Raw genomic sequence first — 576,716 nt, 5'->3', positions numbered from 1 at the left:
TTGGAGCGGTGGACTAGTAACCGAAAGGTCACCAGATGTGGCCAGATGTGCAACTGCGACCCAAACTGGCCATTGTTTTATTCGAAAAAATATGGCCCTTTATAATGTCCACTTAACGTTATGTCCATAGGATGCTGTATCTAGAAATCATATTTTTCCAGCTTTTGCTTCCCTTCTTGTATATGTGCATAATATAATGTGACCTTAGTCAAAAAGTATTTAATAACTCCAAAAAGGTATAGCTGTAGGTTGTTGTAACATTTAAGCTTAAAACATGTTTTTCATTTTTTTGCACAGCATGGATCATCGGTGTGGTTGAATGCAGCATTGCTGTGTGGTGCACTCAAATGTATTGTAGTTGAGTGGCCAGCCGAGGCTACTGCTCAAATGTATTGTAGTTGAGTGGCCAGCCGAGGCTACTGCTCAAATGTATTGTAGTTGAGTGGCCAGCCGAGGCTACTGCTCAAATGTATTGTAGTTGAGTGGCCAGCCGAGGCTACTGCTCAAATGTATTGTAGTTGAGTGGCCAGCCGAGGCTACTGCTCAAATGTATTGTAGTTGAGTGGCCAGCCGAGGCTACTGCTCAAATGTTGCTGCAATAGGCCTACACGTTTCTCCTTTGCATTGTGCTTTGTTGCAGGTTTCGTTTTTTGGTTATTCATTGTCAAGCTTAACCGAAGCCAGACAGCCTCATTTGACACGTTCCCTCTGCTGCACGCTGTAAGCGGGACATACGAAAGCAATGAGTGAAGTTGAATTCACTGATCCCAGCGCATCAGGCAGTAATTTCATAAAGTAGATTACTCAACTGTTGACTATTTCATACTAGCTTGTGTGTCCTATTCGGCCCACGGGCCTTGTGTTTGACACGTGTGCTAGCCCATTAGCCAAGTTATAACTGGCTTGTGATCATTGTCCTTGCGAGTTTGATTATATTGACATTTCCAGCTTTAGTTACAGCCGTCCGTTTTTGGGTCATTGAAACTGAAACAGTGCATCCTAGATGGGTGGAGGCAGCAGACGATGTATGAGGCAAGCTGTGATTTACAACCTGATACAAATATTTTTTGGACTACCAAGAAATGGTAGTTGGTTTTGAAGAATAAACTGGGAATTTGATTTTTTTTAAACTGATATTATGATCATCGGTTTCATATCTGCAAAGTAATTCAAACGCTGTCAGTTCCACTATAAATTAGTCAAAAGTTTAGTCCCATATTCCTTGCACGCAATGACTAAATCAATCTTGTGACTTTACAAACTCATTGGATGCATTTACAGTTTGTTTTGGTTGTGTTTTGGGTTATGTTTTGCCAGTACCTGAATGATGACAGCAGTACTTTTCTTTCTAATTAAGTAGATAAGATGTTTCATCATGAATAATGATTAGGGAGATGCCGGGTTAAGAGGCAACAACAAAACATGCTAACCTCTCACCATTACCAATAACTGGTAACTCTGTCACCTTCTCATCCATCATTATTCACGATTCAGTCATGATTATCCATTATCATGGTAGCATCCACATGAATGTAGAAGTGTTCAGAAACATCTTCTATTCTTACTTACAATAAAAGTGACTCCAAAATGGCACAAAATATTATTCACCATTCAGTTCCTATTGGGCAAAACATAACGGGCAATTCCATGGTAACAGAAAAACCCAAAACTATTATTGCAAAGTTAAACAAACCACACAACTCTATGCACAAGGATGACTTTCAACAATTTCCACAGAAAATGTAAAAAATAAAAACATTTACTTGAAGAACAGAATGACAGCACAAACCATTGCTTTTTGTTTGAAATACATTTTAAAAGAAAGAAATCGGAGCATCATTCTGTTAGCTTGGAATTGTCCAAATCCAGAACACAACGAAAACAAACCGCAAATGCATCTAACATGTTTGTAGTCACAAGCTTCATGTAGTCATTGTCTGCAAGGAATACGGGACCAAATACCAATATTTGGATTACCTAAATACAAGTGAATGTGTCCAAATACTTGTGAATTCTTCAAATGGGGGACTAGATATTAGAGGTCGACCGATTATGATTTTTCACCGCCGATACCGATTATTGGAGGACCAAAAAAGCCGATACCGATTAATTGGCCGATTTTTAAAATGTATTTGTAATAATGACAATTACAACAATACTGAATGAACACTTATTTTAACTTAATATAATACATCAATAAAATCAATTTAGCCTCAAATAAATAATGAAACATGTTCAATTTGGTTTAAATAATGCAAAAACAAAGTGTTGGAGAAGAAAGTAAAAGTGCAATATGTGCCATGTAAAAAAGCTAACATTTAAGTTCCTTGCTCAGAACATGAGAACATATGAAAACTGGTGGTTCCTTTTAACATGAGTCTTCAATATTCCCAGGTAAGAAGTTTTAGGTTGTAGTTATTATAGGAATTATAGGACAATTTCTCTCTATACGATTTGTATTTCATATACCTTTGACTATTGGATGTTCTTATAGGCACTTTAGTATTGCCAGTGTAGCTTCCGTACCTCTCCTCGCTCCTACCTGGGCTTGAACCAGGATCACAACGACAGCTACCCTCGAAGCAGCGTTACCCATGCAGACCAAGGGGAACAACTACACCAAGTCTCAGAGCGAGTGACGTTTGAAAAGCTATTAGCGCACACCCCGCTAACTAGCCATTTCACATCACATCGTTACACCAGCCTAATCTCGGGAGTTGATAGGCTTGAAGTCACAAACAACAGAGCTGCTGGCAAAACGCACAAAAGTGCTTTTTGAATGAATGCTTTTGAGCCTGCTGGTGCCTACCATTGCTCAGTCAGACTGCTCTATCAAATCATAGACTTAATTATAACATACTAACACACAGAAATACGAGCCTTAGGTCATCAATATGGTCGAATCCGGAAACTATCATTTCGAAAACAAAATGTTTATTCTTTCAGTGAAATACGGAACCATTACGTATTTTATCTAACGGGTGGTATCCATAAGTCTAAATATTCCTGTTACATTGCATAACCTTCAATGTTATGTCATAATTACCTAAAATTCTGGCAAATTAGTTCGCAATGAGCCAGGCGGCCCAAACTGTTGCATATACCCTGACTCTGCGTGCAATATTGCCTGCTAACCTGGATTTCTTTTATCTAAATATGCAGGTTTAAAAATATAGACTTCTGTGTAGTGATTTTAAGAAAGGCATTGGTGTTTATGGTTAGGTACACGTTGTAGCAACGACAGTCCTTTTCCGCGAATGTGCACTGCATCGATTATATGCAAAGCAGGACACGCTAGATAAACTAGTAATATCATCAACCATGTGTAGTTACTAGTGATTATGATTGATTAAGTTTAATGCTAGCTAGCAACTTACCTTGGTTTCTAAATGGAAACGCGTAACAGGCGGGCTCCTCGTGAGGCAGGTAGTTAGAGCGTTGGACTAGTTAACCGTAATGTTGCAAGATTGAATCCCTGAACTGAAGAGGTAAAAATCTGTCGTTCTGCCCCTGAACAAGAAAGTTAACCCACTGTTCCTAGGCCGTCATTGAAAATTAGAATGTGTTCTTAAACTGACTTGCCTAGTTAAATAAAGGTTACATAAAGGTGTAAAAAAAAAAAAACTAACAATAATAATAATAATAATCGGCGTCCAAAATGACCAATTTCCGATTGTTATGAAAACTTGAAATCGGCCCTAATTAATCGGCCCTAATTAGTCCCTTTGGGACTCCCAATCACGGCCGGTTGTAATACAGCCTGGATTCGAAACCAGGGTGTCTGTAGTGATGCCTCTAGCAGTGAGATGCAGTGCCTTAGACTGCTGCGCCCCTCGGGAGCATTTGGGGGAGTGTATATATATGTGTGTGTGTTTGGGTTTGTATGAGTGTTTATGAGTATCTGCAGTATGTCGTGACTAGAGGCATGTCTATGCCACCTTGAAGATCAAGGTTAGCTTTAGATAAAAGCTGTAGCCTCCAACACAGAAACATGACTCATAACCTGGCTGCGGGTGTGTATAACCCCAGAGACTTTCACAATAGACTACGTTCTCTCTGTGAATGCAGTAGAAGCCATTATGTGGCTGGGTCTCTGATACCCAACACTATAAAGTGTTTAACAACTCATGGATGGTTATTGATTTATAAACACATTAGGTCACAATTCAAGGTGTTTTGGAAAAAAAATTCCAAGGAGGACTATGGAAAGATACTACCATCTCTCTCTGTTTGAGGGTGCGATAGACTCACAGGGGAATCGCTCACTGAGAGAGAGCTTACCTGCTGTGGCTCACTGAGGCCCTCTCAGCGCGCCACTGGGCTGTCCCCTCAGGGGGCGCTGGGTCCCAGGGGTGATGCCAGGCCCTTTCCACCGGGTTCCCAGACTCTGGATCGTCCCTCTGATCTGTCTCGATGTGGATCACCGGTACAGGGACCTCCCTGGGGCCCCTGATGGGGGGACCCGCTGCTGTACATGTGCTGTCTCCGCCCCCTCCAGGTTGTTCCTGGCTGGCTCTGCTCCGGGTGCAGCCAGGGCGGGACTGTTTGAAGCCTCTCCTCCTCTCCCCCACGGGCATGTGTTGTTGTCGCCCCACCACGCCCCCTCCTCCGGCTCCATCCCCATCCTGCAGGACAGACTTCCCGGTTTCCACGATGTCTGCGGCCAGGCGGTTGGCATACTGCAGCATGTGGGTCTGGGACTCTGCATCCACCAGGTCAATGCTGTCCTCCGGGTCCGCAATGATCTTGTTCTTCCGCATCAGGGACTCAATGGAGCTGGACCAGGTCTCGTGGATCAGCATGTCGGTGATCTGGTCAGTCTGGCCCCTCTGGTACAGACATGAATCAGACTTGCAGAGGCCCGTGGCAGACACCTGCACCGAGTTGGTGGGGTAGATGTTGAGTGTGTCCCCGTGCACATTGCGGACAAAGCCATCAAAGGAGTTGGCCTTGATGGGCGAGTTGACGGTCAGTCTGGAGTCTGAGAAACGTCTGTCCGGCACGGAGGACTGACGGATACAGAAGAGAGTTCTGGGAGATGGAGGCAATAGGCTGTTGCTCCACTCTTTAGTTCTTCCCATACTGTAGTCTTTGCTCTCCATGTCCATGTCTTTGAGCATGAACCTGTAGAACTCCTCCGTGATGCTCTCCGTACTGGACTGCTTGGACAGACAGGAGGTGGCCCTCACATTGAGGTGGCCGTTCTTCTTGGTGGCTGCCTGCTGCACGGCTGCCGCCAGGATGCTGCTGGCGTTCTGCCCGGCATAGTAGTCCAGGAGCAGGTCAAAACCCCGTCCCTCCATCTCCATCTGGTTCACCATGAAGCGGGAGAACTCGTCCGTAATACTCTCGCAGCTGGACTGCTTGGAGATGGAGCCTCCCCTGCTCAGGTTCTGGCCCAGCCGGCTGCCAGGGCCCAGGGTGTTGGGGGTACCCGGGGGACCTGCGTCCTCCTCTGGGATGCTTTCGTAGCTGGCGGCCTTGCCCCGGCTCCACCGCTCGCACTGCAGCCGGCTGCGGGTCTGCTGGCCGGGCTTGGAGGTGTCAACTACGTTGAGCTCGGGGCAGTTCATTATGCGGGCGGTGACCTCTGAGGCAAAGAGTGCGAATGGGTCAAGAGTCTGGGGCATGTCGTCTAGGTTGACGGTCTCATCCACCACGCGGTTGACCAGGCACTCCATCAACTCGGGCTGCTCTTCCGTCTTCCTCTTGATCTCACTGAGGCGTGGCGGCCGGTGCTTTTTGGATGCCACACCGCCGTTCTGGCCCTCCTTTCTGCGGAGGGCCGTGCAACAGGAGGGCAGCAGGTAGCCCCCCTCGGGGTAGTAGCCGGCTGCGCCCTTCAGGGCACAGAACCACGGCTGCTTCCCGCTGGAATTCTCCAGGCAGATGGCGGCCAGCTCAGTGGCCATGGAGACCACGGTGGTGGCCAGGTCATCAGCGAAATAGTTGACAGGGGTAGTTCTGGACTCTGAGTCCATCTTTAGGCAGACCAAGGCCCCTGTGGAGGAGCTAAAAGAGGACTGAGGGGTCAGAGACGACTGTCTGCTGTCCGTACTGGCTCTCCATCTTTTCTCTGTGCCCAGGGATGAAGAGACCTGGTGTGCTAAGCTCTCTGTAAAAGGCTCTCTGATGTTTCCTCTGGCCTGCTGGCCCTGGAGGTCATAGCAGTCCTTAGTAGAGGACGAGACTTTAGTCTGAGCTTGTCCGAGCTGCTGCTGCTCTCTGAAATGTGGCGAGCTGTGAGACCCATAAGGTTCACTCTCCCTCTCGAGTCCATATTTGTCCTCCCTTATCGCGGAGTAGATGGGCATCTTCTCTGCCCAGTGGGCTTCATAATTATCGGGCTGGCTGGAGCCATCGAAGCGCTGTAATTGACTTAATGGTTCCTTGGTGGTGGCGGCTGCCTCGTAGTCCCTGGAGCCGACATCACCCTCTTGTCTGTCAAACGACCCTATATCACATTTGGAAATGTCACCGATCCGCTTTGAAGTGAGACAAAGGACATCGAAGAGCACATTGCTCACGCTCTCCTGCAGAAAGCCCTGGATATTAGGGACGTCTTTGCCCGGGCCTTCTAGTTCTCTTTTCTTTTTCGCTTTCTCAAACGCGTGCTTGAAGAGGCCATTGGCCACCTCGCTGATGAAATCGTCCACCTCAGTCTCATCCATCTTGTCCAGATAGGACTTTTTGGGAGACGTGATGCCATCCACGATCCTGTTGTGGGTGGACTCCAGTAGGTGGGCCACACTCTTGTAGTCCTGGGGCTGAGCCAGCACCCCTGCTGCCTCCTTGTGAAGAACTTCAGCGATGCTGGTGCGGAAGGCCTCGATGCTGGTTCCCTCGGCAATGCTGCAGTGAAGAGTGATTGCCGTGGAGGCCTGCGCTGCAGATAGGAGTCCGACAGAGGCAGCTGAGTAGACCTCAGTGGTGGAGTCGTCTTCTGACTCGCAGCCCCCCTCCTCTGCCTCTTTAGCTAGCTCCACCACGGCCACTGCCCCCGCCACCTGGGCCATACCGCACATGGCTGAGGAGAAGGAGTAGTCAGTGCCCTCAGGGTCTTTCTGTCCCTCTCTCTCCATGTCCTCCTCTGTTGGCTCCATCGCTAGCTGCTCTGCTACCTGTGGGCTGGAGATGGTGCCGATGACGCTGGCAGCACATGCCAGGGCCTGCTGCAGGGGTTTGTTGTGGTGTCGTCCACTGGTAGTGGTGGTAGGGTGGAAGCTATGGGCCTCTGGTCCTTGTTCCGCCGTTACCTGTCTGGCAGCACCACCAACACCATACTCCACAGCCACGTGAGAGGCCTGAGTACCCAGCCACTCCGGCAGGCCCTCGCAATTATCTGGGCTCTGCACTATGACGATCTTAGGCAGCTCGAAGGAGCAGGCACGTGCTCGAGAGGGCTCCTCGACTCCTGTTCTGGTGAGGACGGCAGGGGGGCGGTGGCTGCCAGGGGACATGCTCACAGCAGCCTCGGTGGTGAAGGACGGTTCGTCCTGAGACAGGCGGATGAAGGCGTCCTGCAGTACAGACTCAGCCAGGTTGGTGGCGTAGTGGCCGGCTGACTCCTTATTGTGGTGACCACTAGCTCTCGCCGGTGCTCTTCCTCCTTGTTTCTTGGTGGCTGGGGGGGCGCAAATGGTCACCTCAGAGTCCTCGCTGTCCTGCCACTGGTTCTGGCCCAGGCGTCCCCTCTGACACACAGGTCTATCGTTGTGTGCTGCGTCTGCCAACCCCACTGCCACATCACTGCACTCTGGCTCATCGGGGGAGAGAGAGAGAGAGAGAGAGGCATGTCCAGACCTGTTAGAGAATAGTTCCATCAAACTCCCAATGTGCCACAACAACAGCAATGACAACCCAGCTCTGGTTTAACCAAGCTAGCAATAACACCAGACTTTCACTGAGCAGCGTTTACCCACTCAAACCTGACTATAGCTACCAACCAAACCCTAGCTGGTCCCAGGTAAGTGTGTGCTGTCTTACCAATGACCATAAGAGTTGGCTACACAGGCAATAATACAACACAGACAGATCTGGGAAAAGGCTAACTTACCCCCATGCAAAGTAAAAAAGAGCAACCTATTAGATTATAAATATTACTGGTACATTGACTCAAAGGAGAGGCTAACCTTCACACAGTGTTGGTTCTAATTTCATACAGGCAGGGCTGAGAACAATACAGATACAAAACACTATAAACATAAATGTATTAAATAAATAATTGTGTAATGTATTTAAATAAAATACATATTATGTATTTCCTATTTTAAAATACCAAAATACATTTGCACGTGCCGGCCCCGAACAGAAACAAAATTCTCAGTATCAGTTACAAAAATGTTTTTCCTTGAAGTGACTGTAATGTGTTGTTTAACTACCTTAGTTGAGCAAGTCACTCTGGATAAGTGTGTCTGCTAAATGACCAAACAATTAAATGTATACAGTATGTGAAAATGAACATAACAAAATGAACTGCAAAGCACTCTGGGTTTTGTTTCGGGTGGAGCTCATGAATAATACGCATTATGCTTTGCAATTGTTCATTTTCACATTTACAGTGCCTTGCGAAAGTATTCGGCCCCCTTGAACTTTGCGACCTTTTGCCACATTTCAGGCTTCAAACATAAAGATATAAAACTGTATTTTTTTGTGAAGAATCAACAACAAGTGGTACACAATCGTGAAGTGGAACGACATTTATTGGATATTTAAAACTTTTTTAACAAATCAAAAACTGAAAAATTAGGCATGCAAAATTATTCAGCCCCTTTACTTTCAGTGCAGCAAACTCTCTCCAGAAGTTCAGTGAGGATCTCTGAATGATCCAATGTTGACCTAAATGACTAATGATGATAAATACAATCCACCTGTGTGGAATCAAGTCTCCGTATAAATGCACCTGCACTGTGATAGTCTCAGAGGTCCGTTAAAAGCGCAGAGAGCATCATGAAGAACAAGGAACACACCAGGCAGGTCCGAGATACTGTTGTGAAGAAGTTTAAAGCCGGATTTGGATACAAAAATATTTCCCAAGCTTTAAACATCCCAAGGAGCACTGTGCAAGCAATAATATTGAAATGGAAGGAGTATCAGACCACTGCAAATCTACCAAGACCTGGCCGTCCCTCTAAACTTTCAGCTCATACAAGGAGAAGACTGATCAGAGATGCAGCCAAGAGGCCCATGATCACTCTGGATGAACTGCAGAGATCTACAGCTGAGGTGGGAGACTCTGTCCATAGGACAACAATCAGTCGTATATTGCACAAATCTGGCCTTTATGGAAGAGTGGCAAGAAGAAAGCCATTTCTTAAAGATATCCATAAAAAGTGTTGTTTAAAGTTTGCCACAAGCCACCTGGGAGACACACCAAACATGTGGAAGAAGGTGCTCTGGTCAGATGAAACCAAAATTGAACTTTTTGGCAACAATGCAAAACGTTATGTTTGGCGTAAAAGCAACACAGCTGAACATACCATCCCCACTGTCAAACATAGTGGTGGCAGCATCATGGTTTGGGCCTGCTTTTCTTCAGCAGGGACAGGGAAGATGGTTAAAATTGATGGGAAGATGGATGGAGCCAAATACAGGACCATTCTGGAAGAAAACCTGATGGAGTCTGCAAAAGACCTGAGACTGGGACGGAGAGTTGTCTTCCAACAAGACAATGATCCAAAACATAAAGCAAAATCTACAATGGAATGGTTCAAAAATAAACATATCCAGGTGTTAGAATGGCCAAGTCAAAGTCCAGACCTGAATCCAATCGAGAATCTGTGGAAAGAACTGAAAACTGCTGTTCACAAATGCTCTCCATCCAACCTCACTGAGCTCGAGCTGTTTTGCAAGGAGGAATGGGAAAAAATGTCAGTCTCTCGATGTGCAAAACTGATAGAGACATACCCCAAGCGACTTACAGCTGTAATCGCAGCAAAAGGTGGCGCTACAAAGTATTAACTTAAGGGGGCTGAATAATTTTGCACGCCCAATTTTTCAGTTTTTGATTTGTTAAAAAAGTTTGAAATATCCAATAAATGTCGTTCCACTTCATGATTGTGTCCCACTTGTTGTTGATTCTTCACAAAAAAATACAGTTTTATATCTTTATGTTTGAAGCCTGAAATGTGGCAAAAGGTCTCAAAGTTCAAGGGGGCCGAATACTTTCGCAAGGCACTGTATATTTAGTTCATTTAGCAGATGCATTTATCACACCATAGTGCCATCAGACTTCTGATACCAATGCAATGCAAGGGGGCCACAAAATGTGAACCACTATAAATTACAGTATTTAGATACATTGGAGTGTAGTTCATCCCAATGTAATTAAAATGACAAAATACACAGAAGTAATTAAAATACGTATTTCAAATACATGTAACATCAAATACTGTCCATCTCTGCATACAGGAGATTAATTATAGATAAGGGGAGACTGCAGAAAAGCACGGCCAAGCTCAGGGCCATATACTGTATATTAATCTCAATCATGCAAGGGATACACGCACTAAGGAGCTACGAAGCCAGCCACAGAGAAGTGTTTCTACAGATGAAGATTGACAGGCACGAGAGAACAAGAGAAAAACAGCACAAGCGGCTGGGCGCCTGTCGTTCCCTTTTGAAACGAGACGATGGACATCTTCAGTGGTAAGAATAGCTTTCAAGGAACATGTAGGCTATTCGTGATTTCCATACTGAAGACTCTATAATAAACACTACATCAATAACAACTTAGATCCTTATTGAGGTTGTTATCAGCACCTATACACTGACCTGTTTTGAGAGTAGGCTACTGAATAATGTATTACCTTACAGAAATGGCAGATTTTTCCTCCCAAAATGAGTGCTTCAAGTTAGTAGATTTGTAAATAATAAATGATTTATCCTATTTAGCATCCACTTTTGTCGAAAGTGACCTAGAACAGTGACTGAGATCGACATTTTCATATTGGTGCCCCAAGCAAGGATCAAACTCACAAACCTGCCGTTGCTATCCTCATGCTATTCAAACTTAGCCACATAGGATTACATTACTCTACTTTCATATTCACCACATATGTCAGTAAAATATATTGAACTCAAAATATAGTACAAGGGTATTCAAAAGGATGAGAGAAAATCACCATTTCGTAAGCCGTCATCCTCGCTGTCATCCCCCAGGTGTTCTGAGGCAGTGAGGAAGTCCTCCTCTATGGATGAGAAGGAGCGGTTGGTGTCGTCATCCATCCTCTGCCCTGCCATCATCCGCCCCTGAGACCCCTGCCTCTCCTGACCCCACTGTAGCCCGATCAGGAACTTGTTGATCTCATAGATGATGCTGGTGGGCCGCCGGCCCCCAGGACACTGGACCAAGCACACATCTGTACCCCTCTGGCCCTGGAGGCAATACACACATACATACACACACGCACGCACACAGGTACAAACACACACACACACGCAGGCACACAGGTACAAACACACACACACAGGTACAAACACACAGGTACAAACATAAACACACACACACACAGAGAAAGGAAGGAAGGAAGGAAAGAATTCAATAATTGATAAGTTCTACCTTGTCTGCTCGTGTAATACTCAGAGCTGACGAGTCAGTCAATGGGTGGATGGAGGGATCTCAACAAACCATAAAATGAGAAGGAAGAAGACGTGTTTGTGTGTGTGTGTGTGTGCTCACCTGTGTGTGGGTGGGGTACTGGTGAGGGTGAGAGGGGTCCGGAGTCTCCAAACCACCGAGCAGCAGGATCTCGTTCACCTTGGGCTGTCGCATGCTCAGAGAGCCAACCAGCTTGGGCAGGTCTGGAGAGATGGAGGCGAGTTTCTAGGGGAAAGAGAGACGTCGCCCACAGTCACTGTGATAGTCACACAGGCAGTCATCACCAGCACACACCTGCTAATTACCTAAACAAATCAACCCCTCTCACCCAGGCTAATTATCCTGAATCCATGGCAACAGAGCCAGTGTTTACGATGGTTAAGAAAGACTGGGGGAACAGGAGGAGATGAAATGATAGGAAAGAGACGAGAGGATGAGAGAGGGAGCAGAGGAGTTAATGGGTCGGGGGAGGAGAGGGGAGGAGGGAGGAGAGCATGGGTAGGTAGGAGGAGAGGATATGAGAGGAGAGCATGGGTAGGAGGGAAGAGAGCATGGGTAGAGAGGAAGGAGAGGATATGAGAGGAGAGCATGGGTAGGAGGGAGGAGAGGATATGAGAGGAGAGCATGGGTAGGAGGGAGGAGAGCATGGGTAGGGGGGAGGAGAGGATATGAGAGGAGACCATGGGTAGGAGGGAGGAGAGCATGGGTAGGGGGGGGGATATGAGAGGAGAGCATGGGTAGGAGGGAGGAGAGCATGGGTAGGGGGGAAGGATATGAGAGGAGAGCATGGGTAGGGGGGAGGAGAGGATATGAGAGGAGAGCATGGGTAGGAGGGAGGAGATCATGGGTAGGAGGGAGGAGATCATGGGTAGGGTGGAGGAGATCATGGGTAGGGGGGAGGAGATCATGGGTAGGCCGGAGGAGATCAATGGTAGGGGGGAGGAGATCATGGGTAGGGGGGGAGTTCATGGGTAGGGGGAGGAGTTAATGGGTACGGGAGGAGTTAATGGTAGTGGGAGGGGTTAATGGGTAGGGGAGGAGAGAGATGGAGAGAAGCCAGCACACCTTGATGCAGCTGTCGTTGTGACGATCCACCTTCTGCTGGTCCAGATTCACAAAGCACATCTGAAATGAGAGGGAAAAAGCTTCAGAACATTGGTTTTACCCAGATAAAAGCATGATTATTAGTCTGACAGAGGACGCAAACATGCTGTGTTAGCCCTCACTTGCCATTTACAAGCGTCTAGCAGGAGGTGATTTTGGAGGTATGGCAACGTAAGACTAAGCAGGACACAACAGGGCTAATTGGCACCCACTCAGTCAGTCAGTCCCCAGGGAGCGAGCGACAGTCCCTACATACAGAATTTCACCGAATAGGTCCCAAATTACACTCTATTCCCTATATAGTGCATTGCTTTTGACCAGAGTCCCTATTTGCCCTGGTCAAAGAAGTGCACTATACAGGGAATGAGGTGCTATTTTGGAGAATAATCTCACTGATTGCTTTCCCATTGTTTACTCAGGGGTGAGTTTTCCAAAGCAATCGTAGATGTATTGGTATGTTATTTCACTTGCCAACCCAGACTATTGAACAGCAAAGTGCTACGAATGTTGTTCATTCATGCATAGAACATTCGCCGTCCCATCAAACATCGATTTTCATAAGTGTTACTCTGTCACGGCAGTGTGGCTGGATTGTGGATAGAAATGATGTAAAACTTCAGCTACAAATGCTTTGGGAAAGTATTAATCAATGGTTGAGTTAATTAGAAAAGGGGCGTGAGGCATAGCCCTCAATTACCAATAAACAGCCCCTCCCCCAGCTGTAACACACAGGCACACACTCCATAACCACTTCTTCTTCTTATCTAGCCATCGTTCTCTACAGCTCTCTCTCTATTCATCCCAGATGAATTGATATACCAGGTTCATCTCTCCAAAACCAATATATAACCAAAAGAGAATCAGAAGGAGAAATACAAACAGATGCAGCAATTGAAACTGGAACGAATGGCCCAATCAGTTTAGAGATACAACAGTTCTATCTGCCAATCAGGCTAAATCTGGAAGTTTGTTACTCTGTGACATCATGGATGTTAGTCTCTGTTACGAGTGTATTTGATTGACATTTTCCTCTTTTACAAATTAGTCTTGCACCCCATTTTATTCCACATACTTTCTGCCTATTTCATTGGTATGTTATCACCAGCAACCTACAGGGTGAAACACTGAGCTAATCATCCCAAAGCTGAAAAGGGGACAGAATTGAACGGGGGAAACAGAACGGGGAAAGCAGCTGGAGTGGTGCTCTTTATCGGTAGAGTTAAAATGTCCACCGGAGTGAAACAACACCACATAGCAATTTCACCCCTGTTTACATGATCAGCATCACACTCAGCCTTTCCCCTACATTTTATTTCACGAAAGCCCACCCTGGTACTTGTACAACCCATTTAGAAGCTGTCTTATTGTAATGGCGGTTCTATCAAGCCCGTGCGAGCTGAGGTGTTGTGAAGGTTATCAAATGATTGGGTTTATTGTGTCTTGCATGCAGGTCAAAGCAATCGCAGAGAAAAATAAGCAGATGACTGTTGGAGAAGGAGAGGGGGCGAAACGGGAGAAAAAAAAGAAGAGGGAGGGAAGAGGAAGGAGGTAGAGAGAGGAGTTGAAAAAAAAAGGAGATATGGTGCCCTTCCCAAGGACAAAATCATTTAACCAAATCACCATTAGGTGGGAGTGGCAATCGCCTGCAGTCCCAAAAATGGATTTCGGGGTAAACGCTGTATGTGCCATCTAGCTATCTCTGTCAGTGAGACAGAGACCACAGATGTGAATGAGGCTCCACTAATTCTTCAGAGCAGACAGACCAGTTTAATCTATGCCTAACTAATTGACGCACAGAGATTACAAATCAAAATAGATGCTAGAAAATAGAGGGGTTCTGATTGGTTGCACACCCGAGTGCGTGTGATGTGCGCGTGTATGTATGATAAATAGGACCGGGACAATAACAGTGTTTCGCAATACTTTTTCCTTGGCAAAAATGAAAACACGAAGCAGGCCACAATCTTTGGTCCGTTAAAAACCTGCTGTATGTAAAATAGTATGCTATAGCTTGGAAAATAAATACATGTGACTCTGGATGACAACATAATATTTGTTCCCAACATTAGGGCTGTTTTCCTAAAGAAGTTAAATCTGCTTCTTGTTTAGTTTCCTTGCCACGATACTAACGAATATCGTGATACTGTTATCCTCGACTAACCTGTACTCCTGCACATTGACTCCGTACCGATAACCCTGTATATAGCCTCATTATTATTTTAGTTTATTTAGTCAATATTTTCTTAACTGAATTGTTGGTTAAATGACTTGTAAGTAAGCATTTCATGGTAAGGTCTCCATCTGTTGTATTCGGCGCATGTGACAAATACGATTTTATTTGATCCCGGACCCAATGATAAATTCTGCGATTTTGGCTCAATTTATCTATGTGCCCATTTCCTCGTGTTGTGCCCCTGCTGAGGTGGCGTCCTTTGGATGGGTGCCTGGCGGCTGGAGGACAGCGCTGGGTGTGACCCAGGGTCTCGCGGTTCACCGGGCACCCAACAAGCGGGCAAATCTACAGCTGTGCTCCAGCCTCCAGGTCAACCCAGCCAAGCGACCAATCACAACCTCAGGGTGATTCTACTCTAAATACCATAACCAATCAGGGACAGCTGGATGACTCAAACATGAAACTAATCAAGAGGTTTTTGCAGCGAGTAGCCACGAGGAAAACAGTGGTGGACAGTTGTGAATTTGGAGAAAAACAAATAAAATAAAAAACAAACTCTCTCCTCTCTCAGTTAACATGCTGGTGAGATGGGTCATATTCATTAGAAAACACTGTAGCAAAACATTTAGCAACAGACATTTTTTAGGTAGTCCCCACCTGACTGTTTTTGTCTGTTTGACCATGCAGTAGGATGTTAACAGTGAGGAGGCAACAGCAAAACTAGACTTTTCTTGCCTAGAGTGAGCTTTTATTAGCAAATGTGAAGATAAGCTGGCAAAAATTGTACAAATATTTACAAACAAAAATAAATAGGACGATGAACTAAATAAAGGTGGGCCTAATAAACTTATCGGAATCCTAATCAGCTCTAACCAAAGAAAATCCAGCAGCATATCAACCTGTTACCTGTCTGTCTTGTTTCACAAACAAAGCAATGACATGCTTCTTGTAGAAATACCAATTACCCAGAATGCATGGCAAACTCTTTAAATCGCCTAATTGACAATCACCTTCAATAAAGGTATACCAACACACTCAGGTAATGTATTCCACATGATAAATATCCCTACATCAATTACAGTCGATAAAATGCTTCTCATAATAAACAGGTGTTAATCAATGTCTGGACATACATAATTAGGAAAGACCCTAGTTTATGTGACAGAAGATATAGGACAATCGTCACAGTGCATAATGACCATGGTGCTATGGCAGCAGTGATGTCACTGTTTTTAACGGAGAGCTATAGCTCTGAAAAGAGTGGGTCAGATGTGTTGCTGTTCCTTGGGCACTGCAGAAGTCAGGTGTGCTTGTGTGTACGTGTAGTTAAAGCCCTGGACTGGGGACAGGAGGTTGAATGGCTACAGGACTGGTTGCACAAAGAGTCAAGACAGGAACACAGACACAAACACGGCCACAAATATAGAGGCTTGTTTAAGACGCTCTCGTTTAAGACTCATTTTCCATAAAGATTACAAACATTCACAGGCTATAATGTAATATAATGCAAAACACACACATGCTTGGTCACACAAGCACAGGCGCAGAAAGTCCTTAATACGCTCTCACTCATTTTCAATAAAGATTACAAACATTCACAGGCTATAATACAATATATTGCAATACACACACATGCTTGGTCACACAAACACAGGCGCAGAAAGTCCTTAATACGCTCTCACTCATTTTCGATAAAGATTACAAATATTCACAGGCTATGTGGTACAATACATATGCTCGTGCACATCCACCCACCCTAAGCTCTCCCCTCAACAACAAATCCTCTTCCCCTCACTCAATCTCACCCTCCTTTCCACCCTTCTTCTCAACTCTAACCTCTGTCGCTCTCGTTCTCTCTATGCCCCATTGCTCTCATCTCAGCACACTCAGTCATTCTTCCTGTGTCCGCTGTGTGTTCCCCTGTGGTTGTTATGTAAGCCCGCCAAAGCCAGGCCACGTTGTGACTGTGAGCCACTTGGATGCTCTGTCTCTGGTTGTCTCTCAAATGGTACCCTGTTCCCTATATCATACACTACAGTAGTGCACTAAATAGGGAATACGGCGCTGTTTGGAACACATCCTTGGTATCCTACTGCGGCTCCTGACCCCTGACCTCCAAGCAATAGCGCCAGCCAGGAGGCATTACATGCACTTCCATTATTCATGTGCGCTGTCTGTATAGCTGTTCTGGGTTGTGATAGTCTCTCGTGAACAGATTGCACGTAAACCGAAGAAAATGACCTAGCTGACAAAATTACGCAAGATTTCAGTTCCGGGAGATTAGGGTTATGGAGCTCATTGAATATTCACAGCACCATGTGTATAGTGTTTACACCTGTTCAGCTCTCCATTCAGCCTCCAACTCTGGAATACTATTATATCATCTAACCAAGTAGTGATGATGTCCCATTGCCAGTCATACCCAATCCTAGACCCAGGCACACAAGCAGGCAGGCAGGCAGGCAGACACACAAGCAGGCATGCAGGCAGACAAACAGGCAGGCAGACACACAGTTGCTGTGGGACCAAGCAGGCAATTAGAGCAGTGAGGAATGATAGGAATTGGGAATATGTAATCTCATCACTGTAACTAACGCCGTCCTAGCCATCAACCGTGAGATACAGCTTACATTCAGTATTTCTCACCTCCCCTATCTCATTGAATACCATTCAATTATCTACATAGATGCAGCTGTTAGAGCCCTTAGAGAGTGGAATAAAGACATTAACATGATGTGTAATCATAGAACCTGGCAGCAGAAACAGCAGTGAGGACACTTTGGGTCATATTCATTATGGCACACCGTAGCTAAACATTTTGCAATGGCAAAGGAAAATAAGCAAGTTCAGGTCGTTCTTCCCTGTTTCAGTATGTTTTCTTCCATTTGGTGCCAAACGAACACAACCCAGGTGTCATCCTGCAGTAAGTCAGTTCCTCGGCTGCAGATGGCATGTTTAGTCTATTCTTCCTCACTGGGGCTTTTTTATGATGCCAGTATGGGACACATAGCTGACGTGTATGCTCCCTCACTCTGAAGTGTTTAAACCTAAAGATGAATGGATGACTGAGAGCTGTGAGTTTCAAAACAAGAAGAGGAGTGGGGGGTGTGTGTGTGTGTGTGTGTGTGTGTGTGTGTGTGTGTGTGTGTGTGTGTGTGTGTGCGTGCGTGCGTGCGTGCGTGCTTGTGTGTGTAAGTGCGTGCGTGTGTGTGTGTGTAGAGAGAGAGTAGGTGAAACTGGGAATACTTTTGGTGTTGATGGAATAGGATGAGGTAAATAATAGTGATGAACTCTCGTGGCAGATCAGTAGTGCATGCAGTATTTGGTTCTGGGGTCTGAGATGAACAACGACATAGATCTCATCTCTACAGGTGTTTAGAACAGGATCGGAAACATAACTCCGTAACTTCACTGTAACTAGCAGAGCAGAACTAAAGGTGCAGAAGACTTTGGTTCCAAATTGTTTATCCTCCGTCAATGTGTTCACGGATTTGATGGAATTCACTGTGACTATCTCAGCTAGGTAACATTTCTGTTCACTCCATGCATTAAAACATGAGAGAGTGATCAAAGGTGACAAGACCTAGATTTGGTGAGGAGTGACAAGAGAGAACTTACAAGCTTTTATCTTATCACTTTGAGCTCCTGAGTGCATAGTCCCTTTTCCTTCCAGCGCCTTCCACACACACATTTCTGTCCCTATTCAGGAATATACAGCACTATTGTCACATCCTGAACCAGGTGGTTTGGCCATATTGTCTCCATCGAATGGACAATAAAGATATCAGACTTTGTGAAAGTGAAAAACCCAGGATGACATATCAATGTCACCAACTTAGCACTGTGTCCAAGACAATTTCCCTTCAGGGACGATAAACTTGATCCTATCCTCAACACGACCTCTGACCTTAACTTAAATGCATCTGCTGCCGCTGAGTGTGTAATCAATGACAAGCGCATTGTGTCAATGATTCCATAAATGAACCAAATGAATACACTAATAAACCAACCCTTCCCCCGCTCCCCAACTGAAACCCGGAGTAAACAAAAACCATATCCCATCAAGCTTATTAAATCTGCATTCCAAACACTCACTAACACAGACCCTGTTTACTCCTGGCCCAGGGTCTGTAATTAACTAAGCTGATATGGCCACAGGCCTATGACTGTGATAATCCTGGTTAACAGAAGAGGGAGTGAGGGGAATCAACAAACACACAAGCACAACCCCAAGCGTGCACACACACACAAACACACACACACACACACACACACACACTCTCTCACACACACACTTCTTTTACATTTTAATGATTAGTTGTGTAACCCGGGAAGAATTGCGAATTGAGAGGCTGAACAATTTGTCATCGAGGAGAGAGGTGACACACACTCGCGCAAGTGCACGCACGCACGCACACACACACACACACACACACACACACACACACACACACACAGAGGCGATGCTACAGGAAGATGGCTGGCATCTCTTCCTGCTCTCATAAAACACACCAGGGATTTATGGGATCTGGACACATTGTGTAAAAACGTCACTGTCTCATTTCCACACACAACAGGAAGATTAAAAAGCTTTTTAATCGATCCAGAGCTCGGAATGAGACTGAGGGAAAGGACAGACAAACGGAGGGATACCTTTGTTTTCTAGTAAGAACACCAGCCCCAAGGGAGAAGTCCTGTGCAACAAAGTGCTATAAATTGCCATAGATTCGATGGCAGTCAGATAGATACAAATTAAAGAATTCAATAGGATTTTAAAATCATCCTGATGTGCCGAGTAGCCTGTTTTGCATAAAAAACTTTACACACATGGCACACACACGCACAAAAGCACACATGAACACACACACATACTACTCACCGTATTGCTTCTCCCCTCAGCGTCATCCTCCAGAAGGCCCAGCCTGCACAGAGCCTTCTCATTCCTCAGCCAGTACTCTGACGAGTCCAGCACACTGCTACTGCACAGCACCTGGAAGACCCAGATAACACACAGTCTTACACACAGACACATGACTGAACTATTTCTCAGAATGTATAATATAGGAAAGTACATACAAATATACACACACACACACACACTCTCTCAAGCACACACACACGCGCGCACACACACACACACACACACACACACACACACACACACACACGAGTCCCCCATTCACCTTCAGCTGACAATCTTAGTGTTTACCCTCTGGCTATAAAGATCTCTACAGGCCCTTTGTTCAGGAGGTGCTCTGTGGGACCTTCCTCTGTAAGAGGGATCAATAGCCTGTCAGTTAGCCTATTTACTCTCCACATATTTACTGTGTTTTTACTCTTCCCCCGCGGGCTGTTTCAATGGACCCTATAGGTTAAGTACCAAGTCCTGTGAACCTGTGACTTTCAATGACACTCAAGAGTCAAGAGTTCCTTTGCCATCTTATTAAGAGTTATTGATTATTTTCATATTGGGTAAATGGTGCTGGAATCCCTCAGGAGATACAACAGGATATTCTAATCATAATCTGTAAGATAACTTTGATATGTAACCTTTCACATACGTTTAGTCTGAAATTGCCATCCTAATTCATCAGCGATTGAATCATCTTTAACCAATCAGAGTATCAAAGCCAATGACTTTAGGCCGGCTCTGACCCAACCCATCGGTTTCTGGGACTAATCAGAACGGTCTGAATGTGTTCCCATTCTATAAGAAGGGGAAGGGGATACCTAGTCAGTTGCACAACTGAATGCATTCAACTGCAATGTGTCTTCCGCATTTAGCCCAATCCCCTTGAAAGCAGGGAGGAAAACAAATCCGGGAAAAGAAACGCTAGTGGGCTTAGCGTTTGGCCAGAGAGATGTGGTTGGGTAGGGGCTACAAAACAATAGCGAATATAATCATTTCCATTGTGTATTTGTAGGCTGACGCATTCATGCCCCCTGTCCAGTCTCGCCCCAGTGTTGTCCATCTGCTCTGCGCCATGGCCAGGTAGGGGTGACTCGCACTCAAGTGGCCTCATGGTCATGACATCACACAATTGGGCAGAGCTTGGAGTGAGGGCAGGGTAGTCTCCATTAGACCCAAAACGGGGAGGTGCTATTTCAACTTGTCCAATAATAAATGCTTTAGTTTTTCTACGATGTGCACCAATGAACATAACACAGCTTGAGCAGGAGCTTGATATCATCAGAAATATTCACCAGCAAAAAAATGAAGACTGTAATAATATTATTCTACCACATTATTCTACCACATTATTATTATTATGTCTTATTAAGACAATATTTTTATTGTCATGTCTGTCAAGACAGGCGACCTGACCTACAGTCAGGGTTAAAATGTTGTCTTTATAAATATACACTTGGGAGCCATACAGTTTTGTGTCATTGTGCAGAGACTTCCATTACAAATACTACACATAGTATTATGTTTGTATGTTAGGGACAGAGCGGCGAGTCTCAATGGAAGTCATTTAACTTGACGACCTGTCTACTAACGAAGTAACTGAACAAAAAGCAATATTGACTGACAATGCTGCTTATTCTAGAGCAAGGAGGGGGAGCAGAACAGAAGAGGTTGTCATCTCCCCTGAGACCAGTGTTATCTGCCATTTCACTCATTGTCTCCCTGACACAGTGAAATGATAAATCAAACTAGATTACCTAAAACTCCAGGTCCAGGCCCTCCATCATTACTGTCTGTTGCAATGGAACAAACTCTCCCTCACCAGGGAGAGGGACACACACACACACACACACACACACACACACACACACACCGTCCCCCTGTATTTACCTTCTTGCAGGCGGTGACAGAGGATCCCAGGGTGCTGTCTGTGCTGACTCCTTCGGCGTCTCCCGACTCAGAGCTCTCGAACATGGCTGACGACTGGAAGTTACTGCAGGAGGAGAACAAAGTGTGTCTGTGTCAGAACCAACTGAACACAGCCCAAAGCTCCAGGGCTCTGTATGGGCTTTAGAGAACCTATTGGCCTATGGGTGAACACCCTGGCCTGGCGACATGCTCCCTGACATGCCCACTGCCGTAGAGCACCAGCCATTATAAAGTTGCATGAGAGTAACACAACAACTCTGAACTTCTACCAAAAACAAGGGCAAACTCAGTCATAACATTTGTCTTGAGGTGCTTGAGACAATCTATAGTGATCGTGGGTATGTTTACAACCAATATAGAATTGAATGGATTAAATAAATTGTTTATCTGTGAATAATTATCTGTGATCTGTAATCTTAAAGTTAACTTGGAGAAAAAAAAGTGCAAGATTTATCATCAGAAGTTTGTATTAATTAGGATAAAACTGGCACATAAAAAAGGAGGGAGGGACATGAAGACCAGAGAGCCAGCTGGCTCTGTGATCATTACTTTCATGGTAAATTAAAAGTATTTAATTTTGGCACTTGTTTAAATTAGGGATTAACCTACTTAAGTGTGTCTACATTGTATCTTCCCCAAGGTAAGTAAGTCCCTTCCTTAGAGGGGAAATTTGCTGTGCAAACCACGGACCGAAAGTGTTATGCTCAAGCTGTATAACTGAACCTCTATGAAATAGTGTCAAATTATTATTATACCAAATTGTAATATTGTAATAACACAGCTATACCAAGGCCACACATACTGTTGAGTGCCAGTACAGTTAGTTCAGTGGTGACCAACAAAAACACTGGATGGCCATTTTCACACATGGCATCATGTACAGTACCAGTCAAAAGTTTTTCTTTATTTGTACTTTTTTCTACATTGTAGAATAATAGTGAAGACATCAAAACTCTGAAATAACACATGGAATCATGTAGTAACCCAAAAAGTGTTAAACAATTCCAAATATATTTTAGATTCTTCAAAGTAGCCACCCTTTGCCTTGATGACAGCTTTGCACACTCTTGACATTCTCTCAACCAGCTTCATGAGGAATGCTTTTCTGACAGTCTTGAAGGAGTTCCCACATATGCTGAGCACTTGTTGGATGCTTTTCCTTCGTTATACGGCCTAACTCATTCCAAACCATCTCAATTGAGTTGAGGTCAAGTGATTGTGGAGGCCAGGTCAACTTATGCAGTACTCCATCACTCTCCTTCTTGGTCAAATATCCCGTACACAGCCTGGAGGTGTGTTTTAGGTCATTGTACTGTTGAAAAACAAATGATAGTCACACTAAGAGCAAACCAGATGGGATGGCGTATCGCTACAGAATGCTGTGGTACCCATGCTGGTTAAGTGGGCCTTGAATTCTAAATAAATCACTGACAGTGTCACCAGCAAAGCATCCCCACACCATCACTCCTCCTCCCCCATGCTTCACGGTGGGAACCTCACATGCAGAGATCATCCGTTCACCTACTCTGCATCTCACAAAGACGCGATGGTTGGAACCAAAAATCTCAAATTTGGACCCATTTCCACCGGTCTAATGTCCATTGCTCATGTTTCTTGGCCCAAGCAATATCTTCTTCTTATTGGTGTCCTTTAGTAGTGGTTTCTTTGCAGCAATTCGACCACGAAGGCCTGATTTACAGTTCCTCTGAACAGTTGATGTTGAGATGTGTCTGATACTTGAACTCTGTGAAGCTATAATTTGGGCTGCAATCTGAGGTGCAGTTAACTCTAATGAACTTATTCTCTGCAGCAGAGGTAACTCTGGGTCTTCCTTTCCTATCGCGGTCCTCATGAGGGACAGTTTCATCATAGCGCTTAATGGTTTTTGCAAGATCTTGACATTTTCCAAATTGACTGACCTTCATGTCTTAAAGTAATGATGGACTGTTGTTTCCCTTTGCTTATTTGAGCTGTTCTTGATATAATATTAACTTGATCTTTTACCAAATAGAGCTATATTCTGTGTACCACTCCTACCTTGTCACAACACAACTAATTGGCTCAAACGAATTAAGAAGGAAAGAAATTCCACAAATTAACTTTTAACAAGGCACACTGTAACGGTTTTGACTTGAGGTTATTTTTTTATAGGGGTGCCAGGTAGGTTGTGCCTACCAGAGAAAACATTGGTTTCTCCTTTTAGTTTGGGAGGGAATGAGTCCCATCTGGTCCGTCAAGTCTACACCATTACAAAGGACTTATGTAAACGTCAAAAGGGAAATCAACTTTTCATAAACCCTTAAAACATTGAAAGAACTTCAAAAACAACTATTCTTTTGCGTGGGTTGTATTAGCAACATCAATGGATTACACACACATAATAATATAACACAATGAGTTCTGGTTCCTCCAGAAATGTCCTGTACCTCGGGCCTAAAAAGAGTCCAGCCCGGTAAAGGAGTTCAGTGAACTCAAGTGACTTTTGTCACGCAATGTTGGTCCGTTCATTCCGTGTAGCGTAAACCCAGTATTAAATCATACAATCAATATAACCATTTTACCACAGAACTTTAAAGCGTATCTGCTCTTACTAATTCCTCAACTACATCTAACTACATAAATCATCACCGTATACATCATATCAAAACAAATGAAATACCGTATACAAAAAAGGTGGTAGTCAGTCGGTCAGTCAGACAATCCAATCCGCCAACAGATCTCCAGCGGAGAAAGGTCACGAAGAATAGAGAGGAGTAGTCCACGGACGCAAAGAGTGGATCCGATCCTGGGTAAACTCTCAGGCTACAAAACACACGTTTAACAGCAACAAAACAACCGGAATAGAGAAGCTTCGGGAACACATCCTCAGTCACGTCTCCATCACAAACGCCACTTTTGCGCAGCTGATGCTGGCTATTTAATTGGGAATTAAAGGGAAAGCACCCTATTGGAAGGAGAAGCACTGAGACGGCTCAAAATAATTCAGGGCCGTCACACACCCCCTCCCCTGGAAAAAGCCGACCATTGCCCTGGAAGGCACATCTTGGTCGGGGTAACCGAGAAAGGTCTCCTCATCACTTTCCTCTACAAAAATTCTCATGACTTTTTGGAGCTCACGCTCCTCAGCTGAGGGGTCACAGGCCTTAAGGTGTGAGACTTCTGGGTCTGGGAATCCGAGAAAAGTCTCCTCACTTTCCTCTTCAAAGATATCCAAGATCTTGCGGCGCTCAATCGCCTCCAATTCCTCAGCCGAGGGGTAACAGGCCTTAAGGCGTGAGACATGGACAACGCGCATATCTTCACCTGTGTCCTCTTTCACCACTCGGTAGTTCAAAGGGCCCATCTGCTCCACAATCCTATATGGTCCTTGCCATTTAGGAGCGAGCTTGGCAGAGAAGAATTGTTCAGCTTTCGAGTAAGGATGAGAGCGAAGCCACACCCGATCACGAAGCTGAAACTGCATGTCTCGTCTGTTCTTATCATAATTTCTCTTCTGCTTGAGTCGAGCCTGGGTCATGTTCTTTGAGACAAGAGCTCTCAAGTCATGGAGATGGACTACCTGGTCATAGCAAGCAGCGTCTGGAGTAATCTGCTGGGGCTGTAGCACCATATCCAAGGGTCCTCGGAGGGGACGACTTAGGTTCAGCTCTGCAGGTGTGACTCCAGTGGACTCTTGCACAGCAGAATTCAGGGCAAATCGAAACTCGTGAAGGTGCTTGTCCCAGTGTTTGTGCTGGGTCCCTACATAGGAAGCAATCATTGTCTTCAAGGTTCGATTTACTCTCTCAGTGAGATTGGTCTGTGGGTGATAGGCCGTGGTCAACTTCTGTCTCAGGTTCCATCTTTGGCAGGTCTCCTCAAAGAGATCAGAGACAAATTGGGAACCTCGATCAGACAGGATGTAATCAGGCACTCCCCAGCGAGTCAGGATCTCTTTCGTAAGGATGTTAGAGACGGTCCTTGCTGTGGCCTGACGCAGGGAAAAGAGTTCCACCCACTTTGAATAATAATCAACAAACACAAGCATGTACACATTCTGATTGGAGCTTCTAGGAAATGGACCCATCAAATCCACTCCTAGCATTTCCCAAGGTCGGGTAACCACCGTTTGCTGCAACTTGCCAGCAGGCTTTCTACCTTCTGGTTTGTACATTTGACAAACCTGACAGTTTCGGATGTGTGACTTCACATCCATGCTCAGATGTGGCCAGTACAGTAACGCTTGCAACCGCTTGTAGGTTTTGAACCTGCCCAAATGACCAGCTAATGGGTCTTCATGGAAATGTTGAAGCAGTTGTAGGCGTAGAGTTTCAGGTATGTACAATTGGTAGAGGGTTCTGTGTGGTAGTTGTACAACACGGTAGACTTTGTCTTCCAGGATGGTCAGCTTTGTGGTAGGATTGACCATCTTTTCTCCATCTTCCAGGATAGTCTGGTACAAAGCCTGTACTTCTGGATCATCCTGTTGGGCTTTCCATATGGTCTCATCAGAGATGGGAAAGTCTGCTTTGGGCGAGTCTCGACTGCTTGACAGGACAGTAGCATATGTAAGATGCGGGCCACCGTTGCCACAAGCAGGAGCTCTGGATAAGGCATCTGGAACAGTGTTGTATTTTCCTTTCCTGTATTCTACTGCAAAGGTGAACTCTTGCAACCGTAGAGCCCATCTTATGAGTCTGGTGCTTGGTTTGTTGGTCTTGAACACCCACACAAGGGAGGAATGGTCAGTGACCACAGTGAAGTGTCTTCCCTCCAGGTAGTACCTCCACTTTTCCAAAGCCCAGACAACTGCAAGGCACTCTTGCTCGGTTGTGGAGTAGTTCCGTTCTGCTCCATTCAATGTCCGACTGGCGAACGCTAGCACTTCTTCAGTGCCAAGTCCAGTCTGTTGGACTAGGACAGCACCAAGTCCAACATCACTTGCATCAGTGTAAACAACAAAAGGGGAATCAAAGTCGGGATGACCTAAAATGGGAGGTGTGACGAGGTGTCGTTTCAGGGTTTCAAAGGATGTCTGGCACTCTGCCGTCCATAGGAATTTCACTCCTTTTCGCTTCAACGCGTTGAGGGGTTCTGCCACCTGGGAGAAGTTCGACACAAACCGATGGTACCATCCAGCCATCCCAAGGAACCGTTGAAGGGCCTTGAGTGTGGTTGGCACAGGAAAATCTTGTACCGCCTTGGTCTTTTCAGGATCCACATGAATGCCGTCGAAAGACACAATATGGCCAAGGAACTTCAGGGAAGTTTGGCAGAAGTTGCTCTTCTTCATATTCACGGTCAGACCAGCTTCTCTTAGCTTGTCCAACACTGCTTGAAGATCTTGAAAGTGTTGTTCTCTGTTCTGGGAGTAGATAATTATATCGTCCAGGTAGACAAAACAGATCTTCCCTTTGAGCTCACCTAACGCAATCTCCATCAGTCTTTGGAAAGTGGCAGGTGCATTCTTTAATCCAAAAGGCATCACCTTAAAGGAAAACAAGCCCTCAGCACAGACAAAAGCAGTCTTGTCCTTGCTTTCCTGGTCCATCTCAACTTGCCAATAACCACTATTGAGGTCAAGGGTAGTGAACACAACAGCGCCAGACAAGGACTCCAGGATCTCGTGGATGGTAGGAAAAGGATAGGCATCAGTCTGGGAAACATTGTTGGTCTTCCTATAGTCCACACAAAATCTAAGACCACCAGTCTTTTTTGGGATGAGGACAACAGGAGCAGCCCAAGGAGAGGAGGAACGTTCTATTATATCTTGTGTTAACATATCATTAATGAGTCCCTTTTGGATGATTAGCTTCGCTGGGGACAAACGATATGGCTTTTGCTTGATCGGCATTTCCTGTGTAAGGAATATTTTGTGCTTCAGGAGCCCGGTGCGTCCTAGCCTTGAAGTACATACATCAGCATTATTCTGCAGCTGTTCCAACAGCCTTAACTCCTCTGGATGTTCCAGCTGAGCTCTTCTTACAGCCTGTAAAAGGAGATCGTCAGAAGGATTATCAAGGGTTAGTGGTAACGGAGCAACGGCAGAGAAGACTGCCACATTTGAACCCCAATCATGTAACTTCGTAGCTTCTGATTGGAAGAAATGCTTCTTGCTCGGATTGTATGGAAACCAGTAGCAATTGTGTGCGATATCAATCTGGACACCACTGAAGTACATGAAATCAATTCCCAACACGACAGGAAAAGCAAGGTTCTTGGTTTGTAGGATAACCGAAGGAATCATATAGGAGCGGTTACACAGGCGGAACTCTACCTCACTCCATCCAAGTGGTCGTTTAGCCTCACCATCAGCCAGGTAGAGTGGACCTTCTGTCCACGGCTTCAAGTTGTATTGCGGACCTTTAACCTCCTTCCACAGTTTCTCATTGAGCAGTGTGTAGGATGACCCGGTGTCCAGGATGGCTCTTCCTGTCCATGGGCCTATGGACAGGGGTAACACCAGTTGGTGCGGTATGAACTGAAAGGAAGGGGATGTCGATGGGGGGGCGTAGGCAGTGACTCTTGGGATTTCAGCTCTGGTTAAAGCACCCAGAGAAGGATGGTCATTCCTGCGAAGAGAGTTAGGTGTGTTGGCCTGTTGTGATTTGTGGTTTCTGGAAGGGTTTTCGTGATACGGTCTTGGACATGTAGCTGAAGAATGTCCCTTTTGGCTACATCTCCAACAGAACATGAGAGGGGTCATGGCTTGAGACTCTGGCTGTTGTTGATGGTCTGTCTTGGGTAACGGTTTGGGTGTCTGTTTCTTTCTTTGGTCATATTGCTGTTGGCATTCTCTGTCCTTCTCAAACTGCTGTCCCAAGCGAACCAGTCCATCGACAGTGGTGACTCGTTCTCGGAGTTGACTGGCTAGTAGTGGGTTGATGTTCTTCAAAATCAATTTAATGACCTCTTCCTCCTCAATGCCAGGTTTCCACCTTCTGCACAGGGAGTGGTAACCGTATGCAAAGTCACGGATACTCTCTTTCTCTCTTTGTACTCGATTCCTGACTCTGTCTGCCAACTCATCTGTGTAGTCCTCAGACAGAAATGCAGAGGAAAACTTGGCCTCAAAGTCAGCCCAGGAGGTAGTGGTGAGACGTGCCACATCCCACCAGTCTCGAGCTGTCCCATGCAACACATTCCTCAATGTGGCAAGGAGTTCTTCGTCAGCCAGGGGATTGAGGGCAAGAAAGTCACGACATCTTTCTAGGTACATTAGCGGATCCGGACTGTCATCTTTTTTCCCAAAGGTGGGAAATTGCAATTTAATGGGCATCGCCCCCACATGACGTCTACTCAATTCACCATGAACAAACGAGCTAGGAGGGATTGAGGAAGTAGAGGGGGAGGGCGTTATCGGACAATGAAAATGAACACCAGGATGCATGGTGGATTGCATCCTGCAAGGGGTGGCTGTAGCATGGCCTTGTCTTGGCTCTTCAGAGGTGCCAGCTTGGCCCTCAGTGGTCTGAACAGAAGTGGACACTAAAGAAACTCTGTGTAAGGAGTTGTGCCTAATGGAGGCCATGTCCACAGACACGTCATCCAACATTTTAACACAATTAGAGAGCTCTGTTTGCAAGTGGTCTACAGTGTTAACCATGGGAGAAAAACAGAATTAACGTCCTTGAGGACCTCAGTGTGATGATGTTGCAGGCGCCATTGGAGAGTGGCAGTGAGTTGGTTTCGTTGGTAGTCAAACTGCCTGTCCATGGCACCAGTAATTTCCCGTCTTCCACTCTCACTGAGCTCTGTCAGCGTGTGGGTTAGAGTGCTCAGTGAGTTTCTGAATTCCATGGCACTCTGTTGTTGCTCTTCCCTCAGACATTTTAATTTATCGTGGATAAGAGTTTGAAGATGTTGTTGAGTCCGACGAATATCAAGGATGTCACCTTGAAGTTGTAAAACTACAACCTCTGGAGATAAACCAGACAATGGAGGAAGGTTGGGTGTCAGATGGAGGGCTGGCTCAGTACTTTCACACAGATCCATGTCAATAAGTGAGTAACTGGTTAGACCTCCTGTGGCCTGTGGTCCAGACCGAGCATTCAGATTCCCAGGGCTCTGGCCCAAATCAACTCCATTATCTCCATTCCCATTATGTTTTGTGTTGTCAGCTTGATGGTCAGAATGGCCCTGTGTATTCCCATTGACAGGTATGAAATGGATGAGCACATTATCTTGGGGTGAATCCATTGTTTTAATTCCACACAAAATATTTGCTTTGGTTAGTTCTCAATGTTGAGCTGTCCCATCTGGGGTGCCATTTTTTATGTAACGGTTTTGACTTGAGGTTATTTTTTTATAGGGGTGCCAGGTAGGTTGTGCCTACCAGAGAAAACATTGGTTTCTCCTTTTAGTTTGGGAGGGAATGAGTCCCATCTGGTCCGTCAAGTCTACACCATTACAAAGGACTTATGTAAACGTCAAAAGGGAAATCAACTTTTCATAAACCCTTAAAACATTGAAAGAACTTCAAAAACAACTATTCTTTTGCGTGGGTTGTATTAGCAACATCAATGGATTACACACACATAATAATATAACACAATGAGTTCTGGTTCCTCCAGAAATGTCCTGTACCTCGGGCCTAAAAAGAGTCCAGCCCGGTAAAGGAGTTCAGTGAACTCAAGTGACTTTTGTCACGCAATGTTGGTCCGTTCATTCCGTGTAGCGTAAACCCAGTATTAAATCATACAATCAATATAACCATTTTACCACAGAACTTTAAAGCGTATCTGCTCTTACTAATTCCTCAACTACATCTAACTACATAAATCATCACCGTATACATCATATCAAAACAAATGAAATACCGTATACAAAAAAGGTGGTAGTCAGTCGGTCAGTCAGACAATCCAATCCGCCAACAGATCTCCAGCGGAGAAAGGTCACGAAGAATAGAGAGGAGTAGTCCACGGACGCAAAGAGTGGATCCGATCCTGGGTAAACTCTCAGGCTACAAAACACACGTTTAACAGCAACAAAACAACCGGAATAGAGAAGCTTCGGGAACACATCCTCAGTCACGTCTCCATCACAAACGCCACTTTTGCGCAGCTGATGCTGGCTATTTAATTGGGAATTAAAGGGAAAGCACCCTATTGGAAGGAGAAGCACTGAGACGGCTCAAAATAATTCAGGGCCGTCACAACACCTGTTAACTGAAATGCATCCCAGGTGACTACCTCATGAAGCTGGTTGAGAGAATGCCAAGAGTGTGCAAAGCTGTCAAGGCAAAGGGTGGCTACTGTGAAGAATCTCAAATCTAAAATATATTTAGATTTTATTAACACTTTTTTGGTTACTACATGATGACATATGTGTCATTTCATAGTTTTGATGCCTTCACTACTTTCTACAATGTAGAAAATAGTAAAAAATAAAGAAAAACCTTGAATGAGTAGGTGTGTCCACACTTTTGACTGGTACTATATGAAATCACTCCCGGGACCAAGTGCATTTGTCCTCTACATCACAGTAATGTATTTACAATGGTCAATGTAAGAGCTCAGAACACAATCCCAAGATACTCTGTCATTCACCAGGATGCAAAACTGGAACTGATCGCAAAGGTAACGTGCTCTTCTGGACATGCAGCCTAGCCTTGTGTCACAATCACAAACAACACCCTACTGTAACTCATTCCACATATGTGACCCGTAAATCGTATGGCTATTATATGCCACACACAAAGAAAACAGAAATAAATCCCCACAAAATAGAGACAATTGAAGTCAGAATATGCTAAATCTTTAGTTTCGCTCACATCCGCGGCTCGGTAGGCTAACTGATTCCTGAGAATGACCTTTCCAAATGAAGATGGTTAGCTTGACGTTTGGAAAATCAGGATGCACATTTTGCGCGCTGCTGAGCGCCCCGGTCTCATCCGATCCATGTTGAAGCCGAAACACATTTACTCTTCTGATACAAGCGGTACTCTATAACGTTTCATCATCATGATAGGCTCATTGCCTTCGGGTTGTAGATGAGCCCGGTCAAGGCGGTGGAGGCAAGGTGGGCGAAACGGTAATATCGACACTTAATCATGAGGAGATAAGCAGGTTCAGCTCGTGGCAAACTGCAAATGCCCGATGTGATGTACCAAATGTTAGATTTCATATAAGCTATATCTGAATCGCTGTTAAAATTCGTATTTTCTGGTGCTCCTACATTTTATGTTGTTCTCCTAACTTATTAAAGTTGGGAGCACCAGAGCTACCAGTTTTTGTTTTTTTTTTCATTTTAAGAGCCCTTACTATGAATGACGTTTTACAGTAATTGTAAAAGTAATTAACAATTAGGTGAGGTGTTGATTCATGGGAACACATATGACAGGCACTAATTTACAATATTGCCTACGTTTTTAGCTTGGCTTTTATAATGTAGGCCTACAGAGAGACAGAGAACAAGAAGAACACAGAGTGACACCAGAGGAGGGGGTTGAGTTGGCTGCATGCTCAGTGATGTGGGCTGGTGTGGATAAAATGCAAAGGCATTTCTTGACACAGTCTGCCCCTGGCAAACCGATAAAATGAATGCATGAAGTATTAGGCTAATGCATTGATTGACATTTGTCTTTAGGCTACGCTGTATTGCGCATTGAAGTGAATCGAGATGGTTAGGCTGTGTCCCCAAGTGCATGGCACCGCACACGCAAAGTGGGCATTTTTGGTTAGCTGCACGACACAATGTTTACACCATTTTTTCATCATTCAAATAACCATAACATATTTTAAGAGTAGTATAGGCTATTAAAACTGTTACACAGACTACGTAGGCAAATTAAATGCATCCTCTTTGGCAAAATGTAATTTCATGTATAGGTTCGATTACTGTCAATCTTATGTTTTCCTGTTTCAGTTATTCATTTTTCCTAAGGTCCTCTGAGTCTAACGCTCAAGAGCTTGAGCACAGCTCTTGTTTCGGCAACTGCTCTGTGCAAGCTGTACTGATACAGGCTACTGCTCGGTGCAAGCTGTGCTGATACAGGCTACTGTACTAAAAATACTGGATTTGCACAAAACGTTGTTGGCGTATTTTGACTACATTATTGCAGTATTGCAATTTACACATAAGCAACCAATTGCATTGCAACGAAAGGAAATACAAATTTAAAATAGGCTAACATTTATTTGCAGTCAATACGCGAACATTCAATTTTATTAAACTCCCACAACAGTCGCCGTAACCTATTAATTAACACGCTCCGTTAACATACCTCGGCGTCTTCAGAAGGCACTTAGCACCGGCCATCCCGTCCAAGATAAGCTTTCAGAGCCGGAGTTTGTATGTCCTAGGTAGGAGAGGAGCGTAGCAATGCGGTGCGTCGCTGTCCGTCCTGAGGACACTCTCCTGTCCAAATGCACATCCCCGACCGAGGAGAGGATCAATTTCAGCGCTACCGTGACGTTACCGTGACTTCGGGCGAGTGTCTGTACTACGGTCGTTAACAGCGTGCAGCCAGGAGCAAAATGACAGTCCGCTTGAAGAGAAGCGGGAGCATTTCCCAGCATATATATCAAAACACACACGCGCGCAAAGACACACACACACACACAATATATATATATATATATATATATATATATATATATATATATATATTCCCCTTAAAAGGAAACGAGCTGCTGTAGATAAAATAAACATTCTCTACATTTTCATAATGGCTACAAAATATATCTGCTTTATCTTATTGGGCTATTGGTTGGAGGCTGAACTATGTTTTGCTCATTATTTGTATTTGTATTTATTATGGATCCACATTAGCTGCTGCCAATTTTCCTGGGGTCCAGCGAAATTATGGCAGTTTATACAATTTTAAAAACATTTTCCACCATCCCCTAACAATATTAGATTGCTTTACAGTTCTAATATTATTTCACATGAAACAGTGTTCAGACAAACAAGTTGAACAAAGGACAGTTTAATTAATGCACTGGTGTCAGTATAGTTGTCAGCTCCTGAACCACAACAGGCAGAACAAGGTCAGACAGACCAGTGGGTCACACAGGGTATTGATCTGTTTTGTCGACCAGGATATGCCCTATACCACAGCAAGTCCTGACCTAGACCTGACGCCAATAGCTCCGTTGGAAAAGCAGCTTCAGGAGGCCTAGAATATCAGAATAGCCTATCCATGTTAGACAATATCTCATTGCTTGATGTCACTCAATGTAGAGATGAAGCTAAGGCTGCCTTCCAGAGCTCAGACATTGCTGATGCCTGACAGATCTCTACAACGCCTGGATAGGTATTTGAAGTATCAGCTAACTGCATCATATGTTATAGCCATTGGTTGTTGCGTCACCTCGCCTTAGCTGTGGAACGCGGCCGAAGGATTTTTACGGGGACACGTGGCAACTTGATTTTTATACATAGATGAATCCTAATAACAAGCGAACCTTCCCTCCTGCCTTTCCCTGATGTTCTCATATCATTCACTTTATGAAGACCATAATGGCACCTGCGGAGCTAGGGTGTCTATTTGTCAGGCTGACTGCAATTTTACCCCTGTTTAGATGTCTAAAAAAAGCCTCCCCCTGTTTTTTTACCATCACACAGACCCATTACCTTTATATAATGATCAGTAGGGGAATTCTGAGAAAACGACATCTTCACGATTCTTCATGAATACCAATTGGTACTACAGTCACCCCAACAGCGCAGGCAGGGCAGCCATAGTGATATGAAATATTGCTCTCTTTACCCGATGGCCACTGCAATATGGCCCCCCACTCCTCCCTGCATTAGGAGATCTAACCGACCTTTCAGGGTAATAGGACCATTAGTCTGCAGAGGGAGGGGTGTATGTGTGTGCATGTGTGTGCGTGTTGATTATGATATAGAGAGCAGGGCCCAGGATCCTGACAGGCTGCAGCTTGTTTTACTGTGTATGTGTTAGAGTAGTGGGGGTACTGTAAATGTGTCACATACTGCACATAAAAATAGACTTGTAAGTTGTGACATATAAGTTATATTGCCAAATATTGTACTGTGAATGGATGTTAAACGTAGGCTGCCACAGTTACCTCATCACAGTGTCACCGAGGTCATAGACATAAGTCAAACCGAGGTAAATCCAGAAAGATTAATTGTGAGTCCCTAAATTCATCACTGTCCCAGCCGTATGTTGAACTTCCATAGTCCCTAGGCTGCATAGAGGACAAGCAATGTGAAGTGGCTCACCTTGCTGTTCCCCTCTGGGTAAGTCATACTGGATCGATCTCCCTCTCTCTCTCTCTCTCTCTCACTCTCTCTCTCTCTCTCTCTCTCTCTCTCTCTCTCTCTCTCTCAAATCGCCCCCAGTCACCTCATCTCGCCTTCCACTCAAGCACACACTCCCATCTAGTCTGCAGGAATAGTAATTTTCCTTTCCCCTTATTACCAAAGACAAGTGGTCCAACTGCAGTAGACAGAGAAGTTATTGTAAACTACAAGTTCATGTAGCCCTCAGTCTCCCTTCTCTTTCACCTGCAGAGGACTGGACTAGTGCTACACACTCTGCTACACAAGCACCAGTGTGACCAAACATACACACACACACAGGCATGCAAACACACACACAAACACACACACACACACACACACACACACACACACACACACACACACACACACACACACACACACACACACACACACACACACACACACACACACACACACACTCACAGTGGCATGCGACACCACTTCCACCATGCCAAATCATTTCTTGTGATTCAAGGCAATACATTCTCCATCATTCCCTATGACTAGTACCTCTCTATCAAATCACATTTTATTGGTCACATAGACATGGTTAGTAGATGTTAATGCGAGTGTAGCGAAATGCTTGTGCTTCTGGTTCCGACAGTGCAGTAATATTTAACAAGTAATCTAACAATTCCACAACAACCACCTAATGCACACAAATCTAAAGGGATGGAATAAGAATATGTACCTATAAATATATTGATGAGCGATGCCCGAGCGGCATATGCAAGATGCAATAGATGGTTTAAAATACAGTATATACACATGTGAGATGAGTAATGTAAGATATGTAAACATTGTCGTCTGCAAACTGGATGATTGAGTTGGAGGCGTGCATGGCCACGCAGTCATGGGTGAACAGGGAGTACAGGAGGGGGCTGAGTGCACACCCTTGTGGGGCCCCAGTGTTGAGGATCAGCGAAGTGGAGATGTTGTTTCCTACCTTCACCACCTAAGGGCGGCTCGTCAGAAAGTCCAGGACCCAATTGCACAGGGCGGCTGAGACTCAGGGCCTCAAGCTTATTGATGAACTTGAAGGGTACTATGGTGTTGAATGCTGAGCTGTAATTGATGAACAGCATTCTTACATAGGTATTTATCTTGTCTAGATGGGATAAGGCAGTGTGCAGTATGATGGTGATTGCATCGTCTGTGGACCTGTTGGGGCGGTATGCAAATTGAAGTGGGTCTAGGGTTTCAGGTAAGGTAGAGGTGATATGATCCTTAACTAGCCTCTCAAATACACTTCATGATGACAGAAGTGAGTGCTATGGGGCGATAGTCATTTAGTTCAGTTATCTTTGCCTTCTTGGGTACAGGAACAATGGTGGTCATCTTGAAGCATTTGGGGACAGCAGACTGGGATAGGGAGTGATTGAATATGTCCGTAAACACACCAGCCAGCTGGTCTGCACATGCTCTTGCGAGGGTTAACACGTTTAAATGTCTTACTCACGTCGGCAACGGAGAAGGAGAAGGGGGGGGGGCACAGTCCTTGGTAGCGGGCCATGTCGGTGGCACTGTATTATCTTCAAAGCGGGCAAATAAGGTGTTTAGTTTGTCTGGAAGCAAGACGTCGGTGTCCGTGACGTGGCTAGTTTTCTTTCTGTAGTCTGTAGTTGCCTGTAGACCCTGCCACATACGTCTATCACAATCCCTACTGCTCTCTCTAGTCATGTCTCCCTCCAAACAAACACCTCTCTCAAACACCTTTCTCTCAGTCAGACAGGTGTTAGTATTCATGACACAGGCATTTCCTGTTGGTAAGTATAGCCGTTTGTATTCAAACACTCCTACTTCTTGTTGTTCACAGGCTTTGTGTCCTCTCTGTCATTAGCCGGGGGTGTCTGTCAGTCAGACCAGACATGTTGTCCTCTTCACAGACAGACAGAGTGGCCAGATCATTAGACTGCATTTGCTAGCAGTTAGCGCTGTCGCTCACATTCAAATCAGTCAGTGAGTGTTGTGAGTGACAGCTGTGTGTGTGTGTGTGTGTTTATGTGTGTGTTATACTATGAGTGACAGCGGTCACCTGCAGGCTGACAGTCATACAGTCATACAGTCAGTCAGTCAGTCAGTCAGACAGACAGACAGACAGACAGACAGACAGACAGACAGACAGACAGACAGACAGACAGACAGACAGACAGACAGATGTGTGTGTGAACACTGGGTTGTTCACTTAGGCCTTTTAGAATTACCCAGGCCACAAGTTTGCCCACTGGCCACTCATACAGTACATACCCAACACAACTGACACTACTACCCTCTTAGAAAAAAGGCTTCCAAAAGGGTTCTTCTGCGGTCCCTAAATGAGAACCCTTTTTGGTTCCTAGTAGAACCCTTTTTGGGTCGAGGTAGAACTCTTTTGGGTTTCATGTAGAACCCTCTGTGGAAAGGGTTCTACATGGAACTTAAAATTACATATGGGGACAGCCTGGGGAACCCTTTTTCTAAGAGTGTACTGATGGTCTGGCTCAGAGTAGACAGGACACCATGTCTTTTCTCTCTCTCTCTCTTCTCTTTCTCTCGCTCCATCTTTCCCCCTCTCTTTCTCTCCATATTTCCCCTCTGTTTACCGCTATCCTTCTCCCTCTTTCTCCCTTTCTCTCTCCATCCCCATCCCTTCCTCTGTGTGTTTCTCAGTGTCTCCTAATCCCACAGCCATTTAAAGGGAACAATTCCATCAGGTATTTTCTTTTTTTTAAGATAGAAAGAACAGCAAAGATTAAAGCAACCACTCAAATCATCTCATCCCCATCATCAACACAGAATCACATCAGAGTGAGCCAGTAGGAGTAAGTGTTTCAGTGTGAAAATCAGAAGAAACCAGCCAGAGAGTGCTCTCACTGTCAAAGCCCTGTCACAGATGAGCTATTTTAAAGCTTGCCTGGTTACAAAACAGGAACGCACGATTGGAGTAGCGGTTGGAAAAAATATGTGTACATGCAAAAAGGAGAGAGAGAGGCAGAGCGAGAGAAAGAGGGAGGGAAGACGCAGAGAGGGAAGAGGCAGACAGAAATGTATATACCGAGAGAGAGGTTGAGAGAGAAAGATGCTAAAGGCAGAGAGAGAGAGTGAAACAGAGAGAGAGATAAAGGCAGAGAGAGTGAAACAGAGAGAGAGATAAAGGCAGAGAGAGAGATAAAGGCAGAGAGAGAGTAAAACAGAGAGAGAGTGAAACAGAGAGATAAAGGCAGAGAGAGAGTGAAACAGAGAGAGAGTGAAACAGAGAGAGATAAAGGCAAAGAGAGAGTGAAACAGAGAGAGAGTGAAACAGAGAGAGATAAAGGCAGAGAGAGAGTGAAACAGAGAGAGAGTGAAACAGAGAGAGAGATAAAGTCAGAGAGAGTGAAACAGAGAGAGATAAAGGCAGAGAGAGAGTGAAACAGAGAGAGAGAGATAAAGGCAGAGATAGAGTAAAACAGAGAAAGAGAGACTGCAGTGCTTTCAGAATGAGTCTGAGTGCTTGTGACACAGACAGAAATATTTATGGAACATTAGGAATAGTGAGGGTTTGACCCTTCACCCCTGGGACGAGAGGACACACAACACATGCTACTGTAAAGGAGAGGTTATAGGTTACAGCTAAGAAAAATATTTTACTGGGTGGTGAGTGACTTCTCATGGCATTGAAATTTACAGTAATGCTATACATTTAAAGACCCAATGCAGTGATTTTTATCTCAATATCAAATCATTTCTGGATAACAATTGTGAAGTTGTGAAAATGATGATAATGCCCTGTTAGAGTAAGAGCTGTTTGAATAGACCACATTACATTTCAGTCTGTTTTGGTGGGATGGAGTTTTGGCCTGCCAGGCAGTACATCAGTTCATAGACCAATAAGAAAGAGAGTTCCAAACCTCTCTGCCAACAATAGTTAGTTTTTAGCTTTCCCCTCCCCACTCAGACCACACCCAAATAGTCCTAGCTAAATTCTTGTTTGACTAATTGCTATTCGCTAAGAAGCAATTTATTATTATTTTTTTAAGACGTTACTGTGATTGTTTTCAATTAAAATGGTAAAAAAGACAGAAATATCACGTTTTTGACTGGCCCTTTATATGATATTTAGCTTTCATCAGTTAGAAAAGATGGAATACCAGAATATGTGGATGGCTACACATGGTTTGATTTGGTTCCTGTTTTGTAGGCAGATAATGGTTGTTTGTGAAAAATAATGTAATTGAAGGATGGGAAACAACAATAAATAAAGAATTGCACAAGCATCTGTGTGTGTGTGTGTATGTTTACACATGTATGTGTGTGTGTCCGCATTAGTGCCTGTGCACGTACTTGTGTGTACGTGTGTGGCCTTGCTTGTTAGAAAGGGATTTGTGACTGCTTGGACTAACAGGAGTGTATTAAATGGACTTTTATTTCCATCACATCTCTCCAGTTGATGTGATCTGGCTTGTATCCCCTCATCAAAGGACAAGAAGAAGACTTTACTAATAAGAGTTTTACAATGGAGTGTCGTGTGTGTGTGTGTGTGTACGCACCCTGGATGGAAGATTACACTGATAGACAAGACCGTTATGGATATTACTGACATTCCAATGACTGCCACACTTCGGTCTCAGATTTCTCCGAGAACGATGTACATGGAGGAGAGAAAAACTATTCTACGCAGAGTTCAATGATGCATGAAATCGGAGCTTTCCCGAAAGATGGACTTTAGCATATTATTTCCATTCTATCGATTTCACACCTATCAAACACACACGCACGTGCGCACGGTGGCAGGGAACAGTGCATTTCAGCATTACATAAACGGGGCTCATAGGTGCTCATTGACGTGGCCGCAATTATGGCTAATGACATCATTAACCAGTCTAATCACGCTCTGCAGTTATACCTGCTCATTCACATGATTGGTCCTCTGCATCTAGTCACCTGTTTACGTAGAATAATGAGCAGAGGATGTGATTAACAGAGATGATAATTATTATTATTAGAATCATATGGAGAGGTTAATGAGGGTCTGGGTGAGGGGTCTCTGCTGACATTGTTGCCACTATTGTACATAGAGGTTAACACAGTGGGAGGGTCAACTTGATTTCACAAGCTGAGGTCAATATTTGACATTCATCCAATGGCCTGCCTGGGGAGGCAGTGGGACAGGAGGTCGGAAGGTGGGGAGTGTTGGCGGTGGGTATAGGTGGCAGGGGGTGATACTGTAAATGGTGGGGGTACATTTGGAGCTGTGGAGTGTTGGTGGGTAAATAGCAGTACAGTGAATGAGATGTACAGTGTGTGCAGTACAGTGGCAGTCAGATGGTTGGAGTCTTGGCAGTGGGTATAGGGGATGGTAAAGGAAGGAGGTTGCCTTACGGTAGTGGCTGGTGACAGCCGAGGCGGTGGCCAAGCTCAGTCAGAGCCCAGAGTCAAGCCAAGTCAGTACTAGTACGACAGAACACTAGGCTACATTGCTCATTTGAGACTCAGCGGTTTGTTTGATTGATTTTCTTGAAGAGTGGAGTTAGCTGAGGAGAAGACACAGCTCTCTCTCCCCCACTTTCTGTCTCTGACTCTCTCTATATCTCATTCTCTCTCTTTCTCTCTCTGTCCGGGCACTGATTATCACCTGTCCCCTTTAATCCTCCCAGGATGCCAGAGAAACGAAGGAGGAAGCTTTTAGCCGACTTAATCCTAGACACCACTGTATGCACACTACAGTGTCTTCAGACAGTGTTCACACCCCTTGACATATTCAACATATTGTTGTGTTACAACCTGATATCAAAATGGATTAAAAAGCTATTTTCTTCTCACCCATTTACACACAATACCACATAATGACAAAGTGAAAACATGTTTTTAGAAATCTTTGCAAATTTATTGAAAATTAAATGAGAAATATCTTGTGTCACTTCAACCTTAAAGGTCCAAAATTATGTCACCACTGCCCTTGACTCTAAGCGATGTTGTGATGCTATTTAGATTAACTTGGACAAAGCTTTTGATATGGCAGACCATTCCATTATTGTGGAGAATTGGTGTCTCTGAGGGGTCTTTGATCTGGTTTGTGTACCTCTCTCAAATAGTGCAGTGTGAAAAGTCATACCATTTGCTATCTCAACCACTGCCTGTCACCTGCCTTCTGAATTTACATCAGCAACATAGCTCAGGCAGTAGGAAGCTCTCTCATCTATTTAAATGCAGATGGTGCAGTCTTATACTCAGCTGGCCCCTCCCTGGATGTTGTGTTAAATGCTCTACAACAAGGCTTTCTTAGTGTCCAGCAAGCTTTCTCTCCCCATATTTGTTCTGAACACCTCCAAAACATACAGCACCAGTCATAAGTTTGGACACACCTACTCTTTCCAGGGTTCTTCTTTATTTTTACTATTGTAGAATAATAGTGAAGACACCAAAACTATGAAATAACACATATGGAATCATGTAGTGTTAAACAAATATTTTTTATTTTAGAGATTCTTCAAAGTAGCCACCCTTTACCTTGACAGCTTTGCACACAACCTTGGCATTCTCTCAACCAGCTTCATGAGGTAGTCACCTGGAATGCATTTCAACTAACAGGTGTGCCTTGGTAAAAGTTCATTTGTGGAATTTCTTTCCTTCTTAATGCGTTTGAGCCAATCGGTTGTGTTGTGACGTTTGGTTCCCACCGTGAAGCATGGAGGAGGTGTGATGGTGTGGGGATGCTTTGCTGGTGACACTGTTGGTGATGTATTTAGAATTCAAGGCACACTTAACCAGCATGGCTACCACAGCATTCTGCAGCGATACACCATCCCATCTGGTTTGCGCTTAGTGGCACAATCATTTGTTTCTCAACAGGACAATGACCCAACACACCTCAAGGCTGTGTAAGGCCTATTTGACAAAGAAGGAGAGTGATGGAGTGCTGCATCAGATGACCTGGCCTCCACAATCACCCGACCTCAACCCAATTGAGATGGTTTGGGATGAGTTGGACTGCAGAGTGAAGGAAAAGCATCCAACAAGTGCTCAGCATATGTGGGAAGTCCTTCAATACTGTTGGAAAAGCATTTCAGGTGAAGCTGGTTGAGAGAATGCCAAGTGTGTGCAAAGCTTTGAAGACTCTCAAATCTAAAATACATATATTTGTTTAACACGTTTTTGGTTACTACATGATTCCATGTGTGTTATTTAATAGTTTTGATATCTTCACGATTATTATACAATGTATAAAATAGTAAAAAATAAAGGAAAACCCTTGAATAAGTAGGTGTGTCCAAACGTTTGACTGGTACCTTAGCTCATGTGGTCTCCCCACTGGTGTGATTACTACCTCTGAGGGTTTAGAGCTTGAAGTAGTCACCTCATACAAGTACTTGGGAGTACGGCTTACAGTACACTGTCCTTATCTCAGCACATATTCAAGTTGCAGGCTAAGGTTAAATCTCAATGTGGTTTCCTCTATTGTAATTGCTCCTCTTTCACCCCATCTGCCAAACTAACCTGATTCAGATGACCATGCTACCCATGCTAGATTACGGAGACGTAATTTATAGATTGGCAGGTAAGGGTGCTCTCGAGCGGCTAGATGTTCTTTACCATTCGGCCATCAGATTTGCCACCAATGTTCCTTATAAGTCACATCACTGCACTCTATACTCCTCTGTAAACTAGCCATCTCTGTATACCTGGCGCAAGACCCACTGGTTGATTGGTTGATGCTTATTTATAAAATCCTCTTAGGCCTCACTCCTCCTGTTTGAGATACCTGATGCAACCCTCATCCTCCTCATACAACACCCGTTCTGCCAGTCACATTCTGTTAAATGCACACACATCCCTGGGTCGCTCGTCTTTTCAGTTTGCTGCAGCTAGCGACTGGAACAAGTTGCAAAAAAACACTCAAACTGGACAGTTTTATCTCCATCTCTGCATTGAAAGACTCAGTCATGGACACTCTTACTGACAGTTGTGGCTGCTTCGTGTGATGTATTGTTGAATCTAACTTTTTGCCCTTTGTGCTGTTGTCCGTGCCTAACAACGTTTGTACCATGTTTGTGCTGCTACCATGTTGTGGTGATGCCATGTTGTGTTGCTACCATGTTGTGTTGTTGTCATGTTGTGTTGCTGCCGTGTTGTGTTGTTGTCTTAGGTCTATTTTATGTAGTGTTGTGGTGTCTCTCTTGTCGTGATGTGTGTTTTGTCCTATATAAAAAAAAATTGCCCAGACCGTGTCCCCAGAGGAGGCCTTTTGCCTCTTGGTAGGACATCATTGTAAATAAGAATTTGTTCTTAATTGACTTGGCTAGTTCAATAAAGGTTAAATTAAAATAAAACACATTTACATTGTTAGGACATGATTTAGAAAGAAACACACCTGTCTATATAAGGTCTGACAATTGACAGTGCATGTCAGAACAGAAACTATACCATGAATTCCAAGGAATTGTCCGTAGATCTGAGATTTTTAAACTGTGATGAGGTATATATCTGGGAAAGACACAATTTATAAAGTGTTGAAAGTTTCCAGAGCACAGTGGTCTCCATCATTGGGAAATTGAACAAATATGGAACCACCCGGTCTTTGTCGTCCGACCAAACTGAGAAACCGGGCAAAAGGGACCTTTGGTCAGGGAGGTGATCAAGAACCCAATGACCACTCTGGCAGAACTACAGAGTTCCTTGGCTGATATGGGAGAACCTGCCAGAAGGATAACAGTCTCTACAGCACTTTGCCAAATCTAGGCTTTATGGGAGAGTGACCAGACTAAAGCCATCCTGAGAAGGAGCCACATAACATCACACCTGGAATTAGCAAAAAGGCACGTAAAAACTCTGAGATCATAAGGCAAAAGATTCTGTGTTCTAATGAGACAACAAAAATTGAACTCTTTGGCCTGAATGAAAAGTGCTATGTCGAGAGAAAACCAGGCACAGCTCATCACCCATCTAACACCATACCCACCGAGAAGCATGGTGTTGGCAGCATCATGCTATGGAAATGATTTTCAGCGGCAGGGACTGGGAGACTAGTAAGAATAGAGGGAACAATGAATGGAGCCAAATACAGGAAAATCCTTGATGAGAACCGGCTTTAGAATGCAAACAACAGAGCGCAAACAACCCAAGCATATACAGCCCAAGCAATGCTGGATGGCTTCAGAACACAAATGTGAAAGACCTTGAGCGGCCCAGTCCAAGCCCAGACTTGGATCCAATTGAAAATATGTGGAAAGAGTGCTGTTCACCACCGCTCCCCATCTAACCTAGCAGAGCAAATCTGCAAGTGGTAAAGGGGAGAAACGCATTGACTCAGGGGAGTGAATACTTGTGTAAATGAGATATTTATGTATTTCATTTTCAATACGTTTGCTAAAATGTCTAAAAACACATTTTCACTTTGTCATTATGGAGTATTGTGTGTCGATGGGTGAGAGAAAAACCTCTATTTAATACACTTTAAATTCAGGCTTTCGGTCAATTTCTCACTTCTTTGTCATTGAACATGTTATATGTGAGAAGTCCTTAGAGGCTATAAAGCCGTAACAGGGCTCAGTCTGCAGTTCAGAACCTCATCAACTAATCATTCGCCGATCAGTTTCTAAGCTGAGGAGAAAACACGCTAGGCGGTCCACGCAGAACTTAATTAAGGTTTAGAATTAACATTGAAACCAAATGGAATAGCAGGTTGCTTTGACTCCGCAATTAAATGATTGTCTTTCTAACAGGCTGCCTCCTCTTATCCAAGAGCAGCCCGTGGTTTCATTATGCTGCCGACTGTGTAGCAATAAGGATGATGAAGCTTGGTTAAATGTTAACCAAGCTCACTAAAATAGTGTAGTGTCCGAAATGGCACCCTATTCCCTATATAGTAATAGTGCCCTACTTTTGACCAGGGTGCATAGGGCTCTGTTCAAAAGTAGTGCACTACATAGGGAATAGGGATCCACTTGAGACGTGGCACGGACACAGCAAATTAGGCTGTAGTCTTTGAATGCACAGCGAAAACACATGTTAATAAACATGTCTGAAATGTGACACTAACGTGCATAATTGCAATGGCATATCAGACCGTTCACATTCTGGAAAGAAGAAAATAGCTTTCAGTTCCAGAGAGGAAGTGCAGCTTGGATGAGGTACAGCCGATCTCCCATTATTATCATCCAGCCGATCTCCCATTATTATCATCCAGCCGATCTCCCATTATTATCATCCAGCCGATCCCCCGTTATTATCATTCATCTAATCAGGAACTATTTCTTCATCAGTACATGTTTGTGCTGCTGCTGCCTCCAAACCCCATCCTTGGAGATGGACGTAATATCCAGTATACAAGGGTGGTGTGTGTGTGTGTGTGTGTGTGTGTGTGTGTGTGTGTAACTGTGCGTGTGTATGTAAGTGATTTGTGTGTGTATGTGTGTGCAGTTTGTGTGTGTGTGCGCTATCTGTTGTTAATACAGTATAGAGTGAGTCACTGTGCTCGCCTTAGAAACCTTTAATGTTGCCCCATTTACAGAGGTTTCTGAGGGAGTTATATATTTATTAGCAGGTTGCTTTAAAGTCAACAGGACAATTCTCACTGGTAGAGTAGATTTAAAACATGACAAAGTAATGGAATAGTCATGTTTACAAGCAGGTGTTCAATTCCCAACAAGCTCTCACAATCTCACATCAGAATTAGACGTTCTTCAATGTTTCTCAAATGTAAAATTAAGTCAAATTTCGAAGTGTTTTGTTACTTCACTGTATCGTCCCCCCCCCCCCCCCCACACACACACACACACAAACAACAACCCACCTACAACTGCTCCAATGCTGCTATCCCCTCTCCCCCTTCTCCTCCAGTAGGTCAATTCTCACATTCCTACCTTCCAACTACCTACACTCTCCCTTGCATGATCCACCGCCCGCCCCCTTCCCCTGTGTGTCTCTCAATGGTCAGTCTCTGCAACCTGCAGCATACAAGCACGGTCAGGGGTGCTGGCAGGGAGCCAAGGGAGGCAGAGAGCTGAGCAGCCAGCCTACCTGCAGGCCCAAAGCACTACCAGAGGCACTCTGCTCACTGTCCATCGATCCCACCTCTACTCTGATTAGTGGGACAGACAGGGTTTGTTTTTGTCGAAAATCTCCCATAGGGTGGTGTATACAAAGCCGGTGTGTGTGTGTGTGTGTGTGTGTGTGTCTGTGTGTGTCTCTGTGTGCATGTGTGCGGTAGTTGGTCTGCTCTGACTAAAGTGAGCGTTCCACATGAATGCTGCCCAGAAATAAAAAGCTTAGAGTTGTCAAGTGCCGTCGGATGGGATGGCCACTTTGAGTTTTTTACAGGCAACAAGGCAAAACCGAATTAAGCAATCGACAGAGAGCAATTTGGCTCTGTCCCAAATGGTCATATTCCCGTCTCTGGTCACAAGTAGTGCACTGCTGTATATTGAATAGGTGCCATTTGGGACGTGGACTCTATACACTACCATGGACCACTAGCATGAAAACTATCCAGAATGTGCGATTAGGCTTTTAAAATGGATATTATAAGGGTTTATTTTAGAGTCCTGAGATGTTACATGAATTAGTTTCCTTTTACAGATAGTAGAACTCATCCAGTAGGCTGTAGTGCTCTGAAAGGCCTGAAGAGTCATTCACAAGACAATAGCGAGAGATTAGTCTGAGCTAGAGAAGGTCGAGAGGTCACAGTCTATTTGTGTGTTTGTATTTGTGTGCATGCGGAAACACACACACACACACACACGCATGCCACACACACACATGCCAGCTTGAAATCTGATCAAGCATTTCAACAGGAGGGGAAATGACTCTAGCCTATCTGAGGCAGATTGAAAAGAAGCAGGCCCATCCCTTTCTTCTCAGGTATGTCAAATCATGTGTCTTAGGAAACAGGACAGAGTATTCCGCTAGCACTCTCCAAGACTTAATTAGCAAACACTGCTCAATTATTAATTGCCTGTTATCAAATTTGTGAATTAATGCCACAGTGAATGTGCGGGTGGTGGATGTCTGGAAAGAAATTCTGTCTCAATGCTGTTTTCCATTGGACACGTGCTGATTAGGGTACAAAACAACAGCACAGCCAGGAGGGGTGAATTGAAGCCCAACAGAGACATTATAGAACTAAATACTTCCAATGTTTTAAAAATTCATAAAGAAATGGAAAAGTCATAAAATGGCGCTGGTCATAAACAGTGTGATCGACGTTGTTCCCCGTGCAGGAGAGAGGGAGGGAGTGGAGCTAAATTTAGCCCCAGTTACCGCCGCATGCATCGCGTCGTACGGTGAGAGACTGATATTCCCGTTTGTTAGTATCATTTATTAAAATCTTGTGACAGCGCCATGACTGCAGGAGAGGGGTCTTTCCATTCTCGTTGCTCAGGAGGCATGAAATCAGACAGCACAGCGAGTCCGTGGCTGGATAAAACACACACACAGAGAGTGAGAATATTAATCTGAAGGGAACGACGTGGCCCTGTTCTGTCCTCTAAAGAGTTACATTTTTCTTTCCACCCTCCTTTTGTTTGCTTTGTTTACGTTCACTTCCTATTGTGTGTTTGTGTTGACGTCTTCTACGGTCCAGTAATGTGTGTTGTCCACGTCTCAGTGCCTTACTGTGAATACGTATTGAATTCTCTTTTCTCTTGTCTTGGCAAGGGAGTAGGTTGGCTAAATGCAAACCCTCAGAGGCACACATATATTATGGATTCAAATTCTAATAATGTTCTTGGGACTGAGTGTTTATCTGTGTAACAGGAGAGAGAGAGACATAGACACTTCATTACAACACTGTATATAGACATAATATTACATTTGAAATGTCTATATTCTTTTGGAACTTTTGTGAGTGTAATGTTTACTGTTCATTTAAAAAAAGATTTATTCCACTTTTGTTTGTTATCCATTTCACTTGCTTTGGCAATGTAAACATATGTTTCCCATGCCAGTAAAGCCCTTAAATTGAACTTGAATTGACAGAGACATACACTCACAGAGACAGAGACAGAGAGAGACAGAGAGAAAAGAGGTGATAGGATGTCCTTCTGTGAAAATACTTACACGTCGGCTGCTGCCTCTGGGCTCCAGTGTAACAGTGTGTTAAACATGTGCTTTCCCTGCTACTGAGGATCAGTGTGTGAGTCCGAGTCAGTGTGCTGTGTGCCAGGAGCAGATGTCCAGAGCCTGGGCTGCCCAGGCATCCTGCTGTCTGTGCAGGCCGCTCAACACAAACTGTCTGCTTCAATAGAGATATGGACTTTTTTTTATCAGCTCAAAACTACTAAGCATCTGCTAGAGAGTGTGTGTATGTGTGAGGGGGGGGGGGGGGGGGGGGGGGGTTGGTGGGGGCGGGACATATGTGTGTGGAGATTGTGTGTGTGTGTGTGTGCATGTGCAAATATGTGTTTGTGCATGCACACTTGTATGTGCCTGTGTGTGTGTGTGTGTGTGTGTGTGTGTGTGTGTGTCCAAGCATCACTCTTAACTGCGATATGAGCCTAGCGGAGCCTGGCTTACCTCAGACGATCACTAAACCAGAGACGGACCAATGCGAAGCGCCAGTGTTAGTACCTATACACAGACCCGCTCATCTCATTGCCCGACATGCAAACCCAATATAAATTCAACGAGGAGAGATTAAAACCTCAATCAATAACAGTCTAGACAGATGAACATAAAACCTGATGTGAGAGGATAAAAGACAGAGGAGAAAGGGAGTGAGAGACAGAAAGAGGGGAGGCAGGTAGCATAGTGGTTAGAGCGTTGGGCCAGTAACCGTAAAGGTTGCTAGATCGAATCCCCGAGCTGACAAGGTAAAAATCTGTCGTTCTGCCACTGAACAAGGCAGTTAACCCACTGTTCTTAGGTCGTCATTGTAAATAAAAATGTGTTCTTAACTAACTTGCCTAGTTAAATAAAATAAAAAAAATATGATTCAGAGAGAGATGGCGAAGTAGAGAGAGAGAGAGGGAAGAGTAAAAGAGAGATAAAGAGGGAGAGGACAAGCTCTGACTTACAGCTGGTGCTGAGCAGGAGCCCATCATGCCCCCAGGACACCGATTACACACCTGCACACTTACCCAACCAAACCTCCCCGGGCCCCTTCTAACTAGGCCCCTCTCCCCCCAAAACACCCTGTTTGATCCTGCCAGGCAGCCCTAGCTCTTCTCATCCACCACCCCCCTACCCTCCCTCCACACCACAGGAGGTTGGTGGCACCTTCATTGGGGAGGATGCGCTCGTGGTAATGGCTGGAGCGTAATAAATGATATGTATATGTATTAAATACATCGAATGCCATTCCATTCTTTCCGTTCCAGCCATCAATATGAGCCGTCCCTCCCCTTAGCAGCCTCCAATGCTCCACACAGCTGGGGGTGCAGGTACAGGGGCCTGCAGTTGGTACCAGTTCCCTTGGATCACACGCTACAAACATTGATGCTAATGTTTCCTGTCAGACATGAATCGGCTCACTCATCACATCACTCGCGTCACAATCAGGGAAAAAGGGACCTTTACACCATCGTTGGTTAAGATCATAGTGTACCTCGTCTCCCAAATGACAGCAGAAATGATCAGACATCAGATACTCATCAAATAGCAGGGGTTTCTCTTTAACATGACTCATATCAAATATCTCAATAACCTATGTTGGATATTGAATGAGTCGATATCGGGACAAAGGAAATTACCATGTGATATCTACAGTATATATTTTCGAGTCAAGTCAAGATACCTCCGGATATGCCTCTTTCCTCGGATATGGCCCCTTTCCCAGTGGTGGGTTAGCCTATCACCAACACACCTGTCTCTGCTTCTCCTGTTACTCTACGGTGGTGAGATATACTCACATCCCATTACCCAATGATCCCCCAGAACAGACAGGCATCAGTGCCATCATCAGCGCTGCTTACATCTGTCCACAAAAACCACAGTCTTCCATCTTCCTCCTCCTTAACACCCCTAGTCCTGCCTTTGTCTGGGTCCTAGGGACGTGTGTGCTCAGTCAGCAGACATGCAAACAGGTGGACAGACAGAGACAGGCAGATGGGCAGCCAGCCAGCCAGACATCCAGAGAGGCAGGCATAAGCATTTTATGACCCACCTCTGCCTCAGCACAGAGAACTGCTGGCCTTATCATTTTCGTCTCTCTCTCTCTCTCTCCCTCCCTCCCTCCCTCCCTGAAGTAGCTTTGCCTGGTCCATGATGAATGGAGGCAATTTAGGGCCCGGTTCAATCAGATCCACATAGCTGATGTTTTGATGTTGTCGGAGGTGGAACTGCATTATAGAGCTATTAAATCCACAATGGATCCCGGCATTATACTTAAGCTGACATTGCCATTGGATGCACGGAGTCGCATTGAGATAAATCCCATGCAGCCTTGTTTACCGGTTCGAACACTGGAATGTGAGATGTAATCGACACCTCAATGAAGCTGATAGAAATCCTCATTATTTAGTTGAATGATTTTCAATTTGAGTATCACTGATGGAAGGCCTTAATGTAGTCATCATGCCCAGAGAGCGATGTTGCTGCCATAGGTGGACATAGAAAGTACTCCACCATGTGGTGTGGTGGGGAAGTTGGCCTATACCGAACACCCAAAACTCTCAGCTTTCTAAGTTGTTTCCCTTAAAGGTTGTGTTCTGGATACTTTGGAACATTTCAAATCCAGTGAATCACACAATGCATACTGTCATCCCACACAGTCGAGCAGAGTGTTTCTCTTACCTCTCAGTGAAGTTTCTGAGCGCAGTGAAGAGTGACAATAGCATCTCTTAGTTCTTGTCTTCCTTCCTCAAACCTGTTTCTGCTAGTGGGGGGGTTTTCTGCCTGCAGAGGAAAATATTGAAATGTAAATATAAAATACAATTGAATGTTGGATGATAGTGTTTGCGTACATCTATATTTCACAGACACACGCAGAGACACGCACATGAACACACAGAGCGACTGCTATAGATGAAGGAAACAGATGGAGCCGTCTTCACCTCTTCCACAGCACAGTGGTTTTCCCTTGAGTCGTATGGCAGGTGTTTGCTGTGGCATTATGGGAATGGGAACTTGGGAAGTGGGAAGCACAGCAGTACATCGTCATATACAACACACACAAACACACGCCATCTTACACCAGCCCACGGTTAGAGAATGTTTGTCTGCCTTATGTTGTGCTGTTATTCTGCCCTGTGACTCACACACCACCCACCCCCAACACACCTCTGCAGGGTAATAACACACACATTACTTGTGAGGCTTTTCATTTGTGAACAATTTACATTCATATACACTGAGTGTACAAAACATAAGGAACACCTTCCTAATATTGAGTTTCAGAACAGCCTAGATTAGCCGGGGCATGGGCTCTACAAGGTGTCAAAAGCATTCCACAAGGATGTTGGCCCATGTTGACTCCGATGCTTCCCACAGTTGTGTCAAGTTGGCTGGATGTCCTTTAGGTAGTGGACCATTCTTGATACACACGGGAAACTGTTGAGCGTGGAAAAACCCAGCAGCATTGCAGTTCTTGATACACTCAAACCAGTGGGCCTGGCACCTACAGGGTACTACCATACCCTGTTCAAAGGCACTTAAATATTTTGTCTTGCCCATTCACCCTCTGAATGGCACACGTACACAATCCATGTCTCAGTTGTCTCAAGGCTGTTTTCAAGCCTTCTTTAACTTGTCTCCTCCCCTTCATCTACACTGACTGAAGTGGATTTAACAGGTGACATCAATATGGAAACATAGCTTTCACCTGGATTCACCTGGTCAGTCTATGTCATGGAAAGAGCAGGTGCTTCTAATATTTTGTACACTCAGTGTATGCTGATGAGAAGACTAGATATTGTAAGTTGTTTTCCCTTTTAGTGTAATGGTGGCCCTAACCCAAATCCACAGTATTTCCATGGGGAACAAAGCCTAAAAGCTGTAGCTCAGTTGGTAGAGCATGGTGCTTGTAATGCCCAGATAGTGGGTTTGATTCCCGCGAACACCCACATGTAAAAATGTATGCACGCATGAGTGTAAATTGCTTCAGATAAAATCGTCTGCTAAATGGCAAAAAGTTGGTACAGTGCCTTGTGAAAGTATTTGGCCCCCTTGAACTTTGCAACCTTTTGCCACATTTCAGGCTTCAAACATAAAGATATAAAACTGTATTTTTTTGTGAAGAATCAACAACAAGTGGTACACAATCATGAAGTGGAACAACATTTATTGGATATTTCAAACTTTTTTAACAAATCAAAAACTGATAAATTGGGCGTGCAAAATTATTCAGCCCCTTTACTTTCAGTGCAGCAAACTCTCTCCAGAAGTTCAGTGAGGATCTCTGAATGATCCAATGTTGACCTAAATGACTAATGATGATAAATACAATCCACCTGTGTGTAATCAAGTCTCCGTATAAATGCACCTGCACTGTGATAGTCTCAGACGTCCGTTAAAAGCGCAGAGAGCATCATGAAGAACAAGGAACCCACCAGGCAGGTCCGAGATACTGTTGTGAAGGAGTTTAAAGCCGGATTTGGATACAAAATGATTTCCCAAGCTTTAAACATCCCAAGGAGCACTGTGCAAGCGATAATATTGAAATGGAAGGAGTATCAGACCACTGCAAATCTACCAAGACCTGGCCGTCCCTCTAAACTTTCAGCTCATACAAGGAGAAGACTGATCAGAGATGCAGCCAAGAGGCCCATGATCACTCTGGATGAACTGCAGAGATCTACAGCTGAGGTGGGAGACTCTGTCCATAGGACAACAATCAGTTGTATATTGCACAAATCTGGCCTTTATGGAAGAGTGGCAAGAAGAAAGCCATTTCTTAAAGATATCCATAAAAAGTGTTGTTTAAAGTTTGCCACAAGCCACCTGGGAGACACACCAAACATGTGGAAGAAGGTGCTCTGGTCAGATGAAACCAAAATTGAACTTTTTGGCAACAATGCAAAACGTTATGTTTGGCGTAAAAGCAACACAGCTCATCACCCTGAACACACCATCCCCACTGTCAAACATGGTGGTGGCAGCATCATGGTTTGGGCCTGCTTTTCTTCAGCAGAGACAGGGAAGATGGTTAAAATTGATGGGAAGATGGATGGAGCCAAATACAGGACCATTCTGGAAGAAAACCTGATGGAGTCTGCAAAAGACCTGAGACTGGGACGGAGATTTGTCTTCCAACAAGACAATGATCCAAAACATAAAGCAAAATCTACAATGGAATGGTTCAAAAATAAACATATCCAGGTGTTAGAATGGCCAAGTCAAAGTCCAGACCTGAATCCAATCGAGAATCTGTGGAAAGAACTGAAAACTGCTGTTCACAAATCCTCTCCATCCAACCTCACTGAGCTCGATCTGTTTTGCAAGGAGGAATGGGAAAACATTTCAGTCTCTCGATGTGCAAAACTGATAGAGACATACCCCAAGCGACTTACAGCTGTAATCGCAGCAAAAGGTGGCGCTACAAAGTATTAACTTAAGGGGGCTGAATAATTTTGCACGCCAAATTTTTCAGTTTTTGATTTGTTAAAAAAGTTTGAAATATCCAATAAATGTCGTTCCACTTCATGATTGTGTCCCACTTGTTGTTGATTCTTCACAAAAAAAATACAGTTTTATATCTTTATGTTTGAAGCCTGAAATGTGGCAAAAGGTCGCAAAGTTCAAGGGGGCCGAATACTTTCGCAAGGCACTGTAAAAGTTTAAGTGCATAGCAATGGCACAGTACAATGGCTAAACTCATTAGACATAGCTCAGGCTGTCATGCAGATGCAAACAGTCACTTTGCACAATGAAGAAGTTACCACACATTGTAATGAGGTTGCCATGCACACTGATTAAGTAATAAGACGCATATTAATGAGGTCACGGCACACAGTGATAACTTTGTTTGGCATGATGAAGGTGTCACTTTACTCAGTTATAGCTTCCTCCAACACAGCGATGGAGTCACAACCTGTCTGATGGATACTGAGGAGAGAGCTTGATTGAAAAATTGTCTTTGGTTTGAGATCCAATCCAACCACTGATCGCTTTCAGTCGCTCTCTTAAGGCAGCTGATATACAAACACTTAGAAGAGGTTTTCCTGGTAACAGCGATCATCTTAGTCGCAGGCGTTCTCCCTCTTCTTCCCTCTCTACTGTCCTCGTCTCTCCAATCCACTCCACCCGGAGTGTAAAGAGCATCATCCAAACATCTCATCAACGGATCCCTTATTGGCCCTAGTCGTCTCCCCTGTGTGCATCAACAGCTGCTCTCAAGCACCAGCCCACACTTCCACAATCAGCCCTTTGCCTTGCTCTTCCAGTCTGTATTACACACACAGGCAGGCAGACAGGCACGCATGCTCTTCCAATCTGGAATACCTCACCATCATATGCCGCCCTCATTAGCTCCCAAGACTGTCATCGATTATTGTCATGGCTGTTTATTATCCCCTCTCAAGCCGACATCACGGTGGCACTCAAGGAACTATACGTTTTCCTGTGCTTCTGTTTTCTATTCTCTTTTTCTAGTCTTCCTGGTTTTGACCCTTGCCTGTTTTTCTGGAATCCGTACCCGCCTGCCTGACCCTTCTTCCTGCCCTGACATCGAGCCTGTCTGCCACGCTTTACCTCTTGGACTCAGAATCTGGATTTGACGTTTTGCCTGTCCACGACCATTCTCCTGCCTATTCCTTTTGGATTAGAAATAAACGACAAGACTCTAACCATCCGCCTCCTGTGCCTGCATCTGGGTCTCACCTTGTGACCTTATACACGGAGAGAAGACGCTTGTCTTCTGTCCCCCCCCCCCTCCCCTTTTCGGCAAATCCGATCAGGCCTCCATTCTGCTCCTCCCTGCCCATAGGCAGAAATTAAAGCAGGAAGCACGCGTCGTAAGGTCTGTTCAACGTTGGTCATTCACGCAAAAAAGAATGTGCGAACTACCGCATTTAACCAGGGTAAGGTGACTGGGAACATGGACGAGTACATCAGAAAGAAGAAAGACATTACAAGAATATAATAGAGTCGCAACTCAATGGCTCAGACACGAGACGCATGTGGCAGGGACTTCAGACAATCACGGATTATAAAGGTAAAACCAGCCACGTTGTGGACACTGATGCCTCACTCCCAGACAAACTTAACACATTCTTTGCCCGCTTCGAGGAAAACAACACAGAGCCACCGTCGTGGGCCCCTGCTGCTCACGAGGATTGCGGGCTCCCGATCTCTGTAGCCAACATGAGTAGGACTTTCATGCGTGTTAACCCTCTCAAGTTGGCATACCAATCCGCATCCTCGGTGCATGCACAGACCAGGTGGTTGGAGTGTTTACGGACATATTCAACCTCTCCCTATCCCAGTTTGTTGTCCTCACTTGCTTCAAGACATCAACCATTGTTCCTGTACCTAAGTAAGCTAAGGTAACTGAACTAAATGACCATCGCCCCGTAACACTTACTTCTGTCATCACAAAGTGCTTTGAGAGGCTAGTCAAGAACCATACGACCTCATCTTGCCCGACAAACCTAGACACACTACAATTTGCATACCGCCCCAACAAGCGCGACTCCAACTCAATCATACATTTTTCTGATGACAAGACAGTGTCGGGCCCGATTACCAACAAAGATGAGACAGCCTACAGGTAGGAGGTTAAAGCCCTGGCTAAGGAGCTGATTGTGGACTACAGGAGACAGACGAGGGAGCGTGCCCTCATCCACATTGACAAGGCTGTAGTGGAGAGGGTCAAAAGCTTACATTTCCTTGGTGTGCACATCTCCAAGGACCCGAAATCAAATCAAATGTTATTAGTCACATGCGCCGAATACAACAGGCATAGACCTTACAGTGAAATCCTTACTTACAAGCAAATGGTCCCACCACACCGACACCATGGTGAAGAAAGCTCAACAGTGCCTCTACAACCTCAGGCGGCTAAAGAAATCCGACATGGCCCCTAAGACACACAAACTTTGACAAATGCACCATTGAGAGCATTCTGTCAGGCTGCATCACTACCTGGTATGGCAACGACACCGCCCTCAACCTCATGCCTCTCCAGAGGGTGGTGCATTCAGACCAAAGCATCACCGGGGGCACGCTGCCTTCCCCTCCAGGACATTTACAGCACTTGGTGTCAAAGAAAGGCCAAGAAGATCCTCAAAGACATCAGCCACCCAAGCTATGGTCTGTTCATTCTGCTACCATCTAGCAGACAGAGATGGTACAGGTGTATAAAAGCCGGGACCGAGAGACTGAAAAACAGCTTCTATCTCCAGGCCATCGGACTGTTGAACAGCCATCACTAGCCGGCTACCTACCCGGTACTCTGTCCTGCACCTTGAGACTAATACCCCATCTATATAGAGTCATTGAACGCTGGTCACCTCATATTCTGTTTAAATACTGTTGTTTACTCACTACGTATGACAATACTGTATTCGCGCTCATCCTAATGTAGCTACTACTGTACACACCATTTTTTTCTCCAAATGATATACTGTCTATGAACACCACGTATTTATATTCTGGATTCTGACACATGCTCATTCTAATTGTTACTTTCTACTCTGGATTATTACTTGGGCTCGTTCTGTAATTTCTTGATTTCTTGTTTAGATTTTTTATTTTATTATTTGTTTATTTGTATTGTATTTGCAAGACATCCTACTGCACTGTTGAAGTTAGTAACACAAGCATTTCGCTGCACCTGCTATAACAAATCCGTGCATGTGACCAATTTCATTTGATTTTATTACACACACACACACACACACCCCTCCGACTACATCCTCATCACTCCAACATCCTCATCAACATCAAAACGGTTTATTCAGCCCGCCACGGTCCTTTTGACCCCTGCCTTTCTTCCTTTAAACATCAGAGAGACAGGTGAATGTTCTTTAAATAACCTCTTCTAAACCGGAAGAGGAGTCAGACAGAGGAATAGAGCGAGTGGCGATTGGAACTAACCTCAGACAGTAATACATCTACACATACACCATGTGCACAAACACACAAAAGCATGCGTGCATACTCACACACACTAAGGTATTGTATGACAAGGTTCACAAGATGCTATGCAAGGGATTATGGGTAATTAGCTAGCCGCATTGCCCTCTTTGTAATGATGGGAAAGCTGCCAGTGTCTAAACAGTGAAAAGGTCTCGCTTTGATGCCACACTCAATCTCCAGCAGGGCCAGATCCTTCTCACCCCATCCATACACACACACACAGAAACACAGATAGGAGACATATAGAGAAGGAAACAGAGGAAGAGAGCGAGAGAAATGAATAGAGAGAGAGAGGGTTAAAAGCTAGAGAGAATGATAGGAAGAGGGGGAGATGCACTAAGAGAAAGAAAGGGAGATACACATCGATAGAGAGGGAGATAGAGGGAGATACACAGATAAAGAGAGAAAGAGAGGGAGAGAAAGACAAGGAGATACACGGAGATAGAGAGAGAAAGAGAGGGATACACAGAGATAAAGGGAGATACAGAGATGGAGAGAGAAAGGGAGCAGAGATAAAGAGAGACAGAGAGAGAAAGAGAGGGGGTTACAGAGATAGTGAGGGAGAGAAAGAAGGAGAGAAAAAGTGATATACACAGAGAGAGAAACAGAGGGAGATACACAGAGAGAGAGAGAGAGAGAGAGAGAGAGAGAGAGAGAGAGAGAAAGGGAGACAGACAGGGAGAGAACGAGAGAGAATGAAAGAGGGAGAGAGAAAGAGAGGGATATACACAGAGATAGAGAGAGAAAGAGAGAAAGAGAGGGAGATACACAGAGAGAGAGAGAAAGGGAGACAGACAGACAGACAGACAGACAGACAGACAGACAGACAGACAGACAGACAGACAGACAGACAGACAGACAGACAGACAGACAGACAGACAGACAGACAGACAGACAGACAGACAGACAGACAGACAGACAGACAGAGAGAGAGAGAGAAAGAGAGGGAGAGAAAGATATGAAAGAGAGAGAGAGAGTGAAGCAGCTCCTTAATCTCCCTTCATGTGTACTCAGTCATCCAGGACATGTTATGATGACAGGTCAAGTCATGTCAAGTAACAGGTGGGCACCAGAGCGCAGTGACTCAATGCATGCTGGGAGGCATAAGGGTGAATTGGAATTAGCCTCTGGTTCAGGGTCTACATTATGTGTGAGCGTGCGTGTGTGTGTGTGTTTGTGTGTGTGTGTGTGTGTGTGTGTGTGTGTGTGTGTGTGTGTGTGTGTGTGTGTGTGTGTGTGTGTGTATGTGTTTCTAAACTGAAAAGAGAGGAGGCTTGGGTGTCCCGAATGTCGAATGGATTTACACTGTTACCAGAATGAATCATCTGCTGAACATGCTCAACAGTGACGACGCAACAGTTATGATACAGACACACTGACTGCCGATATGTACTTCAGGAGGACCTTCCTTCTCTTGCTAGAACAAAATACTTCCCTGCTGAACTTGGCTTCAATACAATCAGAGAGCACAAACCTCCACGTGGGGGAGCCAACAGAAGTGACATATTTTACATCTAGTTAAGAACTTTTGTGCTAGAAGTATTTTTTTGTTAGGTTCAGTTTGATATTATGCACCTGCTCATTAGTTAGCTAGCTCACTAACTTTAGCTTGCTAACTGAGTCAGGCAGTCACACACGCGTCATATGAAATTAATGGGGTGGTAAGTGCAGCCCAATGCACATAACACTAAAGGTTTACCAAGCTAACTATCTAGCAAGGTGATGAAGAAATAATGTTGTTCATTCTCCATTATCCCATACTGCCAGTGCTAGTTCACTTGCTGGTTAAAGTTAGTTTGACGGTTAGCCATTTAGCAAAACAAAGCTAGCTAGCTACTCCACAAATTATTGACAGCTAACAGGCAGCTGCTTCATTAGAAAATGATGGTTCCTTGGGCTGCTCCTCTGGGTCGTGTCCCTTGTTGCTCTCTTCCTCTCCTCTGAGTTGGGTGGTTACTTGGGCTGCTCCTCTGGGTCATCTCCCTTGTTGCTCTCTTCCTCTCCTCTGAGTTGGGTGGTTCCTTGGGCTGCTCCTCTGAGTCGTGTCCCTTGTTGCTCTCTTCCTCTCCTCTGAGTTGGGTGGTTCCTTGGGCTGCTGCTCTGGGTCGTGTCCCTTGTTGCTCTCTTCCTCTCCTCTGAGTTGGGTGGTTCCTTGGGCTGCTCCTCTGGGCCATGTCCCTTGTTGCTCTCTTCCTCTCCTCTGAGTTGGGTGGTTCCTTGGGCTGCTCCTCTGGGTCGTGTCCCTTGTTGCTTTCTCTGTTTGCTCTTTCTAGTGTTGTGGAAGCTGTGCTCTGATTGTCTTCTCCTTCTTTCCTTGAAGAAGTTTAGCTTAAGTGTACTGTTCAGGCTACAATTTAATGTCTTCTTCTGAGACTGTTTAGTGGACTATTCCCATCCAAAATTTGTAGTGAATTAGTAGTACTATTCCCTAAAAGGTACTCACTTCTGTAACTTGCCAATAAATACCAGCCCCTCATTTCACTATTGGGCAGCCTCGGATATACAGTAGGTGCAAGTTAGTAGCGTTGATATTCTAGGCCTACGGTGATTCCAGATTGCAGGCCTTCCTAAAACTTAATCTGTCACGCCTGCTACCACTCTTCCCCCCCTGGCGCTTGGAGGCGCCAGGCTCCCCAGCATTGCGCACTCCTGCCGTCACCATTACGCACACCTGCCTTCCCCCCGTCACGCGTCAGCGATTTTTGGACTCACCTGGACTCAATCACCTCTGTCTTTACCTTCCCTTTATCTGTCTGGTTCCCCGCTCTGTTCCCTGCTTCTGCATTAACCTTGTATACCTGTGTGCAGACGCTGTTTCTGTCCTGTTACCTGTCTTTTCTCATTAAATGTTTGACTCCCCGTACCTGCTTCTGATCCCTGGCGTCGGTCCTTACATAAGCAAAGCAATCGGCTAGGTATTGGTCTGTTCCATCTGTTATGGGAGGCCTAGCTGTTTGGAGAAGGTGCTTTCTGTTTCCTTAATGGATTGTCAATGTATGCAAAGGCCTTTGTAATGTTTGAATCCTTTTTTAATGTGATGTGAGTTGTGGATTCAAATAAAGTATTTAAAATGTGTGTGTGTGTGTGTGTGTGTGTGTGAGAGAGAACTAGAGAGAGTGAAAAGTTGGTATCTTTCACTCACTGGTCCCAAGAAACTGTGTTAAAGCAATGCTTTTGTTGCCTTTGGTCTAAAGCAACATTGAGTTTCTCAGCACAGTGCTCAAACCGCTCTGAGTGTCTGAGTACATCAGTCCTTTGCTCAAGAGTTGAAACACTGCTGAACCAAGGGAAATTGCAGAGAGAAATATGCAAAATATGTTTTAAAAAATAGAGAGAGAGAGAGAGAGAGAGAGAGAGAGAGAGAGAGAGAGAGAGAGAGAGAGAGAGAGAGAGATGGTTGAATTCATCATTTTGGTGTGTGTGTATTGCATTGAAAATACAGTGCTGGTTGTGTACTGGGAGTCGTTATCATCCTCTACTCTCAGTGGAGCCTTTTGCAAGCTCCTGCATTCTGTCTTCATTAACTTTGACACCCTCTTTCTCCCCCTCCCCTTTTTCTCCCCTTCTCAATATTTACCTCCCTTTCATCCCTCCATATTTCTCCCTGCCTCTGCCTTTCTCTTTCATTCATCTCTATTTCTCCCTCACTCTCCTTTTTCTCTCTCTATATCTATCCTTCTTCCTCTCTTCCTCTCTGTTTCTGTTCCAGCCTATTCCCTTTTCTGTTCATAACAGTCTGCTGGCTGAATCCTCCATTATGTACATATTTTATCTGCTGAACAAAATGAGGTTATTCGTACTGACTGACTGTAACCCATTTACACCACCCACACAGAAAGAGAGAACGACAGAAAGACAGGCTGCCCCGTTGTTTGGGCAGGCTCAATTACAGATCAACAGAAGCAGCAAAGATGTAGATACAGTGTCACAATCCCGCTAAGTTCATTCTAAAAATGCCTGCATACTGCACTCTCTACTTCCACTATCTGGCTGCCACTCTATAGGAACCCACAGTTCAGTTCCAGGGTTCTGCTTGGCAATAGCCATAATCAGTTACCATGGACAGCTCCAGGCTTGCCAACACTTATATTCCAAATAAAATATGTGGGCTTGCTTCAGCTAATAGGTTGGATGGATAAATGAGGTTGGTTGGATAGATGGATGAATCAGCGATAGTTGGATGGATGGATGGATGGATGGATGGATGGATGGATGGATGGATAAATGGATATATGAATGAACAAGGAAGGGTAGATAGATCTAGAAAAGCCTATTAAAACCCCTTAATTAATTGGAGCCTACTGCTTCAGGCCAGACGTCCTCTGCAGGTACAGTGGTGTGGACTAAGGAGAGGCTCAGGTTGGGACTCTCTGATGTATGACTTAGAATAGAGACACAGGTTGTTTGGCCTGGGGGCACGGGGATGAAACGTATACTTATGCAATACCTTGGAATCCAACCAAGATCTATGGGTAACACTACACTTGAACAGTCCTCAAAACAGGCCTGCTACACTGGACACAGAACTGTTGTCTTCAATGAAACAATGGTAGGCTCATGTTGCTCGGTGTAAAATTACACTGGTTGTTTTTTCAAAGATTTGACATGGGACTCACTCTCCGATTCACACCTCTCAATATTTTCCATTAGTCACTTCCCAGCCCACAGCATTATGTCTGCCACTTAGTACAGGTAACTGCCAAAATAAAAGGAACACCAACATAAAGCATCTTAATAGGACATTGGGTCACCACGAGCCACCATAACAGCTTCAATGCACCTTGGCATAGATTCTACAAGTGTCTGGAACTCTATTGGAGGGATGCGACACCATTCTTCCAATATTTGGTGTTTCGTTGATGGTGGTGGAAAAGTCTGCCTCAGGCACCTCTCCAGAATCTCTTCAGTGGTCAATTGAGTTAAGATCTGGTGACTAGTGACTTTCAAAGTCACTGAAGTCTCGTCTTCTAGCCACGGTAGTCAAAATAATGGGCAACAGGGCATTTTTATACATGACCCTAATTGCTTAATTAACTCCGAAACCACACCTGTGTAGAAGCACCTGCTTTCAATATACTTTGTATCCCTCATTTACTCAAGTGTTCCCTTTATTTTGGCAGTTACTTGTATGCAGTGGTAGAAGTACCCAACTGTCAAACTAAAAGTAAAGATACTTTCATGGAGTAAAAGTCTTAAAGTATTTGGTTTTAAATATCCTTAAGTATCAAAAGTAAATGTAATTGCTAAAATATACTTAGGTATCAAAAGTAAAAGTAAAAAGTATAAATAATTTCAAATTCCTTATATTAAAGGAACATTGCAATGTTTTAACTTATATATTCATCATCTCCAGTACCACCTTAACATCAACATATGTGAAAATGGTAGGTTTCTATGTTTTGTAGTAAAAAAAAAGATAGAGGACGATGTGTTTCCAATGACGTCATCAACCAATTAGTAGACAATTAGTAGGCAATTAGTAGGCAATGCCTATTCACAATTGGTTAAAATCACACTATGGACACAATGCTATCATTGGAAACACTTATCTTGAAATGTGCCTTAAAGCAAACCAGACACCACTCAGACATAATTTACAAACAAAGCATTTGTGTTTAGTGAGTCCGCCAGAACAGAGGCAGCAGGGATGGCCAAGGATGTTCTCATGGTAAGTGTGTGAATTGGACCATTTTCCTGTCCTGCTAAACATTCAAAAGTACTTTTGAGTGTCAGTGAAAATGTATGGCGTATAAAGTACATTATTTTCTTTAGGAATGTAGTGGAGTAATGGCAAAAGTTGTCAAAAATATAAAAAGTAAAGTACAGATACCCAAAACAACTACTTTTTAAAACGTATTTATTTCACCTTTATTTAACCAGATAAGTTAGTTGAGAACAAGTTCTCATTTACAACTGCGACCTTGCCAAGATAAAGCAAAGCAGTGTGACACAGACAACAACACAGAGTTACAGATGGAATAAACAAGGGCACAGTCAATAACACAATAGAAAAAAAAGTAAGTCTGTATACAGTGTGTGCAAATGGCGTGAGTAGGTAAGGCAATAAATAGGCCAATAGTAGCGGAGTAATTACAATTTAGCAAATTAACACTGGAGTGATAGATGAGAAGATGATGATGTGCAAGTAGGAATACTAGTTTGCAAAAGAGCAGAATGTAAATAAAAACAGTAAGGGGATGAGGTAGGTAGATTGGGTGGGTTATTTACAGATGGGCTATATACAGCTGCAACGATCGGTTAGCTGCTCAGATAGCTGATGTTTAAAGTTGGTGAGGGAAATATAAGTCTCCAGCTTCAGCAATTTTTGCAATTCGTTCCAGTCATACTTAAGTAGTACTTTAAAGTATTTTTTACTTAAGTACTTTACATCACTGACTGTATGTATGCTGCTGTTTTGGCCAGGTTTATGATGTAAAATATATGTTTCATTTCATTGAAACTAAACGGGTCAAATAAAGGTTTATATGAATAAATAGAAATCCAACATTTCCACCCCGTGTTGCATTCCTACCGTAAACATAGACCAACTAGCTCTCGTTATGTTAGCCCTCTGCCCATGCAATGTTTTCTTTACTGTATGCTCTGTCTCCCCTCAACAGGAGAGTGAAAGGAGGGTGTGTGTGTGTGTGTGTGTGTGTGAGAGAGAGAGTGTAAAAGACAGAGTCTGCAACTCAACAGCAACAACAATAACAGAGCCATAACTGTCATGGCTGCCCTTCACGATGGAAAGGGTTTGTGGCAGACAGGCAGTCTGTGTGTAGACAGACGGGTTGGACTTGAGATGAGTTTCCTCGCGATGCAGGAAGCTTGTCTATCCTGTCAGTCTCATTATCTTCACATAACCACTAGACTCGTCCTTCCTTCCTTCTCTCCTATATGCAGTGGGCTCCTGACGTGCTCTCTGTGTGTATTAATGAAAAATATTTCTAAATTGGGTTATTGATTATGTGTCTGGCTGCCCATGAAGGACTATGTACTTTTCTTTAGGAATCAGATCTGGTCTGCTGTGTGGTATTTATCAACACCACTAAAGAACACTGTGTGTGTGTGTGTGTGTGTGTGTGTGCTTCAACTGAACTGTGAGAACACTGTGAGAATCGTTGTCTGCAGATGGACAGTTTGGCCCTTCTCTCTGTGTTTGCGTGCACACGTGTATGTCTGTACAACCCGTTCTCTCAGTCTAAACGTCATATATATACTAATATACTAAAAGCAAGCGTGTGTGTGCAGTCAACTTGGTGCTTGCTGTCATCCCACGGTGGATAGAATTTCTAACTCGCTGTGAGAACATTAAATCAGGCGCAAGATTGACCTGAAGTCTGGTACTCAGGTGGTCTAGATCTGATCGTTTAGCTATTGCATTGTGTTGGTGTGGTACACACCTCCAGGCTTTAAGAGATTGTAACAGATAACACAGAAAAACACTTGCTCTTACTCACACAATGCTTTTTCTGTGGTTTCTCTCTCTCTATCTCCATCCATCTTCTCCCTCTTTCACAGTCTGCCTCTCCCTCTTTCTCTCTTTCTCATCCCACACGCACAGTGGGGAAGGACAGGCTTAGCTTTGCTCCAGCTGCTCCTGCTGGCTCTGGGCAAACGCATATTAATGTCTCCTACCATTAATGGGCTACCATTACATTAATGTCTCCTTACAGTGGGCTACCATTACATTAATGTCTCCTTACAGTGGGCTACCGTTACATCAATGTCTCCTTACAGTGGGCTACCATACATTAATGTCTCCTTACAGTGGGCTACCATTATATTAATGTCTCCTTACAGTGGGCTACCGTTACATTAATGTCTCCTTACAGTGGGCTACCATTACATTAATGTCTCCTTACAGTGGGCTACCATTACATTAATGTCTCCTTACAGTGGGCTACCATTACATTAATGTCTCCTTACAGTGGGCTACCATTACATTAATGTCTCCTTACAGTGGGCTACCATACATTAATGTCTCCTCACAGTGGGCTACCATTACATTAATGTCTCCTTACAGTGGGCTACCATTATATTAATGTCTCCTTACAGTGGGCTACCATTACATTAATGTCTCCTCACAGTGGGCTACCATTATATTAATGTCTCCTTACAGTGGGCTACCATTACATTAATGTCTCCTTACAGTGGGCTACCATTACATTAATGTCTCCTCACAGTGGGCTACCATTACATTAATGTCTCTTTACATTGGGCTACCATTACATTAATGTCTCCTCACAGTGGGCTACCATTACATTAATGTCTCTTTACATTGGGCTACCATTACATGAATGTCTCCTTACAGTGGGCTACCATTACATTAATGTCTCCTTACAGTGGGCTACCATTACATTAATGTCTCCTTACAGTGGGCTACCATTACATTAATGTCTCCTTACAGTGGGCTACCATTACATTAATGTCTCCTTACAGTGGGCTACCATTACATTAATGTCTCTTTACATTGGGCTACCACAGAACCAACATGACCTAAATATCTCCGGCACACAGCTAATGTTAGTTTTACAACTACTAACGTTAAGCTAAGACCTGTGGGAGGATTGAAGCGTTTGCCTTTCAGAGTTGCTCAGTGTCTTGGCATAGAGCCAGATGGCCCATGGAGTGAGGGGAGTGCTGCTACCATCTACCGTGTTCTTCTACTGACATAACCAAGGCTGTCAGGTTAAAAGTGTTTTGCTGTTCACTGGTCTCAGTGGCCTTGTATGTACGTAACGTCTTACACTTGTCTCCTGTCTGGAGGGGATATGGTGATGCAAGGTGTAAAAAACAGTTCAGAAGGTGAAAGAGGGGGAAGGGGATTTGACCGTGAAACCCAGCCTAAAACCCCAAACAACAAGCAATGCAGGTGTAGAAGCACGGTGGCTAGGAAAAACGTCCTAGAAAGGCCAGAACCTAGAGAGGAACCAGGCTACGAGGGGTGGCCAGTCCTCTTCTGGCTGTGCCGGGTGGAGATTATAACAGAACATGGCCAAGATGTTCAAATGTTCATAGATGACCAGCAGGGTCAAACAATAAAAATCACAGTGGTTGTCGAGGGTGCAACAGGTCAGCAGCTCAGGAGTAAATGTCAGTTGGCCTTTCATAGCCGATCATTCAGAGTATCTCTACCGCTCCTGCTGTCTCTCGAGAATTGACACAAGTGGATGCTTGTTTGTGTATCTACATGCTTGCGTGCCTGCGTGTGTTTGTGTATCCTCAATCGACAGTTAAGCAAACACAGAGCACCAGCGGGCCTCAGGCGTATGAAACAGTCCCCCCCCTCCGGCCCAGCTCCAACCCCCTTACACCAGCCTGCTCTTTCACTGGATGCAAATGGATTTCCCCTCCGAGGGCTACTGACCTTTAGAGTAATATTCACCAGATAGAGAGAGACCAGGCTGGACTTTAACACTGTGTCTCTCTGTCTGAGTAACCTCTACAGTGTATAGAACAGACTGACTCACTGGGCCTCACCTGAAGTAACAGGTGAGACAGAGAAGAGATGCATCCATTAGACAGGTGGATTAGGAGGAGAGAGGAGATGAGAGGAGAAAGGAAAAGGGGATGCGAGAGGGGAGGGAGAAGAGGAGAGTGGAAGGGAGAGGGGATGGGAGAAGAAGAAGAAGAAGAAAGGTAAGGAAGAAGAAGAGAGGGAAGGGAGAAGACAAGAGAGGGGAGGGGAGAAGAAGAGAGGGAAGGGAGAAGAGGACAGAAGAGGAGAGGAGAGGACAGGAGAGGGGAGGGGAGGGGAAGGGAGAACAGGAGAGTGGAAGTGAGATGAGAGTGGATGGGAGAAGAAGAAGAAGAGATGGAAGGAAGAAGAAGAGATGGAAGGGAGAAGACAGGGGAGGGGAGGGGAGAAGAAGAAGAGAGGGAAGGAAGAAGAAGAGAGGGAAGGGAGAAGAGGACAGAGGAGAGGAGAGGAGAGGAGAGGAGAGGAGAGGAGAGGAGAGGGGAGGGGAAGGGAGAACAGGAGAGTGGAAATGAGATGAGAGTGGGTGGGAGAAGAAGAAGAAGAGATGGAAGGAATAAGAAGAGATGGAAGGGAGAAGACAGGGGAGGGGAGGGGAGAAGAAGAAGAGAGGGAAGGAAGAAGAAGAGAGGGAAGGGAGAAGAGGACAGAGGAGAGGAGAAGGGAAGGGAGGAGAGGAGAGGAGAGGAGAGGGGAAGGGAGAGAAGAGGGGATGGGAGAAGAAGGGAGAAGAGGAGAAGGGAAGGGAGAGAAGAGGGGATGGGAGAAGAAGAGAGGGAAGGAAGAAGAAGAGAGGGAAGGGAGAAGGGAGAGGAAGGGAGAAGAGCACAGGAGGGGAGAGAGGAGAGGAGAGGGGGTGGGAGAAGAAGAGAGGGGAGGGGAAGGGAGGACAGGAGAGGAAGGGAGAGGAGAGGGGATGGGAGAAGAAGGAGAGAGGGGAGAAGAGGACAGGGGAGGAGAGGGGAAGGGGGAGGAGAGGGGAAGGGAGAGGAGAGGGTAAGAGAGGAGATGGGAAAGGAAAGGGAGAGGGGATGGGAGAAGAAGAGAGGAGAGGGGATGGGAGAAGAGGAGAGGGGATGGGAGAATGGAGAGGAGAGGACAGGAGAAGGGAGAGGACAGGAGAGGGGATGGGAGAAGAGGAGAGGGGATGGGAGAATGGAGAATGGAGAGGACAGGAGAAGGGAGAGAAGAGGAGAGGGGAAGGGAGAGGAGAAGGGAAAGGAGGAGAGGAGAGGAGAGGAGAGGAGAGGAGAGGAGAGGGAGAAGAGGTGAGGAGAGGGCTTGGCTCTATGTATTTGTGTTTGTAAGAGTTGCGTTGTCATTAGTCTGTGTACCGATGAATGAGTAAGTGTGTATTTGTGTGTGTATACGTGTGTGTGTATTTGTGTGTGTATACGTGTGTGTGTACATGTGTGTGTATTTGTGTGTGTATACGTGTGTGTGTATTTGTGTGTGTGTATTTGTGTGTGTAACGTGTGTGTATTTGTGTGTGTATACGTGTGTGTGTATACGTGTGTGTATGTATTTGTGTGTGTATACGTGTGTGTATTTGTGTGTGTGTATTTGTGTGTGTATACGTGTGTGTATTTGTGTGTGTATACGTGTGTGTGTATGTGTGTATGTATTTGTGTGTGTATACGTGTGTGTATTTGTGTGCGCGTCGCTATTTTTAGCTCGGGCTGATGATGTATCCAACTGCCGCTAAACAAAACAAACGACGCAGGTTCCCTCCCCCCCGTCAATTCAACCTCCTTACAGAAGGCCAGTTGGATCAATGGGAGGAAATTACTGAGTAAATTGTACTCACAGCAAAGTGACCTTCAGACAGAGACTCTGAGGGACCAAGAGGCCCACAGCCTTCAGCCTGAGCACTGCCACTGCGTGATAGGTGGTACAGAGAAGGAGGTGCAGCGAACACAGGTTACAGCACAGATAGATTAGAGATATCACTGATCACACACAGCACAGATAGACCAGATATATCACTGATCACACACAGCACAGATAGACCAGATATATCACTGATCACACACAGCACAGATAGACCAGAGATATCACTGGTCACACACAGCACAGATAGACCAGAGATATCACTGATCACACACCGCACAGATAGACCAGAGATATCACTGATCACACACAGCACAGATAGACCAGATATATCACTGATCACACACAGCACAGATAGACCAGAGATATCACTAATCACACACAGCACAGATGGATCAGATATATCACTGGTCACACACAGCACAGATAGACCAGAGATATCACTGATCACACACAGCACAGATAGACCAGAGATATCACTGGTCACACAGCACAGATAGACCAGAGATATCACTGGTCACACACAGCACAGATAGATCAGAGATATCTACTGATCACACACAGCACAGATAGACCAGATATATCACTGATCACACACAGCACAGATAGACCAGATTTATCACTGATCACACACAGCACAGATAGACCAGAGATATCACTAATCACGCACAGCACAGATAGATCAGAGACATCACTGATCACACACAGCACAGATAGACCAGATATATCACTGATCACACACAGCACAGATAGACCAGATATATCACTGGTCACACACCACACAGATAGACCAGAGATATCACTGATCACACACAGCACAGATAGACCAGATATATCACTGATCACACACAGCACAGATAGACCAGAGATATCACTAATCACACACAGCACAGATAGATCAGATATATCACTGGTCACACACAGCACAGATAGACCAGAGATATCACTGATCACACACAGCACAGATAGACCAGATATATCACTGATCACACACAGCACAGATAGATCAGAGATATCACTGATCACACACAGCACAGATAGACCAGATATATCACTGGTCACACACAGCACAGATAGACCAGAGATATCACTGATCACACACAGCACAGATAGACCAGAGATATCACTGATCACACACAGCACAGATAGACCAGATATATCACTGATCACACACAGCACAGATAGATCAGAGATATCACTGGTCACACACAGCACAGATAGATCAGAGATATCACTGATCACACACAGCACAGATAGACCAGAGATATCACTGATCACACACAGCACAGATAGACCAGATATATCACTGATCACACACAGCACAGATAGACCAGATATATCACTGATCACACACAGCACAGATAGACCAGAGATATCACTGATCACACACAGCACAGACAGACCAGATATATCACTGATCACACACAGCACAGATAGATCAGAGATATCACTGATCACACACAGCACAGATAGACCAGATATATCACTGGTCACACACAGCACAGATAGACCAGCGATATCACTGATCACACACAGCCCAGATAGACCAGATATATCACTGATCACACACAGCACAGATAGACCAGATATATCACTGATCACACACCGCACAGATAGACCAGAGATATCACTGGTCACACACAGCACAGATAGACCAGAGATATCACTGATCACACACCGCACAGATAGACCAGAGATATCACTGATCACACACAGCACAGATAGACCAGATATATCACTGATCACACACAGCACAGATAGACCAGAGATATCACTAATCACACACAGCACAGATAGATCAGATATATCACTGGTCACACACAGCACAGATAGACCAGATATATCACACACAGCACAGATAGATCAGAGATATCACTGGTCACACAGCACAGATAGACCAGATATATCACTGGTCACACACAGCACAGATAGACCAGAGATATCACTGATCACACACAGCACAGATAGACCAGAGATATCACTGATCACACACAGCACAGATAGACCAGATATATCACTGATCACACACAGCACAGATAGACCAGATATATCACTGATCACACACAGCACAGATAGACCAGAGATATCACTGGTCACACACAGCACAGATAGACCAGAGATATCACTGATCACACACAGCACAGATAGACCACATATATCACTGGTCACACACAGCACAGATAGACCAGAGATATCACTGGTCACACACAGCACAGCTAACACAGGCTACTGCAGCAATATATACGCTCTATTTTCCAGCATTTTGGATTTGAGATCAAATGTTTCATATGAGGGGACAATACAGAATGTCACCTTTTATTTGAGGGTATTTGTTTTACTGTTGAGAAATGAAAGCACTTTATTTATCTGGTCCCCCCCATTTGAAGGTGTCACAAGTATTTGGACATGTATGTATGAAAATACCCTCAAATAAAAGGTGACATTCTCTATTGTCCCCTCATATGAAACATTTGATCTCAAATCCCAAATGCTGGAGAATAGAGCCAAGTTGAACGTTTTACATTCACTGTCCAATAAATATGCAGGGGAGTGTACGTACATCCAAGCACAGGTGTCAGCAACATGACTACAGAGAGTCAGTTGAGTGAACAACTAATAGTCAAAGGCAAGCACAGGTGAATATCAGGTGCACTATAAGCTAACACAAAGCCTGGGAGATAACCAAGAAGACGACGGCGACAGATAAGGTAGCTGGGCTTCTAGCTTACAAGCATTTCGCTACACCCGCAATAACATCTGCTAATATATGTGACCAATAAAATTGTCTTCGATTTGCCATTGACACCGGCGCAGCACATGTCCGTAACATGTCATGTGTAGCCAAGCCAGAGAGCCTGTTCTGTTAGAAAGCCAGAAATGCGTCCCAAATGGAACCCTATTCCCTATGTAGTGCACTACCTAACGGTCCTGGTCAAAAGTTGTGCACTATAAAGGGAATGTGGTGCCATTGGGCACGAAGGTATTGTTTAGCTGAATGAGTGGAGGCAAATGGCCCATATTGAGCCCATAATGGCCCACTGTATGCTTGTATCACCAGGAGATATGACCCATTGGAGTGGCTACGTGTCTACACCGTGGGCCTTAATGGAGCTCATCGCAGCCATCATTATGCTAAGTGAATTCTATCAGACAAGTTCCGGTCTGTAGCCTCATCAGCATGGTTAGTGGACTAATGCCACAGAGACAGACTAGAGAACCGGGGGGGGTATTAGGTTTAGGGTTAGGGTTACAATCAGGAGAAAGCTCAGACACACCGGTAGGATTGTTCAACGTGTGCCTGCTGACAGAACTCAGCCCCTCTGAATGGAGTGTCGGCAGTCAATCTCTTTTTTGTTCACACAGCAAAGAACTTGGAAGTCATCAGCCACTCAGCCTTGTTAAAACACTCCAAGCCAAAAGGTGGCAGTAGCCTAGATTCCAAGCTATCTGCGCTATTGTTGCTATTTCGTAGAAAGCCCTTTTTGATACTAAGGCTTAAAAGGGTTCCAAAAGGGTTCTTCGGCTGTCCCGAAAAGGGTTTTACCTGGAACCAAATAAGGTTCTTCAAAGGGTTCTCCTATGGGGACAGCAGGAGAACCCTTTTAGTCTCTTGAAAATAAGCTCTTGGAAAAAATGTCCGGTTAGGGGTTTGAGGTTAAGGTTTGGGTTAAAGGATAAAGGTTAAGGTTTAGGGCTAAGTTTAGGATAAGGGGTTAGTGAAAATAGGATTTTGAATGGGACTGGGAGGGAGCAGCCATGGGTGGGCCTGGGAGGGCATAGGGCAACCCACTTGGGAGCCAAGCCCAACCAATCAGAATGATTTTTTTCCCCACAAAGGGGCTTTATTACAGACTGAAACTCCTCAATTTCATCAGCTGTCCGGGTGGCTGGTTACACGTGGTCAGCGGTTGTAAGGCCAGTTGGATGTACTGCCAAATTCTCTAAAACGACATTGGAGGTGGCTTATGGTAGAGAAATGAACACAGCATGCCAATTGCGCGCTCCCTCAAATTTGAGACCTCTGTGGCATTGTGTTATGGGACAAAACTGCACGTTTAAGAGTGTCCTTTTATTGTCCCCAGCACAAGGTGCATCTGTGAAATGATCATGCTTAATCGTCGTCTTGATATGCCACATCTGGATTAACCTGGCAAAGGAGAAATGCTCACTAACAGGGATGTGAACAAATTTGTGCACAAATTTGAGAGAAATAAACTTTTTGTGCGTATGGAACATTTCTGAGATTGTTTTATTTCAGCTCATGAAACATGGGACCAACATGTTGCATTTATATTTTTGTTGAGTATAGAATATGCTTGTGTATGAGAGCATCCAAGTTTGTATAGGACTGAATTGTCTGTGGTATACAAGAGCTCCAGGATATATTAACTGCTCCCGTATCAGGTGGTTGAGTACGTGTATCTGAAGAGGTAGTCTAAAAGGTCATGTAAAGGTCGGCAGTTAGAGAGCACCTGTGGGGCTGTTCATTACCTGGTTTCCGGTTCTCCTCCTCTTCTTCTCCTCTTCCTGCTGGCTGGGCTGTTAGTTTTAGTCCTGTGGACGCCTGCCTGTGTATTATTTAGATCAGAAGGCTATTTTCAGACTTGCTAAATTATGTACACACAGGGTCTGAAATGAGCGTGGATGTGTTTGATAGCTTTGTGTGTGTGGAGGGGAGGGGGTACTGTGTGTGTGTGTGTGTGTGTGTGTGTGTGATAGCAGTATCAGCGTGTGAGACTGTTAAGTACTGTATGTGTGTTTGACCTCCATTGATCTGCATTAATGTCTGAAGAGTGCATGTGAGTAGCGACAGTTTACAGTAAAGGTTAAATAAAATAAAATAAAAATAGTGAATAAGTGAGAGTCAGCTTCATGAGGAATGCTTTTCCAACAGTCTTGATGAAGTTCCCATGTATGCTGAGCACTTGTTGGCTGCTTTTTCCTTCACTCTGCGGTCCAACTCATCCCAAACCATCTCAATTGGGTTGAGGTCGGGTGATTGTGGAGGACAGGCCAGGTCATCTGATGCAGCACTCCATCACTCTCCTTCTTGATCCAATAACCCTTACACGCCTGGAGATCTGTTGGTTCATTATCCTGTTGAAAAACAAATGATTGTCCCACTAAGTGCAAACCCGATGGGATGGTGTATCGCTACAGAATGCTGTAAAAGCCATGCTGGTTTAATTGTGCCTTGAAATCTAAATAAATCACTGACACTGTCACCAGCAAAGCACCCCCATGCTTCACGGTGGAAACCACAAATGCGGAGATCATCCGTTCACCTACTCTGCATCTCACAAAGACATGGAGGTTAGAACCAAAAATCTCAAATTTGGACTCAAAGGACAGATTTCCACCGGTCACCATTGCTCGTGTTTCTTGGCCCAAGCAAGTCTCTTCTTCTTATTGGTGTCCTTTTAGCATGGGCTTCTTTGCAGCAATTCAACCATGAAGTCCTGATTCACGCAGTCTCCTCTGAACAGTTGATGTTGAGATGTGTCTGTTACTTGAACTCTGTGAAGCATTTATTTGGGCTGTAATCTGAGGTGCAGTTAACACTAATGAACTTATCCTCTGCAGCGGAGGTAACTCTGGGTCTTCCTTTCCTGTGGCGGTCCTCATGAGAGCACAGTTTCATTGTAGCGCTTGATGGTTTTTGAAACTGAACTTGAAGAGACTTTCAAAGTTCTTGAAATGTTCCGGATTGACTGACCTTCATGTCTTAAAGTAATGATGGACTGTCATTTCTCTTTATTTATTTGAGCTGTTCTTGCAATAATATGAACTTGGTCTTTTACCAAATAGGGCTGTATACCACCCCTACCTTGTCACAACACAACTGATTGGCTCAAACGCATTAAGAAGGAAAGGAATTCCACAAATTAACTTTTAACAAGGCACACCTGTTCATTGAAATGCATGCCAGGTGACTACGCCATGAAGCTGGTTGAGAGAATGCCAAGAGCGTGCAAAGCTGTCATCAAGGCAAAGGATGGCTGCTTTGAAGAATCTCAAATATAAAAAATATTTGTTTAACACTTTTTTGATGATTGATTCCATATATGTTATTTCATAGTTTTGATGTCTTCACTATTATTCTACAATGTAGAAAATAGTGAAAATAAAGAAAACCCCTTGAATGAGTACTGTAGGTGTGTTCAAAGTTTTAACTGGTACTGTATATAAAGTGTATGCACTTGTGCATACTTTCAGGCAAGCAAACGTGTGTGTGTGTGTGTGTGTGTGTGTGTGTGTGTATGTGTGTGTGTGTGTGTATGAGTGAGTGAGTGTGAGTCCCACATGAAAATAATACTATAGCAGGGTTCCCCAACTGGCACCCCGAGGACCGAATTGGACGGCCTCCCAAGGGTTCTGGAGAAAAAAATATGTATATCTATTTTCAATGTTAGACATAAAAAAAATGTAAAAACACCAGGAACTGAGGTCCAAGTGATTTTAATTTAATGTTTTAGTCAAACATTGTATCTGTCAAACATGTATTCAGACCCTTTACTCAGTACTTTGTTGAAGCACCTTTGGCGCCGATTTACAGCCTCGAGTCTTCTTGGGTATGATGCTACAAGCTTGGCACACCTGTATTTGGGGAGTTTTTCCCAGTCTTATCTGCAGATCCTCTCAAGCTCTGTCAGGTTGGATGGGGAGAGTTGCTGCACAGCTACTTTCAGGTCTCTCCAGAGATGTTCGATCGGGTTCAAGTCCGGGCTCTGGCTGGACCACTGTTGGAAGGTGAACCTTCGCCTCAATCTGAGGTCCTGAGCGTTCTTGTCATCAAGGACCTCTCTGTACTTTGCTCCGTTCATCTTTCCCTCGATCCTGACTAGTCTCCCAGTCCCTGCCACTGAAAACATCCCCACAGCATGATGCTGCCACCACCATGCTTCCCCGTAGGGATGGTGCCAGGTTTCCTCCAGACGTGACGCTTGGGATTCAGGCCAAAGCGTTCAATCTTGGTTTCATCGGACCAGAGAATCTTGTTTCTCATGGTGTGAGAGTCCATTAGATCAAATAAAATCAAATATTATTTGTCACATGCGCCGAATACAACAAGTGTAGACAAGTTCAAGAACTAGAGTTAAGAAAATATTTACTAAATAAACTAAAGTAAAAAAAATCTAATCAAAGTAACACAAGAAAATTACATATCAATAACGAGGCTATATACAGGGGGTACCAGTACTGAGTCAATGTGCGGGGGTACATTTCGGCAAACTCTAAGAGGGCTGTCATGTGCCTTTCACTGAGGAGTGGTTTCCGTGTAGCCACTCTAGCATAAAGGCCTGATTGGTAAAGTGCTGCAGGTATGGTTGTCCTTCTGGAAGGTTCTCCCATCTCCACAGAGGAACTCTGGATCTCTTTCAGAGTGACCATCGGGTTCTTGGTCACCTCCCTAACCAAGGCCCTTCTCCCTCGATTGCTCAGTTTGGCCGGGCAGCCAGCTCTAGGAAGAGTCTTGGTGGTTCCAAACTTCTTCAATTTAAGAATGATGGAGGCCACTATGTTCTTGGGTACCTTCAATGCTGCAGAAATGTTTTGGAACCCTTCCCCAGATCTGTACCTCGACACAATCCTGTCTCGGAGCGCTAAAGACAACTCCATCGACCTCATGGCTTGGTTTTTGCTCTGACATGCACTGTCAACTGTGTGACCTTATATAGACAGGTGTGTGCATTTCCAAAGCATGTCCAATCAATTGAATTTACCACAGGTAAAATTCTATAGTAAGTACTACACATGATCAAGGGATACTACCGTGTGGAGTACAGTATTCTACATTATAAAACAACATTCTATTTTAAGCACTACAAGATGGATTGATACTACAGAGTGGATATACTAACTACAGCGTTCTATAGCAGGAATAGGCAACTCCAGTCCTCAGGGGCCTGGTTCGTGTCCCCCTTTTACCCCAGCTAACACACTTGACCCAATAACAAACAAATCATGATCTTAAGTTTAGAATGCAATTATATTAATCAGCTGTGTTGCTAGGGATGGGGAAAAAGGGTGACGCCACTCTGACCCCTGAGGACTGGAGTATTTTACAGTATACTACTAAATTATATTGTAAGTACTACACATGATTGTGGAATACTACACTGTGGAGTATAGTGTACTACAGCTTACTACAGAATTCTATAGAATGCTATAGTAAGTGTTCTAGTATTCTATAGTAAACTGTAGTATTTTCTTTTCATGTGTCGAGTTTGTGTGTGTGTCCATCAGTCTGCCATGCCTTCCTGTAAATACTACAGATCAATTATTCCCAGTCATTCCATTAATAATCCAGTAAATTCGTCCCAGTGGGAGAAGTTGCTGGGAACAGTACACCATTTCATCCCTCTCTCCATCCATCCATCCATCCATCCATCTCTCTCTCTCTCTCTCTCTCTCTCTCTCTCTCTCTCTAGCCTCTCTTACTCTCCCTCTACACTAAGTGCTCTCTCCGTCCATTCTGATTATGAGTTCCTTCCACCTACGTGTCAGTCATGTCAGACAGATAGGTTGCACACACAGACCTATAGAGTTGAGGCAAGTGCCTGCTCTGACCTGGGTTGACATGCTATTTGAAATCTTTTAAAATACTTTAGCTGTGCTTGATTGAGCTTGCCTGTTGCAATGGAACCAATAGGAAAGTCCCAAACCCTGCCCATCTGGTACTCCAGTCAAGCTAAGCAAACGCTCAACGTATTTAAATATTTCAAATAGTATTTGAACCCGGATCGGGTGGCTTCACTCACTGGATGCATTTTACTGAATCCTTGTTTTTGTTTTTCTGTCTCCCACAAGTGTCTTATGAGCGTAATGTGACGGAGGTTGCTTTACGTAATGTGACGGAGGTTGCTTTACGGCATAGAAATCCATTGATCCATTAAATTAACTGGGAGATGCAGTGATGTGTATTATCGCTGACCTGTAATAGTGAGCATAAAAAATGGATTATGTTTGGGAATGGGCATTCTACTTCACAGACATGGTAAAGACACTGAACTGGTAAATGCACAGGTAAATGGAAAACATTTCTGTATGTGGCAACAAACTACTTTCAATGTCTAATAAAATGATCACTTAGAGTGAAAGCAGGGGAGGACAGAGTAGAGAGAGCAAGAAAGAGATAGATTGGAGTTGACCCAACTCTCGCACCGCAGGCAGCTCTTCTTGAAAGACAAATCAGGCAGCTCTTCTTGAAAGACAAATCAGGCAGCTCTTCTTGAAAGACAAATCGGCCAAGAGATATGGTGCGGTGTGATCCCCTCGCTATGTGTATTATGAATAAAGCATAAGACATAATACCGTCTGTCTTTCAAAAGGAGCCTTTTCATCACTGTCTGGGTAGAAAATAGAGAAACTCATCCTCCATTGCCAGGTGATTTGTCTACCCCGACTTCCCTGATGATGACACACATTACAGTACAGTACCAGGCTATCTATAGCCATATAGATTAGTATTAGCATATATTAGCATCCATTCTTATTAAGCCAGGGAGAGGATTAGATTATTTTAGCATTAGCGTTAGCATTAGCGCATCCATTCTCAACACTTTCTGATCTAAGGCCACTTTTTTTCTTCATCTATTCTCAGTCAAAGAGATTAATTGATTACATGTATTTTGTTCATTATCTAGCTGCTCGCCCACGCTTGTGCTGTTTTAACAAGCTCGTGAGGAGGGCCCCGGCCCAGACCTCGTTAAGGTTCGTTAAGGAGAGCCCAAATTGCGGGGTCTCACCATCACGTGTCTGCAACCGGTCTTCAAAGAGCTGCTGCACAGACTCACGCTGTCTCTCTCTGGACTGGACCCCCACAGTCATACACACGTCACACTACACACACAATTCTACATATAAACATGTACGGCTATGCAAACACACACACATAGAACCACATGTACTCATATTAAAGCTGCACACATGGCCGTCATAGCCTATAATTTCCTCTCTGCCTGTACACTCAGTCCCCCTCGCTTCTTTTTCCCCCTCCATACTCATACTATCCTCTGTCTCTTCACTCCTCTCTTCACTCCGCTCACTGGGAAGCAGGAGAGTCTGGTGACAGTGTGATAATGACTGTAGTAGATAGATAGAATGAGTGCAGACACTACAGTACTTTCACTCCATGTATATTTGGGCTTTATGTTTGAATTAAAAAATAAAACAAGGCTTTTTTTACTCAAGTCGCCAAGGAATTAGCACTTAAAGGAATGCAAATTGGCAAAACATAAAAGAAAAATGAATAAACATTTCTGAAAGTGTGTGAGCATGTGAGTATGTCTGTATTGCATTAAGGCCTCAGGAGGCTCAGGGAACGCACGGGGGAGCAGGAGTGTTGAATTAAGACTTCAGAAGCGTCACATCCCTCATTAAACACACAGCAGGGGGACGTCAGGGGCCTGAGCGGACCACACACACACACACACACACACACAGCTTCGGTGTTTTGTTAATATTTCTGCACTTTTAGACCATCGTCACAGTCAGATGAGACGTCATGTACTTTGATGTTTTGAAGGGTCACTAATGGGCAAATTTGTTCTCTTGGAAATAATTCTGAGTTATTTAACTATGTACAGTATATTTTTACCCTCTCGCCTTCAGTTTCAATTGGCATGACACCTCTGGTGAGGTGACATTTTGCCCTCCTCCACCCCTCTCTGTAACAGAGCTGTGTTTATCAGACCTGGGTTCAAATACTATTTGAAATCATTTCAAATACTTTATATGAGCTTGTCTGGTTTTATGAACCCAACCAATCTGTCACACCTCACAGGCTAGATTAAATGCTGAAAGTATTTGACAGATTTCAAATAGTATTTGAACCCAGGTTAGGTGTTTAAGAAGCCCAACGTAGGGTCCCAAACCTAACGATTGGACCTGATACATTTTCTGCTCAGTCAACACTCATTAGACAGCAGCTGCTTTTCCTCCTAGCCATGTGACAGCAGGAGGAGACTGACCTGAGACTGAACCTCATAAAGACAGATCTGAGACCAGGGTTAACATAACTGCAAGACACAGAGACACAAATGGAGGGGGGGGAGGGAGGGAGGGAGGGAGGGAGGGAGGAAGGAAGGAAGGAAGGAAGGAAGGAAGGAAGGAAGGAAGGAAGGAAGGAAGGAAGGAAGGAAGGAAGGAAGGAAGGAAGGAAGGAAGGAAGGAGAGAAAGGGAGGACAGAAAAGACAGAGCGGGAGAGAAGAGAACAGAACTGAAAGATAGAGCTAGACGAGGAGAGCGAGTGAGCGAGAGAGAAAATAAAGAGAAAGCAAATGAGATAGAACGAGGATATGATTTATGTGCTTGGAGAAGTTAAGTTCCATGTGGTAGCTGTTACTGAGGGAGATATGTCTGCCCTGGAGCCATACTGCATGTCAGGCACTAGTGTTTACAACACTGACATTTCAGTAACAAGGCAACAGATGAGCAGAGGGGAGTTTTGTGCAGAATTCTATCATTGCTATTGACTTATTTGACCATGGACTTCTATAATACTTATCATACAGGTACATTGCACCAACAAGACAGATTATGAATAGTACAAATGCTTTAATGTCCTTATTAATGCATTCATTAATTCCTTTATAACAGCTAGGTAACACATTATAACATTTGTCATAAGTAGTTTTAAATAGTTATGATTAATGGCATAAGATGCTATAAAACTAGCATGTATGTTACAGATGACTGTTCATCCTGTTGTACTATGCTCTAATGTTAACTGTTAATAACAACTGCTATTACACAGTCTGCATGACAACGTGTGGTGCCAGGACAACAACCTTACCCTCATCGTCAGCAAGACAAAAGAGCTGATCGTGGACTACAGGAAACGGAGGGCCGAGCACGCCCCCATCCACATCGACGGGGCTGTAGTGGAGTGGGTCAAGAGCTTCAAGTTCTTTGGTGTCCACTTCACTAAGGAATTAACATGGTCAACACCTCTTCCCCTTTGGGAGACTGAAAATATTTGGCTTGGGCCCTAAGATCCTCAAAACGTTATGCAGCTGCACCACTGAGAGCATCTTGACTGGCTGCATCACCGCTTGATATGGCAACTGCATTGCATCCGACCGCAAGGCACGGCAGAGGGTAGTGCGTACGGCCCAGCACATCACTGGGGCTGAGCTCCCTGCCATCCAGGACCTCTATACCAGGCGGTGTCACAGGAAGGCCCTAAAAATTGTCAAAGACTCCAGCCAGCCAAGTCATAGACTGTTCTCTATGCTGCAGCACAGCATGTGGTACCGATACACCAAGTCTGGAACCAACAGGACCCTGAACAGTTTCTACCCCCAAACCATAAGACGGCTAAAAATGTAACCAAATAGCAACCCAGTCCATCTGCATTGACCATTTTTGCCTCACATGCTGATACTGTTTATTATCCATCATGTTGCCATATACCCCTATCTATATGTACATACAGTATCTACAGTGCATTTGGAAAGTATTTAGACCTCTTGACCTTTTCCACATTCTGTTACGTTACAGCCTTATTCTAAAATGTATACATTTTTCCCCAGCAACAATCTACACACAATACCCCATAGTGACAAAGCGAAAACAGGGTTTTTAGAAATGTTTGCAAACATATTACAAATAAGAAACACATACCTTATTTACATAAGTATTCAGACCCTTTGCTATGAGATTTGAAATTGAGCTCAGGTGCATCCTGTTTCCATTGATCATCCTTGAGATGTTTCTACAACTTGACAGGAGTCCACCTGTGGTCAATTCAGTTGATTTGACATGATTTGGAAAGACACACACCTGTCTATATAAGATCCCATAGTTAACAGTGCGTGTCAGAGCAAAAACTAAGCGATGAGGTCAAAGGAATTGTCAGTAGAGCTCAGAGACACTGATCTGTCGAGGCACTGATCTGGGGAGGGGTACCAAAACATGTCTGCAGTATTGATAGTCCCCAAGAACACAGTGGCCTCCAAAATTCTTAAATGGAAGAAGTTTGGAACCACCAAGACTCTTCCTAGAGCTGGCTGCCCGGCCAAACTGAGCAATCGGGGGTCAGGGAGGTCACCAAGAACCCGATGATCACTCTGACAGAGCTCCAGAGTTCCTCTGTGGAGATGGGAGAACCTTCCAGAAGGACAACCTTCCAGAAGGACAACCATCTCTGCGGCACTCCACCAATCAGGCGAGTGGCCAGACGGCAGCCACTCCTCACTAAAATACATAATAGCCCGCTTAGAGTTTGCCAAAAGGCACCTAAAGGACTCTCAGACCATGAGAAACAAGATTCTCTGGTCTGATGAAACCAAGGTTGAACTCTTTGGCCTGAATGCCAAGCGTCACGTCTGGAGGAAACCTGGCACCACCCTTACGGTGAAGCATAGTGATGGCAGCATCATGCTGTGGGGATGTTTTTCAGCGGCAGGGACTGGGAGACTAGTCAGGATCGAGGGAAAGATGAACGGAGCAAAGTACAGTCGACTGAATCAATAGGGTTGTAATGTCCAACGCAGGAGATGAAAAGCAGGTACAGGGAGTGAACCATGTAATATAGACGGACATGCAACGGAAAAAGTACAGCGTCTGAACATCAACACGACACGACAAACAATGCTACCACAGGGAACAACACAGAGGAGCAGACATATAGGCAGGTGCAATCAACAAAGTGAGGGAGTCCAGGTGAGTCCAATGCAGCTGCTCGTAATGATGGTAACAGGTGAGTATAATGACGGGTAGCCTGACGCCCTTTTGCGCCAGGTTGGGGGAGCGGGAGCAGGTGTGACAAGGGTAGCTTTTCGAGTTGCATGCCCATGGACTGGGAGCGCAGCCTCAGGAGCACACATAGTTATCTGATTATTTAAATTTTATTTTGCTGTGTAAATTGACTGGATACATTCATTACAGTATTAAACACTAACATTGAGCTTATAAATTATTATCTAATATGCATACATTTCTAACTTAGGCTATAGGCTACATCTTGAGTCTGTCTTCATTGCTCTGTTGCAATTACAAACCATGGTCTATCCGCTGCCACGGCTATTCCTCTTGAATCTTGTGGAGTCCCTGGAAAAGCCAGACTACAAAAGCTTGTTTGACACTTATTTGAACTTATTTTCTTTACTAATAGCCTGTTGGAGGAGAGATGCATGCTTGCTCTTGCTTGCTTAATGTAAAATAGGCTACAGCATTAAGAATGGGAGGGGAGTTGGAAAGGAAAGCCCATATAGTACTGTAGGCCTTTCTCTAAGCTCTTAGATCGCAATCTACTAAGTTAACGTATGAAATTAAAAGATGGTCATAAAATGTGTCATTTAGTCATTTGATTTGGAATTTTAGGACATTTTGTAGGTAAATATATATACATATATATATATATATACATATATATATATATATATATATATATATATATATACAGTGGGGCAAAAAAGTATTTAGTCAGCCACCAATTGTGCAAGTTCTCCCACTTAAAAAGATGAGAGAGGCCTGTAATTTTCATCATAGGTACACTTCAACTATGACAGACAAAATTAGAAGAGTAAAAATCCAGAAAATCACATTGTAGGATTTTTAATGAATTTATTTGCAAATTATGGTGGAAAATAAGTATTTGGTCAATAACAAAAGTTTATCTCAATACTTTGTTATATACCCTTTGTTGGCAATGACAGAGGTCAAACGTTTTCTGTAAGTCTTCACAAGGTTTTCACACACTGTTGCTGGTATTTTGGCCCATTCCTCCATGCAGATCTCCTCTAGAGCAGTGATGTTTTGGGGCTGTTGCTGGGCAACACAGACTTTCAACTCCCTCGAAAGATTTTCTATGGGGTTGAGATCTGGAGACTGGCAAGGCCACTCCAGGACCTTGAAATGCTTCTTACGAAGCCACTCCTTCGTTACCCGGGCGGTGTGTTTGGGATCATTGTCATGCTGAAAGATCCAGCTACGTTTCATCTTCAATGCCCTTGCTGGTTTCATTCATTCTTTCCTTTACACGGATCAGTCGTCCTGGTCCCTTTGCAGAAAAACAGCCCCAAAGCATGATGTTTCCACCCCCATGCTTCACAGTAGGTATGGTGTTCTTTGGATGCAACTCAGCATTCTTTGTCCTCCAAACACGACGAGTTGAGTTTTTACCAAAAAGTTATCTTTTGGTTTCATCTGACCATATGACATTCTCCCAATCTTCTTCTGGATCATCCAAATGCTTTCTTGCAAACTTCAGACGGGCCTGGACATGTACTGGCTTAAAGACTATCAGAAAGAATGTTGGTACTTATTTATTTTGATCGAAAATCCTTGCTGGACTCTTTCATTCAGTTTCTTCTTCATATCAGCGAAGAAGGACTCCATGTTTCAGAACTCTCTTTATATAGGGGGGGCAATCACTCTTTCACACTGTGGTAAAAAAAGACAGTTTCTTGTTTAGAATTATTTGTTTCTGTTTTTAGAGGGAGAGAAACCAAAATCCCACTGTGCCTATTTTTTGAAAACCATTCACACCTCCATTAATTTACGAAAAGGTAGTAAATTTGTGCCACAGTTTAGACTACCAATAGTTTAGCGTTCTAGCTCCCCCTTGTGATAGTGTAGTGCAATGACAAAATGACGAAATTTACTACAATCTGCCACCAAACAAACGTTTGCGGCATAAGCTCAAAACTTTTAACAGAATAACCACTGTATGTTCAGCGTTTATCCCAAAACCCATTCTTTCCCCATCAATTTCCTCCATATGAATGGATGAAGGAACTAGAAATAACTAATTTCAGGGTTTGGAACTACATAAGCTGGCACGCTCTATGCCTATAACGTCAGCTAGTAAGAGTGAAATAGATGAAAAGGCAATTGCGTTTAAAGTTTAAGTGAAAGAGGATTAATGTGCCTATAGAGTACGTTTTTCCACCTGTAGCTAGTGAAGTTCGCTAGCTAGCACTAGCACTTGATGGGTCAACTAAATGTTTCAAATGCAATTCCAACATCAACTACCTAGCTAGCTACTGTAGTTATCTGACTCATTAGCCATTTTCTTTCATAATATAGCTGCCATTGTTACTGTAGCCTGCACATCTTCCTATTTTCACAGCTTTCACAAATCCTGTAGTCATGATTTTTATTGTGAAATTATATTTGCTTCCATTTAGTTAAAAAATACGTGCTTTTTTGGCAAATTGTTATTATAATAATGCATATGTTTTATATTTAGACGTGGTCCAATTTTCACAACAATTTGTTGTCTTGTCTAAATAAACACATCCTAAATACATCTGTTTTGCCCATGTTTCTCGGAGATCCTGAATGGTTTAGGCATCATCTCAACTCTGTGGTATTAAGCACTGTTTTATAACGCCTACAAATAATGTCTCTTTACTTAAGTTGTCTGTGCACACCTGAACGGCATAGGACATGTTCATGACGCCCATCATTCTATTCAATGTAATAATGTGACACAGACTTTGGTAAATTATATAACGCCCTGTTATAACATCTGCTATGTAGACACTTATGTAACATGTAATATAGCACATGACATAAATTGTCATGCAGACTGTGTAATAGCAGTTGTTTTTAATAGTTGACATTAGAGCATATGAGAACAATATGACAACTGTAACACCCATTATAACACGTTTTACAACATCTTATTCCATTACTCATAACTATTTAAAACTACTTATGACATTGTAAATAAGAATTTGTTCTTAACTGACTTAGTTAAATACATTACTGTTGGAATGTGTTATATAGCTGTTATGGCTTTGTGAATGCATGAATAAGGACACCTACAATAGAGTGTTTAACCAAATAATCCCTTAACCTGTCTGCCATAGAAATACAACTGATGTTCAGTTGATGTGTTCTTTCCAGGACATAGATAAACCATCAGCCCGTGTACAGGTCAAGTCTGATGGAAAATAACAGTAGAAGTAAATGCTATAGATCTGATCTCTCTATCTGTTTTCTCAACCCGTGCTGAACAGATTGATCTGAAGATGACGGAAGGCAGACACTCAGATCAACAGCAACACACACACATGCACGGACAAACCCACACAAACACGCACACGCAGACACACAAACATACGCAGCCAGGAATAGTCACCACATTGGCAGCTCATCTGTGGCAGCGACGCTGAAAGCCCTGCAAGGGGTGATCTTTCAGGTTAATCTGATCACGACTGAATCCTCCATACATTTGCATTAGCCACAGATCAATACATCTTTATCTTTTCCTGGGTGGTGATTGGAGGGTGCGATAAAGTCCTGTCTCCTGGGATACCAGACACACTTGTGGAAAGAGGCTGTATAGAAGGCTGAGGCTACTCTTCCTCTCTGGTTGGGGGTAGATTGGATCACTATTGATGTTAGGTTGCCACTCTGAATGGATTATATATTGTACTTTTTGAGAACACTTGTGCGAGTGTTTAATCGTGTGTGTGTGTGTGTGTGTGTGTGTGTGTGTGTGTGTGTGTGTATGTGTGTGTGTGCGCATGTGCGTGTTTGGGTGAGAACGAAAAGTGGATTTTCTGAGAAAAGACAGGACAAGACTATTGTGAGGTCAATACATTTCAAATCCAGAAACAACCCTGTATAATGAACTGATGTAATGGGTGCCACAGATGACAGGTAGAGAGACAATAGAGGGGGAGGGGAGAGGGGAAGAAAGAGAAAGAGAGAGAAAAAACATTTAAAAATAAAAATAAGAGGGAGAGAGAGAGAACTATTCTCCTCTAAAAAGTCCATCATCACTGTAAAACTCCATCTATAATTCATATGAATACATAATTCATTCTGTTTCAGAACCAAAAATGGCACATTGGAAAATCAATAAATTCCCTGTGTGTAAGGTGCTTCGCTTTGGCCATGTTTTGGGAGGTTTTCCAACACACATGGAAAGAGATGAACTGCGGGGCTATCATCTTTAGCGGTCAACAGTTCTTGAGGGCTCAAACAAAAAAAGGGCTTTACGATCTTCGTCATACTGGTGAACCAGTGTTTGGGTTGTGTGGTTGCAACATTAATAGTCCCTTATCTCTGGTATAGTTTGACATGCATCATTCAAGACGAAGTTAAATTGTGTGCAGCACAATGGACATACAATGCACAATGTCTCAGGAGGACATCAGGAGACCAGAGGAGTCTCAAGTTAAATTTAATAAACGTGTTCTTAATTGCAGCCCACCAGTGTAGGCTATTACCCAGACGAAAACAGAAATAGTTCAACAATAAATGGTCTGAAGTTATCCTCAACCTTTTTCCCTCATTGCTAGGCTATTTAATGTGTAATTTTTATTTACAGGTTTATAAATAGCAGCTTGAATAACTTCTAAAGCAGAAGATCAAATAGCATAATAAAGAACAACAATAAAAATCTATTTGTTAAAAAAAAAGAAACGTCCCTTTTTCAGGATCCTGTCTTTCAAAAATAATTTGTAAAAATCTAAATAACTTCACAGATCTTCATTGTAAAGGGTTTAAACACTGTTTCCCATGCTTGGTCAATGAAACATAAACAATTAATGAACATGCACCTGTGGAACATGCACCTAGGACACTAAAGTGGCCTTTCTACTGACTCTGAAAACACCAAAAGAAAGATGGCCAGGGTTCCTGCTCATCTGCGTGAACGTGCCTTAGGCATGCTGCAAAGAGGCATGAGGACTGCAGATGTGGCCAGGGCAATAAATTGCAATGTCAGTACTGTGAGACGCCTAAGAAACTGCTATTTGGAGGTGGAGGGTCCGTCACGGTCTGGGGCGGTGTGTCACAGCATCATCGGACTGACCTTGTTGACATTGCAGGCAATCTCAATGCTGTGTGTTACAGGGGAGACATCCTCCTCCCTCATGTGTTACCCTTCCTGCAGTATCATCCAAATCAAATGAAATTGTATTGATCAAATATACATGGTTAGCAGATTTTAATGCGAGTGTAGCAAAATGCTTGTGCATCTAGTTCCGACCATGCAGTAGTATCTAACAAGTAATCCAACAATTTCACAACAACTACCTTATGCACACAAGTATAAAGGAATGAATAAGAATATGTACATGTAAATATACGGATGAGCGATGGCCGTGCGGCATAGGCAAGATGCAGTGGATTGTATGTATATTGTAGACATATGTATATCATATCGTACAGAATATACATATGAGATGAGTAATGTAGGGTGTGTAAACAGTATATAAAGTGGCATTGTTTAAAGTGACTAGTGATACATTTATTACATCCAATTTTGTATTATTAAAGTTGCTAGAGATTTGAGTCAGTATGTTGGCAGCAGCCACTCAATGTTAGTGATGGCTGTTAACAGTCTGATGGCCTTGAGATAGAAGCTGTTTTTCAGTCTCTCGGTCCCAGCTTTGATGCACCTGTACTGACCTCGCCTTCTGGATGATAGAGGGGTGAACAGGCAGTGGCTCGGGTGGTTGTTGTCCTTGATGATCTTTTTGGTCTTCCTGTGACATCGGGTGGTGTAGGTGTCCTGGAGGGCAGGTAGTTTGCCCCCGGTGATGCGTTGTGCAGACTCACTACCCTCTGGAGAGCCTTGCGGTTGTGGGCGGCGCAGTTGCCGTACCAGGCGGTGATACAGCCCGACAGGATGCTCTTGATTGTGCATCTGTAAAAGTGTGTGAGTGTTTTAGGTGAAAATACACATTTCTTTAGCCTCCTGAGGTAAAAGAGGCGCTGTTGCGCCTTCTTCCCCACACTATCTGTGTGGGTGGACTATTTCAGTTTGTCTATGATGTGTACGCTGAGGAACTTAAAACTTTCCACTTTCTCCACTACTATGCCGTCGATCCACTACTATCCCGTCGATGTGGATAGAGGGGTGCTTCCTCTGCTGTTTCCTGAAGTCCACGATCATCTCCGTTGTTTTGTTGACGTTGAGTGTGAGGTTATTTTCCTGACACCACCCTCTGAGGGTCCTCACCTCCTCCCTGTAGGGCGTCTCGTGGTTGTTGGTAAGCATACCTCTGCAGTGTCGTCTGCAAACTTGATGATTGAGTTGGAAGCATGCATGGCCATGCAGTAATGGGTGAACAGGGAGTACAGGAGAGGGCTGAGAACACACCCTTTGTGGGACCCCAATGTTGAGGATCAGCGGGGTGGAGATGTTGTTTCCTACCCTCACCACCTGGGGGCAGCCCGTCTGAAAGTCCAAGACCCAGTTGCACAGGGCGGGGTTGAGACCCAGGGTCTCGAGCTTAATGACGAGTTTGGAGGGTACTATGGTGTTAAATGCTGAGCTGTAATCGATGAACAGCATTCTTACATTGTTATTCCTCTTGTCCAGATGGGTTAGAGCAGTGTGAAGTTTGATTGCGTCGTCTGTGGACCTATTGGGGCGGTAAGCAAATTGGTGTGGGTCTAGGGTGTCAGCTAGGGTGGAGGTGATATGATCCTTGACTAGTCTCTCAAAGCACTTCATGATGACGGAAGTGAGTGTTACGGGGGATAGTCATTTAGCTCAGTTAGCTTTCTTTGGAACAGGAACAATGGTGGCCCTCTTGAAGCATGTGGGACCAGCAGACTGGGATATGGATTGATTGAATATGTCTGTAGACACACCAGCCAGCTGGTCTGCGCATGCTCTGAGGATGCGGCTAGGGAAGCCATCTGGGCCGGCAGCCTTGCAAGGGTTAACACATTTAAATGTGTTGGCTGCATTGAAGGAGAGCCTGCAGCTTTTGGTAGCGGGCCGTATCAGTGGCACTGTATTGTCCTCAAAGCGAGTAAAGAAGTTGTTTAGTTTGTCTGGGAGCGTCGGTGTCCACGACGGGGCTGGTTTTCTTTTTGTAATCTGTGATTGACTGTAGACCCTGCCACATACGTGTCGTGTCTGAGCCATTGAATTGTGACTCTATTTTGTCTCTATACTGACGTTTAGCTTGTTTGATTGCCTTGCGGAGGGAATAGCTACACTGTTTGTATTCGGTCATGTTTCCGGTTGACTTGCCACCAATCTCGCTTTCAGTTTTGCGCGAATGCTGCCATCAATCCACGGTTTCTGGTTGGGGAAGGTTTTAATAGTCACCGTGGGTACAACATCACCGATGCACTTGCTAATAAACTCGCTCACCGAATCAGCGTATACATCAATGTTGTTGTCTGAGGCTATCCGGAACATATCGCAGTCCACGTGATCGAAGCAATCTTGAAGCGTGGAATCAGATTGGTCGGACCAGCATTGAACAGACCTAGGCACGGGCGTTTCCAGCATTGCATTGAACAGACCTAGGCACGGGCGTTTCCTGTTTAAGTTTCTGTCTATAGGCTGGGAGCAACAAAATTGAGTCGTGGTCAGATTTGCCCAAAGGAGGGCGAGGGAGGGCTTTGTATGCGTCACGGAAGTTAGAGTAGCAATGATCCAGAATGGTGCCAGCCCGGGTCGCGCATTCGATATATTGATAAACTTTAGGGAGCCTTGTTTTCAGATTAGCTTTGTTAAAATCTCCAGCTACAATAAATGCAGCCTCAGGATATGTGGTTTCCAGTTTACATAGAGTCCAATTAAGTTCCTTCATGGCCGTCAATGTGTCTGCTTGGGGGGGATATACACGGCTGTGATTATAATCGAAGAGAATTCTCTTGGTAGATAATGCAGTCGGCATTTGATTGTAAGGAATTCTAGGTCAGGTGAACAAAAGGACTTGAGTTCCTGTATGTTGTTATGATCACACCACGACTTGTCAATCATAAGGCATACACCCCCATCTTTCTTCTTACCCAAGAGATGTTTGTTTCTGTCAGCAAGATGCGTGAAGAAACCGGTTGGCTGTACCGACTCTGTTAACGCATCCCGAGTGAGCTATGTTTCTGTGAAACAGAGAATGTTTCAATCTCTGATGTCTCTCTGGAAGGCAACCCTTGCTCGAATTTCGTCTACCTTGTTGTCAAGAGACTGGACATTGGCGAGTAGTATACTCGGGAGCGGTGAGCGATGTGCCCGTCTACGGAGCCTGACCAGAAGACCTCTCCGTCTGCCCCTTCTGCGGCGCCGTTGTTTTGGGTCGCCAACTGGGATCCGATCCATTGTCCTGGGTGGTGGTCCAAACAGAGGATCCACTTTGGGAAAGTCGTTTTCCTGGTTGTAATGTTGGTAAGTTGATGTTGCTCTTATATCAATAGTTATTCCCGGCTGTATGTAATAAAAGTATAAAAGTAAAATAAATAATACATAAAAAACGAAATACAGCATAGTTTCCTGAGAACACAAAGCGAGGCGACCATCTTTGTCGGCGCCAGCCATACTGACATGACCCTCCAGCATGACAATGCCACCAGCCATTCTGCTCGTTCTGTGCGTGATTTCCTGCAAGACAGGAATGTCAGTGTTCTGCCATGGCCAGTGATGAGCCCGGATGTCAATCCCATTGAGCACGTCTGGGACCTGTTGGATCGACGGGCGAGGGCTAGGGCCATTCCCTGTGTCGGGGAAGTTGCAGGTGCCTTGGTGGAAGAGTGAGGTAACATCTCACAGCAAGAACTGGCTAATCTGGTGCAGTCCATGCACTGCAGTACTTAATGCAGCTGGTGGCCACACCAGATACTGACTGTTACTTTTGATTTTGACCCCCTCTTTCTTCAGGGACACATTATTCAATTTCTGTTAGTCATGTCTGTGGAACTTGTTCAGTTCATGTATCAGTTGTTGAATCTTGTAATGTTCATGCAAATATTTACACATGTTAAATTCGCTGAAAACAAACGCAGTTGACAGTGAGAGGATGTTTCTTTTTTTGCTGAGTTTCTGTATTTTGCATGGGCTGCGTCTCAATCCACCGTATCCACTGATATCACCTTTCCACAAGGTGACACAGCAACAGAGGGGTTTTTCAGATCATGAGACATCCCTTCTCACGAAAACGTCTGCAGCATCTGAAGGGTTTAGCCTATAAATGATTTTGACCCCTCTATGGAAAGGTGAGTCTCTCACGAACACATGCATGTCCTCTGAAGGAAGCCCAGTACCAGTAAAACAATGAATGGAACTACATATGGAAGTTGTTTAGTGCCAAATATTTTTTTAGATACATTTTTAATACCTAAAGGGGTCCAATAGCTAAGTGATCCGTGGTATGACCCCTCCGTAGTAGGCTGTACTGCGTAATGAAACAAGGTATACATAGGTAAACAATCCTGCAGAAACAGGAACTGTGAGTTATAACATGGATAATAATTCATTTTAAAAAAGTCTAGGGTTGATACATTTTCTGTTAGGCTAAATCAAGTCTTACATTTTAAAGTGGAAATTAAACTTTAGAAACCCTTTTAAACCCTAAATACACCACAAGTTTGCATTTCCTGCTGTGCAGAAAAATTAACAGCAGAAAAAGAGTGATCAAATTAAGATCCAACGTTTGTAGTAAGCTAGTGTTTTGAGAGTGGACTGCCTGTATTATTTGGCATTAATACTGGTTTTTACAAAAAAACGTTCTATCCGTGCTGGGAGAGAGCGCAAGGACGGCTCATGTCATGCAGGTTCAGGTAGGCTACACCGGACAATACATTTTTTCCCCCTGGCACCACAGGATCATTGATTCGATAGGCAGCCACATAGACATGTCACGTATTCAGGTGAAAAATCTGTTGAGGCACTTAACCCTAATTGCTCCTTTAAGTCGCTCTGGATAAGAGCATCTGCTAAAAAATTGTTCATAATGCAATTAGCCATATCTGCCAGGCTCCGCCTTGTGATTGATGGCCCGATGGATTAGTATGTATATTATGCACTCCGATAATTGCATTTAGTGTGTGTGTCCATGCATATTAGCTAGGGAAGCAAGGTAGAATGAGGACATAGGCATAAGGCTTTGCGTGTGAAATCTACAGTGCAGACTGTGAACGTATGACCTCCCATTCTTAGTGTAGGCCTGTATTATAATCACAGACCAGGTGATAAGGAAGGACACGATGTCTTGTTAAGTTATGTGTTCCCAGTGGATTCAGCCTATTAGATTAAGTGTATCAAAATCACGACGCAACACTTGCAGTAATGTGAATTATACGAGGAATCATTCCCCTTGTCGCCCTCTCTCTTCCTCTCTCGCTCTCTCTCCCTCTCTCTTTCACGACCCCCCTCTCTCGATACCACTCACTCCCTCTATCCATCTCTCTCTCCCCCTTTTCTCTCTGCGTTGCCTCTTCAGCACATCCATTTCTACCTGTCGATCATCTATGACCTACTTTGAGACAGATTTCCCTGCTGTATTGTGCGTCATGTTACTAAGCGTGAGAATAAGCCCTCGTCCGTCAGAGATGTATCCACAGCATCTAACTGACTGGCATCGACCAACCTCTGTATTCATTGTGCATCAATTCCGTTAATTGCTGCTGTGCTTCCTATCTACCCCGACTGATTCATGCTTGCCCACAAACGTACGCACACGCACACACACACACACACACACACACACTATCTCCTCTAAACCGCCTAGCAATACATTTACACACTGCTCCATTTCGAGGTTGAGGAAGATGCGAGACACTTCAGAAATGTGATTCCCACAAGCAAATTAATGTTTGCATTAAGGATTATAAGCAAAGGACAAACACACCAGGCAAACTACACAGAGACATGTGCACTGGAGTCCATTAAACAGGTCTAACTTTGCAATGTCATACGACATGGCAGATACAACTCTCTCCCTGGGGTGAGCGTGGCTCCGTTTGCCCTTTCAGAATGAGACTGGTTGATGTATTCTACTGGGAGATGTGACACAGAAAAACGTGTGGTGAAAAAATAGACAATTTTTGTATCGGACCGACTGATCAATCGTGCCGGTGTTCAGGCTGTGTTTAGTTGGGTGAACAAATTGTTGAAGAAAGCCAGTGTGCATTTTTTGTTTTCGCCTGGAAGCTGCCTCTTTATGGTGGCCTGAGTCTCATCATGCGAGTATAATGCCCCCCGACCCCTCTTCTCTCTGTATGTGTGTGAGCCTGAACGAGGAGGAACAGAAACACCACGTAACAGTTGGAGGGGGGGGATAGAAAGAGAGAGAGAGACCTATCTGCCATTTACATGTGATGATGTGACTCACATGTTTTTTATATTTGTATTTGCTTGCATGAACGTGTGTGTATAGGGGGATTTAGTGTGCGTGTATGGGGCGGTAGTGTGTGTGTGTGGGGGGGGGGTAGTGTGCAGGTATGGGGGGTAGTGTGTGTGTGTGTGTGTGTGTGTGTGTCCTTTTGTTGGTGTGTTAGAGAGAGAGACAGAGGGGGAGATGTGGATAGAGGAAGCTATGCATTTTGAATATAGCTATTTGTATTTGTATTAGTGAGCCAGAACATGGCCTGCAGCACAGTCATGTTCTGGTGTTCTGCCTCGGAGTACTAGACATTCATTCAGAATCAACATTCATGCATTCAGTGTCTGCAGACACTGCTGATCTCCTGCTAACTAGTCCAAAAGGCATAATTCATGCTGCATCTTCGCTCTCTTCGTCGCTCTCTCCTCTCATGTCTTTTCCCTCTCTGAATGGGATCATCCCCTCAACACAGCTCTGTTTGGGTTTTGTCATATTTTGTATCTATTCCTTCTCATTAGTCCTCACAGTAGTGCGATGAGAGAGAGCGAGAGAGAGACAGAGGATACAGAAATACAGAGAGAGAGGGTCTGTCTATCCTGCCTCCCAGCTGAAAACATGGTGAACCCCCTGTTGTTTGCCATTACAAGCTGTTTAATATGAACCAATTACTATTTAAGAAGAAAATGAAGCATGATTAAAGATTACAGTGCAGGTTTAGATTTGTTTCCTTCATGAGAAAAAGAAAACAGGGGTGGGTTGAAAGAAGTTAATTACATTGTACTTTACCTAAATCATGAAACATGATTTAGCCAGAGAGTTTGCCTGTCTGATCCATAACTAAACTTACCTCTCAGTCCTATCCCTATCAAAACACCTGAAACACAACCAGACACACTGATGGACAGAACACCAGTGAAATCACAGACTGTATGTAAGATGAATATATTGATATATTATAAATCATATAATGAATAACATGATGTTACGTTCCCCAGTTCCTGTGTTGTGGTTTGTGTATTTTGTATGTACAGTATGTGTGTGTTTCAGGATGGCTTCCTGAATTCCCCCAAGCAGCTGATTGGTCGGACCCCATTGCTAATTGGAGCGGACCCTGCCCTCTCGTCAGAGGACGCAGCTGTCTTCAATTACCGACTCCTTCTGAAGCTATATAAGCCAGTGTTCTGTTGAGTGATGATGAGTGTGTCCTGTGTTGATTGTTGCTGGGGAGCTGATGGGTAAATTCTGTGTTAGTTGTTGCTCAGAGTTTTGTTAAGTACTGTGTAGCTGCGGCTTCTGAGGTATGTGTGTGCCAATAGGATGCAGTGGTTTTAATTATTGAAATGTTTTGTTCTGTTTTTGTTCCCAGGGGGGAAGGGGAAGGCACCTTGGGAGTGCTTAGGCAAGAGGCCTGCGGGCATACGTATACCCGTAGTATATTCACTGTCTAGGCACACTAGGTAAGACCTGGGCGGAACACCCCCTGTATTTTGGTTAGGGCACCAGGTGGTGCTAAATTAGGTAAGTTGTGGGTAGGCAGGTAAGGTAGGAGAGGGGGCTTTGAGATTGACTTTCTTTGCTTTGGTTCCGTCCAGCCCCTTTTCTCCAAAATTACCTTGTGATGGAATAAATTCCTTGTAAACGGTACCACTCTCTGCCTTTGTCATCCTTACTCGCACCTACAACCCCATACCTCTTTCACTCCACCTACAACCCCATACCTCTTTCACTCCACCTACAACCCCATACCTCTTTCACTCCACCTACAACCCCATACCTCTTTCACTCCACCTACAACCCCATACCTCTTTCACTCCACCTACAACCCCATACCTCTTTCACTCCACCTACAACCCCATACCTCTTTCACTCCACCTACAACCCCATACCTCTTTCACTCCACCTACAACCCCATACCTCTTTCACTCCACCTACAACCCCATACCTCTTTCACTCCACCTACAACCCCATACCTCTTTCACTCCACCTACAACCCCATACCTCTTTCACTCCACCTACAACCCCATACCTCTTTCACTCCACGGGGAGTTGAGTTGAAGCAGGGCGTTCCCTCTTCCTAGAGTAGTACGTAACACATAATGAAATACACCTCAAATACTGAGTCAGTCTGACAAACTAGATACAATGCACGCACAGTTACTGTATGAATTGACAGTCGCAGAGTAAACACAACCCGTTGGAAAGGAACAACGTAATCAGAGATGCACTTTGAGACATGACTTTCAGCCAAAACAAAACCACTACAGTGCTGTACTCTACTACTGAGACAGAGATGCCAAGTAGTACTGAGATAAGACAGTAATTAGATCCATAGAGACAGACAGACACTGACGCACATACGCGCGCACTTGCACATAAGCAAGCACACACACAAACACACATACACGCACGCACACATATACGCACGCACACAGTCACACCCACACATACACATACACGGATGCACACGCACGCACACATACACGCACGCACACACTCACACACGTTCTGAGATCGTTAGACGCTGATGCTCTTTGACAGGCCTATTTCCCAAGATTCACCACTTCACACTGTCATTTGTCACTAAGAGCTGTTCAATTAGTGAACAATTCCAATCAGGGGAGTCATTTGGTTTTTAAAGAGAGAGGGAGAAAGGGGGAGAGAAAGAGAAAGTGAATGGGTGTGCTGCTGTTTTGCAGTAGTGGATTCAGATCAGAAACACTGCAAGCACTTACTGTAGGAGGAGAAGACAATCAAATCAAATCAAATCAAATCAATCAGATTTGTCACATGTGCCAAATACAACAACCTTACAGTGAAATGCTTACTTACAAGCACTTAACCAACAATGCAGTTCAAGAAATAGAGTTAAGAAAATAAACATGTAAACATGTAATAAAATGTAATAAAAAGTGACACAATAAAATAACAATAACGAGGCTGTATACTTTGAGTCAATGTGTGGGGGTACAGGTTAGTCGTGGTAATTTGTACATGTACTTGCATAGATAATAAACAGTGGGTATCAGCAGTGTAAAAACAAAGGGGGGGGGGGGGGGGAGTCAATGTAAATAGTCCGGTGGCCATTTGATTAATTGTTCAGGAATCTTATGGCTTCTGGTAGAAGCTGTTAAGGAGCCTTTAGGACCTAGACTTGGCGCTCCGGTACCGCTTGCCGTGCAGTAGCAGAGAAAACAGTCCATGACTGGGGTGGCTGGAGTCTTTGACCATTTTATGGGTGTGTGTGTGTGTGTGCGCGTGCGCGTGCGTGCGCGCGCGCGCGTGTGTGTGTGTGCGCATGTGTGTGCGCACTAAGTATTTGTGTGGGAACACTAACACTTAACACAAAGGGCTTCTTGTTCCCAGGAGAAAAGAAGTGACAATCAGGTAAAGCCTCTTTTTCCATCTGCTAGTGGTTTTCTCTCCCTCTTAATCAGCACCTCTTCATTTCCTTTTAACATGTTATCCTCTAGTCCTGTGTGTGCGCGTGTGTAAAACCTACCCAAGCACATACGTCTTTATCATGTAATTTGTTCTCTCTCCCAGTTAGTATATTTTTATCCCCCTCTAGTTAAAGAGGTGTGTGAGATATCTGTTAGCCAGTGTGAGATGTGTGAGATGAGATGTAGCCAGTGTCCAGGATTGGCTTTAATTGTGTGTTTGTGGTCTCCGTCTGTGGGGAGAGGATGGATGACAGAGCTGTTGGCTCAGCCAGCTAGCTGTATTATATTTTCACATCATTCCCTTCACTCCTGAGGGCCTCAGCACAGCCATAGGCTGAAATAAGCAATCTGCTCAAGTATTGTGGAACTATTCACTTGATACCCCCAGTCGGACAGTGTGATGATAGGTTGCCTCTGTTATTAAGTGTCTCTCAATAGCTCCATCTTCCCTCTCTATACCAGACACACATAACTCATCCAACTTCTGTTCATCCCCCCCAGCTCCCCAACACAGCCACTCAAATAAATGTAATTTCTGTCAGGCCAAATGTGTCTGGCCACTCCAGACAATGGCTGTCGGTGGTGAGAGAGGAGATTTCCTTACCTGCCGACCAAACCGGGAGAGGAGGGAAGGGGGAGGGAGGAGTGGAAAAAGAGTAACATAATCGCCTTTTAACTGCCAGTGAGTCACCACGTTAGGAGGGTTTGTTTTCTGCTGTTTTCTCCTGAGCCAGACGGCCGCTCCTCAGGGGGGAAAAGCAGTCTTTCTGACCCTTCACTGAAAGGGTCTGTGGTTCCCACAGCACAGTATTGCACGGCCAAATAGAAACACAACGGCAACACACACACACACACACACACACACACAAAAGTATAGAGGCACACACACACGCACGCACGCATGCACACACACACACACACACACACACACACACACACACACACACACACACACACACACACACACACACACACACACACACACACACACACACACACACACACACACAAAAGTATAGAGGCACGCACACACACACGGCACGCTCTCACACACACATATTCACTTACTTCCCCTACCCACTCTCTTCCACCAAAAGATAATCTCTGTAAAATGTGAAAAATAAGGGTCCATTCATAGCACGTCTCCCTGTTGATAGGCAGTAGTTCCTCTCTCCTGTGAGTTATTCATAGACAAAAGACACAAGGAGAAACAAGCAGCTGAAGGCATGAGGCTGGACAGAACACACACCTGGGGTTTGGCATTGCAGCAGACTAGTAAGTGCTGATCAGTTTTGTCTTCTAGACCATAATAAATCAGATGATATGGACAGGCAGGATATGATCGTAGATCAGCTACTCAGAGGTGAGTTGTGACTACAGGCCCAGGAGTTCTAGAGACACACAGGGCCAGAGAACCAGAGATTCTTATCAAAAGCATGGCACAGAAAGACAGAAGTACAAAAACACTTGAAGAACAAGAGAGAGGGACACTAAAAAAGTTCTGTTGTCAATGAATGATTATAAATGACTTAATGATGCCCTATTACAGAGCACTGATTAACTAACAGCCATCTCCTTCAAAGCAAGGCAAAGACACAGAGAGGGCAAAATAGGTGTCCTCTCAATCACTGTCTTTTGCCCCTTTTTTAGGCAGTTAAAGAGAGAGAAAGAAAGAGAGAGAGGGAGAGAGAGAGCGATAAAGAGAGAGAGAGAGAGCGATAAAGAGAGAGAGAGAGCAAGAGAGAGAGAGAGAGAGAGAGTGTGTGAGCTTCAACGTGATCTATGACATCACTCCCCCATATCTATCAAATGAAATGTCCTTGATTCCACAGGCTCTCTCTATTGTGTCGGCTCCCACATTATCCAGCAGAAACATATCTCCATCATTTCACTGATCTTCATCAGGAGTTACAGGCTTGGCTTTCAACCTACCACTCCCTCTCTATTCTCCTTATAGGGAATCAGCCAGGGTGTGATCGGGGTCGTGAGGTCCTTTAGACTGAGAACACAATGAAAAGACCAATGAATGACATGTGACATTTCACATTCCGAACGTTGCGGTGCCATTTCCTGTTTCATCAGAAATATTTCCTCTACATTTTCACTCTCCAACACGTTCGTTTCCTTCAAATACAATTGAGGCTAAGTCGTGGTTGGAGGGCATTTTAAATGAACTTCTCGGAGAGTGCGGGGGGGGGGGGGGGGGGATTCTTCTTGGGAAATGAAATTGCAGTCACTCCCTGGCCTTTCAGTGATGTGATGTGGCTGAGTGCATATTAATGGCCAGAGACACGTGCTGCGTGTGCTTCTGCACTGGAGGTTTAGTAACACGAACAGAGCCACATTCTGACGACAAGAGTTCACTCGAATGTTCCTCGTTATATGGCCTCTCCCTGTCTTTCTATCTCTCTCTCTGTCCATCTTTCTCTCTCTCCTCCCTCTCTCTCTCTCTCTCTCTCTCTCTCTCTCTCTCTCTCTCTCTCTCTCTCTCTCTCTCTCTCTCTCTCTCTCTCTCTTTTTCTCTTCATTAATCTCACTCTTTTTCTATTTCCCTCTCTCCCATTTTCACCCTGAGAACAACCAAAACATCCTTGCAATGTTCTCCCATCAGATTCCAAATGAGACTCAAGCATTAATTGATGGATCTTTTCCTCAGATCCATTTCGTGTGATGGCACTAACGAGGCTGAAGCATCCAATTAATGGCCGTGTTCCACAGGACCATTTAGGATGGCTTTTGTTGAAATGCATCAGGAATAGGACATGACGTTGCTATTCAGTGAGCCAACTCTCTCTCTGTTGGTTGGATGGATGCATTCATGGGAGGATAACATTCATTTTTCACTCTGCACTCATTCCTAATGTGACACTTGTATTGTATGTGCTTTAAAAAAGGGGGGGATACAGAGGGAGCGAGAAAGGGAGAGAGAGAGGATGAGAGAGGAAGAAGAGAGAGAAGAGAGAGAGAGTGGGAAAGAGAAAGTGAGAGTGAAAGAGAGAGAGTTGAGGGAAGGAGGGAGAGAGTGATCTTTTGCAGAGCATCTGAGTATCTTAGTATCTGAGCAACAGTATTTTCACACCCAAACCATTTTTCTCAAGTTCTCAAGTCCTCCTTGTCCTGTGAAAGAGAGGTGCGAAGGCTTCTTTAGTCTTGTGTCTGTGTGTGTGTGTACTCGAGGAAAGGCTTTTTCTCCCTGTTGATAACAAACGTATAATACATAGACAAGTACATTATCACACCCTTTCTCACACGTACAGATGCACACCTGCTAATACTGTGGGAATGAGGAAATGCTGGTCTCCGTAGGCAGGCGTGTTGCCTCCCACAATGTAAACAATGTTCCAGCATGCATGTCTGCTGACAACACCAGCATCGGTTGGGCAGAGAGGAAGAGGCCAAAATCCACCCAGAGCCTCATCTACACCTGCATTGCTTGCTGTTTGGGGTTTTAGGCTGGGTTTCTGTACAACACTTTGAGACATCAGCTGATGTAAGAAGGGCTTTATAAATACATTTGATTTGATTTACGAGGGGATTCTTTTTCACCAGCACAATTCCTGGCCACATTTTAAACCCCACGCACTTAAACTTGTGATTTGTTGGGTGAGTTGTCTGTCTGAAGACACTACCAGAATTGTTTTTCTACCCTTAAGTAGTGTGTGCGTGTGCGTGTGTGAGTGGTGTAAAATGAGAGAAGGTGATACTCGCGTCTAGCGAGTTGCAGGCACCGAGGCCCAGCGTGATGACTTAATCGCGTTTCATGACACCTCGGATGGCTGACCATATGTTGGCTGTCACAAGAGTCAAACACACTTTATCCGTGGTTTTCTCTGGGGCAGGACATTCCCAAAGACCCTGAGAGTTTCAGGAGTTCATAAAGCGTTGTACATTTTGATTTGTTTTATTGTACTGTAAGTGGTATGGATTTCTTTTTACAAAGTTACTGGGCTAATCTGTTCAAAGAGGGAGTGACACAAATTTAAATGGAAAAATATATATATACATATTTAACCTTTATTTTGGCAGGGAAGAAACACAAGAAAAATAAGAGTTGTGATGATTCGATTCAAGAATACATGTGGTGTTTTTAATGACTTTTGTTTATTGTTTTGGCCAAACAAAGTGATGTTAATTAGATGATGAGAGTTACTGAGATGTGGCTCTCTGGGAAGAATACAATTGGGGTTGAAACTCTGTTTATATCAAGTTTCAAGTATGACCCAGATGCAGACAGTGTCGAAGAAACAAAAGTGTATTTCTAATACAGGGACAGGCAAACGACAGGTTAAAGACAGGCAGGGGTCAGTAATCCAGAGAGGGTGCAAAGGGTCCAGAACGGCAGGCAGTCTCAGGGTCAGGGCGGGCAGGGGTCAGTAATCCAGAGAGGGTGCAAAGGGTCCAGAACGGCAGGCAGTCTCAGGGTCAGGGCGGGCAGGGGTCAGTAATCCAGAGAGGGTGCAAAGGGTCCAGAACGGCAGGCAGTCTCAGGGTCAGAGCAGGCAGAAGGGTCAAAACCGGGAAGGACTAGGAAACAGGAGCAAGAAACAGACAGGAGCAGGGGAACAAACGCTGGAAGGTTTCACGAACAAAACGAACTGGCAACAGACAAACAGAGAACACAGGTATAAATACACTGGGGATAATGGGGAAGATGGGCGACACCTGGAGGGTGGTGGAGACAAGCACAAAGACAGGTGGACAGATTAGGGTGTGACAGTTTATGGAGACACTGTGATGCAATCTCCTGGTATAAGCAGTATGCCATAGTTTTAGACTAGTAGGTTATTTCATATCTTTTTATGTTTGAAATGTTGTTAGCAAGCTTCCTGTGTGTATCAGACACAGTTATTTTCTCTTAGAGATTATTCTGAACTGAATACACATCTAACCACATACATCTTAGCCTATTGGTGATAGTAATTTACTCTTTTGCATTTTGTCATGTATTCACATACACCGTAATTGTTTGAGTGTCACTTATTTTGTGACTAATAAATCGTATTAGTTGATTTGAGTACATGCATTCCTAGTTTTGATTGACTATTCATTATTTTGTATTGATGAATGGTATCTACACCAAACACATTGCATTAAAATATGCACAGGTTCCAGCCATATAATCTCTGGCTAATATAGTCTTAATAAATTAAAGCTGGCACGATAATTGCTATAAACAGCTCATGAGTCCTATACGCCTCTAAATAGAAACAAAGAGTTATCTTATAACAAATGTAATTATAGTATCCGAGTGTTGATGCGAAGACTCGCAAGCTGGCTAAATTCATCGGTGTAAATTGATGGACTATAGCATTTATTCACATATGAATACATAATTTTCTCCTCAACCACATGTATGTGTATCTGTGTCTGTAGGTGTGTGTGTGTGTGTGTGTGTGTGTGTGTGTGTGTGTGTGTGTGTGTGTGTGTGTGTGTGTGTGTGTGTGTGTGTGTGTGTGTGTGTGTGTGTGTGTGTGTGTGTGTGTGTGTGTGTGCCTCTCCTGAGTGTAGAAAACAGACACTGAAGCAGATTATAAAAATATCTGTTTCTGACACAGAAATAATTTGTATTCCACTGGAGACATCACACAAGTGACACATTGGTATACACACATAACACCTGAGTAGACAAACAGACAGACATGGCTGTACAGAGCATTCAACACTATCAAGGACCGGAGATAATGGCACCCTATTCCCTATTTAGTGCACTACTTTTGACCAGGACCCATAGAGTAGTCTACTATACAGGAAATAGGGTGCCATGGCCTCTGTGACTAGTGTGGGCTGTGCAGCTCAGTAATAACAGCTGAGGTCCCGTGTGTCTCAGTTGGTAACGGCAGGATTGTGGGTTCGATTCCCAAGGGGGACCAGTATGAAAATGTATGCACTCACTACTGTAAGTTACTCTGAGATAAGATGCTAAATGTGTCATGCATATCTTATACACGTGTTGAGCTGAGATGTTATGTGGAGTGTTGTGACCTGCAAGAGGATCTTAAGCAGCGGAGAAATGATCAAATGTAAATGCTTTTATAGGTTCAAGAGTCTCACTCACTCATCTTCGTTCTCCTTGGAGAGTACCGCCTCAACATATGGATCTCCATGACGTCTTGTTCTGGGCCAGGTCCCAGGCTGATGTCGTGTTGAGTCCCGGTTTGAGAAGGTCATCGTCCAACTGGTCGGAGCACCTGGCTCTCGGTCTTCCTCTTATTGTGGAGATTGGGATGTAGTCGTGGCATGCTATGCCCAGTACGCGGCGAAGGCATTTGGCATCAAAGGCGTCCAGATGAGGTGTGCGGTCCATGGTGAAGGTCCGCGCTTCTGATCCATACATCAATCAGATAGCGTGCAGTTCAATAGGGTATAAATCACAGGAGGTTGGTGGCTATTTAATTAGGGAGAACAGGCTCGTGGTAATGGCTGGAGCAGAATACAGTAAGTGGAATTCTATGTGTTTGATGCCATTCCATTTGCTTCGTTCCGGCCATTATTATGAGCCGTCCTCCCCTCAGCAGCCTCCTATGGTATAAATAAGTAGCGAAAAGTGAGTGCTTACAAAAATGTGTGTGTATATGTTTGTTGTTTTCCTGCTGTACGTGGCCCAGGAGCCTTGTGGTGTCAGCTTAGGTTCCTGACCTCTCCTCACGCTATATGACTGGATGCAGACAACACACACTCCGTAGAATAGCGTTTCCCAAACTCAGTCCTGGGGACCTCAAGGAGTGCACATTTTGGCTTTTGCTGTAGCACTAGACATCTGATTCAAATAATCAAAGCTTAATGATGAGTTGATTATTTGAATCAGCTGTGTAGTGCTAGGGGGCAAAAAACAAAACGTGCACCCCTTGGGGTCACTAGGACTGAGTTTGGGAAACGGTGTCATTGAACAAGATTAATAAACCAGTTCCATTCTTGCATTTGGAATAGGGGAGGATTAGAGAGAGAGAGAGAGAGAGAGAGAGAGTGAGAGAGAGGAGGAAGAACAAAGTGTTCCAAGTGTATCACATCTGAGTGGAAAAATCCCCATTCATCCTTAATCCACTAATCTGTGAAACTCTAGGATACTGTATGTGTGTGTGTGTGTGTGTGTGTGTGTGTGTGCGCTCGTCCCTGCTTCTGTGTGTGTGTGTGTGTGTGTGTGTGTGTGTGTGTGTGTGTGTGTGTGTGTGTGTGTGTGTGTGTGTGTGTGTGTGTGTGTGTGTGTGTGTTCATCTCCCATATTACAAATTAAGCTAATCCCGGTGTGCTGCAGTCAGACCTGCTCTGGTCCTGCCTGCCCAGTCCAGTGTCCTTCTTTAAAGGGAGATAATACAGAGATTATATGGAGAGTGATAATCTGGAGCTGGTTGATGAGAGAGGGGACCGAGGGCCTGTATGGCCAGCCATGATAAGGCGCCTCTCACCCCATGTCTCCTACTATGGTGTCCAAGCCCTGCTTCACACTGCCTGTATCTGTGTCACCCACACATGCAGGACAGCACTTTAAAACCCTTCCACACAGACCATATACACACACATTGTTATTGCATATCCACTTTCATCTAGGCCTCCCCATCTAGGCCTCCCCTGCTGTGTGCATTTTCAGAAGAATGGGATTCACAAACTTTACATCACACTACAACATTAGAACTGTGAGGGTGGATAAAATGCACCTTCCTAGGTGCAGAGGGAGAGTGTCTGGGATTGGCCCAACAATTATCCTACCAAACGTGTCTGGGTTCAGTGAGTTCATTGAATATCACTGTCTCCTCATCACAGCAACCAGAAGAAAAGTGTGTGTGAACAGAACAGGGTCTGTGCTCAAAGGGGAAGAACTTCCCACTTCAAAAGAAGTGAAACTATATAGAGGACAGCATGCCATTCTGGGACATATGAAGGGGAGCTGTCGTATCAATACAGACATTCTCTGGAGAGGATTAGTCAGCTATGTATCAACCCCTACAAACGTTTCCATTAATTATAATCTACATTTGAAGTCAGAAGTTTACATACACTTAGGTTGGGGTCATTTAAACTAATTTTTTAGCCACTCCACACATTTCTTGTTTACAAACTATAGTTTTGGCAAGTCGGTTAGGACATCTACTTTATGCATGACACAAGTTATTCATCCACCAATTGTTAACAGACAGATTATTTAATTTATAACTCACTGTATCACAATTCCAGTGGGTCAGACATTTACATACACTTAGTTGAATGTGCCTTTAAACAGCTTGGAACATTCCAGAAAATGATGTCATGGCTTTAGAAGCTTCTGATAGGCTAATTGACATAATTTGAGTCAATTGGAGGTGTACCTGTGGATCTATTTCAAGGCCTACCTTCAAACTCAGTGCCTCTTTGCTTGACATCATGAGAAAATCAAAAGAAATCAGCCAAGACCTCAGAAAGAAAATTGTAGACCTCCACAAGTCTGGTTCATCCTTGGGAGCAATTTCCAAACGCCTGAAGGTACCACGTTCATCTGTACAAACAATATTACGCAAGTATAAACACCATGGGACCACGCAGCCGTCATACTGCTCAGGAAGGAGACACATTCTGTCTCCTAGAGAAGAACGTACTTTGGTGCGAAAACTGCAAATCAATCCCAGAACAACAGCAAAGGGCCTTGTGAAAATGCTGGAGGGGAACAGGTACAAAAGTATCTATATCCACAGTAAAACGAGTCCTGTATCGACATAACCTGAAGAAGCCACTGCTGCAAAACCGCCATAAAAAAACCAGACTGCGGTTTGCAACTGCACATGGGGACAAAGATCATACTTTTTGGAGAAATGTCCTCTGGTCTGATGAAACAAAAATAGAACATTTCACATTTTTGAAATAAAGTGGTGATCCTAACTGACCTAAGACAGGGAATTTTGAACTAGGATTAAATGTCAGGAATTGTGAAAAACTGAGTTTAAATGTATTTGGCTAAGGTGTATGTGAACTTCCAACTTCAACTGTACATAATAATTCATATTTCCAGTTGCTGCAGGATTATTTTCCTGCTGTAGCAAACAGGCTCAAATTAAGATCCTACTGTAACGACTGCGTCCAACTCACACTCCCAAACACTTAGATCCCCGGAACGCAGCCCACATTCCAGCTCACTCTCCAGATCCCAATCACCAACATTCTAATCACCTGTTCACACACCTGCATGTCATCATCCCACAATATTTAGTTGAGGTCCTTGCACCCCGTCACTGTGAAGTATTGTTTGTTTTGAGACACACTTCTTTCGGAGCCCTGGTTTTTCCTCATCTGTTACTCCTCCTGTGTATGATAGTTTTTGCCTGCCTCGCTCATGACGCCTTTTGCCTATTCCCTGCCGATATGTATGACCTTCTGCCTGCCCCTGGACCCAGCTATCTGCCTCCTCCTATGGCCCATTCCAATAAACACTCTGCGCTTGAAACCAGTTCTCTGTCTCCTATCGTGTTCATTACACCTATATCTGCAAATAGGTTATGAAGAACCAACAATCCTCTCTTACGTGTAAAATAAGGAATCATACCAGCTCTGTGACCGTTCTATCTGGAACATTCCACATTGTTTTCCTGCTGTACGTGGCCCAGGTGCGTTGTGGTGTCATCTTTGGGTAGGCTAATTAACTAGTGAAGCTTATTATGTGAGCTTACTGAGATACGCTTTAATGAACTAGTATAGGCCTACTATTTATTTATTTTATCTCATACTTTTAAACCCTACTTGACTCAGAGAGCTACTCTCTCAAGTTATCTCGTTGGGGAGAGTGACTCTTTGAACTTAGAATGGCTAGCCCCAAGTCGTTATGTTTTTTTTCTTGACTATGAACTTGCTTGTTTACCCAACCATGGGACAGACTATGTTAGTTCTCACACTCGGGACTCTGACTCTCTATTGATTACACAGACTCTCTGCCTCCCATCCTATTCTAACCACCTCTCGGCAGCTTTGTATTCCATTTTCCTGACAAATTGCTGTACAATATGATCTGGTTGCCATCTGATGCACATTCAAATGTCATAAAAAATATGTGGTGGAAAAAGTACTCAATTGCCATACTTAAGTAAAAGTAAAGATACTTTAATAGAAAATTACTCAAGTAGAAGTGAAAGTCACCCAGTACAATACCAACTTGAGTAAAAGTCTAAAGGTATTTGGTTTCAAATATACTTAAGTATCAAAAGTAAAAGTAAAAGCATAAATCATTTTAAATTCTGTATATTCAGCAAACCAGGCGGCACAATTGTTTTATTAACGGATAGCCAGGGGCACACTCCAACACTCAGACATAATTTACAAATGAAGCATTTGTGTTTAGTGAGTCCGCCAGATCAGAGGCAGTGGGGAGGACCAGGGATGTTCTCTTGATAAGTGTGTGTATTGGACCATTTTCCTGTCAAAATTTAACAAGTACTTTTGGGTGTCAGGGAAAATGTATGGAGTTAAAGGTACATTCTTTTCTATCAGAATGTAGTCAAGTAAAAGTAAAAGTTGGCAAAAAGAAAAATAGTAAAGTACAGATACCTAAAAAAAACAAATTAAGTAGTACTTTAAAGTATTTTATTTAAAATAAATCAACACTGCAGAGCTCTCCCTGTCCTCTGCCGTACCCTGATTGTATTACTGCTGATGATATCTGGAAATGTGCATGTACACACTGGCCCATCTACTATTTCAGGCCCCAATTCTGACTTGTGCTCTGATATCTATTTCACTGATTTCTGCTCTTGTAAAAGCCTGGGTTTTCTGCAGGTTAACAGTAGAAGCTTATTAGCTAAAATGGATCAATTGAAAGTGTGTGTTCACAGCTCCAATCCAGATGTGTTGGCCATTACTGAGACTTGGTAAAAAAAAAATGTTTTTAAAAAGAGTGTTTTGAACGCTGATGTTAACCTTTCTGGTTATAACCTTTTTTGGCCAGACAGATCTTCCAAAGGTGGTGGAGTGGCAATCTTTACCAAGGAACACATTCAGTATTTAATTGTTTCCACCAATTCTGTCACCAAACAATTTAATTTGCTGGTTTTAAGCTTTAAACTTTAAAATAGCTCTTTGGTGACTGTTGCTGGGTGTTATTGTCCATCATCAGCACCGGCCTATTCAAATAATCAAAGCTTGAGTTGGTTATTTGAATCAGCTGTGTAGTGCTAGGGCAAAAAACTAAACCTTTACCCCTTGGGGTCCCCAGGACTGAGTTTGGATTCAGTGAATTTATTAAATATCACTGTCAGAAAAAATCACAACCAGAAAAAAAGTGTCTCTGTGTGAACAGAACAGGGTCTGTGCTCAAAGGGGCAGCCTATTCCCTATATAATGCACTAGGGCTCTGGTCAAAAGTAGTGGACTATATAGGGGACAGAATGCCATTTTGGGACATAAACTCAGCAAAAAAATAAACGTCCCTTTTTCAGGACCCTGTCTTTCAAAGATACGTCATACAAATCTGAATAACTTCACAGATCTTTATTGTAAAGGGTTTAAACACTGTTTCCCATGCTTGTTCAATGAACCATAAACACTTAATGAACATGCACCTGTGGAACGGTCGTGAAGACATTAACAGCTTACAGACTGTAGGCAATTAAAGTCACAGTTATGAAAACTTAGGACACTAAAGATGCCTTTCTACTGACTCTGAAAAACACCAAAAGAAAGATGCCCGGGGTCCCTGCTCATCTGTGTGAATGTATCTTAGGCATGATGCAAGGAGGCATGAGGACAGCAGATGAGGCCAGGCCAATAAATTGCACATCCGTACTGTGAGATGCCTAAGACAGTGCTACAGGGAGACAGAACAGACAGAACAGACAGCTGATCGTCCTCGCAGTGGCAGACCACATGTAACAACACTTGCACAGGATCGGTACATCCGAACATCACACCTGCAGGACAGGTACAACAGGCAACAACAACTGCCCAAGTTACACCAGGAACGCACAATCCCTCCATCAGTGCTCGGACTGTCCGCAAAAGGCTGAGAGAGGCTGGACTGAGGGCTTGTAGGCCTGTTATAAGGCAGGTCCTCACCAGACATCACCGGCAACAACGTTTCCTATGGGAACAAACCCACCGTCGCTGGACCAGACAGGACTGGCAAAAAGTGCTCTTCACTGACGAGTCGCGGTTTTGTCTCACCCGGGGGTGATGGTCGGATTCACGTTTAACGTCAAAGGAATGAGCGTTACACCGAGGCCTGTACTCTGGAGCGGGATCAATTTGGAGGTGGAGGGTTCGTCATGGTCTGGGGCAGTGTGTCACAGCATCATCGGACTGAGCTTGTTGTCATTGCAGGCAATCTCAAAGCTGTGCGTTACAGTGAAGACATCCTCCTCCCTCATGTGGTACCCTTCCTGCAGGCTCATCCTGACATGACCCTCCAGCATGATAATGCCACCAGCCATACTGCTCGTTCTGTGTGTGATTTCCTACAAGACAGGAATGTCAGTGTTCTGCCATGGCCAGGGAATAGCCCGGATCTCAATCCCATTGAGCACGTCTGGGATCTGTTGGATTGGAGGGTGAGGGCTAGGGCCATTCCCCCAGAAATGTCCAGGAACTTGCAGGTGCCTTGGTGGAAGAGTGGGGTAACATCTCACAGCAAGAACTGGCAAATCTGGTGCAGTCCACAAGGAGGAGATGCACTGCAGTACTTAATGCAGCTGGTGGCCACACCAGATACTGACTGTTACTTTTGATTTTGACCTCCTCTTTCTTCAGAGGCACATTATTCCATTTCTGTTAGTCACATGTCTGTGGAACTTGTTCAGTTCATGTCTCAGTTGTTGAATCTTGTAATGTTCATGCAAATATTTACACAGGTTAAGTTTGCTGAAAATAAATGCAGTTGACAGTGAGAGGATGTTTCTTTTTCTGCTGAGTTTATGTAGTGGGGCTATCATAACAGTACAGACATTCTCAGGAAAGGATTAGCTTGCTAACAATTGTTCAGCCGAGCCAGAGTATCTCTGACGTTGGAAGATTCAATTACAGGAAATCAAAAGTGTGTTGCAGCGTCTATTAACACCAATAACGAAAACCTTTTAAAAACCGAAGCACAACAGCAAATCGTGCTTCTCCCTCGGACTAAAAGGATTACTACAGGGACTCTGTCTTTATTTCTCACCCCCCTCTATCCTCTCTCTCTCCGTCTCTCTCTCTCACACAGTCTCTCCCTTTCCTCTCCCTCTCTGTCTCTCTCTCTACCCCCTCTCTCCCCTTGAAAATATGCCTCCTGTCACCTCCAGAGGCCTGTTATGAGAGAGAGAGAGAGAGAGAGAGAGAGAGGTCAGAGAGAAAGAGAGAGGGAGAGAGAAATAGCAACAGAGCCCCTGCATCACTTACCAAAGAGAAGTAGCCTACGTCAGGAGGAGAACATTAGGGAAAAGCAAATAACACTAAATGTAATTGATATCAGTTAGACTGCTTACCCTCCTGTTCCAGTAGAGCATCAGTCATATGCTTCTAGACAGGTTGAACATCCCTTCATTGTAGTTTGACAAGGTTGTGTGTGTGTGTGCGCATGCTGTTGTTGCCTCCATTGTTGTGTTGACCTCTTGCAGCCGCAAAGCCCTCAGACTTCTGAGTGACATCATCTTAACACAAATAGTCTGAAGTGGAGGGGCAGGCATCGATTAGCATCCCTATCATAGTCATGTTTATTAAAGAAGTGTCTCCCTGTCGACCCCCAGATAATGTCAGCTGTCAAGTTCCTGCCTGCTTTGGAGGGGACACAGAGGTACTACTGACGGCTACCGACCACAGTGCACACACGCACACACAAACACCTCCCTCTCCCCTGCTCCCATTCTCTGACATGTGATGGATGGCCCTGCAAGGGGGCTCTTTCACCTCTGCCCCCCCCCCCCCCCAAGTGCTGTTGCTAGGCGACCGTGCACATGAGGGGGATAGGGGGTTTTGCGGGGTTAAATGACTGGAGTACCATATTGTAGTCTAGGAGTTTACCATAACAACACCCTCGGGATATAGACAGTGTTACTGTACAGACTTTGGATGGTGAGGGGTGCTGGGTTGGCACTGAAGGGGTGCTGGAACAAAGAGGAGAGGGGGGATGTTTTGCCTCTCTGACACCATGGTGCTAGAGCAGTATTCTTCAATCCAGGGAAAAGCACATCACCAAGCACCAAATTACTAGCCTGCATGATCCCACATCTGTTTGTGCTCTTGCCAACTCCATAGCTGTCATTGTCAAACCAAACGAAGACATGACGTGTTTGGCATGACAATTCCATAAGGAGTTGGCAAGAGAGCCGAAACAGACTGGCACGCAGGCTACCAAATATGTTAAAACAGGGGTCGTTAGTGCTAGGCTGGAAGAAAACCCTATATTGCCATGTTGGTTACTAAGACCAAGAGAAGCTATATGCATACGTCATTTACCTGATACTTTATGACCTCTCTGTTTTCAGACCGCCTGAAATGTCAGGGTGTCTCTTGCCGTCCAGTGTGTGTTGCATTTGTGCAAGTGTGTGCATACATCCATACGTACGTACATGCATGTGTGCATGAGTGCGTAGAAGATAAGGGTCCCATCCAGTGGAGGCTCGTCAGAGGAGGAAGGGAATTTCATTAAAAAGGTCAATTGTAAAACATTGATAAAACTATACTAAATATATTCCTGTCACCAAATAATTGATTAAAACACACTGTCTTGCAATTAAGGTCTACAGTAGCCTCAACAGCACTCTATAGGGTAACACCATGGAGTAGTCGGAGGACAGCTAGCTTCCGTCCTCCTCTTGGTACATTGATTTCAGTACAAAACCTAGGAGGCTCTTGGTTCTAACCCCCTTCCATACACTTACACAGTAATTATGACAACTTCCGGAGGACGTCCTCCAACCTATCAGAGTTCTTGCAGCATGAACTGACTTGTTGTCCACCTTTTCCAAGGATCAGAGAATGAATCTAGTACTGAAAGCATAAGCTACAGCTATCTAGCACTGCAGTGCATAAAATGTGGTGAATAGTTGACTCAAAGAGAGACAAAGAAAATAGTTAAACAGTTTTGCACAAATTAATTTCTTAAAAAATGAAGGAGAAGCAAGAGAGAGAGCGAGAGAGAAAGAGAGAGATTGTCACTTTCAGTTTTACTTACTTAACTAGCAAATGCAGCTGGCTAGTTTAGTTACTCAAACACCCAGCTCAACAGAGGGATGCTATGTTAGCTAGCTGACTAGCCATCACAACATTGGAACTCTTCCAAGTTAAGGTATGAGTTTTATGAATGAATTGCCACCGGGGCCCACTGGTGTAACTTCTTACTGACTATACACTGTAAAGTTACTGCATGATTGTAGCGGGTTTACTAACACATTTGTTCTATTAGCTATGTTGACTAGGATGTTACTTTAGCTAATATGGGGACAATGATGTAGGCTGTGTATAGCAGTTAAGACATGGTTTGGCTTGGAAAGGTTTTTCACCTGGTCACATACAGCTGATGTGTTGTTCATTGAAGTCCACAAACGAAGGGAAAAGGTGAGAGGAGGAGAGTGCATAGAGGCTAGAATGAATACAAAGTGGCTGCTATGAAAGTGACCTGTGTTTATGCATGATCAGGGGTGTATTCATTCCGCGATTCTGTTGAAAAACGTTTCTTAATAAACGGAAAACAAATAATAGATAAAAATACCTGAATTTGTCCAATAGAAACTCTCGTTTGCAACTGTTGGACTAAAGATTACTGTCACGTTCTGACCTTAGTTCTGTTATTATATGTTTGTTTTAGTATAGTCAGGGCGTGAGTTGGGGTAGGCAGTCTATGTTTGTTTTTCTATGTTGGTTTTTGAGTTCGGCCTAGTATGGTTCTCAATCAGAGGCAGCTGTCAATTGTTGTCCCTGATTGAGAATCATGCTTAGGTAGCCTGGTTTCACTTTTGAGTTGTGGGTGTTTATTTTCCGTGTTAGTGTCTGCGCCACACGGGACTGTTTCGGTTTGATTTACTTCACATTTATTGTTTTGTTCAGTGTTCGTTATTCATTAAAAAACATGAACACTTACCACGCTGCGTTTTGGTCCTCCAATCCTTCATACTACTCCTCTTTGTCAGAAGAGAATTACACCTTAAATAAACTGCATGCAGGCAATAGTGTGCAAGGCCGTATTGAATGTGTCACTGTCTGCCCATGTGTCACTGTCTGTCATCTCAAGTTCTTCCCTCGACATGTGTGCACCTATGTTGTAAACTTTCATTCATAGGCTAGGTTGTAGCAAACTCATGATGGGTATAGGGAAATTTGAGTATGTCGTAGCCTAAACCTATCACTGTTACATTGAACTGTTTGAATGGAATATGAATGACAGTCATCCAACATGCTGTAATAGAAATAAGGCCATGCTCATGAAAAAAACATTGTCCTCCCTCATCATAAACGGCACTGACCCCCACTGGTTTCCATCTGAGCTGGCGTCCTCCTCAGTCCATCACTGTGCAAATCAACGAAAACCATGAGAATCCTACTACAGAGAACAAAAGGCCAGGGGAGAAGGAGCAGGAAGAGGAGGAGGAAGATGAAGAGGAGAAGGAACATGAGGAGGAGATGAAGGAGGATGAAGAGGAGGAGGGGGATGGGGAGGAGGAGGAGGAAGAGGAGGAGGAGGAAGATGAGGAGCAGGAGAATGAGGAGGATGAGGAGGATGATGAAGAGGAGGAGGAGGATGAGGAGGATGATGAAGAGGAGGATGAGGAGATCAACCCCGCTGATTGTTACTGCACTATTATTAGCTCCCTCCACTACTGCTTTTCCCTGTTATTATATTACCAGAACGTGGGCTATTGCCCTGCTCAGTAATTTGCCTTCTTTGTTATTGTACTGAGTAGTCATTATTCCACTCTGTCATTAGGACTCCCTGTGGATAACAGGCAGAATAGGTGCCGTGGTGACAGAGGGGAAGCGTGATTGTGAATGAATGATTGTAAGCTATGTGTGTGTGAATGAATAAGTGAATGTGACGATTTGTGGCTGAGAGAGAGACAGTAGAGTCTGAATAATCACTGTATAATCTGTGGGTGACGGAATGACAGGGTGAGTGTAACAATGATTGTAGGCTAGCAGTGTGTGTGTGAGTTGTGTGATTGTGAATGTAAATGAATGAGTGGATGTGGCGACTTGTGTGTAAGAAAGGGGAGAGGGACAGTAGTGTACGAATCAGCACTATAACTCAAGACAGTTGGTCGCTGGGCTGTTTTTGAAAAATGAATTGAATTTACTGTAGCCATAGTGACCCTCTCATCCTCCAACAGCTCATACTGAGTCCTTTAATCCCTCTGTTTCCTCTCCTCCATCACTTCCTCTCATCATTTAACTAAGTTTACCCTAGCCGGTCGTATCCGGTCGTCTCTGCCCCAGCCGGTCTGCAGAGGGTCATCAGAGAGTCATCATAGCCGCTTCTGAACTGTCTGCCCTAATCCAGGCTTAACTTGTCTGTCAGCCTGGTACATAGCCTCTTCTAGGCCTAGGGTATCTGTCTTAACCATATTGTTAAGAATTGCCACACCGGAGGCACCATTTGTAAATACTTCTTGGTGTACGCCAGGGCTATAATTTACAAATGGTGCAGCGTGTGAGGACAAATATTTATAATAGTGAAATATTTATGCCCAAACAGTAATAGTACTGTTATAATTCTATGGTCCTGAGACTCAGCCTGTCTGTCTCTCTGGTCTATAACCTCCCCTGAGGTGTCTGTCTACTAACAGACTCTAAACCAGATTATTGATCCCATATTCCCTGGGTTTATTGTTATTGCGTAACTGTCTGAGCGGAGCAACACACACACTCACAAACACAAATATGAAGTGGGAATCTGCAGGAAACCTGAGGCTGTGGTGTCTGGTGTCGTGGTGTTGATGGTGATTGTACAGATGAACATATCAGGCTGAGGTTCTCTGGTTTGTAGGAGACCTCATAACCAGGGTTCAGAGAGAGAGAGATCCCAGACGGACCAGGACAGTCTAAGCACATGCAGTAAACCAGGACAGTCTAAGCACATGCAGTAAACCAGGACAGTCTAAGCACATGCAGTAAACCTGGAGAGTCTAAGGACATGCAGTAAACCAGGACAGTCTAAGCACATGCAGTAAACCAGGAGAGTCTAAGCACATGCAGTAAACCAGGACAATCTAAGCACATGCAGTAAACCAGGACAGTCTTAGCACACATGCAGTAAACCAGGACAGTCTAAGCACATGCAGTAAACCAGGACAGTCTAAGCACATGCAGTAAACCAGGACAGTCTAAGCACATGCAGTAAACCAGGACAATCTAAGCACATGCAGTAAACCAGGACAGTCTAAGCAGATACAGTAAACCAGGACAGTCTAAGCACATGCAGTAAACCAGGACAATCTAAGCACATGCAGTAAACCAGGACAGTCTAGGCACATGCAGTAAACCAAGACAGTCTAAGCAGATACAGTAAACCAGGACAGTCTAAGCACATGCAGTAAACCAGGACAGTCTAAGCACATGCAGTAAACCAGGAGAGTCTAAGCACATGCAGTAAACCAGGACAGTCTAGGCACATGCAGTAAACCAAGACAGTCTAAGCAGATACAGTAAACCAGGACAGTCTAAGCAGATGCAGTAAACCAGGACAGTCTAGGCACATGCAGTAAACCAGGACAATCTAAGCAGATGCAGTAAACCAGGACAGTCTAAGCAGATACAGTAAACCAGGACAGTCTAAGCAGATGCAGTAAACCAGGACAGTCTAGGCACATGCAGTAAACCAGGACAGTCTAAGCAGATGCAGTAAACCAGGACAGCCTAAGCACATGCAGTAAACCAGGAGAGTCTAAGCACATGCAGTAAACCAGGAGAGTCTAAGCACATGCAGTAAACCAGGACAGTCTAAGCACATGCAGTAAACCAGGAGAGTCCACTCAAATGTAGTAATTTACTGATGGTCCTTAACTATATTGAATGGTAAACCAAACTGACCATGTGCACCCGAGTGGCACAGTGGTCTAAGGCACTGCATCTCAGTGCAAGAGGCATCACTACAGTCCCTGGTTGAATCCAGGATGAATCACATCTGGCTGTGATTGGGAGTCCCATATGGTGGTGCACAATTGGCCCAGCGTCAACGGGGTAGGCCGTCATTGTAAATAAGAATTTGTTCTTAACTGACTTGCCTAGTTAAATTAAGGTTACACATCACGATTGGGTCATGTGCAGCTGCTCTCAGAATTGATGATTACTTGGATGCTGTGGGCAGGTTTGAGACAAACCCAACCCAAGGAAAACGGCTGTGGTACTCTTCATTCTGTGACATACCATTTTTTTCAACATCCCGCAAATCTCTGTTTTGGACGAGACTGACTTTATGGCCCTCTCCCTTAGTCCTGCCGGGGCAATACAAAGTTTGCCTGACCAGAAATGAACTACATGTGAGGTGGTATATCCTATGCATGCTGTGTATCCACTTTAGGAGTTTTAGAGCACAGCACAATAGTTATGATATACTGTCACCAACCAGACCTGTCCCTACAACCGTTATCCAATGGAAGACAATTGCACACTCCCTCAAAACATCTGTGGCATTGTGTTGTGTGACAAAACTGCACCTTTTAGAGTGGCCTTTTATTGTTCCCAGCACAAGGTGCACCTGTGTAATGATTGTGCTGTTTAATCAGCTTCTTGATATGCCACACCTGTCAGGTGGATGGATTATCTTGGCAAAGGCGAAATGCTCACTAACAGGGGTGTAAACAAATGTGTGCACAACATTTGAGAGAAATAAGCTTTTTGTGCGAATGGAAAATATATGTGATCTTATTATTTCAGCTCATGAAACATGGGACCAACACTTTACATGTTGTGTTTATATATTTGTTCAGTGTCTATACATGGTAACAGGAGTAATAGTGACCAGTAGCAGGATAAATAGATAGATACTAATGGTAATATATACATGTAAACAGCAGTAATAGTGACCAGTAGCGGGATAAATAGATTGATACTCATGGTAATGGCAATAAAAAAAAATCTATGAACAGAGTCTATTGGTCTGAGCCACACAACAGCATTCACTGACTACAGATACTGTACATAAACAGTAGAGCCCCAGAACAGCAAGCTGACATGACATACATATACCCTGTATTAAATCTAAAGGCAGATCAAAATAGAAAGAAAGAGAGAGAGAGAGAGAGACCCAGCTCAGATGAAGGGATGAACAGCAGGGATGAAGGAGAGGAGAGGACACAGATCCACACAATCTCCTCTGATTGATTGCCATCTTTCCCCTCCACCTCTCAAATAACAGTTTTATTTCAATCACTTCGGTACAATTTTCACAAGTATGTAGTCCAGTTTTACAACTCTAAGCACAGACATCAAACAGATCATCATAGTGCCTCGTGTTTCAAAGCATTTTCAGTTGAGTAGAACAAACAAAATCAGAAAGTCATTTGTTCACTGCACCAAATCACTCTTTCAATTTGGATAAATTGTAACATTCACTTTACTTTTCATATGATTTTCTTGTCATTTGTCAACAATACAATGAACTATCGTTTATCAAACTGCTCAAAATGTACAACTACTGAACCAAAATGATGCAGTGCCTAGTAAACATGATGTTTATAGAGCACTGTATATTTCTATATTTTTACCTCATAAATGTATCAATTGGACATCAATTTATGTTGTAAGGTAAAACCAAATCATATATGGATGTGGCTGTAAATACTACATCACCATTCTCCATCAGCCAGTGTGCTTTAATTGGACAAAGTGAAAAGAGTCACTACCTGGGGATTTTCCATCGAAAATGACCCATGAGCACCATCATGTGAAGCTCATAGGAGCATATCAAATTGGGTGTCGAATGAAAGCTAAGAGTCTATATTTTTGGGAAATGTAGGCATAGATACATTTTTCAACCATTTTCCATCAACAAAAATGTGGCATAAGTAAAGTCTTTGATTTCTGGATAAACAGATGGAAAAGCTGTCACCTGGATCATAGCTGTCACCTGGATACACCTGGATTCACCTGGATTCGCCTGGTCGTGGAAAGAGCAGGTGTCCCTAATGCTGTGTATACTCAGTGTATATTCAACTTCTCAGATGCATTCAGATTTCGTTTCCAAATTCAGTTCCCCAAATTCAGATTCAAAACCAGAGACAACATCCTGGTACTTTGCCAGCCAGGAAAGATGGAGGAGAACAGATAGACTCAAACGCTCTCTGTGGTAAACAGAAGCTTCTGGCGGTTTCTGAAGCCAATGTGACATGTTTCATTTATTTTCTTCCAATGAATTTGGCTCTAGCGTTTAAACGGCTTTGGCTGTAAGCTCTTACAACCCCATTCCTGAAAGGTAACTCTCTGGAACATGGACGAGTACCGCTTCAGTTTTAAATCATGAAATACAAATTCAATATCCTTACACAAATTCCAAATAATGGAATTCATTTGACATACATTTTAAAGTGATAAAACTGAGTCAAAGCGTAATTCGTTCCCATGGAATTGCCCTTGTGCTACCATTTGGAATTATAGTGTAGTGTACAATGCATTGCTGAAATACCTAGATTGTGTACAACAGGATATCCAACTCGTTATCTGAATTTCAGTGATACACTGTGGGTGGATGAAATCCAAACAAAAAGACAGGCGATACTGTAGCAGTTGACGACGAAGAGGTGATCTTGTAGAACGTTTCCATGGGGCAGAAATGCCTTACAACACTGTGCTATGTTTCTACTGTCGCCAACTGCTTTCCAATCCCCTATTTCTGATGATTTGTCCTACGTACTGTATGTCCTGTATAAGGATATTGAAACTGTAAGACTTGACAAGTTTATTGCATGTCAAGTTATTGTCAAATGCTGTACGGAAAAGGATATTTACCATCTACTATTCTTTCTATTCAGCACTTACATTTGTATTGTTTGCTATTTTATTATTTTTATTTTTTTTAATGGCTTTGGTGCAATTTTCACAAGTACAGCATGTGATACATTTTCACAAGTACAGCATGTGATACATTTTCACAAGTACAGCATGTGATACATTTTCACAAGTACAGCATGTGATACATTTTCACAAGTACAGCATGTGATACATTTTCACAATAAAAACCTCAAAACAAATCATCAAAATGACAGTTGTTTCAAAACTCTAAGTACAGCACACAGTCATACAGCAGCTTCACTTTCAACCACAAAACATATTCATTGTCAACCCAGGAAAGCAAGTGGTGTGTTTGTGTCTCTGTATAGGTTCACTGAGACTACAAAACATTAGGAACACCTTCCTAATATTGAGTTGTACCCCCTTTTGCCCTCAGAACAGCCTCAATTCATTGGGTTATGGACTACAAGGTGTCAAAAGCATTCCGCAGCGATGCTGGCCCATGTTGACTCCAATGCTTCCCACAGTTGTTTAAAGTTGGCTGGATGTCACGTTCTGACCTTTATTTCCTTTGTTTTGTATTTATTTAGTATGGTCAGGGCGTGAGTTGGGTGGGCAGTCTATGTTTGTTTTTCTATGTTTCGGCCTAGTATGGTTCTCAATCAGAGTGTCATTAGTGTTTGTGGGTGATTGTTCCTGTCTTTGTGTTTGCACCAGATAGGGCTGTTTTGAGTTCTCACGTTTCTTGTTTTCGTTAGTTTATTCATGTATAGTGTCTTCATTAAAATACAATGAATAACCACCACGCTGCGTTTTGGTCCGCCTCTCCTTCACCACAAGAGAATCGTTACAGAATCACCCACCACAACAGGACCAAGCGGCGTGGTAACGGGCAATGGCAAAAGCAGCAGCAGGAGAAGGAACAGAGGCAGCAGCAACAGGAGCAGCAGCAGCAGCAGTGGGAGAGGCTGCACTACTTGGAGAAATGGACTTGGGAGGAGATTCTAGACGGGAAAGGACCCTGGGCAGAGCCAGGGGAACATTGCTGTCCCAAAGCCGAGCTGGAGGCAGCAAAAGCAGAGAGGCGGCATTATGAGGAGCTAGCACGGCAGAGCGGATGGAGGCCCGAGAGTCAGCCCCAAAAAATTCTTGGGGGGGGCACACAGGAAGTGTGGCGAAGCCAGGTAGGAGACCTGCGCCAACTTCCTGTGCTTACCGGGGGGCGAGAGAGACCGGGCAGGCACCGTGTTATGCTCCAGCTCCGCGTATCGGCCGGGCTAGAGTGGGCATCGAGCCAAGTGCCATGAAGCCGGCTCTACGCATCTGGTCTCCAGTGCGTCTCCTTGGGCCGGCTTACATGGCACCAGCCTTGCGCACGGTGTCCCCGTTTCGCCTGCATAGCCCAGTGCGGGCTATTCCACCTCGCCGCACTGGCAGGGCAACCGGGACCATTCAACCAGGTAAGGTTGGGCAGGCTCGGTGCTCCAGAGCTCCAGTGCGCCTGCACGGTCCGATCTATCCATCACCACCTCCACGCACCAGCCCTCCGGTGGCAGCCCCCCGCACCAGGCTGTCTCTCCGTCTCATCCCTACAGGTGCTCCTTCCTCTCCAGCGTCGCCTGAGCCACCCGTCTGCCCAGCGCCGCCTGAGCCACCCGTCTGCCCAGCGCCGCCTGAGCCACCCGTCTGCCCAGCGCCGCTTGAGCCACCCGTCTGCCCAGCGCCGCCTGAGCCGCCCATCTGCCCAGCGCCGCCTGAGCCGCCCGTCTGCAAGGAGCCGCCAGTCTGCAAGGAGCCGCCAGTGCCGCCAGTCTGCAAGGGGCCGCCAGTGCTGCCAGTCAGCCAGGGGCCGCCAGTGCCGCCAGTCAGCCAGAGGCCGCCAGTGCCACCAGTCAGCCAGGGGCCGCCAGTGCCGCCAGTGCCGCCAGTCAGCCAGGGGCCGCCAGTCAGCAAGGGGCCGCCAGTGCCGCCAGTCAGCCAGGGGCCGCCAGTGCCGCCAGTCAGCCAGGGGCCGCCAGTCAGCCAGGGGCCGCCAGTGCCGCCAGTCAGCCAGGGGCCGCCAGTGCCGCCAGTCAGCCAGGGGCCGCCAGTCAGCCAGGAGCCCCTCAGCCCAGAGGCGCCAGAGCCCCTCAGCCCAGAGGCGCCAGAGCCCCTCTGTCCCGAGCAGCTGCCCCTCTGTCCCGAGCAGCCACCCCTCTGTCCCGAGCAGCCGCCCCTCTGTCCCGAGCAGCCGCCCCTCTGTCCCGAACAGCCGCCCCTCTGTCCCGAGCTGCCGCCCCTCTGTCCCGAGCTGCCGCCCCTCTGTCCCGAGCTGCCGCCCCTCTGTCCATTGAGAAGAGTGGCCATGGTTAGGAAGCCACGGAGGCGGACAATGAGGCGGACTAAGACAATGTTGAAGTGGGGTCCGCGTCCCGCGCCAGAGCCGCCACCGCGGACAGACGCCCACCCAGACCCTCCCCTATAGGTCAAGGTTTTGCGGCCGGAGTCCGCACCTTTGGGGGGGGGGGGGTACTGTCATGTTCTGACCTTTATTTCCTTTGTTTTGTATTTATTTAGTATGGTCAGGGCGTGAGTTGGGTGGGCAGTCTATGTTTGTTTATCTATGTTTCGGCCTAGTATGGTTCTCAATCAGAGGCAGGTGTCATTGGTTGTCTCTGATTGAGAATCATACTTAGGTAGCCTGTGTTTCACTGTGTGTTTGTGGGTGATTGTTCCTGTCTTTGTGTTTGCACCAGATAGGGCTGTTTTGAGTTCTCACGTTTCTTGTTTTCGTTAGTTTATTCATGTATAGTGTCTTCATTAAAATACAATGAATAACCACCACGCTGCGTTTTGGTCCGCCTCTCCTTCACCACAAGAGAATCGTTACACTGGATGTCCTTTGGGTGGCGGACCATTCTTGATACACACAGGAAACTATTCAGTGTGAAAAACCCAGCAACGTTGCAGTTCTTGAAACAAACCAGTGTGCCTGGCACCTACTACCAAACCCCATTGAAAGGCACTTAAATATTTTGTCTTGCCCATTCACCCTCTGAATCGCACACCCGCACAATCCATTTCTCAATTGTCTCAAAACTAAATATCCTTCTTTAACCTTCATCTACACTGATTGAAGTGGATTTAACAAGTGACATCAATAAGGGATCATAGCTTTCACCTGGATTTACCTGGTCAGTCTGTCATGGAAAGAGCAGGTGTTCTTAATGTTTTGTATATTCAGTGTGTGTGTGTTGTGTGTGTGTGTGTGTTTGGGTACGCGGCTACATGTGTGCAATTGCAAAATGTAATGAAAGCAAATTACAGTTAGTGAGAGAGAATAGGTGCGTTGGATGCGTGTGTATGTGTGGGTGTATGTGTCTTGTTGGCTGTGTTGGTGGTAGCACTACTTCAGAGTCTAGTGAAAGCAGCAGCCAGCCATGCAGCGAATTAAACAATCTATTCCCTTGGATAAAGATCACAAGAGCTATATTGGCAAAGTGAAGTGAACAAGCTGTAACCATGGCCTTTGGAGACTCCAATTAAAATACCTCCACCTCTCTGCTCAAGATGTGTCATGGAGAATGGTAGCTAGTACTACTGAACAGGAAAGCATTCTCCTTACCCCATTCCCTGCTTCCTTTCACTGTGGCTACTGGTTTTAGAGTGCCAACAGTGTCAAGTCTGACTGCTGTAGCGTGTGTTGTTATTCTGTGGAGAGATACGGACTCCATTCACTAGCGATCTATTTTGATGTATTGCTCTGTGGCCGAAGGAGAGGTGTGTTTTCACTCTAGGTTAATCTGCATTGGGTTCATCTGTTCATCTGCATCAAGCATTGCCTGATGTGAACCATGCCTCAAACAAAATAGATCTCAGAAAACCTAAGATTAAGATTTTTTGCATAAAGCTGGAAAGGGTTACAAAAGTATCTCTAAAAGTCAGTCAATGGTAAGACAAATTGTCTATAAATGGAGAAATTTCAGCACTGTTGCTACTCTCTCTAGGAGTGGCTGTCCTGCAAAAATGATTGCAAGAGCACAGCACAGAATGCTCAATGAGGTTAAGAAGAATCCTAGAGTGTCAGCTAAAGACTTACAGACATCTCTGGAAGATGCTAACATCTCTGTTGACGAGTCTACAATGTGTAAAACACTAAACAAGAATGGTGTTCATGGGAGGACCATGGAAGGAACCACTGCTGTCCAAAAAAAACATTGCTGCACATCTGAAGTTCACAAAAGAGCACCTGGATGTTCCACAGCGCTACTGGCAAAATATTCTGTGGACAGATGAAACTAAAGTTAAGTTGTTTGGAAGGAACACACAACACTATGTGTGGAGAGAAAAAGGCACAGCACACCAACATCAAAACCTCATCCCAACTGTAAAGTATGGTGGAGGGAGCATCATGGTTTGGGGCTGCTTTGCTGCCTCAGGGCCTGGACAGCTTGCTATCATTGACGGAAAAATGTATTCCCAAGTTTATCAAGACATTTTTCAGGAGAATGTAAGGCTATCAACAGAAGTTAGGTGATGCAACAGGACAACAACTCAAAAGACAGAAGTAAATCAACAACAGAATGGCCTCAACAGAAGAAAATATGCCTTCTGGATTAGCCCAGTCAGTCCTGACCTCAACCCAATTGAGATGCTGTGGCATGACCTCAAGAGAGCAGTTCACACCAGACATCCCAAGAATATTGTGGAACTGAAACAGTTTTGTAAAGAGGAATGGTCCGAAATTCCTCCTGACCGTTGTGCAGATATGATCTGCAACTACACAAAACGTTTGGTTGAGGTTATGGATGCCAAAGGAGGGTCAACCAGTTATTAAATCCAAGGGTTCACATACTTTTCCCACCCTACACTGTGAATGTTTACACGGTGTGTTCAATAAAGACATGAAACCGTATAATTGTTTGTGTGTTATTAGTTTAAGCTGACTGTGTTTGTCTATTGTTGTGACCTAGATGAAGATCAGATCAAATGTTATGACCAATTTATGCAGAAACCCAGGTATTTCCAAAGGGTTCACATACTTTATCTTGCCAATGTACTGTTTTACACTCACATTCTCAGTGGTCTGGAACTCTGCACAACCCTGCACTGTTTCTTTTGTGACGCAAATAGCCAGTAACGAGCTTAGTCGATGAGGGAAAACGGGAACCAGCACTCTATCACCACCAAGCTCTCTCTCAATATTAGCACCAACATGTCAACACTGAAATAACACCTGTGTGGCTAGAAGTATAAAGCACTCTGCAAAAGACAATAGCAAATCTCTTAAACCATATGACTATGACCCTTTACTGTATACAAATATATTCCTGTGATCTGCCTGTGTTTGGGGAATCATTCTGCAGACATGGTGATGAGATGAGGCCTTTGCTGTTCCACTTGTTGATCTTGGGTGTGGAAATGACTATGGCATCATAAACCTGCATTGATGGAGGAAGGAGCACTTGGCAGGGCCCAGAGCAGGTTTTCATCCCACTCCATTGTGTGATGAATGTCGATGCATATAGCACTGAGTCAGCAGCTTAGCATTAGCACAGCGCTACGCCACTCCATAAGACTCTGTGTACCGCACCATGGTCACGCTGCTAACAGGCTAATACAATAGCATGACACTATTCAGTGCATTACTTACAGTACAAAACAGCCAGCCTGAATACAGCGTAAGGCATGTGGGATCTCTGGAGACAAGTATTGCAGCCATAATGCAATAATTACAGCATTGTGTACACACACACACACACACACACACCATACACAGCTCCATAATGATGTTTACAGCACACTCAGACAACTCCAACATCAAGTAAAGAGAGACGGTAGTTCACTCACCAGATGCAGTAGTTTGATCACATCCCCTTAGGTGGGGTAGAGTAGTGTATGCACTCTGTCTCCCTGTCTCTCTGTACTGGCTCTCTCTCTCTCTCTCTCTCTCTCTCTCTCTCTCTCTCTCTCTCTCTCTCTCTCTCTCCCTCACTTCCCCCTTTATGAACCCTCTTCCTCTCCACAGAGTAGTAGGCTAAAGTGGTTGTGTGTGTGTGTGTGCGTGTGTGCCTGTGTGTCTCTGTGTGTGTGTGTGTGTGTGTGTGTGTGTGTGTGTGTGTGTGTGTGTGTGTGTGTGTGTGTGTGTGTGTGTGTGTGTGTGTGTGTGTAAGAGAGAGATTGGTGTATTTCCCCCAGGCTGTGTGTGTGTGTAGGTCTTAGTGTGGCAGTGGCTCGGCTTAATCCCTACTGAGAGGAGAGAGGGAGAGGGTGCTAGGTAGCAAGGAGTCAGTAGGGAATAACAAACTAATTGTACACTGTACACACACAAACACACACACACAAACAACAACAGACAAACAAACAGTAAGTCGGTCAATTGAACATGTCACTTTGTGCTCAACACACAATTACAGATAAAAACTATAAAACAACACATGCAAATTCCCCTTGAATAGTTCAAATGCATGTCACGGTGGTAACTCCAAGTTCAAACTCCCAAGTTCAAAGAGAGGTCCACAAATCCCTAAAAGGAACTGATTATGTTATCTCACGCAAACACATACACACAACCTGCTGGGCAAAAACACATCATTTCAACCCAAAACATCTCATGTGAAAAGTCTTCAGCGTACGGACATTTTGTATTTTTAAAACCTAAATCCAATGACATGCTGACATTTTTTTTCTTCACATTTAATTCACGTTAGTTGACAACTCAACCAAATATAAATCGAAATTAGACGTTGAACTGACATCTGTGCCTAGCGAGAAGCATCCAGCACCATGCGCGTGCGCACATACACACACACAGACAATTATGCCTAAATGGATTAGGGTCTAAAACAGGACTCCCTGTAGGAAGCTCTTTTAACTGGAATTGCCCTTGACACAGTAGCCTTTGGGAGCTGGTAGACCATGGGAAACACTGGAGTAGGATCAACTAGGACCACAGGTAGGATCAGCTAACCAGAGAGGACAGGGACAGGTAGGATCAGCTAACCAGAGAGGACAGGGACAGGTAGGATCAGCTAACCAGAGAGGACAGGGACAGGTAGGATCAGCTAACCAAAGAGGACAGGGACAGGTAGGATCAGCTAACCAGAGAGGACAGGGACAGGTAGGATCAGCTAACCAGAGAGGACAGAGATAGGTAGAGTTGCCACTGCCCCCTGCCAAAATCCATAACTGCACTGAGCAGTGATCAAGGAGGGGCCCTGGCACGGAAGGAGGACTGTAGTTTCACTCATGCATGCACAAAAACGCAGCCGCACATGCACACACACACACACTGCGGTACAAACTACAGGAAAGACTGCAAAAAACACTTTCTTTGTTTACTATGGACATTCTGTAGTATCCTGTTATGTCCTCCCCTTGTTTTTCATAAGGCATAACAATCAATACAGCAGCTCATCAACATCCTGTTCATGTAAGTTTGAGATTATTTATTTATTTATCAAAATAATCTCCCCCAGGAAACAGAAAAACACTCTTGTCCTATCATCATATACCATTTTGGTTGTGCCGCCAGTCTTTTCTGTTCTGAGCCTATCAGGCATCTGTCCCTGTCTGTGAGAGAGGGTAAACCTTGGGGCAGATGTGTGAATACTACTAGTCCACTACAGAAACACAGCCGTAGATACACAGGGGTCAACACAGAGTTAGATGGATGGTACAGCCAGACCTGAAGAGGAAGGGGGAAGACGAGGGGTAAAGAAGGAGAAAGTATCAAGTGAAGCGGCAGGTAGCCTAGTGGTTAGAACGTTGGACCAGTAACTGAAAGGTTGCTGGATCGAAACCCTGAGCTGCCAAAGTTAAAAATCTGTGGTTCTGCACCTGAGCAAGGCAGTTAACCCACTGTTCCCCGTGTGCCGTGGATGTCAATAATGGCAGCCCCCCGCACATCTCTGATTTGGTTGGGTTAAATGCGGAAAACACATTTAAGTTGAATGCATTCAGTTGTACAACTGACTAGGTATCCACCCCCCATAAACAGAGGAGTACATGGGGAATAGCAAAGTAGAGGCAAGAAGAAGAGGAGAGCTTGAAAGAGTTACAATTTGGGTAAATTGAGTGTGAGAGAGAAAGACTTGAAAAACGGATCAAAAGAGTAGGTGGAATAACAGAATATAGAAGAGAGGGAAAGAACATGTTTGTGAGTTAAGTTGATTTTGCTAAGCAAAAGTGATAACGAACCATGTTCCTACCTTTAAAAATGTTCAAATGTACACTACCGTTCAAAAGTTTAGGGTCACTTAGAAATGTCCTTCTTTTCCATGAAAACATACATGAAATGAGTTGCAAAATTAATAGTAAATATAGTCAAGACGTTGACAATGTTATAAATAATGATTTTTAATTTAAATAATAATTGTATCCTTCAAACTTTGCTTTCGTCAAAGAATCCTCCATTTGTAGCAATTACAGCCTTGCAGACCTTTGGTGTTCTAGTTAATCTGAAGAGATTTCACCCCATGCTTCCTGAAGCACCTCCCACAAGTTGGATTGGCTTGATGGGCACTTCTTACGTACCATACGGTCATGCTTCTCCCACAACAGCTCAATAGGGTTGAGATCTGGTGACTGTGCTGGCCACTCCATTATAGACATACCAGCTGACTGCTTCTTCCCTAAATAGTTATTAGATAGTTTGGAGCTCTGCTTTGGGTCAATGTCCTGTTGTAGGAGGAAATTGGCTCCAATTAAGCGCCGTCCACAGGGTATGGCATGCTGTTGCAAAATAGAGTCATAGCCTTCCTTCTTCAAGATCCCTTTTACCCTGTACAAATCTCCCACTTTACCAACACCAAAGCACCCCCAGAACATCACATTGCCTCCACCATGCTTGACAGATGGCGTCAAGCACTCCTCCAGCATATTTTCATTGTTCTGCGTCTCACAAATGTTCTTTGTGATCCGAACACCTCAAACTTAGATTTGTCTCTCCATAACACTTTTTTCCAATCTTCCTCAGTCCAGTGTCTGTGTTCTTTTGCCCATCTTAATCTTGTATTTTTATTGGCCAGTCTGAGATATGGCTTTTTCTTTTACAACTCTGTCTAGAAGGCCAACATCCCGGAGTTGCCTCTTCACTGTTGACGTTGAGACTGGTGTTTTGGGGGTACTATTTAATGAAGCTGCCAGTTGAGGACTTGTGAGGCGTCTGTTTCTCAAATGATACACTCTAATGTCCTCTTGCTCATTTGTACCGGGGCCTCCCACTCCTCTTTCTATTCTGGTTAGAGCCAGTTTTCACTGTTCTGTGAAGGGAGTAGTATACAGCATTGTACGAGAGCTTCAGTTTCTTGGCAATTTCTCGTATGGAATAGCCTTAATTTCTCAGAACAAGAATAGACTGACGAGTTCTTTGTTTCTGGCCATTTTGAGCCTGTAATCGAACCCACAAATGTTGATGCTCAACTAGTCTAAAGAAGGACAGTTTTACTGCTTCTTTAATCAGGCCAACAGTTTTCAGCTGTGCTAACATAATTACAAAAGGGTTTTCCAATGATCACACAATGTGCCGTTGGAACACAGGAGTAATGGTTGCTGATAATGGGCCTCTGTACACCTATGTAGATATTGCATTAAAAAATCTGCCGTTTCCAGCTACAATAGGCATTTACAATGTCTACACTGTATATCTGATCAATTTGATGTTATTTTAATGGACAGAAAAATGGGCTTTTCTTTCAAAAACGAGGACATTTCTAGTGACCCCAAACTTTTGAATGGTAGTGTATGTGACATGTTATGCATTAACAAGGTGTCTAGTATGATTCAGAGAAGTTTCATTACATTTCTCAAAATGGTACCAAGACCAAGCTTTTTTCTCAATGGTGTACCTTTGAAAACGAATTTGGCACCAGAAGTCTGAAAAATGCAATTGTAACATTTAAATGTTAGATATGACATATGTGCCTTCATTTTCAATAAATGTAAACCATGATGCTCATGGTAAATTAAAATATCTTAGTGGTCACAATTGAGACTTATTGGATATTGCAGTGAATCTAGATAGTTAACCTTTTACTGCAGTGGGCTAAATCAGTGTTTCTTGGTAGTTTTAAACAGATCTACTTTGAAACAAAAGTATACACCTCACACACACATGGTTATGGGCTTAAAAAAGAAGACCATGTCAGATATAGAGTTGACATGTATGACATGTTTTGTTTGCATACCAACATTACACTTTATATACATCACAGATGTATTGAAATATAACAAAATCGTTTGACAATTTTGATCAGTTATGAAATTATGGAAAAAATGAATAACATTCCACCCATGAGGCCACTAGGTAATTTGACTGCAGGAAAGGGCAAGCATTTTCACACGTGCATGCAACATTTTCAACACTTCCAGTACACCGCACGCCGCCCTCGCAAAGACGCACACACACACACGCATAATAATATTATTACAGTTGAAGTCTGAAGTTTACATACACCTTAGCCAAATACATTGAAACTCAGTTTTGCACAATTCCTGTAATTTAATCCTAGTAAAAATTCCCTGTCTTAGGTCAGTTAGGATCACCACTTTATTTCAAGAATGTGACATGTCAGAATAATAGTATTGACAATTATTTATTTCAGCTTGTATTTCTTTCATCACATTCCCAGTGGGTCAGAAGTTTACATACACTCAATTAGTATTTGGTAGCATTGCCATTAAATTGTTTAACCTGGGTCAAATGTTTCGGGTAGCCTTCCACAAGCTTCCTACAGTAAGTTGGGTGAATTTTGGCCCATTTCTCCTGACAGAGCTGGTGTAACTGAGTCAGGTTTGTAGGCCTCCTTGCTCGCACATGCTTTTACAGTTCTTCCTACAAATGTTCTATAGGACTGAGGTCAGGGCTTTGTGATGGCCACTCTAATACCTTGACTTTGTTGTACTTACGCCATTTTGCCACAACTTTGGAAGTATGCTTGGAGTCATTGTCCGTTTGGAAGACCCATTTGCAACCAAGCTTTAACTTCCTGACTGATGTCTTGAGATGTTGCTTCAATATATCCACATAATTGTCCTCCTCATGATGCCACTATTTTGTGAAGTGCACCGGTCCCTCCTGCAGCAAAGCACCCCCACAACATAATGCTGTTACCCCCGTGCTTCATGGTTGGGATGGTGTTCTTCGGGTTGCAAGCCTTCCCCTATTTCCTCCAAACACAACAATGGTCATTATGGCCAAACAGTTCTATTTTTGTTTCATCAGACCAGAGGACAATCTTTGTCCCCATGTGCAGTTGCAAACCGTAGTCTGGCTTTTTTATGGCGGTTTTGGAGCAGTGGCTTCTTCCTTGCTGAACGGCCTTCCAGGTTATGTCGATATAGGACTCGTTTTACTGTGAATATAGATACTTTTGTACCTGTTCGCCTCCAGCTTCTTCACAGGGTCCTTTGCTGTTGTTCTGGGATTGATTCGCACTTTTCGCACCAAAGTACGTTCATCTCTATGAGACAGAACGTGTCTCCTTCCTGAGTGTTATGACGGCTGCATGGTCCCATGGTGTTTATCTTTGCGTACTATTGTTTGTACAGATGAACGTGGTACCTTCAGTCGTTGGAAATTGCTCCCAAGGATGAACCAGACTTGTGGTGGTCTACAATTTTTTTCTGAGGTCTTGGCTGATTTCTTTTGATTTTCCCATGATGTTAAGCAAAGAGGCACTGAGCTTGAAGGTAGGCCTTGAAATACATCCACAGGTACACCTCCAATTGACTCAAATGATGTCAGTTAGCCTAACAGAAGCTTCTAAAGACATGACATAATTTTCTGGAATTTTCCAAGCTGTTTAAAGGCACAATCAACTTAGTGTATGTAAACTTCTGACCCACTGGAATTGTGATGCAGTGAATTATAAGTGAAATAATCTGTCTGTAAACAATTGTTGGATAAATGACTTGTATCATGCACAAAGTAGATGTCCTAACCGACTGGCCAAAGCTATAGTTTGTTAACAAGAAAGTTATGGAGTGGTTGACTCCAACCTAAGTGTATGTAAACTTCTGACTTCAACTGTATGCGAAATATTATTACATACAGATAATGAAAAAGTTAGATTTGAACTAATTTTCCATATCAACAATCGAAATGACTGAAAAGAATGAATCAAAATGACATTTTTGCTTGATAAATCAAATACCATCATGAAAAACAAAGCGATGGGCACTCTAAGCAGATGACGACTTCCTCCGAAGTTGGTGCCTCTCCTTGTTCGGGCGGCGTTCGGCGGTCGTCGTCACCGGCTTTCTAGCTGCCACCGATCCACATTTATTTTTCCATTTGTTATGTCTTGATTGTACACACCTGGTTCCCATTAACGTTATTCTTATTTCTCATTATGGTTCTCATGATGTTTTGTGCGTGATTGTTCCTGTTTTGTGTTAGTCTTGTGTGTTAGGGTTTGTTATCTCTACGTGGATTTATTGTACTGTTTATTGTTCCCGAGCAAAGTACGTTATTTTTACTCAGTTCTGTTTCCTGCGCTTGACTCCGTCCTCACCTACACACCACTGATGTTGACAAATGCAATGACAAATCAACCTACATAATGCATTGAAATAAAGGGCATCAGAGGTAATTACTTAAATTATCAAGGATGCGTGGTAGACAAAGCAAATTTGACCAAACTATGGCGAAAATGAGGAAAGTAGGCTTAACATACAAATGAAAATGTTTTCTAAAGGCCGCGGCCAACACGATTGAATGAACAGCACCTCGGGGCAGGTGTTAGCCTGCCTGTTTGTGGATAGGCCAGGAGTGGATTTGTGGACACAGTTTGTTACACATGCACTGATTACGTTTTACAATTGATTCGTGATCTCTCACTGTTCAATAGATAAAAACACACACACTTTCTATGTATTTTGATTATCACCATTTTGTGGTGTGTGTGTGTGTGCGTGCGTGCGTGCGTGCGTTCTCTTACCAAACTGGGATCAGGTTTCTTACCAAGCAGTATAAAATGTTCTATAACTGTTTAATGCAAGACATAGACTATCATGCTCTGGACAATGATAAATACAGTGACATAAATGTAAGAAGAGTATTTGTGTCTAAATAAGTGTACACCAAGAATGAGAAAGATTCAAACATGTTTCAATTTACAAATCTGATTTAATTTAGCTATATGTTCCTGCTTTACAGCCTAACATGAAAGATTTGACAGCTCATTAACTTTTTTACATGTAACCTAATTAATGTCGACCCAACGAACAATGGTACAAGGTGGTTAATGTGTTGTCACGTCTACTCCCGCTACCCCTCTCTGGCGCTCGGTGTCACCAGTTTGCTATTTATTACGCACACCTGTCACCATTGTTACGCGCACCTGCGCCACATGAGACTCACCTGCACTCCATCACCTTCCTGATTACCTCCCCTATATCTGTCACTCCCTTTGGTTCTTTCCTGAAGCGTTATTGTTTCTGTTCCTGTGTTTCATGTCTGTACGCTACTACGCTATCCCTGTACTTGCTTCCCGATTCTTAACGTACACGTTACAGTTGTGTTTACATACAGGCATTAAAACCCACACCTTGACAGCTGGTAAACTGTTAGCACAGTGGCTTTTACAGTATATTGCTATTATACTGTGGATTCAATTCCATGAGCAAGACTGAATTAATCCGATATTTACGCATCATATTGTTATAAATAAACTGGGTTGAATGGTCATGTATTTGTTTTAATCACACGTTCACGTATTCACACATACAATGGTTCACTTATGGTATTTATCACCCCTTGTGTGCTTGAATGTGTGTGTGGTGTACATACAGACAGTCTGTATAAGAGACAACGCAGCTCTGTCTGCTGACCAAAGCAAATAGAGCATCACAGACCACAGTCCACCATGTACTTCTGAGGGCAAATCAGCTGTAGCGCAGTGTGCTACTTTTCCGAATCACAACCATGAGGGTGCAATGACCTTGACCTTGACGATGGCCTTAAGTGTTCTCGACCTGTCTGCTCCTATACTCAGCACCAAAAAATTATGCATCACACCCTCTGAGACATAAACATCACTGCGAGTTAATGGAGAAGCCACTTTGAGGCTCCACTAAAGGCAAACATTAAAAGGTTTACCAGGAAGGTGACCTTACAACATGAGGCCGAGTGTGATGTTCTGTGTGTAATACCCTTGTTAAAACCAGGTATAGAGTTTATTTGTTATAATGAATTGGTATTAGATTTAAAAGGTGATCGAATTGCTCCTGAATTGTAATGTCGTTAATGCAATTATTTTGAAGAATATTTATTTAATGTACAAGAGGTTTACATTTAAGTTTTGACCAATTAGGTGGATTGTTAAGCTGAGGCCAATTGGAGAGTTGACCTGGTTAATAGTTATTATTATTTAATTAAGAAAGACTTTGTAGAGAGTGAAGCTAACGTCGCATCGTGGAGGTATTTGACAGCCTCGAGGTTAGCCTAGCATCGTGTGAGACCTGGAAAGAATTGCTTGTGGAAGAGTTTCTGTTTCCATGGGATATCTGTTGCTGCTAAGGTGTGTTGACTGCATTGATAGCTGTGGATCTTGTGAGGACGCCTGCACGGAACCGCTGAGGAAATATCTACCAGTAGTGAGTGACCACAACGGTGGGGTGCTTCGGGACTTAATGTGTGTCATAAAAAAAAAATTAGGCTCCAACGCACGCAAACAGGTTTAAAAAGCAAGCTTGCCAGTAATTTGGACAAGGGTTGTGCATGACTCATTGAGGTTTATTATTTTTTGTTATTTTGATGTAGTACATTGAAAATGTGATAATTCTTGATCTTAAACCCTATGTCTGTTGCATTGGTGGAATCATTTACCGTTTCATTTAAATGCATGGCAAAGCATATCCTTATGAACTCATCAAAAAAAGAAACGTCCTCTCACTGTCAACTGCGTTTGTTTTCAGCAAACTTAACATGTGTAAATATTTGTATGAACATAACAAGATTCAACAACTGAGACATAAACTGAACAAGTTCCACAGACATGTGACTAACAGAAATTGAATAATGTGTCCCTGAAGAAAGAGGGGGTCAAAATCAAAAGAAAGTCAGTATCTGGTGTGGCCACCAGCTGCATTAAGTACTGCAGTGCATCTCCTCCTCATGGACTGCACCAGATTTGCCAGTTCTTGCTGTGAGATGTTACCCCACTCTTCCACCAAGACACCTGCAAGTTCCCCGACATTTCTGGGGGGAATGGCCCAAGCCCTCACCCTCAGATCCAACAGGTCCCAGACATGCTCAATGGGATTGAGATCCGGGCTCTTCGCTGGCCATGGCCACTGACATTCCTGTCTTGCAGGAAATCATGCACAGAACGAGCAGTATGGCTGGTGGCATTGTCATGCTGGAGGGTCATGTCAGGATGAGCCTGCAGGAAGGGTACCACATGAGGGAGGAGGATGTCTTCCCTGTGAAGCACAGCGTTGAGAATGCCTGCAATGACAACAAGCTCAGTCCGATTATGCTGTGACACACTGCCCCAGACCATGATGGAAACTCCACCTCCAAATCAATCCTGCTCCAGAGTACAGGCCTCGGTGTGACGCTCATTCCTTCGATGATAAACGCGAATCCGACCATCACCTCCGGTGATGCAAAACTGTGACTCGTAAGTAAAGAGCACTTTTTGCCAGTCCTGTCTGGTCCAGCGACGGTGGGTTTGTGGCCATAGGCGACGTTGTTGCCAGTGATGTCTGGTGAGGACCTGCCTTACAGCAATTCTACAAGCCCTCAGTCCAGCCTCTCTCAGCCTATTGCGGACAGTCTGAGCACTGATGGAGGGATTGTGCGTTCCTAGTGTAACTCAGGCAGTTGTTGTTGCAATCCTGTACCTGTCCCGCAGGTGTGATGTTCGGATGTACTGATCCTGTGCAGGTGTTGTTACACGTGGTCTGCCACTGCAAGGATGATCAACTGTCCGTCATGTCTCTCTTTTGCACTGTCTTAGGCCTCATTGCAACTTATTGCCCTGACCACATCAGCAGTCCTCATGCCTTCTTGCAGCATGCCTAAGGCACATTTACACAGATGAGCAGAGACCCTGGGCATCTTCCTTTTGGTGTTTTTCAGCGTAAGTAGAAAGGCCTCTTTAGAGTCCTAAGTTTTCATAATTGTGACCTTAATTGCCTACAGTCTGTAAGCTGTTAGTGTCTTAACGACCGTTCCACAGGTACATGTTCATTCATTGTTTATGGTTCATTGATCAAGCATGGAAAATAGTGTTTAAACCCTTTACAATGAAGATCTGTGAAGTTATTTAGATTTTTACAAATTATTTTTGAAAGACAGGGTCCGGAAAAAGGGATGTTTCTTTTTTTTGCTGGGTTTATAATCTATAATCATTCTATCTGAAGTGAATCCCCTAGTTGTCATCACCCTAGATAGTTTACAATAGGGATTCTTATTAGAGATGTCCTTCTCACCTAATATCCCATGCTGTTCAGAAATTCTAAGGTAATATCGTGAGTCAAATTCGAGCCTAGTGAAAGGGTTACATGTGGAATCGACAAGTTCAACCCTTTTATTCCATGGGGAGCATATGTCTTACACTGACTTCTTCCAGCAGACTCGGTGTGGTGTGGTTTTCTCCACTTCTTTCAAGGATGTTCTTGCTTCCTTCTGTGGAATATAGTGCATGGTCTCCCACCACAACAGACCAGGCACCAATATACAGTGCCTTGCGAAAGTATTCGGCCCCCTTGAACTTTGCGACCTTTTGCCACATTTCAGGCTTCAAACATAAAGATATAAAACTGTATTTTTTTTGTGAAGAATCAACAACAAGTGGGACACAATCATGAAGTGGAACGACATTTATTGGATATTTCAAACCTTTTTAACAAATCAAAAACTGAAAAATTGGGTGTGCAAAATTATTCAGCCCCCTTAAGTTAATACTTTGTAGCGCCACCTTTTGCTGCGATTACAGCTGTAAGTCGCTTGGGGTATGTCTCTATCAGTTTTGCACATCGAGAGACTGAATTTTTTTCCCATTCCTCCTTGCAAAACAGCTCGAGCTCAGTGAGGTTGGATGGAGAGCATTTGTGAACAGCAGTTTTCAGTTCTTTCCACAGATTCTCGATTGGATTCAGGTCTGGAATTTGACTTGGCCATTCTAACACCTGGATATGTTTATTTTTTAACCATTCCATTGTAGATTTTGCTTTATGTTTTGGATCATTGTCTTGTTGGAAGACAAATCTCCGTCCCAGTCTCAGGTCTTTTGCAGACTCCATCAGGTTTTCTTCCAGAATGGTCCTGTATTTGGCTCCATCCATCTTCCCATCAATTTTAACCATCTTCCCTGTCCCTGCTGAAGAAAAGCAGGCCCAAACCATGATGCTGCCACCACCATGTTTGACAGTGGGGATGGTGTGTTCAGCTGTGTTGCTTTTACGCCAAACATAACGTTTTGCATTGTTGCCAAAAAGTTCAATTTTGGTTTCATCTGACCAGAGCACCTTCTTCCACATGTTTGGTGTGTCTCCCAGGTGGCTTGTGGCAAACTTTAAACGACACTTTTTATGGATATCTTTAAGAAATGGCTTTCTTCTTGCCACTCTTCCATAAAGGCCAGATTTGTGCACTATACGACTGATTGTTGTCCTATGGACAGAGTCTCCCACCTCAGCTGTAGATCTCTGCAGTTCATCCAGAGTGATCATGGGCCTCTTGGCTGCATCTCTGATCAGTCTTCTCCTTGTATAAGCTGAAAGTTTAGAGGGACGGCCAGGTCTTGGTAGATTTGCAGTGGTCTGATACTCCTTCCATTTCAATATTATCGTTGGGATGTTTAAAGTTTGGGAAATCTTTTTGTATCCAAATCCGGCTTTAAACTTCTTCACAACAGTATCTCGGACCTGCCTGGTGTGTTCCTTGTTCTTCATGATGCTCTCTGCGCTTTTAACGGACCTCTGAGACTATCACAGTGCAGGTGCATTTATACGGAGACTTGATTCCACACAGGTGGATTGTATTTATCATCATTAGTCATTTAGGTCAACATTGGATCATTCAGAGATCCTCACTGAACTTCTGGAGAGAGTTTGCTGCACTGAAAGTAAAGGGGCTGAATAATTTTGCACGCCCAATTTTTCAGTTTTTGATTTGTTAAAAAAGTTTGAAATATCCAATAAATGTCGTTCCACTTCATGATTGTGTCCCACTTGTTGTTGATTCTTCACACAAAAATACAGTTTTATATCTTTATGTTTGAAGCCTGAAATGTGGCAAAAGGTCGCAAAGTTCAAGGGGGCCGAATACTTTCGCATGGCACTGTAACTACCAAAAATCACTTAATCTAATCTGTAACTTTAATTAATTTAACAAACCCTTCATTAAGCTGACAGTCACCAAAATTGGAAACGAGAATGACTTAAAAATATATTTTCAGTGCATTCGGAAAGTATTCACACCCTAAAATCTTTAGCGAATTTATTGCAAATACAAAACAGAAATACCTTCAGAGGGTTGTTATGAGACTTGAAATTGAGCTCAGGTGCATCCTGTTTCCATTGATCATCCTTGAGATGTTTCTACAACTTGATTGGAGTCCACCTGTGGTACATTTAATTGATTGGACATGATTTGGAAAGGCACACACCTGTCTATATAAGGTCCCACAGTTGACAGTGCATGTCAGAGCAAAAACCAAGCCATGAGGTCAAAGGAATTGTCCATAGAGCTCTGAGACAGGATTGTGTTGAGGTACAGATCTGGGGAAGGGTACAAAAACATTTATGCAGCATTGAAGTTCCCCAAGAACACAGTGGCCTCATTCATTCTTAAATGGAAGAAGTTTAGAACCACCAAGACTCTATAACCTAGAGCTGGCCGCCCGGCTAAACTGAGCAATGGTGGGAGAAGGGCCTTGGTCAGGGAGGTGACCAAGATCCCCATGGTCACTCTGACAGAGCTACAGAATGACTACCATCTCTGCAGCACTCCACCAATCAGGCCTTTATGGTAGAGTGGCCAGATGGAAGCCACTCCTCAGTAAAAGGCACATGGCTGCCCGCTTGGAGTTTGCCAAAAGGCACCTAAAGGACTCTGTTTGATCCTAGTAGAGCTACTAGAGCTTATTCCGTGTTCTAAGTCTGGACAGGTCTTTATCTAAACGTGCTTTAGACTTCCCCTCTGTCATCTCCCTCCTTGTCTAGAGGACATAAGCCTGGGTGTAAGGGACAGTTCTATATCTTCTCTCTCCAGTCTAGGTTGTTTGCTGTTTCTCACTAAGCCCATAGATGTGAGGTTTTTACACCAGCATCAGAGATGAGCTGGTGACCTTTGACACCAGCACTGATGAGAAAGAAGGATTAGACGACTCAGGGGACTGGTATCGGTTGAGCGAGGAGCAACTGGGAAGAGCGGTCAAGTGCTGCAAAGAAGACCAAGAAAAGCTGCAGCTGAACCAGAACAGAGCAGTATGTCTTGCCCGTCCTAGTTAAGGCATATGTAGTAAGTCTCTGTAATGTTAATGTTTTAAAACTGTAAATTATTTTTTTCAGTAATGTCCTTTTCATTATATGTCGGACCCTAGGAAGACTATCTGTCGCCATTGCATCGGCTAATGGGGTTCCCAATATAATCAACAACAAAAAAATAATGTTAATTACTCTCTTGTTCAGAGTGGTAGGCGTGAAGCGTGAGGGCAAGAGGGCATTCATGTAACTCTGGGCTATATTTAGCTGATTATTCTGAAAACTTTTTTTTTTTTACGCTTGTGCACTGATTAGTGTCAATGTGAGCATCTTGGCCGGGGGTGGATCTGGCCTAGTGAAGGGGAAAGGAGGAGAGGGAGACAGCCGGAAGGTACAGTCCCTGTCAGCCAGCACGGCCCACTGAGGTAATTGGAGCAGAGGCTTCGGGCTGAAGCCAGAACGCTGAGAGGGTAGGAGTAGAGCAATGGGCCAATCTGGTTCTGTACACACAGAACTCCTCCAGAACCACAGCGTCGGTTATACAACTCTCCACCAGGGGGCACAACTTCCTCAGAGAATATGTCATTCTTATCCTTTCTATGTTAAAAGACAATTCTTTTTTTGTTTTAGAGTGTCGCAATGTATGAGAACCATTTATCCAGATTTTTGCAATTCACTGTTTTGTTTTACAATCGACTATTGGTTTGAACATTTCAACAACACGTTCTTGTTGTTTATGTACCAGCCCTTTAACCAGTCCATACTGCATGTTTTCCCTTAATCACCAGAATATTTTTTTGTAACCTTTTCCCTTTATCCTTCGTTCACAATTTAGTGGCTATATCCAGGAAAGCCAAAGTTCCAAAAGATAGGCCTAAAATAGGATATAAGAGATCATACTTTTTTGCAACATGTTTGTTGGTCTGATGTGATTAATAAGGAGCATCCAGATGCTGCACTTGATGACTTGATCACTTTCCAATTATTGGTAAACATGCACGTGTTAAGAAACTGTTAAGGCTCCATGGATTGATGAGGAATTGAAAACTGTATGGTTGAAAGACACGGGGCAAAAGGAGTAGCTAATAAGTTGCTAGTAGCTGCACTGACTGGCTGACTTACTTCAAATTTAGAAATGATGTGACTAAACTCAACAAAAAGAAGAAACTGTATTATGAAGCCAAGATTAATTATATAAAAACTTGAGTACTTTAAATGAAATTATGGGCAGAAACACAAATTCATCTTCTTCTTTCATTGAATCGGATGGCTCATTCATCACAAAAGCCTTTTGATGTTTCCAATTATTTTAATTATTACTTTGTTGGCAAGTGGGCAAACTTAGGACGGAAATGCCAACAATGAACAGTGAGTCATGTATAAAAAACTAATAAGAAAGAAAAGCATTGCAAGTTTGAGTTTTGTAAAGTTAGTTTGGGAGAGGTGGATTTTTTGTTGTTGTTATCAATCAATAATGACAAACCTCTTGGCATTGACAACTTAGATGGATAGATACTGAGGATGGTAGCTGACTCTATAACCACTCCATTCCGCCATATCTTTCATCTGAGTTTAGAAGAAAGTCTTTGTCCTCAGGCCTGGAGGGAAGCCAAAGTCATTCCGCTACTCAAGGGTGAGTGGTAAAGCAGCCTTTACTGGTTCTAACAGCAGACCTATTAGCAAACTGTTGGAAAAAATTGTGTTTGACCAAATACAATCCTACTTCTCTTTAAACAAATTAACAAACAACATACTTTTAGCAGATGTTATTGCGGGTATAGCGAAATGCTTGTGCTTCTAGTTCCGACAGTGCAGCATATCTAACAAGTAATATTTAACAATTTCTCAACAAATACCTAACACGCACATCTAAGTGAAGAATATATAAATATATGGACAAGCAATATAAGAGTGGCATAGACTGGGATACAGTAGTAAGTAGTAGTAAGAAAAGCATTTTTTTGTCCATTAAAATAAATCAAATTGATCAGAAATACAGTGAAGACATTGATTATGTTGTAAATGACTATTGTATCTGGAAACGGCAGATTTTTTTATGGAATATCTACATAGGCGTACAGAGGCCCATTAACAACAACCATCACTCCTGTGTTCCAATGGCACGTTGTGTTAGCTAATCCAGGTTTATCATTTTAAAAGGCTAAATGATCATTAGAAAACCCTTTTGCAATTATGTTTGCACAGCTGAAAACTGTTGTACTGGTTAAAGAAGCAGTAAAACTGGCATTAGTCCACCTATATCAATGGGTCGTTTTCTTCCCCTCATGCTTTAAACTGTGGAATACCGCAGGGCAGCTGCCTTTACTTAATATATATCAATGACCTTCCTCATGCCTCATCTGAAACTCAAGCAACTATATTTGCAGACAATACTACATTTTATACAGCAAGACAATCGGTTTGAACCCCAAGAAAACCAAGGTTATGTTGATCTGTTCCACCAGGAAAATGCCAACAGTATGGGGAAGTACAAATTGAGGAAGTGGCAGAAACCAAGCTACTAGGGGTGCAGCTAGACAACTGCTTATCATGGTCATCTCAAATAACAAACTATGTAATAAAACAAATTAAAACTGCACGCGTGATCAGAACGATAGCTAAATGATTATCGGGAAAGATTCTTAATCAAACAACCCAAGCATTAATTGGGAGTCAGGTGAACTACTGTTCTGTGGTCTGGGAAAATGCATCAGCAATTGAAATTAGGAGGCTGCAGATTGCACAGAACAAAGCAGCAAGGATTGTTTTAAGGTGGCGATATAATTCTTCAGTTGTAGTCATGCTCAATGCTCTTGGTTGGTCATCAATCAACAAGATAATTGGAAGAAAGAAATGCTTATTTTATTTCACAATTTACACCATTTAAAACTGCCAAACTATTCACAACAGTATTTAGTTGGTAAGAGACAGACATTTAGTAAAAACTAAGAATAGATTGTCCACCATCTATGTGGGCCGGTTAAGGAGTATTGGTGTCTCTGAGGGGTCTTTGGCCTGGTTTGCTAACTACCTCTCTCAAAGAGTGCAGTGTATAAAGTCAGAACATCTGCTGTCTCAGCCACTGCCTGTCACCAAGGCTGTACCCCAAGGCTCGATCCTAGGCCCCACGCACTTCTCAATTATGGAGACGCAATTTATTGATCGGCAGGTAAGGGTGCACTCGAGCGGCTAGATGTTCTTTACCATTCAGCTATCAGATTTGCCACAAATGCTCCTTATAGGACACTGCACTCCAGTGATGTGCACTCCAGAAAAGACACAAATAAAAATAGCGAAACATCAAAAAAGGGATCCTTTTTAGATAAAAATCTACTAAATATATTCATATGTCACCAAATAATTGGTTAGCACTGTCTGGGCTAGATCTCTGTTGAAAACAATTCTGAATGATTTGATAGCTTCCATCGCATCATCCACTAAAAGTTAGATTAAAGAGAGAGGTTTAAAAGTGCTCAAGTAGGCTTTGCACTTTCCCCTGGGATTTATTTAGCAAAGATGATAACACATAATCACTCCGGACAGGCACAAGCAAAAACACATGACATAAATGTTGCAGCAGCCTAGGCCACACCAAAACATTAAAAATCTGACATGCTGTATGGGATCAAAACGAGACAATTTTTCCATCTGATCAACTGTAGGCTACTATTAAGAGCAGCTGCATACAGCCTATGCGCCCTGTCCATCTGGTCAGGGTAAACTAATGTAACGTTATGTATTGATAGTCCATTTGTGTGTCAGGAGAAAATGGGAATGTGATCAAATTTGGATTATAATCCAAATTGGGCTGGCTAGGATGCCTATACGTTTTTAATCCAAAATTATTACCTGGAATGGATCAATAAACATAATAGTGATAGCAGATGTAAGTCATTTTTTTTGGGAAGGTCTACAGTTGCATAGGCCTGCATGATGCAAACATGCATATTATCTATTGTCTATCAGTTGTTGTCTAGGTGTCTGGGTAGAGGAAATCTCCCTCCTAATCTAGTCTAAATATAATTTATAATTTATATGAACAAATATAAGGTAGTTTAAATGGGTTTAAAACCATGTGACTTGACTAGGAAAAACTGTTCCCAGCATAGCTCATATAAAACCTTTTTACAACTGGTTAATCACTGTCATACCTTATAGGGTCCAGAGTTTTCCTAGTTAGGTTAACATATAAGGAAAAACTTATAGGCCCCAGGAGGTAAAAACTGCCCCACCGCTCTGGGGTATATGGTGTCACCAGTCTGCTTGCAGTTGTCAGTTATCGTCAGGTATGTGGATGATCAGGCCGTTATTCAGGAACGTTTCTTGAGCTACTTTGATGTGTCAAGTGGGCGAGATGCGCAGTCAGAGTTTGACTTTAGAGAAACTCGTTGTCCAAACCTACGATGGCGCAGCTGTAATGGAATGTACACTGTATCTGCTATTTGTATTTACAGCTAAGTCCCCTCCTGTTCCCTGATTAAGAGGTGATGACTACTCCACTCCACTACCATTGTCAACTTTCTCCTGACATGAACTGAAGCCATGACATCTCATGTGTCCGCTCATCCACTGGCACGTTGAATGTTTCCCTTCCAAGCACTGTGAGAACCCCTATCAATTTTTTCTCATTACTGTATGTAGAGTCAATCACATACACAATCACATTATTACACATCAGAGACTTTACTCCTTGCTTGTACTAACTCATTCTTAGCTCTTTTGTCTAACTGTGTAGTGTGCTGTTGTTTTTTGTCTTCCCAGTAAAATCCTGTCCTGCACTGGTCAAGCCTCTGAACACCTCAACTCATGCCTCATACCCTCATTCAATCACTGCTGTGATCTCTTTCCAACACGGTGTAATTAGTCCTCTCTTTCCCATTCCCCATAATATTGTACTGTAAATGTCTTTATTAAATGCTTTAGGTTAAAATAATTAGTCTTTGATGATTTTTTTAAACAGACTTTGTGGTCTCCGTGTGTTTCGTGCCTATTTTTACACACTGAATGTTGTCCTGTCAACACGTGTGCCCTCCTTTTATTTATTTAACCTTTTATTTCACTAGGCAAATCAGTTAAGAACAAATTCTTATTTACAATGACAGCCTACCAAAAGGCCTCCTGCGGGGATGGGGGCTGGGATTAAAAATAAATTAATAAATATATATATATATATATATATATATATATATATATATATAGGACAAAACACGCATCACGACAAGAGAGACAACACAACACTACCTAAAGAGAGACCTAGCAAGGCAGCAACAACATAGCAAGGCAGCAACACATGACAACACAGCATGGTAGCATCACAGCATGACAACAACATGGTAGCAACACAACATGGTAGCAGCACAAAACATGGAACAAGCATTATTGGGCACAGACAACAGCATGAAGGGAAAGAAGGTAGAGAAAACAATACATCATGCAAAGCAGCCACAACTGTCATTAAGAGTGTGCATGATTGAGTCTTTGAATGAAGAGATTGAGATAAAACTGTCCAATTTGAGTGCTGCAAAGAAAGACCTAGTTAGGATGCAGCTGGTCCAGAAGAGAGTGGCATGTCTTGCTCTTCATTGTAATTTTACCTTTATTTAACTAGGCAAGTCAGTTAAGAACAAATTCTTATTTACAATGACGGCCTACCCCAGCCAAACCCTAACCTGGACGATGCTGGGCCAATTGTGTGCCGCCCTATGGGACTCCCAATCATGGCCGGTTGTGATGCAACCTGGAATTGAACCAGGGTCTGTAGTGATGTCTCTAGCACAGTGCCTTAGACCGCTGCACAACTCGGGGGCCCCTAGAGGGCAAATCAGGAGGCTAATATTAATACTATGCATGCCAGTCTCTCTTGGCTAAGAGTTGAGGAAAAACTGACTGTGTCACTTTTTGTTTTTATAAGAAACATTAATGTATTGGAAATACCTAATTGTTTGCATAGTGAACATCCACACAGCATTGACACACACACTTACCCCACCTGACATGCCATCAGGGGTCTTTTCACAGTCCCCAGGTCCAGAAAAAATTGAAGGAAATGTACAGTATTATACAGAGTGCATGGAACGCCCTTCCATCTCATACAGAGCAAGAGAACAGCAAACCTGGTTTCAAAAAACAAATAAAGCAATAACTCACAGCACAACTCCTCTCCTCATGTGACTTACTTGTTGTGTGTATGTACTGACATTTAATGTGTAGCTGATAGATATAGACGTACACGCACACATACTACTGTGCATGTTCATGTTTTTAAATGTATGTAAATTGTAACGTTTTTTTGTCTAATGTGTTTTTTGTTATATGTCGGACCCCAGTAAGACTAGCTGTCACCATTGGTGTTGGCTAATGGGGATCCTGATCTATTCCGTGAAGCCTTAGAGATACAGAGACAAATATACATATGTGTACAGTAAATACTATGTATACAGTACAGTAATACAGTAAAGTCAAAAGTTTGGACACATCTACTCATTACAGTGGTTTTCATTATTTGTACTATTTTCTACATTGTAGAATAGTAGTGAAGACATCAAAACTACAAAAGAATACATATGGAATCATGTAGTAACCAAAAAGTAGCCACCCTTTGCATTGGTATTATCTTAACCAGCTTGTTCAAAACTGTTCAACTATCAAACTATGATGGGTACAGGGAAAAATAGAGTATCATATAGTAGCCTAAACCTATTGCTGTTACATTGAACTGGGTGAATTGGATATGAATGAGAGTCATCCAATATGCTGTAATAGAAATACGGCCAAAAATACGGCCAAAAAAAAATCCCCCTCCCTCATCTCAAACGCCACTGACCGCCACTGGTCCAACTGGTATATATGACTTCCCACTTGGTTATGAATGGAGCATTAGCTAGCAGTTAGCATGTCTTAGCATACACTAGATAGGAAGCTATAGCCTTTAGTTACTAACTTGCTGCTTTAATCGCACCACTACTCTACTACAACCTCATTACCACTGAATATGAAAATAACTTTGCTGTTTGATGAGAAATTTGTCTTGTATGTCTTAAATTATCCATAGAAAAGTTGTTAAAGTGCCTTATTCTCTATGTTCTTGTCAAGAATAGGTTCCTTTGGTGATTTATAAATACATTGAGATGCAAGCTGTGACAGGGGAAGTCAATCCCAAGGACATCATCTCATTAAAAAGCCACACTGGTTGTCCAACACACCCAACTCAAAAGTGCCACCCCATAGCCTATACAGGAAAATACTCTGAGAAAAGAATTCAGTTGTGGAACTGTACAGTAGGCGTATGCATGTACTATTGTGTGTATTATATACTGCTTGATGTGATGGTAAAACCATCTGGTCTATGCTGTGTGTGGAATTCGTATAAGTTTGTATGGGGTGTACTAGACTACACTTTTAGAAAAAAGGTGGTATCTAAAACCTAAAAGAGTTCTTCGGCTGACCTCATAGGATAATTCTTTGAAGAACACTTTTTGGTTCCAGATAGAATCCTTTTGGTTCCAGCTACAACCCTTTGGGGCCCATGTAGTGCCCCCAATGTGTCGTGTCAGCTGTCTCTGTGGACACACACACACACTACTTGACACACAAAGTTACACATTATTGTCAGGATACAGCCTGTCTCTTCCATCTCTCTCTTCCTGTCCTCCATACATGTGATTCAACCAATGAGATTAGTCAATACTCTACTTAGCCATGAAAATATAACAATAATCTAATTATTTCACTCCTGTGCTCCTCAAGTACTAACACAACTGTGCTTAGAGCAAAATGCAGTGGTGCAAATCAACCTATTACAGCACATAACAACAGAGCACAATATCAACTGTCATTGAGTGAGCAAGAAAATGACACATATAGGAGAGATATTGAAAAGAGACAGGGAGAGAGGGAGCAGATGTTTTAGCATGTTTTTTTTTTTAAATAGATCGATTTTGAGTTAGACAAACTTCTATTTTTGGGGGGCAGGGACATATACAGGATGCTACCCTAAACAACATAACCAAATCAAAACTCCAAACCTACAACCATGCTGTGTTGTCGTGTGTTGCTGCCTTGCTATGTAGTTGTCTTAGGTCTCTCTTCATGTAGTGTTGTCTCTCTTGTCGTGATGTGTGTTTTGTCCTATATATATATATATATATTTAGTCCCAGCCCCCGTCCCCGCAGGAGGTCTTTTGGTAGGCCGTCATTGTAAATAAGAATTTGTTCTTAACTGACTTGCCTATTTAAATAAAATAAATATAACAAAAGGAGGAGACACATGTTGACAGGACAACATACAGTATGTTGATGTTCTACAACACAGACAAACAACAAATAAACAAAGGTGTCCATATATAAAGTGCCGCACTGTGCCAACAACTAGCTTGCTTTATGTAACATATGAATATATTTATAAACAAACATCCTGTCGTCGTATAATAATTCTGGATCTTCTGTCATCATCCTCACACGCTAGGTTCAGACACTTCCTCCACCATCACATGGCCACTCAATAAGATCCAGCTATGACTCACTGCCCCATTCCCATTGAAGCTGGAGTGACATTGATTTAAACTCACTGAGTCTGACTCCAGTGAGCTCTGACATGAAGCGAGTTAAATATCAATTGACTGCAGTCTTTCATTTCTTCCCTTAATCTTTCATTCTTTACTCGTGTACAGATATTTTTATGCCCATATGGCTCTTTCTTCCCACTTCGTTTCCATCTTACCTTCAAAGGTTTGACTCCTCCCACTGATCACAAATCAATGTTGTTTCAATGTAATTTGTCAATGTATTGTGACGTGTAATCTATGTGGAAAATACATTGGATTTGAAGAAAGTCATCAATGTTAACTGTTACTTTGAGGATAAAAAATGAAAACCACAGGATTATGTCATGGTGGTATGCAATTTCAACATAGACAAACCTCGTATAAAATTTGTTGAATTGGTACCTTTGAAACATCAGCTCTTCAATGTAATATCCACTATCCACTAAACTTGTTATCGTGGTCAAATTACCGGCTGGGGGGCCCCATTGATTTTGATATGACATTAAAAATTGCAAACATTTCCCTCCGCCCTATGGCAAAATGTGTAGAATGGCACAAAATGTACTCTATGACGTAAAAAATGTATCTCCGGGTACACAGACCTGCAAGGAACTGCTGCAATTCATGATGAGTTCAAATGTTTTTGTTGCTCCCACCCCCATTAAAGCTCCCCATTCCTAATCTACAGCTACCCCTTCGGTCTCCCGTCCAGAGTCACTGAGTATTACCCATGGTCTATCATGAGAATAATTGTTGAGAAATTTTCACTTAATAGATTCAATGTTGCTATCGATGTCATTCCAAAGGATAGGTTCAACAGAACAAATGAAATGTAACCATACTTTATCAATCATATGTATCATCAATGATGCTATATAGGCCTATACAGCATTTGGGATGTCATCAACAGCTGCGGTTTAAATTCAGCCCAGGATTCAACTAAAAATAGACAATACATATAGGCCTAGCGTTTCAAGCTTTGGTTGATTTCAAATGGAGGTAATAATAAATATATTGGATTCACGTCTCGATCTCAACCAAAAATCCAAGTTAAAGAATAGGATTAAGTCAAATCCAAGTTAAAGAATAGGATTAAGTCAAATCAAAGGATTCAAAGTTCATTTAAAGTATGATTTGATTTAGTCCTGTTCTTGAACTTTCAGTTGAAATGGAGACATGAATCTAACATATCAATTATTCATTTGTAGACAAACTGGAATTAAAACCAGGCTCAGTGGCACAGATGGAGCCATCCAATCAGAAGATACGTCTCCTTCATAAGTTGATATTTGGTTGCGCTGACAACCAAACACAAGTCAATATCACTTTTCCAATATGGCAAATAGCATATTAACTTGTGGACAAGTTAACAAATGATATGTTGGATTCACGTCTCCATAATATAAAAGTTAAAGAATAGGATTAAGTCAGTGGCTCATATGGACCTATCCAATCAGTAGATATATCTCCTTTAAACATTGATAGTTGGTTGTATTGTCAACAAAACACAATTCATAATGACTTTTGTAAGACAGTAAATAATGTTAAGGCTGTAACGTCTGCTTCCAACTCACACTCTCAAACACATAGATCCCCTGAACACAGCTCACTTCCCAGCCCACTTTCCAGCTCACACTCTCAAACACATAGATCCCCTGAACGCAGCTCACTCTCCAGACCACTTTCCAGCTCACACTCTCAAACACATAGATCCCCTGAACGCAGCTCACTCTCCAGACCACTTTCCAGCTCACACTCTCAAACACATAGATCCCCTGAACACAGCTCACTTTCCAGCTCACACTCTCAAACACATAGATCCCCTGAACGCAACTCACTCTCCAGATCCCAATCACCTAAATTCTGATCACCTGTTCACACACCTGTATGTCATTATCACACACTATTTAGTTCAGTTCTTTGCACCCCATCATTGTGACGTATTGTTTGTTTTGTGACACACTTCTAGTCGGAGCGCTGGCGTTGCTGTAATTGTCTCCTCCCGTGTATGATAGTTCTTGCCTGCCTCACTAATGATGCCTTTTCCCTATTCACTGCCTGATTTCCTGTTATCAACCTATTGCCTGATCTCCCGTACGGCATTACTAGCCTTTCCCTGCCTGTACTGTTGACTTTTTGAACCCCCTGTGTATGATCTTCTGCCTGCCCCTGGACCCAGCTACCTGCCGCCCTTTGTGGTCCTTTACAAATAAACACCCTGCGCTTGAAACCAGCTCCCATCGTGTTCATTACAAAGGCCATCTTACAAACTAATATAAGTATTTAGTTAACCTTAAAATTAGTAACATCCATGGCCACATTTTGAGGTTAATGTAACAAATGTCTTATGTAATAATAGAAAGCGTGCATGTTCAGGTTTGCAGTTCTGTGGAAATCTTCACAATTGCCAATAATCTGCACAGAATCTCATGGATCACTTGCACCATGTACTTTCATGCAATCTCAACTGCAATCCAGGTCATTTGGTTGTGGTATTGCATGAAGCAGAGCGATAACACATCATGTTGTATAAACAAAATACCTGACATTGTATTCCCATTTTAACTTTTTGTGGTGCTTTTTAAATGGTTGAAAGCACAGTAATAAGACATGTAAGTGACATCTAAACCCAATCAATCCACTGGAATTTGGTTGTGCTTTTAGATAGTTTAAAGCCTGGTGAGTGGGTGAAAAATGGTTGGAATCTCATTGTCTCCCAAATATTACCCAATTCTCCACATTGAAATTGTGGTGTGCCCAGAGGGCTCCTTTCATAGCCTTCCTTATAGTTTACATATGCAGGTTGTTTGGGGTCAGTTCTGCCACCTGAGTTGAGTGGTTGACTGTGGTGTTCTTTACATCAACCCACATGGGGGGAAAAAATACATTTAAAATATTGTTTTACACATTTTGGGGGGATACATGTTAAAAATGAAAGTACATTCTGACATACAGTACCAGTCCAAAGTTGACACCTAATCATAACAGGGTTGTTCTTTATTTTTACTATTTTCTACAATGTAAAATAATGGTAAACTATGGAACAATGTAGAAACAAGCTAAACAGATCAGAATATATCCACCCTTTGCCTTGATTACAACTTTGCACAATCTTGGCATTCTCTCAACCAGCTTCATGAAGTAGTCAACTGGAATGCATTTCAATTAACAGGTGTGCCTTGTAAAGTCAATTTGTGGAATTTCTTTCCTCCTTAATGCATTTGAGAGCATTAGTTGTGACAAGGTGGGGGTGGTATACAGACGATAGCCCTATTTGGTAAAAGACCAAGTCCATGTTATGGCAAGAACAACTCAAATAAGCAAAGAGAAACGACAGACCATTACTTTAAGACATGAGGTTCATTCAATGTGGAAAACGAAGAACTTTGAAAGTTTCTTCAAGTGCAGTCGCAAAACCATCAAGCACTTTGATGAAACTGGCTCCCATGAGGACCTCCACAGGAAAGGAAGACCGAGTTACCTCTGCTGCAGGGGATAAGTTAATTTGATACCAGCCACAGAAATCGCAGCTCAAAAAAATGCTTCAGAGTTCAAGTAACAGACACATCTCAACATCAACTGTTCAGAGGATACAACGTGAATCAGGCCTTCATGGTCGAATTGCTGCAAAGAAACCACTACTAAAGGACACCAATAAGAAGAGACTTGCTTGGGCCAAGAAACAATGGGCATTCGACAGGTGGAAATCTGTCCTTTGGTCTGATGAGTCCAAATTTGAGATTTTTGGTTCCAACCTCCGTGTCTTGATGATCTCCGCATATGTGGTTCCCACCATGAAGCATGGCGGTGTGGTGGCGCGTTGCTGGTGACACTGTCAGTGATTTATTTAGAATTCAAGGCACACTTAAACAGCATGGCTACCACAGCATTCTGTAGCGATACGCCATCCCATCTGGTTTGCTTTTAGTGGGACTGTCATTTGTTTTTCAACAGGACAATGACTCAGCACACCTCCAGACTGTGTAAGGGCTATTTGACCAGGGAGAGTGATGGAGTGCTGCATCAATGACCCTCCCTCCATAATCACCTGAGATGAGTCAGACCACAGAGTGAAGGAAAAGCAGCCGACAAGTGCTCAGTATATGTGGGAACTCCTTCAAGACTGTTTGAAAAGCATTCCAGGTGAAGCTGGAGTGTGCAAAACAGTCATCAAGGCAAAGGGTGGCTACTTTGAAGAATCTCATTTGTATTTGTTTGACACTTTTTTGGGGGTTAGAACTTGATTCCATATTTGTTATTTCATAGTGCTGTCTTCTCTTCTACAATGTAGATAAGAGTAAATAAAAACCCTTGAATGAGGTGTCCAAACTTTTGACTGGTAATGCATATTACGGAATGTACAATGCATTCGGAAAGTATTCATACCCCTTAACTTTCCACATTTTGTTACGTTACAATCTTATTGTAAAACGGATTAAATAGTTCCCCCTCTCAATCTATACACTACCTAATAATGACGAAGCAAAAACTGTTTTTTAGACTTTTGCTAATTTCTAAAATATCACATTCACATAAGAATTCACACCCTTTACTCAGTACTTTGAAGCACCTTTGGCAGCGATTACAGCCTCGAGTCTTCTTGGTATGATGATGCTACAAGCTTGGCACACCTATATTTGGGGAGTTTCTCCCATTTCTTATCTGCAGATCCTGCACAGCTATTTCCAGTTCTCTCCAGAGATGTTCGATTGGGTTCAAGTCCAAGCTCTGGCTGAGCCACTCAGACATTGTCTTGTCCCGAAGCCACTCCTGCGTTGTCTTGGCTGTGTGCTTAGGTTCATTGTCCCGTTGGAAGCTGAACCAGAGTTTTGCTGGTTCCAAACTTTTTCCATTTAAGAATGATGGAGGCCACTATGTTCTTGGGGAACTTCAAAGCTGCTTCCACTTTTTGATACCCTTCTCCAGATCTGTGCCTCGACACAATCCTGTCTCGGAACTCTACGGACAATTCCTTCGACCTCATGGATTGGTTTTTGTTCTGACATTCGCTGTCAACTGTGGGAACCTACAGTTGAAGTCGGACGTTTACATACACCTTCGCCAAATACATTTAAACTCAGTTTTTCACAATTCCAGACATTTAATCATAGTAAAAATTCCCTGTGAAATGTCAGAATAATAGTTGAGATAATGATTTATTTCAGCTTTTATTTCTTTCATCACATTCCCATTGGGTCAGAAGTTTAGATACACTCAATTTGTATTTGGTAGCATTGCCTTTAAATTGTTTAATTGGGGTCAAACGTTTCGGGTAGCCTTCCACAAGCTTCCCACAATAGGTTGGGTGAATTCTGGCCCATTCCTCCTGACAGAGCTGGTGTAACTGAGTCAGATTTGTAGGCCTCCTTGCTTGCACATGCTTTTTCAGTTCTGCCCACAAATATTCTATGGGATTGAGGTCAGGGTTTTGTGATTGGCCACTCCAATACCTTGACTTTGTTGTCCTTAAACCATTTTGCCACAACTTTGGAAGTATGCTTGGGGTCATTGTCCATTTGGAAGAGACATTTGCGACCAAGCTTCATCTTCCTGACTGATATCTTGAGATGTTGCTTCAATATAACCACATCATTTTCCTACCTCATGATGCCATCTATTTTGTGAAGTGCACCAGTCCCTCCACAGCAAAGCACCCCCTCAACATGATGCTGCCACCTCCGTGCTTCACAGTTGGGATGGTGTTCTTTGACTCCCAAGCCTCCCCCTTTTTCCTTCAAACATAACAATGGTCATTATGGCCAAACAGTTCTATTTTTGTTTAATCAGACCAGAGGACATTTCTCCAAAAAGAACAATCTTTGTCCCCATGTGCAGTTGCAAACCGTAGTCTGGCATTTTTATGGCGGTTTTGGAGCAGTGGCTTCTTCCTTGCTGAGCGGCTTTTCAGGTTATGTCGATATTGGACTCGTTTTACTGTGGATATAGACTTTTGTACCTGTTTCCACCAGCATCTTCACAAGGTTCTTTGCTATTGTTCTGGTATTGATTTGCACTTTTCGCACCAAAGTACGTTCATCTCTATGAGACAGAACTTGTCTCCTTCCTGAGCAGTATGACGCCTGTGTGGTCCCATGGTGTTTATACTTGAGTACCATTGTTTGTACAGATGAACGTGGTACCTTCAGGCATTTGTAAATTGCTCCCAAGGATGATCCAGACTTGTGGAGGTCTAGAATTTTGTGGAGGTGTGGAGGTTTTGGCTGATTTCTTTTGATTTTCCCATGATGTCAAGCAAAGAGGCACTGAGTCTGAAGGTAGGCCTTGAAATAGATCCACAGGTACACCTCCAATTGACTCAAATGATGGCAATTAGCCTATCAGAAGCTGCTATAGCCATGACATCATTTTCTGGAATTTTCCACACTGTTTAAAGGCACAGTCAACTTAGTGTATGTTAGCTGCTGACCCACTGGAATTGTGATACATACAGTGATTTATAAGTGAAATAATCTGTCTGTAAACAATTGTTGGAAAAATTACTTATGCACAAAGTAGATGTCCTAACCGACTTGCTAAAACTATTGTTTGTTAACTAGAAATTTGTGGAGTGGTTGAAAAACAAGTTTTAATGACTCCAACCTAAGTGTGTGTACTTCTGACTTCAACTTGATATAGACCAGTGTTTGTGCCTTTCCAAATCATGTCCGATCAATTGATTTTTACCACAGGTGGACTCCAATCAAGTTGTAGAAACATTTCAAGGATGATCAGTGGAAACAGGGGGCACCTGAGCTCAATCTCGAGTCTCACAGCAGTGGCTGAATGCTAATGTAAATCATGTATTTCTGCTTTTTATTTTCAATAAATATATTAAAATCTAAACCTGTGTTCGCTTTGTCGTTATAGGGTATTGTGTGCAGATTGATGGGGGAAAAAGGATTTCATACATTTTAGATTAAGGCTGTAATGTAACAAATGTGGAAAAAGTGAACGGGTCTGAATACTTTCAGAATGCACTAATTGTATATCACAATATATGTTAAATACATGGAGAAATATATTTCAAAATACATTCTGAAATACTGTACATTATTAGGAAATTATTTGTAAAATATATTCCAACATGCATTGAAATTAATTTGTAAGAAATATATTTTAGTGAATGTATGGTAAATAAAAAATAAAAAATAGGCTAATCGTATTGTTACAAAGTGGTGACTGTCTTAACAATGACACTTTAGTATTGAATGCACAATGTCATTCTCATTTAGAATTCAGATGTGAAAGTATACAAGCTTAACCTTTTAAACACAGAACACATTAACATTGATGTAGTGATCAATACATAAAAAATAATTTATCATTTGATTGATTTATTTATTTCACAAGTCTAAGCCAGGGGATGGGAGCTATATGGAATTGTTTTAAGGTCAGACCAAGGAGGATTTTACTATTTGATCTAGAATTGTAAGACCCCTTCAAGTATCAACAAAAATATATTCATAAATGATGTTTATGTTTACAGCTATTAGCTCATGAATATTCACATTTGAATCATTTTGCAGACATTCTTATCCAGAGTGATATACAGGAGCAATTAAAGTTAAGTCCTTGATCAAGGGCACAAACAGATTTTTTTTTACTTAGTCTGCTTGGGGATTCAAACCAGCAACCTTTTGGTTACTGGCCCAACACTCTTAACCGCTAGGATACTTGTTATTCAAATGCATTGAATAAGAGATTCACTACATGGCACAACAGTCACCAAAAAAATCCAAAGGACGTTTGTTCTAAAGTGTCCGTCCTATATCTGAGAGATATAACAAAGATCAGGATACTTTTTTTCACACGTATTTAACCGCTTGTTTTATGGCACTGAACAGTCTCCTATTGTGCCAGTCAAACGTTTGGACACACCTACTCATTCAAGGGTTTTTATTTGTACTATTTTCTACATTGTAGAATAATAGTGAAGACATCAAAACTATGAAATAACACATATGGAATCATGTAGTAACCTAAAAAGTGTTAAACATAGCAAAATATATTTGACATTCTTCAAAGTAGCCACCCTTTGCCTTGAAAGCTTTGCACACTCTTGGCATTCTCTCAACCAGCTTCAAGGGGTAGTCACCTGGAATGCATTTCAATTAACAGGTGTGCCTTGTTAAAAGTTAATTTGTGGAACGTCTTAATGCGTTTGAGACAATCAGTTGTGTTGTGACAAGGTAGGGGTGGTATTCATGGCACTAGCCTTATTTGGTTAAAGACCAGCTCAAATAAGCAAAGAGAAATGACAGTTCATTACTTTAAGACATTTTCAGGGATGTCATGGTCTGAAAAACACCGCTCTAGCACTGTCACCTTTCACAATCACATGTATTTATAAAGCCCTTTTTACATCAGCAGATGTCAAAGAGATTTATACAGAGACCCAGCCTAAAACCCCAAACAGCCAGCAATGCAGATGTAGAAGCACGGTGGCTAGGAAGAGACCTAGAGAGGAACCAGGCTCTGAGGGGTGGCCAGTCCTCTTCTGGCTGTGCCGGGTGGAGATTGTAAGAGCGCATGGCCATTAAGGCCAGGTTGTTCTTCAACAACATAGGCGGATGTGGAGGATTGAAACACATACAACGTAAAAAAAAAACATCTCTAGCTGAAATTGATTCATTGTGGATAAAAAAATATATATATAATTATATTTCCGTGGGGGCACCCAGATCAACTTTAGAGGGTTTACGAAGCCGAATTAGGAACCACTTTGTCCACCCTTTAGACTAGATGGTTTAGCTATGTATTTCTGGAATATTGTCAGGCATTACATGCATTTGAGCAGATTTTTTTTGTGACGTTAAATGTATTGAAATAAAATAAAAATCCCGAATGGAGGAAGGCTTTGCAAAGAGTTTCTAGCAGGTGACTGAACTACAAACAAAAACAGGCCATAACACTAAAATACCCTCTAAGGACAAATCTAGAGCTCTTTCCTCTGGTCTAATCTTGAATTTCTTGATAAGGAGTTTGTAAGGGGCCAAACATATTAAAACTATGGATTAGCGAGTGAGATCCTATCACAGATGAATCACGGGCCATTTCCATTTTTTTTTTCTCCATAGAGCTACTGTCTGGGATTAAGGCTCTGGGGTCAGCAATGGGTGGACAAACACAGCCTTTCAATCTTTGATGCTCTGATAAGACCCTATCTGAGACCAGTCTGGAACAGATTGGGTCTCCCCCATATGGGCTCCACTGCTCTGCTGTTCTACTTTTGGCTTTGAGAGTCTATCTCTCAGCCCTGAGCTCCAGCGAGATCCTAAGCAAACTGGCTCACATGGTATCTGCTGATCATCTTTTTCTGTCTAAAAGGCTCATGCGAAATGTCAGGGCCAAGGAGCTTGTAAATGTTCCTGCTTGCTGGTTCAATTAATTTTCCTTGGAAGGCAGAGTCAAGGAGGGCTAAGCATAATTGAACACACCCGACTTCAATTGGTCTTCTTTAGGATGCTGAGAAGCTGGCCTGTGTTCTGACCTGACCCCTAGCAATGTATATTACTGTGGTGTGTGCACCCCACCCAACTCATATGGGCTAGGGCTTGTTGACTGTATGACCTTACCTGGCTAAGACCGGTTTTGTTAAACGACTACTTTGACTTAAAAGAAAAGCTCAATCAATTCTGCCTATCCGGTACCAATGGTAGTAGGCCTACCAGGTGATCGTTTAGAGATGACTGGCTGGAGCCCAAACCAGACATAACCAGATAATCGGATGCTCATAGCTAACCTTCACAGTCGTTTCTAGGTTCTACCCTCGCTCCCTCATCCATAGTCCCTCTAACCAATTCCTGGACAGCAGGGCCACACATTATTAAACTGAATAAAAATATATACATTTCAAAGATTTTACCAAGTTACAGTTCATAGAAGGAAATCACTCAATTTAAATAAATGAATTCAGCTAAAATCTATGGATTTCACATGACTGGGCAGGGGCGCAGCCATGGTTGGGCCAGAGTCCGACCCACTGGGGAGCCAGGCCCCCTCAGAAGATCCCGCAGGTGAAGAAGCTGTATGTGGAAATCCTGGGCTGGCATAGTTAACCGTAGTCTGCTGTTGTGAGGCCAGTTGGACGGTTCTGCTAAATTCTCTAAAATGACGTTGGAGGCGGCTTATGGTAGAAAAATTAACAACATGTTATGGCAACAGCTCTGTAATCATCATGCCAATTTCACCCTAATTGTCTGTGTGGTTGGTTCTTATATAGGGATGGAATTTGAGTCAAGATTTCTAAAGAAACATATTATTAAACACTTTCCAAATGTGGGTCTGTTGTAGACACACTTCCTATCTGCTTTCCTCGTGTCAAAATAAAAGTCCTGAACGTGCGCCATCTGAGCACAAACGAGCAATAACTTTTATTTTGACATGAGGAACCAACTGGGGGTATCATGTGTGTAGGTCCATCTGTGGGGAGAGGAGGAAACCATCTGGGATCCCTGGATCTCCTCCCAGAAGATCACGGAGGAAAAAGCACTCCTGCCAATGATGGTGGATAAATAAAGATGTCCCACTCAGGTCATTTACCATTGAAAAAAAATGGTCACAGATCAAGTCTGCTTAAGGGGTCTCTCCCATAGTCACTAAAGCATTGGCAGCTGGTTCTGGTCTGCTTAGTTCATTGACTGTATATAAACCAGAAAAGTAGTGAGTGAGATGTCTCTGCTCATGCAACCTTGCTGTCCTGTTGTATGTTAATGAACTAGCATGCAGAGCCAATAGAAAGATGTGTCAGTTTGATTCGGAGAGAGTCCTCAAGTTTTGATTACTTCTCAGAAGCTGTCCAGACTCAGACATATGTATTTCCAAACAAAATCCTCCTTCACTTGTATCAACCAGCAGAGTCAATAGCCTAGAGAAAAAAATATATATATATTGGTTGACAGTGTTCAAGTTTCAGACTGTTAAGAAGTTGTCCCACACCAGACATGTTTTTTTAACAAGATAATCTTTCACTTTGAACATAAAACAAGCCAATAACACCATTTATGATTTTTTTTCTAGAAAACAACTGCATCACCCTGGCATTTGAAGAATGTTCATTTGAAAAACTACAGTGCCCTCTTGAGGAAATTAATGTGCAGTAGCATCCAATTAGTGACTCCAATGTTAACAGAGGCAGATCTATTGCAGTAAACGGAAATGAATGGCCACAAAAGGGAATTACTCACTGCAATTTTTACAACCACCTTTTATAATGCGTTGATATAAGATAGAGGGAACATACAGTCCTTGTGTTTACCTGTCATCCGCAGTAGGTAACATTGAGTACACGTTTACCAGTCCTTTCCAAGAGCTTGACTCTGATTACACCAAGTGGTGTATAATAGACTTCTGCTTTGCCAATTGACACATTTTTCATAGAAATATAAACTGATGTAAGATCAGCTGGATCATGAAGCCCACTGCCAGTGCATAGATTCCACTACCAGTCTAACTGCACATCCATAAGAATCATAATCAACCTCAATATAGCACCATCAACTTGTAGCTCATGATAAACCTTCCATTTATTTTGATGACATTGAGGACATTGGTCAACAAAGCCTTAAGTTTAATGTTCTGGAGGAACACAGGATACAGTAAAAACTAAAACATTTTGGGAAAGGGCATTTTCATTGACTGGGTGTGTTTTGAGTGAGTGGGAGGTTTTAGTAGGTTTTTGTATATTATGAATCTGTTTGTGTGTGAGTGTATGTTCCTGTTCAACCTCTGTTTTGTATCGTCTGAGATCCCCAAAGATTGGAAAGCTGCCGCGGTCATCCCCCTTTTCAAAAGGGGGAGACACTCTAGACCCAAACTGTTATAAACCTACATCCATCCTGCCCTGCCTTTCTAAAATCTTCTTGTTCAAATATGTTTTTTATTGAACACGCACAAGAATGTTGTATTGGTATAAAAGACAAGCATGAAATTCTAATCTAAACATAAACGATCAGACAGAAACAACAAGACCCAGAGTTCTGGGTACAAAACAAATATTACAAAACACGACATACAGAACAAGGACAGGTAGAAGGTAGAGGGTAGATGTCACCCCCACCCTCTTATTCCCCCCCAACTGCTCAGGTGACAGGACCAGCACATGCTGATTGAAATATTACAATTGAGAGTTAAAATGTACAAATTCACAGCGCCGACTGCTCCAAGAGAGGAAAGGCTGCCAGATTTGATCAAATGTTGATCATTTTTTGTTCAGAATATATCTAATTCTTTCTAAGTGTACACTGTTGTAGTGGAAATTTCCTGTATTTACCAAATCATGAGAGCAAACCACACACAAATCAGAGTTATCATAAAGTCCATCTTTAATTATATGAGCTCCATCACAACCCTGTGACTCTCAGATCAATTCAGTGTCTATAAATGAATTCTCTGAGAGTGCTTACAAAACAGTTCTTAGTATGATTTATAGCCAAGACACACCCATCTCAACTCACATGACGAATAACAGATCTTGGGAACATTACAAAGGAAGACTTCACTTGAGAGAGGAGTATTCCATTGCCAGACAGCATTAACTATAAATTATCGTTCAGTTTGCTCTCCTAAAACGAGGTTCTACTTCTCGTTCTTGGTACAACATAGTACCAAGACATTAGGATATATATCAATTGTCATTTTAGACACTCCCATTCTGGACAAGCTCACGGAGACACAGTGACTGGCACACAGACATTGTGAAGCCAAGAGATGATTGGTTCCCCGTCAATCATCCCTTAACATGGTTTAAAAGATATGTTTACATATGAAGACAAGCTTGACCTCTCCCCTCTCTGCGGCCCAAGTAACTGAACCCTGACAGAGAACAGATAACTGCAACCGGCCAACAGTATTATCCAAAAATAGACATTCTAATGACATATCTCACATAAGCATGCAATAAAAATAAAACATCTTATCTATGTTACCCAACTATTCTGATTAATCCCCAACACTGTTTGCCAATTCGCTGAGCCATAATTTGGTAGAAGGAGCTTCCCTCCTTTTCCAAAACAACAAGATACATTTTTTTGACGAAATGAGACTGTAAGAGATGAGTTGTTTTGGGGGTTGGTTAATCCGTTTAGGGAATCAGACACTCCCAGGATTATCAGAAGCGGGTCTGGGTCTGTTGAAGTCTCCAGAACTTCAGAGAGGATCCTTAAATTCCACACCAATAACCATACAAGTTAGAGCATAGGGCAAAGCAGTGGAGTAGTGTTCCCTGCGCAGCCTGACAATTATCTCACATAGGGGAGGTATCAGGAAATATCCTATGCAGTTTAGTTTTGGAATAGTGTCATCTGTGTAATACCTTGAATTGTATGAGACGATGTCTGGAATTAATGGAGCATGTGTGGATGTACTCCAAGCTCTCTTCCCAGTCTGCCACAGAAATGTCGGTCCCTAGTTCTTCCTCCCATTTTGACTTAATGACAACTGTGGAATGTGTGCTAACAGATTGAAAAGCATCATATAGACGAGATAACAGTTTGTCTGAGGTGGGGCATATTTTTATGCATCCGTCAAACATGGAAGGTTTAGCATTCCCAAATGTTGGGAGGAGTTTTCTAACATAGCCTCTAATTTGTAGGTATCTGAAAAAGTTACTTCTGGGAAGATAAGTTTCCCTCAGCAACTCAAAGGAAGCAAAGGTTCCTTCGATATATAGATCACCTATGGTATTTATCCCTAGCACTCCCCATTGCTCAAAGGTGTTATCAAGGTTAGAGGGGGCAAAGGAGAGATTCCTGGCAACAGGGAGCATGAATGATATTGGTCTAAGATCAAAGTGGACTTTAATTTGCTTCCAGATTCGGACTGTGCTATGTATAATAGGATTGTTACGATAAAGTGACATCTCCAGATTGGCAGGCGACAAAATCACAGCACCAATAGAGAAGGGGTGACACTCCTCACGCTCCATACTAAACCAGCTGGATGACAGAAGTGCGTCATCCAGCAAAAATGTAACAGTGCGGAGGTTAGCGGCCCAATAGTAAAATATAAAATTTGGGAGAGACAATCCTCCTTCCATCTTGGATTTACAGAGGAGTTTTTTTGTACCTATCCTGTGTGTTTTATAATCCCAGATGAAAGGATTGATAATTGAGTCCAGTTGTTTATGAAAGGACTTAGGTATGAATATTGGGATGTTCTGGTGTAGGTAGAGCAATTGTGGGAGGAAGACCATTTTAATGGCATTAATTCTTCCGAGCAGAGAAATTGAGAGAGTTCTCCAAAATGGTATGTTTGCCTTGAGTTTTTGCATCAGAGAGGGGAAATTCTCTTGAGATAGTGAGGAGTATTGTTGGGTAACTACAATTCCTAGGTAAGTACATTTTTCTGAAGAAAACTTAACTGGAAGATGTTCTAGCCGGGAGGTGTTTTGCAACCGTATGGGCATTAATTCGCTCGTTACAATTTATTGTGTATCCCGACAAGGTACCAAACAAATGAATCACATCAAGAATAGCTGGGATACTAGCTTGGGGTTCTGTTACATAGACGAGAATGTCATCTCCGTATAGGGAAATCTTATTTAGAGTACAGTGCCTTGCGAAAGTATTCGGCCCCCTTGAACTTTGACCTTTTGCCACATTTCAGGCTTCAAACATAAAGATATAAAACTGTATTTCTTTGTGAAGAATCAACAACTAGTGGGACACAATCATGAAGTGGAACAACATTTATTGGATATTTCAAACTTTTTTAACAAATCAAAAACTGAAAAACTGGGCGTGCAAAATTATTCAGCCCCTTTACTTTCAGTGCAGCAAACTCTCTCCAGAAGTTCAGTGAGGATCTCTGAATAATCCAATGTTGACCTAAATGACTAATGATGATAAATACAATCCACCTGTGTGTAATCAAGTCTCCGTATAAATGCACCTGCACTGTGATAGTCTCAGAGGTCCGTTAAAAGCGCAGAGAGCATCATGAAGAACAAGGAACACACCAGGCAGGTCCGAGATACTGTTGTGAAGAAGTTTAAAGCCAGATTTGGATACAAAAAGATTTCCCAAGCTTTAAACATCCCAAGGAGCACTGTGCAAGCGATAATATTGAAATGGAAGGAGTATCAGACCACTGCAAATCTACCAAGACCTGGCCGTCCCTCTAAACTTTCAGCTCATACAAGGAGAAGACTGATCAGAGATGCAGCCAAGAGGCCCATGATCACTCTGGATGAACTGCAGAGATCTACAGCTGAGGTGGGAGACTCTGTCCATAGGACAACAATCAGTCGTATATTGCACAAATCTGGCCTTTATGGAAGAGTGGCAAGAAGAAAGCCATTTCTTAAAGATATCCATAAAAAGTGTTGTTTAAAGTTTGCCACAAGCCACCTGGGAGACACACCAAACATGTGGAAGAAGGTGCTCTGGTCAGATGAAACCAAAATTGAACTTTTTGGCAACAATGCAAAACGTTATGTTTGGCGTAAAAGCAACACAGCTCATCACACTGAACACACCATCCCCACTGTCAAACATGGTGGTGGCAGCATCATGGTTTGGGCCTGCTTTTCTTCAGCAGGGACAGGGAAGATGGTTAAAATTGATGGGAAGGTGGATGGAGCCAAATACAGGACCATTCTGGAAGAAAACCTGATGGAGTCTGCAAAAGACTGAGACGGAGATTTGTCTTCCAACAAGACAATGATCCAAAACATAAAGCAAAATCTACAATGGAATGGTTCAAAAATAAACATATCCAGGTGTTAGAATGGCCAAGTCAAAGTCCAGACCTGAATCCAATCGAGAATCTGTGGAAAGAACTGAAAACTGCTGTTCACAAATGCTCTCCATCCAACCTCACTGAGCTCGAGCTGTTTTGCAAGGAGGAATGGGAAAAAGTTTCAGTCTCTCGATGTGCAAAACTGATAGAGACATACCCCAAGCGACTTACAGCTGTAATCGCAGCAAAAGGTGGCGCTACAAAGTATTAACTTAAGGGGGCTGAATAATTTTGCACGCCCAATTTTTCAGTTTTTGATTTGTTAAAAAAGTTTGAAATATCCAATAAATGTCGTTCCACTTCATGATTGTGTCCCACTTGTTGTTGATTCTTCACAAAAAAATACAGTTTTATATCTTTATGTTTGAAGCCTGAAATGTGACAAAAGGTCGCAAAGTTCAAGGGGGCCGAATACTTTCGCAAGGCACTGTATCTTAGTATTGTAGCCGTCAATTGCTGCATGAGATCTGATCGCCTGAGCGAGAGCATAGGCGACAGCGCACAACCCTGCCTTGTCCCTCTATAAAGGTTAAATCGGGGCGACAATGATTGGTTAGTGAGTATTCTCGCACTGCTTCTTAACACAGAACGCATCCAACCCGGAAGCCTCCGGGTTGGATGCGTTCTGTGTTAAGAAGCAGTGCGGCTTGGTTGGGTTGTGTATCGGAGGACGCATGACTTTCAACCTTCGTCTCTCCCGAGCCCGTTGGCCCGGACCAGGCACTGGGACAAGAGCGCGATGTGCACGGTCCAAATCAAATCACATTTATTTATATAACCCTTCTTCCACCAGCTGATATCTCAAAGTGCTGTACAGAAACCCATCATAAAACCCCTAACAGCAAGCAATGCAGGTGTAGAAGCACGGTGGCTAGGAAAAACTCCCTAGTAATGCCAAAACGTAGGATGAAACCTAGAGAGGAACCAGGCTATGAGGGGTGGCCAGTCCTCTTGACTGTGCCTGGTGGAGATTATAACAGAACATGGCCAAGATGTTCAAATGTTCATAAATGACCAGCATGGTCAAATATTAATAATCACAGTAGTTGTCGAGGGTGCAACAGGTCATCACCTCAGGAGTAAATGTCAGTTGGCTTTTCATAGCCGATCATTGAGAGTATCTCTACTGCTCCTGCTGTCCCTAGAGAGTTGAAAACAGCAGGTCTAGGACAGGTATCACGTCCGGTGAACAGGTCAGGGTTCCATAGCCGCAAGCCAAGACATCCGATCCCATTTTATCCCTCAATAGCTTGGCGAAGAAGTCGGTGGGGCGACAGCCAGACCAACAACGCAAAGATTATGACGTCTGGATCGGCCCTCCAGGTCGACCACTTACACAGAAAGCTTCTGCACACTAGGGCAAGGACGTGCATAGCTTCTCTAAGTCATCATCGATCCTACAAGCATTGAATTCAGAAGCTTTCTCAAGGTCCACAATACTCTGGCCCTGCGAAGCAACTGTTCAAATGGTGCTCTCGATTTTGGTGTCCAGTTCAACAATAGTAGCCTTAAAATCCTCAGCTATAGCAACACGTAGTTCTCCCAGAGCCCAGGTAAGTTCTATAAGTGTCACGTTGTTACCTGTGCCTTCCACCATGTCTGTCTCGTTGTTTAGTGGGGAGTAGGCCTCCGATGTGGATTTATTGTCCTTTGGTCTCTTATTATTCAGCATTTTCACATGGAAAGTTACAATATTGTATAAGAAAGAGACCTTTGTTGTAAAAAGTTTTGCAAAAAAGTTTTAGGAGCCTCTCTCACACAGCTGTTCACTCCAACATGCTAGCTCCACCTTTCTAAAATCTTCGAAAGCCAAGTTAACAAACAGATCCCCGAACATTTCGAATCCCACCGTACCTTCCCCATTATGCAATCTTGTTTCCGAGCTGGTCATGGGTGCACCTCAGCCACGCTCAAGGTTCTAAACGATATCATAACCGCCATCGATAAAAGACAGTACTGTGCAGCCGTCTTCATCGACCTGGCCAAGGCTTTCGACTCTGTCAATCACTGCATTCTTATCGGCAAACTCAACAACCTTGGTTTCTCAAATGACTGCCTCGCCTGGTTCATCAACTAGTTCAGTGTGTCATATCGGAGGGCCTGTTGTCCGGACCTCTGGCAGTCTATGGGGGTGCCACAGTGTTCAATTCTTGGACCGACTCTTTTCTCTGTATATGTCAATGATGTTGGTCTTGCTGCTGCGTGCGCCGCCCTATGGGATTCCCAATCACGGCTGGATGTGATACAGCCTGGATTTGAACCAGGGACTGTAGTGAAGCCTCTTGAGATGCAGTGCCTTAGACCGCAGCGCCACTCGGGAGCCTGCGAGTGGCGCAGCTCTTCGACCATTTGTTGCCCCGATCACTCTACCTGTACACAGCCAATCTATAAATAGCAACCCAACTACCTCATCCCCATATTGTTATTTATCCTCTTACTCTTTTGCACCCCAGTATCTCTACTTGCACATCATCTTCTGCACATCTATCACCCCAGTGTTAATGCTAAATTGTAATTATTTTGCCTCTTTGGCCTGTTTATTGCCTTACCTCCCTACTCTTCTACATTTGCCCACACTGTACATAGATTTTTCTATTGTGTTATTGACTGTGCATTTGTTTAACTTGGTTGTTGTTTGTGTCACACTGCTTTGCTTTACCTTGGCCAGGTCGCAGTTGTAAATGCAAAATTGTTCTCAACTGGCCTACCTGGTTAAATAAAAAAATATACAGTGGCAAAAAAAAGTATGTGAACCCTTTGGAATTACCTGGATTTCTGAATAAATTGGTCCTAAGATTTGATCACAACAGACAAACACAACAATAGACAAACACTGTGTGCTTAAACTAATAACACACACATTACTGTATTTTTCTTGTCTATATTGAATACATAATTTAAACATTCACAGTGTAGGTTGGGAAAAAGTATGTGAACTCATAGGCTAATGACTTCTCCAAAAGATAATTGGAGTCAGGAGTCAGCTAACCTGGAGTTGAATCAATGATCGAAGATGTTGGTTAGAGCTGCTTTGTCCTATAAAAAACACTGATGTGAACCATGCCTCGAACAAAAGAGGGCTCAGAAGACCTAAGACTAAGAATTGTTGACCAGTCCACTGTAAGACAAATTGTCTATAAATGGAGAAAGTTCAGCACTGTTGCTACTCTCCCTAGGAGTGGCTGTCCTGCGCAGTGCAGAATGCTCAATGAGGTTAAGAAGAACCCTAGACTGTCAGCTGAAGATTTACAGAAATCTCTGGAACATGCTAACATCTCTATAGACGAGTACACAATACGTAAAATACTAAACAATAATGGTGTTCATGGGAGGACGCCACGGAAGTGTCCACTGATGTCCAAAAAAAACATTGTGGCAAAAGTTCTGAAGTTCGCAAAAGAGCACCTGGATGTTCCACAGCGCTACTGCCAAAATATTCTGTGGATAGATGAAAATAAAGTTGAGTTGTTTGGAAGGAACACACAACATTGTGTGTGGAGAAAAAAAATGCCCAGCACACCAACATCAAAACCTCATCCCAACTGTAAAGTATGGTGAAGGGAGCGTCATGGTTTGGGGCTGCTTTGCTGCCTCAGGGCCTGGTCAGCTTCCTGTCAGACAGAAAAATGAATTCCCAAGTTTATCAAGACATTTTTCGGGAGAATGTAAGGCTATCTGTCCGTCAATTGAAGTTCAACAGAAGTTGGGTGATGCAACAGGACAACGACCCAAAACCCAGAAGTAAATCAACAACAGAATGGCTTCAGAAGAAAATACGCCTTCTGGAATGACTCAGTCAGAGTCCTGACCTCAACCCGATTGAGATGCTGTGGCATGACCTCAAGAGAGCAGTTCACACCAGACATCCTAAGAATACTGCTGAACTGAAACAGTTTTGTAAAGACGAATGTTCCAAAATACCTCCTGACCATTGTGCAGAAAAACTGAACAGAAACTGTTTGTTTGAAGGTTATTGCTGCAAAGGAGGGTTAACCAGTTATTAAATCCAAGGGTTTACTTACTTGTTCCACCCTGCACTGTGGATGTTACCGCGCTGTGTTCAATAAAGACATGAAAAAGCATAATTGTTTGTGCTTTATTAGTTTAAACAGACTGTGTCTATTGTGATTTAGATGAAGATCAGATAAAATTGTATGACCAATTTATGCTGAAATCCAAGTAATTACAACGGGTTCACATACTTTTTCTTGACACGGTATGTGTGCGCACGTGTGTGTGTGTGTGTCTGCTTTGCTTGTTTGTCTGCTGTTCTCTTTCCAGGCGGTTCTTGTAGTCCAGTCAGCATGTGTATGTTGTGTTCTGCAGTGTTGCCCAACTCTCCTCTTAGCATCTGTGAGCAAGATGCCGGTGTGGGCCCGCAGGACTCTGCAAATCTCAAAGAACATTTATACATTGAATCACCCTGAAAGTAATGTATTCCATTCCACTCTCCTGGGGTTAACACACACACACACCAATCATTTCCATGGCACGCTCTGCTCGGAGCCTCTTCCCGACATCCCTGTTTTCATGGATGAGATTCTCAGACATTTCCTGTGTTCTGAGAGCACGATGAGACAGGACTTGGAAATGTAGGTTCAGTAGGATAGTGGTGTGCTGGAAATCCTGGTGGCTTAACTTCCAGGGATGAGAGAATCTGGGATCCTAGAGTTGTGATAGGCACCGGCCTCCTCCACTCAGACACTCCATCTTTCCTTATGGTCAGGATCTAAATCATATGAATGACTTATGAGCCAAATCAGACGTGAGGGATGAAGAGCTTGGACATGACTGAAACATTCTGTAAGTCACAGTGACCTTGTATCCCCTCTGTTCTGGAAAAGACATCAGGTTTACTAAACTTACCTTGCTTTCTCATTCACACACACACACACACACACACACACACACTTCTGGGATCAATCATTGCCATGGCACGCTCTTCTCTGAGCTTCTTCCCAACATTCAATGTTTTTCATGGATGAGATTCTCAGACATTTTGTGTGATCTGAGAATACGATGAGACAGGACTTGGAAATGTAGGTTCAGTAGGCATCACGTTTAATAAACGTACCTCTATCTCTCACTCTTTCTCTCTCTCACACACACACACTTCCATCTATGGTACCTTTAATCAACATCTTTACACTGATACAAAACATTAAGAATAGCTGCTCTTTCTATGACCAGGTGAATCCAGGTGAAAGCTATGATCCCTTATTGATGTCAATTGTTAAATACACTTAAATCAGTGTAGATGAAGGGGAGAAGACAGAGTAAAGAAGGATTATTAAGCCTTGAAACACCTTGAGAGGATCAATGGGAAGACAGAAGTTTTGAAGTGCTTTTGAACCGGGTGTGGTAGTAGGTGCCAGGCGCACCGGTTTGTGTCAAGAACTGCAACGCTACTGGGTTTTTCTTGCTCAACAGTTTCTCATGTGTATCAAGAATAGTCCACCACCCAAAGGACATCCAACCGACGTGACAACTGTGGGAAAAAATTGGAGTCAAAATGGGCCAGTATCATTGTGGAACGCTTGACACCTTGGAGAGTCCATGCCCCAACAAATGTAGGCTGCTCTGAGGGCAAAAGCAGGTGGTGCGACTCAATTTTAGGAAGGTGTTCTTAATGTTTAGTACACTGTGTATATATCCATCAAACAAAATCTCCACTTCAAAGTGATCACAGTTTTATGCAGACATTTGGTATTAGTGAATGTCTTGAAGAGCAAATAGTTATATAGAGCACACGTAAAGGTCAAAATGGGTCCTCATAACTATTTACTGTCCACTCCACACAGTTTAAAGTGCACATCGGATTGTAATCTGCTCTTCACAAGTCCCACCTCAAATGTAACAATTGTATTTACTCTGTTTTAGAGCAGACATTCACAGCAGTCCCAAGTCAATCATTGCACATACTTTACTCACAGGAATTGTAACTGAAATGGAGATATCAATTTGATATCTCCCAGGAGCGCGAAGCGAGGTGGCCATCTGTATGAGAGAGAGAGAAACAAAAATGAGAAAGATTAATTAGGGAGAGGGGAGCAGATCAGAGAGCTGGGTGTTCCCCAGGACCGGACCTCAAGTTTGCTGGTGCTGGGTGGGTAGCTAGGCGGTGTGGGGACCTAGTGGACGGCAGCCAGCTGGAGGAGGAACAGAGTGGTATTGTATGGCTGACTGACACCTCGTTGGAAGAAGCAGGCAGGCAGGCCCTGGCAGGGGTGGCCTCATTCTGGGCCCCCGGCATCGACGTTCTATATTCCCAGAACTGGGTGAAACATGGAGGAATACTGGAGCGCAGGAGAACACTCAACACATCTGAGACACAATGGTGGAGCACCTTGAAAGATTCAGGTTGGCTCCTCAACCAAGACAGAAAAGCATACAATGACTATGTAACTGTCCACTCATTAAGTATATGCAGACAGACAGACGGACGGACAGACAGGACAGACAGAATTAGTCAATTTGCGAGTTGCGATACAGGGCCAGAGATGGTCATTACCGCACACTTCTCATAAATAATAAACCCATAATATAAGTTATCCAAATATATTCTCTATGTGGGGTATGCTCTTTTATCGGAATGGGAAAGTGAGGAAGGTGTTCCTCTACCTTCCAGAAGGAGGCAGTGTTCCCATTCAGCAGTCATTCAGACTGTTTCCAGCATCCATTTTGCTCTCGATTCTCTGCAGTTTCTGAGCAGCAAAATGATAGCAAATACAGTACAGTATGAAGATAGGCAGAAACTGCTTCTCCAATAGAAATCCCTGATCGTGCTTGTCGGTGATGTCATGGCAACGTTGGCTAGCTAAGCTCATGCGGAGAAACGTCATCGGGTCCAACAGTCGTCTCGCACCGAACTGCGCAGGTGCAGGCTGTCAAATCAAAGGCATTCCTTCATTTTAAAGCTGCTTTTGATGAAAATCAAAACATGTCAGTTTGTCACTTTTACAAGGTTGTGCCTTTAGACGAACTAAGAAATCCTTTCTCACTTCTCTCAATGACTTCTCAAACCCAAACCCCGGCCTGGGCTGCTTTGCAAGCGTTCCCCGAAAGTCTTGTCATGTTGCACCTCTGGGTTTAGAAACTCTGTGATGATAGCCAACGGTATAAGCACCCACGTTATGGAAATACCTTGAGACGGATGTGGGCACCAAAATGGCTGCCACACATTCCTGGTGTTTGAAGGGAATGAGCCCCACAACAATGGAAAGAGCTTTGCGGTCTATGAATGTAAGAAATGGAGACAAAATGATTGGTAGGATTGGAGCAAATCTCTGGCTGTAATATTGTATGTGTACACACACCTAATACATACACAGCCGTTGAAATTCACCCACATGTACACTTCCTAGTACTGTGAGAAGCATTTGTCATGAAGGCAAAACATCACAGCCAACTCGAATCAATATGAACGTTTTCGTACCAAACAAAAAAAAGACACTTCGGCATCACCAGTCAGTCTTGGTAAATAGTTTATATGTGATTGTTTCTTTATCTTTGCAAATACTGTATAGAAAACACTTACGGTAACATTTCCAGACATTTAAAGCACATCTGAGCCTTCAGACAAGACATGACACAGTAATCTACAGCTTTATAAACATTCCCTCCTCCTGTCATCCTGGCATTTCAAGCCCCCGGGCTCACACCCTCGTAACAGCCACTTCTATGGAACTCTACATATTCACAATTGACTTTAAAACACTGGTGCTGTCTTTGATGTCCCCGCTGTTAATTTAAAATAGCTATCAACATTTAATGCTGTAATATTTGGAAACGGATACTTCATTTTTGTATTTACATAAGCTTATTGAATGAGTTTCAAATACAATGTTTATATATGTATGTACTGACCAGAGCCATCTTAATAAAATTGGCTTTAGACACAACAGACAAAATACATGACCCACCCCACTGTGAGTACCAGCATCCAGTCCATTCAAAAGAGTCTTGTTAGAAAGGGGGGTGGGGTGGAGCTCGTGTCATGGGGGCTTCCAGTTGCCCCAAAATGGCCGCTCTTACCCTTTGACAGCACAGTGAAACTGAGCTATGCGTGTCTGTTCATGGACTCAACACGCATCCAGCCCACGAGACATAATCGTTACCTTAAGGTGTCTGTACAGAAAACGGCCCTTGCTAAACTGCACCTAATCCACATATATAACAATGTAGAAGAAATTTACTAAAAAAAAAACGAAGTAACTAAAAGGTGTAGGGAGCTTGCAGCACAACATACCTATAATACATTCAGCACAGGCCAAGAGGCTTCAGGCATTCTTAATGGAAGGCTGTGAAACGTTTTACACTTCTAGTTGGATTACTAGGCCATTATCGGTCATGCTCTCTCTCCTGACAACCCTTTTTCTTAGATCACACATTCCTCACACACATGCACATACACGACGACTACACACACACACACAACATTTGGGACTGCGGGACTAAGAGACGAGCCTTGGTGTGTGAGCAGTGAGGCACAAAGTCAACAAAGAAGACACAGCTAAAAGACTCACTTTTGGTATGCTTCAAAACAGGAAGTAAATGTGATTGATAAGGGATGACGCTCTCGTAGCCTAATAAATATGTCAGGACCTCCCTCCTCCCGGCAACCTTCCACACATATATTAGTCAAGGCTTTCTTTTTGAAACCACACATTTAACAGTGCTACAGGCATAACTCTCAACTCAATAGTGCTGTTGTTAAAAAATCAGAACGGGAGGCAGTGATCTGGATTTTTAGGAAGTGATCTGGGCTTGTGATTGGGCCGGGACGGGGTGGGGCTAGAGGTGGTGTAAAGAGGCAGATTTTCTCTGCACATCGCAGACAGACGGACGGACAGACCGCAGCGTCGGATGGGAATGTAACTGTCATATAACCATTATTCACTGATCTCTTATGGGCATCAGATCAGGCGCATCAATGGCTATCCAAATGTTTGAGGACCGATTTATCCAAAGAGGCAGCACTAGTTAAGTTTCACTTCCCCATATGTTAGGTCTCAAGTTGTTCCTTTCCCCCTTTTTAAAACTACACCATCGTCATCCTTCAGTCTGCGGTCAGTTTTAGTTCCATGTTTTTTCCTTAAACCAGAGAAGAGTGAGAGAGAGAGACAGAGAGTAGAGAGAGTGCTCCGGTTGCCCCTGTGCACCTCCCCTCACGGGCTTGTGACCGGGGGAGGGGGGGGGGGACCCTGGTGCTCAGCCGTCCTCCTCGGGGGTGGAGTCGTCTGGAGCGGAGTCGTCAGTGGCGAACTCGTCCGAGGAGCCGCTCTTGTGGATGCGTCCATCGCTGCGCATACTGTGGAAGGTCTTGCGGAAGGCGTCCATCATGGAGTGGGCCAGCTTCTTGGCCTCCAGCTTGCTCTCACACTCCACGGCGTGGCAGTCCATCTGGAAGGTCAGGTCGTCGTTGATCTCCCGGTAGATCCAGGCGAACACATTGGGGCTCGTGCAGTGGTCCGCCGTACAGTAGGCGATGCGCGCCACCTGGTACGTGTCCATGGTCACCGAGGCCTCGCCCCGCCCGTCCAGGTGGTGCAGGCGCACCTGGAAGGGGCGGATCTCCAGGAGGGAGTTGGCAAGGAGGTGCTCTTCCTGGGCCAGCGCACGGCGGTCCCACAGGCCCACCACTGCCGACTCTGTGCAGCCCGACAGGAACTGGGTCCCTGAGATGGTCACCTTGCCAAGGTATGTCACCTGTGGAGAGAACACAGAGAGAGAGAGAAAGAGAGAGAGAGGCTGTTAAACATCTAACAGCATTTAGTGGTACAAAACTATGTGCCTCAACTGGTAAGAGTGCGGGGTTATCAATGCTAAGGTCAAGGGCTTTATTGGCATGGGAAACATGTTTATATTGCCAAAGCAAGTGAAATGGATCAAAGTAAACAAAAGCGTGAACAGTAAATATTACACTCACAAGTTCTGAAATAGAGACATTTCAAATGTCATTATGTACAGTGTTGTAACGATGTGCAAATAGTTAAAGTACAAAAGGGAAAATAAATAAACAAAAATGGGTTGTATTTACAAAGGTGTTTGTTCTTAACTGGTTGCCCTTTTCTTGTGGCAAGAGGGCACAAATCTTGCTGCTGTGTTGCACACTGTGGTATTTCACCCAATAGATATGGGAGTTTATCGAAATTGGATATGTTCTCAAATGCTTTGTGGGTCTGTGTAATCTGAGAGAAATGTGTGTCAAACACATTGGTTCTAATTGTGTTGCTGTCCTGGGGCTCTGTGGGGTGCTTTGAGGGCTCTTCTCCAAGTTAATTTCTCTGTAGGTGATGGCTTTGTTTAGGAAGGTTTGGGAATCGCTTCCATTTAGGTGGTTGTAGAATTGAACTGGTCTTTTCTGGATTTTGATAATTAGCGGGTATCGGCCTAATTCTGATCTGCATGCAGAGTCTCAATTTGGTTGGTGAGCGGACCCCAGGACTCACAACCATAAAGGGCAATGGGTTCTATAACTGATTCAAGCATGTTTAGCCAGATCCTAATTGGCATGTCCCTTCTTGCCTTTTCTCTCAGATCGTTCACAGCTTTGTGGAAGTTAAAGGTGATGCTGATGTTTAGGCCGAGGTATGTATAGTTTTTTGTGTGCTCTAGGGCAACAGTGTCTAGATGCAATTTGTATGTGGTCTTACGGAAATTTACTGTCAGGGCCCCAAGTCTGACAGAATCTGTGCAGAATATCTAGGTGCTGCTGTAGGTCCTCCTTGGTTGGGGACAGAAGCACCAGATCATCAGCAAACAGAAGACATTTGACTTCAGATTCTAGTAGGGTGAGGCCGGGTGCTGGAGACTGTTCTAGTGCCCTCGCCAAATTCGTTGATATATATATGTTGAAGAGGGTGGCGCTTAAGCTGCACTAGAACAGTCTGCAACACCCGGACTGTGTGTACGTGTGTGTAGTCGTATGTGCATGTGTGTGAGGAATGTGTGATCTAAGAAAAAGGGTTGTCAGGAGAGAGAGCATGATGTGTAATGGCCTAGTAATCCAACTAGAAGTGTAAAATGTTTCACAGCCTTCGTGGTATCCATTTTTTGCAAAGCTCTGCAAGACTTATTAAATTGAAACAGTTGTGACCAACCGCACACTTGTTGTTTGTGCACAAGGATTTTATAATGTCGTATGTCGTCCCCCCCCCCAACACCACTTTCCATCTCTCTCTTTCCCTCCGGATATTGTTTTTCAACAGGAAAAATAACTGGAGTGCTTCTTTAAAAGATGAAGCATAACATGTGACATCAGAATGCATCGTACATCTCTGGACACTAGACCAAGCTGGCAAAACGGTATATCATGAAGAGACACAAACGTGAAGACACAAAATACACATACTGTACACAAAAAACACAACAGTTACCCTGAAAGACACAGTGCTATCTGATAATATGTCAAGGACAGGGACACACAGACATGCAACAGTATCAATGAAATATTGACAAACAGGAAATGCGGAGGAGACCAGCAAGAAAAAAAAGGAAACATTTTTTCTTCCGTCTGGGAGTTTTGTTTAGTCTGTGACCACAAGGACTATATCTGGCCCCGGTCTCTCTCTCTCTCCATCCCTCCCTCCTTCCCATTTGGACACTTTTTTTCTCTCGGTTCCAGTCATTCCATCCACAAACTATTACAACCCTGTAGTGGTGAAGCCTGGAAGAACAGAGAACAGTCTTCAGGCTGGCTGGCTGGTGTGAGAAACACTAGTCCTCGCCACATCACACCACAGAGAGCCCCGCCAATGGAGACACCACAGCCAGAGCCAAGGCTGACCAAGATCCCTTTACATCCACAGTCCTGACTACCATGACCAACTGAACCACTCTGTAGAGATGGAGAGAGGGGAAGGGGGAGGGAGGGAGACAGAGCAAGTGAAACGGAGCGAGGGAGACGGAGAGAGGGAGGCAGCAAGTGAAACGGAGAGAGGGAGGCAGCAAGTGAAACGGAGAGAGGGAGGCAGCAAGTGAAACGGAGAGAGGGAGGCAGCAAGTGAAACGGAGAGAGGGAGGCAGCAAGTGAAACGGAGAGAGGGAGGCAGCAAGTGAAACGGAGAGAGGGAGGCAGCAAGTGAAACGGAGAGAGGGAGGCAGCAAGTGAAACGGAGAGAGGGAGGCAGCAAGTGAAACGGAGAGAGGGAGGCAGCAAGTGAAACGGAGAGAGGGAGGCAGCAAGTGAAACGGAGAGAGGGAGGCAGCAAGTGAAACGGAGAGAGGGAGGCAGCAAGTGAAACGGAGAGAGGGAGGCAGCAAGTGAAACGGAGAGAGGGAGGCAGCAAGTGAAACGGAGAGAGGGAGGCAGCAAGTGAAACAGAGAGAGGGAGGCAGCAAGTGAAACAGAGAGAGGGAGGCAGCAAGTGAAACAGAGAGAGGGAGGCAGCAAGTGAAACAGAGAGAGGGAGGCAGCAAGTGAAACAGAGAGAGGGAGGCAGCAAGTGAAACAGAGAGAGGGAGGCAGCAAGTGAAACAGAGAGAGGGAGGCAGCAAGTGAAACAGAGAGAGGGAGGCAGCAAGTGAAACAGAGAGAGGGAGGCAGCAAGTGAAACAGAGAGAGGGAGGCAGCAAGTGAAACAGAGAGAGGGAGGCAGCAAGTGAAACAGAGAGAGGGAGGCAGCAAGTGAAACAGAGAGAGGGAGGCAGCAAGTGAAACAGAGAGAGGGAGGCAGCAAGTGAAACCGAGAGAGGGAGGCAGCAAGTGAAACAGAGAGAGGGAGACAGCAAGTGAAACAGAGAGAGGGAGACAGCAAGTGAAACGGAGAGAGGGAGACAGCAAGTGAAACAGAGAGAGGGAGACAGCAAGTGAAACGGAGAGAGGGAGATAGCAAGTGAAACGGAGAGAGGGAGACAGCAAGTGAAACGGAGAGAGGGAGGCAGCAAGTGAAACGGAGAGAGGGAGGCAGCAAGTGAAACGGAGAGAGGGAGGCAGCAAGTGAAACGGAGAGAGGGAGGCAGAGCAAGTGAAACAGAGAGAGGGAGGCAGCAAGTGAAACGGAGAGAGGGAGGCAGCAAGTGAAACGGAGAGAGGGAGGCAGCAAGTGAAACGGAGAGAGGGAGGCAGCAAGTGAAACGGAGAGAGGGAGGCAGCAAGTGAAACGGAGAGGGAGGCAGCAAGTGAAACGGAGAGAGGGAGGCAGCAAGTGAAACGGAGAGAGGGAGGCAGCAAGTGAAACAGAGAGAGGGAGGCAGCAAGTGAAACAGAGAGAGGGAGGCAGCAAGTGAAACAGAGAGAGGGAGGCAGCAAGTGAAACAGAGAGAGGGAGGCAGCAAGTGAAACAGAGAGAGGGAGGCAGCAAGTGAAACAGAGAGAGGGAGGCAGCAAGTGAAACAGAGAGAGGGAGGCAGCAAGTGAAACAGAGAGAGGGAGGCAGCAAGTGAAACAGAGAGAGGGAGACAGCAAGTGAAACAGAGAGAGGGAGACAGCAAGTGAAACGGAGAGAGGGAGACAGCAAGTGAAACGGAGAGAGGGAGACAGCAAGTGAAACAGAGAGAGGGAGACAGCAAGTGAAACGGAGAGAGGGAGACAGCAAGTGAAACGGAGAGAGGGAGACAGCAAGTGAAACGGAGAGAGGGAGACAGCAAGTGAAACGGAGAGAGGGAGACAGCAAGTGAAACGGAGAGAGGGAGACAGCAAGTGAAACGGAGAGAGGGAGGCAGCAAGTGAAACAGAGAGAGGGAGGCAGCAAGTGAAACAGAGAGAGGGAGGCAGCAAGTGAAACAGAGAGAGGGAGGCAGCAAGTGAAACAGAGAGAGGGAGGCAGCAAGTGAAACAGAGAGAGGGAGGCAGCAAGTGAAACAGAGAGAGGGAGGCAGCAAGTGAAACAGAGAGAGGGAGGCAGCAAGTGAAACAGAGAGAGGGAGGCAGCAAGTGAAACAGAGAGAGGGAGGCAGCAAGTGAAACAGAGAGAGGGAGGCAGCAAGTGAAACCGAGAGAGGGAGGCAGCAAGTGAAACAGAGAGAGGGAGGCAGCAAGTGAAACCGAGAGAGGGAGGCAGCAAGTGAAACAGAGAGAGGGAGACAGCAAGTGAAACAGAGAGAGGGAGACAGCAAGTGAAACGGAGAGAGGGAGACAGCAAGTGAAACGGAGAGAGGGAGACAGCAAGTGAAACAGAGAGAGGGAGACAGCAAGTGAAACGGAGAGAGGGAGATAGCAAGTGAAACGGAGAGAGGGAGACAGCAAGTGAAACGGAGAGAGGGAGGCAGCAAGTGAAACGGAGAGAGGGAGGCAGCAAGTGAAACGGAGAGAGGGAGGCAGCAAGTGAAACGGAGAGAGGGAGGCAGAGCAAGTGAAACAGAGAGAGGGAGGCAGCAAGTGAAACGGAGAGAGGGAGGCAGCAAGTGAAACGGAGAGAGGGAGGCAGCAAGTGAAACGGAGAGGGAGGCAGCAAGTGAAACGGAGAGAGGGAGGCAGCAAGTGAAACGGAGAGAGGGAGGCAGCAAGTGAAACAGAGAGAGGGAGGCAGCAAGTGAAACAGAGAGAGGGAGGCAGCAAGTGAAACAGAGAGAGGGAGGCAGCAAGTGAAACAGAGAGAGGGAGGCAGCAAGTGAAACAGAGAGAGGGAGGCAGCAAGTGAAACAGAGAGAGGGAGGCAGCAAGTGAAACAGAGAGAGGGAGGCAGCAAGTGAAACAGAGAGAGGGAGGCAGCAAGTGAAACAGAGAGAGGGAGACAGCAAGTGAAACGGAGAGAGGGAGACAGCAAGTGAAACAGAGAGAGGGAGACAGCAAGTGAAACGGAGAGAGGGAGACAGCAAGTGAAACGGAGAGAGGGAGACAGCAAGTGAAACGGAGAGAGGGAGACAGCAAGTGAAACGGAGAGAGGGAGACAGCAAGTGAAACGGAGAGAGGGAGACAGCAAGTGAAACGGAGAGAGGGAGACAGCAAGTGAAACGAAGAGAGGGAGACAGCAAGTGAAACGGAGAGAGGGAGACAGCAAGTGAAACGGAGAGAGGGAGACAGAGCAAGCGAGTCGGAGAAAAAGAGGACAGACAAAAAGAGAGAACAGGCAAGCAAGAGAGACAGAAATAGAGAGATGAACAGAGAGAGAAAACGAGAGTACAGAGAGAATCCTAGTCACTAGATCCAGCTGCTGCAGCCTTAGTCTCTGGCAGTATGGTTGTCATCTGGGGGCAACCGCAACGTTTCTCCCCTGACGGTTCTCCAGCAGATCCATCATGGTGAAAACCTCTGGAGCACCCCCAGAGGCCAGGCGGTTAAGCAAGCCGACCACACTGACACCGTACTCTCAGCCAACTGATATCCACCCACCAGGATATTTACAGTGGAGATAAAGTATAAAATGAGCAATAATTAGTTCTTATGATCTTTTGAGTGATTTATTTTCTTTTTCCATTTTGTATTGAGGTTATAGAGTTTGTTTTAGATCTGCTTAGTAGTTGAGTGCAGGCTGGTAATGATGGCCTGTGGATGGACCTATGTACTGGATATATAGACATCTTACTATTAGACTGCACAAAGCAACTCAATTCTCTGACACTATCCACTCTCACACTGTCCCCTGCTGCCCCATCTTTCCCCATGTAAGGCTGGTCGTACTCTGCTCTGTGTCAGGCAGCTCTGGGAGTGGCTAGGGGTCAGCAGGGACAACTGGCCCATTCTAGAGACCCCTGGCCTACCGGTTGTACTGGGTGACCAGTGAGCACACCTCACCATACACGTGCATATGCACGCACACACACACACACACACACACACACACACGTGGGAGGTGTTTGGGGTTGCTACAGGAGAACAGAGGCCGCCTCTCTTCCTCCGAGGCTGGCTGGCTGGCAGTCCACAAAGAGTCCCTCACTCCTCAGTCTCACTCACTGGGCTCTGCAGTATTTCTGTCCTCAAAGCCCCTCATTGACAGCAATTCTCTTTGGTCTTTGTAATATCACACAGACTAAACATGTTTGCTCTAACACGACCGAGGGGGGGGGGGGGGGCATGGAAGGGGGGGGGGGGGCATGGAGGGAAAGGGGTAGGTAGGTAGGTAGGTAGGTAGGTAGGTAGGTAGGTAGGTAGGTAGGTAGGTAGGTAGGTAGGTAGGTAGGTAGGTAGGTAGATTAGATTGATAGATAGATAGGGGTAGGCTGGAATCAGTGCAGTGAGGATGTAGAGCTATACTAATCTCCTTGTACTTGTCTCGGAGGCTCAGTCAGGAGAAGACATTCAGACAGATAAGATCTGCCTTTTCCCAGAGACCCTATCAGGGTGTTTTCCCTTTGTATTCACACTGCCCTTGCCTTTGAATGAGGACTCAACTCTTTTGACAGTTCACGTCACCTATTTTGTGAACCGAGTCCTCTGTGCATTCACATTGCTATGTTTAGAAAGGAAGCTAGATCTTTTTCCAACATGTACTCTGGGTTTTTACAAAAGTGCAGGACAAGCCATTCAATCAGAACGCGTTGTCGGATAGCTAGATATACCTCCAGTTGGTAATAGAATAACTGCAGAATAAATCATGCGGTAATTATAAACATTCTACAAGGTAGGCTACTGCCCCTTTAAGAGCTGGAATAGATGTTGTGATGTCACCAAATATATTGTCTCCTCACTATTCAAACACCACAATCAATAAACAGCTAATGAAGCTCTCTTAGCCTATAGATCACATATTGCAAACAAATAATCTGAACTAAAAACTCCACACATTTTGGAATTTCTATGCGTCCTTGACAATCGCTAATCAATATCCAAAAACAGCACACATTTTGTTTTTGAACCTGCACATAATCTTCTCTCTTTTATGGCACCAATGTGAAGGTTTATGGCAAGGGAGACGGTGTTGCAGTAGTCTAGTGTGTGGTAGGGGAACAATGACAAGCGAACCTGGGGAGCTTTGCCTTCACATTGTCCTAGAAAAAGGGAACCGGGCTGCGGATTTCAAGCGAACCGAACTCAGACCACCTCTCGAGATGGTCTCAGTTCGGTTCACTTCGGGGGCTCTTTTGAGGGTTCCTTTGGAGTGTTAACACTGGGAAAAAAAAGAATAATAAGTGAACCGTACAGAGTTCATAAAATTGTCTGAAAGGGACTGATAGTGTAAAAATACCCTTAGAGACTGTAGAGCGGGAACAACTATACACAGGAAGAGGAACTGGGTTTAGATAATCCTATATAGATTAAATTAGCCTGGGTGCCAGTCTGTTTCTTCTTAAACCTACTTCCTTGTAGTGGTCATACCTGAGAAGGACAAGTTGTCTGCAGCAATAGACTGGACCCAGGCTAAGATAAGATACAGTACTTACCTGTGACTGTTCTTTATGTGAAGTTTGCACAGGTGGGTTTGTCCCAGGGCTATATTATCAGCATGGAGGAGTGTGTGTGTCAGAGACTGCAGTCATTTTATACGAACTGCTAAACAGAATCTCACTGTGCATTTGTGACCTCACCATGTCAACATTACAGCAGCCTGTGTTCATGTCTGCTGTAAACATTTGAAGACAGGAGGAAATGCCTCCTCTCCTCTGATGATTTACAGGGCTGAAAGAATGAGGGGGTGACAGTCCTCATCTGGGAAACTGGAATGTTGGAGTAGTGTGGACGTGTTTAACTATACTTGTAGGGACCAGAAGTGCCCACAAGAATAGCAAACAAACAAAAATTTGACCAACTGGGTACATTTTGTTAGGGTTCGTTTTAGGTTTAGGAACTAAAGTTAGGTTTAGGGTTAAGGTTAGGCTTTCATGTTAGGGTACAGGTTAGGGAAAATTAGATTTTGAATTGGACTGAATTGTGTGTCCCCACAAGGTTAGTTGTACAAGACTGTGTGTGTGTAAGCCCAGCCCATCTGAAGGTGGGTCTGATACCTTCCTGTATATTTGGATACACACACACACGAATGCACTCACATACGCATGCACACACACGTCAGTGCTCAACGGAATCTCACAGGCAAACACCAAAAAGCAGGTGGGTAGGGGTTTCACATGAGTCTAGTCTATTAATCATACAGACAGTTAGTTATATACCATGGTGTATTAGACAGACAGACAGACGCAGACACAGACACACAGACAAACACACAGACAAACACACAGACTTGGGCGGTATACCGGGATATTTGGAAATAGCCATGGGAGGATTTTCAAAATGGTCAATAGTATTTAAACTTTTAATACTTTTGAATATTTGTAAGCTACCTTTTTAAGTAAATACCTGCAGTCAACTTGTTCAATAAATTAGGAGATAAAGACGACGTTCTATCATTACAACTGTCAGATAGTAGTCTCCAGTCACGTGGTGTTGGTTTACCAGCTGAGTCACACACTGTTGTGCAGCATGTACCAGGTGATCTAATTACAGCATGGAATTCACAACTAAAATGCCAGCTAGATATAGTGCCTTCGGAAAGTATTTAGACCCCTTTACTTTTTTTCACATTTTGTTACGTTACAGCTTTATTCTAAAATGTATAAAATATGTGTTTTCCCTCATCAATCTACACACAATACCCTTTACTAAAAAAAGCAACAGGTTTAGACATTTTTGTTAATTTATAAAAAAAAACTGAAATTTCACATTTACATAAGTATTCAGAAACTTTACTCAGTACTTTGTTGAAGCATCTTTGGCAGCGATTACAGCATTGAGTCTTCTTGGGTATGAAGCTTGGCACAACTGTATTTGGGGAGTTTCTCCCATTCTTCTCTGCAGATCCTCTCAAGCTCTGTCAGGTTGAATGGGGAGCATTGCTGCACAGCTATTTTCAAGTCTCTTCAGAGATCTTTGATCTCGGATTAAAGTCCGGGCTCTGGTTGGGCCACTCAAGGACATTCAGAGACTTGTCCCAAAGCCACTCCTGCGTTGTCTTGGTTGTGTGCTTAGGGTCGTTGTCCTGTTGAAAGGTGAACCGTCGCCCCAGTCAGAGGTCCTAAGCGCTTCAGGTTTTCATCAAGGATCTCTCTGTACTTTTCTCCGTTCATCTTTGCCTTGATCCTGACTAGTCTCCCAGTCCGTCACCAAAAAACATCCCCGTAGCATGATGCTGCCACCACCATGCTTCACCGTAGGGATGGTGCCAGGTTTACTCCAGACGTGACGCTTGTCATTCAGGCCAAAGAGTTGAATCTTGTTTTCATCAGACCAGAGAATCTTTTTCTCCCATTTTTAATACATTTGCAAAAATGTATAAAACACTTTTTTCACTTTGTCATTATTGGGTATTGTGTGTAGATTACTGAGGATTTTAGTCAATTTTAGAATAAGTCTATAACTTAACAAAATGTGGAAAAAGTCAAGGGGTCTGAATACTTTCCGAAGGCACTGCATCTTATAACCATTAAGTTTACATTCTAAAATGTGCTAAATGCTCTGCAGTTGTGCATTTGGTTTGCTAATTTAATAGCTATTTAGCAACTGTATCTAGCTAAGTGGCTAGCTTCTTCCAAAATCAAGCTTCGCTTGGTAACGGCAGAGAATCCCCTCCTGGATCAAGAGCCTTGCTGTCTAATATTTATTTTCTGAGCTGGGATGTCTTTCCTGCAAATAGTTTAAGTCAGAAATGGCATAAAATGCGGTCGCTAGCATTTAGTTAGAATTCTCTGTGGGATTTTACATGTACTTGTTAGCATCGCTAACCTTTGGATTACAGTGGCTCAGTGGGGTTTAAAAATAGTGGCCCTTGTGTTCAGTGCCGGTATTACCGAATATCCCGGAATGTCACAGGTCTGTATGAAGGTATGACAGTCTGGATTCCGCCCAAGCCTAATGGACAGACGGACAGACAGTGGCAGCATTGTTGTGTTACATTCCCTTTTCAGACCGCTCTACCTTTAAGAAAAGTGTTTGACACACAGACTTGCTGACGTGGTGCTCAACCCTATCGCTGTGTGTGTCTGTGACGACCCAGCGGGGGTGTCAGAGACAAGGGGTCCGGGCTTGTCAGTCTGTCTGCTAGAGGGATTGACACCTCCTCAAGTGTAATGATATGATGATCTGTGTGTGTGTGTGTGTGTGCATATCGCGTGTTTCATCTTTGACGAGCTGATGATAACTCATCTCAGTCCCCGTTTGTGTGCTGCAGGCCTCACAGTCTGACTGGTGGCCAGGGGGCCTAAATCATGCAGCCTGGGCTCTACATAGCTCCACAGTCTGCACAGATTCCTCTCATTTCTCCCATGTGTTTCCCCCAGCCAGCCTCCCCTCCCTCCTCCCCTCCATGGCTAATTGCTAACAGTGCCAAGCGCTGATCCTGATGAAGGCAGCATATTGGTTCCATCTGAATATTCTGAACACAAGGACCAGAGAAAAAGACCAGGGAAAGCCAAAGCCTTGAGGGCCCGAGGCAGAGGAATGCCAGAGAGCAAGAGTGGATCACTCGCAGGCAGGCAGACACGCAGGCTGTGAGGCGCAGGAACAGTAGGTTGGTGGCTATAACAGAGTTAAAGCATGGATATGAAGAGGGGACTGTGAAGACAGGAGGGAGCTGTGGAGTGATAGTGTAGGCAGCAGTTATGTGGGTGACTGATGAGGGGAACAGAATAGTAAAGTAGAAGAGTCAAAGGTTGCATTGTACAAGATAGGGGAGTCAGTTGGGACAAGCCATAGATTACTGATTGGTTGGGGGAGATGGGTTCAGATCTAAGATCAGATTGGCCTACCTCCAATCCTAATCTTAACATTTAGGGGGTTAAAATAATATCTGACCCTGTATCAGTGGTTAGGTTAGGGGCCTGAAAGGTACTGAATATACAGTGGGGAGAACAAGTATTTGATAACCTGCCAAATCGGCAGTGTTTCCTACTTACAAAGCATGTAGAGGTCTGTAATTTTTATCATATGTACACTTCAACTGTGAGAGACGGAATCTAAAGCAAAAATCCAGAAAATCAGTGTATGATTTTTAAGTAATTAATTTGCATTTTATTGCATGACATAAGTATTTGATCACCTACCAACCAGTAAGAATTCCAGCTATCACAGACCTGTTAGTTTTTCTTTAAGAAGCCCTCCTGTTCTCCACTCATTACCTGTATTAACTGCACCTGTTTGAACTCGTTACCTGTATAAAAGACACCTGTCCACACACTCAGACTCCAACCTCTCCACAATGGCCAAGACCAGAGAGCTGTGTAAGGACATCAGGGATAAAATTGTAGATCTGCACAAGGCTGGGATGGGCTACAGGACAATAGGCAAGCAGCTTGGTGAGAAGGCAACAACTGTTGGCACAATTATAAGAAAATGGAAGAAGTTCAAGATGACGGTCAATCACCCTCGGTCTGGGGCTCACCTCGTGGGGAAGGTGAGGGATCAGCCCAGAACTACACAGAAGGACCTGGTCAATGACCTGAAGAGAGCTGGGACCACAGTCATGGATTAAAATCCTGCAGCGCACGCAAGGTCCCCCTGCTCAAGCCAGCGCATGTCCAGGCCAGTCTGAAGTTTGCCAATGACCATCTGGGTGATCCAGAGGAGGAATGGGAGAAGGTCTTGTGGTCTGATGAGACAAAAATATAGCTTTTTGGTCTAAACTCCACTCGCCGTGTTTGGAGGAAGAAGGAGGATGAGTACAGCCCCAAGAACACCATCCCAACCGTGAAGCATGGAGGTGGAAACATCATTCTTTGGGGATGCTTTTCTGCAAAGGGGACAGGACGACTGCATCGTATTGAGGGGAGGATGGATGGGGCCTTGTATCACGAGATCTTGGCCAACAACCTCCTTCCCTCAGTAAGAGCATTGAAGATGGGTCGTGGCTAGGTCTTCCAGCATGACAACGACCCGAAACACACAGCCAACGGCAACTAAAGAGTGGCTCCGTAAGAAGCATCTCAAGGTCCTGGAGTGGCCTAGCCAGTCTCCAGACCTGAACCCAATAGAAAATATTTGGAGGGAACTGAAAGTCCGTATTGCCCAGTGACAGCCCCGAAACCTCAAGGATCTGGAGAAGGTCTGTATGGAGGAGTGGGCCAAAATCCCTGCTGCAGTGTGTGCAAACCTGGTCAAGAACTACAGGAAACGTATGATCTCCTTGTCATTGCAAACAAAGGTTTCTGTACCAAATATTAAGTTCTGCTTTTCTGATGTATCAAATACTTATGTCATGCAATAAAATGCAAATAATTAAAATCAAAATAATTAAAATCATACAATGTGATTTTCTGGATTTTTGTTTTAGATTCTGTCTCTCACAGTTGAAGTTTACCTATTATAACAATTAGACCTCTACATGCTTTGTAAGTAGGAAAACCTGCAAAATCAGTAGTGTATCAAATACTTGTTTTCCCCACTGTACGCATGATTCCTACTAGTTAAACAAGTTAAACAAGACAGATTACTTTGCTGTAGTTGGTTAGGACTGCAGAGTAGTGCTTTGAGACAGACACTCAGAGAGAGAGGACATGGCTAAACACTGTGCTTTGTGTGGATAAACATGTGGCCACAATTACCAGCACTGGGATTATGGAGGATTCTCTCTGTCTCGCTCTCAGTCTCTCCTGACAATCTCCACTCTCTCCGTCTCATTTTTTTACTCAGTATCTTCCGGTCTCTCGTACACGTACACACACACACAAAGCTGAACCATGACTGCCAAGAGAGTACAGAATGTTTGTGCAGATGATTCTTTGTGAAATAATCTGCCATTTCTTCCCCTTTAATCACCAGAAAAAGATCTAACTGATCACCTGAACATGGCACATTATGAGTGAACAACATATAGGTGTAGAGACCAGCGAGAGGTGAGAAGGAGGGAGAAAAGAGGTGGTGACAGAGATAGAGGCAGACAGAGAGGCCAGGGAGTCAAGAGCAAACATCCGCAGATCAGCTTTCCTAAACCCAACAGGGAGACAGACAATGACAGGAACATCCTGGCTCCTTCTCTCCTCTCGGCCCAGACAGAGGGAAGGTGGAGGGGTAGGAGGTGGGCCAGAGGGAGCTGTCGGTCTCTCTGTCAGTCTGTCTGTCTGTGAGTGAGTGCATGTGCAGCAGCAGGACACATCCAGCAGCTGCATTACCCCCCTCATCCGTACCTCTCCCTCTCTAACCCAGACTGTTTACTGACTGTTTACTGAATGGAGATGCACAGCTGATTTGTGTATCAGAGGAGAGAATAGAGGAGAAGAGAAGAAAAAGAGATGAGAAAGAGCGAAGGACGCGAGTCCAGCTGGAGAAGAGCAGTTTTGGGAAAGGCCTGATGTTAAGGTACTTGTTGTTGGGAACACTTCTCATTAAACCAAATCTGAACTAACTCACATACCATTCTGAGGACTGACAGCCCAGGAGGCTAGCTGATGGGAGGGCATATAATAATGGCTGGAACGGAGCGAATGGAATCAAACAAATGGAAACCACGTGTTTGATGTATTTGATATCAGTCCATTTATTCCGTTCCAGTCACTACCACGAGCCCATCCTCCCCAATTGAGGTGCAACCAACCGCCTCTGACTGACAGAGGGAACCATGTCTATAAAACCAAAACACGCCACGACAGCCCTGGTTTAGTAGAAAGCCTTTCCTGTATTGGCATTGTAGGTTTTTGAAAATGTTCTGGGTCATACTGATCTTATTTGGGATACCACCATTGTATTGTTGTCCAAAATGTCTCCCTATTCCCTACAGAACACACTCATAAAGCTATGGCCAAGAGTAGAGTAATGTGTTATATAAGGAATAGGGGGGTGGGGGGTGAGGGTGTAGTACTTGCACCTTGTATCTACAGAGGTCCCTCTCTGTAGGCCTCCCCTTACATTACTACCAAAGAACTCCTGGAGAATTTCGCATTCCTGAGGCGGTTGTTAACATTCTTCTCCACTTACTGAGTCAGCCAGTACAGCTGGCTAGGGACAGAGCTGCACGTGAAAGTGTGGGAGTTCGTTTAAAGATATTCTACAGTACTTTTGTATACTTTTTAGCCAGTTGTTCTGAAAGTAGCACCCACAAGCTAAAAGTGGTCACAGAAAATTGTATGTTACATCACAAATCAAATCTAAGTTTATTAGTCACTTGCGCTTGGGGGGGGGTAGGTTTTGTCGTGCCCTCTTCACAACTGTGATGGCGTGCTTGGACCATGTTAGTTTGTTGGTGATGTGGACACCAAGGAACTTGAAGCTCTGAACCTGCTCCACTGCTGCACCGTCGATGAGAATGGGGGCGTGCTCGGTCGTCCTTTTCCTGAAGTCCACAATCATCTCCTTTGTCTTGATCATGTTGAGGGAGACATTGTTGTCCTGGCACCACCCAGCCAGGTCTCTGACCTCCTCCCTATAGGCTGTCTCATTGTTGTTGGTGATCAAGCCTAACACTGTTGTGTTATCGGCAAACTTAATGGTGTTGGAGTCGTGCCTGGCCATGCAGTCATGAGTGAACAGGGAGTACAGGAGGGGACTGAGCATGTAGCCCTGAGGGGCCCCTGTGTTGAGGATCAGCGTGTCGGATGTATTGTTACCCACCCTTACCGCCCGGGGGCGGCCCGTCAGGATGTCCAGGATCCAGTTGCAAAGGGAGGTGTTTAGTCCCATGGTCCTTAGATTATTGATGAGCTTTGAGGGCACTATGGTGTTGAACGCTGAGCTGTAGTCAATGAATAGCATTCTCACATAGGTGTTCCTTTTGTCCAGGTGGGAAAGGGCAGTTTGGAGTGGAATAGAGATTGCATCATCTGTGGATCTGTTAGGGCGGTATGCAAATTGGAGTGGGTCTAGGGTTTCTGGGATTGTGGTGTTGTGAGCCATGACCAACCTTTCAAAGCACTTCAGACGTGAGTGCTATGGGTCGGTAGTCATTTAGGCAGGTTACCTTAGTGTTCTTGGGCACAGGCACTATGGGGGTCTTCTTAAAACCTGTCGGTATAGTACGATTCAATCTTAGTCCTGTATTGACGCTTGCCTGTTTGATGGTTCATCGGAGGGCATAGTGGGATTTCTTATAAGCTTCCGGGTTGGAGTCCCGCTCCTTGAAAGTGGTAGCTCTACCCTTTAGCTCAGTGCAGATGTTGCCTGTAATCCATGGCTTGCACGTACGGTCACTGTGGGGACGACGTCGTCAATGCACTTATTGATGAAGCCAGTGACTGATGTGGTGTACTTCTTAATGTCATCGGAAGAATCCCGGAACATATTCCAGTCTGTGCTAATAAAACAGTCATGTAGCTTAGCATCTGCTTCATCTGACCACTTTCTTATTGACCGAATCACTGGTGCTTCCTGCTTTAATTTTTGCTTGTAAGCAGGAATCAGGAGGATAGAATTATGGTCAGATTTGCCAAATGAAGGGCGAGGAGAGCTTTGATCTCTGTGTATGGAGTAAAGGTGGTCTAGAGATTTTTTCCCCTCTGGTTGCACATTTAACATGCTGATAGAAATTTGGAAAAACAAATTTAAGTTTCCCTGCATTAAAGTCCCCGGCCACTAGGAGCACAGCCTCTGGATGCGCCTTTTCCTGTTTGGTTATGGAGGAATACAGCTCATTGACTGCGGCCTTAGTGCCAGCTTCGGTCTGTGGTGGTATGTAGACAGCTACGAAAAATATAGATGAAAACTCTCTAGGTAGATAGTGTGGTCTACAGCTTAACATGACATACAAAACCTTGAGACTTCCTTAGATATCGTGCACCAGCTGTTATTTACAAAAATACATAGTCTGCCGCTCCTTGTCTTACCAGACGTCGCTGTTCTATCCTGCTAGTACATCATATAACTATCCAGCTGTATGTTGATAATGTCGTCGTTCAAACCCGACTCCGTGAAGCATAAAATGTTAGTTTTTAAAGTCCCGTTGGTAGTTTAATCTTCCAATTTTATTTTCCAATGATTGCATGTAAGCTAGTAGAACGGAAGGCAGTGGGGGTTCATTCGATCGCCTACGAATTCTCAGAAGGCAGCCCGACCGCTGTCCAGGTTTTTCTCCGTCTTCTCTTCATGCAAATGACGGGGATTTGGGCCTGTTCCCGGGAAAGCAGTATATCCTTTACGTCGGACTCGTTAAAGGAAAAAAAAAGAAGCTTCTGCCAGTTCGTGGAGAGTAATCGCTGTTCTGAAGTCCAAAATTATTTTGGGTAGCAGCAACATTATGTACAGAATACGTTTTTTAAAAAGTTACAAACCATGCAAAAAATACGAACAAAAAAAACAAAGGTGGTTAGGAGCACGTAAAACGTCAGCCATCTTCTCCGGCGCCATGATACATTTCCACAATCTAGTAGGGATATGTGCACAGCGTCACTGCTCTCGCTCTACTGTTTGTGCGTCTTGCTAGTTGTCACTCAAATGGTGAGGGACTGGAGCTCAGTGACAAACTCAAATTGCTAGGGGCTGGCCAACGTGGGGAGTAAATGTAGGGAAAATAGCGCTGAACAGCTTTCAGAAAACCGTTGCTTTCAAACTAGGGATTTCATGGCTAGCTAATTGAGGTAAGTGATTCTGCTCATAGATTATGCATGTGAGAACTACACATTGACACATCCAGCCCGAAACAGGTTTAAAAAATACGTACTAGTCGTCAAGGTACCGAAGCATCAAATCAAATGTTATTTGTCACATGCGCCGAATACAACAGGTGTAAACCTTACAGAGAAATGCTGAATACAACAGGTGTAAGCCTTACAGTGAAATGCTTACTTACAAGCCCTTAACGGCACTGTTGGCTAAGACAGGAAGAGGCGACTCCGGGATGCTGACCTTCTAGGCAGCGTTACAAAAAAAAGCCATATTTCAGACTGGCTAATAAAAAGAAAAGATTAAGATGGTCAAAAGAACACAGACACTGGACAGAGGAACTCTGCCTAGAAGGCCAGCATCCCGGAGTCACCTCTTCACTGTTGACGTTGAGCCTGGTGTCTTTAATGAAGCTGCCAGTTGAGGACTTGTGAGGCATCTGTTTCTCAAACTAGTCCTCTTGCTCAGTTGCGCACCGGGGCCTCCCACTCCTCTTTCTATTCCGGATAGAGCCAGTTTGCGATGTTCTGTGAAGGGAGTAGTGCACAGCGTTGTACGAGATCTTCAGTTTCTTGGCAATTTCTCGCATGGAATAGCCTTCATTTCTCAGAACAAGAATAGACTGATGAGTTTCAGAAGAAAGTTATTTGTTTCTGGTCATTTTGAGCCTGTAATCAGGACAACAGTTTTCCGCTGTGCTAACATAATTGCAAAGGGGTTTTCTAATGCTCAATTAGCCTTTTAAAATGATAAACTTGGATAAGCTAACAACGCGCCATTGGAACACAAGAGTGGTCGTTGGGCCTCTAATGGGCCTCTATACGCCTCTATACGCCTACACAGATATTCCATTCAAAAAATAAAATATGCCATTTCCAGCTACAATAGTCATTTACAACAATGTCTTCACTGTATTTCTGATCAACTTGATGTTGTTTTAACGGTAGTGTAGGTAAAATGGGGGTGGGTGGGGGGGATCAATTCAAATAGTCCGGGTAGCCATATGATTAGCTGTTCAGGAGTCTTAAGTGTTTTTAAGTATGAGCTTGCTGGCTTGTGTTGAATAACAGTGCCTGTTTGTTTGTGTGTGTGGGCGGGGAGACGGGTTTGTGTGTGTAGGTAGACAAAACAGATGCTGTTGGCTACATCCCAGTGTGTCCACAGACTCACAATGGGGTCCTTCACACCCCCAGAATTCCTGCCACCAGACCTCTCTCTCAACAAAAATGAGTTGAGTAATATGCCAACATGCATTTATTTAACCCTTATTTTACCAGGTAAGTTGACTGAGAACACATTCTCATTTACAGCAATGACCTGGGGAATAGTTACAGGGGATAGTAGGGGGATGAATGAGCCAATTGTAAGCTGGGGATGATTAGGTGACCATGATGGTAGGAAAGCCAGATTGGAAATTTATCCAGGATACCAGAGTTAACACCCCTACTCTTACAATAAGTGCTATGGGATCTTTAGTGACCACAGAGTCAGGACACCTGTTTAACGTCCCATCCGAAAGACAGCATCCTACACAGGGCAATGTCCCCAGTCATCATGGGGCGGCAGGTAGACTAGAGGTTCGAGCACTGGGCCAGTAACTGAAAGGTTGCTGGGTCGAATTCCTGAGCTGACAAGGTATAACGTCTGTTGTTCTGCCCCTAAACAAAGCAGTTAACCCACTGTTCCCCTGTAGGCCGCCATTGTAAATAAGAATTTGTTCTTAACTGAATTGCCTAGTTAAATGAAAGGTTAAAAATATATATTAATTGCCCAGGGGCATTGGGATATTTAGACCAGAGGAAAGGGTGCCTCCTACTGGCCCTCCAGCAGTCCTGGTCTTCCAACCAGGACCAACCCTGCTTGGCTTCAGAAGCAAGCCAGCAGTGGGATGCAGGGTGGTATGCATAGCATGGCTTGAGGGTAAGCTAACATTCTAGCTTTAAACTAGCTTAACCATGCTAGCAGAAAGAGCACATCATGAGCTCACAGTCAGATCTTGTCACTTCTAGCCTTAGTTTTTAGTGTGATGAAGGTATAGGCAGCCATTGTGCCAGCACCTAAGCTAACTGATGGACTGGGGTCCTGTGGCTTTCTGTGAGATTCTATCCACTATCTGTGTTGAAGACTGCTTGTTGTACTGCACTCACCCCTCAACATCTCCCTTCCTTCATAAACTCCTGTTTTTATATCCACTTCTCACATTCAACATTTTTATTGTTCTTCTCATGGACAAAAATACAGAAGTGCTTTGTTCTAACACTTCTCTAAAATTAAGTTAAGTGATGTTGTGAAATGCAAGCAGAGACAGGAAGAGAGATGGTGAGGATAAATAGGATTATAATGCTGAAAAGCTGGACTTGTGGTCAGACTTGGGTTCACAGATACTTTGAGCATGTTAGCAGAAACTATAGACTCCCAGTCATTGTGCTGACAGCAGTTAGCATTGGCTGACGAAACTACCTCTAACTTCCTTCATTCTGGACGCAGACACATAATCTGACTGTGGGGAAGTATATAAAGGGCCTCAAAGCAATTTTATATCAAAGAGACCAATCTGATGGAAGCCCTGGCTGAGATCATCACTGCCAATAGAAAGTAGTTCATTTAAAGCAGACATCTGCCTTAGACAAACCATCTCACACACTTTGTGACTTCGAAAGTATTCATACCACTTGACACATTACAGCCTTATTCTAAAACAGATTAAATAAAATAAAAATGTCTGAAGCATTGAAGGTCCCCAAGAACACAGTGGCCTCCATCATTCTTAAATTTGGAATCACCAAGACTCTTCCTAGAGCTGGCCGCCAAGCCAAACTGAGCAATCAAAGGAGAAGGGCATTGGACAGGGAGGTGACCAAGAACTGATGGTCACTCTGACAGAGCTCTGCAGTTCTTCTGTGGAGATGGGAGAACCTACCAGAAGGACAGCCACCTCTGCACCACTTCACCAATCAGGCCTTTATGGTAGAGTGGCCAGACGGAAACCACTCCTCAGAAAAAGCCATATGACATCCCGCTTAGAGTTTGCCAAAAGGCTCCTAAATACTCTCAAACCATGAGGTTTGATGAAACCAAGATTCAACTATTTGGCCTGAATGCCAAGTGTCACGTCTGGAGGAAACCTGGCACCATCCCTATGGTGAAGCATGGTGTTGGAACCATCATGCTGTGGGGTGTCCCAGCCAGAACCCGGACTTGAACCCGATCAAACATCTCTGGAGAGATCCGTAAATAGCTGTGCAGCAACGCTCTCCATCCAACCTGACAGAGCTTGAGAGGATCTGCAGAGAAGAATGGGAGAAACTCCCCAAATACAGGTGTGCCAAGCATGTAGTGTCATACCAAAGAAGACTTGAGACTGTAATCACTTCCAAAGAGGCTTCAAAGTATTGAGTAAAGGGTCTGAATACTTATGTAAATGTGATATTTCTGTTTTTCTTCTTTATAAAAAATATATAAATTAGCCAAAATTTGTGTAGATATGAGGGGGGAAAAAAACAATTTAGACATTTCAGAATAAGGCTGTAACGTAACAAAATGTGGAAGAAGTCAAGGGTTCTGGATACTTTCTGAAGGCATTGTACATTAGAATACAAAGTACAAAGCAAAACAAAGGCCTCACTGACAGACACATGATCTATGATCTCACACTCGCTTCTCTCTCGTTTTTACTCTCCCTATCTGTCGAACACAAACACACACTCTAAACACACAATGAACCTTCTAAAGCTTGAAAATGTGTCTTGAATGCTTTTTCTTAGAATCACACAGTGAAATAGAGCTAATGTAATATACAGCGACAGGACCGGGACCAGAGAAGAATTTCCCAGAGCTCGAGGGATTCTGTCCCACATAGTACACAGCTCCCCGACTGGCCCAGATGGTTCTAAATCACTGTTCTCAAAAACAACTGAAAACAGACAAAAATCCTCCTTCCCCTCCCTGGGTCTGTCTGCAAAGAGAATACCATTATCCTGGTCTATTATTACATCTCAAGTTGACCAAAGTCTCCAGGGAAGAGGTGCTCTCAAACTTTTCAAAAATGTCCATGAAACCAATTTGCCAGAGTAAAATTCCCGTTTCCCGAAAGAAAATAAATTCAAATGTATACTGAAGAAAACATATTAAAAACACAACATCTAACAATTTCAAAGGTTTTACTGAGTTACAGTTCATATAAGGCAATCAGTCAATTTAAATCAATTCATTAGGCCCTAATCTATGGGTTTCACATGACTGGGAATACAGATATGCATCTGTTGGTCACAAATACTATAAAACATTTTTAAAAAGTTAGGGGCGTGGATCAGAAACCCGGAAACACTTTACACGTTGTGTTTATATTTTTGTTCAGTGTACTGCAAATGTATATATAGTACCAGTCAAAAGTGTGGATACACCTACTCATTCAAGGGTTTTTCTTTATTTGTACTATTTTCTACAGGGACGCTGTTTCACTCACTTGGATTCTTTGTCCGTTGAGATACAAACTTAAGGGAAATGATGTAAACAAATTGGGTGGGGGTTCACTTTTTTGGGGAAGCCTGGCTTCCCTTGGCAGCTAAGAATATAAGCCACAGAGAGAATGCTAAACGTTTAGAAAAAGTTGTTTTTTAAATAAGTCCTAAGATCAACTGTCTGTTCAGCAAGGCTGAGACATGGATGACCATGGGAGAAGTAGAGGGCAGATAAGAGGGCCTGATGAGAGGGCCTGATGGTGTAACAGACACCATCCTGTCAGACAGACCCCACTGTGACTGGGAAACCAGTGTTTTCCATGGCGTCTTTGACCAATGTGGTCAACTAACCAATTAAACAAAGTCCTTAAGGTAGGGGGAGGGAGGGCTAGTGTAAACAGTGCTAAGGCTAGAGCTTTTAGCTGACGAGCCAGGATGGTGAGCAGCAGAGTACCCAGATCCTCAGAGCACACGTGCACACCTGGCCTCAGCTTTGTCTCCATGGAAACGATGTGCCACTGCTGCCCTCCGCAGCCAGGTCGTTATATAATCAAAGAGATTCAGACCAGAGCCAGGCGATTAGCTCTCGCTTTCTGGATCACATCCAAGTCTCACACACACACTCACAGGGGGTGCTTGTATGGTGCTTTGTTTGGTCTGTGTTCTGTCTCAAAACTGGGAATCCTGAATGGAAAACTCAGCTCCCTCCCAAGCTTTTTACAGAAGCTGAAATAAGGAGCTTTCCTTTTCCTCTCCCTGCTTCTTTACCTGGAGGAGCTGTTGAACTCAGAGCCACCAATTGCACACACACACACACACACAAACACAAACACAAAGAGTGTGAAAGCTTAGATGCCTCCGTGAAGGTAAGTAACACACTGATGCCCCTCTGCAGCTGCTCTGAGTCAAGGTGGTTCCTACCAGTATTGACAGAGTGACAGGGGAGTGATTGAAAGTGGTTGGAATGCGTGTGGACCACAGCTATGGACTCCATGGCAGGGATTGGGATCTGGGTTGTAGAGAGAGCAGGGTAGGGCAAAGAGAGGCCCAATCCCAAATCAACCCCATACCACCCTGGGAACTTATTGAGATCCGAGACGATTGTACAGGTATAAGCAATATGGTAATAACTCCACCTTGCCCTCTGACAGGCTAGTAAGAAGTCCTCCATATTGCTTATTCCTATCCAAGGCTCTGGGGTTGGGAGAGCAGAGAGCAGGGCAGTGTCTGTGCCGAATCACTGATCTACAAATCACCTTAACTAAGGCCCAAATACCTAGGCCTATGTGATCAAGATTAGCAATTGTGTACGTCATCTTGCTCAAACTCATCCCTTCAGACACACAGAGTCTCCAGACAGAGAGAGGCTGTGGGTTGGGAGAGAGGGGAACATTGAGAAATAGCTTTCCATCCCAGCAGCCGTTAGCATTGGCAGGGGGATAGTGGTATTCGGGTTGGGGTGAGTGGGTGGAGGCTAGGGCTGGGAATTGCCAGGGACTTCACGATACGATATTATCACGATACTTAGGTGTCGATATGATATGCATTGCGATTCTCACAATTCTATATTTATTGCAATTCGATACAGTGATTTTATTGCATTTCGATGTTCCAAACCTATTGCTCACCATATGTCTTCTGCAGAGGGACAAGAGAGCCATGAGACAATGATCAGCACACACACACCCCTCTGATGTAGCTGTTAGTATTCAAATCCCCACCCCTCTAAAAAGCCCTACTTCTGTAGGTGTGGAAATCGTCTCTACTCGACTCTGCTTTCCTACATAAACTGAAAGCCCTGGAACAGCATAGAGCCAGGGTGAGTAAGTAAATAAGTAAAAAAAAAGAATCATCTTCTTTTGTAGCTGGCATTCCCTGATAAATAGATGTAGTGGTATCCATGGAAACTAAACCAAGCTCTCTCAAAGCTACCTTGAAAAGACGTCTGAGGCGAGAGGAAAAGGGACTGTGTGTCTGTGCATGCGTGTGTACTACAGACGGTGGGCAGATTGAGACCTTACTAATTCACACGGGACAGTGAGGTCCACTGAGGAGCTCCAACTAATCAGCTTCAACCTCACAGTTCAGCAGAGGACAGAAGTCTGGGAAAAATACAGGCATGCACAAACACCAAGGGCTAGGCTAGCCTGGCACCGCAACACCAACTGGAGACCAAAACCCCAGTCAGTGGATGCATCCCAAATGGCACCCTGTTTCCTTTATAGTGCACTTCTTAGGAAACAGGGAGAATTTGGGATAGAGACTGTCAGTTTCCCATTGGCTGTGCTGAGCCCCAGACCTAAAGACCAAAAGCCCCACTGTTCTCTTCTGTCCTGCCAGAAGGTTATACTGGATGGCTGGTTGGGTTTCAGCAGAACATTTTCGCAGGTGTTCTGGAACAAGTCCTGTTCTGAACGAGATCAGCACCTCTGCACTAAATAGTGTCTGCTATTCTAATCAGTCAGTCATGTGATCTCCATGTGCACCCCTCTTAAAAAGGTACAACCTGACCGGTTCCTTCTACTGGCACATAGCATAGCCACTTCTACTGGCACATAGCATAGCCACTTCTACTGGCACATAGCATAGCCACTTCTACTGGCACATAGCATAGCCACTTCTACTGGCACATAGCATAGCCACTTCTACTGGCACATAGCATAGCCACTTCTACTGGCACATAGCATAGCCACTTCTACTGGCACACAGCATAGCCACTTCTACTGGCACACAGCATAGCCACTTCTACTGGCACATAGCATAGCCACTCCTACTGGCACATAGCATAGCCACTTCTACTGGCACATAGCATAGCCACTTCTACTGGCACATAGCATAGCCACTTCTACTGGCACATAGCATAGCCAGTCACTCAAAATGATTGTCCATTGTGGAACGTCAAGTTGTCTTTTGGTCGTCTGTGTTGTGTGTTGTGATTGAATGAGTTAGATCATAAGTGAGCCAGTGGTTTGGTGTGTGTTTATATTCAAAGCCTTTTCCAAATGAGCTGATGTGAAAGCCTTAACAAGCCTGCCAAACATCTCCCACCATCTCACCCACACAACTGGAAGTTGCCTTAGTTACAGCCAACATAACACCCTGTGCCCCTACCCCAGTCTCCTGGGTTCCCCCCTGTGCACACACAGGGAAGTGTTGTCTGTAATAACAGAACATGTTTCTCTCCTGCTTTTTCAACCTGCAGGACTGTTTATGTTTATTTTAGGTTGAACACAGAGAATAAACTTTGACTCAGGCAGCTCGCGGGATAAATATCTAAATTAGACAGTTATCACAGCTAGGCAAACACACACACACACTGATAGAAGACGTGTGCCCATAACACACACCTACAATGTGTGCCAGGATTACAGTTCTAACACAAGCCAATTGTTCTCACCAGTGATACACAACAATGAAACACACATAACAGTGTGTGTGTGTGTGTGTGTGTGTGTGTGTGTGTGTGTGTGTACCTTGTAGCCGTTCTGGGTGCTTTTCTTCATGAGCGGCGTGGTAGAGCACAACTCGATGGCCTCTGGCTCATGGAATATCACTGTGGGCATAGGCTCCTTCCTCAGTGTCAGAACGTTCAGCTTGGTCTTCAGCATCGTCTGGAAGTGCTGGGGGAGATAAAGTAATGGTCAATCAATCAACCAATCAAGAAATCAATCAATATGCCCATCCATCCATCCACCCACCCACCCACCCACCGATCTATCTACCCACACACCCGTCCGTCCATCCACCCTTACATTAAATCTATCGATCCATCCATCAACATTTGTGGACATAGAGCAACACAGAAAGATAAAAAATCATAAAATCACAAAGTATCACGTCAAATTGGGACCTAAACACAAGCTAGCAAGCATCTGAGAGAGAATGGTAGACTGACTGACAGAGAGACTGACTGACAGAGACTGACTGACGGAGAGACTGACTGACAGAGAGACTGACTGACTGACAGAGAGACTGACTGACGGAGCATATGGGGAGCTGTTACAGGTTAATAGTGTTGCACTATATAGTATAAAACACTGTTGTAGTAGTACATGAAACGCATGACACTAATATGTTATTGATGAATAAAATGTTACATTAATAGATCACATTCTTAGTTCCCACAAGTACTTTCTATTCTGCTGAAGTTGTGCGAGTCATGATTTCATTAGCCTGCTCGGTTTTGTTTAGGCTTTTCAAGGAAACCCAGAAATTCCACAACCCCATTCCCTGCCTCTGTGGGCCGGAGACCAGAATGAACATATGGTTCTGGTCGGCCTTACAAAACCCCAGATTCCAGTTTGAGACGAGGCGGCAAGGCTCTCATGTCCTGTTCTGATGGACACTTCACACGCAGAGAGTGAGAGTGAGAAACAGAGAAATAGAGAGTGAGAAGGTCCCTCATCTGTTGTCCACATTTCAGCTGAAGAACAGGAGAGGAGGGATTGTCACCCCAAAAGAGAGTAAAGCCACTGTGACCCCCCATCTAAAACCAAGCACCAGTAGTGCTACAGTTACAACCCATCCTCCTACATTACCCCACTACATCTCCATCATACAACCCATCCTCCTACATTACCCCACTACATCTCCATCATACAACCCATCCTCCTACATTACCCCACTACATCTCCATCATACAACCCATCCTCCTACATTACCCCACTACATCTCCATCATACAACATTACCCCACTACATCTCCACCATACACCCCATCCTCCTACATTACCCCACTACATCTCCATCATACAACCCATCCTCCTACATTACCCCACTACATCTCCATCATACAACCCATCCTCCTACATTACCCCACTACATCTCCACCATACACCCCATCCTCCTACATTACCCCACTACATCTCCACCATACAACCCATCCTCCTACATTACCCCACTACATCTCCACCATACAACCCATCCTCCTACATTACCCCACTACATCTCCATCATACAACCCATCCTCCTACATTACCCCACTACATCTCCATCACACAACCCATCCTCCCACATTACCCCACTACATCTCCACCATACAACCCATCCTCCTACATTACCCCACTACATCTCCATCATACACATTACCCCACCACATCTCCATCATACAACCTATCCTCCTACATTACCCAACTACATCTCCATCACACAACCCATCCTCCCACATTACCCCACTACATCTCCATCATACAACCCATCCTCCTACATTACCCCACTACATCTCCATCATACAACCCATCCTCCTACATTACCCCACTACATCTCCATCATACAACCCAAACTCCACCTGTGGACCAGACAAGGAGGAAAGATGAGGAGAGAAGAACAGAGTAAAAGAGAAGCGGCGGAGAGGCAGTTTTGAAACTAAAGCCACATGTGCGTAAACGCTCGCTGACCTCCGCGTCAGAACTTTATGGCTTCCTGACAGTGCTCCACATTCCTGTGGTCGGATCGGAAGGCGGAGGGCTCACACTGGCACCGCGCAGAATAAAACTGGAATTCTATTCAGAATATTTTCACTGTATTTTCCTTATTTTATTATTCCTCTGAATAAAAACAATTGCCTCATCGAGTTACGAATATTGTAGATTCTATTTGGGTTGGGGAGTGTCTGGTTCTGGATCCAAGGAATTGATATTGATATGCTCCTCGGATACCCAATACCGGTCGGTCGGTCGCACGCACGCACGCACGCACGGCTGTCTGTAGTCTGCTCCTCATCTCCTCATCCATTTACTGAAATCTTTAGATGCATTTCATACTCTGTGTTTAAAAAAAAAGGTATGCCACATTCTCAATAACAGCCCGAGATTTTACTTGTAAAATGGTATACATTTCACGCATGAGCGAGGCACGTGACTTTCCCAAAATAACTTTGGACTGAATGTTATGGATTGTGAGAGAGCATTTGAAAATAGAGGGGAGTAGACATTTTACACTGTTTGGAAGTGACCATTCTGGAGTGAGAGAAGGGGGATTCTATAGCTCTGTGAGAGATAAGAGGAGAGACGGTTGAGGGATTTTTCTGCCATTGAAATCCTTAGGCGGTCTTGCTGATACAGGGGGAAAAAAACCTGCTTGTTGTTGAAAAAAGTCAAACTAACGCACTCACACATCACAAAGTAAAAGCATGAAATTACAGAATGTACACACTGTTCCATTTTTAGTCCTTACCCGACAAGATTACATTGACAAACACTAAACAGCGTTCAGGTAGACCTAGATTGCCTCTGGAGTGTGTGCGCGTATTTGCGCGTGTCAACCGTGATACGTGTCTGTGCACACAAGCGTGTGTATGCACGTTCGTGTGTGTGTGTGTGTGTGTGTGTGTGAGCGCGCTTCGACCGTGTGATTGTGTGTGTGTGTAGTTTGCAGGTCATAGATGGTATGGTACACTCCCAGCCCTCAGGGTCCTGTTGGAGTAGACAGGCTCTCAGGTCAATCATAGCATTAGCCACAGTACAACGACCCACTGAAAACGGCTGAGACACAGAACATAGGGGTCATACATAGGCTTGGCAGTTATACCGTACACCGGGATATTTGGAAACAGGCACAGGACGGTTTTTCCAATTCCGTCAAAAGGACTTATTGAAAGTATTGTAAAAACCTGCAGTCAGCATGTGCAATACGTTAGGAGATAAATATTGTGTTTGTCATTTCTCTGGTCAGATCAGGTTTCATTAAGAAGCTTCTACTCCCCAGTCACATGATGTTTGTTTGCAACAACGAGAGGCCGGAGCCTTGTGGGTCTCTCACCGTTATGCAGCACGCGCCAGGTGATCTAGTTACAGTATTGAATTCACAACTAAATGTTTGCCAGATAGATATAACTATTAAGTTAACTTTTTAAATTGTGCTAAATGTTCTGCAGTTGTGCATTTTACATGGGGGGTTTAAAAATAGTGGCCTTTGTGTTCAGTACCAGTATGACCGAAAATCCCAGAATGTTACAAGGTCGATAATTTGGTATGACAATCTGGATACCGCCTAAGCCTAGTCATACATACCACCTTATTCAAACACATAAACGGACTGATATACAGTACACCATTGCAAACACTAGTCTGTAACATCCACATATTGCATTCAATAGAACTGACCCCAAAATGTTCTACTGGATACAAACAAAGATTCACACACACACACACACACACACACACACACACAGAAGATGAAAGAGCAGAGTGGAGCAGACTAACAGATGTTTGAGAGCAGGGCTGGTGTGTATTGGCGTCAGGGTGAGACAGTGGGCCATCTCAACCTGGTCTCAGACTGCTATCAGACCAGCTCTCTCTCTGGCTGGCTGGCTAGACGCTCACATAAACCAACATCAGCCTTGGCCTCTCAACTCACTCTGACAAACACACGCACGACGACACACACAACTCACTACGACACACACACAAACATTCTTACTCCATCTGCGGTCTGACTGAGGCATTAAAAACAGACAGAGCAGTGGAGGACAGGTAGTCAGGAAGCCACCCATACCCATCCAGTGGTTGGCTCCCGAACCACAAGTGGGACCCCTCTACCTCTCCCTCAGCATAGTATGAGCCAGCCGTATCACCCTGGTCCTGCCAGACTGTTAACGGCCTCCGCCTCTGATCCGGGACCAGTTTATGAGTAGAACCACTGCGTTTCACAAGCATCTGAGAGAGCTAAATCCAGAGAGGACCGTGGGAGGTCAACTTTCTGACGCAAATGACCCCAGTTAACCCGTCCCCACATATACATTTTGTGTCATAATGCATTGTCATTTTGGAGTCACTTTTATTGTAAATAAGAATAGAATATGATTCTAAACACTTCTACATGAATGTGGATGCTACCATGATTACTAATAATCTAGAATGAATCGTGAATAATGATGAGAAAGTTAGACGCGCAAATGCTGTTTCATACCCCCCCCCCCCCTCCAAAAAAAATGATAACCTCCCCTATTGTTGTAATGGTGAAAATGTAGCATGTCTTGGGGATAGGATATATCTTCTTTTTTTTCACAACTTCTTCCTTCTAGCAGAACAGAGGCCTGACCAACCCAACCTTCACCACCGCAGCCCCAGAAGACAGACCTAACGGTGCTTCTGACCATGAGTGACCTCAAACAGGCCCGGAGGCTGTACACATTTCTGCAGTGTCAGGATAGGACGTTTTGTCTGCTCAGCCAGTTTCCCATATCAAAGAAATGGGAATGTAGTCCATGTAGAAAATGTCAACTATGAAAGCACTGGGTGCTGAGTAAGAGAAACATATATAAATTGGGAGATGGTTGTGAGGGAAGTGTGTGTGTGAGCAGAGACCGGGACGGCAAACATTGTGAAATCGGTTGAAAATCTCTGAGCGATGCCAGGGAGACAGAGGGCTCTTGAAACTGATTCTTCAGGGGGACGTGTTAGGTGAGGAATGGGAGGATGGAGGAAGAGTAGAAGAGGAAGTAGACAATGCTGCATGATGCATCCTTTGTTGCAAAATAGAAGTCTAACATTGGACACAAATATGTCTCAACATTTTAAGCTGTTGGTACCACGGAGGCCATTTTGTAGACACAAACACGATGTCATGTTGTTAATGTTTCCATCATCCCTCTCTCCGTCTGACACATATAGTAGATTCTTAATACCAGCCTGAAAATGTGTCTGCTCTAACATTGGCTCATATCTCTTCTTCCTGCTCTGACATGAGATGAGAAAATGCAGCAAGACACTGGACGTTACCATGGCAACAGAAGAGAGAAGGAAGAAAAGGAAGGAGGATACCATGGTAACGATGAGAAAAACAGCCAAATTTAACATTATCGGATGTATAGGATACATGACGCAACTCTACTAGAACAGGATTGTTCCAGAACAGGAATAAAGGACAACAACATAGTCAAAGGGATTAGAGTGACTGATCAGTGCAGCAGCAAGCGATCAAGCATCACCATGGCAACAGTACAGTGGCAAGTAGCTGAGAGAACCAAAAATGGCCGTCACTAACTAGGCCTCCTTTTTACCAGAATCTTCCTTCTTACTGTGTCTCTTCATATCATTCAGATAAAGAACTAAACGACAACTAAGCATCGTGAGAGGCACAGTTAACTGCCATTCCGCCTGGTATTCCATCCATGGGAGTCACATGACAAGGGAAATTAGTGTGCAGGCAGCTAAGCAGCGAGCTGGAACAGCCCCATTACCATGTGATAAATGGCTCTCCCTCAGAACCATACGTCATTTCAGCACTTTCCCCCAGGGACGTGATTGATCACAGGGCTGTGGTATGGAGAGCTGAGGCCCACCAATCTGGGATCAGTAGGCTGGGACAGGCTCCGTCAGTCAACCCAGCGTATGGAGTATGGAGATCAGCACCAGAACACATGAAGGCCAGGCCACGCTGTTAGTACCTCTAGGCTGCAATGAACAGATCAGGGAAGGCCAGACTGAATCTGAGAAACCAACCTGAGCCTCCAAAAATATTTTTGAGAAATGCTTGAATGGGCACTTTTGTCACATTATGCCGGCATTGTGACCAAAAGTTTAAGAAGGTTAAGCACTTCAGAGGCCCCTATGTGGATGAAATAATGTTTTTAACAGTCTGTACATTAAATGTAGGCAAACATAATTGTGCATGAGTATGGAGGTTATGTGTATAGGTCCTTATGCATATCAGAACCTGTGATGGGAATAAATTGGTCCTTTCTGGTCTGGTGGCTGGTGTAAGGTGTAATTACTCAATTACAATGTGATAAACATTCACCTCTTAAAGTGGTAGTATTTCAAGGCGTGGAGTTGTAAAATATGTAGATAGTATCACTTAAAACTATTTACCCAAGTTTACTACGAGATTCAATCTTCTTGATGCCAGGGCAAGCACTGTGAGGGGGATTGTGCAAGTTAATTTGGCAAAGTAGTCCACGCAACATCTGGATATCATTAGAGGAGACGTGAAGCCAGTCTCAGTGAACGGCCCCTGAAGATCAAAATACGTGTCATTAAACAATTTTTTCACCACTTCCAAACAGGTCAGAGGATCCGTGGTAATTACTTGAATTGTAGTGATTAATGACACCACGGTTTGCTCTGTGGGACTAGACTATAAAGGCAGGGTTCCCCAACTGGTGGCCTGCAGGCTGACTATTATAATATTTGTCCCCCCAAGTTCTGACCCCCCCCCCCCCAAAAAAGTTGTATTTTTTTATAATTTTTTTATTTTTATTGTTGGACATAAAAGACGGTAAAAACGCCAGCAAATCAGGTCCAAGTGACTTTAATTTGGGAAATCTGTTCCAAAGTATTCCCAAGCATAATAGACACATACAGCGCATTCGGAAAGTATTCAGGCCCCTTCACTTTTTCCACAATCTGTTACGTTATAGCCTTATTCTAAAATTGATTATAACTGAAATATCACATTTACATAAGTATTTAGACCCTTTACTCGGTACTTTGTTGAAACCCCTTTGGAAGTGATTACAGCCTCAAGTCTTCTTGACGCTACAAGCTTGACACACCTGTATTTGGAGAGTTTCTCCCAATCTTCTCTGCATAGCCTCTCAAGCTCTATCAGGTTAGGTGGGGAGCGTCACTGCACAGATATTTTCATCTCTCTTCAGACATGTTTGATTGGGTTCAAGTCCAGCTCTGGCTGGGCCACTCAAGGACATTCAGAGACTTGTCCCGAAGCCACCTCTGCATTGTCTTGGCTGTGCTTAGGGTCGTTGTCCTGTTGGAAGGTGAACCTTCACCCCAGTCTGAGGTCCTGAGCACTCTGGAGCAGGTTTTCATCAAGGATCTCTCTGTACTTTGCTCTGTTCATCTTTCCATCGATCCTGACTAGTCTCCCAGTCCCTGCCGCTGAAAAACATCCCCATAGCATGATGCTGCCACCAACACCACGCTTCACCTTAGGAATGCTATTGGTCAGGTGATGACTGGTGCCAGGTTTACTCCAGATGTAATACTCTGAATTCAGGCCAAAGAGTTGAATCTTGGTTTCATCAGACCAGAGAATCTTGTTTCTCATGGTCTGAGTGTCCTTTAGGTGCCTTTTGTCAAACACCAAGCGAGCTGTCATGTGCCTTTTTCTGAGGAGTGGCTTTGTCTGGCCACTCTACCATAAAGGCCTGATTGGTGGAGTGCTGCAGAGATGGTTGTCCTTCTGGAAGGTTCTCCCATCTTCACAGAGGAACTGGAGCTCTGCCAGAGTGACCATCGGGTTCTTGGTCACCTCTCTAACCAAGGCCCTTCTCTCTTGATTGCTCAGTTTGTCCAGGCGGCCAGCTCTAGGAAGAGTCTTGGTGGTTCCAAACTTCTTCCATTTAAGAATGATGGAGGCCACTATGTTCTTGGAGACCTTCAATGCTGCAGAAATATTTCGGTACCCTTCCCCAGATCTGTGCCTCGACACAATCCTGTCTCGGAGCTTTACGGACAATTCCTTCAACCACTTGGCTTGGTTTTTGCTCTGACATGCACTGTCAACTGTGGGACCTTATAAGAGCAGACCTTGAAAATTCTAGCCCCTTGGCTGCTGCCATAGAAGTGCCCATCGAAGAAGGCTAAAGGTCATTGTCCACAGATAAAATGACGTCAAATCCCTTTATATGTACAGTAGCTTTGATTGGACCGATCATGTCAACATCATACTTTCACAATCTTAGCTAGCAGTCATCATCGTGAATCAAATTGACAATCTACTGGAAAATCCTTTTTAATTCTTGTCATATGAAGAGAATTTATAGATGAAACGAATCGGTGCTCATCGGCAATTGGATATAAACATTACACAACAAGTTGGAAATCACATATTCAACAAGGGGTTTGGAAGGAATCACTGACAGTGGCTGTGTGGCCCCACATCTGGGATTAAGGTGCTCTTTTCCAAATGTAAAATGAGAAAATGTCAACATTGGGCGTGCTATCAATGAACCATGATTTGTGCCGTAGTCAAAACAACTGATAACTCGGAGGACCGCCGCACCACCTTTCTATTCAAGTCAATCCAATGTATTTATAAAGCCCTTCTTACGTCATCTGATGTCACAAAGTGCTGTACAGAAACCCAGCCTGAAAACCCAAACAGCAAGCAATGCAGGTGTAGAAGCAAGATTAGCCGAGCACAACAATGTGAGTCCAAAAATGTATTGTATGCAGCTTCATAAATGATGTAATATGCCAGGGAGATATGTATACTGTAGCTAAGACAGTAATACTAAGTGTATGTTGTGGAGTAAAATGTTAGTAGCCCATGTGCCTCACCCTAATAATTTGGTATATTTACCCCTATTAATTTTGCCTACTGTTCTGACTGTTTTACTGTAGCCTATAACCTGTTTTAGAGAAATGTAATCGTCAAATATTGTAGGAGCTTTCATTGTCTGCTTATATGCCCCCTTTATTCATCCTACGGTTCTGACTTGGTGTACAGGGAGAGCACTGTTAGAACGGCCCATGTTCTGAATTCTGTCGCTGTACATTTCAAAAGTTATATTGACTAACGTCCATCCTAGCTCGGTTCGTGTATTAATCAAAACTACGGATGGCCTCTTATCCGCTTGTCGTCCCCTTATGCCATAGTTTGTACATCTCAATTGTCATTAGAAACCACATTTGCTTAAGCAAGTCAACCATATCAGCTATGTTTTTTTAAAGGCAGTAAATGAGGCTGAACGAACTGTTTCGCTGCCAGACAAGACTCCACTGGTAGCCAGGTGTAGCAGTTGGGCTAGCTTTATGTAGGCCCTAACAGTTTGTGGGCACCATTTGTCACCGTTAAAGTGCAATTAATGTATTGTTTAGTGCTGTGTAGTGGCTTTGCTGGCATGCATTCCACTTTTAGTTTTTTTTTGCCCCACCAAGATTTACATGCTAAAATCGGCAGTGCTTATGTATAAAGGTATTTCTGTTTTTTGATATATATTTGTGTACATTCAATTTTTATAAACGGTTTTCGCTTTGCCATTATGAGGTATTGTGTATAGATTGATGAGTCGCTCCAGAGTGGCGCAGCGGTCTAAGGCACTGTATCTCAGTGCTAGAGGAGTCACTACAGACCCTGGTTTCGATTCTAGGTTGTATCACAACCGGCCGTGATTGGTAGTCCCATAGTACAAACTATGGCATATTATGTGAATGTGATCCTATACACATGTAAGCAAGTTTTGAAATGATTATGTTTTAATCAAATATTTTATCTGTTTGGGCTTCTATCGGTCAATTTGCAGTCTACAAATATTTTGTAATTACGTTCTGGCCCCCTGACCCTCCGCTCAAGGCCAGCGGCTGAATCTAGTTGATGATCCCTACCATAGGGTGATCCATGGCCTCTGCAACATTACTCAAACTAAAAAACAGATTGACAGAAATGGGGTCCAGCAAGTAGATGTTACACAATATAGCACATTCTCAGAATGGTTTATCATGATGAAAAAGGGAAGGCCATAATTCAAGCGGAGTTCCAGTAGTCTGATAAACCTATAGTTTACACTGTAACCTAGCAGGCTTGCGTAACGTGTATGAACGCGATACAACGTAGCCTAGAACTAGTTGGGTAATGGGGCTACTCCGGGGAGGAGGCAACACGAAAGAGAGAGGGTTTGAATTCAGAGAAACGAGCATTCCATCGCGCAGGCGGCCACCTGCTTAATAAAACAATAATTTCTGCAATGATAGGACTGAAACACACAACACATCCGAAGAAGACTGTTTTGCATCTAAGCAACAAAAAAAAACACACAAAAACACAGAGATCAGGCTAATATGCACGATGGGTTTTCATACCGTTAAACATCTGACAGACATTAATATCCCTAAAAATGCGCTGGTCTAGAATACTAATCAATCCATACCTGCAATCGCTCTGTCGCTGGCTGCCACATTTTAGAATAATCAAAGGTTTTCGTCTCTACTGAAGCTGGTTATTATCTGTGTAGTCCAGCTCACATCTGCTCGTTCTCGGGGCTTGCTTCTCCTCTTCTGCAATCTGGAGAAACAGACAGTGAATTCCAATGAAGCGTGATGAAGCTCCGCCTGCGAGCAGTTCCGAGACTGGTCTGCAGGGGGCGGTAGCGACAGCAGCAAGTAACGACAGGACGAGCCCTATTGCAAGCCAGAGAACACAGAGAACAGAAACAAACTATCCTGCTGGAATTTCGCTAAATAATTCCATTGACTGCATATTAAAGGCTCACATAAAAATATTGCTAGTATTTCAAGCATTTTTGGTCAGTGTTACTCCACAGCTTGGTTTACTAATTGCTGTGTCCTGTTATGGTTTGCCCAAACGGTCATGGTTTTGATGGTTGATGGCGCACTTCTACATTCCAGCCTTCTGGCTCCAGTGAAATGGCTCCATCAGATCTAGCCATGACTCAGTTTATAGGAGCTATGCCCACCAATGGATCCCTACGGAGGCCAAACAGTGCCCGTGACCCTGGAGGTCAAGGAAAGGGGAAAGGGGGTAGAGGTCAACGAAAGTCCCCCACTCAGACTGCAGTGTAGGGTGAAACTCATCAATAACCACTGGTTCCTCTCATCTCCACTCAGTGGAGTGTGTGTGTGTGTGTGTGTGTGTGTGTGTGTGTGTGTGTGTGTGTGTGTGTGTGTGTGCGTGCGTGCGTGCGTGCGTGCGTGCGTGCGTGCGTGCGTGTGTGTGTGTCCATGCGCACATGTGTGTGTCCGTGTATGCATACGTGTGTGTGGCCCTGGGTGTATTTGTGTGTGTGTGTGTGTGTGTTTTTAGGTGCGGCGAGTGTCGAGACAACACCACAGCTAGCCTGTATTTACAGATGTTTACTCTAGGAACATCTGGATCAAGCAGGAAGTCACCAAGGCCACACAGGGCTAACAACATATGTATTTCCCACTGCTGGCATGTTGTCTGGAGAAACAAGGCATGGAGAGAGTGTCTATTAGTGGAAACATGTTGCCCATTGTCCTATTGTAGTGGGTGTTGAGTTAATCCTGAAAACTGTCTGGCCAGTGTTGTTGAGGTCATATAGTGTCCATTGTGTCTTTTGGTGGTTTGATGATAGATAACGCCAGTGCTGACAAAACCTCTGGTTTTTACCTGTTTTTTCTTCAGTTGATAAGATTGATAAGGTTCTCAGGAGTTGTGAAATGCACAATATTGATATGATTTAATTTTGAGTTGGTTTTCAAAGCACTAGTCTAAGTGAGGCGAGGTCTTAGTATTTCACTTAGCCTTGTGCTTTGTCCAAAAAGTTTACTTAGCCTTGTGCTTTGTCCAAAAAGAGTACTTAGCCTTGTGCTTTGTCCAAAAAGAGTACTTAGCCTTGTGCTTTGTCCAAAAATAGTACTTAGTCTTGTGCTTTGTCCAAAAATAGTACTTAGTCTTGTACTTTGTCCAAAAAGAGTACTTAGTCTTGTACTTTGTGCAAAAAGAGTAGTTGTCATGTCGTGATAAATCATCTTTGCGACTTATTTTCCCAGTTCAAGGGTATTGAGATCTAATTGCTAAGATTTTGGTCACAAAACTCAAGAGAGGGTGTTGGAGCTGGATTGGACATGTTCTAAGAAGATATGCAAATTCCATTCCAAGGTTAGCTGTCCATTGGACTCCAGAAGACACACAGAAGAAAGGGAGGCCCAAGACAACATGGAGAACAATGAACAGTAGACACCAATAGAGCTGGAGCACCGCGGAGAAGATGGCCAAAGACCGCAGGAAGTGGCAATCCTTTGTTGCTGCCCAATGCTCGAGCCGGCGTGACGGGATGAGTGCGTCAGTGAGCTGAGGTTTTACATATTAAATGCATGTTTAAATACGTGTATTACAGTGACCAAGTCTTGTCATAGTACATTTCCATTGAGTCAACAGAACCCTGTGAGTCAAATGTTTTCCTAGACACAAATAGACCTCTGGTGTCATGATAAGAACAAACACCACGGAACTCACACTAGACACCAGCTGGGTTTGTGTTCACTTCAATCTTTATTGTTACATCATTGAACATAGATAATACTCATGTGGTTCTTCTCTTTTAGAAAAAGGACAATGATCCTAGTTGGCTAAACATCAGTCAAGTGGAGAGCTCACTCAGTGCTCTGGGTGGGCAGAGATTACATTAAGAACCAATGGAATGGTCTAAAATGTTCCGCCCATCCGGCGCCCCAAAACCAATCCACCCAGGGGTTGACCCTGAGTGGAACAACACAACCGCACACAGACAGAGAGAGACACCTATACCTGGGACACAGAAGCACATGTTACTGGAGCAGACTCACCAGCTGACCCCCACCTGTCAATCATCCACACAAGACCCGCCCTCCCCACCTGTCAGTCATCCACACAAGACCCGCCCATTGGCTACTCCGACCACTCCTGCGAAAAACACTGTCCTCATATAGGGAAACCATACAACACTGTGAATACAATTATTTCTCCTTCTTTACTTGTACAGAACTTGTAAATAACAAAAACATGACAACCAATGTTTGTTTTTTTAAAACACTGTTTTAAAGCTTCCCCCATAGTGGTTTTTACGTCTGTTCTACTTCTACCACACGTTGTTGCCTGAAGAAGGAGACGATTTTGGCACAAACCTGGTAAAGATACAGTAAATCAATCACAATGTACAGGTTTCAAAATTATGCAGAAACCATCAAATCTACCCATGCATCAAGTAAGGCAACCTACTGCAGATTTTTTATATAGAAAGATATATATATATATATATATATATATATATATATATATATATATATATATATATATATATATATATATATATCGTACTGCACTATGACAAGTGCACCTATTTCTACCACACCTGTAAGAACTCCTATCAGCAGCCTCTGCTGAATCTACACTTTAAACTGAGCTCATGGGTTGGTGGGGGATGTCAGGAACCGCCCCCTTTAGGACCCCAATGGCATCCTGGGTAATGTAGTCACATTCTACTGGAGAGAAGTAGCATAATGCAAGGTGCGCTCTTATGCTACAGTAGCTTTATGGATATTCCAACCGTAAAATAGATTTGTATTTTTCTTCCCGCAGGACTATTGTTTTGTCCACATTTATTTTTTCAATGTTTATGTAAAGAAATACTAAATGGTTTGCATTGACTGAATTTGTGTGTATTGGTGCACATCCGAACATGTCCAGTTAGTTGTGTGTGTGAACAGGTGATGCGTGATACTGTGTGTGGGTGGGTGTGCTGCCTCTGTGTTTTCTACAAATCTTTTGTTTTGATCAAAGTGACCAGGGGCTTGTCGTCAGGGCTGTAGTCCTCGTAGGTGATGGGTGCGGCGTCGTACATGGCTGGCCGGGACTTCTTCCCAAATCTGAGAGAGGGGACGAAAACACATACATGGAACATCACTTCAGGTAGGACAGCTAGCTAGGAAGTTCCTAATGTTTCAAGTGTAGAGTTGCTAGGTTGAGAATGACATACAGGTGGCAGGGGAGTGTAATGTTAGAAAGGAGATGTTGCATGTTACAAACTGAGTAATAGGAATATGGCATTGTAAGAGAGGTATTACACATTTCCCCATAAATCTACCGGAACGGGCCTTTATCTCGTGTTTTTTCTAGTATTACATTGTTATTGATTATTGTATTCTTGGGTTTAGAGTTTGCAAGAATGGCATTTCACTGACATTAAAAACTTGAAACTTGAATGGGCCTTTATCTCCAGGTGAACAGTAAATCTATAACAGGAGGTGTTTGTAATGGCTGAATCAAATGAATACATTAAATGTTAACAATGTTGGGGCACTTGTATTCTTAGAGTGAGCGAACATTGTGCCGTCTCACCTGGCGTGGCGGATGGAGGCGATGGCGTTGCTGAACTCGCTGTCGATGCTGCGGCAGTTGTAGAACTCCTGGTAGGCATGGCGAGATGAGCCCTGGTACTCGATGCGGCTGATGCGGCAGATGCCCACGATGAGGATGATGAGCATGAGGACGAAGGCCACGCACAGGGCACCGATGATGATGTAGAGGGAGTGACGTGGCATGTTGGTCAGGGTGTCCTCAGGGTGGGCCGTCTTCCACTGCAAGTCTGAGAGAGAGACAGACAGATTGTTATGAATAACCTAAGAAAGGCATATACATGTAATCATATATCATAATTAACTCATTAAAGCAGGTGATTCTGGGTAATGTACTTACGTATCTCACAGCTGGCCCCTATCCAGCCTGGGGGGCAGTGGCAGGTGTAGGCATTTGATTGGTCGATGCAGGTTCCACCGTGATGACAGGGGTTGCTCTCACACTCGTTGACATCAACCTCACAGTCCTCCCCTGAGAGAACCGATAGCGTGGGGGGAGGGTTATGTTTAACTGGAACAGCAGGTACAGGTATATTTTCAAAGTGATCAGAGGGGGTTTGCTCCCTAGTCAGAACAGCCTACTCCCACCTGTGTCACCAAGGCCCATTATGATAGACTGGGTGACAAATGTGTATACACACACACACACACACACACTCGCGCGCACGCACGCATGCATGCACGCACACACACACACATACAGTGCAGAGTTGAAATCCTCACCCAGGTAACCAGTTGGGCAGACACAGGTGGCGTTCAGGCCCACACTATCACAGCGTCCTCCGTTCTGACAGTGAGCCTTCAGACAAGGATCCCTGTAGATCTCACAGTGTCTGCCTGCACAGGTACGCACACATATGACCCATTATGACGCACTCACAGTACTCTCTATAGACCTGGGTTCAAATACCATTACAAATATTTCAAACACTTTAAGCGTTAGCTTTAGCCTGTCTGGAGTGCCAGGGGGGCTGTGTTTGTACATTTGGGACTTTTCTATTGGTTCCATTGCAACAGACAAGCTCAATCAAGCACAGCATAAGTATCTGACATGATTACAAATAGTATTTGAATCTAGGTTCTCTACATATACCAGTTTACACCAACTCAGCACTCTATCTTGCTACAAAAACACATACTGTAGACAACATACAATCCCTTATATGAATACATTTGTAATACAGGTTGTAGAAACTCATTGAATTAGCATACATATTGCAGTATCAGCATCATCACACAAGCCCACCCCAGGATAACATACTTAAAACTGTCCCCGTTGAGTTGTCAGTCACACATACACAAACACTCCTACCTTCATACTGGGGAGTGCAGACACATTCGTAAGCGTTGATGAGGTCTCTGCAGGTAGCGTAGTTCTGGCAGGGGGCTGACAAACACTCGTTGTATTCTTCCTCACAGTACAGACCATGGTACCCTGGGAAAGAGGGAGACACACACACACACGCACACACTGTCTTTGATCATAATATTAGATGACGGTTCAAGTAATGATTAAGTTTAGATATCACTACCAAGAAGATCACGGTGAAACACTCCTCAGCACATCATATTTTTTAAGATATGTTTTTAAAGGGTGAGATAAAAGTGGTTCAATGTGCCTTTATTTCAATATAGAGATTATCACTTAGACGGAACGAGTCAATGCATTTGTTTCCCTACATGACTATGGCAAAACCTTGTGGATGTTACATCCACAGACATCCTATTAAATCAACTCTAGATGTAATTATATGGTTACATCGACACAGGCATGATTCAGCCGTGACTGTTGGTGGTCTATTAAATGCAGTACACTCCAGTTGCCACTGGGTGGCAGGTTTGCACTGGGACTGAGAACAGTGGGTCTTGTTGTTTTTCCCCATAAAAGAGAAGCAGTATGAGCCCAAGGTCAGAACACAGTGATTGACAGAATCTCAGAGTTGACATAGGACATTGTCATTCTTTCTTTAGAGCTTACAAGCAGAAGCTACCGTACTGAGTATAGACATGTCTGTATGTGTAATGCGTGTGTGAGTGTGTGTCGGGCTGTGTGTGTGTGTCTGGCTGTCTGCTTGTGTGTGCATGTGTTTGTCGTTTACCATGAGAGGAAACATTTACATACAAGTAAGCCTTGATAATTCCCAGAGGTTCTCATAAAAAGCCAGTGAAATGTCAAGTGCCTTTCCCAGACTCCCAGACCGATTTCCTCTGGCTAGTCTGACTCTCCTCTGTCTGATATGGATACAGGGAGCCTGGGATCCACTACTAGAGTATATATGAGCTCCTTCACAGCCTCCTCTCCTTGTAGAGGACACAGACACCAGCTGGCATATTGATGAACAGGAGAAAAGGTCAATTATTTCCATAAGCGAGTCTGATGTGTGTCTGTCTGTGTTTGTGTGTGTTTGTGTGTGTGTGTGTTTGTGTGTGTCTGTGTTTTGGTTGCTTGTGTGTGTGCCTTCTTGCATGTGTGTGTGTGCATGAACATACGCATGTCTATGTGTGTGTGGAGTCTGGGTGTGGAGAGTTAAGCGTCTGGAATGCTGGAATGCTGATTGCAAATCACCAATCACATCATTCCCATCAGATGGTGGCTGTAAGAATGGAAATGTGTGATTGGACGACATCATCTGCCCAACTTGTGTAGTCAGACAACGGTTGCAGACAGACAATGGTCTGGAAGGAAGTGGAACCCAACTGTTTCACCTAATAAAAATAGATCCTAATAAAAATATATCGCCATGGCAACCAGATGACAGAGGAGGGGGAGAGGGAAATGAGGTGAGGAAAGACAGACAAAGGGAGTGGGACAGAAAGCCAAAGAGAGAAAGAGATGATGAGCAATGGAGAATAACAGAGAATATGTTAGAGTGAAAGGTGAAAAGAGATATTCTATTATGTGTGAATATACTGTCAGGAGGACAATAGAGTGGACAGTGTAATCCCCAAAATAACTTAAGTGAAGTGATCTAAAATGGTGAAAAATTAAAAACCGGCCATTACTAATTTAGAGCGTATCTCACTAAGATTGCAAATTAAATCAAAATGAAAACTGAAAGACGGAAAGATATATAAAGGGAGCTCTAGGACAGACTCTGTTAATGGTTCTACAGATAGGGTCCTGCAGTCACACCCAGACCAGGGTTCAAACACTGTTTTTAAATCTTTCCAATATTACTACCATTTGTTTTAGCCTGTCAAATGGGCAGGGGTTTGCAATTTTGCAACTATCCTATTGGTTCCCTTGTACCAAGCAAGCTCAATCAAGCCCAGCTAAAGTAATTTAAATGATTTCAAATACAATTTGAACCCAGGTCTGGTTACAACGCTGAATAAGGGATAATGATTTGTCATCATTCCACACCATTAATCTGAGCATGGAGCCATAAAAACCAGTGGCATGATCAATGAGCCTGTAATGACACGTCAGTCATGCGTTACCCAGTGTGTGTCGTAATCAATGATATCACTGGGGTGGGGAATGGGTTGTGGAATGATGAGAAGTAACAATGCTAATTCATGATGTTGCACAGTGCATTCGGAAAGTATTCAGACCCCTTCACTTTTTACACATTTTGTTACTTTACAGCCTTATTCTAAAATGGATTTGTCACGCCTACTCCCGCTCCTTCTCTCCGGCCCTTGATGTCGCTGGTCTACTAACCACCGGCCCTGGCAACAATCATTACTCACACCTGGTCATCATTATCTCCTTGATTTCTCCCCATTTATTTAGCCCTCAGTAGACAGCAGCCACTAGATAGTATTGTTTTCTCTCACGCTCTGTACACTTCTCATTTTCTGTTCATCAGCATTGTTTCATTATTAAACTCACCTTCTGCACCTGCTTCCTGACTCCCGGCGTATTTAGTTACAGAATACTACCTTGCAACATGGAAGCAGCAGAGGATAAAACCATCTTCCAGACGGTCAAGGAACAGGGTCATCTACTCCACCTACGCGTTATCTACCGCCTCGACACACCCAGTGAGGCTCTCAATACCCCTATCAGAAGGCCTCCTACCGCGGGTGATCACAGTGAGCCAGTCCCCCAGCCTACTGAGCTCAGTCCTCCCAGGTCAGTGATGCCCTACTGTCCCTTCCGGAGAAGTATCGACGGTACTCCGTCGAAATGCCGTGGCTTCCTACTCCAGTGCTCCCTCTATTTCGCCTATCAGATGGGAGCAACCACGACCGAGAGATCCAAGGTTGCCACGGTCATATCCCTGCTGACAGGGTGGGCGTTGGAGTGGACTACAGCCATCTGGGAGAGAGGAGAGGAGGAGCTGGGTTCCGATGAGAGGTTCATGGCTCTGTTCAGGGTGGTCTTCAACCATCCTCCAGAGGGCAGAGAGGGAGGTGAGTGACTTCTCCAACTCCAGCAGGGTGCCCAGATCGCTGCGGAGTACACCTTCACCTTTCGTACTGTGGCAGCCTCCAGCGGATGGAATGAGCCGGTGCTCCACACTCTATTCTGGAGAGGACTGCGTGAAGAGGTCCAGACGGAGTTGGCTTGTCAGGGTGGCAATCTTTGGGAGCGCCTGTGCCCACCTCGCACTCGCCTTCCTCCTTTGGCTGTCCTGAGGCAGAGCCTGAACCCATGGAGGTAGGGGCTATACACCTCTCCATGGCAGAGCGGCGTCGCCAGAGACACCTGGGGCTCTGTCCCTATTGCAGGCCAGGATGGGCACCAGCTTCAGTGTTGTCCGGTGCATCCAAACCCGGGGTCCACTAGAGCAGAGGTGCGGCCCCGTGACCTTCCATCTCCCAGGGTAGGCATGAGTATTCCATCATCATAATTTTCCGCCAAACCCTTTCTGGTTCCCATTTCACTGGCTGGCTGTCCCTCAAGTGTTGTCTCTACAGCTCTAGTGGACTCTGGTGCCGCAGGGAACTTCATCAACCAGGCACTTGCCTCCTCCAGGACCATAACTTTGTACCTGCTCTCCTCTACTTTTCCGGTTCAAGCCCTGGATACGTGACCATTGGGACACAATTACGCACATCACAGCACCATTCACCCTCACCGTGGGACCCATGTGCCAGGAAAGCCTTCCTCATCATCACCCCACCCGTACACAAAGTCATCCTCGGCCTCCCATGACTCCAACGTCATAACCCCACCATATCCTGGTCGAGGATAAGAATCACTGCCTGGGGCCTCCCGGGTGGCGCAGTGGTTAAGGGTGCTGTACTGCAGCGCCAGCTGTGCCACCAGAGACTCTGGGCTCAGGGTCTGTCGTAACCGGCCGCGACCGGGAGGTCCGTGGGGCGACGCACAATTGGCCTAGCGTCGTCCGGGGTTAGGGAGGGTTTGGCCGGTAGGGATATCCTTGTCTCATCGCGCACAAGCAACTCCTGTGGCGTGCCAGGCGCAGTGCACGCTAACCAAGGTTGCCAGGTGCACGGTGTTTCCTCCGACACATTGGTGCGGCTGACTTCAGGGTTGGATGCGCGTTGTGTTAAGAAGCAGTGCGGCTTGGTTGGGTTGTGTATCGGAGGACACATGAATTTCAACCTTCGTCTCTCCCTAGCCCGTACGGGAGTTGTAGTGATGAGACAAGATAGTAACTACTAACAATTGGATACCACGAAATTGGGGAGAAAAAGGGGTAAAAAATTCAACAACAAATAAAGAATCACTGCCTGGGGACCAGGATGCCAGGGGACATGCAATCCCGTACCCTGTGGTTCCACGTCGGTGGAGGGTCCTGTGAGTGCCCTCCAGCCCATCAATCTGTTCTCCCATATTGTTACCCCCGTGTTTTAGGACGTAGATGTGGACATCCGTCAGGCTCTGGAGAGGGAACCCGCTCTGGCTACCTGCCCTCCAGAACACATCTACATCCCCACGGGGGTAAGAGGATCGGCTGTTGACCTGGGCACACATCCCTTGCCACTGGACACCCAGGTATCATCCGCACCATCCAATTCCTTTCCGACAAGTATTGGCGCAGGATGTCGCCCAATATGTCAACTCTTGCTCTGTATGTGGCCAATCCAAATCTCCCCGGGACGCTCCAGCAGGGAAACTAATTCCCCTTCCCATGTCTCAGCGGCCTTGGTCACATCTGTCCATAGACTTCGTAACTGATCTCCCCCTTTCTGAAGGTTTTACCACTATTATGGTTGTTGTTGACAGATTCTCTAAATCCTGCCATTTTATCCCTCTCTCTGGTCTACCTACCGCTCTCTGTCCGTAGACTTCGGAACTGATCTCCTCCTTTCTGATGGTTTTACAACTTATTATGGTTGTTGACAGATTTTCTAAATCCTTACGTTTTATGCCTCTCTCTGGTCTGCCTAGCACTCTCCAGGTTGCGGAGACACTATTCCAGCAGGTCTTTCGGCACTATGGTCTTCCAGGGGGGACATCGTTTCCAACCGTGGTCCCCAATTCAGGTTGCGGGTATGGAAAGCCTTTATGGAGAAGCTGGGGGCACGGTCAGCCTGACATCCGCGTACCGGCCTCAGTCCAATGGGCAGGTGGAGAGGATCAACCAGGAGCTGGGGAGGTTCCTAATGAGTTACTGCCAGGACTGACAGGGGGAGTAGTTCCGGTTCCTTCCCTGGGAGGACTACGCTCAGAACTCACTTCGGCACTCCTCCACCGGGCTGATTCACTTCCAGTGTGTCCTGGGATACTATCCGGCCCTGGCTTCATGGACTCCGAGCCAGACCGAGGCCCCTGCAGTGAACGAGTGGTTCTGCCAACAGAAGGATCAGACGGACCGCCACTGCAGTGAGGCAGAGGTTCCATCCTGGTGATCGCTTCTGGCTCTCCACTAGGAATCTCCCGCTCCGCGTGCCCTGCCGGAAGCTTAGTCTCCGGTTTGTGGGGCCCATCAAGGTCCTCCGGAGGGTCTATGAGGTAACTTACCGTCAACAACTCCCCTCCAACTACCGGATCTCACCATCCTTTCATGTCTCCCTCACCAGGCCAGTGGTTCCTGGTCCCCTGGCAGATGTCCTCCCCCGAGACACCCCCCCGCCTCCCCTGGACATCGAGTGGAACCCTACCTATGCCATTAGGTCCCTCCTGGATTCTTGACATCATTGGGGTTGGCTACAATACCTGGTGGACTAGGAGGCATACAGTTCTGAGGAGAGCTCTTGGGTCCCAGGGGCAGACATCCTGGACCCCAACATCATCCGGGATTACCCTCTTCGCCGTCCGGACCGGCCCGCTCCTCGCCCTCGAGTCAGTCCTCCTGGCCGGGGGGTACTGTCACGCCGGTCCACTAACCACCGGCCCTTGCTACAATCATTACACACACCTGGTTATCATTATCTCCTTTTTACTCCCACTTTATTTAGCCCTCAGTGGACAGCAGTCACTTGGTAGTATTGATTTCTCTCACGTTCTGTACGCCTCTCATGTTCTGTTCAACTGAATCATTTCATTTTTCAACTCTCCTTCTGCACTTGCTTCCTGACTCCCAATGTATTTCGTTACAGAATTCAATATTTTTTTCCCCCTCATCAATCTACACACAATACCCCATAATGAAAAGAAGAAAAAAAAACTTTTTTGCAAATGTATTAAAAATAAAAATCTGAAATACCTTACTTATAAGTATTCAGACCCTTTGCTATGAGACTCGAAATTGAGCTCAGGTGCATCCTGTTTCCATTGATCATTCTTGAGATGTTTCTATAACTTTATTGGAGTCCATCTGTTGTAAATTCAAAAATTGGACATAATTTGGAAAGGCACACACCTGTCTGTATAAGGTCACACTGTTGACAGTGCATGTCCGAGCAAAAACCAAGGCATGAGGTCAAAGGAATTGTCCGTAGAGCTCCGAGATGGGATTGTGTCGAGGCACAGATCTGGGGAAGTGTACCAAAACATTTCTGCAGAATTGAAGGTCACCAAGAACAACTTGGCCTTCATCATTCTTAAATAGAAGAAGTTTGGAACCACCAACACTCTTCCTATAACTGGTTGCCAAGCCAAACTGAGCAATCAGGGGAGAAGGGCCTTGGTCAAGGAGGTGACCAGGAACCCGATGGTCACTCTAACAGAGCTCCAGAGTTCCTTTGTGATGATGGAAGAACCTTCCAGAAGGACAACCATCTCTGCAGCACACCACCAATCAGGCCTTTATGGTAGAGTGGCCAGACAAAGCCACTCCTCAGTAAAAGGCACATGACAGCCTGCTTGGAGTTTGCAAAAAAAAACACCTAAAGGACTCTCAGACAACGAGAAACAAGATTCTCTGGTCTTTTGAAACCAAGATTGAACTCTTTGGCCTTAATACCAAGCATCACACCTGGAGGAATCCTGGCACCATACCTACGGTGAATTATGGTGGTGGCAGCATCATGCTGTGGGGATGTTTTTCAGTGGCAGGGACAGGGTGACTAGTCAAGATCGAGGGAAAGATGAACAGAGAAAAGTACAGAGAGATCCTTGATGAAAACCTACTCCAAAGTGCTCAAGCCTGGGGCGAAGGTTTGCCTTCCAACAGGACAACAACCCTAAGCACATAGCCAAGACAACGCATGAGTGGCTTTGGGACAAGTCTCTGAATGTCCTTGAGTGGCCCAGCCAGAGCCCGGACTTGAACCCGATCGAACATCTCTGTTCAGGTGTGCCAAGCTTGTAGTGTCACATCAAAGAAGACTGGAGGCTGCTAAGGTGCTTCAACATGTGAGATTAAAATGTAAGATTTCTGTTAAAAAAACAAAAACAATTATAAATAATAAAAACCTGTTTTTGCTTTGTCATTATGGGGTATTGTGTGTAGATTGATAGAACACATTTTTTAGGGGAATAAGGCTGTAACATAAGGGGTCTGAATACTTTCCGAATGCACTGTTATATTATATGTGTTAGGTTTACTGTGATATCTGATTTATTGTGGGAGAATCAATCTGTTAGATAGTCTTAGAGCTTATCTATAGTGTGGAAAATTGAAGGTTGATCAGATAGAGAATACCCCCCATTTAAACAGGCACTGTTATTTAATGGCTCACCTGGGACACACAGACATCTGTAGCTGGTGCCCACACTGCGGCAGATCCCATGGGCACAGGGGTTGAGGGCACAGAAGTCCACCAGCTGGGCACAGGTTGGGCCGGTGAAGCCGGCAGCACAGCTGCAGCCAAAGTCCAGGCCGGGACCCTGGGGGAAGCAGCTCCCGTTGTTGTGGCAGGGGCTGGAGGCACATGGGTCCACCCTCTGTTCACACATACTGCCCTGATACCCTGAGAAAGATGAAGGGAGTACAAGAGAGAGAGAGGAGAGAAAGAGAGAGAGTGAGACAACGAGAAAGACAAAGACAAAGATAGGGTGAGAGAATGACAGCACAAAAAAAGACGATGAAGGAAGGAAAATGAAAGACAGAGAGAGAGAGAGAGAGAGAGAGAGAGAGAGAGAGAGAGCGAAAGAAAGAAAGAAAGAAAGAAAGAAAGAAAGAAAGAAAGAAAGAAAGAAAGAAAGAAAGAAAGAAAGAGAGAGAGAGAGAGAGAGAGAGAGAGAGAGCAAGCGAGAGAGAGCGAGTGTGAGTGAGTGAGAGCGAGAGAGGGGGTGGGGAGCATCTGGTCTGGTGGCAGGAATGCTATGGGGTTCGGGGGTTCTGGGGTTGTGATGAACCGCATTGTGGGTGTTCAGGTGGGTCTGTGGACTCACTGGGATGTAGCCTACAGCGTCTGTTTTGTCTACACACACAAACCCATGCCCCGTCCCCCATCCCCCGCCCACACACAAACACATACAAACAAACAGGCACTGTTATTTGACCCAAGCCAGAAAGCCCATACTTAAAGACATGCTCCGGCACATTTTTTTTAAACCTCCTGCTTTGGGCTGGATGTGTCAATGTGTAGTTCATACATGTATAATTTATGAGAAAGAAAGAAAGAAGACCCACACAGAACCCACTGACTCCAGTAGATTATTCCTCCCTCTCTGCACTGACAGTGAAATAATAAATGTCCATCAATCTGGGTGATATAGAGTCCTCCATGCATCTGAATACATGAATCAGCAGACCCTGAAAGCCTCTCTTCATTAGCCCGATGAAATACACACACTGACGCAATCAACATGTTCCCAGGTTATATTGACTGTGTAACACGCACACACACGCACACACACAGGCCAGCACACACCCATAGGCACAGTCCTATCACAATAAACTACAGTCTCCTCTCTGCGCTACCATGGCAACGATCCCGAAAAAAACAGCTTGTGATGGAACCATTCTCCTGAGGAAGGAGGGAGGACAGAGGGTCAAGGTGGAGAGAGGTGAGGAGGGAAGAGGCAAGGGTGGCACCTTGAGAGTGGCAGAGATGGAGGCAGTGATTGCAGAAGGTGTGACAAAATGGAGGTTTGATTGAGGGTGACCCAATTGATCAGTATTTCTCATAAGAGCAACAGGATGTAGGAAGCTAGTGGGAGTGGAGCAGCCAGGTCACACCAGATAGGCTGTAATATTAGATGTTTTTCCAGGTCTCCAAGACGTCGGGAGATGCCTTCCATACCAGTCACTAGGGGCAACGTGAGTGCCTATTACCATCGAGCAGGATCACGGCTTGCTAGGGAGTTACGGGTGGGGATAGAAGGGCTTAAAGGTCCTGAACAAAAAAGATCCCATTTCAAATAGCCTTTTATTACCCATAATAATTTGGGGGATAGAAGTGCTACAAATTTGAAAAAAATGACTTGTAACCATTGGTGTATAAAATGAGAGTTAGAGTCCCCCTTTTCCCTTAATAATCCCGCCTCCTGAATCCAAGTGTTTGACATGAGGGAGGGGACCAAGTGATCAAAATGTATCAATGTAGAAGCAACATTCAGTTGTCATGCTTTGATTTGGTTCCATCCAAATTTCCTGATGTTGACTGTTTTGCTCCACAGCTAAGAGGATTGCAGGTTCAATCCCATTGCTAGGCACACATTGTTATTTTTTTTCTGTTTCAACCCTATCCCAAACCCCCCCCCCCCCCCGGACAAATGTTGGATACTGAAGTGTGGCGTTGGGTGGAGACATGTAACACACACATACATGTGCACACACACACACACATAGACACACAACCGCACATCATCTCAGATGTTGTAGAAAAGGAGACATGACGAGAGGTAAAGACAAGAGAGAGGTCAAGGTGCCAAAGAGGAGAATGTGAAGAAGAAAGGAGGGAGGAAAATCTGACACTCTGCTGTGTGTGTGTGTGCATTTGCCTTGGGCAGTGTTGTCAGGGAGACTGGCTGGGTGTCTGAGCATCAGGACCCCATCTCTCTCTCTCTCTCATTTTCTTTCCTTCTTCCTCTTTCTTTCTGCTCTCTGTCATTCTCTCTCCCTATCTTTGTCTTTGTCTCTCTCTCTCTGTCTCTCTCTCTCTCTCTCGGATCATGCTGACAACTCATGCTGACAAATGATCAAGCTCATAATTCACTATGACACAGGGGGTAGGGGTCAGCAGGCATGGTAAAGACACACACACGCGCACGCATGCGAGTGCATGCATTTGCACACATGCACGCACACACGTGCACCCCCACATGCACCGAACCCCCCACCATCACCACCACACGCACTTTACCAAGCCTCCACACTTAACCAGATTCCCAGGGGAGCTCTGATATGAGAAGAAAACAGCTTTTGCAGAGCTGCTGTACCGCTTCTACTTGCCAATACTGTAGAGCGAGTTAGGAGTCTAAATATAGCACCCCCACCCCTCCTGTTCCCCACTGGAGACAGTGCCAGTCCCAGAGCTGAGAGAGAGAGACCTCAGAGGACAGACACAGAGCTAGGAGGACTGCTGGGAACGACCTCAGAGGACAGACACAGAGCTAGGAGGACTGCTGGGAACGACCTCTAGAGGCTCTGGTTGTGTCTGAAATTGTACCCATATTCCTTCAAGAAAATCGCTCAAGATTGACTTTGAAATTTGACGTCTGTTCATGTCCTGAGGACATCAGACTTTAACCCGTAACTTAATGATTCGTGATGAATGCCTAAATGTCATGTTTTAAGCCTATCCCAACCCTTGTTTTCTAAATTTGACATTTGGAGAAATGTCGATTAAAGTCTGAATCTGAAGTCAAATTGGTAAAACTTGGAGATCTTATTGGTTTCCTATTAAGTGCACTACTTTTGACAAGGGCTCGTAGGCAGTATGTCATCTGACATGAGGGGTCACGAATGGACATGACACCTAATAACCGGACTTGTGTCATGTTTATGATACTGCTGTGGTAATGCTATTCACCTGCTCAAAGACAGGAAAAAACGCAGCTATTTGCATTCAGCAGTGGCATTCGGTGATCATAAGCCGTAATTTCCTCTGCTATTGTTGTCATCTGCTGTCATCCATCACTTTGTTTTATGCACAGCGTGATAACTTCCGCCGAGAGGATCTGTGCTAAATAAACTTGGTCTGATTTATGTGTGTGTGGGTAGGCAGTTATACAACACTGGGAACAGCTGACAGAAATAGGTTTCTCTCTGTGTGTGTGTGTGTGTGTGTGTGTGTGTGTGTGTGTGTGTGTGTGTGTGTGTGTGTGTGTGTGTGTGTGTGTGTGTGTGTGTGTGTGTGTGTGTGTGTGTGTGCGTGCGTGCGTGCGTGCGTGCATGGGTGCTTGTGCACATTGGGAGAATGCTTTAACTTCTGTATGACAGGGTGCAGTATTTTCACGTCCGGAAGAAATGCATGACCATATTCAACTGCCTGCTACTCATCCCCAGAATATAAAATATGCATATTATTAGTAGATTTGGATAGAAAACACTCTGAAGTTTCTAAAACGGTTTGTATCATGTCTGTGAATATAACAGAACCTATAACAGAAATTGTTATTTTTTTGAGGTCACTCTCTTTTCAATGGGTTTTCATTGGGAATCAGATTTCAGATTTCAGATCAGATTTCTAAGGGACATTCTTGCAGTTCCTATCGCTTCCACAGGATGTCAACAGTCTTTAGAAATTGGTTGAGGTTATTCCTTTGTGTAATGAAGAAGTACGGCCATCTTGAACGAGGGTCACTTGAAGTGTACTGTTAGAGGCACGTGACCAGAAAGCATGCTTCAGTTTGTTTTCTTCCTGTGTTGAACACAGATCATCCCGTCTTCAATTTTATTGATTATTTACGTTAAAAAATACCTAAAGTTTTATTACAAAAGTAGTTTGAAATGTTTTGGCAAAGTTTACAGGTAACTTTTGATATATTTTGCAGTCACGTTGAGCAAGTTGGAACTGGTGTTTTTCTGGATCAAACGCGCCAAATATATGGACATTTTGGATAAATATTGCCGGAAGTAATTGAACAAAGGGACCATTTGTGATGTTTATGGGACATATTGGAGTGCCAACAAAAGAAGCTCGTCAAAGGTAAGGCATGAATTATATTTTTATTTCTGCATTTTATGTCGCACCTGCAGGGTTGAAATATGGTTTCTCTCTTTGTTTACTATAGTGCTATCCTCAGATAATGGCATTGCTTTCTTTAGCCGAAAAGCCTTTTTGAAATCTGACATGTTGGCTGGATTCACAACAAGTGTAGCTTTAATTTGCTATCTTGCAAGTGTGATTTAATGAAAGTTAGATTTTTATAGTCATTTATTTGAATTTGGCGCTCTGCATTTTCCCTGGCTTTTGGCCAGGTGGGACGTCCCACATATCCCAGAGAGGTTTTTTAAAAAGAAACCAAATTCTTATGAAAGCTCTTCACTTCATGTGTCTCCAGTGATAGTTAAAAGAGAGGAGCAAGAGTAAATATACTTCTTCTCCAAATAAAGAAGAGAGACAGTCTAGTCCGAAAGGAAAGGTAAAAAGGTAAAGAAACAACAGTACAAGAGATTGTGTTTTCCTCATGGAAGACACTGCTTCTGCTGTGTGTTATACAAGGAAATGCCATACAACACAACTTCTCTGTACCTAGCACTGAGGGGTATGCTACAAAGCAGGATAAATGAATTAGCCAGCTAACTTTGATAAGCAACCAGAAAAAACGATAGATTTTATAATTAAATAAAAAAGCTAAACTTAGATATGTCTATTCATTTGTTAAATTAATTAGACCATAATTAGACCATAATAAAAAGTTATATCAGAATATTTTAAAAAGCTAACTGGCTAACTGCGAGGACATATGCTGGGAGACGAGAAACAAGTACAGGGAGTGAATATTTAATAAATAATAGACTTGAAACAAAACACGGACAGCATCTGGACAGGGGAAACATAATGACATTAATGCTGACAAAGGGATCAAACTGAGGGAGCCCGGCGAGCCGGCTGAGCCGGCTGAGGCGTGGCAGCCCGGCGAGCCGGCTGAGGCGTGGCAGCCCGGCGAGCCGGCTGAGGCGTGGCAGCCCGGCGAGCCGGCTGAGGCGTGGCAGCCCGGCGAGCCGGCTGAGGCGTGGGAGTCCGACGAGCCGACTGAGGCGTGGGAGCCCGACGAGCCGGCTGAGGCGTTGAGAGCCGAAGGAGCCTGCTGAGGCGTGGGAGCCTGATGAGCTGGCTGACAGTATCCAATGCACACCTGAGCCAGCTAAGGCATGGAAGCCTGACGAGCCAGCTGAGGCATCCTCGGTTCCTCCAACCAAACCAAAAACAAAAAATCTCCCTGATGCTTCCAATATTAGTGTTCAGTGTTCTGTGAGGACAGACGCTGGGAGGCAAAAAGCAAGTACAGGGAGTGAATATTTAATAAATAACAGATATGAAACAAAACACGGACAGCATCTGGACAGGGGAAACATAATGACATTAATGCTGACATGGGGATCTAACTGAGGAATAGACAGATATAGAGGAGACGATCAATAAAGTGATGGATTCCAGGTGAGTCCAATGTAGCTCTGATGCGTGTAATGATGGTGACAGGTGTACGTAATGATCGGCATCCTGGCATCCTCGAGTGCCAGAGAGGGGGAGCGGGAGCAGGCGTGACACTAACTCCATAATCCTGCTTTGTAGAATACAACTATGATATACAGTACCAGTTTCAACAGTTTTAGAATAATAGTGAAGACATCAAAACTATGAAATAACATATATGGAATCATGTAGTAACAGAAAAAGTGCTAAATATATCAAAATATATTTTATATTTGAGATTCATCAAAGTAGCCACCATTTGCCTTGATGACAGCTTTGCACACTTTTGGCATTCTCTCAACCAGCTTCATGAGGTAGTCACCTGGAATGCATTTCAATTAACAGGTGTGCCTTGTTAAAAGTGAATTTGTGGAATTTCTTTCCTTCTTAATGAGTTTGAGCCAATCAGTTGTTGTGACAAGGTAGGGGTGGTATACAGAAGACCAAGTCCATATCATGGCAAGAACAGCTCAAATAAGCAAAAACAAACGACAGTCCATCATTACTTTAAGACATGAAGGTCAGTAAATCCGGAGAATTTCAAGAACTTTGAAAGTTTCTCCAAGTGCAGTCGCAAAACCATTAAGCACTATGATGAAACTGGCTCTCATAGGGACCGCCACAGGAAAGGAAGACCCAGAGTTACTTCTGCTGCAGAGGATAAGTTCATTAGAGTTACCAGCCTCAGAAATTGCATCCCAAATAAATGTTTCACAGAGTTCAAGTAACAGACACATCTCAACATCAACTGTTCAGAGGATACAGTGTGAATCAGGCCTTCATGGTCGAATTGCTGCAAAGAAACCATTACTAAAGGGCAGCAATAAGAAGAAGAGACTTGCTTGGACCAGTGGACCAGTGGAAATCTGTCCTTTGGTCTGATGAGTCCAAATTTGAGATTTTTGGTTCCAACCGCCATGTCTTTGTGAAACGCAGAGTAGGTGAACGGATGATCTCTGCATGTGAAGTTCCCACCGTGAAGCATGAAGGAGGAGGTGTGATGGTGTGTGGGTGCTTTGCTGGTGACACTGTTGGTGATTTATTTAGAATTCAAGGCACACTTGGTTTGCACTTAGTGGGAATATCATTTGTGTTTCAACAGGACAATGGCCCAACACACCTCCAGGCTTTGTAAGAGCTATTTGACTAAAAGGAGAGTGATGGAGTGCTACATCAGATTATCTTGCCTCCACAATCACCTGACCTCAACCCAATTGAGATGGTTTGTGAGGAGTCGGACCGCAGAGTGAAGGAAAAGCAGCTAACATGTGCTCAGCATATGTGGGAACTCCCAGGTGAAGCTGGTTGAGAGAATGCCAAGAGTGTGCAAAGCTGTCATCAAGTCAAAGGATGACTACTTTGAAGAACAAACTAATTCAAATATATTTTATAACACTTTTTTGGCTACTACATGAATCCATATGTGTTATTTCATAGTTTTGATGTCTTCACTATTGTTCTACAATGTAGAAAATATAAAAAATGAAGAAAAACCCTTGAATGAGTAGGTGTGTCCAAACTTTAGACTGGTACTGTACTTTTGCCCTCACATTCACCTGCATGAAAACAACAAAAAGTAAACAACAACAACCGTGAACCCTAACACATTCTTTACGTCTCTCCTCCTCAGTCTCTCACGACTGGATGGGAATCAGGTGGACATGAGTCTGCAGTGTGGAGCTGTCTGCTCCCACTCCCAGTGTGTTGTGTATAAACAGAGGTAGAGGTGAGAGGTGCCTCCACTGGCTGATTGTGTTGACCTGCAGTCACATGCTCACTGGAGAATGTGATTGGCTAATTGCCTTGAAATCCAGTAGAAAGGCATCTAACGGCAGGATTACCTAACGAACCTGTTAAAGATTTTGAGGCCCTCTCTCTCACACACACACACACACACACAAACACGCGCACACACATACACACACAACTCCTTGTCGTACTAATTAAAAAGTGCTGAAGCAGTTTCCGCCCCCATTGTTGCACCATAACCACGATGTCTCTGTGAAAACAACCAAAGGAAAAAAACTGCTGTGGATGGATAAAATATTCTGGTCGGCATTGGCGCTCGTCCAACAGTGTAAGATTAATAATTTAATCTGAGTTGCGTTGCTAGCAGGACTGTGAATCAGAACTCAGTGACCGCAGGGAATTGTACCTGCAATGTACTATATTTTCTGGATCAGGTTGTACATTTCTACCTCTGTTGTTGTGTTGATCTGTTCGAAGAGGATTGTTCCAGGATGGTTTTCCATGGGAGTGTGTGTGTGTGTGTGTGTGTGTGTGTGTGTGTGTGTGTGTGTGTGTGTGTGTGTGTGTGTGTGTGTGTGTGTGTGTGTGTGTGTGTGTGTGTACATAAAAAGCGTGGATTGGCATGCCCTTATTTAGGAGTGCTGTGTTTGGCAGAATTTAGTTTTAGCGGGCTAGTGTAGATTTCCCATGTGGGGCTGAGAGCAGGTCGTTAGGGCCAGGAGGACTAATTAGACTAGCGGAGGAAGGCTTAAATTAAGCAACGGGCTGGCACAGATAAACAGAGAGCAGACACAGAAACTAACAGCAGCGCTACCATGATAGCCTCACACACACATTCGGACTCACACGCACACACACTGACGCATATACACACCACGCACGCACACAAGAACACCAGACACACGCCTAGAACCAGGACAGTCCAACACACACACAACCAGCTAATGAGGATCTGAAAATAAAACGGATTAACAACGTGGTATTGTGCAGTACATCCTTGCTATTGTGCAGTACATCCTTGCTATTGTGCAGTACATCCTTGCTATTGTGCATTGCTGTGGATCTGTACATGTTATGTTATGGCAAGAGTTGTTCTGCACTCAGAGCATTGCTGTGCTATTGGTACTGGGGTACCTTCAGGGCAGACCTATGATAAAGTACCTACCCTCAAGGCAGACCTATGATAAAGTACCTACCCTCAAGGCAGACCTATGATAAAGTACCTACCCTCAGGGCAGTAGCACCTGGGTCCTGCCAGGCTGCTGGAGCAGGTAGCACCGTTTCTGCAGGGCTGAGACAGGCAGTGGTCCACCTGCAACTGGCAAAGATCACCCTGGAACCCTGTAGCACACAGACGAAACACAGTGTCACATAGCATTAAACCTGAACACACACAGGAGCCAAATATACACACGCAACTCTAAAGCATTGACATGCAAACCAACCAACTACCACTATAACAAGCATGCACGGATGCATCACACACACACACACATTTCACACCGGTCACCCTACGTCTCACACTTCCCCATGACTGTCTATCCTCATTAACTCATTAGGTCAATTCAAAACAGAACCCTCACTCTTCCAAGAACAAGTCAACAAGTCCTGCATCTAGCCAATTACCTCCAGCCTTACTACCCATCAAGCCAATTAACATTAATCATGTAGTGCGGCCTCCATATTGCTCTGGATGAGCCTGTGAGAACCCAATGCCCTCAGTCTGTCAGGCAGACAGACACACCACCACAGTCCTGTAATCACCCTTCTCTAATAAGATGTGGCTGGCCATCAACAACAGCCTCTGCTTCTATAACAAGGTAATTAACCTGTCAAGTAGATCAGAGCTGCACTCACTGGCCCGGGCCCCAAACATATCTAGTTGATAAGTTGAAAGGTTGCATTCTTCTCTGCATTCCCTATTTCATTTGGAGACACTCACACACACGCAGGCATGCATTCCACATGGGGTTGGGCAGAGCGGGCTCGTAATGGCTGGAGCGGAATCGGTGGAATGGTGTCAAATACATCAACCACTTTTGATTTGCAAGTGTTTGATGCCATTCCATTTGCACCGTTCCGGCCATTATTATGAGCCGTCCTCCCCTCAGCAGGCTCCTGTGATGCACGCTCATACGCATGTACAGACAGACACACACACACACACAAACAAAGTAGTTACCTGGGGGGCAGATACAAGTGAAGTTACGGCCCTCGTCCCCCTGCCTCAAGTCACTACAGATGGCGTAGTTCTGGCAGGGCCTGAGGCGGCAGGCATCAAACTCCTCACAGAATATCCCAGAGTAACCATCCTCACACTCACAGAAGAAGGTGCTCTAGAGGTCAGAGGGGACACGGGGTCACTGTCACATACTGACTCAAAACACTTTATACATCACTGGGATGGTTCTGGATACTGGGGCTACATGGGGCTCTGCGATTCTCTATTGTTAGTCCTGTACACCTCACCGATGCCCTTTTCCTCCCAGCTCCCCATAGTGTGGTGTGCTAAATCACCCTGTAACAATGCACCTGTAGGGGGGAGGGAACGAGTTAGCAGGACCTCAGTCTATCACGCGTCTCCTCTCCCTCCCTTCCTCTCTTCTCTTTTCTTTTCTCTCACTCTTCACCTTGGTTCTCTCCATTTCCTCTCTCTACTCCTCTGTGCAGCAGTGATCAGTGTGCTAACAGTGACGCCCCTAGGGACCTAGCGAGAGGGGGGGCCCCAGGGAGTAGTAGAGATGCAGGACTTAAGACCTCTGTCTCCATCCCTCAATACCTTTCTGGCAATAAGGCACGGTCTTTATTCTGTCTTGCTTATCTTTTTCTCCTCTCAGTCTCCTGTTGCTATGTTACCGCATAGTGTATCATCAAGACAATACTATCGCAATCTTACAATATTCTGCTGAATTACAGCAGTTACCTTCCAGTATATTGAGGGGAAAACCTGTTTTCTGAATATTGAAAGTGACATTTTAAGCCTTGAAATATTGTTCACAGGATCAAGCCCAAAGACAAGGGACTGATTCACCAACTCAAGGGCAGCTGACATCACATATCTGATCCCTGACCTCTTACCACAGAGGGCTGAGTGATGCACTTCCCCTTCCCAGAGCATTGTGGGTCGCTGAAGCGGCTGCCAGGCTCCACACAGCTGCTGGCCTTCACTGTCAGATTGAGACGCAGGGTGACCTCCGAGCCACTGGGGGCGCCCATGCGCAACACACCTACAACGGGAGAGAGAAAAAACAGTTATTCTAAGGTCCTAGCTGATTCACCTTGATAAATATGAAAAGGCTGACCACATGTGAGCAATATTGAACAAACTGCCTATTTAGCTAGAGATAAAATGGTGGTTGGGGGGTGAGGGGTCGACAAGGACTTAGGTACAGAGGCTAGGTGCAGAGAGAGGTGATGGTTCCTTGCAAAGAAGATTATGTTTAAACTAACAGAAGATGAACATCATTGCGCACAACATTGACCAGATCACCTTATGTTTGACAAATGTTCTAGGAGGGGTTGCATATGGATCATTGCCTGGATAAGACACCTCTAGCTGCCACTGCAAAAGAAAAATTGATTCCTCTGCGACCAACTATTAGAGAAATGTTGAAGAAAAGGCCATGTGAGCAAATTATGAATCAAAACAGAAGCATCCATTTTAAAATAGACTCAAAGTTAAGATTAACAGCCATCGTTATGAACCTCCTCTGAGCCAATAAGGCGTGAGCACAGCCAGGATAAGTCATTGCCACAGCAAAGCCCAGCAGCCAATCAGGAGTCTGTACAAGCTGGTCCCCTAACACCTCACCATTTTCTGGTTAGATCAGCCCAGTGACGTCTGTTCCTCACAACACAAGCTCACAAATGCACAGTCACTGCTCTTCTTGGATGCAGCACTCCCATGCAGTCACACCCCTGCTGCGTTTAGACAGGCAGCCCAATTCTGATATTTTTTTCACTAATTGGTCTTTTGACCAATCACATCAGATCTTTTCACATCAGATCTTTTTCAGATGTGAACTGATTGGTCAAAAGAGCAATTAGTGAGAAAAAAATCAGAATTGAGCTGCCTGTCTAAACGTAGCATTAAACACGCACACTGTAAAAAGGACAACTTCACCACATCAAAGGGATGATGGACGGAGCCATGTACCGTCAAATCTTGGGTGAGAACCTCCTTCCCTCAGCCAGGGCATTAACAATGGATCGTGGATGGGTATTCCAGCATGACAAAGACCCAAAACACACGGCCAAGGCAACAAAGGAGTGGCTCAAGAAGAAGCACATTAAGGTCCTGGAGTGGCCTAGCCAGTCTCCAGACCTTAATCCCATAGAAAATTTGCGGAGGGAGCTGAAGGTTCGAGTTGCCAAACGTCAGCCTCGAAACCTTAATGACTTGGAGAAGATCTGCAAAGAGGAGTGGGACAAAATCCCTCCTGAGATGTGTGCAAACCTGGTGGCCAACTACAAGAAACGTCTGTCCTCTGTGATTGCCAATAAGGGTTTTGCCACCAAGTACTAAGTCATGTTTTGCAGAGGGGTCAAATATGTATAACATTTTTGACATGTGTTTTTCTGGATTTTTTTGTTGTTATTCTGTCTCTCACCGTTCAAATAAACCTACCATTAAAATTATAGACTGATCATTTCTTTGTCAGTGGGCAAACGTACAAAATCAGCAGGGGATCAAATATCTTTTCCCCTCACTGTATATGTATATTTTACAGTCCACTCTGTATGCCACCATCAGTATTTCATTCACACCGTCTGTCTCATGTACGTACATGCATCTATGCACGAGTGGGAACGTGTGTGCACGTGTGCGTGTGTAGTGCATGTTTTTGCATGTGAGGCAGATTATGTGGGATGCACACAAGCAGACATAAACACAGCTCCACAGCAGTCTTGCTCTCAAGGACGTGACTCATTTATTATCCAGAGAGGTAAACCGTCAAACACGATGACAGAAAAACAACTCTTTCTCTCTCTTTAATTCTCTCTCCCCTTCCTGTCCTCTCTCCCGTCCCTCACTCCCCCTCATTCTCCCTCTATCTCTCTCTCTTCTCCCCCCTCTCTCTTGATGTTGCTCCCCCCTCCCCCACCCCCCCCCCCCCCACAAACACCATCTCCTCAGACAGAGCCGCAGGATCTCAGGCGGAGTGTCTTCAGCCAGCACAAGGTCAGTGGACAGACAAGCTGAGACATGACAAAGCTGTGTTGTTATGGAGGCCACGCACAGGGGTCAAGTAGAAAATTCACTAAAGGGTAGGACACCAATTATGACGCCACACCTGCTGGGATCTACCGAACCCTCAGGGCGTACGTTACTGTAACATTCCTCATTGAAAATAGAAAGACTTAGCGATAAAATATGCAGAAAGATAACCAAATTGAATTCCAGAGCCAAGTGTTTATGTGCGCCACCCCCATACAAATGAGCCATTATCATACTGTTTATGGATTTTATGGATATTGTGTTCTTGATTGACATTTCATGCAAATTACTGATCCAGACAACTCGGAACACAGCAGAGAAGGTGAATGGTAAAATTGAAAACATGGAATACCATACTATCCTATTCATGGCTCTGACTTTGAGGTACCTTATACCAATAAACTACACGTATGTTCTACGTATAAATATGTATAATATGCACTGTTATCACTATATGTGCTATGGAAGGATCCATTCCCTTGGAGTTGAAGATAGCCATCTCTAACCCAAAATACAGTATGCACCAATGACAGGTTTGGAAATATGGAAGCGATAGTGCCATAACACATATGAATATATGTTTACCACCAAATGGACAGACAGAATAGAGTAACCCATATTCCTCCATATGGTTTTTAACAGTTGTATTGAAGTGGCAGAAAGCCTTCTGTTCCACATGGGAACCAATAGGATTACATAAGTAAGTAAATTGAGATGGAGGAGGGGCCTTACTGAGGAAGTAATTGTGTCTTATGCATTACACCATCAGATGTGCTACTGGATTCATTTCTTAGGAGACCTCTTACCATAAAACATACGCATCAGTGGTAGGTAAACAAGTGCTTGCTACATGTGTCTAGGTTTCCCACAAGATGGACAGGAGGAGAGAATAACAGGAGAAAGTTCCTTCCTCCATATTATTTTTTTTGTTTGTGACCAACTTTTAATTTAGTTAAGTATGTATATATTTTTTTTTGGGGGGGGGGGGGTACAGGTACAAACACCATCAAGGAAATGCATTCAAAGATAACCCAAACCACCCCTCCTCCACATCTACCCGCCCGCATCCTCCCTCCCCACCCGGAAACCATGTCCCCCCCCCCCCACCTCCCGAATCCATATTGTTTTTTTTGTAGCAGTATTATTGTAGTTGTGGAAGTGCTTCCTACTTACTGAGGAAGTAGTTGTGTCCCAGGGGGAGGGAGTGGTCAGGGACCACCAGTCCATCTGAGACCTGCTGGAACCACATGATGGTCCCCTCCACCAAGGAGGAATGCTGGAAGCCATCCTTGTCAACACGCCACAGGACGGGAGCGCCACTCACATTCACCACAATCCTGAAGAGAGAGGGAGAGAAAGAGAGGGGAGAGGGGAGGGGGGGATAGAGAGTGTAAGAGAGAAAGAGAGGGGAGAGGGGAGGGGGGATAGAGAGTGTAAGAGAGAAAGAGAGGGGAGAGGGGGGGATAGAGAGTGTAAGAGAGAAAGAGAGGGGAGAGGGGAAAGGGGAGAGGGGATAGAGAGTGTAAGAGAGAAAGAGAGGGGAGAGGGGAGGGGGAATAGAGAGTGTAAGAGAGAAAGAAAGGAGAGAGGGGAGGGGGGATAGAGAGTGTAAGAGAGAAAGAGAGGGGAGAGGGGAGGGGGGGATAGAGAGTGTAAGAGAGAAAGAGAGGGGAGAGGGGGGGGATAGAGAGTGTAAGAGAGAAAGAGAGGGGAGAGGGGAGGGGGGATTGAGAGTGTAAGAGAGAAAGAGAGGGGAGAGGGAGAGGGGAGGGGGGATAGAGAGTGTAAGAGAGAAAGAGAGGGGAGAGGGGAGGGGGGGATAGAGAGTGTAAGAGAGAAAGAGAGGGGAGAGGGGAGGGGGGATAGAGAGTGTAAGAGAGAAAGAGAGGGGAGAGGGGGGGGATAGAGAGTGTAAGAGAGAAAGAGAGGGGAGAGGGGAGGGGGGGATAAAGAGAGTGTAAGAGAGAAAGAGAGGGGAGAGGGGATAGAGAGTGTAAGAGAGAAAGAGAGGGGAGAGGGGAGGGGGAATAGAGAGTGTAAGAGAGAAAGAGAGGGGAGAGGGGAGGGGGGATAGAGAGTGTAAGAGAGAAAGAGAGGGGAGAGGAGAGGGGAGGGGGGGATAGAGAGTGTAAGAGAGAAAGAGAGGGGAGAGGGGGATAGAGAGTGTAAGAGAGAAAGAGAGGGGAGAGGGGAGGGGGGATAGAGAGTGTAAGAGAGAAAGAGAGGGGAGAGGGGAGGGAGGGGTAGAGAGTGTAAGAGAGAAAGAGAGGGGAGAGGGGAGGGGGGATAGAGAGTGTAAGAGAGAAAGATAGGGAAGAGGGGAGTGGAGGGGGGATAGAGAGTGTAAGAGAGAAAGAGAGGGGAGAGGGGGGGGGGATAGAGAGTGTAAGAGAGAAAGAGAGGGGAGAGGGGAGGGGGGGATAGAGAGTGTAAGAGAGAGAGGGGAGAGGGGAGGGGGGGATAGAGAGTGTAAGAGAGAAAGAGAGTCTGAGCCAAACACTTTTGTTACCAGCCTGTTACAGTGCTTTCAGAAAGTATTCATACCACTTGATTTATTCCACATCTTGTTGTTACAGCCAGAATATTTAAAAATAATACAATTACAAAAATTCACACTCATCTACACACCCCATCATGACAAAGAGAAAACATGTTGTTGTTTTTTTACATTTGAGCAAATTGATTTAAAAAAAATTATATACAGAAATATCTAACTTAAATAAGTATTCACACACCTTTGTTATGACACTCCAAATTGAACTTAGGTGCATCCAATTTCTTTGTTCATCCTTGACATGGAGTCCACCTGTGGCCAATTCAATTGTTTGGACATGATTTAGAATGAAACATACACGCCCATAGAAGGGTCCACAGTTGACAATGCATGTCAGATCAGAAACTATAACATGAAGTCCAATGAACTGTCCGTAGATCTCCGAGATAGAATTGTGATGAGGCATATATCTGGGAAACAATTTCAAGAGTGTTGAAAGTTTCCAAGAGCACCGTGGTCTCCATCATTGGGAAATTGAAAAAATGTGAAACTACCCAGACTCTGCCTCGAGCTGGCTGTCCATCCAAACTGAGCAACCGTGCAAGAAGGACCCAATGACCACTCTAACAGATCTACAGAGTTCCTTGGCTGTGATGGGAGAACCTGCTAGAAGGACCACAGACTCTACAGCACTTCAACAATCTGGGCTTTATGGGAGAGTGGCCAGACAGAAGCCACATAATACACCTGGAGTTTGCAAAAACACATGTGAACAACTCTGTGATCATAAGGCAAATTATTCTGTGGTCTGATGTGACAAAAATTGAACTCTTTGGCCTGAATGCAAAGCGGTATGTCTGGAGAAAACCAGGCACAGCTCAGCACCCATCTAACACCATTCCTACCGTGAAACATGGTGGTGGCGGCATCATGCTATGGGGTTGCTTTTCAGTGGCAGAGGCTGGGAGACTGGTAAGGATAGAGAGAACAATTAATGGAGCCAAATACAAGCAGATCCTTGATGAAAACCTGCTTCAGAGTACAAACAACCTTGGACTGGGGGCGAAGATTTGACCCCAAGCATACAGCCAAAGCAATGCTGGAATGGCTTTAGATCAAGAATGTGAAAGTCCTTGAGTCAAAGCCTAGAAATCTGTGAAAAATGCTGTCCACCGCTACTCCCCATCTAACTTAACAGAGCTTGAGAAAATCTGCAAGGAAGAATGGGAGAAAATCCACAAATCCAGATGTGCAAAGCTGATACAAACATACCCAAAAATTACTCAAAGCTGTTATCGCCGGCAAAGTATTAACTCAGGGGTGTGAAGTAGCGACTCAGGGGTGTGAAGTAGCGACTCAGGGGTGTGAAGTAGCGACTCAGGGGTGTGAAGTAGCGACTCAGGGGTGTGAAGTAGCGACTCAGGGGTGTGAAGTAGCGACTCAGGGGTGTGAAGTAGCGACTCAGGGGTGTGAAGTAGCGACTCAGGGGTGTGAAGTAGCGACTCAGGGGTGTGAATACTTATGTAAAGTAGATATTTCTGTATTTCAATTTCAATAAATCTGCTTTCACTTTGTCATTATGGAATACTGTGTGTAGATGCGTGAGAACACAACAAAATGGGAAATAAGTCAAGGGGTATGAATACCTTCTGAAGGGACTGTTTACGTTTTTATAAAACACACAAAACCCTGTGCTAGTAGGATGGGATGGTGGACATGAGTAATGCCTGTTCCTGTCTGTCTCAGTGGGGGGTACTATACTGCTCACTGTGGTGTCTGTACAGCCCCGAAGGCCAGGGAGTAGAGTTATGACTGATGTGGTCAAGGGCCATTACTCATCTGACTTTGGGCCAATTACTTGAAGAGAGAGTCTCTCTGCACAGACAGAGAGTGTCAGCAAAGCAGATGCACTCTAACTCAACACAAGACCAGCTACACTCCCAGACTCCTCCCACTGGCTGAGTCACTCACAGATAAAGAAAACACACACACATAAGTAAATAAGAAAGCATTGACCTTTCGAAAGCCTTCGATACTGCTGACAATTTTTTTGTTGTTGCATAAATTACAAGCTTATGGGCTTCGAAATAGAGACCTCGAACTGGTTTAGGAGCTACTTGGTTTATAGGAAACAGTTTGTTTCGTGGCACAGTATCGGAGTTCAAGAACATGCCCTGTGGAGTTCCTCAAGCTTTGATCCTTGGTCCATAGTGTTTTAAATGTATGTTAATGTCAATTTTGATTGATTGTACACTATATTGTTTGCTGATGACACCAACATCTTTCTGTCTGATAAAGATGGTCAGAAATTGATCGTTAAAATGAATTCGTAATAAAACAAATTTAGACGACTGGTTTAAAGCAAATAAGGTGTCTTAAAATTAGGGCTGTCAAAGTTATGCGCAACCTGTTTATCGTTTACACCGTAAATCATGTCTCCATTTCTTCACCGCATGGAAACGTTCAAGAACACGTGTTTTAGTAACAGACCCTTTAAAGCACAGAACACAACATGGAACACAGCTACAGTCAATGCTTGTGCATTAAAATGGCTGAAGACTGTGTGCCTCTAGCCAGAATCATGTAAAAGTTATGCCCGACATTACCAGAGTTATATTTTTTCTTTCTGCCGCAGATTCGTGTGCATGTCGTCGGCCATTTTAAAATAGCGCGTGTGTGTGCTGTGCGCAAGTGTAAACTTCAAGAACACTGATAAGAGGGAATAGGCCTACTTAAACATTGATAAGAGGGAGTAAGCCTACTTAAACATTGATAACAGGGAGTAGGCCTACTTAAACATTGGTAAGAGGGAGTAGGTCTACTTAAACATTGATAAGAGGGAGTAGGCCTACTTAAACATTGATAAGAGGGAATAGGCCTACTTAAACATTGATAAGAGGGAGTAGGTCTACTTAAACATTGATAAGAGGGAGTAAGCCTACTTAAACATTGATAAGAGGGAGTAGGTCTACTTAAACATTGATAAGAGGGAGTAAGTGTCATGTACTGTCATGTTGTGTCTTGTCTCTGTCCTTTCCCTTCACCCTGTCTCTCTCTGCTGGTCGTTGTTAGGTTACCTTTTCTCCCCCTCTTTTCCCCCAGCTGTGCCTTGTCTCCTCCTAACCACCTCGTCACCCCTTTTCCCACCTGTTCCCTTTTTCCCTCTGATTAGGTCCCTATATCTCTCTCTGTTTCTGCTCCTGTCCTTGTCGGATTCTTGTTTGTTGTGTTTCATGCCTGAGCCAGACTATCGTCATGTTTGCTGTAACCTTGTCCTGTCCTGTCGGAATCTGCCGGTCTATCTGAGCCTACCTATGTTTGGTTATTAAAGAAGCTCTGTTTAAGTTAGTTCGCTTTTGGGTCCTCATTCACTCACCGTAACAGAAGAATCCGACCAAGAATGGACCCAGCGACTTCGGATCCTCTCCACTCAGCCGTCGAGATCCAGGGAGCGATGCTAGGCAGACACGAGCAGGAATTGTCTGCTGCTCGACATGCCGTTGAGACCCTGGCCACCCAAGTCTCCAACCTCACAGAACAGGTTCACCATCTCCGCCTCGATCCACCGGCCACTTCCAGGGCTCTCGAATCTCCGGAGCCCAGAATCAATAACCCGCCGTGTTACTCTGGGGAGCCCACTGAATGCCGCTCGTTCCTCACCCAGTGTGATATTGTGTTTTCTCTCCAGCCCAACACTTACTCCAGGAGCACTGCTCGTGTCGCCTACGTCATATCTCTCCTTATTGGACGGGCTCGTGAGTGGGGCACGGCAATCTGGGAGGCAAGGGCTGAGTGTACTAACCAGTATCAGGACTTTAAGGAGGAGATGATACGGGTTTTTGATCGATCTGTTTTTGGGGAGGAGGCTTCCAGGGCCCTGTCTTCCCTATGTCAAGGTAATCGATCCATAACAGACTACTCTATTGAGTTTCGCACTCTTGCTGCCTCCAGTGGCTGGAACGAGCCGGCTTTGCTCGCTTGTTTTCTGGAGGGTCTCCGCGCAGAGGTAAAGGATGAGATTCTCTCCCGGGAGGTTCCTTCCAGCGTGGATTCCTTGATTGAACTCGCTATTCGCATTGAGCGACGGGTTGATCTTCGTCACCGAGCTCGTGGAAAGGAGCTCGCGTTCTCCGTTGCCCCCCTCTCCGCATCACTACCATCTTCCTCTGCCGGCTCGGGTGCTGAGCCCATGCAGCTGGGAGGTATCCGCATCTCGACTAAGGAGAGGGAACGGAGAATCACCAACCGCCTCTGTCTCTATTGCGGTTCCGCTGGTCATTTTGTCATTTCATGTCCAGTAAAAGGCCAGAGCTCATCAGTAAGCGGAGGGCTACTGGTGAGCGCTACTACTCCTGTCTCTCCTTCAAGATCCTGCACTACCTTGTCGGTCCATCTACGCTGGACCGGTTCGTCAGCTTCCTGCAGTGCCTTAATAGACTCTGGGGCGGAGGGCTGTTTTATGGACGAGACCTGGGCTCGGGAACATGACATTCCTCTCAGACAGTTAAAGGAGCCCACGGCCTTGTTCGCCCTGGATGGTAGTCCTCTCCCCAGGATTCAGCGTGAGACGCTACCTTTAACCCTCACTGTTTCTGGTAATCATAGTGAAACCATTTATTTTTTAATTTTTCGTTCACCTTTTACACCTGTTGTTTTGGGCCATCCCTGGCTAGTTTGTCATAATCCTTCCATTAATTGGTCTAGTAATTCTATCCTCTCCTGGAACGTCTCTTGTCATGTGAAATGTTTAATGTCTGCTATCCCTCCTGTTTCCTCTGTCTCTTCTTCACAGGAGGAGCCTGGTGATTTGACAGGGGTGCCGGAGGAATATCACGATCTGCGCACGGTGTTCAGTCGGTCCAGGGCCACCTCTCTTCCTCCACACCGGTCGTATGATTGTAGTATTGATCTCCTTCCGGGAACCACCCCCCCCGGGGTAGACTATACTCTCTGTCGGCTCCCGAACGTAAGGCTCTCGAAGATTATTTGTCTGTAGCTCTTGACGCGGGTACCATAGTCCCCTCCTCCTCTCCCGCCGGAGCGGGGTTTTTTTTTTGTCAAGAAGAAGGACGGGTCTCTGCGCCCCTGCATAGATTATCGAGGGCTGAATGACATAACAGTGAAGAATCGTTATCCGCTTCCTCTTATGTCTTCAGCCTTCGAGATCCTGCAGGGAGCCAGGTTTTTCACTAAGTTGGACCTTCGTAACGCTTACCATCTCGTGCGCATCAGGGAGGGGGACGAGTGGAAGACGGCGTTTAACACTCCGTTAGGGCACTTTGAATACCGGGTTCTTCCTTTCGGCCTCGCTAACGCTCCAGCTGTCTTTCAGGCATTAGTCAATGATGTCCTGAGAGACATGCTGAACATCTTTGTTTTCGTTTACCTTGACGATATCCTGATTTTTTCACCGTCACTCCAGATTCATGTTCAGCACGTTCGACGTGTCCTCCAGCGCCTTTTAGAGAATTGTCTTTTTGTGAAGGCTGAGAAGTGCACTTTTCATGCCTCCTCCGTCACATTTCTCGGTTCTGTTATTTCCGCTGAAGGCATTAAGATGGATCCCGCTAAGGTCCAAGCTGTCATTGATTGGCCCGTCCCTAAGTCACGCGTCGAGCTGCAGCGCTTTCTCGGCTTCGCGAACTTCTATCGTCGTTTCATCCGTAATTTCGGTCAGGTGGCAGCTCCTCTCACAGCCCTTACTTCTGTCAAGACGTGCTTTAAGTGGTCCGTTTCCGCCCAGGGAGCTTTTGATCTCCTCAAGAATCGTTTTACATCCGCTCCTATCCTTGTTACACCTGACGTCTCTAGACAGTTCGTTGTCGAGGTTGACGCGTCAGAGGTGGGCGTGGGAGCCATTCTTTCTCAGCGCTCCCTCTCTGACGACAAGGTCCACCCATGCGCGTATTTTTCTCATCGCCTGTCGCCGTCGGAACGTAACTATGATGTGGGTAACCGCGAACTGCTCGCCATCCGGTTAGCCCTAGGCGAATGGCGACAGTGGTTGGAGGGGGCGACCGTTCCTTTTGTCGTTTGGACTGACCATAGGAACCTTGAGTACATCCGTTCTGCCAAACGACTTAATGCGCGTCAGGCGCGTTGGGCGCTGTTTTTCGCTCGTTTCGAGTTCGTGATTTCTTATCGTCCGGGCTCTAAGAACACCAAGCCTGATGCTTTGTCTCGTCTCTTCAGTTCTTCAGTAGCCTCCACTGACCCCGAGGGGATTCTCCCTGAGGGGCGTGTTGTCGGGTTGACTGTCTGGGGAATTGAGAGGCAGGTAAAGCAAGCGCTCACTCACACTCCGTCGCCGCGCGCTTGTCCTAGGAACCTTCTTTTCGTTCCCGTTCCTACTCGTCTGGCCGTTCTTCAGTGGGCTCACTCTGCCAAGTTAGCCGGCCACCCTGGCGTTCGGGGTACGCTTGCTTCCATTCGCCAGCGTTTTTGGTGGCCCACCCGGGAGCATGACACGCGTCGTTTCGTGGCTGCTTGTTCGGTCTGCGCGCAGACTAAGTCCGGTAACTCTCCTCCTGCCGGCCGTCTCAGGCCGCTTCCTATTCCCTCTCGACCGTGGTCTCACATCGCCTTAGATTTTGTCACCGGACTGCCTTCGTCAGCGGGGAAGACTGTTATTCTTACGGTTGTCGATAGGTTCTCTAAGGCGGCTCATTTCATTCCCCTTGCTAAGCTTCCTTCTGCTAAAGAGACGGCACAAATCATCATCGAGAATGTTTTCAGAATTCATGGCCTTCCGTCAGACGTCGTTTCGGACAGAGGTCCGCAATTCACGTCTCAATTTTGGAGGGAGTTTTGCCGTTTGATTGGGGCTTCCGTCAGTCTCTCTTCCGGCTTTCACCCCCAGTCTAACGGTCAAGCAGAACGGGCCAATCAGACTATTGGTCGCATCTTACGCAGTCTTTCTTTTCGCAACCCTGCGTCTTGGTCAGAACAGCTCCCCTGGGCAGAATACGCCCACAACTCGCTTCCTTCGTCTGCGACCGGGCTATCTCCTTTTCAGAGTAGCCTCGGGTACCAGCCTCCGCTGTTCTCATCTCAGTTCGCCGAGTCCAGCGTCCCCTCCGCTCAGGCTTTTGTCCAACGTTGCGAGCGCACCTGGAAGAGGGTCAGGTCTGCACTTTGCCGTTATAGGACGCAGACTGTGAGGGCTGCTAATAAGCGTAGAACTAAGAGTCCTAGATATTGTCGCGGTCAGAGAGTTTGGCTCTCCACTCAGAACCTTCCCCTTAAGACGGCTTCTCGCAAGTTGACCCCGCGGTTCATTGGTCCGTTCCGTATTTCTCGGGTCATTAATCCTGTCGCAGTTCGACTTCTTCTTCCGCGATACCTTCGTCGCGTCCACCCGGTCTTCCATGTCTCCTGCATCAAGCCCGTCCTTCGCGCCCCCGCTCGTCTTCCCCCCCCCCCCCCCATCCTTGTCGAGGGCGCACCCATCTACAGGGTCCGTAGAATTTTGGACATGCGTCCTCGGGGCCGTGGTCACCAGTACCTCGTAGATTGGGAGGGGTACGGTCCTGAGGAGAGGAGTTGGGTTCCCTCTCGGGACGTGCTGGACCGTGCGCTGATCGAGGATTTCCTCCGTTGCCGCCAGGTTTCCTCCTCGAGTGCGCCAGGAGGCGCTCGGTGAGTGGGGGGGTACTGTCATGTACTGTCATGTTGTGTCTTGTCTCTGTCTTTTCCCTTCACCCTGTCTCCCTCTGCTGGTCGTTGTTAGGTTACCTTTTCTCCCCCTCTTTTCCCCCAGCTGTGCCTTGTCTCCTCCTAACCACCTCGTCACCCCTTTTCCCACCTGTTCCCTTTTTCCCTCTGATTAGGTCCCTATATCTCTCTTTGTTTCTGCTCCTGTCCTTGTCGGATTCTTGTTTGTTGTGTTTCATGCCTGAGCCAGACTATCGTCATGTTTGCTGTAACCTTGTCCTGTCCTGTCGGAATCTGCCGGTCTATCTGAGCCTACCTATGTTTGGTTATTAAAGAAGCTCTGTTTAAGTTAGTTCGCTTTTGGGTCCTCATTCACTCACCGTAACAGTAAGCCTACTTAAACATTGATAAGAGGGAGTAGGTCTACTTAAACATTGATAAGAGGGAGCAGGCCTACTTAAACATTGATAAGAGGGAGTAGGCCTACTTAAACATTGATAAGAGGGAGTAGGCCTACTTAAACATTGATAAGAGGGAGTAGGCCTACTTAAACATTGATAACAGGGAGTAAGCCTACTTAAACATTGATAAGAGGGAGTAGGTCTACTTAAACATTGATAACAGGGAGTAGGCCTACTTAAACATTGATAAGAGGGAGTAGGCCTACTTAAACATTGATAAGAGGGAGTAGGCCTACTTAAACATTGATAAGAGGGAGTAGGCCTACTTAAACATTGGGAGCATTAATAGCTGTATGTTACAGTGACTTTTGTGTTGTTTATGGTGAAAATGCTATTGAAACATTCTGATGTAGATCATTTTGTGTTTCCGTCCCTTACAATCAAAGCATAATATGCCTGTAACTCTGCACTGCTTTTTAAATGGAGAAATATTTATTTAGGGCCACACATGAGCAAATCGCGATGAACTAATGCCATTAACTCGATTCATTAGTTAAATCATTTGACAGCCCAATTTTATAAAGCTTTTACATGCTCGTGATTCTACATTTTCTATTAGGAAATCGATTATCCCGCGTTCAATCCACTAAATTATTGGGGGTCCTCATTGATGAAAAAACAAACTTAAAAAATCACATTTCAGTTGTTTAAAAAAAAATTGATGGGGCTGCAGCTGAGAGGGTCACCATTTCCAGTTCCTCGGTGCGCACATCACAGAGGACCTGAAATGGACCAATCACACCGACACCGGGCTGGAGAAGGTGCAACAGTGCCTCTTCAACCTCAGGTGGCTGAAGAAATTTCGCATGGGCCCTCAGATCCTCAAGAAGTTCTACAGCTGCACCATCGAGAGAATCTTAACCGGCTGTATCACCGCCTGGTATTGCAGCTGCACCGCCTTCAACCGCAAGGCTCTATAGAGGGTGGTGCGGACGGCTCAATACATCACTGGGGGGGGCGAGCTCTCTGCCCTCCAGGACATTTACACCAGGCGGTATCAGAGTAAGGCCTGGAAGATCACCAAGGACTCCTAGTTATCCGAGCCATGGACTGTTCACTCTGTTACAATCTGGCAAGCAGTATCGAAGCATCGGTTCTCGAACCAACAGGCTGCGAGACAGCTTCTACCACCAGGCCATCAGCCTGCTGAACAGCTAACCCTAGCTGACTCCCTGCAAAGACCTGACAACTTGTTATTTTTTATTATACTTCTTTATTATTGATAGTGATTATTGTGCTGCATTGTTGAAGGAGCTATAGCACGCAAGCATTTCACTGTACCTTATATACATGCTGTAAGCTGTGTATGCACGACTACAATTTGAAGTAAGTAAAGAAGCAATCTCATCTCATTCTCTCTCTCTCTCTCTCTCTCTGTAGCCATCTTCCATTTAGCCTCGTTCTCATTAGCATTCCTAAATTGATGTCACTTTCAGTTTGTGTCTGTGTGTGTGTGTGTCTGCATATGAGCTTGCACAAGCGCAGGCGCCATCAGTAATTAGACAGCACCACCAACACAACACAAACACTATATTTGCATTTAACCAAGAGCGGACACTGTTGTGCTGATAAAGACCTCGTGTGTCTCCAGTCACCCGTCATTCATAAAGACACACTATAAATGGACACCTACCACTTTGCATGACAAATAAAGGACATTTAGGATGCTTGCTTAAATCAGAATACATTGCAGTCAGGCACTATACTTGGGCAACACAATGGAGGTAATTTTCTACCATCGGGTTGGTGACTAAATAATGAAAGACTGCAAGTTCCATGTAAATGACACAGGACGATAATCACAAGACAATGATCTCAAGGGAAGACAGATGTAGTGCAGTCTCCAGTGTGGTTTTATGTAGAACTACAGTTCACTTGGGAGAGAGGCAGAGGTTAGGATAAACAGGAGAGAGAGGGAGAGTTTAGGATAAACAGGGGAGGGAGGGAGAGGTTAGGATAAACAGGGGAGAGAGGGAGGGAGAGGTTAGGATAAACAGGGGAGAGAGGGAGAGGTTAGGATAAACAGGGGAGAGAGGGAGGGAGAGGTTAGGATAAACAGGGGAGAGGGAGAGGTTAGGATAAACAGGAGAGAGAGGGAGAGGTTAGGATAAACAGGGTAGGGAGGGAGGGAGGGAGAGGTTAGGATTAACAGGGGAGAGAGGGAGAAGTTAGGATAAACAGGGGAGAGAGAAAGAGGTTAGGATAAACAGGGGAGAGAGGGAGAGTTTAGGATAAACAGGGGAGAGAGGGAGAGGTTAGGATAAACAGGGGAGAGAGGGATAGGTTAGGATAAACAGGGGAGGGAGGGAGGGAGAGGTTAGGATAAACAGGAGAGAGAGGGAGAGGTTAGGATAAACAGGGGAGGGAGGGAGGGAGAGGTTAGGATAAACAGGGGAGAGAGGGAGAGGTTAGGATAAACAGGGGAGAGAGGAAGAGGTTAGGATAAACAGGGGAGGGAGGGAGGGAGGGAGGGAGGGAGGGAGGGAGGGAGGGAGGGAGGGGTTAGGATACACAGGGGAGGGAGGGAGGGAGGGAGAGGTTAGGATAAACAGGGGAGGGAGGGAGAGGTTAGGATAAACAGGGGAGGGAGGGAGGGAGGGAGGGAGGGAGGGAGGGAGGGAGGGAGGGAGGGAGGGAAGGAGGGGTTAGGATAAACAGGGGAGGGAGGGAGGGAGGGAGGGAGGGAGGGAGGGAGGGAGGGAGGGAGGGAGGGAGGGAGGGAGGGAGGGAGGGAGAGGTTAGGATAAACAGGGGAGGGAGAGAGAGGTTAGGATAAACAGGAGAGAGAGGGAGAGGTTAGGATAAACAGGGGAGGGAGGGAGGGAGAGGTTAGGATAAACAGGGGAGAGAGGAAGAGGTTAGGATAAACAGGGGAGAGATGAAGAGGTTAGGATAAACAGGGGAGAGATGAAGAGGTTAGGATAAACAGGGGAGAGATGAAGAGGGTGGGAGGAAGAGAGGGAAAGGGAGATTTGGAGCACACAGGGGAGAGAGGGAGAGCACTATGTAAGCACACACACACACACACACAAACATATATATACACACAGATACATGCACTCACACACAGGAATGTACCAGTACTCTTACTTGATGGCAGTCTCCTCAGGCACCTCTAGAGAGAGAGTCAGAGTTCCAGAGGTCAGCTCACACAGCTCAGGACTCACACAATGCAGTCCCTCTGTCACCTGCAACAGGAACACACACACATACATACACATGCATGGACACACAGAGACACAGAGACACACATACACACTCACAAAACACACACACACATGCACACACATGCACGGACACACAGAGACCCACATACACACTCACAGAAACACGCACACATGCACGGACACACAGAGACACACATACACAATCACAGAAACACACACACACACACATACAAACATACACATGAAAATACACACACGAGGCAGCAAGAGGGTAAATGTCATTCTTTTATAGGACAAATAAAGAAGTTATGTGAACTCTGAACCTAGCTAGCTGATCAGCTGGTCTGTTGTGACTAATAGAGTACGTGTAGCATTAATCTCTGACCTGTTCTTTCTCCCACTGCACCACCAAGAGTCTCTGTCCAGCCTTAGGCTGCCACGGCTGCAGCGTGGGAGGGGCCTGCGTTGTAGTGGACACCATGGTTGGCTGGGAGGGTTGAGGGGCGGTTGTGGGCATGGCGGGTGTGGCAGGGTCCCAATTGGAGACAGGCAGCAGGTCCAAGGTGGCTTGCTCACACTTCTCCCCCTTGTACCCCTCGCTGCACTCGCAGGTGTAAGCCTCGCCCTCACCACTGCGGCTACAGTTGCCATGGAAACAGGGGCTGCTGGCACAGGGGTCTGTGAAAAACTGACAACACAAAGAGGAGAGGGAAAATGACTGAACATTTCAGACTCAATATTCGTTGTACATTAAACCTCTGTATATTATGGATGCATCACAAATGACAACTTTTCCTCCATAGTGCCCTCCTTTTGACCAGAGCTCTTTACTGTCCACTAACTACACCCTTTACAACCACTACTTCTGGTTTAAAAAAAGTAGCACACTACATGGGGAATAGGGTGTCATTCGAGACACAGCCTGTATCCTCACTATTCTGTAACGGCCATCACCATTGGCTCAGAGGATTCTCCCTTTGTCCATTATTAACACCTGGATGTTTATTACAACTTTTCCTGCTTAGGCTGCAAAACCAACAGTAGCAGAAAGTGCAATGTTATATGGCAGTTCTATTTTTATATAATGTAAGGGGGCTCAGTCTAAACTTTGGATAGTTCACAAGGGGCAGAACTTTCAGCCTAAACTCTCAAATCTCACTTTTTTCTATTTGTATTCATTATGGGTCCCCATTAGCTGCTGCCAAGGTAGCAGCCAGTCTTCCATTCTAAAACATTACAAGTCATTCACAGATTTCACAACACACTGTGTGCCCTCAGGCCCCTACTCCACCACTACCACATATCTACAGTACTGAATCCATGTGTATGTGTGTGTATAGTGCATATGGGGCGGCAGGGTAGCCTAGTGGTTAGAGCGTTGGGCTAGTAACCGGGAAGGTTGCAAGTTCAAATCCCTGAGCTGTCGTTCTGCCCCTGAACAAGGTACAAATCTGTCGTTCTGCCCCTGAACAAGGTACAAATCTGTCGTTCTGCCCCTGAACAAGGTACAAATCTGTCGTTTCCTAAGTCCTTTATTGTGGCACCTGACCACACGACTGAACAGTAGTCAAGGTGTGACAAAACTAGGGCCTGTAGGACCTGCCTTGTTGACAGCGTTGTTAAGAAGGCAGAGCATCGCTTTATTATGGACAGACTTCTCCCCGTCTTAGCTACTAATGTATCAACATGTTTTGACCATGACAGTTTACAATCCAGGGTTACTCCAAGCAGTTTAGTCACCTCAACTTGCTCAATTTCCACAGTATTTATTACAAGATTTAGTTGAGGTTTAGGGTTTAGTGAGTGTTTTGTCCCAAATACAATGCTTTTAGTTTTAGAAATATTTAGGGCTAACTTATTCCTTGCCACCCACTCTAAAACTAACTGCAATTAGTAATTTCAGTCGCTGTAGTAGCTGACGTGTATATTGTTGGGTCATCCTGTCTTTGCTTTTCACCATCTCTACTTGCTAAAGCCTGTTGCCAATATGTCCACTTCTCACATTCTAGCTTTGTTGTTGTATGTAAAGGCGACAACAAAAGACACATTAATGCAGTTACAAACAAATACTCAATCACCGGAGGCTCCAGGTTCCTCACGCACACACATGACTTGACTGGACCAGGACAGTCTCTCTTTCATGCTGCTTTATTTATTCCATTAATAATTCACCATATTTGGAGAGAGAATAAAAAAGGTCTGAAGAGATAAAAAAAAAGCTCTGACAAAAGCATTTGAAGGTGAGAGAAGCTGAAGCTAAGCCATGTTGACTCCAGTCCAGGACACGTTGGTCATATTCATTAGCAGGGGTGGTGGAGTAACAGATTACACCCAAAAAATAAAAACGATACCTGTAATCTGTTACGTTACCAGCAAACATTATTGTAATCAGATTAAGTGACTTTTGAAAAGATAGATGACTTTTACATTCAGAAAGATGTTTGCGAGAGAGAAAAAAAATCCTTGACACTTCTGTTTTCTCAATGACATTCGAATCAGAATTGAAGGAAGGCGCACGTTTTAAGTTTGTTCCACCTGAGCGAGTCTGACCACAAATCAGAGACCACTATGACGAAACACCAAACGTCTTTGATGGATCGCGGGAAAAGGCTGCTGTAGGCTACAGTCCAAGCAATGTCTTCCAAAAGTACCTGATCCAACTTGAATAAACGCTTGGAGGTAAGGATGACAGCAGTGGTGTAGTCTACGGCGATACGGATATCACAGTTTTCTTCAATTGCTAGCAAGCATCATTCAATACTGAAGCCACTTCTTCAAAACTCTTCACACAGTCTGCATTACCAACATGCATCTTGGCCAAACAGTTCATCTCACCTCCAAAACTCACTCAAACCACCAAAACACTTCATGTCTCAAAATAAGCTTGTTCGACCAGAACACTGTTAACAATTCTCACTCAGAAAGCATACATTGTCACTCATACCACACTGATCTAAAAAAAAACACTAACAGGGAGCATTACATAAACGAGGAACTTCTCCTTGAAGTTTGAATGATTTCACATAAATCAGTATTTCATTATAGAATAAGAATAACACCTTTTGACTTTGACTGTACTAAAGTATATGCCACAAGAATGAATCAGAAATGTGCTTCAATAGCCTTTCTTTTTTCTATATCTTCCCATGTAGTAATTTAGTTGTGAAAAATAGAAAGTAGAAACCAAACGAATTCCAGAAACTCCAGGGCTGCAATAATAATTACATAAAAACATGTATAATCATCATTACTGTACAGTACTGTGAGGGTTCTAGTTCTCATCAACATGTCTAGTATAATCACTCATACTGTACAGTACTGTGAGGGTTCTAGTTCTCATCAACATGTATAGTATAATCACTCATACTGTACAGTACTGTGAGGGTTCTAGTTCTCATCAACATGTATAGTATAATCATCATTACTGTACAGTACTGTGAGGGTTCTAGTTCTCATCAACATGTAGAGTATAATCATCATTACTGTACAGTACTGTGAGGGTTCTAGTTCTCATCAACATGTCTAGTATAATCATCATTACTGTACAGTACTGTGAGGGTTCTAGTTCTCATCAACATGTATAGTATAATCACTCATACTGTACAGTACTGTGAGGGTTCTAGTTCTCATCAACATGTAGAGTATAATCATCATTACTGTACAGTACTGTGAGGGTTCTAGTTCTCATCAACATGTAGAGTATAATCATCATTACTGTACAGTACTGTGAGGGTTCTAGTTCTCATCAACATGTATAGTATAATCATCATTACTGTACAGTACTGTGAGGGTTCTAGTTCTCATCAACATGTATAGTATAATCACTCATACTGTACAGTACTGTGAGGGTTCTAGTTCTCATCAACATGTCTAGTATAATCATCATTACTGTACAGTACTGTGAGGGTTCTAGTTCTCATCAACATGTAGAGTATAATCATCATTACTGTACAGTACTGTGAGGGTTCTAGTTCTCATCAACATGTCTAGTATAATCATCATTACTGTACAGTACTGTGAGGGTTCTAGTTCTCATCAACATGTATAGTATAATCACTCATACTGTACAGTACTGTGAGGGTTCTAGTTCTCATCAACATGTAGAGTATAATCATCATTACTGTACAGTACTGTGAGGGTTCTAGTTCTCATCAACATGTAGAGTATAATCATCATTACTGTACAGTACTGTGAGGGTTCTAGTTCTCATCAACATGTATAGTATAATCATCATTACTGTACAGTACTGTGAGGGTTCTAGTTCTCATCAACATGTATAGTATAATCACTCATACTGTACAGTACTGTGAGGGTTCTAGTTCTCATCAACATGTAGAGTATAATCATCATTACTGTACAGTACTGTGAGGGTTCTAGTTCTCATCAACATGTAGAGTATAATCATCATTACTGTACAGTACTGTGAGGGTTCTAGTTCTCATCAACATGTAGAGTATAATCAACCTTAGGGTACAGTACTGTGAGGGTTCTAGTTCTCATCAACATGTAGAGTATAATCAACCTTAGGGTACAGTACTGTGAGGGTTCTAGTTCTCATCAACATGTAGAGTATAATCAACCTTAGGGTACAGTACTGTGAGGGTTCTAGTTCTCATCAACATGTATAGTATAATCACTCATACTGTACAGTACTGTGAGGGTTCTAGTTCTCATCAACATGTATAGTATAATCATCATTACTGTACAGTACTGTGAGGGTTCTAGTTCTCATCAACATGTATAGTATAATCATCATTACTGTACAGTACTGTGAGGGTTCTAGTTCTCATCAACATGTATAGTATAATCACTCATACTGTACAGTACTGTGAGGGTTCTAGTTCTCATCAACATGTATAATATAATCATCATTACTGTACAGTACTGTGAGGGTTCTAGTTCTCATCAACATGTATAGTATAATCATCATTACTGTACAGTACTGTGAGGGTTCTAGTTCTCATCAACATGTATAGTATAATCATCATTACTGTACAGTACTGTGAGGGTTCTAGTTCTCATCAACATGTCTAGTATAATCATCATTACTGTACAGTACTGTGAGGGTTCTAGTTCTCATCAACATGTATAGTATAATCATCATTACTGTACAGTACTGTGAGGGTTCTAGTTCTCATCAACATGTATAGTATAATCATCATTACTGTACAGTACTGTGAGGGTTCTAGTTCTCATCAACATGTCTAGTATAATCATCATTACTGTACAGTACTGTGAGGGTTCTAGTTCTCATCAACATGTATAGTATAATCATCATTACTGTACAGTACTGTGAGGGTTCTAGTTCTCATCAACATGTATAGTATAATCACTCATACTGTACAGTACTGTGAGGGTTCTAGTTCTCATCAACATGTATAGTATAATCATCATTACTGTACAGTACTGTGAGGGTTCTAGTTCTCATCAACATGTATAGTATAATCATCATTACTGTACAGTACTGTGAGGGTTCTAGTTCTCATCAACATGTATAGTATAATCATCATTACTGTACAGTACTGTGAGGGTTCTAGTTCTCATCAACATGTCTAGTATAATCATCATTACTGTACAGTACTGTGAGGGTTCTAGTTCTCATCAACATGTATAGTATAATCATCATTACTGTACAGTACTGTGAGGGTTCTAGTTCTCATCAACATGTATAGTATAATCATCATTACTGTACAGTACTGTGAGGGTTCTAGTTCTCATCAACATGTGTAGTATAATCACTCATACTGTACAGTACTGTGAGGGTTCTAGTTCTCATCAACATGTAGAGTATAATCACCATTAGTGTACAGTACTGTGAGGGTTCTAGTTCTCATCAACATGTATAGTATAATCATCATTACTGTACAGTACTGTGAGGGTTCTAGTTCTCATCAACATGTCTAGTATAATCACTCATACTGTACAGTACTGTGAGGGTTCTAGTTCTCATCAACATGTATAGTATAATCATCATTACTGTACAGTATTGTGAGGGTTCTAGTTCTCATCAACATGTAGAGTATAATCACCATTAGTGTACAGTACTGTGAGGGTTCTAGTTCTCATCAACATGTAGAGTATAATCACCATTAGTGTACAGTACTGTGAGGGTTCTAGTTCTCATCAACATGTAGAGTATAATCACCATTAGTGTACACTACTGTGAGGGTTCTAGTTGTCATCAACATGTCTAGTATAATCATCATTACTGTACAGTACTGTGAGGGTTCTAGTTCTCATCAACATGTATAGTATAATCATCATTACTGTACAGTACTGTGAGGGTTCTAGTTCTCTCTTTCCTGCATTTCATTCACTGGACAGTGCTGCACACATTGTGATGTTAGCTCCTCTCTGACCTGGGACATCCACAGTTGCTCTCTGTCTGTATTTCTTTCCCTGCGGCGTGTTTTTGCCAGGTTGAATCCAGCTTCATCCTCAAAGATGAATGTACGTGCAGTTTGCCTGGCTTCCATCTCCATTACTCTCTAAAATACGGTAAATCCACAGTTTTACAGTACTTTACATTATGCATAGCTGTGTATGTACCCTGTTTGGTTATTGAACAGACATATTGATAGCAGAGTTCTTTCACACGTTCACCGTTTCTCTCAAAGGGTGCAGTGTACAACTGCTTCATCCTTGTTTCATGTTTCTTTAGGACTCTGGCAACTGTCGTTGTGCTGACCGTATTCACATTCCCAAAAGTGATTATGTCTGCCAGCACTCTGTCCCGAATTTCCCGCAGTTTTATTGCATTGTTGCCAATTACCATGTCAACAATGGCAATTTCCTGCGCATCTGATAATATTCTGCCTCTCCCTCCAGTGGGAGGCAACCTTTGGATCCTACTGAAATACACAAAACAGTCAATATATTTCAAAATGTCAGTACATGTAAAAATGTGAACATACTGTATTATGTAGTTAAATTATCATTGAAGGATGCGCATCTCACCTGTTGTTTTGCCGGAAAATTCGTACTATTGATGCAATTGTTGAACGCTGCAGATTTGGTTGCACCCTTAAACCGGCCTCTCTCAAAGAGAGACCATGGTTTACAACAGGGTCAATAATTGTGGCCCTTATCTCATCAGAGACCACCGCTCTTGGTCTTCCTCTCCTTTATCCTCCATACGTTCTCCCTCTCCATGCCACTCTTCTTTCCCCACCAACCTGTCTTCCTTGGTTCATGTTTCCAAACTAAATCATGCCGAAGTCGTCCTCTTTTGTCTGTTTGGTAACGAGACTAAAAACAGGACACTTGGGTAGGCTTCAGACTGAAATTGGAATCTATGTTTCAATCTGGTTACTCCAGAAATGCACGACATTTGCCATCATTCTGTTTTGAATGTGTTTTTAACCGTTTTGGAAACAGTGTGTTGCGTTTGAAAACGTGCTACAAATATATAGTTTTGCAGGTGGTGGAGTATGGATGAGAAAAGAGTTCATGGAATTCAGAAAATGTGGTCATTGAATACATTTTGTGTGAAAGCAATGAAAAATGATTCACAGGTTGGTCCACAGACACTTCTGTTTCGCTGACTGTGTGAAGAGTTTTGACAATGTGACTTCAGTTTTGACCAATGCATGTTAGCAATTGAAAAAAACTGGAATATTGATCAAAGCATGCCATTCCATGAGCACAGCATTTATTTTTCAACTCGAATCAATGAGCCCAATCAGTCCTCCATTAAGAACAAAATCATAGGGCTGGCTAATAGGTCCTTAATTTAATCTTCAGGTTAAACAATTTGGCTAATCTAGACGTCCATATTTCCAAGTCCTATTCTTGAAGATCAAGGGGTATAACATTCATTGGAATGACTGGAATTCTGATAGACTTCATTTTTTAATGTAAAGATATAATTTAAATTGTATTATTATATGTAGTAGAAACTGATGGGTTAGAAGAAGCCTACATAACCAACCCATAAAGTAAAATGTAACATCCATATATGGCCAGCTATGTAAACTTTAACATTGATTTATCCTGCTATAGATGTCGTTCAATTGGTAACCTACATTTTTGTCTTCCTCTAATGCCTCTTAATAATCCTCTTAAGGATCCGCCCCTTTTTCACATTTAGCCCAAAATGACATACCCAAATCTAACTGCCTGTAGCTCAGGCCCTGAAGCAAGGATATGCATTTTCTTGGTGCCATTTGAAAGGAAACCCTTTGACGTTTGTGTAAATGTGAAAGGAATGTAGGAGAATATAACACAATAGATCTGGTAAAAGATAATACAATGAAATTAACAAGCGTTCTTTTGTATTTTTGTTTGTACCATCATCTTCAACATTTATGAGAAAGGCCATTATGTACTATTCCAGCCCAAGTGCATGTTAGATTTTGGCAACTAGATGGCAGCAGTGTATGTGCAAAATTTCAAACTGATCCAATGAACCATTGCATTTCTGTTCAAAATGTTGTATCAAGACTGCCCAAATGTGCCTAATTTGTTTATTAATAACTTTTCATGTTCAAAATTGTGCACTCTCCTCAAACAATAGCATGGTATTGTTTCATTGTAATAGCTACTGTAAATTGGACAATGCAGTTAGATTAACAATAATTTAAGCTTTCTGCCAATATCACATGTGTCTATGTACATTTTATGTTACTTACAACCTCATGCTAATCGCTTTAGCCTACGTTAGCTCAAACAATCCCGTGGACGGGACACCGATCCCGAAGAATTTTAAGGGAAAAGTAATCTAAAAATAGTGTTATCAGATTATGTTACTGAGTTTGGGTTGTCCAAAAGTTACGTTACTGATTACAATTTTGGACAGGTAACTAGCAACTGTAACAGATTACATTTACAAAGTAACCTACCCAACCCTGTTCATTAGGCATCTAATGGAAAACAGACTGAAACAAGGAGAGACTACCTGAATTTGTCCAAAAATAAACACTTTTTGTTTCCGTGGCAAAAAGTTTTGTCACAGTGTGACCTTAATGAATACGACCCTTGCCTGTGTTTAGTGTGAGAGACGGTTCTTACATGAGTCAATAATCTTGCTTCCCACCACATAATCTTAAAACCACCATATATCTGCCACCCCAGGCAGCCACACAGTTCAAATGTGTGTGTCACTCCGTTCCTATTAGCAAAGGAAAGAGTGTGTGTGAACAGCATGCTGATGATACTCATGTAGAATCCCCAAGTTTGTGTGTGTGTGTGTGTGTGTGTGTGTGTGTGTGTGTGTGTGTGTGTGTGTGTGTGTGTGTGTGTGTGTGTGTGTGAGATTGTGTGTGAGATTGTGTGTGAGAGCGTCATTAACAGCCCTGCTCTCCCTATGACTGACTCACAGCTCATTAGCACTAAACTCTCTCAAGTGTTTTCTCATGAGGCTCTATAAAACACACTTACAGCACTACAGAGGAAGAGCACAGTGGCCCAACAGCCCAACAGCCCACTCCACAACCCCTCAGAGAGACTGCTGATCTGATCACACAACTGTAGTACGGCCCACAGACCTAGCTACCGCAACCAAGACACACTAGGAAAACTGTCTCTCTGACGGCTAGCACCACACTCCCTCTAGATACTAGGCTAACATTACTAAAGGCACCACACACAACACAGTATCAACATAGCATAGAAACGTGTCACAAAAACTGTTGCCTACGGAACTATCATATATCAAACACCCAACATACTAGCATCAGTTTCTCTGGATGGTAAAGCTGTTGGTGCAATGGGCTCGCCCACTTCCCTTGATAAGCTACTACTGCCTTTACAGGGACAGGGTTAAGAGTGTGAAATATCACATCTAATAGCTCACAGAGGCACAGAACAATAACATCCAACATACGCAACAAGCACTGTAACTACAGTTGAAGTCATAAGTTTACATACACCTTAGTGAAATACATTTAAAATGACATTAAACTAACATTTAATCCTAGTATTTAATCCTAGTAAAACATTTAATCCTAGTAACATTTAATCCTAGTAAAAATTCACTGTCTTAGGTCAGTTAGGATCACCACTTTATTTTAAGAATGTGAAATGTCAGAATAATAGGAGAGAGTGATTTATTTCAGCTTTTATTTCTTTCATCACATTCTCAGTGGGTCAGAAGTTTATATACACTCAACGAGTATTTGGTAGCATTCCCTTTAAATTGTTTAAATTGGGTCAAACGTTTCGGGTAGCCTTACACAAGCTTCCCACAATAAGTTGGGTGAAATTTGGCCCATTCCTCCTGACAGAGCTGATGTAACTGAGTCAGGTTTGTAGGCCTCCTTGCTCGCACATGCTTTTTCAGATCTGCCAACAGATTTTCTACAGTGCCTTGCGAAAGTATTCGGCCCCCTTGAACTTTGCGACCTTTTGCCACATTTCAGGCTTCAAACATAAAGATATAAAACTGTATTTTTTTGTGAAGAATCAACAACAAGTGGCACACAATCATGAAGTGGAACGACATTTATTGGATATTTCAAACTTTTTTAACAAATCAAAAACTGAAAAATTGGGCGTGCAAAATTATTCAGCCCCCTTAAGTTAATACTTTGTAGCGCCACCTTTTGCTGCGATTACAGCTGTAAGTCGCTTGGGGTATGTCTCTATCAGTTTTGCACATCGAGAGACTGACATTTTTTCCCATTCCTCCTTGCAAAACAGCTCGAGCTCAGTGAGGTTGGATGGAGAGCATTTGTGAACAGCAGTTTTCAGTTCTTTCCACAGATTCTCGATTGGATTCAGGTCTGGACTTTGACTTGGCCATTCTAACACCTGGATATGTTTATTTTTGAACCATTCCATTGTAGATTTTGCTTTATGTTTTGGATCATTGTCTTGTTGGAAGACAAATCTCCGTCCCAGTCTCAGGTCTTTTGCAGACTCCATCAGGTTTTCTTCCAGAATGGTCCTGTATTTGGCTCCATCCATCTTCCCATCAATTTTAACCATCTTCCCTGTCCCTGCTGAAGAAAAGCAAGCCCAAACCATGATGCTGCCACCACCATGTTTGACAGTGGGGATGGTGTGTTCAGGGTGATGAGCTGTGTTGCTTTTACGCCAAACATAACGTTTTGCATTGTTGCCAAAAAGTTCAATTTTGGTTTCATCTGACCAGAGCACCTTCTTCCACATGTTTGGTGTGTCTCCCAGGTGGCTTGTGGCAAACTTTAAACAACACTTTTTATGGATATCTTTAAGAAATGGCTTTCTTCTTGCCACTCTTCCATAAAGGCCAGATTTGTGCAATATACGACTGATTGTTGTCCTATGGACAGAGTCTCCCCCCTCAGCTGTAGATCTCTGCAGTTCATCCAGAGTGATCATGGGCCTCTTGGCTGCATCTCTGATCAGTCTTCTCCTTGTATGAGCTGAAAGTTTAGAGGGACGGCCAGGTCTTGGTAGATTTACAGTGGTCTGATACTCCTTCCATTTCAATATTATCGCTTGCACAGTGCTCCTTGGGATGTTTAAAGCTTGGGAAATCTTTTTGTATCCAAATCCGGCTTTAAACTCCTTCACAACAGTATCTCGGACCTGCCTGGTGTGTTCCTTGTTCTTCATGATGCTCTCTGCGCTTTTAACGGACCTCTGAGACTATCACAGTGCAGGTGCATTTATACGGAGCCTTGATTACACACAGGTGGATTGTATTTATCATCATTAGTCATTTAGGTCAACATTGGATCATTCAGAGATCCTCACTGAACTTCTGGAGAGAGTTTGCTGCACTGAAAGTGAAGGGGCTGAATAATTTTGCACGCCCAATTTTTTAGTTTTTGATTTGTTAAAAAAGTTTGTGTCGTAAATGTCGTTCCACTTCATGATTGTGTCCCAGTTGTTGTTGATTCTTCACAAAAAAATACAGTTTTATATCTTTATGTCTGAAGCCTGAAATGTGGCAAAAGGTCGCAAAGTTCAAGGGGGCCGAATACTTTCGCAAGGCACTGTATATGATTGAGGTCAGGGTTTTGTGATGGCCACTCCAATACCTTGATTTCGTTGTCCTTAAGCCATTTTTCCACAACTTTGGAAGTATGCTTGGGTTCATTGTCCATTTGGAAGACCCATTTGTGACCAAGCTTTAACTTCCTGACTGATGTCTTGATGTTGCTTCCACATATCCACATAATTGTCCTTCCTCATGATGCCATCTGTTTTGTGAAGTGCACCAGTCCCTCATGCAGCAAATACCCCCACAACATGTTGCTAGCAGCCCGTGCTTCAAGGTTGGGATGGTGTTCTTTGGCTTGCAAACATCCCCCTTTTTCCTCCAAACATAACGATGGCCATTGTGGCCAAGTAGTTCTATTTTTGTTTCATCAGAACAGAGGACATTTCTCCAAAAAGTAAAATTTTTGTCCCCATGTTCAGTTGCAAACCGTAGTCTGGCTTTTTTATGGTGGTTTTGGAGCAGTGACTTCTTCCTTGCTGAGCGGCCTTTCAGGTTATGTTGATATAGGACTCGTTTTACTGTGGATATAAATACCTTTGTACCTGTTTCCTCCAGCATCTTCACAGGGTCCTTTGCTGTTGTTCTGGGATTGATTTGCACTTTCGCACCAAAGTACGTTCATCTCTAGGAGACAGAACGCGTCTCCTTCCTGGGCGGTATGACGGCTGCGTGGTCCCGTGGTGTTTATACTTGCGTACTATTGTTTGTACAGATGAATGTGGTACCTTCAGGTGTTTGGAAATTGCTTCCAAGGATAAACCAAACTTGTGGAGGTCTCCATTTATTTCTGCGGTCTTGGCTGATTTCTTTTGATTTTCCCATGATGTCAAGCAAAGAGGCACTGAGTTTGAAGGTAGGCCTTGAAATACATCCACAGGTAGACCTCCAATTGACTCAAATTATGTCAATTAGCCTATCAGAAGCTTCTAAAGCCATGACATCGTTTTCTGGAATTTTCCAAGCTGTTTAAAGGCACAGTCAACTTAGTGTATTTAAACTTCTGAATTATAAATGAAATAATCTGTCTGTAAACAATAGTTTGAAAAAATGTCCTAACTGACTTGCCAAAACTGTAGTTTCTTATTAACAAGAAATGTGTGGAGTGGTTGAAAAACGGGTTTTAATGACTCCAACCTAAGTGTTTGTTAACTTCCGACATCAACTGTACTACATGGGCCACGAACAAAAAAGATCTAAAGATATTGTGGAGCAAAAATGTATTGCTTCACAAATAGAAATGATCAACTTGCTCATTGAAGTGAATAAGGATCAATACTATTGAAAGAAGATAGTGCTCCATTAAGCAACTGGCATCATCAATTTGAGGTGGTGGAAGAAGTGGGATGAGATACTGGCCATTCTCCAGCCCCTCACACACATACACACACACAATTTATAATGGAATTGCTCAGGAGTAGAAGCGACAGAGCTGTCTCCAAGCAGAACTACCACGGCAAACAAAATGAACAAGCTCAGTCTTACTGAGTGATTTATTAATTCAGTAAAACATACTGAATTATAGATGGCATAGAGATAAATGAAAGTGAACGTGTGTAGGGTATAACGGTAATAAAGTTTTAATGTACAATATATGGAGTCAGGATTGGTCAAATTTGATAATCAAATAAAATGTTACTGGTCACATGCGCCGATTACGACAGGTGTAGACTTTACAGTGAAATGCCTACTTACAAGCCCTTAACCAACAATGCAGTTTTAGGAAAAATAAGTGTTAAGTAAAAAATAGATAAGTAAAAAATAAAAAATAAAAGTTACAAGTAATTAGAGAGCAGCAGTAAGATAACAATAGAGAGGCTACATTAGCGGGTACCGGATCAGAGTCAATGTGCGGGGGCACTGGTTAGTCAAAGTAATTGAGGTAATATGTACATGTAGGTAGAGTTAAAGTGACTATGCATAGATAATAAACAGAGAGCAGCAGCAGCGTAAAAGTGGGGTCTGGGTAGCCCTTTGATTAGCTGTCCAGGAGTCTTATGGCTTGGGGGTGGAAGCTGTCAAGAAGTCTTTTGGACCTAGACTTGGCGCTGCGGCACTGCTTGCCGTGCGGTAGCAGTGAGAACAGTTCATGACTAGGGTGGCTGGAGTCTTTGACAATTTGTAGGACCTTCCTCTGACACCACCTGGTATAGAAGTCCTGGATGGCAGGAAGCTTGATCCCAGTGATATACTGGGTCGTACGCATTACCTTCTGTAGTGCCTTGCGGTTAGAGGCTGAGCAGTTGCCATACCAGGCAGTGATGCAACCAGTCAGGATGCTCTCGATGGTGCAACTGTAGTCCACAATCATCTCCTTTATCTTGGTCACATTGAGGGAGAGGTTGTTGTCCTGGCACCACACGGCCAGGTCTCTGACCTCCTCCCTATAGGCTGTCTCATCGTTGTCGGTGATCAGGCCTACCACTGTTGTCATCGGCAAACTTGATGACGGTGTTGGAGTCTTGCCTGGCCATGCAGTCATGAGTGAACAGGGAGTACAAGAGGGGACTGAGCACGCACCCCTGAGGGGCCCCCGTGTTGAGGATCAGCGTACCCTTACCACCTGGGGGCGGCCCGTCAGGAAGTCCAGGATCCAGTTGCAGAGGGAGGTGTTTTGTCCTAGGGTGATGTGCTTTGAGGGCACTATGGTGTTGAACACGTAGGTGTTCAATTTGTCCAGGTGGGAAAGGGCAGTGTGGAGTGAAATAGAGATTGCATCATCTCTGGATTTGTTGGGGCGGTATTTAAAGACACAAAATTGCACAATTGGTTAGGGGATCGTAAAACGGCAGCCATCTCCTCTGGCACCATTATAGCAAGACCTGGAGGAACTCTCAGTTAGTCCTGGTGCTACAACACCTGGCCAAGTTTATTCAGGTCTGAGACTAGCTCCACGGGGCCACCACATTGGACAGAGGTGTAACAGTGGGCCTGGAGCATGGCCAGTGAGATCAGCAGGCCTGTAAAGGTTGATAGTTGGGCCTGGCCCATTTATCCAGTTTGTCAGCCTGTCAATGTTTATGGCTGAGTCATGTGTAACGTGGGTGAGGCTGCAGGGGCAGCCGGCGGGGGCGGTTTAGTGGCAAACTAGTTCACCACACTAAGGAAGATGGAATATGTTTAGGAAGATGTAAGGCAAGCCTATGCCTTAGTGACAAATATGAAAACATGCTTGCAAGCACGCAAACACAACTCAATGCCCCAACCATAGGCTTGTAAAGTTCTGGCAATACTGGAAGAATATTCTTCTCAAACAAAGAGCATTCTGTCTTGAACATGATTATTATCTGATAATCTGTGAAGCCAATATGGTCGTTCAACATGATGTCTGAAATTATTTTGAAACCATTTTATAACGACATATCTGTGTTGCCATAGCTACAGTAGCTATGTAACTCGAAAGCAATTAGCCTTGGTGCAAAAACGATTGTGTGTGTGTGTGTGTGTGTGTACACGAGACAGAGAGAGCGAGAGACAGACAGAGAGAGAGAGAGACAGACAGACAGACAGACAGACAGACAGACAGACAGACAGACAGACAGACAGACAGACAGAAACAGAAACAGAAACAGAAACAGATAGACAGAGAGAGAGACAGACAGATAGACAGACAGAGAGACAGACAGAGACAGATAGAGAGGCAGACAGAGACAGAGACAGATAGACAGAGAGAGAGACAGACAGAGACAGAGACAGAGACAGATAGACAGAGAGAGAGACAGACAGATAGACAGAAACAGAAACAGAAACAGATAGACAGAGAGAGAGACAGACAGATAGACAGACAGAGAGACAGACAGAGACAGATAGAGAGGCAGACAGAGACAGAGACAGATAGACAGAGAGAAAGACAGACAGATAGACAGAGACAGAGACAGATAGACAGAGAGAGAGACAGACAGATAGACAGAGAGATAGACAGAGACAGATAGAGAGACAGACAGAGAGAGACAGATAGACAGAGAGAGACAGACAGAGACAGATAGAGAGACAGAGACAGATAGACAGAGAGAGAGACAGACAGATAGACAGAGAGACAGACAGAGACAGATAGAGAGACAGACAGAGACAGAGACAGATAGACAGAGAGAGAGACAGACAGATAGACAGAGAGAGAGACAGACAGATAGACAGATAGACAGAGAGACAGACAGAGACAGATAGAGAGACAGACAGAGACAGAGACAGATAGACAGAGAGACAGACAGACAGATAGACAGAGAGACAGACAGAGACAGATAGACAGAGAGAGAGACAGACAGAGACAGATAGACAGAGAGAGAGAGAGACAGAGACAGAGACAGAGACAGATAGACAGAGAGAGAGACAGACAGATAGACAGAGAGACAGACAGAGACATATAGAGAGACAGACAGAGACAGATAGACAGAGAGAGAGAGACAGACAGAGAGAGACAGAGACAGATAGAGAGACAGACAGAGATAGAGACAGATAGACAGAGAGAGAGACAGAGACAGATAGACAGAGAGAGAGACAGACAGATAGACAGAGAGACAGACAGAGACAGATAGAGAGACAGACAGAGACAGAGACAGATAGACAGAGAGAGAGACAGACAGATAGACAGAGAGACAGACAGATACAGAGAGAGAGACAGACAGAGATAGAGACAGATAGACAGAGAGAGAGACAGACAGATAGACAGAGAGAGAGACAGACAGAGACAGAGACAGATAGACAGAGAGAGAGACAGACAGAGACAGGGACAGATAGACAGAGAGAGAGAGACAGACAGATAGACAGAGAGACAGACAGAGACAGAGACAGATAGACAGAGAGATAGACAGAGCGACAGACAGAGACAGATAGAGAGACATACAGAGACAGATAGAGAGACAGACAGAGGCAGAGACAGATAGACAGAGAGAGAGACAGACAAATAGACAGAGAGACAGACAGAGACAGATAGAGAGACATACAGAGACAGAGACAGATAGACAGAGAGAGAGACAGACAGATAGACAGAGCCACAGACAGAGACAGATAGAGAGACAGACAGAGACAGAGACAGATAGACAGAGAGAGAGACAGACAGATAGACAGAGATACAGACAGACAGATAGAGAGAAAGACAGAGACAGAGACAGATAGACAGAGAGAAATAGACAGATAGACAGACAGAGACAGATAGACAGAGAGAGATAGACAGACAGAGAGAGATAGACAGATAGACAGACAGAGAGAGAGACAGATAGACAGAGACAGAGACAGATAGACAGAGACAGAGACAGATAGACAGACAGAGAGAGAGACAGATAGACAGAGAGAGATAGACAGATAGACAGAGACAGAGACAGATAGACAGACAGAGACAGAGACAGATAGACAGAGAGAGAGAGCACAGTAAAGTAGTAAGAGTACACACACGTATCCGAGGGTCGTGTTCCACAAAGAACGACAACCCTTGATAGACAGCCAGCTCCATCACGTCACACTGAAATTACTCTTCAAATCCCAGACAAATTGTCTGATCTCTGAGGCACCGCTAATATATGTTTTTCCTGAATGTCTGCTGGTATTGCTGACAATCCTCCTGTTGAGGAGGAGCCCAGGACATTAGCATCTATTAGCATAACTCAGCAGCACCCAGAAAGACATGAAACTGTCATATAAAAGTTTCACCAGACAGGGCCTCAGGGACACAGACGCATTTTCCACGCCCGAGAAGATGTTATTGTTTGTGTGTGCCTGCCCAGGCACTGACAGCGAGAGTTAGTTGGCTGTCTCTCTGATAGTTATATCAGCCGTAAAGTGACAGCTGTTGAGAATGTGAGCTATTCTCCCCCAAATAAATCTCCTGGTTCCACTTTGAAACATGCTCAATCACTGCTTCTGAAAGTTGGTATCGTACTCCTTCAAAACTCATACTTATACGATAGCTTAAAGTAATGCCAATAGTTTCCCTCTATTTCTTCCTCCTCTACAATATCCTCTCAAGCTCTGTCAGGTTGGATGGGGAGCATCAATTCCGTGCTCTGGCTGGGCCACTCAAGGACATTCAAAGTCCCTGAAACCACTCCTGTGTTGTCTTGGCTGTGTGCTTAGGGTTGTTTTCCTGTTGGAAGGTGAACCTTCGCCCCAGTCTGATGTCCTGGGCGCTCTGGAGCAGGTTTTTATCAAGGATCTCTCTGTACTTTGCTCCGTTCATCTTTCCTTCGATCCTGACTAGTCTCCTAGTCCGTGATGCTGAAAAACATCCCCACAGCATGATGCTGCCACCACCATGCTTCACCCTAGGGATGGTGCCAGGTTTCCTCCAGACGTGATGCCTGGAATTCAGGACAAAAAGTTAAATCTTGGTTTCATCAGACCAGAGAATCTTTTCTCATGGTCTGAGAGTCATTTAGGTGCATTTTGGCAAACCAAGCAGGCTGTCATATGCCTTTTATTGAGGAGTGTCTTCCGTCTGGCCACTCTACCATAAAGGCCTGATTTGTTTACATACTCATCTCATATGTATATACTGTACTCGATACCATCTACTGTATCTTGCCTATGCTGCTCTGTACCATCACTCATTCATATATCCTTATGTACATATTCTTTATCCCCTTACACTGTGTACAAGACAGTAGTTTTGGAATTGTTAGTTAGATTACTTGTTATTACTGCATTGTCGGAACTAGAAGCACAAGCATTTTGCTACACTCGCATTAACATCTGCTAACCATGTGTATGTGACAAATACATTTGATTTGATTTGTGCAGTGCTGCAGAGATGGTTGTCCTTCTGGAAGGTTCTCCCATCTCCACAGAGGAACTCTGGAGCTCTGTCAGAGTGACCATCGGGTTCTTGGTCACCTCCCTCACCAAGGCCCTTCTCCCCCGATTGCTCAGTTTGGCCGGGTGGCCAGCTCTACATAGAGTCTGGGTGGTTCAAACTTCTTTGATTTAAGAATGATGGAGGCCACTGTGTTCTTGGGGACCTTAATGCTGCAGAAATGTTGTGGTACTCTTCCCCAGATCTGTGCCTCGACACAATCCTGTATTGGAGCTCTACTGACAATTCCTTCGACCTCATGGCTTGTTATTTGCTCTAACATGCACTGTCAACTGTGGGACCTTATATAGACAGGTTTGTGCCTTTCCAAATCATGTCCAATCAATTAACTTTACCACAGGTGGACTCCAATCAAGTTGTAGAAACATCAATGCAATTTCGAGGCTCGTAGCAAAGGGTCTGAATACTTATGTAAATAACGTACTTCATTTTAAAAAGATTTATACATTTGCAAAAATGTTTTTGCTTTTTCATTATGGGGTATTGTGTGTAGATTTATGAGGAAAAACATTTATTTAATACATTTTTAAATAAGGCTGTAAAAAAAGTAGTAAAGGGGCCTGAATACTTTCCGATTGCACTGTAACTCCTAGTGATGGTGTGCCATGGACAAATGAGTAACAGTCCACGCTAGAGAGAGTCTCCAGTTAGGCACCCCCTTCACAGCCTCTCATCACAACAACCCCACTCGATAGAACCAATCTACCATTCTTCCAGTGTTCACTGTTCATATTGACAGAGCTGATACACCATTCATCACAGAGCTCTAGGAGTTACAATCATGCCCTGTAGCACTCACTTCTGTTATCCAGGAGGCTGATGTGTGTATTGTTGTAAATTGTTAGATACTTCTGCACTGTTGGAGCTAGGAACACAAGCATTTCGATACATCTGCTAAATATGTGTATGTTACCAATAAAATGTGATTTGATTTATTCGGTCATCAACACTGGTCCCTTATGGCCAGTAATCACACAGCATGCTCTCCAATTAATGTATCCTTTATTCAGTACAACACGGGAGCTGCTAGCACTCCCCTGCCACCTTCACACTACTGCTGTTTTATCCCATCTTCATTAGAGCTCTCACTCGCCATCCCTTCCTCCTCCCTCCTCCTCCTCCTCCCTGTCTTCCCCCGCAAAACATGGTGGAATCTGATAACTACCTTCACACCAATCTGTTGATTCTCTCCTTTTGGCTGCTTTGGGATGGAGCATAATTAGGAAATGGAGGCAGCTAAAATTCGCTAGTCAGTCAGTCACACGGCACAAGCTTGCTCACACAAATAAACAAGCAAACAAACACACACTAATGAAGCTGTTCTGTCAGATAAGTGTAATTGGGATAGTGACCACGAGAATGAATAGGATTCCCTTAAATAAAGAGGGGGGAAAGGACTCAATAATAGACTTTCAGGGATGGAGCATTAGCAAACCGGGGACAAATGTCATAAGCTTTGGTTTAGCAGGGTAAAACATTCTTGTGGGTGTGCAGGAGTCCTGGATTCGAACCGCATCAGTCACACGTTCTCAAATGTGAGAGAACTTTGGAAGGGAATATTGAGAGAACGTTCCAAAACGTTCCAGGTGGAGGTCCAGCAGCTGCTTCTATTAGAGCCAGTGTTCCAGAATCCAGACCAGACCGGACTGGAGATGTGATTTATTAGAGACTTCAGGTGGAACGCAGAGGAGGGAGTGTTAAACTACTCATTAGCGACAAACCTGGATCTTGTCTCCGATAGACTTAGGGAGTAGAGCGATGTGAAATACGGCAGGTCAATATACCACTAATGATGCACGCAGACACACACACACACACACACACACAATAAGCCTGAACATTGGTGCTTTTTGGGTCATGAAGGTCTAGACCAAAGATCAACTGACCGAAACTCAAATTCCTTTTTATGTCTTTCGGACATTGCATTGACACAGCCAACATCGTGTCCCATCTGAATCTCAGACATACATTCTCTAGTGAAAGCAATCATCATTGTAATGGACAGCCATTCCACTTTACATAGACAGAGTTCAAATTAACAGAGAAACAAGTCTTTTTGGCAAAGATTCCTGTCAACCTTTGTGAGTCTGCGATCAAAGCATGATCATTTCAGACTCCATCAGAGTCTGTCTTTGTCCGGGTGATTGACAGAGACTGACACCTGTCAGAGACTATGAACTATGAGAACAAGTAGAAAAGTACATTCCTGAAATAGAATCTCAAATCCTGAGGAGAACCCACCCAGAGAGATGACAACTACACTACCAACTACCATGCTGTAAGGCTGCTACATCAGACCCAATCTGGGTGGAGGGATAGTGAATACTCATAGGGCCAGGAGTTTGTCCCGGCCACATGACCCGATTAGAAAAAACTTGTAGACCAGGAGGGGGTGGATCAGCTTAAATATTGAAGACAGCTTGTAGGTTCTATAAATGTAATTGTTTGCTTCTATTGTGCGAGTAGAGACATATCTCTCACCTTGTTATAACCTGGTTACCACAACAGAACTAACAACTTACAATCATGGAAGACATAGGGTGTGTACCAAATGGCAAACTATACCCTATATTGTGCACTACCTTTGACCAGAGCCCTATGGGGCAGCCTATCAGCTGGAAAGCATGCGGACACAAACTAGTTTTTAATGTTCTCTATTTCTGCACATGAAAGAGTTGGCCCTCCCTCACACACTCACTTCCCCCTGAGCCCTCTGGTCTGTGGCATCAAAGGACGCGCTTAACAATCGGATCCATGGAAATCACATAAACACCTTCAAACACTGGGGGAAACACCAGTCTTGTTGCATTACAGTTTTCTTCAATTGCTAGCAAGCATCGGTCAATACTGAAGCCACTTCTTCAAAACTCTTCACACGGTCTGTATTACCAACATGCATCTTGGCCAAACAGTTCATCTCACCTCCAAAACTCACTCAAACCACCAAAACACTACATGTCTCAAAATAAGCTTGTTCGACCAGAACACTGTTAACAATTCTCACTCAGAAAGCATACATTGTCACTCATACCACACTGATCTAAAAAAAAAACACTAACAGGGAGCATTACATAAACGAGGAACTTCTCCTTGAAGTTTGAATAATTTCACATAAATTAGTATTTCATTATAGAAAAAGAACAACACCTTTTCACTTTATTGACTGTACTAAGGTATATGTAACAAGAATGAATGAGAAATTCAGCAATTTCCTTCAATAGCCTTTTCTTTGTTCTATATCTTTGCAAATAGTAATTTAGTTGTGAAAAATAAAAAGTTCAAAGAAAAAACTAATTCCGTAAATTCCAGGACTGCAATAATAATTACATAAAAACATCACCAACATGTTTAGTATAATCATCATTACTGTACAGTACTGTGAGGGTTCTAGTTCTCATCAACATGTAGAGTACAATCATCATTACTGTACAGTACTGTGAGGGTTCTAGTTCTCATCAACATGTAGAGTACAATCATCATTACTGTACAGTACTGTGAGGGTTCTAGTTCTCATCAACATGTAGAGTACAATCATCATTACTGTACAGTACTGTGAGGGTTCTAGTTCTCATCAATATGTAGAGTATAATCACCATTAGTGTACAGTACTGTGAGGGTTCTAGTTCTCATCAACATGTAGAGTACAATCAACCTTACTGTACAGTACTGTGAGGGTTCTAGTTCTCATCGACATGTAGAGTACAATCATCATTACTGTACAGTACTGTGAGGGTTCTAGTTCTCATCAACATGTATAGTATAATCATCATTACTGTACAGTACTGTGAGGGTTCTAGTTCTCATCAACATGTAGAGTACAATCATCATTACTGTACAGTACTGTGAGGGTTCTAGTTCTCATCAACATGTAGAGTACAATCATCATTACTGTACAGTACTGTGAGGGTTCTAGTTCTCATCAACATGTCTAGTATAATCATCATTACTGTACAGTACTGTGAGGGTTCTAGTTCTCATCAACATGTAGAGTACAATCATCATTACTGTACAGTACTGTGAGGGTTCTAGTTCTCATCAACATGTAGAGTACAATCAAGATTACTGTACAGTACTGTGAGGGTTCTAGTTCTCATCAACATGTAGAGTATAATCATCATTAGGGTACAGTACTGTGAGGGTTCTAGTTCTCATCAACATGTATAGTATAATCATCATTACTGTACAATACTGTGAGGGTTCTAGTTCTCATCAACATGTATAGTATAATCATCATTACTGTACAGTACTGTGAGGGTTCTAGTTCTCATCAACATGTAGAGTATAATCACCCTTAGGGTACAGTACTGTGAGGGTTCTAGTTGTCATCAACATGTCTAGTATAATCAACCTTAGGGTACAGTACTGTGAGGGTTCTAGTTCTCATCAACATGTAGAGTATAATCACCCTTAGGGTACAGTACTGTGAGGGTTCTAGTTTTCATCAACATGTAGAGTATAATCACCCTTAGGGTACAGTACTGTGAGGGTTCTAATTCTCATCAACATGTAGAGTATAATCACCCTTAGGGTACAGTACTGTGAGGGTTCTAGTTCTCATCAACATGTAGAGTATAATCACCCTTAGGGTACAGTACTGTGAGGGTTCTAGTTCTCATCAATATGTAGAGTATAATCACCCTTAGGGTACAGTACTGTGAGGGTTCTAGTTCTCATCAACATGTAGAGTATAATCACCCTTAGGGTACAGTACTGTGAGGGTTCTAGTTCTCATCAACATGTAGAGTATAATCATCATTACTGTACAGTACTGTGAGGGTTCTAGTTCTCATCAACATGTAGAGTACAATCACCATTAGGGTACAGTACTGTGAGGGTTCTAGTTCTCATCAACATGTATAGTATAATCACTCACACTGTACAGTACTGTGAGGGTTCTAGTTCTCATCAACATGTCTAGTATAATCATCATTACTGTACTGTACTGTGAGGGTTCTAGTTCTCATCAACATGTATAGTATAATCACTCATACTGTACGGTACTGTGAGGGTTCTAGTTCTCATCAACATGTATAGTATAATCACCATTTCTGTACAGTACATTGAGGGTTCTAGTTCTCATCAACATGTATAGTATAATCACTCATACTGTACAGTACTGTGAGGGTTCTAGTTCTCATCAACATGTCTAGTATAATCACTCATACTGTACAGTACTGTGAGGGTTCTAGTTCTCATCAACATGTATAGTGTAATCTCCATTTCTGTACAGTACATTGAGGGTTCTAGTTCTCATCAACATGTATAGCATAATCACTCATACTGTACAGTACTGTGAGGGTTATAGTTCTCGCTCTCTCCTGCATTTGGCCACAAGTTCTCATCAACATCACATCTTATGTCTTCTCTGGCGATGCATCTTGGAAAGTATCTCCTGGAATGTCTAATCCAACCCTGGCAGTCTTCAGGAGAAGTGTCTCCACACCCTGGCAGTCTTCAGGAGAAGACAGTCTTCAGGAGAAGTGTCTCCACAACCTGCCAGTCTTCAGGAGAAGTGTCTCCACACCCTGCCAGTCTTCAGGAGAAGTGTCTCCACACCCTGCCAGTCTTCAGGAGAAGTGTCTCCACACCCTGCCAGTCTTCAGGAGAAGTGTCTCCACACCCTGGCAGTCTTCAGGAGAAGTGTCTCCACACCCTGGCAGTCTTCACGAGAAGTGTCTCCACACCCTGCCAGTCTTCAGGAGAAGTGTCTCCACACCCTGGCAGTCTTCAGGAGAAGTGTCTCCACACCCTGGCAGTCTTCACGAGAAGTGTCTCCACAACCTGGCAGTCTTCAGGAGAAGTGTCTCCACACCCTGGCAGTCTTAAGGAGAAGTGTCTCCACACCCTGGCAGTCTTCACGAGAAGTGTCTCCACACCCTGCCAGTCTTCAGGAGAAGTGTCTCCACACCCTGGCAGTCTTAAGGAGAAGTGTCTCCACACCCTGCCAGTCTTCAGGAGAAGTGTCTCCACACCCTGGCAGTCTTAAGGAGAAGTGTCTCCACACCCTGGCAGTCTTAAGGAGAAGTGTCTCCACAACATGCCAGTCTTCAGGAGAAGTGTCTCCACGCCCTGCCAGTCTTCAGGAGAAGACAGTCTTCAGGAGAAGTGTCTCCACAACCTGGCAGTCTTCAGGAGAAGTGTCTCCACACCCTGGCAGTCTTAAGGAGAAGTGTCTCCACACCCTGGCAGTCTTCACGAGAAGTGTCTCCACACCCTGCCAGTCTTCAGGAGAAGTGTCTCCACACCCTGGCAGTCTTAAGGAGAAGTGTCTCCACACCCTGCCAGTCTTCAGGAGAAGTGTCTCCACACCCTGGCAGTCTTAAGGAGAAGTGTCTCCACACCCTGCCAGTCTTCAGGAGAAGTGTCTCCACACCCTGGCAGTCTTAAGGAGAAGTGTCTCCACAACCTGCCAGTCTTCAGGAGAAGTGTCTCCACACCCTGGCAGTCTTAAGGAGAAGTGTCTCCACACCCTGGCAGTCTTAAGGAGAAGTGTCTCCACAACCTGCCAGTCTTCAGGAGAAGTGTCTCCACGCCCTGCCAGTCTTCAGGAGAAGACAGTCTTCAGGAGAAGTGTCTCCACAACCTGCCAGTCTTAAGGAGAAGTGTCTCCACACCCTGGCAGTCTTCAGGAGAAGTGTCTCCACAACCTGCCAGTCTTCAGGAGAAGTGTCTCCACACCCTGGCAGTCTTAAGGAGAAGTGTCTCCACACCCTGGCAGTCTTCACGAGAAGTGTCTCCACAACCTGCCAGTCTTCAGGAGAAGTGTCTCCACGCCCTGCCAGTCTTCAGGAGAAGACAGTCTTCACGAGAAGTGTCTCCACACCCTGCCAGTCTTCAGGAGAAGTGTCTCCACGCCCTGCCAGTCTTCAGGAGAAGACAGTCTTCAGGAGAAGACAGTCTTCAGGAGAAGTGTCTCCACAACCTGCCAGTCTTCAGGAGAAGTGTCTCCACACCCTGCCAGTCTTCAGGAGAAGTGTCTCCACACCCTGCCAGTCTTCAGGAGAAGTGTCTCCACACCCTGCCAGTCTTCAGGAGAAGTGTCTCCACACTCTGCATTCATGGCATCCAGTAAGGACATCTGGTCATGTGGATGGTGGTCATAAACCTTCCACCTCCACGCAGAGAAAAACTCCTCTATGTGGTTTAGGAAGGGGGAGTATGGAGGCAGGAATAGGACTGACATCCTGGGATGTGCAGCAAACCAGTCTGACTGCAGCAGAGTGGTGCAATGCCACATTATCCCACACAACAACGAAGGTAGGGGAGTTTCTTGCCCCTCTCTCCTCCTCTGGCAGAAGTTGATTATGCAGGTCATCCAGATAAGAAATGAGCTTCTCTGTATTGTAGGTGAGTGGTTTGTGTAACAGCAAACCATCAATGGACAGTGCAGCACACATTGTGATATTAGCTACTCTCTGGCCTGGGACATCCACAGTTGCTCTCTGTCTGTATTTCTTCCCCTGCGGCGTGTTTTTGCCAGGTTGAACCCAGCTTCATCCTCAAAGATGAATGTACGTGCAGTTTGCCTGGCTTCCATCTCCATTACTCTCTAAAATACAGTAAATCCACAGTTTTACAGTACTTTACATTATGCATAGCTGTGTATGTACCCTGTTTGGTTATTGAAGAGACATATTGATAGCAGAGTTCTTTCACACGTTCACCGTTTCTCTCAAAGGGTGCAGTGTACAACTGCTTCATCCTTGTTTCATGTTTCTTTAGGACTCTGGCAACTGTCGTTGTGCTGACCGTATTAACATTCCCAAAAGTGATAATGTCTGCCCGCACTCTGTCCCGAATTTCCCGCAGTTTTATTGCATTGTTGTCAATTACCTTGTCAACAATGGCAATTTCCTGCGTATTGTGAAGAATCTCGTCCTCCTCTTCTGAGGAGGAGAAGCGAGAAGGATCGAAGGATCAATACGCAGCGTGGTAAGTGTCCATAATGTTTATTTTAAAACAAACTGAACTCTACGAAATACAAAACAATAAACGTGAAATTAACTAAACAGTCCCGTGTGGCGATAAACACTGACATGGAAGACAAACACCCACAAACCAAAAGTGAAACCCAGGCTACCTAAGTATGATTCTCAATCAGAGACAACTAACGACACCTGCCTCTGATTGAGAACCATACTAGGCCGAACACAAAAACCAACATAGAAAAACAAACATAGACTGCCCACCCCAACTCACGCCCTGACCATACTTAAACAAATAATAAAATAACAGAACTATGGTCAGAACATGACACGCATCTGATAATATTCTGCCTCTCCCTCCAGTGGGAGGCAACCTTTGGATCCTATTGAAATACACAAAACAGTCAATATATTTCAAAATGTCAGTACATGTAAAAATGCGAACATACTGTATTGTACTCTAAATTGTAGTTAAATTATCATTGAAGGATGCACATCTCACCTGTTGTTTTGCCGGAAAATTCGTACTATTGATGCAACTGTTGAACGCTGCAGATTTGGTTGCACCCTTAACCGGCCTCTCTCAAAGAGAGACCATAGTTTACACCATGGTCAATAATTGTGGCCCTTATTTCATCAGAGACCACCTCTCTTAGTCTTCCTCTCCTTTGTCCTCCATGCGTTCTCCCTCTCCCTGCCACTCTTCTTTCCTCACCAATCAGCAATCAGCTGTGTTTGGAATGATTAAATATTCTGCTGAGATGTTCTACACAGTGCCTTGCAAAAGTATTCATCCAACTTGGTGGTTTTTCCTATTTTGTTGCATTACAACCTCTAATTTAAATGGATTTGTATTTGGATTTCATTGAATGGACGTACAGAAAATAGTACAAATTGGTGAAGTGAAATAAAATAAAAATTGTTAAAAAAAATTCCAAAAAGAGCAACTCAAGTGGTGTGAGAGTATGTATTCACCCCCTTTGCTATGAAGCCCCTAAATAAGATCTGGTGTGACCAATTACCTTCAGAAGTCACATAATTAGTTAAATAAAGTCCACCTGTGTGCAATCTAAGTGTCACATGGTCTTAGTATATATACACCTGATCTGAAAGGCCCCAGAGTCTGCAACACCACTAAGCAAAGGGCACCACCAAGGAAGCGGCACCATGAAGACCAAGGAGCTCTCCAAACAGGTCAGGGACAAAGTTGTGGAGAAGTACAGGGTTGAGTTATAAAGAAATATCTGAAACTTTGAACATCCCACGGAGCACCAATAAATCCATTATTCAAAAATGGAAAGAATATGGCACCACAACAAACCTACCAAGAGAGGGCCGCACACCAAAACTCATAGACCAGGCAAGGAGGGCATTCATCAGAGAGGCAACAAAGAGACCAAATATAACCCTGAAGGAGCTGCAAAGCTCCACAGCGGAGATTGGAGTATCTGTACCACTTTAAGCCCTATACTCCACAAAGCTGGGCTTTACGGAGGAGTGTCCAGAAAAAAAGCCTTTGCTTAAAGAAAAAATAAGCAAACACGTTTGGTGTTCGCCATAAGGCATGTGGTAAACTCCCCAAACATATGGAAGAAGGTACTATGGTCAGATGAGAAAAAAATTGAGCTTTTTGGCCATCAAGGAAAATGCTATGTCTGACACAAATCCAACACTTCTCATCACCCCAAGAATACCATCCCCACAGTGAAGCATGGGGGTGGCAGCATCATGCTGTGGGTATGTTTTTCATCGGCAGGGACTGGGAAACTGGTCAGAATTGAAGGAATGATGGATGGTGCTAAATACAGCGAAATTCTTGAGGGAAACCTGTTTCAGTGTTCAGGAGATTTGAGACTAGGATGGAGGTTCACCTTCCAGCAGGACAATGACACTAAGCATACTGCTAAAGCAACACTCGAGTGGTTTAAGAGGAAACATGTAAATGTCTTGGAATGGCCTAGTCAAAGCACAGACCTCAATCCAATTGAGAATCTGTGGTATGACTTAAAGATTGCTGTACACCAGCAGAACCCATCCAACTTGAAGGAGTTGGAGCAGTTTTGTCTTGAAGAATGGGCAAAAATCCCAGTAGCTAGATGTGCCAAGCTTATAGAGATATACCCCAAGAGACTTGCAGCTGTAATTGCTGCAAAAGGTGGCTCTACAAAGTATTGACTTTGGGGGGTGAATAGTTATGCACACTCAAATGTTTAGTTTTTTTTGTCTTATTTCTTGTTTGTTTCACAAGAAAAAAATATTTTGCGTCTTCAAAGTGGTAGGCATGTTGTGTAAATCAAATGATACAAACCCCCCAAAAATCAATTTTAATTCCAGGTTGTAAGGCAACAAAATCTGAAAAATGCCAAGGGGGTGAATACTTTCGCAAGCCACTGTATGTTTCAAACTAGTTACTGCAGAAATGCACAACATTTGCCATCATTCTGTTTTGAATGTGTTTTTAACAGTTTTGGAAACAGTGTGTTGCGTTTGAAAACGTGCTGCAAATATATAGTTTTGCAGGTGGTGGAGTATGGATGAGAAAAGAGTTCATGGATTTCAGAGGATGTGGTCATTGAATGCATTTTGTGTGAAAGCAATGAAAAATAATTCACAGTTTGGTCCACATACACTTCTGTTTCACTGACTGTGTGAAGAGTTTCGACAATGTGACTTCAGTTTTGACCAATGCATATTAGCAATTGGAAAAAACTGTAATACAAGCCCTTGTGTCCTGTCTCCCTTCTTCCCTCCTCGTTTCCAATCTCACTTGATCTCTTCCCCTCTTTCCTCAATTGTCGTGCTCTACAGTTTCATCACCACGACTAAAAAGACATCATGAGCATGTTAAATCAACCCTCGTTATAAATAACACACGTATACTGTAAGACATTCTTATGTAAAGATCCCTTACTCCTCCAATAGATCACCACAAATTAGGTCACAATCCCACCCAATCAACCCACATGTAGATTACCAGCCAAAAGAGGGGATCAAGAGGTATAACTATGGGGAAGGAGAGAGAAAGGGAGCAAGGTCGTGCAAGAAAGAAAGAGAGAAAGAAAGATGGGAGAGGATGAAAGAGGTAGACAGCAAGAACGATAATTGAGAGTACAGAGAGAGAACGAGAGAGAGAACAAAAGAGAGAGATAACAGAGTAAGAGAGAGGCAGAGGGAGAAGAGGCGGCGAGGAAGAGAGAACAGAGGAAGAGAATTAGGAGATAAGGAGTTTAGGGGTGGGCTGTCAGCAGTGGTCTATTTATACCAGAGTCTGACGTGTCTCTCTGGGCATAGTGTGGTGACCTCACAGGTCATTACCTGGCTGTCTCTTTCGGCACACCATGCTGGGGATAGCTAACTAAATAGAAAAAGCTGGAATAAACCTATTTTGACTGGGATGTGTGTGTGTGTGTGTGTGTGTGTGTGTGTGTGTGTGTGTGTGTGTGTGTGTGTGTGTTTAGGTCTTGCTCGTTTCTGTTTGCTACAGTTAATCAGTATGTAACATCCACACACAGTCAACACACGGTCATGCCCAGTCACTCGCTCCCAGAGCTCCTCTGCTAAATGGAGGAGAGCCAATCACAGCTGGCCTGGGTGAAGATCTATTTCATACACCATAATGATTGATATATGAGATGCCTGTTCACTCTGACCTATATACCTACTCCTCCCTGCTGCCTGACAGACAGACAGTAAAAATACCACAAAAGAGCCCTGTTAAGCCTTAGCTTGTGTCATGTTGGTAACAATGATTCAGGAGACAGGCGCAGGAATGCGTAATAATTGTTTTATTATATCCCAAATGGCACACATACACAATCCATGTCTCAATTGTCCCAAGGCTTAAAAATCCTTATTTTACCTGTCTCTCCCCTTTATCTACATGGAAAGAGCAGGTGTACATGGTGTTTTGAACACTCAGTGTTAATACAGTGCCTTCGGAAAGTATTCAGACCCCTTGAATTTTTCCACATTTTGTTATGTTACAGCCTTATTCTAAAATGGATTAAAAAAACAATTTCCTGGGGGCGCTAGTGAGCATGCTATGGAGTAGACGTGCTCTGCTAGAGCTCTGCTCAATTTTTAACCTCTCACAACCTATAAATTCAAACATTGTCTGGCAATATGAGAAAGGGAAAAGGCACCAGAAAAGGGAGCGCTAAACAAGATAATTTGAATGAGATAGACAACGAACCAATTTCAACATCGCAGACCCACGAGGAGTTAGCTGAAGATGCTATCTCCCAAGAGTTCCCCACAGAACCTGCTCAAAGTGACCTACTGGCTGCCATAAACTCACTAAGCAAGATGGTGGACATAAGGTTGGCTGATATCTCAAAGGGTATTGACTGAAACTGTGAAGTCAACTCAGAGAAGGGTGCATGAGGTTGAGCAGACGACAGTCGATCATGAGGCCAGGCTACAGGACATAGAGAAAACCCGATTGGAAATGCTCGAGTCGCATTCAAGACTCCAGAACATCCGAATATTTGGGATCCAGGAGGACACTGAGAAAGCGAAACCCACTGAATTTGTCTCGGGGGCTGATACCGTCATTGCTGGGGAGTGAACACTTTCACAACGCCATCCTGATCGACCGTGCACACAGATCACAGGCAACGAAGCCGGAAAGGGGCGCGCCACCAATGCCATTCATTGTACGGCTGCACTATCCCCAGACCAGGGATCTCATCCTCAAGCTGGCTAGTCAAAAGTTCCCCCTTAACTACAACGGAGCCAGGGTGTCTTTCTACCCAGATCTTACCTTGGAGGTGAGGAACCAACGGAAAGAGTATGATGAGGTACGCAACAAATGCAGGGTGGCCAACATCTGATATGGATTCCTCTTCCCAGCCCGGTTTAAGGTGACAGTCGAGGGATTAACACATACGTTTGACAACCCAAATGAGGCTAATCTGTTCTTGTCAAGCAAGCTCCCTGGCTGAGGATACCGAACGGCCGTGTCAACGGCTAAATGCCCAAATACAGGCCAGGAATGTGTTTGAATTTCCTGCCTGACTTTTCAATCAGAAGATCAGAAGTTGGGACTTATATGATTGGTGAGATGTTGTGGCTAATATAGCATTGTTGCACACACATGTTTTAGCGCCACTCACCCCCTAACGTGAGAGTTAAGTGTTAAGTGTTATTTAATATTAGCGGATATGCGGAGCATCTATAGAGGACGAGTTAGTTGAAGCTGTAGGTCTAGACACCCTAAGGTTTGTGTGTTAGTCAAGGAGTGCTTTGTTTGGGCAAGTCACTCAGTAAAGGGATGTGAGGGGGGATGGGGTCTGTGTTTTATGTTGACGTTTATTAATACAGGTGGTATGACAAGTTCTGGCACTGCGGGACGTTTGTCTTTGGGGCTTTGTATGACAGCAACAATTTACTCTAAAATAAGAAATGCCACATAGTGACAGAGCACAGAGTAGACCTGGTGGATAGTCAGCTGGAACTGTAATGGTTTAGGGCATATCGTGAAACGAGCTAAGGTTTTTTCTCATCTTAAATCACTGGGGGCTGACATAGTGTTTCTTCAAGAAACTCATATTAAACGCTCCGCTCAGGCCAAGCTACGAGTCGGCTGGATCAGTCAGATATACCAGTCTAACTATGATGCAAAAGTGAGAGGGGTAGCAAGGAAAAATATTCCTTTTGTTTACTCATCCTCGATTTCAGATCCTAATGGTCGGTATATTATTGTGGCTGGTACACTGAATTTCGAAACCAATAACCTTGGTCAATTTATATGGGCCCAACTTCGATGATCCATTATTTTTTCAAAGGGTATTTAAGGCCATACCAAATATCTCGGATGCAAGTGTTATTGTTCAAGGTGACTTTAACTGTACGTTAGATCCTCTTTTAGATAAACAGCTATCAAGGTCAAAATCAAATGCCAGTGTCTGTCTAAATACATTGATGACAAACCTTAATTAACATTGTCGATATTTGGAGACTGACACACCCAACAGATAGGGATTATTCTTTCTTTTCATCAGTTCATAAATCATATTCCAGAATTGACTCCAAACTAATCGATTACCTATCACCCTATTCTAATTACGGACCACTCTCCTCTGTCCATGGTGCTGAAACTCGACAAGATGTCTACAGGTCGGCGACCGTGGCGCTTAGACGCATACCTGTTGAAAGATGAGACTTTTTGTCAGTATTTGAAGGAGCAGATTGCCTTTTTCATCGGAACTAACGACATGGGGGATGTTGACGACTCCACGCTTTGAGAATCTCTAAAGGCTGTGATTAGAGGTTACATTATTTCTTATACATCAGAGAGGAAGAAACGCGCCAATACTAGGCTGAGAGAAATTGAAAGAGAGTTAGGGGAACAAGAGAACGTTTTTAGGACGAATTCCTCATATACAGTCCTTGAGAAGATCACAACGTTGAAATATGAATACAATACCATCCTCTCCAAACGGGTGGGCTCTTTACTTGCTAGAACGCAACAAAGTTATTTTGAACTGGGTGACAAACAACATAAATTATTAACAAGACAGCTATGGCATGTACAGGCATCTAGAGCTATTCACAAAATAAAAGTCAAGAAGGGTAAAATAATAACAGATCCGCAGGATATTAATAAATGCTTAACTTGATAAATACATTCTGCTCCTTCTCTGGCTACAATATAAACTGTCAAAAAAGCGAATTGATGCCGATATCATGGCCTGTGGATATGCAAGTACAATCTACCCCATTTAGAACAGTGATGAACAAGTTCACAAGCCTTGGCATTGTAGTGACAAGAGACCTTGATCAGCTATTGAAAGTGAATTGGGACATGAACATTTATCAGCTTAAACAAAATATAGATTTTTTGGAAAACTGCCTCTCTCTCTGGTTGGTTGTATGAACGCTATTAAAACGGTTGTCCTACCCAGGTTTCTCTACCTCTTCCAATGTCTACCCAATTTCATACCACAAAGCTATTTTAAGATACTGGATTCAATAGAAATTCCATTTTTATGGGATAACAAGGCAGCCAGAATTTCAAAGAAGCATTTAAGTACAAGATAGAGGGGGGCTTTGGCCTTCCTCACTTTAAACTGTATTATTGGGCTGCTAATCTGAACAGTGTGTCTTTCTGGAGGGAAAGTTTACCTGCGATGAGACAGAAGGATATGCCTTCATGGCTTTTGATTGAACAGGACTCCTGTCAACGTTCCTCACTCCCTGCACTTGTTAATAGTCCATCATGTGTGGAAAAAAGCCACTTATGACGCTAATCCAGTCATTTGTCATACTCTTAGGATCTGGAAACAGATTAGGCATTTTCTTAACACACCCACTGTATACATGACAGCCCGACATGCCTGAATAATGCTTTCAACCCTGCATTGGATGATAAGGTGTTTTCACAGTGGAGGGAGAAGGGGCTCACAACAATTGGTAACTTATACATTGATGGTCAGTTAGCTTCATTTCAACAATTACAGGGTAAGTTTAACATGTCAACAACACATTTTTTTCAGATACCTCCAAATCAGGAATTTCTTAAGGACACATATCCCACAGTATGGCATGAAGCCAAATAGTCCTACATTAGATAGCTTGATCCTTGTCAAACCCCATTCAAAAGGGTTGGTCTCTAGACTGTATGATGTGCTACAGGCCCACATAGAGGTATCCACAGACACCATTAAAAGGGCTTGAGAACAAGAACTTGGTTCAGAAATCTCAGATGAGGACTGGGTAGAAGTTCTCAGGAATATAAATCACAGTTCAGTGAATGCCAGACACAACCTTGTACAGTTTAAGGTGATACACAGGTTACATTACTCAAAAGTAAAACTGCATAAAATATTCCCGGACACCTCACCACTGTGTGAGAGGTGCAAGCAGGATGAGGGGACGTTGACCCACTTATTCTGGACATGTCCTAAGTTCCATGCTTACTGGGCTCTCATTTTTATTTACTTATCTAATGCCTTCAATGGAGTTCTAGCCCCAGACCCATTGATCACTCTGTTTGGTACAGTTGATGGGAATAACCAGGAGGGGAAGGTTGTCTCTCTTTGTACTCTATTAGCCAAAAGGCTAATTTTGCAATTTAGGAGTATTGGAGACGGTACCTACCTTTGGAATGTGGCTACGGGATTTAGGGAATGTAATAGATATGGAAAAGATTCGATACAATACCTCCAATAGTATTCCAAGTATTGAACACTTTTTTGGTTAAATCAAATCAAATCAAATTGTATTTGTCACATACACATGGTTAGCAGATGTTAATGCGAGTGTAGCGAAATGCTTGTGCTTCTAGTTCCGACAATGCAGTAATAACCAACAAGTAATCTAACTAACAATTCCAAAACTACTGTCTTATACACAGTGTAAGGGGATAAAGAATATGTACATAAGGATATATGAATGAGTGATGGTACAGAGCAGCATAGGCAGGATACAGTAGATGGTATCGAGTACAGTATATACATGAGGTGAGTATGTAAACAAAGTGGCATAGTTAAAGTGGCTAGTGATACATGCATTACATAAGGATGCAGTCGATGATATAGAGTACAGTATATACGTATGCATATGAGATGAATAATGTAGGGTAAGTAACATTATATAAGGTGGCATTGTTTAAAGTGGCTAGTGATATATTTACATCAATTCCCATCAATTCCCATTATTAAAGTGGCTGGAGTTGAGTCAGTGTGTTGGCAGCAGCCACTCAATGTTAGTGGTGGCTGTTTATGGCTGGTTACTACATGAGTCCACATGTGTTATTTCATAGAGTTTCATAGAGTCTTCACTATTATAGTATAATGTAGAAAATATTTAAAAATTAAGAAAAACCCTTGAATGAGTAGGTGTGTCCAGACTTTTGACTGGTACTTTATATACACAACTCAAGTAGATGTTTCACTTTGGAATTATCCAACCAATTTCTTGAGATTACAAGCGATGAAATCAATTTCCTGTTAATCAAGATATTACGTTTGTTCCACAACATGAAATAATGACTCCAAACACCTTCTTTACATAAGACTTTCATATTAACTGGTTACAACATTGTAACCAAATGTTGACCAGCTCATCAGTTGAAACCTTCCCAGGCTCTTCAGCATCACAGTGTTTATGCAGATATCATTTAAGATTCAGTGCTGGCAGAGAACATATAATCATGAAAAAGAATACAAAAACAGATCACATTACCTGGAATGACATTCACTGTCTCTTGTTGAAAATTCGATCCAAAGATGAAGGCAGAGACTATATAATGATATAATAGTAAAATATTGAATCAAACAGCTGCAGCGGAGATCTATCTCTGACTTCACAGGGAAGAACGCAAAGAATAAATGGTTACACGTATGTAGTTGGAGGTAATAATACAATCATATTGTTTACACAACAGTTGTTTTATACAAGCAACAGTTCCGGGACACAATGGCCTTGTGTTAGAGTGCAGACATACCAGGAGTCTATGAAAGGCATGACATCACAGTCCAACGCAAAACATGTCCCTTGAGAAGCTACAATGGCTCAACGCAAATTCTGCCACCACATACTGGTGGCCAAAAAATAACAACCTGAAGGCCACACCGCCAACAGGCCACTTCTCCAACTCTTCTGAGAGAGATCACATTGATCTGTCAAATTCATTATTTGATTTCAGACCAATTCAATAGAATAGGTTGGATGAACGTGTCATTTTGGATGATACCAATCAGATAAAGAACTTCAGATGAACAACGGTGCCGTTCTGTATATGTCTGCCTGCTTGTCCTTGTGATCCTGTATGGCTCAGTTGGTAGCGCATGGCATTAACAACGTCAGGGTTGTGAGTTCAATTCCCAGGGCCATCCATATGTAGAATGTAGGCACGTACGACTGTAAGCCATTTTGCATAAAAACGTCTGCTACATGGCATATATATTAGTGTCTGTCTCCTCATGGGGCCTCTTTCATCGTCTGCCATCGACACCGCAGATGGAGTGTTTGGTATTTGAGGTAAAACAACAGGCCTCCTTTAGATTAAGCCCCCGTTTAGTGTCTCAGGGACTCAGCAAAGCTGTTCAGGACGTACTCCAATACACAGAACATACTGGGTATCATCCCACACCGCCTCATTAAATGCTGTTATGTTGACTGATAAACTGTCATCAGCTCAGATCTGTGTGTGTGTGTGTGTGTCTGCATGCCTGTCTATGTTTCTGTGTGTGTAAGCTATAACTCAGTGGAGACGGCAGGCAGATTTGGCTGCACTGTTGCTAAGAGACACCCTCCCCGGGATGAACGAAGGGCAAAAGTACAGGTGAGGATGACACACACTCGCTGGTGGTATCAGTCTCCGCACGCACGCACGCACACACTCACACACACAGGTAAACACAATATGACTGATGATTATTAGGAGGCATGTATACTAATGACCATGATGGACGGAGGGTAAAGGGTGAGTACTTGCTAAGTAAGAGCAGCATGCGTTTTACCCCCAGCCTTGTGACGCAAAGCCTAGGGCCGTAGAGGATATAAATAGCACTTAGGACAGACAGAGCAGAAACCTAAACAGACCAGGCAAAAGAGGCTTTCTCTATCTAGGACAGAGCAAAAAGACACATCTCTGTGTCCTGTGACAACAGACAAAAAGAGTAATCTTCTCTCCAGTCCTCCTCCATCCCGCACCTGAACTGACATTGACCTGACAACAGCACCAATAAAGGATGAGACCAGAAAGGATAGGGTGGTGTCTGAGTTCCAGATCAGCTGGAGCTTTTAGCCAAATTCCCTAACGTTTGTCATAGAATAATAGTCTGGCAACCAGGTCATATTGGGATGGGTTGTGAGGTTGCCAGGTTAGATTCGGCTTATTGTAGCACAACTTCACAGAGCCTATTAAGGTTGGCAATGAAGGCCATATTGGCCATATCTATATGCATAGACCTCTCTCAGCCACAACGTTTCCTCAAGATCAAAAGGGCAGGTGATGTATGATGTGGAAATGAGCAAGGCAATTGGCAGAGTGAGCGCTCTCTTCAGAGAAATATGGGCAACATCAGATTGAGAGGACATCACACTGAATATGAAATGATTGATGATTGATGATGGCGAAAAAAGGTCATTCATCGTATTCGGTGACAGATTGTTGGTATGTATATTTTTCGAAATTAGCATTAACAACATAATTTTTTCTGATCTGCACATTCGCTAGGCTACCAGGATGTATAGAGAAATGACTCACTAAAATACAAGCTTCTTCTATGCCAAACTGAACAAACAAGGCTGAGAGAAAAAAAGAGGGGATAAGATACTTCAGAGTGAGATAAAACTCAGATAAAGAGGGCAAGAGGGAGAGAGGAAATGAAAGGAAGAAAATGTAGAGAGCGAGACAAGGAGAGTAGAATACCCAAGGGGTGCTGTAGTCTAGAATGTTCCATGCTGCTGTTCTATTTCTTGTAGGACAAATGGGTGAGTGACAGGAGGAGACCGTCTGCAGAGCTGCAGGGCTGCAGAATGAGGTGTTTCAGTCCAGAACTGTCAGTCTGCAGCTGTCTGCCTTGCAGACAGTAGGACTCATACTCCCTGCTGCTAATGTTCAGGGGGATACTAGGACTGTATAGATCAACCTTACCTGACACCGTGGACCCACTACAACTTGCATACCACCCAAAGAGATCCATGGGTGATGCAATCGCCATTGCGCAGCACTCTGCCCCATCCCACCTGGATAAGAGGAATACTGTCATTAAGCTCAGGGCCCTGGGTCTGAAATCTCCCTCTGCAACTGGATCCTATACTTCCTGACGGGCAGACCCCAGGTGGTGAGGGTAGGTAACAACATTTCCACCACGCTGACCCTCAACACGGGGTCCCCGCATAGATGCGTGCCCCTAAGGTGTCCACATGCTTCCCAGCTGAAGCAGGTTGGAAGAGTTTGTGCATATATTATGGCGAAATTTTGTGACATTTCTGTTCGTTTTGGACTATGGTAAGTTTTCTTTGGGCTGTTCGGGCACACAACATTTATTCTAGAGGCAAGCAGAAGTCGGTATACGAAGTGGGTTACGAAGTCGATAGCCGAAGTCGGTATACGAAGTCGGTAGCCGAAGTCTTCGCCCCTTCGTCAGTGATTGGTCTACAGTAGGGATTCTTCAATGTCATTCAAAGAGAGACGGCTTGTTTTCATGAACATTTCTTCATTGAGTAATACTGCACCAAACATATTCGTTAGATGTAAAATTGCGCGACCAAGATATACTCGGCAAAAACTTCAAAATGAATGACAGATTTCTTGAGTTATCTTCGATTAATTCTGACTAGTGTATACTGGCTACGGCGTCTCTGGTTTTCCAAGCAAAGGTATTTTAAGGGAGTATGCGATCACTCTTGTTCGGTTCGCCTAGCCGACTTCGGCTAGGTGCCAGCCAAGCTGAAGCATACTGACTCCTTTAGAGACTGTTTGCACTGACTCTCCACACATCCAACCTTTACACACAAGCACGCACGCACACACACAGATCACAGTTGACTAGCAGGGGGAGAGAGTGAGCATGACCATTTCCTGTTCAACCTGCTGATTCTCTCTCAGACCGCAAGCAGTCTTATCTGGCTTGTCAGCACTGGAATAAAACAACATCAATTCTAATCCAAACATTATGATCTGATGATAAAGATGACGCCGTCTCCCAAAACACAACACCGTACATTCCCTGTGCCACAGTCTCTCGACGATACTGCAATGATCATGTAAATGCTGTCATGAGTACTCCCTCTGCAGTTTTCAGATAAAAAGCTGTGTGGGTATTACCATATTCCTTGTGGCTTCTATCTTTCTGCTTCCCTAACAAGCAGGGGATATCAAAGCAGCTCAGACCGAGACCAAAGGACTGTGTGGCGATGCATCTTGAGCTCTCCTTAACCGGATGGTGCTGAAACGCTAGAAAATACGCCGTAGCTCTGTATCTGCAGCAGCCCAGAGACTCTGCACAAGCAGATCAAAACCACCACTCACTATGGGACAGTCCCTTCTCCTAGTATCCCACATGTTAGTATTCTGCAGGACCCTGTGCATAGGAGAGGGGATTGAGGGGGACTGAGTGACCACCCCCCTGGTGGTGAGGGGGACTGAGGAGCAGCAAGGAGCCATTATGGGTGCTGGGAGGGTGCTATCTATAACCTAAAGGGTTATTTGGCTGTTCCCATAGGATAATCCATTGAAGAACCCTTTTTGGTTCCAGGTAGAACCCTTTTGGGTTCGATATAAAACCCTTTCCACAGAGGGTTCTACATGGAACCCAAAAGGGTTCTTCAATGGATTATCCTATGGGAACAGCCAAATAACCCTTTAGGAACCAAAAAAAAGGTTATCCTTTGTGGACAGCCAAAGAACTGTTTTGGAACCCTTTTTTTAAAGAATGTAGGGTGCACAAACTCCTCTCAACTTCGAGATTCAGAAAACATTCAAAGCTGTGATACACAACACCCTTCACTAGTGGTTCTTGGTAAATAGAGCCACCTGCCACTGGAACCAGCTCAAACAGTTTCCATTAATGATAAGCCTCCACACAATCTTCAGAAAAGTGCAGAGCTCAAACAAAATCCTTGCTAGGAATCATTGGAAGTGAGTGACCTCATAGAGAGGTATACTTTGTAATGGTAAACACAAAATACTCGTAGAGAGGTATTCTTTGTAATGGTAAACACAAAATACTCATAGAGAGGTATACTTTGTAATGGTAAACACAAAATGCTGGGGCAATGAGATTAAGTGTACCCAGCTCAACAATTCACTATTCAGTGTCTCATAATGCTGAAAGGCTGACCAATCCAATAAGAGCTGCTTGTGTGCTCGTCTTTAGGGAGTGATACACTCTACAGAGTCCCTGACATTGACACGCAACCTGATTGTAGAGGATCTTTGCACATCTATCAGAGCACAACCGGTCTTTAATTAATGAATAAGCCATGGCCCTGGAGACTCATGGGCAAATAACTTACGGATACACAAGCAGGAGAAATCTCACCTGGCGACAAGAAGCAATCCCTATTGGACCAGGTAATAGCTATAAGTACAGACTAGAGTGGGTAGAGGTTCAGGTAAACAAACAACTACTGAACACTTGATTCACACTATATGGCCGACCTGAACCATACTGTGCTGGCTCGGATATCTTATTTAAAACATTGTCCTTTCCAGTACGATTCCAGCAACTATGGTGTATGCATATCCTGGCCAGGCCAGCACAGCTTCTCTGTGCTTGATTTGTGAAAATGGACTGGTTTAATTAGATTAAACTAGATTAGATACCCAGTCTTTCCATAGCTCCCATCTGAACCAGTTCAGGATGAGACATGATGGTTTAAATATATATATATATTTAACTAGGCAAGTCAGTTAAGAACAAATTCTTATTTACAATGACTGCCTAGCCCAGCCAAACCCGGATGATGCTGGGCCAATTGTGGCCGCCCTATGGGACACCCAATCACAGCCGGATGTGATACAGCCTGGATTCAAACCAGGGACTGTAGTGACGCCTCTTGCACTGAGCTGCAGTGCCTTAGACCGCTGCGCCACTCGGAAGCCCATAACTGACTCTGACACTATCGAACAATGGCACATCCTCCGAGATCAAATCTCACCTTCTTCTCCTACTCTCCAGCACGGATTTAGTCTCCTAAACTCTTGAGCTCATTTGATAAAATGGACAAACGATTCCTTTAGGGTGGGATGTTTGACTGATTCCCTCACAGTTTCTTATTGTCAATCGCTTTCTCTTTCTCCATCTCCCCCTCTCTCTCCATATCTCTCGCTCTCTATTTCACATTTTTCTTTCTCCATCTCCCTCCTCTCTCTCTCTCTCTCTCTCTCTCTCTCTCTCTCTCTCTCTCTCTCTCTCTCTCTCCAGTTCCATCTGTGGTGCGAGTCTGACGCACGGAGGAAGGACTCAAACTGCCAGTGTGTCCCACCGACAAAACAGGTTGCTTACCGAATCCCTATTGACTGCTACTCAAGTTTCCATGGAGAAGGAGGGGATGAATGGGACAGGGAAAGAAAAATCAATTACTCCCCAAAGAGCTGCTCTCATAGGCTGGCTGTGGCGGGCCTGTGGCGTGGAGGAGCGGAGTGGTTGTGACAGTAACAAACAGCAGCTGATGCCCTCTCCATTTCTAATCCAGTAGTAGGAAACAAGGACAGCCAAGGAGACAGTAATAAGGTCCCTGAGTCACCTTGGTAGTTTGGTTATGAGATACAATGACGCTGGCTGCTGTTTGTCGTTTGTGGATGCACTCTCTTACACCAGAATGAGTCAGAGGCCTCACAGACTGAATCCTATTGCTACTGTAACTCCCGCAGTATTCACTACATGCAGTGAATAGTTGAGTCAACTCTGAGGCTAAGTTTCCTTGAGGAATACTACACAGAACTGGGTTAGGTAGGATTGAAATGCCAAACACGTTCTGCTATTTAGGTCATTCTGACAAGTGGTATGTGAAGCAAGGAAATTGGACTTTTCCATAGGAAAAAAGCCCAACCATTCAGGTCATTCACTCAGACCTCTCTCTCTCTCTCTCTCTCTCTCTCTCTCTCTCTCTCTCTCTCTCTCTCTCTCTCTCTCTCTCTCTCTCTCTCTCTCTCTCTCTCTCTCTCTCTCTCTCTCTCTCTCTCTCTCTCTCTCTCTCTCTCTCTCTCTCTCTCTCTCTCTCTCTCTCTCTCTCTCTCTCTCTCTCTCTCTCTCTCTCTCTCTCTCTCTCTCTCTCTCACTCACTCACTCACTCACTCACTCACTCACTCACTCACTCACTCACTCACACACACACACACACACACACACACACACACACACACACACACACACACACACACACACACACACACACACACACACACACACACACACACACACACACACACACACACACACACACACACACACACACACACACACACACACACACACACACAACCCTAAGACACACATGTTTGTTTTACTATCCTTGTGGGGACCAAATAATTAATTAATAACCTAACGCTAAACCTAACCCTTAACATAACCCTAACCTTAACCCCAAACCCCTAAACCTAACTATAAACTTAACCTTTAAGCCTAAAATTGACTTTCTCCTTGTGTCGAACAATGAAATGTCAGAATTTTCCTTGTTTTACTATCCTTGTGAACCAAACACACACACACACACAAATACACAGAATATTGTATTTCAATATATTTCATTGACATCATCAGTTTTCAGGCTGATGAACCACATGCCTCTAACTATGAACAACTCAAGGATAATCCTGCTCAGCCTGTGACGCTTGGTTGTCTCCTACTCCGCTACTCTTCTCTACTCCTGTTGCCACAGCAACGCAACACTCCTCTTCACATCTCGCTCACAGCACATGCTGCCATTAAAAACCATCTTCAAGGGAGAAGAGAGAAAGAGAAGTGCAGATTATGTTGTATCGATATCAACAGTCCAAATATAATAGAACCAAGCAGGATAATATCAGACAGACAGACAGACGGGTACAGGCAGGTGGGTCAGGCTCACCTCACAGTTGCGTCCGGAGAAGCCGGAGGTGCAGGTGCAGCTGTAAGCCCAGGTGTTGGGCAGAGTGTCCTCTGTCTCTGGGTCGGAGGGTTGGGCCGAGCAGGCACCTCCGTTGAGACAGGGCCGTCCCTCGCAGGGGTCAGGCAGGGGAGTGGCCTGGGTGGGGTCAGCCTCAGCCGGGGCAGCCGCCTCCGGAGCAGGGGGCTCCAGATCAAGGGGGGAGGAGAAACCCCCACCCCCGGCACTCAGCAGAAGCAGGAGGAGGTAGAGGGGGCGCTGCGCGGCCACAGGCATCCTCATCTTCTCTTATGTACGTATAAACCTTATTTGTCACTCCCTCTCTGCGCTCTCTGTTCCTCTTAGCTCTGGCTCAGTGAGTAAGCTGCTGGTCGCTCTGCTATCTGTGTTTGTGGGTGAGGGAGCTGAATGGAGAGTGTGTGAGTGTGAGAGGCAGGCTGGTAGGGATGCTGTAGACTGGCTGTGTGCACTGCGACTGAGCAAGCGAGCTGACTGGCTGGCGAGGAGACTGAGGAGGGGGCTAGCTCCCGCCATCGCTCTGATTCATTGTGACTACAGATGACGACAGTCTTTCTCTCGCCCTATCTCCTGCACGCACACATAGCCGCACACATACAAACACACAGTTGCGAGCACACATGCACATGGAAGCACGCACACACACAGTGTCATCATTCATACCCTCTCCTTGGACCTGGCATACCCATTTCTACTAGTTTTACCCCAAAGTTTCAGCTAAATAAATCTGGTCACAATTCACATTTGGAATGTTGCAAAGTATGTGCTTTTCAAAGCACTAAAACTGCACCACATAAGAGACATTCAGCAGTGCAAGTGGGGACACATTCCCATCTGCTACATTGGAGCAACATGGAGCTGGAACCAATACTTAAAAAAAATATTGGCACAAGATGGAGGGATTGTTGGAACATAACAAACAAAATGACAGTTAATGAAAATGTTCCCTTAATCCAGTATTATACAAGAGACAATTCTCAAACTCTACAGCACAGCAACAGTCATGTTTTAAAAGTAAAACTAACAATGACTCAATAATCCATGCATTCTGGGAATGCTATAAAGTCCAAAAGCTATGGGCGGAGTTAGAAAGTTGGCTGTCAGAAGTATTACAATGTAAATGTGCTTTTAATCTGTCTGTCTGCATATTGCAAGACATCACATGAGGGTGCAGTGAGATACCCGTCGGGTTGAACGATACTCTTGTCAATTATCCTGAAAAATCTGATACTTAAAAACTGGGAATCAACCAATCCTCCATCGTTAAGACAATGGAAAAATCATATGCTTTATTATCTAAATATTGAAAGAGCGTGGGCGACGAAGAGGAACGCAATTTGAGGACGTGGTGGAGAGAAGTGCAGGCACTGGAGATAGGGGTGAGAACAGGTGGGTCTGGGTTCGTCTGTATGTTGTCTTTTGAATGTTTCCGTTTTGTATTGTATGAAAAAGGAAAAGAAAAAATGTGTACTGAAAAAAGCAATCCGAGCAAAAATCCAAACAATACCCCCTCTCTTCAAATACTCTCAATTACTCAGCAACCAGTTCGTTCCCATGGCGATCCCTAGGTACCTGAACACTTGACAGTCATTATAGCTGCAATGTCTGTGACTCTTGTGTCTCTCCATCACCTTCAGAGGTGAGCCCAGAGGTCAGTTCATGAACTACTGTACCTCTCACCATGCTCATCTACCAAACTCGGCCTATGAATGGCTCTACTCTTCATGGAGTAATAAAACCTTAGCAAGTTACAAGAATCGAAAGAAATACATTTGCATAATAAATATAACAGACAGGTTATGAGAATTTTCTCAATCAGGAGTTTTCAGGAGTTTTAGAAGCCTAACTGAACCGTTCCCCAAAGACTAAGATTGTGTCCCAAATGGCACCCTCCTACTACTTATAGGGCCTATGGGCTCTGGTCAAAAGTTGTGCGCTATGTAGGGAATAGGGTGCCATTTAGGAAGTACAATAAATATTCCTTCTATCTGAATTGAATCTACCTGAATTGAATCTCATAAGGTTGATATGATTCATGACCTTCATTTCGGTAAGTAAAAAGCCTTTGCAGGCAGCTACCTCAGAAAGTGACTCCGTCGCCATATCATGTGACCATGCGGTGTGGTCGATATAAAGCACGGTGGTCGTTAATAGCCCGTCAGCCCACCCGAGTCCCAACTCTCCCATTTCCATAATGAGTCTTCACACAGGCAAGTAAATCTGTCAGCTCAACCACTTTACTCATCTCACAGAGAGCCAGGTACTGTGCTGAAGCCAACTTATCTGCTAGCTGACTGGACTCGGCCCCTCACACACAATACATATCCACTGGGCCTAAGTAGGATGTAGATGGGGCGTGCAATATGCATGTGCATGAAAACAGTGAAATTACAGGCAGGAGTTACAGGGATACACATTTACAAAAACTGAAAAAGTTTGGTTATTTTTTAAAGTATGCTTTGGCAATTCAGTGACATCATTTGGCATAAGCTAAGGACCCTGGGACCAAACACCTACCTCTGCAACTGGATCCTGGATTTCCTGATGGGCCGCCCCCAGATGGTAAGGGTAGGTAACAACACATTCCCCTCCTCAACACGGGGGACCCTCAGTGGTACGTGCTCAGTCTCCTCCTGTACTCTCTGTTCACTCATGCCTGCATGGCCTGGCATAACTCCAACACCATCATTAAGTGCCGATGACACAACAGTGGTAGGCCTGATCACCGACAACGACGAGACAGCCTATAGGGAGGAGGTCAGAGACCTGGCCGGGTGGTGCCAGAATAACAACCTATCCCTCAACGTAACCAAGACTAAGGAGTTGATTGTGGACTACAGGAAAAGGAGGATCGAGCATGCCCCCATTCTCATCGACGGGGCTGCAGTGGAGCAGGTTGAGAGCTTCAAGTTCCTTGGTGTCCATATCACCAACAAACTAACATGGTCCAAGCACACCAAGACAGTTGTGAAGAGGGCACAACAAAACCTATTACCCGTCAGGAGAGTGAAAAGATTTGGCATGGGTCCTCAGATCCTCAAAAGGTGCACCATCGAGAGCATCCTGTCTGGTTACATCACTGCCTGGTATGGCAACTGCTCAACCCCGACCGCAAGGCACTACAGAGGGTCCAGTACATCACTGGGGCCAAGCTTCGTGCCATCCAGGACCTCTATACCAGGCGGTGTCAGAGGAAGGCCCTAAAAATTGTCAGACTCCAGCCGCCCTAGTCATAGACTGTTCTCTCTGCTACCGCACTGCAAGTAGCACTGGAGTGCCAATTCTAGGTCTAAACAGCTTCTACCCCCATGCCATAAGACTCCTGAACATCTAATCAAATGGTTACCCATAACTATCTACAAGTACATTTTACCTCAACTAACCGGTGCCCCCGCACATCGACTCTGAACAGGACTGCGCAAAAATGCAAATGCTTTCGGTTTGAGTTATATTAGGTTTTATTTTCATCGTATATACAGTGGGGCAAAAAAGTATTTAGTCAGCCACCAATTGTGCAAGTTCTCCCACTTAAAAAGATGAGAGAGGCCTGTAATTTCCATCATAGGTACACTTCAACTATGACAGACAAAATGAGAAAAAAAATCCAGAAAATCACATTGTAGGATTTTTTATGAATTTATTTGCATATTATGGTGGAAAATAAGTATTTGGTCACCTACAAACAAGCAAGGTTTCTGGCTCTCACAGACCTGTAACTTCTTCTTTAAGAGGCTCCTCTGTCCTCCACTCGTTACCTGTATTAATGGCACCTGTTTGAACTTGTTATCAGTATAAAAGACTGTCAACAACCTCAAACAGTCGCACTCGAAATTCCACTATGGCCAAGACCAAAGAGCTGTCAAAGGACACCAGAAACAAAATTGTAGACCTGCACCAGGCTGGGAAGACTGAATCTGCAATAGGTAAGCAGCTTGGTTTGAAGAAATCAACTGTGGGAGCAATTATTAGGAAATGGAAGACATACAAGACCACTGATAATCTCCCTCGATCTGGGGTTCCACGCAAGATCTCACCCCGTGGGGTCAAAATGATCACAAGAACGGTGAGCAAAAATCCCAGAACCACACGGGGGGACCTAGTGAATGACCTGCAGAGAGCTGGGACCAAAGTAACAAAGCCTACCATCAGTAACACACTACACCGCCAGGGACTCAAATCCTGCAGTGCCAGACGTGTCCCCCTGCTTAAGCCAGTAAATGTCCAGGCCCGTCTGAAGTTTGCTAGAGAGCATTTGGATGATCCAGAAGAAGATTGAAAGAATGTCATATGGTCAGATGAAACCAAAATAGAATATTTTGGTAAAAACTCAACTCGTCGTGTTTGGAGGACAAAGAATGCTGAATTGCATCCAAAGAACACCATACCTACTGTGAAGCATGGGGGTGGAAACATCATGCTTTGGGGCTGTTTTTCTGCAAAGGGACCAGGACGACTTGATCCGTGTCAAGGAAAGAGTGAATGGGGCCATGTATCGTGAGATTTTGAGTGAAAACCTCCTTCCATCAGCAAGGCCATTGAAGATGAAACGTAGGTCTTTCAGCATGACAATGATCCCAAAAACACTGCCCGGGCAACGAAGTAGTGGCTTCGTAAGAAGCATTTCAAGGTCCTGGAGTGGCCTAGCCTGTCTCCAGATCTCAACCCCATAGAAAATCTTTGGAGGGAGTTGAAAGTCTGTGTTGCCCAGCAACAGCCCCAAAACATCACTGCTCTAGAGGAGATCTGCATGGAGGAATGGGCCAAAATACCATCAACAGTGTGTGAAAACCTTGTGAAGACTTACAGAAAACGTTTGACCTCTATCATTGCCAACAAAGGGTATATAACAAAGTATTGAGATAAACTTTTGTTATTGACCAAATACTTATTTAACACCATAATTTGCAAATAAATTCACTAAAAATCCTACAATGTAGGCCTCCCGGGTGGCACAGTGGTTAAGGGCGCTGTGCTGCAGCGCCAGCTGTGCCATCAGAGACTCTGGGTTTGCGCCCAGGCTCTGTCGTAACCGACCGGGAGGTCCGTGGGGCAACGCACAATTGGCCTAGCGTCGTCCGGGTTAAGGAGGGCTTGGCCGGTAGGGATGTCCTTGTCTCATCGCGCACCAGCGACTCCTGTGGCGGGCCGGGCGCAGTGCGCGCTAACCAAGGTTGCCAGGTGCACGGTGTTTCCTCCGACACATTGGTGCGGCTGGCTTCCGGGTCGGATGCGCGCTGTGTTAAGAAGCAGTGCGGCTTGGTTGGGTTGTGTATCGTAGGACGCATGACTTTCAACCTTCGTTTCTCCCCAGCCCGTACGGGAGTTGTAGCGATGAGACAAGCTAGCTACTAAAAAACAATTGGATACCACGAAATTGGGGAGAAAAAGGGGTAAAAAAAAAAAAAATCATACAATGTGATTGATTGATTTTTACATTTTGTCTGTCATAGTTGAAGTGTACCTATGATGAAAATGACATTAAGTGGGAGAACTTGTACAATTGGTGACTGACTAAAGACTTTTTTGCCCCACTGTAGTCTTGCTAGTGTTGTTTTACTGCTGTTCTTTAATTACTTTGGACTTTTATTTTTTAACTGCATTGTTGTTTAGGGGATTGTAAGTAAGCATTTCACTCTAGGTCTACCTACACCTGTTGTATTCGGCGCATGTGACTAATCAAATTTGATTTGACAAAGACATTTCTTCTACATTATCTCCTTTTTGTAAGAATTTATGCAAAACTTAAGGCAGAGTTGAGTTGTGCGCTGCATGTGAAACTGGGGGCACACAGCAGTGAACCCTATACGCCTTTGCAGCATCTCCAAATCCTCACTACCCAGTTACCCCCCACCCCAAAAAAACCATGTAACTGCAGTCGACTATGGTATGTGGTCAGAGTAATTGCAGTTAACCTGCACTGCAGTAAACATTTATTTTGGATGCAATATTTGCAGCATACTGCACTCTACCTAGTTATTTTATTTGTTACCTTTCAGTTAAGAACAAATTCCTATTGACAATGAGGGCCTACCGGGGAACAGTGGTTTAACTGCCATGTTCAGGGGCAGAACGATCCAGCAACCTTTTGGTTAATGTCCCAACGCTCTGACCACTAGTCTACCTGCCGCCCCAGTTATGCAACAGTGTTCTGCACACTGACTGCAATCCTTTTTTATAAGGGAAGATGTTAAACAGCCTCCTTGGGTAGGAAAGGAAAATAAATTCCTCCAGAGGTGACATTCAAGACCACCTCTCTGCCTGTCCCCTAGCATCTCCCTGGCCGTGACCCTACTCTGAGGGTGTCTCAGGCAAAGTTGAGATAACAAAAAACGCATTTCCAATTCACACTATTAGTATAACATTTTACATATATAAATAGGACAAATATAGGTGCCACCAAACTATACTGTATATCTCAATTGTCATGACCAAATCCATATCCCTCTCAGAACATTAACAATGGTTCTAAAAAAAAAAAAAGAGGGATGAGTTCTTTAGAATGACTCGGTCCTTTCAAAGTAAATTGTGGTGTTTACTTCATCCACGCAGTTGATACATAAGGGCTTTGTCCACCAGTCACAGAAACATCAATCCTTCAAGTACTACTCTTAATAAACCATGACATCTAAATTGGTAGGGTCTGAGGTAATCAGCTGCTCATTTAAAATATATAATCAGACATGTTATGAATCAAGCAACTCCTACTCCCATTGATCCCCTCTAGGATTATACCCGTCAGTCAAAACCACAGAATGGAGGATAAAAACAAACAGGAGGATGGATTAAATAAAGACAACACAGATGAGTCAAACAGTTACTTTATTTTATGTTCAGGTAAAAACATGAACCTGATGCAGTAAATTATTGCAGATCTTAGAAACCAGCACATGAACGATTAGGCCAGGAGAGCAGAGTGGGGCCCTCCCCTGGCCACAGACTGCAGGTGCACACCACGGTTTGTTCCAAGCCAGCAGCCAAAAAATAAACTACAGCAAGAAAAAAAAAATAGAAAATTAAAAAAGGTAAAGCAGACATCCACCTCAAACCGGGCGTCAAACTGCATATAAACTCTTATTCCATAAATGAACTTGAAATGCTATCTGGCCATGAAATGAGTCCAGCCAAATGTGTGCTCTCAGCTACAACAGGGATTGGGGGTGGTGGCTCGGCGCAAGGCCCAGCCAATCAGTCTTCCCAGAGGGCACTCCCTCAGGGTCCAGCTGAGACACACTACTACTCCATCAAAGTGAGGGCAAAAATAAAAGTCCAACACATTGGATAACTCTTATAACGTTTGAGCTGAAGCTCTGTAATTGTAGGCCAGAAAAACTATTTCAATTTAGGAAAAAAAAATAAAGAGTAGGTACTACGCTCTTATCACTACCCGCAGTCAACCAACTGCAACTCTCCTTTCCAAAAAATGTATAAGCAAAAACACAGAGAGGGGGGAAAGCAGAACCAAAATGCAACAAATTGGGGCCGTATAATACACGAGAACAGAATGCAAACAGACAAACTGAAGGGGAAAGGAGACACGAGAACAAAGAGCTATTCTATCAAATGTGTAGAATGAGCAAAGTCTGCAAATTTTTCTGTACAAATTATCTTTGGAGCTAAAGTGAACCTAGCTTGCTCAATGGACCTCCCCTCCCCACCACAGTGATGTCATTCACCACTCTGGAGAAGAAACATCCCTTTAAATATCACACAGCAATGCATTTAAAATGTCACCCACATTTTTTTTCTTTTTTCTTTTTAAACATTACTCAACTACTGATATAATTTTTTCGCAGTTTTATTTATTTTTTGTTCTGCGAGTCATGTAACGCCTTTGTAGGAGAGACAGGGGCAGCAAATATATATCAAGTCCTTTTTTAATTTCTGCAAGCTGCGTTCTCTAACAAGAAGGCTGTACACATTTTGCCTTGATGTAGGTGATTACAAAAAGAAAAAACTAGAAGGAAGTCATGATTACGTCGGTTTGCTGTAGAAGGCATTTTGAATGGGAGAGACCGCGAGATCAGGACAGGTGGAAGGACTGCTGGCCCTCTCGGGCCGCAATCAACAGTTTCTTGCGCATGATCTCGATGCTGGAGTAGTCGGGCAGCTTCAGGTAGTTGACGCAGGTCATTACCGAGGGCAGGAAGTCGTCCGGGTTCTCCGTTGACTCAAAAGTCTTCCGCACAATGGTCAGCGGCGGGTTCAGACTACGGAAACCTGGAGGAGAGAGGTTGCATGCTCAGAATCAGATCAAAACAGAGCCATGTTTGGATTTCGTCTGTCGACCTACTTAATATGCCTTTTGCCTCGTCCCATTCTCTGTCCTTGAGGTCTATGGTGTTCATGCCTATTTGTGTGGGTTTCCAGTAAGGTGAGCGGTGTCCCGTTCATTTCTTTACTAAGTGCATGAGGGCGCGACATAACTGCAGCCTAAGTTAAAATGCTCCGCAGTCAGAAAACATTGCACCCAAAGTATGGGCTTGTTCAATCCACAAAGTCAGAAAACAGGACCCACGCATCTTCGAGACACAACAATTCTTCAAGTGTGTATGGTGAGTGAATGTGTGTAGGTGTCCCTGATCACTCACCTCCAACAGGCAGCCTGGGGCTTCCTGTGACAAACTGCAGGAAGAGTCTCTGCTGCTCTGCGTCAAAACTACTGAGCACATCAAACAGGAACCCAACAGCACGACTGTGGAGAGAAACAGACAACACATCAAACCACTGCACTCTGGCAAGTCCTAAACATGACACTCAATGTAGGTCTGGTCGCTGACCTGTCATGCGTGTAGCCGTGGTCAGGACGACAGCACTCCATCAGGGTCTTGACGTCCCAGGTCTCGGACTTGCTGCCACAAAGCAGCTGATCCAACTACAGGTGGATGGGAGAGCATAGAGGGGGTTAGCAACGTGACACCCTGAAGACAAACAGAACAGCGAAATAAATCATTGTTTCTTGGGATTAGCGATAAGCCGGACTCACCTCTTCAGGGTAGAAATACTGCAAGTGATGCAGGGGGAAGACCGACTCGAACCCTTCCCTGAAAGACTCAAACTGCCGGGACACGCCTTCGTTCATCGTCCAGTAGACCACCAGCTGTAGAGAGAAGAGGACCAACGGTCAGGTGGTGTGGAGAGTCTATTTGTAGGAGCCCTGTGTGTGTGCGAGCTACCCACCCTGAGGTACTCCTCCAGGTTGTAGATGGTGACAGGGACATCCTTGCCCCCCTTCTTCAGCTCAATGTTGGGGAAACCAGGCAGGGTGAAGTCCAGGCCCAGGTCCTCCACAGAGCAGCCGTTCATGTTGAGACTCTCCAGAGCTTGCTGCAGGGTCTCCCTTGTCTAGGAGACACACATGGAGGAAACAGGCCTTTTATTAATATGGGGAACGTAACATGGAGGAGCATCGGCAATCTGATAGGGAGGGGCCATGCTGGTTGAACTCAGAAGTTAGTGATGTTTTGCTAGCCTGACACTTGAGTAAAGCTGCAAATTCTGACACGCATGAACTTATGTGTGGACTGCGAAGCCCTTTGCTCAGTGCGTGGTGAGGAGTCACAGAGGGGATGTCTAGTGAAGTGTAAATCTAGCCTTACTATAGCTACCACCGTCCAAGTTCTCATTTCCAAAGACAAATTGTAATGACTGAGGTTAGCTGCGTCTGGGGAGGTTGTGTATATCGGGGACTGACCTGGGAGAGGTCCTGCTCCAGCCTCTTCTTCTGGCGGATGATATCCTCCAGGTGCTGGATGGACTTGGCCACGCCCGGGTCGATGTTGACCAGGTCGTGGGAGCTGATGGATGTCTCGTGCCGCAGCATCCACTTGTAGAAGGGCAGCCCCAGGGGCAGGTCCAGCTGGGAGGGAGTGGAGAGGAGACAGAGGTGTTAGTTCAGCAGAGGGCTCCCCACTGAGAGGTTCTGGTGAACGTAAAACTCTGCTTGAAAGGTGAAAGCATGTATGAGGGCTATAGAAGAGGAGAGTTACATCACCCAACTTTATTCCTGCAAACCCAGCAAACAGGGCTTAAGTCAAGTAATGCAAGTGTTAAAAACCACTCCAAAAGGACTAAATAGAAGGTCTAGAAGCATTGGCATTGGAGACTACAGAGACTGGTCCAAGGTACAACAAAGTGGTACGGTTTACCAGTCTGAAGTCCATTATGGCCTTGGCCATCAGCTTGCCCAGGAAGCGGAACTTCATCTTGATTTTGGCGATGTGCGCCGGTTTGGTTGTCCTGCCGAAGGGAACGGCAAACAGCCCTCGGGAGCTGAACATGTACTTGGTCCCTTCTTGGCTTCCTGGGAGACAGAAAAATCAAGATAGTGGAGAAGAGAGGAGATTTAGGGAGAGGAAGATATGTTCCAATGTGGGTGTCCCCTTCAGGAGCCCACATCTCAGCAAGATGTGACTAAACAGTTGTGGCATTTTGGAAAATTGTAGGAGAGCCTTTATATCTAAAATAAATCAAATTTCTGTACAGTAGTTTATTTGTTACAGAAATCACTACTAAAACATTTTTTAGGAGCTCCTATTTAGAGACAAATCTATTCCCCAGAGGGTTGGAGTAGAAAGTTACCTTTGGGGTTGGACAGGGTGACCTCCTCACCCCTCCACAGCCCAAGGTCGGCCCTCTGCAGCTCCTGGGAGACCAGGGCGTAGAACTCCAGGGTGGGACCCAGCCCTGTGCCCACCTGACAGAAGGATAGGGGGGAAGAAGGGAGAGAGCGAGGCCGAGTTGGAGGAGAGAGAAAAGGAAAAGAGGGAGGGAGAGAAAGAAAGAAAGAAAAGAGGGAAGAGATGAGCTTCTATCCAATAAGTCCAGGGCCATATTCAAAATGTAATCCCCCAAACGACACGGTATCTTACTTTTTATGAGAGGGACAAACTCAAAATGAAGGTGATTGAAGTGCTCTGAATGAGGGTGTGAATGCGTATACTGTACCTCATTCTCATACTGGATCTCCAGCATGGCTCTGGAGCTGCCGAGGTCCTGCATCACTGACTCCGCCTGCTTCAGCAGCTCCTCACGGTTTATCGTTCGCTGGAGACCGAGGGGGACGAGCAGAAAGGAAGAGTTAGTGACAAGACAAACAGGAGTCGGCAGGATACAAAAAGCAGATGAACTGGCTGGATAATTGTAATTGGGGACATCCACTCTTCTTTGCTATACTTGAACCTATTCCAGAAAGGCATTTGAAATGCATGCATTGAGCTGATTGTGACATTACACCAACATCATTCTAACATTTTCAACACCTTTTTCCTGTCGAGGCGGGGCGCCACGCGGCTGTCCTGAGAATCTGATTGGTTGATCTCGGGGTTGGTGTCGAGGAGGCGCTGCATGGCCCGGTCACGGTCAAACGCTGTTACATAGAAGAGCATCTGCCGTGTGTCGAACGGGAAGAAGAAGGGACTGGGGAGGAGGGAGAGTGAATGAAATAGTTGGTCAAAATACATGGCATATATATATATATACATACACTGCCAGTTTATTAGGTACACCCATCTATACTGAACAAAAATAAACAACGCAACAGTGTTGGTCTCCTGTTCATAAGCTGAAAATAAATGTAAAAAACAAAAATTGCATCTGTATTCCCAGTCATGTGAAATCAGTAGATTAGGGCCTAATGCATTTCTCAGTTGACTGATTTCCTTATATGAATTGTAACTCTTTGAAATTGCTGCATGTTGCCATTATATTTTTTATTCAGTGTAGTACTGGGTCGGACCACCCATAGCCTCCAAAACTGCCTGAATTCTGCGGGGCATTCTACAAGGTGAAACGTTCTACAGAGATGTTGGTCCATGCTAATGTGATAGCATCATGCAGTTACAGCAGATTGGATGGCGATACATTCATGCTGCGCTCAGCCTGTTCCATCTCATCCTAAATTGGATTGAGGTCAGGGGACTGCACAGGCCACTCAAGAAAATTGAACTTGCTGTCATGTTACATGTTATTCCACTCCTCAATTGTCCAGTGTTGATGATTGCATGGCCACTGGAGCCGCTTCTCGTTTTTTTGCAGATAGGAGTGGAACCTGGTGTGGTCGTCTGCTGCGATAGCCCATCCGTGACAAGGATCTACGAGTTGTGCATTGTGAGATGCAGTTCTGCGCTGTTATTGGTCTGTTCGTGGCCCGCCTGTTTGCAAGATTCTTTCCCTCCTCCTTCTACGTCTCGCAACAGGTTTTCGCCCACAGGAATGCCACTGACAATGTTTTTTGTTTGTCGCACCATTCTCAGTAAACCCTAGACACTGACGTGTGTGTGAAAAGCCGAGGAGTGCGGGAGTTTGAGATATTGGATCGGCGCACCTGGCACAGGTCAGTCGCTTAGGTCACTCGTTTTGACCATTATAACGTTCAACCGAAACAAACTGAATGCCTCGGACTCAGACCCCTTGACTTTTCCCACATTTTGTTATGTTACAGCCTTATTCTAAAATTGATTAAATCATTTTTTCCCTACAATCTTCACACAATACCCCATAATGACAAAGCAAAAACAGGCTTAACAATTTTAGCAAATGTATTAAAAATTACAAACTGAAATATTACATCTCCAGGGATGTTCAAATCGGGTTCAAGTCCGGGCTCTAGTTGGGCCACTCAAGAACATTCAGAGACTTGTCGCTGTCCTGTAGGAAGGTGAACTTTCGCCCCAGTCTGAGCACTCTGGAGCAGGTTTTCATCAAGGATCTCTGTACTTTGCTCCGTTCATCTTTCCCTCGATCCTGACTAGTCTCACAGTCCCTGTTGCTGAAAAACATCCACACAGCACGATGCTGCCACCATCATGCTTCACCGTAGGGATGTTGCCAGATTTCCTCCAGACATTCCGCTTGGCATTCAGGTCAAAGAGTTGAATCTTGGTTTCATAAAAAAAAAAAGAGAATCTTGATTCTCATGGTCTGACAGTCTTTCAGGTGCCTTTTGGTTCCAAGCAGGCTGTCATGTGCATTTTACTGAGGAGTGGCTTCCATCTGGTCACTCAACCATAAAGGCCTGACTGGCGGAGTACTTCAGAGATGTTATCCTTCTGGAAGGTTCACCCATCCCCACAGAGAAACTCTGAAGTGCTGTCAGTGACCACTGGGTTCTTGGTCACCTCCCTGACTTAGGCCATTCTCCCCTGATTGCTCAGTTTGGCCGGCCAGCTCTAGGAATAGACTTGGTGGTTCCAAACGTCATCATTCTTAAATGGAAGGAGGCCACTGTGTTCTCAGGGCCCTTCAATGTTGTAGAAATATTTTGGAACCCTTCCCCAGATCTAAGCCTAGACATAATCCTGTCTCGGAGCTCTACATACAATTCCTTCGATCTCATGGCTTGGTTTTTGCTCAGATATGCACTGTCAACTGTGGGACCTTATATAGACAGGTGTGTGCCTTTCCAAATCATGTCCAATCAATTTAATTTACCACTCCAAATCAAGTTGTACAAATATCAAGGAAGATCGTAAACAGGACACACTGGAGCTCAATTTCGAGTCTAATAGCAAAGGGTCTGAAAACTTAAAATGTGTAAAAAGTCAAGGGGTCCGAATACTTTCTGAATGCATTGTAGCTAGCCATGTGACTCAATCCGTCTTCGTGGAAGGTGTGTAGTACCTAATAAACTAGTGAGTGTGTGTGTACACACAGTTCCTTATGTGGGGGTTAATCTTGTGCCTATAAGAGAAAATTTGAATTTACTTCCTGATTTGAAATTGTCCCCAAGCCTGGTCTAGACATGCAGTTTGAGGACATTGCATTACTGAATACTAGGCCAGTAATGCCTAGTAGTCAAAAGCTAGGCAGCTTTCTTTGTGTTCTGAATCAGTAGGTGTTATGAGCTGGAAAGTAGTCTGATGAGTTACCAGGTCTTCCCAAGCTCTGTGAGCCAGGTGGGGATGTTGCCGGTCATGATGACCAGAGGGTCCTGCAGCTGTCGGTTGGCCTTGGCTGTCAGCTTACTGTTGATGAACTCACTGGTGGGGATGATCTCCTTAGACACAGCATTCTGAAAAAAACAACAACCTCAGCCGACTGGAACTACAACAACGCAGTGCCTCTGCCCCTCTGATGCAAAGGAAGACAGACACAGGCTGCTAGGTATTGTTTGAAGAGACAGTTATTTGGGGGCAACTGTGTGCACTAAGAGGGCTGTCTAGCTAGCAGACAGTTATAGTGATGGTACACTGTGTTTGACCCCCTATAAGCCCACAAAGACAACAAAGACATATTTAGCATTAAGTAGATCATGTATGATAGACAGCGGAATCTGTTGGAGGCAGACCTACAGGCTTGTGTCCCAAATGGCAATTTGTTCCCTACATGGCGGACTACTCTCTTGGACCTGGTCAAAAGTAGCGCACTACAAAAGGTTACCGGGTGCTATGTGGGATTCGACCAGTATGTTTGTCAGTTAGTGAAGTTTGAGCCAGTATCTGTGGGGTGGAGGGAGGATAGAACAGGCTACTCACGTCATACAGGTAGAACCAGTAACTACTAATGGAGTGCAGCACCCTCAGCAGCAGGTTGACGTCCAGAGACGGGTCGTCGAAGGTGATGCTCTCCGGGGGCTCCGACATGAGGTACATCTCCAAGGGGCTGGCCACGCTGGGACACACGCCGTCTGGGAGGGGAGAGACAGCAGGTCAGGTTCATAGTCATTAGTGCACCCTTCCTGTTTCAGTCATTTTCTTACGTTTTGTGCCTAATGAACGTAATGACGCCCAGATATGTAGTAACTAAACTGACATGGTAAAATGTTCAGTATGAGATAAGGACATGAATGGTCAGATTTAGTGTAGGTGATGGAATGGTCAGATCTATGGCGTGCACTACTTTCAAAGTAATACGGTGTAGAGAAAAGGCTGACATTTGAGACTGAAAGCCCTTTGGCCCCTGGGGTTGGCGCAAAAGCACTTTGGGACAACTGCTGATGTCAAAATACATTTGATTAATTGATTAAACAGCCAATATCTGTGGGTTTGTGTTAACAGGTCATCTCAGGTCACATTCATTGATGGTAAAAAAAAATTTAAAAGCGTCAATTAACCATTCAATAAGCCCCGCCCCAGAATTTTGGGCATGCTGATGGATAGCAAGCGTAGACGGACACCTCGGACAAGCTCACGTTTCAAACACTTGGATGGCTATGGCAAAAAGAGTATATAAAAAAAATATGTTTAATTGGGCTCCCGAGTGGCGCAGCAGTCTAAGCCAGTGCAAGAGGCGTCACTTTAGTGCCTGGTTCGAACCCGGGCTGTATCACATGCAGCCATGTTTGGGAGTCCGATAGGGCGGCTCACAATTGACCCAGCGTCGTCCGGGTTTGGCCGGAGAAGGCTGTCATTGTAAATAAGAAATTGTTCTTAACTGACTTGCCTAGTTAAATAAAATAAAAACATATTGCCTAAATAATTATGCACCAGGGCACATTCAACTATGATACATGAAATAGAGCTTGTTGGAAGTGTTTTTCAAATCCAAAATTATACTGTGGTTGTATTGTTAGAAACGTACGAGACCATTCGAAAGAGCAGAAGTGAATAATCTTTTTTGCACCAATCTCCGACAGTGTAATTACGCAGATCAAAACTATATAGGACCAAAAGTGTTTATGGGTGATCTCTTCTTGAATATATAGTGGTTTCCTTTAATGTTTTCATTGCGCACAGACACTTTACCAGGTGTTTAAAGACAATGTTACATATAGAGTTAATATAAATGGTTATGCATGTTAGCTACATCAATTGGCTATATTAGAAATATAGTGCTCATCTACTGTAGTCATTAGCAAACGATTTGATAGCACCAAAAGTGTTTACCAAATTGTACAACACGGACAGTGCATTCAGAGCCATCCGGTGGCTAGCCATACTACAAAACTAATTTGACAGGTTCCGCGTAATGACCACAACATTGCAAAGAGTCTCACCATTAACAAGGAGTAGACAGTCTCATTTCATTGTGCATTAACTTCTAAAAGTCTAAGCCGTTGGGGGTGGGTGGGTTCTACTATGCTAACATATGGAATGGTTATAGCAAGGATCACATTTAGATATTCCATTTTGGTAACACTTGAAGTATAAAAAAAATATGTAATATTGAATCTAGCCTTTACTACTAGAGACCATTGAAACACATTGAATAACATTCATAAATTGCCCCCCCAAAAATTGTCAAGACGTTTTGAAGTGTCTCTCCTATATCTAGGAGATAAGAAAGCTCAGGAAAATGTGGTTATTGGGACATTTAACCCCTTACTTTAGTTGCCATAAAACTACCTTCATACATTTGTATGGGTTACCATTAGACAAGTTCCATGACACTTGTGGAAACGGAGAACATCTTTCCTCTACAGATGTTTTTTGTGAGAAGACCAATTTTTGGGATGTCTCATGGTCTGACAAGCACCGCTGTAGATCGGCCACCGCAGATACAGAAGGTCGACATAGACAGACGCGGTGGATTGAGACGCAGCCCATGCCAAAAAACATCTAGCTTAAACTGACAAATTATGTTACTTAGATTCACGCAAGGGTGCGTCAATAGAGACTTAAGGATTAAAAACAGTTTGAGATCATTGTGAGTGGTTTTCTCCAGTGGTTTGAAAGGGGAATTGGGCTTCTCGCGAAAACGTTGACTGAGGTTGCAACAGTACCAAGGTGGGGCAGGGCTTTGCGAAAGGTCCATTAACTTGTTTCAAGCAGGAGAAGCAGGTCAGATCAAATCTTATTAGTCACATGTGCCGAATACAACAAGTGTAGTAGACCTTAGTGAAATGCTGAATACAACCGAATACAACAGACCTTACAGTGAAATGCTTACTTACGAGCCCCTAACCAACAATGCAGTTTTAAAAAATGACTTCCTCCCCACTGTAAATAGTACATTAGAGTTCCACTACAAAATAAACAAGCAGAACTGGTCCTTCTCAGTCTCCAGGCCAGTAGACAACAGACACCCACCCCACCAGTCTAGGCCCAGAAGGGGTGGTGGTGGTTCCTACCGTGCCACAGCTCGTCCTGTTTCTTAGCGTTGCGGGGTGAGGTCTTGGTGGGGGCGGTCTGTGCCCGGCCCCTCTTACCTCCCACCGCATCCTTAGTACCATCCTCATCATCCCTCACTGGCTTATACCTGATGGGATAGAGTGTGTGTGTAAATCATCACGGGGAAAGTGACTACATCACCATGTCAGTTAGTTGCATTCGTTCACCAACTCAGCCGCCTATAGACCTGTGTGTGACGCATCACCGGGAAGGTGGCTACACTGCACAAGCCTAACAGCCACCCACTACAAAAATCAGTCCTTTGTGTTTTTTAACCAGTCCAGCCTATAGAGACTGGTGTGTGTGGCCATCCAGCATAAAAGGGGATACCATATGGTGTGGGTTTTGGTCCAGATGCCAGCCCGCCCGAGCGGGTTGGCCTCGTCGTCCGTGGACTCTCTCTCCTCCTCGGACTGCAGGCTGAACTGCCGCACTGCCTGGTACACCGTCATGTTGTAGGGCAGCAGGTGGTCGCCGATGTAGAATTGTAGCCGGTGGCGCACGCTGCCAGAGTTCAGGAACTGGGCCGCCTGTACCAGGATAGACGGTCAAGTTAGGGTTGGAGGTAACAGAATAAGTTATGGGTGGGTGGGGTAGAGGTATCATCCAATATTGAGAGTATTTTGCAAGGACATTGTAGCCACGTACCAACGATTCGTCAATTTCATCGTCTGAACCATCATCGTCACTGTCCTCATCCTCCTCTCTGATTCGTCCGTAACCTTTAGAGATAAAAAGTCCCATTGAGCACGTCAGCATGTTACCCATTAATGTCAGCAATGCAAGGAAACATTCTATTCTGCCAACAGAAAAGGAAGAACAGAAATACTCTGGGAAGGAACTTGAGAAAGCGGCCCAGCTGGGTGAAGATCATTTGTGGGTGACCTATGTCCTTAACTTAGGCTTAACTTCTTAAGGTATAGGGGGCAGCATTTTCACTTTTGGATAAATAGCATGCCCAATTTCAACTTCCTGCTACTCATGCCAAGAATATAAGATATGCATATTATTAGTAGATTTGGATAGAAAACACAAGTTTCTAAAACTGTTTGAATCATGTCTGTGAGTATAACAGAACTTATGTAGCAGGCAAAACCCCGACGACTAACCGTTCAGATTTTTTTTGTTTTTTGAAGTCTGTCTGTTCAGTGAGTTCTCATTGGGAAACGTTATTTCTTAGGAACTTGTTATCAGTTCCTACCGCTTCCACTGGATGTCACCAGTCTTTGGAATTTGGTTGAGGTTATTCCTTTGTGCAATAAAGAAGTACGGCCATCTAGGAAATGGGTAACACTGTTGAGAGTTGCGCAAGACTTGAAAAGTAGCGTTAGTTTCCTCTCGTCCTCTATTGAAAACAGATAGACCGGTCTTCAATTTGATCGATTATTAACGTTCAAAAATACCTAGTTGTATTACAAAAGTAGTTTGAAATGTTATGGCAAAGTTTACAGGCAACTTTTGAGATATTGTGTAGTGACGTTGCGCTATTGGGAAGCTGTTTTTTCTGGTTTATTTTTTCGTTTTGTGTAGCGTCTGCAGGGTTGAAATATGCTACTCTTTGTTTACTGTTGTGCTATCATCAGATAATAGCTTCTTATGCTTTCGCCGAAAAACCTTTTTAAAATCTGACATGTTGGCTGGACTCGCAACGAGCTACACTCACAACGTGTAGCTTTAATTTAGTATCTTACATGTGTGATTTAATGAAAGTTTTATCATTTTATTTGAATTTGCATTTTCCCTGGCTTTTGGCCAAGTGGGACGCAAGCGTCCCCTATACCATAAGAAGTCAGTAACTCAATGCAAAGTGAGAGTTCGCAGTGCTTACCTCGGACAACCAGGTAACGTTCAATTGCCTGTACCAAGGCCAGGGGATCAATCTTCACCGGGCCCCCCTTCCACTGCTTCACATTGGTACAGTCCGGGTGCCTCTGCAGCTGACACTTGAGTTGGTGTGTGTTGAAGAACTTCAGGGCCTGAGACCCTCTGAAGGAGAGACGCACACACAATCACAATGATACAGCGGTGAATACTGGAAAGTCCCCTTCACCTATACCCATATTGACTTCAATAGGGCCAATTGGCATCACACATTAATAAATGGACAAGTGAATGACTGACATTAAAAGAGAATGTTTGTGGAACAAAAGGAAGAAATTGAAGGAAGAGCTGGGACAAGGTAAATTAACTAACCTGCTTCCATTGCCGTTGCCACTGGGGAAGTCGTGCACCTTGACAGGAAACTGCTCCATCTGGCTTAGGCAGTTGTTCATCTTGTGCACCAGTGACAGCAGGGGTCCGTTCTCAGACGGCTCCAGGCGGCCTGCCGGCTCCATCCCCGGGATCTGGAAGGGCAAAACACAGCAGGGACACGCTTCAAACATGCAAAGACTAGGGTCGCATTCATTACGGCACACCGTATAAACATATTTTGCAACAGAAAATGAAAATAAGCATTTATTATTGGACAAGTTTAGGTAGTTCCTCCCTTTGTCAGGTCTATTCCATTTGTTTCCTAGCAGCTATAACCATTGTTGAACTCCGCCGTAGTAAAAAAAAAAAAAAAAAAAAGCTGACAAAAGCATGGTTTAGCAGTCAATTGTGTCGCTGTGTTTAGTGTTGAAATGTTTCTGGTACTAAACCATGAAACGGAAAAACCCAAGGAGGCCGAGACACAAAAATAACACACTTAATTTAATCCATGCTTGAAAGAAATTCAAATTCTTTAAAATCCATACAAAGATCTAATTTGTGAGCACAAATTTGTTTACATCCCTGTTAGAGACAATTTCTCCTTTGCCAAGATAATCCATCCACATGACAGGTATGGCATATCAAGGAGCCGATTAAACAGCACGGCCAATACACAGGTGCACCTTGTGCTGGGGAAACTAAAAGGCCACAAAATAAATGTGCAGTTTTATCACAACACAATGCCACTAATGTCTCAAGTTGAGGGAGTGTGCAATTGGCATTCTGACTGCAGGAATGTCCACCAGAGCTATTGTCTGAGAAATGAACATTAATTTCTCTACCATAAGCCACCTCCAACATTGTTTTAGAGAATTTGGCAGTATGTCCAACCGGTCTCATAACCGCAGACCACGTGTATGGCGTTGTGTGGGCAGGCGGTTACCGTGACGAGATCCTGAGGCCCATTATTGTGCCACTCATCCGCCGCCATCACCTTATGTTTCAGCCTGATAATGCATAGCCCCATGTCGGAAGGATCTGTACACAATTCCTGTAAGCTAAAAATGTCCCAGTTCTCCCACGGCCTGCAAACCCAGACATGTCACCCACTGAGCATGTTTGGGATGCCCTGGATCGAAGTGTACGACAATATGTTCCAGTTCCCGACAATATCCAGCAACTTCAGACAGCCAGTGAAGAGGAGTGGGACAGCATTCCACAGCCTGATCAACTATATGCGAAGGAGATGTGTCGCGATCCACTCCCCTACTTTTTTTTAAGGTATCTGTGACCAACAGACGCATATCTGTATTCCCAGTCATGTGAAATCCATAGATAATGCCTTATGAATGGATTTCAATTGAATGATTTCCTTATATGAACTGTAACTCAGTAAAATCTTTGAAATTATAGCATGTTGCCTTTATATTTTTTGTTCGGTATGAATAAAAAAGGAGCATACGCTTCAGCCTTCATCTGCGCTGTACAAACAAATGAAGGAGACATGTACTTAAGACACCTGCTGTGAGTAACTGGAGCAAGCAGCTATAGTTAATTTTGATAATGGCGAATAGGAAGTCAATGTATAATAACAGGGAATATGTAGAAGACAATTTTTTTTTTTGACAATTTAAATGTCTCACAATAAAATAAATAAAAGACAACATCTAGGCCAGTGTTTCCCCAACTCCAGTCCCTCCAACATGTTTGTTGTAGCCTCGGAGAAAAACACCCGACTCAACTTGTCTACTAATCATCAAGCCATCAATGAGTTGAATCAGGTGTTTTTGTCCGGGGCTACAACAAAAATGTGTGCTGTTGTGGGTACTTGAGGACCCGAGCTGGGAAACACTGGTCTAGGCTACATAACAATAAAATAAGCAATAGATGCAATACTCAAGTAGGTCACAAAACTCAGAGGGCGGGGCGTTGTTGAGTGAGTACCTTTTGAAGTCTAGATATTTTTACTCCTACACACCAGCCGCCATTCATTCTAGCCTGAGCGCAAACCCTCCTTAATACTGTATTTAGAGTCATGAGTTGTATAGCCAATAACTAGGGCCTTGAGCTCCAGTCTCTGTCTACATGGACTAAAAGACTGGAGTTGGCTCCCTTGTCAGTCACTGGATGCTGAGAAAGGATGAAAGTCTTCATCTGGCGAAAGACGAGCTTCTGACCAGAGAAATAGAATCTTATTCAAGTTCTGTGCATCTGCCCAGCCGAACACAGACTTACCGGGCAGCCGTAGAAGACGTGCAGGAACCTCTTGAGGCGAACGTCACGGCTGACCAGGTCACGGTCACTGCTGGAGGTCAGGTAGAGCAGCAGCTGCTTGACCAGGCCGCTATGCTGGATCTCGAACGACGACACGTCCGACTCTGACACGATGCTGCAGATCTCCACGAGGCACTCCACACCACCGTCCATCTGGGGGGGGGTGACAACAGTCAGGAATGTTATCTTCATATCCCAAGTCACTCACTACCATACCTTAATTACCTTGTCATTAGCTAGCAGTGTGGATGGTACAGGGTACTATCAAAACTGCACAGCAAAACAACCTGTTTTTGCAAATTAGTATTAGCGAACAGGGTCGGCAAAGCAGACTCCAAAATGGCAACTAATGAGTATGTATTTATTGTCAAAGTGCGCAAAACTACAACACAGAAGACTATTGTGGAGTACAGTACCTGCAGGCTGAGCTGTTCCGTGGCGGTGCAGAGTCTCTGGAGTACATTCAGTGCGGGGTTGCTGCCATCAATTTTTTCAGTGTTGAAGTAGCGAGCCACAAACTTACAGGCCTGCTCTTTGATCCAGGCCTTGATCTTGTCCCTGTGTGGGGGGAGGGGGGCTATCATTATCATCACCACCACCACCAAGGTTGTCTGAAGATATTACTAGCTGTCAAATCATTGTTTCCTCCAGTCCTTAATTTCATAAGTCCCTCTCAAAAACCATTGGAGGTGGTTGTCCGAGGGGAGATCCGGCCCGCGAACCCATGCAATTTTAAGTGTGGCTCTCAGGACCTCGGGTAATGCCGACTGCAGGGCAAAATTTGTTTGACACCCCTGGATTAAACACTTGCTACATTACGTGACAGTTTTTACTGAAAGACACCTTCCCCAAAATGTTCTTGAACAGACTGAAGTACGTTTGCTCTGTGTGGTGGGGTGTAGCTTGAAGCAATGCGTGACTAATTTAAAACAAGGGCAGCGGTGCATTTTGAATCCTCATATTTGCACAACCCAACACCTCCACGATTTTCAACTTATCTTTCAGAACGCCGTATCCGTTTAAATGAACGTGTCACACAATTTTTAGAATGAACGCAGCCCTAATAACATTCTGAGCGAGCTAATGATATCACCAACACAACTATTATAAATCGCCACAATTACCAACTTTATCATCAGTACTACCAACACTGCTATAAAAGCAACACTTGTCATCACCACCACAACATTAGTCTTCGTCTTACCTGTTGTTGGAGACTGAGTCCTTGGGAGGGGCGCGTGCCATGCCGCTCACCCCGGCCGTGCGAGAGGGCTCAGAGTTGGTGCTGTTGGTCTGGGCGCCCAGCTTGCCCCAGGTCTTGGGGTTCAGACTGGCCAAGAAGGAGGATTTGGGGGACTGAGTAGTGGTAGGACTCTTGGCTGTAGAAACAGGAAAATGGTTAGTCACAGGATGAAACACGACAAAGTCTGTCTCAAATGATACCCTATACTTCAGCGTTTCCCAAACTGGGTCCTGGGGACCCCAAGGGGGTGAACGTTTTGGTATTTGCCCTAGCACTAGACAGCTGATTCAAATAATCAAAGCTTCATGATTAGTCAATTATATGAATCCGCTGTGTAGAGCAAAAAACAAAACCTGCACCCCTTGGGGTGGCCAGGACCAAGTTTGGGAAACGCTGCTACAGTAGTTAGAAATAGTCAGAGTCTAGTCACGATGCATTTATTTATTTTGGGTAAAGAAAATCACAAGGAGTGTGTTTGCATTCTGCATAAATGTCTGTCTCGACAGATATACCAGGAGTCCAGGCACAAAGAGGCATAGAGACCAACGATGCCACATGTCGAGTTGCTCTTGCACTTAGTAATGAACAGTCACGCCAGAGTAGCGACTGGCTGCAGATAACAAAATTCACCACTGTATGTTGATTTGAATGAATGCAAAACAATGTCATAGTAAAAAACCTACACGTTTATATTACTGAACAAAAACATAACGCAAAGTGCAACTATTTCACCAAGTTACAGACTGTAATACTCCTCAGCACCCCCTCAGATGATTCCGCAGGTGAAGAAGCCGGATGTGGAAGTCATGGGCAGGTGTGGTTACACGTGGTCTGCAGTTGCAAGGCTGGTTGGATGTACTGCCAGTCTCGAAAACGATGTTGGAGGTGGCTTATGGTAGAGAAATTAATACGAAATTCTCTAGACACAGCTCTGGTGGACATTCCTGTAGTCAGCATGTTAATTGCACACTCCCTCAAAACATCTGTGGTATTGTGTTGTGACAACTGCACATTTTAGAGTAGCCGTTTATTGTCCCCAGCACAAGGTCCACCTGTGTAATGATCATGCTGTTTAATCAGCTTCTTGATATGCCACACTTGTCAGGTTGATTAATTATCTTGGCAAAGGACAAATGTTCACGAACAGGGATGTAAACAAATGTGCTCAATTTCAGAGAAATAAGCTTTTTATTTTTTCTGGGATCTTTTCTTTCAGCTCATGAAACATGGGACCAACACTTTACATGTTGCGTTTATATTTGGGTTCAGTACAAACACTATATATTACAAAAGAAAGTATGTGGACACCCCTTCAAATTAGTGGATTTGGCCATTTCAGCCATAGCTGTTGCTAACAGGTGTATAAAATTGAGCACAGAGCCTTGCAATCTCCATAGACAAACATTGGCAGTAGAATGGCCTTACTGAACAGCTCAGAAACTTTCAACGTGGCACCGTTTACTCGTCGAACTTCTGCCCTGCTACAGCTGCCCCAGTCAACTGTAAGTGCTATTATTGTAAAATGTAAATGTCTAGGAGTAACAACAGCTCAGCTGCGAAGTGGTAGGCCACGCAAGCTCACAAAACGGGCCCGTCGAGTGCTGAAGCGCGTAAAAATAGCCTGTCCTCGGTTGCAAACGGTCTTTGGAAGCAATGTCAGCACAAGAAGTGTTCGTCGGGAGCTTCATGAAATGGGTTTCCATGGCCGAGCAGCCGCACAGAAGCCTAAGATCATAATGCCCTATGCCAAGCGTCGGCTGCAGTGGCGTAAAGCTCGCCGCCATTAGATTCAGGAGTAGTGGAAATGCGTTCTCTGGAGTGATGAATCCCACTTCACCATCTGGCAGGGCGACGGACCAATCTGGGTTTGGTGGATGCAAGGAGAACACTACCTGCCCCAATGCCTAGTGCCAACTGTAAAGCTTGGTGGAGGAGGAAATGGTCTGGGGCTTGTTTTTCCTGGTACGGGCTAGGCCCCTTAGCTCCAGTAAATAGACATCTTAACGCTACAGCATACAATGACATTCTAGACGATTCTGTTCTTCCAACTTTGTGGAAGGCACTTTCCTGTTTCAGTATGACAATGCCCCCATGCACAAAGCGAGGTCCATACAGGTTAATACTTGACTGGCCTGCACAGAGCCCTGACCTCAACCCCATCAAAGACCTTTGGGATGAATTGGAACGCCGAATGTGAGCCAGGCCTAATCGGCCAACATCAGTGCTCGACCTCACCAATGCTTGTGGCTGAATGGAAGCTAGTCCCCCCAGCTATGTTCCAACATCTAGCGGGACGCCTTCCCAAAAGAGCGGAGGCTGTTATAGGAGCAAAGGGGGGACCAACTCCACATTAATGCCCATGATTTTAGAATGAGATATTCAGGTGTCCACATACTTTTGGTCAAGGAATTTTACCTTTAGTGCTACAAATGTATCATTGACACTTAGCTTTAGTGTCACCTGTGAGAACCATTGGCATCCGGTCTTAAAGATTGTAGGAGAGTTCCAATAACAACAATTACCCTGATTGTCTACTTTGTCATCATCCCTGGGAGGAGAGTACTTGGGCCTTCTGGGCCCTCTCTTAGGCAGACGTTTTCTCTTCAGCACATCACTTAACCGCCTAGGAGAGAGGAACAGATTAATGTTGTTCTATGAAGAAGGAGAGTTTACTTCTGTGTGGTATATCTGACCCATCATACGTGCACATTCAAATGTATTTAGTACTCGTGTTCTCACCCCTGTGGACTGAGGTCTAGTGAGTCGTCCATGCTGTGCTGGAAGCTAGGCGAGCCCAGGTCTGGGGTGGCGTTGGAGGCCGCCGTAGTGGTCGCAGTGCTGATGGTGGTGGTACACAGGCTAGCTGTGCCGCTGGTGCACGCCTTTGGGGGACTGGTAAGGAAGGCCTCTGACTCAGCCAGGTTCTTCACCTGGTGCATAACACCTGGACAGGGGAGGGCAGATGGAATACATTGAAAATCCTCTTTACCCCGATTCTCTGAATTGTGATTCAATAAATCAGGGAAAATCTGACATTTAGCTGGATAAACAGCCTTCTGTGGTCCATGACAAGGTACATTACGGTGTGACATCAATTTTCTGACTTTTCTAAAATACATTGAAGCTCAAATAGCAGTTGAGGATCCATCATAACAGGTCATCTCCTGGTGCTAGAAAAGAGCTGTGCTTTTTTGGGTCATTACAGGTCAGCTCCTCTGGGGAGGAGACACAGACAGGATCCATTACCTTCTCTTCTGAAGAAGACACTGAATACGTCGGGCAGCTTCTGCATGAGGATCTCGGCCATCTGCAGAGAGCCAACTACAATCTTCAGGTCTTGGCTGGACAGCATGGAGGCAATGTGACTGGGAGAAGGAAAAAGACAAATACTGAGGTTCAGGTGTAGTGTAAAGACACTGGCTATTGCTTTTTGTCCAAGGAGGCAGACATCTTGACTCAAGAGCACACCAAGGTTGAGAGCAAAAGTTCACCTGGACACAGCGTGGTTTCTCAGCACGTCCTTGAGGAGCTCGGCATCGGCGAAGAAGATGATCCTGAGGATGGCTCGGAGGCACTTATGTCTGACGGCTGGGCCGGCCGACGAGCTGTACACCTCGTACAGCACACCGAACAGGGTCTTGATGAAGCACTTGGCCAGCTCAGGGTCCTCCTTCATCAGCTGGGCCCGTGCATCCTCCCGTCTCACCTCCTGGTGACCCCCTGGGGGACAGGCAGAGGAACACTCATGTAAGATTTTATAGTTCTTTTGACTCAAAAAGGAGAAATTGGATTCCATCAGCTAGTGCAGAATAAAAACAAAGTAGCCTGTTCAATTTCACAAAAGTTTACAAAGAGATGCTTTAACTTCTTGAGTGTAGGGGGCAGGATTTTCATTTTTGGCTAAAAAAAACGTACCCATTTGAAACGGCCTATTTCTCAGGCCCAGAAACTAGAATATGCATATAATTGTCATATTAGGATAGAAAACACTAAAAGTTTCCAAAACGGTCAAAATATTGTCTGTGAGTATAACAGAACCTGATGAAAATCAAACCAGGAAGTGGCTTCTATTTTGAAAGCGCCATGTTCCATAGCCTGCCTTCGCTCCATTTAAAGGGATATCAACCAGATTCCTTTTCCTATCGCTTCCTCAAGGTGTCAACAGTCTTAAGACATAGTTTCAGGCTTTATTTTTGTAAAATGAGCGAGAAAGATAACATCGCGTCAGTGGATAGCTGGGTTTTCACATGAGTTTTGCTTGCGCAACAGAGTGGGGCAGCCATTGTCTCTCCCTCTCCTATTGAAAAAGCGACAGTCCCGGTTGATATATTATCGATTATATATTTTAAAAACAACCTGAGGATTGATTATAAAAAACGTTTGACAGGTTTCTGTGGACATTACGGATACTATTTGGAATTTTCATCTGCGATGTCGTGACCGCTCGAGCCTGTGGATTTCTGAACATAACACGCCAAACAAATGGAGGTATTTTGGATATAAAAAAATAATCTTCATGGAACAAAAGGAAAATTTATTGTGTAACAGAGTCTCGTGAGTGAAAACATCTGAAGATAATCACAGGTAAGCGATTTAATCTATGGCTTTTCTGACTTTCGTGATCAATCTACTTGGCTGCTAGGTGTTTGTAATATTTGTCTACTGAGAGAGAGGTTCTTACATAAATGCTTGTTATGCTTTCGCCGAAAAGCTGTATTGAAATCTGACACGCCAGGTGGATTAACAACAAGCTAAGCTGCGTTTTGCTATATTGCACTTGTGATTTCATGAAAATTAAATATGTTTAGTAATTTAATTTGAATTTGGCGCGCTGCAATTCAGCGGGTGTTGATGAAAATGATCCCGCTAACAGGATGGGTGCGTCAAGAAGTTAAGAGCTGCCTCTCATGAGCATTTCTCCATTGGGAAAGAGATAATCTTTCCTCAATGGGACTACTTTGTTCAAAGAACCAATAACTTGGGGCAGGGACCAAGCTAAAAATTTAGGTGAATAGAGCTAGTCTCAGAACCAATCAGGGCATTATACTACATCAACTGACACGAGACGCATACAACTGACACCGGTTTGGGGATAGTCTATCACTAGAAAGAATGGTGGAGTGTCTCTCACCAGTAGTGGGGTTGGCTAAGGGGTTGGGTTTCCTCTGGATACCCCGTGCTGTGCCAGTGTCCTCGTTTATCTGCTGCATAGAGTTGAAGTCAATAGTGTAGACGCGGCCCAGGGTGGACAGGCTGATCTCGTCCTCTCCGTTCTGGTGGGCCGTCTGGAGAGGAAGAGAGAACCAGACACCCCCAGACGTTAGTGTAACACTGGGCTACACAGGGGATTCACACAGCTCACAACATACGAAGAAGGTCTACTTTGTTGTAGTATAGGTAGGGCCAAGAGTTTTCCCGGACAACCTGAAGAGAAACTCTGGGCCCCAAGTCTGGATGAAAAGAAAGTCCCTAATAATGGAGCGGAGCAGCATGTCTGTTCTTTACCTCAATGATGCGACTGTCGATGCGGTTGTAGGGGTGCCACAGGCCCCGGTCGTCCCTCCACTGCCAGATGGCCCCCTCTGTGGCCTGGGCACTGCCCTTCTTCAGCATGAGGTCCACAGCAAAGATGCCCTCTCTAGGAAGGCAGGGCATCAGCTCGCTGGTGGTGGGGGAGACAACAAAAAGACAGTTAGCAAAGTGCATCAGTAAACTTCGCAAACAAGGCATGTGGTGAGTGCATGGAGGCTGCCATCTTTATGTACGTCCACCATTGGGGCAGAAAAGGTTGTTGTAACGTTGAAAGCAGCAGCAGGGGGGTTTCCTTACCAGATGAGTGAGGTGAGTTCATAGAGCTCCTGTGGGCTCCGGGGCACCAGGTCAATCTGCTCCTGACAGCTACCGTTGGCTGCGCCGCACAGAAGGAAGCGCAGAGTCTCTGCAATATCTGAACAAAGACAACGTTCCTAGTACACTCTTTCCACAGGCAACTGGCTTAGACACAGTCAAGGACTTTAGCCTTGGAGGCATTTAGACTGCCATTATATATTTCACTTCCCCAAGATTTTGTAAGCTGCATTGATAGGCTTTATTCAAGTGAGAAGGGTAAATATGCACAGATAGAAAGCGTGTGTGTCGGTCTGTGAGCCACTCACTCTGCTTCATGAGCTGCACAGCCAGACAGGGGCAGTTGGAGCACATGAGGGAGAACATGCGCACCACCATAATGAACATGCCCGAGCTGAGCACAGGCGGGGTGACCACCAGCAGCTGTTGGATGTTGGTCAGCAGGTCCCGCGAGGCCACCTGCTGCAGCAGGTTCTGTGGACAATGGCCATACAGAGGTCAAGGGTCAGTCATCGTGATAACATCATCATGGGTCTGCTCGGGAGGGTGAGAGATGTTAGAGCCAAAGAAATGTGTCAAGTAGAACCACCTCACTCACCTCCTCGTGTTGAAAGTTATCCACCAGTCTGGCAAAACAGAGACAAGTGCTTTCGACAGATTTCTTATCCTGTACGTGGGGGGGAGGAATAACCACATTAGACAACTGACACGTTTTCACAGGTAACATGCCACAGACAACACCAACCTCACCTGCAACATAGAGCATGTAAAAGGTGAACGTGTGTGTACCTGGTGTGTGAGTCTCTGGGTCAGCAGTGGCAGAGAGTCAGAGACAAAGTGGAACTCGTCAGGGGTGATGCTCTGGCAGCAGTTGGCGGCAATGGCCAGGGCGTTCCTCTGGGCGTTGATGCTAAAGAACTCCAGGTACAGCAGACAGTCAGCCAGACCACCCTGCATGACACAAGAAACACCCCACAGTTATACACAAGGATAGGGATAGATGGCACATATGGGGACAGATTTAGATCTTACAAAATAAAGTGAGACAGGAGGGAGGAAGGGGGTCCCACAAAATGTGTGAATACAAAAATGGCTTTCATTCTACTCCCTTTAATTTCTTAACTTCTTATGGATGGGGGGCAGTATTGAGTAGCTTGGATGAATAAGGTGCCCAGAGTAAACTGCCTGCTACTCAGGCCCAGAAGCTAAGATACGCATATTATTATATTTGGATAGAAAACACTCTGAAGTTTCTAAAACTGTTTGAATGATGTCTGAGTATAACAGAAATCATTTGGCAGGAAAAAACCTGAGAAAATCCAACCAGGAAGTGGGAAATCTGAGGTTTGCCTATCCAATATACAGTGGAAATTTGGTCCGATTGCACTTCAAAAGGCTTCCACTAGATGTCAACAGTCAACCTTGTTTCAGGCTTCTACTGTGAAGGGGGGAGAATAAGAGCTGTTTAAGTCAGGTGTCTGGCAGAATGCCATGAGCTAAGTCATGCGCGCAGCAGTGAGAGCTAGCTGCGTTCCTTTTCATTTCTAAAGACAAAGGAATTGTCCAGTTGGAATATTATTGAAGATTTGTTAAAAACATCCTAAAGATTGATTCTATACATCGTTTGACATGTTTCTACGAACTGTAATATAACTTTTTGGACTTTGTCTGGACTAAGTATGCCTGCGCCTCATCAATTTGGATTTGTGAACTAAATGCGCTAACAAAAGGAGGTATTTGGACATAAATTATGGTCTTTATTGAACAAAACAAACATTTATTGTGGAACTGGGATTCTTGGGAGTGCATTCTGATGAAGATCAAAGGTAAATGAATATTTCTAATGCCATTTCTGACTTCTGTTGACTTCACAACATGGCGGGTATCTGTATGGCTTGTTTTGGTGTCTGAGCGCTGTACTCAGATTATTACATGGTGTGCTTTTTCAGTAAAGCTTTTTTGAAATCTGACAGCGGTTGCATTAAGGAGATTCCATGTATAACACTGGTATTTCCATTAACATTTATGATTAATATTTCTGTAAATTGACGAGGCTCTCTGCAAAATCACCGGATGTTTTGGAAGCAAAACATTACTGAACATTGCGCGCCAATGTAAACAGATTTTGGATATAAATATGAACTTTATTGAAAAAAACATACATGTATTGTGTAACATGAAGTCCTATGAGTCATCTGATGAAGATCAAAGGTTAGTGATTCATTTGATCTATTTCTGCTTTTTGTGACTCCTCTCTTTGGCTGGAAAAATGGCTGCGTTTTTGACTAGGTGCTGACCTAACATAATCGCATGGTATGCTTTCGTCGTAAAGCCTTTTTGAAAGCGGACACTGTGGTTGGATTTACAAGAAGTTTATCTTTAAGATTGTGTATAATACTTGTATGTTTGAGGAATTTTAATTGAGATTGCTGTTTGAATTTGGCGCCCTGCACTTTCACTGGCTTTTCTATCCAAATGATATGCATATCCTAGCTTCTGGGTCTGAGTAGCAGGCAATTTAATTTGGCCACGTTTTTCATCCAAAATTCCGAATGCTGCCCCCTACCCTAGGGTAAAGCGATATTCTTATTCATACAAACACAGAGTTGGCCTTCAACACTGAGGGATCTCTGACCAAATTGTTGAAATCAAAAAGGGCTTCCGTTAATCTTTCCATCCCTATACACAACATTTAAATTACTACATTTATGCATCACTGCACAACAGGGTTTCTGTTAAGTTAAGATCTGGCACCGGACAATGTGACCGGGATGATTTTAATTAAACATCCATTTGAGAATTTACTAGACCCATATGCATTGGGTGGATAACCCATCAGGGCTACCCCCACGCTGCTCAGAAGGACATATCTAATTTACATTATGGTAATACATATTAACAGAACATGCAACTCATGTAATAAAGCAGCCAATAGGTTTTCAAACATTTGCCAAAATGCAATTCACAGGAAAACACCATTCTAACCAGCACCGTTGATAGCAGTTCCATATGGGACAGATGAAAATATGTTAGAAACTTAGAGGGGGAATCTAAAGATGGAGCAAAAAGGGGGAAATCAACACCATATTAATGCCATGATTTTGGAACGAGATGGTAAATGTACCGTCAATCCCTGTCATTTGGTTACATACATTCCTGTTAATGCATGCCATTGAAGGCCAAAATGTCAATCTTTTAACATTCTCTTAAATGTTTTATTTATTTTTATGGTGAGTGAGCATTGTGCCCTTTCCTGTCCAATGATGTCTAGACATTTATGTTGGTTGAGCACATTCTACTTCTTTCCAAACGCACGTATTAGTCATTTACCATTCTCATTCTCCTCTCAGCAAGCTATTTGAAAAATCTTTCCAACAATCTCCCCTTCGATAATCACCAATCCCCAGTGTGAAAGATCAATGGAAGTTATAGGCCTACTGCTGCATTGGCCTTTAGGCTATGAGTTCTTTAGCTGTCGACGGATCACGTGGTAGTCAATGTGTTCGTTCATAAGGTAGAGCCTTAGTCGCATTATTTGACTTCTTAAATGATTCATTCAGATTTTTTATGAGTAACCACGTGACAATAATTGAGAAACAAAAACGTAATACTTTAAATGACTGTTCCACGAAAATACGCATATGAACATAACTGGCATGCAGAACAGTAGAAATGGTACGACACAAACTTCCCAAACTTGAAACTCACCCACCACCTATGATGTCTATAGAAAATAATTGCCTCCATGGTCAGATTTTGACAAAAGGCTACTTTGAAGCAAGGTAAGCCATGTCTCATTAAATAAAAAACATACAGGATTCAAATCATTTCAAAAAACATACTGCCTCTAGCTCACATTGTAAAGTGGTACAGTGGGGCAAAAAAGTATTTAGTCAGCCACCAATTGTGCATGTTCTCCCACTTAAAAAGATGAGGCCTGTAATTTTCATCATAGGTACACTTCAACTATGACAGACAAAATGAGAAGAAAAAAATCCAGAAAATCACATTGTAGGATTTTTAATGAATTCATTTGCAAATTATGGTGGAAAATAAGTATTTGGTCACCTACAAACAAGCAAGATTTCTGGCTCTCACAGACCTGTACCTTCTTCTTTAAGCTCTAGTGACAACCCATCCCGTGAACGGGACCGTTTTCGTCATCTTACACTAATTAGCATAACGGAAAAATATTCGTATTCATGAAAATCAAAAGTGAAAGAAAGAAAATCAAAAGTGAAATATATTGGAACACAGCTTAGCCTTTTGTTAATCACCCCATAATATCGACAGAAACATGGCAAACGTTGTTTAGAATCCATCCTCAAGGTGTTTCTTATATCTATCCGATAATATATCCATCGGGACAATTCCTTTTTCTCTAGGACCGATTGGAGTAATGGCTACCTCTGCACTTTACGCGAGAATCTCTCTCGGAGCCACCATGTGACCACTTACGCAATGTGCCCCCATACGGCTATTCTTCAACAGAAATGAATAACACTACGTCACAATGCTGTAGACACCTTGGGGAATACGTAGAAAGCGTAAGCTCGTTGATGGTACATTCACAGCCAAATAGGGAGTCATTGGAACGCAGCGCTTTCAAAACCTGGGGCACCTCCGGATTGGATTTTTCTCAGGCTTTCGCTTGCAACATCAGTTCTGTTATACTCACAGACAATATCTTTACAGATTTGGAAACATTAGTGTTTTCTATCGAAAGCTGTCAATTATATGCATATTCTAGCATCTTTTCCTGACAAAATATCCCGTTTAAAACAGGAACGTTTTTTTTCCAATAAAGAAAATAATGCCCCCTAACACCAACAGGTTAAGAGGCTCCTCTGTCCTCCACTCGTTACCTGTATTAATGGCACCTGTTTGAACTTGTTATCCGGATAGAAAACACCTGTCCACAACCTCAAACAGTCACACTCCAAATTCCACTACGGCCAAGACCAAAGAGCTGTCAAAGGACACCAGAAACAAAATTGTAGACCTGCACCAGGCTGGGAAGATTGAATCTGCAATAGGTAAGCAGCTTGGTTTGAAGAAATCAACTGTGGGAGCAATTATTAGGAAATGGAAGACATACAAAACCACTGATAATCTCCCTCGATCCGGGGCTCCACGCAAGATCTCACCCCGTGGGGTCAAAATGATAACAAGAACGGTGAGCAAAAATCCCAGAACCACACCTAGTGAATGACCTGCAGAGAGCTGGGACCAAAGTAACAAAGCCTCCTGCAGTGCCAGACGTGTATCCCTGCTTAAGCCAGTACATGTCCAGGCCTGTCTGAAGTTTTGCTAGAGAGCATTTGGATGATCCAGAAGAAGATTGGGAGAATGTCATATGGTCAGATGAAACCAAAATATAACTTTTTGGTAAAAACTCAACTTGTTGTGTTTGGAGGACAAAGAATGCTGAGTTGCATCCAAAGAACACCATACCTACTGTGAAGCATGGGGTGGAAACATCATGCTTTGGAGCTGTTTTTCTGCAAAGGGACCAGGACGACTGATCCGTGTAAAGGAAAGAATGAACGGGGCCATGTATCGTGAGATTTTGAGTGAAAACCTCCTTCCATCAGCAAGGGCATTGAAGATGAAACGTGGCTGCGTCTTTCAGCATGACAATGATCCCAAACACACCGCCCGGGCAATGAAGGAGTGGCTTCGTAAGAAGCATTTCAAGGTCCTTGAGTGGCCTAGCCAGTCTCCAGATCTCAACCCCATAGAAAATCTTTGGAGGGAGTTGAAAGTCTGTGTTGCCCAGCAACAGCCCCAAAACATCACTGCTCCAGAGGAGATCTGCATGGAGGAATGGGCCAAAATACCAGCAACAGTGTGTGAAAACCTTGTGGAGACTTACAGAAAACGTTTGACCTCTGTCATTGCCAACAAAGGGTATATAACAAAGTATTGAGATAAACTTTTGTTATTGACCAAATACTTATTTTCCACCATAATTTGCAAATAAATTCATTAAAAATCATACAATGTGATTTTCTGGATTTTTTTTCTCATTTTGTCTGTCATAGTTGAAGTGTACCTATGATGAAAATTACAGGCCTCATCTTTTTAAGTGGAAGAACTTGCACAATTGGTGGCTAACTAAATACTTTTTTGCCCCACTGTATGTGAAGAGCTGATAGGCTGTTGCCTGCACTTGAATGGGAGGTGCGCTTCAATTACAAGTTAATAAAAACAGCTTGTTTTAAAATCGTGCACCAAAACTGTTAACACGCGATTGCATTTAGAATTGTTGCAAATAGGGTTTATAAAAGCTTGTTTTATTCCAGCAGCAACCAGCTGAGGAGCTGCAGGTGAAATCCCGCTCAAAATAGACTGTACGCGGTGATAGTTGTGTTGGATAAACAAGATACATGACTAATAAATACACAGGCAAATTTAATAATAACAAATATGTAATTAACCTTTAGACTGATAAGCATAAGTCGACTGTATTTCAATCGACTGATATTTCAATCAATTAATAAAAAGCATTATTTTGCAAGTGGATTTTTTTACTCCAGGTCTTTTTGGCCGGCAAAAGTTTTATTTATCGACCCCCCCCACAAAAGCCGCCTATTTCCGGCTAACGGAAAACCTGTTGCACAGCTATCTTACAGCCACCACCGTTAACTTATTTTAAGGTGAGCCAATGAGACCCGTGTAGGGAGCAGAGATGACATGAGAGAGAGAGAGAGAGAGGCAGAGCTGAGCCACAAGTGGGAGACAGAGGGAGAAACACTTACAGCCTGCAGAATGGCTTTGCTGTGACGCCTTGACAACATCTCCAAGGCAGTCAGGGCCTGCTCTGCCACATCAATGAATTGGATCACCTGAAGCTGCAGGCAAAGAGGAGAGAGATAGATCCATTAGCATAGCCACCACCGGTTTATGACCGCATTTGAATGAAGACGGAACAACCACATGAGAGAATGACAGAAATGGAAGACAAGAGAAGAACAACATGTGGGTTAGAAATACTTGGGGTGCATTCAGAAGGCATGAACTGGTGGGACATGTTTTCAAAGGACTAGGTAGGACATATTCAATCAATCCCTATACCAGTCTGCTGTTCCCACATGCTTCAAGAGGGCCACCATTGTTCCTGTTCCCAAGAAAGCTAAGGTAACTGAGCTAAACGACTACCGCCCCGTAGCACTCACTTCCGTCATCATGAAGTGCTTTGAGAGACTAGTCAAGGACCATATCACCTCCACCCTACCCGACACCCTAGACCCACTCCAATTTGCTTACCGCCCAAATAGGTCCACAGACGATGCAATCTCAACCACACTGCACACTGCCCTAACCCATCTGGACAAGAGGAATACCTATGTGAGAATGCTGTTCATCGACTACAGCTCGGCATTCAACACCATAGTACCCTCCAAGCTCGTCATCAAGCTCGAGACCCTGGGTCTCGACCCCGCCCTGTGCAACTGGGTACTGGACTTCCTGACGGGCCGCCCCCAGGTGGTGAGGGTAGGCAACAACATCTCCTCCTCGCTGATCCTCAACACTGGGGCCCCACAAGGGTGCGTTCTGAGCCCTCTCCTGTACTCCCTGTTCACCCACGACTGCGTGGCCACGCACGCCTTCAACTCAATCATCAAGTTTGCGGACGACACAACAGTGGTAGGCTTGATTACCAACAACGACGAGACGGCCTACAGGGAGGAGGTGAGGGCCCTCGGAGTGTGGTGTCAGGAAAATAACCTCACACTCAACGTCAACAAAGGAGATGATTGTGGACTTCAGGAAACAGCAGAGGGAACACCCCCCTATCCACATCGATGGAACAGTAGTGGAGAGGGTAGCAAGTTTTAAGTTCCTCGGCATACACATCACAGACAAACTGAATTGGTCCACACACAGACAGCATTGTGAAGAAGGCGCAGCAGCGCCTCTTCCATCTCAGGAGGCTGAAGAAATTCGGCTTGTCACCAAAAGCACTCACAAACTTCTACAGATGCACAATCGAGAGCATCCTGGCGGGCTGTATCACCGCCTGGTACGGCAACTGCTCCGCCCTCAACCGTAAGGCTCTCCAGAGGGTAGTGAGGTCTGCACAACGCATCACCGGGGGCAAACTACCTGCCCTCCAGGACACCTACACCACCCGATGTCACAGGAAGGCCATAAAGATCATCAAGGACATCAACCACCCGAGCCACTGCCTGTTCACCCCTCTATCATCCAGAAGGCGAGGTCAGTACAGGTGCATCAAAGCTGGGACCGAGAGACTGAAAAACAGCTTCTATCTCAAGGCCATCAGACTGTTAAACAGCCACCACTAACATTGAGTGGCTGCTGCCAACACACTGACTCAACTCCAGCCACTTTAATAATGGGAATTTATGGGAAATTATGTAAATATATATCACTAGCCACTTTAAACAATGCTACCTTATATAATGTTACTTACCCTACATTATTCATCTCATATGCATACGTATATACTGTACTCTATACCATCGACTGTATCCTTATGTAATACATGTATCACTAGCCACTTTAACTATGCCACTTTGTTTACATACTCATCTCATATGTATATACTGTACTCTATACCATCTACTGTATCTTGCCTATGCTGCTCTGTACCATCACTCATTCATATATCCTTATGTACATATTCTTTATCCCCTTACACTGTGTACAAGACAGTAGTTTTGGAATTGTTAGTTAGATTACTTGTTGGTTATTACTGCATTGTCGGAACTAGAAGCACAAGCATTTCGCTACACTCGCATTAACATCTGCTAACCATGTGTATGTGACAAATAAAATTTGATTTGATACTTAAAATTTTATGAGAATGTTTCAGTTTCAAAGCGTGTGTTTAGTGCCTACTGAACCTGAGCATAGGGGGTCATCCTACCTTTTCCAGGAAGACAGGGATGGCGTCCACGACCACAGCAGAGGACCGAGGCAGCGCCTCCATCATGTAAGTGAGAGCACGGGAGGCGTGGTTCATCTGAGCAGAGTCACGGGTTAAGATACAGTTTTCACAAGAATAACCACAAAGCAACCATGTTGGCTGGAACCATACAGTTAACACTGCTCAGGTATAGTTTTTTGCAACCAAATGTAACTAGGAGACAGGGTGCAGTGTTGCACATTCTTTGCGAAACATTTCAGCACCTGCAATGTAGGCCTAATGTCATGGTGAAAATCAAATATCACTGCCCCCCCAAGGATAGAAGCTTAGGATACTCACAATGTCAAAATTATGCTCCATCTGCAACAATGTGATCTGTGAGGAAGAGGGGAATAAGAGACTCCAATCAAATCAAGACCGTGTAAAATGACTTAAGACAAAAAGGTGGACAAATAATTGAGTGACTCACCAGAGCGGGCACCACGCTCTTCACAGGGAAGCCTCCTAGCGTCTCCTCGTTGCCCATCACCAGCAGCTGGCACATCTCGATGGCGGCCTGGAGCTGCTGGGACTCGTCACCGGTGGCCTGCAGGCCCTGCAGCAGCTGCTGAGCTTTGGAGCCTGGGAGGAGAAGAGGGATAAAGCAGGTCAGAGTAGACTGAACAGCAGGGCCAGTTTCACGTGCTGATATAGGATCAGTTTAGCCTTTAAGATCAAACTGAATAAGATTATATGGCGAGGGGATCAGACCCTAGATCGGCACTCCCCTGAGAAACTTTTTTAACATGGGACCTGCCAGGAGTGCAGTGAGCATACACTTGGATTACAGTTGAGTCAATAGCGGGTTAGAAGAATAAAGAGACATAAGTGAACTCAACACCTCCCCTGAGAATATAAACATCTTGCTCACAGTTAAGTGGTAATTAAATGCATTCTGGACACAGACAAAGTGTAGTACTTACTGGCTCCACTGCCTATGGTTCTGTGAAACAGCTGGGACATACGGGGTCCCAGGGGCCCAAAGAGGTGTGGGGGTAGACCCCTGGCCTCCAACAGGGCTGTGAGGAGAAAACAGCCAGGTTAGACAACAACCAAAGACCCAGCAACACCAACAGGGGCTGACAGGGAACTTATACAGGAACATTGGCACCTGTATCAATTTGTGTATGTATTCATGTATGTTTTTTAAAACTTCCACCCCCTTTTCTCCCAAAATTCCTGGTATCCAATTGGTAGTTGCAGCAATGAGACAAGACTAACTCTCGTACGGACTTGGGAGAGGCGAAGGTCGAGAGGCATGCGTCCTCCGAAACACGACCCAACCAAGCTACACTGCTTGTTGACACAATGCCTGCTTAACCCGGAAATTAGCCACACCAATGTGTCGGAGGAAACACTGTACACCTGGTGACCGTGTCAGCGGGCATGTGCCCAGCCCGCCACAGGAGGCGCTAGAGCGTGATGGGACATTTTGCTGTCCAAAACCTCCCCTAACCCGGATGACGCTGGGCCAATTGTGCGCCGACCCATGGGTCTCCCGGTCGCGGCCAGATGCGATAGAGCCTGAACTTGAAACAGGCTCTAGTGGCACAGCAAGCAACTGCGATGCAGTACCTTAAAATACTGCGCCACTCAGGAGGCCCCTGGAACCTGTATCTAAGGAAAGCTGTGATCATCGTACCTTGGAGTCTGCCCATTTCAGAGTCATCGGACTCACTCTCACCGGATGTGGTCATCCCTACAGCTCCGGCCACTGAACTAGAAGCTGGAGAGAGAGAGAAAAAAATAACTGTTACACCACTATTTTCATTATCAGCATGACAACCGATTTCTCTCATAAGGTAGGCCAGGTCAGTACAGGTGCATCAATGCTGGGACCGAGATAAAGAATAACAGCTTCTATATCAAGGCCATCAGAGTGTTAAACAGCCATCACTAACACAGAGGCGCTGCTGCCCACAGACTTGAAATCACTGGCCACTTTAACAAATGGATCACTAGTCACTTAAAATGCCACTTTAATAATGTTTACATATCTTGCATTACTCATCTCATATGCATATACTGTAAATTATACCATTATTGCATCTGGTCTACACTGCTCAGTCCTCATCCATATATTTATATTCCATTCCTTTACTTAGATGTGTGTAATAGGTAGCTGTGGAATTGTTAGACTACTTGTTAGATATTGCTGCACTGTCAAAAAACATAAGCACAAGCATTTCGTTACACTCGCAATCTGCTAACCATGTGTATGTGACCAATAAAATTTGATTTGATTTAAAGGGTTATACAAACCCAGGCAGGGCTAGTAATAAAGTCAATTATCTTTTAGTATAGATGCACACAAACCAAGCAGAGGCTACACTAAGCTTTGGCTGGCTCTTATGCTTTTAAACCAAACACATACCAGAAATTCTTTGGATAGTCCAAATGTTTTGAGCCACGAAAGGGCCATGGGGAGAGAATCTCTACCACAAGCAGGTCGTGTACCACTGAGTTTTGCCTGACCACGCGAGCTGAGAAGGAAAAACTCTGTGCCCTAGCAGCAGTAGGTACCTGTACCTGAAGCCCCCTGCGGGGCCTCGTCGGTGCGGGCGGCCGAGGAGTTGGCCCCGTCCTGGTTGTTGTCCGAGTCGGCCATCTTCTCTTGTCGGCGAGCGTCGGCTGCCCCGCGCTTGCCCAGGCCTGAGCCTCGCCGACTGCACAGACAGGGGGGAAGAAAAAGGCAGAGGGGGACAGTGAGTGACGGCGCAGCAAACAACTAGATCACAGAGCCCACGGTCAAACAAGACAGCACACAACTGACATTCCTGGTCATAAGGAACCACTGACTCACACTTACTCTTTTACAATGTGAACATAAGTTTACTAGAGAGTTGCAAAGGGTTGGAAATTTTCCAATAAATTCTGGAAAATGTTCCCTGAAATATTCCAATGGGAAGTGAATTTTGCTTAAATTCATTTAAAAAAAATAGTTAGCTTAAAACAGTGAACCTTCTTTGTGGGATACACAAGGCAATTCTAGGCTGTGTGGCATATTTTGGTTAAACTATCCCCAATTCAATGGAATTGCAACCCTCTGCATGCACAGTGCATTCTTCCATCACATGTACAGCTGATTCTCAAGATCTTGCACACCAATGAGATGCTATTGAGCCCACACTACTACACTGTCTGAGCCAAGAACTACATGCTTTCTGGTAAGTTTTGATTACAATACTGGGTGGGGTCAATATATCTTATATGACATTATTTTTTTGTTAGCTAGTAAATAAATAGTAACCTACAGCAAAGTGTGCTTAAATCATTTCTAACTTATTAACAATTTCTGCTAGTTAGTTTTTGCTACCATGTGGGTTTTAGCTTGCGTGAGCCTGCTAACAAATGTTTCATTTTAAAACACCTTACAAAGAAGTTGTTTAATAACTGCTTAACTTTTTATCTGTACATAGAATTTTATTTTTTTCTCATCTTTACAGGAAAATGCTATCTGATGTGTGGAGACATTTCACTGCAGCTAATGTAGAAGGAAAATGTGTGTACATCTGCAAATACTGTGCCAAATCATATGTGAAGAATGCCACAAAGAAGCAGAATTATTTGGCCAAGTGCATAAAGTTCCCTCAACGCTCACTCTGTCCTCTACTTCTATTCAAGGTGAAAATGATGAATCAGACACCTTATAGATAGCAACGGCTCATGGCAATCCTGGAATCAGAATTGTTTTTTTGACTGAATGGAGGAACGTAGTCCGAGAAATGCTGATGAATGTCTTGCTCAAGCTGTGTTTGCAACTGGTTCACCTCTGATGCGCGCAGGCAATGTGTATTGGAAGAGATTTCTGAATGCTCTTTGCCCAACATCTACTCATTTGCTGGATGCAGAGTTTAAGTGAAGGTCAAGAAAACCATAGAGAAAGCAGACTATTGCAATCATCTCTGATGGGTGATCGAATGTTGGTGGGCAAGGAAAAAAACGACATAATCGCCACCCCTCAACCAGTATTATACAAGAGCCTAGACACAAGGGACAACAGACACACCGGTCTCTACATTGCAGATGAGCTGAAGGCAGTCATCTATGACCTTGGACCACAGAAAGTATTTGCACTGGTGACAGACAATGCTGCAAACATGAAAGCTGCTTGGTCTAAAGTGGAGGAGTCCTACCCTCACATCACACCCATTGGCTCTGCTGCTCATGCATTGAATCACTTCACGGTTGCTCCAGGCAGAGGAAACTGCAGTTCTGAAATGCACCAAAAAGCGTGAAGACTTCTGCCCGAAGCCCATACACACCTCAACATACATGTTGGACCCCAAGTATGCTGGCAAGAGCATCCTGTCTGGTGCAGAGATCAACAAGGCCTATGGTGGCATCACCATGTCTCGCCACCTTGGCCTGGATGAGGGCAAGGTTTTTGGCAGTCTGGCGAAGTACACATCCAAGCAAGGGCTTTGGGATGGAGATGCAATATGGCAGTCGTGCCAGCATCTCATCAGCCACTTGATGGAAGGAACTTTGTGGATCTGAGGCTCTTCCCCTGTTGCCTCCATCATCCTCCAAATCCAACCAACATCAGCCACTTCAGAGCGCAACTGGTCCTTGTCTAGGAACACACACACCAAAGCACACAACAGGCTGACCAATACAAGGGTTGAAAAATTGGTGGCCATCCGGGGAAATCTGAGACTTTATGAGCCTGACAACAAGCCATCCTCAACCAGGTTGGAAAGTGACAGTGAAGATGAGTCCTCAGAGTCTGATGTTTAAGAAGTGGACATTGAGGTCCAGGGAGAAGACATGGAAGCCAGAGAGGAAGACATCCAAAGCTTTAGTTTCTAGACTACCATTCCACAGATGTATGTTGAAAATATTTTTGGGAGATGTGATGGATCATTGGGGATCAGTCAATATTCCCCTTTTGTTGTTCTTTGAAATCATCCCACTTGAAGAGTCAACTCTTAATAAACCTCTCTTGGGTAGGGGCAGTATTTTCACCTCCGGATGAAAAGCCTGCCCAAATTAAACTGCCTGTTACTCAGGCCCATAAGAGGGGATATGCATATAATTAGTAGATTTGGATAGAAAACATTCAAGCTCCCAAAACTGTTGAAATAATGTCTGAGTATAACAGAACTGATATGGCAGGCGAAAACCTGAGGAAAATCCAACCAGGAAGTACTATTATTTTGAAAGGCTGTTTTTCTATTGAAAGCCTATCTACCCTTACAAAGACTTAGGACCCAGTTCACTATGGCTTCCTCTACATGTGGCCAGTCTTTAGGCATTGTTTCAGGCTTTTACTCGATGAGTGGACAGTGGAAATTTCCAGACATGAGCCAAGTGCGTGATCGGGAGCACGCCTTTCACGTTTCTCCTTTTCTATTGACGAAGCTTTTGTCCGGTTGAAATATTGATCATTTATGACAAAAACAACATGAGGATTGATTTTAAACATTGTTTGACATGTTTCTACAAACTTTTATTGTACTTTTAAAAACTTTTCGTCTGGATGTTGTGAGCACGCATTGTGCCTTTGGATTACTGATCTAAAAGGCACCAACAAAACTGAGTTTTTTTTTGACATAAAGAGGGACATTAATCGAACATTTGTCTAACATGGAGTGCCACCAGATGAAGATCAAAGGTAAGCGATTAATTTTAACGCCATTTCTGACACCTCTCCTTGGTTGGAAAAATGGCTGTATGGTTCTGTGGCTAGGCGCTGACCTAACATAAATCGCAAAGTGCGCTTTCGCCGTAAAGTATTTTTGAAATATGACAGCGGTTGCATTAAGGAGAAGTTTCTTTAATCAAACGATTAACACTTGTATCTTTAATCAATGTTTATGATGAGTTTTTCTGTAATTTGATGTGGCTCTCTGCACTTTCACCGGATGATTGTTTTAGACAATGCATTTCTGAACATAACGCACCAATTTCAAATGAGGTTTTTGGACATAAAGATGAACTTTATCGAACAAAACACACATTTATTGTGTAACATGAAGTCCTGTGAGAGCCATCTGATGAATAGGGTAAGGTAAGTGATTAATTTAAACTGTTATTTCTGACTTTTGTGAGCCATCTCCTTGGCTGGAAAATGGCTGTATGGGTCGACTACAAAATCAACAATGCAACGCTCTCTCTTGGCTGGCTATGTAGCTAGCTAGCAAATGTAGCTACACACGATAATACCAAAACTAATATCATGTGAAGTAGTTAGCCAGCTGTAAAATTAACAATTAACATTGTTGCCTTACAACCTGGAATTAAAATGTATTTTTGGGGGGGGTTGGTATCATTTGAGTTACACAACATGGCTACCATTTTGAAGATGCAAAATAATATTGTGAAACAACAAATACGACCCCCCCCCCCCCAAAAAAAAAACTTGAACGTGCATAACTATTCACGTTCACACCATGGGGAAGCCATAGGAAAAGGAATCTGGTTGCATACTACTAAAGCAAAAACATTTAAATGTCTTGGAATGGCCTGGTCAACGCCCAGACCTCAATGACAACCTCTCTGGGATATGTGGGACGGTAGCGTCTCATTTGGCCAAAAGCCAGAGAAAATGCAAAGCGCCAAATTCAAATAAATTCCTATAAAAATCTAACTTTCATGAAATCACACATGTAAGATACCAAATTAAAGCTACATATGTTGTGAATCCAGCCAACATGTCAGATTTCAAAAAGGCTTTTCGGCGAAAGCAAACGATGCTATCATCTGAGGATAGCACCATATTAAACAAAAGAGAAAACATTTCAACCCTACAGGCGCGAAACAAAACGCAGAAATAAAAATATAAATCATGCTTTACCTTTGACGAGCTTCTTCTAATATTGACGAGCTTCTTCGCCAATATGTCCCATAAACATCCCAAATGGTCCTTTTGTTCGATTAATTCTGTCCATATATCCAAAATGTCAATTTATTTGGCGCGTTTGATCCAGAAAAAAAATGGTTTCAACTTGCGCAACGTGACAACAAAATATCCAAGGTTACCTGTAAACCTTGCCAAAACATTTCAAACTACTTTTGTAATACAACTTTAGGTATTTTTTAAAGTAAATAATCGATAACATTGAAGTGGGGATGATCTGTGTTCAATACAGGAAGAAAACAAACTGACGCTACCTTTCTGGTCACGCGCCTCTAACAGTACACTTGAAGTGACCCTCGTTTTGAACAGGGTTAATTCTTCATTACACAAAGGAAAAACCTCAACCAATTTCTAAAGACTGGTGACATCCAGTGGAAGCAGTAGGAACGGGGTTTCGCCTGCTACATAAGTTCTGTTATACTCACAGACATGATTCAAACAGTTTTAGAAACTTCAGAGTTTTCTATCCAAATCTATATGATATGCATATCTTATATTCTGGGGATGAGTAGCAGGCAGTTGAATTTGGGCATGCATTTCATCCGGACGTGAAAATACTGTCCCGTCACCAAGAAGTTAAACAGCTTGGAAAATTCCAGGTAATGTCACGGCTTAAGAAGCTTCTGATAAAGCTAATCGACATCATTTGAGTCAATTGGAGGTGTACCTGTGGACGTATTTCAAGGCCTACCTTCAAACTCAGTGCCTCTTGCTTGACATCATGGGACAATCTAAAGAAATCAGCCAAGACCCCCCCCAAAATAATTGTGGACCTCCACAAGTTTGGTTCATTCTTGGGAGCAATTTCCAAATGCCTGAAGGTACCACGTTCATCTGTACAATCAATGGTACGCAAGTATAAACACCATGTAGCCATCATAACACTCAGGAAGGAGACGTGTTCGGTCTCCTAGAGATGAATGTACTTTGGTGCGAAAAGTACAAATTAATCCCAGAACAACGGCAAAGGACCTTGTGAAGATGCTGGAGGAAACGGATACAAAAGTAACTATATCCACAGGTAAAACGAGTCCTATATCGACATAACCGGAAAGGCCACTCAGCAAGAAAGAAGCCACTGCTCCAAAAACGCCATAAAAAAGCCAGACTATGGTATGCAACTGCACATAGGGACAAAGATGGTACTTTTTGGAGAAATGTCCTCTGGTCTGATGAAACAAAATAGAACTGTTTGGCCATAATGACAATCGTTATGTTTGGAGGAAAAAAGGGGGAGGCTTGCAAGCCGAAGAAAACCATCCCAACCGTGAAGCACGGGGGTGGCAGCATCATGTGGGGGTGTTTTGCTGCAGGAGGGACTGGTGCACTTCACAAAACAGATGGCATCATGGGGAAGGACAATTATGTGGATATATTGAAGCAACATCTCAAGACCTCAGTCAGGAAGTTAAAGCTTGGTCGCAAATGGGTCTTCCAAATGGACAATGACCCCAAACATACTTACAAAGTTGTCGCAAAATGTCTTAAGGACAACAAAGTCAAGGTATTGGAGTGGCCATCACAAAACCCTTATTGAGGGAAGCTGGTGGGAAGCTGGTGGAGGGCCACCCGAAACATTTGACCCAAGTTAAACAATTTAACTGTTTGGGATAGGGGGCAGCATTTTCACATTTGGATGAAAAGCATGCCCAGAGGAAACTGCCTGCTACTCTGTCCCAGATGCTAATATATGCATATTATTAGTAGTATTGGATAGAAAACACAAGTTTCTAAAAGTGTTTGAATGATGTCTGAGTATACCAGAACTCATATGGCAGGCAAAAACCTGAGAAAAATCCAACCAGGAAGTGGGAAATCTGAGGTTTGTAGTTTTTCAACTCTTTGCCTATCAAATATACAGTGTCTATGGGGCACTTCCTAAGGCTTCCAATAGGTGTCAGGTTTTTAGAACCTTTTTTGATGCTTCTACTGTGAAGGAGTAGGGAATGGGAGCTGAATAAGTCAGTGGTCTGTCAGAGTGGCATGAGCTGGTCACACGCGTTCACGTGAGAAAGCTTGCGTTCCATTGCATTTCTGAAGACAAAGGAATTCTCCGGTTGGAACATTATTGAAGATTTATGATAAAAACATCCTAAAGATTGATTCTATACATGTTTCTACGAACTGTAATATGCCTTTTCACCTGGACCTGCCCGCGCGTCGTGAGTTTGGATTTGTGACCTGAACGTGCTAACAAAAGGAGGTATTTGGACATAAATTTACTTTATCGAACAAAACAAACATTTGTGGAACAGGGATTCCTGGGAGTGCATTCTGATGAAGATCATCAAATGTAAGTGAATATTTATAATGCTATTTCTGACTTCTGTTGACTCCAACATGGCGGATATCTGTATGGCTTGGTTTGTTGTCTGAGTGCCGTACTCAGATTATTGCATGGTTTGCTTTTTCCGGAAAAAAAATTGAAATCTGACACAGCGGTTGCATTAAGGAGAAGTATATCTCTAATTCTGTGCATTACACTTGTATCTTATATTAAAGTTTATGATGACTATTTCTGTAAATTGATGTGGCTCTCTGCAAAATCACTGGATGTTTTGGAAGCAAAACAATACGGAACGTAACGCGCCAATGTAAACAGATTTTTGAATATAAATATGCACTTCATCGAACAAAACATACATGTATTGTGTAACATGAAGTCCTATGAGTGTCATCTGATGAAGATCAACGGTTAGTGATTAATTTCCTCTATTTCTGCTTTTTGTGACGCCTCTCTTTGGCTGGAAACTGTCTGTGTGTGTTTGTGACTAGGCTCTGATCTAACAATCATTTGTTGTGCTTTCGCTGTAAAGCCTTTTTGAAATTGGACACAATGGGTAGATTAACAAGAAGTTTCTTTAATTTGGTGTATTGCACTTGTGAATGTATGAAAGTTATATATTTCGAAAAAGTATTTTTGAACTTCGCGTGCTGCCCTTTCAGCCGAATGTTGTCGAGGGGTTCCGCAAGCCATAAGAAGTTAAAGGCAATGCTACCAAATACTAATTGAGTGTACGTAAACTTCTGACCCACTGGGAATGTGATGAAAGAAAGAAATCACTATTATTCTGACATTTCACATTCTTAAAATAAAGTGGTGACCCTAACTGACCTAAAACAGTGAATTCTTTCAAGGATTAAATGTCATGAATTGTGAAAAACTGCCTTTAAATGCATTTGGCTAAGGTGTGTGTAAACTTCCGACTTCAACTCTGTGCGCGCGCAGACACACACACACACACACACACACACACAGATCATGTGACACTAATTAAGTCCACCTGTGTGGAGGACATTCAAAGAATCTTGTCTAACAAAGAGGATTTTTGTCCCAATTTAGGAATTTTAATAGGCTCACAACACGGTCAGAATTTTCAGGTTTGGAAAAATGTCTGCTAAATGCTAACTCCCATTTGTAGAAGTTGATAGCATAGCTAGCCATATAAAATTGGTGGTGGTAGTTGAAGACGTTTTAATTGTGATGCAGTTGATTGGTGATGACATTAACATGTATTTGTGTTGACATCCACTCAAGCATTATACTCCGATTTTTACCCCAACAGTGTAAAATACAAAAAAAGCCTAAAAGTAGGCTAATTCTGAAGGGCAGCAATAAGGAGATTCTGAATCTTTCCCCCAGGGAAGTACGCGTGTGTGGTGTTGATATAGAATTTCCATGGTTTGGTCGAATTCCATAGATTCGTTACCGAATCTACGCTTTCCCAACGGCAAGGGCAAAGGCGAGGAGGGAGCGGAGAAACGTGCATTGTGCGATCTGGAGCGCAGGTAATTGTTTTAAAAGAGTTGGGGAATAACGCATTTCACATCTGCACTGATGAGATCCTTATGATAATGCATTACAACAAGATTTCACAGACTGATTTAACTTCTAACTTGACATGGTGAAAATAGTTATTTTACCCACTCATAGAACATAGACTATAGCCAAATTGACAGGTGTTTCATGTCTGGAGTGGATTTTCCCTTTTAAACATGTTATGACTGACAACACACTTCCGTAATGCACTGAAAGATTGACATCTCAGGGACAATTTCATTAGGTATTGCCAAGGAAGCCACCTACTTCCATAAAATATTGGATGTATTGTTAAATACTTTTTGTGAACACCGAAATACAACCGACTACAATTGACTTGGGTCTTTAGACTGGAGAAATTGAGAGATGACATTGAGAGCAGTGTGAGGCTGTAGTACCTGGTGCTGGCGCAGGAGCCCGTGGTCTTCTGACGTGTGCTCCGCCGAAAGCTGGGGAGCTCTGCTGGAGGAGACTCGCTGCGCTTCTTAGTGGACTTCCTCAAACCTGATGAGAGAAACAAGGAGCCAATGACTAAACAGCCAAGGCAAAAGAGGATAACTCACAGTGATAGCGCAATCTAACACCTCTAGTGGCCCACTATCAGGATAACCAGTTTATCCATCAGTTAAAAGGAATTATTTGTTTGCAAATGAATTAAGCTACGCAGACGCACCTTTCTATAATGTTGGTTTAGTCTACAACCATTACTAACCAACTGGTGGCTTAGATATTCCAACCAACCTGAATGGTTTGGACAGTAATAACCAGTGTTTTTCCCAGTAGATAAACTGGAATTTCAGTTTAATACGTACAGTTGTTTTTTGTGTGTTTTTTTTAACCCCAAACCTGGTTAACTGAAGCCAGCCACCTTGGCTAAATACAGTAGTAGTTAGTGGTTGACACGTGACATAACGGTCAAAAGCAAGGTCTGGTTCAGAGGGGGTCGGCACCAGTCACTAACAGTAAGAGCCACCCAGGGAGCACAGTCATACACTTACAGCTCTGGTGTTTCTCAGTCGAGAGCCCAGTGCCACTGACGCTGGGAGAGTATAAATAGCCTCTCTCTCACTAGTACAGACCTAGAACAGAACAACCTTCATGCTAAACCTGAGGGTCCCAACACAGAGTGCAAAGATATGACTGACCTTTTCCCAACACACATACAATACAGGGGCTGTCAGCAGACAAGTAGTCACAAACGCAACCCCACACACCCCTCACCAATTAACCCAAGTAACACCACCAGTTCCCCAACAGAAGAATCCAAAATGGCACTATATTGTTGCTACAGCAGAAAGCCTGTTGCGCGCCATCACAGCTACACCTCGTATTCCACCATGCATTCTGGCTTACTCACCATCATAGCAGCAGACTCCACAGAGACTGAGAATAGATGTTGAGTGTGTGTGTGACAGCGTGCACTAGAAGTGACAATCTGTGCCCCTCCCTACTTAATAAAAGTGTGTGAATCACTCTCTGCTCCCCTCCCCAGTGAGAACCTGACGCTTGCTAGTCAACCGGCAGGCAGGCAGGGCAGTCTGGTCAGGGCCTCTCAGAGCAGGCACATGTTTGGAGCTGGGCCCTGTGGCAGCGTGCCTAGCCTCGGTTACCATCTTAGATCCCCCAACCCAGAACACATTGACCCACCGCTGAATCACTGATCATCTTCCACTCGCCCACATGCACTACATTCGTGACACCTCCCCCCTAACCCACCTATGAGCTTTAAACTCAAACTGTATGAGACTTTGGACATTTGGAGCAATGCAGTCTTTCACTTCAAAACACACCACAGCTGCGGTCTGACCATCCTACACTACAACTCCCACAGCGCATCGCTGTGGTGTGACCTCCGTAACCTCAGGGCTGATTGTGTCTGATCTGAAAGCAAAAGTATTTTAAATGCCTCCGAGCACAATAGCTACTTACCACCTACCCAACACTTGAGGTGCTGTAGTTATTCAGTGTCCTTCCTTTACAAAATATCAATTTGTTCCACAGTCCAACAGGCTACAGTTGAGCCACCAGCCGAGTCACTACCCTGTGATGCTAATCCAGACACTAAACATTGAAGGGTTAGGGCCAAAAGGGAACAAAGACGACAATTGGGACTGCCTATATCAGTTACACTTGTGTCTGTGGGAGTTTATCCGCAAGGTTATGTCCGTGCATGTTTATGAGCACTGACTGTCTGAGCAGGGTTAATCCCCGCTTGGAGTGTGTGTGTGTGTGTGTGGTGGAGTGGATTGTGCCTGGCGTGAGAAGCAGTCACCCCGGCAGCAGCAGCAGGTCCCAGTGCAGAGTGAGTTTCTGTAACTGACGCCGCAACAGGGGTCCTGTCCCTGTGACATTTAAACCCGAAAAGTAACCTCTACCAGAGCCCCTACAGAGCACCATGCCAAACCCTCCAAAGACAGCAATGCTTTGACCCTGGCTGGCTGACCATTACAAATATGAGCACCCCAAACCCAACTCCCCCTTGGTTGAAGGGAAACGGTGCACAGGTATGAGGAGAGGGCGGGACAGACTCACTTGCTAGTTTGGCTTGTAGTCCTGAGGGCCCAGGTTTGGAGGAGGTCTCGGGCTTAGAGGAGCCAGGTAGGGACAATTTGGGCTTTGGCAGGTTGACTTTGGGACTGAAGCGGGAGGCCCACTCAAACTTGGACGAGACTGCAGCTTTGGCCTGCTCCCTGTCGCGGGTGCTTCGGCGTGGGGAAGGGCTGGAGGCGGAGCGGGAGCGACGTGCCTTGTTCTGGTCTTTGCCCTGCTTGAGCCTGGCGCCCTGCGTGGAGGTGGCACTGTTTGGGCCGGTGGAGGAGGAGGAGGAGGTGGAGGCAGAAGAGGAGGAGTCAGTCACGGTGCTACACCCAGCTTTGGCTGAGGCGGCCGATTTCGACGCCAGCTTGGTGGGTTTTGCAGATCTGCCGTCGGTACGGTTGGGGAGGGACCCAGCAGTGCTGCTCAGACCGGGGAGGGAGTCAGCCTTCTTCCGTTTCTGGGTTGGTGAGGCCCCAGAGGCCCCGCTCTTGCTGCTCTGGCCGCGGCCTGTGGGCGTGGGCAGCTCTGGAGCCAGGGGTCTCTTCTTGGAGGACTTGGCAGGGCCTTTCTTGGACTCAGTGGTATGGTCTCTGGGTGGAGGGTGGGATTTGGACTTCTTGGCTGGGGTGGGGGTGTAGGTGTTGTTGAGATCAGGTGCAGAACTTCTCTTCAACCCTCGGGTGGTGCCTTCACTCTTGGATTGGTGACCTGTTGGCTCTCGCTCGGATGTCCCTGCGGCGTCTGGGTCGTCTTGCAGCACAAATGAAGCCACAGACAGTGACAGACTGCTACTGCCAGGACGATGGAGGAGAGGAAAAAGAGAGAACCTTTTAGCACAGTTTCTAAACTGGAAAGACAAAGCGATCAAGTACAATGCTTCCATTCAATTAATTTAGGCCTAGAGTGAATAGCCAAGGGCGGAATAGATATAAAACAAACCATATTGAAAACACATTTTTATTTAAGCGCAATAGTCTAATTGTCAAAAGCAGACCCCACAAACACACAGTGAGTGCTAAGGAGAGAGGAGGGGTACCTTCTTGAGCTGTGCCCCCTGGACTGGCCAGAGGCTGAGCTGGGTGCGGCTTTGGAAGCCTTAGATTTAGGTCTTCTACTTTCAGGAGGGGAATTTGTTTTATGTTTTACCTGCTCTGACTGCAACCTGTAAGGTTGGGAATTAAAGAGCAAGTGAGTGTGGGTTTTGCGTGATCACTCCATACCATGAATAAAATACTTAGTTATTCCCCTATCATTGTTCACCCATCCTGTACTGCTCCAAGGAATGCCTCTGTACAACACTGTGCAAAAACAACCTAAATGCAGGTGTACTGGTAGATTAATAAAAAATACCCCACAATGCTTTTCCTTTCACTTAAACACATTGGAAAAGCTTAAGAAATATTTTGAAACAGAATGAACAATATCAGCGCCAGCTCTGATAAGGTTTAGACCCGTATTAAAGTTAATATCAATGGTGAACAGGAATAATGGCAGCCATTTTGAGAAAAGTAGAGAAGACTATACAGTAGAGAAGAGCTTCAAGCATGCCCTCACATGTACAAGCAGACTCCAATACATAACACAAACGAGAAAGATATTAAAATGTGCTGGGTGGCTTACCTTCCCGTGACTGTATGGTCTTGTGGCTGGGCCGCAGCAGTGTTCCTCTGTGAACGGCGCAGTGACCCCCCTGGATTGGAATTAGGCCGGTTGGACATTGGCACCTCTCTCCTGAAGGGACATACCCTTTCTAGACACTACCATTCACTAGACCGAGGAGGAGAGAAAAGAAAAACATCAGATCGTGGGTGAGACATCAGGATGTGAGTGACATGTTCCAAAACCAAGTAAAAAACAATTAACATGTGTTGGTGGTGGCTGTTGATAAAATCAATGCTGCAGTTTGGAGAAGAAAAAAAAATTGCCCCTCAACCCCACATTATCACTCTGAAAACCACATTGGCTGCATTTACAGGCAGCCCAACTTTTTTTTAAATCAATCAGATCAGAAAAATATCTAATGTGATTGGTCAAAAGACCAATTAGTGGAAAATCGTATTACTCACGTTACACATGACCATTTGTTTGGAGGCAGCACAGGGCAGCCCGCGAGATCAATGAGCCTCAAGCCAAAACGCATCACACAGCTACATACAGCTCTGAAATCTAATCAGCCCAAATATAGAGGGCGGATTGATCCAAACAGAGACAATGACGACAGGCCCAAAATGACTGTCCACAACCAACTAAACTACGCAGATAGCGTTATAAATCACAAGATCACATAAGCCAACACATCTAGGCTAAGTATTATCCTGGGAACATGAAGAGACCTACACTGAACAAAAATATAAAACACAACATGTAAAGTGCTGGTCTCAGGTTTCATGAGCTGAAATAATGCACAACAAGCTTGTGCATTTATATTTTTGTTCAGTATAGATTAGAACAGAGAGAACAGCCACGAATTGTCTTTAGTCTACATCGTCTCCAGGTCACCGGGGGTAACCCATTACTAAGAGTCTGCGTGTATGCTTGTCATAGCCAATCACTGAAGAAAGCATACAGAGTCTTCGGAGAACCAACTCAGAGGGTGTTCCATGCACCTACTGCCACCATTTGCATTCTCAACTAAAGTGGGGTTGGTGTGTTGGGGAGTAGGGTCATGAAATACAGGGATAACAATACACAATGGAGTGGGTGCATATACCATTACACAAAATAAGCATACTTTCGCCCTCCCCCGCTGCAGTGGTGAATATGACCAGCTGAGGACTTGCCTGACAGGGTCATGAAATTGTGCATCTATGGGGCAAAGGCTGTGTTTTACAATTGTCTCTAGCTATCTGATCTTTCAATAGCAAGAATGTGCCATGTTGGGAAATGTAGGTGGTTTGTTTCAGCTAGTAGTGTCTTGATAGTAGTGTCTTGATAGTAGAGGTCAACTAATTATGCTGATACCGAATATTGGAGGACCAAAAAAAAAATATCGATTTAAAAATAAATCAAATATAAAAATATTTAAAAAATAATAATACAATTTAAAAAATAAAATTAAAAACATTTTAAAAAAAAAATTTTAATTTTTTTTTTTTTTTTTTTTTTTTTTTTTTTTTTTTTTTTTAAATCGGCCAATTTTTATATATTTGTAATAATGACAATTACAACAAAGGTGAATGAACAATGAACACTTATTTTAAAATATAATACATAAAATGAATTTAGTCTCAAATAAATAATGAAACATGTTCAATTTGGTTTAAATAATGCAAAAAAAAAAACACAGAAGTAAAAGTGCAATATGTGCCATGTAAAAAAAGCAAACGTTTAAGTTCCTTACTAAGAACATTCAAACGCGGGTGGTTCCTTTTAACATGAGCCTCCAACATTCCGGGTTTTAGGTTGTAGTTATTATAGGACTATTTCTCTATACCATTTGTATTTCATATGCCTTTGACGAGTGGATGTTCTTATAGGCACTTTAATATTTCCAGCCTAATCCCGAGAGTTGATAGGCTTGAAGTCATAAACAGCGCTGTGCTTCAAGCATTGCGAAGAGCTGCTGGCAAATGCAGGAAAGTGCAGTTTGAATGAATGATTACGAGCCTGGTGCTGCCTACCACCGCTCAGTCAGACTACTCTATCAAATCATAGACTTAATTATAATATAATAAAAACACACAGAAATATGAGCCTTGGGTCATTAATATGGTCAAATCCAGAAACAATCATTTAAAAAACAAAACGTTTATTCTTTCAGTGAAATACGGAACCATTCCGTATTTTATCGAACAGGTGACCTAAGTCTAAATGTTGCTTTTACATTGCACAACCTTCAATGTTATGTCATAATTATGTAAAATTCTGGCAATTTAATTACGATCTTTATAAGGAACTGCTGCATATACCCTGACTCTGCTTACACTGAACGCAAGAGAAGTGACAATTTCCCTAGCTAATAATGCCTGCTAACATTAATTTATTTTAACTAAATATGCAGGTTTAAAAATATATACCTGTGTATTGATTGTAATAAAGGCATTGGTGTTTATGGTTAAGTACATTGGTGCTACGATTGTGCTTTTTTCGCGAATGTGCTCTTGTTAAATCGTCACCCGTTTGGCGAAGTAGGCTGTGATTCGATGATAAATTAACAGACACCGCATTGATTATATGCAACGCAGGACAAGCTAGTTAAACTAGTAAATATCAACCATGTGTAGTTAATCACTAGTTATGTGAAGATTGATTTTTTTAATAAGGTAAGTATAATGCTAGCTAGCAACTTACCTTGGCTCCTTGCTTCACTCACGTAACAAGGTGGTCAGCTTTCCACGCAGTCTCCTTGTGGATTGCAATGTAAATCGGCATCCAAAAATGCCGATTATCGATTGTTATGAAAACTTGAAATCGGCCCTAATTAAATTGGTCAACCTCTACTTGATAGCATGTCTTATTTGGACTTATTTGACCTCTATGATAATATGGCTAAAATTCACTAGATAGTTTTTATTTTATTTTTTTATTTTAAGCTGTAGATGTATTTATGTTTTCAAATAAACATTGAGACTAGGCAGTCATTGTAAATAAGAATGCTCTTAGCTGGACTTGCTTAGTTAAATAAAGGTTAAATAAAAAATATAAATATACATTTCACATCAATAAACCTTTGGAGTTGACTTTTGTTTGCCCCAAAGATGCGCATGCATCGATTTTGTTACTGAACAACCCACGCATCTACAGCCAAGTTATATTGGAGAATGATTGTGATATCGTACAGGCCACGAATTCAAATCATGGGTAGGATAACCGACAGTTCTCTCCAACCTTGATATTATTGAGATACCAATGGCGTGTTCTTCGTTGCGTAAGACTCAAATCCGGAATAGAATTTAAAAAACGCTAGATTTCATAAGATAAATGCTGCAGTTTGAAATTAATAAATTCACCAAATGATATATTTGGATACCTAGATATTCCCATCTGTCTTCTAACAGACATAATTGAAGTGAGAATGCCAGAGAGGCTGAAAGTAACAGGTTAGCGGAGTTCCCAATTTAATTTATTTAACCTTTATTTTGACAATGCAATGTAGGCCTACTGCTACCTAAACATATTAGAGGAATTTAACAGCCTTGAGTAAAAGTCCTAATTGGAAGGAAAGGGAGACAATCACATTGGAAATAGGGTCTATGTCAAGTAAAAATCAGGATACAAGACAATGTCTTATATTATGGCTGACATTCAATAATGCACTTCCAAATGAAAATGAAGATGATATGGTGTATGATGATTATGTGCACACACACAACTGCAACTGGCAACTTCGAGATTCCATATTCTATAGTGAACAGAAATATAAAGGCAACATTAAGTGTTAATCCCATGTTTCATGAGCTGAAATCAAAAGATCCCAGAAATGTTCCATATGCACAAAAAGTGTCTCAGTGCACAAATTTGTTTACATCCCTGTTAGTGAGCATTTCTCCTTTGCCAATATAATAAATCCACCTGACAGGTGTGGCATATCAAGAAGCTGGTTGCACCTTGTGCTGTGGACGATAAAAAGTCACAAAAATATTCAGTTGACAGACAACACAGATGTCTCAAGTTGAGGGAGAGCACAATTGGCCACCAATAAACCACCTCCAATGCAGTTTCAGAGAATTTGGCAGTAAGTCCAATTGGTCTCACAACTGCAGACGACATGTAACCACGCCAGCCCAGGACACATCCGACTTCCACATCCGACTTCTTCACCTGTGGGTACGTCGGAGTCCAGCGGACAGCTGATGAAACTGTGGGTTTGCACAACAGAAGAATTTCTGCACAAACTGTCTCAGGGAAGATCGGTGTGCTCGTCATCCTCACCGGGGTATTGACATGACAGTGGTTCGGCATTGTAACTGACTTCAGTGGTCAAATGCTCACCTTTGATGGCCCCTGGCATGCTGGAAATGGGTGCTCTTCATGGATTAATCCCGGTTTCAACTGTACAAGGCAGATGGCAGATGTGTCATCGTGTGGGCGAGCGGTTTGCTGATGTCAACATTGTGAACAGATTGCCCCATTGTAGTGGTGGGATTATGGTATGGGCAGGCATAAGATGAGGACAACAAACTGCATTTTATCAATGTCAATTTCAATGCACAGAGATACCGTGACGAGATCCCGAGGCCCATTGTCGTGCCATTCATGTCGCAAGGATCTGTACACAATTCCTGTATACTGAAAATGTCCCAGTTCTTCCATGGCCTGCATACTCAGACACTTCACCCACTGAGCATGTTTGGGATGCTCTGGATCAACATATACCACACCATGTTCCAGTTCCTGCCAATATCCAGCAACTTTGCACAGCCATTGAAGAGGAGTGGGACAACATTCCACAATCAACAGTCTGATCAATTCTATGCGAAGGAGATGTGTCACGCTGCATGAGGCAAGTGGCACCACATTCTGACTGGTTTTCTGATCCACACCTGTACATTTTTCTAAAAGGTAAAGACCCTTCATGTGAAATCCATAGATTAGGGCCCGATGAATTTATTTCTATTGACAGATTTCCTTAAATGAACTGTAACTCTGTAGAATCTTTTAAATTGTTGGATGTTGCATTTCTATTTTATCAAACAAATAGGCTATGTAGTGAAAACTTAAAAGCTGACTTGTTTAATTGATGTACAAAAAAAATATGCAGGAAAATTTATATATTGCATTATTTTAGTGCTGGTTTGCTGTACCCACACCAAAACTCCAGTATTTTTCCATCATGGCTTGTTCTCCATCTTTTTAAATAGGGAGCCAATTAGTTTTCAACACTTATTTCCATGAGTGACCAAAACCCATTCTCGTGCATCTCTTGTCACTCTGCAGAAGACATATAGTGACCAATTTTTTGGGAAGATCAAATCACAATAAAATCTCAGGATCGAATCACAACACATTGTTAGTCGCAATACATATATCAGTGCCCAAGTATCGTGATAACATCATACCGTGAGATCTGTGGCAATTCCCAGCCCTAGAGTCAACACAGTAAATTGGTAGGTAAACAAACAAGCTGATTTGTAAAGAAACCTAAATTTCTGCCATTAATTAGCTATGCATTTCTTTGCGCAATATATCACCATCAATGAATCACTCAAGTCCCTGTGCAAATCCACTTCAGTAATATCCAGTGAAATATGGCACAAAGACAAATTAATATTTCAGGCCTAGCACTCAAAATACAGCAAGTCAAAATCCAATGCTACATAACAGTAAAGGGCCTTCACCATGTAACGTTACAGTAACTAAGCTATAATAAACACGCGAGTTTAAGTCAATATTAGTCCGATATGTATGATCAGATTATCATGATGAAAATGTATGATCTTTAATTACCCATTGCAAAAACGCTCATGTTAAGAGTCGAATGGACTCAAAGGTGGAATTTGAACAATATTTAGGGAGTTCATTATGATGCACGTGTTAAAACATTTAAAATCTGATAAACTAGTTACATATTCTTCATGCCATCACTCATGTTAAGACCCAATGAACTGCGATATTGATCACAAAATAAGAACAATTGGCAAGCTTGCAAGGCCATTTTTAGCCAGGCCTTCCCTGACTGTACATCCTAGTCTTTGTTTATTTATTCGTCCCGACTCTGACAATTGATGTTTTACCATGTTCCACTGTAGTCCTGTACAATATACAGTTCACTACGTGGGTTACTATAATAGCTTTCATTATAACCAGCTTTTATTAGCCTACAATAATTTATTTCTATCTCGTTTTACAAAGAGGCCTTCATCTGACGTAGTTAGCACCAGCTAGGTGGTTAGCAAACCCGGTCCCGAAATTTCCATTTGACAGTAACGTTAGCTAGCTAGCAATAGACAAAGAGCCTAGTATATGGTACCTTTCAGATTCAAACGTTATCGCGTTACACTTAGCTAAGATGTCTGGTTATTTATATAAAAATGCGGACTAGTCCGCAAATAACATATTAGCTAGCTATGTATGAATGTAACGTTAGCTATGTGGCATGAAAATGCGTAGTTGGTGGTCTGTTGTGGTAAAAACGTTCAACGAACGTTATCAAGACAACAGCACAGAAATGTGTAGCTAAATAAAATGTTTTTCATGGAAACCACCTCAAATGGAATGGCTGGCAAATGTCCTCTAAATAACAGTTACCTGAGCTTTCCATCGAAAATGACAGCATCGGTCGGACTATTATTAACTTCGCACCAGAGGATTCAGCTGTACTAGCTAACAAGTTTGCTAACCTTTAGCTAGCTAGCTTTCTTGTTAGGACAGGATAGCTACGCTAATGCAATAGTGTATTCAAAGGGAATGTCGGAACTTTATCCAACGACATTCACACGGCATTATCCAATATGTTATCGTTAAATAGCGAACAGTAACTAAATACAAAACTCACGTTTCCATAATCTAGCTAAATAGTTAACGATAATTATCAACTAGCCAGCGAACTATTGTATCGCCTCAGTAATATAACAGCTGTCGACGTGTAATAAACGCAAGATTTAACAAAGTAACGTTAGCTACCTGAGGTAGCTAGCTAAACAAACGTTTACTTAATTAGCTATCCTAGCCAAATAGGAAGCTAACGTTTCTTACTTCTACTTAGCATTGTTAAGTTAGTTGGTTGCTTAGTTCTCTTTAGCCAGACGTGATGTTACCTATCTATATAACGTTAGCTGGCTGGCTAACAGTGTTGGCAAACAAACATAGTTACCGTTATATTTATTAACGGGGAACGCAATATTAAATTACACGTTAACTTTAAGAGGTGGTAGGCAGCTAACGTTAATTAGCCGCTTTTTAATATTAGCTAGGTAGCTAACGTTGCATGTTGACCTTAACCCGAATCATATCGGGGTATGTAGCTAAAGTGAGTGTTAACCGGCTAACAAATGTCGCTAACTGAAAGCATTCCGCTAAGATAATTGCTAACGTTAGCTAGATAGCGAGCTAGCTAACGCTAGCTAGCTGGTAGTCAACTAACTAGCTAAAATGTTTGTTTCGCCGACAGGCTAACCTTATGCTATTTCCAATTCAAGAGTTGTTGTTTGGTTAGCGAGCTTATTTTGTATCGCTAGCTACCTAATGTATGTTTATGGCAAAACAAGTTGCAAAACGAAATGGCCTCTGAACCTTCTTTGCTGCTTGCATCACACACAGACACAAAAAAACAGGAAAGCAGGAACAGGATTCGAGATGACAATTGGAAACCATATTTTTTTTTCTCGAGACGGATTCTCCATTCCTCACAAGTATTTCAGTCTTAAACGCTCAATGAGCCCCTCAAACTATTGAATAAGATGCCACTGAACGTTATATATATTATGTTATTACCTATTTGTTCCAGTGTTGTAGTTGTAACAGACAGTGCACCAGCTTCACTCTCTCAGCCTTCACATCAGCTGAGGGACCTGCAACTGCAATATACCTCCGCTCTAAAGTGCCCCATTCTTCCGCTAGGAACTACTTTCGAGTTGTTAAAGTCGACACTGAACAGAACCTGATCCAAATAAATGCATGTATTCAATAACAATTTAGCGCACGTATGTAATATTGTCTACAGTTGTGTTTAGAGAATTTAAAATTAAGAGTAGGATAGCTGCGAAATATTAATCCGCTGGGTCGTGACCCCCTAATCCAACAACTGTTTCTCGAAAATATACATGACATTGTGGGTTGATCATTATTTTATTTATATACTTAAATTATTAGCAATCCCTCAATGTATACAATTGCGAACATAATCGCTCTCATTATCACAAAATATTTTGCAGTTCTCTCCGTTGTCATGGTAACCATTTGGCGTCTAAAATGGCGTCTCTACTTGGGAAGAAAGTGTTTGAAATAAATGGTCAGGGTCCCCCTCCGACAAAAGATTTTTTTCAGCTCACTGTCACTAAAACTGAGGTAAATTCTTATATTTGATCATCCATCTGATATGTATCTTCGGATTGCAGGGAGTTAAAAACAGTTAAAGTGCACAATGCTGGACTGTGGCTGTGGATAAAGGCTACACATTAGCACAGCAGGCATGGTAGACAGCACTGGATTTGGTAGTGTTGCTCTCCATTGACATGATTGTACTTTAAAGTGCTACATATCAATCTCATGTATCAGACATTTGTTTCTGCAAGTAACTTTTCTGTTTCAACATGCTTTGAATATAGCTTAAGTACAAGGCTCTGATGATTTGAGATAACTGAGTTGTATAACAGGCCTATGTATTTTTTCATTTCTCTTCAGGTGATATGGAGATCGTGGAAGATTTCTTTGCGGATTGAATTCAAGGGAGCTGCACCTGGAGAAAATAAGATGACCCACGATGACTTTTTGCATGATGCCCGCATGCAGCGTAAGGTTTCCATTACAAGCCTCTGCCATAAAATATTAAGCCTACATCACCTACTCTATTTGTTTTGGTGTAGATGCACATGGTTCTGTTGGGGGTCTTGAGCTGGTGTGTACTACCCATCTTTAGAACAGGTAGGTGTGGTGTTTGGCCAGCAGATCCTACAGTACACCCAAGCACTGTGCCAAGGGAACTTTGACTACCTGGAGCGCCTGCCCAATGACCTACTGCTCCAAATCCTGGCCTTCCTGGAACTGAAAGACGTAGCACAGCTGGCACAGACCACAAAGAGGTTCCACAAGGTGAGCCTGGGCTTTAAAAACCCAAAGGGCCAGTTTCCCAGATACAAATGTAATCTACTCCTGGACTAAAAAGTGTAATCTAAGGAGAATTTCCATTGAAATTGCTTTTAAATCCAGGACTAGGTGTAATATGTGTCCAGGAAACCAGTGCATAGTGTGTAGCCAAATCATTTGCAAAAGCCCACAAGTCTTTCATATGCACATTATTTCATTAAGGGCCCTGAGTTTTTTGAACGGACAAGGAAAACCTCAGGGCCCTAGTTAGGCTACAACACGGTCAGGAAAATATAATCTAGGTTTAGTTAGTGAGCTAGTGTTTCTCTGTCTGTCTGTGTGTGTGTGTGTGTGTGTGTTGTATTTCAATACGGAATGGGTTATCCCAGCTCTGCAACTCGCCAGAGTTCTGGGAACAGACTGTGAGGGGTCGCTGTGATGAGCTCACACCTGACATGGAGGCCTTAGCCAACGCCATGGGCTGGAGGAAGATATTCTTTGCCTTCTTCAACACCAAAGAGCACCAGCAGTATGCACAGGGAGGTAGCTAGACACTTAAGACAGTGTTACTCCTCTCATAATAAAGATTTGAGGAAATGTTACTTTCTCTGCCAGTAGCACAAGAGTTATTTATTTGAATAGTGTGTTGTCTCTGTGTTTAAAATGCACTAATCGATTGATCTATGTTATGTGAATGTGTATTTCAGGACTTTTTTAATTCTCTCTGCAAAAACAATAAGTGCCAAAAGTTGGTTTCTGTCATTGCATTTGATTTCTAATCCAGTATGTTGTATGCACTATTTACAAGTAAAGTCATAATATTACTGAATTCATGCATGTTGCAAAGGAATTGTTGATGTGTTTATTAAATGAGAGTTTATTTGCCAAACAAGTTATATCAGTATGCTACTCTCTGGGTGTGACTGTGGATGATGTTCTTCAGTTGAAATTATACTTGGTAGTGTCCAATCATGATCACACTCAATAACAGTAAGAACACAAATTGGTATGGTGTTTTCAATTGTATTAAACATATTGTTAAATGCATGCCTGTTATAATAAAGAGTAGGCCTAAAACAGATTCAGCTACTTATGATATCATGGGTCAGAGATAATGCTGGAGATGCATTTCCTGTTTGAGAGAAACAATTTGGCATTCATTCATACCACCCTCTGCTGAAAACCAGCTGTACTGAAGGAGCTGTGTGAGGAGGGGAGTCTGATAAAAACCCTATAGCCAGCAGAGGGAGCAAAGTGGCAGAGATGTGCAGATCCTTACGTCAGGAGGTGGATTGACTAAAACAAAGGTCACGTGTGCAAAACAACTGCTACCAGTCAGACAAACGTAATCGTTACTGTTGAACTGTAACCACACAGGCATGAGTTTGAATGTCATCGAAGGTAGGCCTACTTAGCTTGTGTCACAGAAAAAGGTGTGAACCCTCTGACTGCAAGGTAAGATTGTCTGGGGATTTTGTAATTTTTTTTAGTAGTATAAATCAGTAAAATGTGCCATTAACCTAACTTAATTTGTTTAAATAAAATAACTAATTCTCACCCTTCACATTATAAGGGGAGAGTAATGTAAAACAGAGAACATGTTTATTGATAAAAATACATCTCTACATTGCAACATCACAAAGGAGACAATGGAGATAAGTTTTGAAACAATACATGCATTAAAAAACTGTGTCTTTAAGTTGTAAAAATCGACCAATCAATCATTCAATCAACCAACTGTGTCCAAATACCTCACCTCGGGGAGCGAAATGGATCAGTCTCCCTCACACACACACACACACACACACACACACAGCCCTGAATGGTACTGAGCTCTATTATTAGCCTGAGTCAGTCGCTAAACACCGCCTCCTCAGCTGGGTCTGGGAGGAAAAATATTCATTACGTAACAATAAGAGATCGGTCTCTGGCTCTACTTCCTGAATACCAGTGGCTAGGCCTGCGACAGCCGACCAGCCCGGAAGCCTCACTCTCTCTCTATTTGTGTGTTCAGGCAGAGCTCACCCTCTTTCGTTTATCCCTTGCAACACATTCCCACCACCCCACCCCTCTTCTTTGTGGGTCAGTGATGCAGCAGGAGTGACGCAGCAGTGTCAGGGCCTCATCGGCCTCCAGACGGGCAACGTCTCAGGAGAGGACTGGAGACAGAATCTGTGTGCCCAGGCTGGGCCCAGACACACACCGGCAGCCAGCCACCAGTTAACAGAGGAGAAGGTTGAAGGTAAATTCCATGACTAGACCCAGAGAGAGCGGGTCTGGAGCTGGCTAGCTAGAGCTCTCCTTCCCACACACACACACACACACACACACACTCCACAGAGGGACTGCTCACTTCCATAGCGACAGCGAACGGGCATGTAGGACCATCCGGGAGGAAAAATGTTGGTCGGCTACTGAGCAAGTGTGAGTTGGATGTGCCAGCGCAACAGTAATGAGGATCAGTGTTTATGTACTGTTACCCTGCCGATCAATGTTCCTCTAGTCTAGGCCCCAGCTGGGCTCGGTTTCCCTGACGATCAATGTTCCTCTAGTCTAGGCCCCAGCAAGTGGCTACAGACTGACTGAGGCAGTAAAGGCATGCCTTTTGTTGTGGTTTTGAAAATATCCCAGCTGTAATGCATTTAATGGATGGGTGTGCCAAACAAATCGAGGATGTCAGAATAAAGGAAAACATCTACACAATTTCTATTAAAACTAGATGAAATGTGAAAAGTAAAACGGTAAAGTCACGTCAAACATTGTTGATATGTGATCTGTCTGACAGGGAAGAATCTCCAAGCAATTATTCAAGAGTGAAAGAAGAATTCGTCACAGAAAATGGCAACAATGAATCAGCAGGTTAGATCCTTTTTATTTCTCCAACTTCCACAAATAATACATCTGTGTTCATAGCAATATAATTTGTCCAAATGATTTGTTCAAATTTCAACTGCTCTTTCTGTACTCTTAGTTTGCAAAACATTTGAAGTACTAAAATAATGTGGGATAGGGGTTGTGGTGGGCAAGACAAACGGTAGGTACTGCAGACACTTCATTTGCAGTTCTCAAAACTGTAAAGAACAAAGAGCATGGAGGGTAAAGGAGAGCTAGGCTTATTTGTTTTGGGATGTCGTGTTCGTCTGCAGTGTACCAGTGGAAATCGATTTGTGCAGGCAAGACTACGAATACAGGAAAAGGGTGAGGAAGCAGGCAAGACCATTAACCATACATAGCAGGCATGGAGGAAGAGAACGGAAAGACACCAGAGGGAAAAAACTGAGATAAATAGAAATTGCAATATGGAGACCTGATAGTGGCCACCCAACATGGCAAATCATATTTCCTCTGGTTTTACGAGGCTCGCTCCCAGGCCCTGTAAGGTTTGCAACCTTTAATGTTCCATAACACCATGCTTTTAAGGTAGCACTGTTTTCTTAGACGGTTGCCATAGCAACAATGTCATGCCAAAGTGTAGCGGCTTACAGAAGTGTGAGGCCTGGCGTGGTGCCAGGCTAGTGAACTGCTTCCCCAGGCCAACGCAAGCAGACAGGGGCCTTGATTGCACTCAGGTAACGACAACAATCAAGCCGGGTAGGCCTGCACCAGAAATAGCTGGCAGACGGCTGAGCAGACAGAGAAAGCACAGAAGGGGACAGAGGCATGGGGATGATAAACTGAACTAACACTGGTAGGATGTGCACAGCGAATGTCTCCCATTTGTTTCATGAGGCCAGTCTGTTCTGACACCTAAGTCAAATATAAAATGTGCATGGTTTTCACATTCGGGTGCACAAGCTGTATCCCTAAGCCCAGAAAGAAAGTGGAGACACGTTATGCAAATTCAAAAACACTTGTGATAAAACCTCGGTTTTCATACGTATAAAACGGCTGTCTGCGTCTACAGCAGCTGGTGGGGATAGCAGTGCCCTGCCTGCCTGGTTTAGCCCCTCCCCCCTGCACTCTGCAGTGCTGAGGCATCCCTCTGTGTTCCCATCCATCAGCAGCCTCTACAAAGACGAACCCACTGTCCTCCTCTCCTCCAGCTCTCTCCTCAGTCCTTTTTTCTAACTTTGAAAGTGCACAGATGCAGGCGAGATAAATAAGCTATATGTAGTCGCCGATATCTCATTGATCATGCTGCTATATACAAACAAGAGCATAGCAGGCTAATTGTGTTCATGAGGCAACGCACTGCAATGTACACAGACGTGCTGACAAAGAGCGAGAGAGTGTTTGAGTGTACACGGTAGCACAAAGAGAAAGCGCCTGTGTGCATAGGCATGAGACAGATGGCGAGTGTGATGTGACGTGTTTGAAAGTGAGCTACAGATCCAGCTTCCCTGTAAGATACAGTATGAATGGTGTCGGTGTGGAGGTCGAGCAGAAATGTGATTGTGGGTGCGCTTTGTAGTATGGTTGAAGTTGTATCGCTGTAACCGAGCTAGCAGGCGTGCAGCCTAGGCGTTTTCTCTGATCTGTGCAGCACGGCGTAGGGGTGTGTGATGTAGCACTGAGCCGCTCTGTCTTACCGTCCTCAGCCATGCTTAATAAAGTTGCCGTTTCCTGCTTGGCGACTGCAGAGTAGATGCCGCTGGACTCAAGTTGCCCGGGCAGCAGAGAGGCAGCAGACAGACCCATAGTCCAATCTAGCTATTTTTAAACGTTAATGTGGGAATCCTGTGGTCAATGGTCTGAGAGCTGGGGCAAGCCAGGACAGGACTGGGTGGAAGAGGAGAGAGCGGCGTACTCGACCAGGACCTAGGGAGAGGCAAAGGACGTGGACGTTGGCGCTGGAGTGAGCAGCGTAGAAAGAGAGAGGGAGGGAGTGAGAGAGGGAGAGGCAAGAAAGACAACAGCGAAAGCTCTGCCTCTAACGGCACCACTGGGCAGCGACAAGTCTAGAAAAAAAGTGTATACTTTCGCCTTCCTTTCAAAGTTTTACAAAAATTCTTCTGTACAGTAGAGGGGACACTGTGTAATGTTTTTGGTTCGTCTTCTGTGTCATTTTCTCTGATTCGCAAAGGTATGTTCTGCACGTTTCCACCGAATCTACAACTGCTTTTTAACAGAAATACACATATTGCACGGGGTGGCTTGAGTGTGGGTTCTGCTATGACATTTTCGCTCTTTGTTTGACTAGACAGCTTGCATTCGAGACTGTTTTTTTCTCGCCTTGTGGTTCACAGCAATTAGGGGATTTACATTTTTCAGGTTTTGAAATGCACATCGAATGATATTCTAAGGCACAGTGAACTAGGGTGTGGCAAAGAGACATCCTTTGACTAATTCAACATTTCCGCTCAATATGTGAACAGAGTAAACCCCATCAAGATGAGAGAATTGGTCATATCAGCCCTTATTGAAAATAATCAACTGAAACCGGCAGACATGCAGGCAATTTCCAGATGAAAATGCATGGAAAGCGGCACAAACCAGGGGAAATTAGCATCAAGGCTGAAGCACATCGCTTGCCGTAAGCGGAAGAGAGAGAAAGTCCTTCGCACTGCTGCATTTCTGCTGCAGACTCTCACACACACCGACCGACACATATCCAGAGTGGAAACAAAGGGCGGAAAGACTCCATTGCAGTGGCGTTGGAGCATGAGAGATCTGCAGTGCTGGGGCTCGCAGACAGGCAGGGCTCTCTGTGAGGAAGGACCAAACCAAATCCCCAGACAGCTAATGCAGTCGCCCGCCTGCCCCGCCATCCATCTGAATCTGAATCCTAATATGCGCTGCGCCACAGCATGTTGCCGTGACAACAGAGGCCTGTCAGACGGGGAGGCAGGAGGCTGTTTCCCAGCGATACAGCGAGGCTTCTCTTCTCTCGGTCTGCTGCCAGCCATATTGTAATCATGGCACCTAGAGAAAACATTAGAATAATCTTAATAAAATACAGATTTTTGCTATCTTTTTTTTTCAAACAAGGATGCGTGATCACTTTAATAAGTTAAGTTACAAAAAAACCTACATATTTTTATGTTTCAATACAGACATGTTAAGTCAAATTAAAGTGTTTATGGCCTGGGGCTGAATGTATGGTTTATCGCTGTGCAATCATGTAAACCTAACCTCTGTCGTTAGGTTATTCATTCTTCCCTGCCTCTTCTGAGTAATATGTAGCACGTAATGCTTAGGACAGTCAGTTGAAACAGACCTGAAAATGAGAACAGTTTCAATGATATTAAAACACACGTAGGTGTAATGTAGGTGAACAAGCAACTGGGTGCAATAGGAATGCCTCTCAGGAAGTATTCAACCGAGGGTATATGGAAAGTGATCTTTTTGTTAAGAAGAAGGGGTCTCATCTCAACATCATGGTCTAATGGCAATCTGGAGCAGGGACAAACGGTACCCCATAAACGGGCAGCCATTTTAACCTACCCCAACCTACACCAACAACGAGGATAAAAAAGAAAATAGAAAATGGCCACCCTGCCATGGAAAATTACAGTAACAGCATTTTGTAGCGCAGCGCATATGTATAACCGGTCGTACTATATGCATAACAACAATGCCACAATTGCAGAGCCGACCTATACCATCAGATAGCCTTGTTCTCTCTGTAAGCAAAGCTGTGATGCTGTCCGAAGCACCTCTGCCGGACATCAGGGTTACATCTTTGATGTCTGACAGGGAAAGAAGACATTTTGCATTAGGAAGTATGTTGTGACGCTGATCTTAAAATAAAGAAGTGTCCAGAGACCTCTTTGGATAGAAGTCAGGGACAAAAATCACAGGATGCTCATAAAAATAGAACAATATAGCCTAGGCATCAGCAGCATATAGGCAGAATCATGTTAATAAGTCATGCAAACAGAAAGTAAAAAAATAAAAAAGAATGCTGATACCAGTAGGCTACATGTAGGCTAACTGCAGAAGCTATTTGCCTTTGCGTGTAACCTAAGCATCATCCTGTGCGAGAGTCTGACAGAGGTGTTGCGTTGCCTCAGACCAGTTCACACAGTGACATAGGCACACCCCTGGGAGAAACACACAGGAAGTGATGTGCTCTTTACATTTTCTCTTAGGTTAGACAGAAAGAGAAGAGACATGAAAATCCCATTGACCCACATGCAACAGCATCGGAAGACTCAGCATATTATTGCCATTACACACAAACATAAAACAACCCCCTGGGCACAGGTGTCAATTCAACATCTATTCCACATTTGGTTCAATGTAAGTTCATTGAAATGACGTGGAAGCCACGTGGAAGCAACGAGCGTGTGCCCAGTGGGAATGCTCTACAGATGTCTATAGATGCATATAGTGAAACAGATGGCGTTTTGTGTAAGCTGCAAGTGCGAGCCGTGACTGGATTAGCAACTGAATTCTGCTCTAAAAAGAGCTAAATCGTCTCAGTGGGAGTCAACATGGTGGTCGTTCCTCTACAGTGGCTCTATAGCCCAGTGCAGCTGCCCCGTCACGATTATAAAGTGTTGGTTAAGTATCCCTGTATTAGCTCTGACTAAGCTGTGTGTGGGTCAAAACATTCCTCCAGTGCTTAAGAATAATTAACTAATGCTAGGGGCAGAAAGGACGAATGTGTCAGGGGAGACAATCTCCCCCATCTCATATACTGCCATCAACCTGAACCCAGTGTGCTTCTCAGTATGAAATATGCTGATGTACCTGCCAGCCAGTAAGGGCGATGACTCTGGCATGGCTGGTCACCTGGAACGGCATTAAACGACTGACTGAAGTAGATAGAACGAGTCCACATCCTGGCTGAATCACAACATGTTTGCCCTCACTGTAGTTTCCACTCCACCAGCTGTATCACTGGGTGGAAGTCATTTTGCTTCAGGCACTTCACCAGTGCATGCTTAGTCAGGGTTTATTAAGCCTCCAGACTGTAGTCATTCTGCATTAAGTAGCCTAATGTGCCTCATCAGCTTGGTCAACAACAAAAGTCTCCAGGAAGCAATAAGTCTTCAGGAATAGGTTACAAATAGATATATCACAATCGAGGCAATTATTCAAAATGTAAAATAGAATAGTGTCTGTAAGCAAGGAGTTGAATTTAATTGGTTTTCAAACAATGATGTGCTCTTATTTCCAGGTGTATTTCCAGGCGTTTTTTGGGGGGGCTTTCAAAATAGAATCATTATAAATTCTTCATGTACAATGGTTATTCAAAGCACTGAACATTTTCTAAGGGTAATGTCAAGAGGACATCTTTGTGCCGTTGTAACTTTTTACAGAAGTATTACATTGGTATATTCTCATGAGAACTAGATATTGTTCTGGTTAATCTATTTGAATAGGCTTGTGGCAAGTAACATATGGCCTACAGTTCTTCAAGGTATGGCATGCCAGCATCATCTCCTTAAATGTTGCTGCCATCTAGTGTGACAAAGTAAGAACAGCTGGATTGCTTTCCTATAAAACTGACACACATTCCACTTGATTTCCATACGGCCATCACTGCCAAATCCAGCCCATGCCCAATCAAAGTAACTTAAATCCTATTCCTTAGACTATCTCTGTATGGAAGGAATTGTTACTGTTTGCACAACTCTAGCCTAAATTATTTGAAATACCAGAGAATCAAAACGCAGAATAAATAACACAATTTTCAATTCCACATAGGAAAATGTATGCACCCCTTTCATGTTTTTTTCTTTTAACATTCCAGAAAGTCATTTCATATTTTTTACATTTAGCAGACACTCTTATCCAGAGAGACTTACAGTATTACTGTAAGTGCATACTTGTCGCTCGTGGGAGTCGAGCCCACAACCCTGACGTTGCAAGCGCCATCCTCTACCAACTGGACTCAGTTGGTACAAATGTAATGAATGTTTTCATATTGTGAATATAAGCAACGTGCATAAGCAATTGGCTATCAATGTTTTGAAGCCAATTAGAATGCCTGTTTCCTTTATGTCTTCTCTGCAGATGACGGTGGCGTCTCCCTGCACCCAGGGCCTGGTGGACAGCTCCCATCCCCAGGCGCTCCTCAGCAGGCTCAACGAGCAGCGCTCCCAGGGCCTCTTCTGTGATGTCACCATTGTGGTGGAGGATGTAAAGTTCCGGGCCCACCGGAACATCCTGGCTGCCTGCAGCGGATACTTCCGCAGCGCCTTCACCTCCCCTGAGGTGTGGACTTCCAGCCAGGTGCTGGAGCTCATGGACCTGAGGTCTGAGGTGTTTGCCAGCATCCTCAACCTCATCTACTGTTCCAAGGTGACATCATCACCTAGCACAGAGGACACTAGATGCATGATGGCAGCTGGAAAAAGACTGGGGATTCCCTTCTTAGAGAAACTTGTGGAACAAGACAGGAAGGACTCAGGTGGGCCAAAGATCCAGACCTCAACCAACCCTGTTAAGACCACAGGCCGTAGTAAGGCCCGTGGGCCCCGTAAAGCGAAGGAGAAGAACTCCAGGCCAGATCAGCCAGACAGTGCAAGAGGCCCGCGGATCACCAATGCTTTCTCTATCACTGAGGTGGGTCCCGGGAATAACCTCTTCACCCCACTAGACCTGCACAGTGGGAAGAAGCAGTCACCTGACCTTGGACAGACCCCAGCGGGCTGCCCTGCCCCCTTCCCCCTCGCGGTGGACAATGAGCCCATGCAGGCGCTGTCGGAGCACTCCTACGCAGTCATCAGCCAGGGACCCAGGGCAACTGAGTACAGGGCTGGCAACCAGGAGGACAACAAGAAGGGCACCAAACCCACACAGTCCCAATCAAGGCAACTGACCAACAGGAATAGTGTCCCACTCAAAAAGCGACACAGACTACGAGCCGCTTTGAATAAAAGCACACCTCCAACACTGGCTGTAGCACTTGAACCTGTGCATCCTACTGGAAGCAGCCCGGCATTAATTAAGCCCACTGTACAACCTGTGGGAACGTCACCCCCATCATTATACCCGCAGACAGATGTGCATACAAGCAGGGCCAATGAGCTGCCTCTAGCCATGGATAATGGCTACAGGGAACTGGACCCACCTCCACTTTCACCCCACACAGAAGATAGCATATCAATCTATGGCTGTGAGCACTGTCCAGAGATATTCACCAATAAAGCACTTCTCACAGTACACACAGAAATGCACAAAAAAAGGTTTGTCAGTCATTTGTTTTGCAAGTTTTGTCACAGGAAGTTCATGCATTTGAAGCGGTTGCGGAACCACGAGACGGTGTGCCCGAAAGCACAGAGGGGCTCGCCTGAACACGAGCCCCAAGGCAAAGAGGACGGAGCAGACCATTATTCAGACAGCATGCCAAGCATGGACAATACAGTAACTAATGTCCAGTTATCTCTTCCTGAACTCCCTGACCCTTTCCCTCCAACCAGCCTCCAAATGAACCCCACCTCAAAAACACTGCAGGCTGTAGATAGGTTAGTGAAACCTAGTGGAGGCCAGAGGGTCTATAACTGCAGTGTGTGTAAACGGGCATATGTGACCGTCTCCAGCCTGAAGCGCCACGAGAATGTGCACTCCTGGCAGAGGGCGTACCCCTGTCACTACTGCAATAAAGTGTTTGCCCTAGCCGAGTATCGCACCAAACACGAGATCTGGCACACAGGTGAGCGTCGCTACCAGTGCATCTTCTGCTTAGAGACCTTCATGACCTACTACATCCTAAAGAACCATCAGAAGGCCTTCCACGGAATCCATCCCAGATTGTCTGTGAATAAGAAGTCAGCAAATGGTGGATTTAAGGGCAGCGTTTACCCCGTCAAACTCTACAGGCTTCTGCCTATGAAGTTTAGAAAGAGACGGTACAAGACTTACAGTCAGACCTATTCAGAGGAGCTGGAGGGCAGCGAGCAGGCCCCACTGGGATGCAGCTCTCCCATCCTTCCATTTGAAGATGTAGGCGCTATGGGTAAGCAAGATGCTGCTTTATTCTCAATGCCTGTGACATTCATGGCCACTCCAAAAGTGGTAGCATCAGTAATGCCACGCATCAGTTTTGATCAGCCCTGTCACCAAGATGTAGACCAAGATGCAGACCAAGATGCAGGCACAGGAAAACAGGCCTCTCACTCCAAACATAATGTGCCTCCATATGGCTATACAACCCCCTTGGCCATAATGCAGGCAGGTGGGGAGTCCCCTGCACTGGACTATGGAGATGGTGCCGCATTCCAAGGGTTTAAGAACCCGGAGGGCAACAGTCATAATCTACCGTTCCTAAAAATCAACCCACCCAGCTCTCTGAACAGGCTATGTGAGCTCTCTGCTGCAGCACAGAAAATTGAAGCCATGACCAGTCAGCTTTTTCTGCCAGGGGCTGAGAGCCTGGTCACTAGCAAGACTGCAGGGGGGGAAACTGAAACATACATTGCCACGCCTGCGTGTCCAGGTCCCTCCGTGGATGGTCATGTTCTGCCACTCTGCCAGATCACAGTGAAAATTGGCAACGAGGCCATCATTCGCCGGAGGATCAAGGGCTCCAAGCTGTTCCCCAGGAAGAGAAAAATAAGCAGTGGGAGCCAGGTAGAGGAGAGGTGTCGGGACCAGGGCCGGCCTGCAGAGGGCAGCATGGAGAGCTCCAGCCTCCGCTTCAGGACAGAGGTCACTTCTGTCATTGAGCCAGAGCCATGCGATGACCACACTGACCGTGACACAGCTGACAAGCTCTGGCGTCCCTATTACTCTTACAAACCCAAGAAGAAGAGTAAGAAACTGAGATCCAAACACAGAAAAGAGAGACGTCGTCTACGCTATTCCATGACATCCTCAATAGTGCCCAGGGCCAGAAAAGACTACGTGGATAAAGGATGCAGAAGGGCTGAAGAGAGCATCTCCAGCGAGGGCACAGAGCTGAAACAACGTCTCAGAAACACCAGCCCAAAGACGACGTACACCTGTGACATCTGTGCAAGCACTTTCATAACGGCATCGGGTCTGAGAGCACATGTCATTGGCTGCCACCCAACTTTCTGTCGGACCTGCGCAAAGCAGTGTCCCCCCAGGGAAACCTCCAGTGCCAGCTGCGAGGCCACTGAGGACAGCAGGGATTACATATGCAAGAGCTGTATGGAAAATGGCTCCTGCTTTGACAACTGTGCTCGCAGCTCCAGCACAGAGAAGCGGTATCGCTGCTCCTTCTGCCCCCAGCGCTTCCTCTACCTCGCAACCAAGAAGAGCCATGAAAAAAAACACAAGGAGACAGCAGGAAAGGGGTACAGCAACGACAACTACCCCACAGTCCCAAAACGGCCAGCAACTTTGGACTTAGGCCTAAATCTGAAAAAGCTTGTCATCAAAACTGAGGAAGGGGAGGATCAATATAGCATCGACAAGGAGAGCAAAGTGCCAGCGGGATCACTAGGCAGGTTCTCAACAGAGAAGATAGAGCCTAAGCATGAGGAATGGGAGGACACGGGTGACTACATGTCAGTGGCGCCCAAAAAAGAACATCGATTTAGAATAAACAGTGATGGACACTATCAGAAAGAGAGAAACTCCAACATGAAAACTCCGATGTCACCCCCCTGCACTGACACCTTTTCTCTTTCCCCTTCAGAAAAGCAGGATAGAAAGTCTAAAAAGCGCTTTGAACACAAACGGCAACATCAGAAAAGCCTCACTTCCAAAAGGCAGAAGCAAGTAGACTTTATGGGTAGAGAGACACCCAGTCAAAAGGCCCCTCTGACCACACCAGGAGAAGACAGTCATTTTAGCTATGGGCAGTCTTCTTCTACACATCTGAAAAGAGATTCCGTCACTAGGGGAACCACTCGCTCCTCGCCCAAGTCAGAGAAGTGTACATACAGTGTAAAGAGGAGTCCTTTTAACAAAGATAATACTTATCATTCAGGAGGGAAATACTTTTAAGTGACTATATGCCTATGCAGTAAGTTGCAGACCAACAGTAAAATACATATGTCAATATGCTGTGCTTGATATAGGTTAGTTTGCCCAAAATAATGGACCCAAACTAAATCAAGCGCACCTCAAGTACTTTGAAAACATAATTGGATTATTATGTTTTTGACCCGGGTCTGGAAAACAGATATAATAAGTTGCCAATGAACAGCAGATATTGAATATGAGGACCTATGTCAATTGCATTTTCTTCATTCTTATAACACAAATCTTTTTAAAAAAGGGGATTTATTTTTGTACTTTTTTCTTTGCTTTTTGAGACTTTCATAATGATTGTGCGGTCCATATTCTATACATATGCTAACTGTGCATAGTTATTTGCACTTTATAGTAATTCACATTTTTGACTTTATAGGCTACCATTCATATAAATAGTCTGTCCACCAATGACAGCACCACATGCACCATCAAAATGAATGAGAATCCCCATGTGTGTCTTTCAAAATAATATACATGACGTGTTAAAGTTGACAGACTGACAAGTTGACAAACTGACAAGTTGACAAAATGCAGTTTGTGTGTCAGAGGGAATAACTCATGAATGAACAAGTAGATCATGACAAGAGGAGAGCACACATGCCTGTTTTGATATTCACGTGTCTTGGGTTATTTAGATAAATAAACAATCAACCTGTCTGGAATTGCCAAGAAGAGCTGTTATGCTACATTCTGGAATTAAGAGGACTAATTATTGCATGGCACACACACACCCTCCTGTTGTTGGATTAAATAAGTACACAGGATATGGAGCCAGATAGCTACCAAAAGGTTGAATGTACGTATCGTGACAAAAATCCAGACGTAAATCGTTCGGATCGTAAGAAAAGCCAAGCTGTGAAATTTCATCTGTGAACATACAAATACCATGTTAATTATGGACTAACATTTTAGGCTTCAACAAATCTTGTGTTGTAATTCTGACATACAATAATATCTTTCAGAGTTTTGGAAGTTTCATCTCACCAACAAAATGTTATTTTACACCCAACGGATTGTAAGAAGTGCTACACAAACAAGTATAACACAGTATAAAAAAAAAACGTAAGTCGGGGAAACAGGAAAGAGGTATCCTGCACGTTTTCAAGTTAAAAGTCTCCATTCTCTATTACTCCTCAGTTGAGTTCACATTTAGGTAGCTAATGTAATGGATCTGTTTGCCAGCGCAAGTCTAGATAGCACTAGCTGTATTACGCCTACAACAGTGAAGTTTCAGTCCGCTAGGTGTATCTCTACAGCATGGGCATATCTCTGGGTGACGTGGACGTCCCCATGCATACACCTTATCAACATATGACTAATACAATATTGCACCATGCAATTCTCTGGGCTCCATCTGCAATCATAACCAGTAGTATATACCAGGAGTAATGAAACACAGAATAATAGCTGTTTGGTGAGTCTATTAATTAATTATGATCACTGGAGTGGTGTTGTGAAATGTATTTCATCACTCAATCTTGCCAAAGCATATTCTGTAGGAAGGGTTTATAATTTGACATGATTTATATGAATTTGGTCTTTGACATATGGACTTTGAAATGAACAAGGGAGAGGTTAAACGTAGGCGGAGTCTGGCATAAGCTTATTCCCACACTTTACAATAACTCTGTTGCAGTGGTCTTAGATAGATAGTCTCCTTATAGGCTTTTCCCTCCATAACACTGCTGCCCAGTTGATCGCCATTGATCTCCATGCAGCACCACAGCATCATGCACCTTCAGAAAAGCACCCCTCAATCTCAGGAGATGCCCTTGTGGAGGCGTGAAGCCATAGTCATTATACCCTAATATAGGCCTATTTGCCTAGTAGCCAGAGCATATGTTAAATTCCAACATATTTGAACATTTAAGTCGTCCTTAATTCAGTCAGTATGTCATCCATTCAGTCATTTGTCTGAGTTCCAATAGGAACTAAATCAAAGAAAATAAAACAGTCTTATCCATTTGTTTATTGAAATCCATGTGTGTATTCAAAATGAACATAATTCTCCAAAAGTTCTTTAGCCTATCACTTTAATAATTCAATGCTTAATATATATATATTTTTTTAAATAGGCCTTCAACTTAAAGGCATTGCAATTTAGGCTGTAATTTTAGGTACTGGTGTCTTGTGGAATAATGAATTTTATAACTGTTTTTAATTATAGGCCTCCCTTTAAGAAGAGACCCTAACTCACAGGCCTCTAAATAAATGTTAAACAAAATAGTTGAAGAAGCACATGCAGTGGCTGATAGGGAAAACAGATCTGGGAATAAGAATGGGCTATTTGGCACGCCTTGGCTATTTCGCTCAGGACAGGTTATAGCGAAGACTTAATCAATATTTTGTTTTGTCTCATTTATTGATATGGATATAGCCTCTGCGTGATGGGACTGTGCAACGCAAATGGCTATAACAAGCCTACATAGAGTGGAATTCGCATAAGGCCTACAGTCTGTGCTCCCAAATAGTGGAAAAAGTGTGATTCATTAGGTTAAATGATCACCACAGTAGCTCCACGTGGCTATAAACATGTATTATGCAATTATAAGGCCATTAAATAACACAGCATGGCATATTTAGATAGCGGAATAGGCTTAGCCCAAATCATATTTACTTTCTATTTTGCAGCTCGGGTGGTTATTCTAGACAAGGCTCTTCTGTGTCTTTATGGTATCATTCTCACACAAGTCATTTGCTGAAGGCCCAAGCCTATACTACGCCATCTACTGGTATAACGTCGTTATCGAATGCCGTTCTAAACAAGCTTTAGACTTTTATTTTGGAAATGAAACCGGATGCTGCAAAGCAACTCTACATCTGGGCTAGAGTTGCTTGATTGACTAACTAACTTCAACTAGCTACGTTCGGTTCATGTCCTTTGCAGATGCCACATTCATGACAAAAGTTTGTACGTATAAAAAATATCTGTAACCGAGTAAAGGGAGACTTAAGGTAAGAATTGAACGTATAAATGTTAATTCATAGTCGTAGCAGAATTTGTACATTTACAGATCTAATTTAAGGGTTAAGTTTCATGTTTCACACATGGCTTTTCTTTTGATCCTAACAATTTACGTATGGATTTTCTTACGATCTTAATTATACATACATTCAACCTTTTGGCAGCTATCTGGCTCCATAACAGGAGGCCATAATTGGTAAGTCCTTGCACTGATGCAGAGTTTGCAGCTCTTACTTTCATAAGGCAATTAGAAATAAAAACAAATCTAAGCCATAAAATATTTTTACCGTTTTCTTTACTGAATGCTTCTTTTTACCTTTGTGTTAAATGTTTTACCTCTTACCTCTCTCTTTACTTCTCAGTTGTATTTCCTTTGGTAAATTAAGAGTGTGTAGACTTTGCAAAAGTGCAAATGCTTAGTAAATCTGACTGTCTGTTTACTCTGGTGCTCTGTTGGACAGTCACTTGGTGGCCTTGGGGTCAGCCAATCTGAGAAGTTAATTCCTTTCCCATCATCCCTCAACATTTTAGAGTCTGGCCCACATGACACAATATCCAGATGTTCCCCTCTCTCCATGCCCCTGGAGTTGGGACTGGCTCTGATCTGGTAACAGGTTTATTAGGTACTACGGTACTTTCCTTAATCCTCCACAACCCCCTTGTTACTCAATGCTACCAGCTTCTGGATAAACCTTAACGACTACTCTCTGCTCCTTCAATTAGTAAGTTGACTGTGTTAATGAAGATAAACCATTGAGGTGGCTGTGAGTCACAGGCCATGAGAGTTTGACTATTTACAACTAGCTACACAGTCTAAATAGTTATTGATGAATAACACATTTGACAATTCAAAGCATAGTCATCATGGCTGATACCCATAAGGAACACATGTATAACTATAACCAAATGCAAAGCAGGTTAGGTTTACACATTAAAACTTCTCTGGTTTATAGAAACGGCAAATTGAATCACACTGGTCTCCTCTCCTGACAAGCATCTGGTCATCTAATCTACTTCCTTCAATGAGGTAAGTGGTCACAGATAAAACATCCATATGGGTGATTCCTCACAAAACTAGAACAAAAAGATGATCAGATTTGAGGGATTTACACAAAATGTTGTCTATATAAGGTTCCTTTGGTGGAAGGATTGTTGACATACTTGACATTTGTATCTTAAAGCATAATTGAGAAATAATTCATTGAACCTGGAATGTGACATTTACCCAGGCCTCCTTTAAGACTCCATAATGTTTAATATGTGGGTGCTACAAAGCAGAAATTGCTGTCATATGAAACCGCTTGCTCTGTAATATAAAACAATTATTATTGAAATCAAAATACTAATATTACAGAGCAAGCGGTAAAGTTTCAAATTACAATTTTTTACTTTGTAGCACCTACAGATGAAACATTATGGAGCCTTAAAGGAGGCCTGGGTAAGGCCAAAATGTCACAAATGTTCCAACTTTAATTATTTCTCAATTATGCTTTGAAGTACAACTGAAGACAATAGACAACTTCTCTGATAGAAAACAGGCCTGTGGCATCAACATTAGTCCAAAAAATGTATTGTAGTGTCAAAATTGACTGCAAGGTGTAAATAGGATAATTTTGGTAATAAAGTCAGTCTTGTAAGTAAGTTTGTCATGACTTAATTAAGCGTAGGGTTTTGATTTCGACAATGCTCACTTGCCCACTAACACAGGATACACATTTGCCGGGATTGCACTCTATCCAATCCTACCGCAAAACTCACAGACAGTGAGAGACTTCCCAGCAGGACCACGGATCGGACATTGTTTACATTAAGACAACACGTTGCACATTTTTTTACTTGATAAATACAGCACCAAACACCTTAGCTAGGTGTAAAATTGCACGATTAAAACCTCCCAGACAAAAACTTTAGAATAAATTACAGACTTCTCGAGTTATCTTAGATTCATTCGGACTATTTTGAGGAAGTGATACTGGTTTTGTGGCTATGGTCTCATGGGGGACAAACATCAGCAACTACCACATCGAACCACACCTCCAAAAAAGACTGAAATCTAATTTTCCTTAATGAGCAAGAGATTAACACATGCGAAATCGGTGCATTCAGTCGCTCTAATAGCCTCTTAAATGTACAGTAACTACATGTAATCTAAGTAATGCCCGAAAGTAATTATTAATCATAAGAGGACCATAAATAATAACTAGTAATATGTCATAATCCAAGAAAGGTTCAAATCTCACCTTTCTGGTAATTTTTTTAATAAATTGCTCAGGTGTAGTCACATTTGAGGACACAAGTGCAAGTACACAGTACAATTATGAGGAAGATATGAAATATTTTATTTTACGTATATTTCCTATTCAACAAAACTGTATGAATAAAGCTTGAAATGACATGTGCTTTATAATCAAATGATAAAATCACTTACTATAATATATGTCACCTTCCTTATAACTGTAAAATACATATCTCTATGGTTAGAGAATGTGCATATTTTCTAAGGGTCAGTCTTGATCAAAACATTTGCCCCCAGCGCTGTGAACGTCAAACAGAGCTCTATTAATATCATATTACATTTGTCCATCTATGACAAACAGAAATAGACTTGTTTAAAATCTATGAATTATTTTAGATTAATCGCTATAAATCGATCTTTGAATGTGCTATTGTGATGAAACCCCTCTCTTCTGCTGCGTTATGATGTAAGGATTGCAGGTGTGCACTTTGTCAGTGGATCTGATGTAGGGTTCAGCCAGGAGTTGATGGACAGTCGGGAGAGCGAATTAAATGGTAGAAGGGACATCCCAGCTTCAAGTTGATTCAGATTTAACATCCTGTTACACAGGCAGACAAAATATACTACTGTGTCTGTGGAAACCAGGGCTATCGCTCAATACAAGCATTTTCAATATACCGTGTCCACAGATCGACTTATAAGCGAAAATGTGTGTTGGAACCAGTACCAGAACCACAGAGGTCCTCTAAACAGGGGACTTTACTTCTAAGAGAGATACAAATGTCAAATATATGTCAACAATCCTCCCTCCAAAAGGACGCTTCTATGGATTTTACATTTCGTGAAAATCCCTCAAATCATGGTATTTTTGTTCAAATTACATGAGGAATCACTCATATCGAAATAAGGTCAGGGTTAGGATTAAGGTTTTCAAATGGGCTTGCAATAAAGTGGGCACAAGGGTTCGGTTTTGAGGTCAAGATGGACTGGGGCTAAGGTTAGGGGTTATAAGGACATGGGTTACAGTTTTAAAAAATGGGTGAAGATAAGGCTGAGGCTATGGTTTTCTAAAGTTAGTATAAGGTTGGGTCTAGGGTGCTGTTCCTGTGGTGTAAAGAAGATTGGCACCCGGATAGACAGGCACAAGGCACCTTCATTTATGCTTGCCTTGGACAGGCAGATGTGCATACCTGTATTCCCTCTGTCCCTGTGAATGTCCTGAATAGTCTTGGATAAGCAATCCACCATCCAAACTGTGGCTACCTTGAAATAAGAAAGAGATGAGAGAAGTGAACATAGCCAGTTCCCTGTATTACTGAGAAAAAAGAAGAAAAAAAACTATACAAAACTATATCAGCAGCAGGCCTGAAAATTTGAAACTTTAAAATACCAAAATATCAGGAAATGCTCCTAGTGCAAGCATAGAAATTAAAATAGTCTGTGCAAGCTGTCTGTCTGAAGGTCAGGTACCAAAATATTAGCACCAGAGACAGGAGAGAAAGAGGAGCATCCTCTCATCTTTTATATATTTTTTGTAAATCCTGCACAGAGCTTCCGTTTGTTTTACCAACTGTGAGAGCCTGTGCAGTGAAGAATATTCACACAAGTCTCTCCAGTCTCGTCTAATGTCAGCATACGGCCAATAGCGCTCGTAGTGACGCTGCAGTAGGTTGGCCCTTCGCTTGCATTCATAAACGGATATGATAGCTAAGCGTTGAATGTACTACTGTAGCGACATATACACAGTCAAGTCGGACCATGGCGGAAGAAGACGACACGAGAATTCGGATTTTACAAAGCCTGCGGGGAAAGATATGTAAGTGCGAACAATGTCTTTATTGTATCAGCATTCTTCAATTGAGGGGGGCTTACAAAGTGAACGACGTGAGGAAAAAAGGGGCGCGGTACAATCAACACAGGCACTTCATGAAGATATGAGACATTGTTGTGAATGAATGTTGCCCGGGCCTCTATCAAACGTGTTTTATATTTGCAGAAAACACTGTCGCAATGTAGCTATTTATTTTAATCAGTTCCTCATCCGACGTCACCCTTAATAGAGCTAGGCCAGCTCCTGACAAAAGCATAGGCAAAGACGGGCTAGCTAGTATAGTCAGTGGCTAGCTCTCCATATACACGCATCAAAACACATCAACTGGCTAGATAAGTATTAGCTAAGTAGCTAAGCTAGCTGTCTATATTACTAGCAAACGTAAAGTGCTTTCAGTGAAACTGTGCCACTCCCTATACAGATAACTTGTTTCCATGTTTTGTATCCTACCTAGATAGCTATCGAATCAGAATGTGTAATTCATAGCTAGTTGACGTTAGTTACCTCGCGTCTCTGTTCTCATTTTGCGAAACGCTCGTGGCAGGAAGTTGTCTCCGTGTGTTGGTTAGCTGCTGAAGTTAATTGTGTTGAAATAGCTAACTAGTTTCGAAATTACACTATTCCAGATTAGTCATCACTTGATAAATAATTTTAGAATTTTAAACCATACTATTCTCCAGCAGGGTTAGCTAACTAGCTAATTGCTGGTTTATGTTGCTTTCATATTTCTAAGAAAAAAAACATGAATTTACCCAGAATTTTAAGAAATTACTTCGAGTGGAACTTAAACATTTTCAGGATATATTTGGTCACAAATATCCTTGTCCATTATTCTTTTAGCAGGAAAATAACATTAATTTCAATGGAATTAATAAAAGTTCCTTAGTAATTTCGTTGAGTTCTGTGCAAAAAGTCAATCATAAAGACAGATGGATTACTGAAATTACTTGTTTTACATGAATGTCGGATGCATGCATTTTTGTTGCAATTAAGAGACTTCTTGAGGTCCTAAACACAATTCCAAATGGTCATCCATCATTATCCTCTGTAAAGGATGTCATTTCATGACTTGCATCTGTGATTAACAGCTAGCCTATAGGCAGATATTTAAGTAACTTTTTCAAAGACCATTTGAAAAGAATTTGCTTGAGTTCCTAAACACGCACCTGGCTTTTATATGCAGGCAGTTTGTTAGTTTTGAATGAGCACAGTACCGCAACAGGATCTTTTGATGGAATGTTACTGGCACACATACAATACTGTCAGCTTTGTAAGGGTGGCTGTGAGAGAGAACAAGACCATTCACACTGTCCATCTACTGCAAAATGAGAACAACATAATTAGCATTGCGTACATAAACCTGTCTTGATTTCAGGAAGTCTAGTAAAGTATGAATTTTGCAAACATATGAGGTTATCTCAATGGTCTGATAGATGTGACTCCTCATTTTATCAGTTTTTTCACTTGGACAATTTAAAAAGGACTAATCGTAGTACCTGTATCATGAGAAGCCCTTGGTTATAGACTACTGTACCAGTACCACTACTCCCCCTCCCCCTCTCTCTGGCTCTGATGCTCACTTCTGCAGATGCTATCATGCATGTACAAACGAGCACACACATTGACATGCACACCAGCACAAAGTCATCATAGGTGTGCATATAAGCAAAGTAAATGAACGCATTATGCACTCGCGTGTGCACAGACAACGGCTGCAAAACAAATGAAAGTTTCACTACCATGCATTGATGAGCACCCAGGAAGCAAGATTTAAAAAATTGAGGAACTACCCTTGGTAAGAAACTGTTTGCCATCTTACGAAACCTTTCTTCTTCCTCTTGGGGTTTCTGTTTATGTCTTAAACTAAAAAGTGTCAATGGAAGTTGTAGTCTATTCAGTACAAACAGAGAAGTTTGTAGTAGTGTGGCGTTTGCTCTTTGACCTCTTGCCTCCATTTCCACGGCGACCAGTACTTTTTTGTTTTTTTGTGAGGATGGCGTTGAGGAGGTTAGCGAGGGCTTGAACTCCCCTGCATGTCGGGCTCACCGGGGCTTAGTGGTAGCTCAGGGCTCTGCTGTAGGTTTTCACAGCCCTTTTCTGGGATTAGACATATTAATAGCCTGTTAAAGAGCCTGATCCCTGACTCTGGCTTTTCCCCATTAAAGTCTGCTCACCCTTATATATCCCTCCCGACCTCTCGGACCAATTTAGACTGCTGTCAACCACTTCACACGGAATAATCTTGTGGTTTACAGCTTCACACATTGGACTCAGTGAAAGTTGTGAGAGACATGCTAATATTGTTTTGATTTAGTCATGTGTGAAACTATTTATTACTGTATGTCATAGTCTTTTTGGAATTGAATGAAAGTGCAGTGTTTATTGTAAATTCATGCAAACAGGAACCTGGTAGCGCTCTATAGAGCAGATGTAGACCCAGAGCTCTGTTATTTGTAGTGTGCAGTCCTTATGGTGCTGTAGTATATCCATTTTAGAGGGCATTTGCTGCTGTGCTGTTGATTCAGGTGCAAGCAGTTTACCTGGCTGGAGATTTCTGAGGTGTTTCACATCTGTGAATCAGCACTCCACTGTCAGAGCCAGGAGCATGCTGGGAGGAAGTTGATGTGCTGTGTCTTTGACCACATCTTACGTGATGCTCAACTCTCAATTTAGGCCACATCCACCCTGTGCGCCCCACACCTTGCCACCCCAGCCAGGCTTACTGTCACTCACACAATCCATTTTAGTCCACTCAGGGAGTCCTGAGTTCCATATCCTCATTTATCCAGGCTGAATACATAAATTCAATTACTAGGCCTCTACATGCCACATCATGAACTTGTCGAAATCAAAAAATACATCTTCAAAGAAGTCCTAACTGAACACACTTCAGTTGAAACATTAGGGTGTTTTTTATTATTTAAATCAGGGCTGTTCAATGTCAGTCCTGGAGAGACATAAAAACCACTTCTGGTTTTCATCCTCTCCTAATAAAGTACTATTTCAGACCTGGAACACCAGGTGAGTGCAATGAACTACCAGGTAGAAAAACAGACTCCAGAAGTGTTTAGGCCTTCCAGGACCGGAATTGAACAGCGCTGATTTTAAATGTTCACATTTAGTATTCTCAACCATATTAACAGCAGGTCGATAGAAATAGACATAATTGCCAAGGTGTCATAAGTCTGTTTTCCACATTAGCCCCACCTGCCTCTCTGACCCTCTCCTCCATATCCTGCAGGTGAAGGCAAGAACCTGGGTCCCTGTTCAGGGCCCAACCGACAGCGGGACCTCTGCACCTTCTGCACCATCAGCCTGGACCAGGAGGAGGTGTTCCGGACCAAGGTGTTTGACAAGAGCCTCAGGTAACAACCATTTAGTAGTATTATATAGCCTATGCCATTTAGCAGATTCTTTTATCCAAAGTAACACAGCCATGTGCATACATTTTACGTATGGGTCGCCCAGGGATCAAACCCACAACCCTGGCGTTGCTATGGCAATGCTCTACCAACTGGGCCACAATCTCCCTCCATCATCAGAGACTTGTCCCGAAGCCACTCGTGCGTTGTCTTGGCTGTGTGCTTAGGGACGTTGTCCTGTTGGAAGGTGAACCTTCACCCCAGTCTGAGGTCCTGAGTGCTCTGGAGCAGGTTTTCATCAAGAATCTCTCTGTACTTTGCTCCATTCATCTTTCCTTTGATCCTGACTAGTCTCCCAGTCCCTGCCTCTGAAAAACATCCCCACAGCATGATGGCCAGGTTTCCTCCAGATGTGACGCTTGGCATTCAGGCCAAAGAGTTCAATCTTGGTTTCATCAGACCAGAGAATGTTGTTTGTCATGGTCTGAGAGTCCTTTAGGTGCTTTTTGGCAGACTCCAAGCGGGCTCTCATGTGACTTTTACTGAGGAGTGGCTTCTGCTTGGCCACTCTACCATAAAGGCTTGATTGGTGAAGTGCTGCAGAGATGGTTGTTGTTCTGGAAGGTTCTCCCATCTCCACAGAGGACCTCTGGAGCTCTGTCAGAGTGACCATCGGGCTTTTGGTCACCTCCCTGACCAAGGCCCTTCTCCCTCGATTGCTCTGTTTGGACAGGCAGCCAGCTCAAGGAAGAGCCTTGGTGGTCCCAAACTTCTGCCATTTAAGAATGATGGAGGCCACTTTGTTCTTGGACCTTCAATGCCCCAGAAATGTTTTGGTACCCTTTTCCAGATCTGTGCCTCGACATAATCCTTTCTCGGAGCTCTACGAACAATTCCTTCGACCTCATTGCTTGGTTTTTGCTCTGACATGCACTGTCAACTGGGATCTTATATAGACTGGTGTATGTGTGTGCCTTACCAAATCATGTCCAATCAATTGAATTTACCACAGGTTGACTCCAATCAAGTTGTAGAAACATCTCAATGATGATGATCAATGAAAACAGGGTACACCGAGCTCAATTTTGAGTCTCATAGCAAATGGTCTGAATACTTATTTAAATAAGGTATTTCTGTTTTTTACATGTTAATACATTTGCAAATATTTCTAAAAACCTGTTTTTGTTTTGTCATTATGGGGTACTGTGTGTAGATTGATGAGGAAAACAATTAATTGAATCAATTTTAGAATAAGGCTGTAATGTAACAAAATGTGGAAAAAGTCAAAGGGTCTGAATACTTTCCAGCACACCCTGCAAGAACAGGGCAGTGAAGATGTTGCTCTTGTCATGTTAGCCTATGTTGCACTACTGTCATGGTTGCTGGCATGAGGTGATATCATTTGATGTGTAACATCCTCTTCCTGCAGGGCCCAGATCTTTTTGCATTGATCATTTTGTGTCATCATGCAGGCCAATAACAGTATCCTTTCCTTACCATCTCTCCTAATGTTGAAATGTTTTTCACAATCATGTAACACCATTGAAAACTTAACACTTTAGCTTATATGTTTTATTGTAACCTGGAGATGACCAGGACTGCCTCCCCAACTAGAGACACAGCTCGAGTCCAGGAAGAACAGAAGGACTGACTTGTTTGTGTGGGCGTAGTGTCAGTTGGGCAACTCCAGACGAGGACAATATTAGCAAGGCTAAGTCGTCTACGAAGAGAGCAGCCATATTTGATTTGAAATGAACTATGCTGCTTACAAGCTCCCCATTCAGAGAGATGTGTGGGGGAGATGGACACGGGTAGAACCTCGTTCATCTCACTGTAAATACACGGTGCTCGTCTTCTCTAGGTATTTCACAACGGATAGCTTTTTTTTTTTCCTCTACTGTTGCGAACCCGCCGTTCAAAGGGCTCCTTTTACTGTGTCTAAGGAAGTGTATCCTCCCACGCTCTCTCTCTCTCTCTCTCTCTCTCGATGCATGGCCTTTCATATGGCTTTAAGACTTGTAGAATCTCTCTCTCTGCAGAATCCCAAGGATGTTTCCTCCTGCACTGTCATGTTGCACAAAGTTGTCATGTGAAAACAATTGTAGTGTAGTGGCTATACCGGTACCACATTACTCTATATTTATGGGGATGTTAAAGGAAAATACCACTCAAACTATAGAAAACTTTTCAAAATACAGAAAGAGGCACTGTACAATGATACTATGACACTTTCTGCATTTTGGAACTTCTATATCTTGATTGCTGAAAAGCAAAACATTTGGGACTGTATCAAAAGTGAACTAATGAAGTAAATACCAAAATATTTTGAGTTTAATTTTTCTTTAAGGTTAGGATGTGTTCTGTTGAATCTAGGGTTTATCCATTATGCCGATTCTGTTGCAAAATGTTTCTTAAATGGAATTGAACTCAGCGAAATTGGGAGGGACCTACCTACCTGAATTTGTCCAATAGAAACTCGTTTTCTTTGAAAAACCCAACTGTTTGGACTAATGCTTACACCCGTGTTCTGTTTGAGAGGGAGGGAACGGGAGATCGAAAGAGGAGAGTGTGTGTGTGATCGAAAGAGGAGGTACTGTGTATGTGTGTGAGCCAGTGTGTGGAGGCTACAAGTGCGTAATTCCATGTGATTATGTGCACAAACTGGAGGATGCGTGGGTGTCTGCAGCCTGGAAGTGTTGCCAAACCCTCACTGTGGAAATGACAGGCAAAACATTTCACCAACCATGCAATACTGCATAGAGGGTAGCCTTACTTGAACACTGCTTTTATGAACATATCATAATGTTATTAGCACTGTTTGACTTTATTAAGATAATGGAACAAATGTCTGTCAGTTGTCCTGTTTTCATACTAGTCTGTCATACACCTACTAGCCACGCTTAAACCTGCTTAGCTTGTACTGTTTTGAGAAGGCTGCATAATGGTGCAGTTAACAGCCATTCTGGCTTCTCTTTACATAAAATAGGCCTCATACCAAGGTAACAATGCCGCATAATAACCATGTAACAGGCTAGTAACTATGCTGTTATGGTACATTACCATAAATGTATTGTCTTGGAAAATATATGTGGCAAGTATGTAACTGTCTGTTAGGCTCAGGGCTCTTGCTCAATTGTCTTAAAACATCTGTCCTCGCCTCCTTCGTTGTACGTATCTGAAAGAACTGACCAGGTGAAGCCAGCCTAGTGATGCACTTCCACCATATTGTTTTCACCTAGCAACTCTTTTCCCATCTGTGAAATTGATGGGGAGGAGAGAATAGATTTAAGCAGTTGAGATTGGGCTCAGGACTGATAGCGAGACCCAATCTAAAAAATTTAATCTAATTGGACAAGGTTAGGTTGCAACAGCTCCTTTTCAAAACATTCTCTCCTGTCGGCCCATGCCTTTTACTGAACACAAATGACCCCGGTCAGAGCTGGATGGTACAGCTGCTTGGCACCCTCTCCCTCTCGGCCTGCTCTTCCAAGCCACTTGTATGCTGGTCAGTCAGTCCTAGGAGACCTGGCCATCACAGCGCTAGGCTATATTTAGCACCTGTTTAATGATTGCTGATGGTGGGCGGTCTATGCATAAGGCCTTGGTTTGTGTTGTCATCGGTGTGTTTTCGTCTGTCCCTTCAAAAAGTAGCCTGGTCCCAGATCTGTTTGTCTTGCCAGCTCCTTGTCACAAGTTGTTTGGCAAAACTCCAAAAACAGTTCTAGGATCAGGCTAATCAGTCATAAACCTTTTCCAATCAAAAGCCAACAAAGTTTTCAGTAAATGTTCCCTTTCCGCAGAGGTCAGCCTGTTCTCTGAACGTAGCCTAAAGATGGCGTTTTGCTCTTCACTAAAACTACTTCCTGTGTGGTTGTTTTTCAGCCCTTTCTACGGCGAGGACTTCTACTTTGAGATCCCACGACCATTTCAGTGTTTGTCCTTCTACGTATTCGCCAAGGGTGTTTTTCAAAGGGACCTGCCTGTCGGTGAGTAGGAACTGACACACACTCATACACACACACACACACACACACACACACACACACACACAGCTACCCTATGCTTTCAGCTGGATGATTTCCAAGTATGTTGACTTCTGTCTGTCCATGTGTGTTTTCAGGGAAAGTGTCCATCCGGAAGGAGGAACTGTGTAAATTCAGTGGGAAGGAGCACTGGTTTGGCCTGCAGCCCGTGGACCCTAACTCTGAAGTCCAGGTGGGTGTCAGTCAGACAGTGTTCAGACATCTTTATATGTACCCAGTTGGTTTGGGGAGAAAAGCTCATCTTCTAGTCATTGTGCTACTTCTTGTATGCGATCATTCAGCCGCCATAGGGGTGTCCAATGCTATTGATTGTAGTTAGTCACCAGTCAGACATTTGGCTTGGTCCAACTGTCTGCAGCAGACACCACCTCCTCACATCCTGTTGTTGTATTCTCTCTATGCTGAGAGGCTTGGTAACTGGGCTGAGAGGCTTGGTAACTGGGCTGAGAGGCTTGGTAACTGGGCTGAGAGGCTTGGTAACTGGGCTGAGAGGCTTGGTAACTGGGCTGAGAGGCTTGGTAACTGGGCTGAGAGGCTTGGTAACTGGGCTGAGAGGCTTGGTAACTGGGCTGAGAGGCTTGGTAACCGGGCTGATTCACTGAGGCTCTAGCCCAATTCATTTATAAATCAGTTCTCACATCATCTCCTTCCCTTCATCTGCACTGATTACAAAAGACATGACTGGAGAAAACAATATGGTGGAAGCTCATTGGTTGGCTTTCACCTAGTCATTTCTTTCAGATTAGTGATGAGGAGAGAATGCACTTTTTAGAAAATTGAGAAAAAAAAATTCTGATGTCAGGACTTCTGGCTCAAAGTGGGGGGGGGGAAAAAAAATAGGACTTCTGCTCTCCAAGATGTATCCATTTGCTGGTCTTACTTCCGCTCTCCGAGGTGTATCCATTTGCTGGTCTTACACTCAAATTGACTTGATTTGATGCTCTCTTTAATCGTCTGCCCTGGCTGAAAAGCTACGGTTACATAATGGTGTCATTAACCTGGCGGTGAGTGTTTGTTTTTTTTTGTTCTTGAGTGATGAGAAGATTTTAGGACACTGAAATCTGTCGGAGAACTGGCTGAAATAACCCTGTGTCCTAATGCCACAGCATCCTGAACAGACCTAAGCCAGCAGACATGTTACCCAATCACTGTAGGCTGTGTAGGACAGTTCCATGTAACCCTATTTCACTCCAGTTGTAGCATTTCATGTCTAGCGGGTGCCCTAGTCTGGGCTATTCTGAGGAGTGTTTTTCTACAGTAACTCACTCTGAAGGATGACCAGGGCTGCCTCCCCAACAAGAGACACAGCTTGAGTCCAGGAAGAACGGAAGGACACTGAGCCGAGTTGGCTGTGTGTGTGTCTGTGGGCGTAGTGTCAGTTGGGCAACACCAGACGAGGACAATATTAGCAAGGCTAAATCCTCTACAAAGAGAGCAGCCATATTTGATTTGAAATGAACTATGCTGCTTACAAGCTCCCCATTCAGAGAGATGTGTGGGGGAGATGGACACGGGTAGACCCTAATGTTTCTGGTTCCAGTCTCGCTTTTCTCGCTGTAAACACGGTGCTCGTCTTCTCTAGGTATTTCACAACGCACAGCATTTAATTTTTTTTATTTACTGTTGCAAACCCGCCGTTCAAAGGGCTCCTTTTACAGTGTCTAAGGAAGTGTATCCTCCCACGCTCTCCCCTGTCTCTCATTCTTTCGCTCTCTCTCATTTGCTCTCTACCCCTTTCTTTACTTTTCTCTTTAGCTCTCTCTCTCTACTCTCTCTCTCTCTAACTGGTCTTTCTCTCTCTCTCTCTGCAGAATCCCAAGGTTGTTACCTCCTGCCACTGTCACGTTGTACAAAGTTGTCATATGTGAAAACAAATGTAGCGGAGTGGCCCTAGTCTAGGCTATCATGAGGAGTGTTTGCTACAGTGACTCACTCCGAAGTAGGTGTTCTAAGTCTTGTTACATCAGTGATGGACTGCAGTGTGCGTGCGCTTGTGCTCTCTCTCTCTCTCTCTCTCTCTCTCTCTGAGAAAGGGGTTGAAATTGATGTAGCAACTGAGTGCAGTTGGCAGTCGGTGAGAAGAGCAGGAGTGGGTTAGAGGTGGTATCTCCTGTGCGGTTGTTGGTACAGATTGGAGTATGTTGAAGTTGCCCTTTTAGAAGTTGCCCGTTTCTGTGTTTCCTGGCCTAATGCTTAAGTTTAGGGCTTGGGGAGGGTAATCTGTTCCTAGATCTGAGCCAAGTGGCTACTTGTACGTGGACCTGATATTACAGTACAATACAGGCCAAGACATGTTTTGAAGGTGGGTGGCAGTGATTTCGGTTGCTTTCATTAGGGCATGTGTCAAAAAAACCCTTTGTCCAGGTAGTTCTTAGTCAAGGTAGTTCTTCCCTGTTACAGTTCCTTCTTTGGTGTCTGATAAACATGACCCTGGTGACATTAGCTCAGCCCAGCAGGCATGCAAGGGTAATTCTCACCATGTTGGCCAAGGCTTATCTTCCATTAGTGACCACGTAAGCGACAACAATCACTATCTGAGCTCAACTCGTAATGTACTGCGGAGGGGAGAGTGAGTGCTCGCTGGTATTTTTTTGTTTGTTTTTGTTCTTTCTGCCTCTTTCTGACACTTCCGAAGGCGAGGCAGCAGCCTTCACCACATCCGACCTGATAAAGACTGAGCGTTGGTTCACATGACAGCAAGCTGTGGCTTATCACACACCCTGATGCACACACAACCACTGCTAACCTGAAGCCACCATAGAGAAAGACGGGAGGTTAGGAGTCAGCCAAAGACCTTACTCATATCCACCACTTTAGAATGAATGTTTAACTCATTCATAGAGTAGGCTGCACTATGAATGTAACCTAACCTCTAAAAGTCAATTATAAACGTATGTTCAGAGAGGACACCTTTGAACCAGGCCTCTCTTTTGTAGTACCCCTTGTTACAGCAGCCATGGCTTATTTAGAATGTCTTGTGAATAGGTTCATATAATAGATTAATTTTACTCATTTGGTAACTTTGACTTCAAAATACTGTGCTCTACCTGTACCTCTCCCTCTGAGAGTGAATGAAGGAATGGGACACACCTACTCAACTTTTTTTCCTTTTTGTTTTCATACAGTACTCATTTGCATAGGATCTGGCATTTATCACCAATGTTGATAAGAGAAACACTGACAAAATCCTGACTTTCAGTATGCTCTGATATTGTGACGTCTCTCCTCCTAGGGAAAGGTCCACCTGGAGATGCGTCTGAATGAACTGATCATAGAGAACGGCTCCATGTGCCAGCAGCTACTGGTCCGGTGAGTATACTGATCCAGGGTCAGATTGTTTTCTTCTCCCTAGTGGGTAAGGTTAGGATGGGGGGGATAATATAATCTGATCCTAGATCTGTGGTTAGGGGCACCTACTACCTCAAGAAGCATTGGAGGACTTTAACACAAGTACATTAACATATGTGGACTTTCTCTATGCAGTCTTATTTGCTGTCAATACAGCCTTTTGTTTCTGGCTTTGTCTGGGCTAGATCACCCAACGCCATAAAGCCTCCTAGTCAGGCACCAACAGGCTCTAAGGAGCCAGAGCCCAGAGACCCAACCATGGTTTACCCTCTCTTCCATTCCCTTACCGCAGCTGTTTTCTCCTACTCTGGAATTCACCTCTGCTGTGTTCATTTTCAACATCCTCCAGTCGACACATACACACACTGTACAGACACACAGCTCTCACAAACAACTTGTGTCTCCTCTGTTGGAGTTTGACAGTGCATCCTACTGTAGTGCTGTCCCTGAGCACTTCCTTTGGCATTGCGTGTATGTTTGTGCATTTCCAAGAGATCGTCATCTCGTGTGTGTGTGTGTGTGTGTGTGTGTGTTAGTCAATGGATGATGTTGTTGCTCGTCGGCACTCATTCAAACCGCGGCGGGCAGGTTAATGAGGAGGAAGTGATGGCATCTCGACAGGAAACTGCTCTAGCACTGCTCCCACCTCTGTGGCCGCTGGTGTCTCAAAACCACGGTGTGTCATCGATACCTCTTCACTGTTAATGGCCCTCTACCCTGCCCTGTCACTGTGGGAGGATTAGGGTGGCAAAGCTAACTCTCATTTACCAAAGTTACCAGTATCTTTGGTAATTGCCATATTTTCTGTTAATCTACGGTGACTTGGGCAATTTATACATGAATAACTTTTTATTTTTAAGTATTCACTGTTAATATACACTGAGTGTACAAAACATTCAGAATACCTGCTCTTTCCATGACAGACTGACCAGGTGAATCCAGGTGAAAGCTATGATCCCTTATTGATGTCTGTAGTAGTGCTTTTGCTGAAAAGCCTATTTGAAATCGGACACTTTGGTGGGATTAACAACGAGAATAGCTTTAAAAGGATATAATACACGTATGTTTTAGGAATTGTAATTATGAGATTTCTGTGGTTTGTAGACATTTACAGTGAAATGCTTACTTACAAGCCCTAAACACTTTTTTTTAAACATTGTTGGTTAACTTAAAAAATATAAAATAATAGTAACATTTAAACAGCAGCAGTAAAATAACAATAGCAAGGCTATATACAGGGGGTACTGGTACAGAGTCCATGTGCAGGGGCTATCATGGTCCAGTCGGGGTAATATGTACATATAGGTAGCGTTAAAGTGACTATGCATAGATAATAAAACGAGAGTAGCAGCAGTGTAAAAGAGTGGTTTGGGTAGCCATTTTGATTAGCTGTTCAGGAGTCTTATGGCTTGGGGGTAGTTGCTGGTAGCAGAGAGAACATACAATGACTTGGGTGGCTGGAGTCTTTGATAATTTTTAGGGCCTTCCTCTGACACCGACTGGTATAGAGGTCCTGGATGGCAGGAAGCTTGGCCCCAGTGACGTACTCGGACGTACGCACTACCCTCTGTAGCGCCTTCTGGTCGGATGCTGAGCAGTTGCCATACCAGGCGGGGATGCAACTGGTCAGGATGCTCTCTGATGCAGCAGTAGAACTATTTGAGGATCTGGGGACCCATACCAAATCTTTTCAGTCACCTGAGGGGGAATAGTCTTTGTCATGCACTCTTCACGACTGTCTTCGTGTGTTTGGACCATGATAGTTTGTTGGTGATGTGGACACCAAGGAACTTGAAGCTCTCAACCTGCTCCACAGCAGCCCCGTCGATGAGAATGGAGGAATGCTCGGTCCTCCTTTTCCTGTAGTCCACAATCATCTCCTTTGTCTTGATCACGTTGAGGGAGAGGTTGTTGTCCTGGCACCACACGGTCATGTCTCTGACCTCCTCCCTATAGGCTGTTTCATCGTTGTCGGTGATCAGGGCTACCACTGTTGTCATCGGCAAACTTGATGGTGTTGGAGTCATGCCTGGCCATGCAGTCATGGGTGAACAGGGAGTACAGGAGGGGATTAAGCACGCACCCCTCAGGGGGCCCTGTGTTGAGGATCAGCATGGCAGCTGTGTTGTTTCCTACCCTTACCACCTGGAGGCGGCCCATCAGGAAGTCCAGGATCCAGTTGCAGAGGTATTTAGTCCCAGGGTCCTTAGCTTAGTGATAAGCTTTGAGGGCACTATGGTGAACACTGAGCTGTATTCAATGAATAGCATGCTCACATAGGTGTTCCTTTTGTCTATGTGGGAAAGTTAGTGTGGAGTGCAATAGAGATTGCATCATATGTGGCTCTGTTGGGGCGGTATGCAAATTTGATTGGGTCTAGGGTTTCTGTGATAGTGTTAATGTGAGCCATGACCAGCCTTTCAAAGCATTTCATGGCTACAGACATGAGTGCTACGGGTCGGTAGTCATTTAAGCAGGTTACTTTAATGTTATTGGGCACAGGGACTATGGTGGTCTGCTTGAAGCATGTTGGAATTACAGACTCAGTGAGGGAAAGGTTGAAAATGTCAGTGAAGACATTTGCCAGTTGGTCAGCGCATGTTCGGAGTACACGTCCTGGTAATTCCTGTGGCCCTGCGGCCTTGTGAATGTTGACCTGTTTAAAGGTCTTACTCACATCGGCTTCGGAGAGCGTGATTACACAGTTTCCCGGAACAGCTGATGCTCTCATGCATGCTTCAGTGTTACTTGCCTAGAAGCGAGCATAGAAGTAATTTAGCTTGTGTCACTGGGAAGCTCGCGGCTGTGCTTCCCTTTTGTAGTCTGTAATAGTTTCCAAGCTTCCGAAGAGCGTCTGAGCCGGTGTAGAAGGATTCCATCTTAGTCCTGTATGGGCGCTTTGCCTGTTTTATTGTTCGTCCAAGGGCAGAGTGGGAATTATTTTAAGCTTCCGAGTTAGAGTCCCTCTCCTTGAAAGCGGAAGTTCTACCCTTTTAGCTCAGTGCGGATGTTGGCTGTAATCCATGGCTTCTGGTTGGGGTATGTACGTACGGTCACTGTGGGGATGACGTCGTCATCATTGCACTTAATTGATGAAGTCGGTGACCGATGTGGTGTACTCCTCAATGCCATTGGAAGAATCCCGGGAACATATTCCAGTCTGTGCTAGAAAAACAGTCCTGTAGCTTAGCCTTTGCTTCATCTGACCACTTTCTTATTGACCGAATCACTGGTGCTTCCTGCTTTAGTTTTTGCTTATGGTCAAATGGAGGGCGAGGAGAGATTTGTACGTGTTTGTGTGTGGAGTAAAGGTGGTTTTTTTTTTTTTACATTATTTTTTCCCCCTCTCCTCTCCCCCTCTGGTTGCACATTTTTAACATGCCGGTAGAAATTTGGAAAAACGGATTTAAGTTTCCCTGCATTCAAGTCCCCAGGCCACTAGGAGCGTCGCCTCTGGTTGAGCGTTTTCCTTTTTTCTTATGGCAGTGTACAGCTCATTGATTGCGGTCTTAGTGCCAGCATCGGTTTGTGGTGGTATATAGACGGCTACGAAAAATACAGATAAACTCTCTACGTAGATCGTGTCGTCTACAGCTTATTATGAGATACTCTACCTCAGGTGAGCAAAACCTCAAGGCTTCCTTAGATTTTTTGCACAAGCTGTTGTTTACAAATATACATAGACTGCGACCCCTTGTCTTACCAGAGGCTGCTGTTCTATCCTGACGAAAAAGCTTAAAACCCGCCAGCTGTATGTTATTCATGTAGTCATTCAGCCACGACTCGGTGAAACATAAGATATTACAGTTTTCAGTTTCCCGTTGGTAGGATATACGTGATCGTAGTTTGTCTATTTTATTATCAATTGATTGTACGTTGGCTAATAGGACCGATGGTAGATTACCCTCTCGGCGATGGATCCTTACAAGACACCCGGACCTTCATCCTCGATACCTCTTTCTCCTGCGAATGACTTGGATGAGGGCCTTGTTGTGCATCTGAAGTAAGTCCTTCCCGTCTGACTCGTTGAAGAAAAAGTGTTCCTCCAGTACGGGGTGAATAATCACTGTCCTGATATCTAGAAGCGCTTTTCGGTCATAAGACACAGTGGCAGAAACATTATGTACAAAATAAGTTACAAATAACGCAAAAAAACACATGGTTACAGGATCGTAAAATGGCAGCCATTTCCTTCGGCGCCATTCTCATTTTTCCCAGCAGCGTTGGTACGGTGAGAATGGAATGGCATCAAACACATGGAAACCATTGTGTTTTATGTATTTGATACCATTCCACATATTCCCCTCCAGCCATTACCACGAGCCCGTCCTCCTCAATTAAGATGATACAACAACCTCCTATGCTTTGAACGGGGTATGGTATTTGGTGCCAGGGTGCACGGGTTTGTGTCAAGAACTGCAACGCTGCTGGGTTTTTGACGCTAAACAGTTTCCTGTGTGTATCAAGAATGGTCCACCACCCGAAGGACATCCAGCCAACTTCACACAACTGTGGGAAGCATCCCTGTGGAATGCTTTTCAGCACTTTGTAGAGTCCATTCACTGAAGAATTGGGGGGGGAAAGTTTACAGTAATATACCCTCCCTTTGCAACCCTAGGGAGGGTATAACCCTAGGGAGGACACACACAGGCACACACACTTGCGTCACTTTGTGCACTGTTGTTGTCTGTGTCACTGCTACACGCACTGACTGGGCTATGGCGATGTCATTCTTACAGCATCATAGATGGCTGTTTATTAGTCCCATGGCTGAGTGAGTGGTTTGGGAATATTGTCATGACACCCTATGCCCAAGACAAACCATGCCTACACTTCCTGTCTTTCTGCCTGTCTCTTCTCTGACAGTTGGCTAATTTGTTATTCATTTGTTCATTCATTCACACTTTTGGTTGCGTCCTGTGCTACTAATTTGCATTGCATCCTGTCTAGTGTTTACCTAGCCCTTATTCTGGAAATATGACCTGCTGCTACCCTCAATCGAGATTTGTTTTGTCAGTTGGATACTTGTTGTAAAAGTGTACTAGCCTTACTTTAAAAATAACTTGACAACTTAACATCTCCAGCACCACCAGAACATCAACATACACTATATACAGTGCATTCAGACCCCTTGACCCTTTCCACATTTTGCTAGGTTACAGCCTTATTCTAAAATGAATTAAATAGTTTTTTTTTTACCCCCTCATCAATCTACACAGGTCCAGGATCAGGTCTCTCTTGGAAAAGAGATGTTATCTCAATGAGGAAAAAAACCTGTATAAATAAAGGTAACAAAAATAAATAAAACGCACAATACCCCATAACGGTAAAGCAGAAACACATTTTTAGACATTTTTACAAAAAATATCAAAAATAAATGGACCAGGTTTACATAAGTATTCAGACCTTTTACTCTGGACTTTGTTGAAGCACATTTGGCAGCTATAACAGCCTCGAGTCTTCTTGGGTATGATGCTACAAGCTTGGCACACCTGTATTTGGGGAGTTTCTCCCATTCTTCTCTGCAGATCCTCTCAAGCTCTGTCAGGTTGAATGGGGAGCATTGCTGCACAGCTATTTTTCAAGTCTCTTCAGAGATGTTCGATCAGGTTCAAGTCCGGGCTCTGGCTGGGCCACTCAAGGACATTCAGAGACTTGTCCCGAAGCCACTCCTGTGTTGTCTTGGCTGTGTGCTTAGGGATGTTGTCCTGTTGGAAGGTGAACCTTCACCCCAGTCTGAGGTCCTGAGTGGAGCAGGTTTTCATCCAGGATCTCTCTACTTTGTCCCTGCCGCTGAAAAACATCCCCACAGTATGATGCTGCCACCATCATGCTTCACCCTAGGGATGGTGCCAGGTTTCCACCGGACGTGACACTTGCATTCAGACCAAAGAGTTCTTAGTTTCATCAGACCAGAACCTTGTTTCTCATGGTCTGAGAGTCTTGAGGTGCCTTTTGGCAAACTCCAAGTGGCCTGTATTGTCTATTTTTACTGTGGTGTGGCTTCTGCCTGGCCATTTTACCATAAAGGCCTGATTGATGGAGTGCTGCAGAGATGGTTGTCCTTCTGGAAGATTCTCCCATCTCCACAGAGGAACTCTATAGAGCTCTGTCAGAGTGACCATCGGGTTCTTGGTCACCTCTCTGAACAAGGCCCTTCTCCCCGATTGCTCAGTTTGTCCGGTCGGCCAGCTCTAGGAAGAGTCTTGGTGGTTCCAAACTTCTTCCATTTAAGAATGGAAGCCACTGTGTTTGGGGGACCTTCAATACTGCAGACATTTGATAGTACCCTTCCCCAGATTTGTGCCTTGACCCAATCCTGTCTCGGAGCTCTACGGACAATTCCTTCGAACTCATGGCTTGGTTTTTGCTCTGACATGCACTGTCAACTGGGATCTTATATAGACCGGTGTGTGCCTTTCCAAATCATATCCAGTCAATTGAATTTACCACAGGTGGACTACAAGTTGTAGAAACATCTCAATGATGATCAATGGCAACAGGATGCGCCTAAGCTCAATTTCAAGCAGTGGTGGAAAAAGTACCCAATTTTCATACTTGAGTAAAAGTAAACATTTTTTTTTTTTTTTTTTTAATGACTCAAGTGAAACTCATCCAGTAAAATACTACTAGAGTAAAAGTCTAAAAGTATTTGGTTTGAAATATACTTAAGTATCAAAGTAAAAGTATAAATAATTTAAAATGTCTTATTAAGCAAACCAGACAACACTTTTAAGAGCCAGGGGCACAGTTCAACACTCAGACAAATTTCACAAACAAATAATTTGTGTTTAGTGAGTCTGCCAGATCCGTAGGGAAGATCAGGGATGTTCTCTTGAAAAGTGAATTAGACTATTTCTGTCCTTGCAAGTATTCAAAATGTCAGGAGTACTTTTGGGTGTGAGGGTAAAATGTAAGGGGTAAAAAATACATTTATTTTCTTTAGGAGTGTAGTCAAAGTAGTCAAAAATAAATGGTAAAGTACAGACCCAAAACAACTATTTAAGTAGTATTTTCACTTAGGTACTTTACATCACTGATTTCTAGTCTCAAAGCAGAGGGTCTGAATATTTACACCACCGTTCAAAGGTTCATTTAGAATGTCCTTGTTTTTGAAAGAAAAGCACCTTTTCTTTTTTTTTTTATGTCCATTAAAATAACATCAAATTGATCCGAAATACAGTGTAGACGTTGTAAATGACTAATGTAGCTGGAAATGGCTGATTTTAATGGAATATCTACATAGGTGTACAGAGGCCCATTATCAGCAACCATCACTCCTGTGTTCCAATGGCACGTTATGTTAGCTAATCCAAGTTTATCATTTTAAAAGGCTAATTGATCATTAGAAAACCCTTTTTGCAATTATGTTAGCATAGCTGAAAACGGTTGTTCTGATTTTTAAAGAAGCAATACAACTTTAGAGCATCAGTAGCATCAGCATTTGTGGGATCGGTTACAGGGTCAAAATGACCAGAAACAATGCACTTTCATCTGAAACTCTTCAGTCTATTCTTGTTCTGAGAAACGAAGGCTATTCCATGTGAGAAGTTGCCAAGAAACTGAAGATCTTGTACAACGCTGTGTACTACAGCGCAAACTGTCTCTAACCAGAATAGAAAAAAAGAGTGTGAGGCACAACTGAGCAAGAGGACAAATTCATTAGTGTCTAGTTTGAGAAACAGATGCCTCACAAGTCCCCAACTGGCAGCTTAATTAAATAGTACTCGCAAAACACCAGTCTCAACATCAACAGTGAAGAGGTGACTCTGGGATGCTGGCCTTCATGGCAGAGTTGCAAAGAAGAAGCCATATTTCAGACTGGTCAATAAAAATAAAAGATTAAGATGCGCAAAGGAACACAGAGGGACTTACTGTTGATGTTGAGACTGGTGTTTTGCGGTTACTATTTAATGAAGCTGCCAGTTGAGGACTTGTGAGGTGTCTGTTTCTCAAACTAGACACTCTAATGTACTTGTCCTCTCGCCTTCAAATTAGTGGATTTGGCTATTTCAGCAACACATGTTTCTGACAGGTGTATATAATTGAGCACACAGCCATGCAATCTCCATACATTGGCAGTGGACTGACCTGTACTGAAGAGCTCAGTGACTTTCAACGTGGCACCGTCATAGGATGCCAACTTGTCAACAAGTCAGTTCGTCAAATTTCTGCCCTGCTAGAGCTGCCATGGTCAACTGTAAGTGCTGTTATTGTGAAGTGGAAACGTCTAGGAGCAACAACGGCTCAGCTGCAAAGTGGTAGGCGACACAAGCTCACAGAACAGGACCCCTGAGTGCTGAAGCGTGTAAAAATCTGTCCTCGGTAGCAACACTCACAACCGAGTTCCAAACTGCCTCTGGAAGCAACATCAGCACAAGAACAGGTCGTCGGGAGCTTCATGAAATGGGTTTCCATGGCCGAGCAGCCGCACACAAGCCTAATGTTCAATGCCAAGCATTTGCTGAAGTGGTGTAAAGCTCGCTGCCATTGAACTCTGGAGCAGTTTTAACACGTTCTCTGGAGTGATGAGTCACGCTTCACCATCTGGCAGTCCGACGGACCAATCTGGGTTTGGCGAATGCAAGGAGAACGCTACCTGCCCGACTGCATAGTGCCAACGGTAAAGTTTGGTGGAGGAAGAATAATGGTCTGGGGCTGTCTTTCATGATCCGGGCTAGGCCCCTTAGTTCCAGTAAAGGGAAATCTTAACGCTACAGCATACAATATCATTCTGTGCTTCCAACTTTGTGGCAACAGTTTGGGGAAGGCCCTTACCTGTTTCAGCATGACAATGCCCCCATGCACAAAGCGAGGTCCATACAGAAATGATTTGTCGATCGGTGTGGAAGAACTTGACTGTCCTGCACAGAGCCCTGACCTCAACCCCATCAAACACGTTTTTGATTCATTGGAACGGCGACTGCGAGCCAGGCCTAATCGCCCAAAATCAGTGTCCGACCTCACTAATGTTCTTGTGGGGCTGAATGGAAGTCCCTGCAGCAATGTTCTAACATCTAGTGGAAAGCCTTCCCAGAAGAGTGGAGACTGTTATAGCACCAAAGGGTGGACCAACTCCATATTAATGCCCATGATTTTGGAATGAGCAGATTTTGGGATGAGCAGGTGCCCACATACTTTTGGTCATGTATTGTAAGTGAAAATGGCAAGTTTCTATGTTTTGTAGTTAAAAAGATTGAGGAAGATAAGTGTTTCCAATGACATCCTCAACTGATTTTATTAGATCATTAGTAGGTAATGACTACTCATAATTGGTTAAAATCACACAATGCACTGGAAATGTATCTTCCTCTATCTTTTTTTTTACTTCATAACATAGAAATGTGCCATTTTCACATGTTGGTTAGGGGTGGTGCTGGAGGTGATGAATAGGAAGTTTAAAAATTGTGACATTTCCCTTTTTAATGAATGTACAAAAAATGTCATGTGCATGTTTTACAGTTTTTGTAGCATGCATATGTCATCTATGTGGCACATTGTGAGTGGTAGGTCAGATAGTCAGAACACAGTAAATTGATCTGAGAAACACTAATGTCAATCTCCCGTTGCTTTTGTCTCCCCCAGGATAATAGAATGCCAGGGCTTGCCTCTGATCAGTGGACAGAACTGTGACCCGTATGCCACTGTCTCGCTCGTTGGGCCTGCCAGGTAAGACTCGACTACCGTCCTCTGCAGTGGAACATAATTACGGGCTCACTTCAATTTTAGGCATTATTTCATTTTTTATTCTTTCATATAGACCCCCATGAGAAAGGTTTGAGTATATTTCTGACTCTTCTCTCTCCTTAGGTTTGACCAGAAGAAAACAAAGGTGAAAAAGAAGACCAGTGACCCTCAGTTTGAGGAAACATTTTACTTTGAGGTAAATGTAATTTATATCTGGCAGCTCATGTCATCTCATCTCATGTCAACTGACTAAAACAGGAAGGGACAACCAGGACTTGTCCATTTAAGAAATGCTCACATTAGTTTTCTATTCCAAAAACATTTCAACCATTTTCTGTTGCATGCCTTAATGAATGCAACTTAGGTGTCTGTCTGATTTTTGACAATTCATGAGTTGTTATTTGCTGGAGAAGACTGATGTAAATTCCGTCTTGTTGATGTCCCCAGGTCACAAGGCCCAACAGTTACACAAAAAAGTCTCATTTCCAAGTAGAGGAGGAAGACATTGAAAAGCTGGAGATCAAGTGAGTGTGCCTCTTCTTGTTTCCTCTTCTTTTCATTCCTCTTCTTTTCTTTCTTCCTTCAATTTTCTCTTATTTTTCCCTCATCTTTCCGCTATGTTCGCTCTTCTCTTCTTTCTTTTACTTCTCTTTTTCCCTCCATTTTCCTTCTGACCTTTGACAGAACATCTGTGGGTTGTTTTTTTTTTTCCCACACTGGCAAACAGACCACCATACCTCCATCTCTCTGGAGTGACTTGTCATCTGTAGTCGGGGAGAGGGTTTTCAGGGTGTTTTGAATTAAACCAGATTTGATTGTAATTGTGTTTGTCACAACAGGTGTAGTGTGTAATGCAAAAATGGTGGTTAAGGATCTGTGGGGGTTGTCTCTGTTTGCATCACTTACAGCGGACTGACACATAGCTCACTGGGTTTACAGTGGGGTAAGACTAGGCTGGGCAGAGAGGTAAACACGCATGCATAACTTTCAGGTTTGGATTTGAGGTGATTTTAATCGCATGTGTATTTTTCAAGTGTACTGCAATTTGTATACTTCACACAGGTAAAGACCAACACTTCAGTGTGTTTGTGTTAAGATATCTATGTGGTTGTGTTTTCTGTGAGTGTGTCAGTCAGCCAATGGTGAAGTGGTATGTTTGGAAAGGGAAGGGGCATTGGTCCCTTATTTGTAGATAAAAAGAAAGTTAACGTGTATTTGCAAATATCACATTCAATTAGTATGTGTCATTGGAATCTCTCTCTCTGTGCTCCTCTGCAGAGTTGACTTGTGGAACAATGGGAATTTGGCGCAGGATGTTTTCCTTGGGGAGACGCGGGTATCTGTCAAGATTCTACGAAATGACCACATTCACAGGGCCTGGTAAGAACGGTGACATCGCAGGTTCACCTCGCACATTTGTCTTCCTGATGCTTCCGAGCCAGGTTTCTCACACTAACTTGGGAGATTTCACATACTGACACACCAATATGCAAAGGTGCATGTAGCATTCGCGTGCCCATAGGAGCCCACAGCTCTCACTTCTAACTACACACTCAAACGCACTGATTGCATCCTAAATGGCACCCTATTCCTTATGTACCGAGCCACATAGTCTGCTAGAAAAATTGGGTGACTTTTACACGCTTCTCTCACATGGACACGTTGTGCACTCACTGCACGCAGCCACACGCCTGTTGCTGCTTCTGATCCCAACCTGAAGAATGTAATCTGACTGCAGCGCTAGCTAGCTATCTGACATGAATGGGCTGATTAGCAGATGACAAGGACCGATACGGGGACGTGACACAGAGGCTCTTACGTACTCCGCTGCTACTCGCCTCGTTTTATCAGCCACCAGAATCCGACGCTCCTACGTCACACCCCTCACAGTGTTGAGTTTCTTTCCGCGTAGATCCATGGATGCTAGATCAGATCTGCACATTGTAGGGCGGCTGTTAAAGAGCTGGGCCAATACTCAGAAATAATCTGGGTAGGAGTACTGCTGATCTAGGATCAGGTCCCCCCCGTCCATATAGTCTTATTCATTATTAATCTGAACAAAAATATAAATGCAACAATTTCAAAGATTTGACTTAGTTACAGTTCATATAAGGAAATTAATATTGAAATAAATTAATTAGGCCCTAATCTACGGCTTTCACATGACTGGGGGGGCCTTGGAGGACATGGGCCCACCCATTGGGGAGCCAGGCCCAGCCAATCAGAACGAGTTTTCCCCCACTAAAGCGCTTTATTACAGACAGAAATACTCCTCAGCACTGATTGGCTGTAAAATGCTCCTATTGATTTCTCCTGCCGGAGCGGCATCTGTTGTCAAACTGCGAAAACTGTTCTGACTTTTATCTAGTGGAAATCGCTCTGTCATTTCCTGGTTGCTAAAATTTGATACTGTTAGCTCAATTTCAGTTTATCTGAGAAAACAAGCACTGAATAGTGTAGGGAATCATTGTACCGTCTAAATTGTAACTCAACAAATATAGTTTTTACAGCTGTTTTGTAGCTGGTAGACCAAAACCGAAAGTTTCTTTCGGTTTTGGTCCACCAGCTTTAAACAGTGGTTTCAAACAGCTGTTTTCAAAATGATAAACAATTCTGTGTAGCACCTGGAGATTAACCTGTGCCAGATCCTGTCCCCCGGTCTAGCAACTCTATATCTGTGTTAACTTTTGACCGGTTCCTTCCTTTGTGTCCTCAGACTGCTTTGAACACTGCGATGGTGGCGTTCTGTAAACAGTGTGTGTGCGCGCATCTAGGTGATAAGGGATTATGCAGATACTGATCTATGCGTTTGGCATGAGGGCCTTGAGACTAGTGTGTAGAGAGAAAGGGAGGGATGATCGTTACATGCACACTGTAACATACAGACCCACAACTATACAAATATTTAGCAGATGTTATTCCGGGTGTAGTGAAATGCTTGTGTTCCTAGCTCCAAAAGTGCTGTAGTATCTAACAATTCACAAAAATATACACACATCTAAAAGTAAAATAATGGAATTAAGAAATATATAAATATTAGGATAAGTAATGTCGGAGTGGCATTCACTAGAATACAGTTTATACATATGAAATGAGTATCATTTGCGTCTCACCACTAGGGTTGTGAAATTCTGGTAAATGTGCAACCCAACCCACTGTCAAAAACGGTGTCGGTTGGCCATCACTCTGTATAGCTGACTGGGTGTGTTTTTGTTGGGTGTCTTTCCCCTGGTCCACAGGTATCTCCTCCAGCCCAAAGGGAACGGGAAGTCCAAGACAGATGACCTGGGCTCTCTGAGGCTCAACGTAACCTACACAGAAGACAATGTGCTGCCATCCGCCTGCTACACACCGCTCCGCACGCTGCTGCTCAAGTCCCCAGACATTAAGGTGCTAACCTCAGACCTGTCTAATTCACATACCTGCTCCTGTCTGTCGGTCTGTCTGAATGGTACATTATGCTCATTAAGGAACTTAAAGGAGTTGCTAGCTGATACTTCCAGTCATTGCACTAACGCTAGTTAGCTTTGGCTCGCGAAACTACCTCTAACTTCTGTCATACTGGACATACAAATGGGAAGTAGATAAAGGGCATCATTGCCAAAATCCCGAAGTATCCCTTAAAGGAAGAAAGTTGTGAGTGTACAATAGAGGACGCGTAGGACCGACAATCAGTTAAAACTGTCACTGGTCAAACATCGCCCACAGCCCCCACATTGTATTCCACACCGTTGCCAGTAATTTGTCATGAGTGGTGGCTGTATACATGTGGAATTGCAGTCAACCAATAACCATTAGTGGCTGACCAATCATCGCTCACAGAATGGTGCCTTTATCTCTGTCTCTATTTATCGCTCTTCTCCGTCTCAGCCCATCTCGGCGTCAGCGGCCCACATTCTGGGGGACATCTGCAGGGAGAGGTATGAGGCGGTGTTGCCTGTGGTCCGCCTGCTACTCCACCACAGCCGCCTGGTGTCCTTCGTCTCCGCCATCGCTGCCCTGGAGCTGGAGAACACTCAGTGAGTAGGACACACTTCTCCTCGGCCCTATGAGCTCTGGACAAAAGTAGTGCTCAATAAAGTGAATAGGTATCCTGACCTCTGAACCCGGTCTTGTCTGTCTAGGGAGGCCAACACCATTTTCCGTGGCAACTCCCTGGCAACGCGCTGCATCGACGACATGATGAAGATTGTAGGGCGGAGCTACTTGACGGTCACCCTGAAGCCTGTACTGGATGAGGTAATGTACATCATATGTTACCTAGGTAATGATGTGAGCAAATTGATTATATCATAGATTAACACAGATCCTAAGAAGTAAGCCGTGCTATGAACCAAATCATAAAAGCTCATTAACCTAGGAACAACATGTTTGAAAATGCATTCAAAACTCAGCATAACATCTTCAATTTATTTTGTAGATTTGTGAATCAAACAAAACCTGTGAGATTGACCCGATCAAACTGAAAGAGGGAGATAACGTTGAGGTCAACAAGGTACAGTATACATTTGTCCGGTGCATCGCAAGCTGTCTATCAGTATATTGTGAAGTGTTAAGAAGCGACGTGTGTGTGTGTGTGTTCACAACGTGTGTGTCCGTCCTCTCTCCAGGAGAACCTGCAGGGGTACGTTCAGAAGGTGTTCTCGTCCATCACCCAATCCAGCTCCAGCTGTCCCCCGCTCATGTGTGACGTGTTCCGCTCGCTGCGTCAACTGGCCTCCAAGCGATTCCCAGGTGAGCAGGGCATCACACGCATCTTTATCCTCTCTACTCACCTTCATCCTACCTCCTCATCCTCAGCATGATTTCAAAATTCCGGAAAACTTTCCAAAGTTCCCGGGTTTAAAAAAAACTCAGTTTGGTGGTTTGCTGAAATTTCCGGGAAAGTTTCTGGAGTTTTGTAACCCTATTCCTCAGTCACAGCTCTCTCATCGATACTTACTGTGCCTCATCACATTAGAGAGAACGTCCACTAACCACAAAAATGTTTCTGAGATGTTTTCATACCGCAAATATCGAGTTGATCTCGTGTAGATCCTGTTATAAGCATTTGTGTGGTCCAGGTCTCTATCCAAAAGAAAAGATGATAGATTAGATACATAAATATTATGCCAGTCTTTCCCAAGTATTATCTAGTTACTTTATCAGTCTTTTTTTTAATATAAAGTATCTTCCATCAGTAAGCAGCATGTTGTAGAGACCATGTCCACCATGAGGTGGAGCCAGAAGCCTGACTAAAGTGCAGGAGGTTGTCCCGTAGTATGTATGACAGAGGCCCTTCAAGTAAAAGCTAGTGTTGGAGCTTGGTGTAAGTCATGTTCTCATTAACCACCATGCTTATACGAATTGGCACTTTTTTTAAAGGGATCGCTCACCCAAAACAAAAAACGACATCCTTGTTTTCTTACCATTGAGCAGTCAATGGATAAGGACAGGGAGCAAGCCGAGCTTTGGTTTTCTTTTTCCTTCACCCGTCTCCTTCTCTCCATTCCTCCTCTCCCCTGCAGATGATCCTCATGTCCAGTATTCGGCGGTCAGCAGCTTCGTGTTCCTACGCTTCTTTGCCGTCGCCGTTCTCTCGCCACACACCTTCCAGCTCCGCCCACACCATCCTGTGAGTACGCCCATATGCCTATATTTTTTTACTTTTGTGTCACATCGGAGGTATCCCTTGTGTTTACGCTGTAGTGATATGGTATGGCTACTTAGATGTGAAGTGCTCCCCCTATATTCATTTAGCAGCGACTCCTCGCATTTTTTCTACTTACCCAGAGTTAGTGCAAGATTCTCATTCTCACCATTTTTATGTCTGCATGTAGTTTGAAGTTAGCATTTGCTAACTAGCATTAGCACAGTGACTGAATTGCTAACTAGCATTAGCACACATTAGCACACACATTGAAGTCTTTGGAAGCAGCTAGTTATAGGAACAGCTAGCAGCAATGGCTAGCGAAACTACCTTAAATGTCCTTCAAACTGCACACAGAGACAAAAGGTATCCATGAGTTCATCTGACTCTAGGTAAGTAGCAAAAGGGCTTCATTGCCAAAATCTTGCACTATCCCTTTTCATGCATTTGAGTAAGATGTTCTTTAAAAATCACAGGTGTCGACCTCAGTCATTCTACAACAAAAAAAGAATTGAACATCCCAAGTATCACACTCTTCCATGGACAAATCGCTCCAGCAGTGACCACAGCAGCAACAAAGAAAAACAAACATTGAAATCCGGGAACACCTTTGTAAAGTGGCAGGGTAGCCTAGTGGTTAGAGCGTTGGACTAGTAACCGGAAGGTTGCAAGTTCAAATCCCCGAGCTGACAAGGTACAACTCTGTCATTCTGCCCCTGAACGGGCAGTTAACCCGCTGTTCCTAGGCCGTCATTGAAAATAAGAATTTGTTCTTAACGGACTTGCCTAGTTAAATAAAGGTAAAATATAAATAAAAAGTAGGCTAGGACCATGGCTAAACCAAGCTTGAAACATCAGTCAACTGTTTTTATAATAAAGTTGCGCTAGGTCTAGCCTTCTACTGAATTTTTAGCCAAGTTATTCTAATGAATCCCATGTAGCCTATGATATTACTGTGTTGGCCTAATTAGCATTTTACCATGTCATTTATTAGTAGCCTAAATGTTAGAATTTGGTCCTACAGGTGATAGGCCTATTTTTTTTTGTGCAAAATCCCAGGACAATCCTTTCACTTAGATTACTACAGTAAGCCCATACCCAAGTTCTCTTAAGGGATATGTGGTTGAACATGAGCATCGCTAAAAGCATTTCAGGCCATTTTAAATACAGTAAGAGTCTGTGAATGATATTTACTCCAGAAGTACATGCTCATTGGTCCTTAAAAAGGACGTTTAGAGAATCTGTAATCAATTTAGGATGGTGCGGTGAGGTGTGTGTGTGTGTGTGGTACTACTCTCCTCTAATCCGCCGGCCAGTGGTTGCGTATGAAGTGTTGTTGATGCTGAAGACTATTAGACCTCTGAGGAGATGGAGGTTTGCCTTCTATCATTCCCAGAAGGTCATCTTCAGATGGAGTTGAAGGGAGCGGTTGGACCCTTTCGTAACAGGGAGAATTCTGTGGCAAGCTGAAACTCCTTTGAAACCAGGGCTGACTAAAAAGCATGCAAAGAAGCCATTTAGCACAGCAGAACTAAGTAGCAGTGACTTTGAATGTGAAATGTACATTCACTGTAGGCCTACATCATACAACACATATACTGTACATGTTGCATGCGATGATGTAATTACATGCATGTACATTGGAATTTCACTTATTTCCAAAATGGTGGAATGGTGTGTAATGATTTATGTTAGTAAAATAACTGTTCCATAATAAGAGTTGACAAAGGCTGAACAAGACAAAAATGCTTAGTAATTCTTGAATCTCAAAAATTGCATATTTGGAAGGGTAGATTACATAAGTGTTTCTGATTTAATTCCTGGGGGACGCTCGGGGAGAGCACATATTTATTCTAACCCAGCAATTACACACCTGATTCGAATACTCAACCTATCATCAAACCCTTGATTGACTGAGTTAGGAGTGTTTAGTACTGGGTTAGAACAAAAAATGAGGGTCCCCCATGACTGATTTGAGAATCGGAAAATAGTTTCCAAAAATGTGTTGATGCCTATTCACATAAGCTGACTGTTTTTACACTGATTTCTGAAAAATGTGTTTCCCAATCATCATTGGGAAACACATTTTTGTGATATAAACGGTCATATTCATTAGGCCACGCAACGGATAGATTCATAAACACAACAACAAAAAACATTTTGAAATGGCAATGAGAACGAGTGTTTGTAATTGACAATAAGTTATTGGACAAGCACAGCTAGTCCCTCCCCGTTTAAAAAATAAAATAACAAATGTATTCCGTTCGGTGCCTTAAAACATGACCCTGGTATTTGACGTCTTTTGTACACTCATCTGTCAGGACCTAGAGGTCTCCCGAACACTCACTCTAATCTCCAAGACCATCCAGACTCTGGGGAGCTGGGGTAGCCTGTCCAAAAACAAACTGGTATGTATTCATGTATTCGTCTGTCTTATCAGCCTGTCAACATGCCCACCAATCAATTTATCAATCTTCCCTTGTGTGTCTGTCAGTCAACATGTCTATCATATCATTCATTCCCACTGGGCACATCAGTTGAAGGTCTATTTTTGATAAACATTTGGTTGTTGTCAACTAATGTGAATTCAACGTCAAATCAACAAAACATTTCACCATGTCATTGGATTTATGTTAAAAGTCGACAACAACAAAAAAACAATGCCCTTATTGATGACTTTTTGCAAATCCAATTAGTTTTCCATGTTGATTCAACATCATCATATAGATTTTGGGGCGTTGAAATGATGTGGAAACAACGTTGATTTAACCCGTTTTTGCCCCGTGGGTTGTCTGTAGGTCTGCTCTGAGCAAAAGAAACACTTTTTGTCTGTGTTTTTGTCTTTAGTCTAGTTTTAAAGAATCCTACATGTACGATTTCTTCAAATCATTCCAAGAAGACAAATGTATTGGAAAAGTAAAAAAGGTGAGTTGTTGGTTGTGAACCTTCCTATTACATTATATTTTGTAGATTTAGATTTTGTAGACCACGTGTCAAAACTCACCAATCAGTTTTCCATGTTCGTTTTTTTTTTTTTTTGCATTGCTGATTTTGCATGGTGTTTCCCTCTAACATTGTGTAATTTGTCTGTAGTTCCTAGACGAGATCTCTTCCAACATCAGTAAGGAGTCCAGCGGGGTGGAGGATTCTGTGGTTCTCAAAGAGGGGTGAGTGGCTCACATCCAGCTGATAAGGCCATAAGCAAGCAAGAAAATGTTCATCCAGAAGTGGCGCTCCTAGTGGCCGGGGACTTTAATGCAGGCAAACTTAGATCTGTTTTTACCTCATTTCTACCAGCATGTCACATGTGCAACCAGAGGAAGAAGAAAAACACTCTAGACCACCTTTACTCCACACACAGAGACGTGTACAAAGCTCTCCCTCGCCCTCCATTTGGCAAATCTGACCATAATTCTGTCCTCCTGCTAAAGTGTTTGCTTGTAAGCAGGAATCAAGAAGTACCAGTGACTCGGTCAATACGGACGTTGTCAGATGACGTGGATGCTACGCTACAGGACTGTTTTGCTAGCACAGACTGGATGTTCTGGGTTTCATCCAATGACATTGAGGAGTATACCACCTCAGTCACCGGCTTCATCAATAAGTGCATCGACAACGTCGTCCCCACAGCGACCGTACGTACATATCCCAACCAGAAGCTGTGGATTACAGGCAACATCCGAACCGAGCTAAAGGTTAGAGCTGCCGCTTTCAAGGAGTGGAACACTAATCTGGACGCTTATAAGAAATTCCGCACTGCTCTCAAACAGCCAAAGCATTAATAGATTACTAAGATTGAATCCTACTACACCGGCTCTGACACTTGTCTGATGTGGCAGGGCTTGCAAACCATTAGACTAAAAAAGGGAAACCCAGCCGCGAGCTCCCCAGTGGCACGAGCCTACCAGACGAGCTAAATGCCTTTTTTATGCTTGCTTCGAGGCAAGCAACACTGAAGCATGCATGAGAGCACCAGCTGTTCCGGGCGATGGGTGATCACGCTCTCCGTAGCCGATGTGAGCAAGACTTTTTAAACAGGTCAACATTCACAAGGCCGTGGGGCCAGACGGATTACCAGAACGTGCACTTATGAGCATGCGTGGACCAACTGGCAAGGGTCTACACTAGAGGTTGACCGATTAATTAGTGCCAATTTTCAAGTTTTCATAACAATCGGAAATCGGTAATTTTGGATGCCGATTTTTGCCAATTTTTTATTTTATTATATATAATTATTTTTTTACAACTTTATTTAACGAGGCAAGTCAGGTAAGAACACATTCCTATTTTCAATGACGGCCTAGGAACGGTGGGTTAACTGCCTTGTTCAGGGGAAGAATGACAGATTTTTACCATGTCAGCTTGGGGATTCAATCTTGCAACCTTATGGTTAACTAGTCCAATGCTCTAGCACTTTATTATTGCATTATTTAAACCAAATTGAACAGGTTTCATTATTTATTTGAGGCTAAATTGATTTATTGATGTATTATATTAGGTTAAAATAAGTGTTCATTCAGTATTGTTGTAATTGTCATTATTACAAATAAAAAATATTTAAAAATCGGCCAATTTTAACGGTATCTGCTTTTTTGGTCCTCAAATAATCGGTATCGGTGTTGAAAAATCCTAATCGGTCGACCTCTAGTCTACACTGACATTTTCAACCTCTCTTTGACCGAGTCTGTAATATCTACATGTTTCAAGCAGACCACCATAGTCCCTATGCCTAAGGCCCTGTAACCTGCCTAAATGACTACCGCCCGTAGCAGTCATGTCAGTAGTCATGGCTCAAGTCAACACCATCATCCCAGGAAACTCTAGACCCACTCCAATTCGAAAACTGCCCCAACAGATCCACAGATGACACAATCTCAATTGTACTCCACACTGCCCTTTCCCACCTGGACAAAAGGAACACCTATGTGAGAATGCTGTTCATTGACTACAGCTCAGCATTCAACACCATAGTGCCCACGAAGCACATCATTAAGCTAAGGACCCTGGGACTAAACACCTCCCTCTGTAACTGGATCCTGGACTTCCTGGTGGGCCGCACCCAGGTGGTAAGAGTAGGCAACAACATCTGCCACGCTGATCCTCAACACAGGGGCCCCTCAGGGGTGCGTGATTAATCCCCTCCTGTACTCCCTGTTCACCCACAACAGCGTGGCCAGGCACGACTCTAACACCATCATTACGTTTGATGACACAACAGTGGTAGGCCTGATCACCGACAACGATGAGACAGCCTATAGGGAGGTCAGAGACCTGGCAGTGTGGTGCTAGGACAACAACCTCTCCCTCAATGTGAGCAAGACATAGGAGATGATCGTGGACTACAGGAAAAGGAGGGCCGAACACGTCCCCATCGACGGGGCTGAAGTGGAGTGGGTCGAGAATTTGAAGTTCTTAGTTTGTTGGGGATGTGGACAACAATCATGGTCCAAACACATTAAGACAGCCGTGAAGAGGGCACGACAACACCTTTTCCCCCTCAGGAGACTGAAAAGATTTAGCATGGGTCCCCAGATCCTCAAAGTTCTACAGCTGCACCATCGAGAGCATCCTGACCAGCTGCATTACCTGTTGTATTCGGCTCATGTGACAAATACAATTTAATTTGGGTTTTAGCTAGTGGGGTAAAGATTTTGTGCCTGTTTCCTGGACTGAAAGTGCTTTTTAGTCCAGGACTAAATCTTTAATGTAAAAAGTTAGGTGACTTGAGTTTGAGCTGACCAGAGGGGTTTGTCACTAAGAGGGATCATTGACTTTGATATATATTTCTGGTTCATAAAGAAAGCTACACATAAAAATGGGTTGTTGGCTGTAAAGTCATACTTACTGTGTCAATGTCAAGTCTATATTTATTTTACTACAGGGAGGTACAGAAGCGGGCCCAGGGAAGGAAACGCATCGGCAAGAACTTTAAGAAGAGGTGGCTTAGAGTGACCAGCAGGGAGCTCTCCTACCACAAGCACAGAGGTGAGACATGCACACACACTCACACAGATTCACAACCACACACGCCACCACCACAGAGTCCCCCATAGGGGGCAGTGTTGGACCAGATCCCTCCATGGGCCAGGTTAGCCAGTTGTTTTGAAATTGTGGATTTTCTAGACATGCAACACTGTTTGGAACAAGGCTCTTAGCTTTTATCTCCCAGGGGAGATGGTGAATATATGGAGCTCTATCCACAGGTATCTATCCACGGGCCACTGGTCTCCCACAGAGAGGGGGAGGAATGCAGGAAGTAAGCTCTGTTCATTATAATGAGAGCCAGCCAGAGAGCGGCAGAAGAGGAGGGAGAGTGAGAACCCTGGTCATTATAGTGGAGCCTACCTGGCGGGTGTCCTGTACTCTACTCCTCAGCTCACCTCAGTGGAGCCCAGCCACACACACACACACACACGCTAGGCTCCTGGTTTCTCTGCCAGGCTCCTGTAATTCTTGAAGAGAGGGTGGCTATGAGATGCTGGGGGCTGCTGCCATAGCAGTATCGCGCATACACCAGACCTGCCAACCTGCTCGCACTTTGTGTACCATGCATGAAGTTTGAGGTCAAAGTATGCTGGTATGAAAAACGACCCTACAATTACACAAAAAATAGGCTTCTAGTTGGCACATTTTGTGGTTTTTGGCTCGACTGTCAGAAGTTGAAGCTGAGCAAATCAGAGGACTTCATCTCTAGCTCTCTGCTTTGTCCCCAATGACAACAAGGCATGTTGAAATCAAGCCTAGTAATCAGACCTAACTTGATGGCCGGAGATCTGCAATAAGCTCATATAGGCCTAGTTAATTTGTTTCATATTCCAAGTCAAGTCTTCTGATCTGCTTAGACTTTGTCAGACCTCTCCGATCTCTAAGTCCTATGAAAGCCAATAGCAGCCAGACGCTTCCAGCCATATTGTACATGGTGTGATAGCCTGGACGTTGCATAAACGAGCCGAAGGTCTTGTGTAACACTGTTTTTGTTTTTCCCTCCACTCTAATTATTGTTGAAATGTCAAGTAATCTTTTTCAATCAGTTACGTAAATTGTTTGGAACAGGCCCCAGCCAAATACAACCTTCCGTTAATTTACTGCTGCTCCCAGGTCCATGGCACACTCCACCAAGAATGTTCCCTCAGCACTCTTCTCAACAATTACCAAGGCTCATTTCCTCATCCACTCTGTTGTGTCAGTTTTGGTGCGTGTCAAGGGGCTAGGGAGGTATGTGTAAGGTAATATTCATCATATGTACCAGTCAAGTTTGGACACACCTACTCATTCAAGGGTTTTTCTTTATTTTGACTCTTTTCTACATTTTAGAATAATAGCGAAAGACATCAAAACTATGAAATAACACATGGAATCATGTAGTAACCAAAAAAGTTAAACAAATCAAAATATATTTGAGATTCTTCAAATAGAGACTGTTGACCAATAGCATTACTGTTCAGTTAACTTCCAATCACATCATCAGACTTAAATGATGTTACCACAACAGCACCTACTGCTTCACAGGGGTGTGATAGAATGGTTGCCTGGCTACCCAGACTCCTTGCTTTGGCCAAATGCTACGCCACACCCACGGATGTTAGTTTTTTTTCTCCACAATGAATCTGGATCTGAGTATGTCTCTAACCCTTCACCGACTGCGGACACATTTGGTCTGTCTGATTGGTCCAGAAACCGTTGGGTTGGGCCAGAGCCAGAACACATGTGGGTAAAGCAGAGGTTTGATAATTCTTCATTGACTTTGGTACTCTGATTTGGTCATACACGATCCAATCGCTTATTACTTTTTGTACCATGCCCCTCATTCCCCTAGTCACCACAAATGACTTCAATGACAGAATTTAGTGTGAGTATGCAGGCTAACAGAATGGAGGATGTGGAGAGCAACACAGAGGAGGCTGTTGAGTGTTGATAAAAGTGAGGTCGAGGGTTGGGCCTGCCTACACGTGCGTATCTGCTTGCAGCTGTATGTGTGTCAGTTTGTGAATGTTATCGTTAGTTTGTGTGTCTGTCGTTCTACTCTATCCTTGAACGTTTGTTTCATGTAAATCCTGGCCTCGACTCAGGGCAACGGGCCCTACAGCTCCAGCTAATCCTTCTCCTAGTCCTTCAAGTCTTTGGAGCAAAGTAAACTCACATGAACTCTTTGAAGAAAGAATCCAGTCTAGATCCATTGGTCTCCGGAGCCCCCCCCCCCCCCCCCCCCACCCCACCTTTTTTTTACCACCATGTCAACGGTCAGTCTTGACACATTTCATTATCCAATTATTTTGTTTTTGTTGGAATGTGGAAAACCTGCTGTCAGCGTATGCATCAATATTGAATTCCATAGGGAGTTAGCTTGGTTTAACGCCATTATTTTATTGACCGAGGATGCACTTCAGAACATGGTTTGAAAAGAAATGTGGGGCATGCAAACAGCTGCAATTTAAACAATATTTATTTGATAATCATCAGAAAATACATGTTTGGTGAAGGATCCAACTTCCTGATGTTAATTCATCAAGTTTTGGTATTGGGTGTGTAGGTTTGGGAGATTGTAGGTTGTATTCTATACTCCCACAACATTTGCTCATTCCTCCACAACCACATGCCTTAGATAAGCATAGATGTTGTTACCCATGCACGTTCATTTATGTGTGTTCATCTGTGTGTGTTTTTTTTGTGCGTGTTGGAGTGGTCTCTGGAGCTGTGCCCTGCCACCGCAATGCTGGCTCTGTTACAGCAGAACAGGCAGACAGATGGGGCCTCTAGATTGGTGTCACTCTAAATTGACAGTGACAACTGGGTTTGGGCAGTGCAGCTGAAGCACCATGGGCTCTGGTGGTGCTGTTTTGGGGGTTAGTAATAGTCTGTGCTAAAAAAAGTTTGAAAGGCATTTGGGAGGTTTTGAACTAAGTCTCATGTTGCTGTGAGTGTGTGCTGTCTCATAACTTTAAAAAAAATAATTATATGGGTTTCAATTTGTAATGGAGGGGAGAAGGACATTTGGGACGCAACCTAGTTGTGTTGCCCTCGGCTGAAGTGTGTCTGGGTTCACTTTCAGACTTCATATTGGCAGGAGATTTCAGTAAAATTGTGAAGAGAACCATGGATCAGAATGTTCAGATGTGCATCTGATTGCCTAGACATAATGCTACTGGCAACAATGCAGCACATTGAACATCACATTGTAATAAAGTGCATTTCTAATTGGGATTTAGATCATTCATTGAGTCTAGCTCAGCTCTAGATTTGGGACTCCTGTTGGATATTGGAACGACTCAGAGAGAGGAACAACATAAATAATGTACCAGAATGCAGTAACGTAGCCAGAGTAGTGAAGATCTGTGTTTACAACTTAAGTGATTTGTAGCCTGCTGTCCGGAGATGAACTGAAGTGTGTGTGTGTGTGAGCACTGAACTGGAAGGCAGGAGATATGCAGAGAACCTGATGGTGCTGGAGGTATGCGTGGTGGAGTCGGGGGGGTCCGTCGGACTGGCAATGCGGAGGAAGAGGAAGGTGGCAGGCAGAGAAAAGCGCTCCCTCTTAAATGAGAGATTGATATGGCAAAATTCATCACACACCCAATGCACCTTGATTCACATATGTAAGGGAGAGTGAAAGAAGGGGGGGGGGGGGGGGTTGTATGTGCAGTGAAGTATCATCAGTGGATCAGACACTTCACTCTATCAGCTAGATGAAGGGAAGGAGTGTGAGCTGATAGGTGGAGACTGAAGAGATACCAATAGCAGGAGCTGATACTGAGACTGCTTTTATAACTGTGCATGGTTTGTGTGTTTTGGCCTGGGCTTTTGTCAGACACAGCGCTGGAAATGGTCTATCGACTGTAAAAAGAATGTTCTCGATTTGTATTTTTGTTGGACGAGTATGTGCGAAGTGTAATGCTGCACGTCTTCTAGTAGTAAGGGTCACATGGTGTACAAACTCAATGTTCCTCCTAGTGATGTAGCTTGACCAAGACGACATGGGTGGGTTCCAGATTATTCTTTAACAGTTGAAGAATATTACCATATAATTTATCCAGAGACGTGATTCTTTCTGTCGTTGAGACTAGCTACTATCCTTGTTACTTGTTACAGTAGCCTGTTTTATATAAGGGTAAGAGAGCCCAATGTAGACATTTTGTGTGTGTGCATATATTTACGTAGAATTTTTCTTTTTGTTTTCCAAGGGAAAGAAGCACTCTGCATTATGCCTGTGAAGAATATCCAGGCTGTGGAGAAACTGGACGAAAGTGCCTTTAACCGCAAAAATGTAAGCAGGACTTATGACCCCCTCAGCCTGTCTCATGACTGTCTATTGTGGTCTGTTTAGAGCCAGGAGTTTTCCCTGGCCACCTACCTGACCAGTAAGCGGTAAAGCACAGTTCTACTATAAGCTAATGCAAAGGCTCAGAGGTTTTCCTGGTCAGGTCAACAGATCAGGAAACTCCTGTGGTCCTATGTAAGTTGTGAGGGAAGTTCTTTGAGTTTACGCATTGAATTTGAACAGATACACATGTGGCCTATGAGTGTCTGTTACTAAATAAAATAACATCTTAATTGTGTGCAAAGGGCAATTAATTTTACACCATATTCCCAGCCTGTCAGATATTGTATGTAATGTGTGTTACAGACAGCTCCTCTTTCCTCTCCCTTTTTAGATGTTCCAGGTGCTCCACAGTGAGAAGCCGCTGTACGTGCAGGCGGGGAACTGCGTGGAGGCCAGTGAGTGGGTGGAGGTGCTGAGCCAAGTGAGCCGCTGTAACCCGGACCGCCTGGGCACCTTCCACCCCTCGGCCTACTTGGCCGGAGCCTGGCTCTGCTGCAGGAGCCTGAGCGACAGCCAGCCGGGCTGCAAACCCTGCACACCGTGAGTACTCAACTCTGAATCTCAAACCAACCTCTAGTCCCTAGATCAGGGTGCCCCAATAGCTCTTCTCCAATAACATTTTATTACACGTTGTATAATCACCAGGAAATGACCTCATTGATTTTAATTGAGGAAATCTGTTCCCAAGTATCACCACGCATAAATAGAGAGGCATACAGTGAGCTCCAAAAGTATTGGGACAAGTGACATATTTTTTCTTGTTTTCGCTCTGTACTCCAGCACTTTAGATTTGAAATGATACAATGACTATGAGGTTAAAGTGCAGACTGTCAGATTTAATTTGAGGGTATTTGTCACGATCGTCGTATTGAGACCAAAGCGCAGCGTGATGTGAATACATCTTTTTAATGAAAGACGAAAAACACAAAGTACACTAAACAAACAAACAAAATAACAAGACGAACGTGACCGCTATCAAAACTGAGTGCAAACATGCAACATCATATAGACAATAACCCATGAAATACCCAAAGAAGATGGCTGCCTAAATATGGTTCCCAATCAGAGACAATGATAAACAGCTGCCTCTAATTGAGAACCAATCTAGGCAACCATGGACATACATAAACACCTAGATGGTAAACAACCCCATAAACCTATAAAACCCCTAGACAGTACAAAAACACATACATCACCCATGTCACACCCTGACCTAACCAAAATATATAAAGAGAACAAAGAATACTCAGGTCAGGGCGTGACAGTATTATAGCACTTTGTGTACAAAGTCTCCCAATTTTACAGGACCAAAAGTATTGGGACAAATTCACTTATGTGTAGTAAAAGGTTTAAGTATTTGGTCCCATATTCATAGCATGCAATGACTACATTAAGTTTGACTGTACAGCATTTGCTGTTTTGTTTTGGTTGTGTTGCAGATTATGTTGTGCCCAATAGAAATGAATGGTAAATAATGTACTGTGTCATTTTGGAGTCACTTTTCTTATAAATAAAATGGAATATGTTTCTAAAAACTAAGATAATCCTGAGTGTATTATGAATAATGTTATTTGTGTGTTATTTTTAAAAAGTCAAATTTACTCCTGGGCTACAGCACCCAAAGACCAATTTATAGAACTTAGTAAGAGTTAAGCATAGAACCTTTTTAGATGGTTCATAGTTCTATCTTGCACTCTGATCGACCCAGGTGGCATTTTTGCCATATTTCTTGTACTGGTGCTAATCCTTCCCTCTCAGATCAACACAAGTTCCTAGGAGATAGCAGCTGCTTCAACAAAGAAATTGACCATACCGTAATCACTGCCTACTTGTATCAGACACCAGAGTCTTATATCAGTCTTATTTAGTAGGGAGCACTGTGGCGTTATTGGACAATTCCCGGTTTTCTGTTTCTTTCTAATTGGTGCTTAATAAACATGACCCTGTCTCCCCTCCCAGTACCTTGCTGGCTAACCTACAGCTGGATATCGACTGTGACCGCGAGACGGAGAGAATCTTCTCCCTCTTCACCTCCAGCTACTCCAAACTACAGAAGATGGAAGGCAAGAGGGATTCTACCTGTCAATCGCCCAACTTTCACACTAATTAATATAAAAAGTATTCTTATCACAGTAGATTGTTTCTATAGTGGCTTATTGCATGAGGCATTTTCTCTGCATCTATGTGTGCTTGTGCAGCATGCAGGACACTTTGATACTTGATTCACACCTGAACCGTACCCTGCTGGCTCGGATATTTTCTTTTCACATTGTCCTTTCCAGCTCGGTTCCAGCAACTATTGTGTATGACTAACGAGGCCAGCCCAGTACAGCTCTGATTGGCTTGGCTCTGTTTGGCCCTTTTTTAGTGTGAATCTGGCAACAGTAGCTTGCTGTGATAGCCTGTGATGATGACCTTATGTAATTGTCTCCTGTGGTCAGATGCGTGTGCCAGCATCGCTGTGTACCAGGGTCCTCTGAGGGAGCAGGACGACTACTCCCTGTTCACCATCCAGGACTCCAAGGAGACATTCCACACAGTGCGGCAGATCTCACACATCCTGAAGGAGCTGCAGAGAGAGCACGACACCCGCAGCGGCACCGCGCAGTACGGCAGCCAGTAAGTATACACACATGCCTATACACACACATGCCTATGTCTATACTCACCCACACTTGTACACATACATGGATATGTCTATACTTACTTACACACACACACACACACACACACAAATAGACAGCCACGTAAATATTTCTCTTTGTCTTTCTAGAGAGAATCCGATAGTTGGGAAGACATCCTAACGAGTCTAGGTGGGTCTGTCTGGCCTGAGACAGTCATTCCAGAAAATGGCAGTATGCCACCTGCCACAGTTCTACACTGGAGCCCCAGAGTGACACAGTCGGGATTGGCACTGAGAACGATGCCCGAGGACCAAGAACCCACACCCCCAAGGTCGCGCTCTGCCCCCGCTTCCCCCTCCACCACGTGTGACTGGACGGACGGTCCAATAGCGAAGTGTCACCTGAACCTGGTCAGAAGCTCTCATTGGTTCAGAAGAGGAGAACCTTGGTTGAGTTTTATTCTCTAGCTCTCCCCGTCTGTTTCTAACCTTCTCTCTTTCTCACACACCACTGTTCTAATCAGAGGAATATGTGCTTGCTCTCGTCTTCTACTTGATTTGCACAAAGACCATACAACATCATTAGTTGGGGTGTGTTTGTGTGTGTGAATAGGCTGCTAAAATACTCCATTTTATTCACTCAAATGTTTTCAATCTCGATCGTCAACAATCAAGATGATGCTCTCACAATCTCTTGGGGCTTCACTGTTTGACGTCCGTTTACGACTAAACAGCAAGCTGACTTTGTTTCTCATTTTCTATCAAAGGGTCCACTTAACTGTACTCTCTTCTTCCTCCTCTATCCACCTCTGTGCTTTGAACAAATGTAGGTGTTTCAGATTACAGTTAAGTGGATGAAACCCATCTGCCTTATTTTTCTTAATGGATGTATGTGTAACAATCTCTCGCATCCTCGAGTTAGGGACTAATGCCGAAGCACTTTACATATTTGGAATATTCCAGATGGCATCATTTTAGATACGTGGTATCATTATACCCCCCATATCGATCAGTTCAATGATCTCGAGTACCTTCTCCTTTCCATTCCTGTACAATAACATTTATAGCCTGTAGATTTTAATAGCTAATTTTCTTACACCAAAGACGACTATCGTAAGGTCGACTTGGAAAAAAAGGGTATAAATGTATTTTGAATAGACTTTTTTTAAATGGAGAGAAATACAGTATATATTTCGTTCATGTGCATTTTGGTAACTGCATTGTTCCTCTTTTTAACGATTTAGACGATTTGATTGAGTAACTTTCTAATGTTCTCTGGAAATGCAGAGGGACTGTGGTCGGTAGTCTAGAAATGTCTGTCAACCATGTAGTGATGTCACTGCAAATCAATCACAACAAGCTAGACAATCCCCCTTCACTTGCCAATCTAGCCCCTTAGATCCTCATCACTGGCCCACATTAACTGGTAGTCAAATGTGATTGGATAGATCTACAATCAGGCAAACACACATATATTAGTTAGACCCCATTCATTGTTTTGTGTGTTTTAGACTGAGGACAATTGCTGTGTTCATAGCCAAGTGGGAAGGTGGTAATTGCCCGTTTTGAAGTCGTAAATACCGGTTGGATGCATTCACGTGCTTTGAACTAGTTGAGAAACGCTGATTGGCTAATGTGCAACAAGTTGCGTCAACCTTAAAATAAAAGTACAGCTGTCATGCTTGTAAACAAATGATAGTGTTCAAAAAAACATATAAATTGATTTATTTTTATAAATAATGTTTTATTACATTTAACTGCCAAAAACGCAGTTAAGGTAATTTCCTTAGTAGGTGACAGAGGTCAGCATGTGGGAGAAGTCTGAGCTCAGGGATGATAGATGAGCTTCCCAATAGTATACTGAACAAAAACATAAACGCAACACTTTCAAAGATTCTACTGAGTTACAGTTCATATGAGGAAATCAGTCAATTTAAATAAATTCATTAGGCCCTAATCTATGGATTTCACATGACTAGGAATACAGATATGCATCTGTTGGTCACAGATACCTTTTTAAAAAAAAGAGTTGTGTGTTGATTAGAACCAATCAGTGTCTGGTGTGACCAACATTTGCCTTGTGCATCTCCTTTGCATAGTTGTTCAGGCTGTTGATTGTAGCCTGTGGAACCATAACCCCACTGCCACCATGTGTCACACGTTGACATCAGTAAACCGCTCACTCACACAATGCCATACACACTGTCTGCCGTCTGCCCGGTACAGTTAAACCGGGATTCATCCATGAAGAGCACGCTTCTCCAGTGTGCCAGTGGCCATCGAAGGTAAGCATTTGCCCACTGAAGTCTGTTACGACGCCATACTGCAGTCAGGTCAAGACCCTGGTGAGGATGACGAGCACGCAGATGAGTTTCCTTGAGATGGTTTCTGACAGTTTGTGCAGAAAGGATTTGGTTGTGCAAACCGAGTTTCATCAGCTGTCCGTGTGGCTCGTCTCCGACCATCCCAAAGGTGAAAAAGACGGATGTGGCGGCCCTGGGCTGGCGTGGATACACGTGGTCTGGGGTTATGAGGCCGGTTGGACTTACTGCCAAATTCTCTAAAACAACGTTTTGGTAGAGAAATTAACATTAAATTATCTAGCAACAGCTCTGGTGGACATTCCTGCAGTCAGCATGCCAACTGCACACTCCATGGCATTGTGTTGTGTGACAAAACTGCACATTTTAGAGTGGCCTTTTATTGTCCCCAGCACAAGGTGCACCTGTGTAATGATCGTGCTGTTTTAAACAGCTTCTTGATATGCCACACATGTCAGGTGGATGGATTATCTTGGCAAAGGAGAAATGCCCACTAACAGGAATGTAAACACATTTGTGTAGAACATTTGAGAAAAATAAGCATTTTGTGTATATTATTTCAGCACATGTAATGTGTTGGTCCCATGTTTCATGTTGTGTTTATTTTTTTTAGTGTAAATACGAGTTGGATTTTTTTCAAGTGGATTTTCTTCCCAGTCGTAAATGTGGTAAATATCAAAGTTTTTATCAGGGAGGTTGAATTTGATAATGAACGCAGCATTGGTCCACATAGTCGCTCCGTTCTTAATATTTTTATCAGTCAACCCGTATGAACGCAGTTATGAACGCAGCATTAGTCCACATAGTCGCTCCGTTCTTAATATTTTTATCAGTCAACCCGTATGAACGGCAGTTATGAACGCAGCATTAGTCCACATAGTCGCTCCGTTCTTTATATTTTTATCAGTCAACCAGTATGAACGACAGTTATGAACGCAGCATTAGTCCACATAGTCGCTCCGTTCTTTATATTTTTATCAGTCAACCCGTATGAACGACAGTTATGAACGCAGCATTGGTCCACAGTCGCACCGTTCTTTATATTTGTATCTGTTAACTCGTAGGAACAACCGTTTGTTAAAACAGATGCCTAGAAACTTGAGCTTGGATCAACAAGAAGGGAACGTGTAACACAGTTAGTACAGGGTTAACCATGTTTCGTATATTTTTGTTTGGCTTATGGAAATATTTCCTGTCAAGTTGTCTTTGGTCCGTCGTAAATTTCTATCATGCATGTCCTGTATATTTAACAGTATATATTTTTTTGAGTACCTTTTGTATGTATGTATGTTTTTTAACACGGCAAAAATAATCTGTGTTGGTGCGTTACGGTACCTTGTTCTTTGTCTTCAGTGGTACTAGGAAGCTTGTTGCTTTTCTTCATGTCACAGAGTCTAATGTATGGTAGCGTGCTGCGGAGTCTGTCTATAGCTTATGCAACGTTACGGAGTTTAACTTTGTCTGGAACACCAGGGTCATGTTCATTAGAGCACGCATTGGAAACTTTTTGCAACGGGGAAAGAAGGAGCCTCTACCTGTTTACAGTCAGTTTTCTTGCGTTTGGTGCCTAATGAACGCGACCCAGGTTAGGTCCCACCTGACTTTGTTTGTCAGTGGTTTTGCTAAAGGCTCTCAGGCCTCATGGTTCTTGTCCTTTGTCATTCTAATGCGTAGGGAAAGATGTCATCATGAGTTGGTTCATTGTTTTTTTTTTCACTAATCTCAAACGTTTTTCAATCATGAGGGAATTTTCAATCACTGCATCTTCTCTTCACCTCACCTCTGACAGTCAGATGTTTTATCATAATGTGTCTAACTTTGTCAGAACCTTTTTTCAGGCCCGTGAATCCAAACGTGCAGTGGCCTTACTAACCCACCCACACCCAAAGAGAACTTGGGGTGACAATTGTACAATGTACAGGTTGGCTTGGTCAAATGGGAATGGTACTGTACGTTCTAGGGGTTTTGTTGCTTTGATCACAGTATAGGTACAAGTGACACTGTTACCAGTCAACAGGGCCCTGTCATTTTTTAAAGTTGGATAATTTAACATCACATGGGAAGTCAAGAGTTATGGTTAGCAGTCGATCCCTCGACAGGCCTTCATGTGAACAGTATCTGTGAAGTCATCGCCATGACATCATCAGCAACCTTTCGAATGTTAAAATCAATCACTGCAAAGAGAATCGGTTGTTTTCATATTTCAAACCCTTAAATGTATCATTGCATACAGGACTGGAGTACATATTTTTGTTGTTGCTTTTGTTATTTAAACATTTTTGGATTATTTTTCACAACCAGAAATTCAAATCTTATCTCTTGTCTTTTATTTGAAATAATTTACAATAAAAATGTTGCCAACCCTTTCACTTCAGGTCTGTGGTCTTTACTAAATGTCAGCTCTAGGGAAGGCGGAGGAGAGTAGAAACATTAGCCTTGTCCCAGATCTCTTTGTGCCGCCTTACCATTTCCTACTGTAATTGGAGTTGGTAAGATGGCACAAATGGATCTGGAACCAAGCTATAAAGACATTGAGGGAGTACACAAGAAGGGGCTATATTATTTAGCAGGTTGCTGTTTAATGGGATGAGTATTGTCCTGGAGGCAGAACTGAGCAATTTCTGCTAGATGGGCCAGGTGCAAAGTCAAAATATTCTATATTGTCAAAAATCATGAAAACAAAGATGAGCTTTTTGGTTGTAGTTTAAGGTTTGTGTTAAGATTGTGACTGTGACAGCTACTGACCACTGCAGAGCTGCCTGCAGAACAAGATTCATGATGAAAAATGCTAACCTGCTATCCTTTTCATTCGATTGTTCGAAAGCTGGGGAGTCACCCAGCCAACTCTGAGCTGTATAAACAGTTTTATTCCGTTTGGGAAAGGGTTTTACTATTGGCAGCACTTCACATGGAACTACTAATCAGCCACAAACCAATAAAACTATTTTTTACTTTCCAGTAATTGCCTCTGATGCCACTTCAGTGGAATCTTCTCAATACAAAGGACTTGAACATCTGTGGCATCTTGGATTTAAGTCTCTTCCCCTAGAATTTATTTGCATAATTCAGAGTGCCCAAACGTTTGGGCTTGGGTGGGGAGGGGAACAAAAACAATCCTCTCGCAAGCCAAATCTAATTTAGTCCGGGGCCATGTTTGGCCCGCAGGCCCCACTTTGGACAGCCCTGCTGGAGATAATAAAGAAGTGGGAGAGAGGAGGAGTAGTGTTACAACCCGCCTCCCCTGTCCTCCTATCCGAGGACTGCACCTGTGCACAACATTCTATGTTATTGTTTAGCCCTGCTACCATGTTTGAGCACCAGCTGCATTCTCCTGAAGGCACATATTGGACTCTAACTTTTGACAATGTCCATGACCAAAAAGGACATCTTAATATTCGTCAGTGTAACGACAAAATACCATTCTCTTTCATCAGACCATTCTCTTTACACAACAATGTTGTGATTTGAAATTTAAGTCGTCATTTAACTCAGAACATTTGCTGGCTAAGATTCTTCATTTGTTTTGTCTCTATCGTCTGACATTGCTTTGATGTGCTACTTCGATGTCGAGCACCTAGCGTGAGACTTCTCAATTTCCATCTGCAGTTCACACAGTCTACCCTGCTCCTGCAGATTGATACCAGTCTTTCTTTTCAAATGAAAGGAAGCATGTAATATCAAAAACATGTCAAACAAATCTCTTTAAGATGCCACAGCATGGCTTAAAATGGATTTGGAAGTTGGAACTTGAATTTCTACTATGCCATCTTTTTTCTGTCAACCAAACAAATGTGTTAAATAGACCATTGCTTTAAACAGAAAAATGGAATTTGCCAAGAGCAATGACTTTAGTAAGTGACAATGTTCACACTCTGTGTTTGGACCAAATAATTACATAATATGATCTCTGTGTTTTGGACACTATCTGAAACCCACAAACAATTACCTCCTTGACCCAGACAGTGACCTCCCCATCATGGCTTATTTGGTTGTCTCGTCTCCATTCTTATCTGCTGTTGTGTCTGCTACGGCCAGGTTTGTGAAACTCTGGGGAAAGAGACCGATTTCTTAAGACTTCTCAGACTCCATGTAGCTCTTGCTTCATCAGCTGATGCTCCAGCCCAGTACAAAGCCTAGAGGGCCAGACGAGGGACAAGGACCAAAGAATCGGACCTGACAAGTATAGAACATAAACGCCATAAGGAACGTCTGGTTAAGAGAAGCAAGCACCCCAAAGGACCGTGAAAAGAAGTAGACCTTAGTAGATCATGTTTGCATTGAAGAGGTTTGTGGTGGCTCTGCTGACCCTGGGGATTTGGGTTCATCCAACGCTTGAACGGACACTGGAGGTAAGAGGCGACACAAAGTATTTTACTATACGGTTCTACTCTCTAACACAGGTTTGGGGAGTAACTGATTGCATATAATCTGATTACAAAACAGATTCAGTTACATTACCAGAAAAAAATATTTTAATCAGATTACAGATCCTTTTGAAAAACTAGACGATTACTTCTAAAAAAATAAATACATGACACTTTTCTGTTTTCTCAATGACATTCAATTGAGCATTGAAAAAATGAGCAAGTTTTTAACTTTGTTCTACCTGAGCGAGTGCGACCACATCAGAGACCACTAGGATGACACCAAATGCATTTGATGGATCTTTTTTTTGTCTTCTAGTGCCTCTTAAGGGAAAAGTAATATAAAAGTAACACGTAACTGAGTTTGGGTAATACAAATATTTGGTTACTGATTTTGGACAGGTAACTAGTAACCATAACAAATTACATTTAGAAAGTAACCTACCCAACCCCACTAACACAGTTACTGTGAGTACACATGCACAGGTTTTTCCTCCATATTCTAATTAGTGTAGCAATTGTTAGAAATTGTTTATTTAAATGTCTCTTGTTGGTTTAGCTAGCGTTCCTATCATCACTGTTTGCCTGCGTGAATAGTATTTTTGTGTATTTTCAACCCCATAGCCATCACCAGAATGCTACTATTTTGTCGAGTCCAGGTCCTCACATCTCCTGTACACTGGGAACAGCTCTGTGGGGAATGTCCCCATTCTGGAGTACAAGGTCACAGAGTTGACCAGGTAGGCTATAGAGATCATGACACCACTGAGCACTCCCCATTTCAGAACATTTAACCAGCTGGGGCACATCCGACTGAACCACACTGGCTGAACCAGGTCTCACCTAGTCTCTCATTTACATACACTGAGTGTACAAAACATTAAGAATGCCTTCCTAATATTGAGTTGCTCCCCTCTTTGCAATCAGAACAGCCTCAATTCGTCGGGGCATGGACTCGAAAAGGTGTCAAGCGTCCCACAGGGATAGTTGTCCATTATTGACGCCAATGCTTCCCACAGTTGTGGCAAGTTGGTTGGATGTCCTTTGGTGGTGGACCATTCTTGATACACACAGGAAACTCTTCAGTGTGAAAAACCCAGCAGCGTTGCAGTTCTTGACACAAACCGGTGCGCCTGGCACCTGCTACCATACCCTGTTCAAACAAACTTCAATTTTTGTCTTGCCAATCCATGTCTCAATTGTCTGAAGGGTTAAAAATCCTTTAACCTGTCTCCTCCCCTTCATCTACAATGATTGAAGTGACATGAATAAGGGATCATAGCTTTCACCTGGATTCACCAGGTCAGTCTATGTCATGGAAAGAGCAGGGTTTTTTTAGGGGGTAGCTTTAATACTGCAGATTGTAGCATTTCCAATCCCCCATATATTTTTTGGTGTGGGTGTGTATCTTATTTAAATAATACTTTCCTTTATTATTTTCCCCTAACCCTACCACCCCTCCCTTAATTGGAGTAAACTAATGGACAACAACACTTAGGCTTCTACTTCCAGCTTATACATACTACATACATTTTATGGATACAGTGTATTTTTTACGATAGTTATCTTTTTGTTTGTTTTTAATCCCATCCTTCAGCTACCATCAACCCCTCTCATCTATCTCTGAAGACCATCCAGTTCTATTTACCATATATTTTTAACTGTGCTGTTTCACAAAAGTCCTGAAACTATATACATTTTACATGAGTTATTTTGTTATGAATCCCATTCTTCAGCTCCACTCAACCCCTCCCAGATAAATGTTTTGTACACTCAGTGTATGCTCAATAAGATGTAACACTGTTCTGATGATCAGTGTGTTTTGACATTTCTGTCTCTTTCTGTCCATCGGTAGCTTTGACTCTGAGTTTGAGCTGCGTACTCTGGACCCTGAGGGGGTGATATTCTTTGGGGACATCGGCGGGCAGCAGAACTACTTCCTGCTTGCTGTGATCCAAGGGAACCTGAGCGTCCAGACGAGCTGCGGGGATGGACAGGTCCTCGTCACCTCCGGGCCCAAGATCAGTGACGGGGAGTGGAAGAAGGTGAAGTCCTGAACCGTATCCTCTAAATTACTTTGTGAATGTAGACTATACTATACAGTGCCTTGCAAAAGTATTCATCCCTCTTGGGCGTTTTTCCTATTTTGTTGCATTACATCCTGTAATTTATTCTTATTTTTAGGGGGATTTCATGTAATGGACGTACACAAAATAGTCCAAACTGGTGGAGTGAAATTTAAAAAATAACTTGTTTCAAAAAAATAAAAAACTGAAAAGTGGTGTGTGCATATGTATTCACCCCCTTTGCTATGAAGCCCCTAAATAAGATCTGGTGCAACCAATTACCTTCAGAAGTCACATAATTAGTTATATAAGTCCACCTGTGTGCAATCAAATTATGGTGGAAAATAAGTATTTGGTCACCTACAAAGAGGCAAGATTTCTGGCTCTCACAGACCTGTAACTTCTTCTTTTAAGAGGCTCCTCTGTCCTCCACTCGTTACCTGTATTAATGGCACCTGTTTGAACTTGTTATCAGTATAAAAGACACCTGTCCACAACCTCAAACAGTCATACTCCAAACTCCACTATGGCCAAGACCAAAGAGCTGTCAAAGAACACCAGAAACAAAATTGTAGACCTGCACCAGGCTGGGAAGACTGAATCTGCAATAGGTAGGCAGCTTGGTTTGAAGAAATCAACTGTGGGAGCAATTATTAGGAAATAGAAGACATGCAAGACCACTGATAATCTCCCTCGATCTGGGGCTCCACGCAAGATCTCACCCCGTGGCGTCAAAATGATCACAAGAACGGTGAGCAAAAATCCCAGAACCACACGGGGGGACCTAATGAATGACCTGCAGAAGCCAATTATATACACGTGTGTGTGTGTGTGTGTGTGTGTGTGTGTGTGTGTATATATATATGAGATACCTGTTCTGAAAGGCCCCAGAGTCAGAAACACCACTAAACAAGGGGCACCACCAAGCAAGCGGCACCATGAAGACCAAGGAGCTCGCCAAACAGGTCAGGGACAAAGTTGTGGAGAAGTACAGAGGGTTGGGTTATAAAAAAATATCAGAAACTTTGAACATCCCACGGAGCACCAATAAATCCATTATTAAAAAATGGAAAGAATATGGCACCACAACAAACCTGCCAAGAGAGGGCGGCCCACCAAAACTCATGGATCAGGCAAGGAGGGCATTAGTCAGAGAGGCAACAAAGAGACCAAAGATAACCCTGAAGGACCTGCAAAGCTCCACAGCGGAGATTGGAGTATCTGTACCACGTTAAGCCATACACTCCACAGAGCTGGGCTTTACAGAAGTGGACAGAAAAAGCCATTGCTTAAAGAAAAAAATAAGCAAACACGTTTGGTGTTAGCCAAGAGGCATGTTGGAGACTCCCCAAACATATGGAAGAAGGTACTCTGGTCAGATGAGACTAAAATTGAGCTTTTTGGCCATCAAGGAAAACGCTATGTCTGGAGCAAACCCAACACCCCTCATCACCCGAGATCACCATCCCTACAGTGAAGTATGGTGGTGGCAGCATCATGCTGTGGAGATGTTTTTCGTCGGCAGGGATTGGGAAACTGGTCAGAATTGAAGGAATGATGGATAGGGTTAAATACAGGGAAATTCTTGAGGGAAACTTGTTTCTGTCTTCCACAGATTTGAGACTGGGATGGAGGTTCACCTTCCAGTAGGACAATGACCCTAAGCTTACTGCTAAAGCAACACTTGAGTGGTTTAGGGGAACATTTAAATGTCTTGGAATGGCCTAGTCAAAGCCCAGACCTCAATCTAATTGAGAATCTGTGGTATGATTTAAAGATTGCTTTACACCAGCAGAACCCATCCAACTTGAAGGAGCTGGAGCAGTTCTGCCTTGAAGAATGGGCAAAAATCCCAGTGGCTAAATGTGCCAAGCTTATAGAGACATACCCCAAGAGACTTGCAGCTGTAATTGCTACAAATATTGACTTTGGGGGGGTGAATAGTTGTGCACGCTCAAGTTTTCCGTTTTTTTCGTCTTATTTCTTGTTTGTGTCACAATAAAAAATATATTTTGCATCTTCAAAGTGGTATGCATGTTGTGTAAATCAAATACAACCAAATAGGAAAAATGCCAAGGGGGTGAATACTTTCGCAAGCCACTGTAACCATAATAACATAATTATAATGTGGGGCATGTATAAGGAACTGCCAAAATAAAGGAAACCCCAACATATAGTGTCTTCATAGAGCCTAGGGCCACCACGACAGCTTCAATGCACCTTGGCATAAATTCTACAAGTGTCTGGAACTCTAAATCTTACCTGTACATTGCCCGTGGATGCAGATTGCAGTGATGAAACATGAGGGAGCTGTGGCTGTACGCGTTGGCTCGGAGACAGCCGTCACAGTGCAGCAGTCTGCTGAGAGCCAGAGGGCCGAGATAGGCAACGGCATGCTGAGAATCTCTATCGGAGGCCTGCTCCCAGATAGCGGAGTTACCTTGGGGGTGAGTCTAAGTTCTGTTACCCCCCACCAGACTGACAGGGAGCAGAATGGGAGCATGTGAGAGGACCAATGGGAAGGAAGTGGGTCTGTAGATGGGTTAGGACCTAACAGGGACACAGCAGGGTTACAGACAGGCTGGAGGTGGGGGTGAGTGATAATTAGAATGGGTAGTGCTAGCATGTTGTGAGAGGTTTTTGGGTCTGCACAGTAAAGGTTAGGACCTTTACATTCCATGGTTAGGAGCAACAGTAATAAAACACAGGGTTGCAGATGGGGTGGGAGTGTGGTGGGGCATGGAGAGGGCTAGTGAAGGGGTAGAATTTGAAGAGGGAGCTTTATGGAGGAAGATGTCTGTCTGCAGAAGGCTTGGGAACCATTGTAATAATTACACAGGGGTTACGTCCCAAATTACCCCCTGTTCCCTATTTAGTGTACTACGTTTGACCTATAAATGGAATAGGGCGCCATTTGGAACATAGCCTGGGTTGCAGAAGAGGGAGGGCATAGGGTGGAACATTGAAGGCTTGCTAGTGGGACACTAACTATATGGGAGAATGTGAGACTGTCTGTGGAGATGGGAGTTAACCATGAATCTGGCTGGTTCTCTTAACGTGAGATTTGCTGATCTAATCCGTGTGCAATGATAACCACTGTGCTCTCGCCAACTCTAATACTGATTTTCACAGCTGGACTGCACATCCTGAGACAGTTTTCTGGCACACCAACTTTCTCACCATGACAAAAACAACAGATCAAAGCAGAGCTCAGAGGTCAACCACTCCTGAGGGAGTATGAACTGCAGTTCTTATCATTTTACTATATTTTATACCCAAAACAAACAGCACGTGTCTGTTCTTCGAATGCACCCACTGTCCCTCATCTGAATTGGACTATTTTGCAATGGACAAATAAAAACAAGAAAGAGCAGTGCTATGTAGTGAAGGGCAATCACATGGGGCTTGTTTTTCTATACCATTTCTGTCTGTCCTGTCTGTCCTGTCCTGTCTAGCTGAACCCTCCTCTGGATGGCTGCATGCGGAGCTGGGACTGGGTCAGACAGGACTCCAGCATCCTAGAGCGGACCCTGCAGGATTCCAAGGTGCAGAGGTGCTGGGAACATATTGCCCCCGGGTCCTACTTTACTGGAGTCGGCTCTGTTGGTTTCAGCTCTCTAGGTAGGCCACCTCACTTCCCCGTCACATGACAAGGGACAATATTATTTTCTGTCCACGCACCCTGACAGGGAATAATTCTGGGCCCTATATTTTAGGTCCCTGGAAACATTTAGCGGTAGTTTACCTCAATATAAGTTATTTGTTGGTCTTAGAATTAAACAGTGAAACAATGAAAACTTGGGACTGAAAAATGTTGGAAATAGTTGTTTCAAAATCGTACATATTGCAATATTGTCAACAATATCACTCCAAAAGACATGTTGGACTTTGGTTTGGTAAAGATTTTGGTAAAGAAGTTATCAACTTGTAGTTTTAGTTTTTCATAGTTTTTATACTCCCATTCCATTCATATTTTTCTTCACAGGGCTTTCTGTGGAGCCTGTATTTGAATTCTAAGAGGAACACAGAACTCTTGCGGGAAGAAACCAATTAAGATTGGGGCTAAAAATGTGGAAACCTACCCCTTTCAAAAATGAATCCCTGGTTAACTCCCATCTCATTTACATGTACATCATTTAGCAGATGCTCTTATCCAGAGCGACTTACAGGAGCAATTAAGGTTAAGGGCCTTGATCAAGGGCACATCGACAGATTTTCCACTCGGGGCTCGGGGATTTGAACCAGTGACCTTTTGGTTACTGGACCAACGCCAGTAACCGCTAGGCTGCCTGCCGTCTCCACAGACAGCCTCACATGCTCCCATACTGTAGCTACTGTCCCATGGTATTGCTTTCTTGCCTTTTACTTCAATAACATCTGAAGCTGAAGTTTAAGTACTTGGATCTGGTACTTTCCTTGTTTTGTCAGTAATGTAAAAAAGCGTGAAGACATTCAATGGTCTGTAAAAACACTGCATGGTTGTATGAACAAGAGTGCATAGATTAGGGTGCAGAGTGATATGTATGTTGTGTTTGTCTTTGTGTCTGTAGCCTTGCTGGGAAACTCTTCAGCTGAGCTAGATGGTGCAGACTGGACACTCTCTGTGGAGCTAGCTCTCAGAACGGTTTCAGCCAGAGGCTTTCTCTTTATTCTGCTAGACACTCAGAACGACTACATCCTCTCCTTGAAACTCAACCACCCTTCACAGGTAACACACCGGAACTATACAGCCTCAAGACCCAACTGATCTGGACCAGCACTTTGTTAATTTATAGTCTCTATCTTCTCTCATTCCTTCACTATTACTGCTTTGGAAATGCTTATGATCTTTAAGAATGGCATAATGGCAAAGACACACACGCGCATGGACACACACACTCATACACTCTCATTCACACACAAACTCACACGGGTCACTCAAACACACACCCACACATACACATACTGTACACACAGCAGCAGGTCACAAACAAGTCACACTCACACACTCCTGCCTCCGTTGAGTCTGGGACCTGACTTGATTAGCCCAATGCTCCCATGTTGTGATGTCATGCAAAATGCCAAGCAGGAAGAGGTCAAACTTTCCGAAAGAGGCTTTGTTGAAATTGTCACTGTCAGCATGCCATACTTTTAGATGTTTTAACTACTGGAAATCCCCCCAAATATCAATGTGAATAGATCTCTGTTGGCCTTCAACACACATTCTTTGTGCTGTGTGGAACAAACCCTGACTTTTACCTTTTACGTCTGTCTAGGGCACAAACAGACATGTTGCTGTTTCCTGTTGCAGATTGTTCTGTTGATACCGATTGTTGATCTGGCATTCGCTGCCACTCCTTATGAAATTTGTTTCCATATGACAATGTGTTGACAATTTGTCCGGCCAGCGGAGGTCTTTTTAAACCCTAAACGAAGCATTAACTTATGCAAAAACAATCTCTCCTGGATAAGTTTGGATTCGTCCATGGTTTGGGTTTCCTGTGCCCTAGGAACTGATGCTACGTTTGAGGGGGACTCTATTCTGGTCGCGCAGCTACCCCCAGACCCTCTGCTCAGGTGAGAGTCAGTTCCTGCAGCTGCAGGTGAGGCCAGGCCAGCTGGTGATTGGCATGGGCATAACCAAGGCAACCATGAGGTTGACGGATGGGGACTACGAGCTCCTGAAGAGGGTGTTGAGCCAACCAGGGAGCAGGGTGTACCTGGGGGGCGGGCCAGGTGAGCACTGAGTCTCAAATGACACCCTATTCCTTACATAGTGCACTACTTTAGGCCTGATACTTTTCCTACTCTAATCTGATCCGTGCTGTCTTCCCACATCAACTGATCCTAATCCTCTTACTCATTCACTATTCTACTCTTACACACGAAGGCCGCAAAGCCGAAACGTCTGTGTACTCTATACATGATGCAGTGAAAATAATAACATCTAAAATGAAGTAAGCTTAATGCAACATGTTTCTAAGTGCGGACCCATCCCACCTTTTTACTGTTCAACTCTTCCCACACTCTCTCACCCTCAAACGTTTCTCTTACTTTCGGCTCTCTCCTTCGTTTCACCTCATTCTTCTTTTTTCATTATTTTCCACAAACCATGTCCCAGAATCATCTCCTCTCCGTGTCTATTGTCCACTGTTAATTGTCCTCTATATTCTTGTTTCCTGGATCACCTCACAAATCAGATAAGCTAATTTTACACTGTATATAGATTTTTTTTCTATTGTGTTGTTGACTGTACGTTTGTTTAGTCCATATGTAACTCTGTGCTGTTGTTGTTTGTGTCGCACTGCTTTGCTTTCTTTTCCAGGTCGCAGTTGTAAATGAGAACTTGTTCTCAACTGGCCTACCTGGTTAAATAAAGGTGAATGACCATATGCTTCCAGGTCATATGGCAACATGTAGACAACAAAAATGGGTGACTCCATTCAGATGTAAAACATTTAAGAAAAAGCGTTCCTTCCTCCTTTAAATTATGATTGCTTTTTAGGGAAATTAAACTTGAAATTCAAAGTTTCTCCGATATTGTGTAGGTTGTGTAGATCCAGCTCGTCCCAGTAGAAGACGCCTGAGATCTGAAAACATAACTCACTAAAAGTACACTATACGTGTTTACACCCTATTCCCTATATATTGCACAACTTTTGGCCCAAGCGATGAAGGACCTAGAGTATGGGTTTCTTTAAGTGCTTGGAGGCGAATCGCATAACTGTTACTTGATTGCACCGTTAATGCTATTAATGAGACCGACTGGTGTTTACACAGTAGAGTACAGTGAGTCCATACAAGGTGTTCCGTATCTAGCTGTGTTCCAGAGGAGTGGAGGTGAAGCCTCTGTTGAGGACAAACACAGCAAGAGATAGGAGTTGTGCAGAGGTATTGAATTACAGGCAATTTCCCAGATGATATGTCATGATGACTCCTATGGACATATGGTGTCAAGATGAAACAGTGTGAGCCGCTAGTGGTGTGAGCCGCTAGGGGTGTGAGCCGCTAGGGGTGTGAGCCGCTAGGGGTGTGAGCCGCTAGGGGTGTGAGCCCGGGGAGCCGTTAAACTTTACGAGTCTTTCTTCTGCTATCATTGTTTTTCTGCTATGAAATCGTGCAAATACTGCCACAAAGGGCTGCCCTATGTGGCCTTCACCTGTCCAGTCATGTTTCATCAGTGATTACTTCTAGGAAGGGAGGAAGGAAAAAGAGGCCCAGTTCAAGGGATTGAATTGTGCTTATCTCTGACCTTTGACTGTGTCCAGCGGGTCTGTCCAGCTTCCACGGCTGTCTCCAGGCCAAGATCCAGGGTGTCAACGTTGACCTTGACCTGGCAGAGGTCAAACACGGGGATGTCCGCTCTCACAGCTGCCCTGCCGCCCTCGACATCAGAGATGGGAAGTAAAGGAGCCGCAGTTACACCCGACACTGCTTATAAGACTACACAAGGCTACACTGTTTTCTGTTTGGCTATTGTCTGTCTCTCAACATTTTACTGTCTCATGTGGCTATCTATGTAACAAGATGTGACACAGTACTGCAGAATGCAGTAACATTGTATTTGTATTGAAGCATCTCTGACATGTGGGGGATGTTCATTTGAAGAACAAGAGAAGGATTGCGTTTTCTTTGGGTAGATTGTTTTGCATACATTTTTGGCAAACTTGGTAGTTACTGCAAAACCGTAACATGGCCTCTTTCACTTTATTTGCTGGATATTGTTTCTGTAATTTCTAGCAGAATTCCCCTATGAGGTAAAGCTAAACAGTACAGCTGAATTACCATGTCCACTCTTGTTAAGTCTGTGTGAATGGCAATAAAGCATTTGCTGCTTTTTCTAGCTATTTGAGTTGCATTGCATTTTTTACATATGTTGTAACTTCCCCCAAAGCTTCAAAATATTGTATTCTTTCTCAATGTATTGTATGGATGCTATGCAAGTTTGATCTCTGTGTATTACATTATACTTCCTGTGAAAATAACTAAAGCAAGACAGAGCCTTAGAACAGTTACTCTATAATCATCATTGACATGAGGGGCATGAACACAAACACAAGGAGTTCATCTTACCAGACAGAAGCTCTCATATACAGTTGCAGACTTGGATTCAAATGCAATTTTAAATCATTTAAAATGCTTTAGCTGAGCTTGATTGAGCTTCCCTAGCGCAACTGAACCAATAGAACAGTCGTAAAGGTGCAAAGCCTGCCGATCTGGCACTCGAGGCAAAGTATTTGAACCCAGATTTTTGTGGTCTATTTGTGTCCTGTGAAACTCTTTGACCCCGTTGAGTTTTTGTTAAGTCTGGTGTTTTACTTGGAAAGAAACTCCAGATAATTACGCCATCTTCTGTCTTGTACATTTCCACAGTTTAATTGTGCAAGCAAATTACTTTTGGGTTTGTTTTTTTTAGCCCTCAAGTGGAAGGTTTTCTGGATTTGTCTTCTGTCCTTAAAACAAAAAGTGTCTGTGAGGAGCTCTGTCAGTCAGAGGAGACATCTTAGATGATGTTGGGGAATCGTCTTCCCCTGGTAGGGGAAGAACATTGCGAACATGTTTTATAAAAGGAAGGGAAAAAACACACAGACGTTTGAGGTATGCGTTGTCTGGCCAGGGGCTCGATATTTTCGCACACATCCCGCTCTCTCTCTATGCCTATTGAGTTCAAAGAAAGAACACATTTCTTATTGCTTAATGAGTTTTGGACCCAAATGAAATTTATCCTGGGGTAGATTACTAGTGAGACCAATGGTAGACAATGTTAAGACAATGAGGAGGCCAGGCAGGCAACATCTCTATTGAATATGAGTGTGTGTGGGCAGCGTGGCACAACCAAAAACAGTAAGTCAATTTGATCAGAAAAAAAATGACTTAGCCAATATTACTTTATTAGCAGATACAGTTGAGTTTAAGATGTAGAATAAAAAGTCAATGTATTTTGGCAAATTGTACATTTCAAAAAAGGTCTTAAATAATTAACCTTTTTCCTAGATAGAAGCACGTCATAAGCCATACATTTTTTGGGCAAATCAATCAAAATTGCTCCAAATATTTACATTTCATATACAGATATTTTACAGCATACAAAACAAATCCAAAATAAGAATCTCCCTGGATGTCATGTGACTTCTAGGGCCAGGAGAGTCTGGAGGAAACTTTGTAGTTGTATGACAAGTTGGTAATGGAATGCTGGAGTAGGGAGGTTAATTCAGACAGAAAAGCTCTGTGGCTTGTAGGGCAGCAGGTTATAGAGAGGGGTTGGGGTCTGGACAGGGGGTACTGACGAATCACTCTGGGGGAACTCCGTCCCCGCTGCTGGGGAAAAGTATTGGGAGGTTCTCTGAAAGACAGAACAAAAACAGAAAACACTAAGGTTAGTTGGATTCAGCTAAGACTTCACAATTTGCTAATTTGTTCCAATTATAACTAATCTACTTCTAGGTCAATAATAGCTACAAACAACAGACTTTGAATTGAAAACCACAACCAGTTTGAGTGGATAACCACGTAAACGTAATAGATCCCAAATAAACACAAACAAAGCTTAGTTTGAATCAGCTGAGCAAAGATATTCATTTCTAACTCCACTCCACTTGGGAATAATTACAAATAGCAAACTTTGAACATCACTTCAGTGGATAAGCAAAAAAAAGTTTCCAACCGGGGGTACGCCTAATGTTTCTCAGACAAGTTATTTTTCTCTGGGGGTTAATTGGTTGGAGTTTGTTCTTTTTTGGTCTGCTGAGGCATGCACCTGGCATGATCTAATAGGGCTACTTGGTGCCCTCTGTCTTGCTAGCAGCCAGTAGTTGTGTTTTAATACAGAGGGTAAGGTAGACGGTGGGCAGATTTAGGGGAGGGCAGCAGGGCAATATGGGATGGCAGAGGGAGTCCTCCCAGAACATCTGAGTTCCCATCCAATGTACAGTATCTCACCACTTTCACTCTCCTTTGGTTTTACTAGACCAATTACAAATAACATGACTTCTTAGGCCCAAGACCGAAACAGAGGTTGTTGTTGAAATACATCTTTGGCGTCCTGGAAAAACCTTGTGTGGGCTCTATTTTTGGCTGCCGTTAAGGCGGTATTGAGTGTGTGAGAGACTAACCGGGTAGAGACAAGTGAGTGTGTGAGAGACTAACCGGGTAGAGACACGTGAGTGTGAGAGAGACTAACCGGGTAGAGACAAGTGAGTGTGAGAGAGACTAACCGGGTAGAGACAAGTGAGTGTGAGAGAGACTGACAGGGTAGAGACAAGTGAGTGTGAGAGAGACTAACCGGGTAGAGACAAGCGAGTGTGAGAGAGACTAACCGGGTAGAGACAAGTGAGTGTGAGAGAGACTGACCGGGTAGAGGTGTTGGTGTCCTGTGTTGGTGTTGTCCATCAGCAGGGGGGCAGTGGGGGAGGAGCGAAATCCCCCTTCGGAGAAATGCGATGATGACAGGGTCACTGAGCTGCTCCTCTGCAAAACACACACATATGTTGGTTTAGTGTTCATTCTTACAAGTAAGGAGTGTGTTGTGATCCTCTTGTATGTATTATGAAACAAAATGTGATCACAAAATACACACACACACACACACACACACACACACACAATAAGGCTGGTGCTAGATATCTCAAATTATGTCAATACAAAATAATTCAGCTTTCATCTGCCAAAAAATGTACTTGGATTGTTTGGGAGATGAAGATGGCGTGAGCAACAACCTCATAAATTCAACGCATTTCTGGTAGGCAATTATTCAGCCCTAATATCTTGTGTGATCTCAAGTCAATAGGCTTCCTCACTCTCTTTCCCAGAAGAGAGCAAATCGCAGGCCTGGCCTGAGAGAGGAACCATGTGGCCCAATGTGACCACGTCAGCGGTCTGCCACATGGATGAACACACATCCAACTCTGACCACATCCATCCCATCACCAGCGCTATCTAGCCGTGCAACCACCCTCCCCCCACCACATACACACATACACAACCGCTTGTTCACTCACACTGACACACTGTTCATCAACCAGAAGTGGTGGGGAGAGAGAATTATAGCGATGCCATGGTATTTGGATCAGACAGGAAGGGGTGGGGGATCCTGGGGATCTCAGATTTATTTTTTAATTAAAAATGATCTCTGACGTTGATGTATGTCTTCCTGGGCTATGCCCTGCTATGTCTCCCAGCTCTATCGTGCTGCAACACAGAACATATGCCCCTTCTCCCTCGCCGCCAGCTCCTCTCCACACTTCCCTAATTCAATCAGTACCGGTTAACTATTCTGTTTCTCCTGGGGACATTCAACGTAGGATGATCGCCAGAGAGATATCTCTCCTCTTTAGTGAGTCGTGACATTTAGAATCTGGATTGCTGGGTAACTAAGACATTTTTCTATTTGTTTTGATCTAGAAAGTATGAATAAGCCTTACCTAACAACCATCCAACCCTTCCAGCTTTGCTCGGGTATTACAGACAGACCTGGGTTCAACTACTATTTGAAATAATTGTAAATACTTGATCTGTGCGTGATTGATCCTGCCTGACTTAATGGAACAAAATATTCCCAAAACAATCAACCCTGCACTCCAGGCAGGCTAAAACAAACACTGGCAGTATTTGCATGATTTTATAGCAGAAAATCAATGATAACAGAAGACTCAAAGTTTATATATATAGAAATAGAAATTTACAATAGAAATTTAAAGGCAATGTTCTAGCGTTCGCAGAGACTGCATTCAAGGTAAACACCGCATATGTTGGCTCAATCGAAAAGGATCTTTAAATTTCAATCAAATAGAAAAAAATTGGTCACATGCACATCTTTAGCAGATGTTATTGCAGGTGAGGTGAAATGCTTGTGTAAGTATTCGAGAACCACGGACAGCTACCGCTAGCCAGCGCATGGGGGATGACGCTTCAGCACCACAGCAGTGGAGAGTGCCACTACAGGCGGGTTATGCCCCGCACCCAACATCGCTCATAAGGAGCTGTTGCCACAGACCTGTGGTCTACTGAGAAGAATGTTTGGCAGGGCAAGAGAATGCCACCTTGATTTTGATTCTTTTTCACAATCCCTTTCCCTAAGTTTAATACAATATGGAATGAGACCTGGATATGATTGAACTGCAAGTACTGCTCAAGATTCCTGATTATACACCACAAACCTTTAAGTATTGATACAAGTACATTAGCGTGTAGTTTTTCCGCAGCCTGTGTCTCTCACCTTGTCCTTGATGCTTCCCAGCACGGCAGTGGTAAGGATACCCAGGAAGAAGGCCACCAGGTTGAGGCTGGTCAGCACCCAGATCAACACGTACAGGGACAGCACATCACCGCAGCTCCGCACACCCACAAACTCATAGTAGTTGTTTATGTAGCCCCCACTACAAGACAGGACAATAGAACGTCAAACAAACATCCAATCCTATAACAATATTATTCTAGTTATGCTATTAATATGCCATTCATAGAATAACATTAGGCTACTTTATAAAGCTATACTATTAAGGTAGTATGATATGAGTTGGCCAGGCCCAGGAGTTCTTCCAGACCAATCAATCAAATGTATTTATAAAGCCCTTTTTACATCAGCAGATGTCACAAAAGTGCTATATACAGAAACCCAGCCTAAAACCCGAAACAGCAAGCAATGCAGATGTAGGAGCACGGTGGCTAAGAAAAACTCCCTAGAAAGGCAGGAACCTAGGAAGAATCCAAGACATGAACCAGGCTTTAACCTTTATTTTGACAGGGATGTAATACTGAGACTGGGGTCTCTTTTACAGATGAGTCCTGAATAAATACATCAAAAACATACAATATACGAAATGACCAAACATATTAAGAAAACAGACACATTTATCAACATAGAGGTCTCTGGTCATGACTCTGAACTGACCAAGGGGAACATCTCATTTCAGAGAGCTCTGTAAGGTGTTCCACATAAAGGGCGCAAAGAGACTAAAAGCAGCTTTACCCAACTCTGTGGAGACCAAAGGGGCTTCCAGTGTTATTCAAGCCTGAGGCCAGGTATGGTAATTTGTAAGTCTAAATTTAATGAATGATTATAGATGCATAGGAAGTTTCTGCATGAGTGCTTTGTAGATAAACACAAGAAAACTTGCTCTATTTGTGTACTGTTCAAACTAGTCATTACAAATTCATAAAAATCTGAGTTATAGGACCTAGAAAAAAAACATGCATTTTGTTTTGTTTGCACTAACTATAGATCCAATAGTGACCTCTGCAGTGCTTGAAAATCAGACTTCAAATATGAAAAGACTTGGCCAACCGATGGCGCAATGAAATACAACACTGCATCATCTGCACACAAATATATATATATATTTTTTCAACATTACCAATGTTATTTATATAGATTGTAGTCAGTAGTAGGCCTAGTTTCAAACCTCCTTTATATAACTCAATGATCTCCGATTTGACACCATCTACCTTGATGGCCTGAGTTCATTGAGATAATTATGAAACCATCGGCAAGCATCAGTACCCAACCCTATTGAGGATAGCTTATTCTGAATATAACATGGTCTTCAGATGGCGCCGGCAGACATGGCAGCTCTGCTTCTAGCTCCTAAGCAACTTTGCAGTATTTTTTTTGTGTGTGTTATTTCTTACATTATTTAGCCAAGAACATTTTTTGTATTATTACATACAGCCAGAAATAACTTTTGGATATCAAAGCAGCGGTAACTCCAGCAATACGACCAGGAATACGACTTTCCCGAATTGGACCCTTTGTTTGTACACCTCAGGGCAATTTAAATTATCCCAGAGGCCGTTGTAAGATGCCACCAGCAGAGAAAAGGCATTTGGAGTGGACTTCTAGTCTGACTCAGGAGGCATACACACCATCCACAGCTTCTGAGTATATTTCTCGCTAATGTTCAGTCTCTGGACAATAAAGTAGACAAGCTCAGGGCGAGGACCTGCTTCCAGACAGACATCAGGGACTGTAACATACTCTGTTCCACAGAATCATGGCTCTCTCGGGATATACTGTCCCTGTCCATACAACCAGCTGGGATCTCAGTTCATTGCACAGACAGGGATAAAGAACTCTCCGGGAAGAAGAAAGACGTGGTGTGTGTTTCATGATTTAATATTATTCTTTTTAGCCCTTTAGCTCCCCAATTTCATGGTATCTAATTGGTAGTCTTGTCCCATCGCTGCAACACCGGTACGGACTCGGGAGAGGAGAAAGTCGAGAGCTGTGCATCCTCCAAAACACAAACCAGCCAAGCCGCACTGCTTGCTTAACCCGGAAGCCAGCCGCACCAATGTGTCGGAGGAAACACCGTACACCTGGCGACCGTGTCAGCGTGCATTGCGCCTGGCCCACGATGGGACAAGAACATCCCTGCCAGAAAAACCCTCCCCTAACCCAGGCATGGGTCTCCCGGTCGTAGCCGGCTGCAACAGAGCCTGGACTCGAACCAGGATCTCTAGTGGCACAGCTAGCACTGTGATGCAGTGCCTTAGACCACTGCGCCACTCGGGAGGCCATGTGTTTCATGATTAACTACTCATGGTGTGATTGTGATAACATACAGAAACTCAAGTCCTTTTGTAACTCAATCTAGAAAACTTCACAATCAAATGCAGACTGTATTACCTCCCAAGAGAATTATCTTCGGTTATAGTCGCAATCGTGTATATTCCCGCTCAAGCCAATACCACAATGGCCCTCAAGGAACTACACTAGATTTTATGCAAACTGGAAACCACATATCCTGGGGCCACATTTATTGTAGCTGGGGATTTTAACAAAGCAAATTTGAGGAAAACACTTCCGAAGTTCTGTCAACACATTGACTGTAGTACTCGCTTAGAGAAAACACTAGACCACTGCTACTCACCTTTGAGATGCCTACAAGGCCCTCCCTTCGGCAAATTAGGTCACGACTCCATTTTGCTCCTCCCATCCTATAGGCAGAAACTCAAACAGGAAGTACACGTGCTAAGGTCTATTCAACGCTGGTCTGACCGGAATTGTTTTAATTGTTTTGATCACGTGGACTGGGATATGTTCCGGGTAGCCTCTGAGAATAACATTGACGTATATACGCGGACACAGTGACTGAGTTCATCAGGAAGTGTACGTTGACTTAAAACCTACCCAAACCAGAAACCGTGGATAGATGGCAGCATTTGCGCAAAACTGAAAGGGTGAACCACTGCATTTAACTATGGCAAGGGGACTGGGAATATGGTTGAATACAAACAGTGTGGTTATTCTCTCCGTAAGGCAATCAAACAGGCACAACGTCAGTACAGAGATAATGTGGAGTCGCAATTCAACGTCTCAGACACAAGACATGTGGCAAGGTCTACAGACAATCACGGATTACAAAGGGAAAACCAGCCACGTCACGGACCCCAACGTCTTGCTCCCAGACAAGCTAAACACCTTCTTTGGTCGGTTTGAGGATACCGACGCGGCCCGCTCCCAAGGACTGTGGGCTCTTGTTCTCCATGGCTGACGTGAGTAAAACATTTAAGCGTGTTAACCCTTGCAAGGCTGCCAGCCCAGATGGCATCCCTAGCCATGTCCTCAGAGCATGCGCAGAACAGCTGGCTGGAGTGTTTACAGACATATTCAATCTCTCCCGATCCTCTCCACTTGCTTCAAGATGTCCACCATTGATTCTGTACCCAAGAAAGCAAAGGTAACTGAACTAAATGACAATCACCCAGTAGCACTCACTTCTGTCATCATGAAGTGCTTTGAGAGGCAAGTTAAGGATCATATCACCTCTACCTTACGTGACCCAGTTACATTTGAGGAATACATACATACATACATACATACAGTTGAAGTCGGAAGTTAACATAGGTTGGAGTCATTAAAACTAATTTTTCAACCACTCCACAAATGTCTTGTTAACAAACTATAGTTTTGGGAAGTCAGTTAGGACATCTAATTTGTGCATGACACAAGTCATTTTTCCAACAATTGTTAACAGACAGATTATTTCACTGTATCACAATTCTAGTGGGTCAGAAGTTTACATACACTAAGTTGACTGTGCCTTTAAACAGCTTGGAAAATTCCAGAAAATAATGTAATGGCTTTAGAAGCTTCTGATAGGCTAATTGACATCATTTGAGTCATTTGGAGGTGTACCTGTGGATGTATTTCAAGACCTACCTTCAAACTCAGTGCCTCTTTGCTTGACATCATGGGAAAATCAAAAGAAATCAGCCAAGACCTCCACAAGTCTGGTTCATCCTTGGGAGCAATGATAAACACCATGGGACCACGCAGCCATCATACCACGCAGGAAGGAGACGCGTTCTCATAGAGATGAAGGTACTTTGGTGCGAAAAGTGCAAATCAATTCCAGAACAGCAAACGACCTTGTGAAGATGCTGGAGGAAACAGGTACAAAAGTATCCACAGTAAAACGAGTCCTATATCGACATAACCTGAAAGGCCGCTCAGCAAGGAAGCTGCCACTGCTCCAAAACAGCCATAAAAAGGCCGATTTGCAACTACGGTTTGCAACTGCACATGGGGACAAGATCGTACTTTTTGGAGAAATATCCTCTGGTCTGATGAAACAAAAATAGAACTGTTTGGCGATAATGACCATCGTTATGTTTGGAGGAAAAAAGGGGATGCTTGCAAGCAGAAGAACACCATACCAACCGTGAAGCACGGGGGTGGCAGCATCATGTTGTGGAGGTGCTTTGCTGTAGGAGGGACTGATGCACTTCTTAAAATAGATGGCATAAGGAAAATTATGTGGATAAATTGAAGCAACATCTCAAGACATCAGTCAGAAAGTTAAAGCTTGGTTGCAAATGGGTCTTCCAAATGGACAATGACCCCAAGCATACTTCCAAAGTTGTGGCAGAATAGCTTAAGGACAACAAAGTCAAGGTATTGGAGTGGCCATCACAAAGCCCTGACCTCAACTCTATAGAACATTTGTGGGCAGAACTGAAAAAGTGTGTGTGAGCAAGGAGGCCTACAAACCTGACTCAGTTACACCAGCTCTGTCAGAAGGAATAGGCCAAAATTCACCCCAAATTATTGTGGGAAGCTTGTGGAAGTCTACCTGAAACGTTTGAAACAAGTTAAACAATTTAAAGGCAATGGTACCAAATTGAGTGTATGTAAACTTCTGATCCACTGGGAATGTGATGAAAGAAATGAAAGCTGAAATAAATAATTATCTACTATTATTCTGACATTTCACATTCTTAAAATAAAGTGGTGATCCTAACTGACCTAAGACAGGGAATTTTTACTAGGACTAAATGTCAGAAATTGTGAAAAACTGAGTTTAAATTTATTTAGCCAAGGTGTATGTAAACTTCCAACTGTACGTCAGAATGCTGTTCATTGACACTTGCTCAGCCTTCAACACCATATTTTTATTATTTTAATAGGCAAGTCAGTGGAGAAGAAATTCTTATTTCAAATTCAATTTTCATTCCAGGACCCTGTGAAACTGGGTCCTGGACTTCCTGACAGGCTGCCCCCAGGTGGTGAAGGTAGGAAACACCTCCACTTCGCTGATCCTCAACACAGGGGCCCCACAGGGGTGCGTGCTCAGCCCCCTCCTGTACTCCCTGTTCACCCATGACTGCATGGCCACGCATGCCTCCAACTCAACCATCAAGTTTGCAGACGACACAACAGTACTAGGCCTGATTACCAACAATGATGAGACGACCTACAGGGAGGAGGTGGGGCGCTGGCAGAGCGGTGCCAGGAAAATAACCTCACACTCAACGTCAACAGAACAAAGGAGCTGATCGTGGACTTCAGGAAACACCAGAGGGAGCACACCCCTATCCACATTGACAGGACTGCAGTCGAGAAGGTGAAACGTTTCAAGTTCCTCGGCATACACATCACTGACAATCTGAATTTGTCCACCCACACAGACAGTGTGGTGAAAAAGGCGCAACAGCGCCTCTTCAACCTTGGATGCTTAAGAAATTTGTCTTGGTCCCTAAGACCCTCAGAAAACTTTACAGATGCACAATTGAGAGCATCCTGTCGGGCTGTATCACCACCTGGTACGACAAGTGCATCTCCTGCAACCGCAGGGTTCTCCGGAGGGTGGTGTGGTCTGCCCAACGCATCACCGGGGGCACACTGCCTGCTCTCCAGGACACCTACAGCAGCCGATATCACAGGAAGGCCAAAAAGATCATCAAGGCAATCAACCGCCCGAGCCATGGCCTGTTCACCCCACTAACATCCAGAAGGCGAGGTCAGTAGAGGTGCATCAAACCTGGGACCGAGAGACTGAAAAACAGCTTCTATCTCAAGGCCATCAGACTGTTAAATAGCCATCACTAGCCGGCTACCACCCGGTTACACAACCATGCACCTTAGAGGCTGCTCCCCTATATACAGTGGGGCAAAAAAGTATTTAGTCAGCCACCAATTGTGCAAGTTCTCCCACTTAAAAAGATGACGGACAAAATGAGAAGAAAAAATATCCAGAAAATCATATTATAGGATTTTTAATGAATTTATTTGCAAATTATGGTGGAAAATAAGTACAGTGCCTTGCGAAAGTATTCGGCCCCCTTGAACTTTGCGACCTTTTGCCACATTTCAGGCTTCAAACATAAAGATATAAAACTATTTTTTTGTGAAGAATCAACAACAAGTGGGACACAATCATGAAGTGGAACGACATTTATTGGATATTTCAAACTTTAACAAATCAAAAACTGAAAAATTGGGCGTGCAAAATTATTCAGCCCCCTTAAGTTAATACTTTGTAGCGCCACCTTTTGCTGCGATTACAGCTGTAAGTCGCTTGGGGTATGTCTCTATCAGTTTTGCACATCGAGAGACTGAAATGTTTTCCCATTCCTCCTTGCAAAACAGCTCAAGCTCAGTGAGGTTGGATGGAGAGCATTTGTGAACAGCAGTTTTCAGTTCTTTCCACAGATCCTCGATTGGATTCAGGTCTGGACTTTGACTTGGTCATTCTAACACCTGGATATGTTTATTTTTGAACCATTCCATTGTAGATTTTGCTTTATGTTTTGGATCATTGTCTTGTTGGAAGACAAATCTCCGTCCCAGTCTCAGGTCTTTTGCAGACTCCATCAGGTTTTCTTCCAGAATGGTCCTGTATTTGGCTCCATCCATCTTCCCATCAATTTTAACCATCTTCCCTGTCCCTGCTGAAGAAAAGCAGGCCCAAACCATGATGCGGCCACCACCATGTTTGACAGTGGGGATGGTGTGTTCAGGGTGATGAGCTGTGTTGCTTTTACGCCAAACATAACGTCTTGCATTGTTGCCAAAAAGTTCAATTTTGGTTTCATCTGACCAGAGCACCTTCTTCCACATGTTTGGTGCGTCTCCCAGGTGGCTTGTGGCAAACTTTAAACAACACTTTTTATGGATATCTTTAAGAAATGGCTTTCTTCTTGCCACTCTTCCATAAAGGCCAGATTTGTACAATACACGACTGATTGTTGTCCTATGGACAGAGTCTCCCACCTCAGCTGTAGATCTCTGCAGTTCATCCAGAGTGATCATGGGCCTCTTGGCTGCATCTCTGATCAGTCTTCTCCTTGTATGAGCTGAAAGTTTAGAGGGACGGCCAGGTCTTGGTAGATTTGCAGTGGTCTGATACTCCTTCCATTTCAATATTATCGCTTGCACAGTGCTCCTTGGGATGTTTAAAGCTTGGGAAATCTTTTTGTATCCAAATCCGGCTTTAAACTTCTTCACAACAGTATCTCGGACCTGCCTGGTGTGTTCCTTGTTCTTCATGATGCTCTCTGCGCTTTTAACGGACCTCTGAGACTATCACAGTGCAGGTGCATTTATACGGAGACTTGATTACACACAGGTGGATTGTATTTATCATCATTAGTCATTTAGGTCAACATTGGATCATTCAGAGATCCTCACTGAACTTCTGGAGAGAGTTTGCTGCACTGAAAGTAAAGGGGCTGAATAATTTTGCACGCCCAATTTTTCAGTTTTTGATTTATTAAAAAAGTTTGAAATATCCAATAAATGTCGTTCCACTTCATGATTGTGTCCCACTTGTTGTTGATTCTTCACACAAAAAATACAGTTTTATATCTTTATGTTTGAAGCCTGAAATGTGGCAAAAGGTCGCAAAGTTCAAGGGGGCCGAATACTTTCGCAAGGCACTGTATTTGGTCAATAACAAAAGTTTATCTCAATACTTTGTTATATTCCGTTAGTTGGCAATGACAGAAGTCAAAGGTTTTCTGTAAGTCTTCACAAGGTTTTCACACACTGTTGCTGGTATTTTGGCTCATTCCTCCATGCAGATCTCCTCTAGAGCAGTGATGTTTTGGGGCTGTTACTGGGCAACACGGACTTTCAACTCCCTCCAAAGATTTTCTATGGGGTTGAGATCTGGAGACTGGCAAGGCCACTCCAGGACCTTGAAATGATTTTTACGAAGCCACTCCTTCGTTGCCCGGGCGGTGTGTTTGGGATCATTGTCATGCTGAAAGACCCAGCCACGTTTCATCTTCAATGCCCTTGCTGATGGAAAGAGGTTTTCACTCAAAATCTCACAATACATGGCCCCATTCATTCTTTCCTTTGCACGGATCAGTCGTCCTGGTCCGTTTGCAGAAAAACAGCCCCAAAGCATGATGTTTCCACCCCCATGTTTCACAGTAGGTATGGTGTTCTTTGGATGCAACTCGGCATTCTTTGTCCTCCAAACACGACGAGTTGAGTTTTTACCAAAAAGTTACATTTTGGTTTCATCTGACCATATGACATTCTCCCAATCTTCTTCTGGATCATCCAAATGCTCTCTAGCAAACTTCAGACGGGCCTGGACATGTACTGGCTTAAGCAGGGGGACACGTCTGGCACTGCAGGATTTGAGTCCCTGGCGGCGTAGTGTGTTACTGATGGTAGGCTTTGTTACTTTGGTCCCAGCTCTCTGCAGATCATTCACTAGGTCCCCCCGTGTGGTTCTGGGATTTTTGCTCACCGTTCTTGTGATCATTTTGACCCCACGGGCTGAGATCTTGCGTGGAGCCCCAGATCGAGGGAGATTATCAGTGGTCTTGTATGTCTTCCATTTCCTAATAATTGCTCCCACAGTTGATTTCTTCAAGCCAAGCTGCTTACCTATTGCAGATTCAGTCTTCCCAGCCTGGTGCAGGTCTACAATTTTGTTTCTGGTGTCCTTTGACAGCTCTTTGGTCTTGGCCATAGTGGAGTTTGGAGTGTGACTGTTTGAGGTTGTGGACAGGTGTCTTTTATACTGATAACAAGTTCAAACAGGTGCCATTAATACAGGTAACGAGTGGAGGACAGAGGAGCCTCTTAAAGAAGAAGTTACAGGTCTGTGAGAGCCAGAATTCGTGCTTGTTTGTAGATGACCAAATACTTATTTTCCACCATAATCTGCACATAAATTCATTAAAAATCCTACAATGTGATTTTCTGGATTTTCTTTTCTCATTTTGTCTGTCAAAGTTGAAGTGTACCTATGATGGAAATTACTCTCATCTTTTTAAGTGGGAGAACTTGCACAATTGGTGGCTGACTAAATATTTTTTTGCCCCACTGTACATAGACATGGAATCACTGGCCACTTTAATAATGGAATACTAATAACTTTAATCATGTTTACATAATGCCTCACTCATCTGATATGTATATACCGTATTCTATTCTACTGTATTTTAGTCAATGTCACTCCGATATTGCTCGTCCTAATATTTATACATTTCTTAATTCCATTATTTTACATTAAGATGTGTATTGTTGTGAATTGTTAGATACTACTGCACTGTTGGAGCTAGGGACACAAGCATTTCGCTACACCCACAATAACATCTGCTAAATATGTGTATATGACCAATAACATTTGATTTGATTTGATTCAGTATCAAAAGCTTTTGACAAGTCTGTCAGCACAATTCTTTCTATCATCTAAGGCAATTGCAATATGATTTACAACAAGCATGGTAGCCATAGTGGTGCTATGTTTAGGTCTGAATCTGGATTGATTAACATTATGAGTACAATTTACAGATGGTCAATAAACAGATACGTAATTTTCTAATGATTATAGTATTTTTGCAAGACAAGGGAGTCTGGAAATAGGTCGATAATTATCAAGATCACTACTATCTCCGCCCTTATGGAGAGGTAGCACAAAAGCTGCTTTCCACACTTTTGCAATATTTCCTGATACCAAAGTTAAATACAAAATGACCACTATTTCTTTCAAATAGGAAAGCAGCTGAGATAAAATGCTGATTTTCAGTCACTTTTGCAGGAGTGTAAAACGACTTGCTTAGGCGGGTAAGGAGAGGAATTAGAGGGATCACTAACAGTCTGTCATAGCGCTAAGGAAGTAGTTTGACTTGGCCTGTTTAACCGACGTAGTGCACCTATTTCTCAATTGCCTAAATACAGTGCCTTGCGAAAGTATTCGGCCCCCTTGAACTTTGCGACCTTTTGCCACATTTCAGGCTTCAAACATAAAGATATGAAACTGTATTTTTTTGTGAAAAATCAACAACAAGTGGGACACAATCATGAAGTGGAACGACATTTATTGGATATTTCAAACTTTTTTAACAAATCAAAAACTGAAAAATTGGGCGTGCAAAATTATTCAGCCCCCTTAAGTTAATACTTTGTAGCGCCACCTTTTGCTGCGATTACAGCTGTAAGTCGCTTGGGGTATGTCTCTATCAGTTTTGCACATCGAGAGACTGAAATGTTTTCCCATTCCTCCTTGCAAAACAGCTCGAGCTCAGTGAGGTTGGATGGAGAGCATTTGTGAACAGCAGTTTTCAGTTCTTTCCACAGATTCTCAATTGGATTCAGGTCTGGACTTTGACTTGGCCATTCTAACACCTGGATATGTTTATTGTTGAACCATTCCATTGTAGATTTTGCTTTATATTTTGGATCATTGTCTTGTTGGAAGACAAATCTCCGTCCCAGTCTCAGGTCTTTTGCAGACTCCATCAGGTTTTCTTCCAGAATGGTCCTGTATTTGGCTCCATCCATCTCCCCATCAATTTTAACCATCTTCCCTGTCCCTGCTGAAGAAAAGCAGGCCCAAACCACGATGCTGCCACCACCATGTTTGACAGTGGGGATGGTGTGTTCAGCTGTGTTGCTTTTACGCCAAACATAACGTTTTGCATTGTTGCCAAAAAGTTCAATTTTGGTTTCATCTGACCAGAGCACCTTCTTCCACATGTTTGGTGCGTCTCCCAGGTGGCTTGTGGCAAACTTTAAAAGACACTTTTTATGGATATCTTTAAGAAATGGCTTTCTTCTTGCCACTCTTCCATAAAGGCCAGATTTGTGCAATATACGACTGATTGTTGTCCTATGGACAGAGTCTCCCACCTCAGCTGTAGATCTCTGCAGTTCATCCAGAGTGATCATGGGCCTCTTGGCTGCATCTCTGATCAGTCTTCTCCTTGTATGAGCTGAAAGTTTAGAGGGACGGCCAGGTCTTGGTAGATTTGCAGTGGTCTGATACTCCTTCCATTTCAATATTATCGCTTGCACAGTGCTCCTTGGGATGTTTAAAGCTTGGGAAATCTTTTTGTATCCAAATCCGGCTTTAAACTTCTTCACAACAGTATCTCGGACCTGCCTGGTGTGTTCCTTGTTCTTCATGATGCTCTCTGCGCTTTTAACGGACCTCTGAGACTATCACAGTGCAGGTGCATTTATACAGAGACTTGATTACACACAGGTGGATTGTATTTATCATCATTAGTCATTTAGGTCAACATTGGATCATTCAGAGATCCTCACTGAACTTCTGGAGAGAGTTTGCTGCACTGAAAGTAAAGGGGCTGAATAATTTTGCACGCCCAATTTTTCAGTTTTTGATTTGTTAAAAAAGTTTGAAATATCCAATAAATGTCGTTCCACTTCATGATTGTGTCCCACTTGTTGTTGATTCTTCACAAAAAAATACAGTTTTATATCTTTATGTTTGAAGCCTGAAATGTGGCAAAAGGTCGCAAAGTTCAAGGGGGCCGAATACTTTCGCAAGGCACTGTAGCTGCCAATCAGCTAATGACACAGTTTGTCGAGCCTTGGCCCAGGCTTGATTTCTTAGCAATAATTTTTTTTTTACTCAAAGTTGTTTAAAAGGGTCTTGTTTATCAGCCAGAGAGGTAGAAAAATAGATCTGAATAATATAGATCATGAAGGAGCGCCGCAATTATACTATGGTCAGAGTTTTTCGATTTGGTGTTTGTAATGCAAGCAATAGGGCAGTGGTCACTGATATAATTAGCAAAAACACCACTAGCCAAATATTTATGGGGATGGTAAGTCAGAATAAGGTCAATCAAGGTTTTTTACATTTATCCGAGTGGGTTTCATTATCAGCTGAGTCAAGTTGAACTCAAGACAGATATTCTTAAACTGATCTGAGGTATGTGTAAGCCAATCAAGATTTAGATCTCCTAAAACAACCAGATAGGGTTATAAATCATTTCAGATTATTTATAACCCTATCTGGTTGGGGCTGGGGTAGCAGTAGACTGCATCAATAAATATTACTTTTTTGGTTTATGGACACTTTTATAACCAGTAGCTCACATATTTTGGGGACAGAAATGCTAAGAGAGCATGATGCTATAAGAAAAGATCTTACAAAAATAGCCAGCCTTCCCCCTTTTTTGGCCTATCACATCTGAAAATGGTGTAGTCCGCAATGGTAACATCCTTATCCATAATCAAATTATTCGGCCAGGATTCTGAGATAACCAGAACATCAGGGCTAGTGTCATGCCCCCAGAAAGTCCAGTTTAGGCATCAGGCTTCACACATTTATATGTAACAGTCCAAGCCATCTGTGAGATTTGAAAACAGCTGGAGGATCCATGTTGACACAAGAGTCAATAGAACTGGATGAGCTAGCCACAAAAGGCTTCTTGATTGGATTTAAAGTTGCGAAGCTAATAGTGGAATTCAGGTAAATATGCACAAAATAACTATTGACAATAGCCGTATGGGTATGAGCACATCTAGCAAAAATGATAGCTTGATATAAAACTATTAATAGCATAGGTGACGCTAACAGTGGCTTCCTTGTGGGACTTCCACGGCGAGTGACGTGCCTCGATGGCTGGTTGGCAGGGTCAAGAATAGTAACATCCACTAAGTCATCTAGAGGCATCCTACTAATTAAATGGGATAGACGACACGGGGGCAACACTCCCACCAGGCCAGAGCAGCGTCCAGTTACTGGAATAGAAGAGAAAGAGAAAGTAGGCGGACGTGGATTCCCCAGTAGCTTGTGTAAGTTCTCTACTTGTTTGCTAAGAGTAGACACATCGCCTCTGTAGTCCTCTGCTACATTGAAAGTCCGGACAGTCCACATTGTCCCAGAATAGAGAAAAATAAAACCGTTGAAACCGTTCATTAGCGACCTCCATTTGAAAATACAGACTAGCTAAGATAGGTAGGCTAACTGGGCTTCCATGTCTCTCTTCTTGACAGGAATTTACAAAAAGTTTGCTATTAGCTACAGTGGGTTTGCACCCTGCCTCCTGAAACAAGCACATCCTGTGAAATGGAAAATGCACAAGCAACACAAACCTGAGTCACACACCAGTATGGCAAACAGAGAGAAAACGGAGGACTTGCTCACTGTATTTATACTGCCTACACATACACTATACGAGCGGGAGATGACCAACTTGGTTCTGTAGAAGCAAGCAGTGAGTCAAAACACAGGTCAAGAAGAGACAGGTGGCAGGAGCATTTGCTTACCAATGAGCAGCGAATGATGGGAAGTGAGATGAGTTGGTCTGTACACCATGTGACCTGGCTAGGACAAACTCTGCACTAGTTTGAGCCTACTTCAGCTTAAATAGTTCACAATCACTCCACATCTTATCATTGTGATAGCTAATGTGTGAAGAACATTCTGACACCAAATGCCTTCCAAGTGTCACACAAGTGGGTGGGTGCAACACATTGCTAATGTGAGGGGTGAGTTACCACGCATACTGTATGTAAAGTTATTTTAGCACTGCATTTTTACTACTGGTTGGATGTACCACTTATCAGGCTTGCGTCCAATAACAATGACAAATCTATAACATTTCCATCAGAAATTTGTTGGGTAGTACACAAAGCTACATGATGGACCTTTTAACGTTGGCCTATCTTTGACTCACTTGGCACAGTCATAAAGGTCGCAGCAGTAGCAGGTCCCACTGCGTACTTTCATCTTACATGACTCCGTGAGACCCTGGCATGGCACCTGCAAGAGGAGGCAGACACTCCAATCAACAGTATTGAGTGACAGGTACAGTACAAGAAGAGATTAGTCAAAGGTGATTTCCCCTGCCAGACAGTATGTACCACACGTATTTTCTGAATTGGACAGTATAGCTGACACAGTAAGTCATATTGCTATGAGTGCAGTTGTACTCACAGAGGCATAGTAATTCTCATAGATGTAGCTGTTCCCACTCGTGTAAAACTGGCATCTTCCTGCTTTCAGAGGACGGACATCCTGGTGTGGGGAGAGAGAGACAGCGAGACATGATATCTTAATGCATGAGAGAATTGAATAGACTGCAGTTATATAGTTTAAAGACAGCTGCAATGACTCCATCCATTTCCAGCACACACCTTTTGAATAGCATTACCAATTACACTCCATATCGTTCTGGCATTGTAAAGTTCTCCAATAAAACAGAAGACGGATATAATATATATATATATATACAGTGAGTGTACAAAACTTTAGGAACACCTGCTCTTTCCATGACATAGGCTGACCATGTGAATCCAGGTGAAAGCTTTGGCCTCTTATTGATGCCACCTGTTAAATTCACTTCAATCAGGGTAGATGAAGGGGAGGACACAGGTTAAAGAAGGATTTTTAAGCCTTGAGACAATTGAGACATAGACTGTGTGCCATTCAGAGGGTGAATGGGCAAGACTAAAGATTTAAGTGCCTTTGAAAGCTGTATGGTGGCAGGTTCCAGGCGCACCGGTGTGTCAAGAACTGCAACACTGCTGGGTTTTTCCACACTTAACAGTTTCCAGTGTGTATCAAGAATGATCCACCACCCAAAGAACGTCCAGCCAACTTGATACAACTGTGGGAAACTTTGGAGTCAACATGGGCCAGCATCCCTGTGGAACGTTTTCGGCATCTTGTAGAGTCCATGCTGCATCAGATGACCTGGCTCCACAATCACCCGACCTCAACCCAATTGAGATGGTTTGGGATGAGTTGGACCTTAGAGGGAAGGAAAAGCAGCCAACAAGCGCTCAGCATATGTGGGAACTCCTTCAAGACTGTTGGAAAAACATTCCTCATGAAGCTGGTTGAGAGAATGCCAAGAGTGTGCAAAGCTGGGTTTAACACTGTTTTGGTTACTACATGATTCAATATGTGTTATTTCATAGTTCTGATGTCTTCACTATTATTCTACAATGTAGAAAATAGTAAAAAATAAAGACAAACCTTGGAATGAGTAGGTGCGTCCAAACCTTTGACTGGTACTGTATATGTTAAAAGCAGAAGGGGTTTTGCTAAGGCGTTGTAAGTCTGTAAGTCTGTAAGTACCAAATACATACAAATGTAGGATCTTAATTTGATCACCCTGTTGTAGAAGAACTTTCCTGTAATGCAAGAAATGTAAAACTTGTAGTGTATTTGAGGTTTTAAAAAGGCTTCTGAGGTTTGTAATTTCCACTTTGAAATTTCAGACTTGATTTTCACTTATTTAACATTTATCAACTCCTACAAAAATGTTGATTAATTATAATCTACAAAATAATTGACATTTCCTGTTGCTGCAGGATTATCTTCCTGCTTTAGCAAACTTGCTCAAATTAAGATCCTGCATCTGTACAGTGCATTGGAATGTTTCTGTGACAAAATCTGTAAGCCAGATGACTGTATGGACTTGATTTGGCCAGTTGATAATTGTGAACAGAACTATGGCCTAGTAATATTGACAGTATGAGGAAAGGCTAAACGTTCAAATGTCAAATTGCTACACTTCTCCTTATAAAGGGATACAAATGAAAATCTATAAAAATTATGGGAAAAAATCAATCCTTCTTTTTCACTTTAATACTAATCCCTTCCAGTGGTCAAATCCTACTTGGAAATCAAAAATACAAATAAATGTCAAACGAGTGGTGTGGGATCAAGACTTATTGGGAAACAGACAACCAGTGGAGTCTAGTGCCCCTATTCCCAAAGTGGTCTCATAGCATTTCATATTATTCTGTACGTAAATCCAAGACTCTGCTTTTAGTATGATGTGTTACGTTTCGTATGGTATACAGTGTATTCGGAAAGTATTCAGACCCCTTCACTTTTTCCACATTTTGTTTTACATTACAGCCTTATTCTAAAATTAATTAAATCATTTTTTTTCTCTCATCAATCTACAGACAATACCCCAGAATGACAAGGAAAAACAGGTTTTTAGAAATGTTTTGCAAATGTATTACAATAAAAAAAAAACGTATATCACATAAGTATTCAGACTCTTTACTTTGTTGAAGCACTTTTGGCAGCGATTACAGCCTCGAGTCTTCTTGTGTATTATGTTACAAGCATGGCACATCTGTATTTGGGGAGTTTCTCACATTTTTCTCTGCAGATCCTCTCAAGCTCTGTCAGGTTGGACGGGGAGTGTTGCTGCACAGCTATTTTCAGGTCTCTCCAGAGATGTTCAATCGGGTTCAAGTCCGGGCTCTGGCTGGGCCACTCAAAGACATTCAGTTACTTGTCCCGAAGCCACTCCTGCATTGTCTTGGCTGTGTGCTTTGCATCATTGTCCTATTGGAAGGTAAACCTTCGCCCCAGTCGGAGGTCCTGAGCACTCTGGAGCAGGTTTTCATCAAGGATCTCTCTATACTTTGCTCTGTTCATCTTTCCCTCAAACCTGGACTAATGATACACATTTTTACGGAATGCTCGAATAAACCTTATTTTCTTGCCATCAGCCCCATTGCCTTGAAATATGTCTACCAAAGTATTGCATATGCTAGATGAAATGTGTGCTGCCAACAGGTAAATGCCCTATTTTTACTGGCTTTATTAAATCAAATTAAATTGTATTAGTCACATGCGCCAAATACAACTGGTTTAGACCTTGAAATGCTTACTTACAAGCCCCTAACCAACAATGCAGTTAAAAAAAAATACAAATACATATAAGAATTTGAAATAAAAGTAACAAGTAATTAGCAGCATTAAAATCAATTTGATTTGATTTGATTTTAACAATAGCGAGACTATATACAGGGGGACACCGGTTAGTTGAGGTAATTGAGGTAATATGTACATGTAGGTACAGTTATTAAAGTGACTATGCATAGATGATAACAACAATGCAAATTTGTATTTTTTTATTTTACCTTTATTTAACTAGGCAAGTCAGTTAATTAAGAAATAAATTCTTATTTTCAATGACGGCCTAGGAACAGTGGGTTAACTGCCTTGTTCAGGGGCAGAACAACAGATTTGTTTCCTGTCAGCTCGGGGATTTCAACTTGTAACCTTTCGGTTACTAGTCCAACGCTCTAACCACTAGGCTACGCTGCCGCCCCAAATAGTCTGGGTAGCCATGAAGGGGGAGGTGTTTAATCCCGGGGTCCTTAGCTTAGTGATGAGCTTTGAAGGCACTATGGTGTTGAACGCTGAGCTGTATTCAATGAATAGCATTCTCACATAGGTGTTCCTTTTGTCCAGGTGGGAAAGGGCAGTGTGGAGTGCAATAGAGATTGCATCATCCGTGGATCTGTTGGGGCGGTATGCAAATTGGAATGGGTCTACGGTTTCTAGATAATGGTGTTGATGTGAGCCATGACCAGCCTTTCAAAGCACTTCATGGCTACAGATGTGAGTGCTATGGGTTGGTAGTCATTTAGACAGGTTACCTTAGTGTTCTTGGGCACAGAGACTATGGTGGTCTGCTTGAAACATGTTGGTATTACAGACTCGGACAGGGAGAGGTTGAAAATGTCAGTGAAAACACTTGCCAGGTTGTCCGTGCATGCTCAGTCCTGTAGTTTAGCATCTGCTTCATCTGACCACTTTTTTATTGATCGAGTCACTGGTGCTTCCTGCTTTAATTTTGGCTTGTAAGCAGGAATCATGAGGATATAATTATGGTCAGATTTGCCAAATGGAGGGTGAGGGAGAGCTTTTTATTCATATCTGTGTGTGGAGTAAAGGTGGTCCAGAGTTTTTTTTCCCTCTGGTTGCACATTTAACATGCTGATAGAAATTTGGAAAAATGGATTTAAGTTTGCCTGCATTAAAGTCCCAGGCCACTAGGAGCACCGCCTCTGGGTGAGCGTTTTCCTGTTTGCTTATGGCGGAATACAGCTAACGGAGTGCGGTCTTAGTGCCAGCCTCAGTCTGTGATGGTATGTAGACAGCTACGAAAAATACAGATGAAAACTCTCCAGGTAGATAGTGTGGTCTACAGCTTATCATGAGATACTCTACCTCAGGCGAGCAAAACCTTGAGACTTCCTTAGATATCGTGCACCAGCTTTTATTTACAAAAAGACATAGTCCACCGCCCCTTGTCTTACCAGACGCCGCTGTTCTATCCTGCTGATACAGTGTAAAATCAGCCAGCTGTATGTTGATAATGTCGTCGTTCAGCCATGACTTTGTGAAGAATAAGATATTACAGTTTTGAATGTCCCGTTGGTAATTTGATCTTCCACGTAGGTCATCGATTTTGTTTTCCAAAGATTGCACGTTTGCTAGTAGAATGGAAGGCAGTGGGGGTTTATTAGATCACCTACGAATTCTCAGAAGGCAGCCTACCCTCTGGCCCATTTTTCTTCTCTTCTTCTGGGCCTGTCCCCTTTGAAAGAGGTATGTCATTCATGTCAGGCTCGTCGGACTCGTTAAAGGAAAATAAGATTCTGCCAGTTCGTGGTGAGTAATCGCAGTTCTGATGTCCAGAAGTTATTTTCGATCATAAGTGATGGTAGCAACAATATTATGTACAAAATAAGTTACAACGTAAAGAAATAAACAAAAAACACAATTGGATAGGAACACGTAACACACGCCTTCTTCTCCAGCGCCATCTTAACACTAGCCTCCCAGTCCCTACTGCTGAAAAACATCCCCACAGCACGATGCTGCCACCACCATGCTTCACTGTAGGGATGGTGCCAGGTTTCCTCCAGATGTGGCGCTTGGCATTCAGGCCAAAGAGTTCAATCTTGGTTTCATCAGACCAGAGAACCTTGTTTCTCATGTTCTGAGAGTCGTTAGGTGCCTTTTGGAAAACTGCAAGCGGGCTGTCATGTGCCTTATATAGATAGAGGTGTGGTTTCCGTCTGGCCACTCTACCATTCAGGCCTAATTGGTGGAGTGCTGCAGTGATGGTTGACCTTCTGGAAGGTTCTCCCATCTCCACAGAGGATCTCTGGAGCATCGGGTTCTTGGTCACCTCCCTCACCAAGGCCATTCTCCCCTGATTACTCAGTTTGGCCGGGCGGCCAGCTCTAGGAAGACTCTTGGTGATTCCAATCTTCTTCCATTTAAGAATGATGGAGGCTACTCTATTCCTTCGGACCTTCAATGCTGGAGAATTGTTTTGGTACTCTTCCCCAGATCTGTGCCTTGACACAATCCTGTCTCAGAGCTCTACGGACAATTCCTTCAACCTCATGATTTGTTTTTTGCTCTGACATGCACTGTCAAATGGGACCATATATAGACAGCTGTGTGCCTTTCCAAATCATGTCCAACCAATTGAATTTACCACAAGTGGACTCCAATCAAGTTGTCTGAATACTTATGTAAAAGAAGGTATTAATGTTATTTATTTTTAATACATTTGCTAAATTTAAAATACAATTGTTTTTGCTATGTCATTATCGGGTATCATGTGTAGATTGATGAGGATTTTTTTTTAAATTAATTTTAGGATAATGCTGTAATATAACAAAATGTGGAAAAAGTCAAGGGGTCTGAATACTTTCTGAATTGACTGTATATTAATTTGTGGATGTCCATCATCCATTTTGTATGATATGTCACGAATTACAATTGTTATGATATGTTACGAATTCCAATTTGTTGTGGCTAACGTTAGCTAGGTGGCTCTAGGGGTTAGGTGTTAGGGTTAAGGTTAAGAGTTACATTGAAGGGTTAAGATTAGGGTTACTGGAAGGTTTAGCTAAAAGGGATAGGGTTAGTGGAAGGGTTAGCTAAAAGGGATATGGTTAGGGTTAGGGGAAGGGTTAGCTAAAAGGGATATGGTTCGGGTTAGGGGAAGGGTTAGCTAATATGCTAAGTAGTTGCAAAGTAGCTATAAAGGAGTAAGTAGTTGCTAATTAGCTAAAATGCAAAAATGTTGTACGTGATTAAATTTGAACACGCAACCTTTGGGTTGCTAAATAGTCATGTTATACGCCCACACATTCCCCCCAACCAACCATCTTTCATTTTTGCTTTAAGTAACCTTTCTGTAACCATACCAAACCTAACATATCATACTAATTTGGGTGTCAATGACTTACATTTACTATGTTATGCCTAGTCTATGAGACCAGGCTGCTATATCCAAATACTTATTTCTGTCTGCTTTTACTTTCTTGCTCACAGTTTAGAGAAAAACAGAAGAATTGCGTAATTTACATAATTTACATCATTACATAGAAAAAAGCATAAGAAAACACTCACTTAGATGCATAATATATTGTCTACCTTGTTCATTTGGGGGTATTATTGATGCTTTGTATTTTACAATTCACTTTTGGTTTCTTTAGATTTTTTTAATAGGGCTTTGATAGAGGCAAACATTCCAAGCTGAAGCTTTGGGATCACTGGTCTAATAAAATAACTTGCCTGCTGGGTTCCCCAGCCTTCCTCCCACTACATACTAACACGGACAAAGATGCCGGCAGGCAGATATACTGTGTAGGTACAATTCTGGACCATGGGTCCTTTGCATCTTGCCATTTTCCTAGAAATGTACACATTAATATTATATTGCATTGCATTGTTCCACTTTGAGATTTAAATGTGTTTTAAAGTTTATTGCAAGTATTACAGTTTCGGCATATTGTGCCATTTGGCATGGCAAATGGAACATTTGATCTTGTGTGAAATTTTCGGTTGGGTTGAAATGGGGGGAGAGGAAGCTCTCTCACCCAAAGGTTTCTCATGATCACACTCATCCACAGGGAGTGAGGCTCCATCAATCTGCCGTCAACATTACAGACAGGGTGGGTCAATGTCCATCCTCACACATTGAAACACTCATGCATGAACACTTATATCATAGCTATTCTTACAAACACTCTCATACATGACATCAAGATCAGAGACTGGGGGAAGAGAAACTGAGATCAAGCCTACTGCCGACAGAATAAATGAGAAACAAATGAGTTGTTTTCCTCCTAATATTGCTGAAAGACACACATGGAGCAGCAACGTGACTCACCATGTTGAAAACGATGAAGACACCATCCACCACCAGACACAGGAAGGAGGCAATGATTCCGAAGCTGAGGAAAACAATGGACGCCACAAGCTCGAGAGAAAAGGAAAAATACATTATTCAAAAAGATAGTAACATACACACGACTGAGCACATGCTAGTAGGACTAATGTTCAACAACAAAACTAGGAAGACAGTACACTGCGCATATCCTTCCAAGTGGGTTGTAGCAATCCCACTTGCACAGATGTCAATTCAACGCCTATTCCACGTTGGTTCAAGGTAATTTCATTGAAATGACATGGAAACAACTTTGATTCAACCAGTGTGTGCCCAGTGAGATGTTTAAAGCTTTCAATTTCATCTGATGAAGACAGAAAACCAAATGATTGTTACAATAAACACAGTTGGGCGCATATATGGATTTAAGACATTATGCCAGACAAAATAGCTGAGCAGATTCAACTCAATGTCACCCAGTGTTAACACAATATCCACACTCAGAGAGAGAGAGAGAGAGTCTGAAGGAGCTTTGGCCGCCAGCAGACAAAGAGAAACAGATGCGGGAAGGGGTGGGAGGGAGTTTGTGGACCTGAGGGAAGCATGCTTTGGGATGTGTTCATTACCCACTGGGAAACGATTGGTTGCATCAACGTTGTTTCCACTTAAGTTCAACAAAGAATTCAATGTGATGACGTTGGATCAACGTGGAAAACTGATTGGATTTGCAAAAAGTCATCAACGTAAGGGAATTTCATATTATTTTACTCTTAACTTAAATCTAATGACATGGTGGACTTCATGTTGAAGTCACATTAGATGACATCTCAACGAAATGTAACTCAAAACTAGAAGTTGAAATGGTATCTGTGCCCAGTGGGTAGGGACCAAACTGAAGAAAACTGCCAGAAACAGGAAGGGACTACAGTACATTGACTTCCTAATAAGAAATACATTTTTCCACAGTTGCAAAACATTTTTATTTTTTTTCCATTACATGCCCTAATACAGGGGTTCTTGTCCACGGAGGTACTGGATGGGTACGCGTCCAGATCTCAATATATACTGTACACAGTGCCTTCAGAAAGTGTTCATACCGCTTGACGTATTCCGTGTTTTGTTGTGTTATAGCCCGAATTCAACAAAAAAAAATTTTTTTTTTACCCATCTACACATAATACCACATCATCACAAAGTGAAAGGATGTTTTTAGAAATGTTTGCAAATTTATTGAAAATGAAATATCAAATCTACATACGTATTCACATCCCTGGGTCAATACTTTGTAGAAGCACCTCTGGCAGCAATTACAGCTGTGAGTCTTTCTGGGTAAGTCTATAAGAGCATTCCACACCTGGATTGTGCAATATTTGCCCATTATTCTTCAAGCTCTGTCAAAATGGTTTTTGATCATTGCTAGTCAACCATTGTCAGATCTTGTCATATATTTTGAAGTCAATTTAAGTAAAAACTGGAACCGCTCAGGAACATTCACTGTCTTCTTGGTAAGCAACTCCAGTGTAGATCTGGCATTGTGTTTTAGGTTATTGTCCTGTTGAAATTTGAATTAATCTCCCAGTGTCTGGTGGAAAGCAGATTGAGGCAGGTTTTCCTGTAGGATTTTGTCTGTGCTTAGCTCCATTCCGTTTATTTTTTAACCTGAAAAACTCCCCAGTCCTTAACGATTACAAGCATAACCATAATCAATGTTTCGGCACTGAGCAAATTTCAGGTCTGCTGAGCTGAGCTCAAACTTAAAAGTTTTGAAAATTCAATGCAACTTCTGGCATGCGTTTACTGTGAACACTGAGGCTGTACCCGCTTTAAGTTATAGTTATAACAGTGGCTATTTGATCATAATCTAGGCCTATCAGAGTGGCCTACCATTAAAGAAAATGCAACATTTTCACATGGAAATAGCTGTTCTATCATTCATCCTACAGTAGCAGACAATGTGTGGTGTTCAATGTAGGCCTACATTCATGACACTTTGAAAAAAACATGCAGGGCTTGACATTAACCTGTTTATCCACTTGTCCTTCAGACAAGGAGGTGACTGAAAATGTGTTGTTTGATGCAAGAAACCACTTTACAAAATGTAATTAATTATTATTCCCATACCAGTTTGGCCGCCTCTCTTTCCAGTTCTCTGCTGCCAATGACTGGAACGAACTACAAAAATCTCTGAAACTGGAAACTCTTATCTCCCTCACTAGCTTTAAGCACCAACTGTCAGAGCAGCTCACAGATTACTGCACCTGTACATAGCCCACATATAATTTAGCCCTATCAACTACCTCTTTCCCAACTGTATTTAATTTATTTATTTATTTTGCTCCTTTGCACCCCATTATTTTTATTTCTACTTTGCACATTCTTCCATTGCAAAACTACCATTCCAGTGTTTTACTTGCTATATTGTATTTACCTTGCCACCAAGGCCTTTTTTTGCCTTTACCTCCCTTCTCACCTCATTTGCTCACATTGTATATAGACTTGTTTATACTTTATTATTGACTGTATGTTTGTTTTACTCCATGTGTAACTCTGTGTTGTTGTATCTGTCGAACTGCTTTGCTTTATCTTGGCCAGGTCGCAATTGTAAATGAGAACTTGTTCTCAACTTGCCTACCTGGTTAAATAAAGGTAAAAATAAAAAATAAAAAAAATAAAAAATTATAACAAAGAATTAGATAAACTATGATACTCTCTGTCTATTGGCTACTTAGCTTATTCAAGCCTGTCTCAAAATACAACAATGCCCCTTTAATCCAGAAAAAAGCTATTTACCTGTCTTGCTTTTCAAAGATGGCTAGAAATGTACATGTTTTGTGTTCTTGTAGGAAGCAACCACTCCCCCATTGCTGACTAGAAATTGGCTATAACTGGGCTAATAACTCACTTACTAGCAAAGAATATTAACAAATGTGCACACCTGGCTACATGCAGCTCTTGCTTTGATCTCAAAACAAGCACATCTACTTTGCCCCACTCATGCTGTTAACACAGTCCAGTTCAAAGTGAATGGCATAGATCCATATATGACAATAGTCTGTTTGTATATAGGGATACTGCAGCTCTGATTGGTTATGGCGCACCAGTCTGTGTAGAGTATGGGTCTGAGTAGAATCCTGGCAGGTGTGTTCACTGATATTTTCAACATGTCCCTGACTGAGTCTGTAATACCAACAGGTTTCAAGCAGACCCCCATAGTCCCTGTGCCCAAGATCACAAAGGCAACCTGCCTAAATGACTATTGACCCGTAGCACTCACGTCCGTAGCCATGAAGTGCTTTGAAAGGTTGGTCATGGCTCACATCAACACTATTATCCCAGAAACCCTAGACCCACTCCAATTTGCATACTGCCCAAACAGATCCACGGATGATGCAATCTCTATTGCACTCCACACTGCCCTTTCCCAACTGGACAAAAGGAACCCTTATGTGAGAATGCTATTCATTGACTACAGCTCAAAGTTCAACACCATAACACCCTCAAAGCTCATCACTAAGCTAAGAATCCTGGGACTAAACACCTCCCTCTGCAACTGGATCCTGGACTTCCTGACGGGCCGCCATGAGGTGGTGAGGGTAGGTAGCAACACATCTGCCACGCTAATCCTCAACACTGGAGCTCCACAGGGGTGCGTGCTCAGTCCCCTCCTGTACTCCTTGTTCACCCACGACTGCATGGCCAGGCACGACTCCAACACCATCATTAAGTTCGCAGACAACACAACAGTGGTTGGCCTGATCACAGACAACGACGAGACAGCCTATAGGGAGGAGGTCAGAGACCTGGCCGTGTGGTGCCAGAATAACAACCTATCTCTCAACGTAACCAAGACTAAGGAGATGATTGTGGACTACAGGAAAAGGAGGCCCCAGCACGCCCCCATTCTCATCGACGGGGCTGTAGTGAAGCAGGTTGAGAGCTTCAAGTTCCTCGGTGTCCACATCAACAACAAACTAGAATGGGCCAAACACACCAAGACAGCCGTGAAGAGGGCACGACAAAGCCTATTCCCCCTCAGGAAACTAAAAAGTGTTGGCATGGGTCCTGAGATCCTCAAAAGGTTCTACAGCTGCAACATCGAGAGCATCCTGACTGGTTGCATCACTGCATGGTACGGCAATTGCTCGGCCTCTGACCGCAAGGCACTACAGAGGGTAGTGCGTATGGCCCAGTACATCACGGGGGCTAAGCTGCCTGCCATCCAGGACCTCTACACCAGGAGGTGTCAGAGGAAGGCCCTAAACTGTCAAAAACCCCAGTCACCCCAGTCATAGACTGCTCTCTCTACTACTGCATGGCAAGCGGTACCTGAGTGCCGAGTCTAGGACAAAAAGGCTTCTCAAAGGCTTCTCATTTTTTTTCCCCTGAAGCCATAAGACTCCTGAACAGGTAATCAAATGGCTACCCGGACTACTTGCATGTTTTTCTGTCAAATCTACCAATGGGTGCCCTTCTTTGCGAGGCATTGGAAATACTTCCTGGTCTTTGTGGTTGAATCTGTGTTTGATATTCACTGCTCGAATAAGGGACCTTACAGATAATTGTATGTGTGGGGTACAGAGATGAGGTAGTAATTCAAAAATCATGTTCAACAATATTATTGCGCACAGAGTGAATCCATGGAACTTATTATGTGAATTGTTAAGGAAATTGTTACTCCTGAACTTATTTATTCTTGCCATAACAAAGGGGTTGAATACTTACTGACCCAAGATATTTCAGATTTTTCTTTTCATTCACTTGTAACAATTTAGAAAAACCTAATTCTACTTTGACATTATGAGGTATGTGTGTTGGCTAGTGACAAAAAAAATCTCAATTTAATCTATTTTAAATTCAGGCTGTAACACAACAAAATGTGGGAAAAGTCGAGGGGTGTAAATACAGTGCATTGCGAAAGTATTCGGCCCCCTTGAACTTTGCGACCTTTTGCCACATTTCAGGCTTCAAACATAAAGATATAAAACTGTATTTTTTTGTGAAGAATCAACAACAAGTGGGACACAATCATGAAGTGGAACGACATTTATTGGATATTTCAAACTTTTTTAACAAATCAAAAACTGAAAAATTGGGCATGCAAAATTATTCAGCCCCTTTACTTTCAGTGCAGCAAACTCTCTCCAGAAGTTCAGTGAGGATCTCTGAATGATCCAATGTTGACCTAAATGACTAATGATGATAAATACAATCCACCTCTGTGTGTAATCAAGTCTCCGTATAAATGCACCTGCACTGTGATAGTCTCAGAGGTCCGTTAAAAGCGCAGAGAGCATCATGAAGAACAAGGAACACACCAGGCAGGTCCGAGATACTGTTGTGAAGAAGTGTAAAGCCGGATTTGGATACAAAAAGATTTCCCAAGCTTTAAACATCCCAAGGAGCACTGTGCAAGCGATAATATTGAAATGGAAGGAGTATCAGACCACTGCAAATCTACCAAGACCTGGCCGTCCCTCTAAACTTTCAGCTCATACAAGGAGAAGACTGATCAGAGATGCAGCCAAGAGGCCCATGATCACTCTGGATGAACTGCAGAGATCTACAGCTGAGGTGGGAGACTCTGTCCATAGGACAACAATCAGTCGTATATTGCACAAATCTGGCCTTTATGGAAGAGTGGCAAGAAGAAAGCCATTTCTTAAAGATATCCATAAAAAGTGTTGTTTAAAGTTTGCCACAAGCCACCTGGGAGACACACCAAACATGTGGAAGAAGGTGCTCTGGTCAGATGAAACCAAAATTGAACTTTTTGGCAACAATGCAAAACGTTATGTTTGGCGTAAAAGCAACACAGCTCATCACCCTGAACACACCATCCCCACTGTCAAACATGGTGGTGGCAGCATCATGGTTTGGGCCTGCTTTTCTTCAGCAGGGACAGGGAAGATGGTTAAAATTGATGGGAAGATGGATGGAGCCAAATACAGGACCATTCTGGAAGAAAACCTGATGGAGTCTGCAAAAGACCTGAGACTGGGACGGAGATTTGTCTTCCAACAAGACAATGATCCAAAACATAAAGCAAAATCTACAATGGAATGGTTCAAAAATAAACATATCCAGGTGTTAGAATGGCCAAGTCAAAGTCCAGACCTGAATCCAATCGAGAATCTGTGGAAAGAACTGAAAACTGCTGTTCACAAATGCTCTCCATCCAACCTCACTGAGCTCGAGCTGTTTTGCAAGGAGGAATGGGAAAACAATTCAGTCTCTCGATGTGCAAAACTGATAGAGACATACCCCAAGCGACTTACAGCTGTAATCGCAGCAAAAGGTGGCGCTACAAAGTATTAACTTAAATAATTTTAATTTTGCACGCCCAATTTTTCAGTTTTTGATTTGTTAAAAAAGTTTGAAATATCCAATAAATGTCGTTCCACTTCATGATTGTGTCCCACTTGTTGTTGATTCTTCACAAAAAAATACAGTTTTATATCTTTATGTTTGAAGCCTGAAATGTGGCAAAAGGTCGCAAAGTTCAAGGGGGCCGAATACTTTCGCAATGCACTGTACATTCTGAAGGCACTGTAGTGCACTACCGTTCTCTTTATTTTTACTGTTTTCTACATTGTAGAATAATAGTGAAGACATCAACACATGTAGTAACCAAAGAAGTGTTAAACATATCAAAATATATTTTGTATTTTGAGATTCTTCAAAGTAGCCACCCTTTGCCTTGATGACAGCTTTGCAAACTCTTGGCATTCTCTCAACCAGCTTCATGAGGTAATCACCTGGAATGCTCCCCCCCTCCCTTCTTTAACATTTATTGTGATTTTAATTGGAAATATTCTTGTTTTCTTATACAATTACAAGAACCGTAACAAGAGACAGAAATTAGCAGGTGAGAATAATTAGCTGCAGACTCCTTTACTTCATATTACAAACTCGCAAATGTTTACAATTTTTCCAAATTCCAAGAAAACTGTGGTAAAATGTATTGATAACAGAAGAACATCTTGTGTGAGTGTGTGTGTGTGTGTGTGTGTGTGTGTGTGTGTGTCTACACTGCAGGCATTGAGATACTTTCCAAGCCAGGCACATTTTCTCATCTGTGCTGAGGTCCCCTCACTCTCTCCATCTCCCATCGACCTAACGAGTTGCTTTCTGTTCATACACTCAGTATCTGCCTCCTTTTAAACAGTGTTTTCTTCTGCTGGATAAAGATGGCATGGAGCAGCCCCACATGTACTCATCAATATCCATATACATACATATATATATACACACACACACACACACACACACACATACATACATACATACATACATATATATATATATATATATATATATATATATATATACACACACACACACCTGTCCATCTTCTCTAACTTGTTAATCATTAGTCCTGCTGTATGAGGTGGAGAGTCAACACAACAGAACAGAGAGTACCATGGGTGTCACACCCTGATCTGTTTCACCCGTCTTTGTGATTGTCTCCACACCCATCCAGGTGTTGCCCATCTTCCCCTGTGTATTTATACCTGTGTTCTCTGTTTGTCTGTTGCCAGACAAACAGCCTACCAGCATTTTCCCTTGCTCCTGTCTTTGCTATAGTTCCTGTTTTCTTGTTTCCCAGTTTTGACCATTCCTGCCAGCCCTGCCCCTGCATCTTTTCCCTACCAATCTGGATTACTCACCTGGGGCCGATGAGAGCCTTTTGGACTTTACCCTGGCTTCCGAGCTGGGCATCCCCACTCAGCCCCGCTCCATTCCCATGGATGTTAGAGCGCTGAACGGGCGCTCTATAGGCTGGGTCACCCAGAACACCACTCCCATCAGCCTACGTGTGTTAGGGAACCACAATGAGGTTATCCAGTTCCTGCTCATTAAGTCTCCTCAGATTCCCATGGTATTGGGATTCTCCTGGCTCCAGTGACACATTCCCCTAATTAACTGGTCTACTGGAGATCGTTCTGCCAAGCCCATTGCCTGGAGTCAGCACAACCTGCCCCGGGATGTCTTCCTGGGGGCTCGGAAGTCGCCCCGGACCGCTCCGCCATTCCCGCGGAGTACCAGGACCTCCGGGACATGTTCAACAAGCCACTTCGCTTCCGCCGCACCAACCTTATGACTGCGGGATTGACCTGCTCCCAAGCACGACTGCGCCCCAGGGACGTCCCAGAGACCAAGGCGATGTAGACCTACATGGAGGACTCCCTAGCTGTAGGATTCATCCGACCTTCTTCTTCCCCCGCCGTCTCAGGGTTCTTCTTTGTGGAGAAGAAGGACAAGATCCTGCGCGCGTGCATTGACTACCGGGGTCTCAACGAGATAACGGTGAAGAACCGCTACCCGCCATCTCCTTTGCCTTTGAGACGCTCCAGGGGGCCACTATATTTTCGAAGCTGGATCTACGTAACACCTACCACCTGGTGCAGATACGGAAGAGGACGAGTGGAAGACTGCCTTCAACACGGCCAGAATGTCAAGCTGGATGCACTGACCCGCCGCTATAGCCCCACAACTACAACCCCGGAACCGGAGACCATCCTTCCCACTTCGTGCCTGGCAACGGCACTCAGCTGGGGGATAGGGAAGCAGGTTTGTTAGTCGCAGTGTTCCCAGCCAAACCCCGGGGGGCCTGATAACCGGATGTTTGTTCCTGACGCCGTCCGCACAGCTGCCCTAGTGGGCCCACTCATCCGGGCTTGCCTGCCACCCGGGCTGCCGTCGGACCCTGGTCTTTTGGTGGCCTACCATAGATTGGTTTCCTAAAGCCACCCACTTCATTCCTCTCCCCAATCTACCCTCTGCCAAAGAGATGGCCCAGCTCATGGTGCAGCACGTCTTCCGGATCCATGGACTACCAGTAGATATGGTGTCCGACCAGGATCCTTGCCATGCAGTAGTAGAGAGAGTCTATGACTGGGGTGGCTGGGGTCTATGACAATTTTTAGGGCCTTCATCTGACACCGCTTGGTGTAGAGGTCCTGGATGGCAGGCAGCTTAGCCATCCTGGATGGCAGGCAGGATAGAGTTGTGGTCAGATTTACCAAATGGAGGGCGAGGGAGAGCTTTGTACGTGTCTCTGTGTGTGGAGTACAGGTGATCTAGAATTTTTTCCCCCACTTGCTTCAAGATGTTCACCATTGTTCCTGTACCCAAGAAAGAAAAGGTAACTAAACTAAATGACTATCGCCCGTGGCACTCACGTCTGTCAATATGAAATGCTTTGAGAGACTAGTTAAGGATCATATCACCTCCACCTTACCTGACATCCTAGACCCACTTCAATTTGCTAACTGCCCCAATACATCCACAGACAATGCAATCACCATCACACTGCACACTGCCCTATCCCATCTGGACAAGAGGAACGCCTATTAAAGAATGCTGTTCATTGACTATAGCTCAGCATGCAACACCATAGTACCCTCCAAGCTCATCAGTAAGCTCAGGGCCCTGGATCTGTACCCGGCCCTGTGCAACTGGGTCCTGGACTTCCTGACGGGCTGCCCCAGGTGGTGAAGGTAGGAAACAACACCTCTAATTCGCTGATTCTCAACACAGGGGCCCCACAAGGGTGCATACTCAGTCCCCTCCTGTACTCCCTGTTCACCCATGACTGCGTGACTACGCACGCCTCCAATTCAATCATCAAGTTTGCAGACGACACAACAGTAGTAGTCCTGATTACCAATAATGATGAGACAGCCTACAGAGAGGAGGTGAGGGCCCTGGGAGAGTGGTGCCAGGAAAATAACCTCTCACGCAATGTCAACAACACAAAGGAGCTGATTCTGGACTTCAGGAAACAGCAGAGGGAGCACGCCCCTATCCACATCGACAGGACTGCAGTGGAGCAAGTGGAAATCTTCAAGTTCCTCTGCGTACACATCACTGACGATCTGAAATGGTCCACCCACACAGACAGTGTGGTGAAGAAGGTGCAACTGCACCTCTTCAACCTCAGGAGGATAAAGAAATTTGTCTTGGCACCTAAAACCCTCACAAACTTTTACAGATGCACAATTGAGAGCATCCTGTCGGGCTGTATCACCGCCTGTTACGGAAATTTCACCACCCACAACCACAGGGAGAAACTACCTCCAGGGACACCTGCAGCACCCGATGTCACAGGAAGGCCAAAAAGATCATCAAGGACAACAACCGCCCGAGCCACTGCCTGTTCACCCCACTGTCATCCAGAAGGCGAGGTCAGTACATGTCGCTCAAAGCTGGGACCGAGAGACTGAAAAACAGCTTCTATCTTAAGGCCATCAGACTGTTAAATAGCCATCAAAAGGCGGCTTCCACCCGGTTACGTAACCCTTAGAGGCTGCTGCCCCATATTTTTTGACTTGAAATCACTGGCCACTTTAATAATGGAACACTAATCACTTTAATAATATTTACATATTTTTGCTTTACTCATCTCATATGTATATACTGTATTCTATTCTACTGTATTTAGTCCATGCCACTCCGACATTGCTCATAAAGTTATATATTCCTCCGTTCCATTCTTTTATGTTTAGGTTGTGTGTATTGTGTGAATTGTTATGAATTGTTAGATATTACTACACTATTGGAGCTAGAAACAAGCATTTCACTACACCTTCAATACCACATGCTAAACATGTGTATGTGTCAAATAAAATGTGATTTGACCAATACTATTATCCAATGAGTTTTAGGGGTTTCCTTCAATGTTTTACAGGCCAGGCCATATTTCTGTCTTTTACACCAAACTGAGGCTGTGGCTTGGATACCACACCACTCTCTATTCTTAATCCCTCCCACTCTCTTTGACAGATAAAAAAGACAATTAACTGAAAGATGCAGTATGGAAACACACTGAAACCAAAACTCAACCCCAAGTAACCACTTTTGAAACTACTCTTTTGGTCATTAGCCCTGTGAATACTGTGCATCAGGGGCGAGCAACAACCATGGGGTGTGCATTCTTTTTTAACAAATGGTCCACTATCAGGTAAATCAGTTGTTAAAATGTTGGGCTGGGGGGAAAAAAGCCTGCACACAACCTGGAGTTACCCAAATCCATCTCTGCTGTGCATGGCTGCAACTATAACCAAGTGGACAAGAGAGAGAGAGAGATGGATCAGGCAAGAACATGATGAGATAAGCAGGGAAATAGAGAGAGACCATTCAGGAGGAAGGACAGTACAAATGTGACAAATGAGTGAGAAGTAGTATTATGTACCAGCTGTTTTCGGTTTTCCTCCAGGCAGAGTCCAAGAACACCCAGGAAGGATCCAAACGCCAACTGCAGAGATCAAATAGAACAGCCACTGTTAGAGAGATGCCAGAGGTTGGCTCTTACTGTAGAGAACTTTATGCACTATTAAAAGGCATATAACGGATGCTATTTTTATGGAAAGATTATTCCCTGGTGGACTACTACTACTACAGAATTGGGAGCACCAATGAGCTGTGCAGTTGAATCACTCCACTAATGTTACCCCCAAATCAGAATAGAGTTGCGGTGATCCAGCAGAAGAAATGCTAAGGTTTAAAACATGGACATAATAGAAAATGTACCTGTTACAACATGGCTGTGTCTTATCCATGTCAATTTAATAGTACAATTTATAGAGGTGGATAGAGGGCACACTTGCCACAAAGCCTGTTTTAGCATGGGCAGCGCCATTTGAGATTTTCACAATTTTCGAATAGTCAATTGGGTGAGACTTCCTTTTGGTTGAGAAAAAGAAATTGACTACTTTAAAAAACAGATAAGAACCAATAGCGCTTACTATGATGTCACAGAATCGTAGACCCTCTTTCCGAACCCTATGATACCACTACAAAACAGAATCTAACTTTAATTCAATATTCTCTATGTTACATTTAGTAATCGCTTGTGGACAGTTCTACGTAAAAAAATAACTGGTACGCAAAGGAATGGGATGTATGGGATAACGAGCCGCAGTAGTTCCAGCGTTTGGGTTTTTCGTCACTGGTTATTTGGACAAATGACAATTTCGCAGTTGTTAGCATATTTCGAATTTCCAAAGGGAAGAGGACATTCGGACCGTAAATTGCAAAGAGGGAAGGTGGAGCACCTCGTTCTACCATCTCTTGATCCAATTTGTTAATACGTATGGGCCCATAACTTATCGATCAGCTGACCAATTACACAAGATTTTAGTTCTGGGTTAACCGAGATTTTACACTTAGAAATGATCGATCTTCAAATGTGTATAAAATCTACTGGAAAGATTTACTGACTGTGGTGTGAATAACAGCTGAAATATGTATTGTTTGTCTGTCATGTGCTATAATAAGATGAATGATGACAGCTCTCACGACATTTATGAGATTTTAATTGTCATGATTTGGAAGACATCTTGTTTTGTGGACAACTCACAAACCATAGTTTCCCTATCCATCAATAACAGACCTGCCTTCTTGGCATTGCAACTTCTTTATTCTTAAGGTATGTGTAGTCTTTTTATGACAAAAAGAGAAAACATTTGAGAAAATGTGGTTATTGTTAATAGTTCACTTATATGTATAGTGAGCAATTTTCACTAAAATGGCAGATTAACATAATGATGATTATGATGATGGTTTTAATAATAATGAGGATGATGATAATAATGATGAAGATGTACTTACAATGACTCCAGAGGCATATCCAGTGATGCTAAGGCTTTCTGTGCGAGTGGTGGTGTAGATCCCCAGAATGACCAGGACCAGGGACAGACAGAACATGCCCAGTACCAGCCATATCGCCATCCTGTTCCTCCTCTTCATCAGCTCTGAACCCACAGATGCATATTCAGTCACAATGCTATTTCCCTGTACAATGTATACTTAACCCTTCTTTAATCCACCTGGACTAACACTTGGGACCCCTCAAAGTTTTGTCCTCAGAATCCATGTTGGCCCCACATGCGATTGCCATGTCGGGCTTTATGTGGGCTCATGTAGGGCTTCATAACCACATGTGGGGCCAAAGAGGATACTGAGGACAAAATGTTGTGGGTCCCTGACTCCCTGTTGGGTTTCCCTCATGGGGCCTGTGGAACAGCCCTTCATTAACCCATATGGGCCCCACATGGAAATGTTGGCTGGGACCATTTATGATTAAAAAAATATATTAAAAAAATAATGTTTTTTTAATTTGAAATTTTACCCCCTTTTCGTGGTATCCAATTGTTAGTAGTTACTATCTTGTCTCATCGCTACAACTCCCGTACGGGCTCGGGAGAGGCGAAGGTCGAAAGCCATGCGTCCTCCGAAACACAACCCTACCAAGCCACACTGCTTCCTAACGCATCCAACCCGGAAGCCAGTCGCACCAATGTGTCGGAGGAAACACCGTGCACCTGGCGACCGGGCTAGCGTGCACTGCACCCGGCCCGCCACAGGAGTCGCTAGTGCGCGATGAGACAAGGATATCCCTACCGGCCAAACCCTCCCTAACCCGGACGACGCTAGGCCAATTGTTTGTCGCCCCACGGACCTCCCGGTCGCGGCCGGCTACACAAGAGCCTGGGCGCGAACCCAAAGTCTCTGTTGGCACAGCTAGCACTGCGATGCAGTGCCCTAGACCACTGTGCCACCCAGGAGGGCTTTTTTTAATAAAAAAATAAAAAATAAAAATAAGTTACATGTTTTTACTGAGAACTCTGGCACAGAGGGAGCAGATATGCTCCAGTCCATGATTTATTATTTTCAAAATAATAAGGATGATTAATATGATGGTAATAATTACATTTAAGATGTATTAAGGGCTCATTTATTGTGCGGACTGACATACTGAAAGGACAGTATAGAGAATACATATGAAAAACCCTCAGACAGAGAGTAGATTGTGTTTATTATACTATGGGCCGAATTCTAATTTGCGATCATGTAAAAATCTCCCATCGAGATCAGTACATGAGTTACACGTCAGTCATCGTTCTTTCAATTGGCAGGTCTCAAAATAGAATAAGGTCCAATGCAGAAAATCATAGTAAATCTTAAAAAATACAGTTAAACCTGCAAATAAATGTAATATATTTATTTATTTGATTAATGATTAGGCTAAACTACTTTGGAGATTATAGGTTATGTCAAAAAGAACAAATAATGTTTTTAAATAAGCATATAACTTGTATAGCCTTCATGTATACAGACAAAAACCACTTGCATTTTACTTGCCCAAAACGAAATCCTTTCAACTAAGCTATTTAATTGATGCTGTCATAATTTACAAAGCATAATATGGTAAAACAGTAGGCCTAATTCAAACAGTAGCCTAATTCAAATACAGTAGCCTACACTAATTCACAGTATAGGCTAAACAGCCGAATAAACACACATTGAATGATTGAACTCCATAGCCCACCTGCTTGACTGAGAGGGGGCTTCTCCCGATCCTCTGCGTCCCGAATGGCCCCGTTTGTCATGCTACCAAACGGATGCTCCACGGAGTATAATATCCACAATATCCCTGAGTGAGCCAAGGGGCTACGTCGGATGTGCTGATTTCAGAACACCTCCGTACGGTCTGTTGCGCATGGAGCTCTTCAAATGTTTTATAAGAGCACTGCGCGCACGGTTGGCAAACGTGTTCCCCAAATAAGCACGCGTAAGATCCCTTTTCTAGCCTACAACTGCGAGGATGCGCTGCTCCTTTATTACAAAAGGACTAGCCTAATAATAGGCGTTTTCTTCTTAAGTCACTGAATCTCACCGTGAATGCTTTTCTTGTTTATTCAGGTGGCCGATTAAAAAAAACAAACGCTAATCTTATGAGAAATTGTATAGGCTACTTTTACAAACCTACAGTACTATACCTTGAGATGTTTAACTAAAATTAAGAATAACCTACATGCGTTTTAGATTAAACATCATGAATCTATTCATCATGGATGTAATCTTTTTTTTGTATTTTAATTATGAACGTGACCCACTCCCTCTCCCACTTTCCTCTGTGGTTCTGCTTAGAGTCTAGAGATCAATATTATTGTATATAATGTATATGTACTCGTGTGTTACATTATTGGATATTAATCTTGAAAAAATATCACTGGTTTAGAGGTGATATGATAATGTACAGATTTAGCACATGGGAAAGGTGAGAGTTGTCATATATACACTACCATTCAAAAGTTTGGGGCCACTTAGAAATGTCCTTGTTTTTGAAAGAAAAGCTACTTTTTTGTCCATTAAAATAACATCAAATTGATCAGAAATACAGTGAAGACATTGTTAATGTTGTAAATGACTATTGGAGCTGGAAACGTCAGATTGTTTTTTGAATATCTACATAGGTGTACAGAGGCCCATTATCAGCAACCATCACTCCTGTGTTCCAATGGCACGTTGTGTTAGCTAATCCAAGTTGATCATTTTAAAAGGCTAATTGATCATTAGAAAACCATTTTGCAATTATGTTAGCACAGCTGAAAACTGTTGTTCTGATTAAAGAAGAAATAAAACTGGCCTTCTTTAGACTAGTTGAGTATCTGGAGCATGAGCAAATATTGTTGAGGGTTCAAATGAGGAAAATATTCAACAACAGCCACGTGATTGGTGGGTCCCCCTCGGGATGTTGAGCTAATGTAGGCTAATGCAATTAGCATGAGGTTGTAAGTAACATTAACATTTCCCAAGACATGGAGATATCTGATATTGGCAGAAAGCTTACGTTATTGTTAATCTAACTGCACTGTCCAATTTACAGTAGATATTACAGTGAAAGGGCGGCAGGGTAGCCTAGTGGTTAGAGCGTTGGACTAGTAACCGGAAGGTTGCAAGTTCAAACCCCCGAGCTGACAAGGTACTAATCTGTCATTCTGCCCCTGAATAGGCAGTTAACCCACTAGGCTGTCATTGAAAATAATTTCTTCTTAACTGACTTGCCTAGTTAAATAAAGGTCAAATAAAATAATACCATGCTATTGTTTGAGGAGAGTGCTCAGCTATGAACTTGAAAAGTTATTAATAAACCAATTAGGCACATTTGGGCAGTCTTGATACAAAATAACATTATCCTACATTAATTTCACATTTCCACAAACTTCAAAGTGTTTCCTTTCAAGTGGTATCAAGAATATGCGTATCCTTGCTTCAGGTCCTGAGCTCCTGCCAGTTAGATTTGGGTATGTCATTTTTGGCGAAAATTGAAAAACATGGTTGTTCCAATTTGAAAACTGGACAAACTGAACAGAGAAAGAGGTATTCCACATTCCGTCATTGGACGGGCAGCAAAAGCCAAAGGAACAGAACTGGTACAACTTTCAGTACTCTGAACTAAGTACACTTTCTGGTAGAACAGGGTCAGCTGACCTGTTATTTGTAGATAATCTCAGAATTGAACCAATGGAAAATCGAGAAAAACAGAATGACATTCAAAATGATGATGTACTTGAAGTAAAAGACGTCATTTGACTCAGCTAAACTAGATGAGCTTAGTAATTGGAGGAAAAATTGAGTGTTTGAGGAAGTCAAAGACATTGGCCAAAAATGTGTCTCAACAAGGTGGGTGTGTACCTCTAAAGAATCCTTAACTGGAGCACATCTAGTGGCTAGAGGTTTTGAGGAGCTGTCTGCTAAAGAACTCATGACATGCACCTCAGTCACTCAGATTGCTGCTGACAGTGATCTGCCAGAAAAACTGAAACTTCATTCAATAGACATAAAATCTGCATTTTTCCAGGGAACAGAGCTGTCAAGGAACATTCACATCCGACCTCCCCTGAAGCTAGGAGCGAAGGAACACTGTGGAAACTAAAACAATTTGTGCATGGCCAGGCAGATGCATCACTCTACTGGTACAACAAAGTCAAGGCAACAATGGAAAAATGTCACAAGTGGATCCTACAGTCTTCTATTGGCTTGATCAAGACTGCAGTGTGACTGGAATACTTGCCTGTCATGTTGATGACTTCATCTGGGGTGGCTCACAGACATTTGCTACAACTGTGATTCCACACCTCAAAGCTGTTTTCCAGGTTGGCCGTGAGGAGCATGATAATTGTTATGTTGGCATAGAGTTTATTACAGTTGATGGAACAATACTGATGCAACAGGAGAGCTATATCAATAATCTTCAACTCATCCACATGGATTCCTCAAGTGCCATACAAAGGAATTCCCCTCTGTGGAATTGAAGCTGATCAATTGAGGTCAAAGATAGGTCAAATTCCATTGATTGCTAGACAGAGTAGACCTGATGTAATAGTTGATGGCTGCAACTTAGCATCCAACACAAAGCACGTCACTGTACAAACCATTGACTCTAAAGTTTCAGCATGTTGGAAAAGATGACTCTCTGAAACTAGTTGTCTTCAGTGATGCTTCGCTAGGGAACCTTACAGATGGAGACACACAAGGTGGACATGTAATCGTGTTAATGGGTGAAGGAGGAAGATTTTCACCTATCTGTTGGCAGTCAAAAAGGATTAGAAGGGCTGTCCGAAACACAGTTGCTGGAGAAACCCTTGCTCTTGTGGATGGAATTGACAATGCCATCCTTCTGGCACCTCTGTCCTCAGAGTTTACCACTGGTGAGACAAAACGGAACATTCTACCTGCAGTTTGTCACTGACAACTGCTCCTTAGTTGATGCTGTCAAGTCAACCAAGTATGTCACAGAGAAAATACTTTGTCTTGAGATTAGCAGCATCAATGAACGTATTCAAGCACAGAGAATCCAGCGGATTATGGGGTAACCACAAAGGAACAGCTTGCTGACTATGACTAAAAAGGGAGCATCCGGTCTTGTGCTCCCACAGGCACTCAGCAATGGAAAGTGGTAGCTTAAGTAATAAAAAATATAAACTTGTCACACAACCCATTTGCAATTGGTAACTTAAATAATACTTGGGACATTTGAATTATTTTGTTGATGTTTTATTTGTCTTTAAAGAAAAGTTAATGTTTTAAGTATCCCTATATTTATTTTATTATGGCGCCATCACTCTGTTATTAGTACGCCTGCGCATTAGTCTCACTGTGGATGGACCTTGCTTGAGTGCAATGGCAACTACACTACCATTTAAAAGTTTGGGGTCACTTAGAAATGTCCTTGTTTTTGAAAGAGAAGCACTTTTTTGTCCATTAAGATAACGTCAAATTGATTAGAAATACAGTGTAGACATTGTTAATGTTGTAAATGAGTATTGGAGCTGGAAACTGAAAATCTCGTACAACGCTGTGTACTACTCCCTTCACAGAACAGCACAAACTGGCTCTAACCAGAATAGAAAGAAGAGTGGGAGGCCCCGGTGCCCAACTGAGCAAGAGGACAAGTACTGTACGTTAGAGTGTCTAGTTTGAGAAACAGACGCCTCACAAGTCCTGGACTGGTAGCTTCAATAAATAGTACCCGCAAAACACCAGTCTCAAAGTCAACAGTGAAGAGGCGACTCTGGGATGCTGGCCTTCTAGGCAGAGTCCCTCTGTCCAGTGTCTGTGTTCCTTTGCCCATCTTAATCGTTTCTTTTTATTGGCCAGTGAGATGTGGTTTTTTCTTCGCAACTCTGCCTAGAAGGCCAGCATCCCGGAGTCACCTCTTCACTGTTGACGTTGAGACTGATGTTTCCTTTCTTCGCAGTGGGGTCGGGTTGAGACCAAGGGTCCTCTTCCTATCTTAGGAACACAGAGGTGAGGTGAGATACAGTACAGGCGAGGCTTAAAGAGATTGAATGGGATCTTAAGCACTTACAAATTCATAACATATTTCTGAATTGGAATCCGTAACATATACTGTACACGGAACAAAAATATAAACCCAAAAGTGTTGGTCCTATGTTTCATGAGCTGAAATAAAAGATCCCAGAAGTGTTCCATACTTATAAAAGCCTTAATTCTCTCAGATTTTGCGCACAAATTTGTTTACATCCCTGTTAGTGAGCATTTCTCATTTGCCAAAATTATCCATCCACCTGACAGGTGTGGTAAATCAAGAAGCTGATCAAGTAGCATGATCATTACACAGGTGCACCTTGTGCTGGGTACAACACACAACAGAATGCAACAAACGTCTCATGTTTTGAAGGAGTGTGCAATTGGCATGCTGACTGCAGGAATGTCCACCAGAGCTATCGTCTGAGAATTGAACATTAATTTCTCTACCATAAGCCGCCTCCAACATCATTTTAGAGAATTTGCAGTACGTCTAACCAGACTCACAACCGCAGACCACGTGTATGGTGTTGTGTGGATGAACAGTTTGCTGATGTCAATGATGGAATGATGGGAACAGAGTGCCCCATGGTGGCAGTGGGGTTATGGTATGGGCAGGCATAAGCTAGACAACAAACACAATTGCATTTTATCTATGGCAATTTGAATGAACAGAAATACAGTGACGAGATCCTGAGGCCCATTGTGAGGCCCATGTTTTTAAAGGTGTATGTGACCAACAGATGCATATCTGTATTCCCAGTCATGTGAAATCAATAGATTAGGGCCTAATGAATTTATTTAAATTGACTGATTTCCTCATATGAACTGTAACTCAGTCCAATCTTTGAAATTGTTGCATGTTGCGATAATGTTTTTGTTTAGTATAAAATCCCTTTTTTTTTGCAGGACATAACATACTGTATATACGAAATGGATGACGTTGTACACAATTGTGCACAATTTTCGGGGACCTGTTTTAGCTCGTGAGCGCTAATTTCTAAACCACTGGCTGAAATTTGACAAAACCTTTATAATACACCTTTATGTTAGAGAGAGAGGCTTCACTACAGGAACTGTCTGTCACACCCAATGAATAGTATTCCCTCTCAACAGGTTGCAGTGAAAGGTTGCAGGTGTTTCTTCTTCTTTTGTCCACTTAATGCTACTTTTTTTATGCTCTGGTTGTACTCTGTTGCTTGTGTTATTTTTTCTTCAATAGACAAATAGCATGCAAATAAAGTGGGGAGAACAAGTATTTGATAAACCTGCCAAATCGGCAGTGTTTCCTACTTACAAAGCATGTAGAGGTCTGTAATTTTTATCATAGGTACACTTCAACTGTGAGAGACGGAATCTATAACAAAAATCCAGAAAATCACATTGTATGATTTTTAGGTAATTAATTAGCATTTTATTGCATGACATAAGTATTTGATCACCTACCAACCAGTAAGAATTCCGGCTCTCACAGACCTGTTAGTTTTTCTTTAAGAAGCCCTCCTGTTCTCCACTCATTACCTGTATTAACTGCACCTGTTTGCAACTCGTTACCTGTATAAAAGACACCTGTCCACACACTCAATCAAACAGACTCCAACCTCTCCACAATGGCCAAGACCAGACAGCTGTGTAAGGACATCAGGGATAAAATTGTAGACCTGCACAAGGCTGGGATGGGCTACAGGACAATAGGCAAGCAGCTTGGTGAGAAGGCAACAACTGTTGGTGCAATTATTAGAAAATGGAAGAAGTATCAAGATGACGGTCAATCACCCTCAGTCTGGGGCTCCATGCAAGATCTCACCTCGTGGGGCATCAATGATCATGAGGAAGGTGAGGGATCAGCCCAGAACTACATGGCAGGACCTGGTCAATGACCTGAAGAGAGTTGCGACCAAAGTCTCAAAGAAAACCATTAGCCCATCTGAAGTTTGCCAATGACCATCTGGATTATCCAGAGGAGGAATGGGAGAAGGTCATGTGGTCTGATGAGACAAAAATATAGCTTTTTGGTCTAAACTCCACGCGCCATTTTTGGAGGAAGAAGAAGGATGAGTACAACCAAGAACACCATCCCAACCGTGAAGCATGGAGGTGGAAACATCATTCTTTGGGGATGCTTTTCTGCAAAGGGGACAGGACGACTGCACCGTATTGAGGGGAGGATGGATGGGGCCATGTATCGCAAGATCTTGGCCAACAACCTCCTTCCCTCAGTAAGAGCATTGAAGATGGGTCGTGGCTGGGTCTTCCAGCATGACAACGACCCAAAACACACAGCCAGGGCAACTAAGGAGTGGCTCCATAAGAAGCATCTGAAGGTCCTGGAGTGGCCTAGCCAGTCTCCAGACCTGAACCCAATAGAAAATCTTTGGAGGGAGCTGAAAGTCTGTATTGCCCAGCGACAGCCCCGAAACCTGAAGGATCTGGAGAAGGTCTGTATGGAGGAGTGGGCCAAAATCCCTGCTGCAGTGTGTGCAAACCTGGTCAAGAACTACAGGAAACGTATGATCTCTGTAATTGCAAACAAAGGTTTCTGTACCAAATATTAAGTTCTGCTTTTCTGATGTATCAAAGACTTATGTCATGCAATAAAATTCAAATTAATTACTTAATCATAATGTGATTTTCTGGATTTTTGTTTTAGATTCCGTCTCTCACAGTTGAAGTGTACCTATGATAAAAAAAACTACAGACCTCTACATGCTTTGTAAGTAAGAAAACCTGCAAAATCGGCAGTGTATAAAATACTTGTTCTCCCCACTGTATATCCCATGACAGAGAGGTTTGGTGTAAACAGTACTCATGTGTTCTGGGGAGTTTTGCAGCCGCTGCATCCTGTTCCCTGCCCCTCCTCCGGAAAGCAGCGGGATCATCCTTAAATCCTCCGGAATCCTGTCCAAACAAACCAACCCAGGTCTTTTTGGCTGGTCCTCATGTTGCTCATCTGGAGAGATCCAGAGGAACAAAACAAACAGCATCATTCAGGGTCTAGCCTGAAGACCTTAACTGCATCCATTTGTATTTCCCCCCTCTATCCTTCCACCCCGCTCTGCAATCATCTGCATCTCTACACTAGGTGCACTCCTCTGTGCTCCAAGAACACTAAAACCAATTGACCTCCACTCCACTCTAGTGTTCTTACAGGACATCAAATGTCTGATGCAATTAATCTGGTATGTTCTTGTTGCAATCCAGCTATACTTTTTTCTTCCAACAGCTGGAGATTAAGCATTCTCAGGGCACTCATAGTATGCTCTGCAAATGGCCCCTATTCCCAGAGCATTTCTCCAATGTGTTATTTCTTATGGCCCCAGCTGCAGCACATGGATAGAATCTGTACACTTATATCAATCGAAGGCTTCTGCTGCAGGCACGTGCACAGATAGGGCTCTACCTGTGCAGAGCACATGCCCCTTTGCCCTTCCAGTGTCCTTTACGGTGGTGGTATAATTTCACCAAAAATGTATGTCCTTTTTTAAAATTAAACCGTTGTTAAATTCTCATCCATGCTTCAGAACCAAAAAGTTGAGTGTCTTGATTGTTGTCCAACGACCAGTCATCAGTACTGGGTGCGCATATCCAGATTAGTGACCAGAAATAACTTGTTGGCCTGCCAAAAACAGAGTAGGCATACGTTTGTCATCGTTACCTGGCGATTTGATTGATCATTTTAATTCTCCAGATAGGCCTAGTTTGGGTGGCTACTGGCTATATGTAGAACGATAAGCAGCTGTAACATCCCACTGCCTTTAATATGGGATGAAGATATTTGGGCAAAGTTATCACGATATGTACGAGGAATAACAGCGCTACTCAGCTGGTAATGAGCACTCTGCAGGCAGGCTGTCCCCCAAAGTGATGGCCGCGGTGCAGAGAGAACATGCTTTCAATCCAATCCTGCACTAACAGTTGGCCATATTATTTTGTTTGCTCTGGACTCCAGAGAAGTAACATGATAGGCCTACACTGAGCATACAAAACATTAAGAACACCTGCTCTTTCCATATCCAGGTGAAAGCTATGATCCCTTATTGATGTCCCTTGTTAAATCCACTTCAATCAGTGTAGATGAAGGGGAGGAGACAGGTTAAAGAGGGATGTTTAAGCCTTGAGACATTGATTGGGTATGTTTGTCATTCAGAGGGTGAAATGGGCAAGGCAAAAAATGTAAGGGCCTATAAATGGGGTATGGTAGTAGGTGCCAGGCGCACCTGTTTGTGTCAAGAACTGCAACACTGCTGGGTTTTTCCACACAACAGTTTCCTGTGTGTCTCAAGAATGGTCCACCACCCAAAGGACATCCAGCCAACTTCACACAACTGTGGGAAGCATTGGAGTCAACATGGGTCAACATGGGGGGTGCAACTCAATATTAGGAAGGTGTTCCTGTTTGGTATACTCAGTGTATATCCCCAGTTAATATTGTCTGCTAACATGAATGACGTTCAGCTCCCAATGCAGGTGTAAAACTGTTTCTTGCGTTTTTTTAAATGCATCACCGTTTATGGCTGTAATGGCAGGCTACATTTGCTCAGCAATTGTGTGGGCATGTTTGCGTGTGCGTGTTTGGGGGTCGCAAGTGTTGTACAACTCTTTTTTTGTTGTCGTGGGTCAAAACATTTGAAATCCACTGGGATACATGACAGTGGCAACAAATGGAGTTGGGTTGTATATAGTAATCGTAGGCTACAGTATTTCTTATAATCTTCTATTTTGACTGGAAATGTGTTGGTCATTGTTAATTTTATTTGATTTATTTTTATTTCCCCTTTATTTAACCAGGTAGGCTAGTTGAGAACAAGTTCTAATTTACAACTGCGACCTGGCCAAGATAAAGCAAAACAGTTCGACACATACAACAACACAGAGTCACACATGGAATAAACAAACATACAGTCAATAATACAGTATAAAAGTCTATATACAGCATGTGCAAATGAGGTAGGATAAGAGAGGTAAAGTAATAAATAGGCCATGGTGGCGAAGTAATTACAATATAGCAATTAAACACTGGAATGGTAGGATGTGCAGAAGATGAATGTGCAAGTAGAGCTACTGGGGTGCAAATAAGCAAGATAAATAAATTAATACAGTATTGGGATGAGGTAGATTGGATGGGCTATTTACAGATGAGCTATGTACAGGTACAATATTACTCAAATACCCTTGTGTTAATAAAAGGTGATCTGATGGTTCATCTGCCCGTAAATTTTGTCATTGTCTTTGAAAAGCTTATTTCTTTCTGTGAGCTGCTCTGACAGCTGGTGCTTAAAGCTAGTGAGGGAGGTAAGAGTCTCCAGCTTCAGAGATTTTTGCAGTTCGTTCCAGTCATTGGCAGCAGAGAACTGGAAGGAAAGGCGGCCAAAGGAAGAATTGGCTTTGGGGGTGACCAGTGAGATATACCTGCTAGAGCGCGTGCTATGGGTGGGTGCTGCTATGGTGACCAGTGAGTTGAGATAATGCGGGGCTTTACCTACCTACCTAATGAGTGTTGCATTTATTCCAGTTGAGAATAGTTACTTTACTCATCAGATTGTGCTGCTTTCCCCTCTTCTTATAATAATTGCTCAAAGAGACCATGGGTTGCAGATTTTTTGGGGGGGGGGGTGCTCTTTTTTTTGTTTGTGTACATGCACCCCAGAAGGTATGGCATGTCTCTGTTCTGCTGTGACATATTTGTATTGTGTTGCTGGTATTTACATTGTTCTATATGCATGATTTAAATCTTGCTGAGAGCACTGATTGTTCACCTGTTAAATCTTTAGATTCTGGGCTGGTTTCCCCAACCCAGATTAAGGCCATTTCTGTTCTTCAAACAGTTTATTTGTATTACCCTCTCACTAGTAGGATGTGAGTACACGTACACCATGTTTTAAGTAAATGTCACATACCATGTACTTTTATACTTCTTTATTATTCATTCTAGGCTAAAGGCAAATGAATGAGTGAAACTCTATGGGAAGAAGTCCATCGAGGGGTCTCAAGGGACCGAGGCAACGGGAGACTTCAAAAGCACAGTGCACGACAGAGTCCTGTGGTACTCTGCGATTTGAGTAGAAGACTTGAAGGATGATGGGGTGCGATTGCCTCAAGTATACCACCCTGTGAACTCAAGACCTGACTCAGCTGTACATCAACATTCCTAGTCATGCTATGTTTGGGAAAATAATCAATTGGCTTATGGCACATACTGTACATATGTGCATCAGGCTGGAGTTTTTTTTGGGGGGGGGTGAGATTGCAGTTGATTGCCTTCTGTTTATGTTTTTTTGTTGCAAAAGTGCAACTGAGCAACAGTAGCGTATAACATACAAAACACACAGCAAAATAGCCAGAACAGAAGAGTGCACAATAAACAATAAGAGCATCTGCTACCTTTTCAAAGCTACTTGAGGAGACCTACAGTGAAGAGTTTTACCTAAATTCAGATATAGAAACTGTCAATGCTGGAATAAGAAGAGCAATAGTTGGGGCCACAAGGCAGGTGATTCCTATGTGTACAGGGGGGAGAAGCAGTGAGGGGTAGGAACAGAGCTTTCAGGATGTTGAAACGGTCCCGTAATTACCAGCACCTGATTCAGTATAAACAAGCACAAGAGGTAGTAAGGAGGATCATTAGGACAGCTAAGTGTGAGTATTGGAGCCGGTTCTGTGGAAACATAGGCAGGACCACTCCTGTGGGAGAGGTATGGGGGATGATTAAGAAGATGAGTGGGGACAGAAGAAATTGGGATCTCCCTGTTCTTAAAAGTGGGGAGGTTGTTGCAGTGAGAGATGGAGAAGGCAGAGATGTTAGCCCAGGCATTTGTAAAGGTGCACAGCTCAAATAATCTGACAGAAGAGGGTCAGAATGTGAGAGAGAGGGTCAGAGGAGAACATCTGGGGGTCCTGGATCAGAGAGAGATGGTGGGGGATACATTGAATAACCCTTTTACACATTGACTGAGATGAAGAGAGCATTAGCTAAAGCTGGGGTAACATCTGCTGGTAAGGATGACATGGGTAATATCATGATGGCTCGTCTCAGTTACACTGCAATGGGGAAAGTACTGGGCCTTTACATTAAGGTGAGGCAGGAGGGGAAACTGCCTGGAAGTTGGAAGCAGGCGGTAGTGATGGCAATAGGTAAACCTGGGAAAGACTCTACTAGTCCTTCAAGCTACAGGACGATAGCGTATTGGCAGAGAAGCTTGTTAGGGAAGATTCCGAATTTGTTGGTAACATATGTAAGATGTTTTATATTCATCAAATGTGTGTAAGTTACAAGCTACATCTGGGAAGAGGAGAGACGGGGGTGCGTGTCTATTTGGCAATAACAGCTGGTGCGCAATGTCTAATATTAAAGAAGTCTTGAGGTATTGTTCGCCTGAGGTAGAGTACCTCATGATAAGCTGTTGACCACAGTATCTACCAAGAGAGTTCTCATCTATATTATTTGTATCCATCTATTTACCACCACAAACCGATGCTGGCACTAAGACCGCACTCAACAAGCTGTATAAAGCCATAGGCAAACAAGAAAATGCTCACCCAGAAGCGGCACTCCTGTTTTGCTAGTACAGACTGGAATATGTTCAGGGATTCAGCCAATGGCATTGGGGAGTATACCACCTCAGTCACCGGCTTCATCAATAAGTGCAACGACGACGTCGTCCCCACAGTGACCGTACGTACATATCCCAACCAGAAGCCATGGATTACAGGCAACATCTGCATCAAGCTAAAGGCTAGACCTGCTGCTTTCAAGGAGCGGGACACTAATCCGGACGCTTATAAGAAATCCCGCTACACCCTCAGAAAAACCATCAAACAGGCAAAGTGTAAATACAGGATTAAGATTGAATCCTACTACACCTGCTTTGACACTTGTCTGATGTGGCAGGGCTTGAAAACTATTACGGACTACAAAGGGAAGCACAACAGGGAGCTGCCCAGTGGTGCGAGCCTACCAGACGAGCTAAATGCCTTTTATGCTCACGTCGAGGCCAGCAACACTGAAGAATGCATGGGAGCACCAGCTGTTCAGGAGGACTGTGTGATCACGCTCTCCGTAGCCGATGTGAGCAAGACCGTTAAACAAGTCAACATTCACAAAGCCACGGGACCAGAGGGATTACCAGGACGTGTACTCAAAGCATGAGTTGACCAACTGGCAAGTGTCTTCACTTACATTTTCAACCTCTCTCTGACCGAGTCTGTAATATCTACATGTTTCAAGCAGACCTCCATAGTCCCTGTGCCCAAGGACGCAAAGGTAACCTGCCTAAATTATGAATGATTACCGGCCCGTAGCACTCACGTCGGTAGCCATGAAGTGCTTTGAAAAGCTGGTCATGACTCACATCAACACCATCATCCCAGAAACCCTAGACCCACTACGATTCTCATACCGCCCCAACAGATCCACAGACGACGCAATCTCAATCGCAATCCACACTGACCTCTCCCACCTGGACAAAAGGAACGCCTATGTGAGAATGCTGTTCATTGATTACAGCTCAGCGTTCAACACCATAGTGCCCACAAAGCTCCACCCGGACTATATACACATTGACCCCCCACCCCCCCTTTGCTTTTTCACTGCTGCTACGCACTGTCTATTATCTACGCATAGTCACTTTACTCATCCCTTTTTAAAACCTTTATTTAAATCAGTTAAGAACAATTAACAATTATTTTTCTACAATGATGGCCTACCCCGGCCAAACCCGGACCTACATGTACAAATGACCTCGACTAACCTGTACCCCCACACATTGACTCGGTACCGGTACCCCCTGTAAATAGCCTCATTATTGTTATTTTATTGTGTTACTTTGTACTTTAGTTTAGTTAGTAAATATTTTCCTAACTCTTGAATTGCATTGTTGGTTAAGGGCTTGTAAGTAAGCATTTCACAGTAAGGTCTACTACAAATGTTGTATTCGGCGCATGTGACAAATAAAATGTGATTGGATTAGATTTTATCCATGACATATTGGGTAAATCTACAAGGACATATGGTTACACATCCTACAACAAAAAGGTGCTCCTAGAGTGCTGGGAACATGAATGAAATCTGAATAAAGTTTTGGGTGGATAGGCAACTGCATGGCGAGAGAGATGGGGTTGTTTGGGAGGGAGTTTAGCCCCTCTGTGGTTCTTTCTGCCATCCCACCTTGGTTTCTCCCTCAACCAGTGATAGATCTAGGTTTGCTTGAGAGGGTAAGACATGTTAAGGAGTAGATTCAGTTGTAAGTGAACATTTAAGGACACAATACTATGCTTTCTTAAATATATTCACAGATGGATCTAAGGACCCTAAAACAAGGAGGACAGGTGCAGCTTTTAGTGTTCCTGAGTGTAAGCTGGCAGTAACAAAAAGAGCAACGGATAATTTATCTGTTCACACAATGGAGTTTATGGCCACTGTTGGTGAGGCCAGACAGAGTAGTCATCTACTCTGACTCCTGTGCAGCACTGATGAGTTTAAATTAATGTGTGTCTCAGAGCAAACAGGACATATTGTATGACATTTTGCAGTGTTGCAAAAGATGGGGTATTTGTGATGTTCCTCTGGGTACCAGCTCATGTGTGAGTAGAGGGGAATGAGGAGGAGAATGTTATCCCAATGTTGAGACGGAACTGTCCATCAGTAAAGTGTAAGCCGAGAGATTAATAAGAACAGTGGTTGAAAATAAGTGGCAAGAGTTGTGGAACAGGGAGAGTAAAGGGAAGACACGTATAAGATCCAGGAAAAGGTCCTCGGGCCGAGAGAGAAGGGAGGAAAGTGTCATCACAAGGATGAGACTGGGACACACAAGGCTAAATAGTACATTGGAAGTGGTGGGGAAACATCCGACTGGGAGATGTGATCATTGTCAGGAGGAGATGGAGAAAGTGGAACATGTTCTATTTCCATGCCAGAAATATGAGAGAAAGGGAGCGATTGTAATTAGATTTGAGGAGTAATGGGTTTGAAGAGCCAGAATTAAGTGAACTGCTGGGGAAATCTTCAGGCGATGTAGTATTCAATCGTGTATTTCGTTTCTTTAGGGATACGAGATTATTGGGTAGGATTAGACTTTCACTGTCTCTAGTCCACACTCCAGTCCAGTTGATGGTGGTAATGCACCATAAAGTTGGTTGCCAACCGCCACATAAAATCCCCAGAAGCAGAAGAAAAGAAGACGAGTTTTACCTTCATTCACAGTAGGCTACTTTTTAATCTTTGGCTCTGCCATCTGTTCGTTTGGTAGTACTGCAGATGTGTTATAGCGCACGACCGCCCCCTGGTTTGTTTGCTCTGCTGATTAAAACATCCAAACTCCACTGACGAGCTAGCTAGCTTCTTTCGTCCATTTTGCTTTGCTGTTAGCTAGTTTATTGCAGAGATGGAAGACGGTGAAGAGCCGGGTTTAGTTCACTCTCACAGCTCTACTTCTGGGTCAAAATCGAGCAGTGACAAGATGTTTTCTCTCAAGAAATGGAATGCTGTTGCAATGTGGAGCTGGGATGTGGAGTGCGATACATGCGCCATCTGTAGGGTCCAAGTTATGGGTAAGTTTGTGTGTTACACCCATAGCCAACTCTTGATGAGCATTAAGCTAGCTAACAACAAGCTAAATACAAAAGCTTAGTGGTCAGTCAGTTATCTAAACTGATTAAGAGCTGTCCATCATCATCATCATCATCATGGGCAGACAGACTGAGAACGCTTCCTATTTGGAGAGCTTAGTTTGTTAACTCGTACCTAGCTAGCAAATAGACAACTAATGTTAGCTTGCTAATAAGCTAACACTAGGAGGTTAACGTTAGAATTCTGAAAACATGGCCCAAGTCATTGCCTGGTAGGACATAATTGCTAGCCAGCTGTATCAGTCCATGTGTCACAAATCAGGAATGGTCAGCGACGGCTGTGCACCAGTTTAACGTTAAGTAGCTAGTTAGCAAGGTTTCCTTGATATGTACCATCTCTCCACAGATGCATGCTTGCGGTGTCAGGCTGAAAATAAACAAGAGGACTGTGTCGGTAAGCCACTTTAAACGTCTTAGCCCAACATGTGTATAACACCAAACAGTATAGTTTGGTGTTATCAGACCAGTATGACCCTGTGTCTGCTCCAGTGTTGGGTGAAACCTGGATACTCATTTTATAGATCCTGAACTTGGCGAAAACTCCTACTGGTCTCACAGCAGATGTGCATGTGACAGATATACCTGAGTTCCTAGTCTGGTATATTGGGTTAAAATGTGATACACTGGCTTTATCTAAACCTTGGTAAAGCAGAATTTGTCCTGTGTATGCATTAGGATAAAACATATTGGTTTTGTGTGTACCAATATGCTTTACCATCTATTCAGCTCTTCTGCTGACATGCTGCATTTGAAAATACCATGTAGCACACCATTTCATAGTCTGCTTCTGTCTCCCCTCTTTCAGTGGTATGGGGAGAGTGCAACCACTCTTTCCACAATTGCTGCATGTCTCTCTGGGTGAAGCAGAACAATCGCTGCCCACTGTGCCAGCAGGACTGGGTCGTGCAAAGAATCGGCAAATGAAGTGCCTCTAACTTCCCCATCCTTCCACTGCAAGTTTGGACAGGAGACCGAACTCAATACTGCAACCTTCTATGTACATTGTGTGTGCTTGCTGCTGTCATTTCTTCAATGCTAAGATATAGATTGAATGGCCAATATCTTGGTGAAGATGTCCTTGCCCCACTCTTCGATGGAAATGTCGGCAGGTGCAGGGCAATGCTGAAGAACTGAGGATAGTTGCTGCGCTTGGTGTCATGGTTAACTTTTTTTTGTGAGAAAAAAGTTGGTTATTAAAAAGTCTAAGCATAGCTTTGTTATTTCTTCCTTTAGCATTTTAATGTGATGGTTTATGGTTAGATGAAGTCTGAACTCAGACCATGAGGTGTCTGCCTTCCTTGCTACCTGTAAGAGCACATTTCATACTTCACCTTCTAATCAAGAGAATGATTACAGAATATCTACGATTGTCTCGGCACCATGTGTAGGCTTTTGGGGTTTGGATCCATGGTGCTGCAGGGACTGTATTTAGCCAGAGAACTTCCCAGATTGCATAATTGGGGCATTATAATTGCATAATACATGCCAATTAGACAAGTCACACGTCCATAAGAATAGTCACGTTCAAATGATGAAATAATCGTACGTTCAACTTGAAATATTATATACTGCTTATATCATAACATGCATTTAATTTGAAACGCATGAATGGTTTGGCAAAGGTTTCGATGGATATTTGCATGGCAACAGCCAAAGTTTGAAAACATTTTCCTTACTCATCTTCTCTATGGTTACAAGCAGCCCTGTATGTTGTGTAGGAATGTTACACCCAGTAGTTTCCATTGAAAATTAGACCTGTATCAATTCCCACTCTATACAAACACACCTTTCCTACATTTGAACATGTCATGCTCCTTAGATGAAAACTGTTGGACAATTAAATATACATGCCAACTCAGTCTCAATCAGCAAAGTTACAGAAGCTGTTTTGGATACAAGGAGTTTCCATTTTACAGACACTCTTATCCAGAGCGACTTACCGTAAGTAGTGAGTGCATACATTTATGTACTGGTCCCCTGTGGGAATTGAACCCACAACCCCGGTGTTGCAAGTGCCATGCTCTACCAACTGAGTGCACGAAGATATGAAACAAGACCTGTGTTGCATAATAGCTGAGGTGATGTGTATACAGTGCGAAAACATGATGGAAAATAAAAACAGGTTTCACTTTGATACTGTAAATGTACAGTGCCTTCGGAAAGTATCCAGACCCCTTGACTTTTTCACATTTTGTTATGTTACAGCCTTCTTCTAAAATGGATTAAATCGTTTTTTTCCCTACTTTCCCGGCTGATGAGCAGAAGACGGGCAGGATTATAACTTTATTTTATGCTGTATATACAGCGCCTCAGGAAAGTCCACCTTTCCCACATTTTGTTATGTTACAGCCTTATTCTAAAATGGATTACAAAAAAAATCTACACACAATACCCCATAATGACAAATCAAAAAACAGTTCTAGAAATTGTACTAATTAAGTAAAAACTGTAATTGGAAATATTTACATAAGTATTCAGACCCTTTACTCAGTACTTTGTTGAAGCACATTTGGCAGCGATTACAGCCTTGAGTATGATGCAACAAGCTTGGCATACCTGTATTTGGGGAGATTCTCCCATTCTTCTCTGGAGATCCTCAAGCTTTGTCAGGTTGGATGGGGAGTGTCGCTGCACAGCTATTTTCAGGTCTCTCCAGAGATGTTCAATCGGGTTCAAGTTCAGGCTCTGGCTGGCCCACTCAAGGACATTCAGAGACTTGTCCCGAAGCCACTCCCGTGGTGTCTTGGCTGTGTGTTCAGGGGCGTTGTACTGTTGGAAGGTGAACCTTTGCCCCAGTCTGAGGTCCTGGAGCAGGTTTTCATTAAGGATCTCTGTACTTTTCTCCGTTCCTCTTTACCTCGATCCTGACTAGTCTTCTAGTCCCTGCCGCTGAAAAACATCTCCACATCATGATGCTGCCACCACCATGCTTCACCGTAGGGATGGTGTTAAGTTTCCTCCAGACGTGACGCTTGGTATTCAGGCCAAAGAGATCAATCTTGATTTCATCAGACTGAGGAGTGGCTTCTGTCTGGCCATTCTACCATAAAGGCCTGATTGGTTGAGTGCTGCAGAGGTGGTTGTCTTTCTGGAAAGTTCTCCCATCTCCACAGAGGAACTTTAGAGCTCTGTCAGCGTGACCATCGGGTTCTTGGTCACCTCTCTGACCAAGGCCCTTCTCCCCTGATTGCTCAGTTTGGCCGGGTGGCCAACTTTATGAAGAGTCTTGGTGGTTCCAAACTTCTCCTTTTAAGAATGATGGAGGCCACTATGTTATTGGGAACCTTCAATGCTGTAGAAATGTACGGGTACCCTTCCCCAAATCTGTGCCTCGACACAATCCTGTCTCAGAGCTCTATGGACAATTCCTTCAACCTCATGGCTTTGTTTTTACTCTGACATGCACTGTCAGGGACCTTATATAGACAGGTGTGTGCCTTTTCATGTCCAATCAATTGAATTTACCACAGGTGGACTCCAATCGAGTTGTAGAAACATCTCAAGGGTGATCAATAAAAACAGGATGCACCTGAGCTCAATTTCGAGTTTCATAGCAAAGGGTCTGTTTTTAATTTGTAAATCTTTTTGCAAACATTTCTAAAAATCCTGTTTTTTGCTCTGTCATTATGGGGTATTGTGTATAGATTTTTTTTGTAATCCATTTTAGAATAAGGCTGTAACATAACAAAATGTGGGAAAGGTGGACTTTCCGGAGGCGCTGTATATACAGCATAAAATAAAGTTATAATCCTGCCCGTCTTCTGCTCATCAGCCGAAGCACACCCCTTTTGACACAACAGAACTTTAAATGGACCCAGCTTACCTGCATGTTTTATCAGACTTTGTTACTCCTCATGGTTTTAGGCTACTATACTTGGCACTGATCTTGCCTATCGTGCTGTCTATGGGCTATGTTTAGGGCTCACTAAATGCAGCTCTCTGTTGCTTATTTAGCTTTGCCCCCAATCCCAGGTCAGGACTATAGCTCGGCGTAGCAACAATCTTTGTTGTTCTGCCTAAATCCTGACCTGTGGCCTAACCTTTACTAGACATCTCAAAAAGCAGAATATGATAATAAGGAAAAATGCTTTTCTATTACAAGTCTAATAGAGTCTGTGTAGATGAATGTGTTCTCTTCTCATAACTGAATAGAAATAGCCTGTAGCTAAAGTGATTATTCTAGGGAGATCTTTCACTACTTCTTGACAGAATTGAATACACAGTAGCGCAGGCCTATGTCTGTTATTACATCCATTCATCTCCTAAACCAGACATTGTCTTCACAAACTTAATTAATAGTCTCTCATCGCCTCAATGTGTAGCCTTTAACTCTTTGTTTACGTCTTTCTAGCCATAATATTATGACAGCGAGGCCAGCAACCTCACTACAGTTATGCTGGCATTGTCCCCATCTAAGTTGGCAGCTTGCTAAATATAGACCGACAAAAGCTTCTTAAGTAAGAAACCACATAAGTTCCTTTCCGTGAGCAGCGCCCATGAATGAGCACACAAACACTTAAGAGAAAATCCCTTGTGCTTTTTAATTCTAGATGAAGCATTACGTGATTGAGTCAGAGAATGTCTTCTGGTGTGGCGCAGATGTCGGAGCTGCTCAGTCACACCAGGGACCTGGAGAGAATTGGACACACTACAGGGAAAGAACATATTCTTAGCACCCCCTTCCAGCACCTTAGTAGCCTTAGCTCCCTGCTCAGCCACACGGTGTAGGAGGGACAACCCAACACAGCAGCAGCCAACATGTGTGACATGGGGGGATTGGATAATCTGGTGGCGAACACGGCCTACCTTAAGGGGGGCGACGAAAAGGAGATGAGGAAGAGGCGGCGCAGCCTGTCCCTGCCCAAGCCAGAACAGTGCGTGTCCATCCGCGCCGCAGTGGGGAAAGAATTTGAGATGCTCTGCGAGAGGCAGCCCATAGGGAAGAAGTTCTTCCGGCAGTTCCTCCTGGAGTCTAACCCGCAGTACGTGGCAGCTGCAGAGTTCCTGGACGAGTTAATCGACTGGGATCTGGCGGAAGGCGCTGGCAAAGATAAGGCGAGGACGAACATCATCAACAAGTTCTGCAAGGCTGACTCCAAGAGCTTCCTGTCCTACCTGACAGGAGAGGTAGCGGACAAGTGCAAGGCCGTGTCGGACAAGGATTTTGAAGAGGTGATGATGGGCAAGGTGAAGGATGCCACACGGGAGTACCTGAAGGAAAAGCCCTTCACAGAGTACCAGACCAGCCCTAACTTTGACAAGTTCCTGCAGTGGAAAGAGTACGAGAAACAGAAAATCACTGCAAAGTATTTTCATGAGTTCAGGACCCTTGGAAAGGGAGGCTTTGGAGAGGTAAGTCATCAAAAAGTTTACAGTGCAGCTGCCTAACTGACAACAGTAGTGAAATATTACAGTTGTAAAATGTAAACTTGAACACTGTTTTAGCACTGTTTCTAAGGTTATGCAACAGTTACAGTGAGAATTGGAATGGTACAAATACTAATGATGAGGGATGATAAAGAAGTCCCTAAAAATGATAATTGTTTGTACCTCATCTAACTACATACTGCCCAGCTAACACATTTGGTTCCTTGGAAGTTGTGGAAATGTTATGTTTTTGTTTGCAATTTGTTCTGAGAACGAAGCCATAAGTTTCCTGACCGGTAAACAATGGTTTTTTTGAGAACGTACATTTTTAGGTTGCAGGGAGCTTCTGAGAATGTTTTACTATGGTTACATGAAAGTTTTCCTGGGAGGTTTTATTAACTATTAATTATAGTTAATTATTAGTTTATTAATTATGTTTCAAGAATATTATTTATATTTTACCCCATTTTTCTTCCCAGTTTCGTGATATCCAATTGCGTTCCGATTACAATCTTGTCTCATCGCTGCATCTCCCCAAAGGGCTCGGGAGAGGGGAAGGTCCTTCGAAACATGACCCTCCAACACACGCTTCTTAACACCCTTCCGCTTAACCCGGAAGCCAGCTGCACCAATGTGTCGGAGGTAACACTGTTCAACTGACGACCAAAGTCAGCCTGCAGGCGCCCGGCCCGCCACAAGTAGTCACGAGTGTGATGAGCCAAGTACAGTCCCCCCGGCCAAACTCTCCCCTAACCTGGACGACGCTGGGCCAATTGTGCGCCGCCCTATGGGACTCCCGGTCACAGTCAATAACACTTTTAATAACACTGCTAGCTTAGTTTGGATTAACGTTTTTGGTCTCCAAGCACAGACGGGAGCACATGGAAATTCCTTTCCTTAGGCATTAATCATACAAACACGTTTATGTTTTATTGTGGCACGGCATCAATGAGATTCTTCTGTTCTCTGTCCATGGAATTAGTCTACTGTGCCACCAGGATAGAGCTAGCATGCCATGTTTTTTTGAACTCATACAAAGCTGTTTAAATCTATTCAAAGATACCCCATTTCAAAGGAAACAAGCACTCATTAAGTTCAGGTGTGGACAATTAGTGGGCGTGGGTTTTTGTTGATGCTGAGAACGGAATGTATATGTTTTTAAATAACATTCTTATAATGTTCCCTGAATGTTACTAAATTTATCTTGTGGTTTTTATGGAAAGTTTTCTTAACGTTCTGAGAATGGAATATATATTTTAAATAACATTCTTTGAATGTTCTCTGAACATTACTAATATTTTCTTGTGGTTTTTATGGAAAGTTTTCTTAACGTTCTTGGAACAATTTGAGAACTTGAATCCTGTAGGAAACGTTATGCTGTATTACTGAAACTCCCACAGAAGAACATTGTTTCTTAACCTTCTCAGAACAATGTGAGAACATGACTTTAAATAGAACCATGATGAAACCTGTAGGAAACATTATGTTGAAGTACTAATATTCCCCCAGGAGAACGTTGTTTCTTAACGTTCTCTGAACTATTTGAGAAACTTCCCAATGTCAAACCAGTTGGAGAACGTGCTTAGAACATTACCAACATTTTAATTAAATTTTGCCATGTTTGAACTTTTAGGAAACATTCTGTTAAAGCAATGAAATACCAAGAAAATATATTTTTTGTCAAGTTCCTTAAAGGTTGACTTTGGGCAAAAATGCTAAAATTAACGTCTTTAATCTGCATAACTGATCAATGCACCATCCTACCAGGTCATTTAAAGCTTAAAACAAAATGAATGAATAAGATATTTGGCTACAAGTTTACATGGAATGCCGTTTATTTTTTTCTTCTTTATTTTAAAAAATTTGACCCCTTTTTCTCCCCAATTTCGTGGTATCCAATTGTTTTTGGTAGCTACTATCTTGTCTCATCACTACAACTCCCGTAAGGGCTCAGGAGAGACGAAGGTTGAAAGTCATGCGTCCTCCGATACACAACCCAACCAAGCCGCACTGCTTGTTAACACAGCGCGCATCCAACCCGGAAGCCAGCCGCACCAATGTGTCGGAGGAAACACCGTGCACCTGGCAACCTTGGTTAGCGTGCACTGCACCCGGCCTGCCACAGGAGTCGCTGGTGCGCGATGAGACAAGGATATCCCTACCGGCCAAGCCCCCCCGTATCCCGGACGACGCTAGGCCAATTGTGCATGCCCCACGGACCTCCCGGTCGCGGCCGGTTGCGACAGAGCCTGGGCGCGGACCCAGGGTCTCTGGTGGCACAGCTGGCGCTACAGTACAGAGAAATGCCATTTCTTACCAATATCTACAACTTCCGTCCAAAAACAAATTCTGTGAAATGACCTCAACACACACTGGAGGAGTTCCTGGCAAGCTGAAGTGGCTAGCTTAGCTAACGAACTAGCTACAGCGGTCGCTTTGTGCAACAAAAAAAAACTGAATGACACATCGACAAATCACCAAAGGCACATCCCAATTCTGCTTAAAAATGTTGAAAGGCGGAGTTGGATCATTTTTTGTGCCCATAGTCGACCATTAAATGTGCTGAGAATGTTCCAAAGCCAAGCATCAATCCTGCACCATTCCCATAAAGTTGTGGGAAGGTTGTATGCTAAATAACCATAGGACAACCATGCTCTCACCAAGCTCTAAGAAACATATGGTTCTCTGAATGTTTTGTGCTAGCTGGGTTATGTGATAGCTTGGGGATCTTATCATACATTTCTCAGACATATTAGTTTCAGTCCCTCTCTCTCTCTGCATAGGTGTGTGCCGTGCAGGTGAAGAACTCAGGCCAGATGTACGCCTGCAAAAAGCTGTGCAAGAAGCGTCTGAAGCAGAAGAATGGTGAAGGCATGGCACTACTGGAGAAACAGATCCTGGAGAAGGTCAACAGCCTTTTCCTGGTGAACCTGTCCTATGCCTACGACACTAAGACCCACCTGTGTCTCGTCATGACCCTGATGAATGGCGGCGACCTCCGGTACCACATCTACAACATTGGCGAAAAAGGCCTAGAAATAGACCGCATCAATTACTACATTGCACAGGTCACCACAGGAATCCTCCACCTGCACTCCATGGATATAGCATACAGAGACATGAAGCCAGAGAACGTGCTACTGGATAGCTTCGGCCAATGTCGACTCTCGGATCTGGGGTTGGCCGTGGAGCTCCCTGGCGAAAAGACCATAAATCAAAAGGTAAGGGCTCTGATAGGCTGAGATGAACTCGTCATCCTTGTTGTTTACTGACTGTACATTAACAACAATGACTGAATTTGTTTTAGAGTAGGGTGAGATGACATGGTATTATTGATAAGTATTTATCCATGGTTAGGGATCTATCCATAACCAGGGTTTTACATTATTACCATCCCACTGGGCATAAACTTGTTGAATCAATGTTGTTTCAACATAATTTGTAAATTTTGATGTAGAATCTATGTGGAAAATACATTAGATTTTGAAAAAAAGTAATCAACTGTTGTTTTGAGGGTGACATTTCAACCACGGGATTATGTCATCATGGTAACAAAATTTCAACATAGACAAACCATGTGTAAAATATGTTGAATTTGTAGCTTTAAAACAACGTCAGATCTTCAACGTTATGTCCACTATCAGAAAAATAACATTAGGCTGGGCAGCACCTCTTACTGGAGATTTGATCTGTCTACAGCTAGGCTTTGGTCTCCCATCCAGGGTTTTAACCAAGCCCAGCTATGATATTTGTCACTGACTTTTACCAATGTACTATCTTGGGAATGACTGACTGTACACTGCCCTTCCAGCATTATGTACAGTGGGGCAAAAAAGTATTTAGTCAGCCACTAATTGTGCAAGTTCTCCCACTTAAAAAGATGAGAGAGGCCTGTAATTTTCATCATAGGTACACTTCAACTATGACAGACAAAATGAGAAAAAAAATCCAGAGAATCACATTGTAGGATTTTTAATGAATTTATTTGCAAATTATGGTGGAAAATAAGTATTTGGTCACCTACAAACAAGCAAGATTTATGGCTCTCACAGACCTGTAACTTCTTCTTTAAGAGGCTCCTCTGTCCTCCACTCGTTACCTGTATTAGGGGGGGGGCTCAGGTCAGGACATGGCCAGGATAGAGGGCTTACTGGAGGCTAGTGCAGGGGAAACCTGGTGCAGGCATGTGGTGCTGATGTTACGAAAGAGCTTTGGTAGAATTCAGGGATATAAAGTCCCTGATTAGGGGCATGGTGAGCATAAGGGTAGATTGGCATATGTAAGGCTTGAATCAATTAATCAATCAATCAAAAGTTGTGCTATGCCACTGATTAGCTCAACTATGTGAAGTATTGTGCTGTAGTCCACAGTTGATATAACACTGAACATTTTGTTGCTATGGTATGGAACCCTAGAACTAGGCCTAAGCAAACCCTCACTTCTCTTTCTCTGTTTCCTTCTCTGTCATCACATCTCCCTCCTCTCCCCTCCTCTCCTCCTACCGTCTTCCCTCTCCTCAGGCTGGCACAAGTGGCTACATGGCCCCAGAGATCCTGAAGAAAGAGCCTTACCGGATGTCAGTGGACTGGTGGGCACTGGGCTGCAGTATCTACGAGATGGTAGCAGCTCGCCTGCCCTTCAAGGACTATAAGGAGAAGGTGCAGAAGGAGGAGGTGGCACGGCGCACCCTCGAGGATGAATGCAAGTACGAGCACAAGAACTTTGACGAGGGCACCAAGGCCATCATCGACCTCTTCCTCAAGAAGAAAATTGACGAGCGTCTGGGATGCAGGACCAAGTAAGAATTGACCGCAGTTTCGGCCCAGAGATATTCCTGAGTACATGGGCGAACCAGGAACAACTCTAGGGCCCTCTAGAGGTTTTTCTGGTCAGGTCACATGTTCAGGAAAAACACCTGGTTCTAGGTATCAGGTCAGGTGGACTTGGGGGGAATGTATATTTCTCTGACTTCAGCGTGTTTCTCTCATCCAGGAACGAAGACCCAAGGAAGCATGAGTGGTTCAAGAGCATTAACTTCCCTCGACTGGAGGCGGGGCTGATCGACCCACCCTGGGTTCCCAAGCCCAACGTGGTCTACGCCAAAGACACGGGGGACATCAAAGACTTCTCAGAGATCAAGGGCATTGTGTTTGACGACAAAGATGACAAATTCTTCAAGGAATTCAACACGGGGGCAGTGCCCATTGCTTGGCAACAGGAAATGATTGACAGCGGACTTTTTGACGAGCTGAACGACCCCAACAGGAAAGAGTCGGCCCCTGGATATGACGACGAGGAGAAGAAATCTAAATCCTGCACGCTTTTATAAAAGCTCCTCTATACTATAGTTAGGACTTTTGTAATTTTCAAAGCTATCTCATTAAGAACATTGTGACGATAATCATATCCACAAAAAAAAGGTGTGGCAGTAAAATCCAGGGTGGCAGTAAAATCCAGGGTCAGGTCAAGGAACGTATTTCCACCATTTCACACCTTTTTTTGTGGATATGATTCTTCCTGCTCTCCTACATTGTAATGATCATGATAAACCACAGCACTTACGATGATATCAGCAATCGATAAGGAGCTATAGGTCATTTTGCCTGTATCATTGAGCAGAGTCAGTGTCTGTGGTATAATCAACAGCAAATAGCTAGACCAGAGCCAGAATGGGAACTGTGCTTTACAGGCACTGGCATAGTTGCAGTAGCAGGCTTCTACCACAAGGTGTCCTCAGATATCTAGATATGTGGATATTCACAAAACCTTCTTCTCTGTATTGACCTGCATGTAACATCTTGCCTTTTTAAAATGCATATGGTAAGATCTCCTGTTCATTTTCTTGTGAGTTGTGGTTTTATTGGATTGCAATGCTTTGACTCTTAAAGCCTTAGAGAGCATTAACTCTCACTCCTTCACAAGTCTATCCCAATGACCAACAAACTCCCAAACCATATTTTAACAAATGTATAAATAAATATAAAATGGATGTCACTGTGTTCAGTCTCATAAGCTATTTTTAATAGTATTATGTAGGTTTTATTTCAAGTGCACTATAACAATGTATATGCTAGCTTATTTTCACCCATTAGTTACATTTAAAGGCCCAATGCAGATGTGTATATATCAATATCAAATTATTTCTGGGTAACAGCTGTAATAGTATTACATTAAAATTGACAAAAACCTTCATTTTAGCAAATTACTATTTCTCAAGTTGTCTGGGAGGGGTCTGAGTGGGGAGGGGAAAACTGAAAATTAGCTGTCATTGGCAGAGAGGTTTGGAACTCTCTTTGTTATTGGTGAATTTTATCGCCTGGTGATGTCACCGGGAAAGCCAAAACTCCTGCCTTTGCAAACCTGCTAATTAGGTCCTGTGTCGATTGTATTTTCAACAAGCAACTATCAGGAAATAACACTGATCAAATTGTGTTAGTTTCATCAGCTGTTGTACAATATGACACAAAACACAGGAAAAACATCATTTTGACTGCACTGGGCCTTTAAGAATGTGTGCACATCATAATGCACCTTACTAATTAAGTATGTTAATAGAATTGAGAAACCGAGATGATCATTGAGGATTTCAGTGTCTGTATGGACAGTTTATTATAGTCTGTGTAGGAGTTGAATGGATCTCAGAAGAATGTTAAATCAAAAGCTGGTCCTGTTTTGTGCTTGTGTCTTTGTTACGTTGAGCTTCTCGAAGTGACATTTGATTTGTAATTTTAAAATGTAAATCTCTATTTCTTTTTTTTTAAGGGATTGGGGATGCTTGTGGTATGTGAATGCTGAATGGAAAGGTGATATGTGCAATAGGAAATTGTAGAAAATCAAAGAAATAATGAAGGATTTTTATATATTTATTTGAAAATGTTTTTTTATTTCCCTGTATAATCTGTGTAAAATCAGTTTAAATTCAACCTCAAGGGCCCCTTTTCTCTGCCTGAATTTCTCCCACTTGATTTGAGAGCCAGTATGCTTAATGTCACAGTCTTTTGCCCTAGCGAATTCACCTCCAACTGCCTCAATACTCACAATACAGATATCATCTACCATAAACTAATTCCATCTATCTTCCCCCATTCAACACTCAGATCAGATGTCCAGCAGTTTATGTTTACATAACATATTACTGCCAGGGCTCCATTTTTAATCTGATAAATATCATTTACTAATGGATTGATACACAAACTCTGGCGTGTAAGTCTTACAGTTTGGCAAAACACAGACACATTTGTGAACAGGTTTTGAATGTGTGGGACATAAACATGTGCGGTGCTAAATCCTGAGAGAGGCGACCTAACAGGACTGAGATGTTCTGTTGGCGGGTGTCTGTTGTGGGATTAGAAGGGGTTTAGATGGAAACCCAAGACACAACCAGAGCCTCATCACACGTAATGGCAGATGAGGGAGTCATCTGTGGACGACTTGTTGACAACATCAACCCGTCGTCAGGTCTCGTGGAACATGTTTTTACCAGGCGCCTACGACCTTCAGCCAATGTTTAGTCCCAGGGTCTTTCAGAGCAAGGAGTGCAACTGTGGCCTTCCAACGCGGCCCTGCTGCAACCTCAGCCTCCACATGCACACACTCCTGTCCTACACACACACACACACACACACACACACACACACACACACACACACACACACACACACACACACACACACACACACACACACACACACACACACACACTTAGACATACACACTTAGACAGACACACACTTGTTACCTCTGTTGTGGCACTGGGTATTGAAGATCAAAGTGGGACAGGGTGTAATTTGGGATATGTGTTTAGTACATGCTTGTCTTTAGGATTAACGTGTTATCACGCGTGTGATATAACCCCATTTTCCTCCTGAGGAATCAGTGTGCATGTTTGTGTGTGTCTGTGTTTGCCCCGTGTGTGTGTATAATATGCACATGCGTGTGTGTGTATAATATGCACATGTGTGTGTGTGTATAATATGCACATGTGTGTGTGTGTATAATATGCACATGAGCGTGTAGTACAGGTGAGAAATGGCTGAACAGTAGACACAGAGCCTATTGTCTGTCCAGAGGGAGAGCAAAGGAGAGCCCAGGCCAATCGCGTGGGAGGATGAGGAGGAAGAGGGCTGGTCATGGCTCCCTGTCTGACACTCCAGTTAGTTTACTTTACCACAGGGGAACTGTTTAGCTTTTGGTTTACATTCAATTTCTCCAGCTTCATTGCTCGAATTTTTCACATTTCTACAAATAAGTGAAGTCCTCCGTGCCGTCCAACAGAAACATGGTGTCTGTGTTTGACGTGCTTCCTCTCAGAGGCTCAGTATGGTGTATCCATGGAGCCAGACCCCAGAGACCCCTGCCAGGGTGGGGAGGAGATAGGAGTAGCAGGCCTGGGAGTCACAGAATAAACACAAATACACACACACACACACACACACACACACATACACACACACACACACACACACTGCATCCTCTCTCTACTAATGTCCGAAATTACATCCTCCTTCTGCCACCATCACCTGTCACTTACAAGCACCAAATCCCAAGGAAACGGGTAGGTTGGAGCTCATCAAAAGTTATTGCATCCTGAAATCTGAGTGGACTGCAGTGTACCGCTTACTGCAGTGTCTTGCCTCCAGACTGTAGGGTGGCAGAGGAACAACACATCAAAAGAGTGAGAGAGGATATATAATGATAGAGATACGGTATTAAGGAAACATTTTACGACATATACTCCTTTTCCTGAGTGCTGAGAAATGATAGTGCATGTGTTAATGTACTTAAATGCAACCTCTGGGGTTACTAGCAGAGCATTCTTTGGCGGTTAAGTGTGTGTGTGTGTGTGTGTGTGTGTGTGTGTGTGTGTGTGTGTGTGTGTGTGTGTGTGTGTGTGTGTGTGTGTGTGTGTGTGTGTGTGTGTGCATGTGTGTGTGTAGGTGCGTGTCCGTGTGTGCGTACGTGAGGGATAGTAATAGTGTCTTGGACGCAGGTAAGATTCCTCCCTGTTGGATCTGTTTCCCATAACCATAACACACAGTAATATAAGTTGTCAGGTGCTACGTGTCTCTAAGAGTGTATCCAGTTGTAATCTAATTATGTGGTGCTTTAGTGCATTCTTTTTTGCCATAGTAATGTGACTGATGGTTGGCACAGCAGGCAGTCTGGACTGGATCCAAGGCCATCGCAGTGTGTGCATATCTCACCTGTCCATACCTCACTTAACTTCCCAATGTGTGTGCGTGTGCGTGTGTGTGTGTGTGTGTGCGCGCGTGTGCACTCAGATCCTGTCCCCTCACCTGTCTATGCCTCACTTAACCTAACACTGTATACCCATGACCCAGGCAGCCTCACAGTGGAAATACACAGATCTATTTCACTTTCAATTCAATCCCAGTCCATTCAGGAAATTTGATGGAAATTCAATTAATACGTTTTGTAAAAGTCTTCATCTGTAACTACAGATTTTCTGTGCTCAATTAGATTTCATCCCATCTCTGAGCTGTTTTCCATGCCCACGGTTGAAAGCAAGTAGGCCAAAGTTGATGATCCTCAACCACCCTTTAAGACAGTGCAGTATCGTGCCCCAGACCTGGATTCAAAAACTATTTGAAGCCGTTCAAATACTTTGAGCATTTTCTGTAGCCTGCCATTAGTGCCATGTGGGCGGGGTTTGACATTTTGGCTAATAATCTACTAGGTTGTTAAGCCAGGAATGCTCAATAAAGCTCAGATAAAGTATTTGAAATGATTTCAAATTCTATTTGAACCCAGGTCTAATCCTCAGTCCCCTGTTAAGTTTACAGTTGAGAGGTCAGTTGCAGTGCACTGCCCTCAGGGTTTTTTTTTTTGACAGACATACTAATTTAAGAATCACTACTTTGGGCTCTGTGGTGCCGTCTCAATAAGACTGTCGATCAGTTGGTATTTAAGTTCCGAGTCCGACTGAGCTCAAGTTGCCTTTTCAATCACTGTAGCCGAACGCCTGTTGTAAATACTTTAACTGGTAACATACCAATACCACATATCTAAACTATGTGTAATTTAATCTCTCATATTTATAGTTCTGTTGGTTGACATTTTACATGCGAAGGCAAGCAAAGACACAGTAGTGAGCTCTACAGATAAATGAAGACATATACATTAGACCATTTTATATGATAATGATAATGGTGATGAGAAACCACACACACACACACACACACACACACACACACACACACACACACACACACACACACACACACACACACACACACACACACACACACACACACACACACACACACACACACACACACACACACACACACACACACACACACAGAGCCCAGATGTTACTGGACTTGGTCTGTTGGCTTCCCTTCCTATGTTTATCCCAGCATGCATAGTTGACTCTTCGTGTCCTGCAGAACATTATTTGGTCCTGTGCTCTTTTCCACTGTGCCTCTTTTCCACTACAACTCCCATAAAGTCACCATCCATGCCTCTTAGAAGAGGGCATTCTCCAGACAGCAGCTCTAGTCACATGCTTTGTCAAGCCATTATCACATAATAAGTATGTGCTTTCACAGCCATTTATAACATAACACCATTCCTTCACTGCCATATTCCAGGTATTGTTGTGACAAGGACATCTTAATGGGTTTCTTGGCTGAGAAGTTGGAATAAAAGGTGTTCTGGATGGATCACTTGGGCATGGTCACACATGCATGCACGTAAACACAACCCACACACGCACAAACTTACCTTCCCCGCTCACTATACACACACATACACACACACACATATGCCCCGGCCTTGGCACCTCTGAAAGCAGCCTTTGATGGCCTATTTTCTCATTTGCCGTTTGGGTTGGCATCGGACAGGCCCTCCTCTCCCATCCAGTGTGGGCCCAAGGCGCCTCCAGCCCCCCTTTGACAGATTCATGGAGCCTGCAGGGAGTCAAACTGCTCTCACCTGTTGTCTCTGGCAGCCCGAGGGGAGACGATTAGCACCCCTTGCTGACAATATGCTCTTTGTTCCCCTTCCTTCTCTCACTCGCTTTCGCTGCCATCACACTCGCTTCTCGCACTCTGTCTGCCTCGCTCTCTCACTCAGTGCCACTCTTTCTCTCTCTTACTCTCTGTCACTCTCTCTCTCTCATTCTCTCTCTCTGTCCTTTCCTATGCCCTTGTGGGCAGAATGTGCAGTGTGTGGAAAACAGTTGAGCACTTTATCACAGATCAGCAGGTTAATCCTGTGCAAATAGATTCTGGAACGGGGTCACATATGTCCTGCGGAGGTCTCTCCATCCGGGCCAAGCCCAAACTAGCTTTAACTCATCTCAGTGCAATTATATGAAGATTTAGAGGTCGAACGCTTAGTTTAAACATTAGTATCATCGTACATGAAGTAGATTAGGCTAAAAGTTACAGAAAAATCTGCTTCCTGAAGCACTGTTCCATTCTGAATGCATTAGCATCCATTAGAAGGGACCACTAGGCCTCCCATAGATGTCTGAGTGGTGGGAATGTGTGAGAGGGCCTGTGTCCCTTATGGCCAGGGAGGGCATGAGATGCCGACACACACACACACACACACACACACACACACACACACACACACACACTGCGGCCAGGCAGAGCATACATGTGTGCTGTGCTGAGAGCAGGCAGTGTTTGACATTTCCACAGCAAAGGGTCAAGGCTTCGCAGCTGTATAAAGTGGCCTTTATTGGCCAAAGGGAGAAAGGACTCTGTGAGATCCGGGTAAGCTGATAGGCTCCTCTTTACATTTAGCGCATAGTGGAACCCATTGAAGGATATTGGTTCCCTAGAGGAACATACTGTATTGAAGGAGTGGGTGTGGCACATTAAGGAGAGTCTTGTCTGATGTCAGTCTGTTGCCACCCTCAAGGTAGTGTTGTGTGACTGTATGCAACACTGCAAATTACCACCACACATATTATCAACATGTTCTCTCTTTCACAAGTTATTGTCCCCCAGGATGAAATCGGGGCGGGGACTGTGGATCTGTCTCCGTTCTTTTGTCACACGCAATATCTCTGACAGCCCTGGACAGATTTTGAAGAAACATGGATGAATGTTGCATCTTGCCATAGAGATCCATCATTTAGAAAATTAGTAAAGGCCCATTTACTGTTACCCTTGTTAACCGTTATTCGTGTGGCTACCCTATGGCCTGTATACAATGTAAATCAACATGACCTTTCCTTGTAATGATTAGCCAGTTTGGGTTATAATTGTATGATAGAACCTCACTTACTTTTATATGTAATTAACCATTCATCCAACCCTTAACAAAATAGACAAATGTGTATTAACACATCGCCATGCTGTTTGTGGAAGGATCTGCAGGCCTTCCTCTGAGTGGAGGAGAGCAACCCAGGAGAGGCAGTAGCAAATCTCCTCTCAGCATCACTCTGTAACAAACGTTGCCCCTGTGGGCCATTAGGAATGCAGCCATCGCCATGCTTTAGGGCGCCGCTGATAGGCCCTGACAGATTGAGTCCCCCTCTGGAGCTCAGCCTTCCTGCTCTCAGACATACTAGAGCTTTATTAGAACTCCAATCTCACCTAGAGGAACCGCGTTTCCCAGCATGACCTGCTCCACTTTTGGCCACTGATTGGCTGACGGCCCCTGACGCTCTCCCGCCCATGGCTCTGATTGGTCGGATATCCCGGCCTTGGGCGCAGCCAATCCCACGGCAGAGGAAATGGGTAGGACACGTGTAGTAAATCAAAGGAGCCCGGGCATACCTCCAGCCAGGACAAAACACCCAAGGAAGCAAATTAGGTATTCGGACTCTGTAAAAGTCTCCAGCCTGCGCAGCGACATATAATCTCCTTAACTGAGATACACAGATGTCTCTGTATGGAGTTTTCTCTCAGCCATACGTAGCACTTACAGTACAGCTCTGCCAGAAACTACTTGAAGTGATCATACTAACAGTACAGAAAGGTACTATACACTACATTTCAATGGAAGGCGGAGACACAAGGAGTCTTTGAGCGATTTAACCATTGGCGACAAGAGACCAGGCGACCACAGTTTGTCAAACTTTATGATCAGCAACTTTATGATCAGCAATGAGCCCACTTGATAACCAATCAGTGGAAGGAGAGTCTTGCAAATTAGCTTTGACACCGTGCTGGATAGGCTTATAACCACCATGCTGTTTTTATCCTGTACCGACAACGGGAGATCTTGCTACAAAGTATATCTTCTGGTATAGCCATACTGTTAGGAGGGTTTAACTCGTCTAGACTGAAGTGGGTGTCTGGCCTGATGACAACCTGAGCCGTGACTGAATATTGGGCAGCGTTGATATGATCCTATCTCTGACAGGAAGGTTTAACATAGACACACGGAGCTGTAGGGCCCACTCACCTAAACAGCATAGACCACAGAGTGACATATCTATTGGATAGACACTTTAGTCTGTCATAAGCTTGACCTCTGTCACCTTAACACACAGAGTGGTCAGGATGTGAGCAAGTCTTGCTTCCCTTCCTCTCTCATTGACTCTTTGGCTCTCTGTTTCTCTCAGGTGCGTATCCAGACTTTCTTTGTAAACTGTAGGTCTACTGTATAATATGCGTGTAGAAAACCAGACCATGATATGCAATGCTACGCCAAGGAAACCTGAAACTGCAGCCTTTTAGCCCACTGTCATCTCTGAGATCTGCTTCCTGTGTTGTACAGTATGTTATAGGGGTGCTCTATCTCCCTCTACCTCTATGGTGGTGTGTATGGGAGGAGGGGATGAGGGTCTGAGGAACTCTCTTACATGCTTTACGCTAGACCTCCCTCGCCTTAAAAAGCCCTGGTCTGTTCTCTGAGCGGTTAGTTAGACAGTTACTAACAGATTGAACACCTCGACGCATTCAACATGAGGGGTCACTGCTCAAGGGACTTTCCAAATGAAGACACCTCTGAATTACAATGGCTTATGATGGATTTGTTTTAGGAACAGGCGAGGCCATGTTGTGCCGGTGCAGCAGTTTCCTCTCCTTTGATGAAAGTGTGTGTGTCTGTGTGTATCTCTCTCTCTCTCTGTGTGTGTGTGTGTGTGTGTGTGTGTGTGTGTGTGTGTGTGTGTGTGTGTGTGTGTGTGTGTGTGTGTGTGTGTGTGTGTGTGTGTGTGTGTGTGTGTGTGTGTGTGTGTGTGTGTGTGTGTGTGTGTGTGTGGAGGGACGAGGGGTTCTGCCTTTTCTATAAGCATGAGAGATTTATGTACTGTATATATAGTGTCCTGCAGATAAGTGGACTACAGCATAACTAGCCATAGGGAAACAAACAAGTTCTTGAATAAAGGCTTTCTGTATAGCAATGTCTGTGTGGCAATCCTCTATGTCGTAACTGTGGTTGTCAATAGTGGGTTTGATGTGGAGGTTTCAATAATCAGTCATACAAACACTAGCTGGAACAAGTCAGAGGAAAGAAATTCAGGTACACATATTAAACGTTTGACTTTTTCCAGGAGCAGGGTTGAAGGACAAGGATGAGGTGCGACTAGACGAAAGCATCCAGCAGGCTTTGGGACAGAAGAAACAGTCGAAAGTAGATTTTATATGTCCCCACGCAACCAAAATACCCTGTGTCCGTTGGCTGCCACTGAATGTGTGCTTTATACTCTCACACCTAGAAGAATGAAACCCTTATTAATGGTGGGGGTGTGCTGCCAATCATAGGTGTCCATACTTTGGAACGAACACAAAAGTCGTCAGTTAACGCTGTGTATTGTTCCACATTCGGGAATATTGGAATATATTCATTTGGGATATTTGGTAGAGATATAAGTTGTGGTGTGTCAACAAGGGATTTCTCCTCTTCAGAGAATGAACTGATTTAGTCTCACATTAAACCTTGAGGTGTTTGTTGTCTCTAGTTATTTTATCACTTTTATTTCACTCACCCTTTTATTATTATCCTTTTAACCCTTTTTTTATGTGTCAGCCCATCTTTAGTCTCATCCCTGTCCTTGGTTGGTTTTCAGGGCTCAAGCAGTCAGCCTGTATTCGGCTACGTTTAAGAGTCTTTCCTGGTCAGGTCATGTGGACTGGAAAAACTGCTGGCCCTACGCTTAACCTCTGCAGCCATGGTTGATGCTAGCTCTCTGCTAGCTTTCTCTGAGGAGGCCTGTGGTTGCTCTATGGTAATGCTCGCAGGCACAGTGTCTGTAAAGTGATCCACAATCTATCAGCAGGCGATCACATAGCAGGAGGGATATCAGTGCCATCTCAGGCATGTTCCAACTCCTGGGTTGGGCTGCATTCTCTCCGTTATACTATACTGTATTTTGGGTAACGTTACGATACTACAAATCAAATCAAAACCGGACCATCGTAAATATCAGAGACTCAAAGATGAAGACGTTAATATAGACTGTCAGACTTCCCGTCAGGATAGTGACTCTGTTCATCTTTGTGTTTTTGTAGTTGTTTTTTTGTTTTCTCCAAGTTTCCCTCCCTCCATGTCACCCAAACTAGATGTAGCAGCACTATCTACCATTCCCTGTCAACACAAATCAAAGAATATGACTCTGAGATGCAGAGTTTCCCGAACCTGAAATATCTAGGCACGTTGAAACACAAACTGCGACTCAGATTCTATTCAGATGACATAGGCCTGGTCTTGAATAAAACACAAACTTCTTCTGCTCCAAACTTTTTGACACTTTTTAAGAACAAGGCATAACACTGTCTGACTTGGCCCCCACCACCATATGCTAAAAATTATCATACAAGTTTCTCTTTGTATCCATTTTTAAACATTAAGGAGAAGAATTGAGCCTTTGTATGAGGGAGGTTGTGTGTTTATACAACAGCGCCAGCACCAGGAACAAGAGAAAGACCCCATTGCTGCCGGTGGAAAGGGGGAAAGACTCAGAGTCTGGGGGCTGGGGACTAGAGGTGGAAGAGAAGGAGAAAGGAGCCCTTTGAGTGACAGTAATTTAGGAACCTGGGCTTTTTATGATTTTCCTGCTTTAAGGAAAACATGCAGAGTTCTAGGTACAGCACTTTGGACCAAATCAAAGGGGTCTTTTTCCTCGTCAGATTTTGTGTGTGTGAGGGTTATACATATCCTGTCTATGTGTGTGCTTGTGCGTGCGCTCGGCGTGCGTGCGTTTACATGCATGTGTCTGCCGATGCGAGTGTGATGTGCGTGTACTCAAAGGGATTAAACACTTTGTCTAAGAGACTAGTGGAAGCATGAAAAACTCAAGACTGGGTCCTCTGGATACAGCAAAATGTGAGCACACACTGTACCACAGTTCTTTGAGTCATGAGAGGTTCACACAAACTGCTTGTAAAATTGTAATAAATCTGAGTGTTTTCATCCTAGCATAATCATGTTGTGTCCCTTACTAAAGTGAAGATGTTTGGCCCATGTCCAAGCACTCGGCAACACTGAACAATAATACTTTTCTTTCCATTATCTTGCAGACAACAGAAATGTGTCTTTTGCTCACAACCCAATTTGTATTTTCCTTACAGCTCAACATATGTAGAAGAGGAGATATGTTTTTCAAGTCCAGAATATTCATGGCTACTGACAGTGCAAATAGGATTTACAGTACACAAACCCTGTATAATCTCACAGCAAGCTGTCACCACCTCAAACGATGCATATAAAATGTTCAAATTCCACCGGCAACAAATTATCGCGCAGGGGAACAATGTGTAATGTTCCCTTAATGGCTCCATTGATTGATTATTGTTTTCATCCACGTCGAAGCGGTGCAAGAAATGAATAGGAGCCCCCAAAACCCTCTAGCTTCGTGCATACAGTGCTCAGGGAGGCTTGAGGTTTGGAGGTTTCAAAACCACAGTGACCCTTTTTCTCCCTCCGCTTAATTTCTGGAGTTTTCCCCCCGAAACGAGACACTGGATAAATTATGTTCAGTATGAAGGCCCCCTTGTTCACTCAAAATAAGAAAGAAAGACACCCTGGTCTGGTAACAGAACTTCCAGAACTTCCAAATAAATTCCCCTGAAGCATGTACTTTTGGGCACACTAGTTGGCTGCAGTCGGACTAGTGGCTGGCGGATTTGAGATGGGGAGGACTAGTGGTGGAGAAGAGAGACGGGGAGCCTGTCTCATTTCTCCATGATGGATGAGCCTATTAGCTGTCCCAAGTAAGCCCAGGTTTATCCTTACACACCTCACAACCAGCGCCTTGTGGCAGACACATGTGTTGATTATGGCAGGGGAAACGAATGGAGGATGAATGCAGTGGTTCTAGAGGTTTGGACAATGCAAAATGGTTGCCTTTTATACTCAGACATATGACATATGACAAACAGACCCAACTAAACAGATTCTGTATTATACTACAGCGCCTTCAGAAAGTATTCACACCACTTGACTTTTCCACATTTTGCTGTGTTACAGCTTGAATTTAAAATAGATTGTGTTTAGATTTTTGTATCACTAGCCAACACACATACCCTCATATTGTCAAAGTGGATTTGTGTTTTTCAAAATTGTTGCAAATTCAAGCTGAAATGTCTTGAGTCAGTAGGTATTCAACCCGTTGTTATAGCAAGCCTAAATAAGTTCAGGAGTAACAATTTCCTTAACAAGTCACACAATAAGTTTCATGGACCCCCCACCAGGTGTCTCCCGTTTGTTCCCGTTATTCCCTGTGCATTTATACCAGTGTCTTCTGTCTGTTGCCAGTCAACCAGCGTGTTTTCCGTGCTCCTGTTTTTCTAGTCCTCCCGGTTCTGACCCTTTGCCTGCCCTGACACTGTACCCGCCCACCTGCCTGACCAATCAGCCTGCCCTGACCTCGAGCCTGCCTGCTGCCCTGTACCTTCTGGACTCTGACCTGGTTTATGAACTTCTGCCTGTCCTCGACCTGCCTCTGGCCTGCCCCTTTTCAATAATTATCAGTGACTCAAACCATCTGCCTCCGGTGTCTGAGTCTGGGTCTCGCCCTGTGTCATTATAGTACTAACTGGCCCTGACTGACCCAGCAGACTCGGACCGGCTCCGTCTCGCTGTCTCCCTGCAGGGATCCACCATTGGAAAACATGAGGAGCTAATTCAGAACCTAATGGAAGGGCTCCATTCACTGGCGGCACGTTACGACCAGCGTTTCAAGACGCTACTGGAGCAATTCCGTGGACGATCTCTAAGGCAGCATGCCACAACGGGAGCAACAATCCGCCATTTGCCTTCATCTGGGAGATTTCATGGCAGAGGTGAGGAAGGTGTTCGATTCTCTGGTATCCCGGAGAGAGGCAGCCGAAAACTACTTGGATTACATCAAGACTCCTGTAGTGTGGCAGACTACTCAGTAGATTTTCGCACGCTGGCCGGCGAGAGTGCCTGGAATCAGGAGTCCCTGTTCGATACCTTCCTTCAGGTACTGTTGGAGGAGATAAAAGACGAGCTCGCAGCTCGGGAGTTACCTTTGGACCTCGATTCCCTCACTGCCTTAACCATTAGGATTGATGGGCGTCTACGGGAACGCAGGAGGGAGAGGAGGTCTGGTCTCGGTTACACTTGCCCATCCGCTGCTGCTTGCTCATCTCCGAAGAGGTCCAGAAGTCCCCAACGTCTGTACTTCCGAGAGGAGCTGAAGCCACTCGAGATCCCTCGGGAATCATCGGAGACGGGCAACTGGGCAGAGCTAGATTATCGCCTAAGGAACGTTCATGTAGGTTGAGCTCCAACAATTGTCTGTATTGTGGTGCTGCAGGGCATTACATAGCCACCTACCCAGTAAAACACCCGGCTCATCAGAAAGTATGGGTACGCTGGTGGGCCAGACTGGGAATTTTCTAACTCTCATTAGGTAGCCTAGTGGTTAGAGCGTTGGACTTGTAACCAAAAAGTTGCAAGATTGAATCCCTGAGCTGACAAGGTAAAAAGCTGTCGTTCTGCCCCTGAACAAGGGAGTTAACCCATTGTTCCTAGGCCGTCATTGAAAATAAGAATTTGTTCTTAATTGACTTGCCTACTTAAATAAAGGTACAAAAATCATTTTCATGTTATCCTGTTGTGGGGTGACTGGTCTAAATCTCTCCGGGTGCTCATTGACTCTGGGGCTGATGAGATTTTTATGGACACTACTCTGGTATAGCTAGGTATCCCCACACAACTCCTCCGTTCCCATGGATGCCAGAGCACTGGACGAACGATCCATTGGCAGAGTCACACACAGCACAGTTCCCATTAATCTGGGGGGTATCAGGCAATCACAGTGAGTCCATACAGCTTCTCCCCATTGAATCTCCCCACATCCCTGTTGTTTTTGGATTTTCATGGCTCCAGAGGCACAAGCCCATTATTGATTGGAGCCCGTTCTGCCACTCACAATGCCTTAAGGTGACGCAGCCTCCCCCGGGACGTCCTCCAACTGGTTTTATTTAAATGTTTTATTTAACCTTTATTTAACTAGGCAAGTCAGTTAAAACCTTTTGACTCCCAAACCCGCATGCAGGAGCGTAATCATCGCCTGAAACGAATTAGCATAACGCAACGGACATAAATATCCCTAGAAAATATTCCTATTCATGAAAATCACAAATGAAATATAGTATATATATATATATTGAGACACAGCTTAGCCTTTTGTTAATCACCCTGTCATCTCAGATTTAAAAAATATGCTTTACAGCCAACGCTAGACAAGCATTTGTGTAGGTTTATCGATAGCCTAGCATAGCATTATGCCTTGCTAGCAGCAGGCAACCTTGTCACGGAAATCAGAAAAGCAATCAAATTAAATCGTTTACCTTTGATGAACTTCGGATGTTTTCACTCACGAGACTCCCAGGTAGGTAGCCAAAGTTCATTTTTTCCCAAAATATTATTTTTGTAGGTGATCATTTGCCCTTCTGCCTCCCCTGCCGGCGCATTGTTATTCTTTATGGAAAATAAAGTTGAGACCTTGCATCCATGTATTGACAACCAGGGCTTCAATGACATCACTGTTAAGAATCATTACACCCTACAACTCCACTCCTCTCCAGGGGGCAACCATATTTTCCAAGTTGGACCTTCAGAATGCCTACCACCTAGTTTGGATTTGCGAAGGAGACAAGTGGAAGACGGCCTTCAACATTGAAAGTGGACACTATGAGTACCTGGTCATGCCGTTTGGGCTCACCATCACTCCCGCTGTTTTCCAGGCCCTGGTCGACAATGTGCTCCGTGACATGTTGAATCGTTTTGTGTTTGTCTACCTCTACGACATCCTTGTTTTCTCCATTCTGCCCAAGAACACGTCCTTCAGCGCCTCCTGGAGAACCAGTTGAAGTGCGAGTTTCACCGATCTACTATCTCCTTTCTGGGATACGTCATCGCTGAGGGGAATGTTCAGATGGATCCTGAAAAGGTGAGAGCAGTGGTGGATTAGCCCCAACCCTCATCCAACCCTCATCCATCCGGACCCGTCCCGTCAGTTTGTGGTTGAGGTGGGCGCTCCCGACGCTGGAGTGGGAGCCGTCCTGTCCCAGCGATCTGTCCAGGACCAAAAGCTTCACCCCTGTGCCTTCCTATCCCATCGTCTCAACTCTGCGGAGAGAAACTATGACGTACGGAATCCGGAACTTCTGACGGTCAAGATTGCGCTGGAGAAGTGGAGGCACTGGCTATAAGGGGCGGAACAAACATTTTTGGTGTGGACTGACCATAAAAATGTTGAATGTCTCGGTGAAGCCGGATGCCCTCTCTCGCCTGTACAGTTCCTGCTGCCACACCCTCTGACACCATCCTTCCTACCTCATGTCTTGCGGCTTCAGTTGTCTGGGGTATTGAGACCCCTGGGGGGGGGGCCTGATTCGGGACGATCTCAGGTCCTGGAATGGGCTCATTCCTCCAGGCTTACCTGTCACCCTGGCTCCCGTCGAACCCTGGCCTTCGTCCGACAACGCTTCTGGTGGCCCGCTATGGTTCCTGACGTCTCAGCCTTCGTTGCCGCATGCACGGTGTGTGCTCAGAATAAGACTCTGCGGCAAGCTCTGTCTGGCCTCCTTCAGCCAGTCCCTGTTCCTCATCGCCCCTGGTCCCATGTTTCCCAGGATTTTGTCATACAGGCATGTTTTCTTACTCAGTTGAGGGAGAGGAAGCGAACCCCTCAGGGATTTCACCATGAGGCCAATGGTGACTTTAAAGCAGGAGTTTAATGGCTGTGATAGGAGAAAACTAAGTATGGATAAACAACATTGTAGTTACTCCACAATACTAACCTCATTGACAGAGTGAAAAGAAGGAAGCCTGTACAGAATAAAAATATTCCAAAACATGCATACACTAAAGTAATATTGCAAAAAATGTTGCAAAGCAATTTACTTTTTGTCCTGAATACAAAGAAGTTATGTTTGGGGCAAATCCAATGCAACACATTAGTAATCGCTGCCAAAGGTGATTGGGTATGAATCATTTTCTGAATACTTTCTGAAGGCACTGTATAATATTCATTAAAATAATCTATGCTGCCCATGTGCCATTCAGTCATACGATGTACATGCATGTTGATCCTCTTACTGTTGTTACTCTGTAATATGAGGTTTCAAGGTTCAAGATATGGATTGGAAACAGCCCACTTTCCTGTCCGGGAAATGTTGGTGGCAGGTGCCCTCTACCCCCATTGATAGTGTAAGGACCTGAGAGTCTAGTCCAGTATAGAAACACGTGAGCACAAATCATGGGTCCCTATGTCATTTGACTCTGTAACCAAGCCCTTCCTCATGCACATGTACATACAAACCTCCACCTCACACAATGTGTGTGCACACAAAGCACACACACACACAGTTTATTAATAGGACTTGTTTGGCCTGTCAAACTTGCTGGTAATCCTTAAGGGGCAGAAGTGTGTGGGGGGGGGGGGGGGGGTTGAGAAGGGGGTTCAAAGATAGATGCCGTCCCACCCGCTGCTTGTCTTCCAGCCGACCTCTCCCTCTGTCCTCTACCCCTTTACACCCTTGCCACACTGTTGCCCTTTTCCTCCAGTTGGAGATGGTGCTAGGCTACAGTTATCAACAACCACGAGAGATTACACTGTGAGGTTACACTGATACAGTATCTTTCTCTATGCCATTGTACCTCTTCTGTAAGACTCAGGGAGACTCAGGGAGACTCTGAGGACCTTCACAGGATCTGTGAGAACACTGATTGCATTGATTGCCATGGCCTAGTCCTCCAGACTTTTACACAAATAGGAAGGGAGTGGGGGCAAATGATGTAATTCAATCACCACGTGATTGGCTTGTTGGCCTGTCTGTCAACCTTTCACTACACAGAAACCCTCAGATATAGCTGAAGTCACCTGATGTCCTTTTATCTCCCTAGACATCAAAGTGATGATTGAAAAAGGAGTACTGGACATACACAAATAGTAGAGTGGCCTTGTTTTCCCATGTACGCTGCCAGGTTGTGATGTATAAATAGGTGGGCTGTGTCAGTGTGTGTGACCAGGGCGTTGAGGGGGGCTGTGTGTGTGACATGGGGGAGGGGGCTGGGGAGTTGTGGCTAGGGTCCGGGGGCTGGCGGTGCTCTCTTATGTGCTGAGAACCGAGAAGCCACCCCGGGAAGGTGGTGACGGGTGGCCAGAAGGGCACGGATTCAGAGTATTTGGGTGTTAATTGAGCTTATTGGTCCGCTATTCACAGCCTTGACGTGACGGTGATTTAAGAGACTTGTGGGATAGAACTGGCTGTCTGATGATTGCGGCTCCTCAGAGGTGACTTGAGCACAGCAAGGCTGGGAGGGCGAAGAAACGTAGCCTCTATTCTGTTAGGGACAAGATAAGGAAATAACTTACTTACCGTTCCATCCACTCTGATAGTACACCGAGTGCACAAAACATTAGGAACACTTGCTCATTCCATGACATAGATTGACCAGGTGAATCCAGGTGAAAGCTATGTTTCCATATTGATGTCAACTGTTAAATCCACTTCAGTCAGTGTAGATGACAGGGAGGAGACAGGTTAAAGGATTGTTAAGCCTTCAGACAATTGAGACATGGATTGAATGGGCAAGATATTTAACTGCCTTCGAATGGGGTATAGTAGTAGGTAGGTGCCAGGTGCACCGGTTTGAGTGTGTCAAGAACTGCAATGCTGCTGGTTTCCCAGTGTATCAAGAATGATCCACCACCCAAAGGACATCCAGGCAACTTGACACAACTGGGAAAGGGAAAGGGGATACCTAGTCAGTTGTACAACTGAATGCATTCAACTGAAATGTGTCTTCAGCATTTAACCCAACCCCTCTGAATCAAAGAGGTGCGGGGTTGCCTTAATCGACATCCACGTCATCGGCGCCCGGGGAACAGTGGGTTAACTGACTTGCAGGGTTTTTACCTTGTCAGCTCGGGGTTACTGACCCAACGCTGCTACCCGCCAGGCTACCTGCCGCCCTGTGGGAAGCATTGGAGTCAACATGGCCAGCGTCCCTGTGGAATGCTTTCGACACCTTGTAGAGTCCATGCCCCATCGAATTGAGGCTGTTCTGAGGGCAAAATGGGGTGCAACTCAATATTAGGAAAGTGTTCCTAATGTTTTGTCCACTCAGTGTATGTTTTACTCCTTTTCTCTAAAACTCAGGTTCATTCTAAAACACAAAGGAGAGAAAGGTATTTCAGAGGAGATATTAGAAACTAGAAGCTCATTTCAGATGTATTGTTTTTACTATGTCTGGGGGTTTTCAAGCAGCACATGACAGATTTTGTGAAGAGGGATGGCAAATGCTAGTTTTACATTGATTTAGGAATATTGCTTATTACTTTAATAGCTACACCTGACCTTCTTGGCTACATGTAGTCCTTGGTCCAAATGTAGTCCTTCCACCTCAGCCTTAACACAGTAGTAGTTTACTCCTGCACACTGACCCAAAGTGAAATCTAACCAAGCCTGGCATTCCCTGTAACGGAGAATGCCTGCAGGGAACTCATATTCCCGGGAAGCAGAATATAACATATTCTCCAGTTATTTCGACCTTGGCAAACAGGCATTGTTCTTCTGTTACCCGTCCACAGAAATGTGAATAATCCAAGTTTGCGAGTGTCAACAACAAACTACCTGATATCATTTGTGTGCCTCCCTTCGAAGAGTTATCTTTACACTCTTCCAAAGCATTTCTGACCCCCACTTTACCGCCTTACAACCATCCAATCCCTCAAAACACCCCCCCCCTTCCCTTACATTAGGCCTGCGACCACACAGTAATATTGCTTTCCATTGCATTGCTCCCCCAGGACCAGAGAGAGTACACGTGTGTATGGCCAGAAAGTTCATCTTTCAAAAACAAAAAGGGAAAAGGTCAACATCAGGCTTCCCTTTCCTAACTCTCTTTATTACCTATATCTGTCACAGACTACACACACACATGCACACACACACAAATGAATGAATGCACGGACACACAATTGGACAGGAATTGCATAACTCTGCAAACACACACACACACAAACACACACACATTCTCTCTCTCTTCCTTTCACTTTGGACATGGTTAAAAGGATAGATGAGAGTCAGGGGTTGTGGATTAGAATCCCTGTTTTTAGAGAGATTATATTAAATCTCCTTTAGTTTTCTCTACAGTAAATGATATCGCACGTTTCTTGACATAGTTTGGTTGAATGCTATTGTTTGGACCTTTTTAATGAATCCTTCTTATAGAACTGAGACCCCCCCCGTTTATTTTTGAAATCCTTCAAAAAGATTTGCTTTGCTTGGCACCTCACATTCTTACCATACGTCTGAGGAGCCTGTCTGTGCTGCCTGGGTCCCTTGATTTGGAAAAGTGCTGGGTTTTGCCTACCTCGTTAAGTGCCTGTGTTCCCTCCCCTCTGACAGAGAGAGAGGAGTGGGGAGGACAAGGAATAGGCAGCCATTCACTTATTTTGTCTACCTGCCACCATCAGAGCTGTAAAGAACATTATCTTTCCACATCACTGAGAGATGGAGAACACAGATGGGTTGTGATGATGAAAGAATTTGTTCCTTTCAATTCTCTTACAATTCTCTGAACCAGTTACAGAATAGCAGGACAATAATAGTCCAATACTGTAATTCATGAGAGTTCCGAATATTAATAGTGCAGTAGTGCACTAGTGCATACCTTGTGCACTCACCCACTGCAGTAAATTAGGCAACATGTTTCCTGCTACTGAAATGGTTCTGAAACTAACTGTGCACAAACATTCAGTGAGCACTCTACCCTACCCTCACCGACAAGGGATGGCCCCTCATTCTATACGGTGAGACTTAGCTAAGGCCAGGGTATCAGAGCAGTAGAGGATTGGGACTGAATGAACAAAGAGTTAAATGCATCATCCGACCTCCGACAATATGCCATTATGCTCCCCGTCAAAAGCAGTATGGCCGACCAGATGTAGTGCTTTAAGTGAGAGGTGTCTCTTGTTACACCCATAACGACCACAGACAGCCAGCGTCTCTGGGAGAGTAATGTCAACCCAAGCTGTGGCAAGCTCTCCCATTGTTCTCCACAGTGTGTTTATGGCTTGGTGTCTGATATATGATAACCAATAAGTAAGAGTAGTAATAATTACAAGGCCCACACGTTGGATCGTCTGATTACTGGATGTAACACAAGATGGCGGGTTTGTTTGAAGGCTGGTTATTATAAAGACATACTGTACAAAAACCTGGCAATGGCAAGCTGTGTTATATTGCAGTGTTGGAGAAGGGGGAGTGTGTGTGTGTGTGTGTGTGTGTGTGTGTGTGTGTGTGTGTGAGAGAGAGAGAGAGAGAGAGAGAGAGAGAGAGAGAGAGAGAGAGAGTATGAGGGATTAGAATTAACCTCAACATTTGTACTTTTTCTTCCAAGAAGTGGGAAGTCAATTCTCGGGTTAGCCACCTCTCTCATGTATTCCTTCCTGATAGATCATTCCAGTCATTGTGCCTTTGTAATGGGTTCCATTGACCTTTCAAATGGACTCACAACTGTTACACCTTGAGAAGCTATATCTAGATAAGTATATTTTTGTTAAGCCTTTTTGACTCTTAGGCCCTCTCACTTTGCCTCATGGCTTTGAAACCTGGGCCTTTTAGAAGCTAAGCATACGCTAGCTCTTTCAACGACATGAAAGAACTGTGAAGTATCATACTAGATTTACCAAAAGAATCATGCTGATGTCGAGCAAGATAACATCTCTGTGTCTGGAATGCACTTCCTCTCTGGCTAGATGAGTATCAAGCCCCAATTTGAAATTGATGGCAAGGTGACAGCATATTTTACCAACTGCCAAATCTCATGCATCACCACATTATAACACTACGGGTTAAGTGGTTTTATTGCCTGCTTTCACCACCATTTGTCAGAAAAGAAAGATAAATAGTCAAAACTTTCTCTCTCTCTTTCTCTGTCTCTCCCCCTCTCTCTCTCCCCCTCTCTCTCCCCCTCCGTCTCTCCCCCTCTCTCTCCCTCCCTCTCTCTCCAATTTATTTTCAATCTAAGGGGCTTTATTGGCATGGTAAACATGTATTGACATTGCCAAAGCAAGTGAAATAGATAAAACAAAAGTGAAATAAATAGAAAATTAACAGTAAACATTACATTTACAAAAGTTCCAAAAATAAAGACATTTCAAATGTCATATTAGTTTTTCTCAATTGCTAAAACACAATTTCTGAAACCTTGCTCCATTTCCTGAAAACACTAAACACAAAACCTCATCTTCAAGCACTATTTACATAACCTCCGACTCCTCTTGCAAAATGAAACATTTGCCTCAAAACAGTTTTACCTGTGTTCAAAATCAAACACTGCTCTCAAATCACAAACAAAGTGATCAAAATGATATACACTCTCAAGCAGTCAGTAAATACACTGAAAAATAGAACACAAATTGTTCAAAACATACAATTCTCAGAGAAGTACATTTATCTTAAAAAAAACATATTTTTCCGTCATTGTCTTTTGATGAACGAAAACATGTTCTATCATAGTAGCTCAAAATTGATCAGAAATTACTACTCTGCTTTGCAATTTTGTTTTTTGTTCTTCCTCCTCCTTGTACCCCTATTTACAGTACTGTACCCTGCATCTCACAAACTTGTCCTTTGTCTCTGTGATACTGTAATTCTATGAACTTGCAACCAGTCAAAATCTATTGAGCAGTCAGTACTGTTACAGTTTCTCAGTCGCTTTGGTGCATTTCTTAGATCAAAAGTGCAATTCTTGATACTACTTGTACAAATTCCAAATCTAGTCACTTGTGCACATCATTACAGTTTTTTTGGATTGCTTAAGCACGATTTTCAAAACAGGGCCCGTGTTTTCAAAACACTACACACAATTAGCACAACCACACACCCAAGTAGCAAAACACTACAGATCCTTTGCAAAATTAAACACTCTTGTAAAAACTATACACTTCTTTTTAAAAACCACACTTTGTTACCATATGAAACACACACGTTTCACATTACTATACTCTGTTTGCACGAGTTACACTCTGCTGTGATAAACCTAAAACACTTTTAGCACTTCTACTTCCCTATGATTAGAGTAGGCTACTATCAACAAAGTACAAATATAATGTAAATTCACCAAACACTACACAAGACCAATGTTGCAGACTGAAGAAACTCATTTATTTCTCAACACGCCCAAAATGTTGACATGGAGATTCATAATACTGTAACCAAACGTCACTTTACATATTGTAAGTTCAATTTTTTTTTTTAAAACAACAACTAGACATTGTCTCTTCGCCTAGCTGGATCTGGCCAGAGAATTTCATCAACATCACAGGCAATGTTGTCATTTCGCAAGACACCTTGGAAAGAAACGTCTTGAATGACGAATCCATTCTTGCATTGCTGCTACCGCCATCTGGTCACAGGCCTCCTCCATGGCTTGGATGAGGGGTACCTCAGCCTGGAGACGGAGATCATATACCGTCCACCGCCATGCCGAGAAAAACTCTTCTATAGGGTTGAGGAATGGAGAGTATGGTGGAAGATGTAGGACGGTGAAATGTGGATGTTGCTGAAACCAGTTCTGAACCAGAGCAGAGCGGTGGAAAGACACATTGTCCCAGACAACAATGTATTGCATATGATCGATTTGATTTGCTGCTCTTATGTTGTGCAATTGGTCCAAGAATGTAAGTATGAGTGCTGTGTTGTAAGGGCCCATATGGGCATGGCGGTGGAGGATCCCATTCTGTGTAATGGCTGCACAGTGTGTTATATTACCCCCACGTTGCCCTGGGACATTGACTATAGCCCTGTGGCCAATGATGTTTCTTCCCCTCCTTCGTGTTCTCGTCAGGTTGAACCCAGCCTCATCTACGTAAATGAACTCATGCTGGATCTCCTCTCCATCCATTCGTAAAACTCTGAAAAACAGTGTCAGGCAAAATTGTGTAGTTCAGTGTAGATCTAGTATACATATTACAGTACAGTAAAAGATTATGAGACAGTATGCAAGATCACACTGGTAAAGTGAATACATACCTCTGCATAATCATGCCGCAGTCGTTTCACCCTTTCGGAATTGCGCTCGAAAGGCACTCAATAAATTTGCTTCATTTGAATATGTTTTTTTTTTCGGATGCGTGCCAGTGTTGATGTTGAGACCTGATGGATATCATTGAAAATGGCGTGGTTATTGACAATGTTAGCTTGGAGCTGCTTGAGTGTTATAGCATTGTTGGTCAAAACCATGTTTACTATCTCCCTCTCTTGCTGTTCTGTGAACATAGGAGGCCTTCCCCCTTGTCGTCCCTGACCCTCAATCCTACGTAGAAAAAAAACAGTATACAATAGTACAGTAATTTCACAGGAAAAGGTAACAGAAGTGCTGATAGTGCATAGAATACAGTACTGTAAGCAGTTACTGAAACCGTGCAGATGTTTTTGATATGATGATATTTTTACAATACCTATTTTCCAGTCTAAATGTTCTCATCACACTTGCCACTGTATATCGGCTTAGATTTGGCTGTACTGCGCGGATCTCATTTGTCAGATTCGGTCCTCTTTGAGCACCTTCTTGTCTTCCTCTTCCTCCCCTTCCTCCTCCTTGTTGTTGTTGTTGTTGTTGTTGTTGTTGTTGTTGTTGTTGTTCTCCTCCTCCTCCTCCCCCTCCTCCTCTTTCTCTGACTCTTTCCATTGTGCTTGAAGACTGATGAACTCACCTGCTGCTTTTTATAGTGCTTATACACCTGAGTGGTGTGTCTACAATTAAGCAAACAAGTGTTTGCACACCTGATGACTGTGTTGAACCAATTGGTTGGACGGTGTGGTAATTTGACAGTCAGTGCTTTGGTATTGCAAGGACGTGACTTCATGATAGATTTTTGTGTGTAATGTATGTTAAGTGTGTTTAGTGTTTTGCAAATCACTGTGTGTATGGTTTTGCAACAAGTGTGAGGTTGACAATGTGCTTATAGTTGTGCAGATATGGGCTGATGTTTTGCTTCATGAGTGTAAGGTTTTGATAATAGTGTACTACTTTTAATTTTAGTGTGTAAGCAATCCAAAAAAACTGTAAAGCAATTTCTTATTCCTTTGAACAAATTGCAATTGATAATGTACAAGTGTCAGCTTTTTTCCACATTATCAATTGCTCATGTCATGTTGATCAAAATATAGTAGATGGTTCTCTGTTGAATAGTCTTACCCCTCAAAACATCTAGGCATTAGTTCCTTGCATAAGCCATTACATGCAAAATTGTTGAACTATTTGTCATAAACTGTCAAGCATAGTTTTACACATTTCTATTAGACCTTTTGTACAAAAACGTGAATTGATGAATCGTGCAGGTGAAATTGACCCTCACTCATGAAGGAATGTAAAGTGTTAGTTCAACCAACAATCAACCAGTTGTCTAAATTGCTCAAAGGTGCATCTCATGAAGAATCAATTGGCAAGCATATATAGACAGACCACAACACAGAGTTGCAATTTTCCAATAATGGATGGACCAGGAAACGAACAGGGTCAACAGCCAAGAGGAGGAAGAGGAGGAAGAAGAGGAGCAAGGATGCGTTGTGGAAGGCAAAACAGAGGAAGAGGCAGAAAAGGACATAGGCGCATATCTGATGACATAAGGGCCACTATTGTAGACCGTGTTGTCAATCATGGCCTTACAGTGGCTGAGGCGGGTCGAAGGGTGCAGCCCAATATTGGGAGATCAACCGTGTCCTCAATAGTTTAAACGTTTCGAAGAGAGAACAGGTATGTCCACCAATGTACAGTACACTGTTACTGTATAGAAGCAGTATACTGTATACTTCCTACAATGCTTCATATTACAGTAGTCCACTTGTATTTCACAGCATACAGAAATATACTCTATACAGATACATACTGCACCTTACATGCCCCCACCTGTATGTTTTACAGTAAAATGTGTGTTCACATAGTTTTTGTCTATGTGAAAGTGTGTGATGCGTCACTGCATTTTTCCCACATGGGACTGCAAGATTACCTCAAACCGGTGGCAGAGGACGCCTTTTCACACCTCAACAGGAGGAGGCTATTTGCACCATGGTCCGAGCAAACAATGCCATGAGACTCAGGGAAATACAAAGGACCATTATAGAAGACAACGATGTCTTTGAAAACATCCATACGGTTAGCATCTCAACCATCGACAGGGTGCTGCATAGAAACCAGATGAGTATGAAACAGCTGTACCGTGTACCATTCCAAAGGAATGAGGACAGAGTTAAGGAGCTACGGTACCAGTATGTACAGGTAAAACATATATCTACAGTGCCTTGCGAAAGTATTCGGCCCCCTTGAACTTTGCGACCTTTTGCCACATTTCAGGCTTCAAACATAAAGATATAAAACTGTATTTTTTTGTGAAGAATCAACAACAAGTGGGACACAATCATGAAGTGGAACAACATTTATTGGATATTTAAAACTTTTTTAACAAATCAAAAACTGAAAAATTGGGCGTGCAAAATTATTCAGCCCCCTTAAGTTAATACTTTGTAGCGCCACCTTTTGCTGCGATTACAGCTGTAAGTCGCTTGGGGTATGTCTCTATCAGTTTTGCACATCGAGAGACTGACATTTTTTCCCATTCCTCCTTGCAAAACAGCTTGAGCTCAGTGAGGTTGGATGGAGAGCATTTGTGAACAGCAGTTTTCAGTTCTTTCCACAGATTCTCGATTGGATTCAGGTCTGGACTTTGACTTGGCCATTCTAACACCTGGATATGTTTATTTTTGAACCATTCCATTGTAGATTTTGCTTTATGTTTTGGATCATTGTCTTGTTGGAAGACAAATCTCCGTCCCAGTCTCAGGTCTTTTGCAGACTCCATCAGGTTTTCTTCCAGAATGGTCCTGTATTTGGCTCCATCCATCTTCCCATCAATTTTAACCATCTTCCCTGTCCCTGCTGAAGAAAAGCAGGCCCAAACCATGATGCTGCCACCACCATGTTTGACAGTGGGGATGGTGTGTTCAGCTGTGTTGCTTTTACGCCAAACATAACGTTTTGCATTGTTGCCAAAAAGTTCAATTTTGGTTTCATCTGACCAGAGCACCTTCTTCCACATGTTTGGTGTGTCTCCCAGGTGGCTTGTGGCAAACTTTAAACAACACTTTTTATGGATATCTTTAAGAAATGGCTTTCTTCTTGCCACTCTTCCATAAAGGCCAGATTTGTGCAATATACGACTGATTGTTGTCCTATGGACAGAGTCTCCCACCTCAGCTGTAGATCTCTGCAGTTCATCCAGAGTGATCATGGGCCTCTTGGCTGCATCTCTGATCAGTCTTCTCCTTGTATGAGCTGAAAGTTTAGAGGGACGGCCAGGTCTTGGTAGATTTGCAGTGGTCTGATACTCCTTCCATTTCAATATTATCGCTTGCACAGTGCTCCTTGGGATGTTTAAAGCTTGGGAAATCTTTTTGTATCCAAATCCGGCTTTAAACTTCTTCACAACAGTATCTCGGACCTGCCTGGTGTGTTCCTTGTTCTTCATGATGCTCTCTGCGCTTTTAACGGACCTCTGAGACTATCACAGTGCAGGTGCATTTATACGGAGACTTGATTACACACAGGTGGATTGTATTTATCATCATTAGTCATTTAGGTCAACATTGGATCATTCAGAGATCCTCACTGAACTTCTGGAGAGAGTTTGCTGCACTGAAAGTAAAGGGGCTGAATAATTTTGCACGCCCAATTTTTCAGTTTTTGATTTGTTAAAAAAGTTTGAAACATCCAATAAATGTCGTTCCACTTCATGATTGTGTCCCACTTGTTGTTGATTCTTCACAAAAAAATACAGTTTTATATCTTTATGTTTGAAGCCTGAAATGTGGCAAAAGGTCGCAAAGTTCAAGGGGGCCGAATACTTTCGCAAGGCACTGTATGTAACTACTTTACAGCAACATTTTATAGTGATACAGTAAGCATAAACTGCACACATTTCCATTGCTGTGGAAGGAACATGCAATATATGTACATTTTATGTCACTCTTCCTTACCAAAACAAATTCAACTGTGTGGTCTGGGATATAGCATATAATGGAGTTTGAATCAAGTTAACCCTCTCACAACTTTGTATACGTGGATGAGGCTGGCTTCAACCTGACCAACGGTCACAGAGCTACTGTGGATTTGCCAGGCCAACGGGGAGGAAATATCATCATGTGTGTTGCTATTTCCGAGCATGGTGTCCTAACCCATATCCCCCTTATAGGGCCATACAACACCCAGCATCTACTCAACTTTTTAGAGACTCTCTACAGGGCTCTCATCCCTGATGATGAGAGGGGTCTGTTTAGAGAGGATTTGCCAAAGTATGTGGTCATTTGTGATAATGTGAGTTTCCATCGATCAAACATCATAAGGCAATGGTTTGTGACCCACCCGAGGATGCTCATAGAATTCCTCCCACCTTATTCACCATTCCTTAACCCAATTGAGGAGTTATTTTCAGCATGGAGGTGGAAGGTGTACGATCGTCAGCCACACACACAGATGACCCTGCTGGCTGCAATGGATGCAGCATGTGAGGACATCACAGTAGACGCCTGCAGAGGATGGATAAGGCATTCCAAAAGATTCTTTCCACGTTGCATTGGAAGGGAAAATATCCGGTGTGATGTGGATGAGAATATGTGGTCCGACAGACAGGAATGTCTGGATGTGTAGAGACAGCACAACAGTGCTGCGGGCAAAGTTGTGCCTTAGGGGTGGTTTCCTGTGTTTCTTTCTAATTTAGTTTTTTTTCCTTTGTGCCCCTTGGGTTGTCCAGTCTCTTTCAATCAATAACCCACATACAGTAATATGTAAATAGTACTGTTGAAATTGATATATGCCATAGAAGTGCAGCCTTGTGCATTTTCAATACAGTAACTGTCATCCAAACTGTAGCCTACGTTTACATCAGGTAATACTGTCAAAGTACACAGTTACATTGACAACATGCCTAAACATTTTGACGACCTTGTTCGTGAACAATGACTCAATGACTTATCATTCTGATGACACTGACATGATCATTGGCATGAATATTTACTTTTGAGAGATGTACTAAGGATTTTTAGTGACTGACTAGCTTTAGAAACATATCTATTGTATATTGCAGTTTGTACAAATTGTTCTGAGAAATGCACTTATTATTTTGCACATGTTAGTGATGATGTTAAAAATACACCAAAGCGACTGAGAAACTGTAATAAATGGAAAGCACAATGTTCAGGGCCATACAATGTGTCCATTGTACAGTATACAGCCTACAATGCACTGTACTACAGTATCCATTCTCAGACTTTCTCCTTCCCACCTTCAACAACCTGTTTGCTCTCTGAACTGGCTTATATTGGTTGTGTCGCATCATTTGAAACAGGTTAAATCAATTTTGAGTGGTTGTGTTCAATCAATGACATATGTTCTCTATTTGTATTTGATTGTTGCCACGTGTGTTTACCAGTATGGATGACATGTGCATTAGAGTGCAGAATGTGTTTTGAGAATGAGTTTTGCTGAAAAGTCTAAGTGAGATCTGCAAATTGTGTTTTACCATGTGAAATGGTTTAAGGTATTGACAACAGACTGCATAATTAGCTAAATGAGTCCAGGCAACTGAGAACTTTGTTCAGCCAATGGGTTTTTAGTGTTTTAGCAATTGAGAAAAACTGTATGTCTATATACAGTGTTGTAATGATGTGCAAATAGTTAAAGTACAAAAGGGAAAATAAATCAACATAAATACAGGTTGTATTTACAATGGTGTTTGTTCTTCACTGGTTGCCCTTTTCTTGTGGCAACCGGTCACAAATATTGCTGTTATGATGGCACACCGTGGTATTTCATCCAATATATATGGGAGTTTATCAAAATTGGATTTGTTTTCAAATTATTTGTGGGTCTGTGTAATCTGAGGGAAATATGTGTCTCTAATATGGTCATACGTTTGGCAGGAGGTTAGGAAGTGCAGCTCAGTTTCCACCTCATTTTGTGGGCAATGTGCACATAGCCTGTCTTATCTTGAGAGCCGGGTCTGCCTTCGGTGGCCCTCCTCAATAGCAAGACTATACTCACTGAGTCTGTACATAGTCAAAGATTTTCTTTGGGTCAGTCACATTGGTCGAGTATTCTGCCACTGTGTACTCTCTGTTTGGGGCCAAATAGCATTCTAGTTTGCTCTGTTTGTAAATTCTTTCCAATGTATCTTTTTGTTTTCTCATGATTTGGTTGGGCCTAATTGTGTTGCTGTCCTGGGGTACTGTGGGGTCTGTTTGTGTTTGTGAACAGAGCCCGAGGACCAGCTTGCTTAGGGGTTTATTTGTCCAGGTTTATTTGTCTGTATGTAATGGCTATGTTATGGCAGGTTTGGGAATTGCTTCCTTTTAGGTGGTTGTAGAATTGAACGTCCGTTATATGTATTTTGATAATTAGCGGGTATTGGCCTAATTCTGCTCTGCATGCATTATTTGCTGATTTACATTGTACACAGATGATATATTTGCAGAATTCTGCATGCAGAGTCTCAATTTGCTATTTGTCCCATTTTGTGAATTCTTGGTTGGTGAGCTGTATGTTCCTTTTGGTGGCATAGAAGGCCCTTCTTGCTTTGCAAGTGAAATAGATAATAAAGGTGAGATAAACAAAAAAATTAACAGTAAACATTACTCACAAAAAGTTCCAAAGAAATAGAGACATTTCAAATGACATATTATGGCTGTATACAGTGTTGTAGAAATGAGCAAATAGTTAAAGTCACTTTCTCTCAATTAAGAGGAGTTCAAAGCCAATCCAGGCTTGGACATTGCCTCTGATGCAGAATAAGCACTGCTGCAATTGGCCAACAATGAAAATACATGAATTCACATCTGAAATGACTCCTTGGGGAGCTCTTTCAGTTATCTGTGACTGATTTCAGGAAACATTTTCATAAACTCAAGTGTTGGTGAAGCTGCCTATTTCAATATTTTATGCATTTTATAGAAATCTTTAATTTACCCTTGAAAGCTCAAACAGATTTAGCATCATGTGTCGGAGGTGCACCTAATTCATGGGCCTAATGTGCAGTTTCTGAACATGTCTGATATAATTACCAAGACCATGATTTATTATGCTGTGTGTCACTGTCATATTATAAACTGTTGGATCATACTGTCTCTTTGATATTTCCTAGTCTCTCTTTGGCCTTTCCTAAGACAGCCTCATCAATGGGATTTTGTGCATGAGTAGAGTCAGTTATATCACATAGTGAATGAAAAGATCAAACATTTATTTGAGATGTCAAGGGGGCAATTGTAGCCTACCATTCAGCCACTAGATGGTAACAATAGTATTTTTCCTAGGCACAAACACTGGCCACGTAACATAATATACATCATTGTGATACTGTATGATAAATAGTGACCATTTCACTACTCACTTAAACCATTGCAGAAGCAGATGTGTAGCCTATCATAAGATGCCTTATAAATTATTTGGACAGAATGGGCCATAGCCTATTGTCATGATCACTCGGTTAAATTATAAGATTCAAGTTTATCCAAACCTCACTCACCACTTTCAAATGTCCAAATAAATAAATGTGGAATTAATATAGTCGTGCGTGCGCTTAAAGAAGCTTCTCAGGTCGGTGGTGGGCGGTGCGAGATGGAAGCGTCGCGTCATGGAAGTGCCCACCCTCGCATCGGGTAAGAGCCGCAAATAGAAGAGAAAGTTCAGTGTTCTCAAACGATGGATGGAGGGCGGTTGTCTGACGTAGAGTGAAATGTATGTACTGCTGCAAACAGCTGTACGGATTTAGCTTTAAACATGTTTTATTCAAAACTAAGAAGTCCAGGATTAACACGTTCTGTAATGAACGTTATTTGAGCTCACCAGCGTTATTTTCTCATTTCATTGCAAACTTAATTTTCTAGATTGAACTCTGCCGTGCTCGAATTGGCTCGGAGTCTTACCTTCTAAGGACATTTAAACATTTAATACCGTGGAAGCTTTTTTAAAAAATATAATAGACTAATGTATACCAACTGGAATTCATTTTTTATAAATTTGACCTGCATTTGCGTTGTATAGCAGCAGGAAATGCATTTGTAACAACGGATTTACAACGCTTGTTTTGGGGGCTGTGCTTACAATGGTAAAATAATATGGACATATCCGCATGAATTTAGATTTTCGGTCTGAACAAATACAACTTGTTCTTACACTAAACATATGACTGAAAAGAAGCATGGAGGGGTCTCCTTTGAAGATACTGATTTCTCTCTGGTGTCAGTTGGTGGTTGCTGGCTACAGTGTGGAGCTAGGAACCTACGACCTGGAACGAGGCAGACCAGCCAAATGCGAACCCATAGTAATCCCCATGTGCCAGGGCATTGGCTACAACATGACCAGAATGCCCAATTTTATGGACCATGACAACCAAAAGGAGGCTGCCATCAAGCTGAATGAGTTTGCACCTCTAGTGGAGTATGGCTGTGATGTGCACCTTCGTTTCTTCCTCTGCTCTCTCTACACCCCCATGTGCACTGATAAAGTGTCGACCTCCATCCCAGCCTGCAGGCCCATGTGTGAGCAGGCCAGGCAGAAGTGCTCACCCATTATGGAGAAGTTCCACTACGCATGGCCTGACTCGCTGGATTGCTCCAAGCTCCCGACCAGGAATGACCCCAACGCGCTGTGCATGGAGGCTCCAGAGAACGACACCAAGACAGAGATCAAGAAGGGAGAGGGCATGCTTCCTGTTCCCCCTCGGCCAAGGCAACCGGGTAGCGGTAACGGGCGCTCCACTGGCAGTCTGGGGTCCTGCGAGAACCCAGAGAAGTTCCAGTACGTGGAGAAGAGCCAGTCGTGTGCTCCCCGCTGCTCCTCGGCAGTGGACGTGTTCTGGTCCAGAAGGGACAAGGACTTTGCCTTCATCTGGATGACGGTGTGGTCAACGCTCTGTTTCGTCTCCACGTCCTTCACCGTTCTCACCTTCCTCCTGGACCCCCACCGCTTCCAATACCCTGAACGGCCCATCATCTTCCTCTCCATGTGCTACAACATCTACTCTGTGGCCTTCATCATCCGCTCGGTGGCCGGGGCCGAGAACATCGCCTGCGACCGGGAGAATGGCGAGCTCTACATCATCCAAGAGGGGCTGGAGTCCACAGGCTGCACCATCGTCTTCCTCATCCTCTACTACTTCGGTATGGCCTCGTCCATCTGGTGGGTCATACTTACCCTCACCTGGTTCCTGGCCGCTGGTAAGAAGTGGGGCCACGAGGCCATTGAGTCCCACAGCAACTACTTCCACATGGCCGCGTGGGGCATCCCGGCTCTGAAGACCATCATCATCCTCACCATGAGGAAGGTAGCAGGGGATGAGCTGACGGGTCTGTGCTACGTGGGCAGCATGGACTCTGGAGCGCTCACCGGCTTTGTGCTCATCCCTCTGTCCTGCTACCTGGTCATTGGCACGTCCTTCGTCCTCACCGGCTTTGTGGCGCTCTTCCACATCCGCAAGGTGATGAAAACCGAAGGCACCAACACGGAGAAGCTGGAGAAGCTGATGGTGAAGATCGGCATCTACTCCATCCTGTACACGGTGCCCGCCACCTGCGTCATCATCTGCTACTTCTACGAGAGGCTCAACATGGACTACTGGAAGTTCAGGGGGCTAGAGGGCAAGTGCGTGTCGTTCCCCGGGCGCCGGAACGAGGACTGCTCCCTGGATGCGTCGGTGCCCACTGTGGCGGTGTTCATGCTGAAGATCTTCATGTCTTTGGTGGTGGGCATCACCAGTGGTGTGTGGGTGTGGAGCTCCAAGACTCTGCAGACCTGGCAGGGCCTGTGCAGCAGGAAGCTGGCATCAGACAGGACTAGCAGGAAGCCCTGTGGCAGCGTGAGCTGCAGCACACACTGTCATTACAAAGCCCCTGCCGTGGTGCTCCACATGGGCAAGACAGACCCTTACTCAGAAAGCCCCACACATGTCTGACACTGATAGACAATATATTACCAGTATGCAGTTCATTCAATGCTCTGTCTAAACGCATGGAGCTACTGGGATGACATTGTAGTATATGGAATAAGACTGAGAGGAATGAGAGAAGTTAAAATTCAACTGTCAATTGCTGCTTTTCTGTGCACAGGGAGAAAGCACAGGCTACAGTATGGAAGTAGACACAGCTTTCCTTATTTCAGTATTGATGCATTTCAGTATTGCTCTCTATAGACACACAAGATGTGTGGACTGTATTACACAGAGATGCTCGACTGCAATGCAGAAAAGGACTTGCATGGACATTTTAAAGGAGAGACATTGTTCTCCCCTGAACTGGGTATAAATAACTTCATAAATATGTTTAAATGTTAAACAGTCTATTTATTGTATATATATTTAATTGAAGTTTACTTTGGTTTCTCACAAGTTTGATTGGAGTGAACATGCATCTATTAGGCTAAAGATTAAACTCTTGAGAATCAAGGAAAATAAAGTGCCTCTTATCAAGTTCTTACGAATAATAACATGTGGTATACATTTTCAACCGGTCTTTTAATTGTATGTTCTTGGTCATGGTTTATTTACTATTATTAAGTTCAGTGTGAATCCTATATATGTTTCAATATGGCGTCGCTTCATTATATTGATTGAGGAAATTATATTTAGTGGAGACTTGAAAGGAAAATCCATTGCAAAACATATTGCATCTTACGTTCTCTTTGATAATAATTTGGTTCTATAATAAATAAATAAAAACATTTCTCACAAAAGGAGAACTTGGTTAGATTACCTATGGCTATAGATATTCATGATTCGTTCATTTCATTAACCCAGGTCGACCAGAATAAATCAGATGTGCTAGACTGTAGTAGGGTTCATTCTCTTTTGGGTGAAGTAGACTGTAGTAGGGTTCATTCTTTTGCAAATTAAAGGTGGCCTGTTTCCTATGGTAATGCCAACATGAAAAAATGAACTGTAAACCTTTGGAGCACATAGAATATAAGAATAAATACAACCGTTTATATTCCTAACTTTTGTAGCCTAATACACCATCTCTTCTCACCACAATGTTGTAGCCTAATACACCATCTCTTCTCACCACAATGTTGTAGCCTAGTACACCCATCTCTTCTCACCACAATGTTGTAGCCTAATACACCATCTCTTCTCACCACAATGTTGTAGCCTAGTACACCATCTCTTCTCACCACAATGTTGTAGCCTAATACACCCATCTCTTCTCACCACAATGTTGTAGCCTAATACACCATCTCTTCTCACCACAATGTTGTAGCCTAATACACCATCTCTTCTCACCACAATGTTGTAGCCTAGTACACCATCTCTTCTCACCACAATGTTGTAGCCTAATACACCCATCTCTTCTCACCACAATGTTGTAGCCTAATACACCATCTCTTCTCACCACAATGTTGTAGCCTAATACACCATCTCTTCTCACCACAATGTTGTAGCCTAATACACCCATCTCTTCTCACCACAATGTTGTAGCCTAATACACCATCTCTTCTCACCACAATGTTGTAGCCTAATACACCATCTCTTCTCACCACAATGTTGTAGCCTAATACACCATCTCTTCTCACCACAATGTTGTAGCCTAATACACCCATCTCTTCTCACCACAATGTTGTAGCCTAATACACCCATCTCTTCTCACCACAATGTTGTAGCCTAATACACCATCTCTTCTCACCACAATGTTGTAGCCTAATACACCATCTCTTCTCACCACAATGTTGTAGCCTAGTACACCATCTCTTCTCACCACAATGTTGTAGCCTAATACACCCATCTCTTCTCACCACAATGTTGTAGCCTAATACACCATCTCTTCTCACCACAATGTTGTAGCCTAGTACACCATCTCTTCTCACCACAATGTTGTAGCCTAATACACCCATCTCTTCTCACCACAATGTTGTAGCCTAATACACCATCTCTTCTCACCACAATGTTGTAGCCTAATACACCATCTCTTCTCACCACAATGTTGTAGCCTAATACACCATCTCTTCTCACCACAATGTTGTAGCCTAATACACCATCTCTTCTCACCACAATGTTGTAGCCTAATAATACACCATCTCTTCTCACCACAATGTTGTAGCCTAATACACCATCTCTTCTCACCACAATGTTGTAGCCTAATACACCCATCTCTTCTCACCACAATGTTGTAGCCTAATACACCATCTCTTCTCACCACAATGTTGTAGCCTAATACACCATCTCTTCTCACCACAATGTTGTAGCCTAATACACCATCTCTTCTCACCACAATGTTGTAGCCTAATACACCATCTCTTCTCACCACAATGTTGTAGCCTAATACACCATCTCTTCTCACCACAATGTTGTAGCCTAATACACCATCTCTTCTCACCACAATGTTGTAGCCTCTTTGAATACATTGATCACAGGACATTAAGGCCAACATTTGTTATTTCTTTTCCTGTCGACAATTTGGTCCATAATTACCTCTCTTGCTTTGGCGCAATTTTCTACAGTGAGAATCGCTCGCCAACTGAATGGGCTGCGTATACTATAGGCTACATCCTGGAAGCAACATCGACACACTATTCCGCGAAGAGAATTGGAGATGAATAGAGTGACAATCCGTGGTAAGTAGTCTCAATGTTCAGGTCATCATCTTTAAAGAGATACCTGGGGATTTTGGCAATGAAGCCCTTTATCTACTTCCCCAGAGTCAGATGAACTCATCGATACCATTATGTCTTGACATCCAGTATGAAGGACGTTTGAGGCAGTTTTGTGAGCCAATGCTAACTAGCGTTAGCGCAATGACTGGAAGTCTATGGTATCTACTATAGCATGCTAGCAGTTACCATAGACGTCCAGCCATTGCGTGTGTGCTAACGCTTGTTAGAAACTTCCTTCAAACTGCAGGCAGAGACATACAAATGGTAGGCGTATCCAAGAGTTCATTTTACTCTGGGGAATTAGATGTAGGGCTTCATTGCAAAAAATCCCGAAGTACCCCTTTAAAATGCTGGAGCTGTTCACAGAAAAATATATTTAATTAATGGGTGTGCTAATCCTTTCCCCGAACCACTATTGTGCCCTCTCCTCCATTCTGTTTGATCCCCATGCAAATACACGGCACCTTGATCCAGGAGGAGGAATTTGAAGTAGGCCAACTAGATCTCAGCACTAGTCCAGCGCTTTACACCTAAATTGGGAGGAATTTAATTGAAGATTTGAATTTGACCAAAAAGCTTCACAAATGTCATACTACATCCTGCATATTGGTCATTGGTTGCATGGTTTTGTCTCTGAATTTGGGACATCAAAGCCTTATTCTGGCAGCAACTGTTCAGTAGGCCTATAGATTACACACACACAATTAGGGTGTCAATGTCAATTATAAGCACGCATGAATATAAGAGACCAGCTTTTTCACTGTAAGGCTTGCTGGGATGCATGTTGTTTGACAGTAAATGTAATTGTTTATGTCTGTCTGTGTAATTGTGTTCCGTGTCAGGCAACATATGGGGTGATGGCATGGAAAGATGTGAGGACCAGGAGTCACATTTACATCATCCGACTGCTGCTCACTTTAACGTTTAGATTTTGTCAAGCTTTGTAGACGGTTGTGTTGTTTTGGGGGTTTTCATTTAACCTTTGTTACATACCATCAACTTCAACATTATAAAAACTTAACAACTGCATTCAAATTCAGAAGATTGTGGCATGTGTGTGTGTGTGTGTGTGTGTGTGTGTGTGTGTGTGTGTGTGTGTGTGTGTGTGTGTGTGTGTGTGTGTGTGTGTGTGTGTACGTGCATGTGTGTGCATGTGTGTGTGTAAATGTAAGGAGGGAGATGGGGGTTAACCTCTGTGTTTTCCTTGCAAGGACATTGTAGACATTGTCCATTGCTTGGCAAAGAGAGCTGAAGTCTTGACATCGCCAACCACATTTAACTATTAAAAGTGAGTGTGAGTTTTCTTTGGAACACGTCTCTGGAACACAGTAACTGGAGGTAAATCCACATGCATCTGTTCGCGTACGGTTGAACGAGCTGCTGGCTTCCTCTCGGGTTTACGCTCTGTGACATGACCCAGTGAGGTGAAACATTTGCTCTTAAAAAACATCTAAGAAAGCCAGTCCCACCTGTGTTTTATGTGATTAGATAGGAACTGCAGTGTGCGGAAGACAAGGGTTGAGTAAGGAAATATGGAGGCACTTGATTTATTTGTGTGGCTGGACAGAGAAAACGAATCCCCAAAGACAACATACAGTGATTGCAGTAACAGGGAGCTTTTGCAAACTTGTGTTGTTTATAAACCTTGTTCAATGGGGCTTGTTCCAGGATTGAATGCTGTCTGTATATTTTCGTGCCAGTAGTTTGGGAATTTTCTAGCTGTTCTGTTCTATCTCCAGAGGAAAAACTTGTTCAGACTCACAACACTACTGAACTTCTATGTAGATGGAAGGGAGAATGGGGCTGGGCCCAGAATAGCAAAAACAGAGTTTGTTTGGGCTGTGTGTCCTGTGGGGCACCATACCTGTGGCCAACAGTGTAAAGCTGAATTTAAATACAAACCAGGTGGTAGAAAGTCAGTTGATGAAAAATGTGAGATTCATCCGAGGAATCAGGTAGAAAATCATCCGACGTGCCGACTGCTTCGAACTCTACTTCATATATAGAGTAAAACACACACCTCTAGTAACACCTGCCCTTCACACACACCTGTGCCAGCCAATCAGCACGACCATGGAAAGAATCCCCACACACTTTTTTTTTAACAGAAATGCTCAATTTCAAGAGTGAGTAAGCTTGGTCTTGGTCGAAAAGATTTTGCTTGGCCAAGGCACTGTTTTTTTCAACCACAAGGCTCAGGGGGTTAGCCTTGAGGAGACATCCTTCTCTAACTACAGTCTGTGAGACAGATTGGACTCAGTGTCTGTCTGTCTCTGCACCTATCCGAAAAAGTTAGAGGGGACTTCAATATACCTTATCTTGTCTTTGTCTCTAGCTACTCTCTCCGGATCCCTACAGTGTATTGACTCAGACTGGAGAAGCATGACATCGGGGTCGGTATCTGGTTTGTTTTTGTGTGGGAGGAGGTTGATTTATCACACAGTGGAGTATTACATGAGCTGTTTAGGCTGGATGAATTGGATTTATTTTCGAGGTGGGTTTATTAAAAGGACTACTGAGCTGACGGTGTCTATGTGATTGTCTGGGCAGTCGGTGTGAATAGAAATCCGGCTGTCTGGTCATGCGTCTGATTAGAGGTGATCGTTATGGCACTGAGGCCCCTCCCTCCTGGCCCTAAACCTGCCTACCCCTCGGGGGGTGCGGGGGAGAAAGCATCCTGCATTACCCTGTTGCTGTCCCTCCTCTGCCCTCCCCCACTCCCTCTCAGTACTATCCCTTTCCTGGGCGGTTTTGATGTGTAAATGAGTGCATTGAAAACCTGCAGGAACCAAAGAGATGCTTTCCATGAAAATGCTTCAGTCTGAGAGCAGCAGCAGAGTTCACACAGCTCAGACCCTTCACTACTGGCCTCCCACTGGGCTGCCAGTTCAACACCGTCTCTCTGGCTCTCTCTTACCCGCACACACGCACACACATTCACTAACCAGCACACACAGTTATAACTATTTAATACACATACAAAAACATTTTCAGATATACAGTACATACAACTTCCAACAAAATCCAAGCCTAAACTTCTGATAAAGAGACTAGTGTGAAAGAATAACCTTATTAGAGCCTGGGTTGAAAAAAGAGCAGAATTTGAGAGAAAGGTCCATTGCTGAAAATTGCGATAATATCTACCATGTAAATTAAATTAAATCTGAGGAAAACCCAAAGATTTAGAGCATTCATTATCTGCTGTATATTTTTCAATGCCTTGGAATTTCATAAATATTTCAGACAATCATGAGCTATTTAGTAAGCAGCAATGATGGGGCTCCTGAGTGGCGCAGCAGTCCAAAGCTCTGCATCTCAGTGCTAGAGGCATCACTACAGACCCTGGTTCGATTCCAGGCTGTATCACAACAGCGTCGTCCGGGTTAGGGTTTGGTTGGGCTAGGCCATCATTGTAAATAAGAATTTGTTCTTAACTGACTTGCCTAGTTAAATAAAGGATCATAAAATGCATATTGTTGCAACACAGAGCTAATATCCCTGTTATAACAGATGGTTACCCAAACCATTTATGTCTTTAAAACATGATGTTGTTTGTCCAACTACACGATAGGTATGAACAATCATAACTCTTTATAATGTAATGTCTTTATCGCTGTTATTTGCTGGCTTGCCAGTGATGAATCATATCATGTGCCTTTTCACATCTGAAAGCCCTGATATCTTCACATTGTAAGAAGTCTCAGTCTCAACCGTCATGACATGCATACCAATGGTACAATCACATTTGATGTCAATATGAGAAATTGTAATGATCCGGTAAGGATCAGTACAAAGAGCTTACAGAAACATTTACCACAGATAGCAGTTCAGTTGGATTTGGAACAGACAACTCCATTATTGTAATTAGTTGAAATTTCAATTTTTTTAAAATATTTTTTGATATATTTTTTCACAGTCTGTGATCAGTAAATCAGACAGAACTCTAAACGCGTCTCGTCCCTTTTTCTCCTGCCTCTGGACTGGTGGATGAGTTAGAGAACAGAGGGAGGTTCCGCCTCTCTTGCTGTGTAGCCGCTAATAAGCTAACAGCATCGCCGGGATCATAATCGGCTTTGCCTTCTCCTCAGATACATTGATTTCATTTCAAGTTCATTTCATTTCAGTGTTGCTTATACTCATCCTCTGTTTCGATTTAAACTCATCCTTTGATATGACCCAGGGTGCAGTGACTCGGGGTGGAGTGACTCGGGGTGCAGTGACTCGGGGTGGAGGCTAGCAATGGCAAGCATTTGTTTGAGGGTTAAAGAATAATGTTGCCCCTTTCATCGTGTGGTTGTGTTGCGCCATAGATCAGAGGCTTAGGATTATGTAGGTCAGGCGTTTGAAAGAGAGAGAGCACTCCTTCGGTAGCTGCCATTTTGAATCGGTTGCTAGGCAGCACCCCTTTAATCGCCAGTACCATAGTCTCTTTTGAGAGGACATAAAGAGAGTAGAAACCACAAAAGACAACAAAATCAACAACAGCAACAAAGGACACAAAACCATGCTGCATTACGACCTGCTTTATAGAAACACTGAAAAGAAGAAGCGAAGTGAAAAGGCCAGGATGTGAGTCTGTCTTCACCCTGCACACCTCTCTCCACTACCCTGCTTCGTATGTCTGCCTGCACTTTACGCCTCTCTTCACTACCCTGCTTCGTATGTCTGCCTGCACTTTACGCCTCTCTCCACTACCCTGCTTCGTATGTCTGCCTGCACTTTACACCTCTCTCCACTACCCTGCTTTGTATGTCTGCCTGCACTTTACGCCTCTTTCTGTTTGTCCCCATTACTTTCAAATGCGAGAACACAACCCTGTCTGTCACACTAACTGACTCTTACCTCCTAATCCCAGGAAACAACATGACACACCGTTTCAAAATGGCAGGTGTGTGAGGCTGGCAGGTGTGTGAGGTGGGTGAAGAGGATGAGAGCTGCTTGCATCTCTGTTGGCTGGCAAGTGTGGCTGTCACACTGTTACCCTGTCCCAAAATATACTCATGTCACGCTCAGCCATCAAAGGCTCCCCCCACGGGTCTGTGCTCTTAGAAAGCCAGCCCAGCACAGCCTTCCTCCTCTCCCCAGGGTAGACAAAAATCTTCCAAGTTCCTCTGCCTTTGAATTCACTCCACACTTTGATTTGAACTTTTTAATCTCTGAGTGCTGTTTCATATTTATTTGCACTCCAAGGAACATTATTTCAGTCAGAGCCTTTTCAGTACCACCAGAAAAAACAGCTGAGAACTTAGGTCAGCAGCATACCACCCTGCATCCCACAACTGGCTTGCTTTTGAAGCTAAGCAGTGTTGGTCCTGGTCAGTTTCTGGATGGGAGACCAGATGCTGCTGGAAGTGGTCTTGGAGGGCCAGTAGGAGGCACCCCTTCCTCTGGTCATTTTATTTTATTCCCCAGGGCAGTGATTGGGGACATTGCTCTGAGTAGAGTGTTGTCTTTTGTTTTGGATGGGACATTAAACAGAGTGACTCTGTGGTCACTAAAGATCCCATGACACATAACGTAGGGGTGTTATCCCTGGTGTCCTGGCTAAATTCCCAATCTGGTCTTCATATTGTACCATCATGGCCACCTAATCATCCCCAGCGTACAATTGGCTGTTTCATCTCCTCTCCCCTGTAACTATTCCCCAGGTTGTTGCTGTAAATGAGAATGTGTTCTCAGTCAACTTACCTGGTAAAATAAGGGTAAAATAAATAAACATATATTTTTACATATTTTGTGACCCAGCAGTGTCGCTAACAAACCAGAAAGAACAATGCATTGCGATTGAGTGACAGATGAATGAACTGAGGAGTACTGAAGGGTTTTCAGCAGTGGTGTGAAGTTCAGCATAGCAGAGGTGTGTGTTAGTTGATTGGGATCTCCCCATGGAGATCACACACACACACAGAGGAGTGATTTTGCCCACTAGCCCCTGGAGGCCTATAGGCCTATTGTGTTCTCTGGCCCATTGTGAAGCTGCTGGTAGCTTTATAGAGGGGTGTAAGGAGAGCGACCTCCCTCACCACAACAATACCACTCCAACCCCAACCCCCCAACACAGGGAGGGCAGAATGGGACTGGAGAGGTGGGGGGCCTACTTAATTAAGCACAACCCAGGTGGAAAGAAGGAGGGCCAAAGGGGAGGGGGGTTGAGTGTCGCCCCCCTGTACCAATCAAACCAACCAGTGGAGTATAGCTGTTCCACTAGACATGCTCTGCATCATGTTCTCTGTTCTATACCATTACCAGTAAACACCCTATATAGGCCTACATCTTTTAGCCCAAAACCTCTCCTTAAACTAATCCTGAGTGGGCTCTCGGCAGATAGAAGACTTCAATCAGAGAGAAAACCATTAAGGCGTGTAACTGAGTATTAACCACCCCTGGACTCCCACCTCCTACACAGCAGAACTAAACACGGGCAATTCATTAAAAAAAACGGTCTGCAGCTGTTGTGTCCTGCAGGAGGTCAGATTCCTGTAAAAGAAAGGAGGTGTGAGCAACCCTTCTAGTGTGTGTGTGTGTGTGTGTGTTTTCATAGGATAGTCAGAGGGGCTGCTGACGGCTCCATAAAGGACCCTTTGAATGGCGGAGCTCTGGCTAATGCACAGCAGATGTGGAGGAAAGAATATCCACCCAGGTTGAGTGGCCCTCCGCAGCCAGGCGACAGGAGCCCTGTCCAGGGGAGGTAGCCAGACAGCGGGCAGACACTCTGGTTCTCTGGACCCACCGCGTCTGGAGGTCTAGGCTTTATGTAGGCTTTATGCCACGTCTCCTGGCTCTGACGCCAGCGGGGGCTAGGATGGCACCTCTTGGCCAATTAACATCCTCTCACACCGTTAGCATGGCCATGTAACACACGATACGTTTGCCGTCTGAACTGAGCTGCTGACGCGAAGGCGACATGGCCAGGTAAGATCATCTTCTCAGACCATTCACTGAGCCAGGTAACACAGAGGGCCTGTTCACTCTCACACACTCTTCATCTGTCAATAGGGCCACGTTGGCCAGGTGATCACAGGGGAGACAGGTGATTCAAACACCTCTGACTAGAGTACAATAAACACCTGCTGTACTGTACAGCTACCGTAGCTTACTAAATACAAACAAACTGAAGTTATTTAATCCTGTGATTCAGTCGATCTGGAAAAGCAGTGAAATAGGGGACATTAGTAATACTATTACAGGTCTCACTCTTTGCAACATATCTCAAGTAAAATGTTAACGTACAGTTCAAACCTATGAAGGATGAAGTGAGAATGGGCTGGCCATAATTCCAATTTAACAAGATAGTAACATATCCTACTCCCAGTGAGGGGAGAGGAGAGGGGGGGGCGTTATTGGGGCTTGTCTGTGACCCAAGGTGTTCCGCTTCGCCTGACCGATAATGAAAACAAACAACAAGGGGAGAAGTTTCACACCATCAGCACCTTCCGTGTAATACACCCTCCCCTGTTCCTCACCGCACACAGACTTACACACACAAACTTCTCCTCATGCCCCTCTGTCCCTCCACACAAATGGGACCCAGGGGGGAACAGAGACCCAGGGTGCACCTCACTGCCCGGCATCACTTTCAATTTGAATGAAAACTTAACACCCAAAATAAATTTGGCTGAGTGGATCGCCACCCCACTACCCCCTCATTCCTTCCTCACAGAGAAAGTGGACCCGGCAGGCCAGATGTTTGCCTTAGTGAGGATAAATATCGAAGTGCCAGCTTTCTCTGTAAGGCAATCTGCTCTCTGTGTCGTTTGTCGGATTAACGAGGGTAAGGCAAACATGGGGATTATGTTCCTGTGGCATTTCCCGCTCTCTCTCTAACCACTCTGTGTAAACACCCCGGGCCTCAGCCTCCCCTCACTTCAAGTTTCAAGTTTTATTAGTTGTATATACGGGACGTACATGGTATATAACGTCCAATGAAATGCTTACGTGCAGGTTCCTTCTCGACAATGCAACAACAATAATAAATAATAAAAGATAGGACTACGAATGAAATAAATATTTTATCATCAGTATAATAAAGACGGCCCAATTTAAAATCCAATATTAACACGTGTTTTGGGGAAGGGGGGTCGGGGGGCAATGCGTTTAAATTGTGCAGTATTTAGCAATCATAATATGAGTCTGGTAGCAGCAGTTGTGATGAATGTGTGTGTGTGTGTCTGTGTGAGTGAGTGCATGTGTGCTAAGTTGCAGAGGATCAGAGCAGGTGGTCAGTCCAGTTCAAGTGTTCAGCAGTCTGATGGCTTGTAGATAGAAACGGTCTCTGAGCCTGTTGTTATCAGACATCATGCTCTGATACTGTCTGCCCGACGGTAAGGGAGTGAACAGCTCGTGGCTGGGGTGTGAGGGGTCCTCAATGATGCTGCGGGCCTCCCTCAGGCAGCGTTTCGAGTAGATGTCCTGGATGGGTGGGAGCACGGTCCCAGTGATGTACTGGGCTGTCTTCACCACCCGCTGGAGGGCCTTGGGGTCGTGGATGGAGCATTTCCCGTACCAGGCCGCGATGCAACTGGTCAGGACGCTCTCGATGGTGCAACAGTAGTATTTGGAGGACGGGGGGTGGCATTCTGAATTTCATCAGCTCCCTTAGAAAGTAGAGACACTGTTGTGCGCCCTTGACAAGAGTGGTGGAGTTGTTGGTCCATGCCAAGTCCTCGGTGATGTGGACGCAGAGGAACTTAAAACTGCTGACTCTCTCTACTGCAGTCTGGTTGATGTGGATTAGGGCATGTTTCCTCTGCTTCCTGAAATCAACAATCAACTCCTTTGTTTTCGTGACGTTGACAAAGTGGTTGTTGTCCTGTCCTGGCACCACAATGCCAGTTCAATTACCTCCTCCCTATAGGCTGACTCGTTGTTGTTGGTTATCAGGCCTACAACCGTAGTGTCGCCAGCAAACTTGATGATGGAGTTGGTGTTTTGAAAAGCCACTCAGTCGTGGGTGAACGACAGAGGGCCGAGGACACACCCCTGGGGGGCCCCTGTGTTAAGAGTAAATCATGAGGATCACTTCCACCTATGCTGCAGCATTTTGTGGCTGCAGAGTTCCCGGCTCCCCCGTGGCCGTTTGTTTAAGTAGCAGAGCCCCTGGAAGAGTGTTGGTTGTGTTGCGTGTCACACATTGAGTGTTAGATAGTGCTGTCGGTTACACTGTGTGTGTGTGTGTGAGCAGGACAGCAGTTCATGAGTGTACAGGGGGTACTGCTAATCCCTCCTTCCCTTGTCTCCCCCCTCTGTTTTCCTCCCAAGGAACTATTTTGTGACACTTCAAACTGAAAACACTTGTGGAATTCCTCTCACAGGCTTCACTGAGGGCTTTGTCTCAGAGTGCCCTCTTTCTCAGGGTATCACTCTGAAATGTCTCTCTCACACACACACACACACACACACACACACACACACACAGACACACACACACACACGCGCGCGCTTGACCTAACAAGATAAATGCAGCCCTATCCCTGACACCCTGCAGCTGGTCAACACTACTGGTCATGTTCCCTGTTGGTGCTGAAGGGCCTGGCATGGTGTAATAGAGCTAGAGGCCAACCGGTGTTGATGAGCACCTGGCCCAGTGTGGCTCTGGCCTGCAGTCTGGAGCCAATAATAGGTAATTTCTGGACACATCCGCCCAGCGCTGTGTCAGCCTTAATGAGGCTCTTCTCTGGCCTGTAAACAAGAACAGATGCAGAGCAGACCAACTACACAGGAAATGTATTATTACCAGAACAAGGAAAGTCATGATGAAGTGCGACGACAGAGAAAATGAAGACGGAGGTATCGAACTTAGCTGCAGCTAGACCTGAAAAAAAACATCACTAGCCGTCAAAATCATCACCGGCCAACCACCTCACAACGCCTATATCGGCAGGCAGTTGATTTCAGTTCTACGTCGAGCTGGCATGTACTGTTCAACACGTCACAATGGAGAACCATGTTCATCTTAACATAAAGAACAACTTTCATGTAATAACTGTTTTTTCATTGGGTTTGGGGTGATTGAGCATTCCTTAATTTGCTGTACAAAAAAGGTCTAGTGTGTGTGTGACACTGTGGCCTATTGGCAGCCAGCTGGTTCCTCTTAGTGCTGAGCAGTCTAATGTACAGTGATCAGCCTAAGTCAACACCCCTGGCCGGAGAACAGGCTTAATTGATGATAGGAAAAATTGGAGCCAATCTTTCTGAACTGCCTATAGAACTGTCTCAATAGCCCCGTTTATACCTGGTTCTAACTTGCGTCCTTTGTCCTGATCTTTTCCACATTGTGATTGTGCCCACAATTTTAGACAGGTGTAGACAATCAAAAGACACGTTGTGATCTGATTGTAATCATGTCCACCTCCGGAGGTAGTCAGACACACATTGTGTCTGGATATGTTACAAGTGTAGACCGATCTGGACAGTGAAACCAGTAAATTGTCATTATTCCGAACTCTAAAATAATTGACAGGTGGCACCATTGACTAATTACCTCCATATGTGTCTTACAATAAATATTATTCTGAAAGAATAACTGTGAAATAATTTACACAAAGGAAGGGACCAGGGAATCTGGTCAGAATGCAGACACAGTGGACGGATAACAGAAACATTTTAATACCATGTGTAGACACATTTCTGGAAATGTGGGTACAATTAGAATGTAGACTAGATCTGGTCCAACGACCTATTCTAGCACCAGGTATAAACGGGGTTACTGAATTCTCTGGTTTTCTTTGCCCATGAAACACAGACGGGGAAATTGGCAGGGGGAAGAGGCAGTGTGTTGGGCTAAAGCAATGTGTCCCAAAACTCCTGAAGCGCCTCTAGCTGTTCCACTTTGATCTACTGGGGCGGCAGGGTAGCCTAGTGGGGCGGCAGGGTAGCCTAGTGGGGCGGCAGGGTAGCCTAGTGGGGCGGCAGGGTAGCCTAGTGGTTAGAGAGTTGGACTAATAACCGGAAGGTTGCAAGTTCAAACCCCCGAGCTGACAAGGTACAAATCTGTCGTTCTGCCCAGCCTAAAACCCCAAACAGCAAGCAATGCAGGTGTAGAAGCATTCAACTGTTCAACTAACCATCCAGGATTAGTTGAATCACAGACAAAATAAGTGAAATGGCTGGGGGTACTTAACTCTAGAGTAGCTTAACTCAGGAACTAAATCAGCAGACAAGTAAGATGAAGGCTATGTTGAAGACTAGATGTGCTTCTCATGACACGCATACTGAGTGAAACACAGGGAAAAAAGCTGTAGAACAGGAACCCTTTGACAAGTGAAGATACAAGTCTAGAAACTGTATTGAAATTACTGTCATTTGTTTTCCCACGTTAGACAGGCAACCTGAACTGCTATTCTAATCCTGCCAATACAACAGCTGCAACATGTAACATGGCTAAAATGATCAAAGTGCCAGGATGTAAAACCAATAAACACCACAGCACCCCCGGGGTCAGGAGTGGATCACTTGAGCACTCTGCTCAACCTCTCAAATAGAAAGACAAATGGATTCAGCCAGTAAGCAGTCCAAGTCTGTCTGATCCGATGTAGGCTGTTTATTCCTAGTTATATGTACATATCTACCTCGTACCCCTGCACATCGACCTTGTACTGGTACCCTGTGTATGTAGCCAAGTGTATTAATACTTGTGTTGTTATGTGTTTTACTTTTCTATTATTTCTCTATTTTCTTTCTTTCTGCATTGTTGGGAAGGACCCGTAAGTAAGCATTTCACTGTTAGTCTACACCTGTTGTTTACGAAGCATACGAATAAAATGGTCTATTTCCGGATCCAGTCGCAGCAGTGCATAAATCAGTGATGTAAATGCTGGGTGAGTTTGAACTAATCTGGGATGAGGGAAGGAAGGAGGGAGGATTTCAGAGGAGAGCAGACTCCCATCGGGGTGATCTCCCTGTCTTTCCCCGGGAAGAATCTCAGCCTCATAACTTCTCTATTTCTGCATGCTGGAGGTTTTTTTTTTTAACTACATTTTTTTTATCATCAAAGGAGGAGGACGCACTCCTGTCGAGAAATTTGGGGTAAAGGAGTTTGGAGTAGAGGGCTGTTTCGTGAATAATGCATTAGTAATCATCTGAGCTCGCATTGAAAGGGAGAAGGGGATTTAATTGGGTGCATTGATGTTGCTGATACAGAGGTCTTGGGAGTTGGTTCTGTCAGTCGTTTTCAGGTCATTTTTGTCCCTCTGTATGGTTCTGTGGCTCAGTCTGTTGACTTTGTTCCACAGAAAACGTTTCATCACCAGACCTTATATGAAGATTGGTACCCACACCACAGCCACATGACATACAGACACAAACATACTCACACAATCCCCTGTGGATTCACCTATGAAATATGTTTGTTTGCTGCTGCGAAATGCCCTCTGCACTGAGCAAGACCTTGGACAGAAGTTGTGGGTCAATATTTGCTGGGTCAAAGGGGACTCTGCACATGGTGAGTGTTTGCTTGACGATGGTGATATTTGCCTCGTTAAACCTGGGTACTGTTCATTAGGCACCAAACGGAAGAAAACAGATTGAAAAAGGAAAAGACTACCTGTTCTTTACTAATAAGAAACACTAGGGTTCACTTTTTTTTCCTCTGTTGCGTGCCCGAATGAACATGACAAGCTGTGTAAAACTTTAGATTCCCTGATGTCTGTAGCTTGAAGCCCTGCTAGTGTGTTTCCATACTTTAGAGAGGTAGTTTGCTTTACCTTTTGCCCCGATGACCTAATGGTGTAGTCACACTCTCAGATGAAGAACAGTGTTCCGACTGTACTTTATGAAAGAGGTCACATTGACATCGTGAAGATAACACTGACAACCATTCACAGTATCCCTACAGGGCAAACGCCTGGTCATTAGAATGTTATGCTGAGTCTGGCTACAGCTAAATGTTTTCTACAGGTAGGGCCTGGAGTGACCTAACACAGGGAAAACACTATTCTAGTTATATAGCCTCTAACATTAGAGCCTAAAAATGTTCCCTGCCCAGGTCACATCATGGCCAACCTACCTAAAGGTAACAGAGCTGTAAGCAAAAGTGTTTGTTTACTCCATCCTCTCATTGCTGGAAGATGTCTGTAGAATACACTGTGTTTAGAAATGAGCATGCTGTCTGAACATACACTTCTTTAAAGTGTAATCTTGGCTAATTTACAAAAAAATAACTAGAGCCTTCAGGTATAGTACATTCCATCTGAGTTTGGTCAGTTTAGCTCTTCTGAGGAATCACAGGACTTGTCGTCATACTAAGATGCTCAGAAGAGGTGGAGGAGACGCACACCCACGCCAGTGAGCAGACTCAAGTGTACACCGATTGGTCTGGCCTGACCAGACAGAGTATAGTCTCTCCAGAGACGGGTTGCCCTAGGTCTGGGGTTTCCCGAGATTAGAGTGAATATGGCTAAAGGTATTCCATGGCTGAAAAGCAGTGCACTGGTTGAGGACAGGAACGCTCTAACCTTTGTAAGGGAGTTTCAGATCCACTGACACATCCCAAAGGATTTAGGGAGGTTGGACAACCCGTCTCGAATATAAACAGAAGCCATGATGAGCCATACCAGATACAGAATACTTGAAGCATATCAACAGTGGTCTTTCCAAGCACTGGGACAGAGGTTAAATAATGTGTACTGGCTGTACACTCAATTTGGATATAGTATCAATGATGAGTATAAAACAACCTTTTATGTCTGGATAATTCCCTGTATGGTTAACCATTCTTGAGTCTCCAACTAGAAACTGAGGAGCTGTCACTTCCTTAACTACTCCACAGCAGCCCCTACCTGCCGCAGGCCCTCTCCCTCCCTCCCTCCCTCCCTCCCTCCCTCCCTCCCTCCCTCCCTCCCTCCCTCCCTCCATGTAGCAGTGGAAAGTCTGGAGTCTGTGTGCCTCACAAGTGACTAGGGATAATTACCTGGTGCCTCCGGAGAGGTCCAAGAACAACACAAGTGTCTAATTAAAATAACGGCATGTTCTCCGTGTGAAAGAGTACAGGCCCAATGAGATCGGACCAGAGAGACCGACAGCAGACAAGACTGCTGAAGCCCCCACGACAGTGTTCCAGCCGTCACGGCAAGGCAATGAAACCTGAGACAGAGTTTCACTTGACTCCACAAAAGCTTCCTTAATAGGACAGTTTTTCCAGGCAAAGTTGTCCCCCCTCAAATGACTGGGAGCAGCTTTAATTCCACAAGGCATCTTCAAACTAATTTCTCCACTAAGCACTGGGTTGTAACCATCTTTCACAATGCACAGGACCTTTATCAACATTTACATTTCAGTCATTAAGCACACAACTTAGAATCAGTGCATTCAACCGAGGAAGGTAAACCAACCACAAAGAATAAAGACAGAAATAAGCAAGACAGAAAGCGATACCATTGTATGATGTTTTATTAAAAAGTAAAGAAAACATACGTCAGCCTGCGGTCCCATGGCTAACTCCTCCCCACTGGCAATTCTCTATCAGGTTTACCATTGGCAGTGATGGCTGGGGGAATACTATTAACCTCAAAACAAGGGGAGATCTAAACTTCAAACCCATATCCTGGGGGGGGGGGGGGATTCTTTACATGTGAGCCCCACACCTGTCCAACCAATCCCGACCCCAGTTGCGATGATAATTATTTATTTTTTACGTGTAAAATACTTTAGTTCCTCCGGAAAAGAAAGTATTTACTACAGGAATTTTACTGAGGAGGGCTGTCACTTTTGCAATTCTTTAGATCTGCTCTTCCATCTAAATATTCAATGTAATTGAACAGCCAAAAATTACATTTCAATCATTTCAGACACAGAATTCAAATAGTACAAAAAAAAAGGAGCTTTTTAAAACTGGCCAAATGATAAGTACCAAATTAAAAATCAGATCATAGGCTTGACAATTCAATGACAGTAGTGTTAGAAAAGCACTAACATACTGCATAGAACTGCACATACAGGACAGGTCATAGTCAAGACATCTGCATTGTATGACTACCTAACCGGTGTTCTGTAAATAGATACCCCAACACCCCATCTGAGAATTACTCCAAGGACCATAGCGCTCTAAGGTTCGATTATGGTACAGGGTACACACACTAGCGAGGGAGAAGATTTTTTTTAACACCTACTCCACAGTAGAATGTGCATGAGGTTGTTGAAGGAAAGGATATGAACAAGACAAGAGGTTCTCAAGGGACCATGACTTGCACTATGCTGGTTAAAAGTGCAGGAGTATAGCACCACCTGGTGCTAATGAATGGAAACATACACAATAAGGAGTTTGAAGCAACGGTAATAACCTGAAGGATTTGAACCGAACAATCCGGCTCATGGTCCACGAACCCTCCTCCACACACAGATCGCCAACATCGGACTAGAACCTAACCAGACCTTGTATTGATGACACGGCATAAAGATGACCGCTGACAAATCTTTGAGGAAGGAAGTGGTTATCGCTCGCAAGTATTTCATACACTTCCTTTGAATCAATTCGGCCAAAATGTGCAACAAAACAAATCATGAAAATCCCATTTTCAAATTAACAAAACACATTTCCATGCATTTAGACCATGGCTATGCTTGGATTTGTGGTTTAAAATAATAAATGCCTATAATGTCAATGAAACAGTAGAGCCCTACCACAAAAGGCAGCCCTAATTTTACAGGGAGAGAACTACAGGGCGGAGTTTAAGGGGAATTATCTACTGAATTTGAGGACATTCTGGAGGTGAAAGGTCGGGCAACGCGGTGGACCAGGAATGAGACACTGCAACAAGAACAGAGTCCTCTGGAGAAAGAGGGGGTTAAAATGTACCGTTGATTTTACAATAGGTCTTTTCATTGTCAACACAGGAAACTGAATTGCATACGTAAAAACCTGGATTATCTGTATGGGTCAAATGTTTAGGCAGAATGATGGCTAGGCCGTTGGTGCGTAGCCTGAAGGAATAATTCAGACACACACACCAAGGGCTTTGGTGCCTTCGCACGGCTGGGTTGCCCAAAGGCCAGTGTTTAGTCCCGTCAAAAAGCAAAACCAGAGAATGAGGACTGTACATCGACATAAATGAGTTATTTCCTGGACAACGGTTAACAGCCCATCCCTCACAGCCCAAGCCGCACAGAAGCTAAATTACAACTTTAAATCTGGGAGGATGACCAGAATGTAAGGTGTGGGGGGGGATAAATTAAAATTCTCAAAGAGCTCTGACAAATCCTCTCGTCTTAGATGTAAATGTCTGTTTGAAAAAAAGTCACCAAATATTAAATCGCATTACAAATATAAATCAGTTTCTTTTTTTACTCAAAAATATTAACATAAAACCAAAAACACAAAAAACTCCATCTGAGAAGTTGAGTCCCATTTCCTCAGAATTGGGAGGGGTGTTCTGTTTTCATTTTAGGGGCAGAAATTTGAAAAGACAAACACAAGAAGCACCCTGGACTTCATTATGAACGTTTTTGCCGCTTGGAATGTCGGTGGCTGGCCCCGTTCTCCTCGTCACTATCCCCACCATCGCCCCCCCGCTGTCGAGTTCTCCGGTTGCCGCCCTCCTCGCCATCACTCCCTTGCTCTCGGTAGTCTCTCCGGCTGGACGTGGCCGCCGCCCGCTTGCTCTTCCTCTTCACGCTGCCCTCTTCCTCGCTCTCCTCCTCTTCCTTTCTCCTCTGCTCCACCACCACTTTCCTGGGCCGACCCACCTTGCCTTTCCCATTCTGCATCTTCCGAACCTTGGGCGTCTCCTCTTCCTCCTCGTCCTGAGGGGTCCGACTAACCCTCTTCCTCTGGCGCCGGCGCAGGTAGCAGAGGCCAGGTAGCAGCTTGTGGAGCAGCTGGGTGAAGCTCTGCTCCGTCTTGGCCATGCAGGAGAGCACCGAGCTGCCCGTCTGGTTGTACTCCTCGGCGTTGGAGAACACCAACTTGACGTCCTCCAGGAAGTCCTGGGCGTGGCGGTACTGGCCCTCGCTGAACTTGGCCTGCATGGTCTGGAAGTCCATGGGGCTGGAGATGATGTCAAAGTAGTCCTCCGCCTCCTCTACTGACACCGGCTCTCTGGAGCGAGGAGAGAAGACAGGGAGGTTAGGGGTCAGGTCTACCATCTCAGAACTATATATCTTGATACTATTTCCATGGAATTCACATGGACACTTACACTGAACCTGCATCTAATCAACGGTCTGATATTTATATATAGTTAGTGTCAATGTATGTTGTTACATTGAGATAGGAGTACAAGTCCAACGTTAGTTGTGCCAGTCAAGCCATAGTTTAAAACACTTTCAGGAGACACTTCCCAGCTTCACAAATGTTTAACTGCATGCCAGTCAAGTAGTGCATCAGTCTCACCTGAACGGCCAGCTGTAGCGGAATTTGACCAGTTTCTGCAGGATCTCCTCGCTCCTCTCCAGCTCCAGGGCCTGCCGACGCACACCTGTCTTTGAGCTCTGACGCACCTGCAGCAAACCAAACACACCATATTAGTGTTAGCAAGGGGTCAAGTTATCTGCATAGAAGCTGGCTTACTAAAGTCCATTTTTTCGGCACGTTTTTTTCCTTTACTCCCTTTTCTTCCCAATTTCATGGAATCCAATTCGTATATACAGACTTGTCCCATCGCGGCAACTCCCATACAGACCCGGGAGAGGCGAAGGTCGAGAGCCATGCGACCTCCGAAACACGACCCTGCCAAGCCGCACTGCTTCTTGACACACTGCTCGCTTAAACCCGGAAGCCAGCTGCACCAATGTGTCGGAGGAAACACCGTACAACTGGCGACCGAAGTCAGCATGCATGCGGCCGGCCCACCACAAGGAGTCGCTAGAGAACGATGGGACAAGGACATCCCGGCCGGCCAAACCTTCCCCTAACGATGCTGGGCCAATTGTGCACAGCCGCATGGGTCTCCCGGTCACGGGCCGGCTGCGACACAGCCTGGAATCAAACCCGGGTCTGTATTAACGCCTTAGACCGCTGCACCACTCGGGAGGTCAGACCAAAGTCTTTCTAACCATGAGCCATAGGGTGTGTGTGTTCTCACCAGCTCGTCGATGTCTGCAGGACTGCTAGGGGCGGCCCTCTGTTTGCTGGGTTTACTGGGGGGAGAGTGCTTCTTAGACGCCTTACTGGGCGCCTTCAATGCTTTAGAGTTCTTTGTCTTCTTCCTTGATCTCACTGGGAAGCAGAAGAGTCCAGTTAAATATACACCCACACCATCAGAAAAAACATTTCAATCAGCCATTTGTTGTACCTGTATGAACTGTAAGAATAGGGGTGAAGCTATAATCACAAGTAAAATGCTAAAATAACCAGACTTAAAAATATATATTTTAATAGGCATCCTAAAAAATATCTCTGGTCGACTAGGCTCATCAACAAGCCCAACTTCTCAGAGGGAGGGAGCTATGTGAAGTCAAGAGACCTCAAAACGCACTGGGCCGAATCCTCGCTCACAGTTTGGTTTGCAATGTTATGTTGCCAGATCTGCAGGGGGGAAAAAAACGACCTGCTACGGCAGCACTATAACCACCGGTCTTCCAAACCCAATTGTGTGTGGTTACCTTATGTGCAGGCCTAAACTCACAGAGGATCACTCTGCCACATACCGTCAGCCAAGCCAGGGGTGAAAAGCCCACCAGATCAAAAAGGGGGGACGACACTCAGACAATGAAGAGGGGAGAGAATGAGCTCAGAATACTGCACCACATTCCTGTCATTCTCATCTTTCTCTGCATCTGTAAAATGTTCGGGCTGTTCAGTTCTCTCTGGGTCAGGACAGGAGAAAGTCTGGGCCCTAGTATCTATGTAAAACCCCTGCTACACTACAGGTCCTTCCCACTCAGGCCCTTTAAGTCTAAACTAACTTGTCCACTCAGGAACATTCCCTGTCTTCTTGGTAAACGACTCCAGTGAAGATTTGGCCTTGTGTTTTAGGTTAATTAATCTCCCAGTGTCTGGTGGAAAGCAGACTGACCCAGGTTTACCTCTAGGATTTTGCCTGTGATTAACTACATTTTTTAAATGTATTATTATCCTGAAAAACTCCTCCTTAGCAATTACAAGCATACCCATAACATGATGCAACTACCAATATGCGCAAAAATATGGAGTGGTACTCAGTAACGTGTTGTATTGGATTTACCCCAAACATAACTTTTTGTCCAGAATAAAGTGTTAATTGTTTTAGTATTACTGCCTTGTTACAAACAGGAAGCTTGTTTTGGAATATTTGTATTCTGTACAGGTGTCCTTCTTTTCACTGTCAATTAGGTTAGTATTATTGAGTAAATACAATGTTGATACATACTCAGTTTCTCCTATCATAGCCACTAAACAAACTAACTGTTTTAACGTCACCATTGGCCTCATGGTGAAATCCCTGAGGGGCTTCCTTCCCCTACGGCAACTGAGTTAGGAAGGACACCTGTATCTTTGTGGTAACTGGGTGTATTAAATACACCATCCAAAGTGTAATTAATAACTTCACCATCCTCAAAGGGATATTAAATGTCCACCTTTTTGTTTTTTACCTACCTTCCAATAGGTGCCCTTCTTTGAAAAGGTATTGGAAACTCTTCCTGGCCTTGGTGGTTGAAATTCACTGCTTGGCATTACAGATAATTGTATGTGTGGAGCACAGAGATGCGTTCTTAAGAAAAATCCTGTTAAACACTACTGTTGAACACAGTGAGTCCATGCAACTTAAGTGTTTTAACATTTTTTTTTTTTTTTTTTACTCCTGGGCGTATTTAGGCTTTCCATAACAAAGGGCTGAACACGTGACTCAAGGCATTTCAGCTTTTCATTTGTAAAAATGTCTAAAAACATGATTCCACTGACATTATAGGGTATTGTGTGTAGGCCAGTGACAAATCTAAATGTAATCCATTTTAAATTCAGGCTGTAACCACAAAATGGAAGAAGGGGTGGGAATACTTTCTGAAGGCACTTTACATAAGGTCCCTTGGTCAAGAACTGAATTTCAAGCACAGATTCAACAACTCATGAAAACTGGCAGTGATTGGTAAATGGTTAACAATAACAAACCAGACTTTGAAATAGCTCTTTAAGCATGGTCAAGTTAATAATTATGCACTGGATTATGTATTAAGCCACCCAGACACATCAAAGATACAGTCGTCCTTCTGAGCTGCAGGACAGGAAGAAAACTGCTCAGGGATGTCACCATGAGGCAGCAGGTGATTTTAAAAGAGCGGTGGCTGAGATGGGAGAAAACTGAGGATGGATCAACAACATTGTAGTGATTACATTTCTAATACATTGTTGTTATTTTATTATTAACTACCATATTTATTATTACAAGTTATAATTTTATTACAATGTATACATTGTTGCTTTGGCAATATTGACACCATTTTCATGCCAATAAAGCAGCTTGAATTCGACTCCGAAATAATGACCTAAATGACAGAGTGAAAAGAAGAATACAAATGTACATAATACAAAAATTCCAAAACATGCGTCCTTTATTATCACACCAAAGGAATACACCGTTTGGCCTAAATGAAAAGCCTCATGGTTGGGGCAAATCCAACACATCACTAAGTAACTGCCTCATTTTCAAGCATGGTGGTTGCATCATGGTATGCTTGATATCTGAAAAGACTGGGGAGTTTTTCAGGATAAAAAGAAATGAGATGAGCTAAGACCAGGCAAATCCTAGAGGAAAACCTTCAGTCTGCCTTCCACCAGACAGTGGGAGAGAAATTCACCTTTCAGCAGGACAATAACCTACAACACAAGGTCAAATCTACACTGGAGTTCCTTACCAAGAAGACAGTGAATTTCCTTAGTGGCAAAGTTAAAGTTGACTTAAATCTACTTCAAAATCTATTAGCAAGACTCGCAAGACTCAGTACTGTTACATTGGGTTATGGTAAGTAAGGGTCCCTACTGGGGTCAATAATACTCACAGCTGTGGCCCACGGCCTTGTAATCATTATCCTCCTTATCCTCTTCATCAGAGTCCTCGGATTCAGACTCCTCTTCGCCCTCAGAATCCTCCTCTTCCTCAGTGTCCTCATTGTAGTTTCTGGAACAACAAGTAGCCATCAGCATTCTGTTAAAGAGCGTTCATCCAATAGCAAAACAGGCTTTTCTTTACATGCCGTAAGTTTGGAAGAACATTTGAAACTAGGGGCTGATTTGGGGGCTCATCAGTGGAGTCAAAATAATAAAACACTAGAGTATTTTCCTCGTGGCTTGTACAGTACCACCTTTAGATTGAAACAGCTTAATTGTCAAGTTTGACGAAGAACCAGAAAGTTTAAACACAGCTAAGTCTTTAATCCTCCAGTGAGGTGTTGTGTGTTATCCTGTGAACCCTACCTTCCGCGGGAGCAGCGTCTTTGCACAGCGGGCTGGCAGGCGGGACACAGCCACTCCCCCTGGGGGATGCGGTAGAGGGCGGGGCGCAGACAGAACAGGTGGAAGGCCTTGTTGCACTCGTCACACAGGATGAGCTTGTCATCCTCACCTGAAGGAAGGATGGAGAGAGAGAAAATCATCATTGCAGACTTAGTAAATAGTTTTAGGCCTACACTGTCATTAACTCTATACATTTTTAATTGTCTAAAGTCACTAAGACCAGCAAAAGTTATATTTAATAAGGAGAAGCCTCTCTGTATGGAGTGTGCGTGCAAAACCTACAACTGAGCAAACAATGTCCGCGCTGTATGCCTCACAGCCCAGGACCCACACCTACAAGGAGTAGTGGATGATACGGGATTGAGCCAAGAAGCTGCCATCACACATCAAAGTTCATTTGGCTAGGGCCCAACTTACAATGAGACAGTTGGTCAAACCCCCAGGGATAAGGGCACACCCATTATTTCTACCAAAACAATGATTCATCATAATCATTTATAACCTATGAGTCTCTCATTCCCAAATATTTGTAGTTCAAGATAAGGTTACAAGCCATGTCTAACCTGAAATCACTGGGTAGGTGTCCAATACACCATCTCTGCTAATGTAAGATCAGCAACATGGATAGGAGAAAGCAGTGTGTTGTCACACATGGCCTTGAGTATTGTACTTCTACTTATAGTAATTATATTACCTCAATACTTATACAGGGCCTTATACTGTAGTATCGTACTGCTAGTTCACCTGTAGTGTGGCTTTGTGGCAGCATGTGGTACACCTGCACCTGTCTGACACTACTCTGTCCCTGCTCTGGGCTCATCCACCCACCCTGCCTGGGGCTAACCATGTCCCGCAGCACGAGGACAGGAGGCCTCAGCCCTGTCCCTGGAGAGAGTACAGGCTGTTATTGGAAGAGAGAATGGGTTCCAATAACGCAACTGGATAAATCAGGTAATACATTTACTAGAGCAAAGATCAACACATACAGTTGAAGTCAGATGTTTACATACACCGTAGCCAAATACATTTAAACTTTATTTTATCCTTTTTTATTACAATTCCTGACATTTATTATTTGTAAAAATGTCCTGTCTTAAGTCAGTTAGGATCATCACTTTATTTTAATAATGGGAAATGTCAGAACAATAGTAAGAGAATGATTTATTTCAGCATCACATACCCACTGGGAACATATACTCAATTAGTATTTGGTAGCGTTGCCTTTAAATAGTTTAACTTGGGTCAAACGTTTCAGGTATCCTTCCACAAGCTTCCCACAATAAGTTGGGTGAATTTTGGCCCATTCCTCCTGACAGAGCTGGTGAAACGGAGCCAGGATTGTAGACCTCTTTGCTCACACGCTTTTTCAGTTCTGCCCACAAGTTTCCTATGGGATTGAGGTCAGGGCTTTGTGTTGGCCACTACAATATCTTAAGCAATTTTGCCTCAACTTTAGAAGTATGCTTGGGGTCATTGTCCATTTGGAAGACCCATTTATGATCAAGCTTTAACTTCCTGACTGATGTCTTGAGATGTTGCTTCAATATATCCACATAATTTTCCTACCTCATGATGACATCTATTTTATGAAGTGCACCAGTCCCTTCGGCAGCAAAGCACCCCGACAACATGATGCTGCCACCACCGTACTTCACGGTTGGGATGGTGTTCTTCGGCTTGCAAGCCTAACCCTTTTTCCAACAAACATAACAATGGTCATTATGGCCAAACAGTTCTATTTTTGTTTCATCAGACCAGAGGATGTTTATCCAAAAAGTATGATCTTTGTCCCCATGTGCATTTGCAAACCCTAGTCTGGCTTTTTTATGGCGGTTTTGGAGCAGTGGCTTCTTCCTTGCTGAGTGGCCTTTCAGGTTGTTTATATAGGACTCGTTTTACTGTGGATATATACTTTTGTACCCATTTCCTCCAGCATCTTCACAAGGTTCTTTGCTGTTGTTCTGGGATTGATTTGAACTTCTTCGCACCAAAGTACGTTCATCTCTAGGAGACAGAACGCGTCTCCTTTCTGAGCGGTATGATGGCTGCGTGGTCCCATGGTGTTTATACTTGCGTACTATTGATTGTACAGATGAACGTGGTACCTTCAGGCGATTTGGAAATTGATCAAGGATGAACCAGACTTGTGGAGGTCTACAATTTTTTTTGAGGTCTTGCATGATTTCTTTTGATTTTCCTATCATGCCAAGCAAAGAGGCACTGAGTTTGAAGGTAGGCCTTGAAATACATCCACAGGTCCACCTCCAATTGACTCAAATTATGTCAATTAGCCTATCAGAAGCTTCTAAAGCCATGACATCATTTCCTGGAATTTTCCGAGCTGTTTAAAAATGTAAATGTCTGACCCACTGGAATTGTGATACAGTGAATTATAAGTGAAATAATCTGTCTGTAAACAATTGTTGGAAAAATTACTTGTGGCATGCAAAGTAGATGTCCTAACTGACTTGCCAAAACTGTAGTTTTTATTTTTACCCCCTTTTTCATGGTATCCAATTGTTAGTAATTACTATCTTGTCTCATCGCTACAACTCCCGTACGGGCTCGGGAGAGACGAAGATCGAAAGCCATGCTTCCTCCGAAACATAACCCAACCAAGCCGCACTGCTTCTTAACACAGCACGCATCCAACCCGGAAGCCAGCCACACCAATGTGTCGGAGGAAACACCGTGCACCTGGCGACCTTGGTTAGTGTGCACTGCGCCCGGCACAGGAGTCGCTGGTGCGCGATGAGACAAGGATATCCCTACCGGCCAAACCCTCCCTAAACCGGACGAAGCTAGGCCAATTGTGCGTCGCCCCACGGACCTCTCGGTCACGGCCGGCTGCGACAGACCCTGGGCGCGAACCCAGAGTCTCTGGTGGCACAGCTAGCGCTGCGATGCAGTGCCCTAGACCACTGCCCAACCCGGGAGGCCCCAAACTGTAGTTTGTTAACAAGTAATTTGTGGAGTGGTTGAAAAACAAGTTTTAATGACCCCAACCTAAGTGTATGTAAACTTCTGACTTCAACTGTAGCTGATAACGTCACATAGCAACTCCAGTTCAGTCATTCAAAGATTCTATACATTAGTCAATCATGTCTTTCTGCCTGTTCGAGAGGTTTAATTCCAAGGCCATGAACAGATTTGCTCATTTTTAATGCAAAGATTCCTTTAGTGCAGGGGCCAGCAAACCCCTAAAATGTTTGTTTATAAATGTTTTACTCAAACCACCTCGTGGGCCAGATTGACACTCCGGCTTGAGTGGAATGCAAGGTGATTTGTGGATAGCCGAAGTCTTCACAGCACCGTACTCAGGTGGATCATCTCCAACAGGCAGAAAATGACAGTCAAATGATTTTATTGTAAATCAGGGTTTAACGAAACTCGGTACTGGGGTCTCCCTTGGGTGCATATTGTGGTTTTTGCCTGAGCACTACGCAGCTGATTCAAATAACCAACTCATCAGCATGCTTTGATTATTTTAATCAGCTGTGTAGTACTAAGGCAAAACAACTTGCACCCGGGGGGGGGGGGGGGGGGGGGGGCTGGACCGAGTTTGGAAAATGCTGGTGTAGCTGACTCAATACTGAGAAAGGTTTTCTTGACGAGACCTTGGGGCACGATGTGCAACCAACAACACCCCTCCCTGATGTTTTTTTGTTTTTATTTACCTCTGATCGACGTGTGTTAAAATTAGATCCACTTTTAGGACACTATCTGTAATGGTTTCTTACTAATTGGCATTTCCTTTCCATTGACACCAGTTTTAGACTCCCTCATACAGCTCCAGGACGTTGAGGATCACCCACCTTTCCTGCGGCACACCTTGCAGCGTGCGTTCTCTGCCGACATGTCCCACTTGATGCAGGCGTCCAGCATGCCCAGCAGCACGTGCATCCGGGAAAAGGTCTGGGCCTCGCGGATCGCCGTCTTCCATTTCTCTACTGCCGTCGCCACCTGCACGGCAGACAAATGACTACTTTTTTTAATAACTTTTTTTTTTTTTATTGTATCGATTTTTACAGAAGTGTGTTTAAAGTGCACTTTAAAACATTTATTTGATTTGAAAAGACAGTCCTCCTTAAGCTCAAATACAGCTCGGGGTAGAAGCCCTTTAAAACCAGATCAAGGATCAGATTACCCTATCTTCAATCCTGTCCTTAACCATTAGCAGGATGAAGAAACATCGAACTCAGGACCGTCAGTAATACCCCCTTCATATACAGGACACATATCCCACTTTTGTTAACCATGCCATCTTCTTCATACCACATTGTGTTAATATCTGAACGAGGTAGAGGGTAAAAAAATAAAAAGGTACATTACAATCCACCTCGAGACCTAGTTATGACACTGTAACCAAAAAACTGGTAATGGGTCTGCGAGAAAAGATCTGTTTTATGCAGGTAAATTCAATAACACTACTGTTTAACACCTTCCTAGTTTGAATTGCAAACAGGCCCCATGGTTTAATCATCCCTCTTCCAATTGCCGGTTACGCACTGACATGTATAAAAGGGGTTGTTCAAAAAAATATAGATTTTTATTTATTTAACTGGAGAGCGTGAGTTAAGAACAAATTCTTATATACAATGATGGCCTACACTGCCCGAGCTACTTGCAAGAAAGTGATAAAAAAGGGGCTGTTTGAAAAGGGGTTGCCTTGTTTTAAATTACAGGTAACATACCATGTTCTGTCTAAAATAGGTATTACTCACCCTTGCCTCCTCCGCCAGTTTCTTCTCCTCATCCACCTCCTCAGTTTTCCTGCTCTCCTCCCCTTCCTGCTTTTTCTTCTTCTGCTGCTTGGGGGCCATGAAGCCCTGCAGGAACTTCTTGATGACGCAGGCCTGGAGGGTGATGACGCACTCCCCAAAGTCCTTTAGGTTCTCCAGGTCACGCACCTGAACACACAGAGACAGACAGGAGTCAGAGGGGAATAGTCAAGTTCAGAGGTCATACTCTTCTGGGTGTGCAAGGCCCAAAGACAAATACAGGTAAATGGGCATTGACGAAAATCTTGAAAAGTTTGTAGATACAAAATAATATGTATGGCCATTAGTTTTTCCTGCCCATATGACCTGACCAGATATGTGATCAGGATAAACTCCTGATTCCAAACATGTCAATTGATTGTGTGAATAAATAGTTACCTTTCTCTCAAACTCATCCATGCTGTCGTCCATGTAACCCAGGCCGCCTTTCTGGAGGCGCGAGGCCACCTCGATGACATCGCTGCGCAGGTACTTAAGCAGCTCCTGGTGGCCGTCGCAGCTCCTCAGCCCCGGGTTCCCCTTGCGGGCCAGGTTGATAGAGTGGAGGATGTCCTGGTACCTGTCAGCGTATAACACCCAGTCAGTCAGTCACACACATAAACCTGATCCATGTGATCTAACCAGGAAAAACACTGGGCCATTTGCATAAATAGGACTAGATAAAGTGTGGCGTCGCTCACAAAGCAATGAATTGGTGGAGGGTCAAATCAAATTTTATTTGTCACATGCACATGGTTAGCAGATGTTAATGCGAGTGTAGTGAAATGCTTGTGCTTCTAGTTCCGACCACGCAGAAGTATCTAACAATTTCACAACAACTACCTTCTACACACAAGTGTAAAGGAATGAATAAGAATATGTACATAACAATAGATGCATGAGCAATGGCCGAACGGCATAGGCAAGATGCAGTATATGGTATAGAGTACAGTATATACATATGAGTAATGTAGGGCATGTAATAGACGTCGACCGATTAATTAGGGCCGATTTCAAGTTTTCATAACAATCGGATATCGTTTATTTTTTAACACCTTTATTTAACTAGGCAAGTCCGTTAAGAACACATTCTTATTTTCAATGATGGCCTAGGAACGGTGGGTTAACTGCCTCGTTCAGGGGCAGAAGGATAGATTTCTTTACCTTGTCAGCTGGGGAATTCAATCTTGCAACCTTACAGTTAACGATCTAACCACCTGCCTTACATTGCACTCCACGAGGAGCCTGCCTGTTACGCGAATGCAGTAAGCCAAGGTAAGTTGCTAGCTAGCATTAAACTTATCTTATAAAAAACAATTAATCAATCAATCATAATCACTAGTTAAACTAGTAATATCATCAACCATGTGTAGTTATCTAGCGTGTCCTGCGTTGCATATAATCGATGCGGTGCGCATTCGCGAAAAAGGACCGTCGTTGATCCAACGTGTACCTATCCATAAATATCAATGCCTTTCTTAAAATCAATACACAAGTATATATTTTTAAACCTGCATATTTAGCTAATATTGCCTGCTAACATGAATTTCTTTTAACTAGTGAAATTGCGTCACTTCTCTTGCAACAGAGTCAGGGTATATGCAGCAGTTTGGGATGCCTGGCTCGTTGAACTGTGTGAAGACTATTTCATCCTAACAAAGACAGCCAACTTCGCCAAACGGGGGATGATTTAACAAAAGCACATTTGCGAAAAAAAAGCACAATCGTTTCACGACTGTACCTAACCATAACCATCAATGCCTTTCTTAAAATCAATACACAGAAGTATATATTTTTAAACCTGCATATATAGCTAAAAGAAATCCAGGTTAGAAGGCAATATTAACCAGGTGAAATTGTGTCACTACTCTTGCGTTCATTACACGCAGAGTCAGGGTATATGCAACAGTTTGGGCCGCCTGGCTCGTTGCAAACTAATTTGCCAGAATTTTACGTAATTATGACATGACATTGAAGGTTGTGCAATGTAACAGGAATAGACTTATGGCCACCCGTTAGATAAAATACGGAACGGTTCCGTATTTCACTGAAAGAATAAACGTCTTGTTTCAGAGACGATAGTTTCCGGATTCGACCATATTAATGACCTAAGGCTCGTATTTCTGTGTGTTATTATGTTATAATTAAGTCTATGATTTGATAGAGCAGTCTGACTGAGCGATGGTAGGCACTAGCAGGCTCATAAGCATTCATTCAAACAGCCCTTTTGTGCGTTTTGCCAGCAGCTGTTTCAACTCCCGAGATTAGGCTGGTGTAACCGATGTGAAATGGCTAGCTAGTTAGCGGGGTGCGCGCTAATAGCGTTTCAAACGTCACTCGCTCTGAGACTTGGAGTAGTTGTTCCCCTTGCTCTGCAAGGGCAGCGGCTTTTGTGGAGCGATGGGTAACGCTGCTTCAAGGCTGTTGTCGATGTGTTCCTGATTTGAGCCCAGGTAGGAGCAAGGAGGGGGACGGAAGCTATACTGTTACACTGGCAATACTAAAGTGCATATAAGAACATCCAATAGTCAAAGGTATATGAAAACACAAATGGTATAGAGAGAAATATAATAACTATAACTATAATAACTACAACCTAAAACTTCTTACCTGGGAATATTGAAGACTCATGTTAAAAGGAACATGTTCTCATGTTCTGAGCAAGGTTGAATTGTACCCCTTTTTCTCCCCAATTTCTTGGTATCCAATTGTTTTAGTAGCTACTATCTTGTATCATCTCTACAACTCCCGTACGGACTCGGGAGAGACGAAGATTGAAAGTCAAGCGTCCACACAACCCAACCAAGCTGCACTGCTTGTTAACACAGCGCCATCCAACCCGGAAGCCAGCCGCACCAATGTGCCGGAGGAAACACTGTGCACCTGGCAACCTTGGTTAGCGCGCACTGCGCCCGGCCCGCAACAGGAGTCGCTGGTGTGCGATGAGACAAGGATTTCGCTACCTGCCAAACCATAGACTGCCACCGTCCTCCTCGCCCCACGGACCTCCCGGTCGCGGCCGGTTACGACAGAGCCTGGGCGCGAACCCAGAGTCTCTGGTGGCACAGCTGGCGTTGCAGTACAGCGCCCTTAACCACTGCGCCACCCGGGAGGCCTTCACTTTTACTTTCTTCTCCAACACTTTGATTTTGCATTATTTAAACCAAATTGAACATGATTCATTATTTACTTGAGGCTAAATTTATTTTATTGATGTATTATATATAAGTGTTCATCTAGTATTGTTGTAATTGTCATTATTACAAATAAAAACATTTTATATCGGCCCGATTAATCGGTATCAGCCTTTTTTTGGGGTCCTCCAATAATCGGTATCGGCCTTTTTTGGGGTCCTCCAATAATCGGTATCGGCCTTTTTTGGGGTCCTCCAATAATCGGTATCGGCCTTTTTTGGGGTCCTCCAATAATCGGTATCGGCCTTTTTTGGGGTCCTCCAATAATCGGTATCGGCCTTTTTTGGGGTCCTCCAATAATCGGTATCGGCCTTTTTTGGGGTCCTCCAATAATCGGTATCGGCGTTGAAAAATCATAATCGGTCGACCTCTAGTATGTAACCATTATATAAAGTGGCATTGTTTAAAGTGGCTAGTGATACATTACATCCAATTTTTAATTATTAAAGTGGCTGGAGATGAGTCAGTGTGTTGGCAGCAGCCACTCAATGTTAGTGATGACTGTTTAACAGTGATGGACTTGAGATAGAAGCTGTTTTTCAGTCTCTCGGTCCCAGCTTTGATGCACCTGTACTGACCTCACCTTCTGGTTGATAGCGGGGTGAACAGGCATTGGCTCGGTATGTGGAATATAAGGCAAATGTCTCCTCACCTGACTTGCAGCTTGGTCTTCAGCTCACTCTCTCTCACACCCTGCGTGTGGAGGCTCTCCACCAGGTCATCGAGTTCCCGTGGAGCATCACACACAAACCTTTAACACAAGCGTGGAGTAAGCATACAATATACCATAGCACAAATATAATATGATCTCTGGTATCGTTTTAACATTGTTACATTGAACGACTAATCTGTATGTTATCAAGTCAACCAATGATCTTCTGTCAGTGAGTTTCTCACCAGAGGTTCTGTCCCTGGTTGGGAGTGGTGGTCTCGATGCAGACGGCGGCTAGCACCCCCTGGTGGGCTCCCTCGCTCAGAGCACCATCTAGACTGCCACCGTCCTCCTCAACATCTGTAGGACCAGAAACAGAACAGGGTCGTGTTCAGTAGGCACAAAGGCAAAGAAAGTTAGGGACTCTCTGAACTTGACCAATAAGAATAGCTTGTTTTTGTTTTTCTTGTTGCACTAGGTTTTTCCTACGGTGTGACCTAATGAATACGACCCAGGTTTAACGCTGCAACTACTACAACTAATAATATTAAGAATATCAAGAATATTATAGGTTTCATAGAAGTAGTGATTATTATATTATTCTCTTAATTCTTATTTCTTTCTTGACATGTTCAAATAACTAACATATTTTTCCTAAGTTGCCCAACAGAAACTACGAGGTCATGAGTAATTTAGCAAAGAATGGTACTGTTATAAGCGTTTTCACTTAAATCCTCATATCAGTCGCCCTGTTTACCCTAGAGACTAAACTTTGTATGTAGGCGTCTTTTAAATGCTGAACAAATTTGCCTCAAGGGCCCATAAGGTCACTCCGGTTGATTTTCCTCCATTTTGGAAATTGAAAAAAATGTCCTCAAATTCAGTACGTAGGCCTCTCTTAACTTCAGGGTTCATACACATTTTTGAGATATGGAATATCATGACTTCTACGTTTAAAAAAAAGGATGTGTCATGTGGTATTGACACAGAGGCTGCTCTCTGATCCCATGTAGCATCTCCTGTCATTGTGCAAGGCACTTAACCAAGGTTAACAGGCTGACTAGCATCTATTGATTTGTCATGTCCCATACATTGGATGCCCAAATCAACTGGAAGTATTTTTTAAAAACAAGTTGAAGCCACATCATCCAAAAGAAAAGCTACAGCTAATCTTTTTAACCCCCTCAAAGTAGAATACTAGTTAGACAACTGTATAAAACACATGTGGTCAACCCTCAGTCTGGAGAGCTACTAGTTCTGCAGGCTTTTGATCAAGCTCTGCTCAAACAGAGGGGTACTGGAATAACAACCTACACATCCACTAGCTGTCATGTATAATATTGCAACCAAATACATTATGTCTTTTGAAATAATTCACTAATTTAATACATCAAATGCTATGGTAGAATACAAATCCTTTTATTCAGCTGAAGCAAGCCCACACATTTTCAGTAAAATGTACCTTTTAGTGTAGTCATTTTGATCTTAGCTACCTTAGAAGTGTTTACTTTGCAGGCTGACTAGCATCTATTGATTTGTCATGTCCCATACATCGGATGCCCAAATCAACTGAAAGTATTTACAAAACAAGTTGAAGCCACATAATCCAAAAGAAAAGCCACAGCTAATCTTTTTAACCCACTAATACTAACTAATCCCAACTAATACAATGGCAAAGTGAATCGTGTGTTGTAAAAAATAATGGTTTAAATTAATCAACTTTAAAATGGCCTTATTCACAAGTTTCAGTGGACTTTTTTTTGGAACATAACAAAAACATACATGCTAACTACAGCTAAACAGTTAACTACAGGCTACAATATACATTTTTAACTGGCTACCTAGTCTGTTCTCTATCATATTTTACAGGCTATATATAGGCCTAACTGCTGCTGCAATGTCCGACAGTATCTCTTTGCGAGCAACGGAGAAGTTGATGGAAAACCTTTTTTTTTAATTTAATTCCATTACTTCCAGGATTTTCACGACGTACGAACCCTGTAACTTAGTTTGAGAAAAACGAAGGGATTGGTTAAGACAGCGATTCCCAAACTAGGGATCACCCAATATAAAAATGGGGTCGCGTGAGATTTTTCACATTGAGAGAGGAACTTTGGTGACTTTATGAAAATAAAATGTGTCTCCTTGCTTACGTAACAGACATATTTGGGGAAATGAGCGAACTGAACACAAGCATGCAGGTGTTTAGGTTCCTGACTCAAAGAGAATACCCTGCCGTCTCATTTTGATCATTAATGCCACGTTCAAAACTCGGAAATCTCCAACTTCAGTGTGTTCAAGACAGCTGGGAACATGTATAAAACTATTTTTTTTTTTTTTTTTAAATAAGAGCTCAGACTAGGAAAATTTGTTTTGAACAGTTACAACTCAGAATCTCAGGCCTCTTTCGAGAACTCAGACTTTCTGACCTGAAGATCACTGAAGTCATGATTTGACCATAAAAACCTATGGCACCCTTTGCCAGCTCATGTCTGTGTGAAGCTGGATTTAGTGCTCTTATCTGCATTAAAACCAAACATGGATCCAGGTTGGATGTGAGAGCAGAGATGAGGTCGACTTTGACTTAGGTTAAGAGATGGCTGAGTTATTAATAAATAAGGAAAGCAGATTTTACGTGTCCATTCAAATCCTTTGTAAATCCACTCCACGATGGCCAATCAACTTGAAACTAAGTTTGGCACTGAGATCTTAAGAAATAAGGAAACTATTAACAATTCACCTTTTGATGTAAAGCTAATGCTCCAAATAATCATTAAAAAAAAAAACTCAGGGACTAAGTCAGATTTACTCAAATTTTGGTCTTTTGACTCATCACAATAGTCTAAAGAGTTTAAGAAAATAAAGTTGATGTATTCAAAGATTGCCACACTATACCAGTAGATGCAAATTAGCACATATGCTAAAAATACTACCAAAGACTTTTTCTCATGACCAAAAGAACCAAATTACAAGTAGGCCCATTGTACAAGTCTTAACGTAGTTTGAGAAAAACTGCGGAAATGGTCAAGAGTTATTTGATGTGTCCATTTAAAACTAGTGTAAATCCACTCAACATTGGACCATCAACTTGTCATCCCTATCGTGGATGTCCTTAAGATAAACCACACTGAATTTCGTATTGACATCTAAAACAAGGAAACTATTCTTTGCATATGTAACGCTAATGCTCAAAACCTGCAATAATCTTCTCCTCATGAACCATACGTCAGATTCACTCCAGACTTTGTATTTAGACTCATGATTCCACATAACAATAGTTTCTACATGATCGAGTGCTTGTTTTGTTATTCAACTGATCTTGTGTGTCCTTTCTGCCATGTGCACACAGCTATATTTATCAATTATATTTATTTACTCTTCTGGGACATGAGGCACTAAACATAGCTAGTGAAGAGCATAAGGTGTACTAGTACTAAGGTGTGCAGACTCTCAGCTGTGATGACAGTGTACGAACTTACCATTAGTCTCCTCTTTGGTAGCCTCCTCGTCCTCAGGCTCGGCTGTAGCCTCTTCCAGGGGGAGGGTGTAACTGTAGTCAATGCTGTCGTGCACCCAGCCCTTCTCTATGTACAGGCCAGGCACAACATCAGAAAACAGCCAGTACCTAACACACAGACAAAGAGTTGGCGGGTCAATACCGATGGTAATATAAACCAACAGTGACCTGAATCAACTGTATGTGGTAAAACGGTTTACATAGTTGTCGTTTCCTAATATATCCAATGTCTTGGGACCGTTGAGGATGCATGCACTAAACCAGAGCACTGTGCATGTATCAATAGTCGACTGTAAATAAAACACCTAAACATATTGTGAACCTTTGAATTGTGCGTGCTGACCTGTTATGGTTTCGATCAGTTCCCAGTGGGATTCTCCTCAGCACCAGTTTGGCTTTGGCGATGCCGTCCTGGAAGGCCCTCTCCGCTGCAGCCTTCTGCTTGCGGACACGCTCCTCCTCCGCCTCTTTCTCCATACGCTCTGAGGGGAGACAAAACAGAATTTGAGCCGGCACTCATTCATAACAGAGCATTGCCATTGCATAAATCACCTAAGCAACTATGGACTCAACCATAGCTATCTTATCCTTTCTAATTGTCCCCCACAATGAAAATCGGGGTGAGGACTGTGGATCTGTCTCCGTCTGTTAATAAGTTAGTCCCACGAGACTTCAGACCGCATTGGCCCCATTAACGAAACTTGTGTGAAAGATGAGTCTTACCATAGAGATGTGGCATTTACAAAATGGCCAGATAATGGCGCTGTAACAGATTGAAAATGTAAACTTTGAAAGGTCAAGCCCCTCACCGTTTTATCTACAATCATGACATTTGAAACATAGGTCCCTCTCCTCACAAGGAACATATTTGCCTCAACAGACTCATAAGACTTTCCACCATTTTCCCCATCTTTCTTTCTTTAATAAATTCAAAAAGAGTTCCCCGCGACTCTTCAGTCACTGAATGACCAATCTGCATGAAACTTGCTGTGGCATCTATGGACAATGCCACGTCAAGCAATATTTTCCAGACTAGTACCTAAAAACATGGCCGCTATTGACCAATAAACTTTCATGTGTGCGTGGTCTGGCACTAATGCATATAAATCCGTCATTTGGTACACATGTTGAAAACACTCAAGAAACAACATATGCAAGAACAATCATATCGACCACACGGTGGCGCTATAACGGACACGTTTCTATTTCTTGATCGGTTTGACTCAGTGATGAAATTTGGCACACATGCTCTGGGACAGGAGTCTAGCTTACCCACAAACTCAAAACACCACTGGCCAAATTTTGACAAAACTTGAGTGAATGATGTGTCTTGCCATAGAGACCTGGCATTTTCAAAATTACACTGATTGGCTCAAAGGGACGCTGCATCATTCGTGGGGACGACATGTTTACTGTTGCCTAATGATAGGGAGTATTTCCTCACCAGGAAAACTGGCCCAGTCTAATGATCTACATGTCCAACTGTCCTTACCTTTGTTCTGTCTGTCATGCTCCTCCTTTTCCTTCTTGGCCTGGATGGACATCAGCCTCCTACTCTTAACCGTACTGATCATGTCTTCCGGCTCCGCGGCCACCGGCTCTGCTTTCACCTTCACCTCTTTCTTGGTGCTACCCTCTTTCTTCTTCTCCACCTTGATGGTGGCTGACGGCGTGTCGCCACTGGCAGCCTCCTCGCCTTTGACATCAGCTTGTTCCTTGCGCCGTTGCTTCTCAGCCCGCTTGCGGTCGTTGACCTCCTTGAGCGAGGCCAGCCTATCCTTCCACAGCTCGGCCGAGCGCTGCTGCATGGAGTCCACGTGGTCCTCCACCGAGTAGGTCATGAGGATGCGGTGAGACAGTGCCACCAGCAGGCTGGCCTTCTCCGTTGACGTCAACTCGAACACCTCCACCGCCTCCAGCCGCTCAAGGAACTCACTGCTTACCACCTGGTCGAAGCCCCCTAGGGGGCCCCAATCATCCCCCCCGGAGCCCGAGTCATCGCCGTGGGCATCACACGGCCGCAGGCACAGGCGCACCAGCTCAGAGACAGAGTGGAGGGTGAGGGGGATCTCCGACAGAGGCATGTCCAGCTCGCTGTAGCCCTCGGCCAGCTCGTCCTGCAGCAGGGTCTGCAGCAGCACCACCAGCACACGGTTCAGGTAGAGGAAACCTGCCTTCTCCCCGGCCAGAGCCTCCATCAGGGCCACTGCCGTCACCGGGTACTGGTCATCGGGCATTAGCAGGCCCGCGTAGCAGTTGAGGAAGTCCGCCACCATGGCCACATCTCCGAACAGGGAATTGGGCAGGCCCTCTGGCATGTCGACCAGCTTGAAGACAGGTAGTGCCTTGCCGCCCTCGATCTCCAGGTCCTCATAGCGGCGCTGCTGCTCACGGCGCACCTGCAGCTCCTTCTCCCGCCGCTCCTTAGTCTTCTCCCGGAGCTTCTCCTTGATCTCCTCACGCCTCTTCCTCATCACGTCCCGCTTCTCCTCCTCGCTCATGGCCGCCCATTTCTTCTTGTGCTCCAGCAACTCCCAGCGCTTCAGGACAAGATCGCAGAGCTCCTCAGGAAGCCGGCCCCGGTCCTCAGGCGAGAGGGCCTTGGCCGCCTTGGATATGAGACAGGACATGGCGTTCCTCTTGTCCTCCTTGCCCTTGTGCTCCTTGTAGTAGCGCAGCAGATGCAGGGCCATGGGGTGCAGGGACTTGCCAAGCTTGGGGGTCCCTGGGCCGGTGCTCCGGGCTCTCTTCTTGGGGCTTCCAGCGGAATGAGGGCTCTTGGCCAAGTCCAACAGAGTCATTTGCTTCATCTTGGGTTTCTTGGTGCCTCCAACCTTTTCATCCTTTTTGAATGATGCCTTCTGGCCGCTCTTGCCGGGGGTCTTTTTGCCAGTAGCAGATTTCTTGTCTCCAGGTTTTTTGCTGGATTTGGGGGAGGAGAGTACAGAAGCCCCACCCTCTCTTTTCTTGGGGGTTCCGGAGTTCTTTACCTTTAGAGGCGAGCCATTCATTTTCATCTACAAAATAAATAGATGCTTTATTGATTCAATCCATTGCAAGACTAAATATGCTAATTCAATTGAACATCTAACAAATCCTCTGATTCTTTAGAAAACCACTAAGCCAGCTAAAATATAGGCAAATGAGATTACATCAGCATGTATAAAATTTGAGAAACCTGCATGTGGCCCCAGATTGTAGGGCTCAGGGGCATGCCGAGAGAATCATTTTTCTTCTCGTTCCCCGAATTCCCTCCTCCCGGGTTGTTCGAGGTCTTCAGCTTCTTACTGGGTTTGCCCTCTGAGCTCAGGCTCTTGCGCTTGGCTGAGACTGGATTCTCTGTGAAAAACTAGAAGGCAAACAAAACTATTAGTCACATACTTAAAAACAAATGTTATATAAAAAAACACACTGCCGTCAGAAAATATTCATACCCCTTGACTTAAGTTGCATGGACTCTGAAATAATAGTGTTGAACATTTGTTAAATGACTACCTCATCTCTGTACCCCACACACACAATCTGTAAGGTCCCTCAGTCCAGCAGTACATTTCAAACAGATTCAACCACAAAGACCAGGGAGGGCACCTATTGGTAGATGGGTAAAAAACAAAGCAGACATCGAATATCCCTTTGATCATGATGAAGTCATTACACTTTTTCATGGTGTATCAATACATATCACACTACGAAGATAAAGGCATCCTTCCCAACTCAGTTGTCGAAGAGGAAGGAAACCGGTCATGGATTTCTCTAGGAGGCCAATCAATGGAGAAAACTGAGGATAGATCAACATTGTAGTTGCTCCAAAATACTAACGTAATTGACAGAGTGAAAAGGAAGCCTGTGCAAAATAAAAAATATATTCCAAAACATGTATCCTGTTTGCAACAAGGCACTGAAGTAATACTGCAAAAAAAATGACAAAGCAATTCACTTTGTCCTGAATACAAAGTACTGGATTTGCCCCAAACATATTACTGAGTAAGCCTCTCCATATTTGCAAGCATAGCTGCGGCTACATCATGTTATGGGTGTGCTTGTAATCTTTACGGACTGGGGAGATATTCAGGATAAAAAATAAATAAAAAGATAGATTGGAGTTAACCACAGGCAAAATCTTAAGAGGTTCAGTCTGCTTTCCACCAGACACTGGGAGATTAATTCACCTTTCATTAGGACAATAACCTAAAACACAAGGCCAAATCTACACTGGAACTGCTCACCAAGAAGACAGGGAATGTTCCTGAGTTGACAATTTAGTTGATTTAAATCTACTTGAAAATGGCAAGACCTGAATATTGTTGTCTAGTAATGATCAACAACCAATTTGACAGAGCTTGAAGAATTTATAAAATAATAAAATGGGCACAATCCAGGTGTGGAAAGCTCTTAGAGACTAACCCAGAAAGACTCAGCTATAGTCACTGCCAAACGTTCTTCTTCAAAGTATTGACTCAGGGGGTGTGAAAACTAATTCAAAAATTAGATATTTCTGTATTTAATTTTCAAACAATTATCAAAAACCTCTAAAAACATGTTTTCACTGTCATTATGGGGTATTGTATGTAGAAGGGTGAGATTTTTTAACATTGCAATTCAGGCTGTAAGAACAAAAAGTAAAATAAGTCAAGGGGTATGAATAGTTTCTAAAGGCAATGTATGATGCTGTTTTGTCTTACTGTTTTATTTTATCAACATGTTCATCACATAATCCATTGCTCCAAAATCAACAGATTATGTGGAGGTTTTTGGACAACAAAAAAAAAAAAAAGTTAAAACCCCATATAAATCTAGGTTTACCTTGTGTGGATCCAGGAGGAAGTCGCTGAATTTGCTGGGCAAGTTGAACTTCTTCACCAGTTCATCCTCCACCACCCAGGGGGCCGTCTCTCCCATCCCAAGCCGGAGTGCATAGTGGCGGATGAAGTAGCGCATGATCTCCTTGGTCGGAGGGCGCTCAGTCCGGAAGAGGCTGTCCACTGGGACATCACTGATGACCTGTTGGTGTAGGGTTTAAAAATGTATATAAATTATATAACATAGACCCCAGTGTTATGTTCATTACAGCATGCAATGGAAAATATTTTCAATCTATTTGGTAACGGAAAACAAAAAATGTGCATTTCTTATTCGACAAGTTTAGGTAGCCCCTTCCTGTTCCGATCCATTTCCCCCCCATTGTGTAACCAATGAACACGACCCAGTTACATAAAACATGTGCACACTTGATGGCCAGAAGTGAACCAGACATTTTAAAGCAGTGGAGAGGATGCCAACCTTGTCCTCACTGATCAGCTTCACGTCATACTTGTGTGGCAGGAACTTTGGCATCACCCATCTCTTCTTCTCCTCCTTCATAGCGGTGGGAGTTTTCCTGGGGGAGCGCCGTGCTCGGTCACCTAATGGGAAACAAGCACACAGTATATTTTTTACACGCATGTGAATTTTTGGGAATCAGGCCTGTGTGGATTGTATGCTATTTTTACATGTACAAATTTGTCCATTTGACAATTCTCTTTAATAATGTAAAAACTGAGGTCTCTGAACTAGCACACATCTTAAAGTGCTGTATTTTAGGGATGTCAAAACTGATGGTTTTTGGTTTCAATTAAGACAACCAGTTGAGGTCAGTTGCTTTACTAATCAGCGACCTTAAATTCATCAATCAAGAAACAAGGGAGGAGTGAAAACCCGCAGTCACTCGGCCCTCAATGGAATGAGTTTGACACATGGTTTAAACTGACATGTTTATTATTTTTTGCATTGCATTCATATATAAAATAGTTTTCCTTTAAAACCTCTTAAAGCTAGGGGGCAGAATTTTCCCCTTTGGATAAATAGTGTGCCAAATTTCAACTCCCTGCTACTCATGCCAAGAATATAAGATATACATATTATTCATAGATTTGGATAGAAAACACTGAAGTTCCTAAAACTGTTTGAATCATGTCTGAGTATAACAGAACTTATGTAGCAGGCAAAACCCCAAGGACTAACTGTTCAGAAATATTTTGTGGTGACGTAAGCTGTTTTTTTTTCTGGATCAAACGCGCTTTATAAACGGACATTTTCGATATATATGGATGGAATTAATCGAACAAAAGGACCAATTGTGATGTTTATGGGACATATTGGAGTGCCAACAAAAGAAGCTTGTCAAAGGTAATGCTTGTTTTATATTTTATTTCAGCGTTTTGTGTAGCGCCTGCTATGCTAGCTCCTTTGTTTACTGCTGGTGCAGGCTATCAGATAATAGCTTCTTATGCTTTCGCTGACAAGCATTTAAAAAATCTGACATGTTGACTGGATTCACAACGAGTGTAGCTTTAATTGAGTATCTTACATGTGTGATTTAATGAAAGTTTGAATTTTTCAAATTGTATTTGAATCTGGCGCTCTGCATTTCCCCCAGCAATTGGCCAGTTGAGACGCTAGCGTCTCCCCTATCCATATTGAGTACCTTACACCACTGTAACTGCACTGCAATTAACATTTTGTTGGGAAAAAACAAAAAATGGGTCAGGGTTTTCCTTAACTTTAAGGATCCCAATTTAGTTTAAACGTTCACACACCTACTGTGGTGGATTTTGGTGTAGGTTACCCAAAATCTAATAATTGTATCTGTTTGCACAACATGTCCCAAAGGTGCTGTACTCACTGAGGCTCTCTCTCTTGCTTTCCCTAGTCTCCCTGGGGCTCTCCTCCTCTCTGGGCAGCTGTTGTTCCTTCTTCTGGTTCTCCTGGCTTGCATTCTCCTTGTCGCTGGAAGGAGAGTCGCAGGCTCCCTCTAGCTTCTTCTCTGAGGTCTCCCCCTCAGCGTTCCCCTCAAGCGGGTGTATCTTCACAACCTTAACCCGCAAACTCTTTTCCTTCCCCACCTTGATAAAAACAAAATTAATAGGTGGAGGGGGATAAAAAGCTATTTAATTTTATATCAACATATTTTCCATTAACAGTATTTCTTCCACCTTCATTGACTACTATCACACCACATGAAAACAAACATTCACAGCATTCGACAACAAAAAAAAAAACAACAACAAAAAAAAAAAACTCACCAGAAAGTCACACTCCTCATCTATGGCGTACTTGGTGAGGATCTCCACCCAGGCCTGGTCCACCAGCTTGTCCAGGGAGACCGTGTTGTGGTGGACCATCTCCAGGACGGGCTTCTCAAACCATAGTGGGTATTCCTCCTGAAGCCTGGACATAAAACACTCATGTCAAACATCTCATTTATCTAACACTCAATAGAAAATGCCAGCAATAAACAGTCTTCTTACGCTAACTGATTTGTGTTTATTGGTGCACTTTCACTCAAATCATTTTGACAGATGGCTTAGTGTGGCTACTGCTATTTCACTAATCAAGTCACCTGCAAATGCTTTCCGTAATTCATAAACATGCATGGAGCTGTCCAATCCAAGGAATACATACAAACGAACACACCTCAATGAAACAGACTGCTAGGACCACCAATGCCTATCCTATCTGTACACAACCACTTCTCCAACAGGGGGAGCCAATTCAAACCCTGGCTTCCCTGCCTGGTATAAATAGACATCTTTAAATACGGCTGCTGATCCTGACTGGCCTGCGCTGAGGGTGCCGGAGGAGCACAGCCTGGCTGCTCTGAGGTCATTCGTGTACACACAGAACTCAAAGCTTAATGTCCTCCCACAGCGCTCAATGCCACAGCAGCCAATCTGGACACGTATCAATTGAGAGAACCTAGACCTGGTCTATAAACAATCCCTAATCCAATCCCTTCAGATGCACACAAGTGCCTAGGGGTTGTTTCTAGACCAGGCCACACTCTTATTTTGCACCCTCCTCTTTTCATGAAATAAAATGCATTCTCCCCGTCACTGGATTCACTAGATTCCAGGATGACTCAATCCATACGCCCTGCAAATAGAAAGGAAGGAGGCGTGCGGGGAACGTCCAATAACACAGGTGTAAATCATGTGACCTTCAACTGGAGTCAGTGAGCAGTGTGTGCTACAGACGGAGCTACACTGATCTTTTTAGCCTCTGCATGTAATGATGATTTATATTTATTTTGAAACAGAGCATTTCTGTTAGCGGTCGTAATGTTGCTCAAGCTAGACTTGCTTGTTACTCACAGTTCAGTGACTTCATGCTCCTCCTCCCAGGCCTCCTTGTGTGTGAGCTGGTTGCTGCCGGTGCTCTTGCATGTCCAGATGCGTTCTGCGTATCTCTGCAGGCGCGCCTCATACTCGCTGTAGCCATTTAATCAGGATAACAACATATATTCCCCTCAATCGCATAGTGTGAGTACTAGGACACATGATAGGAACATCCACTTAGTCACTTGACTCAGTTAGCTCTACAGCATACCCAGAGAGACCCCGCATTCATAATTAATGAATCATGTCAGGAGCAATTGATCTCAATAATTAAAAGGCCGGATGTGAGGGACGTCCAACACCAAGCATACATTCTGGATCCTTTCATAACAGAGCCAAAGTGCAGGATAATCCACAGAAACGCCGTGCTCCAGCTGAAACTAAATCTGACAAGTCTTCCTCTCTGTAGGGACTAAGCAATGTGTTAAAACACATGTTTATATCATTCGGACATTGGCATCTAGAACTAGATGTTAAGCAGTACAAACTTTACTTATTATATTGCACTGACTCACAAAATGCAGAGCACAAACGTTTGGTTTGATGATGCTTTGCACTGGTATAGTAGTAGTATTAGGGTTTGTTTACAGGTGGCTCGTAATTTGCTGTTTATCAGATAAGGTAGTGTACCTTTAGACTAGACAGACAAAATGTGGGGATCTTGGCCTAGTGAGTTATGCAGCCCCAAGGAGCAATACATGTCAAACTCACGTGGGGCACCAAAATACTTCTGTATCTTTTGGTAGTAAGGCTAGGGGACCTCAAAACAATGCATTGAACTGTATTTTTATTACACCGCTGAGCAACCTGAACGATGCATTAGTATATCAATCGGGCATGCACCGGCTACACTTGATTGGAAAGCGAGTCATGTCACGAACACGTTTGCCTTTTCTTACAAGTCATATCACAACCGTTGTGGTTCCAACAAGTCAAACTTACCAGTTTGATCTGCAAGTCAAATCCTTCCGATTTGATCATGAGCTAACGTTAGTGTCAGAACTGACGTGATATAATCTGCTTGTTCTTCAGTCTACAGCTAGCCATGCTAGTAAACGCGCCACCGAGGAGACGGCATGACAAACTCCGAGACCGTGAGAATCACCCAAACCAGTTATGCATAGATCAGCTAGCTAGCGCAATTGTCAAATAATAGTAGTAACTTTAGTAGTACTTAACCAGACAAACCGTAACGTTAGCTAACAGTTAACTAGTTTTAAAAAGAGAGCACAACTTTGACTACGAAATAACAGTGAGTGACTGTGTTGGCATATTACGATAGGGAAAACAATCCCAAAGAAGCACTACAAATCCGACATAGCTAACGTTAGCTATTTAGCTATTATTCATATTCAGAAGCTGAACAACATTTAAAACACTGACACAAAACGCGATGTTCCGATAAGTGTGCATAATGGTTTTGCTTTGACAGTCAGCTAGCTAGCTGGCGAACTGAGTCGGCTTTGCCATAATGTGAAAGGATACTCTTTGTTCCTGAAGGCCTCCTTGGTGTGTTCGATAATGTAGACCTCCTCCTCCTCTGGGCCTGGCGGCTCGGCTAGCGGCTTAACCAGCGGGTAGGGTTTCCGGCCCAGCAGTGGTGCCATCCTGAATACGAAACGGCAGCGATGACGTCTTAAAAAATAAAACTCCTACCACAAAACTAGGCAAAATATGACAATATGGCCTTAGCATGTAGTCAAGTATCCACAAATATTCCAGGAGCATTCAACGTGTAGCATCTAGCTAGCTAACCTAGCAAGTCGGCTAAATCCTCGCAAACAATAACACAGCACTTCTTGCTAGCAGTCAAATCGCATCCTTGTTCTGTTCGCCGGTAGTTGTGACATTGTTAATCAACACAAACTTGACAAAAACAGCTGTTTAAAAATGTACAATGATAATGGACTCTTCGGGTAGGCTATCCGGAGAAACTTCTGCTAGCTTGTCCCAAAGGAGGATGGAGAGGCGAGCTGACAGAATTCTCCAACTCGCGGCAACAGCGGAGGTTCTCGTCAGGGGGTCTGGCGCGTTCTCCACTCCAGTCTCAAAGACTAGGCCTCTTCTCACTGAGCGATTTTTTTTTTTGACTCGCAGTTTCCGTCCATGAAAGTTTAAGTTGTTACAATGATAGTAAAGGGTTGTAATAACTTAATTGAAATATGCAAGAGATGAATTACTGGGTTGGAAAAAATGGCGGGAGTTTCCGCCCGGCAAAAATAGTGCACAACCCTAAAACTCAGTTTCCCCAGCAGCAAATAGCGTCGTATAGATTTATCCCGCCCCTTTCTCTTTCGATTGGTCTAACAAAGAGCGATCCTATTGGCGCGTTCTAGCTATAATTTGCATATTTCCGTTAAGAAATGCCTACTCTGAAATGCGCGTGTGCAATAACTCAATTCGCCGTTGTACTACTTATAAACAACGCATTTTGTTTACTACTTTTGCAAAGGGTAAATTTGACTAAACTTAGTTCACTCTATTCGTAACATATTTTAGTTTTTGGAACAGAAAACTGTATTAAGATAAAACGTTCAATCAGTGAGAAAATTAGCCAAAAATCCATCTCGCTCCATGTTCTCCCATTGCCGGCGACTAGGCTTTTTCTCATCCCCATATTTGGTAGTGAGTGGAAAAGCAAACCGGATGCTTCACATTTATACATCTGGTGAAATACCTGTCTCATTGTCCAATCTGTGACTACAAACTGGCGAGCTCTATTGTTTCCAACCCTATTTCAAAATGGTGCCCTCCTCTAGAATGAAATGTGATGAAGCCCGTTTCATAGTTAGTATACTTTGATTTGCCGCTGTTGTGTCAACACATTATTTCAAATGTCAAATGACAAGTAATTTTAGACATTTGTCACTACCCGACCTTTAACTAAGGCTTATATCATGTTAGGGGCGTGGTTTAGCAACGGGGGCTGACGAATATTAAATAATGAGGCAGTGAGTAATCTCGCTAACTCGTGTTTGGCTTTGCCCCCCCCTCCTCGCTTGTTCTGCCCACTATAACTAATTTGTTCCCATTGGAAACGACCAGCTGTGGTCTGTCTTGGGTTAGTTATAAAAATCTTTGTTGTAGTCCTAAAACCCGGAAATTAGTTATATCTGGTTCGTTCAGCCACATTTTCTAAACCCAGAAGGCCACACATTGCGAGACTTCCGGGAACGTTTGCGAAGCAGACTCGGAAGACCAGACCTGGGTTTAGGGTTTGAGAACTGAATGAGAGAAGTGGACAATTCTTCCTTAGTTGTTGATTTTCTTGAAATCTAAAGAAACAACCTATATGTGAGTCAATTTCTTAAGTAGCTGAACATGTTATTACTCCAACCTCCGAAAATTGACAAGCTGACACGTTTTTATTTTCGGCAAAACATTTTTGTTTATATATAGGAGTGCAGTTTGCACATGCGCAGTTCGGAGCGAGACGACCGTTAGAACAGATTACGTATTTTTTTGCGCATACATTTAGCAAGCCAACGTCGCCAGGACATTGCCTACAAGCGTGATCAGGAATTTCTAATGAAGAAGCATTTCTACATATCTTCATACTAAACCATCTTTGGTTCAGCCTTCATGTGGGAAAAATTTATGGTGAAAGAATAGGGTTTTGGAATTAACGCGAAAATAAGGTCTGAGGTTAACACAGGTTTAGGAGATCTTATACGTTTTGTTCTATGAGATAACAGCAGTCAGTTAACATGAACTTTATGAATTATGAAGTCTTTATGTGATTATGTGTTTTTTATTATTACATAAATTCTTCAAAATTCACAAAAAGTTAAAGATTATCTCATGGAACAAAATGAATACCACATACCTTTTTTCAGCATTTATCCAAAAACCGTACAAAAACGGCATTCATTTTCCTCATAGGCTTTCTCCAACGAACCATGCCGTAGTTAGTTCCTACGAAAAGACATCTTTACTATTTCTCTATAAGGTATGTGGTAAACACAGGTTTGGGAGATACTCTTCATCAGTCACTTTTTGTGTATTTTGAAGACTTTTGAAGAATTTATGTAATTTAAAAAACACGTAAAGCACATAAAGGCTTCATAATTCATAAAGCTCTTGTTAACTGACTGCTATTATCTCATAGAACAAAACGTATAAAATCTCCTAAACTAGTGTTACCCTCAGAACTTATTTTTGGGCATTTATACCAAAACCCCATTCTTTTGCCATGATTTTTTCCCATAGGGATGGCTGAATATATAGCTAATTTCCAGGTTTTAGGACTTCAAGCTGGCGAGCTCTATTGCAGCCGACTTTAAAGGCTAGTCGAGACTGACTGATCTACAAATCACCTGGCTTGCATCCTAAATAACTACTCAATATTATTTGTAGATCAGTCAGTCAGTCACAATTTACCCATGCTACATCATGGTCTTGATGCTCTTGAACACGGCCACTGTCTGTGGAGTATGCAGATGGCACTCTAGACCTTTCGAATATTTTATTTTATCGGGATATGTCATCAAAATAATAAATATATTATACTGTAACAGCATGTGGATAGCAGCTTCTGACATGCTGTAAAATTCCATCAGCCACTGTAAATTATGTATCTACAGAGTAAGTACCATAATCAGGATTTGAATAGAGTACCACAGTATGTCATAATACTCATAAAACCTAACGGTCAAACTTAGAAATGGTTCCAATTGATTTTCAACCATTAATTTTCCCCATGGGGGATTTTAGAAACACTTCAAATAAGGGCTGTGTTTCGTGTAGGCTTACCCTGATGTGACGCTTTGATAACTGTGTAAATCTCTCTCAGACAAGGTGACTTTTATCAGAGAGGAAGAGGAAGAGAGAGGCCCAATTCAGCGGAAAATCTGTCTAAGCCGTTGGTTGTTTTTTCATTGTTTTTGCCCACCAAGTAAGGAGTTTTTGTATGGAGGTCAATAACAGAGTGTCGAATTAGCTCAACAACAAAAATTAATGGTTATTTGCTACGTGAGATTTATTTTATCTAATAAAAGTTTTGTAATGCTTAAGTTGTTACGAGTGTACTGGTATAAGTAGGACACGTGACATCCCGGCATCTTTGAGAAAAAAACACTTTCTATTGGAGTTGTCTCGAGATGGCTATGCATATTCATGTCATGAGGCTAGTGGCATAATATTTCTCTCCATTGAAAACTGGCGGCTGACGTCAACAATCCTCATCGAATATTTAAAAAAATATTACAATAATAAGATGTATACACCAATCCAAAGAAAGGATAGGCGGGACCTAGACAGCCCGCCATGCCGCTTTGTGGACAACGACTCCCATTGTTAGGACGGAGACACCTGTATCTTGTCAGTATATCCATAATCTTTGATTTTATCAATATATAAACCTGTAGTTAACTAACTAGCTAACTTAGATGGTGAAGCTAGGTGTTCTGGATAATGTTTGTTTGTGAATGTGTGTGAGGGATGGGTAGCCTACTTCAAGTACTTATTGACTTGTAGCTGCCCTAGCTAGCAGTATTATTTTGGTCTGTCTTTTTGTGAGGTTTCAGAGATGGACTAATTGATTATCATTCTCTCTTGAGTCAACAGTGTGCTTAGTTTACTACAGGAATAGATTGATCTGTTTGCTGTTACCCTCTGGACAACAGATCATTAGTATAGCTAGTAGGCATGGTTATGTAACCTTATTCAGTCCTACCTGCTATGGTGTGTTTTAAATAAATTGGTATTCACACGTCTGTTTGTTTTTTGGTAAAATTACTGTCATGTTATTGATTCCAAATTGCAAACCTTATTTGAACCTTTTCTATTCCAGAACCAATGTGTGTGCCTGAGTCTTATCACCTCTCAACTAGGTAATCTATTTCAACCTGGAACACTGTGCTCCTGCTTTGGTCTGTTTCGGTCATTGCAGGATGTCCTGAAGAGCAGGAGTGAGTGAACGGTTTTGTCCCAGCCCAGCTCTAACACCAGACTTAAATAATCATCATAACGAATCACCGCGATAGGCCTTGATTTGTAATCAGGTATAAACTGGGCTGGAACAAAAGTGTATACTGTACACGCTCCTGCTATTCATATCTGGACCCGCCCACCCCTTTAAGTCATTATTCTGTACTATGGGTACAGCTGAACTTGTTGACTGATACCAAGGAGGCGGATGTTAAGAAGAAGGGAGTAGCTGCGGACCAGAATACTGCAGCAAAGGCAGCACTGGTCCACACCTGCCCTGTCTTGTCAGATGAGTAGTATTGGTTGGTATTGTATGTGCTTTTAGGTTACTCTCTATGTGTAGACTATTGTACTGGCCTGTGTGGTACAGTCTTTCATTTTTTTAGTAGTTTGTTGCATCTTATTGCTTAGTTTATAATTTTTGTTAACTTTGAATAAAATATAAGCCACAGATTGTTAACTTCCTCCATTTTGTACTTCACCTTTATACAGTAGATGCAGACCCGAAGACATTCAAGCAGCACTTTGAGAGCAAGCATTCCAAGTCTCCAATGGTCCCAGTACTGGTTGATATGTAGGTCTAAGTGACCACACACACTGAAATGGACCTACAGCTGAGGTAAGATTCTTCCATCATTCACACACAGACATAGTGTAAACCACCAGGTTGTTAACAAAACACTGTCCTCAATGCTTAAATTATATTGTGTATGGCTCAATTTGTGGATATCCTGTGATCACTCATCGTCTTTAATGTTGTGATTCAGAGACACACGATGACCACCATCTGAATGACATTGAGGGACACGCTGAGACCCCGAGTATGACTGGACATGGCCCCCCCCCCCCCCCCCCCCCCCCCCCCCCACACACACACACACACACACAGTTCCCCAACCAATAGCTGTCCCTCAACCATTCAAGACCCCTCCCACAGTCCCCCACCCCCAAATAAAAATAAAAAATACAATTAATTCCATTCCCCACCCCCAAGAACCTCTCGTTATACCAACAACCAAGAGAATGAACTAAAGAGACAAAGGAAGAAGACAGAAGAAAACAGCAAATAACAATGCAAAAAATATATAATTAAAACAAAATAATACATTTAAAACAAAGGACATCAAGGACAACTAAAATCATAACAGCAATGCCAACTGTATATGTTTGTGTGCATGTCTGGCACTATTACATGTATGTGTGTGTTCTTGTATGCGTTTATTTTAATCAGTGTGTGTATATACAGTGGGGCAAAAA

The 576,716-nt window shown here is 43.7% G+C and overlaps 13 protein-coding genes and 2 long non-coding RNA genes across 41 annotated transcripts in view; 8 read left to right on the top strand and 7 right to left on the bottom strand.

The window, feature by feature from the left end:
• LOC110503320 (A-kinase anchor protein SPHKAP-like) overlaps positions 1-33,257 on the bottom strand; it is a 47,540-nt gene extending 14,283 nt beyond the window's left edge. For all 4 annotated transcript variants that reach the window (XM_036961323.2, XM_036961325.2, XM_036961326.2 and 1 more), the window contains exons 1-7: positions 32,918-33,257; positions 21,676-21,778; positions 19,756-19,866; positions 12,665-12,724; positions 11,681-11,824; positions 11,124-11,376; positions 4,282-7,756 (exon numbers count right to left, since the gene is read on the bottom strand). In XM_036961323.2, the coding sequence (XP_036817218.2) occupies positions 4,282-7,756; positions 11,124-11,376; positions 11,681-11,824; positions 12,665-12,724; positions 19,756-19,866; positions 21,676-21,778; positions 32,918-32,952 (4,181 nt within the window). In that variant the 5' untranslated portion in view covers positions 32,953-33,257. The remainder of the gene's footprint in view (positions 1-4,281; positions 7,757-11,123; positions 11,377-11,680; positions 11,825-12,664; positions 12,725-19,755; positions 19,867-21,675; positions 21,779-32,917) is intronic.
• A 136,467-nt stretch (positions 33,258-169,724) lies between these two features.
• LOC110503743 (PTB-containing, cubilin and LRP1-interacting protein) lies at positions 169,725-207,118 on the bottom strand. The gene is made up of 3 exons (XM_036961708.2): positions 206,940-207,118; positions 196,583-196,729; positions 169,725-171,965 (listed from the first exon to the last, which is right to left on the bottom strand). Exons 1-3 carry the CDS (start codon positions 206,967-206,969, stop codon positions 171,468-171,470), a joined length of 675 nt encoding a protein of 224 aa, XP_036817603.1. The 5' UTR covers positions 206,970-207,118; the 3' UTR covers positions 169,725-171,467.
• A 1,907-nt stretch (positions 207,119-209,025) lies between these two features.
• On the bottom strand, positions 209,026-290,207 carry LOC110503319 (delta and Notch-like epidermal growth factor-related receptor). Its single transcript, XM_090218281.1, has 13 exons — positions 289,640-290,207; positions 246,845-247,147; positions 246,383-246,480; positions 233,858-234,021; positions 230,545-230,693; positions 229,649-229,802; positions 228,694-228,807; positions 219,868-220,098; positions 212,198-212,320; positions 211,609-211,722; positions 211,226-211,357; positions 210,869-211,115; positions 209,026-210,396 (listed from the first exon to the last, which is right to left on the bottom strand). The coding sequence occupies exons 1-13, from the start codon at positions 289,937-289,939 to the stop codon at positions 210,285-210,287; spliced, it is 2,241 nt and encodes a 746-aa protein (XP_090074407.1). The 5' UTR covers positions 289,940-290,207; the 3' UTR covers positions 209,026-210,284.
• Positions 290,208-296,477: 6,270 nt separating this feature from the next.
• On the bottom strand, positions 296,478-350,041 carry LOC110503741 (E3 ubiquitin-protein ligase TRIP12). Of its 21 annotated transcripts, none has more exons than XM_090218269.1 (43): positions 349,805-349,883; positions 346,364-346,423; positions 342,053-342,199; positions 341,469-341,594; positions 340,427-341,220; positions 338,293-338,398; positions 329,736-329,878; positions 328,855-328,938; positions 328,136-328,231; positions 327,643-327,794; positions 327,513-327,548; positions 327,174-327,269; positions 325,039-325,131; positions 319,067-319,228; positions 318,876-318,944; positions 318,586-318,751; positions 318,260-318,377; positions 317,936-318,092; positions 317,562-317,715; positions 315,922-316,150; positions 315,677-315,795; positions 315,170-315,374; positions 314,953-315,053; positions 312,392-312,566; positions 311,604-311,745; positions 311,149-311,340; positions 308,914-309,065; positions 308,549-308,706; positions 307,369-307,442; positions 307,051-307,250; positions 306,681-306,808; positions 304,147-304,298; positions 303,541-303,683; positions 300,934-301,090; positions 300,620-300,718; positions 300,254-300,368; positions 299,821-299,975; positions 299,367-299,531; positions 298,853-299,017; positions 298,659-298,772; positions 298,453-298,547; positions 298,264-298,367; positions 296,478-297,892 (listed from the first exon to the last, which is right to left on the bottom strand). In XM_090218269.1, the coding sequence occupies exons 3-43, from the start codon at positions 342,148-342,150 to the stop codon at positions 297,696-297,698; spliced, it is 6,186 nt and encodes a 2,061-aa protein (XP_090074395.1). In that variant the 5' UTR covers positions 342,151-342,199; positions 346,364-346,423; positions 349,805-349,883; the 3' UTR covers positions 296,478-297,695. The 21 variants fall into 21 exon arrangements, with proteins under 21 accessions (XP_090074395.1, XP_090074394.1, XP_090074398.1 ...); XM_090218268.1 differs by having other exon boundaries at positions 340,427-341,223; positions 349,805-349,862; XM_090218272.1 differs by having other exon boundaries at positions 317,562-317,703; positions 349,805-349,862.
• A 217-nt stretch (positions 350,042-350,258) lies between these two features.
• On the top strand, positions 350,259-352,004 carry fbxo36a (F-box protein 36a). The gene is made up of 4 exons (XM_021582225.3): positions 350,259-350,377; positions 350,714-350,822; positions 350,949-351,121; positions 351,505-352,004. The coding sequence occupies exons 1-4, from the start codon at positions 350,282-350,284 to the stop codon at positions 351,664-351,666; spliced, it is 540 nt and encodes a 179-aa protein (XP_021437900.3). The 5' UTR covers positions 350,259-350,281; the 3' UTR covers positions 351,667-352,004.
• A 445-nt stretch (positions 352,005-352,449) lies between these two features.
• Positions 352,450-364,621, top strand: LOC110503737 (zinc finger and BTB domain-containing protein 38). Of its 2 annotated transcripts, XM_090218265.1 has the most exons (4): positions 352,450-352,570; positions 353,203-353,357; positions 353,901-353,974; positions 360,020-364,621. In XM_090218265.1, the coding sequence occupies exons 3-4, from the start codon at positions 353,954-353,956 to the stop codon at positions 363,920-363,922; spliced, it is 3,924 nt and encodes a 1,307-aa protein (XP_090074391.1). In that variant the 5' UTR covers positions 352,450-352,570; positions 353,203-353,357; positions 353,901-353,953; the 3' UTR covers positions 363,923-364,621. The 2 variants fall into 2 exon arrangements, with proteins under 2 accessions (XP_090074391.1, XP_036817131.1); XM_036961236.2 differs by lacking the exon at positions 352,450-352,570 and having other exon boundaries at positions 353,027-353,357.
• Positions 353,968-371,573, bottom strand: LOC110503739 (uncharacterized). The gene is made up of 4 exons (XR_016491321.1): positions 371,489-371,573; positions 370,344-370,416; positions 357,188-357,272; positions 353,968-356,977 (listed from the first exon to the last, which is right to left on the bottom strand). It is a non-coding gene; the product is annotated as an uncharacterized LOC110503739 (long non-coding RNA).
• LOC110503738 (ras GTPase-activating protein 2) lies at positions 366,794-414,684 on the top strand. 3 transcript variants are annotated; one of them, XM_090218266.1, is made up of 26 exons: positions 366,794-366,907; positions 367,082-367,113; positions 367,871-367,944; positions 374,226-374,349; positions 378,229-378,332; positions 378,467-378,561; positions 381,622-381,698; positions 391,323-391,406; positions 391,548-391,620; positions 391,872-391,948; positions 392,703-392,804; positions 394,664-394,814; positions 395,295-395,443; positions 395,549-395,663; positions 395,845-395,919; positions 396,035-396,158; positions 396,932-397,038; positions 399,375-399,461; positions 399,901-399,978; positions 400,147-400,220; positions 402,935-403,038; positions 407,232-407,314; positions 407,703-407,911; positions 409,331-409,434; positions 409,813-409,990; positions 410,145-413,624. In XM_090218266.1, the coding sequence occupies exons 7-26, from the start codon at positions 381,640-381,642 to the stop codon at positions 410,173-410,175; spliced, it is 2,064 nt and encodes a 687-aa protein (XP_090074392.1). In that variant the 5' UTR covers positions 366,794-366,907; positions 367,082-367,113; positions 367,871-367,944; positions 374,226-374,349; positions 378,229-378,332; positions 378,467-378,561; positions 381,622-381,639; the 3' UTR covers positions 410,176-413,624. The 3 variants fall into 3 exon arrangements, with proteins under 3 accessions (XP_090074392.1, XP_021437898.2, XP_021437899.2); XM_021582223.3 differs by lacking the exons at positions 366,794-366,907; positions 367,082-367,113; positions 367,871-367,944 and adding an exon at positions 370,630-370,969 and having other exon boundaries at positions 410,145-414,684; XM_021582224.3 differs by lacking the exons at positions 366,794-366,907; positions 367,082-367,113; positions 367,871-367,944; ... (3 more) ...; positions 409,813-409,990; positions 410,145-413,624 and adding exons at positions 370,630-370,969; positions 403,257-405,249.
• Positions 414,685-416,481: 1,797 nt separating this feature from the next.
• shbgb (sex hormone-binding globulin beta form) lies at positions 416,482-426,567 on the top strand. The gene is given in 8 exon segments (NM_001124673.1): positions 416,482-416,664; positions 417,304-417,419; positions 418,535-418,724; positions 421,031-421,192; positions 422,201-422,366; positions 423,296-423,453; positions 424,235-424,460; positions 425,993-426,567. Coding segments are annotated over 8 exon segments (1,239 nt in total). The 5' UTR covers positions 416,482-416,583; the 3' UTR covers positions 426,133-426,567.
• Positions 426,568-427,594: 1,027 nt separating this feature from the next.
• LOC110503736 (transmembrane protein 255B-like) lies at positions 427,595-466,885 on the bottom strand. The gene is made up of 9 exons (XM_090218267.1): positions 466,510-466,885; positions 464,790-464,932; positions 463,372-463,434; positions 452,181-452,270; positions 445,160-445,240; positions 444,900-444,985; positions 430,939-431,098; positions 429,075-429,191; positions 427,595-428,067 (listed from the first exon to the last, which is right to left on the bottom strand). Exons 1-9 carry the CDS (start codon positions 466,568-466,570, stop codon positions 427,936-427,938), a joined length of 933 nt encoding a protein of 310 aa, XP_090074393.1. The 5' UTR covers positions 466,571-466,885; the 3' UTR covers positions 427,595-427,935.
• Positions 466,886-480,948: 14,063 nt separating this feature from the next.
• LOC110503734 (RING-box protein 2) lies at positions 480,949-482,629 on the top strand. Its single transcript, XM_021582219.3, has 3 exons — positions 480,949-481,340; positions 481,765-481,812; positions 482,224-482,629. Exons 1-3 carry the CDS (start codon positions 481,175-481,177, stop codon positions 482,340-482,342), a joined length of 333 nt encoding a protein of 110 aa, XP_021437894.1. The 5' UTR covers positions 480,949-481,174; the 3' UTR covers positions 482,343-482,629.
• Positions 482,630-485,313: 2,684 nt separating this feature from the next.
• On the top strand, positions 485,314-493,647 carry LOC110503733 (rhodopsin kinase grk7a). The gene is made up of 4 exons (XM_021582218.3): positions 485,314-486,770; positions 489,569-490,006; positions 491,306-491,583; positions 491,778-493,647. Exons 1-4 carry the CDS (start codon positions 486,177-486,179, stop codon positions 492,112-492,114), a joined length of 1,647 nt encoding a protein of 548 aa, XP_021437893.2. The 5' UTR covers positions 485,314-486,176; the 3' UTR covers positions 492,115-493,647.
• A 26,235-nt stretch (positions 493,648-519,882) lies between these two features.
• On the top strand, positions 519,883-526,241 carry LOC110503731 (frizzled-9-like). The gene has a single exon (XM_021582217.3). The coding sequence runs from the start codon at positions 523,453-523,455 to the stop codon at positions 525,202-525,204; it is 1,752 nt and encodes a 583-aa protein (XP_021437892.1). The 5' UTR covers positions 519,883-523,452; the 3' UTR covers positions 525,205-526,241.
• Positions 526,242-542,261: 16,020 nt separating this feature from the next.
• On the bottom strand, positions 542,262-571,794 carry LOC110503318 (tyrosine-protein kinase BAZ1B). Its single transcript, XM_036961235.2, has 21 exons — positions 571,287-571,794; positions 571,017-571,139; positions 569,508-569,624; positions 568,440-568,584; positions 568,040-568,259; positions 566,659-566,780; positions 566,182-566,379; positions 564,557-564,727; positions 562,871-564,395; positions 561,722-561,860; positions 561,341-561,486; positions 558,107-558,221; positions 557,862-557,960; positions 554,415-554,595; positions 553,980-554,165; positions 553,071-553,218; positions 549,217-549,364; positions 548,802-548,920; positions 545,909-546,042; positions 545,218-545,324; positions 542,262-544,923 (listed from the first exon to the last, which is right to left on the bottom strand). Exons 2-21 carry the CDS (start codon positions 571,136-571,138, stop codon positions 544,320-544,322), a joined length of 4,746 nt encoding a protein of 1,581 aa, XP_036817130.2. The 5' UTR covers position 571,139; positions 571,287-571,794; the 3' UTR covers positions 542,262-544,319.
• A 923-nt stretch (positions 571,795-572,717) lies between these two features.
• LOC149972364 (uncharacterized) lies at positions 572,718-576,500 on the top strand. Its single transcript, XR_016491320.1, has 2 exons — positions 572,718-576,078; positions 576,227-576,500. It is a non-coding gene; the product is annotated as an uncharacterized LOC149972364 (long non-coding RNA).
• Positions 576,501-576,716: the final 216 nt, after the last annotated feature.

Source organism: Oncorhynchus mykiss, chromosome 24 (genome assembly GCF_057628025.1).
Source record: "Oncorhynchus mykiss isolate SJ-2025 chromosome 24, ASM5762802v1, whole genome shotgun sequence".
Taxonomy (NCBI): domain Eukaryota; kingdom Metazoa; phylum Chordata; class Actinopteri; order Salmoniformes; family Salmonidae; genus Oncorhynchus; species Oncorhynchus mykiss.
This window is presented reverse-complemented; position numbering and strand designations above follow the sequence as displayed.

Excerpts from the sequence above, each read along its gene's own strand:
- LOC110503743 (XM_036961708.2), bottom strand. The coding sequence starts at position 206,969 with ATGTGGCAGCCAGCGACAGAGCGATTGCAG. Across the intron at positions 196,730-206,939 it reads CAGCGACAGAGCGATTGCAG|CACTTCCAGACGATGCTGAA; the intron begins GTATGGATTGAT and ends TATCTCCCCCAG. Across the intron at positions 171,966-196,582 it reads GCACCCAGAACGGCTACAAG|GTGACATACCTTGGCAAGGT; the intron begins GTACACACACAC and ends TTCTCTCCACAG.
- LOC110503319 (XM_090218281.1), bottom strand. The coding sequence starts at position 289,939 with ATGAGGATGCCTGTGGCCGCGCAGCGCCCCCTCTACCTCCTCCTGCTT. Across the intron at positions 246,481-246,844 it reads TGCAGTGGGAGAAAGAACAG|GTGACAGAGGGACTGCATTG; the intron begins GTCAGAGATTAA and ends TTCCTGTTGCAG. Across the intron at positions 212,321-219,867 it reads CAGATGTCTGTGTGTCCCAG|GGTACCATGGTCTGTACTGT; the intron begins GTGAGCCATTAA and ends CCTCTTTCCCAG.
- LOC110503741 (XM_021582229.3), bottom strand. The coding sequence starts at position 342,150 with ATGTCCAACCGGCCTAATTCCAATCCAGGGGGGTCACTGCGCCGTTCA. Across the intron at positions 328,232-328,854 it reads TGAAATGGGCAGACTCCAAG|CCCTGTTGGAGGCCAGGGGT; the intron begins GTACGATGATCA and ends TTCTCCTCACAG. Across the intron at positions 319,229-325,038 it reads GCAAAGCCATTCTGCAGGCT|GGTGGTCTGGCTGACTGTCT; the intron begins GTAAGTGTTTCT and ends TGTGTCATGCAG.
- fbxo36a (XM_021582225.3), top strand. The coding sequence starts at position 350,282 with ATGGCGTCTCTACTTGGGAAGAAAGTGTTTGAAATAAATGGTCAGGGT. Across the intron at positions 350,378-350,713 it reads TCACTGTCACTAAAACTGAG|GTGATATGGAGATCGTGGAA; the intron begins GTAAATTCTTAT and ends ATTTCTCTTCAG. Across the intron at positions 350,823-350,948 it reads GCATGATGCCCGCATGCAGC|AACAGGTAGGTGTGGTGTTT; the intron begins GTAAGGTTTCCA and ends ACCCATCTTTAG.
- LOC110503737 (XM_090218265.1), top strand. The coding sequence starts at position 353,954 with ATGGCAACAATGAATCAGCAG. Across the intron at positions 353,975-360,019 it reads TGGCAACAATGAATCAGCAG|ATGACGGTGGCGTCTCCCTG; the intron begins GTTAGATCCTTT and ends TCTTCTCTGCAG.
- LOC110503738 (XM_021582223.3), top strand. The coding sequence starts at position 370,912 with ATGGCGGAAGAAGACGACACGAGAATTCGGATTTTACAAAGCCTGCGG. Across the intron at positions 370,970-374,225 it reads AAGCCTGCGGGGAAAGATAT|GTGAAGGCAAGAACCTGGGT; the intron begins GTAAGTGCGAAC and ends CATATCCTGCAG. Across the intron at positions 391,407-391,547 it reads TCGCTCGTTGGGCCTGCCAG|GTTTGACCAGAAGAAAACAA; the intron begins GTAAGACTCGAC and ends CTCTCTCCTTAG.
- LOC110503736 (XM_090218267.1), bottom strand. The coding sequence starts at position 466,570 with ATGACAAACGGGGCCATTCGGGACGCAGAGGATCGGGAGAAGCCCCCT. Across the intron at positions 452,271-463,371 it reads AGGAAAACCGAAAACAGCTG|CTTGTGGCGTCCATTGTTTT; the intron begins GTACATAATACT and ends TTTTCTCTCGAG. Across the intron at positions 444,986-445,159 it reads ATGAGAATTACTATGCCTCT|GTGCCATGCCAGGGTCTCAC; the intron begins GTGAGTACAACT and ends CTCCTCTTGCAG.
- LOC110503734 (XM_021582219.3), top strand. The coding sequence starts at position 481,175 with ATGGAAGACGGTGAAGAGCCGGGTTTAGTTCACTCTCACAGCTCTACT. Across the intron at positions 481,341-481,764 it reads CTGTAGGGTCCAAGTTATGG|ATGCATGCTTGCGGTGTCAG; the intron begins GTAAGTTTGTGT and ends ATCTCTCCACAG. Across the intron at positions 481,813-482,223 it reads TAAACAAGAGGACTGTGTCG|TGGTATGGGGAGAGTGCAAC; the intron begins GTAAGCCACTTT and ends CCCCTCTTTCAG.
- LOC110503733 (XM_021582218.3), top strand. The coding sequence starts at position 486,177 with ATGTGTGACATGGGGGGATTGGATAATCTGGTGGCGAACACGGCCTAC. Across the intron at positions 486,771-489,568 it reads GAAAGGGAGGCTTTGGAGAG|GTGTGTGCCGTGCAGGTGAA; the intron begins GTAAGTCATCAA and ends CTCTCTGCATAG. Across the intron at positions 490,007-491,305 it reads AAAAGACCATAAATCAAAAG|GCTGGCACAAGTGGCTACAT; the intron begins GTAAGGGCTCTG and ends CCCTCTCCTCAG.
- LOC110503731 (XM_021582217.3), top strand. The coding sequence starts at position 523,453 with ATGGAGGGGTCTCCTTTGAAGATACTGATTTCTCTCTGGTGTCAGTTG.
- LOC110503318 (XM_036961235.2), bottom strand. The coding sequence starts at position 571,138 with ATGGCACCACTGCTGGGCCGGAAACCCTACCCGCTGGTTAAGCCGCTA. Across the intron at positions 564,728-566,181 it reads TCCTCCTGGATCCACACAAG|TTTTTCACAGAGAATCCAGT; the intron begins GTAAACCTAGAT and ends TTTGCCTTCTAG. Across the intron at positions 553,219-553,979 it reads AACTGGCGGAGGAGGCAAGG|GTGGCGACGGCAGTAGAGAA; the intron begins GTGAGTAATACC and ends TCTGCCGTGCAG.